The 553,865-nt window shown below is 45.2% G+C and overlaps 8 protein-coding genes, 1 long non-coding RNA gene and 1 other non-coding gene across 11 annotated transcripts; 4 read left to right on the top strand and 6 right to left on the bottom strand.

Moving 5' to 3' along the window:
* Positions 1-4,850: 4,850 nt before the first annotated feature.
* Positions 4,851-6,440, bottom strand: LOC132006087 (metallothionein-1). Its single transcript, XM_059383753.1, has 3 exons — positions 6,331-6,440; positions 5,739-5,804; positions 4,851-5,080 (listed from the first exon to the last, which is right to left on the bottom strand). Exons 1-3 carry the CDS (start codon positions 6,356-6,358, stop codon positions 4,989-4,991), a joined length of 186 nt encoding a protein of 61 aa, XP_059239736.1. The 5' UTR covers positions 6,359-6,440; the 3' UTR covers positions 4,851-4,988.
* A 4,365-nt stretch (positions 6,441-10,805) lies between these two features.
* Positions 10,806-11,536, bottom strand: LOC132006085 (metallothionein-1E-like). Its single transcript, XM_059383752.1, has 3 exons — positions 11,420-11,536; positions 11,213-11,278; positions 10,806-11,055 (listed from the first exon to the last, which is right to left on the bottom strand). The coding sequence occupies exons 1-3, from the start codon at positions 11,445-11,447 to the stop codon at positions 10,964-10,966; spliced, it is 186 nt and encodes a 61-aa protein (XP_059239735.1). The 5' UTR covers positions 11,448-11,536; the 3' UTR covers positions 10,806-10,963.
* Positions 11,537-11,624: 88 nt separating this feature from the next.
* LOC132006086 (uncharacterized) lies at positions 11,625-19,111 on the top strand. The gene is made up of 4 exons (XR_009400978.1): positions 11,625-11,931; positions 12,573-12,772; positions 15,754-16,029; positions 18,407-19,111. It is a non-coding gene; the product is annotated as an uncharacterized LOC132006086 (long non-coding RNA).
* A 19,206-nt stretch (positions 19,112-38,317) lies between these two features.
* On the bottom strand, positions 38,318-40,544 carry LOC132004997 (metallothionein-4). Its single transcript, XM_059381661.1, has 3 exons — positions 40,514-40,544; positions 39,024-39,089; positions 38,318-38,459 (listed from the first exon to the last, which is right to left on the bottom strand). Exons 1-3 carry the CDS (start codon positions 40,542-40,544, stop codon positions 38,368-38,370), a joined length of 189 nt encoding a protein of 62 aa, XP_059237644.1. The 3' UTR covers positions 38,318-38,367.
* A 34,412-nt stretch (positions 40,545-74,956) lies between these two features.
* Positions 74,957-102,744, top strand: BBS2 (Bardet-Biedl syndrome 2). Its single transcript, XM_059383754.1, has 17 exons — positions 74,957-75,268; positions 80,413-80,640; positions 83,684-83,809; positions 84,075-84,137; positions 85,131-85,208; positions 86,601-86,705; positions 86,789-86,875; positions 89,758-89,893; positions 90,140-90,279; positions 91,164-91,308; positions 91,400-91,571; positions 91,996-92,125; positions 93,644-93,775; positions 94,274-94,411; positions 95,093-95,205; positions 101,139-101,287; positions 102,301-102,744. Exons 1-17 carry the CDS (start codon positions 75,152-75,154, stop codon positions 102,405-102,407), a joined length of 2,166 nt encoding a protein of 721 aa, XP_059239737.1. The 5' UTR covers positions 74,957-75,151; the 3' UTR covers positions 102,408-102,744.
* Positions 102,745-107,989: 5,245 nt separating this feature from the next.
* On the bottom strand, positions 107,990-132,902 carry OGFOD1 (2-oxoglutarate and iron dependent oxygenase domain containing 1). Its single transcript, XM_059381859.1, has 13 exons — positions 132,668-132,902; positions 130,492-130,637; positions 126,336-126,382; positions 122,534-122,634; positions 118,951-119,067; positions 118,327-118,418; positions 117,992-118,120; positions 117,599-117,712; positions 115,505-115,584; positions 114,902-115,215; positions 109,973-110,095; positions 109,225-109,283; positions 107,990-108,712 (listed from the first exon to the last, which is right to left on the bottom strand). Exons 1-13 carry the CDS (start codon positions 132,819-132,821, stop codon positions 108,551-108,553), a joined length of 1,638 nt encoding a protein of 545 aa, XP_059237842.1. The 5' UTR covers positions 132,822-132,902; the 3' UTR covers positions 107,990-108,550.
* Positions 132,903-133,073: 171 nt separating this feature from the next.
* On the top strand, positions 133,074-153,320 carry NUDT21 (nudix hydrolase 21). Its single transcript, XM_059381738.1, has 7 exons — positions 133,074-133,338; positions 136,755-136,955; positions 137,824-137,887; positions 142,554-142,643; positions 147,098-147,173; positions 148,191-148,305; positions 149,611-153,320. The coding sequence occupies exons 1-7, from the start codon at positions 133,223-133,225 to the stop codon at positions 149,630-149,632; spliced, it is 684 nt and encodes a 227-aa protein (XP_059237721.1). The 5' UTR covers positions 133,074-133,222; the 3' UTR covers positions 149,633-153,320.
* Positions 153,321-156,574: 3,254 nt separating this feature from the next.
* AMFR (autocrine motility factor receptor) lies at positions 156,575-195,682 on the top strand. Its single transcript, XM_059383957.1, has 14 exons — positions 156,575-156,925; positions 166,736-166,828; positions 169,981-170,145; positions 171,494-171,646; positions 173,871-173,911; positions 174,075-174,207; positions 175,754-175,887; positions 176,755-176,865; positions 183,386-183,576; positions 185,569-185,672; positions 189,837-189,971; positions 191,670-191,753; positions 194,486-194,670; positions 195,316-195,682. Exons 1-14 carry the CDS (start codon positions 156,671-156,673, stop codon positions 195,461-195,463), a joined length of 1,932 nt encoding a protein of 643 aa, XP_059239940.1. The 5' UTR covers positions 156,575-156,670; the 3' UTR covers positions 195,464-195,682.
* Positions 195,683-199,199: 3,517 nt separating this feature from the next.
* GNAO1 (G protein subunit alpha o1) lies at positions 199,200-363,681 on the bottom strand. 2 transcript variants are annotated; one of them, XM_059383070.1, is made up of 9 exons: positions 362,673-363,676; positions 362,407-362,449; positions 280,840-280,981; positions 225,151-225,311; positions 220,122-220,250; positions 218,148-218,277; positions 204,963-205,116; positions 201,611-201,826; positions 199,200-200,526 (listed from the first exon to the last, which is right to left on the bottom strand). In XM_059383070.1, exons 1-8 carry the CDS (start codon positions 362,788-362,790, stop codon positions 201,639-201,641), a joined length of 1,065 nt encoding a protein of 354 aa, XP_059239053.1. In that variant the 5' UTR covers positions 362,791-363,676; the 3' UTR covers positions 199,200-200,526; positions 201,611-201,638. The 2 variants fall into 2 exon arrangements, with proteins under 2 accessions (XP_059239053.1, XP_059239052.1); XM_059383069.1 differs by lacking the exons at positions 199,200-200,526; positions 201,611-201,826; positions 204,963-205,116 and adding exons at positions 208,017-212,248; positions 214,230-214,383 and having other exon boundaries at positions 362,673-363,681.
* On the bottom strand, positions 237,617-237,725 carry LOC132006285 (U6 spliceosomal RNA). Its single transcript, XR_009401051.1, has one exon. It is a non-coding gene; the product is annotated as a U6 spliceosomal RNA (small nuclear RNA).
* Positions 363,682-553,865: the final 190,184 nt, after the last annotated feature.

Below are 553,865 nucleotides of genomic sequence, written 5' to 3'. Positions count from 1 at the left end.
CCCCCCCCCCCCCCCCCCCCCCCCCCCCCCCCCCCGGGGTCCCGGCCCCCCGCCCCCGGGGCCCGGCGGCCCCCCCCCCCCCCCCCCCCCCCCCCCCCCGTACCCGGTGCAGGCGTCCCCGGGGTCGTCCTTTCCTGGAGCCCGTGTGCAACCCTGGCCTCTCCCAGTGGGGTGAGGGGTTGTGCAGAGCGATCCGAGAGAGTTGTGTGCAGAGGACAGGAGATGGATGTAACCTTTGTGTCCCTTGGCCTTTTTTCTCCATGTCTCCAGGGGTGGGGCTGGGCTTTCAGGCCATTTTCTGCTGTACACTGTGTGGCCGACGCAGACCACTGCCTCTCTCCATTTTGCACACCCAAACGGATATAAGGGCGCGATCGTGCAGGGTCTTCTTGGCTTTACAACTAGTGCTCCCCACACCTGCTGGGGCACCCCAGTCCCGGTGGTTTCCAGAGGGTGAGGTACCCACAAAGGAGGTATCCTCTTAGGTGACAGGAGACCTGGCTTTAAATAAAGAAAAAAAAAAAAAGTGGTTATTTCCCTTTCAACATTCCAAGAATTACATAGCATTTAGTGATCTCCACTGGCCCCCTCCCCTAACCCCATCTTGGGCCCTCGCCATGGCTCTTGTAGACAGCAAGGTGGTGAGCTCAGGCTTCTGGCTCCCTTCCTTTCCTCCTCCCCCGGCCCCCACCCCCTAAGACAGAAGGGATGCATGGGCACGTTTGTCCTGGCGCTCCTCTGCCGAAACTTTCTAGGGGCTCTCCTCAGCCCTGTCCAGTCACCCCACTCAGGGTGGAGGTTCCCAAAGTATGGGATGCTACCCACCCCCTTCACCGCACCCCCAGAAGGGATCCTTTTAGATGACAGGCGGACCTGGCTTCAAATAACAAAGCAAGGTGGTTCTGTCCCTTTCAGTATTCCTGAGAACTACATAGTGTGTAGTCTGTTCTGGGTGTTGCTTATCACTCAGCATTTTGAACCCCAACATCGATCCTAAAGGCGACATTAGTTATGAGCCAGTTTCCCAAAGGCAGAAATGCACACAGTGCAAGAATTTTAAGGTAGCTAACCCAGGGTCACAGTGCTGGGAGGTGGAGTCTTGGATCTGCTTCCAGCCACTCCTGGAGGGAAAGAAAGTAGATGATAGGGCACCTGGGTGGCTCAGTGGGTTAAGCCTCTGCCTTTGGCTCAGGTCATGATCCCAAGGTTCTGGGATTGAGCCCCGAATGGGGCTCTCTGCTAGGCAGGGAGCCCACTTCCTCCTCTCTCTCTCTCTGCCTGCCTCTCTGCCTACTTAATAAATAAAATAATTTTATTACTACTAAATAAATAAAATCTTAAAAAAAAAAAAAGTAGATGACAAAGCTTCCCTTCAGCCCAGAGGTACGTCTTCAGCACCTCTCTGCTGTCCGATGCTCAATCCTGGGAGTGACAAAGTGATAACAGAAGGAATTTACATACACACACACACCTCTTTGTCTAGAAGTAAACTCATTCTCATTTTCAGGAGTGGCAAAGAGTTTGCTTTTCATATAAATATATTTCAGGAAATGAATTGTTCAAAAGAAAATGTTAAGTAAATTACTGGTGCAAAGGACTGCAGAAATGGCAGGCGTCCTTCTGTGTCTATTATGAGGACATAGGCCATCTGGCTTTTGGCTTTATATCCCTAGTGCAGTTCCTTCTTTTGTGGGAGGAGAGGGTAACTTTCTCTGGGCAGCTGGTCGCATATTCTTTGGGTGGATAAGGACAGTACAGGACATGCAGCTAAGCCCACAAGTCTGGCCTTTTTTATCTGGAAATAGAAAACGTCTCCAAAGCTATGAACGCTATTAATAAAATAATAGCTAATGTGGATTACTTACTGTGTATGTGTATGGCATCATTCTTTTTTTTTTTAATTTTTTATAAACATATATTTTTATCCCCAGGGGTACAGGTCTGTGAATTGCCAGGTTTACACACTTCACAGCACTCACCAAAGCACATACCCTCCCCAATGCCCATAACCTCACCCCCCTTCTCCCAACCCCCCCCTCCCGCAATCCTCAGTTTGTTTTGTGAGATTAAGAGTCACTTATGGTTTGTCTCCCTCCCAATCCCATCTTGTTTCATTAATTCTTCTCCTACCCACTTAAGCCCCCATGTTGCATCACCACTTCCTCGTATCAGGGAGATCACATGATAGTTGTCTTTCTCCACTTGACTTATTTCGCTAAGCATGATACACTCTAGTTCCATCCACATCGCAAATGGCAAGATTTCATTTCTTTTGATGGCTGCATAGTATTCCATTGTGTATATATACCACATCTTCTTTAGCCATTCATCTGTTGATGGACATTTAGGTTCTTACCATAATTTGGCTATTGTGGACATTGCTGCTATAAACGTTCGGATGCACGTGCCCCTTCGGATCACGACGTTTGTATCTTTAGGGTAAATACCCAGTAGTGCAATTGCTGGGTCATAGGGCAGTTCTATTTTCAACATTTTGAGGAACCTCCATGCTGTTTTCTGGAGTGGTTGCACCAGCTTGCATTCCCACCAACAGTGTAGGAGGGTTCCCCTTTCTCTTTCCTGACTTGTTGATTTTAGCCATTCTGACTGGTGTGAGGTAGTATCTCATTGTGGTTTTGATTTGTATTTTGTATGGCATCATTCTAATTTCTTTGCATTACTTCTAAGATTAATGAATTTAATCTTTGCATCATTTCCTTCTAAGAGCCACACCCTATTTTTTTCCCCTTTATAGAGAGCGGGAGACTGAGCCACAAAGAGGTTCATGTCACACAGCTGTGACATGGGTGGGACTGGCACTCCCGTGGGCTGAGTGCAGCACCACCCCGTACGTGTGAAAGGTGAGGACTCTGGACACCTGGCACAGAGGCAGTGTGGGAAGAACATCTACATAGCTCTCTAACCTCTCTGGGCTTCGGTTTCCCACGTCTCAAGATAGGGCACAACTAGACTATCTCAAAGGACCCTCCAGCTCTGGAAAATGACAGGCAGAATTTAGCACCCACTAGCATCCTGACCAGCCAGTTGGGTCACGACTCTGACTGGGAGCTGTGTAACTTTGGGCTGGTGGCTTAACCTCTCTGGAAATTGGCACAATCACTTCAGCCCCTGCACATTCACTCTCTCACTGGTTCCTGTACAGGTGAAATGACATAAACGATGGAAAGACCCTTGGTCTATCCAAATGCTGTGGCAGCCTCCTGTCCAGAGGGCCTTTTTGCTAGCCATCCACGCTCCCCCGGACCCCAGGTAAGCAAATTTCCAATTCCATCTCTAGCTTCCAGCCCAGAGAAACGCTTCTAAACCAATGGGCCTTTCCCTGAGGCTTATTGGGAGCTAGCAGTCTCTCCACAAATGTCAGTGTGAATATAGGAGTGACCATAGTGGCCCACTGTTTATTAAAAGCCCTAGGTAGAAGCCAGGCCACTATCTCATTTAATTCCCCACATTGCAAAATAATCTTTTTTATACATGAAGAAATGGAGGCTTAGCAAGTACCAATGACTTGCCTAGGTCAGTTGGCCGGGAGGTGGAAAAGTAGGCTGTGAACCCACCAATGCCCACGCGGGGGACACACACTGCCTTCCGAAATCACCCTTTCACACCAAGCACCTGCGGGCAAGCAGCAGCCTGACTCAGGGCCACATGACTCCCTCTTCCCTTTGATCCAAGGTCAAGTAGCAATTCCTCCAAAAACAGCCAGGGGAACCAATCAGCGGTGTTAATTACAAGTCACTGTGGGCCTCACTCCTAATAAACGCAACCTGCACAGTGGTATCAGCCAGCACCATTCCCAAGCAGCAGTGAACTCCATCTGGAACCAGTTCTCAGGTACCCTACCTCTCACTGGGAAATGGTTGGGACACCAGACCAAACCAATGGAGCCCGTGTGGCAGACGGAGCTACTCAAGATGGTCATGAGACAAACCTTGTGAATTGTTTCTATTGTTCCATGCACACTTTCAATGAATGAATGTGTACTTTTGACTTCAGCTCGGGTCATGATCCCAGGGTCCAGGGATCAAGCCCCACAACCGGCTCTCTGCTCCGCAAGGAGCCTGCTTCCTCCCCTCTGCCTACCTGTGATCTGTCAAATAAAATCTTTAAGAAAAAGAAAAAAAATTGGTCCCTCAAGTGTTTTAGAAACCTGGTGAGGAAAAGCCTTATCAAGTGGGTAATTGGGCTGCATCCCGAGTACTTAAGTTTTGAAGTAACTTCTACACACATGGGGGCTTGAACATACATCAACTGAGATCGAGAATTGCAAACTCCGACTGAGCCAGCCACATGCCTGAGTGTTTTTGAAAGCCAACATTGCTGAGAACCTAAGTTTGACAGAATTCCAAGAATGAAATAAAAATTAAGTTCTTTGGGATGCCTGGGTGGCTCTGTTGGTTCAGCAGCTGCCTTCAGCTCAGGTCATGGTCCCAGCATCCCAGGATTGAGTCCCACATTGGGCTCCTTGCTTGGCGGGGAGCCTGCTTCTCCCTCTGCCTGCCACTCTCCCTGTGCGTACTCTTGCTCCTCTGACAAATAAAATCTTTAAAAAAAAAAAAAAAGTTCTTAAGATTAACTCTTTCAAGAAGGAAAATGAACCCACCCCATACCCTTAGGTCAACCTAGCAGACACATTGCAAACCCCGTTTAAATTTCACCTTCTGTCGAAAAACTGACGGGAGATCATCAACTTGCGTAAGGGAAGTTGTTACGGACCAATTCTTGGGTCCAGAACCCAGGTCTCTGTTCCAGGTCTAACTCCCCACCCCACCCCAACCACGATGGGATTGCAATCCCCGATCTCAGAAGAGCACAAAAGAAAACAGCCAGAGTAAGTTTAAATTTTTATTGTAACTCATATTTCATAAAAACAGGAATGTAGCAAATGGGTCAAGTAGTATGAAAAATTAAGTCTTTACTGTCGAGTTGTACATGTGGATCTATTTACATCGGGAACGGGCTCCCCAAGATCAGGCACAGCAGCTGCACTTGTCCGACGCCCCTTTGCATACGCAGCCCTGGGCACACTTGGCACAGCCCACTGGGCAGCAGGAACAGCAGCCTAGGTGACAAGAGCCAAAGCATCAGAGAACCCCCTCTTAAGAGCAGGCTTGGCACAGGCCCTTCCCCCAGCCCCAGAGGACCCTGACTTGAGAACGACATGCTACATGTAGAGTGTCCTACACTCTAGAAGAGACCGTCCTGCCCCCATCTGATTCCAAGACAGGGCAGAATGTCTGGAGATACAGTGACGGGGGCCCAGAGACAAGACAGGCTGATCCGCTGCCTTCCAGATAGAAATCCTTGAAATCAGCGAGGGGGAGCCCCCAGCCTAGCAGCTCCCGGCTGTCCCCACAGAAATGAGCTGCACCACATCAGCTAAACTACACGAGGCCACCAAGCTCATGTATACCAAGTGTTCAGGACACTGGAGAGTTTGGAAGGCTACAGCAGGAGGCAGAACGTAGACTATAGTTCTGCCTCCTTCCCGGACACTATCTGCTGACCTCTCGGAGCCTCAGTCTTCCTGTTCTAGACTGAGGTTGGAACTCACCCCTCTACATGCCCTTTCAGCTCCAATTCGGAGTCAGGGACTCAAGGTGGGGGCTGCGCAGAGACTGAGTCACTGGCCTGCTCCTGCCTGCTCAGCTCTGGGCTTCCCCAACACACCCACCCCAAGCCCAGACCCTGATGCCCACGGAAGAGCCTACTCCACTCACTCTTCTTGCAGGAAGTACATTTGCACTCCTTGCATTTGCAGGAGCCAGCGCACGTGCAGGAGCCACCTGCCAAGAAAATAAACAGTAGTGAGCAAGGATGATGTAGGAGCCCCAGCACTCGGTCAACCAAACCTCCCTGTGCCGCCGGCTATTGCCCAGCCCTGGGAGCTCCTTTCTTGACCCACCGAGTACCATTAAGAAACACCCCACTTTCCTCTACTGTTGGAAAACGCAGGTCACTTCCAAATCTTGACTCCACAAAGAGGATCCCAAACTCCAGGACCAACGTAAGCCAAACAGAGTCCCCGCCTGCCATCACCTCCTGGCACCCCCCAAAGCCTGAACAGCGGTCCCCAACCAGCAGCCCCGGCCCACAACAAACCTCAACGTAACCACAAACACCCTCCACTCTAAGCCGAAGAAATGAGGAAAACTCGGACATACGTGTTGCAAAAAACAACCCGCAACACGTGCTGACTCTTAAAAGTCTACTTCAGCTCCAACCCCCAAAACCCGCCCTTCTGACTCCAAGAACACACTACAGTAACCTACGAAACATCCTCTCTAAGACTCCAAATACGTGGTCTCTTACCGCTAGAGCAGGAACAGTTGGGATCCATTTCCAATTGAATAGAAAGAGCAACCCGAACAGATGACACCAAACACCATAAGTGCAATCTATTAAGAACTTTAACGACCCGCCTCCGCGGGCTGACTTTATAGGCGGAGCCCGTGGCCCGGGCGCAAAGGCTCCGCCCCTGCCCTTGCACCCGCCCCGCCGGGAGCGCACCTCCCGCCTTGGCCTTGGCGGTGCTGTGTGCACTTGGCCGGGCCGGGCGCACGAGTCTCGGGGGAGGGGTGGGGGGGGTCGGTTGGGCTCGCTGCGCACGGTGCGGAGGGGATGCGCGCCGGTTGGCATGCCGTGTCTCAGTCACCCTGCCCGCCCCTGTGGGTCTCCCCGAGGTCGGTAGCCGACCCTGTTACCGCGTGTTCTGGGAACCCGGCGCCTGGGTCCGGACCGCCTTCCCCACCCCTATACCCGGTGCAGGCGTCCCCGGGGTCGCCCTTTCCTGGAGCCCGTGTGCAACCCTGGACTCTCCCAGTGTGGGGAGGGCGTGTGCAGAGCGATCTGAGAGAGTTGTGTGCAGAGGATAGGCATTGAATGTGACCTTTGCTTCCCTTGACCTGTCGTCCCCGTGGCCCCAGGTGGGGTTGGGGTTTCAGGCCGTTTTTTTGCTGTGCACTGTGTGGCGGACCGTCCCAGACCGCTGCCTCTCTCCATTCTGCTCGCCCAAACGGATATAGGGGCGCGATCATGCAGGGTCTTCTTGGCATTACAACTAGTGCTCCCCACACCTGCTGGGGCACCCCAGTCCCAGCGATTTCCAGAGGGTGAGATGGTGACAGGGAGACCGGTCTCTGAATAAAAAAGTAAAAAAAGTAGTTATTTCCGTTTCAACATCTGAGACTTTAAATATCATTTTGTATGTGTCAGGCCATGTTATATTCACTTTTGATTTGTGTACCCTCATAAAGACCCCAAAAGGGAATTACTATTACTCCTAAGCACTTTTTCTTAATGGATAACTACAATACAGAAGTCTAAGTTACTTGGCCCAGGTCCCACAGGTAGGAAGTTGTACTCTGATGAATCCAGTCAGCTTTCTAAGGGAAAGAGAAGGTCTATGATAAAGCTGACTGTAGCGTGGGAATGGCTACACTTGCCTACTGCTTGGAACCTTTTCATTAAGAGTTAGGCTGCCACATTGGGACTCCTAGGTGGCTCAGTCGGTTAAGGGTCTGCCTTCGGCTCAGGTCATGATCCCAAGGTCCTCGCATCGAGTCCCATGTTAAGGTCCCGGCTCAGCAGGGAGCCTGCTTCACCCTCTGCCTGCTTCTCCCTCCGCTTGTGCTCTCGGTCCGACAAATAAATAAACATAATCTTAAAAAAAAAAAAAAAAAGGCTGCCACATTAACCATGGGTAGCAAAAAAAAAAGGTGACCGATTAGTGAAATATATATAGTTATATATTATATTCTTATATACTAACTATGCTTTTCTTGCTATTTTCTATGTCTGGAATAAGACTGATTCTCATTTTCAGTTAAGGATAAACAGTTTCCTTTTCATGTAAATTAAAACAGGAATGATTTCAAAGTACAATGTTTAATAAAATATGGTGTAGTTGGTAACAAAATGAGCAGGTGTCTTTTGGTATCTGATATAAGGCACAGAACATCTTTCTCGTGGCTTTATACCCACCATGCGGATCACAGTTGTGTGGAGAAGATTGAATGATGCTCTCTGGCCCATAGGTCATATTCTTATGTGGCTGATAAAGACCACACAGGAAACATAACCGCGCATACCAGCCTGAGCTTATTTGTCCTATGCTATGCATCATAATAATAAAGTCATACCTAGCACCTCAGGCCCAGGTGTTTGTCTGGAAATAAACAAATATGCCTTATGCTATGTACATATAATAATAATAAAGTAACAGTGAATATTAATAGACCACTCATCACATGCCATACACTGTTCTAAGTTCTTTATATGTATTAATTCAATCATTTGAGTCATATGCCCTTTTTTTTTTTTTTTTGCCCTTTTTAGAGTAGAGGAAGCTGTATACCAGAGAGATTTATGTCAAGCAGCTGTGACACTGGGGGGAGTGGCACTCAGGTGGGCTTACTGCAGCATCATGGCCTCCCACTAGCGCCCGGCACCATTACTTCATGGGAAAGGTGAGACACTGGACGCCTGGCACAGAGGCAGCGTGAGGAGAGCCCTGAGCTGGCAGTCAGACCCTCTGCATAGCTCTGTGACCGCTCTGGGCTTTGGTTTCCCATGTTTCAAGCTGGGGAGCAACTGGTCCATCCCCAAAGGCTCTTCCAGCTTTGACTAGTGAGAAGCGATACAAGCACCTAGTGAATCATCATCAGGCAGCGATGGACCGGAGACCCCTAATTAGGGGCTGTGTGACCCTGGGCAGTTTGCTTAACCTTTCAGAGGACAGCACAATTACTCCAGCCCCTGCATGTTCACTCTCTCACTGATTCCTACAGACCAGAGGACGTGAAGGATGGTAAAGACTTTCATGTCTGTCCAAACGCTATGGCTGCATCTTGTCCCTGGGGACATCGTGTAGGAGGTACCTCCCCTCCCCCAGCACTGGGTCAGCAGATTTCCAATCCCATCCTTAACCTCCAACCCAGAGTAATGCTTCCTAACTAATGACCCTTTCCCCAAGAGCTTTTTGGGATCCAACAGGATACCCTCTCCACAAATGTCGGTGTGGACATACTGACCACTATTTATTAAGCCATAGCCAGGAGCCAGGAAGCTGTCATTTAATGCCCACACAGAGACAGAATCTCCTTTCTACAAAGGAAGAAATGGAGGCTCAGTGAGGTTGAGCAGCTGGTCCAGGCCCCCTGTGGCAAAGTAGGCTGTGAACCCAGACTGCCTAACACCAAAGCCCATGCCCTGGACACACACTGCCTTCTGAAATCCCCCTTTTACACCAGGCACCTGCCGGCAAGCAGGGGCCCGACTCCGGACATGACTCCCTTTTCCCTGTGATCCAACATCAAGAAGCAATTCCCTCCACAAATAGCCAGGGGGACTAACCGTTGTCATTAATTACAAGTCACTGTGGGCCTAACTCCCGCCTAATAAACACCACCACGCCCTCCAAAGCGCAAAAATCAGCCAACACCGTTCACAGGCAAACTCCTCCATCTGGAACCAGTTCCCAGGTACCTTCCCTCCTGCTGGGAAATGGCTGGTCACTTCCCTCCAGTTCTCTAGTCACTCTGTTGGTTTCAAGTTGCCAAGGACAACTGGATTCTGAAGGGACAGATTCCAGCCTGACCTAGGGAGGAACTTCCAAAGATTCAGAGCCAAGCCACAGCAGGGAGCTCTCAGGGTTACAGGGTGTTCCCTCAGTGGCACAATGGCAGAGAGGAGGCAAGTTCCCCATGGGGAGGGATAGCCAGGACAGTGGTCTTCAAGGTATGTGGTCCATGGCACTGGGGCATTTGTGAATTCTCTCTAGTGCTCAGTGGACATCTTCCGTGTACATATATATGTATGTGTGGCATTATAAAAACTAATTCTGTTCTTCCCATATTCATTGAAATCATGTGTGCTCAACCTAAAAACATGGGCTTTATATTGTTCTTTTATGGCATTTTCATAAAGTCTGTATTTTTTTTTCTATAAATATTTTTAAAATTTATTTGACAGGCAGAGATCACAAGCAGCCAGAGAGGCAGGCAGAGGGAGAAGCAGGCTCCCTGCTGAGTGGAGAGCCAGCTGCCAGGCTTGATCCCAGGACCCTGGGATCATGACCTGAGCCAAGGCAGAGGCTTAATCCACTGACCCACCCAGACGACCCTCTATCAATATTTTTACAGAGAGCTCACACAAGCAGGCAGAGAGAGAGGGAAAAGCAGAGAGCCTGATGGAAGGCTCAATCCCCAGGACCCTGGAATCACCACCGGAGTCTAAGGCAGCTACTTAACGGAGCCACCCAGGCACTCTTATGTATATTAAACCAAGTTTTAATTTGGGATGGATAGAAAGTAAGAAACGCGACTTTCCCACAGGTGTTTTTTTTTTTAAGCCCCAGATAGGATTCAGAACAGGGGAGGGTTTTTTCCCCCAACACACATCCTGTTGTCAATTTCAAGCCTTGACTCCATCAGGAACTGAAGTTAGGCAGAGAAACCGGGGAGCGTTAAATCTGTATTGATAGGGAACCTGCCTGTTTGTAGAGCCGTGACTGGATCTCGGAGCGGTGAGTTCAAACCCCACACTGGGAATAGGGGATTACTTAAAAACAAAATTGGCATAACACAGGGCTCCCAGGCCTTTATATCCTCTGGAATGATGCCTTTTTATTTTACCGAAGATGAAGGTCCCTGAACTCACTGGCTTTGCCTTAAAGCATTCAGTCTTAAGGAATTAACATCTGTGTCCAGAAACAGGTTTCTGCAATTCTGGTGGAATTCCCTACCCCAACCCTCGTGGGCACGCAAAGGAAAAACAAAATGAGAATATTAAGTCCACAGCTTTTATTATGTAATTCACGTATTTTATAAGGATAAACAAGGAATGTAGCAAACTGGTCAGGGTTGTATCCAAAACAAAAAGCACCAAGAAACACTGTAGGTCTGCACACGTCGCTCTATTTACATTGGAAACAGGCTCCCTAGGATCAGGCACAGCAACTGCACTTGTCCGACGCCCCTTTGCAAATGCAGCCCTGGGCGCACTTGGCACAGCCCACCGGGCAACAGGAGCAACAGCCTGGAGAAAGGAAGACGGCAGAGATTAAACAGTGGGAGCACCGTGGAAGCAGCACCTCCCCTCCCAAGGAAAGGGTTATCAACCATCCAGTTGAAACTCCCCTCAGGGAATAAAGAGTAGGGATGCGTAAGAGTGTGGTCCCAAAGATTCCACTCACTCTTTTTGCAGGAACTGCATTTGCATTCTTTGCATTTGCAGGAGCCAGCGCACGTGCAGGAACCACCTGAAAAAAAAAAGTAAATAAATAAAAAATAAAAGGGCAGTGAGAACCATGCGTGGACTCCACAGCCGGAATGCAAGAGGTCTCGGTGAGTGTCCTTACCCACAAACATCCCCATCCCCGAGGAACTCTGAATTTCCTTACCTGTACCGCAGGAGCAGTTGGGATCCATAGCGTTGATAACCGACAACTGGACTCCGTAGACAGTAGCACAACGAAAACCAGGCACTTGGCAGAAGCGTGGTGAAACGCACCGCCGAGGGCCGGCTTTATAGCCACAAGGAGCCGGGGCGAGTGCAAAAGCCCGCCCCCGGCCGCTGCCTGCACACGCCCCGCGCTGAATCACCCGCGGCTGTGCGGCGCATGGGGCTCTGCACACGGCCGCTCGCTCGGTTCCCCGAAGTCGCCTCCGTGAGCCCCGGGCCACCTCGCATGACGGAGGGCCGGGTGCAGAGCGGGAACGCCGCGTGCCTGGTGGCTGGGCCCTGTGCCCAGCACTCTGCCCCCGTCCTCTGGCGTGCACACCTCCCGCCCTCCTGGCCTGTGCCTGAACTCATCTGCGGAGGGGACAGGGAGGTGGGGTAAGCTGGGAAGAAGTGGGGAACTCTGCTTGGATAGAAAAATCGGCTGGAAGTGCAGATTACAAAAACCACTGGGTAACTGTCAAGGCTTCATAATTCTAACAGCAGAGTAAGCCCATGGGAGATGATGGATGGTTATGCCTACCGTATGGATCCAGTGTACATTAAGGGGCTTTATTGTGTGACTGTGTGTGATTATGTGTTATCTGCCTGCTCTCATTTAATCCTGTTGTAACTGTTAAAAAGAAAATGATAGGCCCAGAATGGTGTCACTTAGGTCAAGTCACCAAAGTGAGCTTAATACCTAATCTAACTGCAGTTTCAACCTCCCTCAGAAATGGAAGTCTTAGGGGTCAATCAGGAATTTTCTGATCAGCACCCAAGAGGCCATCTGTCCCCGGGTTCCTCTGTTTCCCACAGGAAGATGAAGTAGTCCACTCAGTAAGACCTCTGCCCTTCCACCTAAGCAAAGGTGACCTTGCCTGAAACAGTCCTTTCTTTTTCCTTGCTCATAACTTCCTGACCCACTCTCTTTCCTATAGAAACCTTCCACTTCCACTCTGAGGTACCACACCTCAGAGCTCCCCTCCACTTGCTAGATGGGATGCTGCCTGATTCATGAATCATGAAATAAAGCAAATTATATCTTCAAGTGTGCTCAGTTGCATTTTGTTTTTATTTTATTTTAAAAAATATTTTACTTATTTTTTTGACAGCAGGAGAATGAGTGAGAGAAAGCACAAGCAGGGGGAGCAGCAGAGGGAGAGAGAGGGAGAAGCAGGCTCCCCACTAAGCAGGGAGCCTGTTTTCAGAGCTGGATCCAAGGACCCCGGGATCAGGATCAGAGCCAAAAGAAGACAACCGACTGAACCACCCAGGCACCCCTGAATTTTGTTTTTAAACACAACATTGTGAGGTAAGGACTATCCCTTAATCTTATTTTATTTTTTTTAATTTGACAGAGAGAGAGATGACAAGTAGGCAGAGAGGAAGGCAGAGAGACAGAGGGGAAAGCAGAGAGCCTGATGCGGGACTCGATCCCAGGACCCTGAGATCATAACCTGATCTGAAGGCAGAGGCTTAACCCACTGAGCCACTCAGGCGTCCCATCCCTTAATCTTATTTTAAAGAGGAGGAAATGGAGGCCCAGAGAGGTTAAGTAGCTTGCCTACGTCACAGAGCTAATATATGGCAGAGCCCAGTGATTCAAAGCGTCCAGCAGATGCTGAGGATAGATCATCTAGGGGTAGACATCATGGGCAAGGGAGAGCAAGGATCACGAAACTATAAGCTTGGTGCTCAGGGAACTCAGAGTCAAGGGGGCAGCCCCATGGGCGCATAGGGAAAAGTGACACCAGAGTCCTGGCTAGGATGGAGATTGCCTTCAGGGGCAGGGAGAGCAGAGAGGGGAAAGCCAGTCCAGCCTGGAAGGAGGTGGGCCAGTGAGGTCAGGAGGGTGAGGTGTCTGCTAGGCAGAGGAAGGGGAAGGAGTTGTATTACAGCCTGCAGAAGCAGCAGCCCGTTGGAAAGTTGGCATCACCCTGGAACATTTGGAAGGGAAAAGCCCACAAGAGCGTTCTTCCCTCATGTAGCTGAGGGGAAAGCGTGGAGGTAGCGTCTAAATTTCTCTCTGAGGGAGCACACCCTGCTTCCCTGCTCATATGTGTCTGGCTGCTGGCTAACAGATCTTAGATCATCATCCTTGGAATGCCCTGAATGTGTCATCAGAGGAGTCAGCAGCCTTTGGTTGCTGGAAGTTTCCTGGAAGCTTAGGGAACACCGGTGCTGCGGCAGGGCGGTCAGTGAGGGGGCGGGGCAAGGACAGGCTGTTCTCGCAGCATTTACCCTATGGTCCTGTGGAAATGTCTTCATAGCTCAGCAACCCTCACTTGCTCGGGAACCGGTCCTGAACCCCGTGCTGGGTCACAATGCCCATGGAACCTGCTGGTAAACATCCTGTCCTTTGACTTCCTGGCACTTTCCGTGTCTGTAATATGTAGGAACATGTGCAATTCTTGGATCAATGTCTGTGTCCCTCCCCATTCCGGTGCACTGCTGAAAACAAGAACGGTCGTTGCCCCTAAAATGTGGCTCCGGCCTGGGCACAGGGCCAAATCTGCAGTAGGTGATAATGAATATTTGTCAAGATGAATTAATGGGGGTTATCCCCTTAATGTCCCCTCTGTCCCCAGCCCCTCCTTACATTAAGGGCCCATTACAAAATGAAAGTAAAAAACTTTTTTCCACTGCCCTGGGACCTGTGTGCTCACGCCAATAAAAACAGCAAGCAGGGCGGGAGAGTTGTGCCATCAGAGGGACTAAATTCTAATGGTCACTGCCACTCACTAGCTGAGTGACCTGGGCGCAGTAGCGTGCCAGCGCCCCTCAGAGCCTCTGTTTACTCGTCCTGTCAAATGATCCAATTGTACTAGAACTTGAGGGCCACGTGCAAACTGATTTTAGAGCCAAGGTCTCAGAAGTCTCATTGTGTCCAGCAGCGTTGGGGACTAGTGCACTCACGGGTCTCCTCCTCCTTAGGTAGTGGGCTGATTTTTGTCATTGTGGTTGTTACTTACATAGACATGCATGTTATATTCAAAAGTCCTGGTTTCTAATCAGGAAGTCCCTGGTCCACTCAGGGGAAACAATGTAACTCTATGAAGAGACAATAGGGCTTGTTTTTTGCCGTGAAAGTCTTGAATTTAGCCTTGGGTCTGAGCCATCCATGTTGGGTTTTGTTTTTTAAAGATTTTTATTTATTTATTTGACAGAGAGATCACAGGTGGGCAGAGAGAGAAGGGAAGGGAAGCAGGCTCCCCGCTGAGCAGAGAGCCAATGCAGGCTTGATCCCAGGACCCTGAGATATGACCTGAGCCGAAGGCAGAGGCTTAACCCACTGAGCCACCCAGGCTTCCCTGAGCCATCCATGTTGGGAGTAAAATTTGCCTCCAGGCCTTAGCTGTCTGTGTTGAATCACTGTGACTCAGTGAGGGGAGGGTTGGCCAATCTCCTAGACCTGGCCCTAGTCTTGCTCATTGATTTGCTGCTGAAAGCCTCACTGTGCTTGGGACGGAGATGGAGAGGAAGGACCTTCCAATGTCTGCATCCCTAGATGGTAGAGGGTGAGGGAGATGAAGCCAAGCAGTATTAGGTGAGGAAAAATACCCCCCTGCTAATCTGATGTGAGGCAAGGATGGCCCTAGCTTGCATTAATAGAAGTATGTTATCTAGAATGAAGGAGGTGAATTTTCACTCTCCTTTTAACTGCCGAGGTGGATGTTTATAGTTCTGTCCAGCCATCCACTCATCCTTCCCATGGCAGTACCCTTAATTCTCCTTTGTACAATCTCACCTCCCTACTCTTGGTCCATATGGTTTGGATGGTGGAGACCCTGTCTCTGGGATCCTGGGCCATTCTGATGAGGGAGCAGGAGGCTGGCTGAGGACAAAGCAAAAGCTGGCGCCTTGCACCCCCTCTTCACCCTTTCCCCTCCATAAGTGTAGCATCCTTCAGGCAGCCCTGACTGCCATGAACAATAAGCAAATAGTTAACTTGCAGAGCTCACAATCCTGCTAGACAGGAGTCTCCCTTGGCTTCCTGTCCCCGTGCTCTAATAAACCACCTTTTTGCACCAGAGACGTCTTAAGAATTCTTTCTTTAGCCGTCGGCTCCAAACCTCACCCCACCGAACCCCACCTAGGTTCAAGAACTTCATCAATTCCGCCTCTCTGGCCACAGGGATTGGCTCTGACTGGTTCACCCAACCATGAACCAAAGAGAATCACTGAAACTTTTGCTGGGAAAATGAAGTTTCCATCTGCACTTTTACCTGAGAGGAGGTGAAGCTGACTTTCTTTCTTTCTTTCTACCTTCCTTTCTTTCTTTCTTTGACACAGAGAGATCACAAGTAGGCAGAGAGGCAAGCAGAGAGAGAGGAGGAAGCAGGCTCCCTGCCGAGCAGAGAGCCCAATGCGGGACTCGATCCCAGGACCCTGAGATCACGACCTGAGCTGAAGGCAGAGGCTTAACCCACTGAGCCGCCCAGGTGCCCCTGGAGCTGACTTTCTAAAGCCTTTTGCCTCTAGGAGAAAAGCCTGAAAATAAAGCCCTCGCAAAGGAAATGGAGACTGACCTCACTGGAACACCTGGACCCAGCCATCCCTGAAGCCGTTGTGAGTCAATCATTTCCTTTTTAGTGAAATCATTCTGGATGAAGTCCTAACTAGTACTGTGGGCCAGACTATCCTGAGGGTTGTCTTCATGCCAGGCTTCAATTGTCCCGGAGACAGTTGATCACAATGGTCCTAAAACTCAAAACCCCATCTCGTGAACAACTGTTTAGGGGGTGGACAGGTTCACTCTGGATGAAAAGTTATGTTCGCATATTTGCACAGTGGATGCTCTGATTGTCTACAGCTGTGCAACAAATGACCCAAAGCTCAGCAGCTTAAACCACCATTTTACTGGCTCTGGTTTTGGGGGGCAGGAATTCCAACAGGGCTCCTTTGCCTGATTCTTCTATTCTGTGCATCATCGACTGAGTTTACTTGGAGGCATTCAGGGGTGAATAGGCCCAAGGCAGCTTCACTCACATGTCTGGCTCCCTGGCAGGGATGGCTGGAGGCCTGAGCTCAGCTGGAGCTCTAGACCAGAACTCCCACATGGGGCCTCTCCAGGACAGCCTCTGGGCAGTGAGGCTCCTTCCATTCAGCTCAGGGCTCCAAAGCCATGAGGACTGAGGGTCAGCCATGGTAGCTGCGTGTCTCTCAAACCCTGGGCCCTGAAGCTTGCACAGCTCAGTTTCACCACATTGTGTTGGTCAAGCGGCGTCACATCCTGCCGCTCAGATTCAAGGTTAAACGATGAAGACCCTATTGTTGATAGGAGGAGTCAGTGACTTTGCCGTCATCTCTAATCTGCCAGAGTTGTGGGGAATACATATATAATATATATGTAAATATATATCATCTATAAATAATATGTTATATATTATTTATAGATATATTATTTATAGATTTTATTAATCTATATTATTTATATATAGATTATATTAATATATATTTATATTATTTATAGATTATATATATGTGTGTCATATATAACTACAGTATTGATATATGTTATATATGTTACATATCATACAATATTAATATATAATTATACATTATATATGAAGATATAATTACATATTAATATATTTATGTATTATGTTATATATATTATAGAATATATATGATATATATATGCTATATATTCTATAATATATGTTATATATGTTAACATGTTTTATATATATATACACACACACACATACACACTTGCGCGCTCTCTCTCTCTCTGTATATATATATATATTTTTTTTTTTTTTTTTTTTGAGAGAGAGCACATGAATAGGGAGTGGAGTGAAAGTGGAGTGAGAGGCAGAAGAGGGAGACAAAGACTCTTAAACAGGCTCCACACTTAGTATGGAACCCAACTTGGGGCTATCTCATGACCTAGAGATCCCGACCTGAGCCAAAATCAAGAGTCAGATGCTTAACCAACTGAGCCACCCAGGCGGCCCATGGGCAGTAATACTGAGAACCTGCTATGCACCAGGCCTGGTACTAAGGACATCCTGAGTTTATCTCACTTAGACCCCCGCACAGCTCAACAAGGCAGACCCTGGTTTTTATAAGACGAGACCCTCGAGGTTCATGGCTGCTCGGGGGCACAGCTGTCAATGGCAGCACTGGGATTTGAACCCAGGACTTTCTGACTCCCCGCTTGCATGTTTATGCCATGCTGAGAAGAAGAAATGAGGCTTGTCCCCTGTGGTCCCGAGGGCAGAACCTGGCCAAGCATGGGGCTGCAGGCGTAGAGGTTCTGCTCCAGAAGGGAAAGTCCTTTCCTGCAGTTAGAGCTGGCCATGACCGAAATGGACCCACCTGGAAGATAGTTTCCTGTCCCCACCGCAATAGAAACAGAGGTGGTGATTCCAGCACCAGATAGGGGGGATAGATGGAGGTCAGGTCCCTTCTTGTCAGGGATCCTGGGATTCCAAGTTTCTGTCCAGGTACCAACTGTCTGCTCTTAGATCTTCCTTCTCTTTCTACTGACCCTGCCTTCATTTTGGAGGCGTCTTTGTTATCTAATTCTGCCTAACAGAGCAAGCAGCTGAGACAACACACAGGTATTATGTGGTAGTTTCTGTGAGTCAGGAATGCAGGTAAGGCTTAGCTAGGCCCTCAGGGCTCAGGTTCCCTCCATGACAGCAAGCAGAGTGTCAGCCAAGGCCACAGTCATCTCCAGGGTGAGCTGGGACAGGATCAGCTTCCATGGTCATGGGGTCGTCAGCAGGGTTTGGGTCCTTGGGGACCACCGTGCTGAGGCCTTGGTTCCTCATAAGCTATTGGCCAGAGGTCTCCCTTGGCTCTGGGCCACATGGGCCTCTCCCTAGCATTCCACAACAGGACAGTGAGCAAGCAAGAGAGAGTGTCAACAGCAAAATGTGATCAGATGAAAGTCATGGTCACTTTAACACAGAGTGACATCCCGTCGCTTTTGCAGCGTTATATTTGGGAGAAGAAGTCACTGGGTCCAGGCCACACTCAAGGAGAGGGGACACACGAGAGCCTGGAGCAGTGGAGCAGACTCCAGAGCAGTGGAGTGCGGCACCATGGCATCACGGAGGCCATCTTGAAAGTCTGACTACCCTGGGCGAAGGTGGGGGGAAATGCTTTCTGCCTGCAGGCCCTTTGCACGGGCTGCTTTCTTTGCCTAAAATGCTCCCTCCATCCCTGTCCCTTTCATTTGTTGGGTTCCAGTGTAAGGCCACTTCCTCAGAAAGGCCTTCCTGGGACCCCAAATATTGGAGTCTCTCTGTCATCTGCAAACATATGCCTTCTCTGTGGCACTTATTACAATGACGGGCACGAGTGACAGAGCAGCTAGTATTTATGTCCTCCTGATCCTGTGCCAGGTGCTCAGGGCTGTACATGTGATTTTTCTGACAGTGCCCTAAGATAGGGCTGGTCGTCACCTACATTTTACAGGGGGAGAGACTGAGGCTCAGAGAGACTGTGTAACACTGCTGAAAGCCACTCGCTGGTCAAGGGCCCAGCCAGACGGTCTTTCCCCAGAGCCTGTGCGCTTAGGCCTCTGCCACACAGCCTCCCCCAGCAGCTAGTGCACTGTGTGAGTTTTTTGTTGTTGTTGCTTAATCTCTGATGTCCCACTAGGCCGTGGGCTGTGTCTGCTGTGCTCCCTGTCCTAGCTCTGGCACCTGGCACAGTGCCCAACTCGTGGTGGGTGCTTAATAATGCAAAGCAATGGAGAAGATGGAGTCTAGCCAGAAGCCAGTAAGAAGGCTCCTTGAAGAGCGAGACCTGCCTGGTGCAGAGTCCACTTTGAAAGCCTGCATTCAGGGGGGCAGCTAAACACCCTCTGGCATCCTTCCCTTCTTAGTAACTTGACCTCAACCTCCCTTTTCTGTCCCCAAGCACTTCCACCCTAGGATCCTAGGGCGTCCCACACCCTCTTCTAAACACATGTGACACTCCCACTCCACATTTTTGCTCCCTCCTTCCATCCCTAAAAACCGACTGCAGATGCCTCCTCCTCTGAGGAGTCTTCCCTGATCTCCCAACCTGGTGGAGTCTCTCCCTTCTTAAAGCCACCTCTGCTTGTACTTCCTCACCCACCCTGGGCCTCAGCCTCCTGAACTCTAAAATGAGGAGAGCCTGGGTGCCATGGTCTTCAAGTTTCTTCCAGCTTCTAAAGCATCCGGGATTAAGGAGGGCAGGTGCTATAATGAGCACTGCGAATTATATAAGACGGATGCATCACTGACCTCTACCTCGGAAGCTAATAATACATTCTATATTAACTAACTGAATGTAAATTAAAAATTATATAAAGCATCCAGGATTCCACTCCGGATTTTTGTGATGGCTTTACCTTCCCCACGGGTCTCTGAATTCCCTGAAGGGCCGAGACAATTTCCTTTCCTCTCTCCTCAGTGTCTACCACAGAGCTTGGTGATTTTTAGGCATTCATAAATATAAACGATTTGAGGGGGCCAGTTGAGATAGCAGCTCGGTGGAGATGTATGTCTCCTGTGTCTGCTCAAAATCCCATGGAAAGAGGGAAAAGATCATTCATTAAAAGGCTGAGTAATGGAAAACTCTAAAAAATGCCACCAGAAGGAATCATACTCCCTGATTTTGAACTATATTATAAAACTGTAATAATCAAAACAGTATGGTATTGGCATAAAAATAGTCAAATAGATGAAGGGAACAGAATAGGAAGCCCAGAAATAAACCCATGCATACATGATCAATTAATTTACAACAAAGGAGCCAAGAATATAGAAGGGAGAAAGGACTGTCTCTCCAATAAATGGTGTTGGGAAAACTGGACAGCCACATGCAAAAGAATGAAACTGACCACTATCTCACACCATATATATATATATATATATATATATATATATATATATATATAACCTCAAAATAACATAAATAAAAAAATAACTCAAACTGGATTAAAGATTTGAATGTGAGACCTGAAACCATAAGACTCCTAGAAGAAACATGGGCAGAAAGCTCCTTGACATCAGTCTTAGTGATGACTTTTTTTTTTTTTTTTTTGGATTTGACACCAAAAGCAAAAATAAACAAACAGGACTCCATTAAACTAAAAAGCTTCTGCACAGCAAAGGAAACCAAAGGCAAAATGAAAAGGCAATCTACTACCTGGGGAAGAAATGTCTGCAAACCATTTATCTAGTAAGAGGTTAATATTTAACGTATATAAAGAACTCACATAACCCAACAACTAAGAACCAGACAATCTGATTGAAGAGCGGGCAGAGGACACTTTTTCCAAAGACATAAAGATGGCCAACAGGTACATGAAAGGGGAACCTTCTAGCCCTATTGGTGGAGATGCAAATCAGGGCAGCCACTCTGGAAAAAATACGGAGATTCCCAAAAATAAAAAAAATAAACTACCATATAATCCAGCAATTCCACTTCTGGGTCTTTATCAGAGGAAAATGAAAACACTAAATCGAAAAGATACATGTACCCCTGTGTTCACTGCATTATTTACAATAGCCAAACAGTGGAAACAGCCCAAACATCCACTGACGGATGAACAGATAAACAAAGTGCATTATCTACATACGATGGACTAGCAATTCAGCCTTCAAAAGGAATGAAATGCTGACCAGTGTTACAACATGAATGAACTTTAAAGACATTGTGCTCAATGAAATGAGACATGAAAGGACAAAACACATCGTATGAAGCCACTTACATGAGACACCTAGAGTAGTCTCATGTAAGTAAATTCATGGAGAAAGTAGAATGGTGGTTTCCAGGAGCCAGAGAAAGACAAGAGTGGGGAGTTACTGTTTCCTGGCGACAGAGTTTAGTTTGGGAAGATGAAAAAGTTCTGGAGGTGGACAGTGATGATGGTTGTACAACCAAGTGAATATATCCAAGGCTACCAAGCTATATACTTAAAAAATTTTTAGGGGTGCCTGGGTGGCTCAGTGGGTTAAAACCTCTGCCTTCAGCTCAGGTCATGATCCCAGGGTCCTGGGATGGAGCCCCACATTGGGCTCTCTGCTCAGCAGGGAGCCTGCTTCCCTTCCTCTCTCTTTCTGCCTGCTTGTGATCTCTGTCAAATAAATAAGTAAAATCTTAAAAAAAAATTTTTTTTAATGGCCAATGTTGTTATCTATATTTTACCACAGTCAAACATATTATGATGGGCAAAATATTTGAATAGATTTGCCAGCAAAGAAGATACACGAATAGCTATTAAGCCTATGAAAGGGTGCTCAACATCATTAGTATAAGAGAATCGCAAACTGAAACCACAATGCAATACCACTTTATACTTACTAGGAATGGCTAGGGTACAAAATGCAGGCATCTAAGAGGGCCAGTGAGGACATGGAAAATGTGCAACCCTTATGCACTGCTACTGGAGATGTAAAATGGTACAGCCACTTTGGAAAGCAATTTGGCAATTTCTCCAGAAAGTTCCAGAAAGATCCGGCAATTCCGGGCACCTGGGTGGCTCAGTTGGTTAAGTGACTGCCTTTGGTTCAGGTCATGATCTTGGGGTCCTGGGATCGAGTCCTGCATCAGGCCCCCTGCTTGGCAGAGAGTTTGCTTCTCCCTCTGGCCCTACCCTCTTCTCTCTCAAATAAATAAATAAATCCATCAATTCCACTCCTAAATATCTAACCAAGAGACATAAAAAATATATGTCCACACAAAGACTCGTGCTCCAAGGTTCACAGCTATTTATGAACATTATTTGAAATAGCCAAAAAGTGCAAACAACTCAAACGTCCACCAGCTAGTGAATGGGTAACTGTAATGCAGTATATCCATACACTGAAACTCCTATTCAGCAATAAAAAACAAACAAACGAATGAATGGATGAAATGAATGAATGAATGAATGAATGACTAAGATGTGCAGCTACGTGGCATGAATCTCAAAGATATGATGCTAAGTGAAGGATGCAAAAGGCTACGGAGGACTCCATTTATATGAAATGTCAGAAAAGGCAAACTTCTGGAGACAGAAAGAAGGTCATTGGTTGCCTAGGGTTTGTGGTGGGAGCAGGAATAAACTGCAAATGAGCACAGTAGAACTTCAGAATGACAATAATATTTTAAAACTGTATTGTGGTCTAGACATTGGGGAGGGTATGTGCGTGTGAGTGCTGTGAAGTGTGTAAGCCTGACGATTCACAGACCTGTACAAATAGGTACAGGGGCAAATAATGCATTATATGTTAATAAAAATAATTAATAAAATTTAAAAAATGTATTGTGAGGGTGGCCCAACTCTAAAAACTTGTTAATATAATTGAATCGTACACTTAAAATCAGTGAATTTTGCAGCATGTAAACTATCTCTTGAAAAAGGGGTTAAAAAACAAGAAAACAGAATTCCGGCAGAAGCCCAAAACCTTTGAGAACTTCCTGGAAAAAAAAAAAAAGCAGATCAAAAACAAAGGATCAGTGTCCAAAATATATATAAATAGCTTCTATAAATCAATAAGAACGCTACAAACAAATAAGCAGCAAAAAAGAACAAAGGACATAAATCTGTAGTCCACAGAAACCAAGGGCCAATAAATCACTGGAAAGGTTCTCAGCTTTACTGTTAAAAGGAAAGGTGTAATTTAAAATCTGCCATTTCCTCTTCAGCTTGATAAAAAAATTCAAGGTTAATGCACGGGGTTAATGAGGAAATGGAGCATTGAACACTCTCAGACTTTGCTGGTGAAATGCAAGTTGGAAGAACAGTCCCAGTGAAGGACTTTTGGCAAGATCTATTAAACAGTCTGTTCCTGGGGCACCAGGGTGGCTCAGTTGGTTGGGTGTCTGCCTTCCGCTCAGGTCATGATCCCAGACTCCTGGAATCGAGCCCCACATCGGGCTCCCTACTCAGTGGGGAGCCTGCTTCTCCCTCTCCCTCCGCCTGCTGCTCTGCCTACTTGTGCTCTCTCTGTGTCAAATAAATAATAAAAATCTTTTAAAAAATTAAAAAACAAAAGTCTGTTCCTTGTACTCCAGTAATTTGATGTATCAGCTTACAACTGAAAGAAACTCACTGACACATGTATGAGGAGCAGCCCCAGTCTGCATGTTGGAAAAAGTGGAATCCACCTAAATATCCATCCATTAGTCTGTAACAAAATTTTGAAATGAGCTATGATGTAATCATTCCATGATATACTCTATCACCGTTATTAGCTATCTGTGTCCTAACAAATATCTCCAAGTCAGATTGTTGAGTGAAAAAAAAAAAGGAAGTTGTGGTATTCACTTGCATATGTAAAAATTAGCCAAACAGAAGCGAGTGCATTCTCTTCGTAAAAGGTTGTATGAATAAAGCTAAAGATCCCCTTGATTGTCTCGGGAAATCCCAATGCCCATATACATATATGAAGTTTTTAAAAAAAGATTTTATTTATTTATTTATTTGAGAGAGAGTGCATGCACGAGAGAGAAAAATAGAGAGTGAGAGAGAGACAGCATGCGCTGGGAGCGGGGAGCAGAGGAAGAGGGAGAGAAGCAGAGTCCTTGCCCCAGGGAGCCCAACGTGGGACTCTATCCTAGGACCCTGGGATGGTGATTTGAGCCCAGGGTCCTAGGATGTGGACCACCCAGGCGCCCCTATATCCTTGGAAATTTTGTAAATCCTGCTGTCCGTTTCTTACTAATTTGTATTAGCTATCATATATTGTTGGTGTTGGTTTTCTTTCTCTCACACACAGTATTTGACAGCTCAGGCTGCCATGACAAAATACCATACACTGGGTGGTTTAAACAACAGAAATCTGTTTTCTCACAGTTCTGGAGGCTAGAAGTCCAAGATAGGAGGCAGCTAGGGTTCATTTCCCATGAGAGCCAGCCCTCTTCCTGGTTGGTAGGCAGCCACCATCTTGAAAGAGAGCTCTAGGCTGTCTCACCTGAGGACACTAATCCTAATCCTATTATATCAAGGTCTCACCCTGTGATCTCCTTCAACCTCCCTACTGGCCTGTTTCCAAATACAGTCACGTAAGGGGTTCGAGCTTCCATGGATGAATTTGAGGTAAATACAGTTCAGTTCATAGCGCACATATGTAGCAACTATTTTCTATTGCCATGTAGCTTTGCTTATTTTGTTTTTAATTTTGGTACAATGTACGGAGCATAAAGTTTACCATCTTTTTTTAAAAAAAATTTTTAAAGGTTTTATTTATTTATTTGAGAGAGAGGCAGTGAGAGAGAGCATGAGCGAGGAGAAGGTCAGAGGGAGAAGCAGACTCCCCGTGGAGCTGGGAGCTAGGAGCCCGATGCAGGACTCGATCCCGGGACTCTGGGATCATGACCTGAGCTGAAGGCAGTCATCCAACCAACTGAGCCACCCAGGCGTCCCAAAGTTTACCATCTTAACCATTTTTATTTTATTTTTTATTTTTAAAATTTTTATTTATTTATTTATTTTAAAATATTTTTTAAAATTTATTTGACAGACAGAGACCACAAGTAGGCAGAGAGGCAGGCAGAGAGAGAGGGGGAAGCAGGCTCCCCGCTGAACAGAGAGCCCTATGTGGGGCTGGATTCTAGCACCCTGGGATCATGACCTGAGCAGAAGGCAGCGGCTTTAACCCGCTGAGCAACCCAGGCGCCCAATATTTTTTTAAAGTTTGTTTGTTTATTTATTTATATTTAGTAATCTCTACAGCTAACGGGGGGCTTGAACTCTCTGCCCTGAGATCAAGAGTCTCATGCTTTTCCAACTGAGCCAGCCAGGCACCCCTCTTAACCATTTATTATAAAGATTTTATTTGATAGAGACAAAGCACACACAAGCAGGGGGAGCACCAGGCAGAGGGAGAAGGAGCAGGGAACCCAGTGCAGGACTCATCCCAGGACCCTGAGAATATGACTAGAGCTGAAGGCGGACACTTAACCGACTGAGCCAGCCAGGTGTCCCTCCTCTAATATTTTTTAAAAAGGTTTTATTTTTATTTTTTTATTTGAGAGAGAGGGCACCTGACTGAGGGTGTTGAGGGTGGGTAACAGACAGAGAGAGAGAGAGAGAAAGACAGGAACAAGCATACTGCACGTGCTGAGCTGGGCTTGTCTACATCCCACGACCCTGAGATCATGACCTGAGCCAAATCAAGAGTCGGGGGCTTAACTGACTGAGCCCCCCAATGAATAGATAACAGTCTGCTGTATGTACGTATCACATTTTGTTTATCCATTCACCTATCAGTGGATACCTACATTGCTTCCTCCTTTTGGCTACTGTGCATAATGCGCTACGAACATGGGGTCTACAAATATCTCCTTGAAACCCTGCTTCCTGCTTTCAGTTCTTTTGACATTACCCAAAGGTGGAATTGCTGGGTTCTATGGCCGTTCTATCTTTAATTTTTCGGAAGAGCTGCCATACTGTTTCCATAGTGGCTGCACCATTTTACGTTTCTGCCATGGGTGCCGGAGGATTCCAGTTTCTCCACATCCTTGCCGACACTTGTCATTTTTTTTTTTTTTCAAGATTTGTATTTATTTATTTATTTATTTGGCAGAGATCACAAGTAGGCAGAGAGGCAGGCAGAAAGAGAGGAAGGGAAGCAGGCTCCCTGCTGAGCAGAGAGTCCAATATGGGGCTCGATCCCGGGACTCTGGGATCATGACCTGAGTGAGCCCAAGGCAGAGTCTTTAACCCCCTGAGCCACCCAGGCGCGCCTTGTTTTTTTGATAGTAGTCATCTGCTATGGACTGAATGTCTGTGTCTCCTGGGGACTGTGGGAGGGGTTTAGGTCAGGAGGTGGAGCTCTAGTGAATGAGGTTAGTGCTCTTATGAAAGAGACCCCGCAGAGCTCCCTAGTCCCTTCTGCCCTAGGAGGATGCAATGGGAAGTTTTGACCTTGAAGAGGCCTTCACTCGGACATGCTGGCACTCTGATCTCAGGTTTCTCGGCTCCAGAACCAGGAAAAATAAATTTCTGCTTGCTTAGATGCTACTCGGTCTGTAATATTTCGTTATAGCAGCTCCAACAGACAGAAACATTATCCTAATGAGTGTGACATGATTTGGGTTTGTTTTGATGCTTTTTGTAATAGAAGGCAAGCCAGAAGCAAGAAAACAAGCACCGTTAGGTTTAAGGGTCTGATTTGAGTCCATTAGCCTGGGTTCAAATTCTGACTCTACCATGTTCTAGCTACGTGGAAGGTAGAAGCAATGATCTTGAGATCATGACCTGAGCCTGGAGCCTGTTCTTTTTCTTCTTCTCCTTCTTCTTCTTCTTCTTTTTTTTTTTTTTTTTTTTTGGAGTGGGGGTTGTTATAACTTCATTGGTCCTGCTCCTTTCTGCCTATGAAAGTTTTCTATTTTGTGCTCCTTCGTGCTCCTTTCGATCTGCCAGAATGGAGACTGTCTCATTTGGATCAATGTTTGCTCAAATAAACACATATGCCTCCGTTTATCTTTTAATAGACCGCATGCAGATTACCCTAAGCTCTATTTCTCCATCTGTAAAATGGGTATAATCATCATACCATTCTTTTAGAGTTTAAGGATCAAGTAAGATAATGTACTTAAAGGGACTTAGCACAAGATGATTTCAAATGTATCAATCTTTTCTTTTATGTCTCATTTAAAAGAATCATCTCTGTCCCAGAGTAATAAACATTCAATTTCCCCCTTCTGATTCTTTTACAGCTTTGATTTTGCTCCTAGGCATTTAAGCCAATTGAAAAATACTTTTTACATAATATGCAAAAGGATAGCCAATTGTTCCAACACTTCTCACTGATTAGTGTACCCTTCTGTCACTAACTTGGACATCTCTTACTCCCACCTACCCAGGGTCTGTTTTGGGACCCCCCTCTCTGTCCAACGGATGTACTCCTGAGCTGACATCACTTCCTAGAGCATTAGAATAAGTAATGCTAGCAGGTTAGAGCAAACCTCTTTTGCTGTTCCTTTTCAAAACCGGTTTGGCTTTTCTCGCACTCTGTTTTTCTGCACTCAGCTTCTTAAATCTTAAAAATAAATCCTGGTGGGCTTTTGAGTGAGCTGTCCTGAAAAACTAACTTGGAGGGAAACTGATGTGTTTACAACATTGTGACCTCTTGCTGAAAAACTTTTGTCTCCTAGAATTCTTTTCCTCCCTTCTCAGCCAACCCAGGTAGATCTGAATGTTCTCTTTCACCAAGGACTGGATCACAACCACAGTGGATAATAGCTCCTATTACCCTAGTTGCCCTTGAAGAAAAAGGGGCTTAAGACAAACTGCCAAATGAGATAATTTGAAGGGAGCTGAACAGCCTGTTTCTGGGAGGCAGGCTATTCAGGGTGGTGACCTTGGAAACACAGCTGACAGTTTGCCAAGACAGACCCCTGGGCCTCCTGGACTCTCTCCTCTGATGGCTCTGACAACAAGCAGCTTTGCAGGAGCAACTAGAACATTTCAGGAATCAAAGGGCTTTGGGACTGGGACCTGGCTTTAATTTCCCCCAACCCCATTGTACAGATGAAGAATGTGAGGTTGACCAGTGGGAGCAAGAGACCAACATGGCGTCTGGTCTCTCTGTCCCAGACTTGGGCTTGACTGAGCAGGAAGTTCAAGTGTTATCCAAAGGTGGGGAGAACTGTACTCTGCCCCCCAGAGCTCCATCCTAGCCCCAAACAGAACAGTGGCCATGTCTCGGGATTTCAAAAGGTTCAGTTTTCAAAGGGGCAGTTCCTTCAGATTAGGCTCCCCCTACCCCCACCTCCTTCCCCCTTAAGAAGAGACCAGTCCTTGGTTTATGCCATTCATGGGATTTATTGTCACTTGCCAGGGGCTGGCGGCTAAGCCTCACCACAGGAGAGGTAGCACTGGGCCACCCAGGCACTCTTCACACCCGCTTCACACCTGGTTCACATGGAGGGGCCGTCTTCACTGGCAGCAGCTGCACTTCTCAGCCTCGGCCTCCGTGCCCTTTCCACCTTTGCACACGCAATCCTTGGCGCATTTCTCACATTCTGCAGGGCAGCACGAGCAACAGCCTGTGGATAAAATCGGGAGCCTCTGATGGGAGTCTCCCTGCATCTGTCTCCATCATAAGGGAGGGGGAGAAGGAGGGGTGCTAAGGGCCTAGACACTGCCCCCTTCCTAGTCTCCTGCCTGGTCTGACTCAGCATCTGCGGTGTGTCCGTTGCATCCTGGGGAGAGAGGTGTCCAGTAAGTAGCCCACAGCCCCTTCGGTGGGTGTAGGGGATGCACCACTGGGGTGGTGGGGTAAGTGCTGGACTGCAAGGAGAAAACCTCATAGGGTGAACGGCCTTGAAAAGGGACTTGAAGGATAAACTCGGAGGAGTTGAGATGGCCAGGTGTGAGGGTTCCAGGAGATCCGTGGGAGGATCTAGGGTTAGTTTTATTCCTCCCGCCTCTGACTCCCCAAGCTTATTACACTGCTCCCCGGGGAGACTGAGGAAGGTCAAGTTGAGGAGCTCCTCAAAGGCCTGGGAGGGACCAAGGGACCAGAACTCCAGAGCTGCCCCCCAGCCTCACCACTGGCTTCCTCAGGCACTGAGGTTTGGAGGTGAGGGTTTCAACTAGGGTTGCAGTTCTCCGCCCCAGCTCCCCAGGAGAAGCCCACGATTTACAAAAACATCTTGCCCCAGGCCTTGGGTACCAATCACTGGGGGTGGGGGCGGGGCGACTGTATCTTACGGTCTCCCCAGGTGGTTCTGTCCCAGTAAGAGTCAAAAGCAATATAATAGGGGGCCTCGGGTCTCTCCATCTTGCGTAGACAGACGACAGTAGGGAGTACTGGGGGCAGGGGTGGGGTGGGGTGGGGGGCGCCCACACTCACTCTTCTTGCAGGAGGTGCATTTGCATCCCTCGCACTTGCAGGAGCCTTCGTCGCAGGTGCAGGAACCGCCTAGAGGGGGGACGCCACAGGAAGAGTTAAATATGCTAAAACTGGGGTGCAGCCAGGCCTAAAGGAGGAGATGGGGTGTCGAATCTCAGTGCCCTCTGGACTATAGCCACGTCCACCCTTTGACGAGGTTAAAAATGGCAAGCAGGGAGGGTCCCTTCCCCCAAATGTCCTTGAGCGGTCGGTAGGGCGTGGGGTTCTCTGCGAAGTCAGTGGGGGCGCTGTGCCGCGGGTTGGGGGCGGGGGCTCACCAGTAGGGCAAGGGCAGGTCTCAGGGTCCATGTCCAGAGGAGCTGCCGCTGGAGGAGGTGAACTGACTTCTCCCGGCAACTGGACGCACTAGTGGCAGCAGGTGGCTAGGCTTTTATAGCCCCAGGCGGGGGCGCGCAAGCAGAGTTCGCGCGCGCATGGCGCCCCCTCTCTCCATCTGGGCACACGGGCTTCGGCGGAGGCGCGCACTGCGGCAGCGGTCCTTTCTCCCCCGCCCAACCCCACCCCACCCTACCCTGCTGCAGTGCGCACTGCAGGGTGCGCGCGCGTGCTCCCCAACTCCTCTCCGGGGGCCACTTCCCACTGCGTGCACAGGGGCGACACTCCCCGCTCGTCCGTGCGCGCGTGGCTGTGAGCACCGATGGGGACGCGTCCGCCGCGGCAGCCGTCCGCGGCAGAAAGCGCGCACCTCCTGGCTCAGAAAGCCGCATTGCATGTTCCCCAGCCCTTCCCTTCCTCTCATCTCCTCTTATTCTAAGATTCTGGGGCGCGCGACTCATCCAAATGGGGTGCTGAACACCCTGCTGCTCCAGGACTCCATTCCCTCATCCCTCATGAATTGGGAAAAGAATCGTAACAACAATGGAAGGGCCTTGCAAACTGGATTTGGGGAGGGGGGGTGCGGGGCTCTTCGAAGGCTGAAGGACAGGCCTGGGGTGACTTGGGGGAGATCTGGGGCGGTGGTACTTGGTGGCTGCGTCCTAGCTTCCAAGGGAAGCAGCTCTCCATTTATCGTTTCCTTCTGTTAAGTCCCTAGTACCTGTGGTAGGCTGAAGAAATGGCCCCCAAAAGAGATCCGTGTCAAATCCCAGAACCTCTATTACCTTATGTGGACAAAGGGTCTTTGTAGATGTCATTCAACTAAGGATTTTTTTTTTTTTTCAACTAAGGACCTTGAGAAGAGATCATCCTGAATTGGGCCTTAAATCCAATGACAAGTGTCCCTGTAAGACACACACAGAATAGACGGAAGAGGAGGAGGCCGTGTGACCACAGGAGCCAGAGATTGGAGTGACGTAGCCCGCAGCTACCAGAAGCTGGACCCAAAGCAGATCACTTCCTTCCTTTGGGCCTCACTCACCTTGCTCAGCAAATGAACACACTTAATCCCCAGGAAACAGAGGAGCAAAGGAAACCATTAGATAACCCGTCAAAGGGTACTGAAGTAGAAGAATTGCCAATGGTGGCATTTCAGACAGTCAGTCACCTGGTGAATGCCCCCACGGGGATACCTCAGTTTACCTGCTGGTGGTGCAAACACCTTTCACGTAGCAGCGGGCTTCCTAGGGAAAAAGCTTATCTAGAGACAGAGCTTTATTATTCCTTAAGCTTTTATTTATTTATCTGAAATACAAAGAGAGAAGTGTGCACAAGGAGGGGCACAGGGAGAGGGACAGACTCCCCAGTGATCAAGGACCCAATGCCGGGAGGAAGGGAGGGAGGGAGGAAGAAAAGGAGAAATTAATTCCAGGATCTTTGCAGTAAAGTGTTGGAAAGGTGGAGGTGGGAGGAGACCACCCAGTGCCTCCCCAAGAATGGACATTCCCCCATAAGCCCTCCCAAAGGGTCCTTACCACCTCTCCCGCCCTAGCTTTCACTTCCTTCCAGGAGAGGCCTCTTGAGGACCTGCATTCCTCCCAAGGCTGCCTCCCAAAGAAGGCAGGTCTGGTGAGCTTTCAGACTTTGGTTTTGCTGAGCGTCTCCAAATATCCCCCATGCAGAATGAGCCTCTGTTCTCAGAGCTGGAGCCTCACTTCCAAAGGTTGGCTGGAAACTCTTCGTCCCCCAAAAGATGAGCTACCCCAAGGGCCTCCAAGCGGCCTCATGTGAGGGGGTGGAGCTGGCTGGTTCCTCCAAGCTTTGCAGGTCCCACACGTGTTGGTCTGTGAGTCTAAGCATCAGTGGTGGTGAAGGAAGAGAAAAGCAGAAGACGAGAACCAAGAGTCTCAGGAGACCCTATAGTGCAATCTGGCAAGGTATTTAATGGGAAGTCCAGGTTGGTTCTCAACACTGACTTCCTGCTTCCTGTTTCAGATTACAGAGTCCACCAGCTCTAGCATCACAGCTCATTTCCTGTTTGTTTTCATGTTGCCTAAGGCTCCTCTGGCCCCACATCCTGTTGCCCGTAGCCCTCCAGGCTTCAGCATCTAGAACTTTCCCTGCCGGTGAAATGTGCCTGCCAACACACTCAGCCAGAGCTGCCCTCTCCTTCCCACTCAGGCATCTCAGACTTCCTTGGAATTGAGCCTCAGAGGAGGCCATTCAGAGGGTCCTGGGGTAGCTCATCTTCTCAGAAAAAATGATGATCTCAGAAAAAAAGCCAGGAGTCCAGCAAGCCCCTCCCCTGGGTTGAACTTGATCTAGGGCTGCACTGGGCTGTTGCACTGCCCTCAGAGGGTCTCCTAATTTACTGTCCTCGGACCGAACAGTTGACTGGGAGTTCAGGAGCCTGGACAAATAGTGGTGTCCCCAAAGAATTTGCAAATGTGCTTCTCTGCAAGTAAAGCCATTTCTGGAGGAGATCCGGCTTTATTAGTAGAATGAATGTTGAGTGAGCAACTGTATCCACCGGCGCAGCTGAAGCAGCAGAAGGGGCCAGGGTCACAGAGAGGGTAAGGAGGCAGGGTAAGGATGGGGAGGGAGCCTCACCCTGGCATAGAACAACTTAGCTAGAAACTTAATAGCCCTCTATCTCCATGGTTACCTCCTGTTTATGGCAAATGATTCAGTTTCTCCTCTGCAGTAGTGATACAAGACCTCCTTTTAAAGTAAATTTAAGTATAATAATAGACCAGGTGATGATATGTGATTATGCCTAAAATTGAGTAGGTTCTCGAAGGACAGTAATCGGGGAAACATTGCCCTACAGCAGGCTGATCCCTTGAGTGCTTGCGTCCAATGCGGCTGCTGCTTCCTCCCCTGCCCTCCTGCATCCTTCCTAGCCAGGCATTAGCACCTTTTGCGTGGGCTCCAAAGGCTGAGGGAAGATTCCGTTCTTCTCTTTAATCACTCGTGGGATGGGAAGTGTTGGAGGAGGCGGCAGGGAAAGGCAGCCTCCATGCTTCCAGGTTTCAGAAAGTGGCCAGGTTGAACCCAGCTGCCATGCCAATACCTTGGTTCCTGAGATTTACTCCAAAATCTAGGGACGATAATGCAAAGTTTTCCCCAAGGAGCTCCTCAGTAGAATAGGAACAGTGGTGCTCTGCCATCTCCTCTCAGTGAGGGACCTGGGGGGCTGGTGATCATGAAGCCCAGAGCGAGGCAGGGCTCCAGCTGAGCTGATTTGGGCATCAGTGGGTTGGAGTTCAAGGGCCACCCATTGGGGAAAGTCTTGTGCATGGTGGGGGCAGGAGCTCCATGGCTCCACAGGGTCATGATGAAGGAAGGGTCCATTTTAGTGGGGGCACCAGGAGAAAGCCCACAGGGCCCCCAAGCTACAGGAGACACTCTGGGTGTCTGCTGAGCTCCCACATCAGGATAATGGGAGTCCTGTCCTGCTCATATTATCCAGACCACCCTGACAAACCTGCCAGAATCTTCTTCCTGAATGCAGCGAGTAAAGACTGAAGTTCTTCAGAGTGACTGGCTTTGGTGTCAGGTCTGATTTTGAATCTCACCCGTTTCCCTCTCCTATTCACTGGGGATAATCATACTCCTTTTTTTTTTTTTAATTAACATATAATGTATTATTTGCACCAGGGGTACAGGTCTGTGAATTGCCAGGCTTACACACTTCACAGCACTCACCATAGCACATACCCTCCCCAATGTCCATAACCCCACCCCCCTTCTCCCAAACCCCCTCCCAACCTCACCCTCAGTTTGTTTCATGAGATTAAGGGTTTCTTATGGTTTGTCGCCCTCCTGATCCCATCTTGTTTCATTTTTTCCCCTCCCTAGCCCCCACGACCCCCCCCCCCCCCGCCGAATAATCATACTCCTTACTCCTTATGGTGAACTATACTATTACTCCTTATGGTGAACATTCTGAAGTTTCTTCAAGCAGATTGCAGAACACGTCCCAGGTGCTCAACAAACAGTGCTTCGATGACCCCCTCCTCCAGGAAGTCTTCTTTTCTGCCTGCAGCCAGACATAACTATCCTTCTTACAACTTCTACGGGGTTTTGTCTAGATATTTTCTTCCCTGTATGAGAGGGGAAAGAGTTAGTCCCACGGTCTCCCTGACGCACTCTGAAGTCTGTAAAGGCAGCGCCTAAGCAACAAGTTTCTTTCCTCTTCCTCCTCCTTTCCTCTCCTCCCTTCTATGCTTAGTAAAACTCCCTGCACATCTGGAATGTCTTTGAATGCCGAATGAATGAATCAAAGTGAGAACTAGGAGTCTGAGTTCAGGCCCACCCTTTTTTATGGGATCCCTTGAAGGCTGGGTCAGGAAGAGTCCGGTTAAATTATGTATGTCTTAATGAAGTTACTCCGTGGTCCTCATCATCCTGCTTAGTGTAAAGATCACCGTGGTCTTGAATTCTCTCCTTCACCACCACAAATGTGTATAGAACACCAGCCTTAAGCCACACACTGTGTTAGGAATGGCAGGTGCAAAGGCAGCAGGACAATGACAACGTCTGTCTTTTCTGAGAACCCACTATCTGGGTAAGGAGGCATTTAATAAAAAATCCATATGCCTGGGGTGCCTGGGTGGCTCAGTCGGTTAAGCATCTGCCTTCCATTCGGGTCATGATCCCAGGTTCCTGGGATAGAGCCCCACATCAGGCTCCTTGCTCAGGAGAGAACTGCTTCTCCCTCTCCCTCTGCCCCTTCTCCCCATCCCCCTTGAGCTCTGTTGCTCTCTCTCCCTAAATAAGTAAATAAAATCTTAGAAAGAAAGAAAGAAATCTACACATAGTAAGCTAAGTGTTGCCAGGAGGTACATAACATGGTGGTGCCCATGCTTTCTGCATAAACCCATCTCCCCTCTCTCCCTTCCTCATTAGATCCTCACTCCCCTCTACCCAGGGCTGGGGGCCAGTAGCATCGCCTTCTCCCAAAAACCACCCAGCTTGACTCAGGGCTAAAGATCTGTCTCACATCTCACCTTCCTTCGGTGGTTCTCCACGGTTGGCAATTTTGCCTGCAGAGGGTATTTGGCAATGTCTGAGAACATTCTAGTTGTCACAACATAGTGGTGGTGGTTGTCCTGGGGCTGGCCTCTAATAGGTAGAGGCTAGGGGTGCTAGCATCCTACAAGGCCCAGACTAACCTCGCCCCAAAAGAAAGACCTGGCTTAACATGTCAGTAGTGCCGAGGTTGAGAAACCTTGCTTGACTTTATCCTATAACAAATCCAGGAAGGTTTTTTTCACAACATGTTTTCAGTTGAGCATCAGAACCTCTGCCTTATCACCAACTTTCTATCACCAGACCTCTGATTCATCCTCTGTCAGATGTGGGAAGTCATGCCCAGGACTGAACTATGAGAAAGTAAGTGAGAGCACTTGCCAGGGAAGGTGGATGATGAGGCTGGGCATGGAGAGGGAGGGAAGCCTCCATTGAGCCGATATGTATTGTGGTCACGTGACCCAAAATTTCCAAACTGAAGCATCAGTTTCAAGTACTCTGTCCTATCCTTGCCTCTAAAAATAAATTGTGCAATTCAGACCATCTGTACCTCAAATTCAAAAACATCTGGGTCTAGCTCCCCTCTCCTCCTTCTTCCTTCTTTGTTTATTGTAGAAATTTTGAAAAATTAGTAAATATAAATCTTTCAAATATGAAAACAGAAGTCTACCGTATACACTGATTTATAAATGACCTTTTTCCTAGCTTATCAGATTATGAACATCTGTCCATGAAATCAATTCCACTTCTTTAATTTTATTTTCGTTCATTATACACTTTATCTAACCAGTCCCCTGGTTAGACACACTTTTGTCATTTCCAGATCTTCACTGTTATAACCCGTGATGTGGCAAACATCTTGGTAGCTTTTGCGTGTGTGTATATTCATTATTTTTTTTCCTGAGGATACAACATTCCTTACACTGGAATTTCTGACTCAAAGGATACATTTTTTCCCCTTTGTCAAACAGTATTTTTTTTTTTTTTTAGAAATGTGCTACCTCAGTAAATTTTGGAAAATCCAGAAAAATAGAAAAGAAGGAAAATGAAAAATTATCTTTTATCTGTGATGTGAACACAACCACTGTTCACATTGTGGCATATTTTCATTTCCACGGTTTGTATTCTGTGTGGCTTCTTTTTTTAAAATAAATGACTGCATACCTAATTTGTAACCTAATATTTACTTCAGATTTTACCGTAATTATTTCCTGCATTTTTGCATTTTTAGTGGCTGTATCATATCCTGTTGTATGTGCTGCTGTTACTTGAAATGATCTCATAGACTTGAGGCCGTTTCCAGTTTTTCACAACTGCGGATGGTACTTCAATGAATTTTTTCATGAGAGTGAGGCTTTTTAATTTCCCCCTGAATTTGCGGCGAATTCTTTAGACAGCTTTCCAGAAATGAAGCTACTGGGACAAATAAAAAGGATTTCATGGTTCTTGGACCCATACTGCCAAATTATTTTAAAAGCCTCATGTCTTGTGAATCTAGGTGGTTCATACAGTGTTAAGGGCTTTTTACACCTAACCGGCCCTTGGAGATTTTGGCCTCATTTATCTCCCCTGCAGCCTCGTCAGGGTTCTAAGCCCTTTCTGGGATCTCTTGGGCCCCCACACGCCGCCTGACTGAGGCGGAAAGTACCACCACAACGCTGGCACCAGGCTCAGGGCACCAGGCTCAGAGCACCGCCTCCGCACCTGCCTCTGGACCTCGAGCGCCCCCTGCAGTCCCCGTGAGGAACTTCCGTCCTCATCCTGCGACCTACCTGCCTTTCCTTGTTTTCCCCACTAAGGCTTCCTGTGGTTTCCATCCAAGTGGGATAATGTCCTAAGCCCGTGCAGACTCGGTCCCAGCCTTTCATGGGTTATAGGTGCTTAATATTTTCATCTATTATTAGGCCACTTTATTCTTTTAAATGTTGGATAGCATGCATGGACCATAGATTCCTAACCCAGATCTCCTGGGGGATCTAGAGATGGCTCAGTGGGTTCAGGGGTTCCCTAAGACCACATGTAAAATTGAGTGAGGGTAGTTAATATATGCATTTTTAGGGAGAGGAAGGCTCATTGCTGTGCTTCTTATAGATGCTTATGGCCTGTGCTCTGCATGGTCTCTGGCAGGGCTAGGTAGGTTTAGCAGCCGCTCTGCCATGGGAGAGATGCGTGAAGTTTCCTCTTTGTTTCCCATGGTGTTTCATCCACTAATTCTTGTTTTGTCACCCTATTTCTTTGTGTTTCAATCTTCTTATTTTTTCCCTCTATTTACTCTTCTTTCTTAAGTGGAAAAAAGGACTTGGTAGAGAGTTAACTCTATAAGGGAAAACACCAAGTTTCCCCAGGTATATAATACACTGCCACGCGCGTGTGTGTGTGTGTGTGTGTGTGTGGCAGCATGTCATGTGTGATTGTACAGGCAGTGAATACTCCTGGAGTGTTACACAAGTAAGTGCTTATTGTCATTGTCTTCAGAAGGAGGGACTGGGGCACAAAGGTGGGGAGGAGACTTATACCCTTTGGATCTTTTGTGTTTTGTGCATTGTGCATGTAGACCTATTTAAAAATAAATGATTTTTTTAAAAAACCCAGGAATCCTCCATACAACCCAGCCTGTTGCAGGGCTGTTGCAGAGCATGTGTGTGGAAGGCTCAGCACAGTCGCTGGTGCACTGTAAGGGCTGTGTTAGGCACAATGGTCACACTGACGGTCATCAAGCTTGGCTGGACTTGTACCAGAGCAGGTGGAAGCTGATGTGTGTGTCAGCAATCTGGTGCGGGGGAGGGGCGGGAAGGGCACAGCAGAGACCTCAGACTCTCTTTACATTGACTTCTGGGAACAGCAAGAACCTCAGTGAACAGCATCACTTTCTCCCCGCCCCTGTCTGGAGCGAATGCCCTTGATGTCTTGACCTTGGGGATTTTCTTTAGATCCACTCAGATATCCTGCACTAGGAGTTCATGGGTGATTTGGCGTGAATGTCCTTTAAATAGCACTCTTAACACAATAAGGCATTCTGGGCCAACATTGTGCCAGGAGACCCTGGCTAAGATTCAGTTAGTCCCAAAGCAGACCCTGTACAAGGAGTTTTGTTGGGTGGGGAATTCCAGGAAACACTGGTGGGAAAATGGACACAAGTGAGGTAGGGAAGGAAGGGAGCCAGTGTGGGGTATGTTAATGAGTGAGGTATGGCTGTGGGCTACTGGAGTGCTACACCGCTGGGGACTTCTTGGGGCATGGTGTGGAACCTGCCTCAGATTTGTCCCACTGTAAGGGTAGAGATGCTGGGGGGTATGTATCTGCCAACTCTCGTTTGTCATTAGCTAAGGGCTGTTCCCAGGGGCACTAACTCCCCAGTACTCCTGGGCTGCTCTGTGTACACACCAAGCAAGATCACACAGCAGGAGAAAGCCCCCTCAGGCAGAGCTGCGGGATCCTGGGGTTAGCAGGCGCCTGCCGAAGGGGTGCAGGCTGGCGCTTACCGTATGCAATGGTGCCAGCCCTTCTTGGTCCTGCTGGATTAGGGGGAAACAGTGCTCTGAGCCACCAGACAACCATGAGTGAGACCTTTATTTTTCCAGCACTTTACATGAAGCTCACCAACACCGCATCTGAGCAAATATATAAAAAGCATAACCTATAGTACAATAATTCCAACTTCTCGACTAAGGCACTATACAGATGACTCCCGGGCCTCGGCCCCCAGCACAACAGATGCTTTTCAGGGGCAGCAGCTGCACTTATCCGAGCCCCCTTTGCAGATGCAGCCCCGGGCACACTTGGCACAGCCCGGGGGGCAGCAAGGACAGCAGCCTGGAAGGGTCAGGAGATGGGACAGGTCAGTTTGGGGTCAATGCTCCCCTTTTTCCACGTCCTCTCCCACAGTTTAAGAGAAAGTAGGAAGGGCAGAGCAGGCCACAGGCTTCAATCCCCATTAGCAGAAAACCCCAGGGCAGCAAGCTTCAGGATGTCAGAGCCAGGAGGGATCTTCAGGGTCATCGGGAGTTTACCAGCTGCCCAGAGAGGGGAAGGGGCTTGCTCAAGATCATAGGTCAGTGGCAGATCTAAAAATTAAACCCAGAGCTCGACTCCCAGCCAGTGCTTGATCCCTTTCAGCACTGGGCACAGCAGGATCTCCCCGAAGCCCTCTTCCTCCTCATACCCGCAACTCTGCAGACACCCTCACCCCCAGGTGAGGCTGTCCTCCCCTTAGGAGCTTAGCCTCAGGCCTCAGCTCAGCTATCATTTCAGATCCCTCCCAAATGGGTCCAAGACCTGCAGAACCTGCTTAATCCCACCATGGCTGCAGGGTCAGGAAGGGAGGGAACAGACTTTCCTAGCTTCCGGCCAGCGGTGGCCCGGGTCAGCATAACTCACTTTTTCGGCACGTTTTACAGTTGCAAGTTGTACATTTGCAATTGTCTCCGCAGATGCAGATTCCTCCTAGAAGAGAGAACAGAGCCCTAAGCGCGAGGACTGAGGTCAAATGGAGATGCAAGGTGTGTCGCGGTCTGTCATGGTGCCAGGGTTTCTGGCCTGTCTTTGGGGAGTGGCTGGACAAGAGGATGGAGATGTCCCCTGAACATCACCCCCAGGGCATGGGCCCTTGGATGGTTCCCAGCCACAGTCCCTGGATGGAAACTGGGGTGGCTGCATTGGGCCCCTCAGCCGAGATACTTGCTAAGATGCAGATTCATGGGATTGACCCTTGATATCCTGATTCATAAGTCTGGGTGGAGAAAGGGAATCATATTTTAAAAAGCAAGCCAGATGATTCTGAGGTACAATCAGTTTTGAGAACCACTGAACCAGGCCAAGTCACCAAGCATGAGGTCCCCAGGGACTGTGGAAGCCTTGTATATACCCTCTTCACCTTTTTAAGGCATGAGGCAAGACGGAAACCCTGAATGGGCAGGAGAAAGACCAGGGACACAAATAACCTTAAAGCGAGAGCTGCAACTGTTTTTCACATAAAAACCATCTGCACTTAAAAAAAAAAAAAAAAAAAAAATCATTCTAGAGGCGCCTGTGTGGCTCAGTGGTTAAAGCCTCTGCCTTCGGCTCAGGTCATGATCCCAGGCTCCTGGGATTGAGCACCGCATCGGGTTCTCTGCTCAGCAGGGAGCCTGCTTCCTCCTCTCTCTCTGTCTGCCTCTCTGCCTATTTGACTGTCAAATAAATAAAAATAAAATCTTTTTAAAAAATTAAAAAAAAATCATTCCACCTATCATTTGGAGCATCAAATTTTGAGCGTCAAATGCTGGAAGTTTCTGTCTCTTTGGCAAGTTTGGGTACAGATATGTCCCGCTAAGGACCGGAGAGGCTTAATGAGAATTCTTGATGCCATTTCCAAAGCCCAAGATGCCTCCAAACTTTGACCTCTCTCCTGTGCTATGTGCTTCCATGGAATTAAGGGGATTCAGAGACTCGGGAGTCCACATAAAACTTCCAATGACCCCCCTGACCTCTGCAAGTGCCTTGTGATTTTAGCACTTTCTTAGCAGCCCTGGGAGGTGGGCAGCTGGGGAGGAGTGACCCTAGTTTTCAGATGAGAATACGGGGGCTCAGGAATATGAAATGTCAGGAGTGAATGGCATCAAGGGACCCAAACCAGATTGCCAGGCCCTTGACTCTGATGGCTGCCCCTAGGGGCCTGACACTAAGTGCCCCCTGAGCTAAGGTCTCAATTCTAGCAAATCAGCCTGGTAGGCAACAGAGTGGGCACCACATCAGAGGTCGCCGGTCTGAGACAAACCCCATTGGCAGCTCCTAATTGGAGGAAGAGAGATATTTACCAGAGTCCTGTGGGCTCCATATTGGAAGCTGGTGCAAAGTTCCAGGACCCCAGACTGGGCATCCTTACTCACCAGACATGCAGGTGCATTCCCCGGGGTCCATGGTCCAGGCGTCTAAGAGGCTTCAGTGCTGTGACAGCTGGGGAAGAGAAGCTGAGTGAGCAGCTGCCCGAGGTTCCCTATTTATAGCTGTGTAGGTGTGCACTTGGGCGCACCCCACCTGTCCCTGGGGCCAGACGCCCTGCACACGGCCCAACCAGACGCCGCAGGCTGGGGGTTGGAGAGAGCGGGCAGGAGGAGGGCAGAGGAGAGGACGAGCAGTACAGTCATACGGATGCTCCTCACAAGGGGTGCAGGTGGCTGCACCCGCCATCTACCCACGTGCCAAGGTGTCAAGGAGCCAGGTTCAGGCTCCAGTGGCACTCACAGTGCTCGGATTTGCAGCTACACCTGTTTGGTCTCCAAGTCCTCTGCAATCTGCCATTTCTGCTCCTTCCTTCCTTCACAGGGCCTCATTTTTGTCTCCCCTGGTCATGAAAGCCCTTACCGTGGGCAAAAGGGGGACCCTATCTGGAGTCATGGGCTTTAGAATGCCCCACTCGGGCCTTATCTTGGCATGTCCTCCAGACCCCCTGAGTGAGAAGGCCAGAAGTTAGGGGCACGAGCCCAATGGGAGTGTGCAACCTCTCCTTCTAGATCACACATGTAACATGCTGAATTCTGGAATTTTCTCTCATCCCAAGCCAGCCTGCTTTCAAGGGTTTGCTTGGACCTCTGCCCTAGGCTCCAAAGGGCAGATGGGCAGCCAGTGTGTGTCCCTCTAGGCCTGAAGCCTGGCTGGAGGTAGCCGTGTGCTGGGGGTATGAACAGAGTTTGGATGTGTGGACTGGGTGCCTATGGGTGTATGTGGGGTCTCTTGCAGTGAGGGAAGGAGGTAGGGATGGAAAAAGACTGGACATGGGCCCCAGATTGGGGGTTGGGGCTATGGGGCGGATCTCTGGGCACCATCCTATGTGAAGATTTGAGAATTAAACATTGAACCTGGCCCTTCAGTTTGCTATGAAGCTCTCTTTGGAAGCGTAGGGGGATATAAAGTATTTTATTTGTTCATTTGATTTATAACTTTTAGGTATTTTAGCCATTGACATGGGAACCTCCATTTACACTATTGCTCTGACACACATACACACCCCCAGCCCTGGCCACAAACATTAGGAAGGGTCTGGAATCAGCCTCCTATGGCCTGCCTTCTCCTCTTCATTCTCCACTCTGCCCCAGAGATTTAGCCCACAAATAACATTGGCCATGTTATTCTCTTGCTCAAAACCTTCAGTGGCTCTCACCATCTGCTGAATGAAGCCGAGACACCATAGTCTTGCGTTCCAGGTTCAGCTTAGGTTCTCCAAGGTCACAGTCCACTCCTCCCTTCTACCCCCTCCACCAAAACCTAAGGAATCCGGTTTCTCTGTACTTGGCCTTGAACTTTTCCACCTCCAGGCCTTTGCTCCTGTCAGGTGTTCATCTTTTCCCTTCCACCTCGAGTCCAGATAAATCCTCCTCATTTACCGAAACACGATTCAGATGCCATTACTTGAGTGGGAGAAGCCAGGGGGTACTTTGGGGGTGAATGAAGCCCCCGATCTCATCATGATCAGGCAGCTGACTGATCTTCAGTCTTATGGAACGGGCCCTCCTGATGATGCAGCTTCAAGCTGCCCCCAGATTCTGCCACCCTCACCCCGTCTCCATGAAGAGATTCTGGAGCTGTGGCTGCTGACCCTTGCTCCAGGAAGCTGCATCTGATCTCTCCCTTTCTCACCTAGAAGAAACCTTTCCCTCTGGGACCCCTCTGTGACTGGTCTGCATATTTCTCATGCCATTTACTACTTTTTACTCCATTGTGTGAGTGTGTTCATGGGTCTTGTGCCCCGTGTCCCAATCTCAGACCTCTGGGAGGCAAGACCTGTGTCTGAAGCATCTCGATTCTGAAGCGGTCTGCACAACGTTTAGGAAATGAATGAATGAGATGAAGAGTCAGACGACTGAAGATGGGAATGAGCATGGGAGTGAACACATAAGCAAGGGAGTGAGTGGTAAGTGGACAACTAAATGCACGAGGCTCCTGCCTGTGGGCACTGAGGGCCTCTCCTGAAAAATACTGTCACCCTTCAGAAAGGCTAAAAAGATAGGACATGGCCAGACCAATGGCGACAGTTCCTCCTACTTGTCAATTGCTGGGGTCTCCATCATTTTTGGCGTCCCCATCATCCATTATGTAGAAGGACTGCTGAAACCATGGGTTTGAGCTAAGAAGTTCCAGGGAGAACAAAGGGATTCAGCCCCACTGGACATCAGCAAGGCACAGGGAGGGTAGGTAGGGGTAGTCTTGTATTGATGTAGAAATGGGCCCTGCCTGCAAGGAGTTCACAGCCTTCTGGGGGATCCAGGCAGATTCCATTCATTCACCTTCTTCTGAGGGCCAGCACTGTGCTGGGCACTGGGGAGCCAAGGGTGAGTAACACCAGAGTGTACAGTTCATTGAGAAGGTCAGGAGGACATCTCAGGCCAGGAAACCCATGCCTGGGTAGGACTGCTCTCAGAGTTCAGAGGCTGGTTTCATCTTCCTGGGCCTGCATTCCCAGCCTATGTCGTGACAGGACCAGCCTCCCCCCACTCCTGCACGTGTCCCCTGCAGCAGATATCAATGCCTTACAGGGTCTAGCCTAAACTGTGAGCCCAGAGCAAGGAACGGACTTTCCTTCACCTTCATACAAACCAACTCTCCTCCCTCTTTCCTCTCTAAGCCAGGAATGGCTTCTTCCTCACATGATTGACTCCGTGATGTTGCTTAAGGCCCCAACTGAATGAAAATCTCAAAATTCAATCCCGCAGATAGCATGAAGCTATTTCCCAGGTTCTGCGCTGTGTAGATGGAAACAATTCTGTGTAGCTTCAGGCAGTCAAGTTCATGTTGAGCTCTGTCCCAGGCTGTCCTGTCCTGGTTACACAGTCCTTCCAGTGCCTGGGGAAGCACACCCACAGGTTCCTTTTGCCTGTCTTCTGAGTCTCAGCTCCAGATTTTTGCATGGAGCATAAAAACAAAAATACATGCATCACCCTGAAAACATGCAATGGTTGCAGGCAGAGCTTAAATCCGCGCTTAGAAAATTAGTATTTAAGGGATGCCTGGGGGGCTCAGTCTATTAAGTCTCTGCCTTCTCTTCAGGTCATGATCCCGGGATCCTGGGATGGAGTTCTGCATCGGACTCCCTGCTTAGCGGGAAGACTGCTTCTTGCTTCCTCTGCTGCTCTCTCTCTGTGTCAATCAAAAAAAATAAAATCTTAAAAAAAAAAAAAAGAAGAAGAAAATCAACATTTCAAAGAAGTATTATTTAATCTTGAAAGAAGTGATCCTTCGCTTTCTTGGGGTTTTCAAGGAGTCCTATGAAAATCTGGTGGAAGCTCTTGATCTTTTACCCAGAAAAAAAGGCCCCAAGCCACAACATTTCCCCCACAGGTTCAGAGGTTTTGTGCATCTCTTAAATCTCGTTGGTGAACCCAGACTCCCACCCTCGCACCGCACCCACGGGGTCCCAAGGTAAGAACTTCTCTGCAGGAAAGCTGTGAAGGCTGCAGCCCCTCTCCCCTTATCACACTGTAGCAGGAGCTCCTTTGAGCCACAGCCCTAAATATCTCCTTCAGGTATGGCCTCACTAACGTGCCTACGTCGAGGGTTTTTTTTTCCGAACAATGAAACAGGTTGTTCCCAAGAAGCAGCTAATACCCCTGACTTATAACACACGAAATGACAGGGTTTCCATAGTCTCCCCTTCCCATCAAGGTAAAAGCTAAATACATGTTCCTGAGCCCAGCATTTTTTTGCTAGAAAGTTTCTGGCACTCATGGCTCAGGAATTAAGGTTGGGCCAGGTGCTGAGGTTAGAGAAAAACCCTGTGCCGGGACTCCACACCCTGGTCCGTGTTTTGCTCCTGGGATCACCATCTTTTCCCACACAGGGAGCCTCTGGACATACGTGCCCCCAGCCAGCCCGGAGCAGCCTAGAGCCATTGGTCTTGTTATGCTGGTTTAGATACTGAACTTGCTTTCCGGATGACACACTTCACAAGGACGAAGGCTGCACTTCCTCATCTCAGCATCCCAGTGGCCAGACTCACGGAGTGCTGCTGCCCAGTTATGGGCCGATGAGGAATAATTGGCTCAGTTCCCAGAGTTACATCTCAGCTGTCTTCCCTGGCTCTTGTGGAGGAGATGGAGAGGAACCTGCAGCTCAGCAAGAGCTGTGAAGAGCTTGAGATGCAGAGTTTTGTGGCCAGACTCGGCTCCTTCTTTGCTGTGTGATGTGGGCCAAGAGGCTTGACCTCTCTGAGCCTGCAGCGCTCTCATCTGGCTAATGAAAACGATAACCCTATGGCACTGTCCTTATGAGGGTTAGGCGGGAGAATGCATAGTAGTAATACACACTTATTAGCAGTAGCAATACTGTTAACACCCGGCAGACGGGTTCAGCCACCCACCCGTTTGTATGTTTCAGGCTCACGGACTATTCTGCCATCTGTCATGGGGTTCTGAGGGGGACACATGCAGACTTTCCAAATATGGTGGGCCGCCTGGGTGGCTCAGTCAGTTAAGCATCTGACTCCTAGTTGTAGCTCAGGTCATGGTCTCGGGGCTGTGAGATCGAGCCCCACACTGGGCCTCACGCTCAGTGGGGAATCTGCCTGAGGGTTGTCTCCTTCTCTCTCTTTCTCCTTCCCCACCCCTGCGCTCTCTCCCAGATAAATAAACAAACAAATAAATAAATAAATAAAATCCTAAAAAAACCCACTTTTCAAATATCGTCACTAAAAGTCTCTACTCTGTCACTGAAGTTCCCTGCCTTTAAGCTCAGCCTAATTCCTTTTGTGTTCTTGAGGGCTGGGGACTGTGGGATCCTGTCATTTCTGACTCCCCTTGGTACAGTTTTCATCTGTTTGGAGGCAGAGCCCCTTATGGGGTATTTCTGGGCTCTATTTCTATGGGCTCTACCTACAAAGCCCCCTTATGGGGTATTTCTGGCCTTATCTGCAGGACTAGGCATGAGAGGTGGGTAGATACCATCTGGGCCATCAGGGACCCTGTGGGGCACCAGCTTGAATCCTGGATGGTTATTCCCGAAAGAACCCTGAGAAACTGTGGGCCAGCTTTTGTTGTTCAAATGGAGAAACAGGGTCAACCTCTGGTCATTGCATTTAGGTTTCTGGCAGCAGAGGACCTGAACTTGATTCCTCAATTCGTTACTAGTACCCATGCTTTAGGTCCGAGGCACTTCTCACAGAACTGGTCAGCTGTTTGGAGCCTTGTGGCCTTATAAACTATTTATTAATTAACTTTATTATTAAAGAGTTCAAACCTACTAAAAAGTACAAAGAAGGGTATTATAACCACCATCATATCTACCACCCAGAATTAACAGATGTCAACATGGTCGTATTTGCTTCAGTTCTTTTATTTATAAGAAAAAAAAAATTAACAGGCTTACGGCTTTAAACACTGTCTGTGTGCTGACTCCCAGTTTATATCTCTATCCCTGGACTCTCTTTTGAACTCCAGAGCCATATTTCCAGCTGTTACCCAACATCTGCATGTGGATGTCAAACAGCATCTCAAACCCCGTCCCCAACTGAGCTGCTGCTCCCTGCCTCACCTCCAACCAGCAACCCCCTCGGTTTTGTCTACCTCCACCCCTGCCACCCGGTTTGGGCCATCATCATCCCCCGGGAAGATTCAGCTCGTTTCCTAACTGGCCCATCTTCCCTTCCCTAGACCCTTGTAGCATGTTTTCTTCATTACAGAAATACTGTAGGGAAGGTCCCCATTCATGTCATGTACACCAGTATGCAAAACTCACTCATCCCTGGAGGGATGGCTAGGTGGTGGGGGGGCAATCACTCTCCCAAGATCTTATACTAATGTCCCTCAAGCAATTTCTGAGAGTTCCCATTTCCCCACTTCCTCCTCCAGTGCTTCCTGTATTCAGACTTCTAAATGTTCACCCATCTGGTAAGTGTGAAGAAGTGTAATGGTACCTCACAGAGGTGTAGTTTGCATGTCCCTGCCTCCCAGCTTCATAGGCCATTATCCTCCAGATGGTGAGCCATGGTCTGGTTGTCCTCATACTTGATCGTGGGCTTCTCAGCAGCCTTTCACACTCTAGCAAGAGAGAGCACAGCAAATATTATAGGCAGCGGTCCTTTGCACATGGTTAGCATTCTGACTCTTCTATCTCCCTTATCTCTGCGAACCCAATTATAAAATGGGAGTCACTGGGTCTCCTCATGGAGCAGACATTTAACATACAAGTGCTCAAGGAATGGTAGCTATTATTAAGATTTTGTGTTTGCGGGGCGCCTGGGTGGCTCAGTGGGTTAAGCCGCTGTCTTCGGCTCAGGTCATGATCTCAGGGTCCTGGGATCGAGTCCCGCATCGGGCTCTCTGCTCAGCAGGGAGCCTGCTTCCCTCTCTCTCTCTCTCTGCCTGCCTCTCCATCTACTTGTGATTTCTCTCTGTCAAATAAATAAATAAAATCTTTAAAAAAAAAAAAAAGATTTTGTGTTTGCAGTGGTGTGCTGTGTTCATAGACGGCTTGATATGGAGTCAGATATACCTGGAATTTGCCCTCAGTGCTTTGGCAAGGCACGTGACCTTTCCAAACATCAGTCTGTCATCTTTAGAAGGGAGATGATAATAAGTGGAAGGAGCAGGACGGGAGATGCGAGCATAGAAAAGTCAAAGAAGCGGTTGGAAGCCGTGAAGAACGTTAAGGGCAAATATCTTTGTCACAAATCCGTTCCATGGCCCAGCCTGGAAAAAAGCATGGCACAGAGGGGTGACAGAGCCCCAAGCCCTGATGGGCTGGGCTTTGGGGTAGGAGGCTGGTTGAGAGGAGCAGGTGCAGCACCCTCCTTCCCCATGCATTATTACTCCTCCCCTGCTGGGCTAACGAGATGCCTCCTCCTCTGTGATCCAAATTCGGAAAATCTTATCATTAGGAAGAGGTTCTGTAGATTTTGATGAACTCTAAGGTTCTTCACATTTCCTTTTTTATTTTCACACATTTCCTTTAAATATATTTTTCTAGACATTTGTTCCAACAGCTAAGGTGATAGTGGGTATGTGTGTGTGTAAGAGAGACAGACAGAGAAAGCTGCACATGCCAGGGATTCTGGGGCAGTTCTGTCTCAGGATAGCTCCAAGCAAGCCTCTTCCCTCCAATCAAAATACACACACACACACACACACACACACACAGAACTCTGTTTTCCAGGCCCCCACTTCCATTTATGGAGCCCAGGTAAAGAACCCCTTAACCAGTGCATGTCCAGCCTCTGAGGACTTGGATCTCAGTTCTGTGGATTGTAAAAATCAGGCCAAGTCTAATTAAGCGCCACCTTGCTCGATGCCCAATCACCTGTGTGCTCAGCAGACTTCACAGACTCTTTGGAGTTTGTGGCTGTTGCTTAATTACATAGGACTCCAGCTACAGGGCTGTAATTCAGTACCCACTGGGCAAGTGAAACCCTCCGCTTTGCACACGGCCCTAAAGGAAGGATGAGTAAGGCCAAAGCACAATTACCCATACTCATTGCCCCCAGCAGCAAAGTGGCTGGCCCGGGTTGGCTGGCAACCCAGATTAGGGCTTTGGAGATGGGGCAAGAGGCTCACGTCTGTCCATCCATCCTTCCTTTGTCCTTCCCCTCCCTCCCTCCGTCCCATCAATCATTCAGCACACATTCAGGGCCCACTGTGCACTAGGTCTCAGGTTAGCCCTCTGGATGGGGTAAGTGAGTCAGACACAGGGCCTGGTCATCAGAAGCCTGCTTGCCAGCAGGGGCGAGAAGTATGTCAATAGCTATCGGAAAAAGAGAAGGTGAGCCAGATGTAGGGCACACACGTGTGGGATGGTGCTTGAAGGACCCTGAGAGTGAGGAGCTCCTTAGATTCTGTGCCCTGGGTGCCTCACTTGTCTTACTCTAGTCTCAAGCCCTTCATTTCTCCCAGTTTAGGTAAGCTCTGAGCTCCTCGTGAAATGTGGGAGTTTTTACCCGGTGCATGTTCACAGCCTTGGGGGTTCATGGAGGCGTACTGCAGGGGCTGGTGCAGACGGGATGTTCTCATCCCTCCTCTCCTGTATTTAAATGGGGCAGGGGCACCTGGGTGGCTCAGTCGGTTAAGCATCTGCCTTTGGCTCAGTTCACCATCCCAGGGTTCTGGGATAGAGCCCTGTGTCATGCTCTCACACAGTGGGGAGTCTGCTTGTCTGCCTCTCTTAATCCGTTTATGCTGTTTTTTTCTCAAATAAATACATAAAATCTTTTTTAAAAATGGGGCAGCTGCTCTTTTTAAACTCCATTTTGCCTTGTTCATCTCATCCACCTCCTCTCACATAATAACTGGATCTGGGGTGGGGACAGTGTTGCCACTAGAACCAGTGGGAACACCACCACACAGGCCTTGCCTTCAAGGCTACTTGACTTGCCCAAGGGAATGATGGGTGCTTGTAGATCTGGAATCTGAATGGGAACTCTAGCCCAATGCCCTTCCTCGTTTTCTCTCATTTTATGCAATTATTATTTATATTCTGGATGATCTGAAAAAGAGATAAGAATTGAAAATCGGATACGGAAGCTTCCAGTTAGCAAATATTAACATTAAGTCCTATTCATTTCAAAGACTTAAAGAACAAAACAGAAAGAGTGGAAACCTCCCACGTAAACTTCCCATATCTTGTTCTTATCCCACCACCAAACCCAGGAACTAATTTCTTGAAGTGTTTACCATGCCCACGCATGTTTTTCTACTTTTACTACACATATATGTACCTATAAAAATTACATGGTCTTGTTTTACAAGTTTGTAAACCTCACATAAAATGGCATCATTCCTCATGGAGCCTTTTATTTATTTATTTATTTTTAAAGAATTTATTTATTTATTTGACAGAGAGAGATCACAAGTAGGCAGAGAGGCAGGCAGAGAGAGAGAGGAGGAAGCAGGCTCCCCGCTGAGCAGAGAGCCCGATGCGGGACTCGATCCCAGGACCCTGGGATCATGACCTGAGCCGAAGGCAGCAGCTAAACCCACTGAGCCACCCAGGCGCCCTCATGGAGCCTTTTACAACCTTTTTTTGGTTGCTTTTTTTTTTGTCCAGTATTTTGAAATTTATGATTTTAACTGCTTCATAGCATTCTATTAATTTATTTGTATTTTAAAAAAGATTTTGACAGATAAAGATCACAAGTAGGCAGAGGCAGGCAGAGAGAAAGGGGGAGGCAGGTTCCCCGCTGAGCAGAGAGCCCAATGCAAGGCTCGATCCCAGGACCCTCAGATCATGACCTGAGCCAAAGGCAGAGGCTTAACCCACTGAGCCACCCAGGCGACCCCATAGTATTCTATTTATAAGACTGCTTCACAGTTCAATCCTTTTCCCTGCTGATGACCATTTCAGTGTTTCCCCTTTTCCATTATTATGAATGTTGCTGCAATGGATTGCTACACACATGTGATTTCTTCTGTGACATGTGCTACAGTTTCTCTGGGGGTAAAGCTGGAAGCAGATTTGCTGGATAGAAGGTCATGTGCTTATGTTACTTTCCTAAATATTCCCAAATTGCTCACCAAAAGTTTACACTCCTGTGACCAATGTCCTCCCTGAGTGTCCTTGTCCATGTCCTTGTTAACACTTGGTATTTTCGGACTTAATTTTCATCAGCCTGACAGATATAAAATGTCATTTCCTTGGTTACTGATTTACACTTTCCTAATTGCTACTGAGGCTGAGCATACTATCATAAGATTTTCGGCTATTTGGAGCCCCTCTCTGTGGTCCAGGATTCTTGCTGACACACTGCATTCTGTGAGAGCTCAGTGGGGCAGCACACTAACCAATCCGACTTTGGGACCAGTTTATATCACTTTCTTGGCCACATGGCCTGCCCCTGTCTTCCCATGTTACTGGCTCGTTTTAAGATTTTTAATTTTTTTTATTTGTCAGGGAGAGAGAGAGACCACAAGCAGGGGGAGTGACAGGCAGAGGGAGAAGCAGACTCCCTGCTGAGCAAGGAGCCCGATATGGGACTTGATTCCAGGAATTTGGGATCATGCCCTGAGCCAAAGGCAGATGCTTAATGACTGAGCCACCCAGGCATCCCCACATTACTGGTTTTTAATGATTTCCCCATTCAGAAGGCTCAAAGTGACCTTGGGGATGAAGAAGATGAACACCCAGGTATGTCCCTAGGAAGGCCACTCAGGGTTGGGTGAGGAGTGGAGGGGCCACCCAGAGCATATCCTCAGCCTTCAAGTTCTCTGCAAGCAGTCACTCAGCCCCTGGGGGAATGGTCAAGCAGGCAAAATTCATTTTATGCTTCTGCAGTTTATCCTTTGTTTAGAAACCCTTCCTTCCAGTTGAAAAGTATTTATAGTAAGGTGTTCTGGATTTGCCCTGTAAGGCCTCTCAGGAATGCCTGAAGAAAGAGAGAAGCAGAAGACAGAAGAACTGGAATTAGCATAATTCTAGAACACCAGGGCTGATAAGGGCAATACTGTGGTCTAAACACCCTTTCAATCCCAAACCCGTCTACAGATAGGGAGCCTGAGGCTCTGAGTGGGGGAGTGCCTCGCCTATCAACCACCCCCAACCTCACCCCCAGGTGCAGATCAGCTGGGTGAGGTGCTACATCGAGGAAACAAACCTCCCCGGGCTTCAGAAACCTCCTATACAGACTATCAAGTGTGCCCATTCCCAGAACCACCTGTTCAGATGAAGCAACCACTTAGGGCCCCACATAGTGCCCCATGCCTCACCCAGGGGTACAAAGAAGGTTTTATGGTATAATTGGGGAGCCAAGATGCCCAGGGGAAAGACCATCGGCAGGCATCACAGACCCATGTGCCTGGGTGATGCAATAAAGCAGAGAGTCTGTCCTGAAGCCACCTCTCCCCTCCCCGTCTTCTCTTACTCACTCTGCATTCCTTCCCCTTCATGCCCTCTCTCATTCCCCTCTACCTTCAAACATCTCACTTTTTCTCTTGTGTCTTCTTCTCTCTTCTAAGGCAAGGCCACTGGCCTGGGACTCAGGGCAACTGAGTCCTCTAAATTCACTCCCTGGTGTCACTCACTCACAAGTTTACTTCTCTGCCGGGGGCCTCAGTTTCCCCAAAACACCAAGGAGGTGGCCACATCTAGGTCTCTGCTCAGGCCCCTCCCTACTCTGTTCTGGGGACTGCTAAAGAGACAGCTGTTGGGAAGATGCCTGACGCTAAGATTTCTGGAGGGGCGAAGTCCCAGAAAAGCAGTTCGCATTTAAAGCATTGGGATCAAAACCACTTTTTCGAGAAACTTCACTAATTGTTCATTGTCTGCAGGCCCTTTTTGGCTGTGCTTTCCCTCCAAATATGCGGGTGGGCATACAGCAGCTCAGGACCTACAGCCCCTGCAGTGAGCTCTGCCAACAGTGGCCGACCTCTCGCTAGACCTCTAGCGCTTCCTCTGGTTCCATGATCTTGGCGGGGGTGGTGGTGTCTGTGGACTTCTGTCTGAACAGGTATCTCAGGTTGGGAAGGACCAAACCTGCAACCACCCAGCCCCTTCCCACCTGTCCGGGTTCCGCTGATAAGTCAGGACCATAGTGTACTAGTTATTCAATTTGTGAATCACTCCAAGATAAATACGTAGTTCTCTGAAGATAATCAGATCATTCCCAATTGATGTTATGGAGTAGGGGGGAGAAAAAAACAAAAGACAAGAGATTGGGGGTTGTATAGGAGAATAATTAGCCACCACAGTCATTTTCTGTGTTGTAGAGGGGTTGATGACAGAGCTGCTTGCCCCCTGTGGGGTTCCTGACCTTCTGTCTTCCTACAGCTCAGGTCTGGGAAGCCCAGCATGAGAACGGGAGGGATGGTCACGGAAACCGGGCTGGGCATGAAAGCCTTGGTGTGCTACAATTCCTGGACCAGATACAGGTCTGTGTGAGCCTCAGATGGACACTGAAGCTGCCATTGCTTTGATGCCATCCATCTCACTCCCTCTTGCTCTCAGTCTCTCTGGCCCAGGGCAGGCCATTTGACCTCCATGTCCCTACTAGTAAAATAGGAATAATAACACACCCTTCTAAGGCTGCCTCTTCCAAGTAATTGGCCAGTTTTTGCAGGGCACTTTGAAGAAAATTGCTGTGAAGATGTTCTGCCGGCCCTGGAATTTTCCTTGGTGCCAGTATCAAACAGACAAGGATGGCCAAGGTTCTGATTCTGGCACTCCCAGCCGAACCATTTTCCCCAATTCAGTTGGAAGAGAGGAAGAGGGGGAGGGGCTGTGATCACAGCCTGGGCCTGCCTGGAATATTAAAGACACAACCCTGCCTTTGATGCCTGCCTGCAACGCTTGTTAATTTTAATAGGAAGCGAGCAGAGGCGGGAAGTTTCTGCCTGGCACGGGAAAACAGGCTGAGGCCAAAGAGGATTAGTGTCAACTCAATTTGGATCTTGTGTGGCTTTGAAGTCCTTGGCCCAGTGTTGGACAGAGTTAAAGGACAACTCCTAGATGTCAGCAGGATGGGAGGTAGGGGGCTGGGGAAAGTACAGACCTAATGGCCCCTCTGTTCCCAACTCGGCCCGGAACAGACAGTCTCTGTCTCATTTTTGGGAAACACCTTGGAGTCAACAATCCCTCAAGCTGGTAAATTTCTGGGGAAGTTTCAAATAGGGGTCTCCAACTAAAGTGCCTGCAGGGACTAGGCAGTTAACTCTTACGAGCAAAGTAAGTTGATTGTATGTAGCAGGGCATGGTGAGGCCTGTGGCAAACACGGTAAGCTTTAGTCTAATATTGAGATTTGGGAATTAGGGTTTAATTTTGTCAGCTCTTTTCTAGGGGATTTATAGGAGAAATGTATTGCATTTTGTAGATGATGTTGGAAATCTGAATTGTGTGTGTGTGTGTGTGTGTGTATGAATGATCCCAATTTTTAACCACTGGCCAAAGTTGTTTATTGTTTTTAAATATTCACTCTCCTCTTGAAAAAACAAACTCAGGAGCCAAAGCAGCCTATGGGGCCCTGTTTTGTGACCTCCGTCTTGGAATTTTAAAGCTTTGGGGATGCAAAGTTGCTTAAAATTCACCGAGGCCTTTGGTTAACACTTTTTAGAGACTTCAGACCACTGCTTGGTTGAGGTCATCAGAGTCACCCAATGAAAGCCTTCAAAAACACAATTTTAGGGGCGCCTGGGTGGCTCAGTGGGTTACGCCGCTGCCTTCGGCTCAGGTCATGATCTCAGGGTCCTGGGGTCGAGTCCCGCATCGGGCTCTCTGCTCAGCAGGGAGCCTGCTTCCTCCTCTCTCTCTCTGCCTGCCTGTCTGCCTACTTGTGGTCTCTCTCTGTCAAATAAATAAATAAAATCTTTAAACAAAACAAAACAAAACACAATTTTAGGGGGATTCTGATGCAGAGGGCTTGGAGTGGGAGTTTGAGAGGGTCTCCTATTTTTTTAACACTTCAGCTGATTCTAATGTGCAGCCCGTTTGGGAAAATGGTGCCATCAGTTTCCCTCAATGACTTTTAATCTTTTTTGAATCATAAACCCTTGTGAAAGCTAAAGAAACTTACCAACACTTTGCATAATGAAAAAAAAAGATGCTCATCCAGAAAAATTTTGCATACAATGCCAGAGGGTCTGAGTACTCTCCTACTCACAACCACCAAGTGAAAAACCTCAGCAGTACCTGACGTTGGAATCCCATGTACACAAGTCATAAAAATGGCTTCTAGGGTCTCACTTGTATTCCTCCAGTGAGAGGGAGCTCATTACCTTTGGTAATAGCCTATTCTTTTTATGGGAGGGTTATTAGAGTTCTGTGGATTCTTTTGTTTGTTTAGTTCGTGTGTATGTATGTGTGTGTGTGTGTGTGTGTGTGTGTGTGTGTGTCTGTGTTTAAGATTTTATGTATTTATTTGGGAGAGAGAGAGCAAACACAAGTTGGTGGAGAGGCAGAGGGAAAAACAAACTCCCTGCTGAGTGCCAAGCCCAACGCGGGGCTCGATCCCAGGACCCTGAGATCATGACCTGAGCTGAAGTCAGACGCTTAAATGACGGAGCCCCCCAGGTGTCCATGAAGCTTTCTTTTATTTTTTTTTAATTTTATTTATTTATTTGACAGAAAGAGATCACAAGTAGGCCGAGAGGCAGGCAGAGAGAGAGGAAGCGAAGCAGGCTCCCTGCTGAGCAGAGAGCCTGATGTGGGGCTCGATCCCAGAACACTGGGATCATGACCCGAGCCAAAGGCAGAGGCTTAACCCACTGAGCCACCCAGGTGCCTGCCCATGAAGCTTTCTTAAACCTGTTTTTATTCTTGGCTCATCCTAAGTCTTGGGGTAGAAGACATCAGAAGGTCCTTTGCATAAAGTAGGTTGAGGGAGGTGGATTTTCTTTGCCTTAAATTCTTTTAAACTTCAAGGGAGTCTCCCCTTTTCCTCATTGTTGAGGTTGGGTGTCCATCATCCCTCCCTCTCTGCATCCATTCTGGGACTTTATAGATTTAATTCAAGTCAAGCCTCTTTTTCTACATGTGGAAGAAACCTCGTTTTGTACTCTGTTATCTTGCTATCTTTTTTTTTTCTTAAGATTTTATTTATTTATTTGACAGAGAGAGATCACAAGTAGGCAGAGACGCAGGCAGAGAGAGAGAGAGGAGGAAGCAGGCTCCCCGCTGAGCAGAGAGCCCGATGCGGGACTCGATCCCAGGACCCTGAGATCATGACCTGAGCCGAAGGCAGTGGCTTAACCCACTGAGCCACCCAGGCGCCCTCTTGCTATCTCTTTGATGGCTTTAGTCATCTGTCCCTGCCTGACACACATATCCGGGTTTGAATGCAAACATCCTGAAACGTTCTCACTCACCTTTTAACCCAGGGCTTCTGGAAAAAGGAGCACATGTGCCTGCAAACATGGGCCTGAGTAAATGCCACAAGAAAGCTGGGAAAATGGCATCCTCTTATCAACCCTGCAGGAAGACAGTGATGACTGGCCACTTGTCACTGAATAGACATCCCATAGGCCTGACAGGGTCCCACTCGTGCATTCATTTACACATTCTTGCCACAAATATTTACCAAGTTCCCAAGGGGCACCAGGTCCTAGGCTGCATGTTGCAGACAAAGCAACCACTAAAACCATGCAAGTTCTTGCCCTCCAAGAGTTTGTATTTTAATAGGGGAGACAGAAGACTAACAAGTAAGCACACCTATGAATAATTATAAGGTGGGATGTGGCATGCGAGATTACTCTAGATATATTAAGGGAAACCCAATTCAGACAGAGCAGGTGATCCTTCCACTGAGAGTTGTGGGGGAAGGGTGTCCCAGGTAGACAGAACAGCATATGCAAGGGTCCTGTGGCTGAGAAGAGTTTGACTTTCACCAGAAACCCAGAAAAGGCCAATGTAGCCAGAGATAGTAATTAAGAGGGAAGAGATATTTCAAGAGCTTTGATTCAGATGCCGAGAGGGTTCAGCAGGTTTCGTGAATGAGTGAAGGAAACCAGGTCAGAGACAAGAGGGAGCACTGGGGTCTGTGACAAGCTAGCACACACGTGTCCCATGTAAATAAAGGAAAGAGTCACCATTTAGCTCCAGCTAGCCTCATACCGGTGGTGCTGGCTTCTGTGGGTCCACTGTTGCCATGCCTTTAGATCTTTCGAGAGAATCCTCAAATTTCCATTTCTCTACAAGCTCTTCTATTACACACACACACACACACACACACATACACACAAAACAAAAAAAAAAAAAACACACACACTGAGATCATCACACGTTTGAAGGCCAAATGTGGCCTGGGTGCTGCCTTGTTGTAACCCCTGGACTGAGTAAATACACAGTAGAGAATTTAAGAATTTTAGAGCAGGGAGTGTCCCCTCATTCATATAGGTAAACTGAGGCCCAAAGTACTCTCAGCTTCCAGCTCTTGCTCTATTGGGTAGTTTCCTGAGAACATGAGCCGCCTTTTGGGGTCATTTCCTCTTTGGGCCCCAGGCAAGAACTTAACTGTGGGGCTCAGTTTCCTAACTTGAAAACAGACACACTGAGGCCAAGTGTGGTGGCTGCCTGGGGCCACAGCGTGTGGGGGGTAATTAGGGTTTGTAAACACTTTGAAGCTTCTAAATACCCAGCAAAGTTCAGAAGGGGATTTCAAAGGGCTTGTTTCTTCAAGAGCCACCACTGTATCTGTTCCAACCTCTCCCCATCTCTTGGGGGCTTTACCCAGAAGGGAAATGAAGGGGTGGCTGCTCTCTGCGGTGGGATTCCAGAAAGCTCCTCTGTACATTCACGTCTCCCCACCAACATGTTGTCCTCTCCTTCTCTCCTTTCTGTTCCTCTTTTCTTCCTTGCGCACTCACGCTGTCAGCCCTTCCCATTGCCAGTCACAGTGAGTCACAGTGCTGGCTCTAGGCATGCAGCCTCATGGCTGCAGGGACTCAGAAACCACACGTGCAGCGTGTGTGACAAGACAGAACCTTTGGAGAGAAAGGGTCATAGGAGTAAATAACCCATCTGGGGGTTCAGGCCCCTCTCTGCCCCCCTTCCATCCTCAGAAATGAATGCTTCAGCTGAAATCTGTCGTTGAGCAGGAGTTAGCCATAGCCAGAGGAGAATGGGGGCAGACAGTCTAGGTCGAAGGAACTTGCACGATCAGAGGCAGCAGGAGGAATGTAAGGGAGCTCTAAGTGTTCACACACCTGAGAGAGGCCCCCTGGCAGGGGCCTCGGAGCTGTGGGAGGGGTCGGGGGAGCAGGAATTCCTGTGCCCTCAAATGTCCTTCTGGCTAGATGAAGAATCAAGTTGAGCTGAGACAGATTACTAGAAAATCAAATTTCTATTCCACACACGTGGAAATTCCGAAGAGGGGCAGACAAATGAAGCATGTGTGTCATCGCGAATGGAGGGAGAAGTGGGTAGGGGTCTGGGACTTCAGAACAAAAGAATGCACTTCATGGGGCCAGAAGAAGAAAAGCAGATGTTCAGTAATTAGATGGCTGCCCTACCATATAGATGGGTCACTCAGATAAAATTTAGCTCTGGTAATAACCCTTATGCTATAAAAGACCCCCAATTCAGATTCTTCTAGGTAATTGGAGGAGGGGCAAAGTTCTCTTGAGCCCACAGGGTCTCCATGGCTTTCAGCTCAAAATAATCTTCATGCCAAAGTGGCCCATCTCAGGATGACCTGTGCTTGCCCCAGCAGAGCCCCAGGCCGAGTGATAGATTCAAGCAGATAGGAACCCTCTCCTGGGGGAAGGGGGCCAGGGGCTGGGTGGAAGGGAGCCTCAGAGCGAGGGCAAGGACTAATTGATTGATTTTATTTATTTTTTTAACTGTTTACCCTGAAGGTAATAGGGTAGTAAGAAGTTTCTGAATTTCAACCCAAAATGAAATGTTAGGATTTGATTGCCTTTTTTTTTTTTTTTTTTTTAAGAGCTCAGTGGTTATTTTCTTGGGTTGATCTTGTCAAAGGAAAAGCCTGGCAAATGAATCCCTTCTAATTCCGTTCTTCTGTGATCTCCAAATCCCCTTTCTGCACATTTTCCGCGTCCTAAGACACCAGTACATTACCCGCACAGTGGGTACTATTATAAATCCATATTTGCAAGGAGAACACTAGCCCCAAGAGGTCATCTGCTAAGGTTATCCAGCCAGGAAGGGGCAGAGTGGGGATCTGAACCCACTCTGGGCTCTGCCTACAAGAAGGGTATGATCAAGATAATGACGGACAGCTCGGCCACGAGCCACCTCAGCCAAGTCCCGAGGTAGAAAAAGCCCCTATATGTACAGATCTCCCTGCAAGTGTTGGACGGAGAAAAACAAAAAATCCCATCTCAACATCAACCTCTGCATGGAGGTGATTCCAGGGGCCGCTTGGAGGAGCGGCAGCTCTGGTGTAGGCATACTAATGATGCAGGGACGCCAGTGGCTCATTAACAAGGGCCTGACCTCCCGGGTTCTCAGGATGCCAGCTTTTGTCCAAATCTTTTCTTCTTCAGAGAACACTGAGCTGGTTCCTGGACCGGATGCAGCACAACAGGGCCTTTCAGTGCTTCCTCTGAATGAAGCATTCTGTTCCCACCACAGCTTTTTAAAGACTTGGGGAGAAAACAGAAATCCAGAGGGACTAAGAAGTTCTGTTCTTCAAGGATGGGCAGGAGGTGTGCTGCAAAGTTCCAGGACAGGCCTGCCCTGGGTTGGGCACCGGCAGCTGGCAGCTGAGAAGGGGCGGGAGCGCTCGCCTGGGCCTGGGCTGAGTCACGTTCCCAACTCCTATGGTAAATTATCGCCTTTGGTTTACAGCTAGTAAACCCGAAACTGGAGTCATTAGGATGGCTCTGGTCCAGATGCACCAGGAGATACAGATCCTATTCTTTTCAGTTCCCAGAGGGGTCCAAAGAGGGCTCAGCCTGGGATTAATGCCGTGGGTTTCTCTGTAGGAAGGCTAAGTCTGTGGTAGAAGATTTAGACCATTCATATAAATGCAGGGAGAGATGAAGAATAATACAAATAGCTTTTAGAGCAAGTGATAAGATATTCATCTATGCTTATAATAATAGCAATGCAAATTAAAACCTCAACCAGATATCATTTTTTAAAAATCTGATTGGCAGAGATCCGAAAATGTGAAGTATGTGCGTGCAGAGGCAGTGAGGAGCTAGGCGTGCGCAGCCGACAGGCCCCCCGCAGCAGCATCCATGATGGGGAAGGCTTGTGGACTTCCACGGAGCACCTCCACTTGTGGGAAATTATCCTAGATAATCTATTTGCACATTGTGGCCAAAGAAGTGGGAGCAATTCATTGTAATTTTGCTTATAAAAGATTAGAAAAGGACTAACTGTGTGACAATGGAGATTGGTTCAAGGAATTGTGACACATCAGAGCAATGGAATTCTAGGCAGCCCTTAAAATTATGAGGTCACCCCCTATTGTCCCCATACAGAAGGATCATGAAGATATACAGTGTTAACTGAGGAAAAGCAAGGTGCAGAATGGTGAGCACAGCACGGTACAGGATGACACCATTTGTGTCTCAGTGGAAGAGGCCACTGAGCCATGCACGTTTGTATGTGGACAGGATACATCTGCAAGGAGACGCAGGAAACACCTAATGGTTGTGGTTACCTCTGAGGGGGTGCTGGGTAGCTAAGGGTCTGCTCAGCTGGGAGGCAGACTTACACTGGAGTCTTGTCTATAGCATTTGAATTAGTTTTACCTTAGGGGTGCCTGGCTGGCTCAGTTGGTGGAACATGCATGTCTTGATCTCAGGGTTGTAAGTTCAAGTCCCATGTCAGGTGTAGAGATTACTATTAAAAAAAAAAACAAAGAACAAGGGTGAATTACTTTTACCATATTACTTTTTCAAAAGGAAAGGAAGGAAGGAAAGAAGAAAAGGAGGGAGGAAGAGGGGGGAGAAAGGGAAGGATGGAGGGAGGGAGGAAAGAGAAAGAAAAAGGGAGGGAGGAAAGATAGAAACAAGGAAAGCAGAGATGGGCAAAAAGAAAAAAGTGTTCAGTGGCAATCCCACCACGCTAATAAGATTTGGCTTACATCTTTCTATTGTTTTTGAATTAATTTCAAAGTTAAAGAAAATTGACAAGAATAATACAAGGAACTCACACATACCTTTTACTCAGATGTGCACGCAGTCACATTTATCTCTCTCTATATAGAATATTTTTTTTTTAAAGATTTTATTTATTTATTTGACAGAGAGAGAGAGAGATCATAAGTAGGCAGAGAGGCAGGCAGAGAGAGGGAAGCAGGCTCACCGCCTAGCAGAGAGCCCGATGCGGGGCTCGATCCCAGGACCCTGAGACCATGACCTGAGCCGAAAGGCAGAGGCTTAACCCACTGAGCCACCCAGGCGCCCCTCTATATAGAATATTAATAACTTGAGAGTAGGTTGCCCCTTTACTGCTAAAAACTTCATTACGTATTTCCGGGACACAAGGATATTAATTTACACAGTCGTAATATAATCAACAGAGTCAGGAAGTTTCACGTTGATACAGTCCTATTATCTAGTCTGCATCAATTGTCTTCATGTCCTTGATTGCAATTTTTCCTTCTGCTCCAGGATCCGCTCCAGATCCACACAATCACATTTAGCCACCAGGGGTTTTTATCTTCCTTTCATCTAAAACAGGTCCTTTGCCTCTCTTTTCCTTTTATGACCTTGACATGTTGGAGGAGTACCAACCGGTCATTTTGCAGAACGCCCCTCAGAGTTTGCCTGATGCCTGACGATGTATTCAGGCTTGGTGGTTCGGGCAGTAACCCCAAGGATGTGATCCTGGGTCCTCAGTGCATCCGATCAGCATGTTAGTGACGTCACTGTGTCCCATTGTTGGTGTCACACACGCATTTTTTAAAAACACAGAAGTTACATTCAACTAGCTACTTTGTAGCCTTTGTCCCTCCTAGTTATCGATATGCTATGACAATTTTTGTTTTAAGATTTGTTTTATTTGTTTTTGAAGAGATAAGACAGTCAGATGCTTCAAAATTCAAAGGGAACAAAAGGGGAATTAGCGAAAAGTCTGTCTCCCTCCTGCAAGCCAGCCCTGCAGTTCTCCTTTACTGAGACAACAGCTCTTGCCTGGTTTTGCATCTCTTTTTCTGCTGATATTTTATATACACATCTGATGAGAGCCAGTGAGGCCAGTCTGTGGTGACCATCTCAATGAGCAGCATGTGGAGGGGTCCCCACTCACATAGGAGGATGGCCAGAGGCCTACAGTTTCCCAGGATCGTTTGAGAGGCTCCTTTTTTTTTTTTAATTTTATTTATTTATTTGAAAGAGAGCAAGTGCACAGTGCACATAAGAGAGGAGAAGAAAGGGCACCTGGGTGGCTCAGTGGGTTAAAGCCTTTGCCTTCAGCTCGGGTCATGATTCCAGGGTCCTGGGATCGAGCCCCACGTCAGGCTCGGCTCAGTGGGGAGCCTGCTTCCTCCTCTCTCTCTCTGCCTGCTTCTCTGTGATCTCCGTCTGTCAAATAAATAAATAAAATCTTAAAAAAAAAAAAAAAAAGAGAGGAGAAGAAAACTCCCCACTGAACAGGGAGTCTGATGCGGGTCTCTATTCCCGGACCCTGAGATCATGACCTGAGCCGAAGACAGATGCTTAACTGACTGAGCCACCCAGGCGCCCTTAGAAGGCTTCTTTTGATCCTTCTGGAAACAGCCAGGTTTCTCCTGGAGCCCAGCCTGATGGATGAGCTCAACCTCCTCTGGCTCAGCGCTCCTCTGCCCCAGGAATTCCTGCCCTGCTGAGACACTGTCACCACCACAATCCTCACCCTAAACCGTCCTGTCCTGCCTCACTGCCTGCAACTGTGGGAACAGGCCCTTTATATGCACAATATCATCTTCAAAGTGCTTTTGGCTTGTTAATTGGCCACGATTCACATTAAGATGACTAAAGATCCCACACAAGCCCAACCAGGACGGCTGATGTCACTTGCCTTAGGAACACCTTGCTGGGACCTCACTGTGGAGAGGCCCCCCTCCTCTGAGTGATAGCTGATCCTGGGAGAAGATTTCAGCTTCCCTGCTTTAATGCCATCTCTGGGAGCCTCAGTTTTTTGGCTGGAGAAATGGCGGTGATAGGTTGTCAGGAGGACTCATCATATGAAGCAGCTGGTGTGGGGCAACTGTTCCATAAATGTTGGTCCCCTTCATGCTCAGAAGCACTTCCCCTATAGGGCATTCCTCGTCAACTTTCTTCTAATCTCCAGAACATTCATATGATCCTCTTTTAACCCTGATCCATCTGTTCTCTGCCATGGTTTTAGGGTGAATTGTGCCCCTGTTGTAGCTGTTAAGTCATTGAGCATGGGGCTTGTGTGTAAGACATCCTTACATCTCTCCTGGTAGGAAACCTGGGGTCCGTTGTGAAAATCAGTAAATGTGTGCATGCCTGAGAGGTCTTACTACCACTGTACAAGGGCGAAGGGCCCTAGAGCCCCACTCTGTGGGTGCAGCCCCAGTCCTGTCGTTCATTAGTCATTAGCTATGGGATCCTTAGGCAAGCTACTTACCTCTTCGTGCCTGGAAGTCCTGACCTGTAAAAGGGGAATATAATTAATAACAGTGCCAACATCAAAAGCTTGTTGCAAAGATTAAATAAGTTAATGTACATAGAACAGTAGCAGCCACATGGTAAGAGCTTTATAGCTGTTGGCTATTGTTAGACCAGCATCCAGCAAAGGCCCTTTCTCCTAACGTGGCCTCCATTCGTGTTTGTTAGGCTGAACTGAAAAGACTGTATCCCCCACCCTGTCCTCACGAATGCACACAATTGGCAGGTTTTCTGAAATGCTACCGTTCCCAGTTCATTCTTTGGAGTTCAGGTATTCTACCTTATTAAAATGCAAATGTTGATTTCAAATGTTAGTCTGACACTTTCTGTGTGAAAGGCTTTGTACAGGAGTACCGCTCTGGGGCCTTAAAGGAAAAATGAGGCTGCTCTGCAAAGCATATTGTTAAAGGTAAGAAGCAAAATATAAAACTGTATATCTAGTGGGCTACCATCTATGGAGGAAACAAAAGCTACGAAGGAGGGACACAATTCAGCTGATGCCAGGTGGTCACAGCTTCCCCTGCTGCCTCCTGACCGACCCTGTGTGGGTTTCTCTAGTCCTGCCCATACCTCTGTAAATGGTCCCTTGGATCAGTTTCTCACATCCTGGTTGAGAACGTGCCTCTGTGTCTTGCAGGGACCCATCAAGCCTTAGCATCTTAGCCAGTTTGCTTCTGTCTATTCTTAAAAAGAAAAAAAAAAATTGCCCTGATCTTTGTTTCCTGGTGTTGCTTCTGGAGAATTCGGCAGGTGAGGGGAAGGACTTGTGTGTGGGGGCTGGGCGGGAGGGGGTATTTAAAAGATATCCCATCTGCTGTCTTCTCGAGTAAGAAGTCATGGTAAGGTGTGCCCATACACTCCAAGAAAGACTTGAAGGGTCCATCTGGGGGTGTTCAGCAAAAAGAAGCCATGGAGGGATGAGGATACATCTTCAAATACCCAAAGAGCCAACACAGGACGAGTCATGAAGTCAATCTGCCTATTTCTACAGAGAGACTGATATGGCTCAGCACAGTATCGTGAGTAAGAGGTTATTTACGTAGGTCTCTATATATGATTTATATATGTATATCATATATATATTCAATAAACAGATTTATGTAAATAATATAAAATAAAATAAGAGATTTCTGAGAATCGTGTGAATTGTAGGCATCCCAGTCACAGGAATTGTTCAAACGGGCTTCATGGTCAGAAGCTGAAGCTGGTGATCTCTCCCCTTTCCTACTGGGAAACGCCATGGTCACAGACACGGGATTTGGAACTTCTTTAGCCTGCTCTGCCCCCTGAAGATACGGGGCTTAGATCTGCAAAGCTGCGCAGTACTTTCAGCTAGAAGAATTTATACCAAGATAGAAAAACTCAGCCTTCCAGAACAGGTGCCCCAGCCATTGGCTTCCTACCCAAATGGGTAATTACTAAAGCTGAGTCAAGCTTCAGCCAGCGTCTGATGCTGCCCACACCCAGGTATGGCTCCAGGGAACTATAAAGAGCACACTCCTTGGAAACTGGAACAGATTCCAGCTATCAGCTTTGATCTGCACCCTGGGGGCAGGCTGGGCCAAGAGATGGTTCCTCCTTTCCTTGGGTGCTGGGCTTACCTCTTGGGTTACCTCTTGGGTGCCTTGGCCTTCTCTAATTTCAAAATCATTTGAAGGTTCCCAGTTCTCGTTGCCCTGGCAGGGCTGGCTTGTCACTGTCAGCACACCTCTACTCATGCCTTCTGATGGGTACCATTTACCACCATGGGCTTGGCAGACGTTGGTGAAAGCAGGAGGAGTTATTCATCAGTCATGAGTAGATTTGTAGATTAAACAACAACAACAACACAATTTATGTCAGTTATATAGGTATTTCAGAATCTGAAGCTTGTCCTTCAAGCCAGAGAATGTTGGAAAGAACATCAACAAAAATTAACTGAAATGTGTTTCTTTGAGTAAATGTTTGGCAAGGCTATTATATTGGACTCCTGCTGGACCGAATCTTTTATTTTCCTAAAGAGTCTTGAAAAGTAACTTACTGAGTAGGTCTTTATATAACTGAAGGTGTGATGCACAGCACTGCTTTATTGTTGTTTATTTAAAAAAAAAAATGAAGCCCTGGTTGGTCCTCATTTGTGTGCAAATGGTGATCAATTCCCCAAAGTTTCCCTTCTCTTTGGGAATCTCCGGCTCATCCAGAATCATATTCAGAATCAAGTCCAGAATCTCAGGCATGGTCTTTTGTGTGTCATGGTGCAAAACAAGAAAAAAAGATGCACCCCTTCTCATGCTTATTAGTACAAAACCATACAATCTCTTTAGAATGTGTCAGTGGGGAGACACAGAGCAGGGTAATGAGGGAGAGACAGCCTGGGGGCTCAGGGTATGCCTCTCTGAGGAGGGGGTCACTGAACTGACATCTGACTGACACATGGGAACCAGGCTGGACAAGATCTGGGGGAGAAGGGGGCGGAGCATTCCAGGTAGAAAAGACTCTAAGGTGGTATAGTAGGTATATACAATGTGATATTGATTTATTTGAATTAGACTATCATTCATTCACCAGATATTTGCAGAGCTCCCACTATGTGCCAGAAACCGGTGAAGGTGCTTGGATGATGTTAGGCTGGGATGTTTCTTGTGGAGAGAGCGAGAATGTTGTATGACAGTCCCCAAGTCTTTCGCCCCTCTTATTCCTGGGCTAGCATCTCAGCCTCCTCTACAGAGCTGGTCTGCTTTACTCCTTGACATGTGATTAAAGGGGCCTGACCCAGGACTTGGCCTGTGGTTCTCCAGGGATGGACAAATCTCTCTGATTCAGGCATTCAGGGTGAGGAAGTTCCTTTTTTTGGCAAAGAGAAGTCACATTCCCCATGATCAGTTCTTATAGGGGATAAAGTCATACTTCTGCTTTCTCCTGCCTGACTTCTATCTACCCTTCTCTCTTTCACCCCCAGGGGCCTGGGGGTGAAGTTGCTAGTTATTGGGTTTCCCTATCTGAAGTGGCCAAGACCCTTGCAAAGCTTGCATTTGTGTGTGGAGAGCCAGATAAAAAGCAAGTAAAGAAATAAGTAAATAAGATATTCTCAGATAGAGATAAATACTTTGAAGAAAATCAAGCAGCTAGGGAGAGAGAGAGCTGGCAGTGGGGTAGGCCTCTAGAAGGAGAGAGGTATTGATTTGATACCTAACTGATTTGTGGGAGCCAGACTTGACAAGATCTGGGGGGCAGAGGATTCCAGGTGGAGGGAGCTCCAGGTGCAAAGGTCCTGAGGCAAGGTCACATTTGGTGTACTGTGCTGGTTCACAGATACCAGAGCTCTATAGGCCAAGTTAAGATTTTGGATTTTATTTACTATGTCATGGGAAGCCACTGAAGGATTTTATGTATGGGAGTGACTTAAAAATTGATGTAAAATTTGGGGCGCCTGGGTGGCTCAGTGGGTTAAGCCGCTGCCTTCGGCTCGGGTCATGATCTCAAGGTCCTGGGATCGAGTCCCACGTCGGGCTCTTGGCTCAGCGGGGAGCCTGCTTCCTCCTCTCTCTCTCTGCCTGCCTCTCTGCCTACTTGTGATCTCTCTGTCAAATAAATAAATAAAATCTTTAACAACAACAAAAAAAATTGATGTAAAATTTTTTTAAATTTTAAATTAAATTTAGATTTAAACAATTTAAAAAACCTATTTCTGGTCTCAGGTGAGCCCAAGAAGTCCCAATGAAACTTGTGGATTAAGGTAGAGCTTCCAGGCATCTTTTCCTTGGGCAATGCCTCCACTCTTGGAAGGCTAAGCTAGGCCAGTCTGGGGTTCAGAGAGAAGAGCATATTGAGAAGAAGCTTTGGCATTTTCCATTCTAGACCTTTGGAAGAAAGGATGGTACTGTTTTGTACACCTGCCTTCTTAAAATGTTACAGGAAAGAATACAATGGGATAAAGATAGTGTCTTCAACAAATGGTGTTGGGAAAACTGGACAGCAATATGCAAAAGAATGAAACTGGACCAACTTCTTACACCATACACAAAAACAAATTCAAAATTGATTAAAGACCTATATGTGAGACCTGAAACCATAAAAATCCTAGAGGAGAACACAGGCAGGTACCTTTTTGATATTGGCCATAGCAACTTCCTTCTAGATATGTCTCCTGAGGCAAGGGAAACAAAAGCAAAAATAAACTATTGGGATTAGAAAGCTTCTGCACAGCAAAGGGAACAATTGACAAAACTAAAAGGTGACCTATTGAATGGGAGAAGATATTTGCAAATGAGATATCTGATAAAGAGTTAGTATGGAAAATACATAAAGAACTTTTCAAACTCAATACCCCAAAACCAAATAATCCAATTAAAAATGGGCATCCAGCATCCACCCCCCCCCCCAAAAAAAGCAAAAAGGGCAGAAGACATGACCGGACATTTCTCCAAAGAAGATGTGCAGATGGCCAACAGACACATGAAAAGATGGTGGAATTTAAATTGATGCAGCTGCTCTAGAAAAGAGTATGGAGGTTCATCAAAAAGTTAAAAATAGAACTACCCTACCATCCAGCAATTGCACTACTAGGTGTTTACCCAAAGAATACAAAAATACTAATTCAACAGGGTACATGTGCCCTGATCTTTACAGCAGCATTATCTACAATAACCAAATTATGGAAATAGACCAAGCGTCCATCAATTGATGAATGGATAAAGAAGAGGTGGTGTTTACACAATGGAATATTACTCACCCATAAAAAGAATGAAATCTTGCTCTTTGCAATAACAAGGAGGAAGTTAGAGAGTATTATGTTGAGTGAAGTAAGTCAGAGAAACACAAATACCATGTGATGTATTTGTGTTTTAAGAATTTAAGAAACAAAACACATGAACAAAGGGAAAAAAGAGAGGCAAACCGAGAAACAGATTCTTAACTATGGCGAACAAACTGATGGTTACCAGAGGGGAGGTGGGTGGGAGGTTGGGTTGAACAGGTGACGAGGATTAAGGAGGGCACTTGTGATGAGCTCTGGATGTTGTACGGAAGTGTTCAATCACTATATTATGTACCTGAAACTAATATGACACTGGATGTTAACTAACCGGAATTTAAATAAAAACTTAAACAAAACAAAACAAAAAACCTACTTCTTGGAGGCATAATTTACATACAACAAAATTATTTAAAATGTACAGTTTGATGAGTTTTTGAGTTTTGAGAGATATATACATCTATGTAACTACCACCACAATCAAAATATGTAACATTCTTCTCACCCTCAAAAGTTCCCTTATGTCCCTTATCCTACCTCTCAGGACCATCCTGATCCCCAGCACTATGCGAGACTTCCTGCAGACTCTTCATCCAGTTCCCCCCTGCCACGGTATCAACTTACATAATCATAGGACATCTGTCAAAAGCCTGACATTGACATTGGTACAGCATTACCACCCAAATTATAAACTCTAGTCAGACTCCCCCAGTTTTCTCACTGATGTTCTTTTTCTCCTCCAAGATCAAATCTTGTCCATTCCATGACAATTTCTTAGTTTTTCTTTGCTTTTCATCATCTGGACAGTTTTGAGGCACATGGCCAGGTATTTTGTAGATTATCTTCCATTTTGGGTTTATCTCTTGTTTTCTCTTGATCAGATAGGGCTTTCAGGTTTTAGGGGAAAGTACAACAGAAGTGAAATGCTTTGCATGATAATGTGACTTTACCTCATTATCCATCTTGATTACCTGGCTGAGATGGTGTTTACAAGATTTCCTACCAGTTTGGTGACATGCGTGGGTGGTGGGGGGCAATGCAGAAAAAAATTGGAATTGAAATTAGTTTCTGCATCTGTAAAACGGGGATAATATTGCCTATCTCATAGCATTACTGTAAGGATTAAGAGACATAATAATACAAGTAAGGAATTTAGCAGTCTGGTACCTAGTAGGCGTTCAAAAGGTGTTAGCTTCTACTATAAATTATGGGTAGTAGTATTTGGTACATTTTCTCCTGTCTACCTTCCAGAAGGAGCAGTTTCTGCTCTTTTTTATATGGGACATGCTGGAAGTAAGTGGCCTGGACTATGATTCTTCCCTTTCTCACCACTCACATGTGTGAAATAGGCTAACAGGACACCCAGACAGACAGCCTCACCCCTACAGCCCGTGGCAGACCCATCCCAGGGTCAGCTGATGGGGGTCAAGTGATTAAGGGTTGAAGGAGAGGACCCCTGGAAAGGCTGATCATGGAGTGTTCTCACAGAGCTGGACCCTGTGCTGCCTGCTCTGCTCCAGTGGTCTCTGACCCCTGCCCTTCTGGGAGCTGGAGAGAGATCCTCATAGCCACTCCCCTTAATCTGGGAGAAATTTAAGACTGGGGTCCTTTATAGGCAGTTTCTGGGCAATGGTGTGGGGAAGGGCTGTGGGTCTGGATCTCTGAAATTCACAGACATCCTCCACTTGCACACTACTTTATTTTATTTTATATTTTTAGAAAATTTTATTTATTTATTTATTTGAGAGAGAGAATGTGAGCACAAGTTGGGGAAAGGGGAGGGGAAGAGGGAGAGGGAGAAACAGACCTCCTACTGAGCAGGAAGCCTGACCTAGGGCTTGATCCCAGGACCCTGAGATCATGACCTGAGCAGAAAGCAGATAACCAAATAACTGAGCCACCCAGGTGCCCCTCACACTGCTTTATTTTAAAGTGTGTTTGTGTATGTGTGTGTGTGTGTGTGTGTGATTTAATGAAATCCCTATCAAAATACCATCAATTTTTTTTCAAAGAAATGGAACAAATAATCCTAAAATTTATATGAAACCAAAAAAGACCCAGAATACCCAGAGGAATGTTGAAAAAGAAAACCAAAGTTGGCGGCATCACAATTCGAGACTTTAAGCTCCCTTACACAGATGTAATCATCAAGACAGTATGGTACTGGCGCAAAAACAGACACATAGGTCAATGGAACAGAACAGAGAGTCCAGAAATGGACCCTCAACTCTATGGTCAACTCATCTTCGACAAGCAGGAAAGAATGTCCAACGGGAAAAAAGTCTCTTCAACTAGTGGTGTTGGGAAAATTGGACAGCCACATGCAGAAGAATGAAACTGGACCATTTCCTTACACCACACACAAAAATAGACTCAGAATGAATGAAAGACCTCAATGTGAGACAGGAATCCATCCAAATCCTTGAGGAGAACACAGCCCGTAACCTCTTCCACCTCAGTCACAGCAACTTCTTCCTAGAAATATCGCCAAAGGCAAGGGAAGGAAGCAAGGGCAAAAATCAACTATTGGGGCTTCATCAAGATCAAAAGCTTTTGCACAGCAAAGGAAACACTCAACAAAACCAAAAGACAACTGACAGAATGGGAGAAGATATTTGCAAATGACATATCAGATGAAGGGCTAGTATCCAAAATCTATAAAGACCTTATCAAGCTCAACATCCAAAGAACAAATAATCCAGTCAAGAAATGGGCAGAAGACAGGAACAGACATTTCTGCAAAGAAGAGATCCAAACAGCCAAGACACATGAAAAAGTGCTCAACATCACTCGGTATCAGGGAAATACAAATCAAAACGACAGTAAGATACCATCTCATACCAGTCAGAATGGCTAGAATTAACAAGTCAGGAAACTACAGACGTTGGAGAGGATGCAGAGAAAGGGGAACCCTCCTATACTGTTGGTGGGAATGCAATCTGGTGCAGCCACTTTGGAAAACAGCATGAAGGTTCCTCAAGAAAGTTGAAAATGTAGCTACCCTATGACCCAGCAATCGCACTACTGGGTATTTACCCTAAAGATACAAATGTAGTGATCCGAAGGGGCATGTGCACCCGAATATTTATAGCAGCAATGTCTACAATAGCCAGACTATGGAAAGAACCTGGATGTCCATCAACAGATGAATGGATAAAGAAGATGTGGTATATACATACAATGGAATACAATGCAGCCATTGAAGAAAATGAAATCTTGCCATTTGCAACGATGTGGATGGAACTATAGGGTATTATGCTTAGCGAAATAAGTCAATCAGAGAAAGACAATTATCATATGATCTCTCTGATTTGAGGAACTTGAGAGACAGAGTGGGGGTCATGGGGGCTAGGGAGGGAAAAAAATGAAACAAGGTGGGATCCAGAGGGAGACAAACCATAAGAGATTCTCAATCTCAGGAAATAAACCGAGGGTTGCCAGGGGGTAGCCGGGGAGGGATAGGGTGGTTGGGTGATGAACACTGGGGAGGGTATGTGCTATGGTGAGTGCTGTGAATTGTGTAAGACTGATGATTCACAGACCTGTACCCCTGAAGCAAATAATACATTATATGTTAATAAAGCAAAAGTGTGTGTGTGTTTATTACAAAAGTACAGCCTTGCTGTGAGAACAGCAAACACCACAGCGCACAAAAGAAAAGTCAAAAGTCCTCTTCTAGGTGGCCCCCTGTCCCAGTCCTCTCTCCAGAAGTCAACCCCTTGACTGACAGTTGGAGACCTTCTGTCCAGAGGGGCCCTCTCACGAGGCCTGCCTCCAGGCCCATAATCCAGAGTCCTGAGGTGCACTAACCTCCGTTCTTTACACCTGCACACCCTCTAGTGGGGCTGCCTCACATAGCAAGGTGAGCCTGTGGAGGGTGGGGGCGGGGCAGGTGTGGCCCAAGGAAGTGAGCTTTCCAACTCTGGTCTCACCTAGTTCCCACCAGACCTTGTCCAGCTAGGTGAGTTTTCTCCTGGGGGGTGGGGGGCTGAGACAGAACTGGAAACAATGCTACTTGCTTAAAAAAAAAAAAAGAGAGAGAGAGGATAACAAAAGAAAAAAAAGATACCAAATTTATTACAATAACGACCCTAACAAGTCAAAGGCAGCCTTCTCACCAAGGGGGAAATCATAAAAAACTCATAATAATCATAATAACCGTTTATGGGAGCCCTTATTAAGGCAGGGCATTGTTTTACTCATATTAATTTGTATAATTATCACAACACTCCTCAGTACTCCAGATACTTCTCTTTTCTAGAAGAGCACGCTGGAGTTCAGGAAGTTCACTGCGGGAGACACTACTATACGTGCTGTGGTTCATAGCTCAAGGCCTGGAGCCAGACCACTTGGTGTGCCATCCTGGCTCTGCCACTTACCAGCTGTGTGACCTTGGGCTGGGATGATCCAACCTCCCGTGACTCAGTTTCCATTCTTGTAAAATGGGGATGATGAGAGAATCTGCCTCAGAGGGTGGCTGTGAGGATTAAGCGAGTGAGTGTGTGTATGTCAAGTGCCTGGCACAGAGAAGGCACTCAGTTCATATGAGCATTAGCATTCAATGATGGGCCCGAGCCTCACTGATGGAGGAGAAATCTGAACTCAGGTCTTCTTCATACTTCGAGACTTGTGGGCTTACCCACTAGGTAGTGCTGTCAACCTAGAGCCCACCAGCAACTCCCCACAAGTCCTGGGTCCTCAGGAACTCCAGGTCTCACTCATGTGAAGATGACAATTGTCCCCTCTGAAGAACCAGTGATTCTTGGTGGGGTGGGGGAGGGTGTCAGAGGGGGGAGGTAGAGAAGACTGGGACTGTTGGTAGAGGGAGAGTCATTTCTGGGCCAGTCTCTCCTGGCTGTTTTTCCTTGGAGGACAGTCTTCCCAGGTCCTCTGTTCTGATCAGTGTTTGTCAAGGAGAATGGGGATTATCTACCCTTTTGGGGATCCTTGCTGATCCTAACTAGGATTGTGATCCAAAGACTCGAATGGCTCCAATATGGCAAATGATGTGATTTCCAGGGGACCCATGAAAGGGAAGGACATTCTAGGCAGAGGGCCAATGTGAGCAAAGGTGGGGAAGCTAGAGACAGCATCTAAGAAGGGATCGGGTTTGAGGCAAGAGGTGGCAGAAAAGGAGGCTTGCAGAGGCCAGTAGTGGTCAGACTTTGATCTCTATAAACTGTCAAAGTGCTTGAACTTTCTTTGGTTGAAACTGGGGCGCCGATGAAGAGTTACGAAGGGAGGAGCTGATAGAGGAAAAGTTTTGTTATCTGTAGAATGGGCTAACAGTAGCACCTGCCTCGCAGGGTTATTGTAGGATTAAGTGAGCGGATCCCCATGAAGTACTTAGAAATGGTGGCACATAGAAAATGAAATGTTAGTGATATAAATGTTAGTGATGCGGCTGCTGATTGTAAGGTCCTGTGAGGAAGAGAAACTATAAAGATGAAGGCCACCAAGGCAGTCCATAAAGTGAGTAAGGCTTCGCTGGGTGGATGAAGACCAAGTCCAGCCTTATATGGAAATCCAGTAAGCCATGGACTCGTCTGCCTGCTAAAGAGTAAAATGCAAGCTCCTTGGTGTGGCTCACAGCCTGAGGTGATGTGACCTCTTTCTCACTCACTAGGTTCCAGCCATGTTGTCTTCTTTCTGATCTTGGAACATACCCAACCAGGGCCTTTGCCTTATTGTTGCCTCTGTCTGGAAAGCCCTTCCCCCACATCTTCTAATGGCTGCTGCTTACTTGTCATCAAGACCTTAGTTCAAATTTCTTCTGAGAGCCTTTCCCGCATCCAGCACATCAGTCTATGACCAGACAAAACGATCTTATTGGCTTTCACCTGTAATGTTTGTTGCTCCTTACCTCCTCCAGGTTGTAAACTCCACAGGGACACCGATTACATCTTTCTCGTCCACCTCTGTTTTCATAGGTCCTTGAACACAGCCTGGCATATGGAGACTGTCTGAAAACTTACTGCCTGAAGTGATCTCTGTTAGAGATCCATTTCCTTCAAGTTGTTCATGGGAAAGATTAGATATTAGCAAAGTGGATTCAGTTTGCTGACAACTTTGTGGAGGTAGATTATGGGGGCAGAGGGGAAGGATACTTTACAGAGCAAATTAAGTTCTGATGGATGAGGACAGGGGGACAAGCCAAGGCAATTTCTACTCTGAGGCTGGTTGGGGAACTGCTACGAACTGTGATGTCTCGATGGGTGATAGAGGAGGTGGTGGGGCAGAAAGGGCCTGGGGGAACTCAGAGTCAAGGACCATCAGAGGGGCTGCAGAGGGCCATTGTCTCAGGTCTTACATTTCATCAAGGCCTTCAAATTCAGTCTTTTGACATGATCTCCCAAGGAGGATACACCAGCTCACAGATGCAACAGTAGGCTCTAGGAAACATGCTCATTTGTACAACTGTGATTGCAGAATCTAAGTAACAAGAATATTCTAGAACTCATCTTTCAGCATCTGACACAGTTGTTTTTCTTTTCTCCATCTTCCCTCAGCTTCCAGAACACTATATTGTCCTGGTCCTACTTCCTCAATGGCTGCTCCTTCTCAGTCTCCTCTGTTGGTTCCTACTCATCTCATCCCTCACTTTTTTTTTTTTTTTTTTAAGATTTTATTTATTTCTCAGAGAGAGAGGGAGAGAGAGAGAGAGAGAGAGAGAGCGCGCACAAGCAGGCAGTGTGGCAGGCAGAGGCAGAGAGAGAAGCAGGCTCCCTGTGAGCAAGGAGCCAGATGTAGGACTTGAACCCAGCGCCCTGGGATCATGACCCCAGCCGAAGGCAAGCTGCTTAACCAACTGAGCCACCCGGGTGTCCCTCATCCCTCACTTCTAAATGTCTGTTTCTAGAAGGCAGCCAAAGGGAGTGCTCAGGACCTTTGCGCCTGCTGAAACACTCTTCCTCCAGGAGGGCTCCCTTACTTTCCTTACCTAAATATCACTTGAGATCTCTATCCCTCTTTCTCCCCTTTTATGGTTCTCATCATTAAATGACCTACTACATGTATTTCTTGTTTTGTGCTTGTCTCTGCTGACTAGTCAGTGCTAGGAGAGCTCCAGTAGAGCAGTAAACTAGTACGTTGACGGCTAAACCTCTATCCTCTAGAACAGGATCTAACACATAGTCTATTTGAATGAATGTCGGGAAGTTTTGTGACTGTTCTATTTTGTATATTTTCATTTAAAAATATATAGGGAATTTTACAAGGGGGGCTGCATTACTTAAATATGAGAGTCTAAAGCACGATTTTTATTTATTTGGAAAGGATGGGTATACCTAGCGCAGGTAACTACTGTGGTTTGCCCCCACTAATAGCTAAATCAAGAGGGAGAGAAGGCATTTAAGACACCTTTCCTGCACTAAGGCCCTTTGGGAGCGTGGGGTACTTGTGTGTGGATCCCGCAGGCGTGCGGCTTGGTTGTGGTGCCGGAAGAAGTCCCGCGGGTGTAACCGCTCAGACACGTTCGTACAGTGAACTGGAATGAAGTAAACTTGCAGCAGCAAGGAGAGAAACTACCTGCACCTCAGCTCCGCGCGAGGCCCGGCCACACAGCAGCAGACGGTCCCGGGCGGAGCCTGCGCAGCCGCAGAAGAGGCGAGGTGGGCCTGCGCAGCCGCAGAAAGAGCGGGAGGTCTTGGGGGCCATCCCGATCCCGCGCTGTTTCGCGCCAGGCTTAAAGCAGCTGGAGACGAGCTACTCGCGTCCCGGAGCCCCGCACCACGGCGGGTGAGGCCGGCTCCGCAGCGCAAGCCTAGCGCCGCGGGCCCTCTTCCCCTGTGCTGCCGCCATCATGCTGCTGCCCGTGTTCACTCTGAAACTGCGCCACAAAATCAGCCCCCGCATGGTGGCCATAGGGCGCTACGACGGGACTCACCCGTGCCTGGCAGCCGCCACCCAAGCGGGCAAGGTAACCGCTCCCACCGCACGGAGTCTGGGCCCTTCGAGTCCCCAGGATCTCCGCCGGCCGCGCCCCGGCGAACCCGCCCTTCATCCTGCGACCCCGCCCCCAGCCACGGTTGCCCGGCAACCGGCCTGCAGTCTCTAGCTCCCCGGCCAGCGCCGAATAACGAAAAATAATGGGGTCTCGCCTGAAGGCCTTTTCCGAGCAGTTAACTTTACTTGTCTACAGGAACTTAGACTCGGAGAGTGTTGGAGCCCCTGTGCAGATAGGGAGCGTAGGGAAGAAAAGTCCCCAGGAGGGAAGGGGTTTTGTCAGGATTAAGAGCGGTAGCGGAGCCCAGGGCCTCCGCCTGTCACTCGGGAGCTCCTTCCACTATTTTATATTGCCTCTCGAACCAAACAACTTTACGGAAAAACATACAAAGACCCGAAAATTCAATGATTCAAATTGCACTTGATTTTTATCCATGTACATTTACGTTTTTTTTTTTTTCCTGTAAGTTATTCACTAAGTATTTGTTGGGTGCTTACTGTGTGCTGGGTGCTGTCCAAGGTGTGGAAGTCTCAGAAATGAAATGGCCATTTAACATTCAGGAGACTTACTGAACACCTCTTTTGTGCTAGATGTTGGGGGTTCAGAGATAAAGCTTAAATCCCTGTTTCGCAAAGCTTAAAACCCAGCAGACAAGGCATATCAAGGCACTCTGTACTGATGGAGGCATGACCAAAATTCGTGGAATACAGTGACACCAAGCGTAATAGCATTTAACAGGTACAGAGCTTCATTACACGAATTATCTCAGCATCCTTGCTACAATGCCAAGGGCAGCAGCATGGCAAAGGTGTGATCCTAGCTCCAGTACCTACTAATTTCGTGACCTTGGGCAAAGTACTTAATAATAGTATCTACCACATAGGGTTGTTAAGAGGACTAAGTAAGTTAATACATGTAAAGCGCTTGGGGTGTGGGAAATGTAGGCATGTAAGTCATTCATTGTTAGTAGTTATTTTGTTGTTGTGACTCCCACTTCACTGACTAGAATAGGGATTCAGAGAGGTTCAAAGTAATGCACGAGGTCATGCAACTAGAAAGTGGTGGAAATGAAAGGTAAGCCACCTGTTCTTGACCCAGTGTAGATTTAATAAACTAACATTTATATAATGTTTTATAGTTTTCAAGTCATTTCCACCTATGCTGTATGTTAGATGATATGCCTTGGGATACATAAGTAGGAAGTAATGATTCCTTTTCATTAGGTACTGTAATGAAGAAGAACGCCCTGGCATAGGGCCTGGCATGGGATAATGTTAGTTATTGTTAAGAAGTACTGCAAATTCAAAAAAAAAATATCATATTGGTTTCGTGGGCGCATAGCAGCTAAAAAATGGGCTGAAAATGTGCTGTGGATATTGGCTCTGCCCCTTATTTGATAAGGGCTTACTACTAAGCACCGTTCTTAGCTTCGTAGTTGCAAGGATGAAATTGGCAAGTCTCACTCATTTGGAGTTTACGTTTGAAAGGGGGAGCTAGACACCAGGGGGAGAAAAAAATTAAATATTTTATATTTACATATTTTATTTATGTGTTAAAATGTATTTATATTTACATATAAATAACACAGATAATGTCTCCCTAGGGGGAAAATAGTAAGGGAATGGGAATGAGGGAGATTGCTATTTTATTTTTATTTATTTATTTTTTAAAGATTTTATTTATTTATTTGACAGACAGAGATCACAAGTAGGCAGAGAGGCAGGCAGAGAGAGAGAGAGGGAAGCAGGCTCCCCACTGAGCAGAGAGCCCGATGCGGGACTCCATCCCAGGACCCTGAGATCATGACCTGAGCCAAAGGCAGCGGCTTAACCCACTGAGCCACCCAGGCGCCCTGTGATTGCTATTTTAGATAGGGTGCTCCATAGGCCTCTGATAAGATAACTGTAGATCAGAGATTTGAAGAAAGGGAAGACAGAAGCCCTGCAGGTCTGTGGGGTAGGTGCCTTCCCAGCAGAGGGATCAGCGAGTGCAAAGGCCTTGAGGTGGAAAGATGCTTGGTGTGTTCTAGGAACACGAGGCTGTGGGGCTGGAATGGAATGAAGGAAGCAGTGAGGTAGTCAGGGGCCGGGTCATATAGGGCAGGTAGGCTGTGTAAAGACCATTGTTTTCGGGTGGTGGGGTTTGATTACTATTTTAAGATAAGGCATAACTCTGGCTGGTACTGCAGCAGAGATGCAGGGAGGTGAGTGTAAATGGAGAAGCAGGAAGGTCAGGCCCAGGTGTCTAGGGAAGCCCTTTCATTAGAATGTGACTGAGAGTGGAAGGCAGGGACCCTGGAGTCTAGGTCTGTTTCTGGAGTTAAAAAACAATAGAGAGAGTTGGGACGCCTGTGTGGCTCAGTGGGTTAAGCCGTTGCCTTCGGCTCAGGTCATGATCCCAGAGTCCTGGGATCGATTCGCATGGGCTCCTTGCTCGGCAGGGAGCCTGCTTCTCTCTCCGCCTCTACCTGCCTCTCTGCCTGCTTGTGTGCTCTCTCTCTCTCTCTCCTTCTCTCTGACAAATAAAATATTTTAAAAAAAAATAGAGAGAGAGAGAAGAGAGAAAGAAAAAGTCCTGTGTGACGTGTGTAATTGGATATTTTGTTTAGAACTTTAAACAAGTCTCAAAAGTTATGACCTGATATTTTATATTGAGACTTTAAAAAAATGGTGACATTTTATGATCCAAATAATACAGGAATATACTCTCTTTTAAAAGTAATTAAGCAACAACAAGACAATAACAACAAACATTCCAGGTAAGGCTAATGCCCAGCTTGACCACTGGAGCCCACATCTCTAGAAACAGGATTTTGTTATTATAAATGGGATTTTGTTGAGAACATGACTCTTGAGGTACTGGGATCTGGTCTTTGAGCCTGAGCAAGGATTTTATTTTTGTTTTGTTTGAGCAATATTTTAAAAAGGAGTTTTTTGCAAGATGAACATTTTGTTTTCCTCTGGGGACATTTTTTCCTCTCACCATGGGGCTGAGGGGAGCCATTGAATTCCTGCTGTCAGCAGCATCCTCTCAGCTAGAACAGATGTTCCATGAACTTCAGCCAGTCCTTTGGCTGAAGACATGGGGAGCGATCCATTTGCTGTGTGAGATTGCATTGGTGGTTCAGTGGTAGAATTCTTGCCTGCCATTTGCTGTGTGACTGAGCTTGGCTTTTTCCATGCCCGAGAGATAGGTAGGTCTCCTGGAGACTCAGAGAACAGCAGGAGGGGAATTAGGGAGAAGTCTGCTCCTGGGAGTCTTTCTGCTCTTGGCCACAAACTCCAAACTCTTTCTGTTCCAATTGCAGTGAACATGAAGTCCATAAGTGATTTCCACTCCTGTTCTCCCTCAGCCTGTCTAATTACTGGAAGACTCTGAAAGAATTCTTTTGTTCCAAACTGTTCTAAAAGGAAGTAAGACATGGTGGCTGGTAGGTTCTGGAACCAGATGCCAGGCATCAGGTCTTACCCCTGTCACTTACCAGTCATCAGACCTTGGGAAACGGCCTTTACCCTTCTGACCTCATCTGTAAACCAGGGCTTGTTGTGAGGATCAGTAATGCAGTAATGTTTATAAAAGCCAGAGGACATCAACACGATATTCCATAGCTATGTACCTTTTCTGTATATTTCTGATCATTTCCTTTGAAAATTATTTGTTGTTGAGCAGGCTGTCTTGTTTGATAATAATAAAATTAATCTTTGGGTTTCTATCAAAAGGATGAAATACATATTTAAAAATCAGTGAAAAATATTTTAAAAGATTTTATTTATTTATTTAACAGACAGAGATCACAAGTAGGCAGAGAGACAGGCAGAGAGACGGGGTGGGGGAGGAAGCAGTGTCCCTGCCAAGCAGAGAGTCCAATGTGGGGCTCGATCCCAGGACCTTGGGATCATGACCCTGAGCTGAAGGCAGAGGCTTAACCACTGAGCCACCCAGGCGCCTCTAAAAATGAGTGAATTTTAAAGCTGGAAAAGGTTTAAGAGATCTCTAGTACAGTGTTTACTATCCTTTTTTACTTTGCATTTTTTAGACAGGGAAGATTTCCCTAATGAAATTTTAATATTACAGATATGCCACATGGCAGTTTTGTACTGTGCCCTTTTGGATGGCCACAAGCCATTTTATTATCTAACATCCTCTTACCCCACTAACAGTGACCCTTCTTGGGGTGATTATATCTATGAGAGTTGAAACTACTAAGTTAATTAACTTTGGACTAATTTTTAAGTCTGTATTGCTAGTACAGACTATGAAACCTTGAAAAAGCTTGACCGCATGACTCAGTTTAAGTTTGTAAAACAGATCTATGAACAACCAAGGCTTTAAAATTATCATTTTGTTTTTAAGATTTTATTTATTTATTTGACAGACAGAGATCACAAGTAGGCAGAGAGGCAGTCAGAGGGAGAGGAAGGGAAGCAGGCTCCCTGCTGAGGGGCTCGATCCCAGAACCCTGGGATCACGACCTCAGTGGAAGGCAGAGGCTTTAACCCACTGAGCCGCCCAGGTGCCTCTGAAACTATCAGTTTTAACCCTTGAAACCAGGTTTTTTTTTTTTTTTTTTTTTGGTAAGTTTACTTATTTAAGTAATCTCTATACCCAACACGGGGCTTGAATTTAAAACCCCAAGAACAAGAGTCATATGCTCTTTCAAATGAGCCAGCCAGGCACCCCTGAAACCAATTTTAAGGGTTAGGAAGTGAATGTATTAGGTGCTTGGATGACACATACTATAGAAGTATGTTATGTGATCATCTTTGTGTGAAGCAATCACATTGTATCTGGTAGCACTTCCCAAAGGTTGACCAGGAGGAGGCTATTAATACCCTGGGTCTCTTAGAACATGTATGTTAATTTTACTTTTTTGGTATCTTAAATTTTTTTTTTTTTAAAGATTTTACTCATTTATCTGACAGAGATCACAAGTAGGCAGAGGGTAGGCAGAGAGAGGGGGAAGCAGGCTCCCTGCTGAGCAGAGAGCCATGTGGGGCCTGATCCCAGGACCCCGGGACCACAACCCAAGCCAAAGGCAGACACTTCAACCCACTGAGCCACCCTGGCGCCCCTTTTTTGGTATCTTAAAGGGATGTAATTAATTGTTTCTGTTTTAGGTTTTTATTCACAATCCTCATACCCGGAGCCAGCATTTCAGTGCCTCCAGGGTCTTCCAGAGCCCCTTGGAATCTGATGTTTCACTTCTCAACATTAACCAGGCAGTCAGCTGCCTGACTGCAGGAGCACTGAACCCAGAACTTGGGTATGATGCTCTTTTAGTGGGGACACAGACTAATCTTCTGGCTTATGATGTCTACAATAATTCAGACTTGTTCTACAGAGAGGTAAGTATACCCCTTCACAGCTGTAACATTCCCATTACTCATGAATGGCCATTGGTATTTTACACTTGAAAGAGATGAGACGGTGAGAGATGGTATTTTGGTTTGCGTATTGTATGGCTCTCTTAATGTAAAGAACTCAGAGATTTTTCCATTTCCATCTGCATTCTGCCTGACACTTCCTTGTTTCCTTGTTTCCTCATGGTTGGTAACCACGGTTGCCACTCCAGCTTGTCCCCCGTGAGGCACATCTGTGCTACCACCACCTGTCAAGATGTAGTGAGAGCTCAGCCAGGAGTCAGGAAGTCAGTGATCAGACCTGGTAGCTTTGCATTTAAGTGTAGTATAGTAGTTTATAGGAAAAGCACATACTGTGCTCTGCCATCTACAGGCTACTGCAGCTTTTTACCCAAGCTATTCATTTTTATTGTGGAAAAGATAGTGAAGCAAAAAAAAAAAAAAGAACTTATAATTTCTCCATCTAGAAATAACACAACTCTTAAACTGATTTTACTAAGTGAAATTTTTTAAAAAATGGGATCATACTATATACATGTAACCTTTTCCTCTACAACTTATGTTAACGTATATTAAGATCTAATTCACGTGCCATACAATTCACCCACTTAAAAGATGCAATCCAGTTGTTTTGTAAAGAAAAAGCACATCTTTTCTTGTACTTAGTTCCCACTTATTTGAATTCTTTTGTAAAGTGTCTAATAAATAGGTCTTTTGCTTGTTTTTTTATTGATACTTTGTATTATTAATTTGTAGATTTTCTTTGGGTATATTGGATACAAGTTCATACACACACACACACACACACACACACACATATATATATAAACATTTACAATATATACAGTAAATAACAATATATATAACAAATATCTTCTCCCAGTACTTGGCTCATTCCGGTAAGTAGGTGTCTTTTGATGAGCAGAAGTTTCAGATTTTGTTGGAAGTCTAGCTGTTTGGTTTTTTTCTTTAGTAGTGTTCTTTCCGTCCTGAGAAGTCTTTGTCTATTTCAGGATCACAAAGATATTCCTCGTGTATTTTTGTGGAAGACTGAAATTGAGTGTAGGATGTGTATATGTACATATAGGAAGAGAGAGAGATTGCATGGTTTATTTTAAGGAATTGGCTCACCCAGTTGTGAAGGCTGGCAAGTCCAAAATTTGCAGATTAGGCATCACCCAGGGAAGAGATGATGTTGAAACTGGAGTCCAAGGACAGTCTGGTGGCAGAATCCTTCCTCCAGGGAGGTCAGTCTTTTTTTCTATTAAAGCCTTCAACTGGTTGGGTGCAGCCCACCCATATGGTCAAGGGCAATCTGCTTTGCTCAGAGTCTGCTGATTTAAATGTTAATCTCATTAAAAAGATACCTTCATAGAAACTCCTACTAGAATAATACTTGATTCAATATCTGGGTACCATGGTCTAGCTAAGTTGACACATAATTAATGATCTTAAGAATGCACCTCTGCAACTGCTGAGGTAAAGGCCTTTTTTACTCTGGTTTCTCTTCAGATTGTATAAAGTCCTTTTTAATTTTTTAATTTATAATTTTTATTTTTAAAGATTTTACTTATTTATTTGAGAGCAACAATGAGAGAGAGCATGAGAGGTGAGAATGTCAGAGGCAGAAGCAGACTCCTCGTGGAGCTGGGAGCCTGATATGGGACTTGATCCTGGGACTGTGGGATCATGACCTGAGCTGAAGGCAGTTACTTAACCAATTGAGCCACCCAGGCACCCCATAAATGCCTTTTGAAAATGAGATTTTTGATAAGTATTGCTAAATTGCTCTCTGCAGAGACTATTACCCACCTTCCCCACAGACTATGAGAGTGCCTGTTTTATCACACCCAGCCAACAATGGATAATATTATTTTTCATCTTTCAAATCTGAAAATTAGAAATAATACATTGTGAGAATAAAGATTTTCATGTTCATTGGTGATATGTATTTCTTGTGAATTTCTTGTTCTTTTTCTGACTTGGGTATTTATCCTTTTCTTATTTATTTGCTTTCTATTACCTCTTTTATTTTATTTACAAAAGAATATAATTAATATTATATTAGATATCATAGGCATTTTTCCAGTTTATTGTTTACCTTTTTATCTTTTGATTGGCCATTTAGCAGTTTTAATTTCTTTTTTTTTTTTTAAAGATTTTATTTATTTATTTGACAGAGAGAGGTCACAAGTAGGCAGAGAGGCAGGCAGAGAGAGAGGGGGAAGCAGGCTCCCTGCTGAGCAGAGAGCCCGATGCGGGGCTCGATCCCAGGACCCTGAGATCATGACCTGAGCCGAAGGCAGTGGCTTAACCCACTGAGCCACCCAGGCGCCCCAGCAGTTTTAATTTCTAATGAATTTTTCTCTCCTTTATGGCCAATCTTTTTTTTTTATAGTTTTCCTATATGCAGATTATATAAATAAGGACTATTTTCATGTATAATGAACAATTTGTATTTCCAAAGATATCCTTGAATTTTTAAAAAATAAATTAAATTATGCTTATATGCTTTATTCAAGAAGTCTAGAACATACATTAATTCTAGACGGTGGGGATGTAGGTATTTTATTATTCTTTTACTTCTCGGGAACTTTACAATTAAAAAGAGTAGTAGCAAGAGAACTAGGTAATAAGTATTAAAAAGATTTCCATCCGACATGGTTAATATGGGTTGTAAAAACTTAGGTGTTTTAAAAGCATAAGTTTGATTCTGTCAAGCATTTGGCCTCTAGAACAGTTCTAGAGAACCTCTGATTCTGTAGCAGTTCATTGGTGGCAGATTAGTGAGAGGCCAGCAGCCCAAGTCGATCATGGATCTCTGCTCATCCTCGTAGAAGCGCACATAAACCACAGTGACTGTCCTCAGTGCACGGCCCTGTCCTGCCTCTCAGGAGACCGTATGGCTTCTCACAAATGATGACAGAGAGATTTGAGTATCCAAATAAAAATAAGGATATATGTTACTTCCTCTGTGCCTGTACATCTCTGAATCTGAGATTTTTATGTCTTTTTTTGTCCTCCTCAGGTTGCAGATGGGGCCAATGCAATTGTGCTGGGAACACTGGGAGACATTGCCCCCCCTCTTGCCATTATTGGTGGAAATTGTGCTCTGCAGGGTTTTGATCATGAAGGAAATGATCTCTTTTGGACGGTATGAAGAACAAAACATTCTCTTAATCCTCTTAAACATTTTTACTTTTAATGCTCTTTATGCTTTGTTTGTTTTTTACCATTGACTATAATGAATAAGAAAAATGAAATAGAATCTTATTTATAATTCTGTACATTAAAAAAAGAAGATTTGTAATTTGAATAATACCCATTGGTGGTTTGTATAATCCTCTTTCATGTAGCTAATGTATTTGGATTAAGTGAAAAAAAGATGGCATATTAATGAGCTTTGGTTTTATTTTCAGGTTACTGGAGATAATGTTCATTCCTTGGCCTTATGTGACTTTGACGGTGATGGTAAGAAAGAGGTGTGTGGAGGAGGAGATACTTATCTTGTGTGTTCAGCAGAATAATTTTCCTATGACAATGACATTAGTGTTAAGAGAAGCTTTAGCTTCTCTTGGTTGATTTTGGTGCTCTCTTGCCTAAATGACAAGCTAACTGGCCTCATTTATCTTTCTCCTCTTTTGAACAATACATCACTTGTGATAATCTAATACAAAGATCAAGGCCATGATGTTTCAAAGACACAGGACAGGGAGAGGGGGCAGAACAGTTGCGACCACAGCCATATTCACAATTCTGATGCTTTGAGACCGTATTAGTAAGTAGTTTTTAATTGTGGCTAACATTTTCATGAATCTAAAAGTTTGAGAGAAATGGGCTCTTAGCCTTTGAAATTACTCTGATGGTTCCTCTAGGAGTCAGTTTCTTTTTTTTTAGATTATTTATTTATTTATTTGACAGAAAGAGAGATCACAAGTAGGCAGAGTCAGGCAGAGAGAGAAGGGGAAGCAGGCTCCCCGCTGAGCAGAGAGCCCAATGCCGGGGCTTGATCCCAGGACACTGAGATCATGACCTGAGCCGAAGGCAGCGGCTTAATCCACTGAGCCACCCAGGCGCCCCAGGAGTCAGTTTCTTGAGCTGTGTCAGGCATTGACTTACCATTGACTTGTCCATGGCTACTGGTCTCCGGCATTTGAGACGGGGCTTCTGTCTGCAGGCAGAGAAGGGCACCGAGCCAGGGCACGTTTTCACCTTCTTGGTGGAAGGACATGTTCTGGCACAATGTGCATCCCGATGTGCAGATAAAATCTGTAATGGCCACTTTTTCTTCAGTAACTGAACCTGGGGACTTTCCCAATGGGAAAACCTTCCCGAGTACCAGATTCTCAGGAGATTGAAACTCTCAGATAGCAGTAGCAGTGTATAAAGTGTCGTGCAGTTTTTTTGTTTTATTTATGGAAATTCTGCTGTGTTCACTTGTTGCACTAACTATGCATGATTCTTTTCCCTTTCAGCTTCTCGTTGGGTCAGAGGATTTTGATATCCGAGTTTTTAAAGAAGATGAGATTGTGGCAGAAATGACAGAAACAGAGGTAAGGAGTGTCACATCTTTAAAGGGGTTTGCTACTTCCTCCTTCCCCTTCAAAAAAATGCCAGCTTGCTTATCACCGGTCTGTAGGTGCTGTGTCCTGCATTATTGTTTTTCTTTCATTCAAATTGGTAGTAAATCTTTTCCAGTTTGGTCGAAATTATTCAGGTTTTGTTGGATTTCTGTTTATTGTCAATACTACATGTGAGGAGGCTGCATTCTTTGAAACATCTTTTTCCTAAATCCTAGAAAAGGACAGGAGACTATGAAATAGAGGTAGGGACTTGAGCTGACTGTTGGTCCTCTGGTCCCTGGTCCAACAAAAGAGAGAAACTAGTTAATTAGAGAACTAATTAATGAAGGATTTACGGGACCTACAGAATTTGGGGCTAAGTTTATGAAAATCTGAACTTTACAAAATTGTTCATTTCAGGGCCATTTTCCTCTCATTTTGGTTTGATTTTGCTCCTAGCTCAAATGTCATTTTGCAGATCAGCAAAATTTTAATTCATTTGGCAGTTGAACGGTACTGACTATTGCCAAAAGAATGCCTTGAGCTAAATAATTCTGGAATCCTACACAGCACTTTGCATTCAGAGTTAAGTGAAGTGGGTGGTTTTGTAGAAAAGCTGTAGGTGTAGAGGAAATTATATAACTATTCTTTGCTTTATACAATTTATTTCTTAATATCTCTTGTATTCATGTCAGAATTAGAAAGTAGATCTGCAGGAACATAGATATCATTAAGCTCTGGTCTTAACTTTAAATAAAGGATAATTTTATTCAGTATCTAAAATTTCATCATCTTAAAGGTGTTAAATCCTCAGACAGTCCTATAAATATTTCTGTATGGTATACACATTTTGTGTATTGTTACATACACAATTCTATGTGCTTAGGTTTGTACTTTTCAAAGAATTATGTTTCCTTCTAAAAAACATCTTTCATCTTTAGCAAGCAATAAATTATGTCACAGAAAGGAGGCATGTAGATAAAAGATTCAGTTCTGGGTTTTACAGGTCTTTAAAATTTAGACTGTAAGATATTAAAACATTTTTTGAGTTAGTATTTATAACAGTGTCTGTTGTACATTTTCTGTTTCTTATATACTCACTTTATTTCATCCTTATTCACACAATTTTATTTTTTTTAAATAATTTGCCTCAAGTTGCCGCATAAGTTTGATCTCGAAAAGCAAACTTTGTGAGTTCATTTAATTCTGATTACCCAACGCTTGAAATAGATGACATGGATCATAGAGAAGAGGAGTACATTCCCCTTGAACAGATTTAAATCTAATTTTAACACACACTTGGTAGCAAGGCTTGCAATTTTATAAAGCCATACTTTGCATCAAATTGAGCTTAATGGGAATATGTTGTGTTATTTCTTGCAGATAATCACCTCTCTTTGCCCTATGTATGGCAGTCGATTTGGTTATGCCCTTTCCAATGGCACAGTTGGAGTTTATGACAAAACAGCTCGATACTGGAGAATTAAAGTTAGTATAATTCAGCCTTCATTATTCAGGGATTTTATACTTATTGAAAGACTTCTGGACTAATTATTGAAATTCTTTTTTAGTCTAAAAATCATGCCATGAGCATTCATGCTTTCGACCTTAATTCTGATGGAGTGTGTGAACTGATAACTGGTTGGTCCAATGGAAAGGTAAGTTCAAATACAGAGTTCAGGTGTGATTCAGAGGACTAGTTGTTTGAGATACACTGGATGCATGACTCAGAACCAGTAACATGAGAATATAAACTTGTCTTCCTTGGCTGTGCTTTCAAAGTTAGCTTCATAATCTTCGCACCTTGTTTTCTTCCCACTGTAATGTCAGCACTACAAGTGAGTGAGTGTCCTTTTGATTTTAGGAGCCCAATTTGAGAGAAATCTTTGGGAAGATCTTTCTAAATCTCTTCCTTGAAGGAATGAGAATCAGTTTAATCAGATTGATCGTAGGCGTAGGACTGTAAAAAAAGGAATTTTAATAAGCAAATAATGAACTGTTTGTGTAGCTCTTCTCTAATAAGTCTTTAAAACTGACTGAAAACTTAGAGTTAATGGGAAGAATCATGTTATCATATTGTTTTCCCAGCTATAAAATTCAAAATAAAATCTTTTTGCTTTCTTTCCTTTTTTAAGTTCAAATCAGAATTTTCTGCAGACTTCTGGCAAGTGAAGATTGTCTTGTTAGAAGCTGTCTAAGTAGCTGCCAGGTCTCCATGGGTACCATTTGCCCTGGCTTTCTTGTGTGACAGTGCTGGATTGCCTGAAGGAGATCAGCTAATTCCTGCCTTTACTTCATTGGTTTTTTTCTTTGCTTTTGACCAGTACCTTGTAACCTTCCTTTGGTGTTGTGTGAAGAACAGGTTCTGTAGAACTGTTGTGTTCCTTTACCTGGTTTTGTTTTTGGCATGGGCATTAAAAATGATAAGAGAAGACTGGGGTGCCAGGATGGCTCAGTTGGTTAAGCATCTGACTCTTGATTTTGGCTCATGTCTTCATCTCAGGGTCATGGGATCGAGCCCCCTGTCCAGGCTCTGTGCTCAGTGAGGAGTCTGGTTGAGATTCTCTCTTTCCCTCTCGTCTGCCTCTCCCACTGTGTGCATAGTCTCTTTCTCTCTCAAATAAATCTTTAAAAAAATTATAAAGGAAGACTGTGTTCCTTAGTAAGAAATGTGAGAATTATAAAATGGACCATATTCTGGGGCAATATAAATTATAAATTCAAATTATTGTGATTGAGTCAAGAATTAGAAACCACTAGACTTGAGAAGTTATCAAAAGTTACCTTAAAGAAAAAGTTACCTTCAAATATGACTCTGGGCCTAGAAGTTTTTAGGGCTAAATGCTTTCAAAATTTTAAGGAATTTCTATTATATAATCTGTTCCAGAACATTAAAAAAAGATAAGAAAATTCACACAGTTCATTATATAAGTAGAAAAACTAATATCTATACTTAACAGAAATAGCATGCAAAAGGGAAATACACAGATCCAGCATGTGAATACAGGTGCAGAAACACTAAATGAGTGCAAGCAACTGATGAACTTTGCCTTTAGTAGGTTGTTTGTTGAGATGGAGGGCCATTCTCTGCTCCAGGGCAAAAGCTCCATGTTGGATAAGGCAAAGAGCAGAATATCGAGAGAACTATTAATTTTTAGGCTTGTTTCTTAGTAAATGAACTCTCTTATTTGTAAAATATTATGTAAATGCAGAAGTAAGTTTAGTCTGAGTTAAAGAGTGATTATTTTTAAGTCATCTCTACACTCATCCTGGGGCTCGAACTCAGGACTGTGAGGTCAAGAATTGCATGCTCCACCGGGGAGCCAGCCACGCTCCCTGAGAGTTATGTTAATGTGCTAAGGGCTTTCATAAATACAAGCCCTGCATTACTTCACAAACTTTAACGTGGATAATTATCAGGCTTACATGTTGTTGTTATGAAGAGCATGGATACTTAGAATGTGACATTCTCCAGATAGGAGGTAGGAACTAGTAGTAGGCTATGACCTAAGTGACTTTATTTTTGTTGTTGTTGTGAAGTTTTGCCCAGAAGGATGTTCATGAACAGACAAAAAGGGTGAATGGCACTGGCTATTGAAATGATTGCTCTATGCTTTTCTGTAGCTACCCTTTTATTGATGGCACTTGTTCTTGCTTGAAAAAAAAGTCATCATTTTAAGTGGTGATCCTTCATTGTTGTTTTTTAGTTGCATTTATTTCTGATCATTTATTTGCCTTTCTTGGGAAGAGGAGACTCAGTGAGGATGGGAGGGCTCTTTGGGTATCTTAATAGTTTTTACATGGAAGAGACTCTTTTTTTTTTTTTTTTTTTTTTACATGGAAGAGACTCTTAAACAGGGTTATCATAAAAGGTTATGTGATGGAAGGGTGAACTAGCTTGGTGTTTGGTGTTTTAAAAACTTCAGGTGTAAATATAATTTGTGTGCATATATGATAAAGATAATATTTTTGTATAGAACTCACATTTCCTGTTTACGTCTATGTGGCAGGCTCTGTTGTAAGTGCTTTAATGTGTTAATTTCTTTAGGCCTCATTCCAACCCTGTGGAGTGTTGGTATAGTTATTTTCCTCAGGTTCTTGTTCTTGACCTCCAGATGATGAGACCAAGCACAGAGTGGATAAGAGACTTTCCCAAGATCCCATAGATAGTAAGTGGCAGAGCTGGAATCTGAACTCAGCCTACGGCCATACCACCCTAAACATGCCTGATGTTGTCTGGAATCTGAACCCAGACAGCTTGGACTTGCCCTGTTCTCTGTATATGAACCGGCAACCCATTTCTCCAAATGACATTATGTAAAAGCTAGTATGTAAAACAGTTTTTATTTAAAAAGAAGGAAGTACAACCGGTTGTGGCCCTTCATGGTCCCTTTAGCCCCAGGGGTCATAGGTATCTCCTGAGAAGCCAGGAGGATCCATGGTCAGACTAGCTGACCTTTTAAGCTGCTTTTGACCTTAAAATTTTGTGTGTGTGTTTTTAAAAAACAAGCTACTTTTCAAGTTCTTACTTTATTTTTAGGTTGATGCTCGAAGTGACCGAACTGGGGAGGTCATCTTTAAAGACAACTTTTCTTCTGCAATTGCTGGTGTGCTAGAGGGAGATTACCGGATGGACGGTCACACACAGCTCATCTGCTGTGCCGTGGACGGGGAAAGTAAATTGGGATGGCAAAAATCCTTGAAAAGTCAGATTTTCAATTTGATTGGGTCAGAAAACCAGGCAGTGCCACTATGAAGTGTTTGTATGGATATCCTCTCATCCTAATACAGTCACCTTGTTGTGGGGGGATGAGAACTTAGGGATTTGGCTTTTAAGAACTGACAGTTGATGGATTTAAAAGTAGAACTGGCTACGCTGGGTTTTTTTTTCAACGTGGTGAGAGGCTTTTCTTTTTGTTCAGTCCGGGGCTACCTGCCAGGCACAGCGGAAATGAGAGGGAACCTCATGGACACCAGCGTAGAGCAGGACCTGATCCGAGAGCTGAGCCAGAAAAAACAGAATCTGTTGCTGGAACTCCGCAACTATGAGGAAAATGCCAAGGTAGGTCCTCATGGAGATGGACCTTTTCCTCTGGAAATGGGAGACCGGCGAGGTGCGACTGGCAAACGTGAAGGAAAACTGAGCGTCGCTGTCTGCACGGCAGGACCCCTCCCACTTGCTGCAGAAGCAGGGATGGTTTCAGCCTTTTTGCCAGGGTCAGCGGGGAGAGGGCACGTATCCTTTAATCTGGAAATCCCACTTCCATGCCACTGACCTACAGAAGTATTTGCACACATGTCCAAAGACATTTATGGTAGCACCGTTTGTTGCAGTAAACAGTTTTCCAACCAACTGGAATGTTGATTAGTAGTAAGAAGTGTCCTGGGGATATTAAGCAGCTCTGGAGAATGACGTGTATCCAGTTGGACTGAGAGGGAAGAATATCTGTGGCTTTACTGAGTGAAAAAACACAAGGACAGTGTGTATAGAGTGTCTCTTACCTTTTTCAAGAACAAATAACATAAAAGTTGACAACTACAAAACTGTGTGTGTGTGTGTGTGTGTGTGTGTGTGTGTGTGTAGGTATCAAGCTGGCTGGAGGATAAGCTTCGAGATGGGACTTTAACTGTCTTGTCATGGGTATTTGTATTTGAATGTATTATTAAGTGAATTAATTTTGCTATTTTAAAAGAACCACCCCAAAACTATAAAAGGCATGGTGACAATGGACTGTAACCATAGAAAGGGACAGGGCGTTTTCCGTTGGGAAGAGGCTGGGTAGAGAAAGGGAATGATAGCAAGGTGAGTCCTCTGAATTCTAAAGGATCAGATTAATACCAGATGATCGGGAGTCAGCCTTTTGGAGCTGAATAACCTTGTTATTTAAGATTGACGTTAATTCACTGCTTTGGTGGCTGAAGTGGAAGTGGGGGCATGTTTTGCAGGCTGAATTGAGCAGTCCGCAGAGTGAGGCTGATGGGCCTCGGGGCATCATCCCAGCCAATACAAAGCTGCACACTGCCCTCTCGGTCAGTCTGGGGCACGAGACCCAGGCCGCTCATGCAGAATTGTGTATCTCCACCTCTAATGGTAAGAAGATATGTATGTGTGGTTGGCGTCTCTGTACACCTGTGCCGTCTTGGAGTGGTTCTTGAATTGCCGTTGTCTTTCTTCTCTGCAGACACCATCATCCGAGCAGTACTGATTTTTGCTGAGGGAATTTTTCTAGGTGAAAGCCATGTGGTACACCCCAGCATTCACAACCTTTCCAGCTCCATCCGCATCCCCATTACGCCTCCCAAGGATGTCCCTGTGGATCTGCACTTGAAAACCTTCGTGGGTTACAGAAGCAGGTGACCTTTTGCAAGTCACCATTCATTTCTAGCCAGTGCTTCGAGGAGGGCAGGGTGGATATTCTATTGTGGCATGGATTTGGGGGAGCCAAAGGAGCCATTTGATGGTTCTACACACCCGGGCAAGATTTCCCATGACCTTTACCTCCCTAATTCGAAATCTTTCAAAAACAAAAAAGGGGCATTTTAAACCCTCGGTGCACATCTTTGTGTATGTATAAGACTCACGTTTTCGCTAATCCCAAACCCCATTACTGTAGTAGTGTTTAACTGTCAAGTTTTTTGGGTTTTTCCCTTCTGCAAAACCTGTCAAACCAACTTGATGACCCAGTAGTGACTTCATAGTTATTTTCTGGGCCTTGCATTTTGAAAGAATATTCCACACAACCCATTTCTCTTCTTGTGTTCCCTCTGTTGACCACAGCACCCAGTTTCATGTATTTGAACTGACAAGACAGCTCCCCCGCTTCTCCATGTATGCGCTGACCAGCCCCGACCCTACCAGAGAGCCACTCAGCTACGTCAACTTTGTCATTGCAGAACGGGCACAGAGGGTGAGTGTCAGGCTTTTCTCTTTCAGTATCTTTGCACCTTAGCATCTTTTGGGTGCTCTTTCATAAAAGGGGGAAATGACATGAATAAGTTATTTGGTAGCAGTAATTATGACATAAAAGAGGTAGGTAGTTTGGTGTTGGCTTATAGCCCATGATGAAAATATGGCTGAAATATCTTCTCTCACTTTCGAAAAACACATACCTTATTTACTTGCACAATCCTTAGTTACACGTAAATTCTTACCAGCTTCTAATTCCTCTCTTTCTTTTGTCATGGTCTTGGCATACTTGTCCTGACCCAGCGTTTCAGGAGGAACCTGCTTCAGAATGGAAAGAGAGTGGAAGTTGGCACTGGGAACATTTTGGGTTCAGATGCTACCTTAACCAATTAGATTCTTTGTGATTTTCTTAGTGCTGTCAGCCCTCAGCAGTCCCGGCTTCAGTGTCCTTATCTGTAAGCAGGCAGGATCCCACCTCCAGGCGTCCCCTGCAGATTACAAACTTGGTGTCACAGTACCTTATACAGGGTCAAAGACTAGTACTAGTAGCCTTTAACCTTGGCTCAACTTCAGAAATCTCAGGGAGACTTTGTAGTCATGTAGATTCTCACATAGATTCTTATGTGGACCCTGTGCTGCTGCCTTGTAAGTACTGTTATTGTTACGAATATTAAAACTTACTTTATATTTATCATGCGGGTGTACCTCTGTGTCTGTCTCTCATGCGTTTGCACACATACTTCATTTTAACTTTTGTTGAAAGGAATGGAATGGAGTACTTTCAAGCAGACTGCATTGTCCAGGATATAGCCACAGAAGAGTTACTATATAAACAGACTTATCGTTTACCCAAAGTGTTTCTACATTCCATATGAGATTATGTCCACACTGAAAATGCTCTAAAGCCATGCATCTGTGGGGCCAGACATTATGAATGTTACTTAAGATCATGTACAGAGTGGGTAGGAGGGGGTGTGAATTATGATGCTTTTTTTTTCTTTTTTTTAGATTTATTTATTTATTTATTTGACAGAGAGAGAGAGAGAGAGATCACAAGTAGGCAGAAAGGCAGGCAGAGAGAGAGAGAGAGGAGGAAGCAGGCTCCCTGCTGAGCAGAGAGCCCGATGCGGGACTCGATCCCAGGACCCTGAGATCATGACCTGAGCCGAAGGCAGCAGCTTAAACCACTAAGCCACCCAGGCGCCCAATGCTTTTTTTTTTCTTAAGCAATAAATCTAGGAAGAAGGATATTTCTTAAAAACGACTGTCCTTTAAAAGTGGAAGTTCAGGGGTGCCTGGGTGAGTTAATTGGTTAAGCCTTTGCCTTCGGCTCAGGTCATGATCTCAGGGTCTTGGGATCGAGCCCCGTATTGGGCTCTCTGCTCAGCAGGGAGCCTGCTTCCCACCGCCCCCCGCCTGCCTCTCTGCCTACTTGTGATCTTTGTCTGTCAAATAAATAAATAAAATCTTTAAAAAAATAATAAAAATGGAAGTTCATTTCATCCTATTCATTTTTAAGGTTGTTATATGGCTCAGCCAGAACTTCCTGTTACCAGAAGACACTAACATTCAAAATGCTCCATTTCAAGTGTGTTTCACATCCTTACGGAATGGTGGCCAGCTGTATATAAAGATAAAACTTAATGGAGAGGTAAGAATTACTGTCATGGTCATAGATTTCTTATGGACTGTTCTCTATTCAGTGCAAGGTAAGGTGGGTAGCACCAGTCTCAAGGGCATAAAACCATGTGTTTCAACGTAGTCTGTTATTGTTAATTATTTAGACACTGAAGTGTAATCTAGAACAGTGGTATTCTGTTTTCCTCCATCCTTCCTTTCAGCGCTTCCTTGTGTAAGTTGGGAAGAAGGAATGGGGATACAGAGGTGAACAAAAACATTTTCAGTGTTTGTGTGATTTTGTTGTTTAGTTTTCAAGGCTGGACGATTCATCTTTTAGCCTGCTGCTGGAAGTGTGATGCATGTGGTCTGCAATTTCCTCCAGGGCTAACCCCTGTCTTATTTACCACCACATGTAAATTTAGGTTCAGTAAATATGTTGAACGTGAGGGAAATTCTGGTACTGTTTCAGCTGGGTTTGTCTTTAGCTTCTGAGGATACTAAGCTTGTCTCTTTTTTTCTCCCTGGATAGATCACTATAAATACTGATGATATTGACTTGGCTGGTGATATCATCCAGTCAATGGCCTCATTTTTTGCTATTGAAGACCTTCAAGTAGAAGCAGATTTCCCTGTCTACTTTGAGGAATTACGAAAGGTGCTAGTTAAGGTGAGGGCACCCAATGGATGCATTTGTGAGAATGTGGTAGTGTCATAATATTTGAAATGTTTCTCTTAGGAGAGGAACGATACCCCAACTGTGTGTATGTTGTAATAACAGTCATGTTTTAAAGAACTCTTGAAAATTGTTGAACTTCACCTAGTTTTAGAGGGTTCACTAGTTAAAGGGTTTCTTTCATAAAAGTGAATGTTTGAGCTCTAGACCACCCTGCTTTCTTTGTTTGGTTTCAGGGGATACTTTTTAAAAAATATGTCATAATCACCTTTTCCTTTGCTGGCCCTTCACTCTTCTCTTGTAGTTACATTGCTCTGTTGGTTCAGTACTTTCCAACCACCCTGATTCAAAAGGAAAAAGAAAAATAAGGATCATGACTGGCCCAAAATTATCACAATATTCTTACCCCAGATCTCTAAAACATTATGTGTGTTGCTAGGGCTCCCTGTGTTAAGACATGGAAAGATCCAGATGGAATGCCATCTTGCATGTTGGAGGCAGCATAGATAACTTAATTTCATTGATGAGGAGGTGAGACAATGGGGGACAGTCGAGATGGTACAGTGCGTAGGGGAAAGAGAAGGGCCTCTATATGGCAGAGAATGTCTTCTCAGTCTGACTAGTTTCAACAAGTCTGTGAGGTCTTTTTAATTCCTGCATGTTCATGGTTTTTAGGTGGATGAATATCACTCGGTGCATCAGAAGCTCAGTGCTGAGATGGCTGATAATTCCAACCTGATCCGAAGTTTGCTGGTCCGAGCTGAAGATGCTCGTCTGATGAGGGACATGTGAGTATTTACCAGGCCAGGTGCGAGGTTAAAAATGTCCATGATATGGAATAGCAACCCTCAAATGCTACCGGGAGGGGTGTAAATTGGTACAGTGACTTTGGAGAATAACTTGGCATTGTCATTGAAGTTGGAAATGGGCATTCCCTGTGACTCAGCAATTCTACTCCTGGTTTATAATCTAGAGAAACTTGTGTCAACATATAAACCAGGGAATTTATACAAGAGTGTTCGTAAGAATCCCAAAGTGGAAACAGACTAAACTCGCATCAACAATATAATGGCTAAACTGTGGTATAATTGCACATGGGTTATAGCATGCAATGAGAATATGCCTGTCTCAGTGACATGTGACAACACGGACAAATCTTACAGGCATAAGGGGGACGGAGAGAAGTAAGACTCGGAAGAATATGTACAAAATGCTTCCTTTTATATAGTTGGGAAGCACAGCACTAAAGTGTATCATTTGGGAGGCATACCTAGATGAAGAGTGTGTAAGGAAGTACAGGGAAGAGATTGTCTTCTAAGACACTATTCTCTCTTAGGGCAGGAGGGACTGTGTTCACAGAGAGCCTGCTGGGAGCTGCGGCGGTGTCCCATTTCTGGGCCTGGTTTACAAACATCCGTTCTGTCAACTTCTCCGAATGTGTATTACATTTTACAGTAAAGACAGTTAAAGATGTGCAGCTGTAGCTTCTTGCAGAATTTATCTTGGCTCTCAGAGTGACTGAGGTGGAGACAGTAAAATCAGTAACCAGTGATAGATGGAGTTTCTGTGCTCAGATCCCAGGCAAGAGTTTGCCCGGGCTGCTGCCTTTTTCCTGAAAGGCCTAAATTATTGACATATGTTAAAACGGTGTTGCTCAGAAGTAAGTGATTTTTGAAATAGTCATATTGTTGAAAATGTTAAACACCTACAAAAGCAGATTAAGTAATACAGTGATTTCCTATATACCCACCACCTGGCTTCAGTATCACCATCTGCCAGCCCGTCTGGTCTCCTCCATTCTCTCACCTTCTTCCTCTCCCAGGTATGGGCGATTTAGAAGCAAATTCCATAGTATCCTTTCAGCCACAAATATTCTAGATAGTGAGTCTTTAAAAAACAAATAACCACATTATCACACTTGGGAAAAGAAATTTTTTTTCTAGATTTTATTTATTTATTTGACAGAGCACAAGTAGGCAGAGTGGCAGGCAGAGGGAGAGGGAGAAGCAGGCTCCCTGCTCAGCAGGGCTCGATCCCAGGACCCTGAGATCGTGACTTGAGCCAAAGGCAGACACTTAACTGACTGATCACTCAGGCACCCCGAAAAGAATTTCTTAATGCCACAAAATAACCTAGTTCAGTGTTTAATTTCCCCAGTTGTCTCACATGTGTGTGTTTTAAGTTGTTTTTTTTCAAGCAAGGACCAAAGATTAAGTTTCTTGTAATCCACATTTTTCCCAATCCTCTCCTCCTCCTGTGGTTTCCTATTTTGGATTTTGCTAATTGTATCCATGTGGTAATGTTTAGTAGTATTCTTTTGTCCCCTGTATTTCTCTTAGAGTGGTAGGTTGCTGTAGAGGTCTGATCAGATTCAAGTGCAATTTTTTGGCAAGAATACTTCTTAAGCAGTGCTATGTACTTGTGTGAGGGAGCATGTAATGCCTGGTTGTGTCTTTCTGTTATCAGTCATTGATAACCATTGCCTAGATCCATTATTTCTTTTGGAGTCTTCATTTTTTAGTTGAAATACTTATATAAAGCATAACATTCCCTTATGAGGTAATGATTATTTGGTTCCCTGAGGTATTGTTTTTAAGGAAAGACAGATTATTTATCAGGTTTTTTTTTTTAATTCATCAGAGAGAGAGAGAAAGAGAGGGAGAGAGAGCAAGCACAGGCAGACAGAATGGCAGGCAAAGGCAGAGGGAGAAGCAGGCTCCCTGCCAAGCAAGGAGCCCAATGTGGGACTTGATCCCAGGACGCTGGGATCATGACCTGAGCTGAAGGCAGCTGCTTAACCAACTGAGCCACCCAGGCGTCCCTATTTATCAGTTTTAAAATGATGAGTTGGAGGGTGCCTGGGTGGCCCAGTCGGTTGAACATCCAGCTCTTAATCTGAGCTCAGGGTTCTGTTTTTGTTTTAAAGATTTTATTTATTTTTTGAGAGGGAGAGAGAGAGAGAGAGAGAGAGAGCACGAGCCGAGGAGAGGGGCAGAGGGAGACGGAGAGGCAGACTCCCACTGAGCAGGGAGCCCAATGTGGGGCTTGATTCCAGAACCCTGGGAGGGTGACCTGAACTGAAGGCAGACACTTAACAGAGCCACCCAGGGGCCCCTGAGCTCAGGTTTTGGTCTCAGGGTTCAAGCCCCACATTAAATAAAATAAAGATATATTAATAATAATAATAATAAAATAATGAGTTGGTTCTCTAGCATCTTCCATGTTCACCAGTGAGATTTTTAAAATCCTTATAGACTCATGTATTTTAACATATTTAATGTGCTTCATTCCATTTCAGTTTTTCTGTATGATGGCTAAATTGTGCTGTCTTTGGCCAGTAGGAGCCTTTTCAGGTAGCTATAGCTACCTTGGACATAGTGAATATATCTGTTAGGTCCTTGTTTTCTTTTAGGCTTATCTGGCACATCGTTCTGAATCAGGAATCAGCCATTTCTCTAAGGAGCCTTGGTTCTTTTTAGTGGGAAATAGTATTTGGAGATCATAGTCTGCACATTAGAGGTGCTCATTGCCACTAGCTTGGTTACTATTTTTAGGACTTTTCAATGGATATAGTCAGGAAATGTATGTATATTTTTAATGAGAGCTTGTATTGTGAGTTAATATTATTTCCATTTCAAATTTATGAATTCAGATTCGTAGCTTTGATTTTGTAGCTGTATCTCTTCTTTCTGACATTGGAAATCATGGCTCTAACCAGTATCCACATGAGTATTTGCTAGAATAATACCAATATTACCATAAACAGTATGACTGCTGACAAAGTAAAAGCTTTTTTTCTCTTTTTTTTTTTTTTTTTTTGGTGTCTTTAGAGTATATTCCAGTGGGAATTTTTAGTCAAATTATTGTGTTTGAAATAATTCCCCTCTTTTTGGTTTTACCACAAATCTGATATATATTTAGCTTCATTTGGTTCATTTTGCTTTTGGTCTTGAGGGAACTGACATTTTTTTTCCTTTTCTGTTTAATTTTATTACACATTTATTAAAACCCTTATGTAGTTCCAAAGTCAGCACTAAAAAACAATGTACAGAAAAGTCTAACTTATAATTCCTGTCACTTTCATCCTGTTTCCTCCCTCTCACTATACATAACCAATCAAGTTTTGATTATGCACATACAAACACGTATACAGACATTCACGTCTCCTCCCTCGCTAGATAAATCATAGCACGTTACTCTTCTCTGCCTGGCTTTTTTACACTTTAAAATATTGCAGTCACGTCACGGAGATACTTCTCGTTTGTTTTTGTTTTTTTTTTTTTACAGCCATACAGTCCTCATTCTCTGCATGCTTTTCCAGCCAGTTCCCTACACTTGGGTTGCTCTTTTGCTGTTCTAGGTAGTGCCGCAGCCCATAGCTTTCTTAGGTAATTTTTTCATATTTTTGCCGAGATATCTTTGGGAACAAATCCTGAGATGGAATTGCCAGAGTAAATGATAGCTTGCATACTGAATTTTGCAAGATATTTCCAAAGTCTCCTCCATAGGTGTGATACCATTTTGCATTCTCATCAGAGAGTGCCTGTTGTCCTCAGCCTTGCCAGTGGAGTATGTTGGCACACTCTTAGATATTTGTCAACTCAATGGGTAAGAAGTGGTCTCATTGTGGTTTTCATTTGTCTTATTGTGAGCAATGTTGAGGATTTTTTTAGGGGCCATTTGTATTTCTTTTTGTATATGAATGACTTAATTATTTTGTGTGTTTATATTGGTATATTAATTATGATATGAGATGCAGATTTTTTGCAGTTTGTCATTCGTATCTATCCTTTGTTTAGATTTTTAAAAATTAATTTTTGCTTTTGCCATGTACCAGCTTTTTGGAGTTTTTACATAGTCATATTGGTCATTAATTAAACTTACACTCCGAGGTAATAGAATAACCCAAGTATTTTATTTTTGCAGTTATAAATAGGATTTTTCTTCCATGTTACATCTTCTGGTTTTTCTTTTTTGTTTTTTTGAATGTATGAACACTGCTGAATTTTGCATATTGATTTTATAATCAATATAACCATATATTGGTTAGCCAATATAATCAATATAACCACTTCTTTACTAAATACGTTATAGTTAAGTTTTTCCAGATATGAATTTGTATCCTTTGTAAATTGAGACTGTTTTGCCTCTCACTTTGCAATTCATTTTCTTCCTATTATTATTATCTTTGAGGTATATGAGGTTTTTCCTTTTTCTGGCCAACTTTATCTCCAGGGCCCCTTTCCTGTGCTCTTTCTGGCTTTTTTCCTTTTTTTTTTTTTTCCCCCTTTTTTCAGTCAGAGAGGTGGTGTTTAGGCATTTGATTGCTAAACTGTAGGAAAGTGACCACCAACCTCTAAATCCCTTTTTTTCCCCTGAATTATTTATATATCATTTAGAGATTCAGATGTATGCTTTTATTTTTTATTTTTTAAAAGATTTTATTTATTTGGCAGACATAGATCACAAGTAGGCAGAGAGGCAGGCAGAGAGAGAGGGGAAGTAGGCTCCCCGCTGAGCAGAGAGCCCGATGCGGGGCTCAGTCCCATGGCCCTGGGATCATGACCTGAGCTGAAGACAGAGGTGCCCCTGTTTTTATTTTTTAAAGCCAACTTAGTTGATATATAATCTATTATATACATGCAGAAGATTCAGGGTATATAGTTCAATACATTTTAGAAACATATAAACCGTGTTACTGCTGCATCAGTTAAGATGTAGACTATTTCCATCACCCTTGTGCCTCTCTGCATCAGTACTCCAAGCCCCCTCACTTCCTGTCCTTGGCACCCACTGATCTGATTTCTCTTCCAGTAGTTTTGCCTTTTCCAAAATGTCATATAAATGGAATCATATAGTATATGCCTTTTGAGCTGGCTTCTTCTGTTTACTCTCATGCCTTTGAGATTCATCTATGTTGTTGCCTGTGTCAGTAATTGGTTTCTTTTTATTGCTGGCTACAGTACTGTTCCACTGAACGGATATACCATACTTTGTTTATCTACTCACCGATTGACATTGGGTTGTTTCCAAACTCCAGTGATTGCGAATAAAGCTGCGATAAACATTTGCGTGTTTTTTGCAGACATGTTTTCACTTATTTTGGGTAAACACTTGTAATGGGATTTCTGGGTTGCATAGTAAGTGTATATTTAACTTTGAAAGAAACCGTGCAGTCATTTTACAAAGTAGCTGTACCATTTTGCATGCCCATCAGCAGGGCGGGAGAGTTCCAGTTGCTCTGTCTACATCCTTGCCAGCATTTGTCTTTATCAGTTTATTTTATTTTAGTCATTTTCATTGTTGTGTAGTAATGTCTCAATGTGGTTTTAATTTCATGCCTTTGTTTTTTAAAACCCTAATAAAATTAGAAGCTGAATTTATTAGTTAAGAATAAGGTCACTTTTGCTCAGTGAATATTAACCAGAAACTTTGAAGCTATCTTCTTGCCTTGCCTGCTTTTCCTTATCCCCCTCCCAGCACAGTGGGTACTTAAAACTTCTCAGTTCCGTGGATCATTAACCAAGAAAGACCACTTGTTTTCCATTTATCTGGAAGAAATGGAATATTTTGATAGAAACTTCTCAATGTTTCAAAGCAAACCTTTCAAAGTTAAAAATTTGGTGTTGTCTTCCCTATGTAAGAAGTTTGCAACTGTTTTCATCTCAGCCTGCCATATTGAGGTACAGGGATGGTAATACACTTCTGTTGATTTACACAGGAAAACCATGAAGAACCGCTACATGGAACTGTATGACCTCAATAAAGACTTGCTAAATGGATACAAAATTCGCTGTAACAACCACACAGAGCTCCTGGGGAACCTCAAAGCAGTAAATCAGGCCATTCAAAGAGCAGGTCGTCTGCGGGGTAAGTCCCTTTTTGTAGCACTGGAAGTAGTTTGTAATTGGAGGTGAGAACCCTTAGAGCTAGCGGTAGCTTCTAGAATTCATAGTGAGGCCGACAGCAGCGTACCTTTCACACCCAGCTTGGCTGTACTTTGGCTTTCGCCAGTCTGCAGACTTCAGAGGGAAAGAAAACTTTCAGCCCCTTTTCTTAGATCTTGCTGCACCTTCCAAGAAAGACCTAGTGAAATATAGTGGAAGGGAAAGCCTTAAATATACTTTTTTAAAAGGGAAACTGGAAATTAATGAGCTAAGTATCCAACTTAAATTATAGGAAAAGAACAATAGAATAAATCAGAAGAAGCAGTTATACCTGAAACCTGCTGTTTGGGTCAATTCTTTGACCTCCTTTTATTTTTTTATTTTATTTATTTTTTTTTAAGATTTTAATTATTTATTTTATGGACAGAGATCACAAGTAGGCAGAAAGGCAGGCAGAGAGAGAGGAAGAAGCAGGCTTCTTGCTGAGCAGAGAGCCCAATGTGGGGCTCGATCCCAGGACCCTGGGATCATGACCTGAGCCAAAGGCAGAAGCTTTAACCCACTGAGCCACCAAGGCGCCCCATTTTTTACCTCCTTTTAGAAAAATAATCTTTGCTTGGTTGCCTGGCTGGCTCACTCTGAAGGTCATGCAACTCTTGATCTCAGGGTCACAAATTTGAGCCCCATGTTGGGTGAAGAGATTAATTAAAATCTTTAGAAAAAAAGAAAAATATTTTTGCTAGGTGGATATATGCTTTGCTCCTCTTCTATAAAACTGACTTTGTTTCTAGGTTTGAGATGGTCCCTAGGTTTGGTTTGTGATAAATTCCCTCACAGAGTTATCTTTTTTAAGGAGTGGTAAGATAAATTAAAGTTGCCCACCATAGATCTCTTTTCCACCCTAGTTTTATGCTGTTTTAAAACTGGCCTCTGATTTATAATTTAACTTTTAATCATTTTTTATATTGTACTGACTTCCTGTTTCATCCCACACAGTTGGAAAACCAAAGAACCAGGTGATCACTGCTTGTCGGGATGCGATTCGAAGCAACAACGTCAACACGCTGTTCAGAATCATGCGGGTGGGAACAGCTTCTTCTTAGGAAAGAACATGTAGTGAAGTTCCTAAAAAGGGTTTTTCCCTAAAAATCGAGGCTAGTTTGCTTGGATCACATCTTGGTGAACCCAGGTGCTAAGAATGGCAACACTCTTGGTGAGTGGTACAAATGGCAGACTTCATCTGAAAAGCACATCCCTTTCTCTTTTTAGAATCAGTTACTGTTACTCAGTAATCACAGGTTTGTATAGAGGAAGGGAATACTTTTAAAATGTTAGGGCTTCAAAGTCCAATTTTTGGGGTATGTTTGTAAAATTGATGTCAATACATATTCTTCCTTGGAATTGTAATTGAATTTGTAATAAAAGTTTTTTTCATTAAAACTTAGGAGTTGCAAAAAAAAAAAAAAATTTAGAAGTTGCACTCTATGTTAACTGTAAAGACACCACCGTCCTAGAATTGCTGAAACCATTTGTATGATGTAGAGGAAAACACAAGCATGGGTATTGGAGTTGTGTGCCTTTTTATCATGGACGGGGGGTGTAAACAACTCATCTTCATTTAAGGGAGTATCAGTTGAAGGTGGTCTGTTGGAGGTAATTTTAGCTACTGAAACTAATAGATCTCAAAATTCATAATTACCCATTTATTTCTCATTTACATCAGGATGTCTCTGTAGTTATTCAGGGATCCAGCTTCCTGTGATCATGCAGCCGTGTCATCCTCTAGGGCAGCCTTTCTCAGAGTTCTCTATAGAAAGAAATTTCAGAAGATGGATTTGGGTGACTATTTTCACATTCATTATATACGATGACGACCTGATGGCTCCAGGAATTCGACGTGAGAAGGCCTTACTGCGATTTAAGTCCAAGCCAGTAGAACAGGGAAAGCTTTTCTCAAAGCTGTGGTCTGGACATAGCACATTATCATTTCTTCTTGTGTTCCGTCAGCTAACACGGCCACCCCTCACCACAGGGAGGCCAGGAAGTATCACCAGCCGTGTGCCGGCGAGGAAGAGAAAGCTGCTATCTGTGCCAACAGCCAGACGCTCCTTCCCTAAGAGTTAAAATTTTGCCTTCAGGTAGATTCTAGGACGGTTTAATGACTAAAACATTCAAGTGCCAGTTTTCACTTCTTAACAGCATTCCTAAGTAGTGGGGAAGACAGGCCATCCCTCTGTGGTTAATTAATCTTATAGGTTTCTATCATTTAGGCATTTAGGATGACCTCTTCTGTTTCTGAAATGTGAGCTTTGTGGAATCCTAATTTTTGAGGCTATGCTCTAGAATACAGGTGTTTAGCATTGGCAGCCTGTAAGCTCAAAAGACACCCACGTATACTGTATTATTTTCCATAATCCCTGAAGTAGTAAAGCATCTTCTCTATGTGCCTTGAAGATGAGGAAACTGAGGCACAGGGATTAATTATTTGCCAGAGTCAGAGCTACTGCAAAACTCGAGTCCCAATCTTGAATCTTTTTCTTTTTAAAATTAATTAATTTAAAAGATTTATTTATTTGATGGAGAGAGGGCATGAGCGCACAGGCAGGGGGAATGGGAGAGGGAGAAGCAGCGCCCCCTCCCCCCCAGCACTGAGCAGGGAGACCAACTTGGGACTGGATCCTAGGACCCTGGGATCATGACCTGAGCCTAAGGCAGCTGCTTAACTGACTTGAGCCACCCAGGTGCCCATGAAACTTTTTTGTTTTAACCATAGTCTAACCTTTATGTGTTGAGATTAAAATCGCTAATTGGTGCTAGTTTTAAATTGTATGGCACTTTTCAGTTTTACGGACCCTAATAGAATGATCTCATCAAAGGTCATTTTACCTTTCTTGAGCCCAAATCTTCTTTCTTAGAACTAAAAATACAGTTAAATCTTGAAGGGGTTAAAATAAATAAATAAATAAAAATCTTGAAGGGGTTGACCTGCAACAGAATATATCTTTATGTAGTCCTGACTTATAGATTACAAATAGGTGATTTTCACATTAATTTGATCCTCTTGATATTTGTCACTGAGCTCAGAGAGGCACAGTGTTTTCTATAGGGTCTCACAGCTTGGTGAGTCACCGTATGTGGGTTTGAAACCAATTAGCCATGGCCCTTTCTGCTGTTTGGTCGGAAAGACTGGATGAGACAAAAATGTTCATAAAACCTTCTACCACCTCTTTTCCTCTTAGTTTAGCTGAAGGAGGAGAAAACTCTGGTTATCCGTTGCTTCTGTTTGGTTGCCCTATTTTTCTATCCTGATAGAATCTGAGGCCTTCTCGGAAGTCACAGCTTCAGTTCTATTCTGTTGCTGCGTTTTGTTGGGACTTTAAGTGAACACCGCCCTCCTTGGAAAGCTGATCTTGAGGATCCTGGTATCTGGTAGGAAGCTTTGGAGTCATTTTTCAAGCATCCCTTTAAAAGAGCCTCCCTGTCCCCCGCCAGATTCAGGTACTCAGTGTCTTGGAAAGAGTATGGTTTCTGTTACTTCCCCCATGTCTGCCCAGCCACACACGTCTAGGCCTGGCTCAAATGATCTCTCCTCCGGAGATCTTCCCCTCCCGTGGCTATTCCTTAATTGTTATTACATTCTGTGTTTAGATCAATGTTCATCCTCTACTGAGAACAGAGGCTGTTATCTCAATCGGTGCAGCAGTGCAGACCCAGTGCCCTGGGCACAGCGGTGCAGACCCAGTGCCCTGGGCACAGAAAAGCACCTGCTGTTCCCCATGGAATAGGCTGTCCTCAGCCAGCCCATCAGGAGCTTCAGAAATCAAAGAACTAGGGACTGTACAACAATTATGCAACCCTAGAAGTGCTTTACAAGAACAACTTCCAACATTATTTATGTTTCAGTTTATAATTAGCAGTTACAAATCTGCCAGTGTGAGGCCTGTGATCACAGAACCAAATTATCTCCGCTTTCACTTTGAAACTGAAGTACAGTAAGACACCCGTTTGCAGTTTGGTGTTTTGCATTTTGCCTCTTTCCCATCTGGCCCCTGCCCACACTAGATGCTGTAGCTCCTGACTCATCTTTTTATTTGTATGGTACAGAAATCTGCTTTTCCTAAAATGATGCCACATGGACGACTCCCAAGTAGTTTTCAGAATTGTCTGTGTGGACTGATTTTGTATCAATCAGAGAAGGAAATCGTGGTTTTTTTGCAGGAATGTTCAGTTCATTAGGGCTGAAGAGCTGGTGTCCCAAGGACCCTTGTAACGGGGCTTGCATTTTCTCACTCAGTGTGAGTGGCATATAAGGAAGTACTCCACTGGTACCAAAGAGAGACGACAGCTAAAGCTTCTGGCTGACGAAATACTGGTCTAGGAGAGATAGTCCAAGCAGGGATTTTTTTCCTTCGGTATTCTGCGGGAAAGAAACCAACCACATTCAGTGGAGTTTCAGAGCCAGTCGATGAGCAGTAGAAAAGCCAGGTTCAAAACCAGGTTCAAACCCAGCCTCTTTCCTAGGCTTTATGTTCCAGATCTTTAAAATGGGGGACAGAAGTTAGATTATTTAATAGATTTCTTCCTTAAACATTTTATTTTTCCTCCTAATAGAAATGCTAATATACTCTCAAAATAACTTTACGAAAATGTTCTTAATTTCCATCATTATGAACATTTATAAAAGGGATTTGTTCTGGGGGAGGGTCGACCTTATGCAGCTGTAGGAAGTGGCGAAACAGCCACTGGAAGGCACATTCTCTGGCTCAGTTCATTACAGAGCACCACAGTGGCTGTCACGGGATGCTGGGATTCCAGATGACCTTGCCTTTATATTTTTCCACGTTTTAATTCTTCACAATGAACCTGTGTTATTTATATAATCTGAAAAAAATACAAACTGTTCTCTTTGGGGGGAAAAAAAATCTTCTTTTACTAAAAGGAATTATAAGAATTAGAGGTTCACTGTTAAGAATTACAAGTATGTAAAAGACACCCATGTTTTAATTCCTCTTTTGCCACTAAATAGTTAGTGACAGTGGCTTAAGCCCTAAAAATCCAGGTGAAGAATGAAGTACTAGGGAAAAACAGCTTCTCAGTCACTGAGTGTCTTCAGTGCAGGAAAGTGACCTGCGAGCTACCCGGTCCTCTAAGAGGTGCTGCTGTAGATGATGTAATGGACAGAAACATCAGAGTCTGGCTCTCAGGGACTCGCTCTCCCTTCAGGCACCACCATCCTTTTCCATAGTGTATAGAAGGTTCTGCCGTGTTGACAGATCATAAACACACTGAGATTAGGAGAAACTAATAAGTACATTTTAATGCTTGCGTGGTATGCTAAGATTTAGACTAAGTGCTCCAGAACAGGAAAAGTAGGCTTGCCTTGTACTTATCACCTAGAGCCGTGAGTCTCTATTTTCCCAGCTTGGCACCTGTGACAGTTTCACCTGCCTGGCACTTTCTCCTCAGTCTTCTGCTTCCAGTTACGCCAGTGATGGGTTCACTAGAACCTCACCCTTCTCTCTCCCATTCATGAAAACATATCAGAATGCAAGTGAATGAGAGTCATATCGTAGGATGACCCTTTTTCAGTCTGTAGCAACTGAAAAGAAAAGGCAAGCTTTGAAATGTTAAGTGACTGATTACAAAGTAGTTGTAATCCGTGAGTTAGTTATTACATCATGGTGAAAATTTTGTGGTCTTCAAATACTATGCATGTACACTGGGCCAGTACTGTGTGGGCATGGGGAGACGCCATTACAACTAGTTCTAGGTGCTTCTTTTTCATCTCACCCAGAAAAAAGTAGTGTTTTGTAACAATACTGAATATTAGTGCATGTGAAAAATTTCTAGATAGATATCCATATAATGGGTATAAATGCTAAAACAGTTTTTACTGATTGGGGTGTGAAATTAAACAGATTTTGAAATCATCAACCTAAAAGAAAGTGAAATATTCTTTCATTTAAGGTCAACTTTAGAATAGAGTCAGTAGTCAGTCCTCAGTGTTATGAGATTAACAAAGATAAAAGCCTAATGCTTTTTCTCTTGATTAATAAAAGCTAAGGTAATAGCTAGTAATACATGTAAAAAGAAGAGACGAAATGAGAAGACAAGAATGGAATGAGAATAGCATCTTTCAGCTAAAGATGCAGTGACCCTGATGCCCATTTGGCACACCCACGTGTACAGGTGGTAATTCTCACGTCATCTCGACAGTGCAGGGGAAAAGAGTGTAACAAAGTGCACATCCTCTTGGCATTTTGGTGGGGCCTTTAGCATTTGTTCTTTTAGAGAAAAAAAGGCAGCAAATTTTATAGCTGATCCTAGAGTTTTTAGGAAAAGGAAAGACACACTCGAGGCCAGAATCTCTTAGTTCTACAGGAGTCCCGACTCCAGGAACCACTAGACAGGCCCCAAGTAGCCCTCTCCTCTACCAACCAGAAGTTTCCTGGGGAGGTGCGGGGCGTTTGCTTTGAGCCAGGCACACGTTTCCCAAGGCAGAAACACCATCCTCTAAGTCTACACTGTCCGAGGAGAGTCAGTGAAACAAAGCCATAGGCAGTGGGAGGAAGTATGAGCCTAGCAAGAAGAGGCTAGAAGTTTCTGTAATGTTCTAAATCAGTGTGATTAGGAAGGGCAGAATCAGCCTTGAGTGTTAAAAAAAAAAAAACACTGGAAACATGGATGAACCTTGAAGACTTTATGCTTGGTGAAATAAGCCAGTCACAAGAGGACGAATAGTGTATTGTTCCACTTCTATAGACAGACAGAAAGTAGAATGGGGGCTGTCAGGGGCCAGTGGGGCGAGGTGACGGGGGTGGTACTCTTCATGGGGACAGAGCTTCAGTCTGGGAAGATGGGAAGGTTCTGGAGGTGGATGGTGGTGACGGGCACACAACCATGTGAATGTACTGAATGTCACTGAAGTGTACATTTAAAAATGGTTAAAATGGTACACTTTATGTCATGTATATTTTACCACCACAAAAACTTGTAAAAAAAATCACTAAGGAAGGTCATATGGAAAAGGAAAAAATGAATGTTTAAAAAAAAAAAGACAAAGCCTTTTTTTTTTAATCAAGAGAGAGGTACCTGGCTCCAAGCTCAAGGTCTAGATTGAGGACAGTGATGATGAGTCCTACCACCCACAGATTTTAAGGACACCGTCACACAGGTCACCTGGTGGCTCCTGCGTGCCTCCCAGTCCTGAAGAAGGGTCTCTTTCCTCTAGCTCTGCCCAGCCCTGTCATTCATAATAGACAAATGAAAAGTCCCAGAAACCGGTTCTATCAGGGGAGTCTTTCTTTTGTTCGAGGCTTCGGTGGTTAATATGCTTGACGAATTTCAGAGTCTCTCTGTCTCTGTAGACCAGTGCCAAAGAGTTGTTTTCTGGATTCACTGTTAGCAGCTGAAATAAGCAAATACAATGACATCAGAACACAGAACTTCTTCTCAACTCGTTTCCTCAATGATTCACCACTGAACAGATGGTTTTCACATCATGTACTTAGACTGGTGATAGGGGATCTTTTAAAAAAGGTCCTTTACTAGGTGGAGCTATTCCTCTGGCTGTCAAGGCATTTTCCAATGAGCCCCATTCCAAATCATACCCAGAAAGATTTTTACCCAGTGCATTTATTTCTTACTATATTGAAAGATTACTTGGGAATGCACTAGGTAACTCTTAGCTTACATGAAATTTCTCAGTAGGGTAGGAGAAATGCTTCCTGATTTTCCTTTGGCATCTTTATTCCTTGCTGAGTACTTTCTATTAGAAATTAGAACCACGGCCAGGCAGACCATTATGTATTTACTGGCTAAAGACATTGGCTAAAGGTCATAAAAATTGGGTCTCTGTAGAGAGAGCTGAAAGCTTCCTCAAGAACTAAAAAGGGCAGTCTGCTGTCAGACGCAACTTACCTCTTCATCTTCACCTTTGGCAATGTAGGAGGTAAATCCACCATATTCTGGCTCCCAGCCTTACAAAGGGAAAATAAACGGCATTCAGAAAGCTCTGACTCCAAGACTGCATCCTCTGCTTCCATCGCTGATCCCATGCTGCTTACAGCTGAGGGATCTGAGAGCTCAGTAGTAACCAACTCTAAGACTTATGAGCTGGAATTTCCATTCAATCCGCATTAAGAACTGAAAACTAAGAATTGAATATAAAATGCACCTGGAAGGACAATTACATAGAAGAGGTAGATAAGGGGGTTACATGGAGGGAAATTATGGTTTGGTCCATATGCCCCCATACCTTAGTCACAGAAATAAATCCTCTGGGTTGGGAGACTGAAGTTCATGACCCCCAAGATCCCCTCCAACAGGGAGCTTCTGTCATCTGTAATCCTGGCCAAGGCACCTCACTTCTGAATTGGTTGGCTGGAGGGGGTCACCAGGGGACTGCCCCTCTCTTTTTTTTTTTTTTTTAAAGATTTTATTTATTTATCCGACAGAGAGAGATCACAAGTAGATGGAGAGGCAGGCAGAGAGTGGGGGGGGGAAGCAGGCTCCCCGCTGAGCAGAGAGCCCGATGCGGGACTCGATCCCAGGACCCTGAGACCATGACCCGAGCCGAAGGCAGCGGCCCCAACCCACTGAGCCACCCAGGCGCCTGGGACTGCCCCTCTCAAGGGAACAGTTCACTGCTGTCCTTCCTGCCTCTTACCTTCACAGCCACAGTAGAGAAGTAAGTCCAGGGCAAATTCCGTCTTGCTGTTGTCATGGATCAAAGTGTAGTGACCGGTCTTCCAACGCCTCAGTTCCCCCTGGCATGTAGGAACACTTGAGTCTAAGAAGAAACAACAGAAGGCCAGAAAAAACTTAAAATAACTTTGATACAGGGGCACCTGGGTGGCTCAGTCAGTTCAGTCTCTGACTCTTGATCTCAGCTCAGGTGTCGATCTCAGGGTCATGAGTTCAAGCCCCGTGTTGGGTTCCATGCTGGGTGTGGAGCCTGCTTAAGAAAATAAGCAACTTTAGGGCGCCTGGGTGGCTCAGTGGGTTAAAGCCTCTGCCTTTGGCTCAGGTCATGATCCCAGGGTCCTGTGATGGAGCCCCGCATTGGGCTCTCTGCTCCACAGGGAGCCGGCTTCTTCCCCTCTCTCTCTACCTGCCTCTCTGCCTACTTGTGATCTCTGTCTGTCAAATAAATAAATAAAATCTTTAAAAAAAGAAAAGAAAAGAAGCAACTTTGATACAACTGCTAGTTTGGGAGGGAAAAATAAGTAGAATGATCCAGCACTAAAGGGAAACCATTCCCATAAGCCCTCTGACCTACTGCTCCACCAAACCAGCCTTACTGACAGTGACTGTCAGAAATGTATTGTGTACCGTTTGGGGGGAGGGCAGGGAGGGGGACTTGACATTCTATTTCTTTCTTTACAAGAAATTTTAGATGGAATATACATTTTGCTGCCAATATAAAAATTATAACATGAATAAATTTATAATTTTAAATAGATTCCCCCTCACCACCTGCTGGCATCTCCTATTACTCATGTTTTATCTTGGTGTGATTCACTTGTTACAACTGGCAAAACAATACTGATACTTTATTATTGACTAAAGTCCATAGTTGACATTAGGGTCCACTCCTTGTGCTGTACATTCTATGGGTCTTGATCACTGCGTAATGTTGAGTCTGTCATCACTGTATCATACAGAATTGGTTTTTTTTTTTTTTTTAAAGATTTTATTTATTTATTTGACAGAGAGAGATCACAAGTAGGCAGAGAGGCAGGCAGAGAGAGAGGAGGAAGCAGGCACCCTGCTGAGCAGAGAGCCCGATGTGGGACTCGATCCCAGGACTCTGAGATCATGACCTGAGCCGAAGGCAGCGGCTTAACCCACTGAGCCACCCAGGCGCCCCAGAATTGGTTTTAATGCCCTAAAAAACCCCTGTGCTCCACCTAATTCATCCTTCCCTCCCTTCTAATTTCTTCCAACCACTGATTTTACTCTCTCCTTAGTTCTGCCTTTTCCAGAATGTCATAGAGTTGGAATCATACAGGAAGTAGCCTTTTCAGACCAGCTGCTTTCACTCAGCAATATGTACCTAAGGTTCCTCCATGTCTTTCCATGGAGATCAAGCTTGATTGTTTCTTTTTAACTGCATTCTGTTATGGTTAAAGAAGCTACTTTGTATGATCTATCTATGTTTCTATCTTTAATTTTTTTTAATTTTTTATTTTCCTAAAGATTTTTTTTATTTTTTAAATTTTATTTATTTGTCTGAGAGAGAGTGAGAGCGAGCGAGTACACCAACAGGCAGAGTGCCAGGCAGAGGCAGAGAGAAAAGCAGGCTCCCTGCTGAGCAAGGAGCCGGATGCAGAACTTGATCCCAGGACCCTGGGATCATGACCTGAGATGAAGGCAGCCACCCGACTGAGCTAACTAGGTGTCCCTAAAGATTTTATTTATTTATTTATTTATAATGATACTAACTTCATTTTTTTTTAAATTTAAAGATTTTATTTATTTATTTGACAGACAGAGATCACAGGTAGGCAGACAGGCAGGCAGAGAGAGAGAGAAAGGGAAGCAGGCTCCCTGCTGAGCAGAAAGCCCGACTCGGGGCTCAATCCCAAGACCCTGGGATCATGACCTGAGCCGAAGGCAGAGGCTTTAACCCACTGAACCACCCACGTGCCTTAAGATTTTGTTTTTAAGTAATTGCTACATCCAACGTGGGGCTTGAACTTAAAACCAGAGATCACACTTGATCTTTGCCAAAAGGCCGAGAAGTGATAAAACCAGAGATTACGCTACTGATACCTATCTTCTAAAATCTACTGAGACTAAATTTGTGGTCTTTCCTGGAAAATGTCCCATGTTCACTTGAGAATGTATATGCCACTGCTGGGGGGTATATTGCTCTGGATTATGCTTGTTACGTGTAGCTGGTTTATTGGGTTAAGTCCTCTTAGGAGCTGACTTCTCCCAGCTGCAACTGGAGAACTATCCCGTTTCTCCCTCCAATTCTGTCAGTTTTTGCTTCATGTATTTTCAGTCTGTCATCAAGTACGTAAAGATTTGTAAATTATTTTATCTTCCTGCTGTACTGAACTTTAAAAAATAATAGTATGTCCTTCTTTTTCTCTTCTTTTCTGAGTTAAGGTCTGTTTTGTTTGGATGCCTGGCTGGCTCAGGTGGGACAGCATGCAACTCTTTTTTTTTTTTTTTTTTAAAGATTTTATTTATTTATTTGACAGAGAGAGCAAGATCACAAGTAGGCAGAGAGGCAGGCAGAGAGAGAGGGGGAAGCAGGCTCCCTGGGGAGCAGAGAGCCCGATGTGGGGCTTGATCCCAGGACCCTGAGATCATGACCTGAGCCAAAGGCAGAGGCTTTAACCCACTGAGCCACCCAGGCGCCCCAGCAAGCAGCTTTTGATCTCAGGGCCATGAAGAGTTGGAGCCCCATGTTGGATGTGGAGCTTTACTTTAAAAAATAATAATAAATAAATAAATACAAAGTCTATTTTGTTTGATATTAGTAGAGCCACTCCTGCTCTCTTCTGGTTACTGTTTGCATGGAACATCTTTCTCCATCCTTTTATTTTCAATCTGTTTGCATCTCTGGATCTCAAGTGAGTCTCTTGTAGACAGCAGATAGTTGAATCCTGTGTTCCTGTCTATTCTGCCAATCTCTGTCTTTTGATTGTCATTTGCGTTTAATGTAATTACTAGGAAAGAGGGGCTTGATTCTTTCATTTTGCTATTTGTTTTCTAAATGCCTTGTAGCTTTTTTCATCTCTCATTTCCTATATTACAGTCTTTTGTGTTTAGTTGATTTTTGGTATTGAAATGTTTAAATGCCTTTCTCAGTTTCCTCTATGTATACCCTACAGCTATGTTCTTTGTTGGCACCATGTGGGTTACATTTAACATCCTAAAGTTGAGTTTATGCCAGCTTAACTTTAATAAAATAGGAAAAGTCTGCTCCTTTATGGCTTTGTCCCCCCCTCCCCTTTTCTTTAAGATGATGAACTTTACAAACACCTACTTTTTACATTTACCTCTGTATTCCCAGCTGCTTTGGCCCAGGGCCTTGCATACAGTGGTGGCCCAGTAATAGAATAAAGCATCCTTAGGCTGCCTGAACAGATTTTTTCCAAGTTCCAGGTTCCCATGAAAATGAAACCAAAAAGGAATAGAGGTTAATAGATATTTTTTCTTTCTTTCTTTCTTTTTTGTTTTGTTTTTGTTTTTAAGGTTTTATTTATTTGACAGAGAGTGAGAGAGCACAAACAGGGGGAGAGGGAAAAGCACGCTGCTCACTGAGCAGGGAGCCTGATGCAGGGATTGATCCCAAGACCCTGCGATCATGACTTGAGCCAAAGGCAGGAGCTTAGCCAAATGAACCACCCAGAAGCCCCAAGAGATACTTTTTAAAAAAGCCTGTGAGGCCCCACTGATCTTCACTTGATTCCTTTTAGGGCCCAGGTATAGATGTCAGTATCAATTATCAAGGAAAGCTAACTTTATCTTAAAGAAAGGCTATCCTGTGTAGTGACTAGCACAGAAAAAGCCACCTGGCTCTGGTTGTTCTAAATCTGTGGTGGCCAAAGCGACAGGTCAGTCAGTCTGGGAGGCCACAGAATTTGTGTTATGTGGTTCTTGTGTCACACTGTTGGCTTTGTGTCCTTGGGCATCCACCTCTCTTGTCTTTGCTCTTCTAACTGCAACAGGGCAGGGGTCTTCTCCAGAAGTCAGAGTGGAAGTAGGGAGAGTACAACTTAGGAGAGGAATCGGGCAGCAGATTTTCTCGTCTGATTTAGTAGGTGCCAAACTGTATATGCTCAGTTGGTAGCCGCTTATCTCTAGGTGCCAAAATTCCCACAGAAGCCTTACCTCTTAAATGTCCTATTTTCTCTGTTTGATCTTGTCTGTAAAGACTTCCTCTACTTTTTTTTTTTAAGCCTATTTTTTTTTTTTTTTTAACTAATCTCCACACCCAATGTTGGGCTCAAGTTCATGACCCTGAGATCAAGAGTTGCACGTTCTTCTGTCTGAGCCACCCAGGTGCCCTTAGACTTTCTCTACTTTTAATAATTTCCTTCTACCTATCTGCCCAAATTCAAGCACGTTTTTATAAGCAAGTTTAGGGTATTACTGGTCCTTGGCAGAAATAAGCTGTGTTCACCTGCCTCTTTTTGATGTTCTTATGTCTTAGAGTAGTTTGGGGCAAAGCCAGTCCTATTTCTGTCTACTGTTCTTACACTGTTAGCCTAATAAAATGTCTGAGCTGCCTCTCCTACCTAGAATGTTCTTCCCACAGATCCTTTTTGGTACTCAGGTCTGAGCTCGGATGGCAGCTCCCGAGACTGGTTTCTCCGGTTGCCCGGTCACCTAAGAGGCCACTTGGTCCTTCCTCAGCACACATCCTTATTCAGATTTTCTGCAAACACGTTTAATCTCCATCCTCTCCCACTAGAACATAAACTCTGGGAGAGCGGAGGCCTTGTTTGTTCCATCCTCCAGCTCCCAAAACAGGCCCAGCAGATCACAGATGCTCCAGTAACAGTTGCGGGATGAATCGATGACGGAAGAGTGAATGCTTCATGGTAAGTAAGGGCGACTCAGAACAATGGCTTACCTTGCTTTGCTCCGTTTTCCTCCGAGTCTGGGTCTGGCTGTTCCTTGCTCTGCTGTCTGTTGTTGCGGAAGGCCGTCCGATGGTTCTCTGGCTCGGAGGAGCTATGGCTTGTCCCTTCTTCAGTGTTATCGGTAGCAGAGGCTCCTTCTCCCTCTTTTTGGTTCTCCACCTCATCTTCGTCTGAAGGGGCCAGGAAGTGAAGTTTCAGGCCTGTGAAGTTGGAGAGCAGCAAGAACAGAGCCTCGGAGCGGAATAATTCCATGCAGTCCTTCAGAATGTCGGGAAGCTTGCTCTCCTCGGCTTTCTCATAAAACCTGGAAAGCAGTGAGGCCAAGCTGGTCAACAAAGCCACACCTGTACAATTACTCATGGAATAAAAGCTGCTCGTTAGTTTTGTACCCTGCTCCCTAGTCCTGGCACGGCCTGCTAAAGCACAGGTGGTTCGAACAGTGAGGTTCTACCAGGGCCTGCTACTGGATGTCCCTGGGAATGAAACATCACCAGGGCCAATGTCCTATTGCTGGCAAATGTCCCATTATTGGAAGTGAAACTTGCAGACAAACAGGCAGATGCTGAACACAAAGGCAAATGTCTCAGTTCTACCTTTTGTTAGGGGGACCTCGGCTGCTCCATTTCACGTCTCCTTTCTCCAGAGCCTCGCAGACCTCTGCAAATTTCTCAGGCTGGAAAATGAGCAAAGAAAGAAGCAGTTAGTGAGTCTCTCTATGATTCCACACTGGCCTTGCGGGTGGGGCCGCTCCGTAGAATCATGTTGGCTAATTCCTAAAAGGTCCAAAGGATGTTCACTCCTTTCGCCCATGGTCCCCCAGGCCTGCTACAGTGCAGCCAGAACAAAACCACTGGATAAATCCAAAGTATGCTTTAGCCAAGAGACCTGAGTGTCGATCTGGGCTATTTCCTTTAGTGGTCATGTATCTCATGTGAAATCACTAAACCTCTCAGACTCCTGCATTTATAAAATGAAGGTCATAATACAGTCTCTTCAATTTATAAGATGTGGGGAAAAAGAATGAAACTGCTTAACAGTCAATGTCATCACACTAGAACTCTCTGTAGGTCTCACTTTTATGTAATCAGCTTTCTAAATAGAGAAAGCCACGTGTAGAGCAAAAAGCTGATTAATCTATTGAAATCTGCTCCACAAGAGGCATTCTATATGCTTGTTCAATGTGACTTCCCAAGGAGTGTTCTTAAAACAGCAGTCTTTGGGATGCCTGGGTGGCTCAGTGGGTTAAGCCTCTGCCTTTGGCTCAGGTCATGATCTCAGGGTTCTGGGATTGAGCCCTGCATCGGGCTCTCTGCTCGGCAGGGAGCCTGCTTCCCCCTCTCTCTGCCTGCCTCTCTGCCTACTTGTGATCTCTGTCTGTCAAATAAATAAATAAAATCTTAAAACAAAAACAGCAGTCCTATCAGCTATAAAACAGGAAAGAGGATCCCAAAGCCTGGCTTAGGTAAGCTGAATAAAATAGGTTCAAACAAGTTTATATACTATAATAAATACTTCTCAAGCTCCTTAATATGCTAATGTCAGCTTTAAAATTCTGAGAGGGAGGGACATCTGGGTGGGTCAGTTATTAAGCATCTTCCTTCTGCTCAGGTCATGATCCCAGGGTCCTGGCATTGAGCCCCGCATTGGGCTCCCTATTTGGGGAGCCTGCTTCTCCCTCTCCCTGCTGCTCCCCCTGCTGTGCTTTCTCTCTCTGTCAAAAAAAAAAAAAAAAAAAAAAAAAAAAAAATTCCGAGAGGGAGGGAGATGGGGAGGGGGAGAGAGAGAGAGAGGTAGGTAGCATGTGGGGGTGTCTCAACCTTTTTTCTCGTGGAGGAACAGCTCTTGGGGCTGTGCTTCCATGGGATCCAGAGTCAACTGTGAGGCACCACACCAGTGTCTATGATCTCTTTTGGCCCTCACAACAACTCTTCAAGATGAACAAGGCATGTCTTACCCCAGTTTAACTGATGAAGAGCTATAAGCTCTGGGGGATTCAGTGATTTTCTCAGGTTAGTAAAACCACAGAGCCAGGACATGAACATGAAGTCTTCTGACTCCTGATGTAGTTCCCTCTCCACTGAAATGTGCTGTGTATCACTGTCAAACATTCATTAATAAGTGTTCTCAGTTAATAATCTATCTTTCATTAAAAGCAATAATAAACTGATAGGAAACCATATTCACCAAATGAATAGGAAGAAAGCTACATACAACTCCCTCTCAGTGTCGAAGCATGCATGCCTGCGTGTGTATGTGTATGTGTGTGTGTGTGTGCATGTGTAACATTAAGATTCCAGAAAACTGGGGAATACCCAAATGTGTATGTGTGTGTGTACCATTAAGATTCCAGAAAACTGGGGAACACTCAAGTGCGTGTGTGTGTATACCATTAAGATTCCAGAAAACTCTGTGTGTGTGTGTGTGTGTGTACACCATTTAAGATTCCAGAAAACTGGGGAATACCCAAGAGACTCTTAGCCCACTAAGCACACAACTGATATCAATGTTAGCTACTAGCATCACTTGTATATTTTATCAACAAGATGATATAAACATTCTAACCAGGAACTAAACAAAAAAAATCCTTTAGTGAGGCCTGTTTACCCACTCAAGAAGCAAGAAAAACAAAAGCACAAGTTATAACAGTAAGATTTTGTTGATACACTGGTCAGAACGTGCTGGCTTACCTTAAGGAACTCCTTTAGGAGAATTTCAGACCTTTCTTCAAACTCTTCTTGAATTTGAACTTGGTAATCCATGTCCAGATAAGTAGGGTTGATCCAATCATACAAAATTTCATGCTTACAAAGAAGCAGCAGATGCAAAACGTGAATTAACAATTCCTATTGTTTTGTTCTTACATCACTTCGTGCTAGTAAAATATATGCAAAGCCTCACTTTATAATCTTCTCCTTGTTACACATAAAAGTGATGGAAAACTCTGCTTGAGAAAAAGACACTCTCAAAAGTTTACCCAATAAAAGCGAAAGAAACTCCAAGTCCAATTTCATTACCAGGAAAACAAACCATATGGTAAAGCTTCTAAGATAAGAATCCCGACAACAGGCATTTATCCTTACATCTTGTGGGATGTGAGGGCTCCGGGGTATGAGAGGTTCAAAGTAGTTGGGAGGCCGGGTCAGTGAAGGACCATGGAACCAGCCACTTATAGACAAACGCGACTTTTCTTCAGATAGGACTTCAGACACCTGAAAGGACAAGGCCAGCAGCACATGAACATACCCACTGAGGGGGACGATTGCCAGCCAGGATGTGCTCACTTCCGGATCCGTCAGGCCGGATGCACACACAACCTGACCACGGAAGTACAACAGGAAGTGGTCACATTTCGATAATAGGGGACTAAACAGCATGATCCTTAGTACTCTGTGTATTTGTGGTTTATAATCGTTACCTGGTGAAAGGATACTGGAGACACTTCAAAGAAAACCAGTGTGTTCCATGAAGGGATAAGAGACTTGACGATCTGCTTCGGCTGAAAGTGTTCTGCACCAGGAGAGAAGACAACACGAATGCGGTTTCCTTATCAGCAACCACTTTCAGGCCACCTTGTTTCACTTTGACAATTCTCAGATTTCTAAGGGTAACTAGATGTACCCTGCAGATTGCAGGACGCCACCCCCTTCCGTCTGTTTCACTCAGTTCTGCTTGCTGACCACCGTTCGTGCTATGCCATCTGTTATCGCTGAGGGCTAGGATAGGTTTGGAAAGTTTTCGAGAGTCAACATCTGGTGTCAGTCATTAGGAAACCCTGACTTCCTGTGAGACAGACTGGCCCTGGCAGACTGATGGCCCCAGGCAGCTTTCCACATGTTCCCCCTTTCCAGGTTAGTACTCAGGAGTAGGGAATGACTAGTCCTCATGCTCATAATGGACTCCACCTCTGGAGTAATGACTCCAATGTAGAGAGGCGGCTGTCAGGGCTGGTGTCTGCTCGCCCTCCTCAGAGGAGGACACACACTGTGTGTTAAGAGCTCAGAAGTAGCTACTGGTGCTGACGTGCATGGGCTTGTCTTACCATCAACGTCATACAGGTCCAGGGTGCCCCCCAGGCTCCTGTCCCAGGGAGGAACCAGGTAAAGAATGAAGGCGATCCGGCGCCCTTCCAGCTCGTCGTCGTGGCAGAGGAGGGCATCTGCAATCGTGCAACACATGCTCTAATGTCCCCGAGCCAACAAGGAGCAGCCGATACTCTGATCCTGCATTTTTTTTTTCAAAAGATTTTATTTTTTTATTTGACAGACAGAGATCACAAGTTGGCAGAGAAGCAGGCAGAGAGAGAGAGAGGAGGAAGCAAGCTCCCTGCTGAGCAGAGAGCCCGATGCGGGGCTCCATCCCAGGACACTAGGATCACGACCTGAGCCGAAGGCAGAGGCTTTAACGCACTGAGCCACCCAGGCGCCCCTGATCCTGCATTTTAATATCGGTCCATCTGATATCCACCCGCAATGTGAGCTCCTCCACCCATAAAATGACACTTATTTCTCCTGTTTTATAATCAGAAACATAAAACTGGGAAGATGGAGAAATCTAAAAGCACTGAAGAGCACATATATGCACAGACCCCGGAGATAATCACTATCAATATTTTTGCTCATGTTCTTCCAGTATTTTTCCTACATATGTTTGCTTTTTTTTAAAAAAAAAAAAAAGGGTACCCTATAGTGGTTGTTTTGTGGCCTTTTTATTGCCTGCCCAGTGTCTGTTCTCATCACTACACATACCTGTCATGGTTTTAATGGCCTATAGTTATGCTACTATATGGACTATGAATTACCTTCTTTCTCCTTTAATTAATTTTCTACTTGCTTTTCCCATTTCTTATCTATTAAGCAAAATGTTTCAGTGAACAAATGAACATCATTGTATGTAGATCTCTTGGTAGCAGTTCCCGTTAATTTCTTGAGCTAAAGCTTCTAAAAGCTGTTAGGTGGGACTGAGCAGGGGAGGCATCCCTGCAGGGCAGGAGAAGGAGGGTTTGTTATGGTGAGCTCTGATCGTTCACACATGGAGCAATTGTTTCGATAAAGAAATATCCTGAAGGTGATAGAAGCCATGGTTTTCACTGCTGATGAAGGAAATTACAAATACAGAAATGGAGAAATCTGGGATAATCCTATGGTGTTGAATTGCAACTGTAGGAATCAATGTGAATTGAGTTTCCTATGCATGTAGATATTTACTTAGACCCTACATATTTCTAGACACTGACACACACACGTAAATGCATGTGTGCATATGCACATCTGTATATTCACTACCTCTTCTCTACTAAAAGGCCTGGGAGCAGTGACACCCCCAATAGCAGAAACACTTAGAGTCCAGATCTTGATTTCTAAGCATCATTTGTCTCTAAAAGCAATCAGGGTTCTTTGGAAGAATGGCTAACTCTCGGTCTAGAGCAAGGGACACATAAGACGAGCCCGGAAAATCTTGTTCTTGTGGGAAGTAAGATATATTATGAATGATGGGGACCCATCAAAAGGACACAGAAATCAGTTTAAAGGGGCTCCCCTTGATCAAATCAAGGACAAGATGAGCCTCACTTTGATAGAGCAACTGATTATAGCCCATTACATAGTGACCCATAAATCCACACTGATGTAAATAAATAAATGAATGAATAAATGGGAAGAGAAAAAGGTTTCCTTTACAGAATGACAACCAATAAATGTAAAGGGAATGGTTTTATTTTTAAAAAATCACCATTTGGCAACCTGCACAGTAATAATTTTGCAAGAAATGCCAGAAGGTGCTAAAGTAAGTGAATCAAAGTTAGAGGAGAAATGGGATATTTACATAATCCTTAAGTATCTCCCCACAAAATTCTGATTTACTTACAGAAAGAAAAAGAACAAGTTTATAGTAGGAAAACCTGACATCAGTTACCACCTTAACTAAATAATCAAAGTTAGTATCACTAGCCTATGACACGTAGAAACCATATACCCCTTGATAAGATGCAGCAAAAAACCCCCACATAATTGATTCTGTAACATTTCTACCCAAAATTCAAGGCTTGAATCTAATCCCGAGGAGGCATCAGACAGATGATCCAAATTGAGGGCAGATTTACAAAATAAGTCCTCTGTAAACCTCTGGAAGCATTTAGATCATGAAAGTCAAGGCAAGACTGAAGAACTGTTCTAGACTGAGGGAGACCAAATCAGGCACGACAGTTCTGCAAGCCCGGAGAGGATCCTTTTGCAATCAAGGACCAAACAGTGGAACTTGAATGGAGCCTGCGGATTAGATGGGAATAATGTATCGATCTTAATTTCCTGATTTTGATGGTTTACTGCCATCATCTAGGAGAATGTCCTTGTTGTAGGAATCACTGAAGAACATGGGGGGCCCGGAGCAGGCCAGCAAACTACTCTCAAGTAAAATGGGAAAAAACTATTTGTACAATGCTTGCCACGTTCCTGTAAGTTTGAAATGATATTCAATTAGAAAGAAAAAAGTTTTTAAAAAAGGATGTAGGACAGGACTTGTCCTGTGTATCACTCAGCCTCAAAAAGTGGTTACCAATGTATACTTCTCCCATTAGACTCTATACTGTATGAGAGTAAACCCACATCAAAATTCCTCTTAGTAAAACAGGGGCGCCTGGGTGGCTCAGTGAGTTAAAGCCTCTGCCTTCGGCTCGGGTCATGATCCCGGGGTCCTGGAATCGAGCCCCACATCGGGCTCTCTGCTTAGCAGGGAGCCTGTTTCCCCCCTTCTCTCTCTCTGCCTGCCTCTCTGCCTACTTGTGATCTCTGTCTGTCAAATAAATAAATAAAATTTTTAAAAAAATTTTTACTTAGTAAAATCAAAACACTTTCCCTTTCAGGTGAAAAAGCAAACATGCTTTCAAAAAGACATTTCTATGCTCACAAAGGGAACAAGTGACAATGGAAACCTCTGAAGGGAGAGGGGGACAAGGAGAAGGTGCAGGGCCTGTCAGGGTTTATACTGCATCCTTCTATATTGTTTGAAGATCTTTTCCTTAAAAATATAGTCCTTTCTTATCTTCAAAAGAACAAGGGGAAAAAAAAAGAAAAAAAGGCACTAAGGGATATTTGCTCCCTAGGAAGCCCAAGAGTGGCGTTGACAATACCTCCTCTGAGTTTCCTGATGCTCCATACCGAGTTGGCTAGTGTGTGCCTTGTCAGCATTTTTCTGAAAATGTGGTCAACAGCTTTCATCATATTTCCACCGAAGGGAAAACTGCCTTATAAGGTAGGCGTTTTGGTATTCGAGCCAGGTCAAATCTATTAAGAAGGTCCTAATGCGGGGTGCCTGGGTGGCTCAGTTGTTAAGGGTCTGCCTTTGGCTTGGGTCATGATCCCAGGATCCTGGGATCGAGCCCCACTTCAGGCTCCCTGCTCAGCGGGAGGACTGCTTCTCCCTCTCCCTTCTCCCACTCCCCCTGCTTGTGTTCTTGCTCTCTCTCTGTCACATAAATAAAATCTTAAAAAGAAAAAAAAAGAAGAAGGTCCTAATGCTATTGTGGGGGCGTGTCCAAGTCTAGGAATCTGGCACACTGATGGTATCTCACCAATACTATGTAGCTAAAGCCTGTAAGTCCTCCAGACATCAAGGCCTTTATCTCTTACCAGAGAATTCATATTTAGCACAGGACATATCAATAGTTGATTCCAGGTCAATCTTGGAAATGTCAGCAAGCCAAGTCCGGAAATCTTCAAACAGAACTTTCCTAGAAATGTCAACAAAGGCAACTTGTTAGCCACAGCGTTTGGATCTCGGCCACAGCTACTTTTTCCTGGATGCTGTCGTAGCTTCTTTACTTTCAACTTGCACAGTTTAGGACTTGGACCTGAAATAAAGAGAAAGAAATACAAAGCCATCTACTATAATATAGTTTTGCTCTGCTATTCCGTTTCACTTTCTTCCTCTTTGGTTGATAGCATGCCCCATCACGGTAGTACTCTGCCGTCCATCATAATTCAGCACACTGATGTTCCTTTCCGGGAGTTTTAGACACATTCTGTGGCACTCAATACTACCCCACTGTTTAATGACCACTTGGGTGACACTGTTGCAGATTAAAAACTTCAAGCTGCAATGATGGTACCTTGCTAACTGTGTAGGATCAGAAAACCTTTCATAGAAGTTCTTTTTTTTTTTTTAAAGATTTTATTTATTTATTTGACAGAGAGAAATCACAAGTAGATGGAGAGGCAGGCAGAGAGAGAGAGGGAAGCAGGCTCTCCGCTGAGCAGAGAGCCCGATGTGGGACTCGATCCCAGGACTCTGAGATCATGACCTGAGCCGAAGGCAGCGGCTTAACCCACTGAGCCACCCAGGCGCCCCTCATAGAAGTTCTGATGCTAGCACGGTACCAGTAAGAGATGCCGAACATTTCCATTCACCAGCTAACAGGGCTCTTTGTAGAGAAATCTCTTTAACCCCATTTATAATTCACTCAGCCAATTGACTTTGAAATTATGTGAATCTTGATGAGTTGAGAACATTTTGAAAGGACTTACATCAGTTCATATGTTGCACACACAGACAATATTTTTTGGACCATCTTAGTCCAGATGTACACAACTGAAAATGCAACTGTGCTGTTCATAATTAAATGTCAAGTCTCCAGGCTGATCTCCTAAGATTTTAATACCAAGTCTTTTTTCTATTCTATACATTACCAAACCAAAAAGTTCTATAAAATACTGTGCGAGGTTGGGCCAACCGGAAATGCCCATGTAACTTAAAAACAGAGCTGCTGACTATATCCATTGTGCCAGCAGAGCAAAATGCTGAACCAGGCTTGAGATGTGGGCGGCGAACATTTCTGCAAAGTCTTGATGCTTTAAGCACTATTATCGAAGCCTTAAATCCCTCTTTTACTGGTAACATTGGCTTCCTCAAATGTATTCCATAAAAAGCTCCTCCTTTAGTAACTCTGTGAAAGTGTCGCAAGGACAGGATTATTTCCTGTCATTATTCTCATTTGTTAATTGAATTTAGGAGAAATCAAAGAGTATAAACATCAATTTTCTCTTCCAAGGAATCCCGTCTCTCACTCCAGCCGGCTGTGATCCTATGGGTCACAGGATCCATTCCTGTGGGAATGGAACCTCAGTCCTACAGGAAAGGCTTACCAGAGGCATGCTGTGAACTAAGGAGATAATGCCTTCTAGCGCAATCATCTCTCTTTGGAACAACAACAAAAGGTCAAAATAAATATGAAATGTTAGAGATGCAGTTCACACACAAGCAACACTTCAGAATTGGGAAGAAATAACACTCCGTGCAGGCTGCCATCATATATCAAAATGTCCCAGAGGATGAAAGAGAATGAGAAAAAAAAATGACTTCTGTATAAATGAAAAACAGTTATTACAAAGTAACATCGTGCTTCTTGTAATAAAACCAGGGAGGGAAAAGCCCTCTATAAGTAAAAAGAAACTGTTAAAAAAAACCCGAAATCCTACAAGCCAGATTTAAACATTCCATTCTTCTGTCTTTTCTTTTGTACACAGATAGCCAAATATATCTCTTTTTAAAAAAATCATTCACATTGGGGCGTCTGGGTGGCTCAGTCATTAAGTGTCCGCCTTTGGCTCAGGTCATGATCCCAGCGTCCTGGGATCGAGCCTGGGATCGAGCCCTGCAACGGGCTCCCCGCTCAGTAGAAAGACTGCTTCTCTCTTTCCCACTCCACCTGATTGTGTTCCCTCTCTCGTTGTGTCTCTGCCTGTCAAATAAATAAATAAAATCTTAAAAAAAAATCATTCACATTGTGCGCGCAGTTTTAGTGTTTTTTTTAAGGGTTTTATTTACTTGACACACAGAAAGAGCACAAGCAGAAGAGGCAGACAGAAGGAGAGGGAGAAGCAGGCTCTCTGCTGAGCAGAGACCCTGATGTGGGGCTCAGTCCCAAAGGTAGACGCTTAACCAACTAAGCCACCAACATGCTCCCATCTTTTCTCTTGACAAGTGTACTGCATCAACTCTAATATGCTTTCTCTGTAAGAAGAATCATTATTTTGCTATGACTTAAAAAAATGTTGCCAATTAAAACAGGACACAACAGTAATTTGTGAGAAATTGGATCTCAGCAGTGCTAAAATGTGAAAAAAGAAAATGTATCTTAGAATTGGTGAAATTGGGTTTAACTTAACCATTCTCATGTATTAAAATTCACACATGTCATATTCAATGGTTGTAGAGTTTTCTTCTCATGCTTGTATCATTACTTATATATATCTCAATGAGTGGCCATTTAATTTGTATATAATTTTTCATTATTTTGGGGCACCCGAGTGGCTCACTGGGTGTGTCCGCCTCTTGATTTCAGCTCAGGTCATGATCTCAGGGTCATAGGATAGATCAAGCCTGCATCAGGTTCTATACTCAGTAGGGAGTCTACTTGGAAGATTCTTTCTCCCTCTCTCCCTTCCCCTCTCCCAACTAGCATTAGAGCGTGCAATCTCTTTCTCTAAAATGAATAAATCTTTAAAAAAAAATTTTTTTTTTTTTTTTTTTTTTTACTATTCTAAACATTACGACATGCAATCTTGCGAGGAATTTTTTGATCACATCCTTAATTATTTTCTCAGGGTAAATTCTTTTTTTTTTTTTTTTTAAGATTTTTTTTTTTTATTTGACAGAGAGAGCTCACGGGTAGATAGAGAGGCAGGCAGAGAGAGAGAGAGAGAGAGAGGGAAGCAGGCTCCCTGCTGAGCAGAGAGCCTGATGTGGGGCTTGATCCCAGGACCTGGAGATCATGACCTGAGCCAAAGGCAGCGGCTTAACCCACTGAGCCATCCAGGTGCCCTCAGGGTAAATTCTTTTTTTTTTAAAGATTTTATTTATTTATTTGACAGAGAGAAATCACAAGTACACTGAGAGGCAGGCAGAGAGAGAGAGAGAAGGAAGCAGGCTCCCCACAGAGCAGAGAGCCCGATGTGGGGTTGGATCCCAGGACCCTGAGATCATGACCCGAGCCGAAGGCAGTGGCTTAACCCACTGAGCCACCCAGGCGCCCCAGGGTAAATTCTTATAAGTGGAATGACACTATAAAAAGGTAAGCATAATTTGAAGAGTTTTGATACATTTTTCAAAACCATCACCTAAGAAAGGGATCTATAATTCTGTCAGCACTGGGGGGTTTTATTTTGAATATATATGCCAACCTAACATGTGAAAAACGGTTTCAGCAGTGTTTCCTTGATTGCTGACAAAGCTGAACATTTTATCACTGAGAAGGTGGGTGCTGGAATCAAATTGACTTGAGTTTGTAGCTTAGTTCCCTCGGTTTTCATCTAGGAAGCCTTGAAAAAGTTATGTAATTTCTCAGTCTGTTTTCTCCTCTACAAAATGGGGTAATGACCTAATGCTACATGATGTAACATTTTCCACACCCAAGAAATATGATTAGTTATTTACCTTAAAGCACAGATGTGAGGCTCCCTTCTCTTCTTCAAATCATCAGACTTGATCATAGAAAAAGGAAAAAAAAAAAGGTATTTCCTTTATATATTAGAAACACACAGGAATGCAGTTCAGTGCGTATCCTAGTAGTAGAGGATTGTGGTAAAGAGCCTGGACAACGACAAGATGCCTGGGTTTGACCTATGGCCTCCATGTGGCAGCTCCGTGACCTGGGCAAGTTACTTAATCCCTCTGGACCTTATTCATGCAAATACTTAAATAGTCATTGACAGAAGTGTTTATTTTCTTTTTGAGGGAGTCAACAAACATAAAAAGCTGAAAGTTGGTAAGAAAGAAGGTGACAAAGGCACAGGGAAAAACAGCAGGATATGAGGGACTAGGCATGCTGAAGTTTGGGATAAGGTCTACAAGCACAAACATGGTGGCCAGGCTAGATTTCGCTGAGTGAAGCCAAGCCCTGAACAAGGTTAGGAAACATGCCAAGGGAATATCTAGGCAAAGAGGATTCAAGGTCCTGGAGCGCCTGGGTGGCTCAGTCAGTTAAGTGTCCAACTCTTGATTTTAGTCAGGTTGTGATCTCAGAGTTGTGAGATCAAGCCTCACGTCAGGCTACCTGCTCAGCATGGAAGCTACTTGAGATTCTCTCTTCCTCTCCCTCTGCTCCTCCCACCCCCCCAGCACTCTCTCTCTAAAAATTAAATTAATTAATTAAAAAGAAAAAGAGGATTCAAGGTCCTGAGCATGAAGAAATCCAAAGAGATTGTGGCTGGAGCATAGAGAGTGTGGGGGACAGCAGTCAGCAGTAGGAGGTGAGGCCCAAGAGGCAATGGGACGCCTTAGAGCTCTTCTAAGTATTTTGGCTTTCTGTCAGAGAAATGAAGAACCTTCGGAGGCTTTAAGCAAGGGAGTAATAGGTTTCCATTTACGCTTTTAAAAATTGAGATAAAATGTACTGTTTTAATCATCTGAGTGCTTAATTCAGTGGATTTAATATACTCATGATGTTGTGTGGACCACCACCATCTGATTCCAGAACACTTATCATCCCCACCCCAAAAGGAAACCCTAGAGTCATTAGGCAATCGCTGTACATAGTCTTCTCCCCCAAGGTCCTGGCAACCACTAATCTACTTTCTGACTCTCTATATGGATTTGCCTAGTCAGGACATTACATATAAGTGGAATCCTACAACACGTGGCCTTGCGTGTCTAGTTTCTCTTAATACATTCCCAGGGCTCCTCCATGACACAGAAGCATTGCTCTGCCATTCTTATTCCTGGCTGAGTAATATTCCATTGTGTGGCTAGATCACACTCATCTGTCCATTCATCAGGTGATAGACATTTGGGTTCTTTCCACTTTTTTAGATATTATGAATAATCTTCTATGGCCATTGGTGTACTTGTTTTTATGTGCACATATTTTCAATTCTCTTGGGTCCACTGTTATTTGAAAAGAACACAATGGCTGTGATTGTATAAGTGGGCAAGAGTGGAAGCAATGAGACTGGCTAATAAACTAATAGAATAATTCTGATGAGAGGATAAGATGCTTTGGACTGGTTGTTGGTAGTGTAAGTGGAAAGAAGTGTTTTTTTCCAGATATTTTTTGTGGAGAGAACCTGCAGAATTTCCTGACAAACTAGGTATGAGGTGAGAGAGGAACAGAAAGTTTTTAGCCTGGGCCACTTGGAAAGATAGAGTTGCCATTCACTGGATGGGTAACTTTGCAGGTGGAGAAGATTTAGGAGGAGAAGAACAGTTTAGTTTTGGGCTTAAGTGTGAGACACTTAACAGATATCCAAGAATAGAGGCAAAGCTTTGGGAGTCCCTGGAAATCTGCCTAGAAGTGGCCCGAGGGCAAAGCCCTAAAGTACTCCATCATTAAGAAGTCAGGTACAAAAGGAAGACTTACCAGAGGAAACCAAGCGCTTACCAGGTAGAAAGAAGACCGAGAGAACATTTCATATACTGAAAGTAAAGAAAATGTCTCCCAGAGAAAGGAGTAACATAGTAGCTCAAATGCGGCTGGAAGGTCAAGTGAAATGAATCCTGTATTTACTAATGTGGAAGTTGTGAGTGACCTTGACAAGTGTAGTTTCGGTGGAGTAGTAGGTAAAAGCCTGATGTAAAGTGGGCTTAACAGAGAATGGGAGTAGTATTTTGAGAAAGCACAGACAACTTATATGGAATTCTACTGTTAAAAAGAGCAGAGGAAAAAAAAAAAAAAGAGGAGCAGAGGAATGAGGTGAAAGGCAAAGTCAGGTCAAAAGCATTTTTTTCTTAGGAAGAGCTTTCTTTGACATGTCACAAGGAATGATCCAGAAGATAAGGAAAAAAAAAAACTAATGTATTCCCCTCATCTGTACAACAGGAATAGTAAGGTACTTCCTTCATAGGACTGTTATGAGTACTTAGCATGGCATAAAGCATGCACTCGGTAACACTTGCTTTAAAATACCCAGAATATCAGGAAACTCTTACTGACACACTTGCTTGGGAAGGTTGTAAGATGTCACAGACCCCATTATTATTATTATTATTATTTTTAAAGATTTTATTTATTTATTTGACAGAAAGAGAGAGAGATTACAAGTAGGCAGAGAGGCAGGCAGAGAGAGCGGGGGAAGCAGGCTCCCCAGTGAGCAGAGAGCCTGATGTGGGGCTCGACCCCAGGACCTGGAGATCATGACCTGAACCAAAGGCAGAGGCTTTAACCCACTGAGTCATCCAGGTGCCCCAAGGTTGTAAGATGTCATAGACTCCATTATTAAGGCAAATCATAACACAAGCAAAGAAAAGCAGATATAAGCAAAGTTTGAAGGGATAGGAGACTAAAAATAGGTTTTACATCTACTGTTTTAGGATGAAAAAGTTCAGTCCCAACAGCAAAGTAGAATTTTACCAAATATCCATATGATCGAAAGTAATCTTTTCCCCCCCTTCTCATTACCCACGCTCCTTTTTATTATTTTGCCACTCATTGATATCAGTTAGAAGTATTTTCATCTACCAGACTGCATCAAGTAAAAACCAGGTTGGTTTCTCTGTTTTAGTAATCAGAGACATATACAGCCCTAAATCAACAGGATAACCTAGTCTTATTGAAGTTGATATAATTACAAAGGCAGACAGCTGTGGTTTTTAATGTATATAAAACTTTACTAGGATAAAAGTTTAACTTTCATCAGATTTCCTCACCTAGTAAGAGTCATATCAAGTGTGTATTTAACTTGGTTAATTATATGTGTTAATTAAAGATTGACGGATGGGAGGACACAATCAGCTCTAGTGCAAAAGAATAAAGGCACGAGAGGGAAATCACATTTACTCCCTCATCGCAGATAAAGAGAAACCAAACAGTTTCTAAACCGTTTGGTTTCTCTTTAGAAAGAAATGCAAAGAAAACAAAATAATCCTCATCTTTTTCATTTTTATTTTATTCTGTGGTTTTTAAGGGCTGATATCCTTGAGATTTTAGGAAGGATTTCCAAGCGTGATATATACCATGTACTAAAAATATATTACCCTCAAACTGGGGAAGCCAATGACCTATATTTCTACAACCAGACTGAGCCCTGTCTTCTGAGAGTAGAAAAACTGGCCTTGATTTTGATATGGTCTTCCCTGCCAAATTAAACTGTCCACCAAAAAAAGAACAGATCTCACTTCCCTTAGTCAGATTGCGATGCACAGTGTATTACAGTATATAAAACTACCTAAAGGCATGAACTCAAAAATGTAAATGGGTATTATTTTCCAACATACAGCTCTCTTCAGCATACCAATCCCCAAAATGTACTTAATCCCTTTTGTTTATAACGTGCTTAACTTACTGGCTTGTTTTATTTCCTGACTATCTGTCCCCATCACTAGCACCTCTCTTAGTTTAAATTTAGAAGCCTTACAGGGCAGGAGCTGGCAGGAACTGACAGCCTTCTGTCAGAGGTTCCCATGCAATAATTATAGCACCTAACACACTGTTAATATTCAGTAAGCTTATGTGAAAGAATGAATGCTTTTAGCAATGTCAAGGCAAGAACCTTTCTAGGCAAACCCAATCTAAAATCTCTAGTCTAAAGGTAACAAATGATTCTGTAGATAATGCATTTCTGAGGTGGAAGAGTGAATGTGAAAGGGACATAAATACCTGCTGGAACTTATATAAATCGTTATACTTTTCATGGAAGTCCAAGTTCAAAAGTTCCTTCTGAAGCCCTTCCAAGAAGTTTTGGCTTTGGATGAAGTTTGGTATCACGCAGTGAAGAAAGGGATCCATGTCCATGACAATGGCCTCTGTTGGAAGGAAAACATTACTTATAGCTTTTTCCCCTTTTGTATTTTTTTTAAAGATTTTATTTGTTTATTTGACAAGAGAGAGAAAGATTACAAGTAGGCAGAGGGGCAAGCAGAGAGAGAGGAGGAAGCAGGCTCCCCGCTGAGCAGAGAGCCCGATGTGGGGCTCTAGTGCAAAAGAATAAAGGCATGAGAGGGAAATCACATTTACTCCCTCATCGCAGATAAAGAGAAACCAAACAGTTTCTAAACTGTTTGGTTTCTCTTTAGAAAGAAATGGACTCTGAGACCATGACCTGAGCTGAAGGCAGAGGCTTAACCCACTGAGCCACCCAGGTGCCCCCTGCTTTGTATTTTTGACCCAAATAGCATGGCACAGGGAATACAAAAGGGAATGTTCACACATTTTCAGAAATGTTTCTAGTACCTAAAGACTTGGGGGAAGAATTATAAGCTCTCCCCCACTTTTTTTTACCCATTCAATATTACTTTTTAAATATATTCTGCTTAAAATTCTAGTCCTTAAGAGTACAGGTGGTGTCGCTAAGTTAAGGTTCCTGTGTTTTTGTTTGTTTGTTTGTTTGTTTTTTAGTTCAGGGATTAGCCACTGAACTGAATATATTTTAGATTCTTTATTCATTTCCCCCCAGCTTAAAGTGAGAGGAGCAAATAAAAAATGAGAATAGAGGAGCACCTTGGTGGCTCAGTTGGCTAGGCATCCAACTCTTGATTTTGGCTCAGGTCATGATCTCAGGTTTGTGAGACAGAGCCCTGTAGTGGGCTCCATACTAGGCTAGGAGTCTGCTTAGAAATCTGTCTCTCCTCTCCCTCTGAGCTTCAACCCCTAAAAAAATGAAAATAGCAATACTGGCTGACAAGTTTTTTTCAACCTTGCCTTTTCTTTCTCCAAGTTACTGTTGGAGGAAGTTATAACTCACACTTTTTCTTTCTTTCTTTCTTTTTTAATAAGTCCTTTTTTAAAAGATTATTTATTTATTTGACAGAGATCACAAGTAGACAGAGAGGCAGGCAGAGAGAAAGGAGGAAGCAGGCACCCTGCTGAGCAGAGAGCCCGACTCGGGGCTCGATCCCAGGACCCTGGGATCATAACCTGAGCGGAAGGGAGAGGCTTTAACCCACTGAGCCGCCCAGGCGCCCCCAACGTACACTTTCTTTTCAAATCAGTTCAAGCATAACTCTTCAATGCCTTGATTTCTGTCTCAAAATTTTAGCTACTGCCTCTAATACTCTAAAGATTAGGTAACCCCCTAATATTAATAGTCACCACCACCAACACCGCCATATAGCCCGTGCCAAATACAGTGGTGTTATATACGTGATGTCACTTAATCTCCTCCGCAACCCTGTGGTAGACATTACCGCTCTTTCCATCCTACAGCTGAGGATATCCACAAGTCCCTGCGGGTACAGAGCTTGCCCTTTCCACACTAAGCGATCACTTTTCTATGTACCTCCAGACACCCAGGACTCACCCCTTCAAAGCACCTAACAACTGAAACCAAAATCATGGCAAACTCGAGGAGGGAAAGCATGATGCATGAAGCGGAATTCTCATCCTCTAAAGCGATATCTGAAGCTGAGGCAGGAATCGTTTAAGGTGGGTTCCTTCCCTTGCTCAACACTCGTTTACTTCCCTCGGGTCACGTAGTCGACCTATGGGCGTGTAAAAACGAGTAAGCTCGGGTGCCAGCTATCTGACAGCTCATTAATACATGCTCTGGCTACACGATTTTGGGAGAGCCAGTCACTGCCCTCGGAAGAACTACAAACTTGCATGCCCCTCTGCTTCCCAACTCTGGGGCCTACGTTTTTTCCTCTTCTCAGATTTCTAAATCCAAGCCGAACTTGGAATAATGGAGGGCAGCCGGAGAGTCCGAGGTGGCCAAAGTCACACCGTCTCCAGGGGTCTCTCCCCTTGTGGCCCCGCTGCCGGGGGGGCTCGGCTCGAGTGGCAGGACTTTCAGAGGCCCCCAGCCAGACCCTGCTCCCCGCTCACAGCACCCGGTTACCGTGACGGAACGGCGTCCTGCGGCTCCAGGCCTCAGACACCTGCTTTTTCAAGGTTTCTTGCGTGACAGCGTCCGAAAACTCCGCTATCACCTCCTTCTTTCCCCTTTTCCCGGTCCGGCCGGGAACAGGCTCAGCTGGCCGTTTCCCATTCATCTTCTTTTAAGCTACAGACCCACGCCGCACTGATTATGCAGCTACTCTCCTAGGCTGACTACAATTCCCCAAATGCCTCCACTCCCGTGTTCCCTAGCGCCGACCAATAGGAAGTACCAAGGTTCAAGAAGGCGGAGCCCATTCCTGGTTTACCAATGGAAGCTCTAGATATTGCGGCAGTCTCATCAGAGATTGGCCTAGTGGTAGGCTGGCCTCCGCCTCTCTACTTCCTGCCGCCAGAGGCTCCGGATGCACTTCCGGCGTGCTTTCCCCTCCTCTTGCGCTCTCATGTTAATGGCGGGTGGCGTCTGCTGAGGGGGACGCAAATAACCGCTACCGGCAAGGGAAAGTCTCCTTGCCTGCCCCACTTCCATTCTCCGCAAGTATTCGAGCTCGCCAGCATGTCCGTGGTGCCGCCTAATCGCTCACAAACCGGCTGGCCCCGGGGAGTCAACCAGTTCGGCAACAAGTACATCCAGCAGACTAAGCCCCTCACCCTGGAGCGCACCATCAACCTGTAAGTGCGGCCTGGCCTTTGCGCGCTGTATTCTCGGGCACCCCCTTACCTCGTGAGCGCTCCCAGAGGTTCCCAGTCTTCTTCCGGCGCGTCCCCGGCCCTCGGTGGGCTTCACGCCTCCCCATCACCTCCACTCCCGCTGGCGAATGCGCCCCTTTCTAGCTCCTACCGGACCCTTCGTGGTCCTCGAGCGCCACAGAGTTAGAGCCCTACTTGAGAGGGTTTTCTTTTCCTGGAGAGAAGGCTTGCTCCCATGCCCCTGGATTCAGTCATAATAGGAAAATCCCAAGTTTGCTTTAGAACTCCTCCTTCCCCACGTCTGCAAGAGGAAACCATCTGCAGAACATGGTGTTCATTTTTCCTATCTAGTGTTTATGTTTTCACGTCACGTATGTGGTATTGCTTTTGTGGGTTCTTCTTTGATGTGAACGGTATAATGTATCGTGTGCGCAGTTTTCATTTTTCTGTAGCATTGGGCTTTGGAGAGCTAGCTATATAACGCGTAGGTTTAGGTCCCCCCCCCCCCCCGCCCCTTACCGGCTTAATTGATACTTGAGCTCCAGAATACACCACATTTTATTCATGTGCTCGGGGCCATCTGGCTAACCTTCTGTATTCACCTGTCTTCTCTCCGCAGCGACAGCAGCCAGGGCGCCGCAACTTGGGAGGGTGCCTACTGTTAAGGTTAGGCTTTCATTCAGACCGTGGAGGGAACCAGCGTGTAGCCCCAGAGAACCTATTTTAGGCTGCGTTTTTATTTTCAACACTTTTCTCTTTGAACCCTTCAAGCTGTTGCATTTCGATGTCACTCTCAAAAGTTAATCTCGCAGTGGCAGGTAATTGGCATTGGAGCTCTGTCTGGCTCAAGAAAATTTTTGGTATTCTCTCTCTCTCTGTTTTTTTAATTGTTTCTGAGAGCTTTTGAGCCACCGTGGTGCTGACCCTAATGAAGCAAAGTGGCCAGTTTCTGGTCAATGTTTAAATAAAGTGCAAGGACAGGGGCGCTTGGGTGGCTCAGTCAATTAGGCATCTGCCTTCTGCTGATCCCAGAGTCCTGGGATCTAGCCCAGCTTTAGGCTCCCTGTCCAGTGGGGAGCCGGCTTCTCCTCTCTCTGCCTACTACTCCCACTGCTTGTGAGTTCTGTCAGATAAATAAATAAAGAAACAAAATCTTAAAAAAAAAAAAAAAAGCAAGGATTTACTGATACTGGCGTTTCCATGAGAAACTTTAGGTGTTTCTCTATTTTACTTTCAAATAAAGGAACTTTTCCCCTTCAAAAATGATTTGAAATTGAAGAGATGATTGCTATTATTGTTTTACTTGGCAAAACAATTTGGCAAAAAAAATTTGGTGCTGGCATGGAAATTTAGACAGTAAAAATACTGGGTTTATGAAGTCTAGCTAGATTGATGTGTATATACAAGTTAATATCTCTAGCTATTACATCAACATAATAACTTTAATTTCATATCCCCTCTTTAAAACATCTTCATAAGATACCCCTGAAGCCGAAAAGGCAAATGTTCTTTTTAAAAATGTGAAAGCACAGCTTCTGAATTATGTTGGTAATTAGGAGTAGGGCTTGTGGTTTTTGCTTGATTTAACGTCATTACTGGATCAGTTCGCATCAAGTTACTATGTAGAATTAATATGGTGAAGTGTTTTTATTTTTACTCCATTAAAGTTATGGATTGATGAATTTACAGAATGTTTCCTCTCCTGGATAAATAAGGTATGCAGAAAAACAAAACAAAACAAAACACTTGTGAACTCAGTTCACCTGGGTGAGTTATAATCTAACTTGAAAACAAGTCCTTTCTCCTCTACTATACTTTCTTTAGGATGTACTATGTGAAAGTCTACTTTGTACCAGGCACTAGGCATAACCCTGGGTGTATAGTGGTGAGGAAGTAAGATGTAGTCCCTGCTTTGCAAAGTTCACAGTGTGATGGGAATAAAATGCATGTCTGGGCTGGCACTATGATTTCATACATGAAAATTCTTACATTTCATTTAGATGGCATCTCTTTATTGACACGAGAGCTAGACTTTACAGTTTAGATATGTACAGCTATCCTTAATTCTTTCTAATTCAAGTTGTGAATACTAAATGTTAATACATATAAAAAATTGCCTGGCACATAGTACCGGGTGAAATTGTTGTGACAAGCAGTGATGTTAGATTCAGCCTTGGGTCTACTGGGGAAGTCCTTGAATTTCTTAAAGCTGCTTCATTCATGCCTAGAATCTGGCTTCAGTGTTAAGTTTTGACAACCTTGATTTGTTTACCTTTCAAGAATAGCTAAGTGGATTGATTATATAGTTGTTGGCTTTTAATGTTAAGTCATTTTTTTAAAAGATTTTATTTATTTATTTGACAGAAATCACAAGTAGGCAGAAAGGCGGGGGGGGAGAGAGAGAGGAGAAAGCAGGCTCCTGACAGAGCAGAGAGCCCAATGTGGGGCTGGATCCCAGGACCCTGGGATCATGACCTGAGCTGAAGGCAGAGGCTTTAACCCACTGAGCCACCCAGGTGCCCAATGTTAAGTCATTTTGATACGGAATAGGCAGGTGTGGTCAAAGCATTCTTACTCAAAGACTTATAATCAGAGGGTTCTTTACTGTAAGGGTAGTGTTTGGGGGGGGGGGTTACAAGGTGGTATGTTTGATTAAATATAAATAGGGGATTTTTAACTATCTTTAAGGAAAAATTTGATATTTACTAGACAAGATGAAAATTATTTTAATATGAGCTATATTTGGAATTCTTGCTAGAGGAGAGAATATTCAGAATAGATATGGTTGGCAAAGGATTTGAATTACTAGAAGGGAAGAGTAAGGCTATTGGATAGAATACAAGCAGAAAGTCAGAGATTATTTAGAGGGGACGGAAAAAGTTCACCTGAAGAGGAAAGGGTTGTGGTACCAGAAAAGTCTGAGGATAGTTGACTGGGAGAAAAATAACTGAAGAGTTGATGGAATGTGGTGGCTCACTTTGTAGAAAAAGAGATATTAGTCTTTAGCACCCATAATTAATAGAATTTCTAGTTAGATTAGTAGAAAATCCCAAGGGGGCATTAGCCAGGTTGACAGTGTTAGTCTAACAGCTGTGATTTAAAACCAGAGGATTTCCAGATAGCCACTTCTCTAAGCATTTGAGGGCCTTAAGGGGTGGTGTTATCTATACTTGAAAGTTCAAGTGTGGTGTAGCAACTTGATGTAATGGAAGCTGTCCATCCAGTCCAAAGAGCTGGATTCTGATCTCTGCTGTCACATTAACTTGTATAACTTTGGACAAAACCTGGTGTTTTCCAAACTTTCCCCCCCCCCGTAGTTTCTTTGTGTGTGTTTGGTATCTGTCATGGTAAATTATGGTCCTCTGTTCTCATGTTAGATATTTGTTTTTGGATCACAGGTACCCTCTTACCAATTATACTTTTGGTACAAAAGAGCCCCTCTATGAGAAGGACAGCTCTGTTGCAGCCAGATTTCAGCGCATGAGGGAGGAATTTGATAAAATTGGAATGAGAAGGACTGTAGAAGGGGTTCTGATTGTACATGAGCATCGGCTACCACATGTGTTACTGCTACAGCTGGGAACAACTTTCTTCAAATTGTAAGTGTCATTGGAAGTTAGCAGCCAGACAACTTTTAATAGGATTGCTGTTTTTTGCAGTTTTGGAAGACCATTTTTGACGTTAGTCATTTAGTTACATAAGCACTGCTGTTAATGGAGTCTTTAGAAAGAGAAAATCATTTCATTTTTCAGTGTAATGCTCATTTATTCCTTAACTGGCAATCTGCCTATTTCTGTATATTGTTAAGAACTGAGCTTGATAGAAGCTTCATGAAGCAGATTAGTTGAAGTTCAATTTCTAGATGTCATTGTACCATTACTAAGAACAAGTGATATTGTTTCTTTCTTAGGATGGTGTTTCTGATTCTTAAAATGACTTGCATTTTTATAGTTAACTGTTTAGTTTTATCACTTAAACTCAATAAAATAAATAAATAAATAAATAAATTTCTTTGTATTATACATTCAGTGCATAACCATTTGACCAGATTGTACCAAAAAGAGAGGTCTCAAATCCTTAGTTTGGAATTCTTGAAGAACATGTCATTTTTCAGACCGAAAAAATGTGGTCCATTGCCTCTTTGGGCATTTCTAGAATCCATTATGACCAGATTGCCTTCCAGAGAGAAGAGAGTGGGATAGACTGGTGGCTAGAAGTTGTTTATTATGTTACATACTTTGTTTAAAACTAGGGTTTGTGCACTGTTAGTCTGGTGAATTAAAAGGAGGAGTTCAATTTTCTAGCACATTCTTCCCCCTCCCTTTGACATTTATTTTCTCTGATTGCCTTCTGTGACACTGAAATATGAGTTATTCAGTTATATGATAGAAATTATTATTATTGTATTCTTCCTGTTATCCTAAAATTGTTTTAAGTTGAAAGCTGAAATTCTTAACCTTTATACAGACCTGGTGGTGAACTTAACCCAGGAGAAGATGAAGTTGAAGGACTAAAACGCTTAATGACAGAGGTATTTCTCCATTTAACCACTTTGGCGGTTTTATCCTTGCCCATCTGAACACCATCAACTGAATGGATAAATAGGCTTTTTATCTTTTTTATTTTTTTTTATTTTGAATAGTTTTCACTAAATCTTAAACAACAGAGTGTTAGTACTATGTTTACTTTCTGTAAGTTGAACTAGAACTTAACACTTTTTTCCACTGAAGTGCTGATGTAACAATAAGGGTTAATAAAAGCCAACATTTTATTGAGTACTTACTGTGCTAGGCATTGTTCTGAGTGCTTTACGTGCAGTAGTTCCTTCAGCTGTCACAACAGCCCTAGGGAGAAGTAATGTTATTAATCCCATTTTACCAAAAGGGAAACTGGGCACAGAGGGTTCAAATAACTTCCTTGATGTTTGCAGGTAGTTTGTCATGGAGCTGGAGATCGGAATACAGTTAGTTTTGTTGCGGTGTAGGCCGCTATAGGGTTTTTGACAAGAGTGATTCCTATTAAAAAGCTATTTTCATTTTTGACATATCTTTTAAGCTTTACCCACATTGTGCTACCTTTTAAAAGTCACTCTAATGTCTGTCTCTAGAGACTTGAGGCCAAATGCATAGATGCTCCAGGTTTTGAAGTTACAGGTTGTTTTTATTATTATTTTTCTTTTTCTTAGCACACAGTCCTTCCCTCTTTAATTATAAAACTAATATGCATTATGTGCAAAAACCTTGGCAAGTACAGAAAAGCAGGAGAAACAAAACTAAAATCACCTGTAATTCTACTACTTTGACCTATTGGTTTATCTTTCCAGTGTTTTTTTAAGTACATTATACCTTTTAAATATTGTGCTTTGCTTGCTCTTCCATTTACATGTGGTTGATTGAACCTATTTGCTTAACTCAGCTCCTTCTCAGAAATCCCACCAAGAAGGAAGTAAAGGGTTTTTTAAAAGATAGAAATTCAGTAGAATTGAAGGAGTTTAAGATGAGACAATTGCAAAAAAGAATTTTTAGAAGCTAGAAAAGCAGATGGGCATATCATATCTGACTTAGCAGAAACCTCAGCCCAGCAGGGGGTAGTTCAGGACTTGCACTCCATAGCACCACACAGGCTGAGGAATTGGAAGTGCCAGGTGCCCCTAAAAGTGGGAGCCTGCATGGACTGGAAACTGGATTGTTAGTAGAGATTGACTCAGAAAACACTAAGCAATGAAAAAATAGAAGGGATGAGAATAAACGAGAGTTTATATTCTGAATAGTGAGACTTACAGATTTCTACTACGTTGATAGAATTGTGACAATTAGGCTTAAGGTTGGAGATTTTGCTTCTGGAGAAAGTGACCAGTCCAAAAAAAAACGCCTCCAGATGATGATATTTGGGAATCTTCCCAAAGAATAGTGTGGCCCTGCCACTCAGGGTGACAGCTAAGCACCTTAGTACTTTACCTTAATTGTGAGCCAGGCTTTTGGAGAAAGTGTCTTAACAAGAAAGAGATCAAAAGAAGCAAATGAGGGGCGCATGGATGACTCAGTGGGTTAAAGCCTCTGCCTTCCACTCAGGTCATGATCCCAGGGTCCTGGGATAGAGCCCCCGTGTCGGGCTCTCTGCTCAGCGGGGAGCTTGCTTCCCTTCCTCTCTCTCTGCCTGCCTCTCTGCCTACTTGTGATCTCTGTCTGTCAAATAAATAAAATCTTTAAAAAAAACAAAAGAAGCAAATGGAACTCAACAGAACACAATTTAGCAATCAATAAAATTACTATTTTAGATGTGATGAGAGGAGATAGCTCATCTGTGGAACCCTGGGCCATGAAAAAGACTATTGAACCAATAAGAAAGAACTCATGAGTGGGGCGTCTGGGTGGCTCAGTGGGTTAAAGCCTCTGCCTTCAGCTCAGGTCATGATCCCAGGGTCCTGGGATCGAGCCCCGCGTCGGGCTCTCTGCTCAGTGGGGAGTCTGCTTCCTCCTCTCTCTCTCTGCCTGCCTCTCTGCCTACTTGTGATCTCTGCCTGTCAAATAAATAAATAAAATCTTTAAAAAAAAAAAAAAGAACTCATGAGTATTCAAAAAAAATGTTAGCAGAAACAAAACATTCACTAGAGGGTTAAAAGATTGAATTGAGGAAATCTAGAAAGTAGGATGAAAAACAATCTAGAGGAAATCTAGAAAGTAGGATGAAAGTAGGAGGCAAAACAGAGGTGAGAAATGATAAAATTAGTGGGTCATGCTAGAAGGACCAAAATAGATTATAGACAAATAGAGCAGAGGAAGAATATCAAAGCAATAATTCCCAAACTTAAAGAACATGAGTTTTCAGATCAGAAAGACCTACTGTCCTGCCCTTTATAATGAACGTTAAAAGATCCATGCAAAGGCGTATCATGAAAGTTTCAATCAGTAAGGATAAAGAGAAGATCTTAAAAACTTCCAAAGTTGGGAAGTGGAGGGGAGATTGGAGTTAAATACAAAGCATCATCAAAAAAGGTATTGACTTCCTAGAAATAATACTGGAAGTTAAAAGCCCTTGTAACATGCCTTCATAATTCTGAGAGAGCATGATTTCTGCTGTAGAATTGTTTGTATAATCAAACCATAAATCCAGTGTGCAGGTAAAACTATTTCCAAACATACAGAATTTCCAGAAATACAGATCTTGTAACTTTTCTCAGGAAACTACTAGAGGGTGTTGACTACCAAAATGAAAGGAAGAACTAAGAAGATACAGGATTCAGAATGTAGAGAGGATCTAACAACATAGGCAGAGGGAAGCCCTAGGACTTGCGTTGTGAGGCAGGGTTGAGAGCACTACAGAGCAGAGGAGGATGATAGAAAGTGTTGCTTGGGGGGAAAAAAAAATGAAATTGACAGAATAATTGACATTTGAATTGAGAAGAAATTTAAGTTCTTGGGAGAATGTGGACATGAAGTAGTGATAGTGAATGATATATGTATGAAACAGTTATTAACTCTGAAAGAAAAGGATAGTTGTGTAGTAAGAAATGCAATTATAGTTTACTCAACGCTGATGTGTCGAGTCACCTAGTCATAGTAATTTAAATACTGAATGCAGTCTTCTTTTTTTAAAGATATTATTTATTTATTTAACAGACAGATTACAAGTAGGCAGTGAGGCGGGTAGAGAGAAAGGGGGAAGCAGAGTCCCTGCTGAGCAGAGAGCCCAATGCGGGGCTCGATCCCAGGACCCTGGGATCATGACCTGAGCTGAAGGCAGAGGCTTTAACCCACTGAGCCACCCAGGTGCCCCCCCTGAATGCAGTCTTAACCAAATACTGATTATGGGAGGATGGTAGAAGAGAAAGTATGAATGGAGGATATAGTTTAAAGATCTGAATTCTCACTCACAGTAGGAGGGTGTTAATTGCTTTTTTTCTTTAAGTTTATAAAAATGTAAAGTAATCAAGAAATGACCAAAAAGCATGCATGAAAAGTATAACTGTAGTGGAGAAACCTGATAAACAGTACCTCAGCCCAGATGATCAAGGTTAACATCAGTAAAAGTCGTGTCTATGTAATATGCTCTTGACATGATGTAATGAGAATGGTACTTTAGCTTGGTGGTCTTCCTTTCTAAACTCCCCAAAATCCATAATCCCTGTCTAACTGAGAGGCATGGTATTAAATACTTTATTAGTATTCCTCAAAACTATGAGGATCACAAACAAAGAAACTGAGAAACTGTTAGTCTGTAGGAGAAATTACAATTTAATGTAGGAGGAAATTTATTTCTTTACAAAGGAAGGAAATTCTGGGACTGGAAAGGACATGAGTTAAAAACTAACTAACCTTTCAATTAGTAAAGTAAAAGTATTGGTTCATTAGTTGTGACAAATGTGCTAGTATAAGATGTTAATAGGGGAAACTGGCTGTGGGATACGTAGGAAGTTTGTACCATATTTGCATTTTTTTTCTATAAATGTGAAACTAAAACAGTTTGATTTTTTGTTTCAGCTTTTTATTTAAATTCTAGTCAATTAACATACAGTATTTATAGTTTTAGGGGTAGAATTCAGTGATTCATCACTTACGTATAATATCTAGTGCTCATCACAATTGTCCTTAATACCCATGTCCCATCTAGCCCACACACTGGTCCGCCTTGCTCACCTCCCCTCTAGCAACCCTCTGGAAAATAGTTTCTTTAAAAACAAGGTGAATGCTTGTGAAGAGTAGAGGCGAGTACGGGGGAAAAACGCTAAGAGTTGAAAGTTGTAGCCAATGGAAATGGGGACGTGGAACAGGGAACTGCTCTTTCTCATTGTAGACCTTGTAGAACCATGTTTGACCAATTAAAACATATAGAGAGTATAATTTTAATTAAAATGACTTAAGTTTAATATTCTGCCACCCAGATTTATAAAAATGAAAGTTTTTTTTTTCTATAATTTAGTTAGGTGGTGATTTACACAAGCTACAGTTGATTCTAGTAAAACTATTGTATGTATGCTATTGGGTTATGTAAGAAATTGGCCAGGGCATAACAATAGATTTGTTGGTCCTATATAGTTATGTTGTTGCTAGATTGCCATTTTGGAACTAATAGTTATATCTTGGGCCAAATGACATAGATAATAGTAGACAAGAAATTATAAAGAGGAAATTTACATCTTTACAAAAGAAGTATTTTCATGGGTAGGTATTACTGGTTGTATTATTTCTTTTTGACAGATACTGGGTCGTCAAGATGGTGTCCTGCAAGACTGGGTCATTGATGACTGCATTGGTAACTGGTGGAGACCAAATTTTGAACCTCCTCAGGTCAGTGTTCTTTTCTATTTGCTGGGCATTTAGGGAAGTAGAAAACTACTTTAATTCCAGCCTTTGGAAAAGAGTATAGCAGAATTTGACTTTCTCTCTCATTAATGTAGATAAAAATTTTTTAAAATCAAGCATTTTTTTCTTTGAAAGAAAAATTTCACATATACAAAAGTAGGAATAATAAAAGTCCATAAATCCCATTACCTGTCTTCCACCTTCAACAGTTAGCAGCTCATGGTCGGACTTCATTTTATCTGGCACTCTTTTCCCCTCCCTCAACTTCGATTATTTTGGAACAAGTCCTAGGTAATCATGTCAAATGTAAATATTTCAGTAAATGTCTCTACAACGTAAGGGTCTCTTTAAAAATAACACCATATACATTCTCACACTAAGAGTAAGGAATTACTCCATAATATCATTAAATATGTGTATCTCTGACTAGTTTCAAGCTTGTATTTTGTTTTCTAATTTGTTTAAATTAGGATGGTCTCTTAAGTCTCTTTTGGCTGGTGATCACTTTCCTGGTTCTCTTTTTTCCCCTCTCGTAATTTATTAATAAAAACAAGCTTTTTAAAGTCCTTTGTGTTTCCATTGCTGATTGCATCTGCCTGTTGTCATTGAACATGTAGTTCTTTCGCTTCTGTCCTATAAACTGGTATATCAAGAAACTGGATTTGACTGGTGGGGGAAGTATAAGGCTCACCAGAGCTGGTGTATTGTTTAATTTCTGCATAATAAATTACCCCTAAACTTAGCAGTTTAAGACAGCAGACATTTGTTACCTTCATTTCTCAAGGTCAGACATCTGGGAGCTGCCTGGCTGGGTGGTTCTGGCTCATGGTCTCTCAAGAGGTTATGGTCAGTCTGTCATCTGGGATTGTGTCACCTCAAGGCTGGACTAGGGCTGAAGGATCTGATCCCAGGTTCACACATGTGTTTGTTAGCAGGCCATTCTTCTTGCGCTGTTGGACTGAAGGCTTCAGTTCCTTGTTGGGTGTTGACCTGAACGTGCTCTCTTTTACCAGGAGAGTTGTCTCCATAGGGTAACTCCCAGTGAGGCAGCTGGCTTCCCCTAGAGCTTGAGATCCGAGGTGGAGAAAGTTACAGGGAGCAAGAAAGCTGTAGTCTGTATAACCTAATCTTGACAGTGACATACTGTCAGTTCTGCTGTATGCTACTGGTCACAAAAGCCAACATAGTACATTGTGGGAGGGGACTACATAAAAGTAGGCAGGAAACAGGTCGCTGGGGGTCATCTTGGGGGATGGCCCTCACAGACAGTACCATGCACTTCCATCAGAAGTTTTGTCATGTCTGGTTATGTCTTTTTGTAATGTTAGCCGCTCGTTGATAATAGTTTTTTGGGCTTATTAATTCATTAGGGTTGTCGCCCTTTTATTTTTTTAATTTATTTTTTAAAAAAGATTTAACTAATTTACTTATTTGACAGAGAGATCACAGGTAGGCAGAGAGGCAGGCAGAGAGAGAGGAGGAAGCAGGCTCCCCGCTGAGCAGAGAGCCCAATGTGGGGCTCGATCCCAGGACCCTGGGATCATGACCTGAGCAGAAGGCAGAGGCTTTAACCCAGTGAGCCACCCAGGCGCCTCATTTGTGATCCTTTTATTAAGGGAAACTTCTCTCATCAACTATTTGGTTACCCTGAGGTATAATTTATGTAGGAAAGAATAAATGTTTCTTTTCAGAAGAATGAGTTAATTTATTAGTATCCTTCAAAGACTTTATTCACAAGAAAGAATAAGACAGAGACTTGGGTGCAGATAGATTGTTTGGTACGTGATCCCAGAAAACAATAGACTGATGAGACTGATGGGGGAATTACAGCTATGGGCAACTGGACCGATCCTGCTAAGGACTGTGAGGAACCATATGCAATGTACCTTAAAATTGTTCATTAGAAGGAGGGAAGGCTGGAGACTCCTACCCCATTGGATGAGGGTTGTATTAACTCCCTTGCACTTTCATGTTGAGTCGGAGCACAGGTTATGAGATTTTCTGGGGCTTTAGAAACTCTTTGAGGCTGAAAAGCAGAGAGTGAGACAGTGGCAGTAAGCTGGGAGCTTTCTGGCAATTTCCAACACAGCTGCCCTGAAATCTGAGGTGGGATGAGATCTGAGGGGATGGTAATGAGGTAATTCGGGACCAAAAAGCATCTGGTTCAGTGACTTTTTCAAGTGTCCTATGACATCATGGTTTAAATATATTCCTTGTGTTCTAATCCATTGTAATGATTGATAATGGTACTGAGCTCAAATTTTCTTACCTTTAACTGATGGGAGACTCTGATCCTGAATCCTGTTAACAAGGCTTTATGACATAGATCTCTTCTTTGCATGACAGCATGTTCCAGGCTAAGAATTATATAAAATATCAGCCAAGCAAAAGATGATTATGTCCTCCTCTTCCTTCCGACTCTCTGGTATAGCTGAGGGATAGGAAGAGCAGGTGCTGTTGGATCTGGCGCTAGTTCTCAGCACCTGAAAATTGCCTCGGCTTTAAGAAAGTATAATTTCATTTGAAAATAGTGAGGTTCCTGGTCCGAAGGTACATAAAATGATTATTGTTAACATTTTTTTGGTTTCTAAGCCTTCTTTGATCAAACTGGAAGCCCAGTAATAACACAAAAGTTTTTCAGGCTTCTCTCTGAATACCCTCATTCATCTCCCCTACTGAAGTCCTAGGACAGTTGCCTTCATGGATGCAACCCTGTGGAGTTGGCTCTGCTAGCATGAGATGCAGCGTTAAGTGTTGTGTGTTCATTTCATACACTTGGAGTAGTGGTTAGGTGTCCGTGGGAAAAGAGCACGACACCATCTCCCCTATCTTTTTGTATAAAGTGCAGTTGGCTTAAACTCCAAGATAAAGACTGGAGAAGAAAGTTTTTTTTTTTTTTCTTTTAAAGATTTTATTTATTTATTTGACAGAGAGAGAGATCACAAGTAGGCAGAGAGGGGGGAAGCAGGCTCTGCTGAGCAGAGAGCCCGACGCGGGGCTCGATCCCAGGACTCTGGGATCATGACCTGAGCCAGAGGCAGAGGCTTTAACCCACTGAGCCACCCAGGCGCCCCTGGAGAAGAAAAGTATTAAAAGAAGAGGAACTTATAGCCCCAAGTAGAAGAAAATGGGGTAATGCCAGTCACTTTGGTTTGGTCATGGTTTAGGAGCTTTTGTTGTATGTGAATAGCTTTCCTGTAGCCTGTGCTGTTCAGACTACTACTCACTGCTCTGTCTGTCATTGCCAGTGTGCCTGGTTTTCATGACCATGTAGGGCACCTCCAAAGCCTGGAACAGTTGTCTTCATTTATCATACCTTAGGGATGGCTCTGGTGTATCATTATTCTAACTCGAATACTGGGATGTTGAGTGGGGTGGAATAGTGGGAAATAACAGGCTTTTATCGTCAGATAAGGGTTGACTAGATGAGGCTGAATCCTGGTATCATTACTTAGTTGTGTAGTCTTGGGAAAGACTTGCAGCTTTTATTGTCAGATAAGGGTTGACTAGATGAGGTTGAATCCTGGTATCATTACTTAGTTGTGTAGTCTTGGGAAAGACTTGCAGCTTTTTTTCAGTGTAAGTTCTTACATAAAATGTGGGTGATGTTTCCTCCTTTCGGCATCCTCTGTTTTATCCTACTCTCCCGTTATATCTATTTTCAGCATTTTCCAATTCCCCTGCCCTCAAAATACAACTCCCAAAGCCAAAGTAGATTCTTCTGAATGTATGTGGGGAGATGTAGGTGAGTTCTGTACCTCTGACTGAGGTCCTAACCTCCCCTAGCTAATTCTCTTTAGAATCCCTTAAGTTCTCCAGAATAATTTCTCCATTTTCACAAGCAACTTTACTCTTTCTAGCTGACAGGACTCCACTGAGACTTTTGGTTTCTGAACATTCTTTGATCAAACTAGAAGCTCAGTAATAACATACAAGTTTTCCAGGCTGGTGTTCCTAAAGTTTGTGTCGGGGGTTGTGTGTGTGTGATTGTTGTTGGAGCACTGTCTTGTCAGATACCTCAAAGGGCATATTTAGACTTCTAATATAGTAAACTTCTTTGGGTTGTAAGTTCCTCAAGCTGCAAATCCTGTGACTTATACCTAAAATTGATTTGAATGGCTAAATGGTTTACTACTCGTTATGTTGTATTTATCAAGCATTTATCTTTCAGAACATCTGTTAGGTACCAGGTTCTGGTAAAGGGAAGACTAGAAAGAGTTCTGTTTCCTCCAGCAGTTTATGCTGTATTGGGAAAGAAACAGAGAGAGAAAGAAATGAAAACAGCATACATGTTAAAATTGTGTTGGGATTGTGAGGAACTTGGTCTCAGGGTTGATAACTTGATCTTAACGTCTGAAATGGAAGAAGTCGATAAATAAAGGCACGGAGGTGTGAGGAAGGTCTTGGCAAATACAAATTATTCTCTTTTGTGATTTTAGTACCCGTATATTCCTGCACATATTACAAAACCTAAGGAACATAAGAAGTTGTTTTTGGTTCAACTTCAAGAGAAAGGTAAGTTATTCTGCTTTTGAATGTAGCCATCTGAAAACTTGTGTAGAGTAATTTCAAGAATACTTTTATTTGAGTTTTCTCCAAGTTTCTTGAATTTTGAATTTATTATGAAATTAAAATATATACTATGTATATACAGAATTAACCTCTTTTTAAAAAAAAGATTTTATTTGTTTATTTTTTAAAGATCTTATTTATTTATTTGAGTGAGTGTGAGCATAAGCAGGAGGAGCAGCAGAGAGAGAGAAAGAGACTCTCAGGTGGACTCCACACTGAGCACAGCGGCCTGAGCTAAAATCGAGTGCCAAGTCATGCTAGAGGGGGAAGAGTAAATTTTATGAGAGCCTAAATACCTGATAGTAGTGTTTTAAAATAACTGTTTAGCTTTTGGTACTGATATTCTTATTGTGATAAACTGAAACTTTTAGGAGACAGAGGAATTAATTTTTTAAATGCCACCTTTAGGCCTGTTGTACATTTTAACAAATATTTCTTATCATAGTCTTAAAATGGAATTCAAAATAAATTAAGGCTCGGCTCTTCTCCCTTTGTTTCCAGGGCCAGCACTTATAATGTCCTTGTGCTTATTAATAACACTGACTGTGAACTTTGCTTGAAAGATACAACTAAAATGGAGTGCTTGGGTGGCTCAGTTGATTAAGCGTCTGCCTTCGGCTTGGTCATGATCCCAGCCTGAGATTGAGCCCTGCATCATGCTTCTTGCTCAGCAGGGAGCCTGGTTCTCCCTTTCCCTCTGCCTGCCACTCCCCCTGCTTGTGCTCACTCTCTCTCTCTCTCTCTCCCCCCTCTCATTCTGTCAAATAAATAAGTAAAACCTTTAAAAAAAAAAAGATAACAACCAAAATGTGTTAAGGGGAATTACCTTTTTCCTCAGGAGTTTCTCAAATATAAAATGGGTGATTACTTTATAAATGAATTGTAAGCAGTGATTGTCTAAGAATTTATAGAAGATGTATACTGTTTTGTTTTACTTTATTTTATTTTGTTTTATTTTAGCTTTGTTTGCAGTCCCTAAAAATTACAAGCTTGTAGCTGCACCATTGTTTGAATTGTATGACAATGCACCAGGATATGGACCCATCATTTCTAGTCTCCCTCAGCTTCTGAGCAGGTATGGAAAGTTGAACATTTTGTGGCTGGTTCATTTAAATTGCCAGATTTAAGATATTCTGAGCTGTTTGACAAAGGATAGTTAGGAATTTTGGTCTTTAAGGAAACTAAGACTGTAGATGGTTTCTTGGCTCATGCACAAGCCACAGATTAAGTATGACTGACTAAAAGTATCCCCAGACTCCCAAGTTGCAGCATGACATTCTGGTATTTGGGTGGATGTTCTTCTCCACATCTGATATTTTTGTTACTGTTAAGTTTGAAGTCTTCATTCAAAGAGGAGATGATAAAATGGCAGTCAGCACAGTATAATAAAATTGAGGGGAATTATCTATATGAAAATGTGGAGAATTACATCTTTGTGTAAGATGTTCTCTTTCTTTGAAATGTGCTGTATTTAGGTCTACTGGGATATGAGGGATTGATTCCTGAATTTTTACATACATGGAGTTTAGTTTTCTTGTTTTGTTTGTTTTTGGTAGAGACAGGTATAAGAAAGGTGTTTTTAAAAAAAGTGACTTGTACTGGTTGATGTTCTTAGAGTCTTCTATAGATAGAACACAGGGCAATGTGGTGGCTAAGAATATAGATAACTGGGCAGTGTTTGGATTTGAATTCCACCTTTAATAACTTCCTGGCAGCATGACCTTGGACAAATGATTATACCTATTTGCTTATTTCTTCACCTGTAAATCAGGGTTGTAGTCCCCACTTCATAGAATTATGAGGAGCAAGTGAAAAAATGCATGTAAAGTGCTTACAACAGTGCCAGGCGCCTGGTAAATGCTTAATAAATATTAGTTAAAAAACAGTTTTAATAGTGATTTTGGCCTTCTCTGAAACCTTATTGAGTATGAAATTGGTTCTTTCCATTTTGTTATACTAGTCAAACTTCTATCTTTTGCATCTCTTCTTTGGTCTGCTGTTGAGTTAAAAGTTGAAGTGTGAGATACGAAAAAGAGTCATATAATTCATTTATTTGAACACTGCTTGTCCGGTATCAGGAACTGTGCTGAGTGGCATAATACAAGAAGTTAAAAAATTTTCCTTCTCTCAAGGAACTTTTTAGTGGATAATTAATCAAATGTACACTCTTAAGTTTTTTTTTTTTTTTAGTTGTGAGGATTTAGCAACACTATTATTTAATGTGTAAGATGAGACAGATCAGATAAAAGGATGTTTTGGTGTAGAAATGCCAAAAATGTCAAGGGAGGGGTAGGAATGTCCAAATTTCTTTATCATCTAAGATAAAAAAACTGTAAATAATGCTGTTTTTAATAAAGATATTGTTCTTTCTAAAATTCAGGTTCAATTTTATATACAACTGAATTCCTGCACAGTGGAGAAGTAAAAGAAGCCGTCTCTGTGAGCACAGCTATACACAGTGTAGAATAAATATGGTAGAAAAGTTTTTTTTGGGTTTTCTCTCTTTCCCAATCCCTAAATTGCTGCCTACTTTCTGTTGTTTGAATAGTAAAGTTAATATGAAGAACTAGATGGTGGTGTAAACAAATGTGATAATGTTTAATTTACTTTTGGTTCTACTCATACTTTTTTGTACAACATTAAAGAATATGAACTTCTTTCTATTTGTATTTTTTTTTTCTTTTTTTAATTTTCACATTAAACTTGTAAAATTCTTACAGGTGAGGACTGTTTTTTTCCCCCTGCTCCGAGGGTGGTGATGTTGAAACAATGGCAGGTTTAGGTTAGTTGAGTATGTGGGACCCTTGTTCTGATACCATTTTGGGGAATATATTCTAGATATATTCTAGATATATCTATGTTCTAGATTTTTGTGATGAGGAACTTCTGTTACTTTTGGGAACTAGATTGCTTGATGGAGTCCTGAGATGCAATTCCTGAACCAAATAATACACTTTGAGTTGTACTCCCAGTATGTTACTAACTGGTACATTTCATACTGATATATTCAGACCTTTGTTCACAAGCAACAGACCTTGAACATATGGGAAGCCATTAAAATTGGCTAGGTTAGGGAAACTCATGGGAATTGGTATAAAAAGAGACCTACTGAGAGCTGACTGAGACTTTTTCCCTTCGTATAATGGGTGTGTATTATTTGTGTTGTTGTGAAATTGTGTGGTTTAGTTATTCTTAGGGCCGTGGTAAAATGGTGATCTGTGAAGGAAGTTTTTAAAAATGGGTCTGTTAGGTTTTGACTCTTGGATTACAAAGTTAGTTATTTCAGTTGATATCTATAGAAATGAAAATTTGTTTTTAGCAATGACAAGCCTTGTCAAAAATATTTTGGGGTAATTTGAATCTACTGAAATCTAAAGACAGGATAGGGGATAGATTTTGTCAGCCTACAGGAAAAATACCAGTTTAAAGTTCTTTAAAATAACAACTGCTAAATTAGGAACAGGTTTTGGGGAATAAAAAACGATTCTTAGGGCAAAGGATTGTGCAGGCTCTGTCATTGCTTAATGGTCCAAGTATGTTGTGCATGCCTTACAACAAGTGTGACGACTGCAGGCTTAATGAACAGGACATCTTGTAAGATGCAGCTACTTAAAGAAGAGAGATTGCTGTAGTTTATAAGAGATAGAGTGAACTTTTGATTAGTTCTTACATCTTTATGATAACAGGCCTTTTCTCCTGAATTTTGGATGAGTTGAAAGGTATATTATAAATTCTTCCCTATTTAGACTTGAGAAAATCAGACCAAGAACAACTGTATCAATAAAAATTCTAGTTTATTTAGCTGAGGTCCCATGAAGCCTTTACAAGGTTGTGTCAAGTAGTGACTGTGGTCGTGCTCATGCTTAGTAGTAGGTGAGCAACAGGACCAGAAATAATTCATGAATTCCTTTGAAAAAGCCACCGATACTGTGTAGAGTCCTCTTCCCTCAGGCACTAATAGTTCTACCCCTGTGATTTATATCAGCACATTTGTAACTTACCATAATTTTACTGGTGATTTCACTGACTAGCTGAGCCTTATCAAAATTGGGGAAGGCAGAGATGAAAACAGCTTGATCCAGCCCACCTTCTGTGGTTGCTTCTGGCATCCAAGTGAAAGGCTGTAGTAACCACATTTCAGATGTGCTAGTGCTTGCCACTTGGGGAAGGTGGAAAGTGGTGGACTTTTTCTTGGTGTTATTATAAAATGCTGTATTATTTGAAGAGATCGGATTTGAAGCTACCCGTGTCCTTTGTAACATAAGCTTTGACCTAGAAATGATTTCCTGATCACTACTTCACAGTATAAGTGCTTGAGTCAGTCATCTATATGTTGGGGCCTAGGTGAAAAAACCTTTGATTTAAGCTGGCTTGGTTACTAACTTAGAATGTAAAAAGATCTAGTTTTGAATGTAAAATTGGCAACACACAAACACAAATTTTTTACACTGTCTTTGAACTGGTCAGCTGCAATTGTATCTTAATACTCATGTTTTAGATTTCCTGATGGAAATAGTAGAACTAGGGAAATTTAAATATGATATATTCTACAACATTAGAAGAAGGTACAAGGGAATGTTTACCATTAAGCTCTTTTTGTGTAAATTCTTAACATACTTTAAAAACTAAGTCTTAAATTGTGCATTCCAATTCTCTGTATATTAAATACTGAATACTTTTTAAATGAGCTCTTGATGGACTGATTTGTATTTTTGAATGCTTCCTGTATTCCAGGTTTGTTTATTATTAAGAGTCCTCTTTTGCATTATATAAGTACAATATATGTCATGTTGTTTTCCGTGAGTAATCTAAGTAGTGCATATTCTCTATAAATCTACTGAATGGCACTAGAAAATATTTAGTAGGTTGGTGAGTAGAAGTTTTACTCAGATGTTTTCAGTCATATTTAGAATTGACATCCCTTTGAAGAAAAGTGAAATTTGTTTTTTCCTAAATGATGAAGACTATTATGATTTTTTAATAAGCAGATGACACTTAAAATGGCATTACGATAACTTTATGAATTTATACTTTCAACAGCAGATCAGGGAGATTTCTTATTTTTTATCACTGCCTTAGCTTACAAGGTTCAGTTATTTTATTTTATTTTATTTTATTTTATTACGGGTTCCATTAAATTAGCATTTATTGGCATATAAAAATATAGTCAAATTGCCAGTCTGTTTTCTTCCATGATGAACTAAAGTGAGAGGTAGAGGTCCTCTAAATTCAACATGCCAGCAAGCAAGCAACTTAAATTTCCTTTCTTAAATGATATGACTCTTAAGGTCTCAGGTTTTTAATGACTTTATTTTTTAAGTACTTGCTCATTCACTTGAGATGAAATGCTTGGAGTAGCTTTCCACCTCAGAGTTCCTCAGACTTACTGTTTTTACTGGTTCATAGTGTTCGGACAGTATGTGCTGTTCACTAAGACTGCTTCAGAGGGCATGCGGTGTTTATGTTGCTTCGCCAGAGAAGTCTTAGTGGTTTTTGACGGTACTACAAGTCCGCTTCCTTAGCAAGGGTTTGATTTCCTACAATTATTCCACTTGTTTTGCATCATTTATTCTTTGGGTTAAACTAGACTCATTTCAAGTAGTTTGCCTTTGTTGTTCAGATGTGATGAAAAACACAATACTGTAATTTGACTTGAGCCATAAGACACATTTTAATATTAGCTCGTATTTATCAAGCTTTGTGAAGAAAAAAAAAAACTGACTACAACCTAAGTGAGTCTTAAGCCAGGTTAGGTGTAATTTGTATCTTAGTGATGGGTTGTACCATAGGACTGGACAAGAATTGGGGACATACAATGTTCTCTGTTGAGGGAAAGATCAGCGCATTTAAAAACTTAAAACTTTTGGTTATTGTGTTTACATCATAGTGTACTAGCATCATTTATGGTTTGGCTTTGAGAATTTTTATGGCATTACACTTACAGAAAATGTATAAAGGAAACTGAAGTTTTGGTTATATTTTTATATTTGTAAAGTGAAAGTTTGACTAAAATGCTCACTGTTCTTTTTAAATTTTATTTTATTGTTCATTTCAATTAAAAAAAAAATAAAACAGAATGACATTCTCTGATTTGTGTGTGGCTACTAACCTTAGTGTGCCATTAGAAATCCTGCTCAGTTCTTTTTCAGTGTTGTTGGCCAGGGGCCATTAGGTAAGAGACAACTTGACAGAATAGCAAGGGTCTGAAGAACTGGGACACTGATGTTGCCCTCTCTGGCATGCCCCCATTGTATGTTAGCTGTCATCTTAGGCAGATCTAGTTTCCTGCATTGTGAAGCGGTCACTGGATTTGGAACCCAAAGACTGGGATTAGTAGTTGCCACACAATTTTGCTGTGTTGTATCATTGAGGGACTCAGTTTCCTCATCTATAAATCTTGTTGGTTCCTTTAGCCCCCCCCCCCCTCAGATTTGCCTGGAAGTCATGTTCTTTGACACTGTGCTTGCTGCTTATGTAATACTGTGTAATATAATTTCAGCCTCTTAAATAGAAAGTGTACCCAAAAGATGAGAACACCTGTGTCATAAGATCACAGTCTTAAGGTTTTATATCAGAACAAAAGTTGAACCAAACCTGATAAAGTTATTGTAAAGTTTCTCTGAAAATTTTACTCTTGTATATTGCAGGAACCCAAAAGCCATGAAAAATTATTAAAGAAAAGCTAAAAATTGAAGTATACCCATTAACTGACTTTCCCCCTACAACTTGAGTTGGTTATTGTTTCCCCCTCTGCTAGATTGAGTAATGAAACACACTGGTCCAGCTAATGAAACACCAGAGTCCTGTGGGAGTACACTTAAGGTTATTGTTTAGATAAGGTAGTTTCAGTTTCTAGGATGTTGAGAATCTTCAACAACAAACTGATCTCTGCCTTTCTCAAAGAACAGTGAAAATTAAATGGAATCATGAATATGAAAGGATTTCGGGTATTTAAAAAGTGAATAGCAGTATAGTAATTAGGTTTGACTCCTAATCTACATAAGCCGTTTTATCTGAATTGATAAAATATTTCCTTTACCTCAAGCCAAATCAGAGCCACCATTCTATAAATGAGGCAGAAAATTCAGTTTCTCAGTCATTATTGGGAGACTGTGGGGCCATCTCAAAGTCTCCAAGGAATCCCGAAAGCATAAATGGTAGTCTGAAATGAGGGTGGGAGTGCAGAGAGCTCTAGCTTCTGCCATGCTCTACAGATATTTCTCTTGTCTAAGCTGGACCAGCCCCTTACGGTCTGGTGTGGTTGCCTTCCTGCCATACTGAGCCTTAGGACTCAACTGAGAACATAGTCCGTATACTTACCAAGTATTCATTCCTGTGTCTTGCTTCCTCCCCGGGTCCTCTCATGGAGTAGGATACAGTGCAAAGAACCAGAAACAATGGTTTTAGAAGGTGGGATCTGACCATGCTAAAAAAACAAAAACAAAAACAAAAAAACCTTCAGAGGGGTGTGTGGGTGGCTTAGTTAAGCATCCAACTCTTGGTCTCAGCTCAGGCCTCAGTCTCAGGGTTGTGAGTTCTAACCCCTTGTTGGGCTCCATGCTGGTTGCGGAGCGTTCTTAAAGTGTATGGTGGCACTGCATGCCACCTCCAACCCCGCCAGCCAAATTGTTCTGTTTGATCACCGGCCCTTGGATGTTTCTAACAATTCCAAAGTGGATGGTAGTAACTTTGAAAGATCTTTGTTTTCTAATTAATAGGCTTTTATTCTTTTTTTTTAAAGATTTTATTTATTTGACAGAGATCACAAGTAGGCAGAGAGGCAGGCCAAGAGAGAGGAGGAAGCAGGCTCCCGGCAGAGCAGAGAGCCAGATGTGGGGCTCAATCCCAGGACCCTGGGATCCTGACCCGAGCCAAAGGCAGAGGCTTAACTCACTGAGCCACCCAGGTGCCCCATCAATAGACTTTTAGAACTAGATTATCAGACGTGAAAGAGACTCAAAAATGGTTTAGTCCTTTTGAAAATTTTTTAAGATTCAACAAATACTGAGTACCTACTCTGGAGCAGGCACAATTCTAGGCCTTGGAGAAACAATGAGGAATAAAGACCCCCAAGCTCAAAAATTTTTTGGTAGCACTTTTTTTGGGTCACATCTTTATTGAAGTGTACATTGAAATGATTTTTAGTACATTCAGAGTTTTCGGAGCCAACAGCACAATTAAAAAAAAAATCCATATTTTGCCTTTATCCTCCAGTTCCCTCATCCCTGCTCTATCTTATCCCCTGCCCCCACAAGCAACCATTATTTTGTTTTCTAGGTCCATATATCTATTTGCCCATTCTGGATATTTCATGTAAAGGGAACCACAATGTGCAGCCTTTTGTGTCTGGCTGCTTTCACTTAGCATGTTCAAGTTTCCTCTGTGGGAGCATGTGTCAGTACTGACTCATCTCCATGCAGTCCATTGTATCCATTATACCTTACTTAGCCATCCATCACGTGAGGGCCATTAGCTTGTTTCTACCCTTGACTATTATGAATAATGCTGTTACCAAAATTTGTGTACAAATTTCGTGTAGAGTTCTGTTTTCATTTTTCTTGGACATATGCCAGAGAGTGGAACGCTGGGTCAGATGGTTACCCGTGTCTTTAACTTTTTGAGGAACTTTCCAAAGAAGCTGCACTGTTTCATATACCTACCTGGTGTATGGAAGAACACATACCCATTTACTGTTAAATTAAGTCCATTTTAGACTCTGCTCGAGGCTACTAGTAAACAACAGAAACTTAAGATAACCTTACTGGCGAGAAAAAAGACTGTTGATTAATATTCTTTATCAGAGGGTCAAGCCCCTATTAATTACTCCCTAAGCAGCATGTCTTTGGACCGCCTGGGAAGCTGTTAGGCCCCACGGGGTGCTCAGGGGCACTAACTTGCTTAAACTGCGGTGGGGGCGGGTTAAGGAAACCAAGGGTCCAGTGTCCGGGAACCCCTCTCCCTGCGGGCATCGCCACGCTGCCTGGGCTCGACCGCCCGCCAGCGCCGTCGGGTCCGAGTGACGCTTTTGCTCGACCCGCCCGGCGCCCTGTGCGCCCGCGGGCCCCGCCGATCTGGGCTGTCCGCCGACGGTCATGCTAGGTGCCGGGCCCCAGAGCCTGCGGCCGAGGCCTTCGCCCGCCAGGCGGCGGCGCGACTGCTGGGGGCGGGAGACGGAGGCCGCGCCCCCGCGCCCGTCCCGCCCGCTCCCCGCTGGGGGCGGCGGCCCGCCCCGAGCCCGCCGAGGCTCTTCCGCGCCGGCAGGGGCAGCAGCGGGAGCGGCGCGGGGCGGAGCGGCGCGAGCGGCCAGGAGCGGCCCGGCCCGGCCCGGCGCGGCGGCGGCGGCGGCGACGCCAGAGCCCGAGGGCGCCGTTCGCGAGGCCGCCGCGGGAGCCTGGCCGCAGCGCGGGGAGGCCTGGGGCCTGGAGGCCGCCGCTGCCGCCATGCCGCTGCTCTTCCTGGAGCGATTCCCCTGGCCCAGCCTCCGCACCTACACGGGCCTCAGCGGCCTGGCTCTGCTCGGCACCATCGTCAGCGCCTACCGCGCCCTCAGCCAGCCCGAGGCCGGGCCCGGGGAGCCGGAGCCGCCAACGGCCCCGGTGCAGACGGAGCCGGACGTGCCCTCCCGGCCTAGCGCTGGCGGCCCCCGGGCCCGCGACGTGGCCCAGTACCTGCTCTCGGACAGTCTGTTCGTGTGGGTGAGCGAGGCTGCCCCGGCCGCCGCGGGGGAGCTGGCGGGAGGTGGGGGCCGCCATGTCACCCATTATGTGCGGGGGGCGTGGCTGGGCCGGGGTCGCCTCTCCGGGGCCGGCAGCTGCGGGGCCTGGGGGGGCGGGGTCCGCCGGGGAGCTTGCGGGCGGACCGAAGGCTGAGGGGCCGGGTGGCCCGGGGGGCGCCGAGAGAGCAGCTGGGCCGACAGCGGGGGTGGCTTGAGGAAGGGGCTCCCCGAGGCGCGGAGGGCACGCGGCCGGGCCCGGGGAGGGGAAGAGTCTAGGGGGTGGGGGGGGTGCCCGAGGGACCCCGGGAGGGAAACTCGAGGACCTCCGGGAGCCGGTTACCCCGGCGGTTCAGGGAATTGTGGAGGGAAGTTGAAAGGCTTTTCCGGCTCGGTCGGCACGGGAATGTTAGTAATGGGCTGCCAGTGAAGAGGAGGGGGCAGAGACGAATGTTGGCCAAGGGAGAATTTTACGCATCTGGGTGTGTTGGGACATTTGTGTGAGGAGACTGGCTCTCTCCCCTAACTTTTTTCTTTTCTTTCTGCCCTTAAGTATATGGTTGTCCTGTTTGGGCCTTTACCTGGTGATTCATGACAGTTTCCTTTGATGTCTGAAGGCAGTAAAACATTCGCAGTCGAGAGCTGGCTCATCGTTTTCACTCAGGAGTTTCTCCTTTTAGTGATCCATTTTAAAACTGTTTTCAGTTTGTCTGCCAGTGCAAGATAAAGCAGCACCTACAAGGCATACAGGCTGGTTTCGCTTGTTAGGACAGATAATTTCAAGCTGGGCAGATCAACGGTATTTTGGAAGAACTTTGGTTCCACCTTGGCCTTGAATGCCAGGCGTGTACATGCACACGTGCGTGCACACACGCAGACACAGAATGATCAGAAAAGTTGCTCCAGGATTTAGGTCTGTCACTTGGGCTCACTAGGGTGTCTTGGGGCTTGTCTTCTCTTACAGTTCCCATTTGGGGTTAAGAGTAGGCTGTAAATGACTAAGATTAATATTCCAAGGATAGAGAATGATACACAACTCATTTGTTATAATTAATCCCACTGTGCTTCATCAGGAAGCTGTGGGATTTATGAACTCGGTGGGCTGTGGATTAAGTCTTCTGGTCCTTCTGATGAAGAGATTATTAGAAGACAGTGAGGTGTGAAGTTTTATTCTTTCACTGCTGTGTACATGACTTTGGTACTGTGTAAACAGTAGGAAAGAAGGGAGAAGAGAAAGAACTCACGTTACCTCTCTTTTGTCTTAATTTCCAATCTATTTTTTCATTTGAGTTAGCAGGTAAACAACTTGAAGTGATGTGAAGAGTGTTTCTGCCAAATGTTTAGATTATAATGTATTCTTTGATAACATAAGTACGAGACCTAAATAAGCCTTTGAGTTGTAACTACTATAGAACTACTAGTATTATTTAGTGGTTTTTTTTCCCCCTAAGAGTTTTTTGTTTTTGTTTTTACCAAACTCGTGTTCAAATTCCAGGTTAACACCTCTTCATAAAACGCTGCATAAAGCCTGTTGATTATCCTGTGAAAATTATTTCTTTTGAGAAAATTTCCATTTTGAGAAATTTCCAATTTCCCCCCCAGCCTTTTCATTAGAGGTCTTACCTAAAGCAGGTTTCTCTTTTCTTCCTGATCTGTTGATGGTTGTTTTCCTTTTTCAGTTGATCTTAATTGTTTTCCTGCTGGTTTTCCCGCTTTCATGCTGGTCTGCCTTGGGTTTCTCAGATCCTCCACGTGTGCTCTGGAAGCTTTCCTCTTCGCCCATGGCGTAGTTTCTGCTCTAGTAGCTGAGCAGGAGCCACCATCTCCAAAGCCTGCTTCCTTAGGCTGACAGATAGCATGATCCAGTGATATCTGGTGGGGCATTGGTCAAAATGGATCCCTTTGGCACCCTGCCCCCAAAGGCATTCAGATTCAATTTTTTAAAAACCAAGCAAGACAAATCAAAAACTGATCTTTCTGCCAGTTTGCAAATCCTCCTAGCTGTTGTTTGGCATACTGGAATCTCTAAAACTTATCTTTGTAGAGCACAATTTAAATTAATACACGTCTGATAGCATCTCAGGAGGGTTTTTTTTTTTTTTTTTTTAATTTTATTTATTTGACAGACAGAGATCACAAGTAGGCAGAGGCAGGCAGAGAGAGGTGGAGGGGAAGCAGGCTCCCTGCTGAGCAGAGAGCCTGATGCAGGGCTCGATCTTAGGACCCTGAGATCATGACCTGAGCCAAAGGCAGAGGCTTTAAGCCACCGAACCACCCAGGCGCCCAACAGGAAGTTTTGATTAACAAACTCAATTCAGAACCTTTCAGAGGTACCATTTGGGGCAATCTGGAGGGCATAGCTGTGAACCCTTTCCCTCACGCTCGAAACAGTCCATATTGAAACAGTCCATAGACAAATAAAGCAAAATTCGGTAAGTCATAATAGATCCATAAAAAAAAATATGGCAGCGTCTGGAGGAAAGAGAAAATGATGCCTAGGGGAAGTATGCTTGGAAGGTGATATTTGATATTTGAACCCAGCCTTGGGAGGTAAGAAGGATCTCAGCAAGCTGCATGGTGTATTTTAAGGAGAGAAAACGGAGTATGAAGCTCAGATGGTATATAAAAGGTAGTACAGGGCCTGTGCTGAACGGCTCATAAACTGGGCTCTTAAATTACAACTCCCTTGGGTCCTGTGATTAAGAGTGGGGTATATGTCTCAAAATGGCAACCTGGTACTTGAAAAATGTAGTTTCTCAGATAGTATCCAGGGATCACTTAAGGGGAAAGGCAGAGCCTTGGAGTCTTCATTTTGATAAATGTCCCAGGTGATTTTTTTTTTAAGATTTTATTTATTTATTTGACAGAGCGAGATCACAAGTAGGCAGAGAGGCAGGCAGAGAGAGAGAGAGGAGGAAGCAGGCTCCCTGCCAATCAGAGAGCCCAATACGGGACTTGATCCCAGGACCCTGAGATCATGACCTGCTGAAGGCAGAGGCTTAACCCACTGAGCCACCCAGGAGCCCCCAGGTGATTTTTTTACTAATGGTTGAGAAATGGATTAGGGAGCATGAGATGGGGGGTGAGGGTCAGATTATGTAAACCTTGCCAGCCCTTCTAAGGAGTATGGACATTATTTTGTGGGCCATAGGGTTTAAGTGGGAGGGGAGGGGAGAGGGGCTGTCATGATGAAACGGTTTTCTCCAGAGTGACCTGTGGCAGCAGTGGTGAGGGTGGCAAGAGGCCTGGAGATGTTGTGATTTAAGACCTCTCCCAAAGAGGTCTCTCCAATTGCGCCCCCCACCCACCGTGTGGGTGTTGAGAATAGGTTCAAGGGGAGACTCCAGTGTTCTCACACTAGCAAACGCCCAGGTTTGATGTGATCACTTGTTTCTTCATGTCTTTCTAGAACTTTCATTCTAAAGTTTCATTCGAGATTAGGTTTTTTACCTAATTTTATTTTACGGTTTTCAGGTGACCTAGGCTTATTTTATAATTTTCAGGTGGCCCTTTGGTTAAGTACCTCTTTATCCATTCTGTATTATATGTTTTTTTTTTTTTTAAGATTTTATTTATTTGACAAAAAGAGATCACAAGTAGACAGACAGACAGAGAGAGAGAGGAGGAAGCAGGCTCCCTGCCAAGCAGAGAGCCTGATTCGGGGCTTGATCCCAGGACCCTGAGATCATGACCTCAGCTGAAGGCAGAGGCTTAACCCACTGAGCCACCCAGGTGCCCCTCTATTCCATATTGTTTTGAATTGTACAGGAGTGTTTGGCTTTTCTACTCCTTTATTCATATTATTTTCATTACTGTCTCCTTTCTTGTTTTTTATTTTCCTTTTTTTCAGATTTGCTTCTAAAATTATAAGATCAGGACATGGTAAAATGGAGAAATGAGAATATAAGTGTTAAGGTTCTGACATAGTTATATGCAAATCAAGTAATTTAAATACACATCTCGGTGGGGGGGGGCACAAAAATGGAGGAAAGTGAACAACTGACCATTTAGAGCAGGGGTGGGCAAACTGGTGGCCTGTTTGGCCTGGCCTGTTTTGTACAGTCCATTTAGCTAATGATGGTTTTTTTATTTTTCAAAAAAAATTTTTTTTTAAGGGGAAGATTATTTGATGGTGAGTGTGGCCTGTTAAGCCTAAAACATTTATTATCTGATAGCCCATTAGAGAAAACGTTGCTGACTCCTGTTTTAAAGAGCCCATCTTCATGTAATTATGAAACTTCGGGATTAAAAGTAATTTACTAGGTTTGAGTCTTTATGAGTTGACTATTCCAGTGAAGTTTAGAGAAAAATATTAGCTTTAGAAATGTTGGGGCAGGGGCACCTGGGTGGCTCAGTGGGTTAAAGCCTCTGCCTTTCTGCTCAGGTCATGATCCCAGAGTCCTGGGATCGAGTCCCACATCAGGCTCTCTGCTCTGCGGGGAGCCTGCTTTCTCCTCTTTGTCTGTCTGCCTTCCTCTCTGCCTACTTGTGATCTTTGTCTGTCAAATAAATAAAATCTTAAAATTTTTTTAAAAATTAAAAAAAAAAGAAAAGTTGGGCTGCTAAGGAAAAAGGGAACACTTCTGAATAAGAGGATATAAGCCTAGATAAACAACTGAAAAATATAGGAAGGATCTCTGATATTGTGAAAAGAGGAACACTGTCATCAATGTGATAAGGAGGAGTATGCATTTTTGCATTTTATTGTGTTGTATTTATTTATTTTTTTAAGATTTATTCATTTATTTGAGAGAGAAAGAGCATGAATGCTGGGGAGGGAGGGGTGGTGCAGCAGAGGGAGAGGGAAAGAGAGTCTTAAACTGTCTGAGCATGGAGCCCGACCAGGGCTCAGTCTCACGACCCTGAGATCATTACTAGAGCTGAAACTAAGAGTTGGTCGCTCAACCGAGAGCACCCCCAAGTGCCTCATTATGTCATTTTATACTTGTCACAGGGAGCCTGCAGAGAGATAACGTGTTCTAGTTGTTCTTCCAGGGAAGAGACAATGGTGTGTGGGGGAGGTGGTGGTTAGTGCTGGTGTTAAGTAGGAGACTAAGAAATAACCATATTGATTCTCTTCTTGAGACAGTTCCTGGTACTTTAACCAGCTTTCATTACAAGCTCATAAATCACACCCCATTGGTGGCCAGCGTGTTACAGGACCCAAAATACCTCCAGGGTTACACAGTGAAAAACGTGGCTAAGCTGTTTCAGAGTTATCTGCTCTTTTCTCTTTTCCTCTCAAGCCAAACTGTCTTATAATTTAGTTTCTGTTGTTCCCAAGTAGCACAGTAGACCCATTCTGGGAGGGAAATTTTCTTATGGGGACTTAAAGGGAATTACTTTAAGCCTGATTAAGTAGGAGTTCCTTGGGGTCACTACTATCTGATGTTTTTTGTTATAGGCTGCTCAGAACAAACAAAACTTGTTTTGTTCTTTTTTTCTTTTTGTAGGCTAACACAAAAGAAAGATGTTTCCTGAGGTTTTAAAAATAGTATTTAAGGTTTTTACATTGGCACAGATAAGAGAAACTTCTGAAGCATTTTAGTACAGTAGGAACACCATGTAACAAGATCACTGAGGCCACCCAGTTTGGGATTGCTAGTTATCAGTCTCCCACAATGGTGAGAAAAATAAATGTGGAACTTCAGAACTGGTCAGAAAGTTTAATAGACTCTAAACTTTAGAAGAATTAATTAAAGGGGCGCCTGGGTGGCCCAGTGGGTTAAGCCTCTGCCTTCGGCTCAGGTCATGATCTCAAGGTCCTGGGATTGAGCCCCGCATCAGGCTCTCTGCTTCCCCCTCTCCCTGTGCCTGCCTCTCTGCCTACTTGTGATCTCTCTTTCTGTCAAATAAATAAAATCTTAAAAAAAAAAAAGAAAGAAAGAAAGAAAAAAAAGAAAAATTAATTTAAAAAATTAAATAATGCATGGTCATGGTGCAGAAGTCTCAGTGAGGTACAGTGAAAAGTATGTCTTCTGCTTCTCTTTCTCAGAAGTGGCCATTACCACCTTTTTTCTTTTTTTTTTTTTTTAAGATTTTATTTATTTATATGAGAGACAGCGAACAAGCGAGCGAGCGAGAGAGAGCACACACACAAACGGGCAGAGGGAGAGAGAGAAGGAAGCTCCGCTGCCGAGCAGGGGGCCAATGCAGGTCTCCATCCCAGGACCCCAGCATCATGACCTGAGCCAAAGGCAGACGCTTCACCGACTGAGCCACCCAGGCGCCCCACCCCCAGTACCACTTTCTTGTTATTAGTAGAAGTAGAAGACCAAGAAACAGGTTGTTCAAGTCCTTGACACTGTTCCCATCTATGATGATACAGATGAATCTGTGTGTACATATGCATATGCTTTCTCTTACATACAGGGTAGCGTGGTAATGGCATTTCTACACCTTGCTTTTTTAACAGTGAACGAGTTATCTTGAAGGTTCCATACAATGCTAGTAGAGAGCTGCTGAGTTAGTTATCCTGGCTTCATTGTATTCCACCGAATGGCTGGCTGGCAGTTTATTGAACTTGCCTCTCTGATGGACATTTAATTGTTCTCCATTTTTCTGCTGTTGGCGAACAGGGCTCCAGTGATGAACTCCTCATCTTTACATTCAGTCTGGGTTCTGCCTGCAAGGAAAAACTAGCTAGTTGCATAGAACAGATAAAGCGAAGTTAGCACTTTTGGTGTGGTCTATGTGGATAATGTGTGGTTCAGACCAGGCGTGCTAGAGGTGAGCCTCATTTTGATTATTGGAGGTGAGAAGGTGGATTTACATCTGGGTTAACGTGTGGTTTCTGTAAGAATATTACTGGTTGGGATTTGCTGTAATGTATTTAGTTAATTTTTTAGAATGAAATATTTCAGTTAGAAAACACCACTTATCCATTTATTTTGCTTTCTGTCCTATTTGGAAGCCCAGGAAGAAATGGTTTCATACAGTGTGAAATTTAGCAAACATTCACACGTAGGACCATGGTAAAAAATTTTTTTTCTAAAGATTTTTTAAATTTTTTGATAGAGCAGAGGGAGTGGGAGAAGCAGGCTTCCTGCTGAGCAGGGAGCCTGATGCCCAGTGCTGTCCCAGGACCCTTGGATCATGACCTGAGCTGAAGACAGATGTTTAACTGACTGAGCCACCCAGGCGGCCCCCATTTTTAAAATTTTTTTTCGTATAGGCGATTTTTTTTTTTCTAACTGAAGTGTAGTTGATGGGATTTGCTTTTAAGTGAGGAATGCTACAATTATGTTATTTCCATATTTGTAATTTTTCAAGGCTTTAATCAGGTGAGAATTTATCATATATTGTCATTTTTCTATAAATAGACATAGAATAGCTATTAATAATCGTTAAGGTGTTTTTAAAAACACTTTGTTCATCATCTTAAAATCATTATTAGTTGCAATTTAGTTTCAATTCTGTGTAGCTCTAGCTTTCATATTAAGTTTACAGAAAGTTAGCTCCTTTCTACATAAATTCCCTTTCTTGTATCAATATATTTTCTCCTTTTCCCCCCTTATCCTTGCTAATTTTTAAATCTTATATTGAAATTAAAATAAATGATTATCTGTGAGTGATGGAATTATGACAGACTCCATTTAAAAAAAAGATTGATTTTTTAAACTGTATTTTTGAACTTTAAGAAATGTAACTGAGAAATAGTAAATAATACTCTACTTTTTGTTTTGTAATCCAAGATATATGAGAATGTGCTTTTGGATAGAGCAATGATTAAGCCACCCAAGTTTACTTTCTTCTCCTGTATTGATTGCTGTCCCTGGAGCCTGCGAGGTGTGTTGTTAGATGCTTATCAAGTTCTGTGTCCTGTAGATTCTAAAAGCTCTTTGCAGGGTCTAGAGCTCCCCCACTTCTCTTAACCTCCCACATGCCTTGAACAAGTAATTCTCAATGTGCGGACTTTCTTTATTTCCTATGCTACTACATGCAAAACCAGCAAGAATTCTTTTTTTAAACTGTGTTGTAATTAGGCCAGGGGATGTTTGGCTGACTTAAAAAATTCCGTTCAGGGGCACCTGGCAGGCTCAGTCGATAGAACATACAACTCTTGATCTCAGGGTCGTGACGTCCAGCCTCACGTTGGGGGTAGAGTTTACTTTAAAAAAACCAAAAAAGCAAAAACAAAAACAAAAACCCAAAACTGCTCAGCTAGGAGATGCGGCATGAAGGATTGTGGTTGTGGTTTTGTTTGATTAAGTTTTTCTTAATTAGCATGACTAAAGTTCCCATTGGCTGGTTTCAAACATAATGAAAAGAAACCTGCACATCTTTTTCATCTCCTTAAAAATGAGTTTTCTAAGCTGTTTTTTGGGCGGTTTTGTATAGGGCTCTTCAACCAGGGAGTCACCAATTAGGGATATAGGATGTTTTGGGTAACTGATTTGGATTTTTCCTGATTATTTGCAGGTTTAATTAATGACCAGAGCAGTTTCAGCCAAACTATTTTTTTTTTAATTCTTTAAGACCATATCACGTATTTCCTTGTCCCATTAGGCAGAATAGGACTAAACGTAATTTAATCTTTTTGTAAGGAATCGGGGCTGCCATTGTGTGTGTTCTCCCGAAGGGGTGGATGATGCGAGATCCTGAGAGGGACCTGAAGACCTAGATCTGAAGGAACTTGTTTCCTTATAATAATTACTTTTTTGGTCTTTTTTTTTTTTTTTCCTTCCACAGTATCATTTGCTTCTTTTAAAAATAGAGGGAGGAAGGACCCGGGAAGAAGATTATGGCCATCTTCCTGTAAAGTTAGTGAATCAAAGCTTGAAGCAGTCTTTACATTGAGTTAGGGTTCATTTCCATGTGTTCTCAATACAAGTCATGTTTACTGTCTTTATCAAAAGACTTTTTGGGTCTTTTTGGCTTGTGGGGTCATGCAGAGTTTTAAAAAATCGTTTGAGCATCAGTGGTAAGATGTGTCCCACTAGCTTCTTGGTCAAGGGCAGCCCACTCCTTCATTTTGTGAGCATTAGATTTGTTGTTTAGGTGTGGGGATATCCATCTCTTAATTATCTAAGGAAAGAGAAGATTTCCCATCTCCTATTGAAGAAGGCCTTGGTTTTGTAGTGGTGGCTCCTGGTGGCCTTCCGGTTCTCAGACAGCCCTGCCAGTTTGTTTCTTCCTTCTTCCTGGTTCCTCAGTTCCATTCCCCTCTGATGCCCCAGATCCGTTCCTTGAAGACCAGCACTGCGCACCGAGAACATTTATCTTTTGGCTGGTAGATTGTCCCATTGTAGTACATATGTGTATATACACATATCCCTATATATGTACAGGGTCTTGTGGCTTTTTTGGGGACCATCAGCACTCTCCTCCTTATCTGCTATTTGTTTGGCAGGGCAGAGTAGGATGTTTGGGTGCTGGGTTTTAGTTCACGATAACCTCAACTTCTAGAAGAGCTTTCTTCAAGGCTCCCAAAATCTTAATGTAGGAAATGATACACCTAAGAGATACCTATGGCTTACAAGGTACATACAGTTCTGCAGCTTTTGTACAGTGCAGTCAGGGCTGAAGGGGAAGGTGGCCTGCTGGATGGTACATACTGGGTCAGGGCTCTGTGATTAACTGGTGAGCCGGTGCCTCTCCTTCCCACTCCTCATCTCTGCCACCAACACTCATAAAAGTGTGTGCCTTCAAATATTCCTTATCTTGTAATGGCAGGGAACTGTGGAGGCCCAGTCCTTAGAAGTGATTGTTGAATTCCTAATACAAAATTTGTACACCTGCCTTTATTTTTCAACAGGAGGAAATAAACTTTCTTTCTTTGGTTTGTATACAGGTTCTAGTAAATACCGCATGCTGTGTTTTGATGTTGGTGGCTAAGCTAATCCAGTGTATCGTGTTTGGCCCTCTTCGAGTGAGTGAGAGGCAGGTAAGTCTAACCTTAGGATGGATTCTAGTGACCAGATTTTTTTTTTTTACTTTGTGTTTGATATAATTTTAAACTTACAGAAGGATTGCACGACTACTCTAAAGAGCGTCTGTGTGCCCCTTACCCAGATTCGCCGTTGTCAGCATTCTGTCCCATGTGCTTTCACATTTGTCTTTTCTTTATATTTTTTCTGACCCATTTGAGAATAAGTTGTGAACATCATACCCCTGTCCCTCCAAATACTTCAGTATGTATTTCCCAAGAGCAAGGACATTTTCTTAGGTAACTGTAGCACAATGCTCAAAATCAGGAAACTTAGCATTGATAAAATACTTTCTGGAATCCACAGTTCATGTTCAGTGTAGCCAAGTTGTCCCAGTCCTGCTTGCTTCTTGTAGCTCTTTTCCCCATGACTCTCATGAGTGCAGTTTTTAAGGAAGCAGACGTTTGTTTTCGTTTTAGTTTGAATAATAATGAACATCCCTCTTTAGAATATAGGTTCTTTTCCAAAAGAATTACTGAGAGATTTAAATTTCTCCCCTTGGAAAAGTAAATTAAGATTCATCCTTCCACAAGCAGAAGATTAGGTGACTTGTTCTGTTTCAGTTGGCATAGTCTGACATTGGGACATTACTCCCAGAAGGTACATGTATATGGGCAGGACATGCTTTTAATGAAGGTGCCACAAGCATGCTGTACAGACTGTCGGGCACCCAAGGATTTTAGCGTGGAATGTAGAATGGTGTGTCTACAAATAAGAATTTAGAACTGGCCTTAAAACAACAACATATAAACAGAACTAGATTTCACTTTTTCTTATCTCAGTGATGAGACACAGGGACCTGCTACCTTGAACTTCTATTGGCCTTGCTCCTTACCTACCCTTTCTACCCAGGTCCTCTGTTACCAGATCAGCTGAGGTCCTAGTTCCGAGCTTAACCGAGGTTAGTGTGCGCTTGAGCCCTTGGATGCAGGGCTCTTACGAGCAGGACTGTTTGTTCTCCCAGAGAGTTTTCGCTGGTGAATATTTAGCACTTTCTCCAAAATATCAACTCCATGTGTCTCCCAGGTGTAGCATCCATGGGAGGTCATTTTTGGGGTAGGAATCAAAAGCCCCTTTTGATGCTTCTTTCTTTGTGAAGAAAATCTTCTGGCTTGCAGGCCAGACATTGGTCAGGCTAGGCAAGCCATCTCCTCGCGGGTGGACTGATCTGGCACCAGTGGGCCTCCATCTACTGGTTTCATTTTCCTGAAATGGTAAGTATCTGCTCAAAATTTTCAGAACACATTACCCTGGAGCATTGCAGAGATTTTTACCATGTCTAGAGGTAACGGGCACATCTGTGATTCTACTTCGAGTTTTTCGGTCCAGATCACATCTTTATCTTACTTATTTATTTAAAGCTTGTTATTTGAGTATAGCTGAGACACAGTGATACCTTCGCTTCAGCTCTCCACCACGGTGATTCACAGCTCTCTAGTCATTCTGCTGTGCTCGCCACCATGATGACTTTTGTTCTGATGCGTGTCATCCGGCGGCATTTATCAAACACTAGTTTGAGCTAGAACTCTGCAGAATTGACATGGGTTTGCTCTGTGGGTGATTCAGGGAAGTTCAAGAAATAAAGTCTCGCTGGAGGCAGAGACACTGAACGCTGAAAGTGGGATAAAAAAAGAGACTCTTCCATGGAGGTTTAGAGCAAGGAATTTTCTTTTTTCGGGCACGTCATGCCTGCTATGGTGCATGTCCCAGCACTGTATGTATAGGAGCCTAGTCGGTCTCCCCAGTGGTTCTGGGAGGGGACACCAGGCTCAGGAGGCCCACCTTGTAGGTGGGGAGACCGAAGCACAGGAACGTTAAGTGACTCATCGCAAGTTGCATAGCAAATACATGGTGGGCTGAAGGTTCAAAACCTAAGCACAAGATGTCCTGCGTTCACCTTGTACTTCACCTGTCCTTGATCTGGAAGCAGGCGTTCACCAAAGGTTCTTAGCTCCCTTTGTTCTTTGTGCAAACGATGTACAGTCATTATAGTGCGTAGAAGTGCCCAAAATAATAATCTTATCTTTCAGTAGTCCTTCATTTGTTACACATTTAGGTTCAGTTATTTCTGTTTCTATTCAGTTTTGCTTTTTTCTGTTTTGTTTGAATTTGTGAGACATCTCTTATGGTTCAGAACAATTTCTGAGAATGTACTTAGGAGTCCTGTTTCATTCTTACCTCTTTGCTCAGTTCCCACCCTTCCCACAGATGGCTCAGTAGTGTGTTTTAGGGGCTAGACTCCCCTCCTTGACCTTGATTTTAAAAACCGATGTCCTCCATATAGACAGAGTTACTCTTCCTCCACCCCTGGGAGAGTACATTTATCCAACTTCTTTGGAAACCAGGGTGGTACTTATTAGAAACTGCAAAAACATTCATAACCTTTGATTCCATAATGCTGAAGAAATACAAACTCTGGCCAAGATATTCATTACAACATTTTCCGAATGGAGACGAAAACAATTGCATTGTCCATCTGTAACCGCTAAAATGGTATATTCATGGATTATTCACTGACAACTGGTCAGGTTCTCACAATGTGAGAAGTGAAATAAAGCAGTGTGCAAAATTAAGGTTTTGCACATTAGGAAGAAGAAAAGAGAAATGCATAAAAATGCTAAGGCATCATTTTTGTTTGACTTTTCTTACCAAGTATAGACTGGTGAATGAACATATGGTATTTGTTAATCTGAAGGATGTTTAAAAAGAACAAGCCTAATCTTTTCTATTGTTTATGACTCCAAAGAGCAGAAGTATTAAAAATGATACTTGTAACCTTCACCATTTTAAAAATTTTGTGTTGGCAGTATTTGTATTATTCTTAATATGCAGGGTACTAGACGAATATCACTCTCCTTTTGATGGCTAAAACTTTATAACTGACCGAGGGTTACAACCCAGAGTCTACACATGATTTTCTAGGGGCCTTACCTTTATTCTTTGGAGAGTTTATTTTTTATTTTTTTACCTTCTGCTGTCTTCTGAACAAATGTTAGAAAGCTAACTATAGGATATATCTTCTCCAGGGCAGCCAGTTTTTGTCGTGTTAACATCTCTTAAATAGGTTAGATGAAATAGTACTAACCTTTATAAATGTTTGTCTTTTCAGCACCTCAAAGACAAGTTCTGGAATTTTATTTTCTACAAGTTCATTTTCATTTTTGGTGTGCTGAATGTGCAGACGGTGGAAGAGGTGGTCATGTGGTGCCTCTGGTTTGCTGGACTTGTATTTCTACATCTGATGGTTCAGCTCTGCAAGGACCGATTCGAATATGTGAGTTTTCAGCCAGAGCTCTTTGCCTGCTTAGTCACATGTTTGCCAGGTTTGAGTTGTGTAAGATGAAGGAGCCATAGCGGGCGCGTACTGGGTAGGTCTCCAGGGCAAGGCTCCTAGATCAGGTAGCCGCCGCCTGTTTCTTGAGGCATTTCTTGCAGCAGCCAAAGAATGCAGGATCAGTGTCTCCTCCTGAGGTCCCCGCCCCCGCACTAGCAGACTGTGTTACAGCCCTAGTGGGGTCAGTTCACTCTCAACAAACTGTTCCATCACAGCACGAGGAAAGCTTAGTGTATAAACGGAATAAAAGCTGCTGTTTTCCAGGTACTTTCTGCTCCAGTCTCCTTCCATTTTTCCCCCTCTGATTCTTGGAGCCTTCTTTTGGACTAGCTTAGATTGCTTTACATTGTTTCCGTGGGCAAGGGCTGAATTAGCCCTCTTGCCAACCTGGGTCCTGAGAGAAGTGAATCCTTCTCTGTCTGGGTATGAGATCTGCGTCTCCGCTTCAGATCAGAGTTGTTGGGGGGGGGTGACATCTCGCACTTCAGTGCCCCCGGGCACCGCTCCGTTACACCGCTCCGGGGCCTCATTTACTCCTTGTCTCACCTGGTCCTCGGGGACAGGAGGTCCCTGCACCTCTGTGTGAGTTCATCTCAGTCCAAAAGCCGTCTAGGGGTCAAGAGCGCTAGTGCCCAACCTCCCTAACGGGTTTGATACTTGTCCAACCTCCCTAACGGGTTTGTTACTTCCACCATCCAGCTCAGACTTCCCAGCCCTTGGGCCTCTGCGCCCCCCACCCCCGCCCCCACCCTTGCCTCTCCTTGTATACTGTCATCGGGACATTGAGATAGGGGGCGCTCCGCACCTGGATGACATTTCCTCTGTCCCAGCCCTAAAGACGGTAGGAATATGCTCGCTCCAAGTGAATTTTCAGGAGGAGGGGGAGAGCAGGATTGAGAAAGAAACAACAGAACATGGTGCGGTCTGGAGTGCTGTTGAGTGTTGAGAGAACTGCATACGTTTGGAAAATTGCTTGGAGAGAGGCTTATCATCCCACTGGTAGGCGGAGGGTCCTTGAGAATTTGAGATGAAAATATGGTGTATGTTGTTCATAGTCTGTAAAATAAGTGATAAAGATCTCTAAGTAATTAGCTCGTGCTCGTGTTTAGGTTGGTTGGACAGTCTTAACCATCTGGCGGTGGGGTGCTGGTCTGTGCTTGGCATTGGGCAGTGCTGCTAAGCCCGGGTTCCTGAGCACAGACACCAAGACTAACCTCGAGTTTCTTAGGGAAGCTTAACACTGCCGTGAAGAAGAATGAACTTCCTTGTCCTGTTTTGTACATTTCAGCTTTCATTTTCTCCCACCACACCCATGAGTAGCCACGGGCGAGTTCTGTCTCTGTTGATCGCAATGCTGCTTTCTTGCTGTGGATTAGCAGTCGTCTGTTGTGTCACAGGCTACACCCATGGGATGCACACACTGGCTTTCATGGCAGCGGAGGTGAGATGTGGACGCGGGCTTTCGTTCTGATCATGCTCCTATAGATTTGCAATTCACACATGCGGTGACTGAGAGAGAGTCGGTCTTTTGTTTTAACAAGCATATTTTGAATTCCTTGCTTTTGTGTTGGGTACTGGTATTGAAGGGGAACATGTATGATTTCCTGTAATCCTTGCTGCAACATGGTAAAGGTAATTATTTTTGCCAACATTTGTGTAGTGCTTACTATATGCTGAGGGTTGCTCTTAATATCTGATGTGTTTTGACTCATTTGATTATTCCTGTTCATAAATGGGGAAACTGGTTAGAGGGTGCAGTGAATTATTTAAGGTTCAGATTGAGCAATGGCACAATCCAAAAATTGGGTTTTTTAGGTAGGTATAAATTAAAATTGTATAGGATAATATAAATATTTAAGTTCTAGTCTTTATTTTGGAAGACTAATCTGAGATATTCATGTGTATTTAAAATTTATTTTTTAAACCTTTCTGAAAATACTAAGTTTCATTCAATAGAAATAAAAATTTTTTGTATGTCCTTATATTCAATTGCTATCTTTGCTTTTTTCCTCCAGCCAAAGGCAAGATATTTTTTATCTTTACCATAATTGCTACTCTTAAGTGAAAAAAATAATAGATTATTAAAGTTAATTAGTTAATATTGAAACACAAAATTTGAACTACTATTTGGGAATTTATTAGAAGAGGATTAAAATTTATTGGGGTGCCTGGCTGGGTCAGTTGAGTGTGTGACTCTTGATCTGGGGGTCGTGAGTCTGAGCCCCACGTTGGGGATAAGAGGTTATTTTTTAAAATTTAATATTTATTGAAATTTTGCCTAATAGTATTGATTTCAGAATAAGTTGTATTAGTGTAAATAAAATTAGGAAAGGAACATTTAAGTACTTAGTAAGACATTCGCAGTTCTAACTGATTACTGTCTGTATGTATCTCTTTTGAAAAAAATCTTAAAAATTTTTTTGCACTGATTTTTTTTGTTAGTGTGCTTTAGATATATTTTATAATAAATCACCATTTGCATGATAGTCTGACTTTCCTGCTTTTTACTTTTATTAATATTAAGCCAAATTTTGGAAAAGGTATAAATAAAGATATTTAAATTAGGCCTATTGGATCATACTACATACATATTTTAATTTTAGCTCATTACTGTTGATTGTTTTAAGATAATTAATAATGTTACAGATTATATATTTTAAACATAATCATATTTTTATATTTATAGTGTTTCTCTATGTAAAATATTTTCCGTTTATAAATTGGGATTTTCAATTCTCAAACAATGTAATAGTTCTAGTCTGGTATTTTAAGAGGAGTTTTTTAAAATGTCAATTTCTATAGTATAAAATACCATGAAGGTCTTAGTTTATTCTTCATTCTTTTTGCTTTTGTGTGGGCAAGGGGAGTGGACAAAGCATTATGTAGAGAAGCAGGTACTCGTCTTGGATTGGGGGACCTGAACTATACTTTGGGTATGGGATCACCAAGTATTCAAACACCCTTTGAGATAATCATGATGGGGACTTTCTGCTGTATAAAATAGAAGTGATCATCAAGCTACTAGAATGAACCTCAAGATTGTAAAAGGCAGCCCCAGGAGATGGTCAGGTGTAATCAGTCAATGTTAATAGAAAAAGGCTCAATGAAAGTTGGTTTCTAGGTCATGAAACCAGCCCATGGAAATTTGAAGCAGATCAAAAATAGTTGGTAAGCTTGAACAACCTTCCTTTTTTGCTTTCAGTTTTGTTGTGATACAGTTGACACACAGCATTGTGTAAGTTTAAGGTATACAGCCTAAAGAATAACTGACATAGATTGTGAAGTCATTATCACAGTAAGCTTCCTTAACATCCATCATCTCAGTAGAGATACAGAAAAAGAAAGAAAGGGGTTTTCTTGTGATGAGAACTTGCAGGATCTGCCCTCTCCACAGCTTTCAGATGTGCCACAGCAGTGTTAACTCTAGTCATTATGTTGGATGTGACATCCTCAGTCCTGATTTATCTTGTGACTGGAAGTTTGTACCTTTTGAATGCATTCATCCCGTTCCCCACCACCGTCACCCCACCACCGTCCCCCCCCTCTTGAATAACCTGTGTTTTAGTTGAACTGAGAAATGCTTGCCTTTTATCTTTTCGTAAAAGTTAAGTTTGGCCTGAGCAATTCCAAATTTTACTAAAGAAGAACTACATCTTTCTTTATAGTCTCTTCTCGTGACAGTGAGGACTGCTCATGTGATTTTACGGTGAGTAGAAATTTGGGAGGGAGGCGATTAGGTCTACTCATAAAGTCGATTTTAAGTGTCACATATATAAAATCTATAAAAATGTGACTGTACTGCGTCATGTTTAAGCCAGATTAAGCTGTAATAGTAAATTGCTAAAGTGATGTTTCTCTGTTCACTGCAGCTATGTAATTCACCTCTGGGACCTCAACCATGAAGGGACGTGGGAAGGAAAAGGAACCTATGTCTATTACACAGATTTTGTCATGGAGCTCACTCTCTTGTCCCTGGACCTCATGCACCATATTCACATGTTGGTAAGCTTCTGCAGAAGGAGCTCTAACAGAGAGCTAAGTGTTTTAGAATCAGGAATCCTGGTTAGTCCATGAGAAATGAAACGTTTATGGGTAAGCTGCGTAAAATCTCTCAAAACAGACACAGCTGTGTCCCTCTGTCTTTTTGCGGCTGGGTGTAGAATAATGGCGTGCGCTTCGGCTGGAGCCCAGCTTGAGGAGGAGTTTGTTGTCCTCTGACACTCTGTGAACTCCACTGACCCATATACTGGTCATTCTTCTACCATGAAATTAAGGGGATTCCGTATGCCCCGCCTAGTTTCTGTGGCTGCTGATACGTAGCCGTTATTTTGTAGGGGGTAGTGGGTTAAGCCTCTGCCTTCGGCCCAGGTCATGATCTCAGGGTCCTGGGATCAAGCCCCGAGTCGGGCTCTCTGCTCAGCGGGGAGCCTGTTTCCCCCTCTCTTTGCTTGCCTCTCTGCCTACTCATGATCTGTCTCTGTCAAATAAATAAGTAAAATCTTTAAAAAAAAAAAAAATTAGCTTTTATTTAAAAAGCTTTCCTAAATGCCCAGGGATAACTTAACATTTTATTGTATTTATTGTTGCTTTTTATATTCAAATACATACAGTCATAAATTGAGATTGTATTTTCGACATACAGTTTAGTTTTGCCTTTTTTTTTTTTTTTAAGCTAATGTGTTATCTGTATTGTCCTGTGTTAGCCACAGTTCTTCTGAACCATTATAATGCCTTCAGGATAAGAATTCCATTATATAGATGTATGATGATTTAATTAACCAACCCTCATAGTAGATATTTAGATTGTATTCAGCTATTTGCTATTTTCACATCTTTACGTAATTTTTTGTCACATGCTAGTTTTTTAAGATAGTTTTATCTGGCTTTTTTCACTTGGATATTTTCCCATATAATCAATCTTTTAAAAATGTTATACATAAATATAGTGTAATATTAATATATAACTTTATTTTATAATAAATATAACTAATGACTATATACTGTTACATTATATGAATTTACAACTGGACTGTTTCCTTGCGGGGCATTTTGCTCATTTACTGGTTTTCTTTTTTGTAATCGCATGGACGGTTATTTTTGTGTATAAAAAGTTTTTAAATTTCTGATTAATTCCTGAGAAAATATAGGTGGTGATGGAGTGTCGAGGCCAAAGAGTGTGTACATTGGTCATGGCAGTGAGATGAAATACCTGCACTTGCTTGGTGAAATGTCATTCCAGCTCGCCCTTACCACCAATGAGAGCTTCTGTTGCCTACCTCACCTTTGTCACTAGCAAATTTCCATTCATTTTTTTTTTTTAAGATTTTATTTATTTATTTGACAGAGAGAGATCACAAGTAGGCAGAGAGGCAGGCAGAGAGAGGGGAGGAAGCAGGCTCCCAGCTGAGCAAAGAGCCTGACTTGGGGCTCGATCCCAGGACCCTGAGATCATGACCTGGGCCGAAGGCAGAGGCTTAACCCACTGAGCCACCCAGTGGCTCTCCATTCATTTTTGTTGTGTGTTTGATTTTTCCTCCTTCCCGTGAAGTTATTTGGCAACATCTGGTTATCCATGGCCAGCCTGGTCATCTTCATGCAGCTGCGTTACCTGTTCCACGAAGTGCAGCGTCGAATCCGCCGGCACAAGAACTACTTGCGTGTGGTTGGCAACATGGAGGCCAGGTGAGCGAGCACATGCCGGTGTTGCCCAACTGGACTCATTGTAGACCTTCCATAATAACCGATCCCGGGTGATCCGAGAGCCACTCTTGTTAGCTGTTAACAGCAGGGCAAAGATGATAAGTGGAAGCTCTGGAGATGGACTGCCTGGTGTGAATCCTCACCTACATGAGGCTTTACTTTGTGATTTGGGGGCACCTTAGTGAGATCTCTGTGCCTCAGTTGCTTCCGCTCTAGGAATGATAGCAGAGCCTTTGTCCAGGAACTGCTAGGAGGAGTCAGTGGGGTAATGCAGGTTACATGCTTAGAACAGGGTGGGTATGTAATAGCTGCTCAATAAATTCTAGGTAGTTCTTATTATGCCATTATTTTTATCATCATTGTCCTTAAGTGGAAGCTTCCTTGGGCTTCTGTGATCTGTTTTATGAAGTAGGTCTCACTTATTCCTTCCCCATGCATGTTTACACACATACACACTCTTAAGCTCGCCAAAGGAGGGACTTTCTTGCCAACCTGCTGCTGTGAGATGAATGGGTACCCTTTAAGTGTCTGGGGGAACAGTTTGGCTCTCCAGGGATGGGTCTTAACTCCTCTGGTTTGCCCAAAAATGTTCCCTCAAGTCATTTTTAGCTAATGTGTTATGTTGAAGGAACTAACAGCTGTTGTTAAGACAGAGTTCGTTTCTGTGTATACATTTCTAACTCTTTGATGGGCTACGAAGAGAAAGCAGGTGTAATGTTTCTGGTGGTTGGAAATGTTTGAGCCAGTTTCCTTTGTAACTGCTGTCAGAGGGCAAAGTTTGCGATGGGGCACCCAGTGTATGTGTGGGGAACTGACAGAGGGGGTCTGCTGGCTGCGTCTCTTTTACAGGTTTGCAGTTGCAACTCCCGAGGAGCTGGCTGTCAACAATGACGACTGTGCCATCTGCTGGGACTCCATGCAGGCCGCGAGGAAACTGCCCTGTGGACATCTTTTCCACAAGTAGGGACTGGTGTTCTGTCCAGGGCGTGAGGGTGCTTTTTGGGCCCATGCTCCAGACCACTCCTAGCAAGGGAGGGGGACAATACCTCAGTCCGGCTGTAGGGCTGGCAGGGAGTGCTGTGGGAAGCTTTGGGCTGTCGTCCTCCATCCCTCAGCCTCTTCTCTATATGGCAGGACCGTTCCCCACTCACAGCCTGCCATCGTCATTTCTGGGTCTGCTGTCTTCATATTCCTTGTCAAGTTAAACCCTGAAGTAGTACAGATATGCCTGCAAGATTTAAAAGAAAGGGACAGGGGGAATCCTTGCTTTGAAACAGTTTATGCACTCACTGGGACAAGAGACTATAATTTTCTGTTTTGCACATGCACAAAAGCAACAGAAAAGCAACATGCCAGGGAGGTGGGTTGAGTTGGGGATTGGACCAGGGCCGCGGAACAGTCCAGAAAAACTGATGATGTTATCAGGGAGACCAAACAGCATTTTCAGAAAATCTTTTTTTTTTTTTTTTTTTTTTAAGATTTTTTTTTTTAATTTGAGAGAGAGAGCATGAGCAGGGGGAGGGACAGAAGGAGAGGGAGAAACAGACACTTGATTCCAGGACCCTCAGATCATGACCTGAGCTGAAGTCAGATTAACTAACTCGAATTAACTAACTGAGCCACCCAGGCACCCTGGATTGGATGTTTTTTTGATGATGAGGTACCTCTGAGCTATTTTTGGCCTTTTGCATCTGTGATCATTTTTGCACATTGAGAAAATTTTCATCTTTATATCTTTAATCTTCCTCTTCTCATTTTATATTCCCCAATTGTTTTTCTTCTTCAATTTCTTCTACAATTTTCTTCTCCTTTTCTTAATGTCAGAAGGGCTTTGGAACTTGAGCATCAGTAGCTAAACACGTATATTATATTTTAATGTTAATTTTTTAAATTTAAATACTTTTTTTCAGTTTAAATTTTAGTTAATAGACAGTGCCGTATTGGTTTCAGGAGTAGAATTCAGTTATTCATCACTTACATACAACACCCAGTGCTCATCACAAGTGCCCTCCTTAATGTCCACCCCACCCCCACCTGCCTTCCCCCGTCAGCCCTCAGTTTGTTTTCTGTCGTTAAGAGTCTCTTATGGTTCGTTTCTCTCTCCTTTTTTTCTTTTCCCCCCTCCCATATGTTCATGTTTTCTTTCTTAAGGTCCACATCAGTGAGATCATATGGTATTTCTCTTTCTCTGACTTATTTCACTTAGCATAATAGTTCTATCCACATCATTGCAAATGGCAAGATTTCATTTTGGATGGCTGAGTATATTCCATTACATATATATACCACATCTTCTTTATCCCTTCATCAGCCGATAGACATTTGGGCTCGCTCCATAGTCTGGGCTCTTGTTGATAGTGCCGCTGTAAACATTGGCCCTTCAGATCTGTGTTTTTGTATCCTTTGGGTAGTAATTCCATTACTGGATTGTATAATAGTTCTGTTTTGAACTTTTTGAAGAACTTCCAAACTGCGCTCCGGAGTGGCTGCACCAGTTTGCGTTCCCACCGACAGTGCAGGAGGGTTGCCCCTTCCTCCACATCCTCGCCAACATCTGTTGTTCCTTGTGTTGTTAATTTTAGCTGTTCTCACAGGTTATGAGGTTGTATCTCAGTGTGGTTTTGATTTTCATTTCCCTGATGATGAGTGATGTTGAGAATCTTTTCATGTTTGTTTTAACCATCTGGATGTCTTCTTTGGAAAAATGTCGGTTCATGTCTTCTGCCCATTTCTTAACTGGGTTACTTCTTTTTTAGGTGTTGAGTTAGATAAGTTCTTAACAGATTTGGGTACTAACCCTTTATCAGATATGTCATTTATAAATATCTTCTCCCATTCTGTAGGCTGCCTCTATTTTTAAAAAAAATTTTTTATTAAAGATTTTATTTATTTATTTGACACAGAGAGAGAGATCACAAGTAGGGAGAGAGGCAGGCAGAGAGAGAGGGGGAAGCAGGTTCCCCGCTGAGCAGAGAGCCTGATGCGGGGCTCGATCCCAGGACCCTGAGATCATGACCTGAGCCCAAGGCAGAGGCTTAACCCACTGAGCCACCCAGGCACCCGCATAGGCTGCCTTTTAGTTTCGTGATTATTTCCTTAGCTGTACAGAAGCACTGTATCTTGATGAAGGCCCAGTGGTTCATTTTTGCTTTTGTTTCCCTTGCCTCCAGTGATATTTCAGGAAGAAGTTACTATAGCCGAGGTGAAAGAGGCTGCTGCCTCTGTTCTCTAGGATTTTGATGGTTTCCTGTCTCACATTTCCATCTTTCATCCATTTTTGGATTTATATTTGTGTATGGTATAAGGAAGTGGTCCAGTTTCATTCTTTTGCATATTGCTGTCCAGTTTTCCCAACACCATTTGTTGTCTTCTTTTCCACTGGATATTCTTTACCTGCTTTGTCAAAGATTAGTTGACCATATAGTTGTGGGTCCATTAATGGAGAACACATATGTTGATAAAATTTCTTTTATATTGGGTGTTCTGTTGGGGTCTGGGGCTAAAACAGAACCCGCAGATACGGTCTTTGTTTTCCTGCTGCTTGTAGCTTAATGGAGGAGAGGAACAGAAATCAGCCAGGCACATTTCTGAACGTGTACGTATAAATGGAGCTAAGGACTCCAAAGGAAAGGAACGTGGTTCCTGAGAACTTGCAGCAAAGGAATCTGACTCAAGCCTGGAGGAGTGACTCCGGGTGATGAGTGGGAGTTGAGTCAGCAAAAGGGGAGTGATATTCTAACAGGAGGGAATGGGGTGTGTGGAAGGAACTGGAAGAGAATTGGTGTGACCAGGACTTAGAACCTACGAAGGGAGTGGCATTTGCTGAAGCAGGAGAAGCAAGCAGGAGCTAGACCTTCAGGGGCTTGAGGGCCGGTGGAAAAGGTGAGAAGTCATTGAAGGGCCGTAGGAGGCGTTGGGGATCAGATTTGCAGCTTGAGAAGATCAGGAGGACTGGTTAATAAGGGCTTCAGTGATTCAGGCGTGTGTTAAGAGTAGCTTGGGCTGGAAGGGGCTTGGGGACACATGGGCAGATCAGAGGAATGGAGGCGCATGGTGCTGAATTGGCTCTGGGAATGAGGTCTAGAAGAGGAATCCGGGATTCTCCTGGTTGTGCGGCTGGGTAACTGCACGTACAGCGCTGGCTGAGGTTGGAAGACCAGAAAATTCACGCAGCATTTCTCCAAATAAAGTACCTGATTAGATTAAGTTTACAATTTCCTTCTTTGATGAAGGCAAAATTCACCTAACAATGAACCGTCTTAAAGTCTACAGTTCAGTGGCATTTAGGGCATTCAGTGTTGTGCGGCTACCACTTCTTGGTAGTTTTGAAACAGTTTCAGCATCACAGCATGACCCCGCACACTCATGGGTCCCCATTTCCTCCTCCTCCATCACCAAGCAGCCACTAACCTGCTTTCTGTCTATGAATTTGCCTGTTCCGGAAAGTTCATATAAAAGGAATCCTGCCTTTTGTGACTGACTTCTTTCAGGAGAATGTTTTCAAATATGAATAGGACGTCTTGGTTTGCCTTACATTGAAGCTTTGGTTAATAAAATGGGAACAGGATTGTGGGATGATAGTTGTTTTGTGCTGGTCTCAGCTTATCAGTAATCAGTATTGGGGCTGCACTGGCCCTTGTAGTTCTTATTATTTGCAGACTGCAAGATACCGTTAGCAATAACCATCAGGAAAGTTTGGGGGAAAAGGGTTTCTACATCCCAGGTCTTGGAAAGCACATGGAACACCTGGGGCTGCACAGTGAGGTTATCAGTAGGATGAAAGCGTGGGCCTCGGGTTCTGCTTTTATTAGGTTGGAGGATGGAAGCCCAGGGTTTTGTGGGCTCACTGTTGGTGAATTTAAAACGTAAGAATAGGGGCGCCTGGGTGACTCAGTAGGTTAAAGCCTTTGCCTTTGGCTCAGATCATGATCTCGGGGTCCTGGGATAGAGTCCTGCATCAGATCTCTGCTCAGCGGGGAGCCTGCTCCCCCTTCTCTCTCTGCCTCCCTCTCTGCCTACTTGTGATCTCTCTGTCAAATAAATAAATAAAAATCTTTAATAAATAAATAAATAAAACATAAGAATAGAGGGCACTTGGATGGCTCAGTCAGGTAAGCATCTGACTTTGGAATTTTGCTTAGGTCCTGTTCTCAGAGTTGTGGGATCGAGCCCTGTGTCGGGGCTCTGAGCTCAGCAGGGAGACTGCTTCTCTCCATCTCCCTTTGCTCTCCACACCCCCACTCACCCATTCCCTCTCTCTAAAATAAATAAATCTTTAAAAAAATGTTTAAAATGTAAGAATAGGAGTTTAAAGCACAGGAAGAGAAAATATAGTATAGTAACTACCTTACTTGGTCAGTTACCGAAATCAACCAAGATCTCTGAAACAAACTAAGGGGGCTGCTGGCTCCTCATTTAGTCCTGTGGCTGGCGTTGTGTTTATCTGAGAGAGTCATCTTGGAGGTGAGTGCCTTGGCCATCGAAGAATGCAGGCACTTGTACTGCAAAGAGAAGAGCTGGCTGTCAGGACTTAACACTCCAGTAATCAAGGGTAAATGCATTTTAATTTATGATAAAACTAAATATCTAGATGCCAGGAGATTGTGTAGCTAGATAATTTGTTTTCATAGAAGATGTGTTTAGAAGATTTCAAAATCCAGTGACTATTTTATTACATTGAAGTGTCATACTTAGAAAGGGGAGAAATACTCTTTCAATAGGGTATGAGTATAGTCACAGAGAAAAATATCTGTTTTTCTCTGAGGTTTGGTTTCTTTGGCTGGGGAACTCTAGCATTTGATTTCTAAGGTCACTGTATCTGGTGGTTCTCACCTTGAAGTTTTCAGGCTATTATATTTGATGTGGGAAGGTTTTGCAGAATACAAAATAAAATTAGGTTTGCTGATGAAAAGTGTGTCACAGTGTAGCATTATTGGAGGGTGCCTAGGATCTTAACATACTTCTGTAGTCCCACACAAGGCTAATTTTACTGGTGGTGTGATTTAAGGGTGTTCATTAGGAAAACAGACTTTAATTGATTAATCATCAACTTCCCTTATGAGGAAGGAAGTGAGCTTTTAAAAAATACAATCATTTATTTGACTAAATGGTCACAAACGGAAACTTTATTCAAATGTGATAAAATTGGCTGTAGACACTCGTGTTTTGGTCACATTGTTGTTATAAACTCCTCTGGTGCACAGATGGTAAGAAGTAGCTCCATCCTGGCCTTGGCGACGATTTTGATACCTAAGTACTGACAGGTTGCCAGAGGTTTTGGGGGTCATTGCTTTGGGGTGAGGCTCTCCTTCCTAACGTGATATGTGCCCATGTCTCCAGATACTAAAAAGACACAGAGGAGGGCACCTGGGTGGCTCAATGGGTTAAGCCGCTGACTTCAGCTCAGGTCATGATCTCAGGGTACTGGGATTGAGTCCCGCATCGGGCTCTCTGCTCAGCAGGGAGCCTATTTCCCCCTCTCTCTGCCTGCCTCTCTATCTACTTGTGATCTCTCTCTCTCTCTGTCAAATAAATAAATAAATAAAATCTTTAAAAAAAAAAAAAAAAAAGAGAGGAGGTGAGCACTTTTTATTCAGTCCCTTCTTGAATTCTTAGAGAAAAGATAACATGTTATGGGATGGGAAGGCTTCTTGAAATCTTAGAAGAAAGTTAATGTATTATTATAAAATAGGAAGGAACCTTAGAGATATTTCATCCAACCTTGGTTTTGTTAGTTCACTTCCCGTTAATGGACAGCCCAAATAGTTATTGGCTCTGGCATAGTTAATACATTGTCATTTCCTGAGAGAAAGGGCAAAAGAAGTGTCCAGCCTCCTTGGGAAAGCAGAGTACAAATAGTAGAAGGTTGGAGAAGCTGAGGTGGTGGGCGTACAGGAGTGGTTGGAGGTAAGCGAGGTAAAGAGGAGAGTGAGGGCATGAGGGGTTGTGATACTTAATAAGAAAGTGGTGTCATCGTGGGAGGGTGCTTTCAGCAGATAAGGGGCTCAGGGTAAGCTGGAGGGAGAGGAGCTTTAGTTAGAGGGAGATGTTTGAAGTCAAGAGTTTGAAGAGAAAGCCAAGGTTATGACCATGTTCGTGGGTAGCTGAAGTAGAGTTGAGAGCACTGATCAAATTCTGTAGAAGATTCAGATTCACAGGAGGCCAGGGTGCAGCCACATGGATTCTGAACTAGTTGAATAGAGTTGGAAAGGAAGATGGCGGCCATGTGATGGGGTCTTATTTGCGAAGGGTTATGACCAGGAGCTGGCTAGGTGACCATGTATGTTGATGAATTAATGTTCACAGCAGAATACGCTTAGAAGTATATCAGTGAAGAGGTAAGGTCAGCAAACATATCTCTATATTTAAATCTCACTGTCAGTAAATAGAAGCAAAAATCGTAACACATTTGCTACATTCAGAGTGCTTCTGGTGAATTCTCACAAAATATGCTAATATCTTATTCTGGACTTTCTGGTAGCTCCTGCCTTCGTTCCTGGCTAGAACAAGACACCTCTTGCCCAACATGCAGAATGTCTCTCAATATTGCCGACAATAACCGGGTCCGGGAGGACCAGCAAGGAGACAACTTGGATGAGAATTTGGTGCCTGTGGCAGCCGCTGAAGGCCGACCTCGCCTAAACCAACACAATCACTTCTTCCACTTTGATGGTTAGTTTCAACCTCTAAAGCTGTACCCGAGGGGCTTTCTCCCCTAAGAGGATGCTGTTTTAATTATAAATTGCCCTGCGTAGGCCAATTTACTAGAAATATTTCCCTCTTAATTGAAAGTGTTCAGTGGGTGTGGATAGCCTTGGGGAGTTACTCTATGCCAGGCATTTGCTGGATTTTCTGCAAATGTGGGGGTGGGGGTGGGGAGGAGGAGGTGGTCTGAGTACTGACTCAGTCATGCCTGTGAGGCACACACTTACTCAGTTTACTGGTTTACCGGCGCTAATGATTGGTTGTGTCAGTGCAGTGCGTAAGCGTATAATGCAGGATCGCGGGGCAGCCTTTGTAGTGAGTACCAGAAGTGGAGTCTGAGCCGGAAGCTTTTCCTCACCCATAAAATATGGGTGTTCTGCCTCTTGGCAGTGTTGGAAGGAGTTGTAGTAAAAACTGCATTTAAAATTCTGAAACCATGGGCTCCACATTGGGCTGGTTGACTGTCTTTCCTTAATCCACGTTGAGATAAGCTGTTGTGGATTCTCCTCCGTTTTTGATACCACTGAGTTCTGTGAGTTCCTATTTGTTACCGTGAAACAGGTATTCCTGGAATTTTGTTGGGAGCTGTGCTGTTCAGAACTGGGATTTGAGTTTCCAAGGGTGGAGCGTGGCGGGAGCCATGGTGTGTTGGGGAGACCTCTGAGAGGAGGATCAAGGACAGCAGAGTCTGGTCTCTGAGAGCGGGAGGTGAGGCCGCTTGGCTGGCTGGGCCGTGGCCGCTCAAGGCCTTAGAGGCGGCTGCTTTGTTGGCTCAGTTAAGGTCTCTATCAGGTGTGACCTCGGAACAGCGCGGGCAGATCGTACACATGGGGCCCGGCTGTGTAGTCTGTTACGTTACGAATTATTACTAAAAACTTAGTCAAAACAGAAAAGTCAGCTTTGTTTCTCTCTGGTAAGTACGTGAAATAATTACCCAGTTTTTTGTTGGGCAAGGCCTTGAGACCCATTTAGCCTGTTTTATATTCCAGGCCTTAGTGCCTCTTTGGGAAGGAGACGGAAATAACCCCTAAATGTGTGGCTTTGACAGCAGGTTGCTTCACAGCCAATACTTGGTGGCGTTTTGTTGTTATGGTAAAGATTTTTACTTGAGAGAGAGTGAGCGGGGCAGCAGGAGGAGAGAGAAGAGAATCTTGGGCAGACGCTGTGTGGAGCACAGAGCCCAACATGGGGCCCAGTCTCACGACCCGGAGGTCATGACCTGAGCTGAAACTCAGAGTCAGACGCCCAACCGACTGAGCCACCCTGGCGCCCTGGTGCTGTTTTATCTTGGGATCCTCTTTCCTTAGGGAAATGGCAGAAGCAGCAGACTTCTTGGTACTTTGAGTCCACAAGCCTGTGTCATGGGACACTCTGAAAAGGATTTTGAATTGTATCAGAAAATCAGGATCTTCAAATCAGATGATTAAATAGAAAATACTTCTTGAACGTCGTTGTGAAAGTGACATGTCCACATGAGTAGTAAATGTGTATAGTGTGAAAGAGAAGAGCCAAAGCCCTCTTTGTAGCGATTGTAGAACCTTGAAAAAGCTCCCTTATTTGCCAGGCTACGAGCAGATTGACGTGTGGACCCAGAGCCACGGGAAAGCGGGAGAGCCTGGTGGTGAAGTGTTCTGGAACCTGACTGATTCCAAATCCTGACCCCCATAATTAAATTGTATGGACTTGGGCAAGTTATCTAACTTCTGAGTGCTGTGGGGGCAAAATGCCATGGCCACTGGGATCCCACTAAGTAAAATGGGGATCCCAGTAGATGACGATACCATGTGTACTATGTGAGGCTTTAGACATGAGCTTGTCCACATGGGACCCTCGGAGCAAAAGGCCTGGCCTGTAGTAAGGCCTCAGTGGAACCATCTGGTGGCCCGGAGTGGCCGACACCAAAGTAGACAACACAGGGAAAGGGATCTCTAATTTGTGCTGGCTTCTCGTTTGTCTTAGGGTCCCGGATTGCCAGTTGGCTGCCGAGTTTTTCCGTCGAGGTGATGCACACCACCAACATTCTAGGCATTACGCAGGCCAGCAACTCACAGCTGAACGCAATGGTAAGGGGCCCTGAGCGCGCCAGGATGGTGACCCACTGAAGAGGGGTTGATGGTGTTCGGGGTGCGCAGGCTCCCCTTGGTGGAGTAGCGGGATTCTCAGGGGCATCTTCTGTATTCACTGGGACCACTTAAATTCCTGTGTTTTCAGACTTGGAACCGCTTTGGAAACTGGCTTTCATTTTCTTTTCTTTCTTCTTCTTCTTCTTCCTTTTTTTTTTTTTTTTTTAAGATTTTATTTATTTGACAGACAGAGATCACAAGTAGGCAGAGAGGCAGGCAGAGAGAGGGAGAGAGGAGGAACCAGGCTCCCCACTGAGCGGAGAGCCCGATGCGGGGCTCAATCCCAGGACCCCGGGATTATGACCTGAGCCGAAGGCAGAGGCTTTAACCCACAGAGCCATCCAGGCGCCCCTAAACCAGCTTTCAGTTCCATTGCGTGGCAGATAATTTATTCTTTTCAGAGCCCTGCCACACTCACTTCATCATGCTCTAGGCCAATCTGGGGGCTCTCCTGGATTTTAGCCAGAAGTATTTGGAGATTCAGTGACTAGAGAGAATGATGGGTCTTTTATTAAAAGTTGTATTGGGCCTACGAAATGTGTTTTCCCGACCCCTGTCCCCCTTCTTTCCCCAAATCCATAAGCACATACGTCTGTGGAGGTACACAGGTATACTTTGAGATCTGAAGGCACGCATGCTGCTGGCTCAAGGGTAGTCTCCAGATATTCTTTGTGTGTTTCTAAAGCTTTATCATGTGGTGTGTATTTTTGTTCTGTAGAGTTAGAGCAATATGTTCATGATTGCAATTTAGAGTTCACTGTGACAGTAAATGCAGGAGTCTGACAATGCTCCCTACCCCGGTCCTGCTGAGATAGGGCCTCTGGCTGCCCTCGGTAAGCCTGGTCAGTGCTTCAGAGTGCCCCTGGTTCATTGTTCATTCATGTCTTTCTCTTCACGACTTGATTCGACAAAGCTGTCCTGAAAGCCTGTTCTTGGGACAGGCACTGTGCCCTGTAAACAGTCGCACAGCCCCTGCCAGATAACAAGGCGGTTGTGGGCCCCGCTCCCGGGGGCGTAGATTCTAGCCCGGACGCCCGATTACACGCAGAAACAAGGGAGCTTACTGCCGATGTGGTGAGCGCCCCGCAGGGAGTCAGGCTGGTGATGTGGCAGGGTAGGGGCCGTGAGGGCTGTGTTAGGGGAGGCGGCCAAGGACGTCTCTCCCAGGGGCGATACCTCAACTGAAACCGAAGGATGAGGAGGAGGCAGTTGGGGGAAACAGGCAGTGGAAACCATGGGTGTGGATGCTGGGAGGCGAGAAAGCGCTGCGGGCAGAGAGGTGGCTGGAGCCGAGCAAGTCTGGGATCAGGACAATGGCGAGAACTGAGCTTGCAGATCCAGGCCAGGCAGGGCTTAGTAGGCCACAGTCCGCTTTAAATTGTTTTTTAAAGATTTTTTTTTAAAGGTTTTATTTATTAGAGTGTGCATAAGTGGGGGTGAAGGGTAGAAGCAGAGGGAGAAGCAGGCTCCCCACTGAGCAGGGAGCCTGATGCGGAACTCCATTCCAGGACCCTGAGATCATGACCTGAGCCGAAGGCAGAGGCTTCACCACCCGAGCACCCAGGCGCCCCCCCAATTTAGGTTTTGTCTTGGAAGTATTAGAAGGTTGTTCAAGGCCTCTTTCCTCCCCCAATGGACGGACATTTAACAGAACGATTTGCTTCTGGGAGACTGGATTCTGGGGGGCCGAGGGGAAGCCGTGAGCCCAGGTGGGAGGCAGCGGCAGTGCAGGTGAGAAGGGTGTGGTTGGACCAGGCTGTTGGTGGTAAAGATGAAAAGAACGGGCCTCGTGACGACACTTGTCAGAAGGTGAACTGACGGGCCTCAACAATACCGTGCTTTGGGTGGAGGGGTGGCCATCGCAGTGGGTTTCAGTGCCACCGTGGGGCAGGTGGAGGTGCTGTGCACCGACCCAGGTGGGAGCAGGACTGGGGCCGGGGCCTCGGCAGCCCCTCAGGCTGGGCGGGAGCTGTCCCAGCGGAGATGCCACGGCGGTGTCTGTTCCTCGCTGAGGAGCAGGTGGTCTCCGAGGCCTGTGGGCTTGGATACTCTCAGTGGACTGGAAACGCGTGGCAGCTGGAGAAACAGTGGGATAGAAGTGGTGGCTTGAGAGGATTAGGGCATCAGGGGAGTTTTGGTTTTCTAAGTTTTTTTTTTTTTTTAAGGTTTTTGAACAGGCCATTTTACACAGGTTTCAGAAGCTGTGGAGAAGGAGCCAGTGAAGTCACGCTCCCATCCTTTCCTCCGTGCACCCAAGCCCCTGTCCCAGGAACACCTGTGGGATCATGTTTGTCATTTCGTGGCTGGCCTGTTTTACTTGCCACGGTTCATCCACGTAGTAGCAGGGGCCAGAACTTCTTTTGTTTTTAAGGCTCACCAGTACTCCTTTGCTCAGCCACATCAGCAGTGAGTGCGTGACGTCATAACGGGTGCATGTGGTCTGCAGTGTGGCAGCCTGGGGCGGCCTCCCGCTGGCTCGTGTCTGGCTCTGCGAGTGGACTTCGGGCCCTGGCAGCTGTCGGAGCTCTGCAGATGGATCACCTCACTTGCTCCCTAAGAAAATCAGAATCCTGGGCACGTGAACCTCTAAGACTAGGCTGGGGTGTTTAGACTTCTCAGAGAGGTTCTGGCTGTTCTTCTTCCAGCTCCATGATGGATTGGAATAGCCTATTTTTAGCACCCCAAGTGTACTGGCCCCATACATTTTTTATAAAGATCCAATATTGAACTCACTGGATTTTCTGGAAGAAGAGCTTTGGTCTAGTAAAATGAATCTCAGGCATGTTTTTATTTGGGAAGTGAAGGGAAAGCTGTTTTAGAGAAGAATGTTAACTGATTGTCGAGGTTTTTATGGACTCCTCTCCATTTAGCTTTGATTCAACCTGGAGGAAAAAATGCTCAGCTCTCATTCCTATAAACCCTTCGGGGTCCCAGGTGTGTGGGGGACATGGGGCCTGCGGCAGGACTCTGCTTGTCTTGTCCTTGTGCCCCAGCGAGACACTAAGCACCCTAATCTTGGCTTTCAAGGCCCTGATGTTGGATGCCTTCCCCTCTACTAGCTAGAACACCGTGCTCCTGCCGAGCTAGTGCCCCTGTAAGCAGACTTCCTTGTGCTTCTAAAGCAATCCCATTATTCCTGCTTTTTTTTCCTTTTGATTGTTGGGCTTTTCCACAAACAAAACCATGAATATAAGCATTATAAAACAAATACACATACATGAAAAAAACAAAGTCTGGACCCCTTTGATGTGAGCGTGGGTGGGGGTGGGCCGGAGACCTGTGCTGTCTTCCCTACACCCCGACTGCCACTCAGCCCAGCGTGGACTTGCTGATGTTTCTTGACTGCGGTCTGAAACCTACAGCTCTCATGTTCCAAGTTTACATTCTTTTTAATCTTCTTTTTCCCAGTTGTAGTATAATTTATGTATGGTAGATTCACCCTTTGTAGTAGCTGATTCTGTGGATCTTGTAACTCCTACAGTTGTGTGGCCGTCACCATCCTCAAGATAGAGAATGGTTCCATCTCCCCTGCCCCAGAAGACATCATGCTCCTTTGTCATCACTTTCTCTCCCTACCACCAGCCTCTGGCAACCACCTATCTGTCTTATGTCCGTTTGATTTTGCCTATTCTAGAATGCTATAGAAATGGAATTCTATAGTAATAGCCTTATGAGTCAGGCTCTTTCACTTACCCTAAGGCATTTGAATTTTGTCCATGTGGCAGTGTATCAGAAGTTTGTTCCTTTTTGGTAGTGTTCTTTAAGGAGGACGCTTTTTTTTTTTCCCCAACCCCAGTTACACTGACCTTTAAAATGAACACTTTAAAACTGGAATATTCGAGTTGAGCCTGTTTTGGGATCCAGCTGGATTTCTGTGCTCTTTTTATCTTGAAAGTGATGCTGTCCCAAGTTACCTGTTTGGTATCCTGGAAAAACGCCAGAAGCAGTGAGGTTGACCGGGACGTGCAGAATAGAGAGGCCTCTTGCTTGTGTGTTCAAGGCCAGATGCCAGGTTCAGTGCGCAGAGCTCGCTGTACACCACAGCCCCGAGCAGTAACTCTCGAGAGTGAATGTCTCATGGCCTCTGTGTTTGTGTTCCTCCAGGCTCATCAGATTCAAGAAATGTTTCCCCAAGTTCCATACCACCTCGTGCTGCAGGACCTCCAGCTGACCCGCTCGGTGGAAATAACCACAGACAACATTTTAGAAGGACGGATTCAAGTCCCTTTTCCCACACAGGTAAGTGCAAAATAGATTCTGTCTTCACAAAGATTTAATCCTGTAGATTAACTTTTTAGTTCCTTAATTATCAATCATGATTGATGAATTTCCTAACTTTGCACATCTTAACTGAGGACAGACCCACCCCAGGGGCTCGGAGGAAGACAAAGACAAATGTATTGGGGAAAATGTTTTGTACAGGTGGACATCGCAAGTCTGCCCACTTTGCCTGGCCCTGTAGGTCGTCATGGCATTGGTTCCTCTCGGATGGATTGGCAGCCTTTTTTGTAAAGGGCAGTTAGAAATATTGTAGGCTTCGTGCACCGGGTCCCTGTTGTAATGTCTCCGCTCTGCCATGGTAGCAGCCATGGACAGTATGTGAGTGTGGGTGCCTGACTGGTTTCTAGGAAACATTTACAAAAATAGGTGGAAGGGGGAATTTGGCCTGCAGGCTGCTGTTGGCTGCCCCCCGCTGTAGGAGGCAATGCCCTCCGTCCCTGGTTGGCTGGGCACCTTGGTGTGATTTTTCCATCAGGTGTGACGGCTCTGTGATGCTGGGACTCCTGACTGCTTTAACAAGGACAGATTTCCTGGCCCATTATATAACCTCTTTGAGTTCAAGGGGTAGTAACGTTTTACTTATTTATTTACTTAAATTTTATTATTGAAGGGTGGTGGACAATGTTGTATTAGTTTCAGATGTAAGACACAGTGATTTGACCGAAGTATTAACGTTCTGAAGCAAGCTCTCTGGCAGGCCCAGGGGATCAGTACATGACCAGGGAGTCATTTAACAAGAAATCATTCAACTTTGTGCATAAGAATATATGGAAATGTGTTAACAAAATCCTAAAACTTGAGAATCTTTTGAGAGAGAACAAGCCTGGAGTTTGGAGTCAAATGGGCTGATGTTAGACGTGGCTTATCGGTCCTTCCCTGTTTGACCTGGCTGTTGGCTTTGGATTATCCAGCAGTAGAGCCGGGGCAAGGGTTCTAGTGCCAGTGGGTCATTTGGGAAGGTTCTAAGACACAGGCAGCAGGTGGGGCTATGAGATGGGTGGGGGTTGGGGGAGGCAGCCAGTAAGGGCTTGTTAGAGCAGCTTAGTGTCCTGGATGACTAGAGCTTGATCCCATGGGAGGCCTCCGGAGGGTGGGGAGCGGGGCCATTTGGATGCCACTTCCCATCAACTGCTGGCTGAGGGCCACTTGAGGGGGTGGGGTGCACGGTGACCTTGTGCAGGCAGAGCAAGTTCTTAGCAGTGATACGAAGCCTGGCCAGCCGGCACTGAGGTGGCAGGACCTTCCAGGGAGATGGACAGGGCTTCAGTGCATCTGTGGCCTCGGCCAGGATCTCAGACTGGCTGCAAATGAGAGGAACAACAGTAGCTGCTTCACAGGGTGTTAAGATCAATGAGGTGGTCCTGTCGGGTTTCCGTAAGTGCTCAGTCAGTGTTACCTGCTGTTGGTGTGTTCCCGTTGTGTGGTCACTGTTCCTGAGGGAAGGCAGAATGGGAGCCAGGTGATATCTGAAGCTCAGGCCTCGGGCTCCCTTGCCTTATTTTTGCTGTCAGTGGCAGCTTCATTGCTGCCGCAGACTTTGTCAAAGCCCAGACACTGCTGGGGACCCAAGCTCTCTCCGTACCCCGGGTTCTCCCTGGCCCTGTTCTCTAAGCCCTGAGCAGCTCCAGACTGTCTGTGCTGCTGTTTGCCTTGCAGCGCTCAGATGGCATCAGGCCGGCATTGAACAGTCCTGTGGATAGACCAAACGGAGACCAGGAGGAGGGAGAAGCTTCTCTGCAGGTAAGGCCTGCACCCTGGGGAGAGAGTGTGTGCATTCCGGTGCCTGGCAGTGGTCTTCAGTCCTGCCTCTCATGTTCATGAAGCCTCGGGCCGGGGTGGCAGAGAAGGCCCTATGCCACAGCGTCCCAGGATTTCAGGTTAACAAACCGATCGATCGGTGCCCTCAGCATGGCCTGCATTTCTATCCAGGGCCTGCAGCCCGCTCCCTGGGCATTGTCCTCAGGACCTGGAGGAGAACAGAGTCATGCTGTCCCCAGGCCAGCTCTGCCGCCTTGAGCTTGAGCACTAGGAGGGGCAGAGGAAAGCTGGGTATAGGCAGGACATAGGGGGATTGGACATCTGAACCCAGACGGAGACTGTTGAGGTCTTCTCCCGCACACCTCACTTGCCCAACTCAGCATTTCCAGGTGTTTCCATGTACTTCAAGCAAACGAGACCCTCTGCGTGGTGTGGAGGTGGGAGGTGCATGGTTTTCCTGGGAGCTAGCTCTGCCTAGATGCGCACTTGGGGGACTCAGGTGGCCGCCTTGTCCGCAGGCAGCTTCTCTGTCTGGTTTCCAGGGCAGAGGCGCGCCCCTCTGCACGCTTTCGGCCCCCTGGGCTCTGGCTTACACCCTTCATCTCTACTTCCAATTTGCCTAATCAGTGACCACACTTTTCCAGAAACTTTAATAGACTGGAAAAACTCCCAAACCACCCGGTCATTGTGTGTCTGTGACGTGAGGCTTCCCACTCACGGGGCTCGGGTCCAACCCTGGTGTCGCCTCATCCTCCAGTGTCTCTTGGGGTGCTTCTTGAAGCAGCTGTTCTAATATCTGACTTGGAAGCTGTTTTCACTTTGCATGCTTTTCCCTGCAAATTGGAAACCGTAAGACTAAGGCTTTTTCAGAATCCATTGCTGAGTTAAATTTTTCTAACACAAATCCATGTTTGGATTGGGCAGCATTTGTAAAATGGCGCCTGGCTTTTGAAGAAGGGATTCAGGTTTGCATTTGTAGGTTTTTAGGCAGCTGGTCCAGCCTAGATCTGAGTGCTGGGCTGGCTGGGCTGGCTGGGCTGGAGGCCCCTTGGGAGGAGAGCACTTTCATTTTCTGTCCCAGTTCCCCACCTCTGTTTTTACAGTTAACATGAAAGTGTCTGAATTTTTTCTTGCGCAGTGAAGGAAAATGACTTATTTCACAAGGAACATGGTATGTAGTGGTTTCAGTTTTTCTCAAGAAGTAAGAAGTCCTCGGATAACGGTCTCTTAGCAAAGATCTCGACGTAGCCCAGGCGCGGCATGAACTGTGCCGGTACTGAATGCAGAGGCTCTCCCCTGCCTGAGCTCAGGCTGGCTCGGAAGCCCGCAGGGCTGGGGGTGGGCATCTGTTTCCTTCCTTCATCTCCTCCTCCACTCACCAGCTGCTCTTTCTAGCTCCTCCGGAGTCAGGCTCAGGAGGAAGGCGGGTTGGGTCTGGCCACGTGACCCCAGTGTTTGTGTGTGGTGTGTGTGTGTCTGTGTCTCTGTGTGTGTGTATGTGTGTATAGAAGGGCGGGTTGGGTCTGGCCACATGACCCCAGTGTGTGTGTGTGTGTGTGTGTGTCTTTGTCTATGTATCTTCCACAGTTGTTACCTTACAGAACCCTGCCCCATCTAGCACTGGAAACCCCAGCCCGGGCCGGCTCTCTGTGATCGCGCCCCAACCTCTGTGGAGCCTATACCACCCTCCGCGTGGTCCTGTGGGCAAAGTCTGTTTCAACATCCTCAGGCTGGTCCCCTCCTGCAGGACCCACAGCCATCTCCCAGGACACACAACAGGGCCTTAGGGTCAATGCAAGTTGAACTTGCTCCACTCAGAGACTATTTTTATCTGCCACGAGCAAGTTTCTTGGTCTCGAGATTCCTCAGGGGTGTTAGTCACCACCAGTTCCCAGGGCCCCAAACTGTAGGGAGTGTTGGTCTGGACATATGGCTTTCTTAAAGTCCCCTCACTTACTAGGCTGAAAGCAGGGACGGGTGACCGTGCATGACAGATGAGTGCCACACAGAGGAAGGCTTACAAATATGCCAGTCTCTCAGCCTCTTCCACCTCAACTCTTGTCGCCTAGAGCTGGGTGCTGGGCTGACCCTGGGCTGCTTGGGTCGGTCCAATGGCAGGAGCACAGCCCAAGTGTTGGGGGGGGAGCCTGGGCGTTGTCTTCGTGTTCAGAACTTGAGCCCAAACTGAGAGAGTCCCATTTTAATATCCTGTTACACAAGGAATCGTGTGACTTATAGCTGTTTAAAAAAAGATCCTTAGAATTTATCCCTTTTAATCTGCCTGCCTCTGTTTTCAGAGTCCAGTGAAGGTATAAAATTTGTGCAGTAACTGCAATAATACTTGTGTAAGTGTGAGAGTGACTTGTAGAGCTGAACAGAACCTTCCCAGAATGCAGACTGAGAGTTAACTTTATTACTTTCTGACAGTACAATTTCGAGGTGCCTCTGTTTTTCCATATTGATAATCCTGTACAACAATTTCACTAATACCGAACATTTAGTCAGGTGCTGTTCCTAGTGGGGCCCAAGCCTATACAGCAGCTGGTCCTTCAGGAGCCCCCATCGGCCATTCCGCATATGCTGCTGGTTCCCCAGCTGGCAGCGCGCCTCCCCCTGGGTCCAGAAGAACACTGGGGCACTTGGGTTAGGTGGGGAATCTGCTCTTAGGAGGGTGGCCTGGGGTCACAGTGGTCCCTCGCTTCCTTTGTGCCCAGACTGAGCGTGTGCCGCTAGACCTCAGTCCTCGGCTGGAGGAGGCCTTGGATTTCAGCGAGGTGGAGGTGGAGCCCAGTGAGGGAGAAGACTTTGAGGCCCGGGGGAGCCGCTTCTCCAAGTCTGCGGACGAGAGGCAGCGCATGCTGGTCCAGCGGAAGGATGACCTCCTGCAGCAGGCTCGCAAGTGAGTTGATCTCTGGCTCTCGCTCATCTAAATCTCCAGTCACAACCTGGTGGCCCAAAGGCCCTTGTATCAGGCCCACACTGTGCCTTTTTTAAACAGAGGGCCAACATTGAAAAACCATTAGAAACATTCTGATTCCAAACATCTTGGAAAACTGAAGGGTCTGGGCCTAACTGGTAACCTCCAGCAGCTGGTCGTCTCCCGTGGACGGCTTCGGTCACTCTTTTTTGGAGCACCTGTGTGCTAGTGTGACCTAAGCCCTTTGTGCTGATGAATCAGATTCACTGCCCTCTCGGAGGGAGCACTGTCATTGCACTTACGGGCTAGAAGTAGAGCTGAAAAAACAGGCCCAGAGAGGCTCCCCCCGGGCTGGTATCCACTCCCAGGCCCGCCCTCCTGGCCGCTCGGGTGGCCCTACGAGTGGCCTGTGCAGCAGGAGGGGCTGAAGAGCCCTCAGCAGGCCTCGGCACAGAGCTTCTCCCGTCTGGGGACAGGTATCTTCTTCACGGGCTGCTGCCGAGTGACTGCCTCATAGCACTGTCTGGGAAATGGGGAAATTACAGACAAAGACACGGCCTGTGCATTTCACAAGTCCATGTTCCAGAGCTTCCATCCCATCTCACGCAAGTCCTTTGGCTTTTGTAGGCGTTTCCTGAACAGAAGTTCTGAAGTCGACTCAGGCTCCGAGAGCTGCCTGTCGTCAGAAGGCACGACCTCCGACCCTGTGACCCTGCGTCGGAGGATGCTGGCTGCGGCCGCCGAACGGAGGCTCCAGAAGCAGCAGATCTCCTAGCACTTGGCTGCCACCCCCACCCCCCGTCGCCTCCAGCAGCGCCGCCGCCCGGGCCTGGCCCCGGTTCTGCCCGCTGTCCGAGGAGGGGCTCGGCCCCGCTGCCGCTGTATAAAGCATGTGGTCTTAATAGTGTTTGGACAGCTGACAAACTTAATCCTTTTTTGTAATACTTTCTATGTGACATTTCTCTTCCCTTTAGAAACACTGCGCATTTTAATTCGAGGCTTGATCTCTTCTGGCGTTGACTGGGCTTCTGAGGGGGGTGGGTGGGCTGACCGAGAGGAAGAGGGCGGCCAGGCACCCCGCAGCCAGCAGCTCCGATTCCTGGATCGTGCCCGCTGGTATCCTGAGCTCCAACTCGGCAGGCAGGGCGGGGGCTGGGCTCCCGAAGAGCCGTGGGCAGTGGGCGGCCCATGGAAGTACCCAACTTCACCGCTGGGTACTTTCGATGGTCAGACCGCTGCTCTCGGTGGGGAGGCACCCTAAGGCCACAGCCCCAGCCTCCCGGAGCCCCAGGGCGGCAGGGCATCTTGAAGTGACTCTTGGTTTGCTGGGTGGAGCGGAGGAGGGGAAAGGCCAGGGCACTAGAGTGGGAGGTGGCGGCCTGCCGTATCCCATTCCATCTGGGATAGCCTGCCGAGCCCTGACCCAAAGTTGGCTTTCTTACCGGTAACGCTGGGGTTCCAGCAGCTCATGAGCACTGCTGCGTGTCTGTCCCCGGCTCTGGAGTTCACGGCCCCCCACCCCAGACACGGGGGCTGAGCAGCAGGCTTTGATTAGGATTTGAATTCCTTGGGCAAGTGAATGAGGCGATGCCAAAGCCTGTGGATTTGGTCCTTAAGAGAAGAGGAGGACCTTACGCACTGGCCAGTCACCGTTAGAGGGCTTCCTCGGAAAAAGAGATCTCTCTTGTGTCTCTCCCGGAGCTCTTCCTGTTTGTCACTTTGCTCCTGGTGGTTTCATTAAACATAGGTAGGACGTTGAAGCCACCTGCCTCGGAGCAGACCTGGGTCCTGAACCTGGTCTTCAAATTCTTCACACGTTTAACTTCCAGGATTTGAAACACGCAATCACAGGCTACATAGTTCAGTTTTATGTCCTCTTGGATTAAGTTGTTTTTTTTTTTTTTTTTAATGTTTTAAAGCATAGTTTTATGATAGTCTTTTGGGGAAGAATCCAGTATTATCTAAAATTATTGGCAAAGTTAAATGTATTTTACATAACTGAAAGTTTTTGGAATGTTGACAAGTAATTGAAAAGAGTGATGAGTAAATGTTTAGGCCAGGATAATTTATTTGAAGAAATCTTTCAAAAGCCTTACCTTGAAATGCTGTTAGTAGATTTCTGTGATTTTTTTAAAAAATTGGTTTTGTTTTGCTGAGAGCATAGCTATTTGTTTTTATTGTAAAACAATAATAATAATAAAATGCAAACTCTTCTAGTGTGTTGTGTGTGGCTGGAAGCTAAGGCAGTTTCTTTTCGAGGGGCCAGAGTTGAACCCCACTTTGATGGAGGGTGTTTCCCCATCCTGACATCCTAGGTGTTGCACACATTAAAGATGAGCCTCATTCTGTGTGTTCTTAGGTTTCAAATGTGTGAAAAGAGGGAATGGCTTGGAGACTGTTAGAGGGTCTTGAGACATTTGAATAAAGCTGTCTGCCCGTGATCAAAGCGGAAACCTGCCTTCTGTAGCTTAAAGTGACCCAGGAAGAGAAGCCCTAAACGTGCCCTTAGATTTTGTACCTGGACAGGAAAGAATCCTGAGCACTGTATAGTCGCTTGGCTTTTGTCACTTCTTGGGGGCATCTGGGACAGAGGCTCAGGGCAGGGCGGTGGTTGGAGGCCAGGCCAGGGTCTGGCCACACTGGGGCGGGGTGGGGGGGCGCTCATCCTGTGCTGTCTCCTGTGCACTGGCGGTCTCCGGGGCTCCAGCTCCGATTTGTCAGCTGCGAACAGGTGTTGTGGGGAGTGACGGTGGACTTGCCTTTGCCCTCTTGCCTTTGCCTTTTTTGGAAGTGGTCCCTGTTACCGCTCCATTTTCTTATGGGCCCTGTTTTGTTGACATCTTAGGTTCTCCAAAGTCCCTCACCCTCAGCCCCCGCCCCCTACCCCAAATTTTGAGGCTTTTATGAACCCCAGAACAGTGGTCCTCGTGGATGTCTTTCTTGTGCTGATAGAGATCCTAGGTGTCCAGGTGGCCACACGGACCTGATTTCTTACCAGAGCTGTGTAGACCATGTGCCATCATCCTCAGCCAGCGGACGCCGTCCTCTCGGGAGTGGAAGGCAGGCCGAGGGCTCTGCCAAGCAGGGCATAGCACATGCAGGGAGCCACGGCCTTGTGACCAGCGGTGACATCGAGCGGTGACCTCTGCCCGCCTGCCCTGCTGCCCTTCCTCGTCTGGAAGCCTCCGTGTCTCATCTCATCGCCCCTACTCGTGGTAGGTAAGAAGTGGTTCCAACCTGACTGCGCACTGGAGTCACTCGTGGCGCTTCTAGAAATCGTGAGGCAGAGGTTGCCGCCCCCTAGCTCCTTGTCCTAATTGACTCGTCTTTCCCTGCACTCTTTCCCCCAAAATACTTCCTGACTTTGTAAAGAGGATAGGGCAGAGTCCTGTTTGTTTTTACCTACAAAACTCATCTGAAAGGTAGGAAAGAACCCTGTTGGAATATGGCTCATTTTTAGGGAACTTCAGGTAGACAAAGTCACGGCACCTTCAACCTTCTGTCTTCATGCTGGTGTGCCCCCAGACCGGTGTCATGTTGTCCAGTTGCAGGCCATGCGGGCGACCTTGCTGTCACCAGAGATGGTAGGGAGCCACTGTGCAGGCTGGTCAGGGGCTGCTGGTGGGAAAAGCACAGGAAGGGGAGGAAGGCCAGGGGTGTCGGATCGGCTCTTTCAAACAGGGAGGCCTCTTGTTACTCCTAGCTCTGTGCTACAGTATAGACAGACCTCTACCGCACCCCCCCCCCAAAACTCAAAAGACCCTTGGGGTTGCATCTGTTCGTGTGGGGAGGGAATCCAGCCAAAGGACCTGTCTGTGGCCCTCCTGTCCCCCTAGATGGCTGTCGCACTGACTGCGTGGCTAAGAAGTGATCCATGGACATGATACAAGGACTTGGCTGGGCTGGGTTCCCTCCAGGTCCCAGTCTCAAGTGGTTTGCTGGTCATTCTAGCAAAACCCAGCGAGCTAGGGGAAGAGGGTAAGGCCTGCAGCCTGGAGGAGCGGAGAGTCTTGATTTCCTGTGCCAGGCTGAGCTGATCTGTTATCCTGTGTGTTCCGCCTGTGGTGGGCTTCCTAGCAGCCAGGTGCAGTAGGGGAGGCTTTTAAAGGTGTCCAGGTGGATGGATGTGACCCCTGTCGGTGCAGGAGGCCCAGGCAACTTGGCCTTGTTAGGACCGACCACCCACCTTCTCACTTCAGTGGGAAGAAACAGGACGGTATCTTAACAGAAAGTTCGGAATTACCTGCTTTGCCCATCCCACCCCCTATTTCCCCCCCATTCCAGTCCTCAATGCTACCCTCCCCTCAAACCAGCTGAGTGAGGGGAGGCGGGGGGGGGGGGGCCGGGGGGGGGGGGGGGCCCCCGGGGGGGGGGGGGGGGGGGGGGGGGGGGGGGTGTGGAGAAGGTCAGGCATATGGTTGGGGGGTGGGGAGAGCCTCCCCATGTCTGGCCCAGTCAAATCCCTCCTTCCCTCCTGTCCGAACGAAGCCCGAGGGTGAGAGACTCAGAAATACAGACAAACATTCTCTTTATTGAGCTACACATGAATTTTCCATTAGTCAGAGAAGTAGACTGGCAGTGTGTAAGATATCACAGAAACCTCACCGATTGGGAATAGAAAGGCTTAGAAAGACCCGTGGGCTGTTATTTTTTTTTTTCTTTTTTCCTTTTTTTCAAGTTTTTTTTTTCTGTATTTTTAATTTTTTTGTGTGTTTTGTCTTTTTGCCTCCTCTTTATCTGAAATGGCCGTGACTGGTCTTCTTCAGCCAATAGTAAGTCTTAAAAGTGACACTGTGAAGAGGTTGGGGGTTTGGATACTAGTCAAAGTAGAAATGACATAGGACTGATCATGGAAACTGGCTTTCATGTAAACACTACATTCCATCTGTTTTTAAAATTTTTTTTTTTTTGCTTTTTTTCCATCGTGTGGTATTTAAAAACTTTTTTTTTGTTTGTTTTTTTATCTGCAGCACAAACATCCCCACATGAGAAGGAGCGAACACAGGTCACTGAAACAGAGGAGGGGGAGGGGCACACACACAAAGGAAGCATCCATCGGAGAGACTGAGAAGCAAAAATGTTAAAGGAAAAAAAATCCACAACCCCAGTTCCCAAAGACTATGAAAGCTGATCCGGTGTGTGATACGGAGTGCTCACTGGGACAAGAACAAAAGCAAAAATGAAAACAAAAACAAAAACAAAAACAAATCACAGAGGGAATCTGTAGAAAGGAGGTTGGTGGGAAAACGGTTTGCTGTAGGGCTCTATCTACATGTTCCATCGCTATTCTTTTAGGCAGCTACTGGCCAGTGAGAGCTGTGCTTTTCTAGGTGAACCTGGAGTGAGCCTGGGGCAGGCTGGCACATGGCAGGTGGGGCGCTCTGGGAAGCTCAGCCTGACCACGCTCCCCAGGACCCACGTCCCCAGGAGGGGCGGGCAGATAGGTGGCACTTCTGCAGGTGTGGGAGGGTGGCTGGGGGGGGGGAGCGGCTCTACACTGGGGATGGATGGGGGTACCGGTGCAGATGTGTATGCTGCTTTATTTCCAAAAAAGAAAAAAAAAATGGATGAAATGATTTTTCTTTTTCCTCTTTTTTTTTTTTAAGCTACAAAGCACATGAGAAATGTTCTTTTTTTTTTTTTTCCTTTCAAATTCTAAATGTAAAGACTCAACTAAAACCAGATTCTACAGCATTCTACAGAAATACACAGCCGTCAGTCACTCTGGGGTCGTAGGTTGGACAGGGGCTTGATACAGAAAGGCTGTGTGTCTTACAAAGGCCAAAAGGTCATGCTACCAGGAGATCAACGTCAACAGCAAAGAGTCCGTGAAGCAGTCTGTAGAGAGAGAGATAAGGGGGTCTGGTCTGACCATTTTCTTTGATTTTAAAAACCAACCAACCAACCAAAAATAAAAAACAAACAAAAAAACACAAAACCCTAGAAAGTTTTTAATAATGTGGGGGGTAGGACAAGATGGGGCAGCGTCACAGGAGGGATCAAGAACTCCAGAAAAGCCCAGCCCAGGCCCCCTGGGAGGCCTCACCCCACGGGACCCTGACTATGGTCAGGCCTACAAGTATCCGGCCCTCCCCAGGCCTCTGCTGTCCTCCTCACCTCCCCCCTGCTCCCTCTGGGCCCTTCTCTTCTCCAGGGGGCTGGCTTCAACTCTGCAGGTGAATTGCAGCCATTGTTTCAATGTCCCCTCCCCTCCGCTGCCTCTAGAAAGCAGGCCAAGTCTCCAGTTCCTCCAACTCTCGCCTTTGAATAAAGAAAACTCAAGAGACAGTGGATTGGTCGGAGCAATGATTCTTCTAAATCCTTGAAATTAACAACCACCGCCACCCAAGAGAGAAGCATCCTTGGTTTTCCTGTTGTTGGGAGTAGAGGGCAGGGAGGGGTTTAGGGTGTTGGCCAGTTTTTGAAGGGCTTTGGAATTTGCACAAGAGCAGGACAGAACTGAGACCGCACAGCCTCGGGGGGGAGCGGCAGCAGAGAGGCTGGACCCCCCACCAGGCCTCTCTTTGCCCTCCCTCTGCTCACAGATATCGGGTCTAAGGGTAGAATCACGTGGCTGTTCTTAAAAGGATGGACTCCCAAACCAGGACCCCCACCACGACGTGTGTGTGTGTGTGTGTGTGTGCGTGAGAGAGAGTGAGAGCGCGTGTGCACACGTACAAACGCACGCTCAATTGCTGTCCTGGGAAAACTCTGATGATCTATGGGATGGTGGTCAGTTCTGTCCGAAGCTCTTTCTAATACAAACTAAAAAGAATTTTTTTAATATATATTTGTATATATATAAGGTCTTGTTATACCTTTTTAAAGTTTATTTACCAACTTGCATTTGTCAGTGGTGTGTGTGTGTGTGTGTGTGTGTGTGTGCACGCGCAAGCTTTTCTGTGAGTGCTGGAGTCATTACCAAATAGGGTGCTATACAGGACAAGAGGTCAGTACAAGCCGCAGCCCCGCAGGTTGTTGGCAATGATTATGTCGGTGACGGCGTCGAATACCACCTGGATATTATTCGTGTCTGTGGCACAAGTCATGTGACAGTAAATTTCTTTGTTGGGTGAGCGGTTTTTGCTTTCAAATTGTGCTTGGATGTAGGCGGCCGCGTCCTCGTACGTATTGGGGCCTGCAACAAGACAGAATAGGGGGGAGGCCCCTGGTGAGAGCTGCAGTGGCAGGGGGGCTGGGAGAGAGGCTGGGAACCCCCTCCCGGCAGAGGCGCGGGCTGTGCGGTTCCGGGCATGGTCGCATCTTTCAGGAAAGACCCCGTCAGCTTAGCATTCGTCCGGTTCTGGCCCTTGTAAGGCCTTTGACTCTGTTTCCACACTGGATCCGCCCAGGAGCCCTGGGAGGGCTAGGGCCATAGTCACCCCTTTTGCTTTCTAGGGGAGCACACCGAGGCTGGGGCCCAGGCTGCGTGTCCCCACACTCACCCGTGATCTAAACCAGGACAGGGATTCTGGTAGAAGAGCTCCTGGGAAGGGGCTGTCCCAGAACTCGTGGTGTTCCAGGCTGTGGTGGGTGACGAGCTGTGGCTGCGCTCCTTTCTCTAAGGCTTCCTCTCCCGAGAAGCCCCTCGGCAAGGCTGGGGTCTGGGAGCAGTGGTCTCCCTGAGTGGGAAGTTCGAGGGGCTTGCCGTGTGTAACTGGCCTGGCTGCCCTCCACAAGCCCTTGGCTGTCCCCTAGGATCCTGGCCAGGGCCTGATAAGGGCAGTTTTCCAGCCAGCTACAACCCAAACCTTTGCAGTTCTGCCCTGCAGACCGCTTTCAGTGACCATGGAAGGTGGACCAACAGAGAACTGGCTGAAAGTCCCATGGAAGGAAAATGCCCCATTTTCACTAGCACAGCTGGGATCTGGCCAGCATGAAAACGATCGGATCTTTCTCCCCCTGCCCTAGCCTGCCCTGGCCCACTCTCCAGTGGTAAGGTGTGAGCCATGGGGGGACGGACTGGGGCTCGGGTGTCTGTGGCCAAGAGTCTCGAAGAGGAGATGTCAAAATTAAGGGGGTAGGGAGGTCTCTGAGGTGGGGGGCAGGGCAGAGGCCTGAACCCCACTCTCAGCTGGGACCAAAAGCAGAAGTGCCTGGAGTGGCAAACGTGACGAAGATATCAAGTCAGCGGCAGCTCAAAGATTAGACTCGGCCCCCGGTGGACCCCGTCAAGGAGCTTCCTGCCCAGAGAGCACCAAGACGAGGCGCTGAAGGAGAGGAGAAGCCCGATGGGGCGCCCCAACCAGGTGGCAAGGTGCCCAGCTGTGACTTCTTAGCATCTGCGGGGTCCGTCCATCCCTTCGAGCTCACCTCGCACCCCCAGCCGCCCCTGCCCCTTGCCCTGTGGCCTGTTTTGTGTCCCACGGGCCGTGGCGCCCATGCGTCACCGTGTCAGGGACTGTTTGTTACCCAGCGAGACTGTTAGAACTCAAGCTTGATTCCTCTGGAGGCCCTGGAAAACTCCCCATGTTTTCCCACATTCAGGCTAACTTTCTCTGGGGGTGTCCAGAGCCCTACACCCCCCAGCACCAAGACAGACCAGTGCTCGGACCAGGTCCCAAACTGGGCTCCCAGGGGAAAAGACTCTGGGGACAAGGAAGAGCTTAGGGTCAAGCCTGCCCTGTAAGGGTAGCACTGGCCTCAGGAGGCCTGCTGGGGCCAGTGGCTTCCAAGTCCCTCTCTGGTCACCACCACTTTCTAAGGACCTGAACTGGTCCTAAAGGGCCTCAGCTGAGGCTGCGGGAGGGCAGGAGTGCCCGTGAGAGCAGGCTGCAGCCAGGCCGCCCACAGGCAGATCCTCCCTCGGCCCCGGGGCAGCTCAGGGCCAGGCCTTTCCGGCTCGCCCCCATGCCCTCCCGGACTCTCTCTAGCTCCAGGGCCAGTTCCCCTTTCTTGGTTTTCATCCTCTGAGTAACATTAGGAAGTAGGCTTGGCGCCTGGCTCTGTTCCTTCCATTGACCCAGACGGCCACCCCGAGCAGTGGGCATTATTGTTAGGTATCGCGGTGCCCGGATGGAAGGCGAGGCACAGGTGACAGGTTTGCCCACAGTGGCAAGCTGCCTGGCTCCAGGAGCCTGTGCCCGGGATGGGGGGGGGGGGGGCGCCCTGAGGATCCGCAAGCAGTGTGGTGCCTTGATGAGGGGACAGGCCGATGGGTCCTCCTCCCCGCCAGCGATGAGAGGGCTGACTCTCTTCCTCATAGTAGAGGGGGTAGGGGGGCAGCCCCTATTTCTTCTGGAATCTGGTGGGGTTCAGGAACCTGTGTAGCCCTGGGAGCCAAGTCCAGGCCTTTCTCCCTCTCTGGGGTTGTCAGTGTGTGGGTTCCTGGCGGAGCCAGCTTGTGACACGTCCTCTTCTACCACTGCCCTAAGGGCCACTAGAAGCTTCTCAGTCCCCAGAAAAATGAAGGCTGGGCTCTGGCCTCCCATCAGCGCTGTTTCAGCCTTTAGCAGCAGCCCAGAGTGGGGACATCCTACAGCAGCTGCCCTCTGCCCACTGAAGGAGGCGACCTGACCCCTCATCCGCCCCCTCAGAAAGAGCTTCTTCATGGGGGTGATGGAGGGGTCTGTGACGCGTCCTCCTGGAGCCTGATGACAGAGAAGGTGCCCCACCCCCACCCTGAGAAGATGGGAGAGAGGCAGGCAGGGAGAGAGGAGGTGTGCAGAGAACTGGAGTGGTTGGACTTGAGGAAAAGGCCTTCACAGGCAGAGGACAGCAGGGATGTGGGGGCAGGGGGCAGAGGTGGTGAGGGAGGGGTAGAAGGCCCTGGCCCGGCACAGGCAGGCGTGCTGCACACCATGCACCCAAGCAGGTAGGGGCTGAAAAGCAGCCCAGATTGCCTTGCAGGCCATGTGTCCATGCTTGCGAATTCATGCCAAGGTGCTGTGTGGCCCGGCAGCCTGCTGGCGCAGGGGTCAGGGGACGCCACTGGCGGGCAAGCCTGGGGGAGGCAGGAGAGTTTTTCTAGAGGGTGAGCAAGATGAAAGGGGAAGCCTGTGGTCCTGTCCTGCCTCCTGAGTCCTGCCAAGGTGCTCTCAAGTCACGGCATGGCAAATCCAATGGATCGGGAGGGTCCACTTCCCACCCCACCCAGGGCTGTGTCCTGGGAAGACCCAAACCGGGTCACACCCGACTGTGCGTCTCTGCATCCCTGCCGTCCTGGGGCAGGGGCCAGGCAGCCCCGCCCTGAACCCACGGGCAGCCAGGGCTCTGGTTTGAGGCTCTGGAAGAGACCAGGTCCTAGGCAGAAGCGGGGCCTCCCCGACACCCACCTGTGTATTCAGGAAAGCAGATGGTCAAAGGTGACTTCTTGATCTTCTCACCAAAGAGATCTTTCTTGTTGAGGAAGAGAATGATGGAGGTATCGATGAAGAACTTGTTGTTACAGATGGAGTCGAAGAGCATGAGAGACTCGTGCATGCGGTTCTGCAGCCCCAGGTTGGGGAAGGACAGCCAGACAGACAGCGGGACGGACAGACACGGAAACAGGGAAAGAGAAGAGGAGAATTAGGTTTGAGAGGGAGGGACGGGGCTGCTTAGCAACTCACGCAGGGGCTCCTGGGCCCCCGGGGCCCCTCCAAAGATGACAGTAGAGCTGCGACCTGTCACAGCACAGGGCCACTCAGTCCAGCGTTCGGGGCCGTCTATACTGTTGTCCCAGGACTAATGGCAGAGACTGGGCTGGGTCGTGGTTATGGCTCCCTGGGTGAGGCTGGAACCAGGGCAATGCGGGCCCTCCTTGGGACAGAGTCCCCAGCCACGGGAGGGGCTCCCTGCATGGGCAGGTGTGGGGGGGTGGATGGAACCCAAGAGCTGGGCTGTGGCAGTTCCAGCCCAGGTCTTTCCTCTGGGGCCCAGTCTGCCGGTGATGTCCTCTGGGAGTGGTGAGGGATGGAGGGAAGTCAGGCCAGGCTCCTGCCAGCATCCTTGGGGGCCACCACTGTGGAGAAATGGTCCTGCCCAGGCTGCCTCCAGGGAAGGGCTCTGGGGGGCTGGCCAGACTTCCTCTGGCTGGGTCCAACTCAGCTATGTTGGATGCTGCAAAGAGTCTGAAGCAATGCAGACATAAAGTACTGTCTCGCACGCCAACGGCTAGCAAAGGAGTGACTGTGGTAGGCGCTCCCAATGGAGCAGATCCTGGGGGGTAGCCCTTGGCCTGGGCAAGGACCGGCTCATTCTATGGTAGGGTGCCAAGCTTATCAACTTGAGTAGTATCTCTTGGCAATGCAGGGGAGCACATCTCTCCATGAGTGAAGCCATTTCTGCTGGGAAGGTGGTTCTTCCACGAAATGTGGGACAGCCACTCACTTTCCCCCAAGGACCTGTCCTTGCCTGGGGAACTTATCCTTTCCAAATCCAGCTCCGTGGTTAACTCCAGGCCACGCTGTCCCTTTTTAGTAAGAAGGCTGAGACAAATCATCGCAGAGAGCTGGCGTGGGCACCACGGGGCATTATTCTGTGGGGATCAGCTCATTCCCCGGGGCCCAGCAGGCAGTGGGAGCTGAGTGCATTGCTGGGGGAGTCGCTGTGGCCACCTTCCTCTAGCTGAGTGGAGGGCGGGCGGCCACCACCGGTCACCAGGCACCAGTCACCAGGCCCCGCTCTGCCGAGCACCCAGCTCAGCACTTCCCCTGCCTCACTACCCTTAGGGAAGAGGGAGAGCTGGCAGAGCCGAGACCCAGGAGAGCAGAGATGTGGCCCCAGCTCTGGATCTGAGCCAGAGCTTATGACCCCAAATGGGTGTGTCCCACCAAGATGAGCCGTCTGCAGCCTTTAGGGGAATAAGTCAGAAGAGGGTCACGACCAGGTCTGCGCATCTTCAGCCCCTCTCCCGTGACTGCATGAGTATCCCAATGACCTGGAAGGGTCTCCCAGCCCCAAACCCTGTTCTTACGGCTCCGGCAAGTTGCCAGGACAAGGGCTCACCTGCCCCTTGGGGGCCTTCACACAACTGGTGTTCTTAGCCCCTCTGCGAGCTGTGGGACGCAGCCTTGTCCTCCTGCTCAGTAAACCAGTTTAGTAAACACCTATGATCTTGTTACCCTGCCCGCCTCAACCAGCACATTCTGTTCTCAGGCCCCCAGCATCGGCTCACCGTCTGCACAGTTGCATTGGGGGGCGGGGGTGGCTCCTGGGCCACAGCCAGGCCCCAGCTGGCTCCCAGGGCCTGTTCAGATGACGGGCAGAGGCCAAGTGAACGGAAGCCCGAGGCCAGGGGCTGGGAACACTCAGGCTCATGGCGCCACCTCTGAGGGCGGAGGATGGATGCTCGGGCACCCAATGACCCACTAGGAAAGAGCCTCCCACCGCACAGAGCTGCCTGGTCCTGCAGCTGGTCACCAGGAGCGGAAGCCCATAGCCAGAGGCCCAAGCCCACTCCACAACTGTCCCAAATATCATTTTGGTCTTTGGACACCACGGGATACGGTGGGACATATGCTGGAGCGCTCCCAGGACCAGAAGGGATCACCAGGGTGACCTGAGCTGAGGGGGGACTGGGTCCCTTTGGCACATGGGCTGGCCTAAAGGGCTTGCAGGAGATGTGGGGGCCGGCCATTGGGGCCCCACATGTCCACTCTGCTAAGACTCGGCCTCTCTGCCCAGCAGCGCCGACTGGATTTGCGTGCAGGGCCCTGACGGGCTGCGGGGGGACTGGAGGACGAACAGCTCAAGTCCTGCTCTTGAGAGCTCACAGTCTAGCTGTGGAGATGGCGCCCACACTGGGACGGTCTTTGGTCTGCAGAGGTGCTCTGCATAGCTGGGCCTGGTTTTGTGAGGAGGTCTTGGAGGACAGCAGATCCGGGCAGCACGGGGAGAACACGGGGGAGGGGAGGCGCCGGCACTGAGCCCCCTCCGCACCCACGGGCCTGGCTGCCCTTCCTCCGCACACAACTGGAACCCACCACCCGATCCAGAGCTTCCCCGGAGAAAACGGGTGCAGAAGTAGATGCCAAACGGAGACGCAGCACTTGAGAAAAGAGAAAAAAGGCAGAGATCACAACCAGGCGACAGCCACCCCCTCCTGCCCGCAGTCGCTTTCCTGCCCACCCCCTCCAAGGCCAGCGGCCGCAGGAAAACTCCATGGGCCTGGCTGCTGCATCCCACAGGACAGGGGTGAGGCTGCACCAAGCACGCAAGGACAGGAAGGTAGGCTCGTGGCTGTCCCAAGGGGTTAGCAAGGTCAGGCCAGCCACCCCCAGAAGCCTGTGCCTGTCTGCCAGCGGCCCGCAGTCCTGGCCCAGGGACCAGCCGGGGGACAAGCACGGGGACCTGTCATGTAGGTGCTGACGCAACGCATCACGCTGGAGGAAGCTAGCACTCTTTATTAACGGCAGGTCACTAATGAATACATTACGGCAGCCAATAAATTATTACAATAACTAGAGATTTATTAAACCAACAAGTCACTCTTCTTACAAAATTACAGTTAATGTGGAGTGGACAGCGGCAGGGCTGGGAGGTGGGGCTTGCTAAGGAGGGAGAGCAGCGCCAGGGCTCCCCTCTGCCTGGGACAGGAATGGGAGAGTGGGGAGGAGGGGGGAGGGGCAGGGATGAGCCAGGAGAAGAGGGGAGGCAGGAGGATGGGGTGGGCAGGCGAGGAGAGGACGGGTCACAGCAGTGCTGTGAAAAAGGGGTCTGGGCTCCTGCTGGTGGAACTGAAGCACTGGGCCTGCGGCTGAGCGCTTCCCCTCCAGAGGGGAACCCCCCAACCTGACAAGAGGGCCCAGGACTTAGGATTCGAAGGCTCTTTCTGCTTCTGTTCCAGCCTTCCCCTCCCTTGACTGGGTGTTTGTCTGGCTGGGGCGGGGTCTGTCTGGAGCCCCGGAGCCCCCAGAGGGAAGGCCACTCAGGGCAGGGCGGCTCAGGACTTGCCTCACTGCGGGGTGGGGAGTCGGGGGCAGTAGCTCCCTCCGCGGCCCTGGTCCCTGGTCTGTGTGTTGTGCCCCATGCCGCCACCCTGGGCTGCTGTAGGCTTGGGCGCTGACCCGGGGGAGCCGTCTGTGGGCGCTCACCACTCGTGCCCCAGACTGAATCAAGGTGGCCACCAACCAGAACCGCGGGCCTCTCCATGCCTGAGAGCTGCCAGCTGCCCCTAATAACTTCCAGAAGCTTGGAGAAGAACAGTGCATCCTGACTTCTCAAACGGGACCGGACAGACTCCCCCACCTGGTTGGGAGCAGGGGCTGAACCAGAACTGGGTCGGGTTTACTGACCAAGAGGGAGGGACAGGGAGGGAGGCTGGGGCTGGGTGGGCGGGGCAGGAAAACTTGCAGAATCAGCCTCTGGGGGACAAGAGTAAACACTCCTGGGGGCAGCCCCTCCCTGCAGGGCTCATCCCTGCAGAGGGGAAGTGCCTGGGTGACAGGACTCTGGGGCCTTCCCTGTTGGGGGTGTATAGCCAGATTGCTTACCAGGGATCCCGTTGTGGGGAGCGCTTGCTGTCGCTGCCCACCGTGTGGGAGAACCAACTATTTCGGTTGTGGAGGGCCTGGGTGTCTCCAGTTCCCGCAGCGGGGTGTGGAGCTGGGCTGGGGGAAGAGGCAGGTGTGGCCTTCTGCCAGGGCACTGTCCCCACTTGTGGGTCGGTGTATATGGCTATAGGCCCTCAGGCTCCACTGGGGCCAGAGAGGGCACAGAGGAGGGGGCATATAAGGCCTCCATGGAAGATGGCCAAGGAACCCAAAGTGTCACAGCTATTGTCGAGGGACCCAGAGCTCTGCTTTCTGCTCAGGCCTGGGGCAGAGCCCACACCCTCCGCAGACAGGTTCAACCGAGCCCCTGCTTGGGCCTCAGGCCCCGCTCCCTCCAGCCAGGCCGGAGAGCCCTGGGGACCTCTTGGTTCTCAGTAGGAAGGCCAAGACCAGGCTTTTGTGAGGGCAGTCAGTGAGGGGCACAGAACTGGCCCACAGGCATCTAGACGGCAGGCACAATTGTCACGGGTTTGGCAAAGGCGCTCCTCCTAGAAATCCAGTTTCTCCTCAGCCCACTGAATTAGAGCCATTCACAGACTTGCAGCATGGTCCTTTTGGGGACGCGCACGGGGCCACTGCGGACGAGAGACCCACCCACGTCTGGTCTCTCACACTCTCACCCTCCTCCCCTCACACCTACCCCCGCGGCGGAGCCGAGACTCATCACTGTCTGTCACCCCTCCCCATGCTAGCGCACTGGGAATGACGTGGATGGGAGACGCAGTGGACAGGGAGGGACCTTCGTCCCGGGTACCCTCTCCTTGTGCGCTCCCACTAGACAGCAGGGACCCCTGCTGCAGGCGGGGCGGGACAGCGGGAGCATGGCAAGCAGCAGCAGGGCGTCCCGGGGCCCAGAAGGGTGAGAAGGTCCGAGTGACCAGCCTTTCCTCCTTCTTGTGCTGCAGACGGGATGGCCCTGGGCCCAGGCGGCCGGGGGCTCCCACCTCCAGGGCGATGGCGTCAGAGGTGGGGCTGGACAAGCAGCCCTCCTCTGGGCCACTGCTTTTGGGTCTGGGCTCAGGGGGCTAGTTAGGGGTGTGGCCGGTCCCTGCCAGGGTGGTAATACTGGGAGAGAACGGCTTTGTCTTAAATGGCCTTGCTGGCGCTGGCCGCTTGTGACGGGACAGGGACCGCTGGCTCTCGGGGCCTGTCCTCTGGCGCACCAGCAGCTGCTATGAGGTGCTTCACATACAAGGCAAGTGACATTGAAGTGCCCTCAGGCTGGTGGGATGGTTCCTGCAGCCCTGGCTGCCCTGTGTTTCCCACGAGGCTGGGGGCAGCAGTCAGAGCCCGATGAGGGAGGGGGCTTACCAGGGGCGCCCCTCCCTGTAGGCATCTGGCACTGGGGGGACACCCTGGGCCTCCTGTGCAGCAGCCAGAGCTCCGTGCCTACTGGAGCTGAGAAGCCTGGAGCTGTCGGCCCCGGGGGTCTTCCTGGCTCTGGGACAGTCCAGGGGGCTGCACTGGGAGCCCAGGACTGGAGCCTGGAATGCAGGCTAGGAGAGCAGAGGGCTGGAGGAAGGAGCCTGAGCCTCTGCAGGGGCAAGTCTGATTCCCGAGGCAGAGCCTGCCCTACAGGCACAGGGGGCCTGCCTGGAGAGCTGGCTGGTGGCACTGGCCCATGGAAGCTCCTGGGTGAGAGAGGGAGGCGGGCTGATGGCCCGAGGCCAGCCGGGGCCTGGCTTATCAGAGTCACCCCACCCCTTTCTGCTCAGTATAGCAAAGCCCCTCCAAGCCATCCTAGGACTCTCTCTCAGAAGGGAGTGCTAGTGCTGGCTATGTGTCAGAACCAGCCTGGGCCCCCCTCCTGGTGTACGTTCCAGCCTGAGTCCCACACGTCTGTCCTCTACCCTGACGGACATCACGGGCTTCGGACAAACTCTGATTTCTGCACCAAGACAAAAGGAAGCTGGGGCCTTGGCTGCAGGGGCCACATCAACACCGGCCCTGGGTCTCCCCAGCCTCAGAACACGGTGCCTGAAGGGCCGTGCCTGCCCCCGCCCAGCCAGAACTCCAGAAGGAAAAGCCTGTCTACCCACTTTCTGCAGCAGCTGCCTGGAGACCCAGGCGATGGGAGAAAGTGAATGGTCCCCCTTGAGCCTGCAAGCACGGGGCGTGAGGCCCCCAACCCAGACAACACCAGAGCCCTTGCGCTCAGCCTCCCCTCCTCCGCCGCCTCCCACCTCTTCCTTGACCTCGGTCTAGGCGCGGGACTCGACCCCTCCCACCATCAACCACATGTCTTGGCAACACCAGTCTCAGAAGCATCTCCACACCTATGAGGAGTCAGGGATGGGGTTCCCCAGGAAGGCCACAGGTCCCTCCGAGGGTGTGCAAGGAAGGATGGCCTGGATTAGAAAGGGCTGTGCCTGGGGCTGAGATCCAGGCCGAAGCAGGGGGGAGGCACTCGCCAAGGTCGAGCCCTGGGAACCGCACACACTTGCGCTGGTCCCACCCTGGCTTTTGGTGACGGAGCTGCCCCGACCAGACAGACCCCAGAAGAAGCTGAGCAGTGGCTCCCGCTGGCCTCACCACGGCCAACACGGTGCCCTCCCAGAGACACCCCCACACAGGAGCATGCCCGTTCTGGACCAAACGGCGGCCAACCGCCCCCTCCCCCCGCCTTGCCAGGATAAAACCCTCAGAGATGAAGCGGAGGCCCAGGGGCACGCAGCCCCCGTGCCTGGCCCCTGGGTTACCACGCGCTCCGATGTCTGGGGAAGGGGCGGCCCGTGGAAGCTGTGCTCTCCTCCCTCCTGGGCACCAGCCGGGAGCTGCTGTGCCAAGTGCCGAGAGCGGCTGCGCGGCGGCTGTGCGGCGGCAGGGCTCTGGTTCCGGGGCAGGGGTGGGGCAGCAGGCCAGGTGGGGAGGCAGGCAGCTGGGGGGTGAGGCAGGGGCTCAGTAGAGGCCGCAGCCTCGCAGGTTTTTGGCGATGATGACGTCCGTCACGGCGTCAAAGACAAACTGGATGTTGTTGGTGTCGGTGGCGCAGGTGACGTGGGTGTAGATCTCCTTGTGAGCGGACTTGTTCTTGCTCTCGTACTGGGCCTGGATGTAAGCCACAGCTTCTGTGAAGGCACTGGGGCCTGTAGGAGAGACCGGGTGTGGGGCCGTGAGGTGAGGCCACTGCGGGGCCTGGGCCTCCCCGTGACAACCCCGAGGGCACAGCCTGATTGGGGAAGGGGCGTGATGGCCCCCGCTGAGCCCATGGGGCGGGTGTGTGTGTGTGTGTGTGTGTGTGCTATGAAATCAAGTCTGTGGTCCACGTCCAGTTTGAAAACAACGAAGCAAAATAACAAAGCTCCCAGTGGCTCCTCTGGATGAAGGGTGAGTCCCGTTTCACAGAACTGCTGTTTTCCTTTTGAATCGGCACCCACTGACTCCCACTGCGAGTGTGCGAGAAGGCAGTCCTGGGCTGACACAGCCCGCAGGCCTATCCTCCGCATGTCACCTCCTTTGGCCACTGCTGGGCGCCTGTGAGCCGCCTTGGCCTCCCCGCTCTGCCTCCTCACCCTTCGCTTACTCTGGTCGCTACCAGGGATTAACAGCCGCCTGGGGGAGCCACGCTGCCCGGTTCCAGGTGAGCCCAGGGACAGGTGTTTCGGGAGAGCAGCTGCTGTCGGGGGAGAAACAGAACTGGACTCCTGACTTTGCACTGGAGCCCTTGTCCCAACTTTGCACTGAAGCCCCCAAGGGCTCCGGCAGCCAGGTTCAAGGCCTGGTAGGGCCGCCACCACCCGCTGAGGGCAGGCAGGGAGTGGGGCTGGATCTTAGAGCCCCAGTGTGGGGCTGGGCGGGAAGCCTCGGGGGGACATATGTGGAAGGGGGTCCCGGCTCCTCAGGCACATGGGCACATGGGCCTGGCCTTGAAGGTCTGCCAGACCACAGCTCCTTCTGAAATCAGGGCTGGAGGTGAGGGAAAGTGTCCCTAGGACCTACAGGTCATCACTCAGACCTCCGGAGCCCCAAACCAGCCGTGGTGACCAACATATCTTGCCTGCTTCTGCTGTGCCACAGGCCACAGCACAGGTCACCGAGGACAAGATCCATAACCCCCTACTTGGTGGCCATGAGGGCTTTGTCTGTCTCTGGTCACACGCTAAGTGGGGGCCTGGCTTTGAGTGAGGGGGCCCATACTGCTTGCCTGGCCCCAAGCTATGACCCCCACATCTCCTTTCAAGGAAGTGGAGTTCAGCCTGGAGGCTCCCCTGAGAGGCCTGCCTTGTTGGGACTCTGCCCCTGCCCTGTGCGTTCCAGGCCGGGGGCTGGTCGGGCTGGGAAGGCCCATTTCTCCTCCCACTCACCCCTCTGGCCAGGCTCTGACCATCTGGAAAAGCTGGTGGCCACCCTTGCTGGTGCATGGGGCCCTGGTCAGGCTGTCCTCCCCAGTTGCCCGTATATCCCGCAGCTGGGTCAACCATGGCAATGGTATAGGCGGTAGCTCTGACCTCCTCAGCCCCTCTGCGGGGAGCCCAGGGTCTCTACTGCTCAAGAAGCCCTGTCATCACCCACGGTCACTTGCCGCTTGTAGAAGCCCATACGGGAGGGGCTTGTTAGTTACAGGCACCACGACAACAGGCCCGGCATGTGTTCAGTGAGTTCCTACTATGTGCCAGCCGCACGCTAAGTTCTCCCTGCTCACTGGCTCACTCTGAGTCCTGAGGGAGGGCCACAGAATCCCAGGGATTACGTGACCTGCTCTGAGCCGCAGGGTTGGGCAGGACCCTCAGGCTGCCTGACTCGAAGCCCCTGCTTCTAAGCCCTTTATCATCCTGGTGCTGTCACCTCCCTGATAATCTGTGTTTCCAGATGGCCAAGACAAGGCTCCCAGAGGGAACCGGGGCTCCAGCCGGCCTCCCCTGACTGCTTGGCCTGCCTCCTGACAGCACATTCACAGGGAAGGCAGGGGGGTGGGGGAGCGTCTTTGTTCTCTTCCGGAGCCTTCCTCACAGAGCCCAGTGCCTCCTGGAGCACCGTGAAGGCCCACTGGGCTAGGCTGAGGGGCGGCTCCGTTAGGAAGCAGCTGCGCAGGCTCCGGCTGTCCCTGCCGGGACGGGGACTCTCTACCTGTGTATTCGGGGAAGCAGATGGTGAGCGGGGACTTCTTGATCTTCTCTTCAAATATGTCCTTCTTGTTAAGGAACAGGATGACGGACGTGTCTGTGAACCATTTGTTGTTGCAGATGCTGTCGAAAAGCTTCAGGGACTCGTGCATGCGGTTCTGCAACAGAGCGGAGAGGCAGGTGAGGGCTGGCAGTGCCCAGGGCCCCGACCGCCCGTGGCCGCGGACAGCACACCAAGCAAAGGCAGGGCCCTCCGACACGGCCGACCGTGCCATTGGGGGACGGAGACGGGAGGCCCCGCGGGACAGACGGACACGCTCCTCACTTCATTCCACACGCAGGCAGGCTGGGGGGCAGAGCAGGGCGGGCAGGGCAGGGAACGCTGCCCACCCCCCCACCCCTGCAGAAGGCCGCCCTGGGGTGGGGCAGCCAAGTCCCCTGGAGGGGCTCCAGCTCATGGAGAGGACATGCACCATGCACGCGGGGGCAGGGGCAGCACCACCATCCAGCATGTCTACACGGAACCACGGGCCATGCAGAGTTCTCTACCGGGGTCTCATTCAGTTTCACCAGCGGGGGTGGGAGGGTGCACGCATTCCTTTGGGAAACATTAACCGAGGACGAAGAGATCCTCGAATTAATCCAGAGTTGGAAGCAGACACCAGGGGACAGCGTCTGGGGGGTGATCTTGCTGTGGCCTTGGTGCAGTTGGGGGGTCTGGTTGGTTGGCTGGGCCGTGGCTAGGCCAGCGGCCACTCTGGGTGGCCTCCTTGTTGGGGCTGGTTTCTCAGTAGAGTGGCCAGAAGAACCCCAAGAAGAAGCCCAGCAAAACAGCTTAACACAGAAAAGAAGATAAAAAACCCAGAATGCAGGAGGAAAAGCAAGAGGAAAAAAACAGAAATACTGGTTCCACCAGTCTCGGGTCCGGGAAGTGAAGGGCAGCGCCCATCCTGAGGCCCCCACACAGGCTGGCAGAGGACAAGGACGTCGAGGGTGGGAGGCGGGAGTGGGCGGGGCAGGCCGTCACAGCAAGTCACCCGGAGGGGCCCTGACAACCTGGTGCTTTCAACTCTTAACTGATGGTTTCGGTTGGAGGGAGGCGCTTCATACCTGCCCAGCTTGGAGCGTCTCCCAGAATCTGCACATGGTTTTGGCCTTGGTTTGGCCAGTGAAGGCCCTGTAGGCGGCGGTGACGGTAGTGGCCTGAAGAAGCAGTGGCAGGCCGAGGCCTGGGGCTGCTGGAGCCACCAGCCTGGGGTATGAGGACAGGATGAAACCCTCGGGCTGCAGGGGTGCAGTGGGCGGGGCGGCTGGCTGGCGGGGGGGGGGGGGGCAGCCCCGAGGCCCCCAGGAACCCCGGCCAGGCTCCAGGAGCTGTCTGTAGACTCTTCTGTCCCCGGCAGGCCCCGCTCCTGCCCCAGGCCAGGAGGGACGTGCGGGTTGACCACGGAGGAAGTCTGAGGACCAACGATGGGTCAGCAGGGTCCTGCTTTTGCCTCCCGGGGCGGAGTGTCCATGTCCCACAGCTTGTCCTTTCGCCATACGCTGGGACGGAGCAGCCCGACTGCGGCCGGCTCCTGAGTGCCAAGTCCGATGGGCCTCACCGCTGCCCACAAGGCTGCTTGGCCACTGTAGCCATTTTGCGAAGGAGGAAGGGAGAGGCTGCCACGCTCACCCCGTGGCAGGGCCAGGGCCTGGCTCTGCACCAGCGCTGTGTGGCTCCTCAGCTGCCCAGCATGGCCGTGTCCTGGCCACACAGATGTTTGCTGAGCTCTCTCGCTGTCCCCGTGGCAATGAGCTGCCTTTGTGAGTGGCTGTCCTGTAGCGAAGCCCATTCGCTCTTCCCAGGGGGCACCGACGGCCTGCTTCTGGGTGGAAAGGGCTCCAGGAAAAGCCTGTTCCTGGCCTTGGCTTCCCCAAGGTCCTGTGCTTCAGCCCTTGTGCAACAGGGGCCGGGAAAATGGGGCAGGAAGACGAGAGAGGGTGGAAGGGGACAGTAAAGGCAAGAAGAGAAGGAGGCGGCGGGGCCCGTGGGCCGTGTTCCCCAGAAGGTGTGCACACGCGGTGATGGGGCTGGCGAGGAGCTTCCGGGGGTCAGCCGGGCTGGACGGGGAGGGCACCTAACCAAACCACGGACACGGGTGACCGACGGCTAAGGAGCTTGGGGCCCCGTGGCTGCCAGACCCACACGGATGTCCCTTTGCTTCGACCCGGTGCTCCAGAGGTGAGTGAGAGGCCCTGCCCCACGGCTGTGGAGCCTGGGACTCAAGGTTTAAGGTGCGCGCAGACCCAGGAGGGCAGGTCACAGGGGAGAGGCGAATGGAGGGAGTGGGGCCCTCCTGCCCTCCCGCTCTCTGCTTTCTTTGCAACCCGTGGGTTACAGACGCCATGCTAGCCCAGCCCTGCTTCTTACTCCCGGGCTTTGGAGGGAGGAAAGATGAACCGAGTGGAGCCCAGACCACATGGGTGGATGCCACTGTCGGTGACGAGCAGCTTCGAAACCATAGAGTCAACCGGCGGAACAGTGAGAGAAGTGCCAGGGCCGTCCCTGGGCAGGGGTGCATAGTGGGTGCAGCCGGTGAGTCCGGGTCCCAGCACAGCCCAGCGCGGGCCTCTACCCACCACCTGGCTCCAGGGATCCGAGACGCAGCAGCCGGCCGAGGCCACTGACAGTGACTGCTCTACCAGAACGAGCTCCCAGCCAAGGCCCTAGGAGCCTCACCCCTAGACAAGGCAGGGCTCAGGGGCTTTGCTGGAACCCAACTCAGGGGTGCAGCTGGCCCCAAAAGAGGAAGGACAAGGCAGACCATCATGGGGTTCAGCCCCGGCCCCTTCAACGCCCTGCTGGCGGCTCCGGTCCCAGTCTGCCGAAAACCTCATCCCATGCCAGTCCCTCCCCACAGCGCGGCACCCCAGCCCGCAGCCCACCAGATGTGCCCAGAAGGCCTGCAGGACCAGCAGGCCAGGACTGAGACAGGACAGACGGCGAGAGACCACCTTGCTCAGGGCCTGCCGTGACGACCGACACATGGCTTCACGCCCTCAACGCTGACTCTGAGAGGCTAGGGCCCAGGGTTTGCACGTGCGTCCCACAGATGGGGCTGACCCCACAGCCAGGACCCCCTGACCCCCTGCAGGTGCCACGGGCTCGTCTCCAGGGACCCCGCAGGTGCATCACGCCGACACCCAGCTTCCCTTGCAGGCTCCATAGACAGGCCTGCTGCTCAGTGGACGCCACCCCCCGACACACATAGGGACAGCTGCCGGCGACAGTACAACCACCAGCTCCGCGGTTCCGACGGTTTCACCTGCATTCTCTCAACGTGTCACCGGCGGCCCTGAGACGAAGTACTATGGTTACCCCACTCCGGCAGATAGCAGTAGCTGAGGCAGGGAGCGAGCCGCCGGAACCTGGCAGCACAGTAGGAGCAGGCCCAGAGAAAGGCCGCACCTCTCTCCAGCTGAGGGCCTCTCTTTGAGGCCAGCGTGGCCAACCTCCTCTGAGGAGGGGGCCCGCACCCCGTGCACTCCCCCTGCCAGCCACATGCAGCCCCTCTGGCCACAGCCCGGTCGGTGCTGGGGACAGGTTGTCGGGCCTGAGACTGGCTATTTCTGTCTTACATACATTCTTGCTTGGCTGCACCTTGATTTCTTTTAGGACTGACTGGCTTCATTTGGTTCTGGCCCGGCGGCTTCTGGGCCTCTGCTGTGTTTACTGAAGAGGCACTGACGGCCCACAGCGGCCTCTCCTGCAGCCGCATCACAGGGCGTCTGCCTGGCCCCCCTTCACAGGAGGGAGCGGGCCTGGCCCCCAGTGGCAGAACCCCAGCCAACACAGCTGGCCCCGCCCTGGAGCCCCCAGGGCCACTGAGGCCTAGTCTCTCCATGCCACCACAGGCCGGGTGGGCCCAGGGCCACTCACCGTGGTCTCGTCTTCATGGAGCACCTGGTCGTAGCCGCTGAGCGCGACGCAGAAGATAATGGCTGTGACGTCCTCGAAGCAGTGGATCCACTTCTTGCGTTCAGATCGCTGGCCCCCGACGTCGAACAGCCTGGGAGGGGAGAGAGGGAAACTGAGTGGTGGGCGGTGGGGTTCAGGCTGGTGTGGGAGTGCCTGGTCAAGCCCCGAGCCTCCCGGAACACCCTGTCACAGGTGCTGATGGGTGGACTGGGTCGTCTGCCCCATGATGGGCTGTGCTCATGTTGGGGCTCAGAGACCTGCCCTTGCACCTCGAGAATCTTACAAAGGGGGCACCTCAGGTGGCCCCCAATAATCGCTTCTGTGAGGCGCTTCTCTTGGGCAGCACGCATAACCTGTTGCTGGCCTTCGGCGTGTGCGGTCCTGTCTGTGGTCTGGGCAAGCCCCCGGTCCTGGGGGTGTCAGGTGGGCAGGGATCAGTGCCCATTACGTGGGGGGAAAGGGAGGCACCAAGGGCCTTGTGAAGGGCCAGTGGTCCTGGTGAAGGCTGGTATGGTAGAGCGAGGGTCTGACCCGGATCTGTCAGCAGACAAGACAGCCCTGCTCCATGCCACGCCTTCCCAGCAGAGGGCCACCTCCTCTCTCCCTCTAGACGCCACCCCCTAGGACATAGGTGGGCTGTAAGAGGAGACTGCGGGCAGGTGCGACCGCGTCCTGGAGGTAAGAGTCAGTCTCCTACCCTCGTGCCCTGAGCAAAGACCCACGGCCTCGGAGGCCTGGGCTCTGAGCCAGTGTGCGTGGGGATTGCAGGCCCTCCCAACAGAGGAGAACCCCTGTGGGCAGAGGCCAGTAAGTTCTGTGCCAAGAAGTAGGCTGGTTCCTGTCCTACTACTGCTTCCCATGGCTCCTTCTTCTGCATCTGAAATATAGGGTCATGGCCCCTGGCCTCTGTGAGCCCTTCCCAATGCTTATTCTCACCCTCTGCCTGCTGGCAGCCCTGAGTCCAGGTCCCCTCCCTATGCCCAGAGGCGTGGGCTGGAGACACTGAGGAGACCAGAAGGTTAGAGACACCTTGTGGGGCTGCTCAGCCGATTGCTGCACTCTCCAGATTCAGGGGAGGCTCTGGTGTCCAGCGCTGACTGTTGGGTCCAGGGCCCCCAAGGCAGAACTTGAGCCCCCTCAGTCTGTGTGAGAGCAGGATGGGGCTAGGGGGCCAGTGTGGGGTCCAGCCCTCCCAGGCAGGGCAGGCGGCCACAAAGCAGGCCCTTACACTGGTCTACCGGCCTGTAGTCCCTGCCTCCTGACCTCTCCTCCTGCTTTATGGACACCCAGAAACCACATCTGGAAGGTAGGTAGGAGCAGGACAGGGACTCTCAGGCCTCAGCACGGGAGGTTAGCCCAGGTGGGGACACAACTCTCCAGGAGGGCCTGAGAAGTCCAGCTTTCTGCCTCAGGCTTCTAAGGTGCTCTGAGCTCTTGGACTTGAGTTGTGTTCTGTGTTTGGGGACAGCCTTGCTCCTCCCAGCCCTTGGTTTCCCCACATGTACCTAGAGACGGGGGGTCAGCTGATCTCTAAACCCCTCCAGCTCTGAGATTATCCGGGTTCTTGGCGTCTCACTGCTTGGGCCTATCCATCCTCCTTCTCTCCCCCTCCCACAAGGAGGACTTCAAGGGGCCACCTGGGACATTTGCCTCCCTCCTCCTCAGAAGTCATCTAGGGACAGGACTCCGCTCTGTTCACTCCAATCCTCTCTGTTCCTTGGAGACCCACTCCAGAATGCCTCTTCCAGGAAGCCTCCCTGGTCGTCCTGGCCCCTGAACTTGGTGGAAAACACACACAGGCAGGTCCCTTCTTGTATCTAACTGCCTGTCCCAACTGGAAAGCTCCCCAAGGCAGACGAGACAGGGCCGAGAGGCCGGTGTTTCCCATCTGTCCCAGTGCCCTCGTCAGGGTTCGGGAAACTCCCTGGGCCTCACCTGAAGTGGAGGTTCTTGAATGTGAAGTGGGTTTCTACGATGCCAGTGGTTTTGACCCTGGTTCGGAGGATATCCTGCTCGGTGGGCTGGTAGTCGGCGGCCCCGATCCGATCCAGGCTGTCCAGGTAGCTGGGGAGGGCAACACAAGGGGCCCTGGAACAAGCTGGCCCAGTCCCGGGCAGCGCCCCCTGGGGGCCGACCGTGGAAGCAACGGCGCCCCGGCCCCCCACCATCCATTGCCCTGTGGTTGGGGGCAGAGAGTGGGAGGAGCTTATGTTCTACCCTCACATCCTCAAAGAGCCTCTAGCTCAGACCAAGGGCTGCTTGTGCAGGGCCAGGGGCGGTGCATTTAGAGGTCAGACTCTTACATAGTGGCCAACAGTTACCTTTGACTCTTGGCATGTGTGATCATGTTTCACCCTTAGTTGCCCTGAATTATACGAACCGTTTTAGAGATTAGAAAACTGAGGATCAACAAAGGCCCAGCTGGGAGCCGGGGGCTTCAACCTGGACATCTGGTCCACCCCCTAACAGTACTCCTGAGTGCTGCCCAGAGGCCTCTGGGCATCCGCCGGTGTTTCCAGACTTGTTTAGTCTACCGGGGCACTGGTCCTTGGAAGAGAGGATCAGAGGTGACACAGCTCAGAGGTGACATGGGGATGGGACCCATGTCTTTGGCATCAGGGCTCTCTTTTCATGTCACCACTGGCTCTGGAGACAGACCATGTCTTTGCACTTTACCCATCCGGCCGGAAGGGCTTCGGGGTTAGGTTTGAACCCAAAGCAGGGGTGGGATCTGGAAAACCAGGAAGCAGGGAGGTGGGCCAGGCCTGAGGAGGATTCAGTGATGCACAGGGCTGGCTGGGCCACTTACCCCCTTGTGCTGGGGGAGAACTGCACACAGCCCACAGGGGAGGAATCCCGAGGGTCCAAGCCCCAGGACAATGTGGGGTCCTAGTTTGCGTGAGGAGGGGCTACCCTTCATTGGCACTAGCCCTGGGACCTGTGAGGGTCAGTTTCTCAGCCTGAGGATGCTCATGGGGCTGGAGGGGGAAATGTCTTCAGCAATGAGGGTTTCCACTGATAAACCAATAATCCAGGCCCCCCTCAAATCCTTGTGAGGATTTTCCCTTAAGAAATAAAACTGAATGAGGGACTCCCAGGGGTAGGAGGCATAAGCTTGAAGTCACATAGTTAGAAAAGGGACCCTGCTAGGATTTGAGCCTGGATGTGCCTGACTCCAGATCCCGTGCTCTTCGGGCCTGGACCTGGCAGCTCTGGCTGCCTCAGCATCTCCCGACCAGGCCCCTGGGAGTGTCTGGACTCTGGGTTCAGCCTGGAGGAGCCCCTCCCGGCTTGTCCCAATCCTCCTAACCTCTCTGGGCATGACCCCTCACCCCCCCCCTCCCTGCCCCACACCCACTGCCCCTGCTTAGGAGCTCTGCTGGTTTTGAAATGACCCTCGTTCTGTTGTCTCCAGCTGGATACCAGGACGGGGGAGTCTCTGGCCTTGGCCCCCTTGGCACCCCCCCCAATCCCAGCTGGGGAAACCTCTTTTAGACAAAACATCTGGCCCTCTGTCTCTCTGTGCTGCTGAGCCTCACATATGGACGTGGCCAAGGGAGGGGAGGGTGAGCAAGTGGGAGAGGCACCTACTTGTTCCCCAACCCCCCATCTCCCTGGGTGCTGGGATGAGACAGTGAATACGACCAGTACCGTCCCCACCACCCCAGAGCCTACATGTGTTTGTGTGCACATGTGCGTGTGAGATAATTAACAGTTAAGTAAGACGCAAAGACAGTTGGTAAGGAGGAGGCCTGAGGAGCATTGCTATTGGGCAGAGGGGGGGCTGGGGAAGGCAGGATGACACTGGAGTGGAGGCTGAGCCTCTCCCCTTGCAGGTACAGAGGACACCCTGCGGTGGTGGAGGGGCTGGGACGCAGGCCCTGGGCAGGGGTGGTGTGGTGGGAGGAGGGAGCTGTGGGACTGGAGTGGGGTGATGGAGGCAAGGGTGGGGCACAGCTTGTAGGCACTTGGGCTTTCACGCTGAGCAAGATGGGAAGCTTCTGGAAGGTTCTGATGAAGAGTACTGGAACAACGAGTTTGTTGCTGTACGGAGAGCAGATCAGGAGGGAAGTGAAAGGACCCCTGTTGGGAGGTTGCTGCAGCCCTGCAGGTGAGAGGCTGGGGCCTGGCGGAGGCGGGAGTGGGAGGCAGAGCCCCTTAAAGCCACCTCCTCGTGGTATAACGAAGCTGCTCTTAGTGGGAAGAAGAGTGGGGCAGAGCGGGTTTGGGGGAGGGAGGAGCTGGGAGTCAGGCGGCACATATTAATTTGGGAAGTGCTGAGATGTCCGAATGGACAGGGAGGAGGCAGGAGGGAGGGCTGGGCTGGCCCCACACGAGGGAGATCTGTGGGGGCGCGTGAGGAATGGAGGTGGACGGGGCTGGAGAAGCTCACCCAGGCCCTGAGCATGGACTGGAAGAGGTTCAAGGGTTCCAGAGAGGGCACAGGCAGGAAGTGGAGAGGGAGCAGGCATGGGGGTGCTACAAGGAGGGGGTCGAGAGCCTGAGCCATGTCAGCGGGGCGCAGGAGCAAAGCCCGAGGGGTGGGCTCCGGAGAGAGGGCAGGAGAAGAAACAGGCCCAACCAGACCATGGAACTAGCTTGTACAGCCCCTGCTGGGACGTGCTTAGATTCCTGGGCTCCCGGGGCTTGTCTCAGCACCATCTGGAGGGTCAAAGGGAGAGCCAGCCCTATCCACAGAGGCCTGGGTGGAGGGAGCCTGGCAGCACCGGCCACCTCCCTGTCCCCTCAGGGCCCAGGTGTCCTCACCAGTTAAGTGAGGGGATTGGCCTGGGGGACAGGGGGATTCACTCACACCACCCCTTGGAACTGGGTCCTGAGTCAGCCCTATGGGGCTCTCTCTCTCTCTGCCACAACAAATCCGCTGTTAACTGTTTTGTATATTGCACCCAGGATTCTGTCAGAAAAGGGGATCTGGCTGCTAAGACCAGGGTCGCAGAGCCACCCCGGACCAGGCAAGGTTTAAGGCCCTTCCTTACCTGACTGCTGTGGGTTCCCGCCCTGGCCTGTCCTGGGACCCTGTCCCAGAGACAGACACATGGAGAGAAGGAGCCAGGTTTCCTCAGCTGACTTGGCGGGGAGTTGACAAATATTGACTCAAGCTTCTTACTTAATGATATAAAGGCAACCACCAGAAGAACCACAGGTCATCCCTTAACTAGCAAGAAGCTGGTCATGGAAGTGGGGCAGAGACATGGGAGGCGGGCATGTGAGCCGAACCATCCCGGAGGCCACTAAATACTATGGCTGCTTGGAGGGTCAGGTTTTCCTGGACAACACTGGGACAGAGAGATGAAATAATTACGAGTTGGAAGGGGACAGACCTGGAAGAAGGAGTTTATTATTAATTTTACACCTCTTTGTAGTGTGAAAAAAAATTTTTTTCCCAGTGTATTTAGGTTATAATGAAATGGACAACAATTTAAGTGGAGACCACTATTTGATGGCCTGAGGGGAGTGGGGGGGGGGTAGGAAGGCCCTGGACTGGGGACCAGCTGGGGTGGGCAAGCCATCCCCCCAAACCCCAAATGGCTCAGGGGGACGACCTGGGGCCACTGGAGGAGTGACTTGAGCATGCGCCGGCAGCTGTAGGCACAAATCCCCACGCTCACACCCCTGCCCACCGAGGTAGCCCTGGGGGGCTCATCAGGGCCCCAGGGCCCGGCTCACTACCACCTGGGACTCCCAGAACCTAGCGTTGACCCAGTAGATAGTCTAGGTGTGCAGAACTGGGGGGGCACTCTGGCCTTGCTCAAGTCTCTAGTTTAGTAGCTATCATCGTGGCTGACGGACATGGCCCAACATCTGTGAGCAAGTGCCATTTTCTGGGCCCTTGCCTCTGTGACACCACCAGGGGGTAGGCTGGGATTTCTCAGGCTCAGCACTACTGACATTTTGGTCCAGATGATTCCTGCTAAGGAGGGCCCCGGCTGATGCACTGTAGGACGCTCAGCCGCATCCCTGGCCTCTGTCCACTAGATGCCAGCACCACCACCCGAGTCGGGACAATCAGGAATGTCCCCAGACATTGCCAAATGTCTCCTGGGGGCAGAGTGGTGGAGCAGCAGGGGGGTGAGGACGGCGGAATGAGACCGGTGGTGGAGCACACACGTCCTAAGACGGTGGGTTCAAACCCAGACGCTCCCACTGACAACTTGGTCACAAGACTGCAAAAGTGGGGTGTGGTCCCAGAGTCTCCAGGACAGAAGACCTGTCCGCAGCCCGGGCAGGCCATTCCCCGGGGCATGGAGCCCCTGCTCTGAGGAACAAGGGCATGTAACCTGAGGGACACTTGAAGTGACAGAGCTGCTGTCACAGACGAGCCCCCACAGGCTACTTTCTCTGCTCCCCCCTGTGTTTGTCCCCCTCTCAGCCTCTCTGGCTTCCACCAAGCCTCTTCCCTCACCTTCACTCCCCCTTCTCTCTTCTCCTTTCCTTCCCCATATTTGGTTATAACGTACTATCAAAGGATATGTTTGATCATTTCCTTAGTCTTATTTAAAATATTCATTTTAAAGATAGAGGAATGGAACGTTTATTTCCTCTAAAATGAAACAGAAATGGCATCATGTCAATTACTTTCTGCCCATATGGCTCTTGGTTTGTACTTACGGGGTCAGGGCTTCTCCGGAGGGAAAAAGCTGTTAGATTATAGACTTTCCTTCTGGAGTGCTAGGCCCTGTCCAGGGCAAGGTGTTGACGGATCCCGCCCTCTGGGAGCCCTACTGTTCGCTGTCTCTCGTGTGTTCGGCCTCCCTGGCCTCTTACCCCGGGGGTGCGAGGAGAAGCCCTTTCCCTCTCCTTCCAGACACCTTTCCTGACACCCGTGACAGAACACGTCACGGCAGTTCTGACCTCAGCCGAGGTCCCCTCCCTGTGCGCCCACCTCCGCTTCCATGCTGGCTTTTGTGCCTGCCGGCGGCCACCCCAGCCCCAAGACACTCACTATTTGGCAGAATCGTTGAGCTGATACTCCCGAGACCTGTTGAAGCATTCCTGGATTCCTGAGTCGCCCCAGAGCCGCATCATGGCGGAAAGTAGTTCTGCAGAGAAGGGCTCGGTGTCTTCCATCCGACTTACCACGTCACACACCATCTTGGCGTCAGCCTGTGAGGAGACAGGGGTGGTCTTTGAGGCTTCGGTGGGGTCACAGCCCTGGTCGGGCACAGGCTAGGGTACTGGGACCACGGCTCAGCCCTTGGCCTGCTCAGGAAAGGCGGGCCACTGGATATAGTGGGGATGAGAGCCATTGGAGCCTTCTGTCTGGCACGGTGACTTTCAATGTGGCAGTTTCAACTGTGCCCCATGCAGCCTGATTGTCTCCTGTGGGCAGGTGGGGAGCGGATAGGGCTCAGTCCTCCGCCTGCCAGCTCAACCAAGGCAGCCCTGCTTTCATTTTTTTTTGAAAATGGTTTTGCAGAGTATTCTTTTGGGGAAAAAAAAAATCAATGTTTTTGACTATTATAATTTTCTCTACTTCTTACCTAGGTGGAGCAAAGTCCCTGGAATTGGGCAAATCAGGAAGAGGGACCTTTTGGTTACTTGAGAATTCCAGGTAGCTGAGGGCCTGGCCTCCAGGGGACCTGTGCCTTGGGGGATGGAGCATGAAGCATGAAGAGGCTGGTTCTCCAGTTACGTCAATATTCAATGTCAAGAGCTGAGGCCCCTGGCTGGCCCAAAGCTAAAACTTAAAATTTTTTTAAAAGATTTTATTTATTTATTTGCAGCGGGGAGGCAGAGGGAAAGAGAGAGTAACTCAAGCAGACTCTGCGCTGAGTAAGGAGCCTGACGCAGGGCTTGATCTCATGACCCTGAGACTGTGATCTGAGCCAAAATCAAGAGTTGGTCGCTTAACCGACTGAGCCACTTAGGCGCCCCCAAAACTTAATTTTATTAATTTTTAGTTATTTGCCGTTGACCTGTGGCCTACCTCTCCCTGGGGGTTGGAGAGGCCCAGTCCTGGTTAAACAAGGGAAGGGCAGAGGGTGAATGGAGAGATAGGGAGTTTGCCTCTCTCTGCCTCTCTCCCCCTCCTCCTCGGTCTGACGGGTACCCCAGGGTGCCCTGGGAGCCCGACACTCTGCTGCCCTTGCACGGACATCATGGTATAACAAGCAGGCGTCTTCCCCCTTCCCTTTCTCTGGGATACCACACAGGGTCCCCATCTTCAGAGATGATGGATCACGGACATGTAACCTCAGACGGGGAAGGCAGTGGTCTCTGGAGACGCAGGGACTCCTGGAGCAGTCACAGGACCTCCCCAGGCCAAGCACCTTGCACACACACAGAGCACTTCACAGCCTACAAAGCATGCGACTGGGCGCGCACGCGTGTGCGCGCATGCACACACACACACACACACACACACACACACACACTCACACACACACAAAGTGCCTCCTGGAGGGGTGGGGGGAGGCTGCAGTAATGGGCCTGGCTCTCTGCCTGTCTGAGTCCATACGCCCTTCGCTTCTCGTCTTTGCAATTTCTGCCCCCTGAATGCAGGACACAGTTCCTCTGTCCTTGACTGTGAGCGGCTGGGGGCCATGCTCCAGTCCATATAAGGATGTGGAAGTTCTCTAGCCTGCCCTTCTGAGGCCTTGCAAGACCCCGCTTGTCCTGTGGGGCCTCCGACATCGTCATGAACATGCCCGGTCTCCCCTGTTCATCCCAGCAAGAGGATGGGGGACACATGGAGTACAGCAGAGGCACCCTGGGTCTCTGATCCCCAGCTGAACTCCTTCCCCGTGGAAAGAAATAATTTCTACTGCAAGTGACCGAGTTAGGGAAGGTTTCTTTGTACTGTTGTGGCCATCACTAACTAGTACAGTAGTCTCTGTGTTACTGTCCCCATTTTACAGATTGGGAAACCGAGTGCCAGAGAGAGGAAGGCACTCACCTATGCTCGTGGGTGGGGAGTGCCAGAGCTGGGAGTCGGCATCAGGAGGTTCTGACCCCAAGGCCAGCCTCTGGGATCAGACCCACAAGTTCTGAGAGCAGCTGCCCAGCAGTACCTGTGAGGGCCAATGGTGCCTCATGCAGGGTCCACACCAAGGGCAACAGGTGCTAACCACAGGCTCTGCGCTCCATTGGAGAGAACTGTTGCTTTTAACATCTAGATGGGAGCGGGAGCTGGTGCACCTCACTCATACCTGGGCACTTGTCCCGCTTGCCTCAGAGCGTCCTGGCAGAGGGCCAGCTTCCTGGCCCGGCCTCACTGGCCCTCTGCTCCCGCCGTGTGGCAGGCTGCACGGTTTGGGACTTAGTGTTCGGGATGAGCAGGAGTGGGTGCGCACACAGCAGGGCTTCCTTGCCCTCTTAGAGAGGTGACTCTGAGATGCGTCTGCCAGGCTTTTAGAAGACCCTGGCTGCCCCAAGCCCCAATTCCTGCCCCCTGCCCTGCACGAACATCTGCGCTCCCTTCATTTCCCTTCCCTTTCCTGGGTCACCTACCCTGTCCCTTGGGGCTTCGTGAAATGACCTGAAATTCCTTGACTTAAGGTCAACTTTTCGAGGAACCCAAACCAGGACAAGAAGGTGCCCATCGGAGCCCAGGCCCCGGGCAGACCTTACCTACGGAGTGTTCCCATATTTCTGCCATCACAGGGCCTGCCCCAGGTCACTCTCCCGACCCCACCATGCAGCCCCTCAGCACAAGCCCCCCAAAGGTTCAGAAGAACATGTCTGCCTCGTGGCCGCTGCCTGCCCCCCCCCCCACCCCAGGGGACGTCCTAGTGGCCGGGGAAGAGAGGCTGGGAGTGCAGGGCAAGGAGTGGCGGTGGCTGCCCACTGGCTCCTTCGTGCTCACATGTGCATAGACCAGTGGGGCCCAGGCCATCTCCCAGTGCAGGTTAGGGTGGCAGGTGTGGGAAGCTGAGGCAAGGAAGCCGAGAGGGGTCTGGCCGGCACATGCCCTACTCTGGGCCAGCTATGGGATTTTTCAGTAGGATCAGCCCGAGAGGATGCGCCCCTAGAGTCCGCGGTATCACCAAGACCTGTGTCCTTCTCCTGGCTAAGCCCCCAAGAACGAAGCTAGCAGAAGGAAGCAGGCCAGTGTCCTGGGGTTCGGGCCCCTCATCCTCTCTGCGGCATGGCCCCGGACAAGACAGGTCCAGGGAACCGAGTGGGTGCAGGGCAGAGTGGGGCTTGCGGCATCTATCCTGGCTGGGCAGTTGGTGTTGGCATTCCAGGGTCCCCTCCTCTGGCTGCCTTTCCCCCCGTTCAGCATGCATGGGCTGGAGCCTGTGGTGGGTGGGGCTGAGCCCTGGCTGGGGTTTGGGAGTGGGATGCCCCAGGCCTGCCCTATCCCTGACCTCAGGGGTCCTCTGGCCTTGGGTCTTCATCACTAGCTGATCCCTCTACCCTCAAGCCCTTCCAGCCCCCAGTCCTCTGACTGGGCTAGAGGAAACACAGACGACTTCACCTCTGGCAGGTGGTTCAAGAAGTGAGGGAAATTGCTAGAAATCTGCAGGTGTTCCTTGGGTGGGAGAGACACAAAGGAGATGAGGTTTAGCATCTGGGCACTCTGTGTTTGACAACAGATTCTATACAAAAGATAAGTGGGGCCAAAGCCTTCTGTGGAGACTTTCTAGAACTGAGCTGAGCAGCTAGGTAGCTATGTACGCATCAGAGGCCCGTTTACTGCGGAAGGCAGAGGGGCAAGCCCTGGCGGCTGTCTACCCGGGGAAGGAAGCTGCACTGGGCCTGGAGGCTAGCCGGCCCAGCCCACAATGCCAGCCCTGATCCAGCTTCCTTGGGGTCCCGTCCCAGAGATCCTAGCCTTCCACGCACAGCGGACACGGAGGGCTGCCCACCAAGACAGGCTGGCCCCCAGGTTCTGAACCATGCTGGAGAGGAGTTTTTGCAGCCTCTGAGCCTCCCCTGGGGCACGGACCTGGAAAGCTGGCCCTGGGGCCTGGGTGATGGGTGCCCTCGGCAGGCAGTGAGTGACTCAGGCAGGGTGGGTGAGCTGGGGTGCTGCCTCCACCTGGGGCTAAAAACAGGCCTATGAATCAGGGGCCTACATGCTGACTCTGCTCTCAAGTGCCTGGGTGACCTTGGGAAACCTCGGTCTTCCTCAGCTCTCCACGTGCCGGCTGCCTGTCCTGTGCGTGGCCTGCGGTGCGGTGGTGAACTTGGCCAGAGCTTTCCCAATGTCCTCCTTTGGGCCCCACCTTCCTGGTTTCCGCCGGGTCCATGACAAGGGAGTCAGGATGTGCAGGAGGGCGGAAGACACCCTCGGACCTGGGTTAATAAACCACGGCTACTCTTGACCCGGTTGTTTGTCTGCCCCCCCCCCCCCCCCCCGCCGTGTCCCAGCATTCCAGCAGGATGACAGCACAGTGCGGGAAAGGCTGGGACAGCTGGCTTGCTGGGCATTCTCCAGGGGACAGCCCAGGGGCTGAGGCTGTCCTCCTGGCTTCCTCTCATCCCAGAGGTGTGGCAGTGGGGACGGGGATCCTGTGCCGGTGGCGCTGCCCTTGCTGTCTCTGCCCAGTCTCCCCCAGCTCAGTGTCCAGCACCACCACTAGCTCAGCTGCCCAGACACAGACTAGGCATCGCCCTTGGTTCTGCTGCTTCCCTTCCAGGTCCGGTGTCCTGCTGGTTTTTCCATCAAAGCTGTGTTCAGTCACACCACTTCTCCCCATCTTCTCACACACGTTCCTGGGGCCAAGCCAGCACCATCTTTCTCCTGACTGCCCTCAGTCCCCCTCCCAAGGGCTCCCTCCCTCCCTTGCTTCTCTCTCGTTTGTTCCTCGCACGGCAGCCAGCAGACTGTTAGTGTGACATCAGTTCTCCTTAGAAAAAGAACTGAGCACACGGACATCCAAATAAAAGACTGCATTTCCTCACTTTGCTTGCTGCTAGGTGGGACCTAGTGACAAGTTCCACCCAATGAGAGGTCAACCAAAGTAGAGCACCCTTTTGAAAGGCAGGTTGTACCCTTTTCTCTAACTTCTTCTTTCCTGGAGCTGGAACTTGGTTGTGATGGTTGGAGTTCTAGCAGCCAATTTGGACCATGAAGATGAGGTCCATACCCTAGAGAGTAGAAAACAGCCCTAGGTCCTTGATAACTCTGTGGACACCCCAAACCTTCCGGAGATTTTTAAAGAATTTAAAGTAAATTTATTATTGAAATCATTATTTTTCAGGGCTCTGATATTCACAGTCAAACCTAATCCTAATGGTTACAATAGGTAACCTCTGTTTAAACTCTTTTAATTGCTTCTCATCATACCTAAATTCCAAACTTATTACCTTGGCCTCCAGCGCCTGCCTAGCTCTCTGTCCCAATCTCTTCACACCTTTCCCCTCTCATGGGGGTCCAAACACATAGCCCTTCTTTCTGCTGCCCAGGCAAACCAGGGTTATCCCACCTCAGGGTGTTCTGTTGGCCAGCTGATCTGTGCCTGGGCCCATCCCGACAGCACACTGGCCACAGGCACAGCTGGTGATGTCATGTGTGCCTGCTCCTCAGGGCAGGGACGGGTTCCTGATTTCTCACAGTTCCCTAGGTCTCACAACGTGCCTTGCATATAGCTGGTGCTCAGTGACATTTATGGGACAAAAGGGTTTTTGGCACTTAAATATCAGTCATGGCCCCAGTTTCTCACTCCATCCTATCTGTCCCCTGACTCTTCTTATCTGGTTGATTTCAACAGTATCTGTAGCTAATTTAATCATCACGGTAACTCTATAGGGAGCCATCCTGTTTAACAGACGGAGAGACTGAGGCTCTGAGGCAAGGGAACTTGCCCAAGACCATGCAGCTAATAAGGAGGATAGCCTGAGGCCAAGGGCAACCTTCCCTGCTCTCCTCTAGTCAAGAGCCCTGGACTTGTCCTTGAGGCCAGAGTGGAGGATGCACTGGTCCTAGCCCAGCTCCCTGGAAGGTAAGAAGGGTCAGCCTTGGAAGGGAAGGAAGGACCATGCCAATTTGCTCTGGGACCCTGCAGAGGGAGCTAGGCTGGTGCCAAGCTTAACAAGCAATTAATAGACCCAGCGGAGTCTCTTGTCCCTTTGTCTACCTGCTTTCAGAGAGCCCGGGGAAGGTGCTCACACTGGGCCTGACCGTCCCATCCAGGTCTCCTCCTGGGCCAGTAGTGAGGATGTACCCCCTCCCCCAATCCCATTTCCTCACCACTGAGATGTCTTCCATCCCCTCATTTTCTGGTCCTAGAGTCCAGCTTCCCTGAAAGAGAGCACTTCCTCTGATCTGGCCTGAGCAGTTCAGGTGGGGCTGGCTCTGTCCCCTGGTTCCAGCAGGGGACACATGGTCTGGGCCCAGCCAGTCATCCCGCTGGCCTCAGTGAACAGTTTGGGATAGACAAAGAATCCATATTTGTTAAATTAGACTACAAGCAGCCCCACTAGCCCAGACAGCCCCAGGACATTTGTAGAAGCAGTCACATATACTTCTGACTTTCCAGTTACTTGAGTCAATCCCTTGATTTTTTCGGGCCACGCTGGGGTGCTGACCGAGGACAGCCGGCATCAGCCCAGTTGAGCGGCTGGAACGAACAACCCATCCTTCCATTCACCTGCCAGATGCTGCTGGAGCCTTGGAAGTGCCCAGGTGTATTCATCAGCTGAAACTACGGTGGCTAACTGCACTTTTAACTGAATGCTTGGTTCTTCCAAACCTTTCCCTTCTCTTCAGTGCACTGTGCACTTTTCAAGAGACAGCGGCAAAAGGGCTTGGAGCTCAGGTGCGACAGAGAGCCTCTCCCTTCATCCCCACAAGAGATGAGATGCAAAGGGTGTGTGTGTGTGGAGGAGGGGGGACTTCTCGGTCGGGTGACCTGGGTTTACATCCTGGCTCCACAGCTTTCTAGCCTTGCGACCTGGCACTGCCCATGGCACCTCTCTGAGCCTCTGTTCCCTGATTAGTTCTCCCCTCCCAGGGCTGTCTGGGCAGAGGAAAACAGCCGAGGGACGTGACGCAGCTTTGCAGCATAAAGAGCCCTGCACATGTTCGTTATTATAAGCTAAGATGAAGTCCCCCAGACACAAACAACAAGCTGACATAAAATAAGCCCGCTTTTGTACAAGACTTTTCAGGCAAGCAGGATCGTCTTGATAACAATAATCACAGTAATTATAATAATAACCCCTTTCATTTGAGGAGTTGCTTTGGATCTTTCAGAGTTTTGCTCCATCTCTAATCTCCCAGGCTAAGTGCAGTGTGAACACACGGATGTACACGCTCATGCACACACAAGGACCCAGTCTTCTAGGGGCAGGGAAAAGCCAGCACCTGGCCCCGCCCCACCCTGCCCTGTGTGCTGCAGTTACCTGGGCCCCCGCCAGGGGGCAGGAGCACACAGGCCAACGGGAGTGGGAGCGCCTCGGACAGCCTGAGTGCAGAAGGCCAGGCAGGGCAGGGCCAGGCAGTGCAGGGCCAGGCAGGGCCGGGCAGGGCGGGCGCAGTGGGTGTCTCTGCCTCCCTCAGGCTGCGGGGATGTCCTCCCAGCTCCTCTAGGGGAAGACGCACAGAGACCCCAGCTGCTGGAGGCCTGTCCTCTGACTGCAGTCCTGGCAGGTAGAAAATGGTGGGCTGGGCACTCAGCAGCGGTTGGCCCAGCCCACCTAAGCCTGGACCCCTGGACCCCTGAGGCAGCAGGGTGGTCGTGTTCTCTCTCACACGCACACCCAGGGGAAAGCCCTCGCTTCCTGTCTGCGGCAGGGCCTTGGGACCGTGGGTGGAGAGGGGGCCACACCCTCACCCCTCTGGCAGGGGCCCACCTTTCTGGCCCTGGGCTGGCAGATGGCTTCCAAACTGTGAGCCTCCGGGAGGGGCTGCACACCAGGGGCAGCTGAGATGTTTGTGAAATGTGTTCGTGAGTGGTGACCGTGGGGGCCCTACATGGCATGTAGTGGCTGAGGGCCAGATATCCTTGGGGCTTTCTTCACTTGGGCTTCTGGGTTTTAGCAAGGCCTGTGTCTATAGCACACTCTGTTCACAGGGTCTCTGGGGGGAAGCTGGGGGACATCACAGGTCTACCACTTGCCCTAGGGAAGGGAAACTTCCTGGGTCCCCAGAAAGATTCTGAAGCGGAACCAAGGATTTGGTGGTTTCTGATCTCACTTCTTATCAAATCTGCCCATCCATCCATCCGTCCATTACTATACTACCTATTGAGGGTACCTACCCACCACACGTCACCCATCCACCCCCTTGGCCATCCACCCATCCATTACATCATCTACCCATCAGCCACCCTCGTTCATCCAGCCACTCACTTCCACACCCACCCACCCTTTGCCTCTCTTCTATCCTACAACAGCACCTGTCTGTCCCTTAATTACTCATTGCCATGCCCATTCCTTTCACTCTGCCTTGACCTAGCTAGCCACCCACCCACTCATCCACCCATTTACTCATTTACCCATTATACGCCCACTAACGAGTGCAGTCTCGGCCTCAAGAACTTTCGCGTTTGGCAAAAAAAGAACATACCGCCTAAATCTCCCCAGCCCGTTAGCTGATGCCCCAAACACAGCAGGTGACTGGCAGAAAGGGGGGGATACAGGACCGAGGCTTGCCAGGGCCCTCAGCGGGGAGTTGATGGTATGTTTACATCACCGAGGCTTCCGATCACCTCAGATCCTTGAGGATGAAGTGGAGACTCACCCCGGTCCAGAGGTCCCGTCATCACCTACTTTGGGACAGCCCGACAATGGTAACCACTTTCTCTTGGTGCCTTTCATCCCTTGGCGGGTCCAGAACCTGCCAGGCTTTACCTCCTGGGCATCTCTCCTAGACCGGGGTGCGGGGAACGGGACAGAGATTTCCAAATCTGTGATACCCTCACCCTCCGCCGCCGTTCTCCTGAGCACAATGTTCTAAGATAGGAGAAAAGAACTAAAATTGGAGAGGCTAAATTTCTAAGAAATGAACAAGGGCAGAATAAAATTACCCACACAGAGCTCAAAGGGAAAGAAAAGTGATAATGGCCAACCTCGTCTCGTCAGAACACGAAGTGACGATGGTTTAATTAGAGCCGCCTCACTTGGGATATATTAGCAACACAATTATGTTAGAGGGTAGATGGAAGTTGGACCACCACACACATGGCAGGGGTTGGAAGAAGGCCGGCAAATCTGGAAGAGGGCAGGTATGGCCGACTGGTGCCTCTCCCCAGGCTTATTAGTTGATACCTCTTCCTGTCTCCTTGTCCCCTAGCTGGAGGCACTTGTTGAGCATTACCTTGATCAGATATTGCCTTTGTTCAAAAAGGAGCGTGTCACCCTGCTTCTGGGATCTCAGGGACATGGCCCGGAGCAGTGCCTCAAATGTCAGAAGACGTGGCCCTGCCTCCAACCTGCTCCGGGACCCTGGGCAAGCCTCAGCTCCCACTCAGGGTCCCAGGGTCCCCAAAGGCACGAGGACAGGATTGGCTACACCAGTGGTTCTCAAAGTGTGAGCTGCACCCATGGGGGTCTCCGAAGTCCTTGTGGGGGTCTACAAGATCAAAACTGTGTTCGGGACGACGCTAAGGCGCTATTTTTGACCTTGCTAATAGCATCACAGCTTGCCCTGACGGTGCAAAAGCCACAGAAGAGAACACCACTAGCTCCTGAGCCGCAAGCAGGACCACCAGACTGTCCCAGCAACCACCACGCATTCCCGTGGCCGGTCACAGAAGATGCCACTTTTACTTAAGAATGTCCTTGACGAAGTAGTAAAAATCATGAATTAAAGAGCGATCTCTACCCCGAGTACCCATCTTTTTCATATTCTGTGGGATGAAATGGGAAGCATGCATAAAACGCTTCTGCAAACCGAAGGATGATGGTTTTCTGGGAAAAGCACTTGCAAGCCTGAGCTGCCAGTGAAAATAGTGCCTTTCTTCGTGGGACACCACTTTCATTTAAAAGAATGCCTGACAGACAGACAATGGTGATTCTGATCTGGTCTCTGGAAGACATTTTCTAAAACAAACCAAGCGAGCCCATCATTTCAAGGAAAACAATGAACATATCTGTCACCAAAATGAAAAAAAAAAAAATTCCAGCTTTCAAGTGAAAGAATTTGGAAAACCTGTGTTTACCATCTTGAGCTTCATAGCTTCCACTACCTGGAGGCTTTTCTGATGAGGTGGGTGTTGACGTTAACAAACATGAGTTTTTAATCCTGTGTGCTGAAACGTGTCAACATTTGGAAGAACCGTGTAACTCTGAACTAGCATTTTCCAAATGACCCAAATGGTGTTAAAAATCATGCATGGTTAAGAGAACCATTCAAAGCGCAAAGCAGATCAATGGACGTTTTCAAGAGACTTTACTTTTTAAGAGCAGGTTTAGATTTATAACAAAACAGAAAGGAAGGTGGAGGTTTCCTATATAACCCCAGCCCCTCTGCTGTCCACATCCCTCACCAAAGTGGTCCATTTGTTGCCAAGGATGATCCTACGTGAATACATCACACTCACCCGAAGTCTGTAGTTAACCGTGGGGTTCACTCTTGGATATTGTACATTTTGTGGATTTGGACAAATTTATAATGCCCTGAATCCAGAATTATGGAATCACACAGAGTATTTCCTCTGCCCTAAAAACCCTCCATGCTCTGCCTATTCATCCCTTCCCCTCTCCCACGCCCGGCAACCATTCTGATTTTTTTACCGACCCCATTGTTTCGCCGTTTCCGGACTATCGCACAGTTGGAATCATACAGTAGGCAGCCTGTTCAGATCGGCTTCTTTCACTTAGTAATGTGCATCGAAGCTTCCTCCATCATGTCTTGTGGCTTAAGAGCTCTTTTCCTTCCAGTGTGGAATAGTATTCCATTGTGTGAATGGACCAGTTTCCTTCTCCACTCACCTGCTGGAGGGTATCCTGGTTGCTTCCAAGCTTTGGCAGTTATAAAGTTGCTATGAACATTCACGTGCAGGTTTTTGTGTGGACAAAAGTTGTCACACCTTTGCAGACAATATGGAAGAGCCTGATGGCTGGATCCTGTGGGAGGAGTATGTTTCATTTTATAAGAAACTGCAAAACTGTCTGGTCCAAAGTGTGGCGCCATTTTGCCGTTTCCCCAGCAACGAGCCAGAGTCCTGTGGCTCCACGTCCCCGTCAGTATTTGGAGTGGCCAGTGTTCCAGATTTTGGCCACTCTACTAGGTGTGGAGTGGTAGCTTGTTGTTTTAATTTGCATTTCCCTGATGGCATATGATGTGGAGATGCCGTACGCTCTCTGCCATCTGTACATCTTCTTTCGCGGTGTGTCTGTTAGGAGTTTGGCCCATTTTTTTTTTTTAAAGATTTTATTTATTTATCTGACAGAGAAAGATCCCAAGTAGGCAGAGAGGCAGGCAGAGAGAGAGAGAGAAGCAGGCTTCCTGCTAAGCAAAGAGCCTGACGCGGGGCTTGATCCCAGGACCCTAAGATCATGACCCAAGCCAAAGGCAGTGGCTTAACCCACTGAGCCACCTGGGCGCCCCATCTTTGGCCCATTTTTAAGTTGGGTTGTTTTCTTACCATTGAGTTTGAAGAGTTCTTTGATTATCGTGGGCACCAGTCTTCTCGTAAACATGCTTTTTAGCAAATATTTTGTCCTAGCCCCCGCTTCTTCTTCTTCTCTTGATGGTAGCCTTCACAGAGCAGTTTTAAATTTCTGTGACGAGCACTTTATCTACTCCTTTATGGATTGTGACTTTGGTGTTGTGTCTACAAGTCATCGTCAGATCCAAGTTCATCTCGGTTTCCTCCTATATTCCCTTTGAGGAGTTTTATAGTGCTGCCTTTTACATTTAGATCTACCTGTGATCCATTTCAAGTTAATTTTTGTGAAAAGTGGAAAGTCTGTATTTAGACTTTTTTTTTTTTTTTTTTTTTGTATGTGATGTCCCAATTGTTCCAGCAACATTTGTCAAAGAGACTGATGGATTCTGATGTGACAGCACAGGGACGGGTCCCTGCTATAGTTTCAGACTGCAAACCTCCTTTGAGAAACCACCATTTGTCCATTTTGGGTAAGTTTCAAAGAAGAATTATCTGAAAAGGCTAGTAAAACATTCCTTCCTTTTTGAAATATGTGTTTATGTGGGGCCAAATTTGATTCCTATTCTTCAACCAAAACAACGAATCATGACAGACTGCATGCAGAAGCACATATGAGAATCAAGCTGTCTTCTATTAAGCCAGCCATTAAAGAGATTTACAAAAATACAAAACAATGACGTTCTTCTTACTACATTTTTAGAAATCAGAATAATTTTTCATAAAAATGTTGTTATGTGTAATAGGTTTATCATAGTTATTTTTAAATGAATGAAGATTTAAAATTTTTCTGGGTTTTCATTTTTTTTCAACAAACACATATTTATTGAGCGCCTATTATGTGCCAGGCACTGTTCCAGGAATACCCTCTCCCTAGAGGGAAAAAAAAAACAAGATAGAGGCAGAAAATAAAATGTGGGCTGCTTCACAAATTTACGTGTCAGCCTTGTGCTGGGGCCATACTAATCTTCTCTGTATTGTTCCAATTTTTAGGTATAGGTGCTGCTGAAGTGAGCACTCTTGGTTTTCTTTTCTAATGCAATAAAACTTGATAGCTGTAGCCTACATTAAAAAATTTGGGGGACGCCTGGGTGGCTCAGTTGGTTGGACGACTGCCTTCGGCTCAGGTCATGATCCCGGAGTCCCGGGATCAAGTCCCGCATCGGGCTCCCAGCTCCATGGGGAGTCTGCTTCTCCCTCTGACCTTCTCCTCGCTCATGCTGTCTCTCACTGTCTCTCTCTCTCAAATAAATAAATAAAATCTTTAAAAAAAAAAAGAAATTTGGGGTCCTCCATAATTTTTTAAGAGTTTAAAGGGGCCCCCAAACCACAAAGTTTGAGAACCACTAGACCAGATCATTCTTTCTCAAACATTCTCCCCTAGCATCTTTATAACTTCTACAAAAGTCCTGTTTCATCTATGACTACCAGTTATTAATTTTCTTGGACACATCTTTGTGCTTTATAAACTTCATATCCTTACAGTCAATGAAAAGCCTGCGTGAAGTATTCAAAAACGTTAGACACCCATGAGAACAACGACGACCGCGAAAGCGGACACTAACGTTAAGTTCTCGCAGGATCCGGCTGCCTGCTGAAGGCTTTTGGCCTGGAGTCGTTTTGTCTTTGTTAACAAGGGGGAGAGTTCAGAGGTGTTAAGGGGATACTAGCACCAGCCTGAGACTTTCTTCTCGAGCTTCGCAGGCTGACCGAGAGGAAGGAATCACGTTCTGACTCGGCGAAGCCGTGTTAGTAAACGTAGTGACTCTGTCCACCGTCCCCTCTCCGCACTCACACCGTCTCATTGCACAGAAGGGCAGCCAGCACCTCCCACCACGGGCATAGGGGCTCCCCGAGCAGGGTAAGAGGGAGCTGATGAGGGTTCCACCTGCATAAGTGTGACTGAGTCACACACCCCCGCGGGCTGAGAGGTGGGACACAGAGCCACAGCCAATACCTCTCGGTTAGAAAATGGAGAATTTCAAGTTTTTGCCAGTGGTGGTGGACAGCTGCCAGCGCTGGGGTTCAGGAGGAACCTCTGGGGTGAGAACCCAGGGCAGGCCAAACCAACCGGGTCCAGAGGATCAGCAAGTCCCGGCTACTGCTGTGTCCAGGGTGAGCACTGGAGCTGGCAATACCGTCCCCCACACAGAGACACACTCATGGACATGCCTGCCAAGGAGGGGCCCCGAGACATAACCACAGTAGCCAGTATTTAGCGAGCACTCCCGTGGACTTTAGTTCATTTAATGTTGGTAAGTATTACCGTTTGGTCCTTTTATAAAGAGACAAACCAGAGGTCGGATGGGCTGTGAGACGGCCCAAGGTCACTCAGCCGGCAGGTTGGTGCGGCTGGGGTTCGAACACCAGCTCTCTGGCTCCAGAGTTTGCACAGCCCTGCTTCCCACGTTATGCTCTGGGGGCACAACTGAGGCCTGGGTAAAGGAGGTGGGGCCTTGTCCCAGGTCACCCAGCAAGCCTGGGGGCGGCACCCGCCGGCTGGAGTCCTGGTCTCCCGGCTTCTCCTTGAGGGCAGGGTCTGGGAAGGCTGCCCCCCTGGGCTTCCCTGAGCCCCACCGCGAAGGGGACAGGGCTCCCAGGCGGTGCCCACTCCGGGACCCAGTGTTAGCGTGTTGACGCTGGCACTGTGTACACATGAGGCGGTGGGATGGCAACAGGTGGTCAAAAACAAGGGTAACAAATAGTCTCGTCAACCAAAACACTGGAGAGGCAGAGTGGCAGCTGTGGCTGTGCCCCAGCTGGGCCGGGCCGAGTGCCAGTGGGCCACCCTGGGGGCGGCAGGAGGCGGAAGGCACGGTGGGACCAGGCCGGAGGCCGGCTCCCCGGGCCCCCAGTGCCTGGCCATGAGACAGGAGCATGGGGCAGGGAGGCTGGGAATTGGGTGAAGGCGGCCTATCCCTCATGTGAGGTCAGCAGGGAGGGGAGGATGGAGCGCCGCACCCCGTGGGGTCTGCAGGCAGCTCGGGGCCAGGGGGATGAGAGCTGCTCCATCCCGGGTGCCACCTCAGAGGCTCTCTCCAAGGCATGGGACCAGGGTACATGGCCTCCCCTCCCGTGAGGCCCCGCTGTCCTCATCTTCCTGACATTGACCCTGGGTGATCAAGGGCATGGGGGAAGGACAAGGTCCTAGCTGCACAGACCTGGGCATGGGAGCGTGGTCAGGGGACTCAGAGCCTGAGGCTCAAGTCTGCTGCACGGGGCTCACTGAGGAGAGGGTGGGCCGTGGAACACCCCTACCCCTGTGGGACGAGGTGTGCAGGGGCTCAAGCCAGCCCTCACAATCTGAAATGGCAGGGCCTCAAAGGAGGCCATCTGATGCTTCCTGGGCTCAGGTTCCTCTCCCCTCCCAGACCACTCTTGCTTTCTTCTGTCCCTCTGTCTCCTTTCTCTCCGTTCCCACGTCCTCTGCTCTGGTCCCAGCCAGGGTAGAAGCCAGTCCCACAGCACCTTTGTCAGGGTTAGGAAAAAGGAGTTCTTTCCTCCATGCTACACAGTCTGGCAAGGGGAAGGTGGGCCTAGTTTCAGCCCTCTCGTGGCCGCTGGGTTAGAGACCCTTCTGCAGGCCACCACCTGCCTTGTGACTGAACTAGAGTCGATGAAGTATGAAAGTGAAGTGCGTCGCCTGTCGGCCAAGGTTCCCAAGATGTAACCGTGTCCCCGAGTGCACGTGATGACAAAGTCCTGGGCGGCGGTAGTGCCATAAGATGGAAAGAGCTGGCCCATGAATCACCACGCGGAGGAGAGCCACCCACCCGGAGCACCTGCCCTAGACTATCAGATGGGCAGGAAAGAACCTTCTGTTGCGTTTGAGCCAGGAAATGCCGGGCATGATCGTGAGAGGAGCCAGGGGTGCCCTGTCTCTGTGTCCTGCTATTGTTCCTCCTCTCCTGCTTCCTGGACAGGAAACGGAGTGCCCTCTCAAGAAGCCGGCCGCAGAAGGGCAGAGGCCTGTTTTCTGGAATATCAAAAAAATCTGTGATCCCGCTCCTCTCCCCTGCAAACAGGAAAGGAGGCCCCAGAGCAGCGCCTCCTGGGCCTCAGCCACTCACATACCTGCCACAGGCATAACTTTCGTTCACCACTGCATCTGCAGAACCCTGCGGGGTACACAGCAGGCGCTCAAAAATGATGTGAAAATTCGGCTGGGTTTGGATACCACCTGTGCCACAACTGACTTCATGATTTTCTTTGGACTTATGCCTACTTAAACTTATTTTAAGAGAAAGGAAATGTAGTATCACTAACAATAATATATTCAGAAGTCTATTCTATAGGTTAGTTTTTTTAAAAAAAAGATTTTATTTATGTATTTGAGAGAGAGAGAGAGAGACAGAGTGCATGCGCAGGTTCGCAAGCCGTGGGAGAGGCAGGGGGGAGAATGAGAGAGAGAGACCGAGAGAACAAGAGAATCTCAAGCAGACTCCACACTGAACCCGTAGCCCAACGTGGGGCTCCATCTCACGACCCTGAGACCATGACCTGAGTTGAAATCAAGAGTCGGACGCTTAACTGACTGAGTCACCCAAGTGTGCCAGTTTTTATCTTTTTCTAATATGCACTGATGTTAAGAACTACTGATATAGAAATCAACATGTGCGTCCAGCATGCTAGCTAAGGTCTGCCCACTTCCTCCCCTTGGGAAGCAGCTTCCTGAAGCAAGCAGCATAAAGCAAGCACCCGGCCAGTGTGTCCTTGGGACTCGGAAGGGGGGCAATGAATCCGGCTCCGAGCCCTAGGTGGTAGGCTGGGAACATCCCCCATTCTGCCTGGCTTTGACTCTTTCCCACCAGCAGGGCCTTGGGTTGAGGTTCTGTGAGGTTTGGAGGATCACCCAGATTTCTTGGGAGCGTGCACTGCCTCCTGGGGACAGCACAGGGTGGGGGTGGGCACACCCTGGGCTCCAGGTCTCCTGGGCCACAGACTTCCTGTTTCCTTCTCTGTCTCAGCCTCCCTCCTTGTTCCCTGGTTTTGGTTCCACGAGGGAATGAGCTCACCGGTGGTTGCAGGTTCCAAGGAGTGTGTGGCATTCTCACTGGAAGGGACAGGGCACCTGCTTTTCTGTCCTGATGGATGCCCCCATCTCCCCACCCCCACCAGCCAACTTGTGGCCTCAACTTTGTTGAGATGACTGCCCAAAGTGCTCAGACACAGATGCAGGAGAATCAGGGCCTCTGGCCTGCTAAGGAGCTTTGTTGTCATGGGTACTTCGGGTCTCCTGGCTGCCAATGTCCTCTTAAAGGGGAGCGCGAAGGTAAGTGCCCAGCACCAAGGCCAGCAGGGAAGACAGAAGGAAGGAGGAAGGGACACCCATCCTGCCCACCTGTCCCCAGCGGCTTCATGGCTAAGCGGGCATTTCCCCTCCAGTGAGGTGGGTGCCCCCCAAGCAGGGGCTGTAGGACCCTTCTCTTGGTATGCTGATGGGGGCCAGGGGAGAACCACGCCTTCCAGGGAGCCACTGAATCCAAATCTAGTATTGCCCCTTAACAGGCCTCTGAGCCCTCATCTAGCCACCAATTTAACTCCACAAAACCCCCAAAAGGAAAACCACTGTGGGTTTCATTCCTTAATGTGGATTAAGACCTGACCTTCTGAAAAAGTGGTCCTGACTCCACTTCTGTTGAACCTCCGACCCCCTCCCCCACCATTCCTCCCTTGGGGCCTTCTTTCTCCCTCTAGCTTCCCCCTACACCATGCTCTGGCCTCCCATCCTAAGCCCATCCCTGACACCAATGCCCCCTGCAAGCCTCGGCCCTCCTGCTTCCTCCGTTTGTCCTGCCACCTCCCTGCCTACCTCCGGCGGGGGCTTTCACTGCCCTCCCCATCCCCTGCTGCTGTCTGCTCACTTCTCCTCTCTCCGGATGCTGGGCCCTGTAGATGCTACTTCCTGGTCAAGGCGCTGTCTTCTAAGTCATGTGAGTCCACTGTGGGCTGTCTCCTAGGTGGGCCTCTGTCGCTCCCCCCAACATTTAAGTTGCTGAGAGCTCAGTCCTCAAACACCTTCTTGCTTTTGTAAGCCGCCTTCTCCCTGGATGGGACGTCAGAGGATCCTCCTCTATGCAGGGGGCTGCCGAGTGGCTCCACCTGACCTCTGGTGGGTTTACTGGCTCCTCCACTTGGCTCGGCATGTTCCCAGTCTATCCCACCCTCTCCCCTGCGCCTGGGTTCCTGGGCCACTGTCTCCATCACTGCCTTCCTTCCCGTCTCAGTCCTGTGATGGCTGCCAAAGTAGCACATGACCGTGGCTATTTCCTTAATTTTTAAAAATGGCCTCAAATGGACTCATTTTAAATAATCAGCTTATCCTAAACAATAACCTCCATGAAATCAGAGGTCTGTGTGTTAATTTAATACATAAAAGTCCTCCAATGAAAGCTGTTGGTCTGTAGGAACGGCCCCAGGAATGCCCACGCCACTCCACGGGGACACATGGCCCTTGTGCAATGGTAATTCTGTGCTTCCGGTCACGCAAGCCAGAGACCCCAAAGCCAGCTCCATTCTCTTCCCTTGTTCTGTTCCTCCAGCCAGTCTGATTCCCAAGAACTGTCATTTGCCCCGAGAAAGGTCTGAACTCAGACCCTCCCAATCTCCCTGCAAGGTCACTCTTGCCTGTGGATGAAAGCAGGGGTCTAGCCCAACCAGTCTCCTGGCCTCCAGACTGTTTCTTTAATCTACTGTCAAGAAAGCATTTATTCACACCTCAGCCCTCCACAGCTCCCATATTTTGGAACCAAGGCTGCCCTACTGGAGCTCATTCCATTACCCCCTGCCTCTTAGCCCCCTCACCACCCTGCCGCCCTCCGTTCGAAGGAATTGGGTAGCGACCTTTGCAGACAGGGACATGTAGAGCGGAGGAAATGGATGGCACAGAGACCCTGGTGGGTGATCAGGAGGGCGGGGGACAAGTCAGGGGAAGTAAGTGGGAGAAAGGGGTATGAGGTCACTGGATCTGTGGAAAATGCCAGGATCTGGCCTCCAAGGGCTCATCATTTCAACTCCGTGACTTAGTTTCCTCAAATATAAATGGTGGTGTTCCCCACGCTGTGTTCTTATCCAGGGTGCGTGAGAACCCAAGGTCTGGATGGGTGTGCTCTGGGAACCGGGCATGGCTTAAAGCATGCCGTGTGGGTGTGCGTGCGTGCATAGAGAGGGGTATCGGCAATATGAGAGAGTCGGCCTGGTCAAGCGGTCTTTGTGAGCTAACCCAGGGTGCGCAAAAGGAGGGGCACAAAGGAGCTTCTGAGGGAATCCTGCGCATCATACCTGGAGTGACTCTGTCCAGAAAGCAGAACGATATCCTGCATTTTGGGTGGCTCCCTGGGCCAGCTGGCCCCTAGCCCTCCCACTTGGGAGCTTACCCTCCACCTTCCAAGTTGAAAGGGCCTGGTGTTGCCTCTTCCAGGAATCTGGGAGGGAAGGGGCGGGCCTTGTCCACCTTTTTGGGGCTTAGAGGCTGGCAGGGAGGAGTCCCAGGAGGCAGTGGCCCCTCCCCAAGAGGATGCTGGGGGCTATTACACAAGAACCAGGCCTGTTTCTATAGCACAGGGGGAGACTGGGGCGGGGTGATGCCTACAGCCAGCCCAGGCCACAGCTCTGCCCAGTAAGTGCCCCTAAGATGGCCCAGGCTGGACAAAAGCTCATTCTTCAAGGGCAAGGCCGTTGCTTCAATTAGCTCTCCTCCCAGGAGCGGGTCCACTGATCCCCTAAAAGGCGCAGCAGGCTCCCGAGGGCTGCAGCCCCCTGCGGCCCCAAGCCTTTGCTCCAGTCCCAGCCACATTGTGCCCAGAGGCCCCATGCTGCTCTTTTCACTCCCTTTGCCTGGCCAGCGGTAGGCGATGCCTTTGAAGTCGGTCCTCTGTTCCAATTGGAAACTTTGTTCAGAACCAAAATTAGAGAGGCTGCACAATCAGCTTGCAATTTAAAATGCCACCCAGGCCTCTCCCTAACCCCCCCTTTGCAAAATGTCATCTTAATTAGATGGAGCCAGGCTTCATGTTTTCCGAATTTCAAGGTAATTTCTCTAGGACATTTCTCCCCTTGTAGTTATTTTTACCTTCAGCATAAGGCGGGGGCAGGGGGTAACGTGAGGCCCATCTGCGGGCTGTGTGCACCTCCATCCTCCAGCCGCTGGCCTTAGCTGCTCCCCCCAACACTCCCCGGCTCCCCAGGAGGCTGAACACACTGATCTGCAAGCTTCCCTGGGATATCTGTTGAGGGTTTTTCCTCGGTTTAATTCATCATAACACCTTCCAGACCTCTCTGCCAGGCAAGGGGCTCTGCTAGGGGTTGGGATGGAACACTGCAGAGGCTGGCTGGCTCGGCCAGCACTGTCCCGGGTCAGTTTTTACCCGGCCACTCATCTGGGGGCCCAGCCCCTTCCTCACTCAGGCTGTCACTCGCTTTCCTGCCCCCGCCGGCTGCCCTGCCCCACGTGCTTGAAGGAACGTCCCCAAAGTGTGGGCCAATGGGGACCCTATATTATGCCACTGAGTTACACACCTGGGAGGTTTCTAATTCTCTTTCAAGGATTTTAAGTAGTCGTGGGTAAGAAAGTCTCAGTTTGGTGCCATGAAGTCTTTGACGCCCTTGACCATACTAATCATCTCCTTGGACCAAGAGAGGGCAGGCTGCTTAGGATGGATCTCCTCCAGGCTCCCGAGGCATTTTACAAACGCTGATCCACAACCCCAACCTACTCTCAAGGAGCACACCAGGGAAGTCTCCCATCATGGGCTGAATGGTGTCCCCCCTCCCCGCTGGATTCATGTATTGAAGCCCTAACCAACCAGTACCTCAGAATGTGACTGTACTTGGTGGTCGGGGGGTTCTTTAAAGGGGCAATTAAGTTAAAGTGAGGTTTTCAGATTGGGAGCTAATCTATTATGGCTGGCGTCCTTAGGAGGAGATTAGGACACACACACGGGGGGAGACCATGTGATACAGGGAGAAGACGGACATCTACAAGCCAGGGAGAGGGGACTCAGTGGAAATCACCTCTGATGACACTAAAATCTCAGATTTTTAGCCTCCAGAACTGTGAGAAAATAAAGTCCTATTGTTCATGCCACCCAGTCTCTGGCATTTTGTTTAGGCAGGCCTAGCAAATGAACACAGCTTCCAAGAATGGGCTCTCCTTTGGGCTGGAAGCAGGGGTTCTCCCTCCATCATTCTGAACTCTACCCACAAAGCAGTGCAGGATCTGGGTCCTGCCTCCTCTTAAACCTCATCCTGAGGCACCCTTGCCCTCACTTACCACCTGCAGGCCACCCTGCCCCCTTTCTAGGCTTTGCAACACACGTGCAAGATCATTTCCACCTCAGGGCCTTTGTACGGCTCCTCCTGCTACCTCAAGTCTGCAAGACTGGCTCCTTGTTTCTTCTTCCTATCTCAGTTTCGTATATGTACTGCCTGAGCAAGGGCTTCTGGTCTCGGTTTAAATATAACTCCTAGAGAAAGCTCTTCCTGACCACACCCTTCCCTTCTGAAGCAGGTGCTCCTTGCTGTTCCCTTGACAGTCTTCTTTTCTTGAATAGCACTTATTACAACATGTAATTATGTATACTTGTTTCCTCGGTGACTCTTTCTCTTCCTAGAAGGATGGTGAGCTCCAAGAGGGCAGGGCCGCATCTGCCCTGTTGCCCATTTAGTTCATTCACGAGGTGCTGCTTGCGGAATGAATGAATTCTAGGCTATAAGTGGAGATGGATACCAGGTGCCACCCCCTCGTCCTTGGGAGGCCCAGTAGCACAAGGAGCGAAAGGTGGGGCAAGAAAGCAGAGAAAGGACCACCCAGAGCCTACCCTCAAGGTCACTGCTCAGCTCAACAGGAAATGTGGGGAAGGAAGCGAGGTTAGGGGACAGACCAGTGATGAGCCAACACGCCGCAGGTATGAATGGAAATATGATGCCAGGTGACCCCCACCTGTCCTGGACATCTCCAGGGCAACTGCAGGCAAGTGTGCTGGCCCCACTCCAGCAGAGGGAGGCAGCCTCCTCCGCAGGGCCTCCCTCTGCCAGCTGAGCAATGACAACCACATCTGTGTGTGGAATGCACATGCACCCGTTCGCAGCCAGTCCGAGATGGGCGCTCAGAGAGGTTCTGCACCTGAGTCATGCCCAGGCCAGGGCCGTTTGCAGGGTGAAGGGGTTGGGGCTCTCCTCTCAATTCCAAACCCTCTGATATTCCTCTGAAGAGACTGTCTGGCTTGGAACATAGGGATCCTCCGCTTTTCGAAAGTTTATGTTATGCCACTTCTCTCTTACGAAAGACCCATGTTAGCACCTGTTTTCTCTAACCAGAAGTCATCCGAGGAGGATTTTCACTTTTACAGAAACCAACAAACAAAAAAGGCACAAAGCAAAATCAGCATTCAGCATTTCTTTTGCAGGGAGCCCTGACAGAGGCAACACGAACCCTGAGGAGAGAGCGAGAGCGGCCCCCCCAGGCTCCTTCCCTGGAGACGGCAGCCTGCATCTCAGCTGCCATAGCTTTGAAGGTGTCTCTGAGCCCGTGCTATTGCCATTCATTTTGTGTACCCGTTAGCAAGACATGGGATCAGAAACGCCTGAAAATAAGGTTATTTTGGGGGTCTGCAAATGCTCAAAATTTTTCCCATATAAATTAATAGTAATTGCTTCTTTGCTTTATGTCTTTGCTTACAAAAGTTTTCATAAGAATGCTCTGTTTTTGCATAGTGGGGGAGACCTGTCCTGTAAATGGAAACTGAAGAAAGAACGTGAACTTCACTAAAGTGGAGAATGTTTGCCAGCATTAAAAAGAGAGAGAGAGAGAAGGAACTTGTAGACCAACTTTGGAGCCTAACTCTATAGTTATGTCCACATGGGCTCAGGTCCCAAAAAGTTAATGTAAACTAAAAAAAAAAAAAAAAGTCATGTTATGTTCAGTGCATCTAATAGAGCCCTTATTTTGAACAGTAAAGAAACACATTTTCATTAATAGAAAATTAGTCTCTCCCTGGATCTGCCGAATAAAGGACGAACACTTCGAGAGGACCAGCTTGAAGAGGGACCAGTGCTCTGCCTGCCTGGGACGGCCACACATCTTGGTTATCCCTAGAGACAAGACTGGAACTGGGGGCAAGGACTTGAGCAAGGAGAGAACAGAACACAGGTGTCCAGCTGATGGGCCACGTCCCTGAGAATCAAGTGAGGCAAAGACAAGGGGCTCACTGAAGTCTGGGATGGCGGGATCTCAGCCTCACACCCCAGCCCCGAAAAAGGGTGGTACTGAAGGTAGCTCTTACCACCTTCTAGGATACGTGTTTCCCTGGACCCTGAGCTCCTGCGACACCAGACTCCTTGCATTTAGGATATACCACTGAGCTGGGCACACCTCAGGGGCTCAGTAAACATTTGCTGAACAGATGAACTTGGTAGGTAGAGAGTAAAATAGCATTTTACCAGGCGGCTGGGAGACTTGGGGCATAAAGAGGTAGTTTCCCTGCAGCGGCCTTCCAGGTTGCTTTCCTCTGCTGCGTTCTGTAATGTAAGGGAGCTGTACCGGGTTGACCAGAGGTGGGAAGCTGGCTTCAACTTGAGGACCAACTCTGATGGAGCTGTTGGCCCCTGGGGGCACTGGTAACCTGAGAGGAGTCAGGAGAGGCTCAGTGCTGTGACAGATAAGCAGGGGCTGCCGGAGTCAAGGGCTGGGATCAATGGTAGCCCACACAACCCATCTCTGCCTCTCTTTGAATGTGATCATATCTGAGGTCACTGGTACCATCTCACTCCAAAATGCTGCAATTGGCAGGCAAGCACTTAACAAGTTCTACCATCACGAAGGGCTCTCTGGCCCCAGAGGGTGAAAGCTTCACCCAAGGCCTTGCCACCTAAGATGCCAACTGCAGCTCTGCTGCCTCTAGGCTGGGCTTCCCAACCTTGCCCGTGTTCTAGAAAATGATGGCATCTGTACAGCACCTTGCAGTAAATGTAAGAGAGGGTTCCTTGGGTGTGCCCATAGCACATTTCATGCCCCAGGACGTGACGGTGGAGGGTCTGCTCTGGGAAGGCTCTGCTCCAGCTTTCATTCCTGGCTCTCTTCTGGGGTCCTATCCTGGGCTCTGGAGCACAGTCAGCTGCTGAATTGGCTTCGTTGTATCAGTCTGGAATTTAAGACTGTGCTCCCCTCTTGGGGAAGGAGCTGTGTCTTCTCTTGGTGCACCCCCCTGCAGCCATGGGCCAGAGCACAGAGCTGGCCACCCAAAAGGTGGGGCTGAAGTCATGTGAAACTGCCCGGAAGTGGCAGAATTAGTAGTTGAAGGCTCCTTATGACGCCTGTGGCCCTTTTCCATGGGTTTCACCTTGATTGGCCCTCAGCGGTCCTGTTTCAGGCTGGGGGGAGTTCCAGAAATGGCACTGGGAGGTCCATGAACTAAAGCTGGGAAGCTAGATGATATGCTCTGGGTGTGTGCTGGATGGACGTTGGCCACAGCATTTTATTCTCCCAGAAAAATTTGAGGTGGAATTATTTATAGATAGGAAAAAAGTGTTTTTCCATGATTCACTCAATTAATTAGAAGCAGCTGTTTTTAATAATTTGGGGGCATGGAAGAAAAGGGAAATGTCAGGGCAAGGCGTACATCTAAAGTTAAGGACGCAGGTTAGGGGAGGAAAGGATACACACAGTGATGGTCATCGGCAGGGCGGGAAGTGGGCAGGCGGCGGGCAGGCGGGCTGTGCTCGAGGCCCTTTCTGAGCAGCAGCCAGTGTGAGACGCCCCAGCACGCAGGGCACCACTGACCATGGAAAGGGGGTAGACTTTTATTTTGGGTGTGGTGGAAAGCCACAGGAGGGCGGCGGGAGAGCCAGAAGTGAGGCCACAGAGAGGAAAAAAGGATTTCACTGCAATTATCTATGCTCCCTCATCATGCAAGTTGGGAAAGCGAGGCACAGGGAGGAAGGGGCTGGCTCAAGGCTACAGGGTCAATGGTGGCTTAGCTGGTAGCTCCCAGCATGGAGGTGGGGGCAAGCTCAGACTAGCCGGGAAGGGGGAAGTGGGGCTTGGCGGTAGGGGGAGGAGCAGGTGGTGGTGGATCCGCCTCCCTCCACCCCTGTGGGAGAGGCAATGCCAAGCAGCCGGGGCCCAGGGAACCTCAGCCTGCTGGTGCTGGCCCTGGTGTCCCTGAGAACTGCAGACTGCCGGGGATGGGCGTGGTGTGGTGGTGTCAGTGGGGCTAGAAGCAGCAGATCCTGAGCACACTGAGAAGACTGCTCAGGTCTTCCAGACAGCAACACTGGGAGCCGAACCTGCCCTTGGAGACCAGGTCTTCTTAGCCTCTCTGTCTTCATTGGTAAAATGGGGATGATAATAGCACCTCACTGCGTGCTGTGGGTTTTAAGTGAGTTACTGTAGTCAAGTGCTAAACCCTTCAATCATGTGCAATGGCTGAGCTGTGTTCCACTTGGAAGAAATGCACAGTAAAAAAAGTTTAAGTCAGGAGTCTAGCTAAAAATAACTCACCAAAACAAAACAGAAAAATCACAATAGCCAAAAAAAAAAAAAAAAAAAAAAAAACCCAAAAAACCAAACACCAAAAAAACCCCAAACCAAAAACACACAAAGCAATAATAAAAAAAATCACCTGCTTCTGTGGTAAGTGCTTAGAGAGTCAGCAGAAACATGGTCCTGCCTGCCTCTTCCTCCCCTGGATAAGCAACCGAGAGCAAGGCCAAGGCAAATGGAGGCTAAGAGATCTCCGAGCTGGAAGCTAGTGCTGGAGCGTGTCTAGATCTTCCCAATCCCCCAAACCTGTGCTATTGGCTCTACCGCACGTCCTCTGGAAGAGCCTTGATCTTCAAAGGCACAACCGAGTCACCTCAATGGACGTCATGAAGTGTGTTACACAGTCCCGTCATACTCCCGGGGGCTCAAAATGGAAAACCCTCCATCAACTGCATTGCTCAGGGGCCCACAGCTCCATGTTCTAGGCCCCTGTAGCACTGAGAGCGTTAGCACTGCCGCACTGGCCGGTACCGATCACGGTCAGCATCAGCTGGCCTGGGCTCTTATGGCCGCAGAGACTGACTTCAGGGCACTGGGCAGTCCAGGGGGATGTGGCCTCACGCTCAACAGAGCCACTTGGGTGGCGAGTGGGCCAGGGAGAACTAGGTCCCCAGACAATCAGTGGGGGCAGGGGCCGTGCTTCTGGAACGGACACTGAAGATGCCTGGGAACCCCCACGAGTTAGTGGGTGACGGTCAGACCCTAATTTGTAAAATGAGCCTTAGGTAGAACTCCTCTCCTTGGTGGTTCATTGGGAGCCCTGAAACCGTCCAGGAAAACACAGGGACACCTATGGTCCTGCCACAGACACGTATTAAGCTCCATCAGGCGCTGCCGGGCCAAAAGCAGGGGGATGATTTTCTGATACTTAAGTAATCTCTACACACCCAATCTGGTGCTTGAACTCACAACCCCAAGATCAAGAGTCGCATGCTCAACTGACTGAGCCTGCCAGGCGCCCCTAAAAGATATTCTTTTTGCTTCTCTGGGATAAGCCAAAGAGGGAATCATCCCATTTCACACATGAGAAAGCTGGAATCTGGAGGTGAGTATTTTACCCAGTGAGACAGCTGGAGGGTGGGGTTGGTCTGGGCTCTGCCACTACTGAGTGACCTCACCCAGCCCTAGCAGCCCAATCTGCTCAATAGTTCCAACTTCTTGGGGGTGTCGTAAGGATCCAGGGATGAATATAAGCCGTATGGACAGTGTGACAGCAGCAGAGGTTAGCCGCAGCAGAAGCCAGGTGGCTCCCACCCTGACTTCAAGCAGCCCCCCATTCCCTGCACCTGCTTCTTTCAATCCTTTCCATTGTGAGAGCACAGTATGGCTGTTGTCCTTAGTTGCTGGTTTTTCTTCTCTGAGCTCTAATTTCCACGAGAATTACTCTTCTCAAAGGCTTCAGCTAGCCTCCTACACACTCCACATAGTAGGTCTTTCATGGAACATTTTCAGGATTATAAGTGGCGCCTCCAAAGGGTCTTTGAGAAAGCTAGAGGCTCTCTCCTTTGAGAAAGCACACAGCCCAAAATACACAAAACCACACGCGCCATATCTACACATCCAAATGCATGTGTGTGAGTGCACACACACACATGCACACTGCAATTTTCCTCTTGTTTGGGGGTTACAGCCGTAGAATCTCTGGTTAGGAACCTGGCCAGTCATAAAACACAGGGATGCACATGGTTTCTAAGCTGCAAGCTTTGTGCTGATTGTCTGGGGTCCCGGGAAACGGGGCTGGTTTCTCCCAGTGGAGCAAGAAACCCGGCCACGTTGCCAGTTTGACTGTCCCCATCTGCTGAAGATGCTAGGCCCTCATAATCCATGCTGCTGGAGGAGGCTCTTTTGCCGGGTCCCCATGCAAGTTTAATAACGTTCTCAAGTCTTGGTGCTACATAAATATAAACGCGTTTCCCACTCTGAGGCTTCAGTTCTCAGGGGGAGGCTTTCAGAAATCATTCCCGGAGTTATTTGATAGACTAAGTAGACAGCTTATTGGAAAAAGTGATTCAGAGGCAAGAACGAAAGAAGAAAAGGAAGCGCTGGGAGGGGCCCTGGAAGAAGAGAAGGGGAGGCACAGGGCACTGGTGGGCCGGAGCTGGGACCGCTGGCCCCGGGGACAACGGGGCAGTTGCGGCTGTGGTCACATGCAGCGGCCACACCAGGCCCTTTCTGAAAAGGCTTTCTTTGAGAGAATTAGATGCTGACTGGAGGAAGCAGGCCCAGGGCCCCACTTCCCCAGAGTGGGGTTCACCTCAATTAACCTTTCCGTAAAGAACCAGAAAAGCCTTGTTTCTCCCAAGACAGCCAAGAAAGGGGCTTCACCTCGGAAGTAAAGATGAGAAGGTTCACCTGCGTTGTGTGCTCTGAACCACCCTGGGGCTGCTGGCCTGCCTTTGGAGTCAGACGGGGCTGGGGCTTGGTCCTGGTCTCTTGTCATCTATCAGCTGTGTGATCACGGGCAAGGCACTCACCCTTTCTGAGCCTTATCTGTAAAATGAGGATGATCACAGACTCAGCACGCTCCTCTGGGCAGGTGAGCGTTCCTGGACTTCAGTCCTCTCTGTCCTGCTTTCAGAAGTCCTGCCTGATCTGTGTACCAACTCTGCCCTTCAGTGCACAGTGGGTTTTTGTTGTTGTTGTTTTTTACTTGACTCACTTCTGAAAAAAGTTAAGTCCTGATTTGGGACTTCTAGTATCTTGGCAATCATGAGCTGAACAGGCTACATATTTTTTGGAGTCATATGAAAACAGATATATCACTATTACAGTGAAGCAGGTCAGTCACAGTAATAATGGAAGCAACAGGGTCTGGCACAAGTCTCCCTTTACAGGGTAGCTGGTCACTGCCCTGCCGTCAGCACGGTCACTCATTAGTGCAAGCTGACGGGGAGGTGACAGTGGGGCCTGTGCAGGCACATGCGGGCTCCTAAGACTCTTCTTGCCAAAGCCTGGACCCCAACATGGGTTCCCCTTCACCTGTTTCTCCCCACGTCTCCCATACTGCCTCATGTCTACACATACAGAAAATCACCCTATACGAAGATAACTACATTTTTATTGTCTAGTTGTACATAAAGGAGGGAATCTGTCCTCCCTGACCCAGCACAGCTGCACACATTTTCGTCTTCACAACTCCTTCCCCCCAATTTGGTAAAACCTGGAATTCTAAGGAGGGAAAAAGTACTCTATCCAGCACTGCCTGGTTATTTGTCAATTCTGCCGAGCTGACTAACCCAGAATTTCCTAATTACAACTCCACCAGGAAGCTGTAACAGTTTCACTTAAAAAAAAAAAAAAAGAAGAAGAAGAAGAAAACCCTCAACACCCTCAAATTCAAACCTCAGCAAAAATTCTCACCTTATAAAAACAAACAAACAAGCCAATCAAACAGTGGGTACACTGTGCCCATGGCTTCTGCGCAGCTGGAGTCAGTGTGTGCAGAAGAAACAGGGAACAGGGCTGGGTGGGACTCCGAAGTCCCGGCACCAAGTTCAGGATTTGGACTCCCCATCGGTGTGATGCTGGGCAAGGCCCTTGACCTCTCTGAGCCTCACTGCCTCATCTGCAATGGGGGTCAAGGCAGGCTGGCTGGTGAGGCTGCAGTAGGGACAAAGGGCAGGGTATGAGTGCCTTGTGAGGTGTGGGGCACCATGGAACCATTAGAGGTGTGGGCTGTTTTCTGGCGTAAGGGTTACTTCTGGGCCTGGCCTTGACTGAGCGGGAAGGCAGGGAGAATTTATGTGGCTCCCCCCCGGGGCACAAGGAATCCCATAACTCTACTTCCAAAGGGCTGTTTTCTCAGTTGGTCGATGGCTAATCATCACTGGAAGATGACTCTCGATCCAGGGGTTTTAGTACTTTAACTGGGATTCCTAGAGACCTAAAAGCCTTTTAAACCTGAAGGGCTCCATCTCTAACCGGGGCATTTTAGGCATGCGGGGACAGTGGTGAGTGGGGCTCCATCACCACCTTTTGGATAACACGCCCTTTGTAGGAGAGTTCTGGGATGGTTACGGCTTCCAGAGAACTGACAGCCTCCTGTTCTATTCCCAGCAAAGGAACTTGGGTCCCAGAACCAGCTCCAACTCTGGCCTGGAGCCTTGGGCCAACTCCTACCGCAGGCTCTGTGCGGTTTTCCAGAAGTCCCCGAAAAACCACTTGGACAAGACCAAGCTTTGCTTTCCAGTCCCTCCCTGCCCCGGGTCCTTGCCGCTGGGCCCGGGAGGCTGCAGCTGCCAGACAGCCGGCAGGTTCTGGGGACAGGTGACCACCTGGGGCAGAGGCGTGGTCTTTCGACTTTCTCGGACTCTAGGCCTCGGCATCTGGGTGTCCCCTGGGTAGGCGCTGGAAGCGGGCAGAGCCCAACCGCACTGCTGAAGCTACTCAAAAGTGACCAGCCAGCCATTTCTGGGTCCCTGCTGATGCGGGCGCCCTTGAACGCTGCTTTCTGAGGCCACTATAGCCAGTCTCCACAAGGGAAACAAAGCTGCTCCCTTCAGAGCTGAAGGACTTTGTTTCGCTGAGCTCTGTTCCCTGGAGCCTGTCGCCCTGGCAACCGGGTCTTTGGGGGATTTACATCTCCTGCATCACAACAGGGAACAGCTACTCAGCCAGTGGTGGGGGGAACCCACAACACAAAACCCATGCACCGTCCCCCCACCCCAAGAGTGCCGCTGCAAAACAAAACAGGATCAACAACAACAAAAATCTCCCACAAGCCCATTTGGCCTTGGCTGGCAACCGGCCAAACAGGAATTCAAACTTAATCAAACTTTCATGTCTCCCTTGTAAAGCTCAGGAAATCAGTAATTGGTTTTATAATTGAATTTTCTGATCACGTATTAAAGGAATGGGTCCTGCCAAAGGCCAAGGAATGGCCTGTCTCCAAGAAGGACAGCCAAGGTCCCTGACGGAGGCTCTGGAAGGTAGAGGCGGAGAGCTGACGGCTGGTGGGCTAAGAATAGGGCCTGTTATTTATAACCAGAGAAGAAGCTAGTGACAGCTGAGCCTTGCCCTTACACAGTGGTCTCCCCCAAACAGCCACCCCAGGAGCCCTGGGTTTCTGGCTCAGAAAGGAAGTCTTTGGCAATGGTGGCCGTGGCGTGTGGAGCGCAAGATGGGGTCGGCAGAAGACCGGGACCGTCTTGGTAAGGAGTTGAGTCCAAGAGCACTGGAGAGCAGGAGGGGGCTTGACTGGGGCGGGGGCCCACACAGAGAGACAAAGATGATCCAGGAGCCATTCTGGAACAGGAAGTGAGTGAGGGGAAAGGGGATTCCGAGGTTTTTGGCCTGAGTAATGGGGAGGGAGGCGGTGTTTTCAGTACAAAGAAGGAGAGCAACAATACACACATATTGAATCATGATGTTGTACACCTGAAACCAATATAATGTTTTATGTTGAAGAACAAAAGAAGGTAGAAGAAAGCTGCTCTGTGCGGCCAGTTCTGCACGGGCTGGGGTGGTGGGGCCGGGTGCTGAGGGGTCTTAGTGACAGGAATGCTAACTAACAGACACAACGGGGCTTTTGTGCCTTCTCCCTAGGTGCGTCACAATCCTCGTGTCTTCTCATCTTCACACCAGCCAACGAGAATGCATTCAATGTTGCCATTTTCCAAGCCAGAAAAGCAAGGCTCAGAGAGCAGAGGTGAAGGATAAGCCAGGCTGGGACTAGGGCCAAGACCGCCTGATCCCAGAGTCATAAACGCAAGCCCTAAAGCCATTCCACCTCTTTACCTGCAGATAAAGTTATCCCACAGCTGGACAGAAATAATTAGTAAAGGGGTTCCCAACCCTCAAAAGGGAGGTAAGGGCCAGGATGGGAAGCTTGAGAGTCTACGTATCAATATCCATTAAAAATGTTCATTGCAAAGGCAAGTCAAGGGCTGGGGAAAACATTTACAGGACACATACCTGACAGAGAACCTGAATCCAGGATCTATTTTTTAAAACCCTCTTCCAGGTCAATAATAAGAAGACAACCCATTAAAAGGAAAGAATAAGAAAGATGTGAACGGATCCTTTACAAAAGAGGGTATAGGAATGGCCCAAAAGCACATTAAAAGGCACTAAATATCATTAGTCATCAGGAAATGCAGATGAAAATCACAGTGAAATACCACGCCGTACAAACTGGAGGAGCTAAGAGGAAAAGGGCCGACAGTTCCAGGTGTCAATGACAGGGCGGCACAGGCGGGAAGTCTCCCACATTGCTCATGGAGTTTTAAATAGTACAACCGCTTTGGACCGCAGTTTGGAAGCTTCGTATGTGGTTCCCATTCCCCTGCCATATGACCTAACAATTCTACTCCTGCCCATTTACCGAGAGAGGTAAAAACACGGGCACACAAACACCTGTATGGCAATATTTTGGCGGCATTATTCTTTTCAGCCCTGAGATGTCCACTGACTGATGAATAAATACATAGGCAAACGGTGGTCTGTGGTCTGGAGTGAGTCTGAAGGCTAGCCACAGGGGAGTGACCAGGTGTTACGGCGAAAGACAGCTGTGAGACTCCTGAGCCAGGCAGAGGATCTGGGGGGCCAAAGCTTGCAGGCATCCAGATCACATTCTGTCCAGTTGTTTGTTTGTTTTTAAAAGCAAAGGCTTCTACAGTGATTGATGTGAGGGCAGTAGTCCTTAAGTTCTGCAGGCTGGGTCCTGCACAGGGCACTAAGCTGGTCCCCGCTCCAGGCGCACAGGGAGCCTGGGGAGTGTCCCTTGTCCCTGTCCAAGCACAGGGATGCGGCATGCTTAAGTCAGCCCCACAGGAAAGGCTGGAACTGGACTCCCCTTGGACAGCCCAGCTTCTGAGTCAGGCACATTAGGCTCAGAGCCTCGCCCTGCTGCTAGCTGGACAAGTGACTTCTTAGCCTTTCTTTGCTCATCTGTACAATGGCGTTAATAGCACCGATCGCAGGACTATTGGCACGGTTAAATGATATGATGGTTTTCTTAGTAACGACATTAGTAACTAGTACCTAGTGAGCAGATAACATGTTATCATTTGATCCCTAACTGCCCTCTCTCCAATATATATATATATACACATATGTATATATATATATGCATATATATACATATGTATATATGTGTATATATATGTATACGTATATACATATGTATATGTATATATATGTATACATATGTATATATGTATACATATATACATATATATGTATATACGTATACATATATATGTATACACACATATATATATGTATACATATGTATATATATATATATTATGGGGACATGCTACAGAGGAGGTAACAGGTACAGACGGTCATACAGCTGGTGAGCTCTGGAACCATCAAGGCAGACTGGCAGCTGAGCCTTTTTGTCCCATGTCATGTTCCCAAACTCATTCACTCATGTGTCTTTTATCCCCATATCAGTAAAGCCCCCAAATCAGCTTCATCTTGAGTGGTAATTTATGCAAAAGTTATGGGTTTTAAGTGTTAGCGGTTAAAAAAAAAAAGATTTTATTTATTTACCTGAGATAGAGAGAGAGTGAGAGAGAGCATGAGAGGGGAGAAGGTCAGAGGGAGAAACAGATTCCCCACAGAGCCGAGAACCCAAAGTGGGACTCAGTCCCAGGACTCTGGGATCAGGACCTGAGCCAAAGGCAGCCTAACCAACCAAGCCACCCAGGCGCCCAGTGATTTTTTTTTTCCTAATACACATTATCATAAATACATAACCTCAAAAGTAAATATAAAAGGTTTGTATGTATCACTTAATCTCATAGCCACTGAAGTATGTGTGTCATGCCAGAGTAGCACTGATAGACAAGAGAAGTCCCCAGAACACTGGCTCACAGCACATGGGGCCCAGGCCCCTGGGCAGTCGTGCAGCCAGCACCAGGTCAGCCCATATTTACAGAGCTCGGATAAAGGAACCAGAGAAGCGTGGGGCAAGGGGAAGGGGACATTCCACCCCAATGGCCACCAAGTGAGCTTGACGCTTTGCTCCACCATGTCCTGGACAATCAATGCTCTTCAACCTCTCAGTTGGGCCCCAACGTGGGGCAGAAACAGGGCCAAAAGAGCCAAGAAATGGACTTCTCACCACCCTAGAGGCAGCATTTTGAAGAGCTGGAAGCCATGTCGCTAAAATTCACATCTGAGCCCTAGGGCAAGCCTGGCTCCCTACAGTCAAGAGTATTTTGACTTTTCCTCCTGAGATCATAACCAGACATTTCTGAGACCTCCTGGCACTTAGAAGTGACCAAGTGACCAAGTTCTGGTCGATGAAGAGTGGCCTGGCCTCCAAAAGCTTCCCTTGTAACCTTCGACGTGTCCAGCAGAAGACCCCGAGGGTCTGGCAAAGCCACAGATCAGAGAAGGAGCTGGCTCCCGACAGCATGCACTAGCCTGCCCCACCAGCTTTGACATCAGACCATGATGTGAACAAGAACAGATCCTTAACTGTGTTTAGCTGCTGAGGTTGTGGACTGGTTTGTTGCAGCAGGAGAAGTTGGGCATTTTCTGAAGTGTCAGAGAGCTTGTGTAGCCACTGTGCTGGGACTTTGTCCTGAGGCGGTACCAACACTTTCTCTAGTATTTCTGAATGACCCTGGGCCTCTCCCAGAGTAGACATTAACCAAATGGGCTAGGAGACATATGCCCCTGAATCAGACATGTGCAGTACAGTGGTGGATGGCAAATTCTGGCTGCATTTTATGCACAGGGTAGAGACAGGGTAGAGACTAGTGTTTTTTTCACTGTTCTGGGGATGGGATGGTTTAGTGCATGCGAAGCTCCGAGGACGCAGTGGGTGCTCCCTGTATGGTGCTCTCCCCTCCCCTTGCCCCACGCTCATGCTGTGGGGCTATGGGCACAGCTCAGCTCACAGCCTCAGAGCTCCTCAAACCCAGGGACAACCGCAGTCTGGGTGCAGGTCAGGCTGCTGGCTGGGTGAGGACCTGTTGGCAACACTGGGAGAGGATGTCCTCAAAGCAGTAAAGAGCCTGGTCCTATGACCCCAGAAAAGTGCAAGTCCCTAGAGGAGAACAGGGAAGAAAGAGGAGGAGGCCCAGAAAGGAGAGGGAGGCCCACGGGAGAGGGCAGGGCAGAAGTGGGTGGGACATCTACAGGACAGCATCAAGGAAGAGGAAATACAACCCATAGAATGGAAGAAGATATCTGGAAGTCATATATACACATCTGAGAATGGACTAGTATCGACAATACAGCAAGAACTCTTATAACTCAACAAGAAGATAATCTAACTGAAAAATGGGCCACGGTTTTAAGAGTTTCTCCAGAGAACATATACAAATGGCCAAAAAGATATGACAAGATACTCAACATCCTTAGTCATTAGGGAAAAGATGTCAGAACTGGCAGGGATTTACTTTTGTGCCAAGTCCGGAGCTTGGAGCTGGGAAACACAGGGTTTCCCCCCTTAAAGGGGGCTCAGCACGGAGCTGTGTAGTGGGCAAAGGCTATACACAGGCCAGGTCAATTTATCACCAAGGTCAGAAAGGCTAAATAAATATTCTTACTAGGAGTCTATAGAGTGAATATATGTAACCACCCAAAATTCCTATGTTGAAGGCCCAACTCTAAGTGTGGCTGTATTTGGAGTGAAGAAGTAATTAAGGTTAAGTGAGGTCATAAATGTGGGGGGCCCTGATCTGAGAGGATTAGTGTCCTTATAAAAAGAGACATCAGAGAGCTTTCTCTCCCTGTTGGGAGCAGGTACCTAGGAAAGACCGTGCGGAGACATAATGAGAAGGTGGCATCTGCAGGTTAGGGACAGGGCACTCACCAGAGACTGAATGGGCCAGAGCCTTGACCTCAGACTTCCTGCATCCAGGACTGTGAGAAAATAAATTTGCTTTTCTTAACCTACCAAGTCTATGCTTCGTTAGGACAGCCAGAGCAGATGAATAAAGAGCTTGCACATACTGATGTACCGGGCAAACGGTCAGGGCCTACACAGTGTCCAAGCACAAGGTAGGTACCACTTTTACTCCCCAGTTGACAGCTGAAGGAAAAGAAGAGCAGAGCAGATTGGCAGTTTCCCGCTGGACACACTGCTGGCTGGCAAGCTGCACCACCAGGCTCTGTGAGGAGGCAGGGACAGAGGTTACTTGCATGGGCTCTGTAAACACTGGAGGAAGGATGAAGAGATGTCCATGCCTAGGCCATGACAACAGGGAGTTCCAAGGCCACCAGGGCCTCCAGCTCCCCCACAGCAGTCTGTGTACTCTCACTCAGTACCCTGGGGGTTCTTTACCCCCCTGTTCAGGACCCGTGAGTGCTATGCAGAATCCAGGTCAGGAGACTGTGCTACTCAAAGATAAATTCTGGGTTGTTCTTTTGGTGGCGCGCTCTACTACACCCATGGGAAGCCTCCCTGCGCATCTGTGGGTGCCATGGCCCTGAGGGCCTCGGGATCCACACAGTCAGCTCGCTGAGAGACCCAGTGAGAGCATGTATTCTGGGGTTTTTCAAAGGACCACGCAGCTAGTGACTAGAAAAGCAGGACTTTTCCAGAACTCACACCAACCTGAGAGGTTGTGGGGAGGAGGAATAGGCTGGGTGCCTGACACCCGGACTCCGCCAAGCCTATGGGGCTCATGGTGCAAGGTGTCCACAGGGACTCTCGAGTCTGTGATGGTTACTTCTTGAGGCTGGAGAACTGGGAGGGCTGGGTAGGGGAGAGCTCAACAGAGCTCTGTAGGCTCAACAGAGACACTGGCAAGAGGGACCTTTCAGTTTCAGAAGGTGCGGTGCACCAGACATATATGAGATAAGTCCATTCTGACCCCAGCAGACAACTTAGCCACCAGGGGCAAGTAACTCTGTTTATGGAGCAGAGTTTAACTGAGCACCTACCTGCCCTGGGCCAGGCACTGGGCTACGTGCTGGGTACTCAGTCCCCTTGGAGCCACGCAGGCACGGTCCCTTCCTTCCCTGCGGTCTAGCAGGGGATCAAATATTCTACACACATACATTTACAAATGTGGCAAGGCCATGAAGCAAGCTGTGAGGGCTCTGAGAGCCTCAGGACAAAAGGCCTGGCTTGCTGTTGGGGGATCAGGCAAGGATTCCCAGAGGTGACAGTAGAGCCCAAGTCTAGGGAGACAGGGCACAGGGGGCAGGGATGGATGGGGGGAGCAGGCGTAGGAGAAATGTCTCCTGCGCAGGTTCTGGGGCCAACGAAGTTACAGAGTTTAAGGCATGAGAAGCAGGCCCTGTGGCAGGAGCACAGGCCCAAGGCCGGCAGGGCTTGGTTTTGAGGGACACAGAGGGCTGTGAAGCAGAGATCAGCTACACATTTGGAAAAGATCTTGCTGGCTGTGGCTCAGAGCACTGACTCCGGGTCAGAAGAGGCTAAGGGCTAGTGAGAAGACTCCGGGGGCTTGAGCAGGGCAGGCAGGGCACAGAATGGGTCTGGGGGAAATTCAGCAGCGGCACTGGCCAGTGCTCTGAGCTCTGGGTGCCTGGAGGGCACTACAGGACATCTGCCCATGTGCTCTGGGTTTGGGGTGTGGGTCTGTCACTGACATGTGTGCAAAGCATTTGTGACAATGCCCAGAGGTGTCCCTGGCATCACCTCCCCCGCCGCCCCCGGAGCCTGTGCCGTATGCCTTGCCACCTCCTTCTTGTCAAGCGAGCAGCTCCTGAAATCCACCTTCCCTCTCCCCACCACCCAGGGAGCCTTCCAGATTGATCAGACCCAAACTGACAGCTTCACCTGGCCCTTCATGGGCCCCTGTCACCCTGTAACATGGTTGCCCTTGACACAGACACAGCAGTGGGAACACTTGACAGCGTTTTTCTGCCTGGCTTAGTAGCTTCATCCCCACCGCTCGGGGCCTTACACACACAAGTCCACACTGGGGCTCCTGTGGGCCTGGGGCCATGCCCATCCTTACAGCCCCTTTCTGGTCCCCACCCCAAGCTGCAGGCCCTGGGTTCTCATGGAGGACCCCCACCGGGGCGGGTTGCCGCCCTCTGTCGCTAACAGCGACTCCCACCTGGAAAGAAGTCAGTCCAACTTCCAACTTCCACACATGTCCTGCTTTTGAAACTCTGCGGTTCTTTCTCTTTTGGATAAAAGGGAAGAGCCTTGTGCTGGCAATCACCTAACCTTAGCAATTAAGCTCTGCCAGGAGAATTTATAGAACTGTTTAGAATTTATAGAACTCACATGGGGGAGGAGGTGGAGGGGAGATCTTAGAGGCCATCTGGTTCTTCTGTAGGGCCCTGTGAGATAAGGGACATGCCTGAGGTCACACAGCCAGCCGGGAGTAGGGCTGGGCCAGGAACTGAGCTTTTCTGCCATGAGCTGAGGCCTGGCAGGCCTCTGGCTTGAGAAGGACCCTCACATGATTAAGACCCCAGCCCTCCCTGATGAGAACCTGGGGATCCCAGGCAGACTGGGCTCTCGCCCCTATGGATGTCAGGGTCACAGCGAGGAAGCCTGGCTCACACCAGCTGTTCTCCCTATGGAGCTAGGTGCCTGGTGGGGTTAGGACTGGAGCTGCATTTTCCCACTTCCCCCACTTTCCTTGCAGAGGCAAGGCCTGATTCTCCTCTACCTTTCTAGCTTGAAGACCTCTAGGACTTGGAGCCCAGAGACATGTCCTGGGCTTGCTTCCTGGCCTGCTTTGGATGGTGACACCCGAACAGTCTTTCCACCCACTCACACCTGTGGCTGGCAAGGCCCAGGAACCAGTGAAGGGGGCAGAAGAGCTGCTCGGTCAGCACCTTGACCTCACCTGCTGGCGGGCTGGGTGACCATGGCATGGTGTCAGTTGATGGCTACCAAGGCTGGCCCTTTCCTGGTCTTCCAGGAGTCACTGGTTATCTCTACGTACACAGCTCAGTGCCTGGTCCCAGACCGTGGCTCGCAGAGATCTTCTTGGCGGAGGGGAGGGGGGTGTGCCCAGATGGAGAATGTGGGCCCGCATCCTCGCTAGACTGGTTGAGAGCACACACTGCGGGCCGGGCTGCCTGGGTTTGCTCCCGCTCCACAGCAGTGTGACCTTGGGCTTCACTGTTAGCTCCTCTCCCTGAACTTCAGCTTTCTCATCTGCAGAACGAGGGCATAACGGAATCTATGTATCAGTCAGGGTCCCACCAAGAAGTAGGAAGTCCTCCAAGGGGCAAGACGAGGACCAGATGTGTTCCCATGGAGACAGTGCTTGGAACAGTGTGGGCACAGAGGTGTCCAGGGCTGTCCTTCTCTGCGCTTCTGGGCCCAAGTAGAGTGCGGGTGAGGGTGGAAGTCTTCGAGGGATAACCCTGGACCCACTCTAATTCAGGGACGGCAAGATCGAGAGCCCCCGTCTGGTGTCGCTGCTTCACTCTTAGTCCCAGGGGTCACACCTCCTACCCACGGAGGCAACAGCAGCAGAGGGCTGGGGAGACCAGACAGGCAGCGGGGCGTGGGGCAGGGACTCTGGAGAAGGGAAGGAAGCTCGGGAACAGTTACTGGTAGGCGGGAGTGTGGCTCTTATTTCCTGTGACCTGTGATGTGACCTCGTGCGAGCCTCTCCTCCCTCTGTGCCTCTGTTTCCCGTTCTGTAGAAGGAAGGGCCTGAACAAGAACGCAGGTTGCAGGGAATGCTTACATAACTTCATCAGATGATTCAAAAAAAAAAAAAAAAACCTAGCAGTGGGAAATTCAGGGTGAGACACATACAACAAGCTTCCTTTCTGGAGGGCCTGGAGTGTCTTTGACAGTGCGACATGCATAGCGCTTCCCCAAGAGGAGAGGCGATCTGGGTTCCCAAGCTCCCTTGACAAGACAAACATGTTTTGCATGATCACGTCACGGGACTAATGCCTGAGGAGTCCCAGGCCGGCTGAGTGTCAATGAGACTCCCAGCACAAAATCGTATGCTTACGGCAAGTGCTTGCAGAGAAAGCTGTGATTATAATCCAAGGGACGCGGAGGCCCAAGGAAGGGAAGCGTCGGGAAGAGCTGCGTGCTCCGAGATGCTTCCCTGAGGAGGGGCCGGAGGTGCTGGGCGAGGTAGAGACCAGTGCTGTGGAAGGAGGCTGGCCACATGGGTCCTGGCCAATGGGGCTCTGAGACCCTGATGTTCAGAGAACTGCTGGGCTGTGGATGAAAAGTGGATCTGAAGCAAACCGACACAAAGCAACAAGGTCCAGGGAAGATATGGGCCATCCTGCCCTCCATGCAGTGCTAGTGGAACGCCGCTCGGCATGGACTCTTCCCCTGCTCAACACCTCTGAGCTGATGCCACAGAGATGCTATCCTCCTTGGCCCGACACTCAAGGCCTTCAACAATCCAACCCCTCTCCTTTTCTGCCCCCACTGCTTGCGATAAGGGGCAGCTGGAGCTGCCTCTCAGGCCTGAAAGGAAACAGTGACCCTGAAGGTGACAGAGCCTCTCAGCTGTGGACAGAAGGGCGTGATCCTGGGTACATCTGGGCAGCTGAGGCCAGAGAGAGACGCCCTTCTCTAATTGATGTCACTGTTACTTAGGGGTCTTGGTTATAGCAGGTACGCCTGTATCCGGATTGAAATCCACTGTTTTTTTTGTTTGTTTAAGATTTTATTTTTAAGTAATCTCTACACCCAACCTGGGGCTCGAACTCACAGTCGAGATCGAGTCACACGCTCCACTAACTGAGCCAGCCACCTGCCCTTGAAAGACACTGGTATCATTTTTTCTATATATGAGAAAACTGTGGTTTAAGGTACACAAGGAACTGGCCCGATGTCACAGAGCCCAGAAAGCAGGGTCTGGTTTTGACTCTGTACCTGACTCCCAAGCCTGTGCTCTTTGTCCACCACATCTAGAGCTTCGTGTGGAAGTGGGGCAGATCATTCTCCACGTGTGGATACAAGAGTCAGCTCCCCCGCCCCCCCACAAACTCCTGAACCCGACCCTGGGGAGGGCAGGATCTGGGAGTCAAGGTACTCCGCCACTCGAACACCCAGGCCCAGAACCTGCAAACAGCGGCGGAGGCCCCAGCAGGCTCCTCGGGCCCAGACAGATCCTTCCCTTCCTTGGCCAGTTGTCATTAGGAGAACCAGCTGGTCTGGACACCGTGCAGGGAAGTGTGGCAGGAAGGAGAATAGAAGGAAGACAGAGGGCTGGGAAGGGGAGGAGGCGCCCACAGAGCTGGAAATGCTGGACCTAATTTGGCAGTGAGCTATTTCAGGACTGCGCCCTGGGGACCTGGGACCAGAGACACCAGGGGGAGGGCATTCTGGGTGTGTGAACGCTCTCTGTCCGCAGCTCCTCAAGAAGCCGTCAGCCGCTGCTGGGCTGCCTGGGGAGAGAGGAAGGGGGGAACGCGGCCTGCTAGCACTTGCGCTAGGTGACGTGAGCTGGCTGGCTGAGCCAGAAGGGCCTGTGGGCGTCAGTGGAAGTAACAGGCTCACGCGGGGTATGCAGGAGCACATTGCAACGCAAGAGCTCCTTGTCCATGGTTATTTGTTATCAGAATGACAGAATTATCTCTAGTTTACCGTAAAGGAAACTGAGGCTAAGCATAGGGGTTTGAGGGAGTCAAGGCTAGAACATCCAGAAGGGACTGAAGTCAGGGGCTGGGATGGGGAGGCCACAGCACTCCGGAGGCACAGAGCCCGGAGGAGGTTCCCCCGAGGACTTCCTGGATGCCCAGAGCAAGGTGGCCAGCGCTGTCCTTGTGCTCAGGGCTTGGGGTCCCCTCTGTATCGGTTAGGCTGCGGGGGTGGAGCAGAACTCACCCAACAGACACCTGCAGGCTCTGGTAGGCTCTGAGGCGGTGTGCCTAGAGGAAATATGGCCCAGTGTCACATGTGAGGTGGGTGGTGGGCAGACCTGGAGGGAGTCCCAGTCCCTTCCTGGGACAGACTGTGTGCCTCTTTCTCCCTGGATGCCCACAGGAGCCTCTTTACTCTTCCCCTGTTGCCATTCTTGCTGCCACCTAGCCATTCTCCATCCAGCAGCCACAAGGAAAAATCTTTAGTGGCTTCCTTCTGAGCTACGAACAGAGCCAAAATTCTTCCCATGGCTGAGAAGCTTCTCTCATCTGGCTGGCCCCTGGCTCCTTCTTCAGCCTCATCTCCTACCCCTATGCCCCCTCGACCTGTGGGCCTCAGTCACACTGGCCTTCTTCAAGACCCTTACACTTGGTCAAGACTCCTCACCGCAGGGCCTTTGCACATGCTGTTCCAACTGCCTGCAATGTCCTGTTTCTTCTCTCCCGCTCTTGTTTGCCTCATTCACGCCAGTCCCTGCTGCTCTTTGTCAGACACCTTGTCCTCTAGAACAGGCCAGGCCGGGCCTGCAGCCAGGATGTTTTCAGCTCTCTAGAGCTTCTAAGGGGTGTCCATCTCTTCCCAGACTGAGCTCTGGGACAGCAGCACCCCTGCCTGTTTCTGCTCACCCAGGGCTTGGCACTTGGCCAGTGCAGACATGGCCAGAACACAGGCTTCCCAAACAAATGGACGAGTGAACAAAAAAGAGAGACAGACGTGGGCATGTCAGAGAGGGAGCAGACATTTGTATGCGGAGGGCCTAAGGAGTGGCTTGCCATGGGAATGGCATCCACACGGCCACACATCCCTAACACAAATTACCAGCAGCTGCCAGGCACTGGGCTAAGCCCCTGCTGACTCAGGGATACCTGATGGTGTAACCCTTCCACTTGCGAAGAACCACCTCTGGAGCTCCCCAGCCCCCTAGAACAGTCTGCCTCCCCTCCCCCTCTCTGCCGCCCTGCCTCTTCTTCTTGTTGTTCCCTCTCTGGCTTCTCTCAGGCCTGGCCAAGCTCTGACTCGGGAACTGTGCTCCTCAGCGCCACTCCGGCCAAGCCAGCAAGAGCAGGAGCTGAGGCTCCAGAACCAGAACCAACAGGTCCGGGCAGGAGGTGGGGCGTGCGGGGAGGCCCCCTCTTTGACCTGCAGTAACTCAGAGGCCTTGGCACTAACCCTTCACGCCAAGTTTGAAACACTGTCATGTCCAGACTTCTGGTTGTGGCTCCTCCCCAGACAGGCAGTAAAGTGGGGTAAGAGGAGAAGGAAGTGACAGCTGTTTGCGGAGCGTGTACCTCGGACCGGGCACCTTGCTTAGCTCTTTGTCTGCATCATTGCTTTTAACAGAACAAGCTTGTCAGCAGGTAGTGCTGCCATCCTCAGTTTTTGGAAGAGGAATCTGAGGTGCCCTGGGCCAGGTGAGCAGCCTGAGGTCCAATGTGGTGAGAGGCAGGGCCAGGATTCAAGGTCATGTCCCTCTGACTGCAAAGCCCGGCTCTAGCCCCGGGTGAACTCTGGTCACAGTGAGTGGGTGAGGGATGGGCCTGTGGTCCAGCAGGACCACTGAGAGAGGGACCTCCAGGACCTGGGGAGGTGCTTAGGGAAGAGCCAGCAAGGTGTGGCTCTCCGTATATGCCAGGACGCTCGCTCCTAGGTCAGGTGTGGTGGGAAGAGGTAGTGAGTCTACTGCTGTAGCCAACGATAGGTAAGGTGAGAGAGCAACTTCATGGAACCCAAGGTAAATATCACACAGTGGGACAGAGTAGAGAAATGAGGAGAAGCCAGGGATGTCCTGGGAGCGGCTGAATCAAGCCACACCTGCAGCTGTCCCTCTAGACTTTTTTTTTTTTCAAGATTTTTATTTATTTTTTTGACAGACAGAGATCACAAGTAGGCAGAGAGGCAGGCAGAGAGAGAGGAAGAAGCAGGCTTCCTGCTGAGCAGAGAGCCCAATGTGGGGCTCGATCCCAGGACCCTGAGATCATGACCTGAGCCGAAGGCAGAGGCTTAACCCACTGAGCCACCCAGGAGCCCCCCGTCTAGACTTCTTAATCCCTGGGCCAGATGACTTTTTTTTCACAAGCCAGTTTGATGGTGCCTTCTATACTGGTGACCAAAAGAGGCCCACTTTGTCTGGAGAAGGGTCTTTGGCAACGACACCTGGCCACTGTAAGTTGCCTTGCCAGTAACACGAAGGAGGAGGAAACAGAGTCACGCACAGGGTGAATGTGTACGTGACTGTCAAGGGGCAGACGGGTTTGGGTTTTGCCGGGAAGCCACCCCCACCCTAACGTGTGCGGAACTTCTTTGGTGCCTCCTGGCCCCACCCCCACCTCCAAAGAAGCAGGGCCACTGAGCTGGGGAGAGACCCAGATACCACCTTGGCCATCCCCACGTGGCCTACGATCGTGGTCTCCCCCATGTGATGCTGCTGCCTTGACAATTCTAACCCCTTTCTCAGTCCCCAGTGCCCACCAATAAGCTGGATTTTAGCAAACAGGCTCCTCTGTGGTGTCCTGCTCCTCTGTGGTGTCCTGGGTTCCCAGAAAGGGACTGTACATTCACAAAGGGCTCAAACTGGGGGCTTGGAGCAAGTGAGGTAATGGACATAGTTGGGGAGAGAGCACGGTAGTAAAAGGTGACAATGCAGGTCACAAAACTTTCCCAGCTGACCCATTGCAGGACCACATGGCTGGCACTGCCCTGTGAATGAATACAGTAGGCCTGGAGCTGATTTTTAGGTAGCACAGCTATAGTGCATTGTGTCTGCAGTGGGTCCAAGGTATTCACTGTTAAGTATATACATTTAAACTACACCACACTTTTGTGACCTTGACTTGGGCATTCTTTACTTTTTGATATGCCAGGAACCTCACAGAAATGGCATTGGTCAGGCAGGCTGTCTCTTAGCCATCTTTGGCTAGTTCTCTGCCATCTTCTAAGGCTGAGAGGTCCCCTTGGTAGCTCGCTTGCCCCCTTAAAACCACTATGCTGAGCCGGAAGGATGCATCCACAGGAATGGCTCTGCAGAGAGGAGGCCAGCCGCTCCTGACATGGGGCAGCCAGACAGACACGGGATGGGCTGTAATGCAGGGGCCTCCCGGACATCACGGGAAGGGCCATGTGGGGCCCCACGTCAGTCCTGATGCTACGGGATGTTTCTTTGCACGGCTATAACATTCTCCCACCGTCAGAGCAGAGTAATTAGTGGCTTGCAGTGGGTGGGGGGAGTAAGCGAGCATGAGAGAGTCAGAGAGAGAGAGACAGAGAGCCACGCAAGTGCGAGGCATCCTTGCCTGCGGCCTTCATTGACTGCTCACTGCCTTGTGTTCCCACAGGGGCTCTCCCATTTATGCTTCCTTTTCCTTTTGTTTTAAAAATCCTATGGCCCTTTCTATAGGCAATGAACACATGAATGGGCAAAGGCCACGGCGGCCTGGCTTAGCACCCCTCAACTTGACATGCCACGGAAGGGGCGTTGGGGCCAGATGGGGGCCAGGGCTGGCTGCGGCCTCAGCCACACCTCATAAGCCACTGAAGCTGGGGTGTGGGGGTAGTGCAGGGCCAAAGGTGCCTGACCACTGGGCTGGGCCCGGGGAGCCCTTCCCCACGATGCTCCAGATGGATGTTCTTCCCCCGGACTTCGCCACCAGCTTTAGGCTGCTGGCATTCACTGGCCGGCAGCTATTTTCTTGTCTCTGGTGCCCCTGGGGACAACATTGACTTTCTGTGTCTCTGTGATGCTACAGATGGATGTTTGTGTCCCTGTTGCCCTGCAAGTTCCTGTGTTGAGACCGAATCCCCAGTGTACTGGTATTAGAAGGAAGGTCTGTGGGAGGGGATGAGGTCACGGGGGCAGAGCCCCCATGGATGAGGGTCCCCCTAGGATGGGACGAGGGCCCAGTAAGCCCCCAGGGCTCCCCCATCCCTTCTGCCATGTGAGGGCCCCGTGAGGAGACAGCTGCCCAGGAACCAGAAGGTGGGTCTGATCTCTGACTTCCCAACCTCCAGAATGGCGAGAAACATGTCTTTATTGTTTAAGGCTGTGGTATTTTTCTTATATCAGCCTGAGGAGATGAAGACAGTGGGACTACGGCAGAGCCAAAACCAGAGAAGAAATCAGGCCCCTCCTCTGCCATCGCCTGGAAGGACAGGTGACCCTGGAGTCCCCATCCCTCAGATCACCCGCAGCCCCCACCCCCATGGGCTTGGGACTCGGCTTCCCATCACCTCTCATGCCACCTTCATGGGCTCTCTGCTTCTCACGGCTGCCTGCAGGGAGGGTGGCAGGCGGTAGCCCGTGTTATCCCTGAACTGCTCTCTGCCTGTGTGTCCCACTAGAATGGCAAAAGGGTCCACAGTTCTGTCTTCCCTGCTCCCTTACTGTCAGGCCAATGTGGAGTAAGAAGTCGGGATGCTCCGCTTCTTCCACCCGCCTCTGGACTCCTCGCGAGGAGGTGTGCTTCCTGCCATCTTGGAACCAAGAGTACCCAGAAAGCTTCCAAGTGCAGACCCGGGCCCTGGTGCTGAGCCCTGGGAGTGCCAATGATTGGGCCTCCCTATCCACAAGACATTGACTGTCTTTTCAGTTCCGGACACGGCTGGGAGGGTGTTTTTTTTTTCCTCAAGGTCAAAGGCATGCTAACTTACCTGGTGACACTTGGAGTGACTGGCTCGAGCACTTACCACTTAGAGTTAAGGGCACGACTACCTGAGATCCGAAACGTCAAACACCTCCCTAACCATGACGGCCGCCTGCCCTGCTTCTCAAAGAACAAGCTCAGGGATTGTGCTCAGACTTGGCCTGGCATCTCTGGGTCAAGGGCCTCATGGCAGGAAGAATGTGGGCTTTCTCCTAGGTAAACTGTTTTCAAAAACTCTGTCCCCAAAGCAAAGCAACGTCTTCAGAAGGCCCTGGGGCAGCATACTGAGCCCAGTGTCCTAGAAGAACGTCCTTCACCTCTGGGCCTGGACCATAGTCCCCCATGTCCAGAGAGAGGATCCCAGGGCCCAGGGTGCTCCTCCATCAACAAGCGAGACCAGGGTGTGTTCTCAACTCTAAACTACTAAGGCAGGGGATGGCATGGCCTTTTATCAACATTTAGTAAAAGGTTTTCCACAAAGACTTTAGCAAAATCCAAAGTCCGCCTGAGAAAGCTCATCTTCCCCTCAACAGCCTCTCGTCTAAGGGCCAGACGTGAGTGAACTGGCTCGCTCGAGTCTGCTCTGGCTTCCCTACTATTCCTCTAGGATGGACAGCTGACCACAGGACAGAACCTAAGCCAAAGCTGTGTCACCCTATGTGTTCTCAGCTGCAGCGACCGTCTGCCCAGAAGGCCCGGACCTGTCTCCCTCCTTCCCCTCAGCGGCCATGCCCAAGCAACCTTTTAAAACTAGAGTAGTTGGGGGCACCTGAGCGGCTCAGTGGGTTGAGACTCTGCCTTCGGCTCAGGTCATGATCCCAGGGTTCTGGGATCGAGTCCCGAATTAGGCTACTTGTTCAGCAGGGAGCCTGCTTCTCCCTCTTTCTCTCTGCCTGCCTCTCTGCCTACTTGTGATCTCTCTCTCTGTCAAATAAATAAATAAAATCTTAAAAAAACAAGCGAACAAATAACTAGAGTAGTGGTCACTTTGCTTTAAGGCATATGATCTGAATACTAAGTCGCCTCTCCTGAGCACCTACTGTGTACTAGGCCCTGCTCGAGGAGCTCGTGCCTCTTGATTCGTGTCATCTTCAGACAGCCAGGAGTTAGGACATGGTTACTACGTCTGTCATCCTCCCCCGCCTCAGGGCTCATATCACCGTGCTTCCATAAAAATAGGAAGCGCCTGAAGTGTCTGTCCTGCTTGCTCGTGCCCCTTGAGGGCAGGGGCTGTGTCTGTCCTATTCATAGGAATGCCCCTAGCACCTAGCCCAGCAGTTGGCCTGAGAGGGCACACACCTGGAGTCACTCATGAACCAGTCTGTCCACTGAGCCCTACTCTGCACTGAACACAGTGATGCAAGGAACGTGCGGGCAGACGGGGCTGCTGCCGCAAGCCTGGACCAAGGTTCCTACAGCCGGATCTGGCTTTGGACCGCAGGGAGGGGGCGGACCTGGCTGCACTGGGTCCTGCAGAGCTGGAATGTCAGGGCTGCTTGAGGCCTCAGAAATCAAGAAATCTATCTTTCCTTCCCAGAAACACGATCTCTGCCGAAGCTAGGGAGCCCCAACACCTTTTTAATCTTTGTAGCCAACCCTGCTGGATCATAATGCATGGTCTGCCATGAAGTGAGTGCTCGGTAAGTATTTGTGAGATGAATGACTGACCAACTGAATGAAAGAAAATGAGGCCCCACACGGGCTGGTTGATTTGAGGCAGACTGGTCAGATGGAAAGAGAAGAGAACCGTGACTCCAGAAACCTGACATTCTAGTCCTTGGCTGCCTCATCCTCTCTGGAGTAAGTCCTTTTCCTGTTTGGGCCATGTGGGGCCTGTTTTGCCCCACCTGCAAAATGGAGCAGTAGAATTACGATGGTCTTGAATGGAGGAGTTTTCAGGTCTACCCATCTGGCCAGGCCAAGGATCAGAGCAGGACTGGGCCTGGGCTGGTGTGGCTGGAGAGCCGAGGTGTGCAGGGCGCGGCAGGCGTCCACGCTGCTGCCCCACGGAAGCCTCTTCCTGGCCTCAGGTTTGGGCACAGGTGCACGGAGGCCGTCATCCGTCACCTCCCCCAGTCCCCATCAGATCTGACAACCACCCCTGAGGTTTCTCCAGGCAGACACAGGCCAGACAGCATCCTTGTTTCTGCCCGATTCAGAATTCATGTAAACTACAGGGCAAACGCGCCGTGCAGATGAGGCCACAATATTTCCCTGATTAAAAAAAAGATAGGGTTCTGAGCTCCGCTGTGTGAATTAAACGTCAAGATTTCTTGTACCAGAGGAGATCTGATGACATTCTGGAAACCAGGTGTGAAATGTGATTCTGCCTCCCTAAAGAGCTGCATTTATCTCGGGAGGGGCGGGGAACGTGAGGGAGGGGGCAGTTCTAATGAAGCCCCTTGGTGGGACAGAGGAGCACCAGGCAGCCACGCCAACCAGCACGAATCTTCAGTCCTCTTTAGGTCAGTAACCCGGTTCTTGTGCCTCTGTTTCTAACATGCAAAATGCAGATCAAACTGTACCCACTCCTCACCAAGGCCCCGTGAGGATAACTCATCAAGATCTTACCAATAATTATAAACAACAAAACCAACAAAAAAGAACAAGAGTTAATATGTGCTGTGAACTTTCTATGTGTCGAGCACTATCCCAAGCACTTTGTGTGGAGGCCAAGAAAAACAAGGCTGTACCCACCTTGAGTCTAGCCCTGACATAAGTGCAGCCATCTTGATGTTCCAGATTATCACAAAATATTTCTTGGGTTCTGACCTACTCAGGTTAGCACTTTAAACAGTCACTCTCTCCTTTAATGATTGATTTAAACCCCTGGACTCAGCTGCCTCTGTCTTTCATAACTCCCCTACACATTCCCTAAATGATCAATGTTGACCTGAGTAGGTACGGACAACTCTATGCCCCTATTCAGCAGGAAGAAGTTACAGAAGATGAGACCTTCCACCTTCAACAACCTTAAAGATTTAAGGGTCAAAATTGTTCAAGGGGAAATGTGGAGGCTGAGAAAATTAAGGCCATCCCCCCTCAAGTTTAGCTGATGTGGGAAACAGAGGCAGAAGAAAATCATTAAAATTCCTTACCTACTGACAAGCCCTTGAAACAGACAGAGTGGCTCTCCCCTGGGGACTTAACTGCCCTCACCTTGAGGTTTTGCTAAGGACAATCCTACCCTGATTGACCCCCTACCCCGACAGGTCCGACCAGGATCCTGTAAGTCTACTTAAACAATTCCTTTATCTCTAAACCTCCAAGATAGTGTCGAGAATCATTCCCAAGCATATGGCCCACTGATACACATTTAAAGGGTCTCACGAGAAGATTTTTGTTATTGGTAATAAATAACCTTTCTCCCAACAATAGCTAGCCCCTCAAGGTCCTGGAGACCTTGCTTCTGAAAGTCCTTGGAGACTTACATCATCCATAATCGCCTTTGTCCTCACCCACCCGAGTCTACCCCTACTCTGCCTTTAAAAATTCTGACTGTAATCTGGTTCAGGGTCCAAGTCCCTACTCCGCCATGTCCGGTATACTTGGGCCCAAGCTTAAGCTTGTCAAATAAACCCACGTGTGTTGGGACGCCTGGGTGGCTCAGTTGGTTAAGCAGCTGCCTTCGGCTCAGGTCATGATCCCAGCGGGGATCAAGTCCCACATCGGGCTCCTTGCTCCGCAGGGAGCCTGCTTCTCCCTCTGACTCTGCCTTCCACTCTGTCTGCCTGTGCTCGCTCTCACTCTCTCTCTCTTACAAATAAATAAATAAAATCTTTGAGAAAAAAAAAAAAAAACCCACGTGTGACTGCATCCTGGCTCCTTGGTGGTCTCTCGGAGGCGAAAACTTGGGCATAACACTTTGCAAGTATTATCTCATTTAATCTTATAGCAGAAGAATGAAGAAGGTATTAGGATTATGACCATTTTGAAGACGCAAATACTGAGCACTGAGAAAGTTCAATAATTTACCCAGGGTCATAGAGCTGGTGGTACAGCTGGGCTATGAACACAGTATCTAATACTTCTTGTGTCAGGCATCGTACTGAAGATCTCTATTCTGTCCTTGAGAAGTTCATGATTTATTGAGAGAAACATGCACCTGTACAGATGGTGAACAAATGAAAGTGAGAGTATTCTTCACTGAATAAAGTCTACAAGTTCAAGGCATTACTTCTTCCTATTGCCTGGCTAGTTTACAATGTGTGTTACATACCTAAGTATACAGACATGCACATCAGTGTTACGTATGTTCATATGTACGTGTGTAATAAAATCTGTGAACGTGGGGTTGTGTCCCCATCCCCCCACTGGTCCAAGCGAACCTTCTAACCCTGTAACTGTCCAGTTTCCCCCAGCTTTTTCTTTCTTTTAGTGTCTGAGTTCAGGCCAGTTCTGCCAGACCAGTTTCTCTGCTTTTGTGATGCAGATGCAGGCCCTGGGCTGAGAACTGAGGAAGCAGGAGGAGGGGGAGAGACTCAGCTCCAAAGGTTAAGACAATTTACATGATAATGAGCGGGGTGGAGGGGTGGGGCGTGTGAGGAGGGAGAGAGCAGAGGGAAGCAGAGGAAGGGAAGGGAGGAGGAGAGGGTGGGAGAAAGGAGGCGGTCGGGGGAAGGAGAGATGGAAGGAGAGGAACAGATGGAAAAAGGGAGAGAGGAGAGGAAGAGAGGGAATCTCTTGCAGGTTACAGAACAGCCTCCCAACAGAGAGGAGAGGAAGAAAGAGGGAGAAAAACGGTGGGGGAGAGAGACGGAGAAAGAGGCCAAAGGAGGGAAAGCCTTGAAGGCTGGGAGTAGAGAGGGGGTGTCTGTGGAATTGGGCGGGGGGCAGCACAAGATGGTGGGGGTGGCAGACAAGAGAAAGACGAAGGGAAAAGATATATGAAAAAAAAAAACAGGAGTGGGAGTTGTCCTTTGGGTCCCTTTTCATATTTTTAGAGAGACTTAGGATAGAGAATTGAGATTCTTTTAAAGATCTGGTGTGCGTGATTTTGCTGTGCCTATTTAAATGGGACTCTGCTCTGGACTCCAATCACAGGGGTGACAGCTTTGTTAGGAGTCCTATCTAGATCATATACCTACGTATTTTGCCTGCAGGACCTTGGGCAAGTCACTGAGCCTCATTTTTTTCACTTGTAAGGGATAACCACAGCACAGGTGGTTGTTAGGATTCAGTAAATAATGTCAACTGTTTAAACGGGGTCCTGAAACATACAGAGCAGAAGTCAATATTATCACCACCTTTAATTCCTAAAGCTTTGGTTCTTTGATCCATCTGCTTGCTGATCACTCCCACTGGGCAGCCCACTAGTTTGCAAGGAGACTCAGCACACTGGGCCCAGTCCAGCCCCATCTCCTGCTTGCTGCTCCAGGTTTCATACGCGCTCAGTAAGCCAGTCTCCGGATCCTCACCCTTCTGCCCCAGCAGCCGATCAATCCCGGGCCCTCACCTTCCTCTCATCACCACACATCACTTTGCTCCCCTTCCTTTCCAACCACCATGGAGAACCAAGCTCTGCATGTGTGTCATTCCCTGTAGCTCCCAAGCCTTCCTCCCTACCTGCAGTCCTCCTCTTACTAGTCCCTCCACCCCTACACAGGCCATCATGAGACTCTCCTAAAAACTCACTTTCATCCCACCCCTCCCCAGAAGTCCTCAGAAATCTAACAATGGCTGCCTGTTGCCACCAGGATCAAATCCAACCTCCTCGGCGCACCTTCCAAGCTCCCGCATCCCCCCCAAGTCTGGACCCAACTGCATCTTCTAACTCTCCCACACCTCACCATACCTCCGTTTGGCCACTGGCCTTCTCTGTCCCTCAGATTGGTTTCGGTTGCTACCAACCCACTGCCTTTACTCCTGTTCCTCCTGCTTCAAGTCCTTTTCCTTACCCATATCTGCCCTTGTCAAGCTACATCCCTGCTTCAAGGTCAATGCCAGCCTCATTTCCTCGAAGAGGCTCTCCCTGACTGCCTTGTAATGGCTGAGTGCATTCAGCTTGGGAGCCCTGTCTTCCCAAGGAGATCAACTCCCTTTTCCCCCCAATTCTAGTTCGTTAACATATAGTGTAATATTGGTTTCAGGAGTAGAATTTGGTGTTTTATCAGTTGCATACAACACCCAGTGCTCATCACAACAAGTGCCCTCCTTAATGCCCATCACCCATCTAGCCCATCCTCTACACACCTCCCTCCATCCACCCTCACTTTGTTCACCATTGTTAAGAGTCTCTTATGGTTTGTTTCCCTCTCTCTCTTTTTTCCACCTTCTTATATGTTCATATGTTTTAAATAAACTCCTTAAAGATCAATTCCTTAAAGGCTCTGTGTCACATACCTCTGAACACTTAGCACAAAGCTTACCCATAGTAGGTACTCAGTCAGTATCTGCTCATTTAGTGATGAATCACAGGTACTTTTCCTTTTTTCTGTGACAGCTGAGGAATTGAGACATGTCATTCCACTCAAGGGGCTTTTTGTGAAGGCCTACTATATTCTGAGCCCTGTGCAGGTTGTTTGGGTGAGGAGGGAAGTGAAAGATGAATGACACAGGCTTTGGGCAGAAGGATGTAAAATCATGAAGGAGTTCTTATTCCAGGCTTTATGAGTGCCAGAGCCACCTGAAATTGTATGTGGGATTTCCCAGATGTATGCATGTGTGTACTGTTCTGGAGAGAAGGCTCACTGCTTTCATTAGCTGCTCAAAAGGGTCTTGATCACCCTAGAGCGCAAGGGTCGCAGCTCTAAGGAAAGAGTAACATAACCAATCTTCATGCTGGTGCATGGGTAAGCGCTCAATGGAGGGAAAGCCTTGAGCTGAGTTCTGCTGTCAAGGGGATGGAAGAGAAAGGAGCTAAGCTGGGCCTCACTCAACAGGAGGAATTCCAGGAAGAAGAGAAGGGGCGAAGGGCACTGGAAGCAGATGTATGTCCTGAGCTAAGGCCTGGAGGCATACGAGTGTGTGGTGTCTTTGGGGAGAGGGTCTGTGGTCTGGTGTGCCTGGGACATGGGATGTAGAAGCCCCAGACTGCTGTAAGGGGATCCCAGATGCTTGCCCCCATGTAGTGGCTTCTTCAGGCTTAGATTCATGTACAGAGAGGCTGAAGGAGAAAGCAGTCGCTCCTCCCTCTACTGGAGAGCCAGGAGGGGTGATGAGCCAGCTACCAAGAGAAGTCAGGGACACCTGTTTTAATGAGATACAGCAAGGGAAGCTTCTAGATGCTTCTTTGTATGGAGACTGCAAAACTGGCTGGCCCAAGCAGACTCTGGATGTGAGGCTGTCTTCCTCTAGATGTTTCATGATGGGTTGTGGGAGGAGGGCAGAATGGGAGAAGCCAAGAGAATAAAGGAGGTCTTTGGAGGCCGAAACACGAATCTGGCTCTGCTCCACATGGGGCACTTTTCACAACATCCAAACAGCAGATCCTCCACATAGGCCCCTCCCGGGGTCCTGAGAGAGGAAGGAGAAAGCTATTGGAGACCCAGGCCTGGGTCAGGGCATCTGGGCACCATCTGGCTGGCTGTAGGCAGATCTGACTGGAAGGCATCCAGTACCCCAGGGCCCCACCCCTCTCCCAGGGTGTGGTTCAGGCATTCTCTCTTCCAACATGCCAGCCTCACTCCTTTCTCAGGACCTTGGTGCCTTGGTGCTTACTTGGAAACTTTGTTCCCCTCTGCTCGCATGGCTGGCTCCTTCTCAGAGCCAGGTTTCATCACAAATGTCCCTTCCATGTCCAGGGGAAGATTTCAGTCTGAAGTAGATCCCTGCACTCAGCTTCCCAGACGGCAAATTCATGCCAGCGCACTTCCAGAAAATACCTTCCGCAAATGTCTGGCTCACTTTGGCCTGATCTTGGGTCAACTTTTCTGCTCCTCACAGGGGACATGACAGAGAGGTGCCCAAGGGCCTGGAGGCCTTTGTCAGCCAGGAGGGTTGTGCCCAAGGAGCTGGTGCTGCCCTGGGGGTGGGTCAGACACCCCACTGTGATGCCACCCACTGTTAACAGGACTGGCCTCCAATGCTACCATGTCCAGCGGACTTCCAGGCATCTCCACTCTGTTCCTGGTGTCCCTCTGTACTGGTACCTTCCCTGGCCCCCTGCTTGATGACTGTCCTAAGGGGGAAACCTCAAAGAAGAGAAAGACCCACAGAGGCCCCAGGGGCCCCCAGCGCTGTCCTTGATACACTGTATTCCCAATGATTCCCAAGCAATCACCTCTCTGTTCAGCATAATCAAATGGTGGGGAGGGGGACGGGAATCCCATAGGAATAAGTCGTGCTTTCAGAACTGAAGGAGAAAAGAATTCCAAAGTCAGAATGAATTTCCGTGTTTTGGTCAGGGCAGGAAGTTTTTGGGAGGGAAATGGTTGGGAGGCAGGCGTGGCAGTGAACACACATCCACTTGGAAGAGTGCACGGGCCGTGGACGTACGTATGTGTGTGTCTGTGCGGCGGGTACGTGCTGTGGACATATGTGCCTCTTGCACGGTTGCTGTCATTTGGGGAACGGAGATTCAGGTACCTTGTTCTCCCTCTGGCCAAGAGGCCTATGGCCTGTCCTTGTGTAAAGATCGCACTAGGCATTTCCTGCTCTGGAAGACAGCCCTTCCTATTATCACTGTGACCATTACTATTATTAAAAGAAATGGAGCCTTGTAACCTGCTAGGCTGATTCTGATGATGGGAGTATGTATGTGCTAAATGCCTGGTTTCTCGGGGTGCCACCCCCACTGGGTATATTCCTGGATCCCCAGCAGCCAACACAGTGCCTGGCGCACTAGAAGCTGTCGGCTTATATGTAACGGAAATAAGACAAGCACTAGCGGTACCCCTCTTTCCACAGGCCCTGGCTCTATGGCCAAAACCAAAGCCCGTCCCCCCAGTGGGAAGAGCTTCCTCTGCAGAACTGGTTGCAGAACTTGGCCTCCCAGAGGAGCAGTGGGAGGGGCCCTGCTTCCCTAGCCCAGGCTGGCCTTGGACACACCCTCCATCAACAAATCACTCCCCATCCACACCACCCCCACCCCGGCCATGGAGGAGAAGCCCACGCCGGAGCTGGCATGACTCTGCCCCATGGAGTTAGAATGTTGTACATAAAATACTGAATTTTACACTTAAAACTATCTATCAAAGGTTCCTCATCAGATCCAGAGGCAAGGATAGTTTTCCTCTGGGAAGGAGATGATTTTTTTTAGCAAAGACAGGATATGTACAACGCACAACTGAATCACACAGTTATCAGAGATGAATTCTCTCTTTCCAAAGGCTCCAATAGGTGGGTCTGGGCACTCAAAGACCTCCCCATCTGCTCTCCTTCTCTGCCCTCCAGGACATAGGGAAAGGGTTGCTGGGATTCACAGTCTCACCAGGGGACATAGAGCCACTTCTGGATAGAATTCTCTAAGACTGTTTTTCCTTCCTTCCCTCTCTCTTTTATTTAGCTTTGCCAAGTATAGCTGTGTTGTTTCAGTCTTATGGTTAATGCAAATGTTTGCAAATAAGAGGCTTTTATACACTTATTCCATTCACTACTTATCAGACACCTGGGAATTCAACTGAAAAACAGTCCTTTATATGTAAGTGTTGAATCACTAAATTGTACACCTGAAATGAATATTAACAGCGTATGTTAACTCACTGGAATTTTTAAAAATTTTTTAAAAAAAGTAAAACAGTCCCTATTCTAGGATATCAACTTCCTGCAGGAAAGAGAGCCCCTTAGGCCCTCCAGCTCACCCAGGAGAGGCAGACAACACATCCCCTGGTGTAAAGGAGGATAGAGAGTCAAATCCAAATGGCTACAGCCTGCTCCCAAGAAGGCAAGGGATGCTCTCCTGAGGAGGGGAGATGATGCTCAGGTATTTCTCATCTGGTTTGAGAAATACTTCGGTTCAAGTTAATTGCCCAAGGGCAAGTACTTGTATAATGCTGCGGGAGTCCCAATTTAAGACATCAGCAACCCTCTGTCATATGCAGAATAAACCCCGGCACTGGATGGCTGTCGTCTTTGTTGGCGACTTTGCTTTGGAGGTGTGCCCAGCACCTACACCCGTTTGACCGAATTTGCCAGGCTGACTGGTGCACTGGCTTGGGCTGGAGACTAGACTTCTCTATCACAGATAGCACTCTCTTCTGGTTCCTATAAAGCAGCTGACATTATAAGGAGGACAGGCCTTCTCCTTACAGTGCCCATGGGCTCAGCAGCCTACCTTTCTCTCCTTGTCACCATATTCGATGCCCAGAGTGTCCATGGCTCGGACGATGGCTGCCAGTGACTGGATGGTGTTGCTATAGACAACAGGCTTATACTGTTTCACGTCTTCTCCAGAGAAGCCATCTTCGTGGATGATCCTAGAGAAAAAGCACACAGGCCGTATCTGATGAGTGCACTGTTTTCACTTGGCACCAAGAGCCCAAGACCTGTCAAGCCTCTGGGGCCAACCTACTGGCTTAGCTGGCCGAGGGCAGGGTCCGACCTGGATGTGGAATTCCTGAGCTGAAGGAAGACTCTACCTGAATTACTGAAAATTCAGCAGGAAAACAGAATAGTGGCAAAAAGAAATTTAGTCTTTTTCCATTCCTTGTACACAGTGAGACAGATGGTGTCAGCAAGGAGCTGAGTGTACCTGAAAGTGCTTTGAACGGTGCGGGGGGGGGGGGCAGGGGGGGCATACAGTAAGAATTCAATATATGTGAGCTGTTAGTATTTTTAAGCAAAGCTCAGGGTCTTAACCTAAATTTCCACTTAGAATTATGTTGATGAAGACGCCTGCAAAAAGCCTGCAAACGAATAATAATTTTTCTTTTGGGGAAAGCTCACAGTGCTTGAAGGTAAGAGGACTCACTTAAACGAACTGTCTTCATCTTTGACCATGGAAGACTCCACAGAAAGGGTGTACCTGCTCTTCCATCCTCGGCTGGGATTTGACTACCACGTCACCCTTATTCTGATGGCTCTGAACAGTGACACAGGGGACACATAGGTGACATTATAGTTCCCAGAGGCCTTGTGACACTCTCTGCTCTCCTGTTCTCAGGTTCCTCTGAGGTCAGGGGTAAGGCTAGATGTGCCCTAATGTCCCTTCTTCCTGCACACAGTAGTCGCTCAATACATGCTCACTGCTCCCCAGGTTCCAGAGAGGAGAGAAGGCTGGGAAGAGGTGATAAAACTAAAAGTTGGCACGGATTCTCTTCCGGTTGAAGTAATTAAGAAGGAGCGAATGGTGTTGAAGACTAACCTTGGACAGGAGCCACCACTGCCCCCAAGATAACCGTGCACACTCTTCACGGGTCACGTGTTACTGTTCAGGATTGAATACGCCGTCCAGTACGGACATACATCAATCTAAGGGGTGAGGCTTCTCTTGCACCCCACCACAGCACCTTCCCATCCCTTCATTACCTTCAGCGCAGAAGGAAATCGCTCGCAAATTCTTTTTTTTAAAAGAGTTTTACTGAGATATAATCCACATGCCATACAATCCACCCACTTGAAGTGTGCAAGTCAATGTTTTTTAGTCCATTTACAAGCTTGGGCAACACTACAGTCTAATTTTAGAACATTTCGTCCTTCTCCAAAAGAAATCCTCTATCTATTAGTAGTCACTCCCCGCCCCCCATGCCTAGTAAGCAACCACTAATCTGTATTCTGTTTCTACAGATTTGCCTATTCTGGACGTATCATATAAATGGAATCATACACTACACAGTCTTTCATAACTAGCTTCTTTCACTTAGCCATGCTTTCCAGATTCATCATGCTATAGCATTTTCCAGTACTCCATCTCTTTTTATTGCCCACTTATATTCCATTGTATGGATATACCACATTTTATTTATCCAACCACCAGCTGATGGACACTAACAATTCTTGTAAAATTTGACTTGATACTGGGTGGTGAGTTTTTAGCTTGGGTTTCTCTAAGAAGCAGATCAGAATGACCCTTCTGACTTTTCTTAGACTTCTTTAACCCTAGATCCAAGTTTCTAGAGGGAAGATACACCCAGACTGGATCATTGGTGCACTACCCCAGAGGGATCTTAGAGGAAATTGCTAGCTCCCACTGTAAACAACTAAAAAATGAGAAAATATATATACCAAGCAGTTTCAGGCACAGTACAGGACTGTGATCCTGGAGATAAGGGAAACAAATATGGTGAGTCCTCTGGTTGTGATGGCTTTCCACTTATAAGTCATGTATCAGCCCTCAATGAAGGGAGGGAGAACCCAAGCAGAGCAGAGCAGTCTTACTTAGTTGATGAGGTAAAGATCAAAATTCAGGAAGGCTGAGGTAGCTGGGATTCCATGGGCAAAGCACCAGAGAGAAAAAAGCCACAGAGAGAGAGAGAGAGGAGAGAGAGAGAAAGAGGAAGCTCTCCATGCATGACCAGGCATCTCTTTGAGTCTTGGGCTGAATAGGGTGGGATTGCATGAGCTCAGCAAGGAGCAATCATCAGGGAGCTTATAAACTGGACACTTCCCAAAGCTCACCCAAGGCTGGGAGATGTACAAGTTCTGGCCAGGCAGAGTGGAGAGCCCTTATTAAACCCTGAGGACACTCAGCAGAGACTCCAGAAGGTTCATGCCATAGTAGTAGGGCTAAACTGGCCCTAGAGTAAAAGTTACTTCAGACGTGCCCTGACAAAGCTCAAAAATTAGATGCAAAAACATCAAGCTGATCTACAAGTAACTTGATTGCCTTAGAATAAAGTCCAACACTCTTTAAAGGAGGACAACAAAATTAGACACCTAACAATATAATATTTTTAATACGTAGCATCCTATACAAAATTCCTGGCTATGTGTAGGAGCAAAGGGTGACCCATAACCAGGAGAAAAATCAGTCAATAGAATCAGACTCAGGAGTGACAGAGATGATGGAAATAACTAGTAAGACTTTAAAAAGACCCATTTAAAATATTTTCAAGAAATTAAAGAAAAACATGGACATAATGAGTAGAGAAATGGGAGACATAAAAAGAACAGAATGGAGTGGCTAGAGATGAAATATCTGAGATAAAAATTTCACCGTATGGGATTAACTCCTGGAAGATTAGTGACCTTGAACAATAAGCAATGGAAATGATCCAAACTAAAGTAAAAAGAGGAAAAAGGCTAAAAAAAAAAGGTATTGTGCTATTTATAACATAAGTAAAACGAAAACTTACGCAACAATAGCACAGAGGATGGGAGGGATAAAATGGAAATATACTGTTGAAAAATTCATATATACGAAGCACTTAACAGTACAGCATGGTAAATTAAGACATATAATATAAATTTTAGACAACTTAAAAGCTATATAAAAAAGCCCAGTGTTGCCCAGGCTCCAAGACCAGACTCCCCTCCGAGGGTGGGACACGCCGGGTGACCTGAGAGGAGCAGCTGGGATCTGTGCCTCCCCATGATACCCTCTTACAGGAAGCCAGTGCAGTGAGTTTCTGATTCTTCATTCTGGTCCCTGGGAGTACTTTTCAGACCCTTGGTGGCCTTCAGAATTTACCCCCACTTAGGACAGAAGTATAATTTTTTTCACCCATTAGTATCCGTCATGATAGCACCTACTAAGGCAGGGAGGCCAGGTTTTTTATTATACCTACTTGACATTAGAGGAAGTGAGCCTGAGAGAGATTAAGTAATTGGCCGAATGTCTTCTCTGTCCAGGAGTAGAGCACGGGCTCCCTAGTATACTTCACTTTTCTACCCCACCTCAGTCCTTGGGCTGGACTGGGTAGAAAACTACCTGGAAGGTCTCAGCCTGGTGCCCGGGCAGGGGGTCGGGGGGCTAAAATAAAGAAACTTCATGGGAGGTTTGCAGAAATGAGGCAATACAGGGAAAACTTGCTCCAATCACGTAGTTCCATTACTTGTTCAAACGGGCGGACAGTAGCTTAGAATTGGGCTTCCTGTTTCAGGGTAGAATTTTATGTTGGCCTTTACCAAGTAGTAAGTATATTGTTCTTACTACCAGTAAGGAAAGTTGGATGATATAAGACAACACCAAAACCAAACCAAACCAAAACATACTTTTAGTAATCCCACCATTCAGGCAAAAACACTGATGTTTTTAGTGTCAGCCCTAGTATTGCTTTCATGCCACCTTCCTCATCTTCTCCCCCCAATAGGGATTTGAGTCATATATCCTTAAAAGTATCACTTGAGGCCCCTTTATTTTCTATTCCCCATGTCATCCGGAGAGGCAGAGAAGAGCAGTGGGAGGCTGACTTCTTGGGCTCAGGAGCCAGACAGATGTGGGCAACCCCAGCTCTATCCTGATGAGCTGGGTGTAACTGGTAAAGGATTTAAACCTTCAGGTCTTAGGTTTCTCCTATACGACGAGCTGTTGTGAGGAATAAATGCAAAATGCCTACTATATAGTAAGTATATATAAATGATAGCTGTGAGTAGTGATAGTTGCATTCTAAAGCCAGAACCCCCCCAAACAGAATTTCCTTCATTGGTATCAAGGACCAAAATAAGAACAGTGGTAGATGTTGGGGGATTTACTCTCTGCCTTCTGTGCTTTACATGTACCCCTCTCATTTAATCTTCAAAACAAACCTAGGAGATGAAAACTATTATCATCTCTTTACAGATGAGAGAACTGAAGCTCAGAGAGACTAAGCCACTTACCTGAGGTCACACAGCTGGTAAGCATCAGAGTGTCATTCGAGACCCTACTTGTGACCACCAGACAGATGCGGAGAGGCAGAGCCGCTTCTGCCCTAGATCCCTGTATCCAGGCTCCCAGAGGATCCAGAGATCTCACACACAAAGTGAGTATCAGAACATGTCCTATGGTATCAGTGCAAGGAGTGTGGGGCAAGGAAAAGAGACATCTGGTCAGGGTTATTTTTATTTATGTATATATGTACATACGTATGTACGTATGTATTTATTTATTTAAGGAGGCTCCATTCCCAAAGTGGGGCTTGAACCCATGACCCTGAGATTGAGAGTCACATGCTCTACTGACTAAGCCAGCCAGGTGCCCCTGGTTAGGGGCTGGAGAGGCAGCCCAGGGGAGTCTAGGCTCTTGTGACAGCTTAGGTCTGAGCCCTAGAGGACATAGCACTAGGATTTGGAAAGCAGGAGTAAGGCTGCGTGTGACAGCTTAACGACAGTCAGTGGCATTTCCAGTATCATAGTGCAATAGCCCCAGAAACTGATCTTCATCCGAGGGTCAGATCACATCCCAGAGACATCCTGTGAGCCACTGGATCCAGTCATACCTGAAGCTAATCCTATCTCTACATTTTTGAGTGACAGGAGCCCAATCATTCTCCTAATTTGACTTGGGTTTCTGCCACTTACAACTGATAGAGTCGTGATAAAACATGCTTTGCACCTTGAGAACCACAATAAGCAGAGATCATCTCCTGCTAGACTTGTTTATTAATCTTCTGTCTTTGCCACCAGCCTGTCAGCCCCTGGAAGTCAGGTACCATAGCCCAGCCATCTCGCTTCCTCTTCTCCGCGTTATTTGGCTCAGTGCTGGGCTCTGGACAGCACTCAGAGAAAGTGGGACATAACTACATGAGCCAGGAGTAGACAGACGCACAAGCTCCACCCCTCTCCAAGAAGCTCACTAACTGGAGGCGGGTGTGTGTGTGTAAGTGTGAGTGTGAGTGTTGGAGTGGGGTGGGAATCCACCAGATTTCTTACGCCTGCAGAGCCAGGCTGGCAAAGGGAAGCCAAGCTAGATGCTGTAATGGCACCCACACCAAAGTCAGGGACCCTGAGGGGAGGACCAAGGGCTGACTCTGCAGCCCTGAGTGTTTGACTTTGGACAGGCGCCACCGGCTGGTCTCTGGAAAGTCTCAGGAAACCTGGCGAGGCAACTGCAGGAGGAGATCTCAAGTGGAAATGGGGAGAGAAGGAGGGTGGGAGGGAGAGCAGGTCTGAGATTTCTGGGCAGAGGCAAACAAGGAGGGACCCCCAGCCTCCCCGGCCTTGGCTCCTTGTCTCTGGGGCCTTGGGGACCTTGCAGGAGGCCTGAACTTGGGCTCTGCTCTCTGCTTTCCCCCCTCTCCGGACACACTCCGTTGCAGTGAGACTCCCTGGGCACACTGGCCTTATATGGTCACAGAACCACAGGCTCAGGAGCTGGAAGGGACCGAGGAGGATCGTCTGGCCCAGCAGCCAGACAGCCCAAGTTGGAACCACAGATCCTTCTGAGATGGTGACAAACGCACCAACAACCAGTTTTACTCCCAGCTTCCGGTGGTTCAGAAACTTAACGGTCTGAAGTTGCTGGAACGCGTGATTTTCCATGCCATCTCCAGGCTAGACTGGATTCCTCTCCTCTGCTTCCCTTTCTCCTGCACTGGGGCTATCTGTCTGTCCCCCACCATAGTCCTGTTAGGGATCTAGATTAAGGGGGTGCTTTGGGAGCCAGACTTGAGCTGTGGGACTGAGTAATTTAACTGCTTAGCGATTCAGCTCCCGCAGCTTTCCGTGGAGATGAGCCCGGTAACACTAATTCTCCTCTCCAGTTGCGCTGTGTAAAGGCCAAGTGCGGGGCATGGCAGGCACTTGATCGGTTCTGCTATTATTATTATTATTGTTGTTGTTGTATTTGGTAGGGGGGAGGTGCAGTTGGCTGGCTGTCCCCGTCGGTCCTCTTGAGGAGGGGGTGTAACCTGGGGCCACAGAGCAACATGGCCAGGAGGCCACGGGAGGACTACTGCCTGCAGGGAGCAGGCAGCCACAGCCTCAGCCGCAGAAAGGAAGATAGGGCAGGGAGAGGGGCTGTTCTCGGAACTGGAGTAGATTCGAACATCACAGGAGCAGCAGCGAGCTAAAAAGCTGAACTCCCTGATTTGGGGGCTGCTTAATGGTGTTACAAAATGTGTTTCTGATCACAGCCGAAGGTTCATATGCTGACTGTTTAGGTTAGAGTCGGTGTTGAGTGCCTCACTATGTGATCCCTGACAACGGTTCCCTGTCTCAGGGAGATGTGGTCAGCCTCGGGGCTATGGCCCTGGAGCCACACCCTTACCACGCAGGGGGCGGGGGTGGGGGTGGGGAGGACTTCCCTGGATGCACAGAACACATTTTTAACCCAACAGTGAATGGTGAGATGCCAGTAAGTCCATGACTCACACACAGCGATTAGGGGCTCCACAGAACCGATCGGACAGCATGGGGCCCGGACAGGACTGGAACATGAAAACACCAGGAGAGTATAATGTGTGTCCTGTAAAGCCACTTTTATAAAACTACATTTGTGTGTGATGATTTTGGTAGGAGGAAGGGGTGTGGAGGGAGTAGGAGGAAGGGGGGGGCGGATGCTTAACAAAATATTGTCAATAATCATTTTTGGGCAGTGGCATTCAGTGACTTTTTTCCTCTTTTATTTACATGTTTGTTTTGTTCCATTAAAAAAGCTTGCATTTGTTATTTGAAAGAACAACATATACTTCCCAGTGGGAAATAGACACCTCATGTCTAACCAGGGGCATTTCGGCCAGGGGAGAGGACTAGAGTCAAAAGGGGGAGAGTCATTAATCAAGAGAAAATTTCTGACATGCTTCACTTGGGTTCAGCCTGATGTAAGGTCTTATCAGACCTTGAAGCCCGTGAAGCCTGGTCTCTGCCTCCCTGGGGCCCTCCTTCTGGACGATAAGGTGCGTGTTGAGAACACCATTGCTAACGACATAAGGTGGTATCTGCCTAGGGCCAAATGAAAGGTCCCAACAGCCATTCCCTTCTCACCGTGGTCCTCTCTTGGCCTCCCTTGCAGCTATGAGTGACCGTGTGATCCAGTTCAAGTAAGACTGAAGGGAAGTTGGCTAGAAATGCCTCTGAGAAATGGTTTTCCTTCTTGGTCCAAAGAGAGAGGTTTTTGAGAACAGCTTTCCTGCCTCCCTACTCCACTGCTCCCCTGCTCCTGGCTGTCCCTCCACCGGCCAGTCCCTGGCTTCTTGCCTCTCTACGTGATTGTGTAAGAAAGTGAATACTGGCACCATGGCAGCCATCTTGTGACCTTGAGGTTAAATGCTAGCATCCTGAAGATGGCAGATCCAAGGGCTCCAGGGGTTTCCCAGTGACACCACCGAATTGCCAAATCAATGCTGGGGCCATCTGATAACAGAGGGTGTGCTCCTACCACGGTGCCCTCTGCTGGGACAGGGAAATGTTCCTCTTTGGAGCCAACATAGAAATAGTCATTTTCCAGGCGGGAACCATTGACTTAGAGAGAAAAGACTTGCCTACAGGCACATGGTTAGCTTGTGGCAGAATTCCCAGAGGCCTCCCCATTGTGCCTCTGAATTCCTGTAGTGCTCCCGTGAGGAGGGGGACGGGTGGGTGACACCAGGTGAGAAAAACATCTATCGGTTGCAAAGCAGAAAGACTTTTCCCCCCACTTCTGTCTTAAAATCTCTAGTTCCCAATGATTTGGAGGCTTCTTTCAGGGTATTCTGTAAGCATCTCTGTCCATTCATTCATTCACACATTCCCTAATGCACTTTCTACACACTGGGTAGCTACTACCCACACGGTACCAGGGACTGGGGATCTCAGAGTGAACGGGAAGACACAATGGAGCTTGAATTCTACTGCAGAAGGTAGACACTGAATAAGCAATTTCACAAATGAGTAATTAAATTATAATTGGAGTAAATGTCACCAAGAAGAAAAATACCAGTGGCAAGAGATACAAGAGGAGGCCCTACAGCATGGGCTTGGCTGCACACACAGGGAGACAGGACTCCAGAGAGGGGGACCAGCACGTGCCAAGGTGGCCCTCTCTACGTGGTCCCTGCGTGTCTTCCAGAACCTCCTCCCCACCCCCAGCAGGCACACAGGGTACTAGGGAAATGGGTGCTGAAGGAACAGAAGCCTGGAAACCAGAGATCCCAGTCAGGAGGGCTGCTCTGGATCTGGTGTGGGCGGAGGTCTGAGGTTTCCTCTGGAGGGAGGGTTCTACCCAACTTCCTGGAAAACCTGTAAACAGCAAGTTAACCCAGTGTGGGAAAGGTTGCAAAGACCGGCCAGCCTGAGAGTACTGGCAGGAACAGCAGACCACCTTGAGGGGAGGCACCCAGGGACAAGGGGCCTAGAGCACTGCTGAAAGCCCGACCTCTCCTCTTCCCTGGGGAAGCTCCCACCGACGGTTCTTGTGTCTACTTACACTTGACAGAGGGTCCAAGTGCCCTGCCCAGTGGGGTGAGACCTGCAGGAGAGACCCTGGCCCCTGAGTCTATGGATGCCACCAAGAGTGAGGACTAAGCAGAGCGGTCAACAGGGGGCCAGAATGTACTGTGTGTGCAGGGCCGGAGGTGGATGGGAGGTGGGCATTTCCAGCCTTGCAGCAGCCCCAGGTCCCTCGATGACTGGCTGACTGACTTCCTCCCTCCCTCCCTCCCTTCATTCCACGAATAGATAACGAGTACCTGTTAGGGGCTGGACACACCCGGACGCTCCTATTGCTAACAGTGTGGACTCGGGCAGGTTGTCAACCTCTGTGAGCCCAGGTCTCTATTCTGTCAAGTGGGGATAATGCCTCTGTCCGAGGGCAGTCAGCAGTATTAAAGAATGTGTGGGGAGGACCTGGCACCCGCTCAGGTCCATTAATTGCCAATTGCTGGTGTGATTTAAAAGTCACAGACCAGGATGCCTGGGTGTCTCAGTTGGTTAAGCATCTACCTTCGGTTCAGGTTGTGATCTCAGGGTCGTGGGATGGAGTCCCACATTAGGCTCCCTGCTCAGTGGGGAACCTGCTTCTCCCTCTCCCTGACACTCCCCTGGCTGTGCACTCTCTCTCCCCTTGCTCTCTCTCTAGCAAATAAATAAATAAAATCTAAAAAAAAAAAAGGTATAAAAGTCACAGACTGATCAGTACCAAAGCAGGGCTACACTTCTACTCTTGTCTCCTGGGTCTGGGTCCCTCTCCAACCCAGGGCAGCAGGGCCTTGACCTAAATGAATAAGGTGCTGGGGGCGGGGGGGGGGGTAGAGAATATCCATGTTCTGAATGACTGGCTCAGAGACCCCTGACTGGGCAGAGGTAAGATGTGTGTGTTTACAAGGTAACTATGCTGAGACCCTGATTTCTGATTTCCCAGAGCTCCAAGAGAGCTGAGCCAGAGGCCCTGGTGGGAGGTCAGAAGGTTTGCTCTGGTCTAAGCTTCCTTGAATAGCAGAGCCAGAACTGTCCTCAAGGGGATGGTTCCCTCTTCCTCCCATCCACAGAACTGACTACAATGTGTCAAGTGCTGTTCATACAGGCAGTGGTGAACAGGATGAACATAGCCCTTGACTTCAAAGGACTCCCTGTATAGCTGGGGAAGACAGAAAATAAAGAACTAAATGAATAAACATTATAGAGTGATAAACACAAAAAGGAAGAGTGATGGGGGTTAGAGTTAGGAGCCAGGAAAGGAGGTGGTATATGAAAATGAGGCCTGAATGATGAAGACCAAACCTTACATATATGTGGGGAAGACAATTTCGAATAAAGAGAACAGCAAGTGCAAAGGCCCTGCGGCACCCTGTGCATTAGAAGAATGAAGAGCCAGTGGGGCTGTAATGGAGTAAGTACCAGGGATAATGAGGGCAGTGTAAGTTGTAAAACTTATATTTTTTCATAATATGCATTAAAACAAACTGCCACCTATTAAAAAAAAAAATGTTTCCCCCATAAACCATTGTGAATTCTGCCATTGGTTCTGCTCTAGGTGTGGATCACTTTTAAATGGCAGCCCTCCCTCCTCCTTCCCTGACTTCTCCAGCTCTGATGAAAAGGCCTGTTGTTGGAACACTTAGGGATTCCAACTTATACAGCTAAGCAAAAAAGAAAGAAAAAAAAATCAGCCATCATCCCACCACCTGCAGGGAAGCACCATCCACATGTTAGTGTATATTTCAGTCCTATTATCTGAGAGCCCATAAGTGTACTGTCTTCTGAAGCAGAATCACACAGTGTGCTTCCGTATCACCCAGCAGTTGTCACTGGCTGCTTGGTGTCCCATCATCTGATTGGGGCCTGAGTCATTCAGCTGTGCCCCAATCAGCGGACTCTCGGGTTGCTTGTGGACGGGAGCTTGCCCCAGCTTCAAAGTCAGCTGTTGGGGAGGCTGCCTGACCATCAGCCCATGTCTCCTAATAAAGGCAGAAAGCTACAAAACCTGGACGGGACAAGCTAAAGCCTGGGTGACCCCTGGCCTTCTGGGCTGGGCTCGAGCAAAGCATGTGAGCACAAATGGGACCTTTCAACTAGAAAGGAGAAGAAAGATCCAACTTAAAATCTAGCTATTTCATGGTGGGATGAAGTTGTATGGTTTGAGAAAAGTTATTTAAAAAATAGATGAGATCCCTTAGTAATTAAGACTATATTTAATACTTGATATTCTTAGAATAACATAGAATAGAAGGGTATTTAAAATAATGGTATTAAACCAATCAGTCCCCCGGGGGAATGACTGGTACAAAACAAGGGATATGTCCTGTTGACAGTGACTTGCAGAAATCTGTTATAAAGATGCCAGTTTTAATAAGGGGTAGCTCGGGCCAGAAGCAGTGATGTCAGCTGCCAATTGTCACCAGACAGAGCCAGGGGCAAGGCCAGGACTTGTTGTGATTCCAGGACAGAGCCTATGCTGCCATTATCTGGAAAACAGAGTGGACCTTGCCCTTTCCCAAGACTCTTGGTGCTGGGGGTGAGGGGGGTCGCATGCCAGCTCTCATTCCAGGAGGGTGTGACACTCAGAGCACTGCCTTCTAGAGCCCTGTTCCATTTTCTCTTCATAGCAGAGGGGCTGGTCTGAATCCTGGGACCCTGGCCTTGGATTAGAGACGTATGTCATGTCTTGGACTTGGAGACAGAAGACCCAGGTTCTTAGGCAGTGTGACCACTAACAAGTATCACAACCCCAGGTCAAGCGGGCAGAAGAAGTGCCCGGAGAGCGGGGGAGTCCGGCCTAGCCCTCTTTGGTTAGCGCCATCACCTTGGCCTGGGGCTCCACCTTGGTGCTAGAGGTGCTCCCCACTACGAGGATAGCCTTGGCTTCCTAATCCAGTGTTTTTAGGAAACGCTCCATTTACTGTGATGGCTTAGGCCCCAGTTTGCTCAGGAGACCTGAGCCTTGGGTCTACCTTTGACCATGTCTGCGAACTTGGACATGTCCCATAGGTCTTGTTCACCAACCATACTGCCCCAAGCAGTGCCTAGACATCATGAATGATCAGTTAACGTTGGCTGAGGGTGCTGAATGAAACGCGATTGTTTAGGAACTCTTCAGCTCTAAAATGGTGGCTCTACACGTGACTCCTTCCTGGGAAGGTAGCTGGCCTTTAAATTGTGGGCCAGGATGAATGTGCTTTCCCGACCCACCCACTACCTCCACCCCCGGCTGTAAATCCCATCTCCCAACCTTGGGTGCTGACTGGTCTTCCTCCTTAGGGGCCAGAATCTGTGGCCCTTTTCCTACCGATGTTAATTAGAATTACTCCCTCACTCACTGATGTGAGTTCATTCCCTTTTATCCCTGACCTTGGTTCTCACAGGTTTTCTACGGGTCAGGACATACAGACACCCTATGTTGCCCACTCTATGTTCACTTCCCGGAAAATCCAAAGCCACTGTGTTAAATTCATTGGTTATGTTGCGAAGACATGACAGAGAGCTTTATGGCTTCTGAGCCCTTTTTACCATGCCTTATGTAAAGACGTGAGCTTTCATTAAACACAGTAAGAAGAGCCTGGGAGTGAGGCAGATTGGTTCAATGTTGATTTTACTGCCTAAATTTAAGGAACATTTCTGGTTTCCCATCTGCCCTATTAGGGCAGCTGCTAGATTGCCCTTTCTTTTGCTTACATAATGAAATGAAATATTCTTATTAGTTCAATGTTTCATGTATGAATAATATACATGGGGAGGCCATGTGCACAACTTTTTAATTGTATTTTGTGGAAAAGGCACAAGTGAGGCTGCAAAGCTCTGCTCATCTTGCTCAGTCCTTGGGGAAAAAACAAAACCAAACCCTTCTCCCCACCTGTCTACCGAATGTTTGTTCATTATTTATGATCCCTGTTCAATAGCCCTGGATCCGGTCTCAAGAAGCACAGGAAAGGAGACAGGAGCACTCGAGCCCACCGTCTCTGGCAGACAGCTCAGAGACAAGACGTTCCCCAGCTCGAGCCACCTAAGCTTCTCCTCTTCCAGCCCCAGGATGACAGGCTCTGTCATCTAGGCAGTCCAGGTGGGACTCTGACAATCTGTGGGAGGGCTCCTATCTGGGTTCCTCGCGGCTCCCTTGCCACTTGCTGTGGGGTGCAGGGGTGACTCACTGCAGATTCTGCCTATGAGCAAAGACGAGCTTTGTAAATGGCACATGAGGGCTGTCGCGGACATCTGCTGTTTTTGTTTGCCCGACTTCTACTCTCCCCTCCTTTGGAGAGCACTAGCCTTCCTCCCACCATGGGGACTCTCCCGATCTCTAGTCTAAGTTCCTGGGGTGAGCCCCTGCTCCCCACCTGCCCAGTCAGGGTAGAACATCCCTGGATCTCGACATGTCTGGCTACTCAGTAACACGAGTTGATGGCATTTCCTTCCATGCCTCAGCCACACTGAAATGATAATGACAGCAGAGCCCTCAGGAGTTTGTTTAGAAGGACGGTGACAGGACACGGGACAAGCTGAGCCGACTTCCTGATCTGAAAGGGGTTGTCTAGTTACTGCTTAGCTTCTCGGGGCTCTGAGGGCTACGACACTACAGGAAAGGATGGACCCCAATCCCACTTCACCAGTGACCAAGCCAGGTTGCCAGTCACTTTGTCCTGTAGGCATTTTCGGGGGCCAGCGGCTCCCCAAGCACTGTCCACTGCCCTGCAAGCCCAAACAAGCATCAGGAATGTCATTCCTCTTGCTTCTCTCCTAGATTACAGACCTCGACAGCCTGGAAAAGGCTTTTCACAGGCTCTTGGGTTTTCCCCTTCCTGTTCTTTTTTAACCAGGATTTGTTTTTCTTCCACTTCTTACCATGTGATTGGGAGGAAGGACACCAAAACACCACCACCAACTTGCAGAGACAAAGTGGCATGAGAAGAGTCCCCCATTCTCCACTTCAGGTGGCTTAGCATGCACTCAGGGGACAACTCGGAGATCTGCCATGGACCTCCCCCACCCCACCAACTTCCCAGACGGCAGACAATGCTAGGTGAGTGTTTTATTCTTAAACAAAGAGATAAACAAAAAGCACCCTTCTCAGATCTCTGCCTAGGAGAGTTCAAGGCAAAAGGTAGAGATCACCAAAATAGGGCTCTTTGGGGGGAAGTCACAATGTCCGCTGGGGGCAACGTTTGTGGTAATGTCTGCCAAAAGCAAGTCTGAATCCACATTCCTCTCCAAGGTAACTCATGTCTCCCTCAAAGCAAACAGCAGCGGTCAGTTGTCATGCCAGCTTTTGCCGGACACAGACGGCCACGTCTGTACTCGGGTCCCTGAGCCTTTCTGTACCATGTTCTTCCGGTTCCCTCTGCATCATCCCTTTATTGAGTCTTTAAAAGAAGGTGAGGGAGGGGGCGCCTGGGTGGCTCAGTGGGTTAAAGCCTCTGCCCTCAGCTCAGGTCATAATCCCGGGGTCCTGGGATGGAGCCCCACTTTGGGCATCTCTGCTCAGCAGGGAGCCTGCTTCCTCCTCTCTCTCTGCCTACTTGTGATCTCTGTCAAATAAATAAATAAAATCTTTAAGAAAAAAAAAAAAAAAAAGAAGGTGAGGGAGAATTCCAGGTGAAGGCCTGTCTTGCCAGACCAAGAGAAATATAGTCACAGAAAAACAGAGCAAACCCAGCCTGGCCAGCCTTCCTTCCCTGGTGGTGGCCGTGGTCCAAAAAGGATGCTAGTCTCTGTGTGGTGGAATGAAACGGCCCTGCCGTGGCCTCTGGGGCTTCCCACCCCAGCCTTTCTCAAGCAGATGGAAGCTCCTTGTTAATAACCGCTAAGGTATGGTCACAGCCCAAAAAGGAGAGTCCACAGAAATCACTTTGTGGGCTTCCACATCCATTCCCCTCTCTAGGGATGCTGGGGTGGGGTGGTGTGTTCTGCTCTTATGGCCGAAGTAATACATTCAGCCTGCAGGCGGGAGCCCGGCTGTGCTCTCTTGACCGATTTTTGCCTCAGCTGGGCTTAACATGCAATGGAGTTGGGGCCCCATCGAAGGCTCTGTTGCTCACCTGCGAGGCCGACAGGAGGATACGTACTTCCCAATCCCTCGCAGTCTCCAAGCCTGTTCTGAGAAGACTGGCTTCTGGGCCAGTGACTAGCAGATGAGGGACTGTGAATGTGAATCAAGCCTGAAATTGGCAGACTGAAATCAAACGTTCCAAGGAAGATGGGCCTCTCAAGCTACCATCCTGGGAATCCACTGCTCAGTCAGATGTTCACGAGCATCTCAGGTAAAGACGAAAGAGACATGCACACTGCTTACTGTCTGAGCTCTCTCGAATGCACGCCACTCAGCACACGGGGGCAGTGAGGCTGAGTCGTGGGGAGCAATGGTGGCACCCGTTGAACCCTCACAGGCTAACAACATGTGCTGAGGGCTTCACCGACATTCAAACCTTCACTCCTTCCAGCAGATCCTCGGACCTCACCTCCCGGCACCCAGCCTTAAGGAACAGTTTAGTTTTCTCGAGGAAACTGGCTAACAGAGAAGTTGAAGAGCTGTCCCAGGGTCAGGAAAGGCAGGTCTTCCAAGTCAGAGCCAGTGTGACGACAGAAACCTGACTGTTGAGACCTCTTCTTAATGTGGAAACACCTTTCCCCTTCCTTTCCAGTTGGCAGTCCTCTTGCCCCTCATCAGCCCAGTCTCCATCCCCTGACTGTGCTGGAAGGTCATCAGTGCTTCTTGGAAATGGTGGTTCACAGACTTTCCATAGAGTGTTTGGGGGCTCTAAATCTTATCAAATGAACCTGTATCCTGGCTCCTCTTCTTCTTCTTCTTCTTTTTCCCCCAAAGTATTTTATCTATGTATTTATTTGAGAGAGGGAAAGAGAGCATGCGAGTGGGAGGAGGAGCAGGAGACAAGCAGACTCCCCACTGAGCTCAGAGCCTGATGTGGGGCTCGATCCCAGGACCCAGAGATCATGACCTGGGCCCAAACCAAGAGTCAACGCTTAACTGACGGCTCCATCCAGGCGTCCCGGTGCTGGCTCTTCTGCCGACCGCTCCCAGCCCTGTACCTGCTCCACTCAATGCCCTCTACCTGATACTTCGATTCCTTGTGATGCGTCTCCACTCTCTCACTGGGCTGAATGCCCCAGAGGCAGACACGAGGTTGCGGGAGGTGTGGACGACAAAAGAACGGGTGGAATATGTCTGGGAAGATCCCTGCCCCTGCCAGGTGGCTCTACCACATTCACTCCAGCATTGGACACAAATAGGACTGCCGAATTCAATTCAGTAAACACACCTCCTAACACCCCCGAAGTGCAAACAAGGCATCGTCCCTTGTCTCTTCGGTGTGTGGGGAGGTGGCATTCCTGCAGTGTGTGAGGCTGATGGTGCGCTGGGTCTAATTTTGATGTGTGGCTCCGATTCCTGGTGGGCCTTCCTGGGTGGTGCTGCCTATGCCCTTGGAAGGCTCCAGCCTTCCCCAGCTCCAACATGGACTTGCAGACTTGCACGGCTCGCAGATCATCCTTGGGGTTCTCCCAATGGCCGTACAGGAACGTGTAACCAAATATTCAGCTGTAGGGGCGGGGGTCTGTTGTTGCAAGCACGGCGCGCACTCATCCCTCATTGCTCTCGAAGGAGAAGACGAAAACTCTGCGTCTGTTTCCCTAGCGTCCCTCAGTCTCCATAATGGGGAGGGCTGCCAGTCCCCAACACCAGCTCCCAGGGAAGCTGTGGGGCCACAGCTCTGGGTTGTCCTGCACAGCAAGTCCCAGGACGTCAGGAATATTATCTGCCCTTGCTTTCATGAACCAAATAAAGGTGAGACGGCTGAGTGAGGCCATTCGTGGAAAAGGCCTGCTGCCTCCCACTGCTGGAGGGACAAAGCGAGGGGTTTCCTGGTCTAGCTGCTGTGCCACTGCCCCTCACAGCGATGAATAACCAATGCTTCCTTTTAAGTTCTCCCAGCATTTCTACAGATACTATTTGAATAATAACAGCTCTTACTGATTAAACACTAACTTTGGACTAGGTATTTACATATATTATCTCACTGGATCCTCATAACAGATCTCAGGGATGAGTAACACAGTTATCCCCATTTTACAGATAAAGACACTGAGGCTTAGGGAGGTTAACCGATTCTTTGGCCAATGTTGCAGTGCTGGTAAACGGTAGAACGGGGGATTGAAACAGAGGTTCCTCCATTATCTCCATTCCAATGGCCCTAATAGTGGCCCTATTTTCCAGTAATGGGGGGAGATACAAATATTAGGGTGACCAGCTAGCCCCCTGTCCCAGAGCAAAGGCCTCAAACTGGCCATTTGCATCCTGGACTTGGGCCAGAGAGAGGGAGATGTGTTTTGTTTGGTCTGCAATGGTTTTAGTTTTTTGAGTTTGGTTTTGTTTTTTATTGGAGCAAATGTATATGAATCAGGAGATTTCATTTTTGGCTTCTGGAAAAAGCTGGACAGGCTGATGTGCCTTTTCGGATAGGACCTGAGTCTGGTCACCTGCTGTGGGGCAGCGCCAGGGTGCTCTGGAGACCAAACAGGTCCTACCAATCTGCCACCCTCAGCTATGGCCCACTGGCCCTGTCGGCACTGTCACCCCTTCAAAGAGCTGCTTAAGTGACATTAGCCACATGTTCCTGGCAGAATAAACATTCCCAGCATGTTAGTAGGAAGGAAAAGTGCTAAACTCATGGCAGGTTTCTTCTTCTCCTCCTCCCTCTCCTTTTTTTTTTTTTTTTTTTTTTTTTTGTTGTTGTTGTTGTCCTAATAAATATGGGTAGTAGTCAGGAATTTGACAGGTCCAGTGAATCTGGAACATGTAGTAGGAACCATGTTCAAACTTGTGAAACAGGTCCACCTTGCTTCCATCCTTTCAGTCAGCCTTGTTGGATGATTCCACACCCCCTACGGATCTGACAAGATGCATAGCCAACCCGAAGGCTCTGCACAGCTGGAAGTTTGGCCACAGGCCAGGTCTGCACTTAAGTAAGTGCTGCTGGGTTAGATGCATGGAACACTAATGACAATCACGTGGCCCCCGCTGCCGAGAAGTGGTCCAGAAGTGATGGGAAGCAAACCTCTTGAGTTAGCCAATGCAAAGGCACTTAGCCAACAAGTGGGAAAGGTACCTTTGCACTGGCTGACTGTGAGGAAGGAATCCAATCTCTAAACAATGCAATGCCCCCAGGGCTCAGGCTTTGGATTGCCTATCAACATTTCCACTTACTTTTTTTTTTTTTTTTAAAGATTTTATTTATTTATTTGACAGAAAGAGACACAGTGAGAGAGGGAACACAAGCAGGGGGAGTGGGAGAGGGAGAAGCAGGTTCCTCGCTGAGTAGGGAACCTGATGTGGGGCTCCATCCCAGGACCCTGGGATCATGACCTGAGGCAAAGGCAGATGCTTATAGACTGAGCCATCCAGGTGCCCCTCAATATCTCCACTTAGATATGCACGAGGCACTGCAGACCAAAAGGTCCCTCACTGAACTAATGATTTTCTTTCTAAATCTCCTCCTCTGTCAGCCTTCCCCACCCCAGCTAAAGGCAAATACTGTTGCCTACCAAAGACTCTGAGCATTCCACCTGATCTTTTTGTTTAAAACGCAGATTAATAAGGTTAAAGAAGTGTCAAAGACATAGTAACACCAAATTCAAGAATTTCTATTTCTCATAATCAGAAGAATGGAAAGAGAACTGAAAAAACAGAACAAAAACTTGCCCACCATGGGCTTCACTGTAACTGAACACTGTGTCCCTGTTACTAGAATAAATCATCTGAAGGGTCATCAACAGCTCCCAGCCCGCAATGCAAGGGACCCTGGAACAAATGGTTCTGGAATCTAGTCCAGTGTCTAATTTGATTCCAGCAGATAGAAGAGTGGAGGGGGTTTTGGCGGCAAGGGGCTGGGTGATAAAATCCCTGGGCATAATGACAGCCTGCCCCTAGGAAGGAAAGCTCAGGGGTTATCCAGTCTCAGCTGACCCACAGGAAACAGAGAGGATGACAATGACTCTGAAAACAGAGCAACCTAAAGGAGATTAGCATCTCCGATCTATCTGCCCATCCTGAATCAGAGAACTGCTGAGGCTTTTGTGGTGGGAGTATGTGTGGAAGATACGGCTGAAAAACTGGTGTGGGGATCTCTCCCCTTTATTTGAAGACCTACTTCACAGAATATCAGAGCAAGGAGCAAAGGCTGGGAAGAGCCTACCCAAGGGAGGCCTGTGGAACCCAGTATGTATGTGGGAGTTGGGGAGGAGTGTTGGGAGGGGATCTTTGCTTGACTGGCCCAGGTATCCCTGGAGCCCAGGGGGCCAAAAAGTAGCAGAACATATGGGCTGCATACCACCTGACCCTCTGCCTCTGGGGCTGAAAGAGAACAGGGAGGCCAAGGGGGAAGGATTTTTTCAGATGACCCAAGAGCATGCTGGTGGCTCACCTGCCTTGACACTCCTGGCCACGAGGGCAAGGGTAGCTCTACTCCCCAGCGGAGTGTTATCGCTGGGGCACCACAGTAGTCTCCACAACTGGAGGCACCAACAAAGAACAAAGACCACTCACAACAGGCTTCCAAGACCCACTAGCAGAAGATCAATCAGGATAAGCAGTGCACACATGTGCTGAAGGAGGGCTGCTCCAAGAGACAAAGGACAGTTCAAACAGAAAATCACATGTGCCTTAAAGCAATTCAGGGCACACATGAAAGACTTACTGCATATTAAAAAAAAAAAAAAAAGTCTTGCCAAGTCTTGCCAACTATAGTAGGTGAATTCCTGTTGAGATGTGAGTTAGTGGCCTGGAAGACCAAATGGAAAAACTCTCCAAGTTTAGAGCCAAAATACAGATACAGAATTCATGAAGGAAAAGATAAAAGGCCTGGAGGACAGACCGAGGGAGATCTAACCTGAGAATGCTGGGAGTTCTAGAAGAAGAAAAAGGAATTGATGGAGGGGAGCCAGTAATTAAAATGACAAATAGAAGAGAATTCTCCTGTGTTGAAAAAAGACCTGAGTCTGCAGACTGCAAAGAGCTCACAGAGTTCCAGGAAGGATGACAAGAAGAAACATACACATAGGTTATCCCAGGAAAGTTCCTGAACTTCAAGAATGAACACAAAACTTTAAAAGCTTCCAGTCAGACTTGATTTCTGCTCAGGTCAGGATCTCAGCGTCGTGGGGTTGAGCCCTGTGTTGGGCTCTGTGCTTAGTGCAGAACCTGCTTGAGATTCTCTCTCCCTCTGCCCTTCCCCTGTGTGTTTTTTTTTCTCTCTCTCTCTCTCTCAAATAAATTAATTCTTAAAAAAAAAATAAATAAAAGCTTCCAAACAGAAAGAACATATTGCCTACAAGAAAACAAAAAAATCAGAGTGACATCAGGCTTCTCATCTGAAGCACTAGAAGCTAAAAGAGCATGGAATACCATCTATAGACTACTCAGGAAATAGAACCAAATCCCCTCAAATACTCTGCCCATCATTTTTCATGGCAAAAGATATTTTCAGGTATACAAGAATTCACAGAGTTTATCACTGACACATGAAAAATAAAGCAACAAACAACAAATGCAGCGGAACAGAGACCTTGCTGTGGGGAAAAATGAACAGGTCAGGAAACGATGATGAATACAGACACTTGCTTGCACACTTGCTCCCTCCCCTTTTTCCTAAACCTAAATGGAACTGGTAAATAAGGACTCCGAAAATAGAAGAGCCATACTACGAGGGGAAAATTCCAACAGCAGCCCAAAGCTAAAAATATTAAATTATCCTAACAAATCAAGGAGTTGAAGAGGAAGGGAATAAAAGTCTTCCAAGGTCTTATCTTAAGTAGTGGACAGGGAAATAATTTGAAGGTCTCATCCCACTGAAGTAGAGAAAGGCAGGGAGGAAATGAAGCATCCTGGAGGGAGAAGTAGTTATTTCATGTTATCTTGACTTCAAATTATAGTGGAGCAATATGCATTTGATTATGAAGTAAGAGAAAAAGAATGCAACATTTAATACAATGGAAAAGTAGAGAACTTCCAGACTGACATAGGAAAAGAAGGGAATGCAAAGCCACTACATCAAACCAGCACAAACAAGAAGAAAGAAAAACACAGAAATAATGATGCACGAAATTAAAGACATACCATTAGACAACAGGAATAAAATCAAGTATATCAGATAATGGGCTAAATGTCTCACTAAAGGACAGCAAAGGTCAGATTGGGTTAAAAAATTAAAACAAAAACAAAACCCAGGTACATGATATTTATAAGAAAACTAATTAAAATAAAGATATGCAGAAATGCTGAAAATAAATGCATAGACAAATAGATATCAGGCACACGCAAACAGAAGGAAAGTAGGAGTGTCAAAATTAATTAGACAAGGGGGAATTTAAGTTAAAAAATTGCAGAGGATAAATATATCTCTAATGATAAAAGGAATGCTTTTAAAAATTTTTATTTATTTGAGAGAGAGAGAGAGAGAATGAGCAGTGGGGAGGGACGGGAGGGAGAGAGAGAGAGAGAAGCAGACTCCCTACTGAGCAAGAAGCTTGATGAGGGACTCAATCCCAGGACCTGGGATCATGACCTGAGTCAAAGGCAGACACTTAACTGACTGAGCCACCCAGGTATTCCCCCCCCCCCCCCCACTTATTTTTTTAATGTAGGCTCCAGGGGCACCTGATGGCTCAGTTGGTTAAGCATCTGCCTTCAGCTTAGGTCATGATCCCAGGGTCCTGGGACTGAGCCCCACATTGGGCTCCCTGCTCAGAGGGAGCCTGCTTCTCCCTGTATTCCTGCTTGTGCTTTCTCTCTCAAATAAGTAAATAAAATCTTAAAACAAACAAACAACATAATGTAAGTTCCATGCATGGGGCTTGAACTTATGACCCTGAGATCAAGACCTAGCTGAAATCAAGAGTCAGACTCTTAATCGACTGAGCCACCAGGTGCCCTGATAAAAGGAATGCTTTATGAAGCAGTTACAATCATCTGAAACCTGTAGACATTAAACAAGAGAGAAGCTAAATATAAAGCATGTATTAGAAATGAAATAAATGCAATTTTAGTGTGAAATTTCAAAGGTGTCTATTTCAGAAATGAACACATCTTCAAGGCAAATAAATATTAACTAAGATAACAAAGGAAATGAATCATATAACTTGAAATACTAGAAATATGTAGGACCTCACATTCCTTGAATACAGAATGGACTACTTTTAGGGAACTGGATCATTTACAAAAATTGATCATGTATTGGGTTTCAGAGATAAAACCTGAACAAATTTTACAAAGGAAAGCTTTCATAGACCACAGTATCTGAACACAATCAACAAAATTGGAAATTAAAAAAAGTTGAGAAGAAAAATATTGACTTAGAAATTAAGGAACCCACTCCTAGATAAATCTAGGATTAAAGAGGAAATCAAAAGGGAAATGACAAATTATCTAGAAAGCAGTAAAAAAGAACATTTCATATCAGTTCTCACAGGACAGAGAAAAAGTCATGCTCAGAGGAAATTCAAAGCCCATATAATTAAAGAAGTATGAAGAATAAAGGGACTTTTAGTCCTTTTCTTAAGAGATCACAAAAAGAATGAACCCAAACAAAAGAAGCTATGATTGTAAGTTAGTAAAGTTAAAAGCTGGAATTCATAAGGTAAAGAATAGTGGACTAGCGGATAAAATAAATAAATATAATAAGTAAAATAAAAACCAATGTGATCGATTAAGAGCAAATATACAAAGAACAGAAAGGCAAAATGAGACCCACCCACCGCTGCAGAAAAAAAAAGAAACATAGAAGAATATTACATGCAGCTTTCTGGCCAAAAATATGAAAATGTGATAATTCCCTAGCCAAATATAAATTACTAAAATTGACCCAATAAGTAGATGAACACTTGAAAAAAACAAATTATCATAGAAAAAGTTGGAAAGGTGATTAAAGATCTGTTATTGAAAATGGGACTAGGTATTTAGCACCAGATAGATTCAGTGAATTTTATCCAACCTTTAGCAACAGAGACTTCCAATATTCTTTCAAGGATCCTTAGTCATACTAATAGATGGAGGATTCCCCAAATAGTGGTATGGGGCCATCATAACTTTAATTACTAAAACATGAAGAAGCTAGCAGAGGAAGACCATTCTCATTTATTAAAAGTGATGCAAAAATTATTTTAGAAAATTATCACATTGAATATACCCAAGTCGCATGAGAAGAAACATGTTACAATGAAACCTGTTCATTTTAGGAATGTGAGTAGTTCCACAGTATTATCCATGGCAACCACAAAGAGGAAAAAGCTATTTGCTCACATCAATAGATGCTGAAAATGTACTTGGTAACATTGAAATCATTCTTCATTAAAAACCAGGAATAGAAGCTAATTACTGACACAAAATAAAAACTGTTTACCAAAGCCCAACAGAAAATATGATTATACACAGTGACATTCTACAATCATTTCCATTAAAATCTAGAGCTGGATAAGGGTGGCAGTAATCACCATTAGTACTTATTAAGATCTACTACTACAACCCAATGTAGTAAAGCAAGAAAATGGTATCAGTGATGTAAAACAAGAGCTACAACACCTTTTTGATGATCTCTGTGTAACCAGAAAAACTAAGAGACTGTTGTCTCTCTCTTTTTTTAAGTCTATCATAATTAATAAGAGAAATGGTAAGGTGGCTGAATCTAAGATAAATACTCAAAAATTAATGTTTTTTTCCCCTAGCAGCAAGTCCCTAAGAAAGAAAAGAAAGCAAATAGCTCATTTACAACAGTGACAAAATGATAAGCATCTAGGGATAAATTCTATAAGAAACCTACAGAACCTACATGAAAAAAAAAAAAAAAACAGTAAAAAATCTACTATCCAACAGTTCCGTGTTTGGTGTATATCCAAGAGAAATGTTTACATGTGTTCCCCAAAAGCCGTGAACAAGAACGTTCCTAGCAGCACTAGTGACAATAACTCAAAATCAAAAGTCACCTCCATCATTTGGGGAAGGAATAAATAGAATTGTGGTCAGTCCCACAATGTAATATTATATGGCAATGCAGAGGAACGGCCACAACTGTATACGTAGCAGAACGGATAAACCCGAATGTTAAGTGAAAGACAAAGGCATACCACAGGATTCTATTATTCAAAATACCAAAACTGGCAAAACTCCTCTGTGCCGCTGGAACTCAGGAGGATGGCTTCCCAGGTTGGTGGAATGAAGAAAACATAGCAGTGCCAGCCATGTTCTATGTCTTGATTTGGGTGTCGAATACTTGGGTGTGCTCACTTTGTGAAAATTCATCAAGTTGTACATTAGGATTCGTGTATTTTTACTAGATACTTTATACTTAAAAAAAAAAAGATATTTTACTGAAGGCAATAAAACAGATTTGAAGAAAAGACATATGTTCTTGAATGGGAGCACTTAATATTATTAAAGAAATTCCCCCATATATTGGGATTTAATACAAAATTCAATAAGGTATTTATTTATTTATTTATTTTAATTGGAAGCTTGATCCCAGGAAGACTTGACATCTCCCTCCTACTTCCAAACTGAGGAGGAGGTAGAGGTTCGATGTTGGCTTGTCTCTCCCACTCAGCCACTCACATCCCCCCCAACTCCAGCTGTTTCCAGAAAACGATGCAAGTGTACAGCCCATGAGGTCAGAGTCCCATCCCTACCTCTTACTGGGGGTTGGACCCCAGAGGGACCCAGCAGGGTGACATAAAGATCGCCACTGAAACTAAGCTGGTTAGTCCAGTGAGAATGCCTGCTTTCACCCACCAAAACCAAATGGATGGAAAGTGCTATCTGCCCCCCACTGGACTGTGAAAAAGAGTTCTACTTCTCAGATTCATCTCTGGCTTTCTTTAAAAGCTTCTCAAACACCTAAGCATTTCATTATGGGCTAGCTTATTTGATATTCACACATATTCTGTTAAGGAGAAAGGACAGGTATCCTCTTTCTCCTCGTCTTCTAGGAGAAAAAGCAGGAGTTTGGAAAGGTAATATGACTTGGTCAAGGTCACAAGCTGACAGGCAGCCTGTGCTGGGCCTCCCACTGTGGTCTTCTGACTCCACATCCCAGGCTTCCTTCCTGCTAATCTCTGTGATAAGACCAGTCACAAGTGAGATGGGGGAGTGGTGTGGGTGACTGGTCCTGGCAACGGACCCAGGGTCCTTGAGAGAGCCTTTTTGGGAGAGCTGGCCAGATCCCGGGCCAGGCTAGGGGAGGTCTGGAGGAGAGTGATGCTGTTCCCTGCTCAAGCACTTGGCTCCAGAGGTGGCTGCCACCGCTGCTATCTCATCGGACACTCAGAGGTCAGGAGAGAGCAGCTCCCCAGATGAACTCCTGGAAGGAGGCAAGTGTGTCGGCCCCTCACCCGTGAGCCCTACTGCAGCCTCAGAGTCGGGCTCCGGCATGGCACTTCCCTGGGGCACCCTGGACTCCGCCTGCCAGCAAGGCCCAGTGAGCGGCAGGAAGGCAGCATACCAGAGCAGCTGGGTGCCCCTAGCCTCTGCCCACAGGGCCCACCCAACTGCCCTCGAGGAACAGCAAGACTGAGCTGACACCAGGAGTAGGCGAGTAGGGTGTCTGTGAGTCCACCTGAAGGTCCCAGTGAGGACACTGGGTGAGCTGCTCCCCAACTGACAACTCAGTGAGGGGATGGTCCTCAGGGAGGGTGAGCCCTGACGCAACACCCAGGCCCCTGAGTGGGGGACCCAGACCCCAGGGTGGGACGGAAGAGGTGGACAGCCCAAGGGGAACGTGCTGAGGAACCGCTTTGCTCTGTGCCCTAAAGCGTGCTCAGTGGTTCGCAGGCCCCATCTCCTTTCAGTCTGGCTCTCTGAGGAAGGTGCTCTTCTCGTCCCCATGTCACAGCGGAGACGTGGACACTGTGAGAAGCGAGCTCATTTGCTCATGGTTACCCAGGTTGTAGGCGGCAGAGCCAGGTTTCTGTTGAACTGCGAAGCCTGTGGCCTACCTGAGGTAGCTGCGTGCCCCAGGCCCTCCTGACCCCCTCCTGGGCTGCCACTGCTCTCCTTGCATCCCAGGGCTCTACTCCGCTCAGCACGGGGCTCGCTGCCTCCCCCAGCCTTCAAGCCTTCGTCTGAGAGGCTCCTGGGAGAATCCTCCTATCTGGGGAACTGACCGAGGGGATCAGAAGACCTGGGTTCACACAGGCTGTCCCACTCGGTCCTGTTACTGCTCTGCACCCAGAGACTAGTAACCAGTGGGGACACAGCACGGCACCTGTAAGTCCCCTCACCACCTTCATGTGCATTCTTAGTGAATTAGGAATTCACGTTTCTGGCCTGATCAACTCACTTGACGTGGGACTTCTCTCCCTCCTCCTTGGTGTGATCCTACTTTGAGGGCAGAGGATAATTTCTTCCTCCTTATAATTTCTGCTCTTGCTCCCTCTGTAGGGGACACGTCTGATTTGTTGTCCTCATGACAGGGCCTCCGAGAACTGGAGATAATTCTAGTGCCTTCTGGCCTAAAGCCTTCCGGCTCTATCTGGACCCCAGGAGAAGTATCACAAACACCCAGAAATGTAACAGGGTGCCTTTGAATCCACCTGGAGATGCATCCTGATCAGAGAAAATGGAGCCTGGCTGGCCAGCTGGAGTTGGAGTTCAGATGAGGCACATAGTCCTTCATGGTACTGGAATGACTCCCGCAGGGAAAAAAAGCTCAGGGTACCAACCTTGGGAGCAGAATGAATTGTCACATGATCTGCAGGCCTATCACCTGACAATGGTTTGTGTGAGGGCAAGGGGAGGGTGGGGTGCGGAGTGCGAGGGGGCTCATCCCCAGGCAAGCCCTTCTTTATAAAGGAGGCTGTTAGGAAAATCCAGCTCACACGTGGCCACCTGGGGTTCTATACTCTAATCCCACCTAGGACCCATTTCAGCAGAAGGGGGAAATATTTGCTGACTGTGTTGTACGAGTTAATTAACTGTTATTAAAACATGCCCTCGAGCTTAATGATGTTCTTTATTTTACCATTTACATATCGCAAGCCTTCAAGTGATGGTAACCCCTTGAGCTGACTCTTCAACTTGATTTCATTTGTGCCGTTTTGAGAACTTCTCTCTTCAAATATGCATGCAGACTCGGAGGGAGTCATAAATGTCATGAGCAATTTTCCTGGCGGAGTAGGCTAGAACACTGGTCTCGGCGCCGTACGACCTGGATTCCAAGGCCAGACCTGCTCTTCCTGTCTGGATCACCCTGAGTAAATAATTCGATATCTCTGACCCTCCTCTCTAAGGTGGGAGAATTCCCACTCAGCCACCTTCTTAGGGATATTGCAGGGATTAAATGAGAGGTCTGTGACGGCTTGTTATAGGGTGGAAAACACAAAAGGGCACGGTGGGGGAAAAGAGGCTGGACATCCCTCAGAAGTGGAGGTGATCTTGGATTGGATGTTCGTGACGTGGGACATCCTTGTATCTTTGACCTTTTTGCCAGCTGCGTTCTGGGGTCTGTAACTCCTCTATCAGGACTTTGCAGCGCCGCCCCTCTCCAGCTCTGGGTCAGTGTCGTGAAGGTGAGATCCAAGCACACTGCATGCCTCAAAGCCACGGCTAGGAAGTTGGTTCAGGGATAGGAGCATCAGCCAATTAGAGTCAGTGAGAAGCAGTAAGCCTTTTCCTGGGACACCCAGGAAGGAAATGGACGCTTTGTAAGGGGATTGAAAGCTGAGGCCAGAATGGCCTGAGGCTGAGGTGGTCCACTTGGAGGCCCTGGGGGGTGAGCCCATCTGAGAGTGACCTTAACTAGAGGAAAGCTGAGAGGAGACATATCAAGTGCCGATGATGCCCCGGGAGCCCTTGGATCCAGACTTTTTAGTGACAGGTGTTGCTAAGTTTCTTTCTTATTTAAGCCAGTGTGGGCAGGATTTCTACCACTGGTGACTGGAAGGGTCTGCTAACAACCTGAGTGAAAGATGGGACCACTGAAGACTCAGAATCAGTTTCTGGTTATGTCGCCCAGAGGAAAGTACTCTATCCCACGTGCTCTGCTTCCTGCCCAAGAGCCAGCAACTAACCCTGGCCTCAGCCCAGGATTTAAGCTGAGGCCATTCTGTCCTCAGCACAAAGTAGAAATGCTTAGGAGAATTATCACTTATTTCATATTATTACTCATCACTTGTTACTTAGGAGTAGTCTTTCTTATTCTAATTGTCCAAGCCTGCAACAATTCCTTCCTTGAGAAGGAATGATCTTTGAGATCTGTGGTTTTCAAGGACTGTTCTGAAGACCCTTGATTATCCAAGATTACCCACATGTTTCGTGGTTACGGTTTCTTCCTCCCCTCTCTGCCACACTGTGCATAATTCATCAGCCCAGCCTCTTTGTCCCATGGACCTGCTTTGTATTTCATGCTTCTGTGCTTCTGCTCAAACTTTTCCTCCCACCTGGAACACCTTCCCTTCCTACTTCTCAGCACCGATTCCTCCAGACAATTCGAGGCTGGACAGACACTGTCAGTGGCCAAGCCATCCACCGTGTAGCCTCTCTTTGCTGGCCAAGTAGCCGCTGTGTTCTGATGTCTATAACTCTTCCTGACTGTTCTAAGTTCCTCATGTAACTCCACCTGCCCAGCTGGTGACTGCCTTAAGGAGAGATATGTGACCCATATCTGTCCAATGAGACTTAAGGGCCAGTCTACCAGTGGTGCTTCTGGAACAAGGGTTAGTCGCTTTATTGCACCTGGATTTAGGTGTGTGACTCCGTGCTGCCTGGAGCTGCCACAGCGAGGAGCCAGCTAATGTGCTGAGGCTGGCAGAACGCAAAGGCAGGAAGACCTGGGTCCGTGATGGCTTCATTGGGCAACGCGGGGACTGCTTCATTTCCAGGCTTTTTGGCCTGTGGGCTAGTAATTTCCTATACAGTTTAAGGCACTTTGGGCTGTGTTCTTTGTTACCTAAAGCCAACAGCCCCCTAACTGACACGAAAGCTCACCTCGAAAATCGCCTCATCCTTGGAGGTGTCCTAGATCACGCCAGTCCATAGGAATAGCCTCTTCCCCAGCACTGCCCTCCCTAAAGCACATTCACTGGGATTTTCTGTCAATGCCAGCAAAGTGGAACAGTTTCCATTCTAGGAGTGAGTTTCTGAAGCACGGTGCAGAGATGTTGAGGGCTACATTTCAGCTGAGCTGGGAAGAGCACTATGGCAGTGGCATGACTTTAGGAGGAAGCATATCTGGCTTAATGTGTATAAACACAACTCCTGACCTTGCCACCTGAATCTGTTCCTTTTGTGGTCTTCCGTGTCTCAGTGAGCAGCATCTCCATTTTATCAGTCACTCAGGCCCTGGACCTTGGACTCACCCCTGACTCCTTCTTTCTTGCACACTCACAATCGATAGGAAAGGAAATCCTGTTGGCTTGACCTTCAAAACATCTCCGGAACCTGACTGCTCTACCGCCTCCCTAAAGCACTATTGCCCTAGTCGAGGCCACCATAGTACCTCTCTTGAGTAACTCCAACAGTCCCCTAAGCTTCTTCCTGCTTCTACTCCTTGTTCCCAGGCTGTTCTGTACAGTGAGATCAATACTTTCCAAAGACTTGTCAAGCTCAGAATGGAAACTCAAGTCCTTGCTGCGGCCTCAACCATGGCTAATATGCCCTCTCCTGACCTCCTCTTTCCCCACACCACCGTTCGCCAGCCCTTAAACTCATGAGGCCCCCCTTCAGGGCCTTTGCTGTTCCCTCTGCTGGGAACACTCTTCCCACTCTCCCACATTCCCTTAAAATCTCTGCTTAGAGTTACCTTGGAGGGGATGTCTCTGACCACCCTCAGCTCCCTCTAACCCCCTTCCTGGGCCTTACTTTCCTTCTTAGCATACCTGCCCCTGACATACTTTACTCCCTCTTTGGTGGCTCTGTCTTAGTCACTGCTGCACCTCCGAGACTAGCGCAGCTCCAGGCACAGAGCAGGGGCTTATTCAGAGGACAAACTCTGTAACCCTCAGGAGATGAATACATGCCTCTTTATACAGGGCTTCAGGGAAGAAGATGTGAGTTGGGCTTTGGAGGACTGTTCATCTCACTGTAATCCAATTATTTGTTGAGCGTCTATTATGTGCCCGGTGCTCTGCTGAGGCCTTGCAACTTCAAAGACAGGGGGTGGTGTACAAAAGGTTTATAATCCCATATGTGAGATAAGATCTGGAAAAAGACTAACCTTAATAAAAAGCAGCAAAATGTCAGATGTCGCAAGAGAAAAGAAAAACCACCCATGTTCTAAAGGGGCTCCGAGGAGGAGGAAGCTGAGGGAAAAATCAGGTGGGGCTTTGGGAAAACCATGACACTTCTCGGCCTAGGAGAGGTGGGTGTGACAGGCAGAGATGTGGGACATGTGGGCGGGGTTATTCCAGGTAAAGGAAAGCGTGCACTCCAAGGCAGGGAGAGAGCAGAGCGCAGGGTGCTGGTGGTAATGTTCCGCTCAGAAGGGCCAGCCCCGGCCTGCGTGCTCTGGGGAGTACAGATGGGGTGTGTGTGTGTGTGTGTGTGTGTGATAGAGAAAGATTGAGAGAGACCAAGGGGAGTGGAGCTGGGCAAAGGCTGCCTCAGCTGGCATCTGGACACTGGATTACACTGGGGAGAAAGGAGAAAAATGACCACTTAAAGAGGCTGTCATTCTAGGGCTGGGTCACGTAGGAGATTTAACTCAGCCAAATGGGCTTTTTATTAACACTTTATATTGATGTCATATATTCTTTTTATATGTACAGAATATTACATCGTAAAAAGGCCTATTTGATCAATTTATTTAATGAACAAACACAAATTAAACTTTTGCTCTTTAAAAAAAATCTTTGTGAAGAGGCGGATACTCAGGAGAGAGAGCGGGGAGGGCTGGAGCAGGGGCAAGAGTTGAGGAAAGGAAACAGGGAGGAGGCGTGACAGGAAGGAGAGCAGTAGACTGGCCACAGCGAAGACGGCGGGGGGGGGGGGCGCCTTAGCCTGGGGGGCCGGGGGCACATGAGGGAGAACGAAGAGCACAAACAAGGCCCACAGCAGAGTACTGGGGGGACAAAAGTGTTATGAGCTATTCCTAAAGGAAAATCCTGGGCAGAGGAGAAGCATCTTTGGTCCATGAACGTACTGGCTTCTCTCCCTGCCCTGGGCCGCCACCTGGAAGCTCCCTAAAGCTGCATGGAGCCAGGAGGCCCTGAACTTGATCATAAGCCCATAGATGGTGGCAGGGCCTGGGGGTTTCTGCAACTGGATCCCTGCTTCTGTGTACCGGGCTCTGGGTGTGTCACCGTGAACGCAGACTCCATGCGAGAGATTTTCCTCACCGATGCCCTTTGTGATTACAGATGGCAGATTTAAACAGGGGTTTTCCACAACATGACCTTTGAGGAAGGATTAACGACTGTTTTAGGAGGACCGGAGACTCACGAGCCCTGAGTTGCTGGATGAAAAGGAGAGTTTGGGTGGTAGGGCTGCTCTCTGACTTCACCTCAAACAGGTGAAGGGAGGTGGGAGTCATATTTCCCCCAAGTCAAGCAGACAGGTACACGCCCTGAGGTCATAAGCTCAGGGGTGGCAGGGCTGTGAGGAAAGGAGGTGAACCTGGGGGCTCTGGAGACCTAACATCTGTCTCTGACTGACTCAGGGACCCTACAGAGATCTCTGTTGGGAAGAAGCAGACTAATCGTGAATTGCGCTCTGGACTCTGAAGATCTGGGTTGGAATTCTGCTGCTCCTTCCCCAAACCCACCCGAACTAAGTTACCACCCTCCCACTAGCCTCTCTCCCAAATGCCTGTATTTTCCCCAATTTGTAGTGGGATTGCTTGTGTGTTTATTGTTGCTCACCTCTATAAAACCTTCCAAGCCCCATTAGGACACAGGCCGCGCTTGTATTGCTCATCATTTGGTCCCAAGGGCGGTACCTGACCCGGCACATGGAAGTATTTATTCACTGTCTGCTAAGTGGATTGATGTACCTGGTGAGCTAACGCCTTGACCTCCCTGGGTGTTCCTGGTGCTCACAAAGCACTCAGCCCCGGGCGCCGACACCATACCCATCTAATGGATGGGAGCGGCCCATTAGAGCCTCTGAAAAGACAAGGAGCTTGGGCTGGGTTTTCAGAAAGAGAAGAAAGCAGATGACCATCTGTCTCCCTAGCCCCATCATTTTGAGGATGGAGAGCCCCGCACAGAGAGGGGAAGTGATTTACCCTGCCGAGCTTCCCAAGGAACCTGCCCTTCCTCCACCCCCTCAGCTGTAGCCTCCAGACTTGGTACTCTGACTGTCTCAACTGCTATTTTTCTTGTTCTCCGTGGGCCATGTTTTGACAGACAAAGTACACCATATCAGTTCCCAGATCTTACGAATTCCTGAGGGGCCAGCTCAAATGCTATCTCCTCCAGAAAGCTTTCCTGGGCCCTCGAGCATCCAGTGGCCGCGCTTTATATTCGAGAGCCCCAGCCCTCCTTCTGGCCCAAGTGATTTCTGCCCTCGCATTTGGGTGATTAGAGCATGTGCCGGCAAAACCCTTACCTTCTGGCTCAGGAACACATGCACAGCGACCACTGCCTGCTTCCCAAACACCAAGGGCAAGGCTGTTGCGTTTATGTGTTAACGAGTCAGTGAGCAAGATGTGCTAGTTCCCCAAGGGCACGCCACTCTTTAACGGGTCAGGGCCATGAACTCTTGTACAAAAGACCTGAGCATCACCCCAGCCAGGCTGAATCAAATGTAGCTTCAAAGCTGTGATTCCAAGACAAATCCATACAAACTGAGTTTAGTGCCTGCTCAGAGCAGAGGCCACAGTGACAGGTTTCCACGGGTGGCTAAATGGTCCTGATGAGTGGAAGCAGCGGCACTAGCCTCTGGGAAAGGCCACATCTCCCTGGACCAACAGTGGCAGAGGAGGTGTCTTTTTAAACAAGCCCAAAGGGTTTTCTCATCTAGAAGAATAAATAAATGTTGTTCAATGGCTGCTTCTTGGCTCAGTTGTCTTGGGGCTCCAGCGTAGGCTGATCCCAAAGGCACTGTTTTACGCAATGGAGACATTTTAGTAAAACAGGTTTTGAGAATTAGTGACATAGAACATGAGTGCTGGAATAGGCCTGAGGGGCCATCAGTGGAGCCCGTACCTCAATTACTCCTAATCTGGTTTATTCGCAGAGCTCCCCAGGCACAACGGAGGATGGTGCTAGTGAGCGGGCCTGGAGCCTGGCCTTCTGCTGGAAGAGAAAAAGCAGTGGTGGCTCAGAGCATTGCGGGCCCCGCCCATTGTCCCATCGGCACGGGTGCTGGGCCAGTCACCCACTGACTGATTGTCCCGAACTCCTGAGTGAGGAGGAGAGGCCTCCTTTGCTGGGACTCTTTGCTGGGAAGCTGAGAGTCCAGGGCCAGGCAAGTCCCCTGGGGTCCCCTGGAGTCAAAGGACCTTGGAGGATCACTAGCTCACAGAGAGGCAGAGGCCTCCAGATGCGTGCTGGCCTCACCCAACAAGGGGCCCAGAGAACAGGCTATGGAGGACTGCTGTACCACGCAGCACTTCCCAAGCAACGAAGGATTCCATTTCTCATTCTTGCCAAGCACAGTCAGATATGAAACTGCCAATCAGAGCTTCTCATCAGCCTGAGGTAACCAGGGTTACTGCCCGGACTAGATGTAATTCCAGCCAGGAGCAAAGACGCTCCCCAGTTTCATTAGACTGCAAGGCCTTTCCCCAGATAGGATCACTGCTAGATTTTTTTTTTTTTTTAAATGCTAAAGGTTGTCCACAGACCTGTATGACTAACTTCAAAAACCCCAGGATGGGGCCCTCTTGCATCTGGCCTGGTTTAAGAGAAGAGGTTTAAGACATGGGTTAAGAGAAGAGGAAACAGGCCCAGTAATGCTGCACCTTACCTAAAGTCTGTGTGAATTAGTGTACATGGTCATCCACAGTGTTTCCTGGGTGTCTTTCTCTTTTATGCGCATGGTCAAGTAGATAGTGACTCCCTAAGGCCAGTGACCTCTTCCCTTTATATCTGGCACAGCACACCAGGTGGCCAAGAGTGGCGGGGTCTGGTGCCAGGCAACAATTCTGCTTCCTCGTGTGCTGGCTACATGACAACAGACACAGGACTGCAGCTCTGTGCCTCAGTTTCCTTAGGGGTTAAGGTAAGGATAGTACCTGGGGCAACTCTGTTTTAGCTTCTGCAGCTGCAAAATGGGGGAGATTCATAGAAGAAGGCATACTGCCTTGGGTGACTGTGAAAATATTCAGTTAATAGAGGTAAAAAGCTTAGAACTGTGCTGGCACTTAGTACTCAATAACTATTTTTAATTGCTTTGTTGGAATTTAATTCAAATACCATACTGTTCACCTATTTAAAGTATACAATTCAGTGATTCTTGGTATATTCACAGATATGTGTAATCATTCGCACACTCAATTTTGCACCACCAAAAAACGGTGGCCCGCTTTTTCTCAAAAAGAAAGCCTGTAGCCATTAGCTCTCACCCCTCTCTGCACCTCCCCCCTCCCATGTCCCTTCTCATACCTAAGCAACTAGTGAGCAAACCGATTTTCTGTCCCTACCAATTTCCCTCTTCTAGAGTTTCATATGAATGGAATCATAGAGTATATGGTATTTTAGGACTGGCTTTTCTCACTTAGAATAATGTTTTCAAGGTTGATCCATGTTATACATGCATCAGGATTTCATTTCCTTTTATGGTCCAATGATAGTCCATGGTATAGATGGACCACGTTTTGTTTCCCCATTTGTCTATTTGGGTTGTTTTCCAACCATCAGGTCATAAAGTCAGACCCCAGAGGCACAAGGTAACTCTATGTTTAATTGTCTGAGGCGTTGCCAGATTGCTTTCCATGGAGGCTGTACCAATTTTGCATTCCCACCAGCAGTGTACGAGAGTTCTGATTTCTCCATCCTTGACCCGCACTGGTTTTCTGACTAGCCATCCTAGTGGGTATTAAGTGGTATCTTGTGGCTTTCGTTATTTGCATTTTTCTGATGGTTAATCATGCTGAGCATCTTTTCATACACTTCTTGGCTATTTGTAGATCATCTTTGGGGAAGCATCTATTTAGATACTTTGCCCATTTTAAAATTAGGATATTTGTCTTTTGAATTGTAAGGGCCTTTCATATGTTCTGGATACAAATCTCTTATCAGATATATATGAAACGCAAATATTTTTTCCCATTCTTTGGGTTGCCTTTACATGTTCTTGATGATGCCCTTTGAAACCCAAAACCTTTTAATTTTCACAAAGCCCAATTTATCTACTTTTAAATTTTGTTGCTTGTGCTTTTGGTGTCGTATCTTAGAATCCTTTTCCAAATTCATAAAGATTTATCCCTGTGTTTTATAAGTTTTTGCTCCTGTATTTCTTTGATTCATTTTGAGAAAAATCTAATATATGGTATGAGGTAAGGGTCCAACACCATTCTTTGCCATGTGGCTTATCCAGTTGTCCCAGTACTGTTTGTTGAAAAGACTGTTCTTTCCTCATTGAGTGGTTTTTGGCATCCTTGTAAAAAATCAGTTGGCTGTATGTTTGTTTCTGGACTCTCAATTCTATTGCATCAAAGTACACATCTCTGCTGTGCCAGTACCACACTGTTTGATTACTGTTGCTTCGTAGTAAGTTTTGAAACTGGAAGGTGTAAGCCCTATCTTCTATTCTTTTTTCAAAAATTTTTAAAAAGATCTTATTTATTCATTTGACACAGAGAGACAGTGAGAGAGGGAACAAAGATGGGGGAGTAGGAGAGGGAGAAGCAGGCTTCCCGCCGGGCAGAGTCCGATGCGGGGCTCGATCCCAGGACCCTGGGATAATGACCTGAGCAGAAGGCAGTCGCTTAATGACTGAGCCATCCAGGCGTCCCTTTTTCAAGATTGTTTTGGCTACTCTGGGTTCCCTGAAATTCCACATGAATTTTCAAATCAGCTTGTCAGTTTCTATAAAGAAGGCATCTGGGATTCGGATAGGTTTTGCAATCAATCTGCAGATCATTTGGGGGAGATTATTGAATAAATATGAACTTTTCTCTCATCTTTTTATTCTTCCTTCTCCTCCTCCCATTACTACTATTCTACTATTACCATTAGCATTAGGAGAAGTAAGTAAGACCACCCTTGCGAAGTGTCTGCACGCAGTAAGAGCTCAATACATGTTTGTTATTAGTGTTTCTGCAGTGCCTGAGGCTGTCCTAGGCTGGCAGGAGAGTGGGCTGAGTGACCTCCACAACCCTCTGATTCTGGTGGTAACCACCCTATAATGCAGGGCGTTTCCAGGTATGGTACAGGGAATACCCAAGTCCAGAGCTTTTCATTTTCCCAAGTGTGGCTTCCCACTGAGGCTCGGGGTTGGGGTCTCTCTTAGCAACAGCACAACCTCAGCTCATATACAGCCCACAGGCCTGTAAGCAGGAGCTCTTGTGAGTGATACAATCCACACGGACTCAACCAAAATGCCTTCTCAGCTGCCTTGGCAAGAAGGGACGCGAGGACTGCGTGGTAAGGAAAAGATGGGTCTGATTTAGCGTTTCTCAAACTTTGGTCATTCAAGGATCACGCTCCTGCTGTGTGCTCATAGCTGGGTACCACCATACTTCATTAGCTTAGTAGTTGAATATAATTTTATACACTAGAAACAAATATCTTATTATTTTAAAAAAGAAATTTTATACTGTTGCCTTAAATGGAAAGCTGGTATCACATGCTTTAAATAAGAGATAGCCATAAAATAAATACAATGGAAAAAAAACCCATTTACTAAAATGCTCTCTGTTAAAAGAAGATTAGCAAGCCTTGGAGGGAGATGTTAAAGACATCTTATTGCCCAACTGAAGCTCTTTCCTTGACGTGATCAGGACTGGAAGAGAACAGAAGAGAGGCTCATTTCCCCCACTCAGTGACTGAGTGGTATCCAAAGTTGCACACTAGGCTGAGAAAGGGGCTAGAGAAGTGAGCCCCCCCCCCCCCCCCCCCACCCCTGCTGCCCCCCCCCAGTGGCATTCCCTGATGGTGGGAATTCCCACACCAGTTCTGGGCATCATCCCCCATCCACAGTGCTCTGAACTCAGCAGGAAAAATGCCACAGGAGTGCTGCAGGGTCAGGGGCAGAGCACTGCATGGCCCCTCTTGGGCTGCAGAGCCAGACTGCTCTGTTCTCAAGGTCTGCCCCTGCTCCGTGATGCAGAGAGAAGAGGCTGGGCCACCAAGCACGCAGTGTGCAGAGGACAACCCTGCAGAGGGATGGTGCTGATGCCACCTTCCAGGAAGGAGCGCTTTTCCCCGCGGAGGCACCTTGGCCTTGGCTGTCACCTGCCTTCTCCCTCTGCACAAGGGTGGCCATCCTGAGCACAGACAAATCAAACCAGAGCCCACAGAGAACTTGTGAAATTACAGTTGTCAAAATACTCCTCTCACACCTGCGCTTTGAAGGCTGACCCCACTAGAGAAGAACCCCTTGGCCCACTTCACAGCTCACAGCTTTGTTATCACCCTCAGCACCCTGTGGCTGGAGAGAGAGAGGAAATCACAATCCAGACAACCAATTAAACCAAGATTAAGTCAAAGCTTCACTTAGCATGTTGCATAGAATTTCATGGAGGAACTGGCAAAGGTCTACAGAAATGGGAAAAATTAGATTCTGATATGAGATTCAGATAAAAGTCGAAGACAATAGAAGAAATGCCATCTGACTGACATGTTCAAAAGTATACACATCTGGGACCCCCACCCAATGAAAGAATTAAACAAAGCCATGACTGATGGGACAAAAAAAGAAGCCATTTTAGGGAAATAGCGGAAAACTGCTATTACCCTGGGGAGTGAAGCTTCTCTAGTGTCCATATCTGCCTCTTCCCCAGACACCTGAAGGCAAGGCAACCAGTGTTGGGCACCACTAAATTTGAGTCTGGGGTATATAAATGAAACAAAATTCGGATTCACATAACTAGAGAGACAGCAAGGGAATGGTGTTCATAAGACAAAGGGTCTCCATGTCTGCCGTTTAGCCCTCTTGCACTTGGCACAGACTGAGCTGACACCGATGAGTGGACACTTCCCCAGAGGATGCTGGGGAGACTTTGAGATGCATCTCCCATCTCTTCCTCAGCCATCAGGGGCTGCCTGAGCCCCTTTCCTGAACCCAGCATTTGTTATATGAGGCCTCCTGCTTCACTTTTCAGACCAGCACAGGGTCACCTTCTATAGTCCTAGGGGACAATGAAAGCTTGATCTACCCTTGTGGAGACAGGACTCCCCTTCTGAATGGCCCAGGGGCAGTTCCTGAGACCCTTCTCCTCCAGAGGCATCACCACAGTCTCTACCAAGTTGCCTCCCCCCAAGATGCTGTATGCTATCTGTTTCCATCTTTTAATGAATACATAGCAATTTCATTTATCCACCTTGGGAAAGAGATCCATGGCCAAAGGCTTCAGTGAAAGCAGTGGCATTCAGAAGGGTGTGGCACCTGGATTATATGTAGTGGGCTCCCATATTTGCCAGTCTGTTCTGAATACAAAAATTCTTAACTTTTCCCCTAGAATAATTAATATTCAACAACTACCTCTAGAACTTACTGCTAAAGCAATTCTTCATTAAAGCCAGAAGAATAGGATACCTCATTACCTCTGGATAGTGGCTCCAAAAGGGGACAGATATTATTTGGTAGTGTCTTACCAGTCCTGGTGGACTCAGTGGCTGGGGGTGACTAGGCTGTTCCGGTATGTCCCCAAGACCTTCACTATCCCTGGAGGGTTTTTTTTTTTTTTTCCCCCAGTTGCAGGAAGCCTAGACTGGAGAAGGGGACACTGACCTGGCTGTTTTTTATTAAAGCATCTAATTACTAATGAGAGTTCTATTAAAACATTTTCTTTGCTGTGGCAACCTACTCAGTGCTTCTGAGTGGCATCAAGGCAATTTCCCACGGTAGCCATAGTGATGGTAGCTGATGGTGCATTTTACAGAGCTGGCCTTCACCTTGGCCATGACTCATGGCTGAGGCACTGAGCGTACTCATAATTACAATTCACATGGGAAGGGTCTCAGCCTCATATTTGTGATAGGCCACTACAAAACTTTCAGAGGTGCTTATCACGTGAGTCTGTGATGCAATGGTAAGGTGTAATTTCTGTTGTCTCTGTCTCTAAAGGCAAGAAGAGAGAACCAAAAGGAAAAGATCTTTCAAGAGGTCTGCACAGCATGCAAAGTCATTGGCAACTGCATTTGTTTGATATGTGTAAATGTCCAGAGTCCATACTAAGTATAAGGATGGTTATCAAAGTGTTCAGTTTGATACTAATCAAAGTGATCAGTTAGATACTAATTTTTGTTTAAAAACACGCACATGCTTTGAGAGAAATCTGAAAATAGATACACCAAAATGTTTCCCTGAGTGGTGGGAAAGCAGGTGATATTTATTTTCTTCCATTTTTAAGTCATTATATTCTAATTTATCTACAACAAACAAATGTTAATTGTGAACAAACATGTTATTGAAAACACATGTGTGTAGAGAAAGGCATGCCAGAGTAATGGGTCTGAGTCTACCACTGTCTGTTTGTTCCACGCACCACACAGTGGAGACAAACAAAGAGCAGAAGCAGAGTTGAGGGCAACGATGGCTCTCCGGAACCTGTTTCCCAAAAGAAGGACCGTTACGACCAATTTTTATAGTTACACTGACATTACCAACATTAACAAGAATGTCATAAGGTGGAAGGCAAAGGCAGACACTATGGAGCTGTTATCGTCTATTTGCCCCTACTCTCAACCTGGTCTAAGTTCCGAGACGTTAAAGCCCAGCTGTGCCTCTGAACGCAGACATGGGCAAGGATGTTCAGGTATGTCTTTGGCCAGGATGCACCTTTTTCTTAAGGAAAAGAAATGCACCTTTCTAGATTAAGATGGAAGAGAAGGAGCTGCCAACCTGCATCTCGACCTCTGTCTCAAACCCTGGGCTCTGCTGGCACCTCCTACAGAGGCTGTCACAGATCAGGGAAGCCTGACCCTCTCAGCCCCACCCTTGAAAACCCTCATCTTGTGGCCAAATACAGAAGGATCCAAAAAGTGTCCTCCCCTATGCACGTGCATGGGGGTATGTGTGATGGGGACCCTCTGTCATCTGAGACTCAACCCATGCACCTCCTGCCCCTCTCACTTCCTTAGGACGTGGTAAAATGTATGAAATAATGCTTTGGGCTCAAAGCTTTGGGAAAACTTGAAAAAGGAGGTTCTATCACAGCCAGTTATGGCTTATACAGATGCAACTGTACAATTGGTACCCCCAGGTACCTAGATACTGAACTTTTTAATCCCCTGCCAGCTGGTCTTGCAGTGCACAGCTGCTAAATAAACAAGAAAGGGTTCGTGTTTTAATTTAGATGACTCTGTGCTCCATAACTTGTCCATTTTTTTTCCCCCTGGAGCCAGAGTGTTTGTTATTTCTTTGCAATTTCAGAAGTTATGAAATGATTCATGGTTTTGTTGGAGCTGAAGTCAACCAAAACCATTCATAATTGTGAACAATCTCTGTTATTGTTAGAGGGAGAACGCCAAGGCATCTGTGCTTCCCAAAAACACATGGGGGGAGAATTCCAGTTTGGAAATGGAACGGCTGTGCTTTTCCCCCTAGAGTTAAATTTACACAGACTAATTTCCAGGGAGATCGTTGCTTTCTTATGGTTGGAACAGTGGAGTGGCCACCAGAATGCACGATTTCTTCTCTCTCCGACACAGGGCACCCCCCGTTGTGACAATCTGCACACTGGTGTTGACCCATTAGAGGCAGGTGTCCCTTCCAAGAGGGTAGGATTCATGGAGGTAACACCGTATCTGTCTTATCACCCAAAAATACAGCTTGCACATAGTAAGTGCTTAAAATAAATACCTGTTGGATGACTGCACAGACCCCACTAGGCTAATGTTATTACTCTTTAGTTCTTGGATTCTTCATGTTTATTTGTGTTGCTTGGTAAGAACTACAACTGTAAGAGAAACTAAACAAAAATGAGAGAGAAGAATAAAATGATGGTGATGGTGACATTAAGGATGACGATGGCAAATATCTGAACACTTTAAGTGCCACCAGCATGCTAGACACTTCATAGATAGCATTCCATCCCACTCAGTCCTCATGACTTTATACATTAGCTGCCATTATTATTCCCATCTTGCAGATGAGGTATGTGAGGAACAGATAAGTGAAATAAACTTATCTAAGATCCCCCAGCAGTTAGTAGTAGAACTAAATACAGACATCCAAATGTGCCAACCCCTCCGGTCCACCGACACTGCCTGCCGTTGGCGAAAGCATTTCTGACTCCCCTTTCTGGAATGTACTCAGCCTCTAAAAATATTTAGTGGTGGTAAAACTTCATTCTCTATTGGTGAGTCTGAACATGTGAAACAAACAAAAGTCATTCAAAGTCATAAGGAATTTGATGATCATAGAAGATTGGGAACAAAGCTGCTGGTTTGATGATAAGGACAGGAGGCCAGTTTGCTCTGCTAAGTCATTGACCAGCCAGGAAAGATCACTCCAGGGAAGAAGTAACAAGGTGTAATGAAATGGAGCACTGGACTGGGAGTCAGGAGTTTTGTTTGCAGGATGGCCAAAGACTGGTATTTCATCTCTCTGAGCTTGGCCAATGAAACTGACAGCACTGGTCTGGAGCAGTGAGGTTCAGACCTATTGGAAACTTAATCTGGGAATCTCTAAGGTCCCTAAGAATGGTACTTCTACTTCCCCTTCCTCTCTTTCAGTCTACCTCTGACAGTTAATTCCACAGATTCAAACTGATTGCCATGTGAGTGCATGTGTGCACGTGTGACAGGAAAGGCACAGTTTAACATAGGCTCCCTTCTCTCCAACAGTTCTAAAAGTTTGGAGTCTTCCAATATCAGCTACTGCAAGAAATGCCCCTACCACTCAGTTCTTCTCTTCAGAGGAGAGCAATATGGATTTTCCAGCAAAGGTCAACCAGTTCAGCATCTTTAGGAAAGATCTGAGAAGCAATGATGGGAGAACAAAGTTTCCTCTTTACCTAAGACGTCAAATCAAGCACAACTTCCTGGACTCAAATGGAGCCTGGGCTGACAGATGACAAAGTCTTTATCTTAAGACCGATGCTTAGCTTCTCCATGTCAGAATGCACTATGACTCAGACTCTCCATCTCTGATGAGTCCTGATCCCTCTCTGCGATGATTTCAAATGACAAAGCCTTACCCAAGTCATGTACATAAAGTGCAGATCCATTTCCCTTCCTGTTTGACACATGGCCATGAGATGTGCACAGGTCCAATGGTGAAGATCAGTACCTTACCTCCTGCCAGAACTAATGCACATTCATCTTGGTCCCACAGGCTAGCTGCAAGGTGGGATTATGCTTTCTTAGTCCCAGGACAGAGGTGAGTGACGTGGCCAGAGGGTAAAAGGATGCAGAGACTGTAGCCCACATAGCAGAGCAGTCAGGGAGGCCTGAAGAGGCCGGGCCTGCTGCACATCTCCATCAAAGTCCCATTCAAGTGGAAGGTTCTTTCTCCCATCCAGGTACTAACCAGGCCCAACCCTGCTTAGCTTCCGAGATCAGACGAGATTGGGCGCGTTCAGGGTGGTATGGCCGTAAACTGGAAGGTTCTTTCTTAGCCATCGTTCCACCATGAGCACTACATTTGGAGACAAGTTTTAGATTGGTGTGTCCTCTAAGGGCACACCCTGAGAGTTGAGGGGAAATGACTGATGGCAGCGGCTGCCAGAGCATTGGACATTCACCTGCCATGTGTCCCGGTAGACTCTGTGGGCATCTCTGCTTCCTCCTTTGTGAAAGGGCCAGGTAGGATACATGCTCTCTTTAACTCTGGACTTCTCTTTGATTCTAAATCCATTTAGAATGTTTCTGGATGAGCTACATGGACTGAGCCTTTTGTTAACATCCCGATAGCACATGCGACCACAGGGAAATCCTGGAATTTCATATCCTAGAAGAAATAATTCATCTCAATCGTCAGCCCTCAAGATGGCACAAACCTGATACCCTTTACCCTGTCTCCAGCCATACCCTAAGAGCATTGTGAGCTGCGGCTAAGCATCTCTGCTTGGTCAGAGAATGCGTGTCCTCTGTGGGTCTCAAACACCTGGTCCCACGTTTAAGCTCCCTGGGGAGCAGGGGTAAGATCGATATGGATAACATGTGCAGGGGAAGCTGGTGGCTGAACCATCACAGGCCAGGTGCAGAGCAGCTGTACATGGCCATGCACTTGTCACCCTGAGTGAAACCCAGACCATTGACCATAGGGAGAGAGGCAGACTGGTTTCTTCAATTCCTAGGGTTAGAACATGCTCGCTTGGGAATCTTTGAGTTGGAAAAGGCCATCTACACACCCACTGCAGTCACTAGAACAAGTGTTGGGGTGTGGTGGTGCTGGTCCTATTCTGAACCACGTGCCCTCAAGAACTCTGATGCTCTCAGACAAGACTCTCCAGATATGAGAAGCAAATGACCCAGAGGCTAGGGGAAATGGAAGGTTCAGAACTGAGAGAAGCTGAGTCAGCTCTGAAATAGTTCACAGGCTCACGCAGGCTTCTGCCTTTGGTGAGATCTCTCCAAACTGGCTGTTTGAACCCCTTGGGAGAGTTGAGGAATCTCAGGCCTGGCTGAATCATGGCTAACCTCTTTTTCCAGCTGCATTTCCTGAAAGATAGCGTTCAACTGCGGCACTCAAGCATTTCTGTCTGCCCCCGCTCTAGAGATCAGTCTGATATGCACCCTACCCCAATCGTAAGTGTCCCTAGTCTAAGGACATTCTGGGCCAGAGGGCCAAGGACATGAGCCTGATGGGTCACACAAGTTTTGCTTAGACCTTTGTCACTCCCTAGACTGTTTGCCACTGGGTTCTCCAGCCAGAGAGAGTGGGACAGATTCCCCCTGGGGTGTCACCGGAGACCGGGAGGGTTTGGGTCACTCACAGTCCTTAAAAATACCTAAGTCTAGGTAAACCCTGGCTCCTTTAGGAATAAAACAGCATGAGACCACACTGCCATGAAATGAAGTGGAAACAACCCCTTAGCTTAGGTGCCCCAGGCAGGGTTGAGGTTACCGGAGGCGAAGAGAGGCCAAGGGCAAATCAATATCACGGCTTCCCGGCAGAGCGGGGTCAGCACAGCATCTTGGCTGCTTATTTTGGTATAGTGCCTTGGTTTTGTTTCCTCAAGAGAAAACAAAATCAACATTGGCAGGCCTACAGTTCACATGCCATTTTGTGGTTCAAACCCCAGAGGAAGGAATGTGGAGCCTGGGTGGGGGGGCAAGAATGCCAAGGTGGCCAAAGAGCTATTGGTCCTGCTTTGATAGCAAGGGCCACTTCTCCTTCTGGAAAGCAGCTGCAGAGGTGGCCTCTCTCCTGTGACACTGCAAAGGTAAAGCGTTCTCATGCTGGCAACTCTCCGGCTGGGGCAAATACAGACCTACACGTGATAACCAGGAATAGAAATCCACAAGGCTCGGAAACCTCGAGGCCCGAAGCATTCAGATGACACTGTCACCTTCCAGGAAATTGCCTCGCACTCTGCTTCTGAGTTCTACACCGTGACTTGCATCATCTTGGGTGCTGGCTCCCCATTTATGCGCAGAGAAGACAGGGCAAAGGAAGCCAAAACCTTGCCCTGCAGAAAGCGGCTCATTTTTAACCTGGTGCCTGCTCTGCTGGAATCCGAGTCTCCGAAATGTGCTTTGCTGTCCATACAGAGAAGATCATCCATTCATTTTCTCACTCATTTGACACATCTTTACTAAGCATCTACTATGTGCCAGCCCCTGTTCTAAACACTGGGGGTACAGGAGTGAAGAAAACAGCTGCTGCCTACTTAGGGCTCTCATTCTAGCGATGATAACATTAAAGGCAAGTGCTGGGTGAATATTGCCGCTGCCCCGCACACCATTCTAAATGGATCAAAACACGGATCTCGCGTCATCCTAAACCAGTCTTGGGCAGATACCGTGAGCACTCCACTTAACAGGAGAAGGAACTAAGACTATAGCCGAGCTGAGTATCACCCGCTGGATATGGCAGGATTCAAACCCAGTTAACCGCAATGACACTCTCCCTTCCACGCCATGTGAGCGTCACTGATGCACCTTCCTGACGGCTGGTCTTGAAAGCCGTTTGTGAGGAAGACGCTGTTTTGCTATACTCAAAAAATGCAAAGAGCCTATGCCCTGTCTCAAGACAATAAAAACAGAATCTAAGATAGAAAGAAGAGATGTCCTCATGAAGCCGTCTTTCTTTCATCCTTCTAGTAAGAAGCAAAAGGCTAGCTGGGGAAACTCTACCTCCATCCCCTTTGAGGAGGACTTTCAGTTTCCCCCAACATATTTTACTATTAAAGAAAAAAAAAAAAAAAGCAAGCAAAGAAACCCAGGAGTGTATAAAATAGAAAAACTGGGTACTCACTTGAGTGAGTGATGGAGTTGGTCTGTGGCTGGAGGAGACCAGGCCTGAGAGGCCGACAGTTTTTCATGCAGAGAGTTCTGAGGTCAAACAAGTATGGGGAATGCTGAATTAATACAAAAAGAGCTGCTGAGAGTTTTTTGAACTACAGAACTTCTCAGAGCCTTTAATATGCTAACGACAACTGTATTTCTCCAAGACAGGGGTTTAATTGGCAGCATTTTCTAGACTTCCATGCTGTACAACTATTTGGTGGGGAGGTACAGAACACATGTTAAAAGCTCACGCAATCAAGGATGCCTCATTAGTGTGAGACTCTTGTTTTCAGCTCAGGTCTTGATCTCAGGATGGTGAGATCCAGCCTTGCATCAGGCTCCATGCTCAGCACAGGGTCTGCTAAAGTTTCTCTCTCCCTCTCTCTCCGGCCCCTCCCGACTATGTGTGTTCTCTCTTTCTCTAAAATAAATAAATAAGTCTTAAAAAAAAGTTCATGCAATCAGAATTCCAAGGGCTAAGAACCTGGGAAACACTTGACTCACTGGAACTCCTTGCTTTAGACTGGAACATTTGTCTCACTGGGCACATTTCTGACTATGTATGCATTTCTCCAGTAACTACCTCAGAGTTAAAAGGTTTAACAGGGATGTGTCAATCATATTAAAGCAGGCATTGGAGGGCCTTGTGAAGGCTTTTGTTTGTTTGTAGGGCGGGCTGTAAGAGGAAGGAAACGTCAAAGAGAAACAGTGGTAAAGTAAGAATTAAAAAAAAAAAAAAAGCAGTTCCAATCTGGGCTCTGCCACTGTCTTGCTGCATGCCCTTAGATAGGTCCTTTACCCACTCTGGGCATCGGTCCTCACTTACCCTTCTGCAACAGATGGACTACATGGCCTGGGGGACTCTCTAGCTCCCATAGTCTCTCTCACACTATGATCGGCCACCCAGCATAGGCAGCATGGGGTGACTGTAACAGAGACACACGTGCCTCCCGGGACCAGGTTCACCTTGCTGAGGGCCCTGCTCTGCTCTGGGGGAGGGTATTGGGCCTCAAAGGACCAGAGGCCCATAGGGAAAGCAAGTTGGGCCACCGGGGAATCAAAACCCCTTGACTTGAGGGGTGCCTGGGTGGCTCAGTGGGTTAAGCCTCTGCCCTCAGCTCAGGTCATGGTCTCAAGGTTCCTGGGATCTAGCCCTGCACTGGGCTCTGCTCAGTGGGGAACCTGCTTCCCCATCTCTCTCTGCCGGCCCCTCTGCCTACTTGTGATCTCTCTGTCAAATAAATAAATAAGGTCTTAAAAACAAAAACAAAAACAAAAAACCCTTGTCTTCAGATGCCAGTGCCTGGTATCAAGCTTAGTGAGTTTTGAAAGAATCACAGTCTGTTCAGATTTATGTAAATGGGTCAGAAACCAGGAGGATATTTACTCTTTCCTTGATCCAGTCCCTCCCCATTGTTCCCCCTAATACTACCATCTCTCCAATCCTATCCTATCACTGCCTCTCCTTCCCACTGCTACCCGCTGGTCTGAAAGTACCTCCAGGTACCCCACATCCTGCAGAGGCCCCCAATCCACACATGCCCTTCTCGCCCATTCCATAGCTCTTGGTCTTCCCCAGAACTGCCTAATTCCTCCCAGTACCTTTGCATTGTACCCAGTTCCTCCATTCCCCCGCAACTCCCCATCATTCCTCCTTTTATTCATTCAACAAATATGTAGTAAGCACACAGAACATGCCAGGTACTCGTCTAGGTTCTGGGGATACAGCTGTGAACAGAGCAGACCTGACATTCTGTGGCCTTGGCCCACAGGGAATGTCTGTTCTGGAAAGGGGAGCAGACATGAACAAATAAATACATGAGAGGTCATGGTTAGTGAAGAGTTAAGCAGAGTAAGGGCACAGGAAGTGATGAGGGTGCTATTTTTTTTTTTTTTAAAGATTTTATTTATTTGAGAGAGAGGGTGAGAGGTAGAGAGAATCTGTAGCAGACTCCATGCTGAATCCAGAGCCCACTGAGGGCTCGAAACCAAGAGTCAGATGGTTAACTGACTGAGCCACAGGTGACCTGAGGGGTGCTATTTTAAATGGCAGGGTGTCAGGGCACTTGGGTGGCTCAGTCATTAAGCAGCTGCCTTCAGCTCAGGTCATGATCCCAGGGTCCTGGGATTGAGCCCCACATCAGGCTTTCTGTTCAGTGCAGAGCCTACTTCTCCCTCTCCTTCTTCTGCCTGCTGCTTTGCCTACTTGTGCTCTCTATCAAATAAATAAAAACCATAAAAAAAAAAAAAAGGCAGGGTGTCATTTTGAAAGAAAGCCTCCTGGAAGAGGTGATATTTGGTTAGAGATTTGAACAGGTGGGTGGAGCGAGTCTATTCTCGCCAAGCCAGCCATGCTAGGCTTCAGAGAGTTGGGACGTGGTCGGGCTGGGTTTGAATAGGGACTGACCAAGTCCGTCAGAGACAGAGTAAGCCAAACTGCCAAAGGAATGGCGGCATCCTCCTTTGGACTTGGACATCCTCAGTCTCCTTGCCTCTTGCTGTGTCTTTGAGTCCTGGCCTAGGATATAGCCATGGGATGGAGGTTAACCAGAGGGGAAGAGTGAACAAAGCCTCAGCTCTTTCCCAGCAGAGACAGACACCCAGGCACCAACTACACAGCACTGGACTGGGAAGCTGTAGACAACACATCACAGCAGGGTGGGGGCCTCAGTTTTCCGTCTGTGAAATGTGTGGGCTAGATGGAATCTAAGAGCCCTTCCAGTTGTCAACCACTGTATGACTCTGAACACGCACAGACATGGTTTCCAGGAAGAGGCAAACAGAGACACACAGAGGAAAGAACCCGCATCCGAGAGCCGGTGAAGCGCCATCACTCCCCCCTTCGAGAGGTGATGGGAAACTCCGTCACTGGCATTAACCTGAAAAGAGGTCCCTTCCGAAAGGCCCTCGGCTCTCCCGACATCAAAGTCTTGTGGACTGAGTCTTTGCGGTCCATTTCACATACCACACTGGACTTCTGGTTTATATAAAACAAACCATAAAGGTTATACCAACAGCTTTGGGGCTAGTTCATCCTCTCCCCACCCACTCTCTGACTGGGGATGAAGGGCAGAGCTATAAAATCTGCTTGAGAGGCAAGCCCTTATCAGGAGGCCGGGCAAAGCACTGTTTGCTGAAGGCCCCATTCGCCCAGGTGCAGCCACCATCCAGGTCTGAAACAACAGATGGCTCGGGCTTGGAAGTGAACATCCCGTTTCCCCTGGACAAGCCGTGTTTACACAGGGACGAGGGGCCCCACACCAGGCCCCACTGTAGCCTTCGCCCGCTGGGCTGGATGACTCCTGGTGTACGGAACTCACACCAGGAGCATACCACACACAAGGTCAAAGCCGAGCGGCAGCCCTCATGAAGTTTTAAAAGAATTATGCCGTGTAAGTAGCTAAATAATCAGAAGCATCATTTTCACAGTAAGATAGATAAGAGGAGTTTCCTTTATGGTCTGACTCTCACGTGGGTTTTTAGACTCAAAGGCCAGATGTCCCAGAAACTCTGGGCCTGCAGTGGGCTGCTCCAGCGGCTGCCCTTGGCCTCCCTGTGCATACACTCCCCTTCCATGCGGCTGACCCAGTCGAAGGGCCTGAGGAACTTGCTCAGGGTAGTAGCTGGGCTTTCTGTCACTGCACAGATACTCCCTGCGGGCTGCCGTGTACCCACCAGGGCTGGAGGCACGGCGGAGTTAGGTACGTTGGACTTGCTGGGCCTCCAGTGTTTGTTTGTTGTTTGCTTTTATTTTGTAAAACTGAGATAATAAACTTACCTCGGTTATGGCGAAAGTTAAAGTCTTTCTTTTTGTCTGTCTACCCCCTCCTAGAACAGGGCCTGGTAATCAGCAGAGACCCCATTACTCATAGTTTCCATCCCCAGACGATAGGTAAGACAAGTGTAGTGTCTTCCAACAAAGCAGACGCCCCTTAAAATGACTCTCCCTCTACCCTCTACCCTCCTCCTTCTGAGCCTTCAAGTCAGTTTCTGTTTCTCCTCCATCACAAAGGTTCACTAAGCAGCGTTAGGTTATATAGAGAGGAGGTAATTCATTCAATCAACAAATATTTATTGAGTTCCTTCTACATGCCAGGCACACAGCAGAGAGCAACAGCTGATCCTTGCGTTCACACACGTGGGGAAAGACAGATAATGAGCAAAAAATGTATAAAAACATGTCAGAGTACAGTAGGCATTTTTAGGAAATAAAAGACAGGGAAAGGGAAGGGGTGACAAATAGTGGCGTGGGATACTAGTTGACACAGGGCAGCTGGTTGGAAAAGCCCTACGAAGGTGACGTGTGTGTGTTGACCTGAGGCAGTGAGGCGAGGACATGCTCACTGCACAGCACATGGCAAACTAATGAGCAGCCCTGGGACTCAGAGGACCCCCCCCCCCCCGCCACCCTGGGCTCTTCCCATGGCACTAGCTCTAGGCCAGCAGGCCTGGCTTGAGGACAGAGGTGGAACCAGATAGAGCATGCCGCCATGATCCACAGGGGCTTAAAAGAAAGGTGAACCTTTCTAGTTATGATAATTTTTCTATTTGTCCTTAGGCATTTTAATATACATAATATAATTACATATATTTAGGATACAGACCCAAAGGTTTTGTACTAAAAGAGGTACAAAATCCATAATGTCTGGGGAGCCCTGCTGTCCCTCCAGGTGGGCTCTACCTATCCTAGTCCAGCCTGGCTGGGCCCAGATTAGGCCTAGGGGAACCTTCCTCTCTGGGGGCACTGGGAATACATGAACCTGTCCTGACAGAGGTAGCTGGGACTCCTCCTCTGGCTCTGGAAAGCGCCACTAGCTCCAGAGCCATGCTCAGGGTCACCAGATCAAGCCAACTCCAGGATGGGACCTTCCCATCAATCTTGCTGGGCCGCATGTGTGTCCAGCAGGCAGGTGGTGACACAGGGGACAGAGGAGTCTGAGATGGTGGCCAGAGAATGCACACTCATCTACAATGATGGCTCTTTCTTTGTTCTTTTAAAAAATGCAATAGAGGCCAATAAAACAAAATTAAACAAATTAGAATAGTTCCCCTTCATCAACCCACCCCCATACCCCACACAAAATATCTGAGGGTGGGGCATGTGATGTTGAGGCAACTGTACTGCAACCTCTGTTCTGAAAGTTGTTCCCGAACTTTCTCAAGACTCACTTTTAAAATCCTAAGAAATGTAGGGTAGAGCTGAGGATGGCACAGTTTCTGGGTGGCGGTTGGGGAGGGGGCAGTGTGTGCAATGCTTAGGCTCTTGGGGGTGATATCAAGTTCAACTGAGTTCAAACTCAGCTTTGCCATCTACTGGCTGTCCAACCTCGGTTCAGTTAATTAGCCCTTTTATCTTCACCTTACTCTTCCGTCAGTGGAGAAGAAACCACCAAAAGCTTTGGTATCGGAAGGATTAGCATTTAATGAGATGAAGCATGCACATGCCCAGGGCTTAGGAAAAAGACGTCCCACATGCATCTGGACAAGAATGTGGCCAGAAGAGAACCATGTTTGTCCCTGTCCCGCCTCACTCCCCGGGTGTCAGCACTCCCACTGAGCTGCTCAGAACCAGGCCCCTTAGAATGATGGGGGTTCCTCTTGTGGGTGGTGACCCCCCACCCTCTGCAGCTGAATCAGCAGTGTGCTGGAGCTGGCTCACCCAAATTCGCAAGAGCTAGCTGCATCGTTCACTGTCCCGGTCGGACTGGTAGCCTGAAAGCAGCCCTGGTGGGCAAAGGACACCACAGACACTGGCATGGTATAAGTAAGGGCTTCCCTTCTACCTCAGGCTGGGCACATCACCACCACCACCAAGGCTGGCCACACCACCACCACCACCGTCCTGCTCATGCCCCAAATACTGCCCGATTCCAGTAACTTCTCACCTCCAAGACCAGAACCCAGGTCCCCCAGTTGCCCCCATCTCTCACCCACCTGGAGGACTTGGAGGCCTTCTCCCTATCTCCTTGCTCCCTCTTGCTCTTCTATGGCCCTCCAGATATGTCCTCCAGAGCCAGAGTGAGCCGTCAAAGTAGAAATCAGATGCCACCAATCCAGGGAATCCTAATTCACTCCCTCCAGGGGCTTCTCAACACACTTTCTTGAGGTCCCTAAAGGCCCCTAGGCCCCGCCTATAGCTCCGGAACCACCCCACCCTCAAGCCCCCCACTTGGCTTCAGCCACTCTGTTAGCCTTCATGTGCCTGGTCATCACGAGCTCACCACTGACTCTAAATTTGTGTTACTGCTGTTCCTCCAGTTTGGGAAGTTCTTTCCTAACCCTTCTCATGACTGGGTCTAAGCTCAGATCTCATTCTATAAGGAAGCCCCCCATACCCACTGACCACTTAGCTAAAGCTGCTCCCCAGCTCTCCTCTATCCCATATTCCTCTCTTGTTTTCTTCACAGCATTCAGTTCCTGTCATCTATTATTAGTGTTTGTGTGACCTCCTGAGACTGGAATGGCTGCACCCTTGGGCAGGGACTTGGACTCTCCTTCACAGCTGTATGGCCCATGCCTGGAACAGCACATACAACAGACACTCAGTAAGCACTGACGGTCTTACTGATGGGTGGGGCCGCCATCATTCCACCACTGTTTTACCCATGCTCTCTCTGCTAGAATGAACCCCCTGTCCCAGCAGAAGGAAGGCAAGAAGGCTCCAGCCCCACCAGATCTGCACAGAATGCACACTCCTGCAGGCTCACCTGACAGCTGAATGAAGCTCAGATTCAATTAGGGAGAGCCCAAATAATTCCTACAAGTGCCCTTTGGGTGACCAGGGAGAATCACTGCTACCCAGCCTCCATTTCCTCCTCTGCAAAACTGGGGGAAAAAAATTCTACCTGCCTCGCGGGACTGGTGTCCGTCAAGGCAGGCAATATACAGAAGTGCCAGGCCCTGGGCAGGCATACAGGAGGAGCACATGTTCGTCCCACTTGCACGGTACCTGCCCCCCGCTGCATCTTCTGTTCCTCCCATAAGTCACCTGGTACCCCGTCATTGTGACACTGGACATTCCTGAGAAAGGAACCATTCAGACTTTGCTCAACTCTCCTCACACAACCAGACATAGCAATGAGGCCCTAATTCCCACGCGACATGGAAAATGCCCCATTCGGCTCCACAGAGATATAATGGCTTTCCCTGTGGCGGCCTCGTGTCAGGGGCAGCCTGGCACAGCCTCAGGGACCACAGACACTGGGCTCCACTCCGTCCCGCCTTAGCTGGCTCTCATGGAGATAGGGGACACTACCAGCTGTCCAGAAAGATCTCATTGGCTGCTAAGCTGTGTTCAGTCTAAGCAGAGCCAGGGAGCCCTGGGGACAACAGTACATCTCTGTCCCTGAGGTTGATGCGAACATTCTCAAATCAGCCCTCTGAAAGGGGCCTGAAATACAAGGCGGTCACTTGGCAATGTGGAGATGTCCAGATGGGTTACAAATGAGGCAACTGAGTCCCAAGGAACCACATGGCCTTTGGTCCCGTAATGCTGTAAGTGAAATGGGTCGGCCCTACTCAGGTGCCTTGCTATTGCCAGCCACGCAGCTTGGGTCGAAGCAGGGGAGCATGACCGCAGGCATGAGAGGGCATCAGGCTTCTGACTGCTCTTCTACGAGGGAGCTGCTGCTAGAAATCTACAGAAGCCTGAGGGACAAGCTACAGTGAGGTCTTGCCAAAGGCCACCTCTAAGAGAAGAGGGTGGGGGCTTTCTCTTCTGTGTTAGTTCTTCTCTCCGAGGCTGTGCCAGGGGCCAGGGCCAGAGTCAACTCCTCTATCCTGCTGGACTGCCTCTGGCTTGGCCAGTACTGCAGGGTCTAGAAACCTCCCCAGAAGAGAATTCATTGTGCTGTAGAGACGTACCGACCAGGGAGGGACAGTCTACATTCTGGGGCTCTCCCACACTGGTCACCAGAGGCAGGATTCCTCTCCACCAAGCTGATTTCCAGCTGCAAAATGAGGGGCTTGGGCTGTTGACCTCTAAGAGACTCTCTCTTTCTCTGACACTCTGAGTCTAATGCTGCTCAGACAGGTCATTTCCTCTTTCCAGATCTCGGCCATTTACTCCACATACTCTGAGCATCTTTCCTAGGTAGGCACTGTATTAGGTGCCACGGGGATAAAGAGATGAATGTCCTCTTTCTCTCATGGGGTTTTGAATGTTATTCCTTTAGGCAAGTTACGTAATGTCTCTTAGTCTCAGTTTCCTCAACCATGGAACAGGTTTGATAATAATTCCCACAGTTAACACTGAGTAAACATTTACCGCGCCGGCCAGGACCTACTGGGCTAGGCTTTAGGTTCAGGGCTCATAGCCCAGGGACAGGAAGCATCATCTTCCTCACTTAACAAAACTGAGAAGTTCAGCAATACTTCCCTCAGTCACTATGATAGGAGAATAATGGATGGCCTCGCAAGGATGCCCCCACCCTAATCCCTCCGCAACTTTACTGGCCAAAGGGGCTTTGCAGATGTCATTAAGGTTAGGGACATTGAGAGGAGGAGATTATCTTGGATTATCCAGGTAGGCCCAGTCTAATCGCATGAATCCTTTCCCAACTGGGTCAGAGAGAGATGCAGCGACAGAAGAGGGACGGAGAGATGCCGTGGAGGAGGACTCCCCTCACCCCTGCAGGCTCTGACCATGGAGGGAAGAGGCTACAAGCCACAGAAGGTGGAAGCCTCCAGAAACTGGGAACAGCCCTCAGCTTACACCCAGGAAGAAAAAGGGAACTCCTTTAAACACCAGGAACTGAATTCTAATAGCAATTCGAGAGAGCAGGAAACGGATTCTCCCCTAGTGATTCCAGAAAGGCATGAAACCTATCAACACATTGATTTTAGTCTGGCGAGAGCTGTACCAGACCTCTGATCTACAGAACTCTAAGATAATAAATGTGTATTGTTTTAGGCCGTAACAACGTGGAACAGCAGAAATGGGAAACTAATGCAGCTACTACCCACCCAGAAGGTACTAGATCTGGGGGCTGGGGTTCCAGGGCGCGTGTTCTGTGCAGGGCCTTTGTGCATGCCACGGACACTCGACCATGCTATGACGCTCAGCTCACAGAGAATGCGTAAGAGGATACCAATTCACTGTGCTTGGCATCCAGCAAGCACTCAAAATATGTTAGCTACTATAATCGCCCTCATCAGCAGTTCTCCTAAATCTAGCAACGAAGCGATGTCACACTGCCTTCCCATGTGTCAAATGAAGGGGCTGGCCCGCATGCTCTCCCGGGATCGGTGTCCTGGGTTTATCCTCGCTCACTCCCTTCCTGCATTTCCACCTGAGCTGGAAGGTCAGGCTTCCAGGCTCCAGGGTGCACCTCAAGTCTTCAGAGGGGCTGACTGCAATTCCCTGCACCTGGGAGCACACGTGAGAAGGAGAAGCTCTCGATGAGGGAACAGCTCTGATCCTTTTTTTGGGGGTTGGGGGGGAATGCCACCAATCCAGGGAATCCTAGGGCTCCAGGTTTTGGGGGTACATTCTAACCAAGACTGTCACATCACCCTGGCTGGAGAGGGGTAAACCCCGGGTCCCCTCTTACACAGGGAGTCCACCACCTCCTGCTATGACAACCTTTGTGTCCTGCAATTTCTGGGGTGTGGGGGAGTTCTCTGCTACTCTTGTGGGTCTGTTGCAGAGCGAATGAAACGGACTGCAAGGCACGTTGCAAACCAAGGAGGCGGCCTCACTTGCCCTGCAAAGCTGTGAGCACGTTGCTGCTCCCTTCCTCCCTCCCACTGACATGCTCTGCTCTGAATAGGGCTCCCATAAAGATCTCTCCTGTGAGATAATCATAGACTCTCCGGGGCACGCCACTCTTAGCTGTCAGCAGCACTGAGGAAGACCTTATAAAGGCTTTCTAAACCTCCTGTTCATCTCAAAGTTGAGCTCTTAGAAACCCTGTGAAATCCCATTGCAAAACTTTGGTGGTTGACTCCCAGCTCCTTTCCTAAGTCTCCCCCACATCCCATCTGGCCTCTGGCCATCGCCCCCACAGAAGCAGAGTGCTTGGGTCCCACAGCTCCATCTCGCTGACCGCCATTGCTGGCACTGGTGCTGGTCACCCTTCTCTCTGCTTTGGCCTCCTCCCCGACCCTGAGATGACAAATCAGACTCTACAGGATGCTGACACAGGTACAGCTTTGCTCAAAAGATGACAACGGCCACAGAGACACACCCATGCTCCTATCCTCTCTTTGCTGCGAACAACTGCCTTTGGAGAATTAACAACTATTCTCACAGAGCAAGGCCATGGCCTCATTGTCTGGTCCTGAGTTTCTTTATCGATGATCCAGGAGCACCCCAGGCAGGGCGTGGCGGGTCAGGGTGCTGCCTTTGGGAGACTGTTAGCCCCGTATACAAGCACTGTTTCTTCAAATTCAAAAATGCAAGAACATTTTTCTGAGGAGACTCTTAATAGCTTCATCAGTTTCCCAAAGAGGTCTATGACCCGAGGGACATTAAGAACCTTAGTTTTAGGCCCTAACCTCCTCCAGGAGGTTTGGGACACTTGCAGGAGAAACTCCAAGACCCCTCTGTTCCAGAAGCCTGGGCCTTGTCATGGAACCTGGTTGTAGTGGGCCTCTCAGTAAATGATTTTTAAAAGGAAGATTTCTGAAAGGACCCTCCAAGCTGCCGTGTTCATGCGGGGAGGAAAGCGTGCACGGAGGAGGTAGGGGTGAATATTCGCAGGCAGGTGGGCACAGTGACAGACTCGCACGCTGTGAGGTCTGAGTCCTCACCCCAGGTGCCCAGTCTCCAACTTGTTTCTCTACCTGCAAGAAGAGGCCAGAGACATCTGTCCCATACAGCTGTCCCAGGAGCTGTGGGGAGGTTTCACAAAACTAATAGGTGTGGAAGAGCTCCGTCAGCGAGTGCCGCCATCTCCTGCCCTTCTTGGCAGGTTTCTGTGGCTACTATTCCAGTAGTACTGTTTCTCAGTATCAGACAGAGAGACCATATTCCTCTGCTTTGCTGGAGTTTTGGCTGACGAGGACCTTCTCTAGTTCTAGAAATTTAGATCCTCAGATCTTGGAGAGTCCAAAGCAATCAGGGTCTTTTCATACTGATGGGAGCCACGAGGCAGGTTTCCCCTCTGCTCTGGAACCTTTAGCATACATCTCCACATACTTCTCTCTCAGGGGCTATTTTGTAGGTTGGGGGTTTTAGGACTCTTCCAGAGAACAGAGGAAGTCATGACAGAGCCACATAAAAAGTAGAGCATGGCAATGGATAAAGGCCTGCATCAAGGGTCAAAGAGATGTGGGTTCAAGTCTTGACTTCTCGTTTGCTGTGTGACCTAGAAAAAGTTAAAATTCCTCTCTCTGTGTTAGTACCTTTACCTGGGGGATGGGGCATAGGGTGGGAGAAGGAAAGATCTCTAATTATCTGCTACAAAAGAGAAATCTTCAAAGACCTCTGGCTTCCTGGAAGGCAGTTACAATCGTGATGATCTGACCCACTGAGGGGACTCCTGAGAAGACTTGTTTTGAGAGGACATAACCAAGAGTGAAGACTCTATGGGACACCTTAGCTTTCCAGGTCTGGCTGACTTCTCAGCCACACAGGAACTTCCTCCCTAAGCTAGGGGCTTGCAAGAGAGGGCAGGGTTAATCATAGCAGACCTTAACCCAGTATGGTGGTTTCAACCCAGGACCTACTGGGATCCAAAAGTCATGATAGTTGGGTACCAGTCTGCTTCCTAAGTTCATCAACATCTCCAGCAACTGAGTTGAGACATTAGGAAATTTAATATCTCTGACATTTTAACAGAAAGATGTAACTTGCTTTTGGACCATAGCTGTGCTGAAGTGGAGGAATGGGCTGCCCATTTTGGGCTGAATCTTCAGGTCTCAAAAGGTCCCCAGTGGGGATGCTGCTATTTCTAAGATGCACATTGCACATTTCCTACATTTCATATCTGTGTATTTGGATAAGAGAGGGAGCAGGACCAACGTGCTTATACAAAGTGATATGGACTGAAACAGTACTTCAAAATTTTGACTGTTGTGAAATAAAAACATAAATATATTTCCAAAAAAAAAGGTGTCTTTAGGGTACAGTGGCCTCTCTCTGAAATGCGTCAACTCAGAAATGTAGCTTGGGGCTTGGGGGTGGCTAGGAGGCAAGGAATGGTTCCAACTGAGCACATTTCCTCAAAGTAGTGTCGTTCATATTTTTAAGAAGGTGTGGAGGTATACCCACAATGAAAAGATCACAGAAGGAGTAGTGGGTAGGTCTGAGCACTGTGCGATGAGAACCCCAGTGGCCAGTGGGTTCAGAGGAGTTTTCTGTGAAGTAGTGTCTGGGCTGAGGCCTGGACAGTGAGTAGCTCTGGACAGGCAGAGGAGGCTAGTAGAAAGGGTGCCAGGAATATGGCACAATGTGGACCAAGGCCGGGAGGTGTACGCAAGAGCACACAGGGTTTGTGTCAGAAACCGAAGGAGGATGAGTGCAGTTCAAGTGTACAAGGAGGCAAGGTGACTGTTGAGGGAAGAGGCCAGAGAGGCAGGCAGGGCCAGAGTGGTTGGAACCTGGAGCCTGTCCTAGGGAATCAGGCAGCAGGGCGTCAGCAAGTCGCGGCCCAGCTCTCATGGGAACAGAAAAAAATGCCCTTCTCAGTGCCTGTGGAGCCAGTTAGCATGGTGGATGGCTGGGTTGGGCCCCAAGTTCACTGTCAGGTCTCACCATCTCACATTTTACGTGAATATTTGATGCTGGAAATCTTTCTTGCCAAACATACCACAGCAGAACATGAATGCTCTGTCTTTGTTTTCTCCACTGTCACTGGTACCTCCCTGGTACCTCCTGTCCCACTTCCTCCCTACAACTCACACCCCAGCAAGAACCGAAAGGCTGGATGATGGTCTATCCCCACCTACCAGGAAAGGCATGTGAGGCTCAGACAAAATCACCTCCTGACGCCGGACAGTGTGAGCCAGGCGAGCCTCCAGCCTGGGGAGAGAACAGCTTTACTCAATGCGAGGGGGCATTTTCCATCTCCTACAAAGAGCAGTCAGGGAAAGAAGAGGGAAGCATCAGTGGGCCATTTGAGAGGACTGTCTAGTCCATGTAGGGCTAGGCACAGCCTCATAACTGCTTTTGGCATTCCCTAGAATATCAGAAACACACACTGGACATTTGAATCGCAGTGCAAAGCACAAGAGAACTGATTTCAGATTATGTGCTGTTTGGCACCTCCCCTGCCTCCACCTGAATCAGCAGCCCTGCCGTCCTGGGAACATACACAGTGCATTCTCTGCCCCTTACTAGACTTCACTGTGTGTTACAGTTTATCTACTGATGCTTTTGATCTCTCCTACTTGATTTTAAGCTGCTCCGAAAAAAGATTTTCATTCGTAATACATTAACACAGTGGGAATACTAACCCTGGAACCCTGGAACAGTGCAGCACAGGGTCCTAGGAAAGCTCTTGAAATCATATCCTGGCCACACCCCACGATGGTGAACTTGGACAACAGACCTACCCTTATTTTATTTTCTCATCTGTAAGAAGAGAGACATAACACCTACCTCATGGTGTAATGTCTGATGACCAAATCATCTTACTGCATGTAAAACACCCGACACCTGGCCGACCTTCAACAGATGTGGCCTTCTTATTTTCTGCATTCCCTATAGTATACGGCCAAGGGCTTCATAAAGACTCCTTCAAAAACTGGATGAAGGGTCAACACTCAACTCTAATGCTAGGGTCTCCTTCAGGCTGGCAGCCCTGAAGCCAGGAGGTCAGCTGGCTAGGACTTCTTAGAATCCAGGCCCATAACAGGAAGTTGCAGAGGCTCAGCCTGTAGAAGAACTACTATCCTGAATTTGATGTGCACACTACCTCACTGCAAGCATTTAGCTAAATCTGGTGTCCTGTTAAAAATGACTATGCAGCAATCACCTTGAATTGAATAAGAAGACCCAGTCTGTCACTTTTTCGCTGAATTGTAAATCAGAGAGCTCACAGTTGATGCCGCAGCAAAACTCTGAAGGCAAGGACATGTCACAGGGGGCCTTTATCTACTAGGCAAACTCGAAAGATTAAAGGTTTTTAGGATGGAAAAAAACTTACCAAATACAGCAAATAATCAATCTCAAGTCCCAAGTCATGGAAAATATAGCTAGTGCACGAAGCAGCTATATTGAAATGAGATCATTAAAGAAAAATTTTTTAACCCCTGTTTCTGCTCAAAAAAGATGTCTTCTCGACACTTAGCAGACATCTTTGCTCATGGTAGTATTAGCTGCGTAACTGAGCCCTGAGCAAAGTTCTTTACCTGGATTAACTCTTCTAATCCTTAGTACAACCCTGTGGGGCAAGTGCTGCCAATATCTCTAGTTTACAACCACGGAAACTGAGGCATCATCAGTGTGAGCAGCTTGCTAAGGTCATACTGCCAGTAAAGTGGCAGGGCCAGGACCAATGGACCCAAGCAGTCTGCTACTAGAGCTTTCACGCTTAACCACTGGGCATTACACTGGCCGTCAAAACCTGGGCTCTCAAACACGGTGGAATTACGCTGAGCCTGGGGGCGCACTTAACTGACAGTTTATATTTCCCATCCCTATGAGACTTCACACCCATGATCTCATTTGCTACTCCTGACAACCATGAGACTAATAATGCAGGTCTTAATACCATCTTACAGGGGTTAACTCCCTCCCCATCCCCTCCGAGGCTCAGAGAGGGTAAGGACTTGCTAATTCCTAGCCCACAAGTGGCAGAGGCAGGACATGAATCCCTGGGCCCCGCGGTGGCCGGTGGGTTTGTGCCAGAGAGGGCTGTGGCCATGAACTTGGGTGCTGGGAAGTTCAGGGCATCTAAAGTGGGTGCTGGGGCATCTTCTCCCAGTCCTTCATTCCCAGGTTGGGTATGAAGGAAGTTCACAGATGGCTGATGCTAGCAGTTGAGCAGGGAAAACTGGGGTGTCTGGGGGCTGCCCTCCTCTTTTGAGCACTCCTCCCTGCTCCCCACAGAATCAGACTCTCCCAAGGCTGGTAGATTCAGAGAGGCAATGCTTAATTTCCTAGGCCCTTGGTTTCACAAAAAATACCTTGACCACCCTTTAAAGGACTGAGAAATGGCACACGTAATACATAGAACAATAAATAGAGTAAGACATATGTATTTTAGGTGTCACTCAACAGATTTGTATGGGTGTGTAGCCTGTGCGAGCACTGCCTCGATCAAGATACTTCCTTTAGGTTATTGCCCTCAGCAGTACATGTATAGGAAGGGAAGGCCCTGCCACCAACGCCTCTGCTGCTCACATCTGGCCCCAGCACCTGCTGGAAGGAGTTGAAAACTGAAGATCTGTAAGACAAGGGAACAGAGGCATGGGTCTAGGCTGTGGAGAAGGGAGACAGGGGAGTCGCAGAAGGAAGCTCCCTCCATAGGTGTGCAGACAGCAGAGCCCTTCCTTCTCCCTGTATATAGTAAGTGCTCAATAAAGAGCTGTGGTGTGGCAGGCTCACTCTTAACCCACTGGGGACCCAAACATACAATAATACACACCATGTATGTATACTGAAGTTTCACATGAGAATTGCAAAAACTTCTTCTACACCCAACAGTCAATTTACAGGAAAACCCACAGGAGCGTAAATGGGGGGTGCCTGGGTGGCTCAGTGGATTAAAGCCTCTGCCTTCGACTCAGGTCATGATCTCAGGGTCCTAGGATTGAGCCCCGCATGGGGCTCTCTCTATAGCAGGGTGCCTGCTTCCCCTGTCCATCTGCCAGCCTCTCTGCCAAATAAATAAATAAAATATTTTTTTAAAAAGAGTATAAATGGGCTCCTCAACCTATTATGTAAATTTACCCTGAATATTCACTGTGCACATCGGACCTAACTGGCTCATGGGGTAGAAATGATTATGAATTGGGATTCCCTCCACAGGAGGCTTACAGCCTAGATGAAGAGGCTAGTCTTAACACATACCAAGTATTTGCCAATTGGTGAACAATAACAAACATGGTTATTATTATGTTCCTAGTACGGGGCTAAATACTTCCCACTCTGTTTCATATGGTCCTCACCCCCACTTGCCCAAAGTCACAAAGCTACAAGGTGGCGCAGCCAGGATTCAGAGCCCTTGCTTCTTCATTTCCTCTTCCCCAACTGTATGTGGCAAGCTCCCTTTTCTCCATCAGGTCTAATTTCAGCTCATGGTGCCCAGGGTGGCCTTAGAAGACCACTGTTAAAAATGGTAACACGTTCCCTCTTCCCCTTCTCTCCTCAGTAGGCACTCAGTACATGTCTGCAGACTGAAAAAAAATGAATGGACAATATTGGTGAAGAGCATTTTGACCAAGGGGTTCCAAACACTCCAGGATGAGGGCTACGAACATCTAAAAATGGCCAAATCCACATTCTTTCTTCCCTGGAAGAATTGCTAGTGTAGGTCTTGACCAAAGAGTAGCAATTGGGTCTGGCCTGGCTTTGCTGGGTGACCTTGCAGTTCTCGTGCAGGTGAGGGGATGTCCGTGGTGCCCACTGCCGTGGAGAGCTCCTGGAGATGTCCCTGATGATCACACAGCATGACCCCATGTGTGCCCATGTCATTGTACAGAAAGGGCCCAGCAGAACACTTCTGCCACAGAGATCCTACACACAAGCCTCCCTCTTGCTAAAGTTAGCCCAGCATCTTCTGTAACAAACGACAGTGCATCACCCTTGTCTGGAAGCTACTTGTCCATCAATTTCTGTGACTCGAAACCCTGCCAAGAGCTATGAAGGACAACAGAGAACTCTGAGCAGCAGAGTGCACAACACCAGCAACCGTGTCACCCTCACACACATTTATAGAGCATTTCATAGCAGCCGATTTGTTTTTACACAATTAATGCCGGAGCATTAACAGGCAGAAGTGCAGAAAGGTCCGGGCACCAAAGCGCAAGCGGCCTACTTGTAGAAGACGTCCTCGCTTCTATCTTACTTAGTCTTGCCCTACACACTATTGCAACACACCCAGTCATGTAGTTTCCCAGGCCCTTCCAGATTCAGAGTGGAACCAGAAAAGGGAAATGAGGCTCGAGGTAGGAACACAGAAAGCATCAAGACATGACAGATGACAGCAAGTGAAGAGACAGGACAATTATGGAAAGCATATCAAAGTGGAGTTAATTGCATTCCAAGTCCATGGGGGCAGCGCAGGGGGGACCGGGGGTGGGAAATGGTCTGTACATCAATTGCCCTTTGGGGCACTGCTGACTTTTAGCACAAAGCAATAAGAAAAAAAATGATGACTTGGGGCCATCAGAACAAAGGTTAAATACTGTGTACGGCATTCAATTACTTTTGGTAACACCATATGACTACTTTCTTTTGTAAATGTCCCTCCTAGTCTCTAGAACTCTCTCTGAATTGATAAACAGAGTTTGAAAAGAACATTTACATTTTGAAAAAAAAGTTAAAACCCACTCTCACAAGTAGGCCTGTGACAGGACTTCCTGGCTTTTCTCGGTTGCTAAAGACCTTCCTCCCATCCGATCGCCAAGTAGCTGAAGTGTGCGCTCTACCGCTGTAGGTCTAGACCGAAATACACAGCTTGCCCCTTCCTTTCCCCCATTGGTCCTCATTGTTTAACTCCGGGGTTGCATAATTTACAGTCAGCCTGTGAAGGGCCGTGTGTTCCAGAGTAGGAAGCTGTCACACTGAATAGAGCACTGCTGGGCTGTGTTCACAAACAGAGCATTTCACAATTTCTTTGCACAGCCAGTAACAGCAAACCTCTTCTTTGCATGCAGGCAGTTCCCGCCAATCAGTGAGACTGGGGGAAGGGGTACCAGGAAGAACTACAACCATAAATTCTCTCTAGTCCACTGTATAACAAAGCAGGGTCATAAAACCCCAACCATATTTCCAAGTGAGGACTGAAACAAGATGCCCAGGGCCAGTCCTAATTTGGTTCCTAGAACCCAACAAGTTGTGAACTGATTCTCTCAGCTGGGAGGGAACGATGGAGGAAGGAAGGGCAGGGTGAAAGTGATCTCAGGACTTTGAGTAGGAACTCCACCCAGGAGTTGATCATAAGCGGGCTCCTGTGAGTCTGAAGATGACAGTACAGCTTTTTTAGAGGCAGCCCCAGATCTGGCCAGGGCGGGGGCCCTGGGAGATTGCCTGGTTGAAGTTAGGAGGCCCAAAGACTTCTGTGGGTGTCTAAACTTGAATGAGAAGGTGTGCAGACTGGTATATGCATGAAAGAGAAATAGGACTCCTCCAACTTTGGAAAGTCCTCTCAGTGATGAACCAAGGTGTGATCCTCAACATATTTTTTGAATAACCTCTGAATCTTCCTTCATCTGTAAAATGGGGATAACCGAAAATCAGCCTCCAGTGACAGTTAAGCTGATGATGTGTACTAAGCGTCATAAATAATAGCTGCTCAGTAAATGTTTTTTTCCTCTTCCCTGATGGCTTACCCCAACCTTTCCTGAACAGTTGTTGGGAGGTAGAAGTGGGAGAAATGGGACCACACTCATTCTTGCTCTGTTACTACCTAGCCATGGGAACCTAGACAGGTCACTTCCTTCTCTGGACCTTACAATCTACAGATTAGCCATTTGAATTTATAGAAAAGTAAGTTTCATGAATACAAAATCAATATACAAAAATCTATCGTTATTTCCATATACCACCAACAGATACAAAATGCAATTCAAAAAGAGAAGTGGTTACAAGACCACTGTAAATAGCAAGTATTCAGCTATAAATCTAAATCAAAGTACATAAGACCTCTACGGGAAACACTATAAATATTTTTTTTAAAAGATTTTATTTATTTATTTGACAGAGAGAGATCACAAGTAGGCAGAGAGGCAGGCAGAGAGAGAGGAAGGGAAGCAGGCCCCCTGCTGAGCAGAGAGCCCTATGCGGGACTCGATCGCAGGACCCTGAGATCATGACCTGAGCCGAAGGCAGCGGCTTAACCCACTGAGCCACCCAGGCACCCCGTTATAAATATTTTTAAGACAAATTATGATAACCTACATGGACCAGAAAAACTTGAGATTTAAAGACCAATCTGAAGATGTCAATTGTATCCAAACAGATTAGTGTCATAAACGGAGTCTAACATTTACATGCAAACACAACGGGCCAAGACCAAAACACCCATGAAGATCACCAAGAGGAGGGATTTGCTAAACCAAACATCAAGACATGTTAGAAAGCTGTAGTAATCAAGACAGTGTGGTACTGATATAGGAACCAAGTCCAGCGGAATGGTCTAAAGAGACAAGAAACAGGTCCTTGCATATATAAACACATGACTTAAAATAGAGGTAGTTCTACAGAACAGCGCCTGAAAAAAAAATGACTTTTTGGATAAGCAATGCTGGCACAAATAGGTATCATTTAGGGAAAAAATGAAAACTAGACCACCATCTTACCCCACATATAAGAATTACAGGGGAATTAAACACCTAAATGTGGAAGGAAAAAAGCTTCAAAGCTTTTTAAGAAGGTAAAAAAAAGAGGGTAGCTTTTACCACTCCAAGAGAAAGAAAGATTACTTAAATAGGATACAAGAAACAATAAGCAAAAAGGGGAAGACTGCAAAATCTGGCTACATTAAAAATAAGAACATCTTTTTATCATGGCTCACCATTAACAAAGCAAAAAAACAAGCTAGCAAATGGGAGGTAATATTTGTAATGAATAAACTGGAAAAGGACTAGTCTCCAGAACATATAAAGAACTCCTACAGATTAATAATAAAATTACAACCTAATTTACAAGGTCACAAAAGAACACGTGCTTCACAAAAGGGGAAATCAACTGCCCAATATATATGTAAAAAGATGACCAATCTCATCAGTAATCTGTACTGTTTTACAAGGATACGTACAGTAAAAGCATAGTGAGACACTACTGTTCACCTATACAGTTGGCAAAAAAGTAAAATTCTGGTAATACAAAATACTGGCAAGGATTTGGAATAACAGGAATCCTGTCTGCCAGCACAGTACAAAATCGAATAACCACTTTGGAAAACAATGTGGCATTATCTAATATAGGTGAAGATTCCCAGCAATTTCATTTCAAAGACCACTTCAACAGAGGCACGTGTCTTATGACCACATGGGTGTTCCTAGCAGTATTCTTTGTAACTGCCCAAAACTCAAAATAACCCCAAGGCGTATCAACAGTAGAATGGATAAATACATCAGAGTATAATCATAGCTGGTAAATAATGATGTGTACTGTGAAGTCAATAATATATAGCATATTCATCAATGTACATAAATATTTGTAAATAATTCACAGAAAAATGATAAACATTCAGAAGAGAATGCTATAGAATACTTATAGCAATGAAAATAAATGACATACAGCCATGCACGATGTGGATGAATAATACAAATGCAATACTGAAGGAAAGACATACAGTATGAGTCCAATTACATTCCAACCAGGAAAAACTGAACTATATGAGTACAGGATACATATGTGGGTGGTAAACTCTACAGAAGGATAAGGAAACACCACAAAAGTCAGGAGGTAGGGAGTAAAGGAGGGAGCTGTGATCAAAAAGGGATATTTAAGGAAATTTCCTGGCCATTAGCAACATCCTATTTTTAACCTAGTGATGGTTACATGAATGCTTGCTTTTTAAAACAAATTAGCATTTTGGACGTATACTAATTTATGTCACAATTAAAACGCTTTTGTTGTTGTTGTTTAAAAAAAGATATTTTCAATGTGACCTCCTCCAGGAAGTCTTCCAACACCCCAGACTGATGTAGGTGTTCCCTCAGCATTTTCCACTTCTTACCTGGCTATAATGCTTATTAACTGTAAGGGCATCTCCATTTTCAAGGGCAGAGATGGATCCCGTCTTGGCTCACCATCATATCCTACACAGTGTCGAGCACATGGTGAGTGCTTAGTAAGTATTTGTGGAATTAATCAATGATGGCGTTGGTGGATCTGACTGGCGTTGGTGAAGAGTAATCAATTAGCCCAGTACCAGTACGCTGCCAACTGGTAAGGATGCACTGAGTGATACGACGGAAGGAGAGACACACCTGGAGTAGAAGAACTGGGATCTAGCTCCATCACTGGTACAGACCATATCACCCTGAATAGATCTCTTTTTTCTGATAGTAACAGTGAATTTCAACTATGTGCTAAGTGCTTTTAGCTCTGTTAACTTCATTTAATCCTCACATTGTGTCTGTAACGTGTTTCCTATTCATCCTTCTCATGATTAAGAAATTCAAGTTCCAAGAGACTAAATAATGCTCCCCAAATCACACTGATAGTCTACAAATGGCAAAGCTAAGATCTCCAAGATGCATGCTTCTCTGATACTGCTACTTCTTTTCCCCTCAGTTTCTTGGTCTTTAAAATGGGGATACAGGCACTGATTATATGGTCTGACAGGACTGTTGTTAAGGCCCAAAGGTGACAGTGAACGTAAGCTCTCAAGCACCATGCAGATGTAAGGACAGTAATATGTAACAGTATCTACCATGGATCCACATGAAGAAAGCAGATGGCTTCTACCCCTGTTGAGCTCTCAAGTCAGTTGTAAAGGAGAGCTAAGTAAACGGAGAAACTGGGAACACATATCAATAAACTGCCCTAAGATAGCCACCGGGAGAAGCACATAATATAGCTCAACTCTAAGACCAGCGGTGAGGGCACTGCGTCAGGCATACAAGGCTTGTGCACTCCCTCCATCCTCCACTTGGCAGCCAAAGGAATTTTGTTAAGGCTTACTGCAATTCTCTTTCTTCTTTTTTTCTTTTTTGATTAAATGATGTACTTTTTACAAGTCAGATTTACTGAATTATAATTTAATTACAGTAAATTCACCCTTTAAAGGTATGGTTTGATGAGGTTTGTTAAACATACAGGGTTGAGAGACCACCATACAATGAAGAGACAGATTATTTCTATCAACTCTGAAAGTTGCCTCATGCCCCTTTGTAGTCAATTTCTTTCCCACCAACCGTAGAAACCAGTGAAGTGATTTCTGTTCCTATGGATTTGCCTTTTTCAGAGTGTAGAGGGATCTTTTTGATACACGAGTCAGGTCAAGTTGTCCTGTATTTCAACCACCCATGGCATTCAGCATGAAACCCAAATACCTCTCTCTGCATGGCCACCAGGCCTCTTTAATCCCATTTTGTGTCACTTTTCCTTTCCTAAGGTCCAGCTTCCCTAGCCTTCTTTCTGCTTCAGGGATCTTTTTTTCTTCTTTTTTTAGGTGAGAGAGAGATAGAGAGAGAGAGTACGCACACATGTGCACAGGGGAGGGTGAAAGGAGTGGAGGGACAGGGAGAGAGAGAACCTTAAGCAGTTGGGCTAGGAGCCCGACACGGGGCTTGATCTCACAACCTGGAGATCATGACCTGAGCTGAAATCAAGAGGCAGACACTTAACCGACTGAGCCTCCCAGGCACCCCTTCCTCACCTCAGATCTTTCTTAACCCGCTTCCTTATCCCTTATTTCTGCCAACCACTCTCTTCTGTTTAAATCTTACTTCCTCTTTAGAACATGTCACTGTATGAAATGACCTTACTCATTCATGTACTTGTCTATCTCCCTTCTCTAAAACTGTAAGATCCTTGAGGGTAGAGAAGCTGTCAGTCTTATTAAGAGCTCCGTTCCTATAAACTTAGAATGAACACATGATTGGTCTTCCACTAGGATTCAGAGTGAACAAACAGGACCCATTGAAGGGAACAGGAAATTTTGTGTAATTGAAACTTTTAGGAAAGGATTAAAAAACAACAGACCTTTTTGCACACGGGAAAAAAAAAAAGGGTAGTAAGACCAGATGCCATTCTAACATCCAGGTCAGAACAGATGTCATTCTATCATCCCTTCCCCAAAGTTCTGCATCGACAGGGCCACAGAGTGCCTGAGAGACAGAACTGCCACCTCCTCTGCCCTTGACTTCTAGTGACCTCAGGCTTGTTTCTCTCCTGAGGCATGGGTCTCTCTGGCTCTTCTTCCGCCCACCCTGGCTGGAGCTCCCCCACACAGCTAGCTCAGGTTCATAAGCCTTCTTTCTCCTAGCCAGTGAATTCAGAGAGAGAGGACCCCCAAAGTTGTTTTGTGTTTGCACTCCAGAATCATCATCAGCACTCCTCCCCAAGCAAGAGGAGCACAGAATCCTGCTCCTGTAAACTGTGATAGCATGCGGAGACAAAGTCCTACATCACAGGGCTCCACACGCTCTGTGGAGAGGACACGTGGATGCACACGCGCTGGTGTCCACAATTCCCTGAGCTGATGTCCCAGTTTTCTTTCTCAATTAGCACTAGACTTCTGAAAGCTTAATTTTGTTATAATTTATTATCTCAGTTGGGGGTGGCCAAGGGAGAAGGTGGGGAATTCCTTTGCCACAAAAACATCTGTTTTGCTGGACAGCAAAATTTAAATTATGACCTCAAGACTTGAGCAGGAGTGTGCAGATCATTCGATTCGGTTTCCTAATTTTGTAGGTGGAAGCTCCTAAGGCCTAGAGAAGGTATGGAACTTGCCTCGGGCCACCAAGCTAAATAGGGACAGAGCTGAGGTAGCACTCAGGTTTCTTTACTCCTAGCCCAGACTTAGCCACCCTAATATCTTGAGGATGGCTTCTATCTGAAACTTCTCTTCCAAAGGCCAATAATAGCCATGGTCACCAAATACAATGGCCCTTTCTCAGTCCTTATCTAGCTTGGCAGTGCCATGGAATAGAGCCCTGCAGCCACACAGAACTTCCGGAAGCACATTCCCTCCCTGGAGTTCTCAGCAGGGTACTGCTCCTGCTCCTCTGACTCCCAGCCTCTTTTCCCAGGGGGAGCTACTTATGAGCCTACCTAAGGCAGATGTCCCTGCTTCCCTCCACATCGGGGTGGGGGGGGGCTTCTCCTCTCCATCTGCAGGGGAGCTACACCCCCTCTCACGGCCTCACCACGCAGGACAGCTGGGCCCAATCCTCCTGCCAGCCCTGACCTCTCTTCTAAATGCCAGAATGCCTTCCTAACACAACCACTGAATGATGTGAGCATAATACAAAAGTCATCCTGGAAGGACCCAAAATTCGCCCTTGTGCTTTGACTTGCCCTCTTCTGTCTACTACCCCACTCCCTGGTCCTACGCCTCCTGACTTGATGGCATCACTAAACTCTAACATCCAGGTTCAAAACCGGGAGAACTTGTCTGATCTCCTTTCTTCTCCCCATGCTCAACTAGACACCAGGTCTCACCCATTCTGCCTCCCTCAATCTCTTCCCCACCCAGTTCCTCATTGTGGTTCCTTCCAATTTCCCAGTTCAGACTACAAAAATCTCCCTCTGCTTTTCAGCATCTCTACTGGTCTTCCTCTTCAAGCTCTGCTGACTTGGCACCCTACTACCTTACCATGGATGGTAGTGCACACTACTCTATGTTCTAAGTATATGCACCTTAGCAAGGCAGTCTGGGAACCCCACAATCTAGCTTCGCTCTTCCTTTCTAACCACCGTTCCTCAAATTCCCAACAAGCCCTTTGGTCACATGATTGCCCAGTGCTCCCTGATGGCGCCCTGCATGTCTGAGTCCTCCTTCTGGGCTTAGCTCACACTGTTTCTTCTTCCTGGATGACAAGGGAACAATTCCACCTGAAATTAGTTTACGTAAAAAAAGGGATTTACTGGTTCACAGAGCCAGCTTCAGAGATTAGATGTCTTTCTGGCTTCCTTCGTCTTATTCTGCCTTCTCTTCATTCCCTCCCTCACACCTCAGTCTCTCCCATGATAAGCAAGCTTCCTCCTCACAGAGTAAAGGAGACGTGGAAACAAGGCCCCGGACAGCTCCAGGCTTTCATCATTCCAACCCAGGGAGGATCTTGCTGGGATCCCAGAAGAAGAGCTTAAAGAAGCTCAAATTCCAAAGAAGGACTCTGACTGGCCTAGACTGAGTCTTATCCCATCCCCCAGTCACTATGGCCAGGAAAATGTGATTTTGTGAATGGCAAGGCCTGGGTCACACACCCACTTCTTATCTTCCAGTGGCAGGGGGGCAGTGACTGGCAGCCTCACTGGAACAGCCTGGAAAAGGTAAAACAATGGGTATCCACTGAACTCTCATCTCTCCACCTAGCTGTCTTGAGGCACGTGTGATCCTAAGCTGTTGTCCAAATCAGACTCCACCGTTGCCTCTTCTGGGCCTTCATGGCACCAATTTGTCTCCTTCAACTGACTCAACTCTCTTGAGGGTAGGAATTGAATCCCTCGGTGATCAGCATAAGGTCTTACTCAAAGGTGTGACTCCAGAAAAATTTTCACAGTCTGCAATTACAATGCCTGACTATTTGTTTATGAAGTTATTGCCTGAGTCCCCTGGCACCTGACTTGTTCACCACTGAATCTCTAAGCACCCAGAATGGTGCCCAACACATAACAGGTGCTAGATATATACTGGGTAAATGAATAAATGAAAGGTTTGAATAAAGAAAGACTACCAGGCTTTGGTGTCCCGGTAAAGGAGCACAATTGCTTTTTCAATTCTTCTCACTTCAGCAATAATAATAGGGAAGGCAGGAACCCCCTCAACATCTTGTCCCCATCATGCCCCCTTCCAAATATTTCTCCATGCACTCACTAGCCTCACTGCCCTCTGGCAGTCTCAGGGAAGATGACACAAATTCGTGTCAATACCAGCTTGCCCAACCATCCTCTGCTCCTTCTACTACTTCTTTCCTATACCTTCAACATCTCCCTCCACATGGGCCCTTTCCTTCCTGCTTCTCAACAGAACCAGGTCCCACCATGTTAACCAAACAAACTATTAAAATAAAGCCCCTGCTCAACCTTATTCCCTCTCTCCCTTCTTTTGTCCCTCTCCTTCGAGAACCCATTTTCTTTTCTGGGGGTCTCCATTCATGGCCACCACATGCTCAGTCCCACTTACTTAATGCCCACTGCAATCTGGCTTTCCTCCTGCCACTCCACTGGGACTGCTCTTGCCAAGTTCACCAACAATTTCCCAGATCCGCTGGGTACCTGTCAGGCTTCAGCCTATTTGACTACTGCAGTATCTGATTCAGCCTCCTCCTTCTGGAAATTCCTTCCTTCCTTGGCTTACATGCTGCTGCTCCACTTCAGTTTTCTTTCTGTCCTTTAGCTCATCACCTTCTTGGTTTCCCTCACAGGCTCCTCTTCCCAAATGACTATCACATCCTGGAGCTGGGGCGCATGTGTATTGTGGGGGCTGCATCTTCTGCCTTTTCGCTTAGCCTGGTGAGGTGATGAACTTTCGTGGCTCCCACTGCTCACAGTAGCACAAAATCCCACACGGACCCTTCTCCCCAGGTGTGTCCTACGTCCTACCCCACATATCTGACAGCCTGCCAGGGATCTCCACTTAGATGATCCACAAGAATCACCACCATGAACAAAGTCAGTCATCATTTTTCTCTGCAGGCCTTCCCTCTCCCTCTTGCATTGCTCATCTCAGGAAATGGCACTACCACCCCACCAGTAGCCCAACTAGGAATCCTGAACTCATTTGTATCTGTATTCTTTATTTATTTTTAAAGATTTTATTTTATTTTCTAAGTAATCACTTCACCCAGTGTGGGGCTCAAACTCACAACCCTGAGATCAAGAGTCACATCTTTTCTGACTGAGCCAACCAGGCTCCCCCTTGTCTATATCCTTTAAAATGAAATTCCTCAGGATGCCTGGGTGGCTCAGTTGGTTAGGCGTCTGCCTTTGGCTTGGGTCATGATCTCATGGTCCTGGGATCAAATCCCACATTGGGCTTTCTGCTCAGTGGGGAGTCTGCTTCTCCTTCTCCCCCACTCCTCCCCACCGTTTGTGCTTGCTCACTCTCTATTAAATAAGTAAATACAATTTTAAAAATAAATAAATAAAATGAAATTCCTCCCCAATGCACTTCCACCTGATTATCAAATAAGTTCAATTTTCCCATTCCCCCAGTATCTCTAGTCTGTTTCCTCTTCCCATTCCACTGCTTCAAGTTACTTTTTAAACTTTTCCCACCTGGATCACAAAAATAACTTTCTGCCTGGTCTTTTAACCTCTGGGCATGACTCTCTCTCTAGTCCACATATGTGATCCTTTTCAAGTGCAAGAAATGACCCTGCCACCCATTTCCTTAGACCCTTATGGGTCTCGAAAGTTCTCATCACAAGAAAAAAAAATCTGTAACTATGTGTGGTGATGGATGTTAACTGGGCTTACTGTGGTGATCATCTTGCAATTTATGCAAATATCAAGTCACTACATTGAACCTCTGGACGTAATATAATGTTGTCAATTGCACTTCAGTAAAAAACAAAACAAAACAAACAAATAAAAAACCCTCCTGGTGGCATCTTATTGTACTTAGAATAAAATCTGAAGTCCTTAGCACATCGACAAGAAGCTTCATGGTCTATCTCGGTTTCCTCTTACCTCCTTCATCTCTGACAGTCCTCTTAGAGGCTATGCTCTAATCAAACTGAGTTATTTTACACTCCCATCCTGCTCCATGTGCTGACATATCTTAGAGCTTTTTTCACATGTTGGTCCCTCTGCCTGGCATTCCTTTTTTCCACCTGGCTAGCTACCTTCCATTTTTAAGACTCAGTCCATAGGCCACCTTCTCCCTGAACTTCCTGCCTAGAGATGGTGCCCTTCATCCTCATGGGCTTCCTGATCTGAAGTATAATCATCTTTTACATGTCACTCCCTTTGGGCTAAGTTCCTGAAGGGCAGGGACCTAGACCTTCCTCTCTACTTCCATGACACCCTGTACATGTCCAGTGAATCAGTAGATGCTCAGTAAATACTTATGGATGGAAAGACAGATTGACTGAAGGATAGATGGATGGATGGATGGTTGAAAGGCTGTATATACACTATTTTGTCTTTCCCAAGTCTCCTCCGAACCACCTGCTTCTACCAAAGCCAAAGTCTTCAGTGGTAGCTTCTCTCTCCTGCCACCCACAAAGAGCCCACACTTCCGAGGCAGCACCAGCAAATGATTTCAGGAGCTGTCCAGATGGTGGCTGGGGAACAAGCTGGTGTCAGAATCAGTGTCAAATGTGAGGACGGCCACCACCTCCATTTCCAAAAGGAACTCAGCACCAATCAAATACCTGCTATTCTCTCAGCCCCTATCTTCAGCCAAAGCTGCTGATGGGTACTGGGTCCCATCTGCCAGCTCTAGCCTGCCCACACTGGTGGTGGTCTAGAAAGAACCCCATAGGGTTAGAACGGAAAGGACATGGGCTTTGGAAGTAACCACATCATGGTCTAAATACATCACTGTCACTTACAAAGCTGTGCGGCTTTGAGCAAGCCACCCAAATTCTGAGCCTCACTCCTTCATCTGTAAGCTGGGAGTTGATGGCTATTTTTCCTCATAGGTTGATGTGAGGGGAAAAAAAAGAGAGGATAATGGATTGCATTGAAAATTATGAATGCTATGATCATCAAAGTCTTCCAATATTATTTATTATTCTGGCTTATGTACAAGTGAGTTTGAGTTCATTGTGAACCTCATTTCTTTCTCTTCTCTTCACTTATCAAGCATTTATGAAGCACCTCCTGTGTGTCAGACATTGGGCTCAGGGCTGTATTATGAGCAAAAATAAATCACCATCCCTGCTTTAGGGAGCTGTGGTAAGGAAGGGGCACTGAGGCCAGCAAAGAAGACAGATCTATTACATACATAATTAATTGACAATATATAGTTAGTGCTCTGAGATCCTGGAGGCAGGTGACCCAGGGTTGATTTTATGGCACAAGGAAGCTGTCCCTAAAAAGTAACAATTTTCCATAGAAAACCTCTCAGTTGGCTATGATGTAGACAGAGAATCCAGGGTAAGTTCTTAGCCATGTACTATCCTGACATGCTATTCCCTTTCTCTTTCTTCCTTCTTGGTTGAGAAATTAAGTGAGTAGGGGGACAAATTCAGGGCACTGACTATTAGCCTTGGAGGATTTTATTTTACTTTAATTTTTTTTGTGCTATGAAAAGCACAATGTTTTTCCTCTTCTCTGTAAAGAAAATTAGAACTAAAGATGGCTCAGCAGATAAAAGCTGTGGGCGGTAAATACTCCCACTATTCCCCCTTGCATTTCAGGCTTCTAGGTTTCTCTTTGCATTTACTGGATCTTAGAGCTAGAAACCTGAAAGAGGCCTGAGAAATTCTGTGGTGAAAGCCCACGTTCTATTTAAGAGATGAACAAACTGAGGCCCACAGGGTCTAAATGACCTGTCCAAAGTCAAATTAGAGAAATGAGTCAAAATTTAAAACACAGTTCTCCTTATCCTCCCCTTTTACCGATCTGCAAATCTCCTAGTCCCTGGATCTGAGGGACCTGACCCCAGGCAAGTTCCTTTACCTGCAGCCATCCCTGGTAGAGCCAGGCTGTCTCCATTTCTAAGAATCCTGGAAGCCACAGACAAACCACTCCCTCTAACATGTCACTGGGGCTCTCCTCCCAGAAACATCTTTTTTTTTACTAACAGGATACTTTCAGATCCTCCTCTTTGGTTTGAGAACCACATCTGCATGAAAAGTTTGGTTAGAGGTGGTTTCCTCAAAATGCCTCTCAGGACTAGGACTTTCTTGGCTGACAAAGCTTTGTGGTTGAGGTTGCTATTCAGCAATTCTCTTGGCCTTCAAAGAGCTTTCACAGGTACCCCCGACCCCTGCAGGATGGAACTGTAATTGATGCTTTTATGTTTAGAACCTCTCATCAAAGTTCCCAATTTCACGGACTGGTCAGAACAGGGAACTAGCTGGGGGCAGCTATTCCCCCCCTCAGAGAGGCAGGGGGAGAGCCACTTGTCTTGACTCCAAGTCCAGTGCTCTTTCCCACTCTTTGTAATATCACTCCAGCCTCATGGGCTGAAGCAGCTGCACCATCAAAAATGTCACATCAGTTATGACAACACAGTGTGTTATATAACGGCGTGCAGAGCAGGCAAGGGGAAGAAGCCATGAGCATGAACCGCAGCACTCCCCTTCTGGCTCTCAAGGAAGGTAAGGCCCACATACTTCAGAAGAGAACTCCATATGGGAAAGGAACACCCACTAATCAGTCAAAGGAATAAAAACTAGAGCTGACATTTGTATAATGATTTTTATAACACTGTTATATGGGCATTTCATACACTACATTATTTACTGCTCCCAACAACTCTATTAGGTATTTTTATTATCAGCCCCATTTTACAGGCAAAGAAACTGAAGTACAAAAAGTTAAGCAACTTGTTTAAGGTCACACACCAAGTTAGTGGCAGAGCAAAGATTTGAAGCCAGGTAGCCTGGTTACGGAGTCCGTGCTCCTAATCACCTGTCAGTTTTAGAGAAGCATGCTAAACGGCTTCTCTAAAAAACGAAACCAGTTATTTGCTCGAACCAGTAACAGGCCACTGCTCCTTCCTCTCCTATCCCCTATGCTAATGCCGGATGTGTTAGATGGTTTCTTTTCTAGCCAGTATTGTGTATGAGCAAGAAGCACAGGATAATATAAGAATGTGATGCAAATTTAAAGAAATTCTTAGAATGGAGATCATCTGAGCACCGTTAAGCTGTTTACAGTGATGCAGTCCATAAGGTAAAGTGCCCTATCCATAGTGCCCGCTGTTCTTAAATTCATGTAGTATGTGTACAGACACACACAGAGGTGTTTTTTGTCAACATCAAAAGTTCTTCTTTGCCAGTATCAAGTCTGGGGGTAACCTTTTCCAAAATGTTTTCTCATTTTGAAATCATCCTTTTCCCAGCTTGCCTATTGCCTTTCAGATCACGATGTGGCTCTTGTGATAATGGTCTGTCTAGCTTCATAAGAAATGAGAGCCTGAAGACACCCTGGGAGACAGGAAATCAAGTCCTTGCATCCAGATGGACTGACCACATGTCAGAAAACCAGGACCGTATTCTGCTCATATTGAATCTCCAGTGTGAACAGAGATAGGGTACTGTGAGTCACTGAAGAACACGAGTGACCTGTCCTATCTTTAGCAGATGTGGCACTCTGAGGAGCACGCCACTATCTGGGGAGTTCCAAGTGCTAGAGAAACAAGACCGTACTCTGACTCTGAGCATTGCGCATCTAACCTAGTCCCACACCGAGAGAACAGCAACTCCGGAATCTGTGAGAACCATGTCGATCCAGAATGAAGCCTCATGCATTTAATCTAGTCAGGAGCAACCCTTTCGACAAGCAGACATGTTCTACTTCAGAGTCCAACAGGTAACTGGGGTTCAGGAGTTCTGCGGCTGATTCCTGAGATCAGGTGGACCGTTTACTACTCTTCTGGCAGGAAGGTCTGTTGGTATTTACAGCTCAGTGAACAGTAAGCAGGGAGAAAGCACCATCCATCAGCAAAGGAGAACTCGTCTGCTACTTGATCTGACATTCTGTTTGCGCTCACGGGGTCTCCAGAGAGCAAGGTGCATCCATTTGAATAAACATGGAGATAGGAGGAAGGGGGAAGGGCAAAGCAGCCAAAGAGAGGACTCCAGAACTAACAAGTAGGAAGAAGAGCTGCTCTAAGAAGAGTAGCTCTCCAGAGTGCTGCCTCCACGTAGGACCATGTGGGACCCTTCGGGGATGTGCAGGAAACGCCCTTTTAGACAGCTGCCCTTTATAGAGTAATGGCTGCACGTGGTCATTCCCTTCCACACATGACTGCCACTTAATACAGGTGCTGCATGGCAGCGTGCGGGATGAACACGGAACACGGACTTGCTGTGAACGTAAGCTACAAAGGCAGAGACACCCAAGTTACAAAGGCAGGGTCAGCTGGTGGGAGGACACCTCCAGCCTTTGGTGGCAGGTGACGACTGAAGACCCCCTGCCCCAGCAGGATGGGGTCTGTCCTCAGAATCAGAACCTGCTGTATGGGCTGGGATATTTGTATGAGAAAGGACATCTTCACCTGGAAAATCCTGCCATTTATTTTACAGTGGCACCGAGCAAGCATTTTGGGAAAAAGCACACACCCCAAGTACCCCATTTTACTGTGTCCATTTATATATAAAGCCAGCAGGTTGCTGGCCACGCCTCAGTGCCACCTTTCAACTCTCTGTCTTCCTAAAATCCACTTACTGCTCCAGAAGCAGACAGCCTGAGTGTGACATCACAGACAACTCAACACCTCAAATGAGGGTGAACTGTGGTACCTACAGCAACTCCACGAGTTCTTTCGTTTTTTTGTTTTCATCAGGTACGTAGCCCTAACAGTTGTCACGGCACAAAGTGGGAAGTCCCTTAAAATGATATTTCTGTTCCTTCCACACTTCATAAAATATGATTCTTCAGGAGAGCTCTTTGTAAGTGTTTTGGTAATTAAATAAAATTAATACCTCCTTTTAAATTTTTGATTAGTCTGAATAAAGTGTCCCACGGATTGCAAAAATGATGAGGCCATATCGTAGGTGAGGTCCCGGCCTCCTAATGAGCAGAATTATGTAAATACCATGTATTGAAAAAGGTCACTGATTACTCATGGTGTGTATAAAATTTTGTTTGTGCTGTGTCAATGATCGTTGTTTATTTCTCAGTACTGAAATGTTGTCTGACACAGAGCTCCCAAAGGCTAACTCATGATCACCTATACAAAGGAAAACAAAACAAAACAAAACAAAAACACCCCAGCAAGCTATGTTCAAAAGAAACTTTTAATCAAGCATTAAGGATCGGGCTTTGAAAATGATGGTTTAATCTGTGGCACCTCTTAAATGGATGGAGGTTTCCCACTATAACATGCATCAAGCGAAAGAATTTCAAAGGTCAGTCTCCCTGCAACGTTCTTAGCCTGAAGTGGGTGTTAATACTTTGTTCTGAGCAGCATCTACTATTCAGTCCTTTGTCATATAACTTCACTTACTATTTATATATGGAAGCCTATTCCTTCCAATCAGTACGTCACAACACACAGTTGAGAATACAGGCTCAAAGGAATGGCTCTTTGCTCTTCTGGAAATGCTGATTTAAAAGGATCTGGAGAAATCTGAATATCAATATTCTTTCTCTCAATCCAACAGGAGCTATTAAACCCCAGACCCCATTAGGAAATCATCAAATTCTCACAGGGCAATCACCCATGCAGAACTCTAATTTCATTATCCAGGTGAAATAAAACAGCATCTAAATTAATTCATACATATGGCCTGATAGCTTGGTCACCAATCCCACTACACAGGGAAGTCCAGAAGTGCTTTCTGCAAATGTCACCCAGATTTTTGGGCCTCACCCCACCCACAGTACAGGTCTCCTGACTCAAGTAACTCTCAGTCAAGTGGCGATTGGGAAAATCATCTCTGCAAGGGAGGACTCAAAAGAATTTGTCACTAGGATACAGTGACACCAATCCCACATTTTGTGGTTAATAAAACATGTCCTGCATCCAGCTTGGCACAAGGCCCTGATCTGATTTATTTCGAGCCAAGCTGGAGGGCTCACAGAAAAAGCTACCATTCATGAATGCTTCAGGAGGACAGGATGGCAGGGTCCCTTGCAGCAAAATTTACACGGCCAGAAATCTTTTACACTGACCTTTTGAACAAACCTAGCCTATTTCCTAAAGAGTTGGTGTATTTTTAAAAAAAATTAATAGTTTTACTTATAAAATCTCAGTTTTGTCTGACATTTTTCTCCAAAAATATGTCCTGTGGGAGTAAGACAAGTGGGGAGTAGGGGGTACAGGGGAAAGAGAAGAAATGCTGATATCTGATTTAACCATCTCAAACATCAAAGGCTTGACTTTTTCCCCCTCCTCAGTGTAACTAAACATAAGACACATAAGACTTTCCCCGGAAAAGCTTACATGCAGCCTTCATTTAAGATTTCCTGCCCCAGTATATAATTAGGAATTTTCATTCTAAAATGGCACACCTATTTCCTCAGAGAACTCAGCTCTCTTTGAATAAAAAAGGCGACGTACCCTTTGGGGGACTCGGTATGTATTTTTAAACTTCTTATTAAATCAACCTAATTTATGGGACACATTCGGGGGAAAAAAAGCAGGTAAGGAGTTGTCTTGCTGGATGGAAAGTTAATTTGCTGACTACCCCCACCCCCTTCCCCGAGCCTTTCCGAATGCCTCCGGCCCCCTCCGAAGCGGCTCGGTTCTCTCCGCCGGAGCCCCGACTCCGTTCCGAACACTGCCGAATCCCTCCGAGCCCCGCGCCCAGTCCGCACCGAGCCTAGCCGAGCGCCACCGAGCAGAGCCCCATCGACTTTTCCGGCCTCAGCTGGGCGCTGTCCACCACTCGCAACGCCTGAAACCTCACCCAGCCCCGGTGGCTGGGGCTTCTACCCGGTTTTGAGGCCACCACTGCAGATTACAGACTTCTTAAGTTTTGAAACATCCCCCTCTGGGAGAGAGGGGTGGCGCTGCTCGCATTTACCGACCTGCAAGGGCTCCAGGAAGATGCAACATGCACCTTGTTGCAAAGAGCAATTCCCCAGGCCCCGCCTCCCCATCCATTTGGGCTGCACAAGCTCCAGAGAAGCCCCAGGCCAAATTACCCGTGGCTCAGAGGGGTGCGGCGAGCCGAGGGGGCCTCTGCAAAGAAAGCCCCAGGGAGCTCTCGAACGAAAATAAGAATATGTCAGGCAGACGTGGGGAAATTGTCTCTGAGTCGCTACTCCCTACCATCATGGCGCCGCCTAGAACCCGCTTGTCATGCCTGTTACACATGCAAGATTTTTTGCATCTTGGTTCTGAAACCGCAAGCATGCTTCGTCTCCCACCCACCTTTCCGCGAAAGGGGTTTTTATTTTCCATTGTTTTCCTACAGGATGCAATTACTTCAGCTATTCTGTCAAGTTGAAAAATAATCATTTTTGTTTACTGCACAGCAACCCCTAATTAGGAGCTGTGTGTGCACGAAGGTGTCACAGCAAAGCGACGTGGAATCCTTCGCTAAACGGTCTTAACGAACTCCTCAGTCCCGAACTGACAGCCCAACGGAAGCAGCAGGGCCAGGAGGCCGTGAGGGCGCACACCCCTTCCCCGCAGGCCACCCCCTCCCAAGCAAAGCTTCCTGTGGGCTCACCAGGAATCGCCGAGTGGATGGGGCAAGAAGCAAGCCTGAGAGTGGGAAGGAGGGGCGAGGCTCCTTACTGAGAAAGTGTGGAAGGGAAGGAATATCCCATTTTGTTTAAATTTTCAACCATCACTCAAATCCACCCCCAGTTAATTAGGAGGGGAAACTGATATCTTAGGCAGAAGGGGGCGGCCAAGTGGGGCCTGAAATCCGCATTGTGGGTACATTACAAGGAAAATGGCCTATGCAGAGTGTAAATGAATACATTGATAAAGGCCACTGAGTGAAGGAAAACTGCCCCTATCAGAAGAGCCAACGCTGGGGGGGGGGGTGGGCAGGGGGCCGGGAGGGGAAGTAAGGGACTGGCATTCAGCCTCAACCAGCATCCCTCTTCCACCTCTGCCTTGGATACAGCTGTGCCAGTCACATCTGCTTGGAAACCCATCTCCTTCCCTACCACATACCCCTTCCCTACCACAAACCCCTTCCTAACCCTAGTCCTTTTGGGGGGGGCGGGGGGGGGGTGAGAAACCACAACCTCCAATTCAGCACCAAATCCCTGAACAGCAGACACTTGATCCTCCACCCCAGCCTAGGGCTGGGTCCCCTCCATCTTTTAGTCAAGTTCAAAATCACTGCCCCAGTAGAAGAGCAGGGGCAAGTGAGATTAAGGACGTGGAAATGGAGGGGGGGGCGGGTGGAGGGAGGAGGAGAGAGAAGTACAGAATGAAACAGAGACAGAGATAGAAATGAAGGTAGTGATACACCCAAGAAGAGTAATGATCATAATCATGCCAATAGTGTGATGTTCTGATCAATATGGCGGACACTGTCATTCATACAACTACAGGCGCTCCATTCCCCCCCCCCCCCCCGGCAAAAAAAAAAAAAAAAAAAACCCACCCACCTGGGAGTTGGGGTGGAGGACCCAGAACCAACGTAGGGCGGGGGGGAGGGGAGTCAAATCCAGGTAGGGGTGTGTGTGTGTGTGTGTGTGTGTGTGTATGTATGTGCGAATCAGAAACCAGGCCTGGAGAGCAATGTAGAATGAGCAAGGTAATACAAATGACAAAAAATTATTAATAAAAGTACAAATCCCAAGACCACAGGGACTTACTTCATCTGCTTCACAATGGTGCTTTTTCCTGATTCTCCAGCCCCTGTTGGGACAGACAGGGGGAAAAACTGGTGAGTGTCAGCTTAGGGGAAGTGGGGGGGGGGCATGGGGATAAGGCAGGCGAGAGGGTGGACGATCCTAGGCACACAGTGGTGCCAAATCGGGGACCAGGTCTTCCCAGGCGCACGAATAGGGTGGGAGAGCAGGTGGAGGTGGGTGCGGAGTGGCCGGGGTCGGGAGATGGGGGTGGCAGCCCCGGTCCTTACCCAGCAGGAGTAATTTCACGTCTTTGGCGGCGCTGATGCCATCCTCTTTGAGGTTTTTCTCAATCGCCTTGCTCCGCTCGAGGGCGGCTCTCTCCTCTGCGCTCAGAGTACATCCCATGGTGGCCCCTTCCCTGCCACAGCCCGCACGACTCGGCTGGCACGGCTCCCCGGCTCGGCGCGCCCCCCACCCCCCCCAGAGAGCAGAGCCTGGGCTCAAAGGGGAAAAAAACCACGATATCCTTCCCTTGGCCGAAAACAAAAATGTCGGGAAACCAGAACCCCCCAAAAAGACAGCCGCTAACAAGATTCCAGCGCGGAGGCTCGCGGCAGCTGGCGGGCTCTAGGGGTGTCGAGACGAAGGTGGCCGGGGTCTGGGGCTCCGGGGCCAAGGGAGGAGGCGCCCGCGGTCCGAGGAGGCGCGGGCTGCAGGCACTGAGGCTTGTGCACGACCCAAAATAAATAAAATAATAGTTGAGGCAGGAGCCGCAGCCGGAGCCGGCGGAGGGTGGGGTGGGGGGCAGGGTGGGTCCTTCTGCCGCTGCTGCCGGAGGAGGAGGAGGAGGCGGCGGCGGCGCGGGGTGTGGAGGGAGTGAGTGAGGGGGTGCTGCTAGTGCATGTGCATCGCGGGTCCTCAGCCGACGGTGCGTCCGCGGCGCCTTTGCCGACCCCCGCGCGCAGAGCAGGGCTGGGCAGGGGGCCGGGCCGGGGCGGGGGGCAGGTCTCTAACGGGAGGCGGCGTCGCTGTCTCCCAAAGCTCGCATCGCTCGGTGAAGGCTACCGGAGATAGAGGGAGAGCGCGAGGGAGCCGCGGGCAGCGGGAGCTCGAGAGGTAGAGGGAGAGAGAGAGAGAGAGAGAGAGAGAGGGAGAGAGGCGGGAAGGGAGGGGAGAAAAAAAGGAAGGGAGAGCAAGCGAGTGCGCGCGCCACAGCCCGGGCGGGGGAGGGGGCGAGCGCAGCGCGCGAGTGCGCCAGCGGCTCTGCGCACCCCGCACCGCAAGCCGCCCGCTGACGTCAGCAGGGCCGCGCACCGGGCCCCCGGGACGGGGAGGGGCGGGGGCCAGGGGAGGCGCGCGCGCAGGGGACCGCGTCAGCTGGCGGCGGCGCGCGCGGCGCTGCCTCTCCTCCCCCCAGCGGCCCCCGGCCCGCGGCTCCCCTAAGTGGGCGCGTGCGGGGCCTGGAAGGGGGCGGAGCCTGGGGCCGGGCGCGCGCCGGGGCGTCCCTCCCTGCCTCCGCCCCTGCCCCCGCCCCCTCCTGGCGCGCGGGCGGCGTGGACCTCCTGGTCAATGGGAACGCTGGACTGGGCCGCCGGTGACGCGGTCAGGTGGGCCCCCCAGCTCGCGCCCTGCGCCGCCTAGTTAGCTCTCCCGCTTCCGCTCCATCTTGGCTCCGGTAGCTTGGCTTCTTGTTACTCTCCAGCTGCTGGGGCCGTAGCAGCCGGGACCAAGTGACCTCAGCAAACGCGAGGAGTCTGAGCAAACCCGCGTTCCCGAGAATTCGCCTGGGGCGTGAGGGCAGATGCGGATTGTCCGCTTCCTGCGACCCACCAACATTAACTGAGCACCTAGTATGTGAGACAGGAAGCTGTGAGGAGAGGAACACATCAGGATGAGACAAAGCCAGGGCCTGTTCTCAAGGAGCCTCTTCCTCCCCGTGCCGTCGTGGACCTTGCTCCGAGATTCCCGGCCATAGGTATCAGCCCAGCACACAAGTCCCACCCTGGGAAGCTTTCTGATCGGGAGGGACAGGTTTTCATGAGCTCCTAGCACATGCTTATGCTCTACGTAGAGTTTAAACGCTTTTGCTCATTTTGAACGGTTTAGCTTGGTTGGAGTCTTTGCATTGAATTCCCTTGTCCTGCCCCTTCCCCAAAACACAAATACGTAAAATAAATTTTAGATTTTTGGTGACAGAAGAGATTTTCTCCCTTTTGTCAATTTTTAGAACACTTTCCCCCTCTTCTTTTTTCCAAATGAAGACCCAGAATCCGGGGTCAGTTATTTAGCATGCAGCTAATCAAATACCGAGGAAACACGTACATATTTGCCAAAAATCAGGCATGTTCTGGGCGGTCTCTGAGATTTTGAAAAAACTAGTTTTCACTGCACAAAATGGTTTTACAGTTAGTTCCCGCAGACAGCCCCAGGGGCCCTCCTAGAGAAAGGGGCCAATAGGAAAGGTTGCATGGGGATAGGACAGGCAAGAGGCCAGTGGAAAACGTTTTCTCTAACAGTTGGGCACTTCTGTGACTCTGAAAGCAAACTTGTTTGTTTCATTTCAACAATAGAAAAAAGCATTCCTGTTTTTGGAGATGTTACCCAGCATAAAAATATATTTGCAATGGTAGTTGGGTGGGGGAGAACTAGTTAAGGCCCACCCAGAAGAAAACATTTTTTTTCCCTAGAGTTTTTTAATGAGTTATTTGTCTCTTTATATGAATAACTATGTCAACAGTTGTTGTAATGCAATTACAAATTGTTGTAATGCAATTTGAATATTTAAATTCGAATCATATTTTATGTATTCTAGGAAACCTACAAAGGGCTTCTAAAGAATTTGTTTTATAAAATAAATAACTTCTTCGCTACCTCTCCTGACTCCATCCTCTTTTGGTGTGTGTCTGGGGAGGGGAGCTTAAGAGATAAATCTGGTTTGCTTAAAAATCAGTATGTCACTAAAAATCAGCCTTTCAGATACAAAACAGAGCTTGGGTACCCAACGTTCTATAGAATTTATTATTTCCTCTACAGGTTGCTAGGATGATTATGCAGATCTATCTGATAAAGGGAAAAAATTTCAGCAACTTCACCCAGCTTCTACTATCTACACGGCTGCATTTGAAAGGCCAAAGAGGTAAGAATATAATCATTTTTTTGAAGATGATGGGCCAGGTCAGTCCTACATTTTAATACTCTTTCACATCAGATAGTTCTTAAAATGTTAGCCTTGTAGGGAATTGTTACAAATTTTGGGGGAATGGTTAAATCAAACTATCCTTGCTTTTAGCTTTATTTATCCTTTCTCAGTATTTCTTTTCTTTTTTCTTTTTCTTTCTTTCTTTTTTGGTGTGCGTGCTTTATTTACTCAGTACTTACTAAGCACCTATCTGTCCTGCCCTAGGTAAAGTTCTAGGCACCACAGATGTAGTAACTTCAGGTTTGTCTGCATGTTTTCTTTTTCTGGGTCACTTTGCATCTTTATAACTAGACTTCATACAACAACTAAGAATAATCCACTTCATCTGTATAGTGCCTTACAGCTCATAGAACGCTTTTGTAAAACTTATCTCTTAGGATGTTTCCATGTAAACCTCAGTTAGGCATTGTGCTGTGGGGAATGGCAAGGAGGAGTGGAAAGAGCCAGGGTTATGAGTGCAGATCAGCCCGGGTATCCATTTTACAGTTGAGAAAACTGAGTCTCTGAAGGGGCGAATAACTTGTTTAAGGTTAGGCCATCATTAAGTAATAAACCAGAGCTCCTTTTATAGGTTTGTGGACTATTTGGGCAATAAAACGTTATATAATAGCCCCAGAACCCACACGTATTTGCCCCCTCAAAGGAAGTCAAGATGACAACATCCCAGTTCTCTGTGAGCTATTAGTAATTAGATAATACTGCAAGTGTTTAATTTGTCCACAATTAATTCCTGTAGGAATGGGGAAATTACAATCCTGACATCAGGAATGATCAAGGACAGATTCCATTTGCTTTTATTTTGTATGATCCCCAGAATTATGTTTCTCTGATTATTGCTTTTGGCCAAAGAATCATGCGCATTTACCGAATCCTCAGTCCGCTCTCTCCGTTACCATATACACACACTGTTCAGCATATTTTAAGTTTTAAAAGTAGGTAATTAGAATGTTCTATATACTCTCTAAAAGGGGCAACAGTAAAAGCCTACATTGAGTTGCCTTTTTACTACATGCGCTCCTAATGCTGGAGGACAGGAATTTATGATACATACAATCTGACTTATAGAATGCGGGCTCTGATTAGATGAGCTGAATTTCCCTATTTCTTCTCATTTGTAATTACCTTAATTAAATATACATATATTGATAATCTTCTGTGTTTAGTATGTTGATTTAGATTCAAAAGAAAGTTTAAGTAGGTATAAACTTGGATTCTTGAAACCCTAAGACTGTTTTTTTCAAAACCATTCACATCAGAATTCGCTGGGGTGCTACTTAAAAATTCAGTTACCCGTCTTACTTCTATGGAGTCAGACTCTTCTGCAATCTGCATTGATGGCCACTCCCCAGGTGCCTTTTCTGTACAGAAAGTGCTAGATCTTGTACATTATACAGAATCTATATGTGCCAATTAATTCTGCTAGGAGCTTACTTTTTAAAGTTCAAATATCTCACGTTTCCAAATTCAACTTTATGTTTACTAGTTTTTCATATTTTTTGCCAAAGGAAAGGATTATAAAAATTGCTCTTCCTGGGGCGCCTGGGTGGCTCAGTGGGTTAAAGCCTCTGCCTTCGGCTCAGGTCATGATCCCAGAGTCCTGGGATCCTCTGCTCAGCAGGGAGCCTGCTTCCTCCTCTCTCTCTGCCTACTTGTGATCTCTGTCTGTCAAATAAATAAATAAAATCTTTTAAAAAAAAATTGCTCTTCCTTATGAACACTACTGTTGTGGGAAGAAAATAGGCTAAAACGTGTGGTTCATGAACTAAATGAATCCATACTAAATGTCAGGTGAATTAGGCATTTTAGGGAGAATCATAGATCACTAGAGATTTTAATCTTGTGTGCTAAGGGTTTCTATTATGAAATTGATAACTCACAATTTAACTTAGTGGTCAATATAATTTGGGAAAGTGTCTGGGGTTGGGCTAAGAGATGACTTAGTGTTTTCTGGTGGATATCTGACATGAATGAAGGAGATGCTTTTTTTTTAAATCAAATCTCTGTTTATGTCCCTAGAGGACGGGCCCCCAGATTTAGTCCCTATTCAACACTTTTCTGATATTATTTTGAACACATCTCTCAGACCTACTGGAACAAGGGTTCTCAAATGTTAAATGGTGCTAAGAGTTACCTGGGATGCTTTAAAAAAATGTGGATTCCTGGGTCCCGTCCTCAAACTTTATCAATCAGTAGGTCTGAGATGGGACCTGGAATGTTCATTTTTATAATCATACCTTACCCCCAAGTAATACTGACGCACTTCGGGAACCACATCACTGGAAACACAGCAACTCCTTTGAGGTGAGGGTGTTGTCCTATCACTTTGTGTATGTCCCAAAAGGTCAAGCATGGCCCACTCTCCACAGGTTGTCAGTCTTAATACTTGTAAATCACATTCACATATCTATAGGCAAGGGTTAAATCAGATCACTTATCAAAGTTCTCCCCAGCTCTGAGACTTTTTGATTTTTCGAGTAGAAATTTTGTGACTTGATGATTTGGGAAGATTTTTAAGATTAAGTTCAAAGAGGTAGTAGCTTTTTTTCAAGTCAGGTTCTAAAAACTGAAATGATACTGAGTTTAAATAAATAAATGGGAGATTTATTGGTATTTGGGAGCTGGTGAGAAGAGAGCATATGCTAAATGTTTTTGAAGCCCCATTAGAAAATTCTTTGCTAAATTTTGTGTCTTGTTTGTTATTTTGTAGAGTTCATGAAAAAAAAAAACCAGTTGTTTCTTTATTTCTATTGTTAGAAATAAAAGATGCTATGGGAAGAAATGAAGGTATTGTGTATTTTTTTAAATGAAGGGACTTGCATGAAGGAGCAGATTAAGGCTTGTAGGTAATTGAATTGAGCTCTTAAGTTATTGAAATCCATTATGTGGTCACTCTTGAGAACATTATTTGTTGAGTGTACTTTGATAGTTCAAGAACCCCAAAGAGGGTGTGCTTTATGATTTTTCTCAATTTAGGATAGCAGGAGAATCCCCCAGGGATGCATTTGGCTCAGACTGAGTGGAAAGTTTGAGGGGCTAAGACTGGTGCTTTCACATTGATAAGATTGACCAAGAGCTGAAATTAAACTTGGAAGCTTGGCTTAATATAAAGGCATCACCTACCAGCCATGGTCTGTGTTAGAATTTTCTTGGAAAATCTTTCTTTAGAAGTCAAGATTCTTATTTTTTTATGCTGGGAATAATGGTACTTTTCAACCTCCCTTGGCTGAAGTTGACAGATAAGATTAGCAGGTACTTGTTTATAAAGTATTAATTTAATATTTACTAAGTCCTCCAGAAGACAGGAGATTTCCTGACACCAAGATTTCTTGCATTATTTATCATATTTTCTATCTCCATAGAGCCTTTCATGCATGCAGCTCCAGCACGTTTTAGACATTATCTCATTAGTCTTCTGTAAGCTTCAAGGTCCAAAGAATTATCATCACATTGCTCTCTACAAATAGAAATGTTTCTCTTTGTTCCTGTCAGTTGTATTTGTGAAAGCAAAAAGTAGGAGAATTTTTATCTCTGTCCAGTTAATCCCAGTTTGAACTGGCTGTAACAAGTATGACTGGGGAGACATTAATTAATTCAAACCTATTAGAAGTGGGTTGAAGGTAGAAGTAGGTGGACTAGACTGATTTAATTTTGTGACCCTTCTCCATCCTCTTCATGTGATTTGGGGTGTTCCCAAGGCCTGCCAAATATCAAGAACATGCTGTTCCAGTAGGGTAACATCGTCTTCAGTTGAGCAGACATTTGGGCATGCTGTCTGTTCCCCAAAGGCCTGAAAAACCCTGACCTCTGTGACAGAGAAAAAACATTTTAATGAAATTCCTATGTGTGTGATAGGCACACATCTATAAAATTAAAGAAGGGCAATTCAAAGAGACACATTTTTAACCAGACACCTATCCCAAAGGACTTTGAGCTAGAATCATTCAGAGCTTCAAGTAGAAAGAAAAGAACTGAACTGATTTCTTCTCAAGCTGTCTCTGTCGTCTGCTACCCCTCCCCATGGCCACTGTAGCTTTCAGAGAGGGCTACAAGGAGAGGAAAGAAAAAGGAGGAAGAGGACTCTGAATTAGTTATATACTTTTTTTTTTTTAAAGATTTTATTTATTTATTTGACAGAGAGAAATCACAAGTAGATGGAGAGGCAGGCAGAGAGAGAGAGAGAGAGAGAGAGGGAAGCAGGCTCCCTGCTGAGCAGAGAGCCCGATGCGGGACTCGATCCCAGGATCCTGAGATCATGACCTGAGCCGAAGGCAGTGGCTTAACCCACTGAGCCACCCAGGCACCCCAGTTATATACATTTTAAATAAAAAGCAGTGCTGTTCCTAATGACCAAAGAGGGAGCACATAACAGATCTCAGTAAAAACACTGAATGCAGTAGTTTAAAATGACCAAAATTAATGAGGTGAATGCCCAAACGCAATCTTTTTTTTTTTTTTTAATTTTAAAGATTTTATTTATTTATTTGACAGAGAGAGCACAAGTAGGCAGAGTGGCAGGCAGAGGGGGAGGGGGAAGCAGGCTCCCTGCTGAGCAAGAGAGCCTGATCCAGGGCTCGATCCCAGGACCCTGAGATCATGACCTGTGCTGAAGGCAGAGGCTTAACCCACTGAGCCACCCAGCTGCCCCGCCCAAAAGCAATCTTAAAGAAAAAAAAAAAAAAAATCAACGTTGCGATCTCTGGTTATGAGGTGGGATGAATGGGGCATGGAAAGAATTGGTTGGTTTGATCGTCCTTTCTTTTGATTCCACCACCTCTACTCCTGTTCTAGGAAAGAGGGGACACCAATCATTTCTCTTTCTATTTTGCCTTTCCCATTTCTGCTCCACTCCTGTACTTAGCTTGACTCCCCCTACCCCCATAACATTTCTCCAGCAAGAAAATAGTGATAAGAAAGACGTTTCCCCCATCATTGGCTTTATTTATTTTCTACGTGTTCAGTGTGCTTGTACCACATGCCGGACTCTGTGCTAGGTGTCGCGAGTAAACTGTGGAATACAACACACATTGTCCCCTGGCATCATGGTACATGTCGTCTCTGATTTTTGAATTATACCAATCTCTCTGACATTATTTGATTTGATCTTTTCAACAACTTTGAAATAGCCAAGATTTCTATTTACGTTTCATGTATAACGAAGTTAAGCTTTGAGAAGTTCAAGTGATTTGCTCAAGACCAGCTGGTAAATTTTATGATCAGATGGTCACCCTAATTTTCTACATTCTAAGACAGTGGTCTTCCTGCCATATCATGCTACTTCCCTGAAATCTAAGGTTCAAAGATTATATCTAAAGTTGCTCTGTGAAATAGCACCCAGACCAATTGTATTATTCACATTTTGGTTAGTTTTTGCTTTACTCAATAATCCTCCCCTGCACTTTCAGATATTATTGATCATCATAAATGGACCTTATCCAAGCAATTCGTAATCCCATGATATTTATTCTAATAAATGATTCCTAGCTCTTAATACAGAATAAATCATTTTTGTAGTGCACAATTATCAGAATACTCTCCATGTTTGGGGGCACCCCCTCTCTCATAAAGATAACAACTAGAAACTGGGAGAAGATGATGTATAGCTGTTAAAGGAAGATAGTAGAAAGCTTTAGTCCCAATAGATTTGGACAGATAATAAATGAAAGTAATTTTGAAAACTAAAAGGAAGTGGCAGCAAGAAAGGCAGCAGAGTATAAAGAGCACTGCACTGAGAATCAAGAGACAGAACTTTCAGTCTTGGTTCAGCCAACTTTGGGACATTCAGTTCTTTTTTCAGGGCTTCATTTCCTCAATCAAGGAACTGAATTTCAGGCACCTACTGTATTCTACCTACGTAATTCTAAATCTGAGTTAAGTGGACAGAGATTCTGGAGAGTAACATTGGGGAGGCTCTAGAAGGCAGATCAGTTGGCCCCTTCAATGGAGCAAAGTGAGAAAATGTTACAAATCCATTCAGTCCTTGAATATGAACCCACCTGTTCCACTTCTGAAATGGTTCCCTTTTCTCTTTTCCTCTCTTTGGATCAAAAATGAATCTTCCATACCTCTTAAGTCATTTGCTTTAGAAATAGAACACCTCTGTAAACAAGACAAGCCGGTATTATGAAGGGACCTTAGCTTGAGTTTGATTTTTTATCTTAGAAGGGACACCACTCCTAGATACACTAGATTTTTTTTTTTTTTACATCCATCACCCATCGTGAAAGGTTTTCTACAGATTGCCTCATATTCCTTTCAGCACAGCAGGCAGATAATGGCTCATAATCACCACCCAATTGATTTTGAGAGTATTTCTTCATGGGTGAATGGAATGAGTGGGGAACATCTCACAGGGCTGAAGAGGGATAGCCAAGGGATTCCCATATTCCAGGAGTGAGACAGCCAGTGGTAAGTAACCAAAGGGGCAGAAACGCTTGCCAAGTGGTCAGCCTTTTCTCCACAACCTCCACTAGATCTGTTCAGTACTACCACTGTGATATTCTCTGGCATTGGCTCTAACAGTTCTCCCAGTGCTTCACTTACTTCCCACACCCCCAGAATACATCTGCCAGATTAGTAAGCACTCTGTTAGAGAATACTAGTTGCTCCCTGCCTGTTTGCTGAGTTTCACCCAGGGACTAGAGGAATTCAACATATGCTTTCACAACTTTAGAGATACCAAGCTCTAAGCTCACAAGAACCAAGGATTTATGGGTTCATCTAATGGTGCGATAAAAATTAAAGTTTTTCTTTTACTACAAAAGTAATCTATTTTAAAGAAAAGTGGACGGAACAGAGAACACCTGGATTCTCTACCCTGGAGTGACTAGGCTGTGATGTTTCAGAATTTCTTGGGGTGAGGACAGTTGTTGTTGACCCCAGGATCCAGTTGCTCCTTACTCCCCTTGGGGAGCTATTCTATTTAGGACTCAACCCCTTTCACAGCTAGCTGCCTACATTATAACTGCTGAGAAGAACCACTGTCACCCCTGTGGCAACATCCTGAGGCTTACATCTGGAGCAGAATTCAAGTAGGGAATGGGAAGTTGGGTCAGATAGGTCCTTTGCAGTCTTGTTCCCTGGAGCAAGCTAACTCTTGTAATGGATCCTGGACTGATCCAGTCTGTGAGCAAGGAAGTCCAAGAGCCCCTAGATGTGCTGCTTGGTAGCTGAGCATCAAATCAATCTCCATGCTGGTCCTCCTTTGAGCTAACTCACCCTACAGAGTAGCCTCTTACTTTGGTCCATGTGACTGATTCCAGTAATGGGATGTCTAAGTTCTTTCTGACTCTGCTTTGGGATTGGAGTTCTACTTTGATCCTTTCAACTTTGTAGAAATTAGAAACCAGTTCTTAAACCCAAGTCTGCCTGACTTACTACAAGCTGCCACATCTGTGAAGTTCATCATCTGTTTGAAACTTTACCTGTTGCTAATCCCCAACTCCTAATACATCTCTCCAGTTTGGTTTCCATCTGTTAATATTGTAGGACCGTCCTCCCACCCCCCTAATGGTCAATATGAACAATCTGCTTGCTGCCAAATTCCCTTAACACCATGTCTTGCCTGCATATTTAGAGATTTTCCTGAGTGGATCCATTATCCTGCCCAGTTCCACTGTGATTGTCTATAGTCATTTTCAAACTTTAATGTGTATAAAAATCACCAAGAGTGCTTTTTAAAAGTGCAGGTTCTGGGTCATTACCTTTAGAAATTGTGATTTACTTATTCTGAAACAGGGTTTAGAAACCTGCATTTAAACATATATCTCTACATAATCTTGAGATGTAGATAGTATGAAAACTACACTTTGACAGACTCGGTCTAGTCTCTGGAACTTGATTGTTAAGTTCATCCCATCACCAACCAAATCTGATTTTGACAGATCATGAGAAAATCACTTTTCCATGAGGATTTCCTGAATATCCTAATTGTTATGACATTTTAGAATATTGTTTTGTTTCTACTTTTCTGCTTATTGGAAACTTTACAGAGGTTCTAATTCTTAGCTCTCAAATCTGGCTAGTAAGTCATTTAAACATACTACAATTTAAAGACATCAGATTTTGCTTTATACTTTGGGTGCTGACTTCTCTGTGGTAAAGATAACTGAGTGTTTTAGAAATGCATGACTCAATGTCTCTGTCAACAGCCTGCATTTTAAGGCATTGGAAGAATGTGTCATCCTCTTCTTGGGTCTAGAGTCATGCTTAAATATTGCCCTTGTGCCTATATATGATGTCATAAGAGTAACATAAACTCATGTATAGATTGGCATAAAGAGAAAGGAGCTGGACGCAGGAGCTCTGGAGACAGAAAGAGTACAAGTGCAAGAGAATGTCTCTATTGTAGTGTTGTGGCTTATGTGAGGCCCACCCTGGTCCAGATGCAATATTCCTCAGATTCAGGTTAAACATTTTTGGAAAGAATACTTCAAAGGGCATATTGCGTACCTTCCACACCATTATATCAGGTATGTGAAAAGGCACTCCCTGTGGTGCAGAGAAAATTCTGAGTCCTTTGGGACCCCCAGGGGTATCAAGAATCCCAGAGAAATAGTTCTTTTTCGAGTCAGATTGGAGTAACAGGTTTATCCTCCCACCTGAAACAACTAGAAAAAATCAGACAAAATACATGAGAATGTATTTTAAGACCTTGGACATCAGGCAGTGAAGGACACTGATTCCTGAGAGACAGGAAACAAATGAGGTAACCCTATGATTGCTACAGTTTACTGTCTTGAGGGAATTTTCAGACTGTGGTACAGGGAGGGAGAATCTAAGGGAGTTCAGCAGATGGAGTTGAAAATCCAGGAGGACCAAGGATGGTAGAGTTCTCATGGTAGAGCTCTGGAGGGGAGAGATCTGCATAGAGAACTCTGGATATCTGCAGAGCCCTTCTTGGATACTCAGCTTGCTAACTGGCACATGCATGTGAGGAAACTACCTAAGACCAGAAAAGAACCATCAGAGACAATTAGAAGGAATAGTGGCAGCACTCACACAGGTCCAAAAATAGGGCCTGTTCTTGTTAGCTAGAACAAATATCTCATAATTCATGGAATATTTGAGAGAGTACTCAGAAGGTTCCTGCCTCAGTAGTGGAGAATAATCAGTTTCAGACTAAATGTTGCATTGATCCTACCCAACAAGCAAGATCCAACATGATCAAACTGTTTCCAGGAGACTTTATTGTTATGAAATAAAACTCAAGAATATTTAAAGAACTACAAAAAATACTCAGAATGTCTGACATCCAAACAAATATTTCCATGCATTCAAATAAACAAGAAAAATCTGACCCATAAAATGGAGGACAAGCCATCAAGCAAAACCAAATTAGAACTGACACAGATATTAACATTAGCAGAGAAAGTTAGTAAAAGTTATTGAACTCCATCTTATCTGAAAGTAGAGACTTAGAATATTTTTAATGTATAAATTAGATGTCTTGAGGTGAAAGTTATCATAGATGAAAAATACACTAGATGGGATGTGCAGCATATTAGGTGTTAAGAAAAAAAAATTCATGAACTTGGTAATGTAAAATACAAACTATTCAAATGAAACACACAGAGAAGAAAAGAGTTTTAAAATATGAGGCAGACATAAATCATAACTTATCAATAATTATATTAAATGTAAATGGACTAAATACTCCAAGCAAAAGGCATAAATATGACCCAAATATATGCTGTTTACAAGAGACAGTCTTTAGATTCAAAGACACAAATACACTGCAAATAAGAGCATGGAAAAAAAAGATATGCCATGCAAATAATAATCAAAGAAGAGCTACAGTGGCTACATTTTTATCAGACAAAATGACTTTAAGACAAAAATTGTTAGAAACAAAGAGGGATATTTTATAATGATGAGAGGAAGATATAACAATTTATAACATTTGGGTATAAAACAATTATAAACAGAAATACACTTAATGTCTCAAAATACATAAACAAACATGGACAGAATTGAGGGGGAAAGTAGACAATTCAGTAATAATGGTTAGATGCTTCATTATACAACACTCAATAATGAAAAAAATAATTATACAGAAGGTCAGCAAGGAAATAGAAAATCTGAACAACATATAAGTCAACTAGGCCTAGCAGGCATCTGTAGCATATTCCACCCCAAAACAGCAAGATTCTCATTCTTCTCAAGCCCACATTGGAATGTTCTCCAGGCTAATTAGGTCATGAAACAAGCCTCAAACTTGAAATAAAATAGATGGAATAAAAAAGAGCATCTCCGGCCACAATGGAATTAAATTATAAACCAATAACAAAGAAATTTGGAAAATTAACAGTTATGTGGAAAATAAATGATACATTTCTAAATAATCAACAGGCCAAAGAGGAAATGACAAGAGAAATTAGGAAATATTTTGAAAGAAATGAATGTGAAAACACAACATGCCAATACGTATGAGATTTCAGCTAATGCAGTACTTACAGAGGGAATTTATAACTAAAATGCTTATATTAGGAAAGAAAATAGAAAAATCAGTATCCTCATCTTCTACCATAAGAAACTAAACGAGAAAAGCAAACAATTTCAGCAAATAAACTGAGGAAGGAAATAATAAGATTGGAAATAGAAGAAGTAAGGAATAGTAAAAGGGAGAACATCAATGAAGCCAAAAATTGGTTGTCCGAAAAGATCAACAGAATATAAAAATTTCACTTAGAGTGATCAAGAAAAAAAGAAAAAAGCCTCAAATTACTAAAATCAGAAATGAAGGAAATTATCACTAATCTTAGAGAAACAAAAAATATTACAAAGGAATGCTATGAAAAATTGTATGACAACTAAATAACATAGGTGAAATGGACAAACTGCTGAAACTGACTCAAGAAGAAGTAAAAGATCTGAGTAGACCTATAACAAATAGAGTTTGGATTAATTATTTAAAATTTCCCAGGACACCAGCCTGGCTCAGTTGGTAGAGCATGTGACTCTTGATCTTGGGGTTGTGAATTCAAGCTCCACGTTGGGTGTAGAGATGACTTAAAAATAAAATCTTACAAAATGAAATAAAATTTCCTACAACTCCCAGGCCTAAATGGCCTCACTAGTGAAATCTACCAAACGTTTGAAGAGGAGTTCTAACATTTTAAAACCCTTTCAAAAAATAGAAGAGGAAGAAACACTTCTAAACTCAATCTATGGTAACAGTGTTTCTGTGATACCAAAACCAAAAATATCACAAGAAAACTTCAAACAAATATCTGTCGTGGATATAGATGTAAAAATCCTTAACAAAATACTAGTACTGAATCCAGTCATATGCAAAAGAGATGCACCATGACAAAGTAGGATTTATCTCAGAAATATACACAATGTTGATATAATATCTGAAAAACAATGTAATGCACCATATTCATAGAATAAGGGGTTAAAGATATGATCATCTCAGTTGACACCGAAAAGGCTTTTGACAGATCCTAGCAACAGCAGTCAACAAAGTAGAGATAGAAGAGAACTATATCAACATGATAAAAGACATGTAGGGAAACCTTGCAGATAACATTATATTTAATGGTGAAAAACTGAATGCTTTCTTCCTAACCTCCTGAAGTTAGGATGCCAGCTATCATTCTGTTTTAATATTTTACTGGAGATACTGGTCAGGGAAATTAGACAAGAAAAAGAAATTAAAGACATCCAGATTGGAAAGGAAACAAAACTCTCTATTTGTAAATGACAGGATCTAGCAGGCTTGCAGGATGTAAGATCAATATACAAGGCAATTATTTCTCGATACACTAGCAATAAACAATCTGAAAACAAAAATTAAGAAAATTTAATTTGCAATAGCATTAGAAACAAAAAAATACTTGCAATAAATTTTTAAAAAAGAAGTAGGACTTGCTCATTGAAAACTACATAGTGTTGTTGAGAGAATTTAAAGAAGATCCAAATAAATGTAAAGGTATCCCATGTTCATGGATTGGAAAACTTAGTATTATTAAGATGGAAATACTTCCCAACCTGATCTACAGTTTCAGCATACTCCTTATCGCACCCTTAGTTGGCTTATTTTGAAGAAATTGTCAAGCTGATCCTAAAATTCATGTGGAAATGCAAGGGACCCAGAATAGCTAAAACAATTTTGCCAAGGAAGAACAAAATTGGAGGACTCATACTTCTTGATTTTAAAGCTGAATACAAACCTGCAGTAAGGAAGCCAGTGTAATACTGGCACAAGGACAAACATATAGAAGCATATAGATCAATAAAAAAGGATTAAGAGTCCAGAAATAAACTCTTATATTTATGGTCAATTGATTTTCAACAAGAGTGCTGAGATAATCTAATAGAGAAAGAACAGTTTGGATAGGTTAAAAAGAATAAAATTGGTCTCCACCTCACACCAAACACAGAAATTATCTCAAAATGGGCCCTAGGACTAAATGTAAGAGCTAAAATAATAAAGCCTTTAGAAGAAACCATAGGAGTAAATCTTCATAATATTGAGGAGATGCTTTCTTAGATACAACACAAAAGTACAAGCACAAAAGATAAATAAATAAATTAGACTTCATCTAAATTAAAGCCTTTCATGCTTCAAAGGACATCATGAAAGTGCAAGACAACCGAGAGATGGGTGAAAATATGTGCATATCATATATATGTTAAGAGGCTTATATTTAGAAAATATAAAGAACTCTTACAAATCAATAATAAAGAAGACAATAATCTAGTTTAAAAATAGATACAAGATCTGAAGGGAGATTTCCCCCAAGAAGATACACAAATGGCCGATAAGCACATAAAAAGATATTCAACATCATTAGCTACCAGAGAAATGAAAATCAAAACAGTAGTGAATTACCACTTCACACTCACTAGAATGGCTTTAATAAAAGGACAATAAAGTGCCATGGGGGTGTGCAAAAATTGGAACCCTCACAGATTGCTGGTGGGAAAGTAAAATGGTGTATCCACTTTGGTAGTTCCTTAAAAAATTAAATATACCTCACAACCCAACAATTCTATTCCTATTCCCAAGAAAAATGAAAACATACATGGACACAAAAACTTAATCTCATAGCTGCATTATTCATAGTAGCCCTGAAGTGGAAACATGCCAATTGTCAATCATTTGATGAAATTATAAACAAAATGTGGCATATCCAATAATAGAATATTATTAAACCATAAAAAAAGAATGAAGTGCTTATATGTACTACAATATGGATGAACCTTGAAAACATTATGGTAAGTGAAAGAAATCAAGCATGGGAGACCAGGTATCATAAAATTCTGTTTATATGAAATGTCTCAAATAGGCAAATCTATAAAGACAGAAAATTAATTAGTGGTTGTTTAGTGTGGGCAAGGGAGAGGATGGGGAATTACTGTTAATGGATTGCCAGGCATAATAGTGGTCTCCAAAGATGTCCATACTTTAATCTTTAGAATTTGTGAATATATTGCCTCACATGACAGAAGGGACTTCGCAGAAGTGATCAAGTAAGTATATAGACCTTGAGATGGTGAGATTATCCTGAGTTACCCACACAAATATCTAATCACATGAATCTTTAAAAATGAAGAAGCTTTCCCATGTTTAGTGAGAGAAGGAGATATGAATAGTCAGAGACATGCAATGTTGCTGGCTTTTTAGATAGAGGAAGGGGACCATGAAACCAGAAATGTGGGTGCTCTGTAGAAGCTGGAAAAAGCAAGGAAATGCACCTTTTCCTAAACCTTCCAAAACAGAATGCAGGCCTACCAGTATTTTAATTTTAACCCAATGAGGCCATTTCAGATTTCTGACTCCAGAACTCTAAGATAATAAATTTGTATTGCTTAAGCTACCAAATTTGTGGTAACTTATTGTAGCAGCTATAGAAAACTAATATAATGGATATCCTTTAAGGATGATGAAAATGTTCTAAAATTATGTAGTGGTGATGGTTGGACAACTTTCTGAATATGCTAAAAATTGCTGATGTGTATACTTTAAACAGATGAATTTTAACATATGTGTCTCCATAAATTGCTTTAAAAAGAGAACAGCATCCGTGAAGTAGGAGAGCCAACATATATGTAATTTGAGATCCCAGAAAAAGGCAGAAAAAGTATTTGAAGAAATAATGACCAAAAATGTTCAAATTTTGATATAAACTTCAAACCCTTAGATCTAAAGATCACAGTGAACACCACACATGAGAAACTTGAAGAAAACTATACCAAGTCTCATCATAATCAAACTGCTCAAAACCAGTCATTAAAGAAAAAACTTAAAGACAATCAGGGAATAAAGATGCATTATGTGTACAGGAACAAAAATAAGGATGAGAGTGATTTCTCTTAGGAAATGAGAGAAATAAGATAGTGAAATGATATCTTTGAAGTACTAGAAGAAAAATACTGCTAATATAGAATTATATACCTACAGAAAATAAGCCTCTAAAAAATAGAGGCAAAACCCCCACTACTTTCTCAAGAATACAAAAGGTATATTTATCACCAGTAGACCCACACTACTAGAAATTCCAGTAGGAAGTTGTTCAGGCAGAAGGGTAATGGCACCAGGTGAAAATAAAGATTTTAGAGAAAGAATTAGCATCAGAGTTGGTAACTGTATGAGTAAGTATATAAGATTTATTCTTATTATATAAATTTATTTGGAAGAATTTATTGTCTAAATATAAATATTAACAATATGTTGTGGGGTTCATAGTATAATGGCAAAAAAGGTAGGAGGAGAGAAATAAAAATACACATTTTAGGGCAATAAGATTCTTCCATGTAAACTGATATAATATTATTGGAAGTGACATGTGATTAGTTAAGGATGTATACCATAAACGCTGAAGCAACTGCTAAAATGTAAAGTAAGAGTTATAGCTAAATAAGCCAACAAAAGACATAAAATGGAAAAATAAAAACTCAATTGAAAATAAATTGAAAAAGGAAAAGGGAAAAAGAATAATTGGGAGAAATAGAAAATAAATAGCAAGATGATAGACTTAAAGTGAACCATATTAGTAATCACATTAAATGTAAATGGCCTAAACACCCCAATTAAAAGGCAAAGATAGTCAAATCAGATTTTAAAAAATGATCAAATTAGATATGGTGTTTATAAAAAACACAACTGAAGTATAAGGACACAAATAGGTCTAAAAGGATGGTAAAATATATACCATGCTGATGCTAATCAGAAGAAAGCTGGAGGGTCTACCTAATATTAGACAAAGATTTCAAAGCAAACAGGAGAAAAGAATGTCATTTCATAAGGATAAAGGGACAATTCATGAAGGAAAAAATATGAATTCAAACTTGTATGCATATAATTACACAATTTTAAAATATATGAGACAAAAACTGATAGAAATTAAAAAAGAAATCCTCAATTATGGTTGAAGTTTTCATAAGATTCAAAGTGATTCATAAGATATATAGAAGATTGAGAAAAATACAAATGATTCTATAACCACTATCAACCAGCCTTTCCTTCCCAAGTACTGGATGCAAATTCTTTTCAAGCACATATTCTAGGCCATAAAATACATTTTTATTCATTTAAAAAGATTCAAACCCTGCAAAGTATATTCTGTAACCATATCTAATCATATCAAATAAGAAATCAGTAACAAAAAGATGTCTCAAAAATCCCCCAATATATGGAAACTAAATGCCATACTTCTGAATCACTGTGGGTCAGAAGAAGTGAAGAGGGAATTTAGAAAATATTTTGAACTGAATGAAAATGAAAACGTACCACAAATTGTGGGATGCTGCTAAGGCAATACTTAGAGGGAAATTTGTAGGACAAAATACTTAAGTGAGAAAAGAAGAAAGTTTCAAATCAATAACCTAACATTTCACTCTAAAACTAGAAGAAAAAATTAAATCTAGAGTATGCAAATGAAAGGAAATAGTAAAGATCAGAACAAAGATCAATGGAATATAAGACAAAAAATAGAGAAAAAAGAGATAAACCCCAGAGCTGGTTCTTTGAGAAAATTAATAGAACTGGTAAACTCTGGTCAGACTGATAAGGAAAAAAATATATAGGACACAAATTACTAATATCAAGAATGAGAGAATTGATGTCAGTAGATTATGCTGATATTGGTAAGGATAATTTGGGAATACAATGAACAACTAAGGTGCCAATAAGTTCAACAACTTAGGTGAAATAGACAAATTTATTTTGAAATACACAAATTACCAAAGCTTACTCTAGAAGAAATAGATACCCTGAATAACCCTATGTGTTACTGAAACTGAATTTGCCATGAAGAAAATGGCAGGCCCAAATGGCTTCATTTGGGAGTTCTAAACTTTTAAGAAAGGAAAAATCCTAATTCTCACAGATTTCCAGGAAATCAAAGAGAAGAGAATACTTCCCAACTCACTCTATGAGGCCAGCATTGCCCTGATAACAGAAACAGACAGACTTTACAGTAAGAAAAAAATCACTGATCAGTATTCCTCATGAACATAGATACAAACATTCTAAAGAAAAAGGAAATTAATAATTCTTTACTAAAAGCAAAACTCTAGTGCCTCTCCTAATTCAGCTGAGGTTTTTGATAGACAGCTACATGCATTTATATTTCTAATAAAGTAATAAAGTATATACAATAGATGTACATTTTGGTATTTCGTGTTCCTAAGAAACTAGTTTACCAGTTCTTCAGTGAAGAGGCACTGGAACATTAAAAAGCCACAAAAAGAAATGGTTTTGCCCTCTGGGAGAACTTTATAGTGGCTTTCACTATGTAAAGACAGGAGACTGGCCACCTCTGTTTATATATAATTTAATTTATTTGACAGTCCAGATACAATTTATTTTAAGGTGAGCTTACTCTTTCTTTCTTTTGGCTATCATTTTTTTGCATTACAAAAAATCGTCTGTAATTAGCACACATGGTTCCAGATTTTAAAATTCATTACTATGATTTATTCTAGAATATTTTGAGCTTATGATATTTAGACAATATTTCACCCATCTTTGTCTCACTTCTTCTCAATTTTGTCAAGGTTTGTTTTAATAAAGGTGAAATGAATATACTGTTTCTATATTTTAAAAGTTTATTTTTATATTTTAGTGATTGCCTAATATACTAAAGAAATTATTTAATGCTTTATATTCATTATGTATATTTTTATGATAATCTTAACAGGTGATATCTTAAGTCTACTCATAAAATGATGAACCAAATATGTTTTATTCATATATTGTTTTACCAGAAATATGTTGGTTAACTTTTGAATTTATGCCAATCTATCAGTTAATTGGGTTATTTAAAGGGTGTATACAATACTATCCTTGGTCCACACAGGTATAACTAGCTTTATTTTGTTATTTTTTAATTTTCTCATTTGTTTTTAACCCTTCTCTGTGACCATATAATATGCTTTTAAAAAGCCAAGATTCTAGCAATGTTTCAAGCTCTTGCTAATACTGTTGTTTTATCATTATTATTACTAATTTTAATTTTGAAACTCTAAACACAAAATTAGCTCACAGAATCATATGGGCCCTATGAAAAATACATTTCAGTCTATAGTTGTAAATATAGCATTACCATAAACACTGACACTATTGGTGTATAATCATTTAGATAAAATTATGTTATGGTAAAACTACATGTCACTTAAGAATGAAGCAAAATCTATTTGGTGAGACATTGAACATTTGATTGTGATAATTCCAAGTATCTTGATTATGCATGAAGATGATAAACAAACTAAGGATATAATTGAAGGAAGTGCTATCTTGATTTAATGGCTCTCCAGAGGTTATATTCAAATAATTATCTTTCATTTGTGGATTGATAAAATAATTAAGTTAATAAATGGAGCCCTAAAACTGTTTTAGAAGCCACTACTATAACAATGATAATCATCATGTTAACAAACCATAATAACAATTATTACTGCTACTATTACCACCATTTGTTGAACCATTCATTGGGTCAGTCAGGCAAAATACATTCTTTATTTTCATTCTCACCACAGTGCTATAATGTAAGAGTTGCTATCCTCGTATATAATGGGACAGTCTCTCAGTTTTTTTGTTTTGTGTGTGTGTGTGTGTTTGTGTGGAATCACATCTCCTCCATTGTTAATCCATATGGTGTAGGTGGGAATGCTCTAGCCCTGGGTGCAGAGGGAACAACAAAGCTTAGAACTGGCCAATTTGAGAACCTCCTCTCAGTGGTTACAGTGTTTGCTTTAAGGGGCAAGTGACTCAAGCTGAGCCAGTGAAGATTTTCCCAAGACTATTTCTGGAGCTGTTGCTACTTTAAGTAACAGTATGGCCCATCTCAGACAAGATGACAGCAAGATCAGATTGGATGTTCAGGATGGGAGATCCAATTGCTAATGATTAACACCTATATTCCCCTGTCTCTAAAGTTATGATGGAAGGTCAGAAACATTCATGGGCACATCTGAGCCTTGCTCCTGGGATTCATGTGGGCAACATAAAGTGGACTTTTACATGGCTATCTACTTTAGCCTCATACTAAGCTCCAGATCAGTGAAATCATGGTTTTTATGTGATGGTTTTATTTTTTCCTGTACACATTAAGGTAATCACATAGCCATTAAAAAAGTAATATCTATGTACCATCTAAAATAGTTTCATGTCTTCCACAACCATGTTGTGGGGACTGTTGGGCTAGAGAAGATAGTGCATCATCTCGTGTTGTTGAGGATGCCGCTCTTGTTTGTGCATTTGTGTTTAAAGTCCTATATTGACATCTGTATTGTAGCAACTTGCTTTCAAAAGAAAACAAAAAAAGCTACCACGAGCAATGAGGTTGGGGAAGGACACCTAGAAGAAACACTTCAGATTGCATTTGAAGTCATATTTTGAGCCTTTGAAATAGTTATGAGATCTTTGAAATAGTTATGAGGTGGTCCCTTTGTGTGTATTTGGTAATATTTTTCTCTTGTAGTCCATACCATTTCTCTGGAGCCTTACCTGTAGCTCTGGGCAAAAGGAAGCCACAGTCCCAAAGCTCCCAAGTTAGAATATCTTTCTCTTACTTTCCTATTCAAATACATCCTTTCACTTCTGTTTCCTTCTGTTTAATCTTACAGGTTAAGCTCATGAGGTCAGGCTCAGGTCTGTTTGCTTTTCTACCATATCCATAGCACCACGCCAGTGCCCAACACAGAGTGGGGGGGGGGGTCAATGAAAATGTGTTGAGTAAGTGAATGAATGAATGAATGAATGAATGAACATGTTTACACAAAGGCTTATCAGGTAAGCAGGTCAAATATCATTGATGGTGGAACTGAGGTAGGGAGTTACGAAGTGTCTTTAATGTCATATAATCAGTGACAGACTTGGGACTTCTTTTACCCCTTCATAGTGTAGCTCCCTGAAATAAATTTGTTGAACAAATAAGTTAATGAAACAACAATATATACTATTCTCCTAAACACACTCAGACAGAAAATGAATTTGTTAGATAGAAAATAATCATTTTATTTAACTGAAAAAAATGTTGTTTTTAGAAGAGGAACATTTTAAGGAGAGACATTCCCTTTGTGGCTAATGTCATTAGGAACTAACGGGAAGGGGGGGAGGTATAGGAATGAGGAAGAGAGAATAGGCAGATTTAAAATGACTTAAATACCTTAGAAATAACTGAACATATTGTCTATCAATAAGAGTCGTTTAATGACAGAATGGCAATGTATGCCTTAAACTAGCTCACAGGCCAGTTTTTGTCTTTGTCATATAATGTGATTAATAAGAAACTTGTTTCCTGCTGGAAAATGCTGCTTGTGAGATATATATTTTGGCCCACAATGCGCCAAAACATTTGTGTCTATTTACCTTGAAAAAAATCCCCTTCAGAGATAGCATGTGGAGAGGAGCCATCTGTTCAGGATCACACTCTGAGCGCGCTGACTCTGTATATGTTAACTGAAAAAACAAGGACTGTTTCCCCGTTCGTCTATCAACACTATGGTAAAAATGTACATACATTCTAGAATGCATTAGTAACTGCTAATTGGCTATTGAATAACATATTAAGCTGGGCACCCTGGAGTCTGTGTACTCAGTCGCCATTTTGCTGTTTTTACTCTGCCACTAGACCTTAGAACAACTCATTAAATGTGTATCCCATGTACATATGAAGAAATGAAGAGCAACACCCTAACCCGAAAGGAAGCATTTTGTGTTTCATTACAGAGCAATTTTATAGCAAAAATAGAAATGACTGTGAACCAGCCAAGAGGTTTTTTCCAGTTACTTTGTTTAATGAAGTTTCTTTACTACCTTCAAGGTCACCCTCATATAAAGAAAGCAGAGTTAACATCTGGATTTCAAAGAAAATTAATCACTTCTTCTGAAAGCTGTCCAATTAATCTGTTAGAAGGTGTCATCATTAAGAAATTAAAATGAGAGCGCCAGTACTCCCTTCCTAAGATTCGACTGGAGTGATGAAACTTCTGCATTCTATTCTGTAGTTTGGCTTTAGCAACCTTGAACACATCTTAACCTTTTAAAACTCATCTAAAGCATGTCCCCTAGAGTTTTGTTTGGGTTTAGAACCACTTTGACATTTTTTGATTAAGTGGTGAGGTGGACTGAAGCTTAAGGAGGCTTGGAACTAATAAAATATTTTTTATTGTTCTTTTCAACTTTCTTCTCTAGAGGATCAAGGAACATTTTATTCTTGGACCATTTACTCATTCACCAAACATTTATTGAGTACCATGAACCTGACCACGACTAGCACCCTCCTCTCTTCCTCTGGTGCTTTGCTATTAGATGATGCTTCTGAGAACGCAGCAGGAGGCTTTTATTTCCCTTATGGAATGTGAGTGCATGGTGGCTGTTTGCAGGGACTTCCATTCTTCTGTCTACGCAAGAGCAGAATTTTCTGGCCCTCCATATATGATGAGTACTTTATCGTCTACTGCTTTATTGCTATTAAATGTTTTATAAGCATTTGTTATTGGAAGGTAAGCTCCTTGAAGGAAGAAATCATGGCTTATTTTTCCTCTATTTCTCTATTAAGTACAAAGCAGTAGTGAGGAATTCTTTACCCAGGAATCCAACAGGCTTTATAGGACTTGTGAGCTCCCTGAAACTGTGAAAATTATTTTTGCATGTGCAGTTTTCTATGGAGAGGGTCTGTCATTTTCATGAGATTCTTAAGGCAGTCAGTGGCTCAAAGGCTAGCCACTAGAGGATAATCACTCTAATGGGGTTTAGAAGAATACTTGAATGGTAGAGACTACTCAAGACAGATACGACCTTGATATACAAGAAAGTGTTGTCATGGTTAGAAGGCATGCTTGGTGATGGCTCTCTGGTTCCCTAGCACCGGAGATGGTCAGTGAATAGCTGGGTAACCCATCAGTGATAATACTGTTGGGATGTTGATCTACTCTTTCTGCTCTATTCTGTGATAATAATTTTCATTAGAGAATACTTCTAATTCTTCACACTTCCCTCTGACCCCTCATATCCATTTTTGCGTGACTCACTTGAACTATTTTTATACCTAAGGAATCTTTTTGACAGATAACCAGAGGCCTACAAATCAAGCTATGAGAACTATGACCCTAAGAATATGTGAGAAATACCGAATAACAGGCAGCGAACTTGATATGAACTCTAGAAAATACAGAGAAGGTGGAATGATTTTTGAGTTGAGGATGGAAGAATCAGAAGAGAGCAATTGACAAGCAGGTCAACACAGTTGCTAATAGATTAAACAGAATAGGATTTAATTGAGTACTAAATTGGGCTAGTTACCTTTAAATTTAGGCCTCTGAGCCATTTCGGTTTGTGCTGTAATTTTGCTACTTTCATTCAGAGAAATTAGGACAATGCAACTCCAGAGATGAGTTTCAAAAGTGCAAAGTGGTGAAAACATACTCATTTTCGAGTAAGTATATATGCAAATTCACGCATGAATAATACATACATGTGTGCAATAACAAGTTCATGCCTCAGTACCCGTGGGGGTACCGCTCTAGCCACATGAAGCATTAATTCACACATATACCAGATGTGAGGACGACTAAATAGAAATTTTTCACTTGCAGAGAATTAGAGTGTTTTCAAGCACATATCCAGCGGGTGAGAACAATATATAATGTGCTGATTGATGTCTCTTTCAGGGTTGTCTCAAAATGTCACAAAACACAGGATGTCACAAAACACAGGATGTATAGGAACTGCATACAGGCAGAACCCAAGCTGACAGTCTCATACCAGGAGATAGTCTAAGTGAGAGAATCCTAATGATATCCATTATAATCTGAAGGAAATTGGCCATACGACATGCTCCAGTTTTCCTTAGTATATTGTTAAATCATAATCACCAACAGTTCCAGTCCCACTGTCTTGGGTTGGGCATGGGGCCCTCTAATGAAATGTTTCCTCAAAATGCTTTCTGGTGATCTTCTGAGCTAGCTGCTTTGTTTACTCTTCAGCATTCTGCAAAATCTCACTTAGCATCCTTTAGCCTGTGCATTTTTGATGAGTATGGTATTACTATTTTTACATACGTTTTGTAAACTCCTTTGAGGAACACAGAGGGGGTACCCAGAAGGAAAGAGGTGGTGATGAGCACCTTCGTTTACTTAATCCATCCCCCAATCTTGCAGGGACCAGTAAAAGCTGTACCTATAAAAGCTCACTGATTTGCCAAGTATTTTTGCTCCGAAGGGACATCACCTATTTTTAGCAACAAAGAAGTGTTAGGAAGGGGAGGAAAGCATACCTCAGAAGGACAGATCTGAAATGAAGCCCAGAATACTGAGGAGAGTGGAGTGGAAAAGCAAAAGAGAGCCTAGTGAAAAGTCGCTGAAGCAGAGAGTGCAGATCTCATGCTCTGGGTGGTTGTAGGAAACCTCAATTAAGAGTTCTGTTAATAGAGAATTGGGGAAATGTTATTCAAAGTCCTCTTAGCCAGGCTAATAAAGGAAATCAGGCCGTGGCAAACTGAACTGATTGTTTAATTTGTTCAGTAATCTATATTTTTTTTAGATTGAAGCAAGCTATCAACACATTTATTGAGTGAGTATACTTATACAAAGCATTGTGCTAAGAAATGATTGGAAGGGCGGGAGTATGGTATTTAAACAATACAGAATGAGTACATGTTCTCCAAAAATATATGAGAAGCTATGTGTTAGAAGCTATGTTGCATGCTTTCTTTGTATCTTATACCATTTAATCTTTAAAGCAATGATTAGGAATCAAAACAATTCCTATTTAACAGATGAACATTCTGAGACTCAGAAAAGCTAAGCTTTTCCCCCCCCCCCCCCCCCTCTTCCCCTTCTTCCCCCCCCCCCCCCTTTTTCTTCAAATGAGGTTGAATTCAAACGGTTAGTAGAATATGGTTCCTTTCTTTCAGGGTTTCACTCTTTCTGAAGATAGCAGGATCATAGATCTGTAAAAGAGCTATAGTAGAGGTATGAACCCAGTAATATAGGCATTTAGAGGATGGGACATTCCATTATACTTGGTGATATCAGAGAAGGCTTCCTGGAAGAGGTAACATTTGAATTGAGTGTTAAAAGATGAGGAGTTCATCTAATAGATAAGGAAGATAAGTCAATATTAACAGTGTTGCAGACACTGTTGGCTGCCCAGTCAATACCCATCACCTTCTTTCTTTCTGGAAGAGCTGACATTTTCCTCAGGAATCTTTTCCCCAGCTTGACCTGTTCCTACCTTTAGAGGTAAGTGCTGATTGGTTTAGCCAATTATGGTAGGTCCATTTCTCTTGTTTTATTAGCTTAGAGGTAAGCATACCAACGAGTTTGGGCCAATGGGACATAAAAGGGCATCTGTTTAGGGGGCTTTAGGAAAAGTTTCTTGCTCTTAAGAGGGAAGCACTGGAAGAGATTGCCCTTTTCATTTCTAGGTATTTCTGTGCTTAGAAGGGGTGCTTAGAACTACTGCAGCCAGTTTTTGACTATGAAGGGAGCCAGTCTAAGGGCAAATTGAATTTTTTGAGGATGGCAAAGCAAAGAGAGAAAAAGACCAGGGTCTTTGATGACCCTGTTGAGTTGTTGAACAGCTGTTCCTGCTTTTCAACTTCCTGTCACATGATGTTACAATTGTCCTCGTTCGATCAGAGGAACCTGATTTGACCTGGAGTCTCTCAGGCATCCTCACTGATAATAGAGAAGATGCAAAGGCATGGGGCTCAGAGAAGCCACAGGGCACTTAGAAATTGCCAGTGGTTCATCATGACTGAAATGCAGGGTATTGTGGAATGGAGAGTGATGTAATGGCTAGAGGTGAAAGAGTAGATAGGGGTCAGATCATGAAAGCCTTATATGTGAGGATCAGACATTTGGACTTTACGTTGCAGATAATGGGGAGATACTGAAAAGTTTTAAGCAAGGTAATGGTATAATTAGGTTTGTGGTTTGGAAGCATTTCTCTGACTACAGTGTGGAGGATTGAAGAGGATAAGATTTATCCTTCTGAATACCAAGGTCATTCAGTTCAGAGGAAAATGGAATCCTATGCAGGTTGATCTCTCGCTCCCTTATCATTCCATGGAATTGGAATTGGAAAATGGAATTGGAAAGGCAGAAGTTAAGAAAATATGCACAACTTGGAAAATTAGAGGTAGATAGTAAGCGCTTCAGGATTTCATCAAATAAGACTATATTGGGAGTCACGGGGAGTTTCAAAGAGGGGGTTGAATTTCAGCTGATACTGATGGACTTGGAAAATTTGGGTATGGAATGAAGCATAAGACAATGTAGGGCAAGGCCAAGTCAGGCTGAAGGGAGAGTTCTGGGGGAGAGGGGGAGGATAAAGCTGGAATGATCCCTTGCAACCAAAATGGCAGAAAAATGAATTGAAGCTTTACCTAAGTTCTTTTACTTAGCAGCTGTGGAACACTGGGCTTGATAAACTTCTGTTTCCTCATTAGTTGAATTGGGATTACAAACATCATTATTAACATCACCAAGTGAAGTTGTACCAATATCACGTACCCCTGATATCATGTGATCAGAAAGACACTTCCTATTTGTGGTATTTGGGAAAAAAAAAACAAAAAACAAAAACAAAACCATGAGAGAAATGATCAGACAAACCCAATTTGAGAAACATTCTACAAAATACCTGATCAGTACTCCGCAAAACTGCCAAGGTCACCAAAGGGAAAGAAACACTGAGAAACCGTCACAGACCAGAGAAGTTGTCACAGGTCAGTCACATGACAACTGAATGCAGTGTCTCCTGGACTAGATCCTAGTCATTAGACATTAATGATGAAACTGGGGAAATCCAAATAAAATTCAGAGTTTAGTTAACACTAATTTCCCAGTGTTGGTTTCTTAATTTTGGCAAACTAACCACAGTAATGGGAATAAAAACAGTAAGAGCCACAGAAACTGGGTGAGGCCACAATGTCATGGCTATCTTTGTAAATTTTCCGTAAATCTGTAGTTTTCCAGAATAAGTTTATTTGAAGACAATATATCCTTCACTGAGCAATTATGAGGATGGAATGGAAGGCTATGTATAAAGCAGCTAGTACGGTGCCTGACACATAATAGGGCTTCCTGTGTTCTGTAAACTAGTGATTCTCACATTTAAGGTGTATAGAAATCACCTTGAGGTGTTTTGTCAGAAATGCAAACAAATCCCAGGACCTCAGTCTCAGAGATTCTGATTTAGTGGGTCTAAAACAGGGTTCAGGAATAAGAATTTGTAATAGGTACCCTCTAGGGATCTTGACATGGGAGTTGCTGCTATAGAGTGTAGGGATCCTGGGCTAGGAGTTGTATATTCCCCCAAGGAGGAAAATAATGGAGATATAAATGCCTGCCCTATTTACCTCAAATGGGTTGAAGGAAGAAAAGGGGGGAAAATGTAGAAGCAAGCACTTCAAAAACTGTAAGTTATAATTTAAATCATTACAGATTAATTTGGGATGAAAGAGAGGTTTGATTAGGTAGCCATTTAATAATAACAGCAGTGTGGTTGAAATCTAATTTTTATTCATTTCAGCCACCTAAAATTATTCAGCTGCCTTTCCTGCTGAAGCATTCAGATGACCCATAGGACAAAGGCACAGTTCAACCCCTTCAATTACAGACGAGCTAACTGAAGCTGAGAAAGGAGATGTGACTGATTCAAGGTCACAGAGCCAGTTACTAAAAGAATGGATTAGAACCCACTTTTTTTTTTTCCAGGTTTGTTGAAGTATAAGTGACAAATAAAAATTGCATATATTTAAGGTTTGCAGGTGACTTTTTAAAAGATTTTCATTTTTAAGTGATCTCTGTGCCCAAACTCAAACTCGCAACCTTGAGATCAAGAGTTACATGCTCCACCAACTGAGCCAGCCGGGTTCCCCAGTGATATTTTGATATATGTACACATTGTGAACTGATCACTACAGTCAAGCTAATTAACATGTTCATTACCTCACATAGTTACCGTCTTTTTTGTGTGGTGAGAACACTCAAGATTTACCCTCTTAGCAGATTTCAAGTATGTAATAAATACAGTGTTGTTAACTGTAGTTACCATGCTGTATATTACATCCCCAGAACTTATTCATCTTGCAGAACTGAAACTTTGTACCTTTTGACCAACATCTTCCCATTTCCTGCTCCCCTTAGCCCCTAACAACCACCATTCTATCCCTTGCTTCTACGAATATGACTCTTTTAGTCATATCATGCAGTATTTGTCTTTCTGTGTTTGGCGGATTTCATTTAGTATAATGCCCTCCAGTTTCATACATATTATTGCAAATGGCAGCATTTCCTTCTTTTTTTAAGGCTGACTAATATTCTGAGTGTGCATCATATTTTCTTTATCTGTTCATCTGTTGGTAGATACTTAGGTTGTTTCAATGTATGGACTATTGTGAATAATGCACAGCAAACAGGGGAGTGCAGATTCCTCTTTGAGATAATGATGTCATTCTCGTTGGACATAATGCTAGAGGTGGAATTGCTGGGTCATACTGGAGGAACCTCCATCCTGTCTTCCAGAGCGGCTGCCCCAGTTTACATTCCCGCCGGTGGTGCACAAGGGTAGAAGCTACTCCTGCCAGCTCCCGTTCAGGTGGTGGTTTCTGCGATCAGAGGATCATTGGATGCCACAGACTTTTCATGTGGACTCTGGAAATAGAAAAAGGAGGTCTGACTTGTTGAGGAGGATGCCAAAAGTTTGTTGACCTAAGTTCTGATGACAGGTTTGTTCTAGAATAACTTTTCATTTCAGCTAGATAGAGGAAAAAAGGATCATCTGAATAGGAGAATAGCCCTTTGTGGGTCCTCTTCCATCATGCTCAACGTCCACATTCTCATATCAGCCTGTGCTTCAACCTGCAAAAGCTCGGCAGGCTTTCGGAATTCTAACTGACCAAGCAGACACACCTTCCTGCCCTGCCTCAGCTTAACCACATCACCGTGGCTGCACCGCTGCTAAGTCTGCTATTCTGAGGTAGTGTGGAACCTGGGACTACTTAGGAAAAATAGAAACCAAGGCATATCACTGTCTGTCTTCCCTATCTAACTTGATAGAAGGGAAATCAGATTTAAATTAAGGTTATCCTCTCAGCATATTTTGTCTTGCCCTTCTGCTCACATTGTAGCTTCCTGGGGCTATGTTCTGAGGAATAGAGGTGAGGGTGTCCACCCACGTATCCTAAGGCTGTCTGGGAGTCTCCATCATCCCTTGGGGTTTCATTCCAAGATGGCAGGGCAGGAAATACACTGTCCCTGGGTCTTCACTTTCTTGCACCACCTCCCACCCCTGCCCCAGTGCCTTCTCACAGCCCAGAAAGGGCTTTTCCTTCCACTTTATGTACTCGGAAATGTCTTTGCATTATAAATTATATCCTCCCTACTCTGTGATTTATGGTAAAAACCCATTACTCTGAATGTTCCATGTTTTGGACTTATTAATAATTTTTTTTTTTACAACAAATCCTGGTTCTTGCAAATGAAATAAAGATGTAACTCTAACTCTTGTTTTCTCCAAAATAACCTTTATTTAAGAACCTATCATGAAATCCAGAAGTTAAAAACTGAAGAGGAGGGGTAGGGAGTGAGGTGCTGGGCTGAAAGCAGGGCAATTAAGTTGAAATGTGCATTTTGATGGATGAGACTCCTCCTTCCTTCCTTCCTTAGCCATTTACATTCTCTCAGAAAGCTACAGGAGGTTGAGTTCCACCACAGTGAGGGACTAACCAAGAAAGAGGAGGTTTGGGATTCAGGAAGCTGGCAGAATTGGGTAAGGGATTCTCAGGATGGTACCGAAGGAAGGTCCCAGGATGACAGCTGTGTGTTTACACCTAGAAAGCAACCGGTCCAGCCTGGAAGGGAAGGTGGAGGGCTCCAGGGAAAAACGATCATCATCTTGCTTTCACCAAGTGAAAAGTTGAATTCAGTTGTTCTTAAAGGGTATGGAAAAATCTAGCTTCTAGAACAACACAGCAACAATGGAAATCTTAGCCAATTCTAAGGAAGACCAGTTATTGACCTCAGAGAAAAAGAGTTGCAATAAAAAATATTTAATAAAGTCTGACTCTTGCTTTGAGTAAAAGAGAACATTTATATTAGAAAAATGAGGAGAGGAATGTGGATGTAAGTGAGCTATATCACCAAAATAGTGTAGTAAGTCAATGATTAGTGTCCAAAGTCCATGAATCAAGACATAGAAATTTAAGCACATTAGTTAGAAATACAGGAGGATGACAACAGAGAGAAACAGCTAAAACATTTGAAAATATTTGCTATTTTTAAAATTTTTTAAAAAACATTTTATTTATTTATATGACAGAGAGAGAGAGAGAGAAATCACAAGTAGGTAGCTCTCTACCAGGCAGAGGTGGGGGAAACAGGCTCCCCGCTGAGCAGAGAGCCTGATCCAGGGCTCCATCCCAAGACCCTGAGACCATGACCTGAGCTGAAGGCAGAGGCTTAACCCACTGAGCCACCCAGGCGCCCCGAAAATATTTGCTATTAGAGAACAGAATATGACCCCCGGTTTTTTATGGTTCTTTTCAATAATACTCTCTAACAAAAACTAAAATCCATTTAACAAATCAGTTTGTTTAGAAATTAATGTATTGTGTACTTAAAGGCTTAAACTAGCAAAAAACCAAACACAAACCAAGATACTTCACATTGTGCCTGAAACAACCCAATTTTTTCACTTGGTTTAAGATCCCTGATCTACAACTCACTTAATCTTGGAAGCACTTGGGGGACATGAAGTTTTCATATGCGCATCATCCACACTCTCCGTTAAACTGACATGCCAACATTTCTAGGGTTGAAAGCAACGACTGATAGTGATTATGAGCTTCTGATGATACCACTTTCTTCCTGCTTTTAGGTCTTTCCCTTATTTATCTATTTATTTATTTATTTGGGGGAGAGAGAGAGAGCATGAGCATGAGGAGAGAGGCAGAGGGAGAGGGAGAAGCAGATTCCCAGCTGAGCAGTAAGCCCGCTGGGGGACTCAATCCCAGGACCCTGGGATCATGACCTGAGCAGAAGGCAGACCTTCAACCAACTGAGCCACCAGGTGCCCCAGGTCTTTCTCTTTTTACCTCACACCTGGGACACCTTGTGGAAGTCTGCATCATGATCCTTGCTATTTCCAAAGATTCATGACAGAAACTACTAAACATATGTAGTTCTAGCAGTTCCTAATTGTAGATGATAAAATAGAAACTATATCTATTTATTCATATTTACTTATATTGCCTGGTAAACACAATTAATTATCTTAGATACAATACTTAGTTGGTATAATTGTTGCACTTGAGAAAGCCATATGGTTTGTGACTAAATACAGTGATTCCGTCTCAGTGCCCCCTTGTATATATGTTGTCTAGATTCTTTTCGCTTCTCATGTTTACAACGAAAATAGCCATCATCACTGAGTAGATGTTTCAGTGCAATATCCCACACTGACTCGATGCACTTAACTTCTGTACCGGTGTCATGAATTGCCATCTGTGGAGTAGCCCCCTCATCTTCTATGTTCCGCTTGTGCTTGTTGTTTACAGCCAGTTACGGATTTGTATCAGTGCTGCTCTGTGCAGATCCCTGCCAGAAGCCTTCACTCTTGTCATCTTTAGAAGTTCCCTTTGGTCAGCTTTCTCTGCCTTCTCTTTTATCCGAGAGCTTCATTTTGGTCTCCTAGTCTCATTAACATTTTCCCTATAATTTCTCAGAGTTCTTCACATGTTGGCAATTTTTGCATTCCTTCAGAATTTTTAAGTACTTTAAAAATATTTTTAAATAAAATTTAAAAATTTTTTTAAATATTAGGTAGCTCAATATTAACAATACTTCATTTTTGATACACATAAGAGAAGTAAAACTACTACTGTGTACTCTGTTAGGTTTACAAGGGTGCTAAAATTTAATGTTACCTGGTAGAAATTCTAAGCTGATTCTGTAAAACTAAGTGAATAAAATCCTAGGAATGTATACAATTCTTATAGTTACCTGTTACCTGTCAATGTAGTATTTATAAATTTATAAATTAATAGTCATGGAATTTCACTTGACTGCTGAATGCTGGCACAGTCTGGAATGAGCATGTGAAAGCCATCCGAGATTTTCAGGTGCCTGGCTGGCTGGCTGGGGAAAAAATTGTAGAGAGATAACTAAATAGATGAATATGTAGATTAGTCTGATGTCTTGGTTTTCTTCCCCCAGAGTGTTCTTGAGTTACCCATTCAGTGATCTGGAAGGCTAACAATGCTAGGAAATGGAGTTCTCTACACCATTTTATAGGTGTGTAATATTTTAGGAAAATAAAACATGAAAATAGGAACTTACAAAGAGATTCAAGAATGATTATTTAGTTTACAAGAAAATTTACCCAGAGTCCTTCTTTAAGGAACATTAGATTTCTTGTAATATGCAAGGCTAACCAGTCCTGTATATGTGTTACTCCTGTAGTTTTCTTTTAGGATTGGTATATTTTGTCCTCCCTAAATTGTTGACTGCCAACAATTCGGGATCAAGTTGAATACAAACTGAATTTAAAAATACGTGTTTACTGAGGTGGTTGATACAGCATTGTACCTTTGTGCACTGAGCTTCTATCTGACAGTAAGTCCTGGGAAATGAAACGTGGCAACATTACTGCATATTTGATAAAACCATTTTATCAAATGAAAATTTGCTTGAAAAACAAACATTTTTAAAATTTTAATGAAGTTTTTTCTTTTTTTAAGATTTGTTTATTTTAGAGAAAGAGCGTGAAAGCGAGAGTCTGTGTGGGTGAGCAGGGGTGGGGCAGAGGGAGAAGGAGAGAAAGAATCTCAAGAAAACTCCACACTGGCATGAGGCTGACAACCCTGGGATTATGACCTGAGCTGAAACCAAGAGTCAGATGCTTAACTGACTGAGCCATCTAGGTGCCCCAAGGTTGTTTCGTTTTGTTTTGTTTTTTAAATATGAAGAAAAATACAGAGAATATAACAAAAACCAATGAACCCATTATCAGATTTAATAACTATTAAGATGCTGTCATATTTTCTTATCTTCCTTTCCTCCTTAGAGATAACCACTGTCCTGAAATTGGTGTGTTTGAATCGTTCCATGTTTTTGTGTTTTAAAAAAATTCCATAAATATCATAAGTAATATATTCCATGGTTTTGTGTGCTTCAAAATGTTAGATAAATGATATCATGCCTTCTAAATCCTTTTGCAGCTTGCACTTCCCATTTAGCATTAGGTTTCTGCGATTTATCCATGGTGATACAGTTCATTCATTTGAACTGTGATATAGAATCTATTGTACAACGAGGTCAGTTATTTATCTCTTCCCTTACCAAAGATGCCAAGACAGTTTTCACTTACTCTGGTATTACAAATAGTGTCATAGTAAACATCCTTACATATTTCTCCTTGTGCACATGGACAGGAATTGTCTAGAGCAGTAACTCTCAAACTGTGTGCATCAAAATCACCTCATTTGCTTATTAAAACACAGATTGCTGGCGCTGGAACTGTATTCCCTCCACCATCATACAGATCCTGCTAGATCCAGGCTTCCATAGCTAAGACCTCCAGATCCATGCCATTTCTGTCATGACTTGCATTAGCCAAATAACTCCACCTGTTGCCTTTTTGCCCATGTAATTGAGGTAAATGTACAATGTATCATCTAACTCAGAACTCTTTTGAGTCTGAAAGGGAGCATTAGAATTGCGATGCCCTACTTACCATCCGTTTTTGGATCAAAGGCTCTTGTGACTCTCTGATTGGAAAAATACAATTAGGAAGATTTGTAATTTAACAGATCTGCACCTAAGAGTGAAGCAGTCTGGGAAATGTGGCTTTATGGATTCTAGTTTGGGAAGGTACACTTAGTCTGTGTAGAAATATCAAGATCAGCCAAAATCCTTCAAAAAATTTTGAACAGGCCTATTTAACAATGATTAGTTGTAATTATTTTAAGTTTTCTTTTTTTCTTCTTTTTAAAAAAATCTGTCTTATTACACTGGCTAGGACCAACAGAAGAATGTTGAACAGTTATAGTAATACCCATTATTTTTCTCTTCTTTTTCTTTCAATTAGCAATAATTGTGCCTCGGATAAACCTCATTGGCTATGATACTGCCACTGAATGCTTCTAAAGTTATATTATTAATTATGATGTTTTCTGTAGTGTTTTAAAATATATTGTGTCAGGTTTTAAACAATTTCCTTTTATTTCTGGTTTTTGGAGAGTTTTTCTTTTTATGATAACTATCTGTTAAATTGAATATTGCCTTTTTTATACATAGTAAGGTAATTAATTTTTTTCTCCTTTAGTTTACAAAAGTGTTAAAACACACAAAAAGATTTTCTAGTATTAAACCAGCCTTGAATTCTAGAGATTATTTCTACTTTGTACTTACATGTATATGTGTCTGTCTGTGTGTGTTTATATACAAAGTATAAATAGTTGGTTGTGGGGTACTAATACATACTAATACTAATCCTAATTCCTTAGGATTTTTTAAAATATGTTTATGAATGAGCTGAGTTACATCCTTTCTAATACTGTATTTTTTCAATTTTTGTGTCATGGTATGCTATCCTCAATAAAATGGGTTGGGAACATTTCTGTTTCTTGTATTCTCTGGAAAATTTTAACATAATGATCACAGAAAGTTCGACTGTGTTCCCTATAAAGCCAGCTGGCTTGTGATATTTTTTGGTGGGGGGAGTATATATTTCTATGTATCAGTTCCAGTTCTTTAATTAATATAGATCTATTCAATTTTTTTATTTTCTATGAGTCTATTTTGGTAAGTTCTCTTTTTCTAGAGAATGATTCAAATTTTGTTCTTTCCAAATTTACTGGTATCAAGCTACTCAACCTATTTTCTTACCATTTTTAGGAGTGTCTGTTGTATTTGTGACCCCCTTTACTTTCATATCTGTTTTATTTATATCTTCATGTTTTCCCCCATGCTTAGTCTTAATCACAAAATAGTTCATTTATTTTTTTCTTTTCAAAAAACAAGTTTGAGGTTTGTTTCTATTGTTTCTTTGTTTCCCATTTCATTAACTTCTGCTTTTATATTTATCTTTTCATTCTACCAACTTCTTCCTAATATCTTGAGTCATTACTTTTTAATTTTTCATGTTTTATAATTTGTTCATTTAGCTATGCCCCACACATTTTGAAATACTCTTTTCTTTGTGCATCAGTTTTAAATATTTTATAATTTTCATTGTAAATTCTTCTTTTAGTCATAAATTATTTAAGAGTACATTGAAAATTTCCAAATACATGAAATATTTTTAGATTTTTTTGTTACTGATTTCTAAACTTAATGTATTTTGAGTAGATATTGTGGTATGTGTTCAGAGATTTTTTTGAGATTTGCCTTTGTCTGATATGTGGACAGCTTTTTTTTTTTTTTTTAAAGACTTTTATTTATTTATTTGACAGAGAGAGAGATCACAAGTAGGCAGAGAGGCAGGCAGAGAGAAGGGGAAGCAGGCTCCTTGCTGAGCAGAGAGCATAACTCGGGGCTTGATCCCAGGGCCCTGGGATCATGACCTGAGCCGAAGGCATAGGCTTAACCTGCTGAGCCACTCAGGTGCCCTATGGACAGCTTATATAAATATTCCATTTTTATGTCAAAAAGAATGTAAGTTTTCTAATTGTTGTATGTGTTATTTTATGTAATTATTGTCATTATGGCAAGTCTTTTAATTGTGTCATCATATCATTTACAGCCACAGTGTTTTTTGTCTTGATTACAGAGGCACATTAAAAAATCAATCATGACTGTAAATCTTTTCCTTTATTATTATAATTCCATTTTCCTGTATATTTTAAAGTTGTTAGGTTTATACAAGTTCAGAATTATTTTGTCCCTTAGTGAATTAATTTTTTATTTTTATGTATCCCTAGTAATACTGTTTTTCTTTGTACATTATTTTTGTTAGATATAAATATCTTTTTGTTAGCATTTGCTTGGTATGTTTCCTCATCATGTATTTTTAACTTTTCTGTGTCCTTATGGTATAGTTGTGGCTCTCAGAGCCAACAGATAACTGAATTTTATTTTTAAATCCAAATTTAAATCTCACTTGTCCAATATTGAAATCTCACATGTCCAATATTGAAATTCTTTTTGTTTCAATATCCATGAAATGTGACATTATTGTTTATTGCTGATGTTGATGTTTTACCAGTTTCTTACCTCTTCTTGATTCTTTTAGTCCATTCTTTCTTTTTTGGGTTCAATTTCCTTTTTTTCCTAAAGTACACCCTTAAGTAAATCTTTCAGCAAGGGTATCTCAGTGACTTGCTGTCGCACAGGAGAATTTCCTCTACTCAGTGTTCTGGGCAGATAATAACTTAACTGCTTTGTGTAGCTGGTGGGTAGAGTTTTCTCAGTTCGGTTGCCACAGTCAAAGCGATCCTTAAAGGGAGTTGGCTTTATGTGGAGGCCCAGCTTTCAGCTTTCTACCACTTCTAACCCAAAACTATATTTCCTGAGTCTGTGCCTTATAGCTTCCAGGCTCTAGGACCCATTCTTAGACTAAATACCACTTCTTCATAATGTCTTCTGCTGCTCTGGCTTTATATTCCCACTGTATTCTTTTCACCTGAGGGGAATTCTCACTTTCTTTTAAGCTTTATTATTATTATTATTATTTTACTAATTATTATTATTATTTTACTAATATTTATTATTATTATTTTACTACTACTACTATTATTATTATTATTTTACTAATATTTTACCCAGCAGTTCTATCCATTTGGAATGAGAAATAATTTTATTTCTATTTAGAACACCATGATCATAGATGTTGAATCCTAAAGTTCTTTTCCAAACATGTATGTTTTTATCTTTAATATGATTTTCAGTTACACTATATCTTTAGCCATATTTAGGAGATTAAATAGTTGGACACTTACTTTTTAACTGTTTTCTCCATGTTGCAAGTGAAACACCTTTTCAATGTGCCTGTATTGATACATTTTTGCTAATGGCCTAGAATTTTTCCTACCCCAGGCCGCATTGGCTCTCTCTTGCATACCTTCCCACTACCTTCTTACTACATGAGTAGTTTTTAAATCATCAGCTCCTCTCATTGAAAAGTGATATGGTGAACCTAGGTTTAAGTGATTTGACTGTGGCCCCCCAAATATCTCCTTCTGAAAGTGTCTGTGTCTTAATAGAGTACTGGGAAATACAAAGAATGAGTAGATTTGAGGATTGAAGAAGGTTATCATGAGAGATATTTTGGGTTCCAGTAATCCAATATTCTCTTCTGGTGCCCATAGACCATGTGGCCTCACAAACTGCTCTCTTTGCTATCTCTGTTTAAATGTATCTCATCCTCTAAAGAATTCAGTATCAACTCTCATGGACTTTGATGTAAATAGAAACTCAAAAGTGGGGCAGGACCAAGAAAGCAACATGGCTCCTAAATATCCTTCCTCCCATAGATACACCTAATGTACTGCTACACATGGAGCAGTTCCCTCTGAGAGAAATCACTTCTGTACATCAGATAATGGAGAAAACACCTACATCAAAGTGAGTAGGAAAGGCCATGACATACTCTGATCATAAACCCCATCCCTGGCATAGTGCCATATAATTGGGTAGGACCCTTAACTCCCAGCTTCTCCTTCAGAAGCACAGGGTTTGAATTGCACATCTAGGTCCCAGATTATAAGGCTCCCACTCAAGGGATGGGTTCTCCAAATACCTAGCTCTGAAAGCCAATAGGGCTTGTATTCACAAGACTCTCAGGACTATGGAAAACAATGGATTAGTTTTTAACAGGTGGGTGAACACTTACTGTGGCTGTCTCCCAAGGTCTTAACAAATATGGAGTAGGCAAAAATGCTCATCTTCCTGTCTTTCCTTTGGAATAGGATTGACTGCATACCTCACCTTCTGCTGCCTGAGGTTCTAGCTTCTAATTTGCATACATAGAAGGACTAGCTGCTGTAGTCTTCCACAGAGCCTGGGGGGCGTTGGTGGGCACTTTCATTGTTCTCTGTCTCAATCAGTTCAGTGATAAAATCAGGTCACCAACATCTCTTTTGAAGGATCTTGTACACATGCCTGTCACTCCAGCTTTTGCAGTTGTAGCCTGAGAGTTGGACCCTGGAATTACCTTTCTCTGAGCTAATAGGGCTTGCATTTATGTATCCCATGGGACTGTGGCAAAGAAGCATTTTTAATTTTATTTATTTATTTGAGAGAGAAAGAGAGAGAGAGAGCAAGAGAGGGGGGAGGGTCAGAGGGAGAAGCAGACTCCCCACCAAGCAGAGAGCCCGATGCGGGACTCGATATCAGGACTCCAGGATCATGACCTGAGCTGCAGGCAGTCACTTAACTGACTAAGCCACCCAAGTGCCCCCAAAGAAGCATTTTTAAATGAGTTCAGGGGCACCCCTTCATGGCTGTATGCTTAGGCTCAGTTTACAGGGAGCAGACAAAAATGCCCATCTCCCAGATTCTCTCTGGAGGGGTTTAACTACATACTTGCCCAGCTGCTGCCTGAGATATTCTAATATCTTCTAATCAGCCTATATTTATGTGCTGATTCTCATCCTCCCCTTTGGGACACTGACAGGTCTTGGCACACCCTCAGTTACTAGAGCAACCAAGAATAAAGACAATATCTTGAAAAATCACTAAAGTTTTAGAAAAAACCAGGAGCTCAGGCCAGGCTGATTGACAACATGCATCTTCTACATAAGACCAGTTTGTCAAGACTAGGAGAGGTGACTGTTTTATCTAATGTGCAGAAACCAACACAGAGAGTTAGGGAAAATGAAGAAAAAAGAGGGATATGTTACAAATAACATAAAAATCTCTGGAAACCAATTTTAATAAAGTGGAGATAAGTGATTTATCTGGTACAGAGTCCAAATAGCAGTCATAAAGATACTTAATAAGGACAGGAAAGCAATGAACGAGCAAAGAGAATTTCAACAAAGAGAAAATATTAAAAAGTACCAAACAGAATTCATAATGCTGAAGAGTGCAGTAATGGAATTGAAAATTCAACAGAGGAGTTCAACAGACTAGACAAGTAGAAGAAAATATTTGTGAACTTGAAAACAGAGCAGTCAGATTTATCCAATAAGAGGAGCAAAAGGAAAAAAAAAAAGTGAAAAGAGCTTAAAGCACTTATGGGACACCATGAAACAGACCAATATATGCATTACAGGGGTCCCAAAAGGAGGAGAGAGGAAAAAAAGGAGTAGAAAGCTTATTTAAAGAAATAAAGTCTGAAAACTTTACTAACCTGGGAAGAGAAACAAACATCCAGATCCAGGAAGCCCAAATAATTCCAAATAAGATGAAGATTAAGTACCCACCTCAATACATATTATAATTAATTTGTCAAAACTTAAAGACAGAGAATCTTATAAGTAGTATGAAAAAAGCAACATACAGGGGAGCTCCCATAAAACTACCAGCAAAATTTTTCAGCAGAAACTTTGCATGCCAGAAGGGAGTAGGATGATATATTCAAAGTGCTGAAAGAACTGCCAGTCAAGAATATTCTACCTGGCAAAATTGTTCTTCAGAATTTAGGGAAAGAGGAAGAATTTAAGGAGAGAGTTTTCCAGACAAAAGCTGAAAGAGATCATCACCACTAGACCAGCTTTATAAGAAATGTTGAAGAGAGTTTTTTAAGCTGAAATGAAGCATTCTGTGTGAAAACATAAAACTCGCTGGTAAAGGTAAGTATATAGTTATATTTGGAATAATGGTGATGGATAAATCACTTATAACTATAGTTTAAACATTAAAAGACAAAAGTATTAAAAATAAATGTAACTGCAGTAATTTGTTAATGGACACACAGTATAAAATTATTTACATTGTAACATCTAAAACAATGTGGGGGTGTATAAAAATGTTATTTTTATATGTATTTAAAATTAAATGCTTATTTAAGTTATCAACTTAAAATAGACTGTCACAGCTATGTTTTATGTAAGCCTCTTGATAACCACAAAGTAAAAATTTACAGTAAATACACAAAATAAAGAGAAAGGATTCAAAACCTACCACTGTAGAAAGTGGTCAAATCACAATAGAAGAAAAGAAGAGAGCAAGAGAGGAAGAAAGGGACAAAGGAAATAGACTCATTTCTGCCTTAAACAAACACATAGACCGAAGGTAATAAAGGAATGGAAAAAGGTATTACATGCAAATGGAAGCCAGGGAAAACAGGAATGGCTATCCATACATCAGAGAAAATTTTTTTAAAAAAATTATTTATTTGAGAGAGAAAGAACACATACACAGGTAGGCAGAGCAGCAGGCAGAGGGAGAGGGAGCTGAACTAAAGGCAGACACTTCACGAACTGAGCCATCCATATACTCCAAGAAGATGAGTTTTTTTTTTTTTAAAGGATTTTATTTACTTACTTGACAGACAGAGATCACAAGTAGGCAGAGAGGCAGGCAGAGAGAGAGAGGAGGAAGCAGGCTCCCTGCTGATGTGGGGCTCGATCCCCGGACCCTAGGATCATGACCTGAGCCGAAGGCAGAGGCTTAACCTACTGAGCCACCCAGGTGCCCCCAAGAAGATGAGTTTTAAGACAAAAACTGTAACAAGAGACAAGGTGATTATATAATGGCAAAGGGCCATTTCAATAAGAGTATATAATAATTGTAAATATTTATGCACTCAACATCAAAACACCTAAATGTATAAAGCAAATGCTAACAGATCTCAAAGGAGAAATATATAGAATAGTAGGGAGGCACCTGGGTGGCGCAGTCAGTTAAGCAGCCAACTCTTGATTTCAGCCTCAGGTCATGATCTTGCGTCCTGGGATTGAGCCCCGAGTCAGGCTCCATGCTCAGTGGGGAGACTGAGATTCTCTCTATCCCTCTCCCTCGGCCCCTCCTCCCCCCTTCCCTCACAGTGTGCACTCCCTCTCTGTCTAAATAAATACATCTTTAAAAAAATAGTAGAGAACTTCAGTACCCACTCTCAACAATGGATAGGTCATTCAGATGGAAAATCAATAAGGAAACATTTCACTTAAAACATGCATTAGACCAGAAGGATCTAACAGACAAATATAGAACATTACATCCAACAGGAACAGAATACACATTCTTCTCAAGTGAACATGGAGTATTCTCCAAGAGGGCTCATATGTTAGGCCACAAAACAGGTCTTAATAAATTTAAGAAGATTGAAATCATATCAAGCATTTTTTATGACCATAATGTCATGAGACTAGAAATAAATTATAAGAAGATTGGGAAATCTACAAATACATGGAGATTAAGCAGCATGCTGCTGGACATTGGGTTAAAGAAGAGATCAAAAGGGAAATTTAACAAGTAACTTGAGATAAATGAAAATGGAAACACAACATGTCAACACTTACGCAGTACTGCAAAAGCCATCATAAGAGTGAAGTTTATAGTAATAAATGCCAACATTAAGGAAAAAAAAATCTCCAATAAGCAATCTAATTTTCCACCTCAATGAACTAGAAAAAGAACAGACTAAGCCCAAATTAATAGAAGAAAGGAGATAACAAAGAATGGAGAGGAAATAAATGAGACAGAGACTAAAAAGACAGTAGGAAAGATCAATGAAACTAATATCTGGTTTTTCAGAAAAATAAAATCAACAAACCTTTAAGTAGACTAAGAAAAAGAGAAAGAAGACTCAAATAAAATCAGAAATGAAAGAGGAGACATTACTACTGATAACACAGAAATACCAAATACCATAAGAAACTACTATGAACAATTATATGCTGACAAATTAGATAACCTAGAAGAAATAAATACATTCCTAGAAACATACAACTTACCAAGACTGAATCATGATGAAATAGAAAATCTGAACACCAGTTACTAAATAAGGACATTTGTAATCCAAACTTTTCAACAAAGAAATGTCCAGGATGAAAAATGCCTTCATTGGTAAGTTCTACCAAACATTTAAAGAACTAATACCAATCCTTCTCAAACTCTTACAAAAATATACAAGAGGAGGGAACATTTCCAAACTTGTATTACAAGGCCAGCATTAATCTGGTACCAAAAGACAGACATGGACACTACAAGAAAAGAAAACTACAGGCCGTTATCCCTGATGAACATAGATGTAAAAATCCTCAACAAAATATTTGCAAACCAAATTCAACAGTACCTTAAAAAGATCATACACTGAGGTCAAATGATATTTACCCCAGTGATGCAAGGATGGTTCAACATATGTAGATCAATTTATTAGATATACCCCATCAACAAAATGCAGAATAAAAAAATCATATGATCTTCTGAATAGATGCAGAAAAAGCATTTGACAAAATTCAACATTTATTTATGATAAAAGCTCTCACAAGCTGGGTATTATACCTCAACATAATAAAACCATAGATGACAAGGCCACAGCTAATATTATACTCAGTGGTGAAAGGCTGAAAGCTTTCCCTCAAAGATCAGAAACAAGACAAAGATGTTCACTCTTGCCACTTTTATTTTATTATTTTATAGTACTAGAAGTCCTAGCCAGAGCAATTAGGAAAGAAAAGGAAATAAAAGACATTCAAATAAGAAAGGAAGAAGAAGTAAAAAATGTCTCTGTTTGTAGACAAACTCTCTGTTTGTCTCTGTTTCTACATATATGTAGAAAACCTAAAGACTTTACTACAAAACTGTTAGAACTAATAAATGAATTCAGTAAAGTTTTAGGATACAAAATCAATATGCAAAAATAAGTTGTGTTTTTATACAATAACAATGGACTATTGTTGGAAAGAGACATAAGCTAAACAGAATAAGGCACAACCTTCATGGTATCACTTTTATGTGAAATTCTTTAAAAAGTCAAACTTATAGAAACAAGGTAGAGAAGTGATTAGAAAAATTAGAGGTCGGGAAAATTTGGGAGATGCTGGTAAAAGGGTATAACTTTCAGTTATAAGATGAATAAGGTCTTGGACGCTGGGTGGTTCAGTCAGTTGAACCACTGCCTCTGGCTCAGGTCATGGTCTTAGGGTCCTGGGATTGAGCTCTGTGTCAGGATCCCTGCTCAGCGTTTGTCTCTTTCTCCTTCTTCCTTTTCCCTCTGCCTCTCCTCCCACCCGTGCACTCTCTTTCTCTCAAATAAATAAAATCTTAAAAAAAAAAAAAAGAAAAGAATAGGGTCTTGGGACCTAATGCATAACGTAGTAACTATAGTTGGTAATATATTATTGAAATGTGCTAAGAGAATAGAACCTAAATGTTCTCAGCAGAAAAGGGTGGGGGAGTAAATATATGAGGTGATAGATGTGTTAATTAACTTTATGGTGGCAATCCCTTCATGTATACATGTATCAAATGACCACATTGTATACTTTAAATATATTACAATTTTATTTGTCGGTTATACCTCAGTAAAGGTGAAAAAAATGAAAAAAAAAAAAAAGAAAGTTGTGTCAAGGAACTATTACCTGGGGAGAAAAAAAGAAGGTATGAGAGAATTAACACTCTCAGGAGACACATCAACCAAAAGGGACAGAGCCTTGTTTAATGCCCTTAGGGAGAGACAATTCTCTGAGGTTCCAGTGACCTCAATAACACATTCTTCCCTTGCTTTTCTCTTTTTCTTGTTTCCTTGTACCTGATCCTTCACTCTGTTCCCTTGGATCATCCTCAGTAAATGCCCTGCACTTAAGTCCTGGTCTAAGGCTTTACTAGGGAGCCTGCAATCCAAGACACATCTCTCCTGCAATTTTGTACTGCTTATATGCAAGTGTAGTTTTGTCATGATGTGCTTGCAGGCATCGAGAGACAATGTACAGTATTCTTTTTAAACTCTATAATTAGTATTATACTACTAAAAAAACCCTCATAACAAATAATCGTCTCCCTAAAAGGAAAGCTTTTCTCTTCTTCTGATCTTTTTCTTCATTCTTTCTCAAAACAAACCAAAACAAAACAACAAAAAAACCTCAAACTAAAACAAACACAACTCATAATTAAAACACCCTATTTCCACAAAAACATCATAACCTAAGACATAGCATCACAATAGCAGCACATCAATTGTGAAAATTATAGTCCAGATGTAGAATAGTATCTGGGCCATCTTTCATCATAGCATGAACGTGAAGCCTATTTCAAAGAGAATGAAAAAGAAAGTCATGTATTTGTATGTGAAAGTTCCCATAAAAGTATGTGGGGTCTGTCATATTTGTGCATCTAAATCTAAGGGGAAATTAAGTAATTCTGTAACTGCACACAGTCATCACCAGGAGTTCATCTTGTGAAAGAATAAAGATGGTCAAGGAAGACCTTTAGGCTTATGTCAGAAAATGTTCCCAGATGCATAAATGCCTAATTCAGCTACTAGTCCTTACCAGTTAAACAGCTTGTTGAAAAGTCAAGCTCCAGTCAGAAGCTGCATCCAGGCTCAGATGTTGAAATCGGTATGTCCTGCTGGTTAGGCTGTGACAAGCCAAAGCTATGGCCTCGCTTCTTCACTGAACCCTCTGGAGTGGCATAACAGCTCCTGTATATACACTCATGTAGATGGTAAACCATTAGGAATCTCAGAAGGTGAGGGTGAGAAATCTACTTATTTCAGTCTCAGCCATTATATTTGGAGCATTAGGCAATGAATGTCCTAGTAAAGTCAGCAGAGGGCAACCAGATTACTTGGGATAATAATTGACAGTTAAGGAATAACAAACAGGTAGTAGATGCAAGGAGTTGTAGGACAGTTTGTAGAATAGAACTTTATTTGTAAATGCCACCAGTGGCATTGCTAATTATAATAAAGAAGCAAGGAGCTGATGTTAATAAATGAGTAAAAAAAATCATTTCAAATTAGCACATTTGTCATTTAGAAACAATATTTGTATAATGGGGGTTCAGTTCCAACTTGTAGGGCTAACTACTGTTAACAGTTAATTGTGTATCTTTTCAGAAGCTTTTTTTTTTTTTTTAAGATAGAAACCACTTTCTTTTTTCTTTTTTCTTTTTTTTTAAAGATTTTATTTATGGGGCGCCTGGGTGACTCAGCGGGTTAAAGCCTCTGCCTTCGACCCAGGTCATGATCCCAGGGTCCTTGGATCGAGCCCCGCATCGGGCTCTCTGCTCAGTGCAGAGCCTGCTTCTCTCTCTCTCTCTCTGCCTGTCTCTCTGCCTACTTGTGTTCTCTGTCAAATAAATAAATAAAATCTTTAAAAAAAATAAAGAATTTATTTATTTATTTGACAGACAGAGATCACAAGTAGGCAGAGAGGCAGGCAGAGACAGACGAGGAAGCAGGCTCCCCGCTGAGCAGAGAGCCCGATGCGGGACCTGAGCTGAAGGCAGAGGCTTTAACCCACTGAGCCACCCAGGTGCCCCTCTTTTCAGAAGCTTTTAATGAATCTGTAAGCACATATAAGCATATCTTGTATTTTTTTACCTAAAAAAATCATATAACTTGCATCATAAGCATTTTTCCATATCAAGGCATATAGATCTTTTAAATTCCTTTAACTGTTGCAAAGTGTTGTGGGAAATACTTTATTCAACTAGTCTTCTAATAGTGAACATTTACCTTGTTATTATAATCCTTGAACTTTCACTAAGCCTACAATAATTAACATTATTCATGCTGCATTTATACAAGTGTGAGTATATTTGTAGATATTGCTGGGTTACAATTTGTATATATATATATATATATATATATATATATATATATATATTTTTTTTTTTTTTTTTTTTTTAATTTGACAGAGAGAGAGAGGGATGACAAGTAGGCAGAGAGGCAGGCAGAGAGACAGAGGGGAAAGCAGGCTCCCTGCTTCCGAGCAGAGAGCCCGATGCGGGACTTGATCCCAGGACCCTGAGATCATGACCTGATCTGAAGGCAGAGGCTTAACCCACTGAGCCGCTCAGGCGTCCCGACAATTTGTATATATTTTGAACTTTGATAGAAAATACCAAATTTTCATTCAAAGAATAAATTCCTTGAAATCAAGTGGTATGTGCATTTTATATTTCAGAAATGTTGTACCAAGTTATATTCCTGGACAATATGACAAACTAGATAATCTGAATATATTCCCCCCAAAAAGACACCTGGAGTATTAAACAACATATAACAAATAGCCCATCTATAAAGCTAGGGTTGAAAAAAAAAAAAGTGAGGCAAATCCCCAGGTACCAAAAATGAAGAAGAAGCTGAAAACCAAGGAAAGAACAAGGCTTTGAAGCCTCTGATGCCCAAAGGTATTTGCTGTTCCAGGTAACCAAGATGCTCAATCTTTAACAGTTACATGAAGACTAGACCTTGGGCCCAGCATGTGGAGAAATGAGGACCCTCATATGAAACTGAATCTTCAAGCATATCTGTCACGAAAAGATGGACTAGAAAAAAAAATAGCCAGCAAAAGAGATAATAAGGCAAATTCTCTGACTTGACCTGGTAATACAGTGGGTAATACAGTGTCTCCTGAGAATTCATAACCAGAGACATGGTCTCAAATTGATTAGGTGTTCTAATATGTGCTATCTTGGGCACCTTGGGTGCCTAACAAAAGCAAGTGCAAATCTTCTGTAAAAACTCACATCTTCTACTCAGGCTGCCTAAGATTCCCATGGACATAAGGCTTGATTGAACATAAACTGATAAGACAAACTTGCACCGTACAGGAGGAAATGGATTTCCATATATGTTACAAGCAGAGAAAAAAGTGGTTATTAGAACTTTTGTATCTTTAAGATAATTGAGCCATCAGATAACTGAATATAACATGAATTTCATATTTTTTGAAGATTTAAGGAAATGATATCAGAAGATAGAACTAAGAATATACACACAGCACAAACAAGACTTAACAGATTTTTGTTTTTATTTTTCTAAATATTTTATTTATTTGAGAGAGAGAGTAAGTGAGAGTGAGCGAGAGAGAAGGAGCAGGGAGAGCAGCAGAGGGAGAAGGAGAAACAGACTCCCCGATAAACAGGGAGCCTGATGAAGGGCTCAATCCCAGGACTCTGGAATCATGACCCAAGCTGAAGGCAGGTGCTTAACTCACTGAGCCACCCAGGCGCTCCATGACCTAACAGATTTTAAAAAACAAAGTAGAACTTCTAAAAATAAAAAATACAATAATTGAATTTTAGAATGGAATAGAAGGGCTATATAAGATTAGACTTAGCTGTAAAAAGACTTAGCAAACTGGAAAAATCTAAAGGAAGTAACCAAAGTGTAGCACAAAGTTGTGAGGATGGAAAATATGAAAAATGCTGAATGTGCAACACGAAAAGGACAAACATACATTGTATTGGCATTCTAGATGGGGAAGAGAATGGGGGGAGGATTGGAAGTGTTTGAAGAGATAATAGGTGATAATTTTCCATAATAGATAAAAGACATGACTCATTAGATTCAGGAAGCACAATGAAGTCCTAATTCTTCCACTGCTTTTTAGCATAGATAACATATTTTTACAAAATATAACTATTTTCCAAGACCAAATTCATGAGATTGTTTTACATTTTGCAAATATTTTTCATGTCTGGCCTGATAGATAAATGCTAGATTCTCATATCTGCTTCTGCATTCAATCTGTTTTAATATCACATATCATGTAGCCTCTGGAAAACTCCACCTTGTGAGAGGAGAATGAAAAAGATGAATTGTGTTGTAGTATTATTACAAATACAGTTTTGACCTTGTAGAACTTAAGAAAGATTATCCAGTTGCTTTAAGATCTCTGGAGCATACTTTGAGAATCCCTAATTTACAGTAAGTTTCCTATTACAGGTCATGATTGGTGAACTCAGTGTCACAAATTCTAAAAAAAGGAATATTCTACACATACACACATACACTCTCCATATATGCTCTACAGGAATCATGCTTTTTCAGGGAATTAGAATAAATGAAATACACTTGGATCTGAAACGAGACTCAAGGGATTTATTTCATCTCTCTTCCATGATTCAGAGGATATTTTAGGGTCCTGCAAAGCCATCTTTGTGAACATGAAGTACATTATGTTGGTATGTGCAGAAGTCTTGAGTTACACCAGATGGTTTTGTTTTGTTTTATTTTGTTTTGTTAATAAGATAGTAGATAAACTACTTGTTACCATAGCATGACTGAGTGATATATGTGAAAGATGAATAGCATTCTCTGCTACATAATTGCAAAACTGCCCCAGAAGTAGAAGATAAAATTATCTATCAGGAGACCAACACAATGTTTCAGAATCATAAGGAAACTGATGCAACAATTGATGTAGAAAAGCTGACTTTAGAGGCCACTGGGGGAGAATTAGAGGATAGTTTATAATTGCCTGGGAAAAACCTTGTTTACTTAGTTTGAGTTCAATGTTGCCATCAAATTTTCTTTAACTAATCTACATTTGATGTTTCTCATTTCCGATTTTATATCATTAAAGAGATGGCCCCCATCTGAATCCGTTAAGGAATCAGATTCTTGTGCTCTGTCAGTCTTGTCTACATTGAACAAACATGATCCCTTTGCTTTTCCTTTCTTATTTATCTCATTGTATAAAACCTAAGACACAAGACATTATTTCAGTACTGCCCAAGAGAAGCACAGCTATAATAACCCATTAGATCCCAGTTATCTCAATTTCAATTAAAAAGACTAACATTCTCTCTAAATATTTGGGTGAATCCCCAAGGCTTAATCCAAATTCATTTCGGCTGAAACCTAGATAATGGAAGATTATCTGGCCAATTTTTAACATGGGACACCCTGTGACTTGCAAAATGATGGAAAGGATTAAAAATTGTTTGTTCTCCACCTCATTACAAAAAGGATATGAGATAAAAGAATGATTTGTTCCAGTAGAATTTTGTTCATTATACAAACATATAATGAGTACCTTCTGGGTACTAGGCAGTTCGCTAGGCTCTGGTTTAGAAATCAGAAACAGTCTTTGCCTTCATAGCCCCACTAGAAGAGCTATACCTATAAATAAGAATTGATTAGAATGTGATGAGGTTTATAATTAAGAGGGCCCCCTGGATGGCTCAGTTGGTTAAGCATCTTACTCTTGATTTCAGTGAAGGTCATGATCTCAGGGGTCATGAGATCAAGCCCCGCATCAGCCTCTGTGCTCAGCAGGGAGTCTGCTTGAGATTCTTATGCTCTGCCCTTCCACCCCACTCATGCTCATGCTCTCTCTCTCTCTCTCTCTCTCATGAATAAATAAATCTTTAAAAAGATTGAGAGAACTCTCACTCTCAGGGCATCTGGGTGGCTCAGTCGGTTAAGCATCTTGGTTTCTGCTCAGATCATGATCTCAGGGTTGTGATATGGACACCTGCTCCCTGCTTCCAGCTCTGTGTTGGGGATGGAACCTGTTTGAGATTCTCTCTCTCCCTCTGCCTATCCCTGCACCTGCTTTCTCTGTCTCAAAAGAAAGGAAGAAAGAGGAAGAGAAAGAAAGAGAAAGAAATAAATCTCACTTTGGTTGAAGTTTGGACATTAGAGGCAGAGAAGCTGGGCCAAAAAATGAAGGCATAAAATCAGTAGGTCTGGAGAGGGAGATGACAGTGTGTCAGGGCAAGCCCTAGGCTTCTGACTTATAGAGGTCTACCATGGAGAGGCTAAGAGAATGAGAAGGGCACTGAGGAAAGCCTATTGGGCTTTCAACTTCTAGGGAGATGTTGGAAGAGCCAGTGGAGGAGACTGAGAAGGGAGGCGGGGAGGAGAGAGATTGAGAGAAAGTTGAGTCAGGGAAGAGTGCTCCCATGGAAACCTTGGAGGCAGAATTTCAAGAGGGGAGGGATGGGCAGCATCCAGGGTTTCAGGAAGACCTCATGGGATAGACCGAGAAACCCTCTCTTGATTTGTTGGCTGGTGAGGCTTAGGAGACTTCCATGGGATCCGTTTCAGTGGAAACCAGATTGCAGTGGGCTGAGAAGTGAGTAAGTGGCAAGGCAGCAGAGACAGTGAGACTAGACATCTTCATGGGGATGGTTTTGAAGGCAGAAGGAGAGAGAGAGTATGATTGCCAGAGAAAATGCCGGGGTGGGAGGTAGGAGTTTATCAGTATGCATGGTGGAGGAATCCAGAAGAGTGGAAGATTGAAGATAAATGCTTTCTCTCTCTCTCTCTCTCTCTCTCTCTCTCTCTGTGTGTGTGTGTGTGTGTGAGAGAGAGAGAGAGAGAGAGAGAGAGAGTGTGTGTGTGTGTGTGTGTGTGATTACTAAGGGAGGTCCCTGAGCAGGTGGGAGGAAACTAGTCTCCAGCATAGGTCTTTATTGAGAAACCGTAAGTGTCTGAGAATTTAGTAATAGTATATGCAGCACACTTGTGTACACGTATCTCACATATTTGAGAGATTGGTGGGGGGGGTGCGGCAAGTTTATGGAGTAGAATTTTGAAAATAAATTTCAGTTTTATCAGGGCACTGGAAGGTTTGGTGTATCAAGGAACTGTGGAACCAGAATTTTTTTTAGTTATTAATTTCTCTATTTAGGACATTCAAATTTTAGAACAACAAGGCCACCTTTATTGAATCCTGACTGCTAGCTTAATGATTTGTTTTGGAGTGCTCAGGAAAGACATGCATTTTTATCACTGGAGACTACTTCAGAAATCCTTCCCTCTTTCACCTTTTTCTATGCCTTTATCCCTGTTGGCTCTGAGTTTTCTATGAGTCATCCAAAGCTGTTTCGCCCTCGCTGTTAATACACCTTGTAGCATTCGACAGTGGGTTTTCATGTGCTGCCTATGGGTCATCTACTTCTTAGATTAAATAGTATTTTCTTTTCCACAGCTGGATTCTAGTACAGATGCTGGTGACCCTCTGAGTCAAACCAGATGTGTAAAGTTATTAGCCTTTAGGGATGTCTTTAAAATGAGAAACGACATTATCCTCTCCAAATAGTTGCTGTTGGTTTTGTGCTTTAAGAACATCAGGGATTTATAATAACCTATTATGTCACTTGCTGTTGTCCTGCTTGTAGGATTGGTGCAGAGGGGAAGGGAAGGCAAGGTTTGGTGGACACACAACACTGAACAGGGCTGGGCGGGGGGCATGCCTGAAAGCCTATATTTGTTCTTGAACTGGCTACTCATTTCTGTTGTGGAGTGAGAGAAGTCTCTTAAATCCCACTGTGTGTTAGATTCTTGCTCTGCAGAAAGGAGAGGAATAGAGCATCCGCAGGTAGTTCATGGGGGAATGCAACACTTATGTAGCAATTAAGAGGAAGTTTAACCTAATATCATAAAATGTTCCCGACAGTTGGGCTTGTTAGAGTATGAAATGGCCCCTGGGGAGAGCTTCACTTGGCACAGGCTTCACCTGGCCACAGTATTTATTAATGATTATGAGAGTTAGGCTAGGTCTCCCAGATAGGGACAAGCTTGGTTCCCATGGTTTTTTTTTTTTTTTTTTAATAGATTTTGACATTGATTTCAGACAAAAGACACATAAATCTTCTTCCCACCTAATCTACTAAAAGAAACATGATCCCAGTTTATTCAGTGCACCCACTCTATCCACCCTTGGGAATTCCTCCTAAACATGTACTGTTACAATTTCCGGTCTGTAGTCACTGAGTTTATGTTGCCAGCAGTTGCTGACTTAGCTTCCGCTGCTAGACCACCTTTCTTGTCACCTGAGTTGGATTTTCTTTTCCCCAAACATACAGAATATATTTTCTCCAAACAGTATCCAAATGCTAGACTGTCAAAAAGAAGTTGACAAAAGTAAGCCGTGCTACACACTATGAAAGGGACTAATCAAAGCAGCTTTTTAATTGCCATAGTAATGATTTAGATGTGCAAAAAATACTAAAGTTAAATTTGCATGACTCATTAATTAAGCAAAGCTCACAATTGACAAACATAATTAGCACATCCAAAATTGAAACTACATCCTGGTTCTCTTAACTTGGAGCCAAAAGAGACAACGTGGAGTACTCAAAATCCCCTTCCTTTCACTGTCTACAAGTCTCACTGCCAATTCTCATATTTAGGTTTGTTAGGCACAGAGCATGGTTAATTGCAAAACATTCCTGAGGATGTTACTTTTTTTTTTTTATTAACAGAAACCTCAAGAGTTTGGCATATTTGCTCCATCTTTTAGCAGCTAAATTCTATCCAGTAGAGGTGATACCTTCTCAAATAGGGGCAAAGTTATCTGTTATCTCTATCATCTATCTTTTCCCTTATTCATTTCTCTTTCCAGAGATGGTTATTAGACCAGTATATCTGGCACATAAATGTTTTATGTGGGCAACTAGTTTCATTTAGAGAACCTGAAAACTGTGTAATGGTAAGTCAAGTTATCATGAGGCTCCATCAGTGAATGTACCTATAGCTTTCCCAGGCAAAGCATGAGGTTCTGAAGGAAGTCAGAGTCTCCTGGAGTCCTCGCTGAGCCCAAACCACACTGGGTTCTGAGGAAGTAGGGAAAATATCCTTCCAGTTCTCTTCTGCTCATCCAATGTGTGATATCACCTGGCTACCAAAGTAGGATTACTGTGTTCAGAGTAGCCTGGGGGGTGAAGTCACTTCCCCTGTGGCCTGGATTCTCTTCCTCTTTTTATTTATTTATTTATTTATTTATATTTTTAAAGATTTTATGTTTTTATTTGACAGAGAGAGACCACAAGTAGGCAGAGAGGCAGACAGAGAGAGAGGAGGAAGCAGGCTCCCCGCCGAGCAGAAAGCCCGATGCAGGACTCTATCCCAGGACCCTGGGATCATGACCTTAGCCGAAGGCGGAGGCTTTAACCCACTGAGCCACCCAGGCACCCCACTTTCTTCCTCTTTTTATAAAGCAAAAAGACCCCAGTTGGATGGAAGACCGATAATGAGATCAAGCACCGTATTTTATTCCCCATTGTGAACCCTCAAATGTTACCTGCAAAACCAAGTCCTCATTCTTAAACAATCACAGCACAACAATCATGACAAACCTCCTTGCTTGCAAATTGGCCCTTGAGGGTCACACCCACCAGTACATCACACTTCACGCATTTCACTGAGCCAGTGCTGATGGAGTGCCTGCTTTGTGCAAGACACTGTTCTAGACGCAGGTCACCGTCTCTGCATGTGTGCATCTGCTGTGCGGGTGTACGCATGGGACTTCATGGGCAGAACTTTCTTTCCTTCTGGTAGCAGCTATTCTGCTCGTGTGTAGCTAGTAAGTGTTTTTCATCCTTGATACATAAATAGCAAGAAGCATTTTTGCTATCTGTTTTTATTACTAATATTACTACTAACTATTTTTACTATTACTTTTTACTTTTTTGTAATGTGTCTACTAGATTACTATCAGGAAAACTTTCAAAAAATACAGGAAACTGCTGAGGGCGACACTGGGTAATGCCCACTAGCCATCAAGTAGAATTTACAAATGACATTTATTATATTTGTTTCAGATTTTATTTTTAATCAAAGAAGTCATGTCTTACAGATAAATTGTTGATCCTTCTTTCGCCATTTTCATTTCCTTCACTCTGTTCCTTCCCAGAGGCACCGCTACTGTGATTCTGCTCCATAGCCATCCCCTGTATTGTTTATATTTTTACTAAACATAGAATTTGCCCAAAATATATGCAGTATTATTTTTATACATTTTGTAAATTCCACGTAAATACTCTTATACTATCTATCTGTCTGTAATTGAGCTTGGCCAATTTTACTGTATTTACATCTAGCTCATTTTATTTGTTGTATATTACTCCTTTCTGTGAGTATATACCCATTTTCTCTCCTTTCTCTACCTATGGTTATTTAGTGTTTTTCTATTTTTTTTTTCTTGTTAAAAGCAATGCTGAAGAGTATTGATTTATACACATAGGGGAGAATTTTCCTAAAGTTTCTATCTAGAAGTAGAATTATTAGGCTGAATATTATATATATTTTCCAATATTAGATGTTGTTTTCCAAATGGTAGGAGAACTTCTACCAGTGATAAATAAGCTTCTACGTCCATATCCTTGCCAATACTTGTCATTTTCAGATTTTAAAATTTTTGGCAGCCTCATGAGTTTCCCTGATTAGCACCCTTTCACATGTGCCAACTGAGCACCTGAAATGTGGCTGGTCTCCATCATGCTATACATGTAAACAAAACAAAAGAAACAAACAAACAAACAAAAAAAAAACCTCACCAGATTTTGAAGATTTACTATGAAAAAAAGTAAAATACCTCATTGATAATTTTTTTGTATGGATTATATGTTGACACGGTAATTTGGAAGTGGGTTAAATAAAATGTATTATTAAAGTGAATTTCTCCTGTTTCTTTTTACTTTTTTTAAATGTGTCTACTAGAAAATCTAAATTGCATGTATAGCTCTCAGCACCTTTGTATTGGTCAGCACTGGTGTAGAAACTACAGGACAGTGTTGAACAATCATGGTGAAAGTAAACTTCCTTGTTTTACTTGTGACCTCACTGGTCATCCTTCTGAAGATTTGCCTTTATTTCTGAGGTTTGCCCTTGGTGTTTCGTTACTTTGTTAGATTGAGGAGGCTCTTCCACCCCTACTTGCTGAGGGTGATTATAATGAATGAATCTTGAATTCTGTGGCTTTGACCACATCCATTAGGATGATCATGTTCTTTCTCCATTTAATCTTTTCAGTAAGGTCAGCTACTTCAGTTAAGTTTTTTGAAAAAAATTCTAAATGTGGAGCCACCTGAGATAAACCTACCTGGCCATTGTGTACTCTTTTATATCCCTACTGGATTTCATGCCTGACTTTTTCCCCCCCTGAGGAATTTCCCATGTATATTCATAGATGAGATTGCTCTATCATATTGATTTCTTTTGTACTCTTTGGTACCAAGTTCACAGGACAACAGCTGCTGCTAATAGCCAGCATTTATTGAGCACTTACCAGTATCAGGGCCTCTGCATGTACTCTCTCACTGATTCCCCGCACCAAACCTATAAGGTAGATTCTATTATTAACCCCATTTTATAGAAGATGAAACTAAGATACAGAGGGGATTGGTAACTTGAAAAATGATGGCATGCCATTTTGGGCAAAATGGTAGACTAGATATCCCAAGAAGCCCTCCTGATCCAAGCATCTACAAATATTGAATATATATTTTTTAATATTAAGATGAATTTTGAACCTGGAAAAAAGGTAAGGGAATCCTTAGATTCCGTTGTTGTTTTCATCCTTTGACTTTCAGTTTCAATAGATCCCTGATGGAGAACAGGAGAGAAAGCTGAGGTCCCCAGCAAGGTGGGGAGCTGGATTCAAGACCTGCCGGGTAAGTCTAGGACCCATACAGTGATTAAACTGGAAAACACTTCACACCTTTTGCATTCTTAAGGTAGGCAAAAGTCCATCAAAAGTCTCTAATGCTTCAGTTGTTCTGTTCTCCTTCTGAACAAGACAAAGAATTTATCAGGCTTTAATTACCCACAGAATCCTTTCCTCAAGAGTGCCATGAGGTTCAGTCCCACAACCTTGAGATCATGACCTGAGATGAAATCAAGAGTCAGATGCTTAACCAACTGAGCCACCCAGGTGCCCCAAAAGAACACTTTCAAAGAGCAGATATTTTTACTGCCTTTGGTTCTAAATATTTTACAATTCCCACTGTAATTTCTTTAATCTTTGATTATTTAAAAATTCAGTTTTCATTTCCCAAATAGTATAAGGATGTTTTTATTTTTACTCTTTTCTTTTTGATTCTAATTTAATTGTACTGTGGTCAGAGTATGTAAACTGTATGCTATTGATTTTTTGAACTTTGCTGGAACTTCCTTTGTGATTAACTATTGATTTTTTTGTAAATATGCCACATATACATGAAAAATATATGTTATGGGGCTCCAGAGTGGCTCAGTTGGTTAAGCATCTGCCTTCAGCTCAGGTCATGATCTCAGGGTCTGGGGATCGAGCCCTGCATCGGGCTCCCTGCTCTGCTGGGAGCCTGCTTCTCCTTCTGCTCCTCCCCTCTGCTCATGCTGTCTCTCTCTCCCTCTCTCAAATATATAAAATCTTTTAAAAAAGAGAAAAATGTGTGTTCTCTATTTTTTAGGTGAACTGTTCTCTTAATGTATCTGTCCAGTTTATGATGTTTGGTAATTGTGTTGTTTGATCCTTTGTCAGATTTATCCATCAGTGTCTGAGAGAGTTGTGTTAAAATCTCCTACTACGAATATGGATTATCTAATTTTCTTTGTAATTCTGTTTTTCATTAAATACACCTATGCGGGGGCACCTGGTTGCCTCAGTCAGTGGAGCCTGCAACTCTGGATCACAGAGTTGTGACTTCAGCCCTACATTGGGTGTGGAGATGACTTTAAAATAAAATCTTTATGAAATAACATAACGTATTTTATATGTTATGAAATAGATATGTTTGTATTATAAATTTAAAAATTTTATGAAATATATATTAAATAAATAATACATATATAAATTATTTGTAATATGTTATGAAATATATATATTTAGTTTGTATATGTAAATTGAAAAAATATTTATGAAATATATGTATATACCTATGCTATATTAGTAGATGCATACAAATTCATGATAGTTATAATTTTTTTAGACCTAAAAATATAATTTGAGAATGAAGCTCTTTATTTCTGTTGATGCTTTAGCCTTAAATTCTGTTTTATCTGTTGTCGGGAATGCTCACTCAAAATCTTTTGCTTGGAATTTGCCAGGGTTATCTTTCCTCATCTCTTTATTTCCTTTGTTTTAGGTATGTCTCTTAAAAGTAGTTCATTGCTGATGTTTATTTCTTTATCCACATAGTAGCTTTCTTGATTAGCTGAGCTTAATCAGTTTCTATTGATTGTGATTAATGACATAGTTGGACTTAATTCTACCACTTTGTTATTTTTTGTCTACCAAGCCTTTACCTACTTAAAAAATAATTTCTTGCATTATTTTGGATTTATACATTTCTATTATTCTTTCCTCAACCTCTGCCCCAGCAGTTTGAAAATTTTAGATTCTATTTTTTAATAATTTTTTTAAATGTTTTTAACATACACTTTAGGCTCTCTACCAAAAGTCTGTAATGCTTCAGTTGTTCTGTTCTCCTTCTGAACAAGACAAGGAATTTGCCAGGCCTTAATTACCCACAGAATCCTTTCTTCAAACTATCATTTTATTGTTTTACCAGTTTTTCAAGGTACAAAATTAATTCTTATTGTCATGATTATCATTAGCAACAAATACTTACATAGATTTACCAATACATTTTGTTAATTTTTGCTAAGTATGTTCCTTATATCCCACTCCTTTCTTCTGGGTTCAGTTTTCTTCTTGCTGAGGGATATCCTTTCAAGACCTACTGCCTTCAGAATAACACTGGTTTTGCGTGATTTTTGCTTATCGCTTGGAAGCTATTTTCCCACCATCCACTGGTGTCATTTCACCCATAAGAAGCCTGCTTTCAGTCTAATGACTGTTTTTTTGTAGGTAATCTGTCTTCTCTCTTGGTGGCATTTAGGATTTCCCCTTTATCCCTGCTGTTCAGAATTTTCGCTATGGTATGCTTAATTGTGGATTTATTCTTGTTGTTCTGTCTCAGCAATTGATGTAAACATTCACTCTGAGGACTGATGGCTTTCTTCACTTCCCGAGCTTGGAAAATTCTAAGCCCTTCTCAGCTATTGTTTCTTCCAGTGGTGCCTTTGCCTCTTGACTCCTCTTTGCCCCTTTCTAAATTATCTGCTTTTGGAATTACAGAGAGAAACACTGGAGTTTCTCCCATTCTTTCATGTTTTCCAGCCCTTTATCTTTTAATACAAGAACTTAACTTTATGTGTGCAAGTTAAGTACATGTAACTTTCTTTTCACCAACTTGAGAATACGTTGCTGACCTGATGTCCTGTTGCCCTTTAATACTTTAGTGGATATTTCCTACATAAGTGTGTCTCCTATATAACTGCAATGCAATTGTCAAAATTGGGAAATTAACACCAATATATTACTATCTTACAATCCTCAAACACCGTTCCACTTTCTCCGGCTGTGCCAATAGTGTCTTTTATAGGAAATTGTTCCAAGTCAGAAAAGTGTTTATGTTTAGCTGTCATGTCCCCCAGCTGCTCCCCAGTCTTTCCTTGACGTTAAAGATCTTAATTCTTCTGAAAATTTAGAGACCAGTTATCTTGTAGAATGTCCCTCAGTTCGGGTTTGCCTAATGTTTCCTTATGATAGGGCTTCGATAATGTATTTTTGGCAGGAATATCACAGAAATGATGACATATCTCTTATGTTGATGTGTCTTACTAGTAGTGATGGTGGTACTTTGATCACATAGCGAGAGTGGTGTCTGCGAAGTTTCTCCACTTTGAAGTTAATATCTTCCCCTTTGTAATTACTAAGTACCTTTTGGGGAGATGCTCTGACTATGCAAATATCCTGTTTCTCATCATACATATTTTTAAAAAGGTTTATTTATTTATTTATTTTGAGAGAAAGAGAGAGAGCAAGAGAATCGGAGGGGGGAGGGGTAGAGGGAAAGGGAGAAAGCGAATCTCCAGCAGACTCCCTGCTCAGTGCAGAGCTGGACTCAGGGCTTGATCTCATGACCCTGACATCAGGACTTGAGCCAAAACCAAGAGTCAGGCGCTCAACAGAGTCCACCACCCAAACGCCCCTTATCACACTTTTGCTTGATAATTTTAACATCCATCAACAGCAGCAATTAATTCACTAGTGCTTGCTTACTGGAGATTTTCTTATTTTCCCTCATTCCTTCTGCATTTATTAGAATTCTACTGTAAGAAAAAGCTGGACGTTCTCCTCTGTTCATTATTTATTTTTATTTTGGCTTTTTAAATACATGAAAGGATTTTATTTTGGTAAAATATATATAACATAAAATTTACCATTTGAACTATGAGTAAGTGTACACTTGTGCAGCAGTAAGGACACCAACACTGTCGTGTGGCTGTCTCCACTACCCAGCTCCAGGAATTTTTTCATCTTCCGCAGCTGAAACTCTTTACCCATTAAATACTAAGTCCCTGTTTCTGCCTCTACCATTCTACTTGCTGTTCCGGTGAATTTAACTCCTCCAAAAATGTTGCAGAAGAGGAATAATATAATGTTTATCTTCTTGTAACTAGTGTATTTTAAATTCTGCTTATTTGTTTAGATTAATACGGTCTCATGGGTATTTGTTGTATATTCCATGGATTATAATTCATTACTATTAATATTACTGTTCTTTTGTCGCTCAGATGGTCCCAGTTTTGGCTGTTAGGAGCTCCTTAAGGTCGACTTCCATGTCCCTTTCACAGGTCCTTTGCTTTTCTGAGCACTTCTTTAGTTTCTGACACACAAGATATTCCAGGCTCATCTCGTATTTTCCCTTTCCCAGCTGGAGAACTGATCATTTCTCCAAGAAACCCAGGTCCCTTTCATTGGAGAACATTATTTAGAAACCAGGATCTGGGCACTAGATGTCTGTGCCCACATGACCGAGTGTCATTTTTTTCCTAGGCTCTCTCTGTGTACAGAATGAGGAAGTATATGTACATATAGGAACACACATGTATTCAGATATGTGTGTGTGTGTGTATAATTTATTCCTGTATATATCCATCTATATATATATATATATTAAGAACCTTGGGTTTATACTGATACCCCTGATTCTAATTTTACCACACTGGGCTTTCTCTTTTCCTGGCTTTCTCTTTTCTTGGCTTTTTCTTTTCCTGATTTGTAGCTTCTTTCTCTGACAGTAGGGAACCTAGTTCTCAGTATCCACAAAATATATGTCATCATGAAATTTTACTATGGTTCTAAGAGTCCAAATTATATAAAAATGTATATTCAGAGAAAGTCGCTCCCCTCTTCCGTACTACCTGTTCCCATGCCCCCCGTTTTCCTCCCTATTCCACTAGCAACCAGAAAGTAACCATGCTCATTGGTTACTGCTTTATTCCTTCCTGTATCCCTTTTGCACAGATGAGTGGATACGTATTTTCCTCCATACCTGTCTTTCATACATAAAGGGTAACATACTGTTGATACTCCCTTTGTACTTTCCTCTTTTTCTCCACTTAACAATATGTCCTGAAAATCTTTCCATATCATTTCATGGAGATCTTCCTTTTCCTTGTTTGCTACTGCATGTAATGCAGTACTCCATTATGTGGATGACCAGTTTTTTCAATTACTCTCCTGTGTATGGACATTTAGATTGTCTCTAATATTTTCCAATTACATTATTGCAGTGAGTAATCTTGTCAGTCTGTATTTTTGTATTATTGGAGTTATATCTTTAGGCTAGAATCCTAGAAGTGGAATTGCTGAGTCAAAAGGTACGTGCATATGTACTTTTGTTAGATATGGCCAAATTCCTTTCCAGAAGAGTCCGTCAGTTTACCTTCTCATTAGCGATGTATGTGAGTGCTTGTTTCCTTACAATCTTGCCAAGAGACTATGTTGTCATTCTTTAAATTTTTCATCAATTTAATAAATGAGAAATGGCATCTCCATGTTTAAGTTTGCATTTCTCTAATTATGAGAAAATTTGATCACTTTTTATTTGTTTAAGCACCACTTTAGATTGTGTGTGTTCATGTCATTCTTCCATTTTAAGCTGTTATCTTTGGATTTTTAAGATTTCTTTATGTATTAAGGATATTAGCGGCTTGTGGTATGTGGTATGTGTTCCAGATATTTTCTTCTAGCTTATCAAAGCCTTTTGACTTTGTTTGCTTTAGCCATACAAAAATTTTTATTTTTATGTAGCCAAATTTATTAATCTCTCCTTTCACTTGTCTCTGGGTTTTGAACTATGATTAAAAGCTTTTTTCTAACCTATAGACGAAGTAGGAATTTGCAAGCTTCCTCTGGCATGTTTTAGTGTCTGGTGAGGGCTTAGTTCCCCCTCCCACCACAACCTCATGGTTTTTCTTTTTCTGTATTTTCCTGACTATTCTTGCCTGTTTGTTTTTCCATATGAACTTTAGTTTCAACTTGCCCAATAACACAGAAAATCTTGTTGGCATTTTTATTAATAGTGAATTAAATTTATAAATAAACTTAAGAAGAGCCAACATATTTATGATGTTGGATCATCCCCCCAAGGATAGAGGAAAGTTTCATTTTGTTCAAGTCTACCTTGTATCTTGAGTGTCCAGAATATTTTATTTTGTTTATTTTAATTACTATATCAATTATTGCTATATTTTATTATTCACTCGCATCTTTCTATTGGTGTCAACTTTCTAGGTTATTTCTATTTCTTTGTCATCTATGGTTCCATATACCATTTACACACCTGTAGTTTTATACCATTTTATATCCCTATCCCTTAGCTCTTTTTTTTTTAATTTTTTTATTTTTTATAAACATATATTTTTATCCCCAGGGGTACAGGTCTGTGAATCGCCAAGTTTACACACTTCACAGCACTCACCAAAGCACATACCCTCCCCAGTGTCCATAACCCCACGCCCCTTCCCCAACCCCCTCCCCCCAGCAACCCTCAGTTTGTTTTGTGAGATTAGGAGTCACTAATGGTTTGTCTCCCTCCCAATCCTATCTTGTTTCATTGATTCTTCTCCTACCCACTTAAGCCCCCATGTTGCATCACCACTTCCTCATATCAGAATCCCTTAGCTCTTAATGGTCAACTTTGTATAAAGGCCACCTGGAAAAGAGTCTTCTTAATGGGGACCCTGGCCTGGTTTGGGGAATCCTGGGCAGGGTCTATAATCTATAAACTGGGGTGGAGTTAGAGTGGTCTTAAGTGGGAGGTCTTAAGTAGTCAGTTGTCATAGAAAAGAGGACTCATTTGTAGACTGGCTAATAAGCTTCAGCTGGTAGCAGCTTAAGATCTGGGAGAAATGGGGGAATATGACTTTATACAGGCCTGAGGTATATATTAATGTAACAGAATGAACATGGACTGGAGTCAGACAATGGGTTTGAAGCCAACTCTGCCATTTTCTGGCAAGTTGAGCCTTAGTTTCTCACGACAGATGTTAATATACCTGTTTCACAGTCTTTGTGAGGATTAGATATGATGTGCATAAACCACTTAGTGTCCGTTAGATAGATACAGGCATAGATATAGATACAGATAGACATATGGATATAGGTGTAGGTATAGATATAGATGCAGCTATAAATACATAGATATGTGAGTCATCTCATCACGTAACGTAGACCAGACTAGAATAGACTATGAGACAACAGAATAGGAGCCTGTGACCTGTAACCTGAATCCTGCTTTTCTTTCATGATCCCAGAACCATGATGGACCTTAGGCTTTGGGAGTATGGAGGATGGCTGGTCATTAACCTTCAGGTTTGGGGTTACGTCTAGGGCCTGTGGTTTCTAATGTTGGACAGAAAATTATAGTCTTAACAAGGGTTGTGATACCCCCATGGAACAAATGGAAGATGAATCTTCTGAATCTGGGGAGTCTTATTCACAGGCATATTCTTCCCTGGGGAATCCTTCTTCCCTGTGGCCTGAGCTTTTGATTGAATCTTTGACAGTTTGAGCTATAGGGAACTGTTGTGGCTTTGGCTGGCAAACAAGGCATGATGTTGGGAGGCAGAACTGAGAGAAGTATTGCTTCAATTTCTATCTGTTGGCTAAAGACTTTTTCACTTACAAAGGTACATAGTGGGAGTAGAGAGAGCTATGTGGCTGGATAGTGAGTCGTCTTAAATATCTGTATGAGTATCTAAAGTGACAAGACATAATAAAACTTGCAGCCCAGGGAGGGGCTACAGGAGTGTACCCTGTTCCCTGCTGGGGGTAGCATGTAAGCATATGGAGGTGAGGGCCTAGCTTAGCAAATGTAGTAGAGTTAAAAGCATGATGAGAGAGGCCTGGAAATCCTAGGGATTCCCCTTCAAAGTCAGAAATAAAAGGAGTCGTTTAGCAAATAAATGTAAATCCTGCTGACTGTGAGAAAGGGAGAAGGAAGGACAGAGGGAGGAAGAACTGGGATCCAAGGGACGAAACTAATCAATAAAGTGAAACAATAGGAAGGTCAAAGAGTCAAAATCAAGTGTTATTTTACTTAATTCAAGACATCTGGCCAACTTCTCTTTGGAAAAAGACAACACAGTGAATAAATCAAATGCATGGAGAACCTCGGCTGTCCTGTTAGCTCCTCCTCCTCTATTCCCAAATTTTGGGCAGATCATATGAGAAGTTAAAATTTGCTGATTTGAGTCTCATCTTCTATTTCCTCTGCCCGGCATGTGAAGAGGCCAGTGAACCTTAAAATAACCAAATGGCAGAAAACCAAGGGAATAAGAACAAGCTTAAGTGCCTGGCCTAGATAATTAGTCTTTGAATAATCAAGAATGGGGTGCATTATAATACTAATACTGGCACAGTAATTAGACTTAGAAGCTTTGAACTGTGATGTTAGAATTTCTGTTTGTGGATGTGAAGTTGGATAGTTTGGGGATAGTTTAGTTGTAATTTAGCAGCAAAGTAATTGATTTTACCTTTTTCTAAACATATGAACATCTTGGTGTGTATTTCTGGGAACTCTGGAAGGACAAAATAAAAGCTTAGACTGATGCAGTGACCACAGGTGCCATGTTGTTTTACCCAGGACGTCCTCCACCCTTAGTATTTTGAATGCGTACAGTGTCATTCCCACAGCAGCTTTCAGACTCACGATGTTTGGAGACGCAGCTGACTCTCAATTATAAAAGTAAAAGCAATTATCTAGATTCTCACCATGCATTTAAGATTCTAGTTTTATGTTTATTTATTAAAAATAACACAGATCAGGCAAACCATTTATTTAAAATGCAGTGTGTGCTGAAACTAAATTAAAGCAGTAACGACAGACATAGCCCTTGTGATTCTCCCAAATATCCCTTTCTTCCTTTTCAGTTTGAATCCAAATATCCAGCTTTGATTTTGATGCCTCTTCTAAGTTTTGCACCTTTCTGGGCCCTTTGCATATTAGAGATGAAGATAGGGAGAGAGAACTAAGAATCCCAAAATATGACATTCTAAAGCTCAAGTTTAAGAGTTATTTTGGTCGACAATTAAGACTTCTGTTTTGTGTGAGCTGAAGTTACAAGTGCAATTGTTTATGAAAACACCCTCAACATAGAATCTGGACTTTTCTAAAACAGCATTCCTATCTTCCGAAGCAGAGAATGCGTTTGTGATTCTATAGCTCCTACTGCATAGATTTTAGAGGATCTAGAGAAGTAATACTTACCTACAGTAACCTTAAAATACAAAAGCAAATGGAATATGATTTGAATAAGGCAAATATCCTGTAATTAATTGAAACTCTTTTTTAAAATAATCATCTTTAGAGGCTGAATGGAGGACCATATTTACAAGGTTAAATGTCATGCTATATTTTAACACAAATCTTAAAATTAGGAAGCCCAAAACAACACAAAACCTGAAGCTCCAGGCCATCACCTCCACCTTGTCTCAGAAAGTGGGTCTCTCTTCCTGAAAGGCAGGAGTTCCTAAAGCCTTGGTGATTTTCCAACAACTCCAAGCTCTTTTGAAATGACATTTAACATTTATTCTCATTCTCCTCTAACCCTTAAACTCCCTGAACTTAGCACACATGTACTGCTCTAAGAGTAAATCTGTCTCATTTCTGTGTACTTTTAAACTCATCTTCTCAACTAGATTATAAGCTTCTTGAAAAAGGGGGTGGTATACTACTGGGTATTTACCCCAGAGTTACAGATGTAGTGAAAAGAAGGGGCATGTTCACCCCAGTGTTCATAGCGGCAATGTCCACAATAGCCAAACTGTGGAAGGAGCCAAGATGCCCTTCAACAGATGAATGAATAAAGAAGATGTGGTTCATACATACAATAGAATATTCCTCAGCCATCAGGAAGGATGAATACCCACCATCTGCATCGACATGGATGGAACTAGAGGGGATTATGCTGAGTGAAATAAGTCAAGCAGAGAAAGACAAGTATCATATGGTTTCATTCATATGTGGAACTTGGGGAATAGCATGGAGGATATTAGGGGAAGGAAGGAAAAACTGAACAGGGAGATGAACTATGAGAGACTATGGATTCTGGGAAACAATCTGAGAGTTTCAGAGGGAAAGGGGGTAGGGTGATAGGGTAGCCTGGTGATGGGTATTAAGGAGGGCACATGTTGTAGTGAGCACTGGGTGTTCTGCACAAATAACAAATCATGGAACACTACATCAAAAACTAATGATGTGCTGTATGGTGACTAACATAATAAAAAAATAAAAATAAAGAAATAAAGAACGAGAAAGAAAAAAGGGACCATATATTCAACTTAAAAAAAGATTTTATTTATTTATTTATTTATTTATTTATTTATTTATTTGGAGAGAAAGAGACAGTAGAGGGAGGGAAAGGGAGAGAAAATCTCAAGCAGACTCTGGGCTGAATGTAGACCCTGATGTCAGGCTCTGTCTCACGAGCCTGAGATCATGACCTGAGCTGAAATCAAGAGTCAGACACTTCACTGACTGAGCCACCCAGGCTCCCCCATATATTCAACTTTAAAAAGATCTTCTCACATAGCATCTAGTAGCATGCCTTAATATATTAGAAACTCAACAGATAGATACTTCTTCCTTGACTTCATTGCTAGTATTTTCAATAATGTCATATGCTTGAAGATCTTCAGTCTCTTTAAATATATGCTCTTAAGAGGTTTGCTCTATTCTGTAATTTCATTACATTTAGGAACTCAATTCTGAGTTAAATGCATTCTGTTAATTAAGAGACACCTGTGTAAATATGCCCCCCACCCCAGCAGACACAGAGGCAAAAGGAAACATAATGGTGGGAATGACGGAGAATGGGGCAAGGGCGTGCATTTGCATTGATTAAAGAGGTCTTTGAAGAAGCAGACATGGCTGACTACACAGGTAGCCAGCAGCGTAAGTCCAGGTTTTTATTACTTTGTACCCTGTGTTTAGATTTCCTGTGGCAGAGCACACACAGAAGAGAGAGGGCTTTGTATCTCAGTAGCAAAATTAAAAACTCCTTCCATAGCCCATTTCCTTGGAGTATCTTACTTTGAGGAAACAGAAATTTCTTTTCTTTTCTTTCTTTCTTTCTTTCTTTTTTTTTTTTTTTAAGGAAACAGACATTTCATACTCCCAAACATGTTTCTCTCGGAAGCTCTGTAGTACCACTGATTTCCCTCTTGAACTCTGATTATGAGGGTTGGTGAGAGCTGGCAGTTCCACAAGCAGAATTAATCTCCTAAATCCAGTGTGTACCTTTTGGTGTGGGATAAGGCAGGGGAGGACAGAGTAGTAATATAGTAAATGGCTTCTCTAAGCTGACTTAGTTGGAAACAGGATGTTAGCTACTTTGTCCTGACAATGAGCCTGATTTTTATTCCCCTCCATTAAAGAGCGTTTTAGGGCACAGCTCTTGCATCTTGCAGGATAAACCAAGTCCCCGAGGGCAAAGGCAATAGAAACGATGACAGATTTCACTCAAAAGCTCAGTTTCCCTTCTACCTTTTGCCATTAGGAAAAAAAAAAAATCTTCTGAATATCCACTATTAATAGGAGCCCCAGAGTTCATCATCATTCAGAAACTTCTCATCTTCCTATTGCTACCATGACCTGATCAGTATCAGCTGCCGGTTCTGGACATTAATGGAATTGGCAGTTAGTAAAATCAGTGACTATCACTGTCCAGGTTAAGCCTTAAAATGAATAAGGTTAATAAAAATACATCTCATATATAAATATATATATATATGTATATATATATGATTTATTGCCATAATAATATCCTTTAAGTATGTGCAGGCTCTTTCTGTAACACTTTATCTGCTCCTCCGTTGTGGTTTTTATTACTTTGTACCCTGTGTTTAGATAATGTCAATATTTCATGTCATCTACTAGACAGTAAGCTGCTTGAGGTGAGTGCTCTTATCTCATCCTTGATGTAGCCCCCAGCTGCTAGCATGCTGCCCTGAATTTAGCCAGTTTGCAGTAAATACTCACTAAACGCAAGAACAAAATGGTGTGTGTTACTGATATTTAATTCTTGTTGCTGTGTGCAAAACACTGTATGTGATTTCACTGAGTCTGGTGGAGACGTATGAACACGCGGGCAGGTTCTGTTTTCTATTTCTTGGAGCACAGCCATGAAGCCACACAACATCTCCGGAGCAGATGTGCCTCCATATTGACTGATAGGGCTGAAGAATGGTGATTTGCTTCCTTTTTTGCTTTCCGTGCTCTTCTTGATGACACCCCACATTTTCTGGCTCCGATAGCCTCATGGGCCACGACCCTAATTCCAAGTATCATTTTTGGGTTCTGACTGGTAGTTCATACTTTGACAAGGAGGCTTTGAATTGTTCCCTTCCAAATACTCTTGCATCACCTCTGCCACCCTCTTACCTACTCTCTCTACAAGTGGTCCTCGGCCTCTTGGCATTAAACTACCTAGAAGCACATAAAGGTTTCTGCCTCAGAGACTTATTGCTTCCTTCTTCCAGATCATTTGTAAGCGTTGACTCATGTCAGTCCCTCCATCCATCCACTATGGGCTTCTCTCTAATATTTACTCATCCCAAGAAACCTTGGTTCTTATTCAAGTTCCCTTTAGAGGCCAGGTTTGAGAGATGAGAAGAGTGGGAGAAGAAATATCTTATACACATGTTATGGAAGGCTCTGCTTGCTGTGGCTCATGCTGACTTTCCTTTCACTAGAAAAAAGAGGTCTGTGTTGTACAAAAATCCAGCCACTGCAGGGCTAGTTGTCTGGGATTTTCTGTGATCTAATAGAGCAAGTTTAATGGCTCAAGAGAGGCTTGCTGTAAATTGCAGCTCATGGCTCATGAGAAGATATACTATGTTAATTTTCTGACTGGGTCTCTTAGGTGGAATTACACTGAATTCATGGAGTTATTTGAGCTCCAGCATATCCAGCTCATCAAGGGAAGGGAATCCCGGGATGTTGGCGGGCTGTTGAGTTCCAACTGGACCTCATCCTCCGTAGAGGAAAAAGGGTAGTGGATGTGATCTTAAATGCTTTGGGGTAAAACATTTTTTTTTTTTTTTAAATGTAGGCAGTATGCTTCTCCCCTACTGATAAATGTGGATAGTGGATATCGTGAGCCTCTCCTTTTAGAACACTTCAGTACTCCTCATTCCTTCAGGACGAATTCCAGACTCCTTAACACAGTGTATAGGGCCTTTTGTCTTCTGCTTCAGCCTGACCGCCTCATCTCCTCCCTTCTCTCCAGCTGGACTGGACTACTCTCAGGATACCAAATGGCTATATTCTTTGTCCCCTCTGGACCAGTCCGTGCAGAGATGTTCTGTGGTTCTCATTATTAATAATAGTTTATTATTATTATTATTATCTCACTATTAATAATGACACTGGTAGTAGTTAGGCTTTGTGCTTAGCAGGGCTTATGTGGATTCTCTCACTTAATCCTTTTAAGAATGCATGAGTACTCCCCTTATTCCCATTTTGTGGATAAGGAAACTGAGGCTTAGTGAGAGTGTAGGAGGCTTTCCCAGCTGAAGTAGTGTTGAAGCTAAGCAGTCTGGCTCCTGAGCCTGTCTGAGGCTGTCCTGGCTCCCAGCATGAGAATTGCACATGGTTATTTGGCTAACTCTACTCATTGTTTAGATATCTCTTGATCCAGAAGAACCCCTAAGATGGCCCTACCCCAGTCCCCTATGGGGTTATGTGCCCTTCCTGTGCTTGCTTATACTGTATTTTCCACATCTCCCTTCACAGCACTGAATGTACAAATCCCCCTATAATTGATTGTTTACTTATCTGTAGCCCCCACAAGCTCCTGAGACACGTTACGCTGAGTTCTATCTGCCTCTTTTGCTACTTTATCCCTCACAGTTCATCAGGCACTTGGTGTTCAGCAGGCGCTCAATAAATGTTTATGGAACGAGTGATACTTTGACTAAACTTAGCTCTACTGAAAACCCTGTACAGTTCTTTTGGCAGGAAGAGGTTAATCCCCCTCTTACTGTTTTTCAGACTTTAATGGGGGAAATGCTTAGCGGCTTCTCTTTTCTTTGGGGCTCCAACGTGATGTGACTAGACCACGGTTTTTTATGGTTTACAGCCAAGTCGTGTGGGTCAATTGGGTTTTTGTTCACTCCAGCTGTCTCCCCCCATTAAATTCTTGTTTACAAAAGACATAAACCAGGAAGTGGGTTGTTCCTTTACAGAAAGATTCACCAAAGGATTCTTCTCACTTCTCGTTTGGCCTGTTACCCAGTATCCAGTAACACTGAAGCTGGAAGGGACACTGGACTGTAGTTCATCCAGCCCTTTTTAATTGGGAGAGAAAAGGAGGCACAGAGAGGCTCAGATTCAAACACTAGTTAGTGGCCAAGCCAGAGCTATAATCCACTCCTTTTATTTAAATAATGAATTTATTTGGAACCCTTAGAATAGGATTATGTGATAAAGAATTTTTAACCTTCACTTTTATAGGAATAAATGTGTCGGCTATAAAACAGCCTATAAGTATTTGTAGAGACTTCAGCAGTGCAGACGCAAGAAAAGGCTTTCAAAAAACTTTGTTGAAATTTAATATACATTCGGAAAATTGTATAGAGCTTGCTGAACTTTCATAAAAGTGAATACATCCATGTAGCCAGCAGTCAGATCAAGCAATGGGACCTCAACAATGGCAGATTTTTACTATAATATATGATTGCTTGTATGTTGTCACCTATGTTCCATAAAATATATAACAGTCTTATAAAACACAGGACGTCCTTACGGGGCATGGGTGGAGAGGGAAAGGAACACTTAAGACGACAATTCATTGTCATGTGGGACTCTCACAAGTTCCTAAAACAGTATCGAAACCATATATTCCTTTGCTTCTGTGTAATGAAGATGCGGTTTACCTATTTTATTTGCCTCTTTGCAAAATTAATGTGTGTTCATGCTCCCATTGTAAAGTCAGAAAGAGCAATGCTTGTGACTCTAACTTACATTCTGTAGTGCTCAAATTCCTACTTAGAGCATTTTTAAAAATGATTTGTTACTTGGTATTTGTATGCATAGAGATATGTGTGCATCATTCTTTTTTTTTTTAAAGATAAATAGTAATTTTTAAGTTTTAAATATATAACTTCAGAACAACTTGTATATCTTAAACAGCAAATTATTTTCCATATTTATGTTTTCCTAAGAATATTGTCTGAGTTAGGCTATTTTATTTCTTAATTAAAAATTTTATTTTATTTTAGTTCCAATGTAGTTATATTAACTCCAGGTGTACCATACAGTGATTCAATGAGTCCCTCTATCACATGGTGCTCATCACAAGTTCTGCCTCATTCTTCTTAAAAAAAGAAGGTAAGACATTTGCAAATATTTTCTTCCATTCTGTAGGTTGTCTTGGGGGGGATGGGGTCACTGGGTGATGGACACTAAGGAGGGCACTTGATGTAATAAGTCCTGGGGTGTTATATGCAACTGAGGAATCACTGAACTCTACTTCTGAAATTAAAAAAAAAAAGAAGAAGAAGAAGAAGAAATCTTGAATCTGTTGTTAGCCATGTGTATACTCTGAACAATGATGGATTTGCATGGAGCTCATTATGTGTTTCTGGCTAACTTGGATGTATTTCTGAGCAAACTGACGGGCATCTGATTGTAGAGCTGACCTAACTCTCCCAGCTGACCCAGGCATGTGACTGGGCTCATTAACACCAGGCTTTAAACATACAATTCAATATTATCTAACATAGAACTTTATTTCCAATGTAGGCCCAGAAGTTTGGACAAATTATTTAACCTGAAATATTTTCTTCATTCCAGCTACTGGAGTAACTGATTCTGTCACATAATTATAACAAACATTTGGGGAACGAACCTTCTGCCTAAAATTGGTCTGAATGTTACCCTTATCTGAAAGGCTATTATATCACATGAACACTGCATTGTACAGTTCAATTAATTGATGGTGACTGGGCAATTTCTTGAAAATCTCTCATGATCTAAAAGTTGCTTAGCCCAATGGATTTTTAATAACATCTAACATCCTAAAAAAGCTTTTCTCCCCCATTCCCTATCTCTACCCAAGGATAAAATTCATCCAATTATTCAGAGCAATGGCTCAATAACCTTAGTCTGGGGTGGGGGGAAGGCCTTACCTGTTTTAAACTTCCTGCTGTCTAGAATATCCCCTTTAGCAAGCAACATATTAATCTGCTTAATTAACACATATTGTGCCTTCCTCAAGGTCAAGCAGGGTCCAATTGTATGCTATAGCTAATTTTACTTTTTCCTTTTTGTATCTCATTCTGCTTCCCCTCAGCTCCCCCTTACCTTTATCTGCTTACAACAAAAGCTCGATAGGAGGCTAGCAATAGCGTGATAAAATTAAATAGAATGTCACAAAAAAGCCTGGGAGTTTGAAAGGTGCCTCTTAACTTCAGCAGGGAGGCAGAATAACACAGCCCTTGGCCTTGGCTTGGAGAAGTTTATGTGGCAAGTATGTGACCATTATTTTGTTGGTTTGCTATTATCAGACACTATTTTTCTTTACATGAGAACCATATCTAAGTAGGGTCACAATTGAGCATACGCATTCCCCAGTAAAGGGACGTGTTGTCATCCTGTTGACGCCACCAAAGCCTGTTAGGACTATTAATTTTGTTGTTCATTTAGGCATGCATGGTTGCCACAGCAACAACAATCTTGTAGTTCCTTCAAGCCCTGTGTGCATGGAGCATCTGTTGAGAGTCCTATGAAGGTATCATAGTTTTCTCTCTTTCCTGTCACAGATTGAACCCCATGCTTGCTCTCCTTACAAGCAATATATTTATCAGGAATCCTTAGAGAGAGAAGAGACTCTTTGCTGGGGCCCCGGGAGAACTCTAAATGAGAACGAAGCCTTTTGTTTCCCATGGGCTGCAGAAGACCTCAGAATAGGTGCTTTGGAAGTCAGACGATTATTAAAAGTCTTGGTCAGCTGAAATGTAAATAAGTCCTTGGCAAAGTTCACAGCCAATCTTTTATACAGGGTTGCCAGGACACTCAGTGTCCTGCTTAAAGCCAAAATTGTAAATTCTAGTGCAAACTCCCGGTGGCAGGCAATAACAGGGTGCAGTCTGTTGCCAACTGTTTTTCATAGTCCAAGACCTTCTCCTCCAGAACCATATAGTTTGCAGAAATATGTGTCTTGAAGGGACAGTTTCAATTTTTTAAATTCCCACTTAACTGTAGGCTGGTAGTGAAAGCTTACATGTTTTCAAAAGCCCTCTTCTGAGACAACCATTTTCGCAGACACTATTCAGCATGAGTTCCTGTCCAACTTTTTCTCATCTTGTAATTTATACAGTTGGAACTGGAGGATAGTAACAATTTATAGATAAATTACATACTAGCCAAGTGAAAGGAGCTGAGACAGGGGCCTTCTGTCTTTGACAGCTGTTGAGAGGGGATATCTCAAGTTCTGGCAGCATCCTTAGTTGAAACTTACATGTAAATGTTAGGGCATCTGACTGAGCAAGTTTATCAAAATATCATTATAGGTTTCCTCCTCCTTCTGTCCTTACTCTGATCAAGATGATCAAGAACAGATTTCTGCATTCATTTCCGAGAAGCTTACTCATTCCTCTTCAAAATTCTCTTACCTAATGATACCTATTGTTCAAACATAAGTAATATTTAACAGAAGAATCGTTTGCTTGGAGTAAATTATCTTTGAGAAGAATATAACTTGGGATTCTCTATTCATCAAGTAATTGTCATTCCACCTTTCAGTTTAGAGAAGGAATTTCTAAGCTGAATACTATCCTTAGGTGAGAAAGTTGAGTCTGGGTTACCCTAGCTACCACAAGAGAGCAAGGATGGTTAGAGGGCTGCTTTTTTGCAAATCTTTATAAGGACTCCTGGGACCACTTTTTGTAGAAGTCTCCCATTCCAGCCACCCTTTCTGGACTCTTTTTACTTTTAATTTCCATTTTTTCCAGCAACGAACTCGTCTCTTCCTTTTAGTTTATTTTTATTTCTCTAAGATCACAAGATTGTGGTATGTTGGGGCTGGAAAACACTTTCCATCCTCTCTTACTCATTTCTGTCCTCAAAACTTGTAATCCATAACTATGTTTGTGTTGCCCAGTTTTTAAAAACTTGTATACATGGGTTTGTTAACTACTGAACACAAACCCATTTTATTATATACAGCTTATTGTACCAGTGTGGTTTGAAAGGAAACAACCCCAAATTACAAATGAGATTTTCTTTTCTAGTTGCAACTCTGGTTTTAATTTATGGAATTAAATTACGACCCTGGAAAAACCTCTTAATTTTGCTACGTCTCAGTTTCCCTATCTGTAAAGTGAAAATAGTATTCTCTCATAACTATTATAAAGATAAATGAGATGATGTGTGGAAAGTATGACGTACGCTATATAATTCTGAGTTCTGTGGATACTCATCCATAGTGCCTATCTCTGGGGTCCACATCATTGTAGTGACTTTAACTTTGTCCTTGACCGATGTGGCAAAACCCTATGACATATCCACTGCAAAAATGTTGATTTATCTTGAACAAACAATTTTACTACTCTAAATATATACATCAGTAATATTCATACATGGGCACCTGGGTGGCCCAGTTGGTTAAGTGTCTGTCTTCAGCTCAGGTCATGATCCCAGGGTCCTGGGATGAAATTCTGCACCCTCTCCTCCCTCCTCATGCTCTCTATCTCTCAAATAAATAAAATATTTAAGAAAAAAAGAAATACTCATATATGTGCTTGCAACCACAAATGTTAACTGAAGCATTATAATTGAAAAACTATGAACAACCTTAATTTTCCATCAGGAGGAAGAAAGTTAAATATCTATACCATAGAATACACTGCTAGAAACAAATAAGGTTGATGTATTCTGCAAGTGCATGGAAATACCTTCAAGACATATGCTGTAAGAAAAAGCAATTCATGAAGCAGCACAGAATGAATGATCTCCTTTTTGATAAAACACATACACAGAAATGAAACAAAAACCATACCTATATATGCAAATATATTTGTAAGTAAATTTGTCATGTCCCTATGTCACCTAATGTTCCTATGCCACTCTTACTCATACTGTATATGTCTACTGTTGACTGTACAGGTTAGGAAAGGGGTTCTGGTGTCAGACTGACTGCCTTTAAATCCTGGCATGACAGTTACTACATGTCTGATTATAGGCAAATGACCTTCCTTTCTGTGCTTCATTTTCTCAACTCTACAATGGATTTGACCATTTTAACCTAACTCAAGTAAATGCATCGGAAAAAACCTAGAACACATTTGAGACACAGGATAGTGTCAAATGCTTTTTATGAATTTAGAATATATTGCAGTCTAGTTGTTTCCAGTTTTTAATCTTATTTCCCACTTCAGTGATGACTCCTGACCATGGGGTCTCTAGTAATAGTTTCCATTTGTCCCCCACCATGACCGGCATAGTGCCAGGAGCACAGCAGACACTGAAGACACATTTTATTTTAAATTTTTTATTTCTTTCCAGCGTAACAGTATTCATTGTTTTTGCACCACACCCAGTGCTCCATGCAATCCGTGCCCTAATACCCACCATCTGGTTCCCCCAACCTCCCACCCCCCGCCCCTTCAAAACCCTCAGATTGTTTTTCAGAGTCCATAGTCTCTCATGGTTCACCTCCCCTTCCAATTTCCCCCAACTCCCTTCTCCTAACTTCCCATGTCCATCATGCTATTTGTTATGTTCCACAAATAAGTGAAACCATATGATAACTGACTCTCTCTGTTTGACTGATTTCACTCAGCATAATCTCTTCCAGTCCCGTCCATGTTGCTACAAAAGTTGGGTATTCATCCTTTCTGAAGGCAGCATAATACTCTATAGTGTATATGGACCACATCTTCCTTATCCATTCGTCCGTTGAAGGGCATCTTGGTTCTTTCCACAGTTTGGCGACCGTGGCCATTGCTGCTATAAACATTGGGGTACAGATGGCCCTTCTTTTCACTCCCTCTGTATCTTTGGGGTAAATACCCAGTAGTGTAATTGCAGGGTCATAGGTAAGCTCTATTTTTAATTTCTTGAGGAATCTCCACACTGTTCTCCAAAGTGGCTACACCAATTTGCATTCCCACCAACAGTGTAAGAGGGTTCCCCTTTCTCCACATCCTCTCCAACACATGTTGTTTCCTGTCTTGCTCATTTTGGTCATTCTAACTGGTGTAAGCTGGTATCTCAATATGGTTTTAATTTGAATCTCCCTGATGGCTAGTGATGATGAACATTTTTTCATGTGTCTGATGAAGACACATGTTTTGAAAGAAAAATGACGTCTTGTTGTCTAACAAGAAATAGTGTTTTAACTTGAATTTTCCTATTAAGTTGTCTTTAAAATTCTTAAGTTCTGCTTTTCTGTTAGCCATTAGTTTGTTAATAACTAGCAAATTGTTCATAAGCTCAAGAGGCATTAAGCATCCATTACAGATCAAACATAACAGGCCCTGGTGTACAGTAGTGATGAAAGGCTTATATAAATATCTACTCAGGTTGAACTCTCTCTACCTGTTGGTCTCTACCAGGTACAAAGTTTGGTACCTGAATAGACTTTACACAGTCACTTGCAACTCTTCTACCTTGAAGAACACTCTTCAGGGACTCAGATGAAAACTAACACAGGAAGGGGGCCCCTGGGTGGCTCAGTGGGTTAAGCCTCTGCCTTCGGCTCAGGTCATGATCCCAGGGTGCTGGGATTGAGCCCCACATCGGGCTCTCTGTTCAGCGGGGAGCCTGCTTCCTCCTCTCTCTCTGTCTGCCTCTCTGCCTACTTGTGATCTCTCTGTCCAATAAATAAATAAAATCTTTAAAAAAAAAAAAAGATCTTGATTGCAAGAGTTTAAAAAAAAAAAAGAAAGAAAGAAAAAAAGAAAACTAACACAGGAAGCCAGTAGGGCCTTGAGAACCTAGTGGAGTGTGAAGTGCTTCAGGTAATTCTTAAGGCATATGGACCTGGAGCATTCTTTCCTCTGGTTGAGAGATCTGTGGTGAATGCTCTAGTTATGAGCACAGCTGAACCTTACACAGCACGTGTGGGGTTTAAGGTCATTACTTCTGGACCCACACTGCCTGAGTTTGAAATTTGAAACTAAATTTGAATCCAAGCTTCCTCCCCCCACTTATCAGGTGGGTAGTCTTAGGCAAAACATATACTATTTCTGCCTCAGTTTCCCCATCTGTTGAATGGAAGTAATAACATGATCTCCTTGTTTTTTTTTTTCTTTTAAGATTTTTACGTATTTATTTGTCAGATAGAGAGAGAGAGAGCATAAGCAGGCAGAGTGGCAGGCAGAGGCAGAAAAAGAAGCAGGCTCCCCACCGAGCAAGGAACCCGGTGTGGGACTTGATCCCAGGATCCCGGGATTATGATCTGAGCCAAAGGCAGCAGCTTAACCAACTGAGCCACCCAGGCGTCCACTCCTTGGGTTGTTTTGTAGATGGAAAGAATTGATACATTTAAAGTCCCTAGCATAGTGATTAATATATTTAAGCATTCAACAAAAGAAATTTTATTATCTTAAAATTAATCTTATTAAGAAACAAAACAGCCAGTACACCAGTATGGAGGCCCCTGGGACCAGATAAATATGGAGATGGGATGACAAGAGGAGGCATTAGGAGATAGTTGACTGGTGAGAATCAGATAGTTGAGAGTATTATTGACATAGGGTGAAGAACCAGAGTATCTGAAGGTTTTGGAGGTGGAATTCATCCATCTATCCACCCATCCACCCATCTACCCACCCATTCTGTAAAGATTTACTGAGCACATACCATGTGCCAAAACCTGTTCTAATTGTTGGCTCTATGGAGTAACTATAATATTACTGCCCTCATGAACTGTATGTTTTATTGGCAGAAACTGGGCCATCTGGTCCCCCTCTTATCACATGCAGGAACCCTGCTACAATGCACTGAATGCTGGCCCTCCATCCTCTGTTTTTATGTGTCTAGGGAAAGTGCATAATGAGCTAATGAAGGAGCAGTGCCTTTCACTCTTGGGTAACTAGAAATGTCAAGTTCTTTTTAAAGTACCTAAGTATAACCCTACACATTGAAGATAATACTGAATTCTGAACAAAGCTAATCTACTTCCATAGAACAGCATTAGAAAGATCATAGAGACTCAGAGGAATACAAATTTTGGTAAATACAATCCAGCATTAGAAGGGTAAGGAGAAACAGTCAGAGATCATGCAGGTGTGCGGCCATCAAGAATGTGACAAGGTTTTTCTAGCAGAACTAGGGGAAAACCCCTAGTCTGCTGAGGCAGAATCATGAAGTGTGAAGTGGGTTGGGGGTGGGGGGCTCCTGTCCCCAGCCCAGAAAGGTTAGTGGTTTCCTATCTGGCTTTTCGCTCAGCCATGTCCATCCCGTTCACTGCCTCAGATACTGTGCTATCTGCGCTGCAGAAACTCTCTGGGAAGGAGGCAAACCTTCCCTCTAGGGAGGTCACCGAAGATTGCAATGCTTTGCTTCATGTCAACATCCCCCCAGGGAAGGAGCCTTCACTCTCCCTGCTGTGTGGATAGATTGAGGAGCCCCCAAGGCTTGGCAGCAGGTCAGGGCCAACCCAAGCTTCCAGAAGCAGACAGAGGTGTAGATTTTTATCTGCAGTTAATTCCTCTTTCAGAAGAGCATTCATCACCTCTTGTTTCGTATTTAAATTTAATCCCTCCCTGGATCATAATTTTGTTCTGTGGATCCATCTAGCAAAACACATGATTCGAGGGCTCTTGGTCCTTGGTTGGCTCACAGAACTCTGGAAGATCAGCCCTCTCACTACGGATGAGGAACCAGAGCTTGGGAAGGTCAAATGACCAGCCAAGGTCAACTGGCCAGTTGGTGAAAGCACTAGACTAGAAGGAGGCTTACCAGTTTTTGTCCAGGGTTCTTGTACCCACCTTAACACATTTCTATCAGCAGTAGGAAAATCTGCTCAAAAACACCTCCTAAATCTCCTAGAATAGAGATCTTATATGTCATAGGTGAAAAAGGATATAGAGATTCTGTAGTATGGCCCTCTGAAAGAACTTTTCAAGTTTTTGGGTACCCTCTCCCTTCCTTTAAACTAACATCTAGCCTGACACAGCCATGAGTCTGAGATGTGTTCTACGGGATAAGCCTGCAGGTGCAACTGTGTGCCTAGGGTTGGTATCAGCGTGGCTCCCTGAAGATTTTGAGAGGATTCCTCCTCTTGGGTTTTATTTTGTAGTAAAAACAATCTCTTGGTGGTTTTGGTTTTCCTTGTCTTGTGAGCCGGGGGAGTCAGCCAGGAGGCCACTGTCTCCTGATTTTCTATGTGGTCGTTATCCATACTCCATTCAGACCACAGTTAAGACCACTGGATAGTGAATGGTCCCCCAGGGACAGTTCATGTGGTCATCTGTGGGGAGGGAATGTGGAGGTTAGGCAGGCAAACAACACTGACCAAAATATTTCTTCTGAAAGCTCTCATACTTACAATGTGAATTCACCATTGGAAGACTGCCATGGTTTCTATTTTAAGGTTCTATGTCCCTTATGTTGCTCTGCTGCTCCTTCTTATTCTGCCGTGTAGTGTGGGGAGTAGAGATGAGGATAATGTGTCCGGGAACAGGGCTGTCTAACTTTAAATTCTGGTTTCTCATTTCCTAATTTTGTGATTATGGGCAAGCGACTCCATTTTTCTGTACGTTGATTTGATAGCTTTATCTCAGTCAGGTGATTGATATGAGGACTAACTAGACAGAGTAGAGGCACACTGGCATACAGCAGCTACCCTGTGGGTGTGGGCAGTGACTGTTAAAATGTCCCACTAGAGGAAACCAGTGCTGGGGAAAGAGCACTGGATCCGTGGGGTCAGGAGACATAGGGTGGGGTGCAGGCTTTCACCCTCACATAGGTGTATGAACTTGAGATCCTCAATCCCAAATCACAGAATGCAAGACATGGGACCAGGTATTTGGTCCGAGCTGCTCATTTTCTGAGTGAAATTGGACCTTGAGAGAGGAAGACACTCCTCCAAAGTCCTCAGGGAGTTCATCATATCCACACCAGGATGGGCCAGTACCCATCCTTCTGAGTTCCAGCCCAGAGCTCTTCCTGTTGTGACTCTGGGGACAGAGGACCTTACCAAATGTCCCCAACCTTGCTGAACACCTGAGGACTTCTAGTTGGCAGAAGTGGTTCCTAACAGGCAAGTGGTCTTTGGATGGTGGCCATTCCAGAAGTAGCGCCATGACATCTGTATCATGGTCAGTCTGAGTGTCAGAAGCAGACTGATGCCTTCAAGGTGCTACGGGGTGAACGTTGCTGCACTGTGGAGGGCTCCGAAAACTCATGCCAGGCCGACAGGGCACTCATAGTCCCCCAGCTTAATAACCGACCATGCGTTTCCTTTCCCTTTTTCAGCTTCTGCAGGAGAAATGCAGCATTGATTGTCTCTCTCTGAAGCCGTGGAGGTCTTCTTCTGAGCTCTCACTAGAGGCCCTTGGCGTCCCTTTCCTTCTCTCTTCTGACACCCACTCAGATCCTGAGATTAGAGGTTGGCCATATTATCCCCTCCTGGATAAAGGGCTTTCACCTGCAAAATCCTCTTTCTGTTCTGCATCCTAGCCATAACAGACACTCAATAAAGCCAGTCCTCTGCTCATTATTCTAAATATATCTCAGGTTTCCGGCTCTGGGTTGTCGCTATGTTATGTCTCTCCACTGATACTCGTTGAATTCTCTCAGATTAACTATGACATTTCAGTGAAGCCCACCGTAACCATCCCCCCCCCCCAGAAGTGGTCCCTGCTCCTTAGAGCTTTCAAAGCACATCTTAATTGTAACGGATGATTTCTACATATCTACAGAGGTCCTCTCTCCCTTAACAAGCTCTTTCAGAACCACGTACTGACATTTTTTTATCCTCCAAAGTGTTGAGCAGAATTCCTTGCCCAATGTGGGCCTTCAGTTAGACCTGCTTGAACAATTGTCAACTGGCTAGTAAGGTTGGTGGAAAGGCGTCCAGTCTTAATAAAAAGGTTAGTCCTTCATAATCAAACACGCTTTATCCCCAGGTGTCTTGATAAGCCCACGATAAGTCAGTTATAGCTATTCGAAGGCTCCTTGAAGCTTTGGCAATGCCCAGTCATTTTGAGAATTCTACTTTTTAGAGATCTGGAGTGACACATTTTTTTTAAATTAAAGTCAGTTAAAATTAATTTTGCTCTCCTGTTTCTGTTGGCAGAAACTGACAATCCAAGATGGACAAACAAACCGAATTAAATACTTGGAAAAGGCGAGTGAAAGTTTGAGGGCATCAAAGGGTGTGATGCTTGAAAAGAGCCCTGAAATTTACACTCACACACACAGACAGGCACTCGATCAGCCAGGCCAGCAAGGGGATGCACACAGCTGAACTTCCTACCACCCAGGAGGAAACAAGGTTGAGTTACTTTGTTTATGCAAAATTCAATGTAACCCTCTACTAGAGCCCTGTGCCTCTCAAGTTCTGTTTGCTAAAATAATGGTCCGAAGCAGTTTGTGTTCTCAAAACCAAACTCAGTGTTTCCCTAAGATCAAATATTCCGTGACAGATTTTATCCTCAAATTCGGGGAAAAAATGAGAAGAATGCAAAGATTAATCCTTGGAGGCCCTTCAATAAGCCTTTCCTCCCCCATTTTCTGTTTGCGTTTGAAGTTTTTTATTCAGAGAACAATAGCTGAGTCCTTCAGCGGATAATGAAGACACATGTAAATTGAAATTCTAAGGCCGGTAATTACACTGAAGAGCTCACTGGGCGATGTTTACTCTCCCAGATTGTGAGACTTCAGTTCTCTTCAAGCTGCACTTTTTTTCTCTTTTTCTTTTTTCATTCTTTTCCTTTGCTTTCCATTCCTCCCTCTCTCCCTCCCTTTTTTCTTCCCTTCCCCTCTCTCTTTCTTCTCTCTTTCTCTCTCCCTTTCTTTTCCTTCCTCCCTCCTTTCCTCCCCCCTCCTCCCTCCCTCCCTTTCTTCCTTTCTTTCTTCCATCACAGAGATTAAAGCAGCCTGAGTTTTACAATAGCATCTTGTGCGAGAAGAGGTGGGGAGATCCACGGTGGTTTTAGTAAATAATGCACTTTGATGTCTCCAACTTGAAGTCCATATCTTGAGAGCCCCGGTGTATCTAATACTATTTGGAATGAAATTTTAAGTCCCAAAGCTGGGGCCGTTTGCAGACGGAAGTGCCTGTGTAAAGTGGATGTTAACATTCGCCTCACATCTCACCACGGCCTTGCAACAAAGCACCTCCGCCCCCTCTCTGGGGAGCTGGTGTGGTGCGCCTGTCACACACTCATGGCGCGTCCACTCTTCTTTTGGCTGCCGTCCACAAAATTATTAATAGCTGCTAACCTTGACTTGAGGTTTTGGGCATTTATTTTGGGTAAGAAAAGGTAGGAAGAGATAAAGGACTTTCCAGGAACACACTGTTGTGTACAAACCCTGGAACTGGTCCAGGAGCCCCTCTTTTGACAATCACATGTGCTTATGAGATCTCACTGTCCTTAAGGATTGATGTCCTTAGGGGGAAATCGGTTGATTTCACTAGTTTGCTTCCAGGTGCAGGTGCTGCGGTGCCATTCTAGAAATGTCCTGACCCCTTTGTGTGTATTCACTGACTTCTGTATAGCAAGAGGCTTTGAAATTCGAGAAATACTGAGACACAAGAATAGATTCCAAGAATTGCTTTCCTGCTAAAATCTCAAGACAAAATTCCCTTTGTTCCCCATGAACCCCTCCGATCACACAGGGCTTTTGCATCCCACAGGGTCTCTGTAGCTCTTGTTTCTTCAGCTATCACATCGTGTTTATGATGTCATGAGTGGTTACCATGGAGGTAATTGTCATGACGCGGGAGATGTGTGAATTCAGGTGTGGAGCAGCTCAGCTGCCAGAGGTGGGTCTTTGAGAAAAAAGGCGAATACCCTTTCACCCCAACTTCCTTAGTAATGAAAGGGTGAAACAGGAAAAGGGGGTCGGGGACAGAGCTAGGATAACTGAAAATTAGCTTCTGGATGACATTCTTCTTTGGCTTTGCACGACTTATCGGAAAGTCTCCTGTTTATTTGTTTGCTCTTTAAAATTATATTTCGATCACATAGCTTGTAGTACAGTGTTAAAAATAACTTTAGTGTTCTTTCTTGGAGAAAAATGTACAGCTGGTGGAAGCAGAAGAGAATACTATATTATGAAGTCCGAGCTGAACGGGGAAATCTTTTGAATGATATACCCGGAAGCCCCGAAGGTGATTCGCTTTTGTCTGGTTGGGGTGGGGTGGGCGGGGGAGCAGTGGCGGAGGAAGGCTGCGGCAGTCTGCAAACCCCGACGGAATCAGATCGAGCCAAGCTGACAGTGCAGCCAGTCTGGCTTGCTGCTGGCAGTTGACAAGCTAGGGAAACGAGGCTGCAGAAATCCACAGGGAATTATTTCTTCTTCACGCTTACAAAGTACCGGACGTCTCTTTCTTGGGATGAAGGGTTGGGGGGTGAGGGCACAGGCACTGCTGAGCAAGTATTTTGGATCATTTATGGAAATGATCCAGAATCCCCTGCCTCTGGCTTGGCATAATCAATGTCATTACTGCTTGTTTGGAAGCTTTGTCTTTTCTTGGAAAGGACCCGGGACTGGCAGATTCAGGCAGTCAGTGTGGTGACTGGTGGAAGAGGGAGCCTGCCAAGCCAAGTGCAGGGAGGCTCAGCACCCTTGAGCACTAGATCCTTGGTAAGGGACCTGGGTTCCAGTCCCAGCCGCGCCACTGTGGATTTTCTCTTCAACCTTTGCCAAGGCCCTTACCTGCTCTGTTTTCTCATGCTACTGATCAAATGAGACTATTGTAAAAAATAAACATATTGGTCATAAAACACATACTTTTAGGCGGGCTACAAATGCAAGTGATTAGATAGCATTTAGAGTTCTCTGTCAGCACAAAGATAGTTGTTTTTCCTCCAGTGGTATCCTCCATGGGCTTGCTTTCCCGGTGCAAGTAGGCACTCTGGTGAGCATTGGTGCTGGTAGCCAACTCTCCCTGGCATTGTTCTGGGGAAGAGAGAGTATAATAGGCTTCTCCAGAGAAAAAGAACCAAGAGGTTATCTATCTTTCTATCTATCTAGCCATCTATCTAGAATGAGATCCATTTTGAGGAATTTTGCTCCTGTGACAATAATAGAAGCTGAAAAGTTCCGTGATCTGCCATCTGCAAGTGGGAGACCCCGGAGAGCCAGTGGGCTGGTTGAGACTGAGTCTGAAGGTCTGAGAACCAGGCGAGTCAATGATGTAAATCCCAGTCCCAGGGCAGGGAAGAGGAAGTAAGGTACACTAGTTTGAGCAGTGAGGTAGAAAAAAAGGGCAAATTCCTCCTTTACTCTTTGTTCTGTTCAGGGGCTCAGTGGATTGGATGATGTCCACTCACCCTGCGGAGAGTGGTTTACTGATTCCAATGCTAATCTCACCCAGAAACCCTCACAGATGCACCCAGAACTGATGTTTAATCTGGGCACCCTGAGGGCCACTCTCAGACTGATACCTAAAATTAACCAGCACAGGGGAGGGAGGGGCGGTGATATCCCCGGGGCCATGACCAGCCCTTCCAAGGTCAAGTACAAACTCCTAGCCTAGTATTTTGGGCCTTCCATAATTACTCCCCAACCAAACTTCTCAATCTCATTTCTTTTTCTCCATCAGGTATACCCTTTGCCTTAGTCAAACCTCATTTGTTGCTGGACATACCTCTAGCCTTCCTTGCAGTGCTGCTCCTTCTCATGCCCAGTCATATTTTACCTATTCCCTGGTTCACCCATCCTCTCTTGACCGCTCCTTGTGAATAACACCTGTTACTATTGTCATGTATAGGTCGAGCATGGTGTGTGCTGTGCAGGAACATCTGGCCAGGGCGGGGGGGGACAGAGGCTTACATCCCACCAAGTCATTTAACCCACCCAGGAGCCTTGTCTCTTTAGATGAGGGGTACCTTTTTCCAGTTGAAAAAAGGCACTGGAGAAAGTAGGGTGGCTTTGTTTGTACTAATAGAGGTAACTTTTCTTCTATCTTTGTCCGATATTTTCTTGAGCTTATAAGCTCCTTGCAGAGTCAGACTTTGATTTTCTTGTAGATAACCACAGGAAATAATGCACAACTTTGTCCTGAATTATAACCAGAGCACTGGGTTCTGAATAAGAGGCTGTGTTAAAAGTTCTTTAAGGACAGAGCTTACTCATTTCTTTACCTATCAACGCCTTTCACATGAGAAGTCTTTAACAAAAGAGAAATAAACCCAATTGCTCACTTATTTATAGTAACAGTGGGAAAACATCCATACCACTGTCTTTTAAGAACTTGTCAACACCTGTCTTGGTTTATTAGAAGCAAAAGTAGGAATAGGACCCTTTTCCTCTGAGGAATCTGAGAATGGTTTTTAGCTGGAGCTGTTGGATCTGGGCCTGCCTTCTTCTCTGCAGAGCAGCAGTGTACTCGGGCTTTGCCGGGGGATAGAAAAGCGGGCCTGTATCTGCCTGCTCAGTCAGGAGCCAGGCTCTCTTGCATGTGCTGAGGACTTCACGAGGAAAGCCACATGTCTGCCCCCAAGTTGTTCCTAGACCTTTACTGGGGAAGACATGTATGAAAGTGGCCCTCCAATGATACAAGAGGCCCTAGAGCAGCAGGGGTGGGTCCCGAGGCCTGAGGAGTTCTATGAGGCAGTGGAGACCTGCTCTCCTTGCATGGGGACAGGCCCAGGTGCAGTGACTGGGGAGAGGTGACCCTGAGTGGTGACGTAAAGCCATCTCATTCATGTCCATCCATCATCCATCAGTCCGTCTGTGTGCAGATGGCTCTGGACACGTACATCCCCATCTCAGTCCCATCTATCACTGGTCTTCCCACTTGGAGGCCCCCAAAGCTCCCTAAAGCCATTAGGTCCCAAACTGATGTCAGGATCGTTTTACCCAAATCTAATCATCTTCCAGTGTCCCGTCTTCCATCGTCTGGTTTGGTAAACCCTGGTTTGGCAAATTCATTTGCTCGACTCCCTCTTCACTCCTAGCTCCCCGTTTCTGGCTTATTATATCCATGTCTCTTGCCTGAGATTGAGGCTGTTCCCACCTCACTGGGCCTCCACATCCACTCTGGACACTCTAGCCCCTTCTCTGCACAGCAGCTGGAATGAGCATTTCAAAATGCAAATCTGATTATGTCTCGCGCTCCCCAAATCACCCTCCTTCCCTGCTCAAAACCTCTTAATGCCTTCTCATTTCTCATAGGATGAAGACCCATATGTCCTAAATAGTGCTTCTAGGAGCCCTTCTAATCTGACCCTTGACAACTTCTCCAGCTCCATCTAGCACTGGCACCCCCGGCTCTGCCCTTAGTGTGTGGACCTTCTCCCTGTTCCTCCCCTACTCCAGGCCCAGGCAGCTCCCTCTTCCAGGAATCCTCTCTCCTGTGAAGGCTGCTGTGCCCACCCCGTTTGCCTAATTCCTCCCTTCTCATTTTCCACATATCAGCTCAAGTATCACTTCCTCAAGGAAGCCTTCTACGACCCCTGGGCCACTTTCTCCCTTTGGCCTTGCACATCTTTGACCGCTTTTCCTTATCAGACATCACAGTTTGTGATCCTATATTTTGCAGTTTTTTGATTGATATCCATTCTCCCCGGAAGGTGGTGAGCTCTACGGTGCCTGGTGGGATTTGGCCTCCATCACCGGTGCCCAGTGCACTGCCCGACACAGCTTGCACTCTCAGTTAGTCACACACCGGTGAATAAATGCATGAAGGTGGTGCAGGAATGGGGGCCAGCCCGTGGGGCTGCACTGTGGGCTACCCAGGAGGAAGTAGCCGGAAGTGAGGCTGGGAACAAGCTCTTGTCCTCTGGCGTGGAAGTGCTGTGCAGCCTGTAACACAGAGATAGGACAGGGAGACCTTGCATGGAGGGCAAAGGCTCTTGGAACCAGGGAGGTGTGTTAGGATGCCCCTGATGAAGATGGCTGGAATTCAAGCAGTGGAATGAGAAATGGACAGGTGGGCACAGTGTTTGCCTTTTCCATCCTCTGCCCCCCAAAAGCAGGAGTAGATCAAAGGGGTTTACATGATTTCCACAGGCTTAATTTACTTGACCTGAACGTCGCTGGCATGTGGGGAAGAGGGAGAAGGGGCTTGGAACTGGTGGGATGGTAGGCAGTGTGACAGAGTCCTGAATCTGTAGGTCTTTCTTCTTTCCCAGGCAAGAGTGGCCCATGGAAAGGCCACTCTTAGAACCTGCTGCCCTGAGATGATGTGTGAGGTCCAGGAAGATCCAGGGAGCCGCCTTCTGGGCCAGACAGACTTGATCCCTGTCTTCCTGTCCTGACCTGTGAAGTCTGTCACAGCAACCTGTCTTAACCAAGACTCCATGAGAGTCATAACAGAGGGTATTTTGAGAGGGGTAGAGTTTGGGGGCAGAGTAGTCTTGGGACCAGGGAGACCCATAATGAAGGGTATTTGCCTCACCCTGAGCATGGGACCACATGTCCTATTTTGCTTATTCTTTTTTTAGGATTCTTGTCATCTGAATCTCAGTGACAGCACTAGAGTTCTATAACAGATTGCTTTACTGTTTCACCACGGTTGAGGGGGCTAGAATGCAAAGCTCGACGCCACTACATTTTAGCTCTTTGCAAATGTTGTTTATGGGTCTAGCATCCCCTTCTAGAATGTGTCCAAGATAATAATGCTAGTGCGCTGATAGTGTTCATGCCTAATGTATCTTATGTCACTGGACATTTTCTAACTATAAGCAGGGCTGTGATATACCACTTGTGCATTGTCCAATTCTGGCCAGCGCAACTCGTGGAGATTCCCACGGGAATGGCAACACCTGTAAGTGTGCAAAGCAGGCACTAGCACTAGCCTTATTTTGATGGCTCAGAATGGTGGCATGCCTTGTTCAGTGTCATGTGACAAGTAAGTGCTGTTACTGCAGCTAGGGTCCAGCTTCTGAATCTAAATCCACTTTTAATTTTGCTGCAGCTCCCGGCTAATCACTGCTTGAGTCAGTGAGTAACTGAAGAAAGATGAAGCCTCGATCAGGAGCCCATGCAGGGTCGTGGCTTGCTCTGAGGGTCCCTGAATGCTTGCCCTGCTCTGCCTGGACCTCATCCATTCTCACTGGGCATTTTCCCTCCATGGTGGGCCCCAGATGACGTGACTCTCCTGTTTTCCTACCTCTCATCCTGAACCCCTTTTATCTTTTGGTACCCAAGGCCCCACCACCCCTGCCTGTCCTGTTCCCTCCCGGCCTTGCTTCCAGCTGCTACTAGGTCATCCTCTCCCATAAAGTGTTCATTAATAAAGTGGAAGGTTAAAATTTCAGTAGGGAACTACAAAAAGAAAACGGTCTCTAGAGCAGAAAGGAGTTACTCTGTGGAAGGATAGGATTGCTGGCTAGCTGGGAGAGTCATGAATTTGCAGGCTCTTTTATGCAGAAGAGCAGAGAAGGACCACACCAATCACATAATGCAGATGAGGAAACAGAGGCCTCAAGAGTTAGTAGTTCTGCTGAGGCTGGCCTGGATTTTTCCATTATGTTATGCTTCCTCCAGTCATTTGAGTTGGGGTCGTTCCCCACATCTTTTCTGTCTTATGTGACTGAGGGCGGTCCTGCATTTGGACTGTTTCTGTCCCATCAGTATTTAGGAGCGCAGGAGGGCCATGTCGAGGGAACAGGGAGCTTAGTCAGTGGTGTCCTTGGACCCTGGCTTGACCCCAGGATCTGTGCTTTTAAATGCCATTATGAAATGCAGTCCATCTAGAGCTCAGTGCCTTTTGCCATCAGACTAATGCAGCCTTGGTGGAAGGCGGGGGCGGGGATGGGGGGTGTTGGCTGCCTGGCAATCTCCTGGAGCCTGGGAGAGGGATTACGCTCGCTCAGGCAACCTCATCACTGTAATAAAAATGGGAGTTATGTTTATCAACTCATCAGGACTGCCCATTTAGACGATTACCCCATTTCCAATCCTATTTCTAGAGAAAAGAGGATTGCCAGACACTTCCTCCCACCCCCACCCCTGGCGGGACCCTGTCTGTGGTCTTGCAGGGTGGGCTGGGGGTGGGGACATGTGTTGGAGGTGGGCACGCAGCAGGCGGGGAGCTTTGCCCTCTTTGCCTTCCAGAGCTGGCAAGCCACAGCGGGATGGCCGTCCCCTGAGAGATAGGAGAGGAGGAGCAGTGGCCCAGCAGGGGCCTGGAGCAGCTGGCTGACGTCAGTAATTTCCTGTAGGAGATTTTGCCGGCCTGTCCGCGTCACCCTGCTGTTGCCCCTCTGTCGTCTCCCATGCGCTGCTAAAATAAAAACTGAAGCAACCCTCAGGCTGTGCTCCCGCGAATGCCGTTGTTTAACCTCGTGTGTGCAGAGCCCAGGGATAAAACAGCATCACCTCTTCGGAACAGGTCAGGGAGGAGTAAGACAGACAGGTCCCAGAGCAGCTGGAATCTGCATTACAATGTTTCTCTTTCCACACACAAGAACCTTTTGGGCCCTGGCTCAGAGACCATTGACTCTTACTTAACGCATAGCCCTAATTAGCTCAGGAGGCTGCTTTCTGGCATCCAAGCAGACTGGTAGTGGGAATGAAAGATGGGGGAAAGCTGGAGCCAAGAGTTAAGAGCTAGACCAAGGATTGGACATCTGGGAGGACAACTGTGGATGGGAGTCCTGCTCAAAGGGGGATGTTGGATGGATTAGCTTGGAAGGTCCCTTTCAGCCTTTCAGTTTGTGGCTCTGAGTGTGTCTGTTTTGACTGTGATCGTGAGGAGAAGGGTGGACATCAGTGGAGATCTGGTACACAGCATGTAGTCTTTTGTTTTGGGGAGCCTCTGAGTTCTGGGGCTCTGAAGTACTCACCTGCTTTTGCAGGAGTCTTCCAGATACAGTGTCTGCTCTGGATCCTCCTTTATTCTTTACCAACCAGAGTGAATTCTTGTGGATGTTTCTAGAAGGAATTTTGTGAGACATCAGAGTGTAATGGATAGATGGGGGCATGCAGTGAGGCAGGCCTATGTTCAGATCCCTGGGTCCCCACAAAGCTATCCAGGAGACAGGTATAGCTTATTGAGCCTCAGTTTCCTTATCTGTGTATCTATTATATACATTGTACATCATGCAGCCCTTCCCTAGCTCCCCACTGCTCCTTGCTGTTCTCAGGGTGAACTCCTTCCCAGACGTATTTCTAGGACTCCCAGTAAGATTTGACTTTCAGACAAATAACAAATAATTTTTTAGTGTAATTATGCTTCAAATACTAAAAAAAAAAAGGCTGTTTATCTGAAACTCAGATTTAACTGTGAATCCTGTATTTTGAAATAAACTTTTTAGGATTGTTTTAGATTTCTTGACAAATTATGAGGCCAGTACAGAGAGTTCCTGTATACATTCACATCTTTTTTTTTTTTTAATTTTTAAAGATTTTATTTATTTATTTGAAAGAGAAAAATCACAAGTAGGCAGAGAGGCAGGCAGAGAGAGAGGAGGAAGCAGGCTCCTTGCTGAGCAGAGAGCCCAACTTGGGGCTAGATCCCAGGACCCTGAGATCATGACCTGAGCCAAAGGCAGAGGCTTAACCCAGTGAGCCACCCAGGTGCCCTTATACATTCACATCTTATGTGAGTGTGACAACTATCACCATTAACGAACAAATGTTGATATATTAACATTAACTAAAGTCAGCCCAACTATATCAGATTTCCTTGGTTTTCTGTTCTAAGACTCCAACCAGGATAGCACATCGCATTTAGTCCTCTTGTTCCCTTAGGCTCCTCCTGGCTGTGACAGTTTCACAGACATTCCTTGTTTTTGATGAGCTTGACAGTTTTGAGGAGCACCAATCAGGTGTTTTGTAGGATGTCCCTTGACGTGGGTCTGTTTCATGTTTTTCTCATGATTAGATTAGTGTGTTTTGGGGAGGAGGCTCACGAAGGCGAAGTCCATTCTCATTCAGTCATGTTGCTGGTATGTACTGTGCACAAGACCGATCACTGTTGGCATTGACTGGGACCGCCTGGCTGAAGCAGGGGTCCATCAGGTTTAGCATCCTGTATTTTCATTTGCTAAATCTGGTTACTGTTCCAGGCTGATGAGTCCTTCATGACCAAAAGACAGAAAGATTTAGATTTCTTACTGGCTTACTGCTGCAGACTTTTTCTGCTCCAGCCTTAGAACTGCTGGAAATTCCTCTGTTGAACTCCTCTCTATCTCTCTCACTGCCAGGCCTTAGTGCATGCTCTTTCCTCTGCCTCGAGTGCTCTGCACATGCGCGTGCGTACACACACACACACACACACACACACAGCTTCCACCACTAGGGCCTGGTTAGGTGCTGGCCCTCTGTCCTGGATCTACTCTTGGCTGGTACTTGTCTCTCTATAGTTGTGATCTGTTTATCCATCCTTCTGATCCTAGTGCATCCCTAGCATTTTTGCACAGTGCCTGTTGGAACTCAATAAGTGATTGCTGAATAGGGGAGCAGTTGGCTATCCCAGATGAGCCAGGTAAAGCCTCTGCTCAAGTGCCTGCCTTATAAACAGTTGATGTTCAGTAAATGCCTGTTTCTTGTCTTTCAAAATAGAGAAATTAACAGTTCCCAGATTTGAGCACCTGTATTAAGTTTGTGCTTGCCCGATGTCCCCAACCCATGTCCCTACCTGGAGAGCAGATTCTGGAGCAATGGTCTCCTAGGATTCCCTGAGAGCCACAGTTACTGCGTCAAAGCGTCAAGGGGGCCACTTAATGACAGAGATGTTGGGTAAGTAGGCTACGCTCAGTCAATTCTCAAATTAAAAAGGCATCCTTCTCCCAATGGAGAAACTGCAAATTATGAACCCCTTGGCCCAAATTTTCATAATCAGGCCCCTTGACCTTTTATTTAGTGAAAGGGACCTGCCTCACTCTCTTTTTGTGGCCCATACATGGCACATATATGAGTAATGTTTATTCCCAGTGTTGCTGGATATATGTGTACATTAATTTTTCTTTTTTCACTCATGCAGTGTAGTTGTGACCCCACTCTTGAAACCCAAAGGGAGGAGACACCTCCTGGAGTAGTCCCAGGAACCTCTGCTCGACCATGGGACTAATTATAATGTCTATCATTTATTATCTTCCTTACGCTTCACCGACCTCACCCGTAATCCTCTCACTAACCCCACAAATTGAGAATTATTATTCCCATATTGAAAATGAGAAAACTAAGGTTTGGAGTCATTTAAAAATGTTCCCAGTTGTTTGTGATGGAGTCAGGCTTAGAGCTAGGGTTTTGAACTTGAATCTGAGCTCTATCCACAGGCTTCTTCGAGGTTCAGAGAGTTCTGAAAGACAGAGTCAGCTGTTCCCAAAGGTTTGTGCTCATCAGAATGGTTCTTAGATCTTTGTGTTCCCAGGTCACCTCACTAGATCAGGCTCCCATCTATCCATGTCTACACCCCTGCTAGAGCCTCCTGCATGAATTCCTGGACTTGGATTCCTCACTCACAGCCTGATCCTGCCATGCTTCCATTGCCCTACTCAGGAACCACAGGGATGGCCATTTTCAGCCTTATATATCCTTTGTCTTGCTTTCATTCTGTATTCTATTCTTCCCCATATCTCACTTGATCTGAATTAGCCACAGTCTTCTGCGTGGCTCACACGGAGACCATCCACACTTCCACTTCAGTATTCTGACTCTATCCTTGGGAGACCCCAAGCCTTCTTTCCACTCCCCAGATTCTCCCTCTCCCTTCAGATGCTGGGAGAGCTTCCCCCTGAAAGGTGTACTGTAGCCAGCCTTACCCACCTACCTCTCCTTAGGTCTCCATGGCACCTAGCTGTGCAAGTCATTTATATTTTTATTGATTTTTCTGCCTGCTTATTCTATGAATTATTGAGAGAGGAATGTTGAAGACTCCAACTATAATTTTAATTTGTTTGTTTCTCCTTTCATTTCTGTCAAATTTTGTTGCATGTATGGTAAAACTCTCTTATTAGGTGAATACCCCTTTGGGTTGGTTATATCTTGTGGCCTTACTAAATGGACTCTTTTATCATTGTGAAATGTGTTTCTTTATCTCTTGTACTATTCCTTGCTCTAAACTCTATTTCATCTGTTAGGAATATTGCTACTCCTGCTATATGTTTACATGGCCTGTCATTTCCTCATACTTCAACTTTTAAACTATGTATTTTTTATATATGTAGGGTGAATTTCTTGAAGAATAACTTTCTTAGTTTTTTGTCTAATTTGACGATTTCTGCATTATAATTGCTGTTTTTAGTCTGTTTACATTTAAAATACACTTACTGAAATTGTTGGTTTAAGTCTACCATCTAGCTCTTTGTCTCATTTGTATTTTGCTCTTTTTTTGCCTTTTCTTGGATTAACTAATTATTTTTTGTATTCAATTTTGTTAATTGTGTTTTATTATTATTAATCCATTTTATGTTTTCTTTTTCTTTGTGTGTGGTTGCAATAGAAATTGCAATATGAGATTTTAACTACCTAACAGCACCTTCAATATATACCACTTCACATACAATGTAAGACTTTTATAACAGTGTATATCATTCCCCTTTTAGTGTTCTGTCCTGTCATTGTCATACATTTGATTTCTACATTTGTTATGAACATCAACTTTTGCTTATTATTTTTGCTTTAGGTGATTATCTTTTAGAATTTCTCAAATGAGAAAAAAATATTTTATATTTACCTACATATTTGTCCCTCCCTGTGTTCTCCATTGTTTTGGTTAGAGTTGAGTTTTCATTTGTAATCATTTTCTTTCAGCCAGAAAACATTTATTTAACTTTTGTTAAGTGTAGTACTGGTTTGCTGGCAATGAAATCTCTCGTTAATGATCTTAATTTTTTTAAAAGATTTTTTTATTTATTTGTTTGACAGACAGAGATCACAGGTAGGCAGAGAGAGAGAGATAGAGAGAGAGAGAGAAGGAGAGAGAGAAGGAAGCAGGCTCCCTGCCGAGTAGAGAGCCCGATGTGGGGCTCGATCCCAGGACCCTGGAACCATGACCGGAGCCGAAGGCAGAAGCCCCAACCCACCGAGCCACCCAGGCGCCCCATGATCTTAATTTTTGAAGAATATTTTCACTGGCCATAGAAATCTGTGTTGTCACTTTTTTATTTCAGCATTTAAAAAATATCATTCCATTATCTTCTTACTTGCATAATCTATGATAAAAACTCAGAGATACTTCTCATCTTTCCCCCAGATATATAATATATAATGTATCTTTTTCTGGCTGCTTTGAAGATTTCCCCTTCATGATTCATTTTTAGCAATTTGTTTATGTTGTGTATTGGTAGAGTGTTCTTTATGTTTATCATGCTTGATGTCAGTGGAACATCCAGAATCTGTAGGTATATAATTTTCATCAAAAAATTATAAATCTTTCATCCAGTATTTTTTCAAATATTTATCTGCCTTCTCCACTTCTAGGATACCAATTATATGTATGTTAGACTGCTTGATATTTTCTCACAAGTTACTTTGGCTGTCTTCCTTTTTTCAGCCTTTTTCTTTCCCCTAATCTGTAGTTTTCATTACCCTATCTTTCCTTCCACAGTGTCAAAGCTGGTCTTAATCCCATCTACTTAATTTTTTTATTGCAGCTATTTCATTTTGGGCTCTAGAAATTCTATTTGGATTTGAAAAAAAATAGTTTCGATTTCTCTTCATATATGGTTCATGTTTCCATCTAACACCTTAAAGATATTATAGCTGTTTTCAATTGCTTGTCTGCTAATTCCATCATCTCTCTCATTTCCGGTCTATTTCCATAGACTGATATTTCAGTTACAGTTCACATTTGCCTAGCTTTTTTCATGTCTAATATTTTTTAAAAGATTTTATTTATTTATTTGACAGAGTGAGAGAGGTCACAAGAAGGCAGGCAGAGAGAGACGGGGAAGCAGGCTCCCTTCTGAGCAGAGAGCCCGATGTGGGGCTTGATCCCAGGACCCTGAGATCATGACCTGAGCCAAAAGCAGAGGCTTAACTACAGAGCTACCCAGTTGCCCCTAATATATTTTTTTAACTGAAGACAGAACACTGTAAATGTTAAATTGTTGTTTGAATTTTGTTATGTTCTTTTAAGAAGTGTTGAGTTTTCTTGCAGGTAGTTAATTTACTGTTACTAGTTGAATACCCATTTAGGTTTGTTAGTAATGCTAGTTTAACTACTTTTTTTTTTTTTTTAAGATTTTATCTATTTATTTGACAGACAGAGATCACAAGTAGGCAGAGAGACAGGCAGAGAGAGAGAGAGGAGAAAGCAGACTCCCCACTGAGCAGAGAGCCCAATGTGGGGCTCGATCCCAGGACTCCAGGACCATGACCTGAGCCAAAGGCAGACGCTTTAACCCACTGAGCCACAGAGGTGCCCCAGTTTAACTACTTTTAAGGCTTGGTTTTTATAGGGTCTCTACTGAATTCTCTGGTGTTCAACAAATAATCTTCATTCTAGTTGGTTGGAACTTGAGTGCTTCCCAGCCACGTGTAACTTGTGAGAGCTATTCAGCTAGTAGTTCTCCAACAGTTGCTCTGTCTCTGGTAGTTGTTCTCTGTGTGGTCTTATGGAATCACACCTTACATGTGGAATTTATTATTTATACAAACAAGGGCCTCCAGTGAACCTGGAGCTCTTCCTTGTAGGTATTTCTTCTTTGGTGCTCTGGTGCTCCATTTTCAGCCACCTCAACCTCCCTTAACTGTAATCCCTGTCTCTTAGGTTCAGGGAAGCTCCCATCCCCTAATTGTTTTCTTCCTCCTAGTTTAAGAGTCTAGGCAGAAAGCCAGGATAATCACAGGACTCACCTCAATTGTTTCCTTGCTCTTAGACATCACAGTTTTGTGCACCGATTGTCCAGTATCTGAAGAATTGTTCAATACATTTGTCCAGTATTATAAAAGCATGTAATGGCAAGGCTAGTTTGTACATTTCATCATGACCAAGGGACCACCTCATAAACTTCTTTAGTTATCACAGAGTTGATTAAGTGCCGAACACCAAACAGTATTAGAGAAATTGAATGGGTCTGCCCACCTGGAATGTTTTGCTCATGTTCTGAGCCAGAACATGACACTAGGACAGGAGTTTCTTAAAGGATCCAAGCCTTTTGGGAACAGAATGTCATAGCTATAAGGTATTGGACATCATTCTTCCTTTCCTTGTGATTTCCACAGGCAAACTCAGTATTGTGTCTAGGAACCATCATAACAGATTCACACAAGGCCAAGTTAATGAGGAATCCAGTCACTGCCATGTGTACTTCCCAGGAGTAAGTGGTGATTGTGCAGCCTATGAAATTATTCTATCTACAGATCACACATGGCCCAGCAGTGCAGCAGAAAGTGCAGCAAGAGACCTTCATGGAGTTAACTGAACCAATATAGTGAAATATATTGGATTTAGAAAGATAAGGGAAGAGGAGGCCCAGGAAGTGGGGGGTGACTGCCAAACCCCAAAAAACCTCAGAACTGAACAGTCAAAGAAGAGAGGCTTGGACAAGGCAGTACCATCATGATTTCCCTCAAGTGTATGAAAACAGGGATAATTTCTAACATTTAAAGGGGATAAGAGAGAGAAAGAAAGGGAGGGTGAACATACTGATCCATTCTTAAATGTTTTAAGTGCCTGTAGTGTATCAGGCATTGAGAATTTAGTGTCTTCACTGAAATATCTGTTGAGACACATACACTGTAATTAGCAAAGGAATCAAGAAATCCTCCTTGCCTTTGTAGATTCCATGGCTGAATTCCATTCTCTCTTTGCATTGTGGTGAGTTTCATTTTCCTATTCCCACTCTGCTTCTTCCTGTGATCTGAACGATCTGAACATCTGAGATTTTCATTTGCCTCTCTAGAAATAGTGGAAGTATGTTGGGTTACGTGGGGAGAAGTTGGATTGAATCAAGGAAGTAATTACAGCAGCTAGTTTAGTCTGTTTCTATTTAACTGGCAGAAAAAATTTATTCCTAAGATACTGGTTGTTGCTTTTTGAGAGAGATCTCTGGGGGCCAGTAACATTTTATGATATCACTGGGGAGGACTTTCTAGACCCAAGCATAGCTGAGTGTGATATAGTGAAAGGTCCATGGGCTTGTCTGCTGATTAATTTTATGTGTCAATTTGACTGGGTCATGGGGTGCCCAGATATTTGGTCAAATTCTGGGTGTCTCTGTGAGGGTAGTTTTGGGTGAGTTTTAAATCGACAATCTGAGCAAAGCAAATTGCCCTTCCTCATGTGCGTGGGCCTCATTCAAATCAGTTGAAGGCTTGAACTGAGCCAAAAGGCTGGCCATACCCCCATCCTCCTGCTTTGAGCTAGAGCATCAGTTTTCTTGTTGCCTTTGAACTCAAACTAAAACATAGGCTCTTCCTGGATCTCAGATCAGTCCGCTGGTCTTTAGACTAGAAAGTGGTCTTTGGATCCACTGACTCTCCTAGTCCAGCTTGTTTGCTCAGCCTGAAGATCTTGGGACTTCTCAGCCTTCATAATAGTACACACATACACACACATACACAACTTCTCAGCCTTCATAATTGTACACACACACACACACACACGCATGTGTGCGCACGCATACCCTATTGGTTCTCTTTCTCTGGGAAACCCTGACTAGTATAGCTTAGGAACCACATAGACATTTCTGTTTTTGAGTCCCCCCTCTGCTACTTATTAGCTGTGTGATCTCAGATAAGTTACCTCCTTTCTCCAGGCCTCAGATTCCTCATCTATAAACTGCCAATATTTTGCCTCTCAGAGTTGATAGGAAAGTCAAAAGAGGAAGGTAAAAAGGGCCCATTGCTAGATGCAGAATATGTAGATATCCAGAGGTTCCGTTCTTCTATGGTTTGTCCCCTCAGCGCCTAACGGACTCAGGAGAGAAGATTCTTGCTGGAGGGAGGAGGAGCAGGGAGACCGCACACTCTACTTTCTCTGTGCTTCTCAGGTGATGCAGGTGAATCAGGGAGAGGCATTCACTAGCAACTTGGATTCAACTACTAGCAGGCCTTTGAGGCAGTTGTGCCTCAGGATGCTGTGTTAGGGTTCTCCAGAGAAATGGGACGAACAGGAGAAATATAGATACATAGAAAGAGGTTTATCATGAGGGCTGGCTCACACCATCATGGTGGCTGTGAAGTCCCACATTCTGCCATCTGTAAACTTAGGCCCATGAAAGCTGGTGGTGTAGTTCTAGTCCAAACCCAAAGACCTGGGAACCAGGGGAGATGGCAGTATAAGTCCTGATTCAAGTCTAGAGACCCAGGAATCAAGAGACCCACAGTGGAGGGCAGGAGGAGATGGACGTCCTAGCTCAAGCAGAGGGCAAATTTGTCCTTCCCCGGCCTTTTTGTTCTAATTCAGGTCCTCCGTGGATTGGATGATGCCCAGCCACAATGGTAAGGGAAATTGTCTTTACTTAGTTTTCCAATTCAAATGCTAATCTCTCCTTGAAGTCATCTGACTGACATTCAGAAATAGTATGTTACCAGCTCTCTGGGCATCCCTTAGCCCAGTCAAGTTGCACATAAAATGCTCCATCACAGATATTTTAATAACCGTCCGCCTCTATATCTCTAGTGCACTGTCCTTAAAAAGCATTATGTCTTTTCTACTGGACCCTCTGAGACAAGCAGATAGGTATAATTACCTCCTCAATTTACCATGTATGCCTCTCTCCTTTTCTTCATCACTTCATTTACTCTTTCAATAAATATTTATTGAGTACCTACTATGTGCTAGGTACTGTGCTAGAAGCACTGACACCAGGGTGCCTTCCAGTCCAGAGGCAGAGATATACAGTGAACCATCAGTTCTACAAATAATTATTGAATTACCATGGTGGTAAGTGCCATAAGATGGCGGGAGATACAGGGAAAGGGAAGAGAAATGTTCCACTGCACTTTGTGACATCAGCAAGGGGAAGCGGAGTAGGGGAGAGCTTTGAAGTGGGGGGATAAATGTCTCTGACAGATCCAGAGATGTCAGGCTGGTGCCATCCCCTCTGTACTCCACAAATGGCCAGCCACCTGTTTTCCATAATGCACAGTGTGATCTGGTCCCCTTTCACTTGACTCTTTTCCATAACGTTGATTATCAGGAAGTTACCCCAATTGCTTTCCTATGTCCTTAACCAAGGACCGGCAGACATTTTCTGGAAAGGGCCAGAGAGTAAATATTCTAGGCTTTGCAGTCTGGACAGCCTGTTGTTGGAGCTCTGCAGCCTACCTCCATGGGGCAAAAGCAGCCACGGACGGTATGTACATGAGTGAGTGTGACTGTGTTCCAATAAAATTTTATCTGTGCACGCTGAAATTTGAACTTCATATACTTTTTATATGTCACAGAGTATGATTCTCCTTTTGAGTTTGTCTACCATTTAAAAATGTAGTAAACCATCCTCAGCCCATGGGCCGGCCAGAGATAAACAGGTGGGGAGCTGGATCTGGGGGTTCCAGTTTGCCAGGGCTGCTCTGGACCAACTTTCCAGCTACCCTACAGACTGCTTTCTCCCTGTGCCTGCCCCATAAGCTCCCCCACACCAAATCACATCTCCAAAAAAATCAAGCTCATCGCTCCAGTCAAGTCAAGTCATATTCTGGTTTCTGTTCCTCTGGAAATGGTGGGACAGAAGAAAAGGCAGAAGAGCCACTGTTGTAACCGTGCTGGGCTGTTGTAGCTTCTCACACCCTCCAGGCCCATTCCTGCCTTTCCCGGGCTTCCGTCCCACCCCTCTTCTCTCCGCTGCAAACTTCTCTGAAGACTTGCGTCTACTCCCTGTGGCTGTTTCATCACCTCCCACTCCGCACTCTGCACCCCCTCCAATCTGGCTTCCACCCCATTGCACCACAAAAACAGCTCCCACAAAGGTCACCGATGACCTCAGTGTTGCTAAATCCAAAGGACATTCTTCAGTTCTCATCTTACTTGCAGTTGACGCGGTTGACTGTTCTCTCCTTCTTGAAAATACTCTCTCTGACTCTGGCTGCCCTTTCTCTTCCTGCTCTGTGCACCTTCTGTCCACTACCGGGCCCCGACCTGTTGGAATTGCTAAAGGCTGAAGCCAGGGCCCGTTTACCTTCTCCCTCGTCTTTTTGGGCGATCCTGCATCTGTAGCTCCCATCCTGAACTCTCTGAGCCACAGCCCATCCATCTGTCCACTGCTTACCTGACATCTCCTCTCAGATGTCTTAAAGCACCTCAGACTTCACCTGTCCCAAACCTAAACCATCCACTCATCCAACTGTGCCCTCAGTTAACAAGCAGTCGCTGAATACTCGCTATCTGTCAGAGGCCCTCCTAGTTGCCAAGGACACAATTTTCAGTAAAAGGAGACAGAGCCCTTGAAGGGGGCTTGTAGCCTATGGGGGAGACCCATATTGACCACACCCTCACACCCCTGATCCCCCCCAACTCATCTCTCTGCCACATCAGCCCTGTCCTGTTGTCATATCTGGGGGATCCGCTCTACAGCCAGAGGAGTGCTGGACACCTCCCTCTCCCTTACCAAAATCCCATAGTTCACCTGCCATTCCTGTGGACTTACACTTAGAGTATCCCTTAAGATCATTTCTCCCCATCCCCACTGCTCCCTGCCCAGTCCTGACCACCACCATCTCTCCTGCTGGACCACTGGTTCATCCTCTCTGGCCCTACTCTTCAGCCAAGTCCTCTTTCCAAGATAAAACTCTCACCATGCCACCACCTTCCTCCCCTCCATAGGATGACACCAGTTAAAGGATTTCTAAGACTTTCCATTGTTCTTAGAAGAAAGAGTGGGAGCTTCTCAGCAAAACCCCACATGCCCCTGCTGGCTCTTCTGGCTCAGTCTCCACACAGGATTCCCCCCACCTGCTACCCCACCATGATCTGCCCCCCCTGGATTGTTCCAGGTGCCTCTTCTCATTGCTTTTCTTTTCCACTTTGAAGCATGCTACTCCCTTAAGTGGGAATGCTGCAGGCTCCTTCCTCTGCCTGGATGTTTCTGACTACCCCCCCTCGGATCTCATTTCTACCACCACTTCCTTAGCAAGGCCTTCCCCAACTTCTCTGCTCTGTTAGACACTCCTGCAAGAGCTTCAGACATCCCTGCACCACTCCTCATGGCAGTGCCACACTGCAATTTATGTCCAAAGGTTTGATGCTTTAATTAATATTTGCCTTCCCAGTAGTTCCCCAAGGACAGGGATTCTGTCTCTTTTTACTGAACAATTTGTTTTCAGCAACTAGCACAGTGTCTCCTAGAAAGTAAGTGCTCAGTAACTATTTGTTAATCGGGTAGATAGTTGGATAGTTGGATGGATGGATGCATGCTTGCATGCCTTTTCCCTGTCTGAAGCATTTTTCCTGTCCGTCAAGGTCAGTTCAAATGCCACCTCTTACAGGAAGTCTTCCCTGATACTCTCGGTGAAACTTCACCTCCCTTTCGCGTCCCTAAGCTCTGTGTATAACTCTGCCACAGCACCAATTGCCTTTTACCTCGTGTTACCATGATCATAGCTAGTGTCCTGGTGGCCCGGGTGTTTCCAGACATCCAGCACCAGTTTTGCTCACCTTTTATCTCTCACTTGCAGAATTGATTTTTTTTATACCATCCAGGTCATTCTAACCCAGACAATGATCTGTCCTCAAAACATCATGTTGTAACCAGATGGAGGATGAGCAAGGGAAACTCCGCCGCTTTCCGCTTTGTCATGTTACTGTTCCTCTTGCCCTGGAGGTTACTAGCCATCCCAAGGTCTTCTCTCTCCCCGGTTCCCTTCCAGACACAATGCAAAATTTCTGTGTCCTCACTCACTGTTACTTTTCTGAGTTGGTGGCTGTTCAGGAAGTTTATTAAGTTTCTTCGCTGCCTGGGGACCCATTTCATTCTGCCTGCTGATTTGTTACATTTAATTTTTCTAAGAATTCCCTTACCTGATTTGTTACATTTAATTTTTCTAAGAATTCCCTTACCTGTGTTTTTATCAACAGCTGTGTTTACATGGCCTTAATTACTTCCTAATTGTATATATCCATTGCTCACCCTCTTTTTTTCTTGCTGAAGTCTGATGACTAAAGCAAGAACGCGGGAGCATACTCAGCCCCCTCTCTTCCCCATCGCTATGGAAAGGGCTTTGAAAAACTTGGAAGAGGGTGCCTGGGTGGCTCAGTGGGTTAAGCCTCTACCTTCGGTTAAGCCTCTACCTTAAGCCTCTACCCATGATCTCAGGGTCCTGGGATCGAGTCCTGCATCGGGCTCTCTGCTTGGCAGGGAGCTTGCTTCCTCCTCCCTTTCTCTCTGCCTGCCTCTCTGCCTACTTGTGATCTCTCTCTGTCAAATAAATAAATAAAATCTTTAAAAAAAAAAAAGTTGGAAGAGCTCATATGGTATACCTGTTCCTGACGTTATAATGACATTTTAAAAATTAATAATGTGACTCTTTTTAGCGCCACCAGTGTTTTGCAATCCCTATTCAGGTCAGTTATTACTGATCCCTGTTTTGTTTCTGTTCCTGCCTGCGCTTTTTTCGTACCCTGAGCTCCAATCTGCCTGGCATTTGGGGAGAATAGGTTGTTCTGTTTAATTGAATATTCTGGTTAGCCGAGTTACTGTTTGGTATATAAGGACCCCCTAATTTTCATAAAATTAAAAGCACCATAAAATGCCTTTCCCTGTATGGCTAAGGTAATCATTTAAAACACAAATGATGCTTTCTCCATGCCAGATACTGTCTCAAGGGCTTAACAAGTGTTACCCCATTGAACCCTGACAAAAATCCCATGAACTGGTTTTTCTGAGCAGCCTGCTGCATGCAGATGCTAAGTCGCCTGGTCAAGGCCACAGGACTAGGAGTAGGGGACCCAGGATTCCTGACTCCAAAGCTGTAACCCATCACGATGGAAACCTTGGTCTCCTTTCTCTGATGATCTAGAGGGCCCCTCTCAGTTGCTCCAGGCCGTCCTGAGAAGCACCATTTAGGACTTTGCCACGGCCAAGATGGTGTAGGGGCTCTTCCTGGATTGGATGGTTCTGCCTTCCTTCTTGCCTTCTGGTCCCCACAAGGGCTTTGAAATGGATGCATTATAAATAGGTTCTAAGTTTCTGGGCCCAAAGGACTGAGAGACTGGAGAGGTTGGTGCATTAAGGGGTGGTTTTAAATCTTAGTTCAAATCCCTTAAAAAAAAAAAGCCTAAGAGACTTAGGCTACAACCTGATATGGGAGACTCGGATCAATCAGTCCATCAACAAATCTTTATTAAATGCTGCTGAATGCAAGGCCCCATACTCAGGGCCACGGGCAGCTATCTGAGTAGCTCTGGGTTGTACCGTAGAATTGTGATTTGCAGCTTTTGATGAAAAGGACTATTTATGGCATGCCAGCGCTTATGGGGCTTATGGCTGGTAAGTCTGTTTAAGCCTGCAACTGAGATTGAGGCTTTTTCTTGAGGGAAGAAGAAAACAAAACCAAGCACCTATCCTCTCTGGAAGTGTGTAAGTTGAGCTCTCATGTTATGACACAGTGGGAACTCGGCTGAAATTGGCTTCCCTGGGAAAAACAATAAGCAGGAGGCCACTTGAGCTCACCATCTCTGCAGGAAGGGTAAGGAGGATATTTAAAAAGAAAAAAAAAAAGAAAAAGCTCCATGTTTTCATGGCTGTCTCAAGCACGCCCATTTTTCCTTTAAATGACTCTGAACTTATCTTGCCATTTGGAAATGCTAACCGTTGGAAAGGGCAATTAGCACGGGACATGTAGACTGGTTGAGAATGTGGGGAGTGTGGAGTGGGGAGGAGAAGGAAAGAATGGGTTGTTGGAACCCGCGGAGCTGCCTGCAGGCACTGTGTCGCACATACACATGAGTTTCAAACGTGAATGGGTGGCGGGGGGGGGGGGCATTGCACATGCGCAGGGCACCAGGGCAGGCCAGAGGGACACTTCCCTGGAGAGTCAGCGGAAGGTTCCCGGGGCTGCTGGCATGGCTAGCTGCCGAGTGCCACCATGGCAGGGAGGGCCCAGGGAAGTTTAAGACTCTTTTATCTTTCCAGATCCTACATCTCCTAAAGAGGGATCTGTGGGTAAACCGTGAAGACCTGTGCATGGCTTTGCCTCCAGTTTGGCTGAGCTCTGGCTAGGATAGAGTTTCCTGAAGTAGCAGAGTGCCAGAGCTCAGCCCGAGGGCTCCCGAGCCAGACTGCGTAGGTCCAAATCCTTACCAGCCGTGTGACCTGAGGTAGACGTCTCAGTCTCTCGTGCTTCTGCTTCTTCATCTTTCAGATGGGGACGTTGATGATACCGTATGTACCACGGGGGGATTGCAGGAGGATCCAGTGGAATAATACATGGAAACCGGAAACTGTTAAGAATGGTGTTCGGCACAAAGCCTGCACTTAAACAAGCGAGTTGCTGCTGTCATTATTACTTTAATAATAAAATACAGTCTCACTCCACAGTGTGGCTGTGACGGGTAGACTTAGGGGACCGGGACTAGGCAGGTTTCAGGACTTATAGCTACCTGAGAGGAGTTTACCACACACTGGATAGGACTGGCCAAAGTGATTCAAAGGCTCACTGTGCTCAGACATACATGATGCTGATGCCGTCATCTTCACTAGTCTTTTGGGGGAAATGTCACCGTTATCTTTGACAGCTCTTTCGAACACAGCCATCCTAACACAGAGAAAATCAGAAGAAAAGCAGAGATAGCTCAGCTTGTAGTGGAGTGCTCTACCTGTAGGTAATTTCAACTCTTCCAAACTGCCTTTAACCTCACAAACACAAAAGATGGGAGAAGGAAAGTGGAATACCACAAGTCACATTGCTGGAGAGCGGTTATGACCCAGAAGAACCGAGGTTGGAACCTCAAACTCACATGTCCTGGTGCCTTTAAGGCTTGGGTAAATGGCTGCTATGTGATGATTTGCTGTCAATGTAAATGTATGTTTTAGTGGTCATCATGTCACATCTGCAGGCAGTGTCTGGGTCTGTGGGCACTCAGTGTCCATAAAGTCCAAAGGAGAGGGTTGGAGAGCAGCATGAGGAGTCTGTTATGTGGTCCTTTGATGTCACGTTTCCCATAGACTTGCTGACAGGCCAAGATGGGTATCAGGGGGGACAGGATTAGTCCGTGTATTTAATTCATGGAGACAGAAGTGCTGGCTGACCTCAGCCAACGGATAGGAAAGATTTCTGAGGCTCTTCTTTTAGGGTCTTCAGAACCTGAGTGTGGTTGGATGCATCTTTGTAGAGGGGATACCAGGAAGGCAGCCATCTCTGAGAAGCCAGAGAGCCACATTCCTTGCACTTGGAGGAGAAAACTATACCCCCCGTGTGGGGGTTGGAAAATGTCCTAGCCAGATCAGGAAGGAAGCTTTTAGCTTCTGGCTACTCAGCTGTTTCCAGAGAAGCTCTGGCAAGCTGCAGACCTTAGGAAGAAGTGGAGGCTTGCATGGAAATAGACCTGACATGGAAGAGCCTGCACTCAAGCCCTTAGTTCTGGCAATAGAGCCTAGTCTAAAATGATGGTCGTTTGGAGACCCAGGGAATGGAGCCTCAGACTCTAGTTTGTGCTAACATCAGTTGGTAGGATCTGTTCATTCACTGTAGAAGTTTTTTATGGTGCATTGTGACCACGGCCTCTGGCATTGGGAAACATCTTGATCATGCTTCATCGATGGCTACTGCCTATAATGTCAGGAAACCTTGGAGCTGTTCCGTGTACAACCTGCACATCCTTACATGGTGGGCCCTGATCCTATAGGAGATTCTTCCTGTGTTTGGATGGAGAGTTAATAAATTAAAGCTAAGTATAGAAAAGAGAAGTATAACACTCATAATTTCCCCTCCCTCTTCAGAAGGATTATGAAATTTACCAAAAGCAACCTTCTGTTCACATCAATGAGTGGTAATCAACTATTTGTGTAGTTTGCATTTAGAATTAATTTCTTGGGTGGTGGGATTTTATAGTCATTTAGCATATAATTGATATCTCAAGTGAGATACCTTACCCTTGTGGAAATTTCAGCCTTCGGCCATTGTTTTCTCCACAGTGCTCATTCTTTCCATTCATTTCCCTCACCAGGGTTCTGGAATTTTCTTCATTTGGACCTCTTTGCTGTTGGGGACCCAGCAGTCTTGGAATGGCCCTGAGGAGATAGCCTCTGGTCTAGTAACTCAATGTGGCCTCTCTGTGGTGGTGTGGCCAGTTCTCCTTAATTTTGCTTCAGCTGTGTGGTAGGCCTGTGGCTCAGATGAAATTTGGTCAGCTCTGGACTTTCTCATCAGCAGAGTAAGAAGCTGCTGCCAGCATATTTCTTTTTTTTTTTTTTTTTTTAATCTTAGACCTTAGGCTATTAGGCTATTATTCATAAAAATGTCCTCAAACCAAAAACTCACATCTTCCCAAAAAATAGCCCTCATTACTATGATGCTTGTTATGGAAAACCCATTCAATGTGAGTTCTGGCAAATTCCAAATACTCTTGTTTCCTTCTGTCAGAATGGGAACTACTTTGAGATGCCATCCCTCTCACCTTCTTTGGCTGGATCTGTCTTTCCTGTAAACCCCCAGCATCAGGTGGGGGCTGAGGAGGTTTGTGGCAGCCACTGTGGGGGCTGGCAGTTCCAAGCTGTGCAGCCCTGCGCTGGGACCACGGGGCTTTGGAAGAGACCCTCAGTAACCACTGTGCCCCAGCTTTTGAAGGCAACTCAGCTCTGGTTTATCCAGGGATCTGCATTTTCGTGTCTTTAAATAACAGCTCAGCTGCATGGGCTGGGTTCTCTGGCTCTGAAACATTCATATCTGGTGCCTTTGCTTTCTTTTGTGTAATTAAAAAAAAAGCAAAGCTTTGATATCCCCTGAAGCAAAGTGCTATAGAAATTCAAGTCTTTCCTCTCACTGCAAGGAAATACAAACAAGATTCCAGACCCATTCTTTCAGATGCTTGCTCTTTTTCTTTCTCTTTAAAACAGGAAGTCAGATTTCTTTTTCAACTTAATTTGATCTCCTTATCAAAAAACCATTTCTTCTCCCTTTTTATTTTAAATCTGGTACCACAGGAGTTTGTGCTTAAATAGGGACAACTTGGATAGCCATTCAGAAGACACAGGAACTGCCCCAAGTGGATACATTGTCAACAGAATAGCAGCTATAGAGCACAACCATGGAGCAGAATAACAATCACAGAACCAATACATGAAAAGAAATGGGGAAACCCTACTGTCACATTGAAGTACAGGGAAGTACCCTTTTGGAAGCAATCATGAGGGTATTAGGTGACATGTCAGGTGTGTATAGTGCTTGGGGCAGAGAGGGGATTCCTACCTTTGTTCCCTCAGCCCGGGCAGTCTGCCTGGAGGAGGTGGGTATTCCTGACTCCTCCTGAAGATCACCAGATCAGACACTAGGCTTCTCTCCTTCCTTTACTGTCTTGTAGTTCAAGTTCTCTTGTTTCAGATTAATCATTGTTGGGCTGGGGGCTGGCATCTCCATTACTGGCTGGCAGTAATGGAACAGAACCAGCTGTTTCCACTGCCAGGTTCTGTTGCATCCACACTGAGTTGGATATCCAACAAGTGTCAATGCAAGGCTGATGGTGTCTTTTTATTATTGGGGGGGGCTAAAGTGAGAAACTGGAAGGCAGAAGATATGTGGATAAAATGTGGAAGATTGAGTGTGTCCTGTAACCTCGCTCTCTTCCCAAGCTCCACTAAAGCAATGGCAAAGCAAAGGAATAAACCTGTAAAGGCAAAGAAAAATGGAAAGAAAATGAACAAAAAAGACACATAATACTTTGGGACATGAAAAATGGCAGAGTGGAGAGTGATGCCGGCAGGGGAGAAAGCTAAGAAGAAGCAAGTCAGGTAGCATCCAGGAAAAGTGCAAAGGCTCAGAAATTGGTGGCACCAACCAACTCTCAAAGTTGGGAGAGGGTAGGAAGGAATAGAGGACAGGCAGAAGAGTTATCTCAGGAGGTCTCTTTTCCCAATCCAAATATCCAGACCCACTGTTCCTCTCCTCTCTGGCTGGAAGGAGGAGATTTAATCCTTGGGTAATTGAACCAGAGAGAATTCAGATTGAGGGAATAGCAGGGAACAGCTCTAAGTTGGATGGAAAACAGGGGATAAGATCTAAGTGTCCTTACTGGGGGGTTCCTAGGACGCTGACCTGTATGTGCCCACTCCCTCCAAGCTGGGGATTAGGGCATTCCTCAGGTAAAGTTCCCCAAGAGGGAAGTCACAGATTCTGTGGGAAATTCCACAATGAAATGGCTGATGCTTTGCTTACAACCCCGCAGTGAAGCCACCACCCAGTGAGCCCTGCTCTTGGGTACAGAAATCCCAGTCACTATGGAGTGCTTTTTCCACATGTGAGCAGACAGCCAAAGATCAGCAGGAATAAATCACACCCTGGAATTGGTAGCCTAAGAGGGATGAGAAGACAGAGCAACAATGGAATAAGCCCAAGCTCAAAGGCAATGCAACAGAAATAAAATAGAGTATGGGGTCAGAAGAGCAAATTGAGGAATTTGTACAGAGAGTAGAACAAAAATGGCAGAAATACAGAAAATAAAGAAAATGATGCAAAGATTGGACGATTGCACCAGGAGGGTTAGCATCGGGCTGTCAACTACACAGGGGGTTGCTAGCCATTTTTCTGCTATGGACACCGCCTGGCAATATGGTGAGGCCTTGTGGCTCCTTCTCAGAATAATGTTTTAAAGTGTATGAAATGCACCGGACTACAAAGAAAGCCAGTTACATTTGAATACAGTTGTCAAAATGTTAGAAAGTGAAATGGTGATTTAGTAATATATGTACTCTTTATGAGCACATGAAACACAAGATCTAGAGGTGGACTACTGTAATTTTGAGTTAGCTGGAAATACATACTATTTCCAGCTCTTTGTATCAGTGTGATGGGAGCTGCCGGGCTGAGCTCACTTTAGACAGGGTGTCCCTGGGAGACAAAGCCCAGACAGTTTCAGAGGGCCTCCCATTTGCTGCCTGGAAGTACATCCCTAGTCTTGACGTCGCCCCTGCGCCTGAAGTTATTTCCAAATCCTCCCCTTCTTATCTTGGCCAGGAGGTCTTGTCTTTGCTGGGGAAGCAAGCTGTCGATCTTCCTGTTTCTCCCCCTCAATGTGGTGGCCCTGGAGCAGCTGTCAGTCATGGCGCCAGGCTTCCCTCACCACACCATTGGGCCAAGAAGGGTGTCGCATCCCTGGACACAGCGACCCGTCCAAGGGAAATAGAGCCCAGGCTGATCGGGGGCTTCCTAAGGAATCTTGTGATTGGCGGTGGAAGGCTAGTTTTTCTTAGTTTTAAATCATTAAGGGCTTGTGTCTGGAGTTGCTAGGAGCTATTTTTTCTGATATGTGGAGAGAAATTTTCTGATGTAAAAGAGAATGAGATTAAAATAGAGATAGTGAGATTGAGGAGAGAGAGAAGAGAGAGGGTGTGATGTGAGATGAACATGTCTGGGATTCAGATAGAAAGAGGAGAGGGAGGGGAGGGAAGGGAGGGGAAAAGATAAAAGAAGCATCTTCTAGGTCTCTAGGGGATTTGCACTTTCTTTCCCGGGCTTTTTGTTTCTGGGACTCTTCATGCTGTAAGTCCCTCCAGTATCTTTCCCACCCACGAACGAACGCCAATACCTCCCTTCTTGCTTAAGGCAATTTGAGTTGACTTTCTTTGTGACTTGCAACCCAAAGGGTCCTAACTAGCCATCAGGGTCCTGTGGGCATTGTTGAGTGTCAGGATTTGCTTATAGAACCCCTCTGTCTCCCTGGAGAGGCCTCTGCTGCTTGAGAGCACACAACACCCTCAGGCACCCTCTGAATCTCCCAGCGTCCTTCCTGGGGTCCTCCTCAGTCACACTGCACAGAGCTATGCCCTGGCCATCGCCTCTGATTGCAAATCATCATTTGTTCATTTATTCAGCGAGTGTTTATTGCGCATAAATGTGGGGGAAGCCCAGCAACCAGTAGAAAGGAAATAAAACCACATCTAACTAAGAATCCATGCAAAAAGTAATTCATTTCTTAAATCAAAAGCTATGGGAGATCAGCAGAAGTAGTAACCAATACACGTGGGGTCTGGAGAGGCTCCATGGGTGTTGTAGATGGGCTGAGAGGCGGGACTGGGGCAGTGAAATTGAAGGAAATTGTGTGAGCTCAGTGGAAGGTGTGGAAGCTCCAGAAGAAAGAGGCCCAATCATAGCAGAAGGCTGGACTTGCATAGTGCTATGGGGAGGCTTTAACAAGGCACTGGGGCAGCCCATCCTTTCACACCCCTGCTGTCCAGTTAGGCCATTGGATAGTCTACTTCGAGCTTGAGTGTTAATTCCTGGAGGAAGGCTCTGTGCTTTGGCATTTTGGTGGTATGAGGAGACTTCAATCCTCTACCCAACGGATTGGTTAAGGCAATCATTTCAGGCCTGGGGAGATGGGTGAGCTTGTTGCCTTGGGAACCCAGGAGAGTTCACAGTGCACAGTCCTCCTTCCACAGCAAGACTGGCACTGCCTCTATGTCTGTGCTTGCCTGGGTCTGGGTGAGGGCAGCGAGGCACTGGCTGCTGAAGAAGGTGATTGGTAGCTCACCTGCCTTCCTGGGCAGGAGTCTGCCTTCTGCCCCTTCTCTCCCTCCAACTGGAATTTTCCATGGGAAAATGGAAACATGGCTTTCCCCCATTGATACCATTTCTTGCTACCAATTCAGTGGGCTGAGGTGGATTGGCTTCTATTGAGATGAGGAAGAGAACTATATTTTTAGCTGGCTCTAGGGAGGAAAGATTCAACCTATTCTCTCTGTGCATGCATGTGTGTGTGCATGTGTGCACATGTGTGTGGATCTCTCCAGAAAGCTTTTTTCTGTAGAATAATTTGATGTAGGTAGATCATATCACTTAACCAACATCTCTTGAAATTAAACCATCCTGAACAGAGTATTGAGGTTCGTTGTTCTTTTTTTTTTTTTTTAAATTTCCATTACTCTTAGAGTTTCAACAGGATAATTAAGTCAGTTTTAAGATAAGGTGGATGATCAAACCCTTTTCCTTCAGTCCAGACTGTAACTGTAGCAAATATGAACCTGCCAAATACCCTCTACCCCCATCTGGATTTCCAAGTCCTGGAAATCAATTACTGTATGTCCTTGCCTGGGAAAACTAGAGACACTTGTATGTGTTAAAAGTAAAAGGAGTGCCTTTGGCATATAGCAGAAGATCTATCTTCTTCAGGAAGCTTTTTGACCATGCCAGTCTTCCTTCACCTCTTCTTGGGAATCGAGTGCGATGATGGTAGTGATGATGATGATGATGATGATGGTGGTGGTTGTGGTGGTAGCAGTAAATGCAATTGCTTGATAATAACTGATTGATGGTCCAGGAGTTCTGTGTGTATTATCCCATGGTAATCTCCACAAAGACCCCGTGATGCAGCAGTAATAATAATGATAATGATGGTCACGACATGATGATGCTAATAATGACAGAACTAGAGGTAGATTTTTTAAAATTTAAATTCAGTTTCATTAATATATAGTGAATTATTGGTTTCAGACGTAGAATTTAGTAATTCATCAGTTGCATATAATACCCAGTGCTCATCACATCACATGCCCTCCTTAATGCCCAGTGACCGACCCCACCTCAATGCACCTCCCCTACAGCAATCCTCAGTTTGTTTACTATAGTTAAGAGTCTCTTATGGTTTACCTTTCTCTCTGTTTTTTTTTTTTTTTAAAGATTTTATTTATTTATTCGACAGAGAGAGATGACAAGCAGGCAGAGAGGCAGGAAGAGAGAGAGGAGGAAGCAGGCTCTCCGACGAGCAGAGAGCCCGATGCGGGGCTCGATCCCAGGACCCTGAGATCATGACCTGAGCTGAAGGCAGCGGCTTAACCCACTGAGCCACCCAGGCGCCCCCTTCTCTCTGTTTTTATTTATTGTATTTTTCCTTTCCTCACCTGTGTTACTCCGTTTTATTTCTTAAATTCTGCATATGAGTGAAATCATGTTGTCTTTGTCTTTCTCTGACTAAATTCTTTCACCTAGTGTAATACCCTCTAGTTTCATCCACATCATTGCAAATGGCAAGATTTCAATCTTTTTGATGAATGAGTCATATATACATATATATATATATATATATTTTCATCTGTCAGTGGGCACCTGGGCTCTTTCCATATTTTGGCTATTGTGTCCATTGCTGCTGTGAACATCAGAGTGCATGTGCCCCTTCAAATCACTATGTTTATATCCCTTGAATAAATGCTTAGTAGTGAAGTTGCTAGGTTGTAGGGCAGTTCTATTTTTAACTTTTGAGGCACCTCCGCACTGTTTTCCAGAGTGGCTACACCAGCTTGCATTCCCACCAACAGAATAGAGTTCCCCTTTCTCCACATCCTCACCAACATCTGTTGTTTCCTGAGTTGTTCATTTTAGTCATTCTGATTGGTGTGAGGTGGTATCTCATTGTGGTTTTGAAATGTATTTCCCTGAGTGATATTGAGCATTTTTTTCATGTGTCTGTCGGCCATTTGTGTGTCTTCTTTGGAGAAATGTCTGTTTATGTCTTCTGCTCATTTCTTGACTGGATTTTTTGTTTTATGGGTCTTGAAATTGGTACGTCCTTTATAGATTTTGGATACTAGCCCTTTATCTGGTATGTCATTTATGACTATAGTCTCCCATTCAATAGGTTGCCTTTTAGTTTTGTCAACTGTTTCCTTTGTTATGCAACCGCTTTTCATCCTGATGAAGTCCTAATAGTTCATTTTTTATTTTGTTTCGCTTGACTTTGGAGACGTGTCTAGCCAGAAGTTGCTGTGGCTGAGGTCAAAGAGGTTGTTGCCCATGTTTTCCTCTAGGATTTTGGGAAATTTCTATTAGAAGTAGACTTAACATGAAGCTAAGAAAGCTTAAATTTTAAGTTTTAAGTTTCCTCCCAATCAAGGGCCCTGAAGAAGTCCCAACAATGTTTACATGGTCATGTGTTTTGTAAATTTTAGAAAGTAAAATCTTTTAACTGCAGTCAGTTAACACTGCTGTTTTCATGCCAGTGTCTCCTCTGTCACCAACCCCTTGTGCTGAGTGGCTCTTTAGTAGCCATGGTCATGTTTAGAATGCACCTCAGTGGAAGTTGAGTTTGGAATGCATTAACTTGGGTTCAGTGGGTATATTTAAGAGGTGTTCAGTTAATTCACAATCTACTCGAGTTGTGGCATCCAATAATACTCCCACTGTCTTCTGAGCCAAGTCACCCAGTGTAAAGAAACAAAGATATTGAGGATAAGTAATTATGAATGTAAACTTTTCAAAGATATTTGAGATGAGTCACTTCACAAGGAAACCTAAAATGCTCCTACATAGAAGGGACTTATTCGAGGTTTTTCTATGTTGGATCACAGTCCTAAAATTTGACATATCACTATGAATAAGAAGTTGGAAAGCTGAAAGAAACTTTTCTGAACTATCAAAAAGAAAAAAGAAAATTTCTTCAATTGTGTTAGAGCAATGGCTGAATTTTAGCTTTCCAGCCTTTCAATAGAAAATATCACAAAGTTTTTGTTGAATGAGGGCATGATTGAAAAGTATGAAAAATATAGGAAAAAATACTCTGAAGGTGTGTCAGGCAGCTAACTAACCAAATATCATACTCTAGATTTTGTAATGGTTTTGATATTTGTCTGCTTTTTACAGTTTTATAATTTGTTGTGATTTCTTTTATCGTTCTAAATAATCATTGTCATTCCTAAGTTCGTATTCATCATTCTGCATTTTATTTTTCTTAAAGAGAGAACCTAGAATGATATAAGTATAAGTCCACATAAAGGCTGGACCCACCCCTGGAGAAAACTGAGGGAAGTCAGAGATAAGGGATTTCTCTTCTTTGTCTAGCAAATCAACAGCTATTCTTTGGTCCTCACATGTATTCTATGTCATATCAGTGGTAAGAAAGTGGTATTAAGACTTTCTGGTTGGGCGCCCGGGTGGCTCAGTTGGTTAAGCATCTGCCTTTGGCTGGGTCATGATCCCAGGGTCCTGGCATCGAGCCCCATGTCGGGCTCTCTGCTCTGTGGGGAGTCTGTTTCTCCCTCTCCCTCTGCCTGCCACTCCCCCTGCTTGTGCATGCACGCTCTCTCTCTCTGTGTCAAATAAATAAATAAAATATTTTTTTAAAAAAAGACTTCCTAGTCATCAAATATCCATTATTGTGAATAGCAAAGCTATTTTTAATGGTAAGTTTCTAGAAAAATCTAGAAAAATTTTGGGCAGCTAGGAGAGATCATACTCTGCCTGCTCCAGTAGTTCACAAGTTGCTTATTCTGTGGCATCAAGCATGGGTGCTGTTGAGCAGTGTCCCATGCCTGCAGGAAGGAGAGTGTACCATCTGTCCTAGAAGGCTTCAGGGTTTCAGTGGGAGAGAAGCCTTCCCCTTCATCAGTTACTGACTAGCGAAGCACTTGGAGCCTTTGGCAAGGAAGACAGAGCATCCACACAGTAGGCAACTCACGCAATTGTCTACGGATGTAAATAAGGCTGGCCTTACAAATACAGAGGTTCCTGCTCACAGAACTTAAAGGAAACGGTAGAAAAATTTATCCCAAGATGTGCTTCCCTCCCCATTACCAGTCGTTGAAAATTGTTATATTAGAAGTTTTCTTTGTTTTTAAGTAAACTCTTCTAAAACATGAGCTTTTCTAAGAGACATATACGTGGGCTGTTAGATGGTCTTCCCACAATTCAGAGAAAAGAAGCTGACAGAAGTCTTAGCTTTATCTTGATAAATTTCTCTTACAAGTTTAAGAATGGCAAATGGTCAAACATTAAAATAGAAAATGGGAACTGGGCATTTTTGCCTCTTTTCCCTCATCTTTCTTGTTTTTAGCTCATTGTTATACTCTGACCAATTGGAACCACAAGCTAGTTCTCTAGCAAATATGAGGAAGACAAGATTTCTCATCTGTCCTGTCTTCCCCTCACTTCCAGGTCCATGTCACCAGTGAATAGATTATCTCTTTTATAATTTTATGACTGTATGTGGTCAGGCTCAATCATCTTAGTACATATCAAACAAATATCCAGAACCCCTCCAAATAGGCAAGTTTCAGGTGGATAGACCCCCACAGCTAAAGGTTTGCATAATCACCTGGGCCCACTTAGGTGAAGGGCATGTGCTTTAGAAATGCTATGTGTGCTTTAGAAATGCCATATGTGTAAAGAAGCACCTTTTCTCTCTACAGGAGGCATCATAAGGTGGTTAAGAGCATGGACTCTTAACCAGATAACCAGTCATTTAAGTTGCTAGTGTTGTCTTAAGATCTTCTGTTTCTGTGACTCAGTTTTCTCATCCATGAAATGGGTATATGCTACTCCACCAGTCATCTGCTAGTTTGTTCTCAGATCCATCCTGTATTTCCTTTGCTCTCCTCTGTCTCACAGGGGACCTTGTTTCCAAGGATCCTTTGCCCTCTGCCTTCCATGCAGTTTCCTTCAGTAGGTGGCCTTGACAGAAACATGTTTGGTAATGAAACCAGAGGGAAGAGAGAGGTCGATGTATTACTCACCCATTCTCTCTCAGCTTTCTGGGAAGAGCTGGTAGCAGTTGTGTCTCCTCTGTGGCTTCAGTGCCCACCGGATAGTTCCTCCATCCATGGTCTCAGCTCCTACATGCGGTCCTCATGATAGTTCTAGTTCTTGCCATTTGGCCTCAACTTCTGGGCACTTTCAGAAGCACTAGCCCATCCTGTTGTCTCTCTAGCCCCAGGGCTGTTGGCAGTTTCCCCTTTTTGCTACTCTGTGGGCAGCCTTTCACACCCCCCCATTTGGCCTCTCAGTGATTCTGTAACTAATTCCCTGCATTCAACTCCTTCCATTTGAAAGACCTAGAGTGGTTTCCGTTTTTCTAGATGGACCCTGATATTTACAGATAGCAAATGCACAGGGCTATCAGGAGGATTGAGTTAAGGTCCATAATTTTTAAGTCTATGCCCTGGAAAATAGCTATGTTAGCTATCAATGTGATCTTCTCAGCAATGATTCTGAGAATACAGTATATAGATTATTATTATTATTATTATTATTATTATTATTTTATTCTTAGTGGTTGCAATATGACATCACTTAAAGCAGAAAGATCTGAAATGGACACGCCTGCCAGGGAAGACTATTGAGTGTCTCTAGTTCATGTGCAGTTTCCAGTTGCCATAGAAACCAAGCGAAGGAAATTTGCTAAAGGAAGCCTGGGAAAGAAGTAGATTCAGGTCTGTATGATCATGTTTCAAACCCTTTAACACACAGCAGACTCATTACTATTATCTTATTGTCTCCTGAGTATCTTTTCTTCTTGTGAGATGCAATAGACCCAGACTCTTCCTATGCAAAGGATGACACAAAGCACAGGATTTCTTTGCCATGGAACATTCTCTATCACATCCCCAATAGGAATGCTTCTGAGGCTACTGTTATTATGTTTATCTGCCAAATTGCTGCCTAAACCCAGCGCTTGCCATTCTGTGAATATTCAGAGGTTGTTTGTTGTCTGCTGTAAGATACAGGAGCAAAGAACCAAAAAATACTAGTTCAAGCAAAATCTTAGAATGGAGTCAGGCAAACTGAAATCTCAAATAACATCCTGGCAATGAGGACCTCAGCTAGAATGGAAATATTAAATTCTCCTGCATGCGGAGGGCGTGGGGATTCTTGGGTCATTTGATTACAGTCGAATTCCTTGGAATCCCTCTTTAGCCATCAGAGTCAGAGGCAGGAATGACAGAGACAGCTCAGAGTCAGACTTGCCAGAATTTGAATCAATAACTGGGCAATCATGCCTCAATTTCCAAGCAATTTTAAAAATCTTTTCTCTAAAATGTCTTTGAGAAGGCAGAAACTGCGGGGGATGAGAGGATAATGCAAGCAACTAGAATAAAAAGGTAAACCTCACTACTTTTCTGGGCAAACAGAGGCATGCAGGTGTCCACCAGAGTACTCTTGGGGTGCTGGGGAGGCTGGGATAAGTTACAGTTGCTTCTTGTATGATGGCCTCCCTTGGGTGGGTCCATGTGTACTTAGCACAGAGGAAATAGAAAGTAACATGGAGGATAAGTCCCTGTGCAATAATAAGAAATATATACAGGAGCACCTGGGTGGCTCAGTGGATTAAGGCCTCTGCCTTCGGCTCAGGTCATGATCTCAGGATCCAGCCCCATATCCAGCTCTCTGCTCAGTGGGGAGCCTGCTTCCCCCCTCTCTCTGCCTGTCTTTCTGCCTACTTGTGATCTCTGTCTGTCAAATAAATAAATAAAATCTTAAAAAAAAAAAAAAGAAAAGAAAAAGAAATATATACAGATGTATTTCTTGGTCTCAGCTCCTAGTTCCTGACACAAAGCTTCTAAAACCCTTCCAAATAGGGATGCTAGGAGAATCTTTTATTCTAACATTGAGTCTTTGACCCTGGCTCCTGATGCAGAGTTCCTGAGACCTTTGTAATTTCCTGAGTGATAGAAGCGCCTAACAATAAGCTCTTAAATCCCTTGGGATTTCCTAGGTGATAAGATTGTCTTTTGTTGTAATAAGGGATTCTTGGTGGGCCCCTGGGTGGAGGCTGGTCACCAGAAAGACCAAACCATGATACAAAATTTGGAACATTTAGCTCTCCCTACACCAAAATTGCTTGGTGTAGGGCACCCCTTCTATTCTGGTGTTAGGAGTGCTACAAGTGTGGTAGTAGTTTGAAAGCGGAAGAGAAACACAGGAATGTGGTTTTCTATTGCATTCCCCTTGAATGCATGTGATTGGGTTGCAGCATAGTTACGGGGGACAGGATGACAGAGACAAGGGAGCTCTAGGCTTGGAAGTTCTAGATATTGGAAGCTCTGGTCCATCTTGGTCCTGCCACTTTCAAGCTGTGTGATTCTAGGCAAATTGCTTCATTCATTCATGTATTTTTCACAAGGGGCTTGGGACAGAGAGTACATGAATCAGTACAAAACATTGCCAAAATTAGAAAAGCTTGCTTGTGAGTAAGCACATGATACACATACAAATACCAAAACATCCATCAATCAGCATTTATTAAACACCTACTCTGAAATGACTATTACTATATTAATGACATGGTGAAAACAACACAGCTTTTCCACATGGGCTGGCTATGAAAGTGGGTAAGAGAAAGTTCATGTTTCCTTGGTGGCTGTAAATAGGAACTCCAGATCAGAATCATAAGCACAGTGCTTCCTACATGGCCTCTCTCAAGCCCCCACTTGGCAGAGTCCCTCTAGCGATGTCTTGTTGCCCCCGTAAGAGTCAGTTTTGCACCCATGGCTTTTGTGACCGCAGACAATGTTGTTGCGATGAAAGAATCCTGCATTTCTTCCATGCCTCTGCTTTCTATCTGGAGCCTGAAAGTCAAAAGCTTTCTCATTGCACTTTGATTTTTATAGAGGGGCAAGTCTTCATCTTAGGGTTGAGGTAAGGAGTATAGAATATAGGGCCAAGGGTTTCCATCAGGCAGGCCTTGATTACTATGGAATCCAGATGACCACTTAGATCACTCCAGGGAGAGTCATCCCAAAGGGAACAAGGGGACTCTCAAACATGCTATCATTTATGTTCCTTCATTGCAGAATTCTCCACAATTGCCAATGAGCTAATCCTCCCAACAGGCCTGAGAAGGCAGATCAATACTATTATCCCTTTTAGAGCTCAATATTATTATCCACTTTAGGGCTCATTATCTTATCAGCCCAATTACTTCATCTTTAAAGTCTCATCAATGTCCTGTCAAAGCAATACCTCATTTCATGATTGTGAGTCTGTGTTACCTGTGAAACGCTGGATCTGCTCTCCCAAGAAAAGCTGGAGCCATGGGGCTGATTTTTATCAGCAATCAGGGTTACTCAAGTATGAAGATTCTGAGTAACAGGTTTTGGGCAGAGACCCAGAGGCCAGAACCACCTGCCCACTCACTCAGTGACCTTGGGAAGGCATCTTCTTGCTGGGATTCTTTTTGTGCATCTGTAGAATGGAGATCAGAGTGATTCCCATCTCTCCTCCAACTTCTCTTTTCTCTTTCACAGAGTTGTTAGAGTAAAATGAGACCATAGCTGGGAATATGCTTGGGGAAAAAGTGCAGTAGAGAAATACAAGAGGTATGTAATGATAATGATGGTGTGTATCAAAGCAATGATATCAACCACCTTGTTCTTTGTAAATATTTGGGTCCCAGAGTACTCAAGGGGTTCAGTCACATGTCTAAGATGGCCCATGTCAAAGATAAAGAAGTTAAGACTTGCTTTAAGTCACCCATTGGGAGAACTGGCAAGGTCTAGAAGGTAGAGTCAGAGGTCTCTTGAAAGGTAACCAACTCACCCCAGTTTTCCCCTGGCTTTCTCAGGAAACCAGGATGGCTGGTCACCCATCTCTGAGGGAAGCCCCATGTCTGTATTCTCTTTAGACTGAGTAGGTCCAAGGGAAAGATGGCCAGCTTTCTCATGTACAGTTTCCCCAAGGGGAGGACAGAAGATTCTTGGTCAGTATGTAGTGGGTAATGCCTGAATGTCAGAATCTTTAGTAGTTATTGAGCTCATCTTCCCATCACCAAGACCATCCTGGGAGCTGCTGCTTTTCATAGAGGAAGAGAACTTAATAACCTCTGTGAGGAGAAGTCCTGAGGAATGAGGGGGTCAGGGAGTTCACCCTCAGTAATGACCTGCTTTCCTCAGGTTGTCAGTCTCTGCCTTCACAGACCTACTTCAGGACCCTAGCCCTGTCACATCTACGCTGGCTCTGAAAATCCATCTGGGCCATACACACATAATTATGTGTTCATGTTCTCTCACTAGGAAAGTTCAGGTACCTTATAAGTAGAAAAGTAAATATTTAGGATCTTAACTACATTGCCAATTTGAGTATAGTATACAGTTGGTGTCCTCCATATTTATTCTAGAGATATCCATGTGTATATGGCTTAGTCCAAAGTCATGTGACCACTTGAGGGTAGTATTTTGACTTCTGTGGTCACAAGTGGGAATTTGAGGTCCAATCTGCATTATAGATGGAGGGGCCTTTGGGGCAGTCATGAGGCCCCTCATATGAAGTCCAATGTGGCACTTCCTGCGTAAAGCAAACCAAGCCCCTCTTCTTCCTTTGGTATGCAAGGAAAATGTATACGACTAACTAAAGGTGAAGTTCTTGTGGGAAGGCGATTAGGGGAAGGGCAAAAGGGTCCTCTTAGTTTATTTGTCCCTGAACCTTGGCATTGCCATCCCTCTCAACCTCCATCCTGGAAGTGAGCTTGTGATGTCCCTAATACAGTGTCCCAGGGCCCAATGTCCAAATCCTCCTAAGGCTGGCTGGCTAAGGGCAGCTGGGAAGTTCAAGGTTTAGGGTACTAGGGGCATAGCAAAGGCAGCTGTTGCCCAAGCAATTCCGGGAGCCCCAGGGGAACAGGGGATATGGAATAAAAGTGAAGTGATAACTTGGGGTCAACAGAGTAACACAAATTTGCATTTGTAGGTGAGCTTTTCATTTCCAGTGGGTAGCTGGGGAATGCAGGAAGGTGGTTCTAGACGTTTGCACCAGAGAAATGACCAAACCTGATCGAGGAATCAGGACTCTGGCAAATGGATTCTCATAGACTTAGGCTTTTTATCCTTCTAGTGCCATCAGCCTTTTGGCAGTTTGGTGAGGCCTGTGAACCCCTTCCTAGAATCCTGTTTTGAAATGCCTAAACCAGAATACATAGGATCACAATTCTATTGAAATATAATTATCAAAATATTTTTTAAAACCCTAAAAATAAGCCATGTGATGACATGTGTGCTTCCTTTGTAATGTGTTTAAAATAAAATAAAATAAAATGGTGCATCTAATGTCTTAATTTTAAAATGATGATGAAAATAAATCATATTTCAAGGCATATAACAACTATAATATATTATGAAAATATCTGTGATCTCTGTTGGTGACAGTCACAGGTACATACTGTGTATACCACTCTGGTTTGTCACCTTCTATTCATAATCAAAGGGAATGCTAACTTTTAGCTAGAGCAGAAGTCAGCAAACTCTTTTTCTGTAAAGGGCCAGATAGTAAATATTTTAGACTTTGCAGGCCATATGGTCTATGCTGCGGCTATTCAGCTCTGTGGCTGTAGCATGAAAGTAGCCACAGACAATATGTAAATGAATGTGTGTGGCTGTGTTCCAATAAAACTTTATTTATAGACAGTGAAAGCTGAATTTCATATCATTTTTACAAGTCATGAAATACGATGCCTCTTTTGATTGTGTTTTCCAACCATTTGAAAATGTAAAAAAGAAAAAAAAAAATTCTTAGCTCACAGGCTGTGAGAAAGCAGATGGTAAGCTAGATGTGGTAAGCTAGATGTTAGCCTGCAGGCCATAGTGGGCCAACCCCTGAGCTCAAGAGTAGTGAGAATAAAGGTACAGCCTTTGTTTATGCTCTGGGTTTCTACACTCCAGATTAAGAACTGTCATCCTAGAGGAGACTGGGGAAAGGTCAGGTCACTGCTATGGTCTGACTGTTTGTACCTCCTCAAAATTTGTATATTGGAAACTCACTACAAAAGCTGATAATATTAGAAAGCAGGGCCTTTGGGAGGTGATTAGGTCATAAGGACAGAGCCCTCCTGAATGGGATTAATGCCCTTTTAAAAGAGGCCCCAGACAGTGAACCTCTCTTCCTTCCTTTTGTTATGCAAGGCTGCAGTAAGAAGTATACAACCTCTGAGAGGGCCCTCACCTGAGCTGCTTCCTTGATCTTACACTTCCAGCCTCCAGAACTGTGGGAAAGAGGTTTCTGTTGTTTATAGGCTACCCAGCCTGTGGCATTTAGCTTGACCTGGACAGACTAAGACAACCAACTAAGACAATGGAGTAGGAAGTTCATCAGAATTCCAGGCTCCTGAGCAGCCCAGTTTAGGGAGTTAGTGGGAGGCAAGGAGAAGTGTAGTTCTAGAGGCTTCCTGAAACTATGGAGTTCCCACTGGGTAGCCGGTGAGGAAGCATTGGTGGACGTTCCCACTGAGTGGTCGGTGAAGGCCACCAAAGTGCTATTGCTATGGTGAGATCTGTGCTTTAGGAACCAGCCTAGGCCCAGAGCCCAGCGCAGGGGCTGGCACACAGCAGGTACTCAGATGCTGTGTGTTAAATGAAGGAATGCAGCCATCCGGGGCCCAAAGCTGGGGCCAGCTGAAGAGGCACTTTCAGGAGCCAGGGAAGACAAAGGCAAAGAAGGGTTTGGTCAGTATCTTTTCCCTGACCAGGGCTGTGGCCTGCAGTCAGGGTCCTCTGATTCTTAGTGCCAGCTGCATGAAGTCTAACATGTATTACCTTTTACTCTATATGTGTCTTCATATTTAAAGTGGGTTTCTGGTAGTCAGTATATTAGCTAAATCTTTTTTTTAAATATACATTCTGACAACCTCTTTTAATTGGTACATTTAGACCATTGACATTCAGAGTGATTATTGATGTGGTCAGATTAATAGCTACCATTTTTGTTACTCTTTTCTACTTATTGTTCTTGTTCTTTGTTCCTATTATTGCATTCCACTATTTTTCTGCCTTTTATGGTTGTTTTGTTTTGATTTTTAAGTAGACTCCATGCCCAATATGGAGCCCCAAAATTGTGAGATCAAGACTTAAGCTGAGATCGAGAGTCAGAGACTCAACTGACTAAGCCACCCAGGTGCCCCATTTGAACATTTTACATGGTTCCATTTTCTCTTCTGTCTTAGCACATCAATTATGTTTTGTTTTGTTTTGTTTTTACTCATTTTCACGGTTGTCCTTGAGTTTGCAGTATACATTTGCAACAAATTCAAATTCATGTTCAGATTGCATTTTACCATTTCACAGGTAGTGTAACTATCTTATAATAATAAAATAAGCCTGATTCCTCCCTCCTATTCCTTCTATTAATGCTGTCATTCATTTCACTTGTATATAAGCATATATATGTATATATAATGCATCAGTATATATAAGATGTATACATAAGCACATATAATCAAATACATTGTTGCAATCATTATTTTGAACAAACCTGTTATCTATTAATAAATGAAGAATAAGAAAAATAAACGTTTTCATTTTATCTTCACTTATTCCTTCTTCAGTAGTCTTCCTTTATGTAGATACAAATTTATGACCTATATTCTTTTCCTTCTCTTTAAAGAGCTTTGTTTAATATTTCTTGTAAGACAGGTCTGCTGACAACATATTCCCTCAACTTTTATTTGAGAAAATTTTTATTTCTCCTTCACGTTTGAAGGATGGTTTTACAGAGTAGAGAAATCTAGACTGGTGGAATTTTGTTTCAATACTTTAAATATTTTCACTCCACTCTCTTCTTGCTTCTATGGTTTCTGAGAAGTTGGATATAATTCTTATGTTTGTTTCTCTATAGGTGAGGTGTATTTCCTCCCTGGCTTCTTTCAGGATTTTTTTCTTTATCATTGATTTTCTGAAGTTTGAAAATGATAAGCTTTGATATAGAATTTTTTTGTGTTCGTTTCATTAATCTGCCTGCTGTTCTCTGAGCTTCCTGGATCTGAGGTTTGGTGCCTGAGATTAATTTAGGAAAATTCTCAGTTATTGCTGCGTTAGATATTTCTTCTGTTCCTTTCTTTCTTCTCCTTGTATTCCCATTACCTTACAACTTATGTTACCCTACAACTACCTTTTGTAGTTGCCCCACAGCCCCTGATATTCTATTCTGGGTTTGTTTGTTTTTTTTCCCCCAGTCTTTGTTCTCTTTGCTTTTCAGTTTTGGAGGTTTCTACAGAGATAGCCTCAGGCCCAGAGATTTATTTTTCCTCAGACATGTCCAGTCTACTGTTAAGCCTATCAAAGACATTCTTCATTTCTGTTACAGCAATTTTCATTTCCAGCATTTCTTTTTGTTCCCTTTCATAGGATTCCCATCTCTCGGCTTAAGTTGCCCATGTGTTTCTGCATGCTGTCTTCTTTATCCATGAAGATCCTTAGCACAGCAGTCACAGTTGTTTTAGATTCTTATTCTGATAATTCCAACATCTCTGCCACTTCGGGCTCTCATGCTTGCACTCTCTCTCCAAATTTTGCTTTTTTGCCTTTTAGTATGCCTTGTAGTTTTTTCTTGATAACCAGACATGATGTGCTGGGCAGAAGGAACTGTTATAAATAGGCCTTTAGGAATATGGTGGTAAGGTGTGGTTTGGGAAGGGAAAATATTCCATATTGGAATCCTACTGAATTTATAGATTAACTTAAGTGAGAATTGATATTTTTACACTAAGTTGTCTCACCTTGTAACAAGATATATCTCTTTCACCTTTTTTCTATCTTATTTGATGCCCTTTGTTTTGATTTTTTGAGCACATAAAAATTATATCCATTGTTTGTAAGGTTGATTGAGAGATATTTATAGTTTTGGTGCTGCTTTGGTGGATCTCTTCTTTTCTTTTCTTTTTTTTTTTTTTTGGATCTCTTATTTTCTAAGTTTCTAGTTCGCTGTTGCCAAGGTGAACTCTGTTTCTTAAAGTAGCAGCAGTAAGATAGTCAGTCACACTTTTTAAATTTTTCCCCCTTTGTGGTAGGACAGGATTCAGGGTATGGTCTGAACAAAACTGGAACAAACCCGCCAGCTTGTATGGAGCCCTCAAACACAGACATTTAGTGAAAGTTTCCAACCACTGAACTATCTGGTTATGGATGCCAAGTCTGAGTCCATCATAAGAGTACAGAGCTCCAGAGCTGGAGCAGCACAAAGAGTTATCTAGTTCACCCACTGGATGCTCTCATCCTGTGCGTGGAATATTAGCTCAGTGGCTGCCCAGCTTGAATGCTTCAGGAGAAGGAAATGTTTTACTTGGTTGAACAGCCCTATCTACATTCCTCAGCCCTCTTGGTGCTCTTGCCTTCTATTTGACCAGTAGTGTTCTTTTTTTTTTTTCTTTTAAAGATTTTATTTATTTATTTGAGAGAGAATGAGTGAGAGAGAGCATGAGAGAGGAGAAGGTCAGAGGGAGAAGCAGACTCCCCAAAGACCTGGGAGCTCGGTGCAGGACTCGATCCTGGAAGTCCGGGATCATGACCTGAGCCGAAGGCAGTTGCTCAACCAGCTGAGCCACCCAGGTGCCCCGACCAGTAGTGTTCTTTTTGTAAGTTCTATATATTATGCCCCCACTGTACCTTGTGTGTATATCTACATAGTACATATACATTTTATATTGCAGTCTTGTGCTCATGTATCTGTTGCATTTTACAGGACTGTGAATGCCTTTCGGAAAGTGGCCCTAACATGTGGGTTTTTGTTTTTGGTTGTTTGTTTATTTGTTTCTGTGTACTCGGACTCTAGCGGGTGCCTGGTACTTGGTAGACACCAAAAGATACTGAGTAAGGGAGGCTATAGAGAATAGCTTTTATATACCTCTTCCGATTCCCTTGGTGCCCTGATCTAAACTCTCAGCTGCTTGTTCTCTTCAGCAACACCATGTTCTTCCTTTATCTGAGAGGCCACTCACAGTTCTGCCACTGCAGCTACTGAGTCAGCTTGGGTCCATGTGGTTTCATTCCCTGGCATCCACCAATGTCTTGCCCAGTACACCATCCGCCCCCTCTTCCTTGACCGTTACTGTGCAGCGTGGCCAGCCAGTTATGCATCTAGAGTGTTGGGTTACTCCTGGTATTTCCTATGTGGGCTCTGGATAGGGTATGGCCTCTGACTTTCCAAGGAGCCGCTGAGGGTCCAGTGATGTCATCTGAAAGATCTTACTTAGAAAATCCTCTAGAATTCCTTACTCCCTGTGGGGTCCAATTTGACTGGCGTACCTTTCTATTTACCAAATATTTTCATCTTCTTTATTTTATTTCATCTCACTGCCCCGGGTAGTGTAAATCTTGTCAGTATCTTCATTTTACACACAAGACAATGATACTCATGATATGGTTCAGTAAGTGCCTTCAGTATCATTGCTAGAAATTGATATGGTGAGGATTTGAAGCAGTCTCCAAAATTTCTGTTCTTTCTGTGATGCCAAATTTATCACAGTACATTTAGAAAGGTATAACAACAGTTGTAGGGAGTGGACCTATTAATTTTAGGTCTCTCCCCATCCCTCTAAGGTAGTTAGTTAATTAAACACCTGGGCTCAGAAGCACTGAGGCAGCCTGACTGACGTGGTGTTCCTGTGAGAATGACATCAAGTCTGTTGTTTTCCCCAAGGCACTGCACTCTTGCTACAGAATCTAATTCCCAAGAAGTGCCCCGTAGGTGGGAGAAATTGGTATATAACATTTGACCTCATGATCCAGTCAAGGTAACTGGAACAGAAAATAATTGAGGCAAGAAAGCTTCATTGGACTTATAATGTGTATCCAACCAGAGAAGCTAAAACCTGTGTTAGAGAGAAATCTAAGATGCTGAATGAGACCAGATTAACCCACCCAATGGTGAAAGAATAATAGCACAGAATATTGTCAGTATCCCAGAGTATGGCAGGGACTGTAGGTGCTGCAGGGGCTGTGCTCTCTGTGTGTCATAGCTATCAAGGAAGAAATAAAAGAACTAAATTGAACACTGTGGCCTCAGCGGTAACACTGTCTTCGTTCTTGCTGTGGGGCCACCTGCAGGCCTCATTTATCTTTTAGACTTTTCTTTTCTAGCAAAGGATCATCCTGCTTAGGATTGAAGACAGAAGATAAATAGCCATGTCTTCTAACCCAAGGAAGAAATGTTAGGAATTGATAGCTCAGCACGGCTCAATCGATATCACCTTGCAATAGCCATTGATGGGTTTTCATCTAGTTATTTCGCAGAGTCAAAGCTCGTCTAACAGAGAAGTGGTTAAGACATCCTCCATCTGTTCTCTCCATTGCAACTGCTGCTGCTTTAGTGCTGTTGTCCTCTTGTGAATGAATTACAACCATAACCATAATCCACACTTTCTTCTTTCCATTCGCTCTTTACATTGTTGACAGTTATCTTCTTAAGATGCCTCTTAGTGTGGGAGATTGCATTTAATGTCCCCAACTTCTCTCTCCTCCCTGCTTCTATACCCTTAGCCTCAGACCTATAGTTCCTCCCACACAAAAAAAGAGAGGAGAATATTTTCCACACCTCGACTCTGGGTTCAACCATGTGGTTGTTAGAGCCAAAAGAATGGAGTGAAAGTAATGATGTGCTAGTTTTCAGCCTAGGATTAAAGAAGCTTGGGGCACTTCCTCTTGCTTACTTATGCTCCTACCATTACCATGAGAGGGACATTCCCTGGCTAGCCCACTGGGTCCAGGAAAATGATCAGAGGCATATGGAGCAGAACATCTCTAAGATCCCTCAACTAAGTCTGGCCTAGAAGAGTCCCAGCCAGACTGCATATACATGAATGAACCCAGCCAAGATCAGATCAGCAAATGTAGCCTACAACAGAGCCCTGCAGATTCGAGTAGATACAAATTATTTTTGCTTTCAGCTACTGAGATTTTGGGGTGGTTGGTTATGCAGCAATGGCTAACTGGTAACTTACTATCTTATCATCTTACTTAGAAAATCTTGGGGGAAATTGGAAGGGGAGGTGAACCATGAGAGACTATGGACTCTGAAAAACAATCTGAGGGGTTTGAAGTGGTGGGGGGGTGGGAGGTTGGGGTACCAGGTGGTGGGTATTATGGAGGGCACGGATTGCATGGAGCACTGAGTGTGGTGAAAAAATAATGAATACTGTTATGCTGAAAATAAATAAAAAATAAATTTAAAAAAAATTTTTTTAAAAGAAAATCTTTTAGAATTCCTTACTGTAGGCAGCATAAAGTTAAAAACCTCTCAGCATGGCATTGCCTGCTCCATCCTCGTCTGCCTCCGCCTTCACCTGCCCCCTCTTCTCACCCTATATTGCTATTCACCAAGTCTGTCAAGCACTTCCCCACATCATGGCCCATTCTCTCTACAGATCTCCAAATTATTCTCTTCTCCACCTGATGAAATCTTGGTCATTCCATAAGCCTAGCTCATTGTCATTTTCACTGTAAAAATATTTCCCTGTCAACCATATTAGGTGTCCCTTTTCCACCCTCATTCAGTAATTAACCCATGTCACTTGACTCTTATTTTTGGTATTGCTCCCAAATACTGTATTAGAGAAAAGTAGGTGGTTGTGGTAGACTAGCTAGTTGCCCACCCAAATCTGTATTCCTCCCATCTTCCTTAATGCTACAAATCCTGATTTTGCTCAGGGGGGCAGTGTTCCCAGCTAGCCCTGAATGCCTCTCCACATTTTGCAGGGTTCTGTTGCATGATGATGAATGCAGTTCAGATGGTTGCGTTGTTTTCATTTCAGCTTCATCCAAAAGGGCCCAGGAGCTAAACGCTAACCATTATTGTGTCTTTAACACCGAGCAGAGTGGTAGGCACAGTAAATCCTCATCAATGCTAGTTGAGTTGGGATATTCACACAACCTGAGAGCTGGAAGTTCAGGGGTTCTAGGTCTGAATTATATCCTTTAAGCAGAAATGGTAGAGCACCTACTTACCTGTTTGCCCCCAGACTCACTTAGTATTTTCCCTACCTCTGAGACTGTGCCCTCATTATATCCTACAAAGAATTCAACAGGGTGGACATTGCTAATGAATGAGCCAGAACTATTAAAAAATAGCATTTTACTATCTATAAAAACTCGGAAGCCAAGACTAACAGGCTTCTCCACATGTTAATGAGCTTGACAACTTATAACAGAAATGGAGCCCAGATGGTTAGAGGGACAACTCTTACCTCTCTTACCTATCACCAGTTGGAAAGCGTTTCTAAACAAGCCTTGCCAACTTTAGGGAAATGTCCAAGTGAGCCAGCAGGATGCAGCCTCCTCGCCCTCACCAAGGGGACTGATGGGGATTGCAGGGATGGTCTCGGGGCTGATCCTGGAGTTGTGTTTTCTGCCACTTCCCTAATCCTAAGGACAGACTTCTAAACCAAAGACATTTTTACAAGTTGTGGTTCATGAGCATCACCTTGTTCTCCAGAAGTTCTACTAGGTTTGCCCTTTCTTCTGAATTTTTTTTTCCTCTTTCACATATGATCAGGTTTCTCTTTTCCTAAAACGAAACAATTCCTCACTCCTTTGCTGACCAGTCACTCTCCCTGGTGGCCATCCCTTTTCATTTTCTTCCTTTCTCTCTTACTGTGCCTCCCAACTCTTATTCATCCATTCTCTCACAACTTGCTGAAACCTGGCTTTAGTCCCATGGCTTTATTATAATGGCTCTGGGTAAGGTTTCCATCGAGTTCCATCTTACCAAGCCTGCTATCCTTTTCCTCATCTTTATACTCACCCCTCCCCTACTTCCACTTGACTGAAATAGTGGATGGGTAACTCACTCCAGGCCTGCTTCTCCCAGTAAGATTGCCATGGTCATAGCTCATGGTGAATTTTGCTTTCTCAGCAGAAAACACTGAGCCATATATTCACCATCTTATGGATACATGTTTCTTCTAATGCATTATGGGCTTCCTGAAACAGACACAAATGTTGAGGAATTTGATCTCCCTACAGGTGGAAGAACCTAGTACAAATATGAGCTCATAAATGATCTTAGTACAGGCTTAACTGATTATTTTCATTCTCATTATTGATCCATTTAATGTTCCATTTCTTTCTTCTTGATCAAATTCTCTATTCATTGTTTAAACTTATCCTAAGTCTCTTCTTCTTGAGATATCCCTTCTGGGTAAAGTTGATCAGTCAGTCCCCTTCTAAACCATTGATGCTGTTGAGGACTGTGGTAGGCCAAATAATGGCATCCCCCAAAATCAATGTCTTAATTCCCCAAACCTGTGAATGTTACCTATATGGTAAAAGACACTTTGCAAATGTGATTAAGTATCTTGAGATGGTAAGATTATCCTGGATTATTGAGGTGGACCCTAAATGTAATTACAAATGTCCTTATAAGAGAGAGATGGAGGGAGACTTGACTACAGAAGAGCTAGCTCTATGATCAGGGAAGCAGAGATTGGGGTAATGTGGCCACAAGCCAAGGAATGCTGGCAGCCACCAGAGACTGGAAGAGGCAAGGAACAGATTTTCTCTCTTGAAGTCTACAGAGGAAACCAGCCCTGCTCACACCTTGACTTTAGCCTAGTGAAACATATTTAGGACTTCTGGCATCTTAAACTGTAAAAGAATAAATTTATGTTGTTTTAAACCACCAAGCTTATGGCAGTTTGTCACAATAGCTATAGAAAATTAATGCAAAGACTACTTACCTTCTGGTGTTTGGCTTCAGTACTGCCTTGCATTTTCTTTTGATTAACTCAAGTATTACTTTTCAAATATATTGAAGGTTCCAAGAGGGCAGGTCATCCATCCATAATTTCTCACCCAAATTTGGGCACAAAAGATTTATTGAGTTGAATTTAGTTGAATCTCTCAAATATGTAGATCTCTCTATATGTAGAAAAATAGTAGGTTGATCAGAACATGAAGTGAATGGATGTGACTGTGAATTATTTGTCAGTATAGTGATGGTGAAGACTTAAATATCAGTGAGATCTTCTACTAACTAGATACTCTTTAAGTTCCTCTTAATTTCAAGATACTTTGATTCCAAGAGGCTATGGTTTTCTGAGTACTGATGGGTCTTCCCCATGTTGCAGTGGTTGATGGCCTCCATAAAATCCCAGGCCTGAAATCTCATGCCCTACAGCCTATGCTGCCATTATTTCAAGATGGAGATTGATTAAAACAAGCCTTCTCATGTGAAAAATATTTTATAATTTTCAGAGCATTTCCCACCTGTGATCTCACCTGATTATCAGATCAAGTTTTTGAGGTGGCATGGCAGGAACTATTTTTCTGCAGAGAAGTTGAGCTCCACCAAAGTCAAACATCTTGCTCAAGGTCATGCAGCCACAGTTTTATAGTATCAATGGCACCAAATAGCAATTTTGGTATAAAAGCAATCCTGCCAAGCAATCAGCAGCCATAATGAAGGCAGGACCTGAGAACCTTCTGTTGTCTCCTGTGCTGTCATCTCAGTGGTCTGAAAGGCAAATTAACACTTTGTCCCTGCCTCAGGAAAGTACAAATAGAAGAATCCCGAAGTTCTAGGACACTCACTCTGCTTCCTGGCACACAAATAGCTACCAATACAGAATAGAAGATTGTCTTCTGTTTTCTACTTTTCTTTGAGGCAGAATACCAAAGCCAACTTAATTTTCCATTTTATCATATCATATAAAATCCTTTAATATAGCCAATTTCTATTATTCTATTTTTGACTAAACCCATATCCCTTTTAGGTGGTTATATAGCCATAAAAATATCTGATTTAAATCTGTTTGAGACTGAAGTTTGGGGTGAAAGGCAATTATTTCCCATTTTTGTGAGAACAGAACTCTGCAATGAGAAAAGGAAGGAAGTAATAGAAACTTTCATTTCCATTTACTCTAAGGCTGTGCAAAAATTTAATCCCTTTAACTGCCCTGAAAACTTTATTATAATGCATTTTAAGGTGTATTTAAGTAATATATTTGTTTTAAAGACCGTTTTATTGAGCTGTGATTCATGTACCATACAATTCACCCATTTAAAGTATATGGCTTTTGTTTTTGCTTTTTTGTATATTCACAGAGTTGAGCAATCGCTACCACAAACTAATTTTAGAACATTTTATCTCGTTTAAAAGAAACTACTCATTAGCAGTCAGCCCCTTATCTTCTCACCTCAACCCTAGGCAAACACTAACCACTTTTCCCCCTAGAGATTTCCCTGTTTTGGACATTTCATATAAATGGAATAACACACTGTATGCTCTTTGGTAACTAGCTTCTTTCATTTAGCATAATGTTTTCAAGGCTCATCCACATTGTAGCGTCTAAGTACCTCATTCCTTTTTTCTAGCCAAATAATATTCCATCATGTAGACTTAGCACATTTTGTTTACGCATTCATCCATCAATGGTTATTTGGGTTATTTGGGTTATTTCCACTTTTTGGCTATTTGAATGTGAGTGCAAGGGACACTCACATGCAAGTGTTCGTGTGGCCACGTGTTCTCAGTTCTTCTGGGTAGATAACCTAGGGGTTGGATTGCTGCTGGGACACATGGCAATACTATCTTTACCTTTTTGAGGGACTTTCAAACTCTCTTCAGTATATTCGTTTTAAGGGATTGCATTAGAGGTTTATGAGAGGGAAACAGAGAAGAGAGCGGGGAGGGATGTTCTTGGCTGTGGGGCCGCGGGGTGCTGTAGAGGATGCTCAGCCCAGAGCACCAGGTCCCGGGCTGATTGCTGTCATGGGAACCAATCCAAATTAATCCACAGGAGTACAGCACATCTCGAGGGGTGTTGGTTGTGCTTTGCCAAGCAAAAAGAGTGGCCTAGAATTAGATCTTTTTATTGGAATAAAGATGGAACAGAAGGTTCATTTTTGACCTCGGAGTGAGATGGGGAGACCAACACATTTTGTTTGTTAGCTGAGGAGATGGCTGTAAACAAGGGGCTCGTCGCCAAGGCTCTCCGCGTACCAGCACTCCTCAATCCATGGCAGGCCTGGCTGGGCTAATGTGTTCTGGCCATCTTTGTCCCTTCATCTGCTTAAGCTAGCTACACTGTCACTTGGAGCTCTGGCTCTGCTCTCTCTGGCTCTGATTCCTCTGGAAAGGCTGCTGTCCAGATGTTTAGGTATTTAGCAAATGCACTTTTCTGATGCCTTGGCAGGGTTACGCTCAGATAGGGATGAATATTTGATGCTGTTGGCTGTTAGGGACATGTACACTGAAATGACCAGCAAAGTCCCTGTCTCAGACTCCCTGTGTCTCTAATTCCTTTTATAGTGACAGCTGATACATCATTTAAACGAAACTCGTCAGGGAGCAGAGGGAAAGCTCCTCCAGCCTTTTTGTTTTGTTTTGTCTTCTCCTTTGCCTCTTGCATGGGTGCTACACAAACTCCCTCCCAGATTTTATTATTTATTTATTTAACAGAGAGAGATCACAAGTAGGCAGAGAGGCAGGCAGAGAGAGAGAGAGAAAGAGAAGCAGGCTTCCCGCTGAGCGGAGAGCCTGATGCGGGACTCGATCCCAGCACCCTGGGATCATGACCTGAGCTGAAGGCAGAGGCTTTAACCCACTGGGCCACCCAGGTGCCCCACCCTCCCAGATTTTAAAGAAGAGCACTAGGTATGGGTCCCCTCACATTACAGAGAAGGACAAAATGTTTTTTTCCATTTTTCTTTGGGCTTTGCTTTTGCTTCTGAAACCACCCCTTCCCTGAACATATAAAAACTCCTACCCACTGTGATCTGCTGCCCTGCTTACTACTTTATGTTTTTCACCTTTTTTGACCTGGGAAGATCTTGGAGAAATTTTAGACCATCCTCTCATTTTATAGATGACTGAGGCTGGAAAGAGGGAGGGACTTTTTTCAAGCACAAAAGTGGATCAATGAGAGATCTACTGCCCCTAACTGTTCCCACTGCCTCTCTGGCCTCAGACTTAACCCTTCCCTGTCCTGAGACTCTTTGGTGTCCATCTGTCCATCATTTCATTCCCAACTGTCTAGCTCAATGCCTGGCACATGTTTCTGGAGCTGGGTTTTCTGGGTTTGAATCCTGTCTCTGACAGGTAATACCTGTGTACCTGACGTAGCTGTTTGTATCTCAGAATGGTGTCTTACAGAGTAGGGGCTCAATAAATGTTGGCTCTTACTAGTTTTATTGAACGAATAATTCTCTGCTGATCTCCTCAGGGATCAGCTCAGTGTTTTCCAATCTGTTACTCCCTTTCCTAAACAACCGTGTCTTAAACCTGGGCTAGGAGGCTGGGCTAAAGCAGGACAGATCTGTGGGGCTGAAGTTTTTGGTTGGAAGCCTTTGGAGTGTAACAACTCTCTCTTGGATGTTAGTCTAACCGTGAAAACTTTCATGAGGATTTCATAGGGAGTTGGAGACAGAAGCACAGTCTTTGAGATCTGGATGCGTTTCTTTGCTTTCATTTATCACCAATCTGTTTCATAGTAGATCTTATCTCAACCATTTCATTCATGCAAAAGCCTTTGGATGCCTTATATAATTTTGTGAAGGTTTCTAAGTCCTTTGGACTTTTCTTGGGAACGTAGCAAACAAAGTTCTCAGTGTCTCAAAGGGAGGCTTAAACTGATAAAAATGTGAATTATAGACAACCAGAGCTTTGCTGAACATTTCACTTCTGCGTATGCAGAGCAACTGGTCTAGCACAAATGCTGTCATTCGGAAGTTACCTTGACCCGTGATGGTTGGCGACCTTGCTGCATTTTGCTCATGGACTTGGGTGAAGAGGGGGCAGGGGTCTGTGCAGGAGCATGTATGGATGGTCAGGATCACAGCCACCACTGTGAAGAGCAGCTCGGATATATAGCATACACAGGGCCAGGCAGGGCAAACGAGGAGTGGGCAGAGAAACCTATGTTTCTGGTACTTTCTTGTCTTTCTCTGAATCACCTGCCTGCCCATCTGTCCTCTAATTCCATGAATTCAGAGATGTTTGAGATGAAAGGGACAGATGAAGTCATTGGTCTCCTGGACAGAGGCCTTCCAAAGGAGGATGCTGTGGGGTAATGAATGGACCCAAAATGTTGACATTTCCTGTGTGATCCTTACACAAGAAAGATGTGCAGAGACGCAATGAGCCTTCCTGAGACCCTACAACTTTTAACATGTAACAGGTACCTGTGATTCCTAATTATCAGTCTGGGACACAACTGCTGTGGATTTACTTCGGAAGTTTTTGAAAACAGATTCCTTGGACCCTAAAGTTTCTGATTTAGTAAATCTGGAACAGCTTAGGGATCTAAATTTTATGAATATTTCTCCCAAGAATTATATTATATGGTCAGATGTGTGAATGCCTCAGTCCACAGTTCTCATTCTTGGATGCACATTAACAGCACTGCCTGGGGAGCTTTTCACAAAGTCCTGTTGCCTGGGGCTCACTCCCAGAGTCTCTGATTCAACTGATTTGTGGGGGGTAGGAGGCCCTGAGGATTCTTTTTTTTTTTTTTTTAAAGGCTGCCTTGTGAATCTAGGTGCAGCAATAGTTGAGAGCCTTCAAAATAAATTAGACAACTCCTTTTCTTAGAGTAGTGCTGAGCTTGGACACCAGGTGTGGCCATCAGACACAGATGTCATCCAGGCCACAAGGGGACTTACAGATCATCCAATCCAGTGGTTTCCAGTCCTCTCGATTTGGTGGACCAGTATAATTCAGACGATATTTTGAGGACTGACAGTTGTAGGTTTGTTTTGTCTTGTTTGCCAAATTAAGATAATTAAAAGAAAAAAAAGCCAAACAAAACTCAACTATCATTCATTTGCACTGTCATTTAATTTTTTTTAATGAAGTTTTAACTTTACATGTAGAAAAGACCCAAGGTCAAAGTCACAGACAGTCCTTTAGACAGAATACATTTGGTTTTAAAGAGGAACTCATTCTGTGGTCCTCATCTTTTCTCATTTCAGTGAGAATTTGGCTATGACCAGGGTAGGTTCAAGAGCAGCCTGTTTCCAAGCCAAAGTCATAATTTTATACATGAGGATTTTGAGACCTAGAGAATGGAGCCTACCTGGCTCAGGTTCCCGCCAAGGCAGCAGCAGGGCTGGGACTAGAAAACCACTCTCCTGATATCTGGGCACGTCTCCTCTCCAAGGTTCTGATGGAAAGCCTGGCTTTCTGGGTGCCTCCTGCTTAACATACAAGGGGCGAGCCGCTGGGCATGTCTGCTCTATCCTCGCAGCCACACCCTATATATGGAGGCCTGAACAATGGTAACACTCAAAGACCTGAGCTGTCTTAGGGGAGCTCCATTATTGAACCTTCATTAAATGATGGAGAGTGTCCAGATGTCTGTGAAGTTCCCAGAAGGGGAACTTTATTTGCTTCCACTGTAAAATGGGAGGGGGAGGCGCATATCATTGCTGCATCACAAGAGGATACTGTGCTCTGAAATCTAAAATTTTTGAAGCATTAATTTTCTGATTGTCTCCTGTAAAGGCCAAGCCATCTCTTCCCATATCATGCTGTTATTTTTAATAAGTCAACAAACTGGCTAATTCTCTTGGAAATGCTTTGGTTTGAGGAAATGGACACAGTTCCGTTAGAGAAGGAAGAAAACAGATTTCCAAATGCATTATCAGTAAGCAGGACATTTGGACTCTGTCTGTGATCGGAAATGGAGAAGACACAGTGAGCTTTTGGGTTCAGATGTTCAATTCACTATGCAAAGGGGATGACGAAGAACGGGCACTGGCAGTATGCTCGCTCCCTCTGGATGACTGCAGAGAGCGGGAAGGGTAGGCTCAAAGCCAGCTTGGATCGCAAGTCTACCTGAAGTGGTGGCTGCGAATTGTTTGGGAACGCAGGTGGGGAGGGGCATTCTTAGGTGCCAGGCTTGGAGCCGCCCCTTGTGGACAGGTCCATGTCCTATTTTGCCCTCTAGCACAGTCCTGGTCCCTCGTAGGTAGGGATACCTATTTGTTGAAATGAAGTGGCTTTTAGGGACCCAAAGGCATTTCCCTACATTGAAACCAGGTGACATCTAGAGAACTAGACTTAACCAGGGCAGTTTTGTGGGGACGGGAAGAGAGTGCCTGGGAGCAGTCAGGAGGGAGTTGTGTCTGTCACAAAGCCATTGGATGGCTGTCCCAAAAATGGGTCATGAAGGTGCCCTCGATGGGAGGGAGAAGCATAGAACAGAAATGTCACCGGCCTCATAATTTTGTTGAAATCTGGCCCTGCTTCCCTCAGCCCATCCTTCTAAAGCCTATTTCCTAGAGCAAAAAACTGCAGGTTTAATACCCCACTCCAAATCCCTCGATAAACCCAGGCTCCTAAGAGATCCCACCTACCAGAGGTAGAGACAGAATGAATTCAGTTTCCTTTAAAATCATCATCTGATTTCCTTTTGACCTCTTTCCTGATTTCTAATTTAGTCAAATAAACCCATATACCTTAAAACCATGCCCTGCCCCCCACAGGTGCCAAACTCATTTTAAGTACCTTTGGAAGGGAGGGAGGGAGCTCCCCCAGCCCACCCGGCTTCCTGTACGGGAGCACCTTTGTTTCGCAGGGACTGGAGAAGGGGCATCTCCCTGTCTGCCCTTAGGAAGGCGAAGGAAGCAGGGGCAGCACAGAGCCATGGAGGTTGAAGTGTGCGTGGAAGGAGACCAGCGTCCTCATTTCCCATTAGGGGCAACTGGGACACAGGGAGAGAACTGACAGGCTTCTTTTATGTCAGACAGTGGCAGGGCTGGGGCTAGAACAGGGTTTTTTGTCACTTGCATAACAGCGGCCGGGTCACTTGACCACCCTGACTCCTGGCTGGCTGGTGGAATGGGCCTCTTGCCTTTGTTAAAAACAACAATAAGAGGCGCCTCAGTGGCTCAGTGGGTTAAGCCTCTGCCTTCAGCTCAGGTCATGATCTCAGGGTCCTGGGATCAAGCCCCACATCGGGCTCTCTGCTCAGCAGGGAGCCTGCTTCCTCCTTCTCTCTCTGCCTGCCTCTCTGCCTACTTGTGATCTCTGTCTGTCAAATAAATAAATAAAAATATTTAAAAATAATAATTAAAAAAAAAAAACCCAAAACCAACAAAACAAAAAACCAACTCCAGGCTTCTTAACCTTAAATAGTAATCTTATTTTGAGGGGAAGAGTCTCAATGTAGATGTTAAGTGGCTTAAACTCCAGGAGTCTATAGGGATTCATTTGGAAAATCTCCATTGTAACTGTGTGCTTGCGTGTATATGCATGTGGCGATGTATGTCTGTATATGTGTGTGTCGCTGTGCCTGTGTGAGTGTGTCTTTTGCCCTGCGGGGTGGTGGTGGTGTTCCTGTGGTTGGGGGAAAGGAGGATCAGCAGGGCCAATCCCAAGTATCAGAGGGTCAGGCCTGTGCTCCTGAGGACATACCCAGAAGGACATGCCCCACCCCTCCAGACTGGCTTGGGTGTGGACCCCAGTGAGGGCACCACTGCCCTCTGTTGTATCAAGAGGTGAATATAGCTGGCATGCCTTCCTCACCTTGTCCCAGGTGGGGCAGGGATATGGAGGGGGTGAAATAAGAGGCTGGGCCCCATCATGAAGTTCAGCTGATAGTCCCCAAGCTTTCCCCAGGCAGGGTCTGAAGATGCGGGAATGATTCTAGCAAAGTTGCATTGCATTTCTTACCCTCTTGGCCCCATTGGGGTCAACATTCATGATTTTTCCAGTGATACTCAGACTGAATATCCTTTAAAAGTAAAGCCCCATTGGCCTTGGGCCAACCCCTAATTCTGCAGGAATTGCACCGTGGGGGAGGAAGCCTAAGTATTGCTTTCAGATAAGTATACCCCATAGTTGCACGGTGCACTATTTCAGATAAGTATACCCCACAGTTGCATGGTGCACTATGATTTGTCAACTGTGTTCCTATTAGCTGTCTTGGTTAATCTTCACCAACTTGTGTATTGAACAGAGCAGCAATTACTATTCTCTTTTAATGGATGGGGAAACTGAGGTCCAAAAGGTTTGCCACTCTTCGGTTGTCTTGAATTTTAGCTAGGAGATAAAGTGTAACTGCAGCTGGAATTAAATATATCAGTCTTTAGATTAATATAAATTAAGATACAAGGTAGTTAATGCCAAGCAAAACACACAGTAATCGCTCAGGCATTACAAGGGGAGAATTCACAGCAGTGCTGTCTAATTGCTTTGCATCAACTCTGGAAACTCACATTATAGCTTAGCCCCTGAGTTCCAGAGTGTCCATTTTTAACAGGGTCACTAGGATGTCTTGTTAAGCTAACAGCTTGATAGCTTTCCGTTCAATAATTAAAATGTTTATGGCTTTTGGTCTTAACTTAAAAAAAAAAAAAGATTTATGTATTATTTTAGTGAGAGAGAGTGCAGTGGGGAGGGGCAGAGGGAGAGAAAGTCCCAAGCTGACTGTGCTCAACAGGACTTTACGTCATGACCCTGAGATCATGACCTGAGCCAAAGCCAAGAGTTGGATGTTTAAATAACTGTGCTGCTTAGGCACCCCAGTCTTAACTTTTAAAGTAATGTTGCTTTTGTAATTAGGGGCAGTAATTACTATTACTCCCAATTTGCTGATATAGAAACTAAGGTCTAAAGAACTTTCAAACCTTCATGGAATCAACACTTGTGTGGGTATTTACTCTGTACCAGTCACTCCGCAGTTCAGAGATTACAGTTAACACCATGGACATGGTTGTGGGTCCCATGGAATGCACAGTCAAGTTTGGAGGGAGACAAACAGATAAATACCTACTACAATGGGTGGTAGATGTACGTATGATAAGGGCCATGACATTGAACAGGGCACTATGAGCGCAAGTGGCTGGAGATCGCACCTAGTTGAGGTATGGGGAAGCTTCCTTAAAATCAGATGGTTAATTGGAATTGGCCCAGCATGTGTGTGTGTGTGTGTGAACTTCAGGTGCAGAGTGGTCCAGGCAGAGTGAAGTTCCTGGTAAAAGAATTGCTTGGGATATCCAAGGACCTGTGAGAAAGCCAACTAAACTAACACACAGACAGCAAAGGGGAGAGAGGTCCCCGGTGAAGCCTATGGCATAGAGGTTATTCTTTGAGCCCAGTTCCACAGCTAGTCAGAAGCAAAGTGGGGCCTATAATTGTGTCTCCTTTCTGCCAAGGCTTTAATCTCTACCTTTCTTTTCTCCTCTGATTCTTTTCCTACTCTCTATCCAAACCTAATTGCCTTGATTTTCCAGGACCATAGCTTCTCCTGTGTCGTTACTCCTGCTGTGCTCTCCACCTGTTTCACTTGCCTCCATATCTCCACAAGTCAAAAATCCTCCTGACCCTGAAGCCAAGGATTGTAAACACAAATTTATCAGCAGGTGAGGAAAAGGAAAGACATGGCCTGATATATTGTCAAGCAGTGGGGGGTTGGCAAACTGGAACAGGCGTGACCCATCATGTATAGACCAGTGCTGTATAATAGAACTTTTTGGAATGATGGACATGTCTGTACTGTACTGTCCAATACAGAGGCCTCTAGTCCTATGTGGCTAGTATAACTGAGGAAGTGAGTTTTTAATTTATTTGAGTTTTATTAAATATAAAATTAAATAGCCACATGTGGCTATTGGGCTACCATACCAGACAGTGCAGTTCTGGCTGCTGCTTTCTATTCTGGAGTGTGGGTCCAATATTGCTACATACTCCAGCTTTTTAAAGAGAAGCCAGATCTCCAGATTCTTATTTGAAATCTTTGGATTTTTAAATGTTGGCAATACATTCAGATTTTAAAGATACACTGTGGATGACTCTCGCCTGTGGGAAGATGAAGTAGACATACTTTTCTCTATTACTCTTGCTAAGTACAACTGAAAACCTGGACACTATATATAACATAAAAATGAGATGACTCTGAAAAGTAGAGAGAAGAACACAGACTGGCTAGGCATCTTGGGGTCCAAGATTGGAGCGGCACAATGATGAGTTTCCTGGGTTTTCTTTGTATGTCATATATCGCAGGGTTGGAATTAAAGAATTCAGCAACCCAAACACCAATGAGCAAAAAAAAAGCCCCAACAAAAGCCTGCTCTCTCTCTGGCTAAAGTATCGGGAAAGGGACAACCTAGCAAGACAGAATACTTTTAGATAATAACCAATCTGCACTTCAGCCAGACACTATGGAAACACAACTGTGGTCCCACCCCCACAGGTGTAACACAAGCCAGTGAGGAGCCTTGACTACAACCCTCATGAGGTGGTAGTGAGGCACCTACCAGGGTGGTGCAAAGAGAAAGCCAAGTAGACTGGAACTTTCTTTCCTGTGGTCAGGTCACCAGCTCTTCCCCCTCTTTCCTTCTGTAACCATGATGACAGTGGAGAACTCTTGGGGACATTGAGAGTTTGGGTTTCAACTACTACCTGACAATTATGGGGCTCCCCTTCCCTCCTCACTGGAGTAGTATCTGAGGAGTTTTAATGTTAAGTCAGGACTTTCGCCATTACCAGTCAGTAACAAGGCCACACCACCATGGTGTTGATGGAGACCATCAGTAACAAGGAGCTCCCCTCACCACCCCTACCCCTTTGGATGTCAACAAAGGCTGAGTGGGAAACCTAGCCTTTTACCTTCCATCTGGCAGTAATAAGCAGGTGCTACACTTACCCCTTCTGAAGTGGTGTCAGAGAAAAGCAATAGAATGGAAGGTTTACATAAGGTGCAGGATCTCATAACTTAATACAAAAATGTCCGGGTTTCAATAGAAAAATCCTTGTCATACCAAGAGCTGGAAAGATCTCAAATTGAATGATAAAAAGGCAATCAGTGGTTGCCAACACTGAAATGATAAAGATGTTTAGAATTATCAGAGCACAGTTTTTAAACAGCCATGATAATAATGCTCCAGTGAGCAATGATGAGCACAGCACACTCGAAACAAATGAAAAAATTAAGAGGTCTCAGGAAAGAAATAGAAGATATAAAGAAGAACCAAATGGAAAATGAAAAAAAAAAATAACTGAAGGAAAAAAAAAGCTCAGTGTATGCGTTCAATAGCAGAAGAAAGAAGACAGAGAAAAGAATTAGTGAACCAGAAGATAGAATAATAGAGAAAACCAATCTGAACAGCAAAGAAAATAGACTGGAAAAAGAAAAATCCAGAACAACAGAACCTTGGTGACCTGTGAGACCATGATAAGCTATCTCACATTCGTATCATCTGAATCCCAGAAGAGGAAAGAAAGAGACAGGCTGATGAAAGACTGAAAGAATAAAGGCTGAAAACTTCTCAATTTTGGTAAGAGATGTAATCCTTCAGATTTAAGGAGCTGAGTAAACCACAAATAGAATAAATCCAACGTGCATGGCAGCAAATCTAAGAGCTGTCTTGTCCTCTGGCCAGTGGGGAAGCCCTGGTGGGAAATGTTGAGGGAGGGAGAAAAAGCAACGTCAGAGTATCTATTGTCTCCTTAGGGTTTCACTGTATAGACTGGCTGCTGCCTTCCTGTGAAAATCCTAGTTCCTATCAGGTGGTCCTCTCCACACGATGGTTCTTGTTTGTGGATCCATGACTGTTTCCTCTCCTACCACTGAAGTCCTGAGGGTAGTAATTGCCCCACTATTACTGGCCCTGAGGTACTGCACTATCTCTTGTGGTTTCTCTACACCTTGGTCACAACTATGTAAATATTTCCTTTATTAAGCTATCCTCAACTTAACGTGACATGTGTGTTAATCCAGCTGATAGACCCATCCAACTAGGTGAAAATTCTCAGTTATTGTATTAGAAAGGATGGCCCTTGTAGTAAGGGGTATCACCTACTACAAAGTAAGTCTAACGCTTTTCCCTTTCTGAAGCTGAGAACTTCTGGAGAAGACACTTCAGGAAGGCAGAGTATAATGTCCTTTATCGCAGTTATCTGACTTCATCATCAAGGTGCTAGTAATCAGATCATAAATAAAAAATGAAGAGCTATCTTTATCACCCCTAAACACTTACAGTGTTTAGCAATAGTCAACAGTAAGGAGAGTGATAAGGATGTCCCCCATAGTTAGGGGAGTTTAGAAGACTGGAAGTAGCACTACTCTAGAATCAGGACCACTGAGCTTTGCCTTGACGTATGTGTTCCTGGGCAAATAGGATGCTTAATTTCTCTCAATCTTCTACACATTTATAAAATAGAGAAACTGGGAAAATGATTCTTAAACTCTCTTTTAGCTCTAATAGTCTCCCTGATTATGAGGAAGTGGAGGGGAGGATATAGTGTGGTGTGTGGGTGGGTGGAATGAGGAGTATAGCATGTGAACAGGGAAGACTGGGGAGTGTGGTGTATGAGTGGGAGGACTAGAGAGGGTGGTGTGTAAGGACTTTGCCCTTAGGTCTAGTAACTGAGGTAAAGAATGGTGCAGAAAACTCAGTGTGGAAAAGATGTATTTGGGGTGCAACTGGGATATTTCTTGATAATGCTGAGCCAAGAAGTGATGACATCTCAATGGGGAAAATGGCACCACTTCTGATCCCAACTAGTACTGGGGCCAGAAAGAAGAATAATTATTGAATGATTTCATGTGGGAGTTACAAGGAAGAGTGTAGTGACTCAAGGTTTGCAGGCTAGATTCCTGCCAGTATAGGTATGTGAACTTGTCAATTCTTTTTCTTCTTTAGGTTCTTGGCTTGGAGTAAATAATACAACATAATCTTTAAGGCCACTTCCAAATCTAAAACCGTAGAAGCCCATAATACAAAATCTATATTCTCAAGTAGTGTGTGATCTCACAGGAAGGTCAGACAGATTCCTATAAAGCAAGAGGTGGGATTGGGACCAAGGGAAGAACAATGGTGGGGCTGTAGTAGCCCCCATTTTACTTGTCCCTCAGTCTTATTCTGAGGGTCAGATGCTATCTTTTCCCAGGTTCTACATCACTTTGGAAGAACAGAGTCACATGCTTGAAAAACTATTTTTATTTAGGCTATCCTGACTGTTCATCTCAGCTACTCACAAAGATCCCAGCCCTCCTCCCTGTCCAGGGCACATTCAGGTTTTGTGGAGCCTAAAGCTTATACCAGACTAAAACATACATGACGTTGCAAATTTTACAAAGAATGTGACCTGCAAACGCATCATATTGGGCTCTCTTGGGGACTTGAAAGGGGCCTGTGGGAGTGAGGGGACAGGAGCTAAGCTTCATTAGTTTCATGGTACATCCACCTTTCATGGTTCCAGGTTCATGGAAAGATTGTACTTCTTCATCTCATTGTGGTCATATGACTTGATGTAGTGAAGGAAATCTGAGCAGAAGCAATACCTCCTCCTTCTGGGTGGAAGACTTAAGGGTCCATCAGGATTCATCACATCCCTTTTCCACTGGCAGGGGGACTGCAGAAGCAGCTGATAGCACAGAGCCCTCCCAACTTGGGTCCCAGGGAGTATGAAGAGTTGAGCTCCACTGCCATTGAGAATGAGGGAAATAGACTTTTGTGCTCCTCATGAGATTTTGGTGATTGCTTGTTACTATGGTACACCAAAGGGAAGCCTGACTGGAACAATACAGTGGGAAGTACTTTCATGGGCACAACCTCATTTCTTTGTGGGAGAGACATGGGCATTTCTCATCGGTTTTTCAAATGAAAGTCTGAGGCTCAGAGAGGTTGGGTATCTTCAGGGAAGATCAGAAGGTAAATGACAGCCATGGGAGTTGAGCCCAGACCCTTTGGCTCTCAGGCTTTATTCTGTCCATGATGGGATGTTGGTTGATGCATTTCATTTGTGTGGCATTTGTATTCCCCATTTTCTCTAACTGTGTCCTCCAACTCATGAGCCCTGCAGAAGCCCCAGCTTCCACCTGGGGCAAATGCCTCCTTATCTTATGGCCCTGGTTTCTATAGGGTTCCATTCTTGTCAGGCTCAGATGAAAAATCCTATGGAGGGCCCCAAAAGAAAAGAATATTTGTTAGAGTCCAGATAGATTGTAATGTGCACATTTAGAATATAGAAAAAATTTAGATATTCACAAGGACTATTCTCCTACTTATTTATTTTTTTTAAAGATTTTATTTATTTATTTGACAGAGACACAGTGGAGAGAGGGAACACAAGCAAGGGGAGTGGGAGAGAGAGAAGCAGGCTCTCTGCTGAGCAGGGAGTCTGATGCAGGATTCATCCCAGGACCTTGACATCATGACCTGAGCCCAAGGCAGACACTCAATGACTGAGCCACCCAGACACCCCTTTCTCCTGTTTATTTACAGAATATAACTTATACTTGCATGCTAGTCTCATTCATAAGGGCTCAATCCTCATGACCTAACGACCTCCCAAAGGGCCCACCTCCTAATACCATCACCTTGGGAGGTAGGTATAAACATATCGGTTTGAAAAGGACATAAACATTAGACCAGAACAAGGTAATTTAAGGCAAGAGTCACTTCCCTGGAAGTGTAATACAAACCTCCAGGTATACATCCTGTTCTAATGACAAGATAATGGGGAAACAGAGAGGTGAGAAAGAAAAGGACCCCTATTTAGCTGAAGGGTGGTTAATTTAGGGCACTGATCCAAACACCTCAGTAAACAGCACATACAGCTGCCCCAATCATCTGGCAGGAGATCAATAGGCTCCAGCTGAAATGAGAACCATCTGAAAAGCCAAGAAATATTGCCTGGAGAATTGCATTAGACAGCATTACACTCAATAAAGTTTGGTCTTGTCAGCTACTTGCCCTGCCTTTGCTTCAGGAAGACTCTTTCTTAGATTGGAATTGGCATGGCTGGGGAAGGCTTCTCGATGCATGTAGAATTTTGCTTTGTGAGAATTGGATCAAGCCCTGTAAACTCTCTGGAGGGCTTAGAAATCCTTTCACTTACAGGTGGGAACTTGACGGTAAGAGGTATTACTGTTGGCTCGGTTTTCTTCTCTTTGTGTGTCTGTCATCTTGTCTTTCTCTGTATATCTTCCTGTCTCTGTCTCTCTCTTTCTCCCCCTTTCCGTCCTTCCCTCTCATCCCTGGAAGCCTATCGTTAGGTGAGACTTGTGGCACACCACATTTTGGTAAGGAATTATCCATGAAAGCCCATATCACATTGAAACACAAAACTAGACCAAAAGTTAAGACTCAGGAAAAACTGAATTTTTCCCTCCATGCTTTTGAAAAAGTCAATGACAAAACCAAATCATTCTTTAGTAATAGAATAAAATTCTCATCATCCAGAATAATTTTTAAGTGTAACATACTGTTAAATGATGACTGTCATGTAAATTACGCACAGATTGCCAATGTCCAAATAATTGTACTACAGTGAAATTTGCTGTATAAAAACCTAAGGACTACTTCTGGCAATTCAGAAGACCCATCACAGTCCGGTAGAGCCTTTTTACATCATTATGAGTAATTCTCATTATTTAAAACTCCAACTGGGCAAATAGAGGAGGCTGAGCTGACCCTTTGCTGACATGTGGACTCCCAAGGGAAAATTTATATATAATCTGTCTGATGTAAGCTTGATTCTTTGACATTTATCTCTTTCATGACAGTAAAAGGCTAAGGGGGTGGGGAGTCTGTTTATTATAGCTTTACTTTTGTTTGGGTTCTGAGAAGCAGGAGGCTTATAGTCCTCTGAGCTTCTTACCACCTTCCCAGTCATTTTCTCATCCATGATTTCAGTCTATTGTTCTACCTGCCTCTGTGGCTGGAAAGAAACAGTGTCACCCCCACACTATAGATTGGAAAGCAGAACTCTTGTCATAAGCGCAGTGTGTTTCCCAGGCACTTCTCCACCTTCCTCCCTCTCCCTGCCCCCATTCAAGCTGGGGCCTCTTCATCCATTGCCTTACCATAAAAAAACACAGTGGTAGGGACACATCCTTCCTTTTTCCAGATTCCAAACCATGTGTCCCAATGCTATATCACTTGGGCAAATAGTCAGCAACCTTGAGAGCTCTTACTGAAGAGGCAACATAGTGTAGGTGGGAGGAGCACTAAGCCAGGAGTTGGGAAATCAGGACTCAAATCCTGGCTTCACCTGAAATTTCTCAGCCTTTACCAAGAGTAATTTACCAAAGAGCTTTGCTTTCCTCACCTGTAGAATGGGTTTAGTGATCCTGTCCTGCCAATCTACACAAGTTCTGGTATAGAATGAACAAGCTAAATGCCAGGGCCTTCTGGATGAAAGGGCTCGATCTTTATCTGTCTCTGGGGTTCTAGTGGGTGTCAGGTTCTCATGAAGAGGTGTTGGGAGCTTGGTTTATCTGAGGTTCAGCAAAATGCTGAAGACCTTTCTGAGATGATGGGAATGTTCTGTAACTGACTGTCAGATGGCAGCAACCACTAACCACATGTAGCTATAGAATCCTTGGAATGTGGTTAGCATGACCAAGGAATTGAATTTTACATTTATTTAATTTTAATTAATTTAAATAGCCACACATGGACATGGATGTTCAGATACAGTGTTTCTCCTTTTCATTAAAACATTGTATCCAGAAGACCCTTGTTAAATTGCTTGTGTATGATCATTATTTTTAAGTGAGGCCATATGGCCAAAGTGAGGTTCTGGCATGTGCATGGGGACAAGGGAGGGGAAAAAGAGGGGAAACTTACAAGGAAGGCCAGCTTGCTGGCTCCCAAGAGGCCTCTAGGAGAACATCTGGCTCTCAGTCTTGCAGGCTCAGAAACTGGATTTTTCAGGGCACAGAGAATCAAATTGATCTTCAGTGTTGTGAGCCTTTTAATAAAGCTCCCAAAACGGATACAATCAATCAGGAAGCTAGCACATGGAAGTGCAAGGAAAGGAGTACCCATCTATCCCTTGGGGTTTTAGAGGGGCTGGTAGTTTTCTGTATGGAAACTGGGGTCTGCAGAAGAGGTGGTTTGGTGAGCATGGACTCAAAGTAGATACCATAAGATGTTTCAAATGGCTGATGGGGCCATGCACTCACAGCACAGTAGATCTTAATTTTTCTAGGAATATTCTGGTCCTGTTTTAACAACAGTCCTCTTTTCACGAATGATGATTGGGTGGTTATCTCGTTTTTGCATTTGACCCTGTTTTCTGAACCCACACCTATTGACATATTCTTTCTTCAGTTATGTCACATGTACAATGAGGTTTCTGTCCTGTATCACACACCTAGGGGACATTATCTCTTTGAGACAACTTAGCCTCCTTCTGCTCTTCACAACTGTGGGTTGACTTCACTGTTTAACTCTTAGAGGACAGTTGTATTTCCCTTGCTTCCAGAGTCTTCCCTCACTGCATGTATTTCCTGCAGGGGCTAACATATTGATTAGCAGATTGAGAAATAGCTTAGTGTGGTCAGAGGCTGATTATAGAAGAGCTTATTGGGGCCAGAGAGTAACTAAATGAATGAAGCAGACATGATGGTGGGCTGGTTGATGTGGAAGCCTTAGAAGTAGGCCACTGGAGCTTAGATGAGGCTCTTCAGAACCATGCTAGAATGTGGGCCGAGAGTTGCTAGATCTTTTGATGTTTAAAGGGAAGTTGAACATCTGTACATTAATGTAGAATCTCCTGATTTTTCAGAGTTGGAAACTAATTCAGTTAAAACTCAGCTCTGGGACAAGCCTAATAAAATACATAACCAAGGAGGATTGGCCCATGGTTACCATCTCGGAGTTTCTGGGTGTCATGGGAGGTCCTGGCCTGGGAGTGTGCCTCATTGAGTTTTAGTCCAAACCCTGCCTCTAAATCAGTATGAGCTCTTGCTGCTAAGACTCCTCTGTGATTTAAGAGTGTCAAGTTGGACAATCTCTCTAAGGTTCCCTCCTGCTCTGCATTAGTCAGCCAGGGCTGCCATGACAAAGCACCACAGACTGGGTGGTTTAAACAACAGAAATTTATTTCCTCACAGTTCTGGAGGCTGAAAGTCCAAGATCAGGTGTTGGCAGGTTTGGTTTCTCCTGAAGTTTTTCTTCTTGGCTTGCAGGTGGGCACCTTTCCACTGTCTCCTCACATCCTCACATGGCATTTCCTTGGGGGCACATGTATTACTGGTGTCTTTTATTCTTCTTATAAGGCCACCATCAGCCCTACTGGATCAGGGCCCCCACCCATATGACGCATTTAATCTTAATTACATCTCTCTAGGCCCTATCTCCAAACACAGTCACACTGAGGGTTAAAGCTTCAACATACGAGTTTGGAGGTGGGGAGACACAGTTCAGTCCATAACATGCTCTGTGAGTGTGTACTTCATTAACAAGATCACTGAGGCTAGACCATGGCTCTGACATCTGTCTTCCCTTTATCCTTCCAGATCTGCCCTCCACCCCATTCTACCCTGCCCTCTACCTGGGGAGACTGACCTCTATTGATGGTATCAGTGAGCATCCTTGCTCTCTGGCTCTGGTTAGGTTCAGTTAATGAGGAGGCTAAGAAGTAGATTAGAAAGATAAGAGGATGAAGCTGGGGTACTTTGCCCCCTACCCCCAGCAACCTTGCTGCAAATTTGCTATGAGCTAGCTGTGTTCCTTGTCTGATGATCACTGCTTTTGTCAGACAGCTTCCCTGACTCCATGTTCCCCAGTGTTTTCCTGGCCATTACTGGTAGTAATGTCCCTACTGTTATCCACCCCTGGACACAGCACCTCCCTTATGGTTTTCCTATACCCTACCACACTCCTAAGAAGGGTCCCTTTATTACACTTGCCTCAAATCTCTAAATTTTCTGGTACTCTGTTACAACCAGAGTATGGAAGGACCTCATCCATGGGTCATCTGTCCACTCCTCCTTTTGCATTCTCACTCCCCTTGCTCCATTTCCAGATAGCTCTGCCTCAGCCAGAGGCTTGGCTGACTTCCCTCAGGCCATACATTCTTTCTCTGAGGTGAACCACATCATGATTTTTGCTCTCTGAGTGGGCTTGCTATTATCCCATCACAGTCCCTTTGGACAGTGGTAGAAGAGCTAGGTGGAAAATGGAGCCCTCTGCAACTGGGCTCTGGGCTCTGTCTGGCTGAGGTGATGTTTGTTACTTGACTACTTGCCCCAAGGAAGTAGGCATTTCTTCAAGGCTTATAGAGTGTTTAGAAGACGATTTATCCTATTCCCTCTCATGATCACAGACCGCTCCTTCATCCAGAATACTCACATTGTGCAGCCCGTTTCCCCCCTCATTGAAGTTCCCTCCACCAACATTCCAGAAACTGCTGGCTATAGATATAGATGAATAGGGAAAAGTTGATAATGCATTCACTATCCAGAGTGAAGGAAAAGAAGACAAATGCATTGAAGGTAATTATAATACATTATGGAACACTGAGTTAGCCAAGTGCTGGGCATTGGGTCTAGCACCCAGGAGAGTTTAAAGACAAGAGCCCCAAATTCAGCCTCTCTTGAGTTCAAATCCTGCTTCATTTTTCAATAATTCTAACACCTTGTAGCTTCTTGGACTTTGTTTTCCTAATCTGCAAAGTATGGCTATAATAGTTTTTTTCCCCCCTAGGAATAAATGACATATAATGCCTGTAATGTGCTTAGCGCAGTGTCTGGTGTATCTTAAGTGCTTACTAAATGTTAGCTTTTATTGTTACTTAGCAAAATTTGTGCAAAGAATGTGGCTTGTGGCAGCCTGGAAGAATGGGAGGATTTTATAAGAAGAGGGAGCTCCTTCTAGGAGGACAGAGAAAAATGGATAAAGCTACAAGGGTAAACTTGTTAAAGAATTATTAATCAGTCCATCTGTTATATGAGAAGATATTCATTAGAGAAAAGAGCAGGAAAAGCTGGTTGAAACATATCAAAGAGGACGCCGAATTACTGGGTGAGGGGTTTGTATGTAATTGCAAGCAAGGAATTTAAGCAAGGCTATGTATGCTTAAGTAAACTTTTAGAAAATTAATCTGGGCAGCTTTGTATAAACTGGGTTGAAGGTGGGGGGAAATGGTATAAAAGCAGCCATGAGGTATTACTATTGTCCAGGGAAATAGTAACAAGACCTGCTTTAGGGAAAAGTTGATAAATGGTGATCAAACTCCTAATGCCTAAGAGAACCAATTTGGCAGGAGGCAGGGCAGCTGGAAAACGAAGTATTTAGAACCATTCAGTCAGGGGACAATTGGAATTCAAAGCAGGCACTTAAAACCGATGTCCATCAATGATAAAGTGACAAACACTTTACAAGATTCTATTTTAACATAGAGTTTTTTAGGAGCAAAGCTACAGAGTTCACCTGTATTGCCACCAAGTGGTACTGGCACTGAGGAGTCAAGAACCATGGCTTGAAGACAGAGTGGGGAAATGGGCCATAGATACACATTCTCTTATGTGGGCAGCCACATGTAACAGCATGTGGCAGGAGCTCTTGAAGCTGACGACAGTCATCAAAGAGCACGTACACATGTTTTTTCAGCCCCCCTCACAGCTCCTGCCCCATTCTGACGAAGAAGGCTGCTAACATTTAGTCAGTGTTCTATTTAGAAAGACAGTGCCTTGGCTGGTATTTTCACTTGTAAGAGCTGGCTGTCCTAAATGCAGTAGGAAATTGCCCCGAAACCCACACAGCAGGCCAAGAAAGGTAGAGGTTAGGGCCGGATTATTTTCCCTGAGAAATGAATGTTAGTCAAGAAATACACTCTTTAGAAACAGAGACAAAATAAAGAGTCCCTGTACTTACCTGGAAAGAAGATCTCTGAAGAATGGTCAACTGGGGACTTAGCCACAGGACACTGAATAAAAACTCAACTATCTAATCCAGCAAGACCTCTGAGCACTGATACCCTTTTGATAAACTTCACATACAGTGGAATGTAGCTTCAGGTAGGGATAGAGAATATGATTTCCTTGCCACAGAAAGCCAGAGGTTAACTTAAGTGGTCAAGGTCCTTTTCAGAACCACATAGTCCTTCTCCATAAAGTAGGGCTACCTGGTGAGGTATCCAGTAGGACCAGTGAAGTGGTTGACTGCAGGAGCTGTCCATGGTGCTGTAGTTACCCTTGCTTGAGCTCATTGGACAGCTTCTGTTATTAGCTGCTATGACAGGTGCTGTGCCAGGTACTTTACCTACATTGTGTCCTTTAATCCTCATGGCAACCCTGCAAGGTTAATATTGTAATCAGCTACCTTGTTTAAACAGATGAAGAAACTGGTACTCTGAGCTTCACTTTCTGCCTCATCCAATGTAAATAGCCTGAACAACTTCTTCAGACATCATATTTGAGGACTTCCAGCTTAACAAAGAGAGGATATCTGTTTAACAAACTTTCTCTGATCTGTGTAAAGAGATCTTGTTCCTTTCAGAGATGGTGGTGGGGGAGCTCTACACCAAAAGTAACAGAGTTATGTCACAGGGAAGTCTAAATTTAATGAGAAAGATTAAGCATGTATAACCATATTTTAGCCTATTCACTAGAAAGGAGTACAGAAGCTTGAAACATGCTTTCCAAAAGAGAAAGAAAAGTCAGCCCCTCCTAATTAGGAGAAAGCAAATCTGTGTGTGTGTGTGTGTCTGTGTGTGAAGATTAGCAAGACCTTGTTACTCTTTGACAATTTTTTTCCCCTGAGTATAAGGTGAAAAAATAATAGGTGCCAAGACAGACAAAGTAGAGGGCAGATAAAGCCTCATCCTTCATTAAATTGAAAGAAGTCTTTGCTAGGGCGATTGAAACCACAATAAAGGAAAATGCTCATGAGCTTTTATTGCCAAACATTTCTGAATCTTGAACCTGAAACAGTATTGAGGTTAGGGAAGAAGTTCTTCTCAAACTCTAATTTGCAAAAACTCAAGGGGAGAAGCATAGTATTTAAGCTAGGACTAGGGCTAAGAACAAAGTCAGAGATTCTAGATCTGGATTCATAGACCCAGGGGGTTGGGGTAAGAAGGAAGGGTCATGAAAGGGCTCCACGAGATCTATGTAAACCTTCAAAATGTGATAAAATGTTATTTATGGATGCATTTTTTTTGCAGGAAGAGATTGATAACTTCCAAGAGAGTCTCAAATGTCCAGGAATATCCATAAAGTAAAGAGCCCCTGGTTTAAATATCACTCCAGAAAGTTAAGCCTCAGTGAGCAAAGCTTCTAATTATACCTACATATTTATATATCTGGGTTTGAAATAAGCAGCCCATTTAAGTATGACACTATGCTAATTCAAATTAGTGCTTATACTTTTATATTTTAGTAAAGAGTTCTAGTTTATAGGAAACACATCTAATTAAGTAGAAATTCTGTGCTGTTCTTTTCAATTGTATTTATTCCTTGAGGGAGTCTATAAAGTGAAAGAAAACATCAATCATTCAGGAAATATTTGATGAGAGCTCACGATGTGGGAAGGCTATCACTCACCTTCTAAAATTCAATAAATCTTCCTACATAAGACATTTACATTCTAGTACAAATGCTGGAGGTCACTCTGTGTCTCCATTTATCACCAAGTGGCCCATTAACATAGCTGACACAAGACAGCAGGGGAAATGCCAAGTGTGGCCCACTCTCCTTTTGCCCACTCAGCAAAGTTGCTTACCAAACTCTGATTGCCAAATATTTTACTTTTCAGCTTAATGCAGATAGGATTCAGGAGTCATTTGGATTTTTAAAGCCCACAGATTCAACTTGGGGGAAGAATGGATGAGTGCATATAAAATTCTCCTCTTCCTGCATGTCAGTCCTCCATCATTTCCTGACTCTGTATGGTGATTTAAAGAGCGCGTGTGTGTGTGTGTGTGTGTGTGTGTGTGTGTGTGTGTATAAGGTGTGTGGCAACACCATCTACAGAGAATATTTGATTTTTCTCAAGTGTCTTTGACAGCTCAGTGAGCTGACATAACCCAGAAAACATATGCTGTTATTTTGGGCAGGGCAGAAAAACAAGTATAGTTTAGTTATCTCAGAGCTTCCCCTGAAAAGACCTTACTGAAGGCATAAGAGGATGTGATTAGTAGACTGTGATCCATGGGGTTCCAGAAGCTTTTGGGTACCTATGAAGGTGGGGATTCCACAGATGTGGGAGTTGTAAAGGACCCAAACCCTTCAGCACCATCACTTCATCTTAGAACAGAGGCAGGTATAAGTGGGAGGCAGCTGTGACCTGGAATGAGTTTAGTCCTATGTGAAGGATAGGATTTACAAAGGCACGGCAGCCATGGTGATCAGCGCCTCCATTCCAAAGACAGTGGTGTTGGGCAAGGACTCTGGGCTCTTGGGTGTCAGAGTCTTAGAACCGGGAGGGATCATGGAGGCCATCTAGATCAACCTCCACAAGGATCACATGCATAATCTGAACCAGAACTGGGGTTGGAACCAAGTGTCTGGACTGTCCAGTTGTTACTGTTATAACTGCCCTGAATTTTTTAGGTCTTATTCTCAACTACTCTATTTCTTACCCTTCTCTAACTCAGAGGGAAAGAGGCAGGAGCTGTTCATGACATGTGGTGGGAAGGGCCTGGAAGAGGTGTTCCTTATTGACTGGCCACAGTCTACAAGACCAGCTGGTGTGGAACCAGCTCAGTTTTAGGGCTATCTTAGTAGCTTCAGAAGCTCCCAGAGCAATAAAATAGCAAACTGCTCTAGGGTTTCCTATGTGTGATGTCATTTAATCATCCCAACTGCCCCATGGGGTTGTAAGCACTGTTACTCTCCCTATATTATGGGTTGACTCCTGTGAACAGAGAGGTTAAGTCATATGCCTAACATCACACTAAGAGTGAGCAGCAGAGCTGGATTTCAAACCCAGACAATTAGGCTCCAGTGTTTTATCTACTGTTCCTTGGCTCTTAGCCACCATTTCTTGATTCTTGGAATTGTTTCTTGATTCTTGGAACAAGGCATGAGACTATCCTTTTTCTACATGGTTGTCTTTCCTCAAAACAAACTCTCATCCTTTCTTACCCAACCCCTCACCTGCTTAAAGGAAAATGGAGGGGAAAATTTGGGGCATACATCAGGGAACACATCAGACTGAGGGGTCCAAAATAAAATGTGCTTGGGTGGTCCATTTTAACATTACTTCCCGCAAGTCAGAACTAATGAGGGAACTCCTACTGACATCCCCCATTTTCTCCTCTGAATGCTACCTGGTTGTTCAGCAAGAGAGAAGGGTGGTTCATGGTGCTGAATCAACTGACACAGGTGAGCATAGCAACCTATAGAGATGAAAGAAGGAGCATCATATTTGAAGCACATTTTAGTACTAGCAAATGGTGCCATTCTATGTGCACCACAACCCCTGAGATAGGGAGCCCTTGTTGGTGTATGGGAACACTCATCTCGGTACTCAAAACTGGGGATACTGGGGCCTGCATTATTGTGAAGTTTCATATGTTCTTAAATAAAGCTGCTACTGTCTCCTCCAAAGAACCAAGAGCACTCAGTTTATAAGTCCATGGGCTGATAATTCACTTTAGCATAAACATCACTTCTTGTTTATAGTAAATTACAAGCCCTTGGGGCGCCTGGGTGGTTCAGTGGGTTAAAGCCTCTGCCTTCAGCTCAGGTCATGATCCCAGAGTCCTGGGATCTAGCCCCACATCTGGCTCTCTGCTCAGCAGGGAGCCTGCTTCCCTTCCTCTCTCTCTCTGCCTGCCTCTCTGCGTACTTGTGATCTCTGTCTGTCAAAATAAATAAATCTTAAAAAAAAATTACAAGCTCTTGATAAGATATTTAAGTATTAATGAGAAGCTGAATATTGTTTTTCCAAATAGTTGATGTAAATTTGTGGTGTGGTGAGATGAAATTATGTTATACCCTTAAGAAGGGTGAGAAAAAAAATCTGATGAAGAGAATTTCCCCTTTCTGAGTGAATCCTAACAGTGTTTTATGCATGAGCCAAATCTAAATGTATTATTACATTTAGGCATACAGTAATGAAGTTTGACCCCAGGGGTGAGATGTGCAGGGAGAAACTGGGATTGTGGTTTCCTGATGCTCTGGGGAAAAGTCAAATATTGGGAATTTGAGATTCGATCTTACTCTCAGCCTAGCACCAGCTCATACACAGCACTAGCCAAACACTGATGCCATTAGGATTTAGAACTCCATGGATACATTTGAAGTTGATGGCGGATGTGTAAGAGTCAGGTCCTACCTCACCCCTGTAGAATCACAAGGTGTCAGAGCTTAAAGCAATCTCAGAGATACTCTTCATTGTTCTGAAACTGGGGATCAGTGAGGGAGAGTTTGCCCAAGTTCATACTACAAGTTATCAGCACGGTTAGGAATCCAGGTCAGATAATACTTTGGGAACAATGCCTGTAAGCTTTGTCCAACTCCATCTTCAGCATTTCCCTAGAGGTTGAAATGGGATCAATTCTTTCACCCATTAACTCTGGGCTGTGATCATGCTCTCCCACCTAATAGCATCTTCATGGGCCCATCAATATTAATGGGAGGCAAATGTATGGAATTTGCTAGAGCTCATAAATGCAATGGGAGCTGTCCTTTATGCACAGAAAGATATGCTATTTGAATTCTTTGGAGATTTATTTAGATTTGATCCTTGTATTCTTTAATCTCAGGTTTTGGCGAAACAATGACCTTGCATCTGGGAACAATCAGTGACTGGTCTGTGGCAGAGAACACAGATCATGTTGATCATGGCCTTCAGAGACAGATTCACAGCACAGCTCAGAGAGCTGCTACCCAAGGAGACCTGCTCAAGGGCCAGGTCTCAACCTTCCCAGCCAGACCTACTCCCCACTATTCTCTTTGGAGCTCCTTACTTTTAGATCATTCTGGAGGCCTTCCTGTTGCTCCCCTTGCCTTCTCCCTGCTGTCTTGCTCCACCGGTCTTTCCTTGATCATCCTAGTCTCATTTTCTTCAATGCCTTTCTGCCTAAATGTGCATATACTCAAATCCTACCCATGTGGCCCATCCAAATTCAAGTCATTTTTCCACTTATATGTAATACATCAATACCTTTGATGAATTACAGTTTTTGCATGGGTTGTTTCTGATCCACTTTGCTAAGCCTCTTGGCATCTGCCACAGTACCTTATACAGAGGTATTCTTTGTTATATTTAAGTTGGATGAATGAGTGAATGAATGAATGAATGATTAAAGAAATGACTGAACAGAAATGCAGTCCTTCCTAGAATCTTTCACCAAACCAAGGACCACAGAAATTGAAGTTTTGGGATCCAACTAAAAAAAAATTTTTTTAAATGTTTTTATTGTTTCATTGCAAAACATCCCAAAATCCTGTGTCTTAAAATGCCACATTATTATCTTTCTGGGTTCTGTGAACTGAGTTAGTTCATCTAGATGTTTTTCACTTGTGGTCTCTCACACAGTTTGAATCATGTGGAGGCTGCAGTGGCAGTCATCGGAGAGCTCAGTGGGGCTGGCTGGTCACGATAGCACACTCATATGGCTGGAAGTCGATGCCAGCGATGGGGCTAGTCACCACATGTGCTGACTAGACTGGTTCACTTACACTTAGTTTTTCCATGTGGCCTGGGCCTCTCACAGCATCGTAACTGGGTTCTTGAAGACAGCATCCCAAGAGTAAGTATTCCAGGACTGCTGGGAGGAAGGCACAAGGTTTCCTATGACCTGGACTCAGAAGCTCCAGAATGTGTCTTCCCCTTACACTGTGTTGGTCAAGCGGGTCACTAAGGCCAGCCCAATTTTTAAGGAAAGGGAGAGACATATATGAACAGAGAGGGGAGTCATTATCAGCTCTCTGGAGACCATCCAGCTGTCAAGCAAGTATATTATCCTAGAGAACACCCTACCTCTGTAGGCCCCTTCCTGCACCAGATTAGCTATGCACTGCTGATCTCTGGGGATGGCTTTAATGCTAGGAAATATTTTGGGAAGGCAGCTAGCAGGGAGAAGGAGAGTGAGAAGTCAGTAGTTGGAGATGACAGTTAAGGAATTAGGTCTTAGAGAGATAATACAGGGTATAAAATGATATTACAGAGAGGGTGTGGGAAGGTGAGTAAAAAAAAAAAAAAAACTACCTCCTTGCTTTATTGGCTCAGTGTATGTTGGGAGTGGGCTGGAGAAAAAAGCAAGTACAGTTGATAAAAGGATTGCAGACTGTATTTATTATTTTAATCACATATGATTATAATGAAGATTATTTTTAAAGATGTAAAAAGCACCCATAATCCCACCAACTGGTTACAATTATGTTCATTTATCTTTTCAGTCTTAATTCATCCTAGGTATATTTTACATCTCTACCATCATCCTGCTTTAGGCACAGGTTCTCTACTGTTCACCAGACTCATTTTTTAAAAAAGATTTTATTTATTTATTTGACAGATAGAGAGGGGGAAGCAGGCTCTCTGCGCTCAACAGAGAGCCCAATGTGGGGCTCGATTCCAGGACCCTGAGATCATGACCTGAGCTGAAGGCAGAGGCTTAACCCTCTGAGCCACCCAGGTGCCCTCAGATTTATTTTATAAACCCTTCTCCATGTTAGCTGTTGTCTTTACCTGCATCATTTTAGAGACTGCATCCCATTCTGGCTGGTGGACATTTGTTATGGGCCAATGAACTGAGCGTGTTATTCTCAAGGGAGACTGAGGTCTCCTGGGATCCTGTCACCCATTGGTGAATGGGAAAGGCTCTGGGGAAGGTGAACCTGGTTCCTCCATGCTTTTGGGGGACTGTCCCTGTCCTCGTTGTCCTACTGGGGATGAAGCCTTTCAGATGCTTCATAAATGTTTATAGCTGCTGTAAGAAATACTCTTCCTTTAAGCGGGGAGGCAAGCCAGGTTTTTTCTTCCCTCTCTCTTCAACCATCCAAGGAGCTGTTGGTTTCTTAAAACAGTTAAACTAGGGCACAAAGGTTTAGGTTTCTCATCTCTTATGAGTTTACATTTCTTCCGGAAAGGAGATTTAATTTTACTGCTGTAGCAATTTTTTTTACCACAAGAATCTGCTTACTTCTTTTCCTGATACTGAGATGCCAAGCTTGGCACATTCTGGGCAGGTGGAGGGCATCCCCCTGCAGCTGCAATGCCCTCTACTTTCTGCCTGGTTAAACCCCACTTCACATCGTTCTGTGTCCTCCTTGAAGCCGCCCTTGACCTTTTGTATCCACACTTGGATTTCTGACATCTGAGAACATTTACCATTTGCTCATAGTGACTTTCTCCTAGAGGGCAGAATGATGTCATAAACGGACCCTGGACTGGAGATCAAGATACTTCAACTCACATCCCATTGCTAACCATCTATGTGACCTTGGCTAAGTCTTTGCTCTCCTTGGGCTTTAGCTTCTCCAATTTTAAAATGATGGACCGATCTCCATTGTTGCTTCCAGCTCTAATTTTATGATTGGAGTCCTTTAATCTCTGGGGCCCCTCTCGTACACTCCAGACACTGCAGAAAGTTGGTCATGCTCTTGCTCCCCAAAGACTCTGAGGCTTCCTGCTCATAAGACCTCATCTGGGCAGTGCCGAAATGCGTATTTTTATTGAAAACATGGACTGGCGTGTTTTTCAGTAATAGTCTGCCTCCTGCCCTCTGTTTATCTGCTTCTATTCATCCAGTAAGTAGACTCCAGACCCTGTTCTCTTTTTTCAGTTAAAGCCCTGAGTCTCTTGATTATGATAAAGTACAACAAATGGAAGCATGCTTTCTGAAGGCCATACTTCAAACACTCTATTAATGTAACATGTCACATATGAATCCCAATAGTATGCCCCACAAACCAATTTGATTCTCCTTTGATGAGGCAGAGATGCAAGGCAATAGCTACTGCCTTGCATAGCTATTCCTCTCAGAAGGAGAAGTGATTAGCTGGAGGGCAGCTGAGCCCCTGCTATCTCTGTCACCAGAGCATGAACGCCCATTGCAAGGACAAGCAGTCTGTCCTGGTAGTCCATGTTTGCTTGACTCAAAATTGCTAAAGATTTAGTTATGCTTTTAAAAAAAGATTATAGGAACCGTGTTGAGGTTCAAAGGACATAGACACAGTTTGGCTTAAAATTGGAGAAAGCCAGAGCTTTCTAAGGTGGTTTTTTATGTCTTAAAATGTGATGTTCTCCATTCTGGCTAGCCAGTGGTCACCAAGTGATAGGACCTCCTCAGTATCCAGCCAGAAGCACAACCCACCCTTAAGACTTCTTTCTACCACGTTCCCTCATTCTTCCACCCAAGGCAGACACCTTACATTTCTTTGTCTCCGGGCTCTTCCTCACTCTCTTTCCTCTGCTTGGAATGCACTGACTCATATCACTCCTATTAACATTTTATTCATTTGGGGGGCGAAAAGGAGCTCAAATGATGCTTCTACTATGGGCTTTGGGATCTGAATTGCTTGAGTTAAAATGCCAGCTCTTTTACTTCTAGGTCAAATTACTTAGCTTCTCTTAGCCTCAATTTTCTCATTTGTAAAATGGGGCTAATAAAAATATGTCTCGCAGGGCTGTTTAAAGATAATAGGAGATGGCAGAAGGCTTGCAGCACTGAACACAGAGCTTCACAGAGAGTTGGGGCTTAATGAGTGGCATTAACCATTAGTTCCCATATGTGGACCTTTCCTTGGGGCAGTAACACAGTGCACTATGAATATAGACATAGAACTTTATCCCCCTGTTGGGGCACCTGGGTGGCTCAGTGGGTTAAGCCTCTGCCTTCAGCTCAGGTCATGATCCCAGGGTCCTGGGATGGAGCCCTGCATCAGGCTCTCTGCTCTTAGGGGAGCCTGCTTTCTCCTCTCTCTCTGCCTGCCTCTCTGCCTACTTATGATTTCTCTCTCTGTGTGCCAAATAAATAAAAAAATCTTAAAAAAAAAAGAACTTTATTCCCCTGCTAAATAGAAAACTTTACGAAGGTAGAAATTATTTGGCACTCATGTTTATCACCACTTTTCTTGCCAAGGAGAGAGCTTTGAACAGAGTAGATTCTTAATATATTTTGTTCAGATGCATTAACTATCTCATTTTACATACATTTTCCTCTTGGTCATACCCAATGAAGACAAGAGAAAGTCAACATTGAGAAAACAGGGGAGGAAATGATTTCTTCTACATTTTTAAGTCACATTATATAGAGTTCAGCTTTGGGGTCTTGCCATTAAAATTGTAAATTCCCGGGAGTGGGAAGGGGGTTGAGACTGTGACCTTTCCTGTGTGCTTTTGTTATTCAGTGCTCTGCAGGGCACTTGCTGAATATTTAAGCATGTTGCTATTCATGATAAAAGCTTGGAGAGTGACAGATCAGGGAGAAGAAAGATAACTTGGTAATGGTTTTCATCTGAGACAAATACAGGAGAAAGACTGCTCAAGGGTTAAAATTGCCCTGCTTCAGCCCCACTCTGGAATCCTGTTCTCTCACTCATGCGGCTCTGGGATTTCTGGGTCTCATGTTTTGTCCTGAGCCCCTGGACCTCCCTCCTGCAAGGGGAAGCCTGGTGGTTGGGCAGCACCTCTCCTGGTGCATCACAGTAATCCTTTGGGCAAGAATTATCTGTATTCTCCTTAGGAATGTTCCAGACTGCAAAGAAGCTATTATCCAAACTGACCTTGGGTTCCATGTTGGTGACCCTGGCAAGTGAAATTAATCTCTGGGCTAAAGAGAAGCAGTGTCTCACCGTGGTTAAGAGAATAGACTCTGGAGCCAGGGTCCCTGGGCTTGCATCCCAACTTCTCCCTTTCCTTGCTGGTGACTTTGGGAAAATTATTCAGTTTCATTGAATCTTAGTTTCCCCGTCTGTCATATGGGGATGTGATAATAAGCTTGTCTATCTCATGAGGCTGTTAGGACGATCAGAGGTGTTAATGTGCATAGATTACCCAGAACCACGCCTAGAACATAGTAAGTGCTCTGTTAAGTGTTGGCCATGGTTATTTTTGAACAATAAGGGCTGTTCTCTTGAAGCATATGAAAAGCTGTGAATCACGTGCTTCTTTGGTGCCTGAGCTTGGCTGACCTTCATCCCTCTGCACCAAGGTGAACTTGGAGGTGGAAAGGGGAAACTTCTGTAGCCCTACAGGCAGGAGACAAAGTGAGCGGTGGCAGTGAGTTTGGAACAGACAGGACAGATCTGGAGATCTATATGAGGAGCCATGGCAGTTACATGGTAGTTACAGGTACAGGTACATGTAGTTACAAGAGCTGAGGGAAAGGGAGGATCCAGGGGTGTCTCTCAGATGACTGAGACACAGGATCTGTGGGCAGTGATGCCGTTAGGGAAATAGGAGACACACTGGGAAGAGAGGCTCTTACAGGGAGGTCAGGTTTGAGAATCCAGCAGAATTTAGGGATTGCGGTTGAAAATGCCCCAAAGTGCTGCACATGATGACTCTGGCACTTGGAAGAGAGGTCCAAATAGAGCTATAGATTTGGCAGTCACAAATGCTTGCTGTGAAGGCCATGAGAACCAGTAAGATTCTTCAGACAACTTTCAGCTGCGTGCCTGTTGTCTAGATGAGGGCAAATAGTTTCAGGCTTTGCAAGCCCCATGAACTCTGCTGCCAAGTATTTGACTCTGGCATCTTGGCTCAAAAGCTGCCATAGATAATACATAAATAAATGGTATAATTGTGTTCCAGTAAAACTTTATAACAGGTTTATGGGCCTGTTTATGGGCCATAGTTTGCCCACCCCTGCTCCGGACTAGAATCTTATATATGGTAAGTATATACTGAGTCCTGGACCGATCTGTCTATTGGCAAGTGCTGTTGAGCTACAGCCATTGAGCTACAAGGTATACAATTAGAAGCCTTTTCTGAACTAAGTCCTAGGCCCTCAGCCAAGTATGACAGACCAGGCTGGTGAATTTGAAGGTGATAAGAGACCCATTTGATGTCAGACCCCTTGAGGGCCAGGGCCCGTGGGTAGAGCAAGAGGCCTCGGCTTCCTGAAGAGAGCACACTTAGAGGCCGCAGCATCCTGGATGGCTCCCTTGTCAGGTCTGGGAAATTGACTGTAAAAGTGTTAAATAATTAAGAAACTGCCTACAGGTATTTGTAGCTTCCAGGGCGAAGAATTGGCAATAGGAGGCAGTAGGAGAAAATCAAACAGTAGATGAGCAGCTGAGGCTGTGAGGCAGAGCAGACATTTTGCACGCAGGGAGCTAGTCACAGAAAACTTGAAAAGGGGTCAGGGAGAGGAAGAGGTCCCAGCCCTTCCCTTCAAATGGCAGGGAGATATAGCAGATGATGAGTGGTAGTTAAAACCCTTAACACCAGGGCTGAGGGATTTGGCTACTAAATTACTACTGAGCCATCCGGAGGTGTTCCCTCTCTTTTGTGTCTTGTACTTTGGGGGGGGTCAAACCTCCAGAGTCCATCCCTAGCTGTTGGAGACTGAAGCTGCACAGCCCAGTTCCCTGGCCAGCTTCCAGGAGACAATTTTGGGGTCTTGGATGCCAAGGAAGGGGAAAAAGTCTAGAGAAGAGGGCTGATATTTGACCTCAGGTTTTAAAAATGGCTCCTCTCACACAAAGAGAATGTGTGAGAGCGTGAGGAAGCCCACAGGACCTGGGTATCCGTGCGACTCTCAGACACAGGTCGTTCTCCATGGCCATAGTGCTGGCAGCAGCTGTGTGCCAGGATTGGTGTATATATGCATATGGGTATGCACATATGTACATATATACATACATATAGATGTGTGTGTGTGTGTATACATACACTTGTGTGTGTGGTGTGTGGGGGTGTATTTAGAGAAGGGGGAGGAAGATGGACCTGTATTTAAAAAAATTTTTTCTTTAAAGTTTTATTTAGTAATTTGACAGAGAGAGGTAGAGAGAGGACAAGCTGGCAGAGTAACAGGCAGAGGGAGAGGGAGAAACAGGCTCCCCACTGAGCAAGGAGCCCAACATGGGCTACTATAGTAGATATCCATACCCTTGTCATGGGTTTATGATATACAGAGTGAAATTCCCCATTTCTTGACATTGAAATTATCCACATAAATTTTTGACCGCTCGGATATTAGAAAATATGATTCAGGGGGTTTGAAATGTCTTGTGTGATTTGGTTTACACTCCGGTGCTTCTTCTGTTGCCATAAAGAAGACATGCACTGGAGGCTGGTCCCAGAAGAATGAGAAGTTGCTGAATCTAGCACATGGCTTGGAGTCAAGCCTAGTTGAACCCAGTAGAAATCAAGCAAACTCTGGCTGATCTCCAGCCAACTAAGTCATGTGGTGGTCACTTACATAGGAAAGGCTGAGTTATACATACTAGAAGTATGTATAACTGAAGAGAAGAACTGATTGCTACCATCTACCTTTTGTAGACTAGCTTTGAAGACTAATCATAGAAACATGAAACAATAGCAAATAATACATGATGGGGAAAATTGGAAGGGTGGTATTGTTGAAATATGGGAGTGGGGTTGATGAAAAAAATGTATTGAAATTCAAGTCACCTTAAGGGTGATGGCTGAGCTCCCCTGTTTGAATTCTGTTTCCAGATCTGAAAGATCTGAAGTCCTCCAATAGCCAGAGTGAGGACTGGTCTTCTTCTGACTGCTTGTTCCATACATGGACTCTTAGAATCTCTCCACTGGGAGAGACGTCCAGAGTTCATCTAGCCCAGTCTCTTGTCCCCTGCACAAATGTATTCTGCAGCATCCCTGACAGAAGCTGATCCAAATTTAATAACTCACACCTGCTGTTTAATCATGGGTAAGTGCATAGACTGGGGAAACTTTGGAGTCAGACAGACTTGGTTCAGAATCTTGGCACTGTGGCCTTAAGAACTTGCTCATCCCCTGGGTCTCTGACCTCCACTAGAAAATACAGGTAATGAGAATGCCTTCCTCACAGAGACACTGGAATTAACTGGATCCAGAATTAACTGGATGACAAAATGGCACGGCCTGCGCCACGCCTGTCACCAAATGTGGTATCTCCCTTCCAGCTTTGGCACAGTGCAGAGCACATTACCCTTCTGCCATATGAAAGCTCTTCTGACATCTCTATAAAGAGGGAGAAGAAAACCATGCTGAACTCCAGTGGGCCCCTCCCTCCAGTCCAGATGCTGAATCTGCTGTCTGAATCAGCTGTCTCCATCCCAACTTGCTTGATGGGACATTTCAATTTAAAATTGTCAGTTGTCAGCTCGTTTAGATGTCCCAGGACCAAGAAAACATCGCAGGCAGTTATTGACCATTTTATTGATTTAATCAAGTAGTTTTGCACAAATCATGGTTCATAAAATTCTGGGTTCCCTGAAGTCCTCTGCAAGCTGAGTTTCAGTGGAATATAAAATGGAAACTGCCCATCAGCCCTATGCAGTAGGGTCTAGAAGAGCAGAGATGGAGTAGCGTGGGCTGAGATGTTGCAGAAAGTGGGGTGGGTGTGTTCACAGAACAGAGAGAAGTTTCTAAGTGAGCTGGTCAGTGAACCAGTAGGGAGTAGAATGGGTAAAAGAGGTTGGGGGCAAGTCAGGAACACCTTGAATAACATGAGGAGTTTGAACTTCATAGGCACTAGGGAGCCATTGAAAGTTTTTGAGCACAAAAAGGGCTTGGTCAGAGCTTTGCTTCACGTAGATAACCCTGGCCAGAAGATGGGAATGGCTTGCAACTAGAGGTGGGAGAATACTTAGGAGTCCGTTGCAGTTGTCTGGACAGGAAATGATAAAGGTTATGCTTGGGTCCTGGAAAAATATGAAACATATTGCAGTACAAAATCCACAGGACTCATTGACTGACCAGGAAAGGCAAAGAGAGAGGGAAGGATAACTCAGGTTTTAAGCTTGGGTAAAGTGTGTAAGTTACCTAATTTAACATACCGGATGTGAAGCATATCTATCATCACCAGGCTTTTCTCATTTATTCATAATGCATGTGTATCTGCATATATAGCTTTGTGTACATCTTGAGCAGTATAAAGTAAATCAGTAGCCTAATATCTTACACACACACACACACACACACACTCACTCACTCACTCACTCTATTGAATATCCATCTTCATTCTCTTTAATTGTATGAAATTAGAATGTTGTGCCAAGGGGTATGAGACTTTCTGATTTCATCTGAGAAATAAGTTTTCATACTGACAGTGTAGGGGTCATAGTCTAGAATCCTGAAAGTATCTAAGCTAGTCCTACTGATCATAGTAGCTGTAATTGACTAAGTATTTATGTGCCCATGTTTTTCACACATCATATCACTTGTCCTCATGACAGTCTGTGAGATTGACACTATATTTTTTTAAAGATTTATTTATTTTGGAAAGAGGGAGAGAGAGAGAGAGCACATGCATACGCACATGAATGGGAAAGGCAGAGGGAGAGAGAATCCCAAGTCTGATGCAGGACTTGATCTCACAACCCTGAGATCATGACCTGAGTGGAAACCGAGAGTCAGGTGCTCCACTAACTAAACCACCCAGGTTCCCTGAGATGGGCACTAGTAAGGTCTTCCCAAGCCAGTCCCCCTGACTCTATCTTCTCTTGGTTCCCATGGTAAAGACTGGCCTCCCTTGCAGCCGAGGTGGCCACATAACCCACATCTAGACAACAGGAACTTAGATAGCATCTGCTTGGAGAGTTCTAGGTTGGACATTAGCTTGCTGGTAGAAGATAGCAGCTGAAAGGAAATAGAGCTGGCACTTCCTCTTTTCCTTCCTTCCTGGCTTGACCATGCTGGATGCGATGCTTAAAGCTGGGACAGCTCCTTGTAACCACAGATGACACACATGAAGATGAAAAGCCAGTGGCTCAGGATATCAGAGCAGGAGCCAGAAGGAGTGTGTGACCTCAGTGATATCACTGAGCCACTGAATTAGCCTTGGAACCACTATATCCAGCTTTCTTGATAAGTGAGACAATAAATATCTGCCATGTTTAACCACCACTGGTTGATTTTTCTGTCACTTGCGGCAAATGTGTCCACATGTTCAGTTTTTCACTTGGGGCCAAGCCAGGCAATAGTAGAGCTGAGATTCAAATTCGGATCTTTCTGACTCCAAAGTGATACTGTTGGCTTCTACTCTTTTCTCCCTTCAAATACCCAAACAGAACATGAAAGGCTTATTTTGTTGTATGTGATGGATGCATCTGCTGTCCTTCCCATGGTCTCCCTCTCTTGCTTTTTCCTTCAAGGTTTTGCATTTGGGTCTCTCATAGGTGTCAATCACCAAAGCAAGTATTAGGAAAAACTTGATTATGAGTCAGTCCCTGACTGCAAGTTGTTCATGATCTAGAGGAGGTGTTGGCAAACTACGGCCAATGGGCCAAATTTGGCCCACTGCCTTTTTTTGTGCAACCTGCAAGCTAAGATTTTTTTTTTTAACATTTTCAAATGGTTGGGAGAAAAATCAAAAGAAAAATAGTATTTTGTGAGCTGTTGAAATTCAAATTCAAGTTTTAGTGTTCATCCATACAATTATATTGGAACACAGCCATGTCCATTTGCTGATGTATTGTCTGTGACAGTCTTGTACTACAACTGCAAAGTTAAATCATGGCAACAGATACCATTTGGCCCATGAAACCTGAGATATTTGCTACCTGGCCCTTTACAGAAAAAGTTTGCCAACTCCTGATCTAGAAGAGTGGAGTTTAGAGAAGGGTTAGGGAAATGAACAATTCATTCTAGGTAAGAGAAAGAGAAAGGATATCTACTTGAGATATTTAGTAAGATTTCCCAAAGTAACAGGAGTACCAAAGTGCTGAGACTTATCACTGGGCTTTTCCCCTTTAAAGACAGATTCTATAAAAGAGGTTGGGGGTGGGAGAGGATTGGGATGTTTGTCAGCTTTAGTTACGTTTGTCTAATGAAGGTCTTGTGTTACTTGTTGTTCCTTAGTCCCAGAACTGCATGCTTCAGTAGCTTTGAACTCCACCCAACTGGAGAAAACAGACCATGAATTCTTTTAATGCACACTATAAAATTGCCTTGGAAAAATTTGATTGACCTTTTAATTAAGAGCCTCAGAGCCTCCCACATATTGGCTTTCACCTGAAACTCTCATGTGCTGGATATTTCTGTGAGCACGTGAGCCATTCCTCTCAATCCTGGTTCCTGTAAAGCGAGTCCTGCTGTCCTGGGGGACACCACATACTTTGTACATGTCCCTGAGTTGGTAGAAAAAGACCTTTTCATGAACCCAACCCTAAAAATCAACAAGAGTGTCTCATTTCCTTTCTTTTTTTTTTCCCCCCAAAAGAAAGTGCCAAGAAGTCTCTTGAAGTAATAATGGTGCTTGTTGTTCGCACAGTACTGTATAACTTAGGAAGCACTTTTCTGTCCATTTTTTATTCTGACCCTTAACTATGATACAGAGAATGTGATTGTAACGCAAAATGGTGAAACTACATAGAAATACAATTCTGATACAGCAACAAAAAAAGAACTTTTGAGAGTGATGAACTCACGTCCCTTTTTTGGTCTTTTATTTTACAGAGGAGGAAACTGAGGCTTAGCAGGGAAGGCAACTAATCAATGGCAGATGCAAGCATGTGCTTTCTAGTTATGGTGATAATGAAGGCAAGGCTACTTGGCATCTTTGTCAATCAAACGTGTATGGTTTATAGGTGGGGTGAGACTCTATAATTTGTAATCTAGACTGAAATACTCTGGCTCAACAACCATAAAGCAAAACTGTGGAGAGACATACATCACCTTTTATACTGATTAAGCAGGTGCAGTAGGCACATAGACCTTTGGATTCATTGTGATAATGAGGTATATCTCTAAAATTTACTTCTACCTCCAGTCCTGTGGATCTTGTATTTTTTGCAGTTGACAAGGGCCAGGCCTCTGGAACAGCTTCTTAGTAGAGATCCAGTCTTGGTTTCTCCCACTGATCACTGCTTTTTGTTTTTTCTGATCACTGGTTTTATGCCACATCCAGAGCCTGGACAATAGCAAAATCAGGAATTGGACCTAAGAGAAGAATATTGGTGTAGCATGTGCTCCTACATTGACAAAACCATTCTTTCTTTACAGAGTGTTAGGATTCCTGTCTTTAGGTCCTGGGGAATGTTTTCAAACAGATGTGGTGATTGGTTCTAGACTACCTAATTTAGGATATCTAGATAGAATAGAGAAGAGAATGAACTTTTTTCATGACATTGTGTGTCTTTTATTGTGTTTTAGAAAAGAGTAACAGTTAATCAATAGTTATTGATTATAACAGTATCCTCATCTCTGAGCTATGTGGGAAAATGAAGAAACATGACAGAGGAAGAAGGGAAAATATAATTTTTCTATTTATGGTAGGAAACTAACTAAGGAAATGCAGTGTTAAGGTCATTAAAACAATACTGTTTATGAAAGCAAGTATTAGAATAAACATATAAATCTTCTGATATCAGAATAACTCCACATAAAAAGAACTATAGGTTACATTTTAAAAGACTAAAAATAGCACTATTCAACAGCAACATGATACAAACCATATGGAAGAACGAAGATGAAACATATTTGACTTGTTAACAAAAGTAAATCTTTATTAAGATAAAATAATTTCAGAATGAGCCAAAGCAAACATAACTCTATGTCATACACAAGAGACACATGTACAACATAAAGATTCAGAGATTTTGAGCCTTAAAGGATAGACAGATATACACGGGGAAAAACACAAAGAAAGCAGGGGTTGTTATCCTAATATCAGATAAGGTGGGTTATAGGACAAAGATCATTAAGTGAGGGGGAAAGAGTACATTGTAATGTAAGGAGTATAATTCAGTAAGGATAACTTTTTTTTTTTAGCTTAATTGAGATACACTGACATAATATTGTATAAAGTTACACAATGTGATGATTTGATATACATACATATTGTGAAATGATTATAATAAGATTAGTTAACACATCCATCCCTTTACATAGTTACCTTTCTGTGTGTGTGAAAACATTTAGGATGTATTGTCAGCAATTTCAAGTTTACAATACAGTATTGTCAACTGTAGTCACTATGTTTTACATTAGACACCCAGAACTTACTCATCTTAGAACTGAAAGTTTGTACCCTTTGACCAATGTCTCCCCATTTCCCTTACCCCTCAACTCCTAGTAACCACCAATACTTTCTGTTTCTATGACTTTTACTTTTTAAAAAAATTTATAAATATTTGCACACCAAATAATAGGGCATCCACATTTATAAAGCAGAAAGTACAAGAGACTCGAGAAATAGGTAGATGTACACTAGTAGAAGGGGAATTTAATTCACTTCTCTAGGTTTATAATACACCAACAGGACAAAAATAGGTAAGAGTATAGAAACCTTAACTAATTGATGAGATAGACCTGATTAAGCCAGGTAACCAAAGAATAACGAATAAGCTTTTTTCCTCCAAAAACCATGAGAATCTTTATAGAAACTGATCATACATTAGCCAATACATAAATCTTCAATAAATTCTAAAAATTAGATGTATGGATAACATTTTATAACTATAATTCATTAAACTGAACACTGATAACAAAAAAGAAAACAAAAACTCCCTCCATCTGGAAATTTTAAAGGCTCTCTTAAATAACTCTTAAAGAGGAAGTAAAAACTGGAATGGAAGATAGTCTTAGGAAACAGTAATGAAAGCACTTTTTAATCAGAGTTTGTGGGATGCAGTTTGTTATGGGTTGAATTGTGTTCCACAAATATTCATATGTTGAAGTCCTAATTCCCAAGTACCTCAGAGTGTGACCTTATTTGGAGATGGGGTCTCTATAGAGGTAATCATGTTGAAATTAAGTCATTAGAGTGGGCCAATATGATGTCCTCATAAGAAGGAGAAATTTGGACACGGAGACACACACAGGGAGAATACTGTCAAGATGAAGGCATAGAGTGGGGTGATACTTCTCTAAGGCAAGGAACACAAAACATTGCCAGCAAGCCACCAGAAGCTCGGCGAGAAGCATAGAACATGCTCTTCCTCATAGTTCTCAGAAGCAACCAATCCTACTGACACCTTGATCTTGGACTTCTAGCCTGCAGAACTGTGAGACAATTATTTCTGTCATTTAAGTTCCCCAGCTAATGGTATTTTGTTAACAGCAGCCCTAGGAAATTAACACACAGCAGAGCGATGTACAGAGGAAAAAAAAATCATAGCCTTAAATAACAAAAGAAAGAATAAAAATCAAGTGAATTAAACATTGTTCTAAAAAAGCTAGGAAAAATATACTAAAATTAACTAAAGGATACCAGAAAGAAGTCATTAATAATGATAAAAGTAGAACTTGATGAATCAGAAAACAGATAAACAGTACTAATAAATAAATCTTAAAAGTAGTTCTTTGAGGGGCGCCTGGCTGGCTCAGTGGGTTAAAGCCTCTGCCTTCGGCTCAGGTCATGATCCCAGGGTCCTGGGATTGAGCCCCTCATCAGGCTTTCTGCTCAGCTCTCTCTCCTCCTCTCTCTCTCTCTGCCTGCCTCTCTGCCTACTTGTAATCTCTGTCAAATAAATAAATAAATAAAATCTTAAAATAAAAAAAAGTAGTTCTTTGAACCAATAAAATAGATAAGATCATTAGATAACTGAGAAAGAAGGATCAGTATACAAATATCCTAAATGAGAACCTAAAAGGGATAGGAAAACTTAAAATAAAATGTAAATTTTTCCTAGTTTAACATATACATTTAATATGATCATAATAAGACATACAGGGCTTTATTTTTAATCAGATGAGCTTATTTAAAAGTTCACTTGAAAAAATAAGTTAGAAAATGAAAAAAAAAAAAAACTTTCTGAGAAATGACTAGCCTTACCAGATACAAAAACATATTATAAACCTTCAAAAATTAAAGCAAGGTAGTTGTAGCAAATGAAGCATGCCCATGAAACAAACAGAAAATCCAGAAAGATATATAAATACTATGGCAATTTAGATTATGATAAAGAAGATATTCTAAACTACAGGGGAAAGAATGAACAATTCAGTAAATGGTGTTGAGATAATTGAATAGCCATTTGGAAAAATTTCAAAGGTATAAAAGGTTTGAATGCTAAATGTTAAACCATAAAAGTACACAAAAAACCATGAAGCATTGGAGAGGAAGAGGCCTTTCTAACTGATTCAAAATCTAGAAGCATAAAGATTGATAAATTAAATTTCATTAAAAACTCATAAAAACTCTGCATGGACAAAGAATAAGGAAACAGCAAACTGAGAAAAAGTATTTGCAACTCTTAATAAAGATATAGTGGTGATTTCAGTTATTTTTAAAAGCCTTATTCCTCTTAAAACTTAGTAATAAAGAGACAAAATGTGAGCAAAGGATCTAAATAGACATTTCTCTAAAGAAGACATACAAATGACTAAAAAGCACATGAAAAAATGCTCAATATTATTAACCACCAGGGAAATGCAAATGAATGCAAATGACCACATTGAGATACCACCTCATACCAATTAAGATGACTGTAGTAAAAAAGATGATAAGTGTTGGTGAGGATATGGAGAAATTGCAACCCTTATGCAATGTGAATGGGAATGTAAAATGGTTCGGCCACTTCGGAAAACTGTCTGATAGTTCCTATGAAGATGAAACACAGAGTTACTCTATGACCCAAAAGTTCCACTCCTTGGTGTATATTTGAGAGATCTGAAAACATACATTGACACCAGAATTGACAACACCCCAAACATCCATCAGCTGATGAATAGATAAATAAAATGTGGTATATCCATACAATGCAATATTATTCAACAATCAAAGGAAATAAAGTATTAACACATGCTGCAACATGGATGAACCTAGAAGACATTATGCTAAGTTCAAGCAGTTCGTCACTAAGGCCACATGTAGCATGATTCATTATATGGTTCATTTATATCCTGAATAGGCAAATACAGAAAGCAAGGAGTAGATGAGTGGCTGCCTGGGACCAAAATGGAAGTTGGGGGAAATTGGGGGATGGTGGATTGATAGAGGCTGATGGCCAAAAAGTATGAAGTTTATTTTGGGGGTGATGAAAATGTTCTAAAATTGATTGTGGTTATGGTTGCATAAGTCTGAATATACTAAAAAAGTGGAATTATATGTTTAAGTGTGTGGATTATATGGTAGTGAATTACATCTCAATAAAACACAACTATAATACAGAAATTAAAGTTGTTATGTTACCAAAAAAAGCCTTATTCATGGTGCCATCCATAATCATTTTGGTGCCACTAACCCACCCCACATGTATCACTGGTGATATACTGATATACACCCTACTGTTTGAAAAATATTGAATACCTAAGAAAACATCATGGGGTATACTTAAAACAACTGTTTAACCTGAATCTAATTATGAGGAGACCATCAGACAAATCCAGAATGTGGACTTTCTATTGGACAGCACACCTAGGTTCTGCAGAAAGAGCAATGTCATCAGTGGTTTAAAAAATAAAAAAGCTATTGTTTTAAATAAAAGAGCTAAAATAACTGTTACAACTAAATTCAATGTATAATCCTTGAATGGATCATAGATTTTTTTAAAAAATCATAAAGATATTTTTGGGGAAATTGAGGAAATTTTAATATGGACTTAATATATAACAGTATCAATTCCTTTTATGTGATAATGGTATTATTAGTATATAAGATAATGTCCTCATTCTTAGTAAAAGTATAGCTAACTAGTAATGACTAAAATGTGATGATGTCTTCCACTTAATTTAAAGTGGCTCAGCAAAACCCCCCCATATATACATAAATACATTTATACATGTATGTCATATATGCACACATACATGTATACAGCAAAAGGGACAAAATGTTAAACAGTGAATCTGTTAATAGGTGATAGGTGTACATGTGTTCACACGTTTATGTGAATGTGCTATTTTTTTCATCTTCCTGTAGTTTAACATTTTTCAGAATAGAAAGTTGGAGAAAATAAATTGACATAGATTTAAATATTAAAATATGAAGAACCAAAGCAATTTGGCTTGCATGGATTTAGACAATTGTCCCAATAGCTGGCTCACCTTTCTTTGCATGTACATGTGTGATACAATTCTCATTTTTGTTCTCACTTTATGAAAAAAATGGATTTGATTACTCCTGATTCTCCCGTTTAACTTGAAATAGTTTATTATTACATAAAGCTAAATCTTGGGATCCAAGTCATGAGCTTCCCCACCATATTATATGATCAACTTGTTGAGAAAATTTGGTCAAGTTGCCTCCCCATTTGGGGCCTTGGATATCTCATCTCTTAAAAAGGCAGAGGAGTAAGAGAGTAAAATGCAAGATACAGAGAGGAAGAGTGTACTTACAGAACAATATCCAAAATATATAAAGAACTCCTGCCATATTGAAAAATAGATAAACCATACAAAAATGTGCAAAAGACTTGAACAGGCACATCATGAAAGAGGATATTCACATGGCTAAAAAACACAAGGTGCTTAGCCTCATCAATTATCAGGAGAGGGCAATTCAAAATACGAGGTACTATTCCACACACATCAACATGGCTTAGAAAGACTTAGAAAATCAAGTTTTGGCAAGAATGCAGAGAACTGGACTCTCACATACTCCGGTTCGACTACAAATTAGAACCGCAACTTTGAGAACCATGACTTTGGAAAATGGATATCTGATAATGCTGCGCATTCACTATTTTCTGACCCAGCATTCCTGTCCCAGTTATATATTAACAGAAATCTGTATACATGTGAACCATTATTTGTATTAACCCCCAAATGAGAACAACCCACATGTCCATCAACAGTAAAATGGGTAAATAAATTAAGGTATTTTCATATAATGGGAAACTGTACACTAATGAAAATGAGTAAGTGACTACTACACAGAACAGTGTGAATGAATTCCACCAACACGACATTGAAAGAGGCCAGACCCAAGAGTACATACTATATGATTCTACTGAGTGAAGTTCAAACACAGTCAAACTTACTCTATAATAAATCAGAATAAAAGCTACTTTTGGGGGAAAATGTGGTAGTAATGAGCATGAGGGACTGTGATGGAGGTTTCTGAGCGGCTGTTAATACTTTAATTTGTTGAGCTGGGTGGTATGAGTGTGTTCTCTTTGGAAAAATTCAAGCACTTTCTGCACAACATTCTATACCTTAGTGAAAATTTAAAATTACAAATATTTATTAAAACAAAAGAACAAGGGTTTAAACATTTCTTCATTTCTTCTATCAGACATCACAGGATTAGTTACTTCAGGGATGTGAAAGGACAATATATTCTAGTTTGAATTACACACTTATATCATGCATCCAGATTACTTAGGTACAAAACTATTTTGTGTATACAATGTATCACACATAATTAATAACACTTGTGAAACAGTTGCAATTTCCCATTGATTTTCTTATTAAATTCTCATGTAAAAATAGTGTAACAGGAAGGCCAAAAATAATCTCAATTTTACAGGAGGCAAAATTAAGACTCAGAGAGGTTGAGAGAAATATCCAAGGTTACCTAGCTAGAATTCGTATGTAATTAAACAAATTATAGGCAACTGGCTATAGGTGTATAACTCACTGGATGCTTTTTAATATTGCTTCCCAGTTCAGAAGTCCCAGGCATAAGGAATTAAAGAGCTGAGGTCCTTGGGTACAGCTCTTCCCTTTTCCTAACACAGCCAGATTGCACAATCTTTCCATGTTGCAGTTGATACTCACTAATAGACTCTGGCTGGAACACGACATTTATCTCCTTCTCATTTGTACCACACAAATGAAGTTAAAATAATGGCACTTTGTTGGCACAAAGGAAAGCCAGTTCCTAAGTGTCCCACTTTTTCTCTCCTATTCAGTGTTCAGAGTTGATGCAAAATAACAAATGCCCTGGCCCAGTTTGAGAACACAGCCTGGTCGTGTAGTAAAAAGACCAGACTTTGTCATTCCAGTGAGTGCTTAGTCATGGGGCTTCCCATCCTATATGGACATGCCACCTCCCAGACCCTGGGAACGTGTCTGGAGTGACCATCTGTGAGGTCAAACAAGAGGGGAAGACAGAGCTGGTGCCTGCATGAAAGTTCCCACTGAGGCCCCAAGGGAAGTGATTGGAAGGAGGATAGACCAGAAGCTGGAGGACCCTTGTTGAAGTCCTTTCCAATAACTAACATGGTAGCCATGTCATGGAAAAAGCAGTAAACTTTGAGCCACACAAACTTGGGTTTGAATTCTGACTGGGCGTCTTAGCAGCTGCGTGACCTTGGCCTGATGTGTCAGGGTTTCTAGATCTTTTTCCTTATCTGTAAACTGAAGGGGCTGTTTGGATGCCTTCAGAGGATCTACTTTCTGCTAGTTCATATTGTGATCTCCAAGGATCCATGTCTCCATCTGTGAAGTGGGGAGAATGATTCTTGTCTGTTTATTAGGTTGTTGGGAGAGGCAAGGGGACTCACATGTGGTAGGTGCCTGGGAGGTTTTCTGAGTATTAAATGTATTGGGCTTGAGAGTTCTTCCCCAGATTCTCAGCAGCATAACCATTAACCCTGCCTTTTTTTATGGTCCCTTTGATAGGCTGCATTTTGTAGAAACCATTATCTTGCATTAGCTGCCTTTTTAAGGTCTTTTCATTCCTCAGTGAAGAGGCAATTCAAATTCATCACATGGAGCCAGCAGAGCAGCATTCCACTGGCTTCCAGAGGGGGGAGAGGTCCACCCATTCTCTCCTCTTTCAGTGCTCAGGCAGCACAGGCCTAAGTAGCTTAGAGAGTAGTTCTGGTCAGTGGTACCCAGCTCCACAGAAGACTGTAAGAAAATGATCCCTATCCTCTATACACACACACACACACACACAACACACACACACACAGGCACATACATAACGTCTGAAGTTTACTGAGTTGTCTGTGAAGATCGTGAAGACCAAAGTTATGCCCCTATGGGGAGGGACAAAGGACTCCTAATAGAAAGTTTCTACAACTATCAGGCACCTGGGAAGGAAGGAGTCTTCTCTTGGGTTCATAGGACTACAGGCATATCCATTTCCTTGTGGTCACTCTTGGTGGTAGTAGTCTTATATGGTCTTTGCCCTGGGGAGATGGCCAGGAGCAAGGTAGGACCCTCCCTCTAAACTTGGGACCATCAGATTGTCTGACTCTGTGTGTGTGTGTGTGTGTGTGTGTGTGTGTGTGTGGTGTTTTAAAGGATGCACAGCGCCCCCCTGAGGCCAGCATGTTGGTTGCAGAAAGGTCAGAGAGAGCCCCTAGGCGGTTGAGGCCCAGCCATGCTCCATCATGGAAAGTGTCCCATCAGAGTCTTTTGAGGTTCTGCTGACTTGAATAGTGTCCTCTAAAACTTCATGTCCACCTGGATCTTTAGAGTGTGACCTTATTTGGAAATAATGTTTTTGTAGATGTAATTAGTTAAGATAAATTTATACTGGATTAATCTCACGACTGGGGTCTTTTAAGAAAAGGGAAGTTTGGACGGAGGAAAACATAGAGACACAGGGAAGAAGGCCATGTGAAGATCGTGTCAGAGACTGGAGTGTTGCAGCTCTAAACCAAGTTATGTCAAGGATTGCTGGCAACCACAAGAAGCTAGGAAGAGGCAAGGAAGGATTCTTCCCTAGATCCTTCAGAGGGAGCATGGCCCTGTCAACACCTTGATTTTGGACTTTTAGCCTTTAGAAATGTGAGAGAGTACATTTCTGTTGTAAGCCACCCAGTCTGTGGTGCTTTGTTATGGCAAGTTCTGGGACACTAATACAGAGTCCAAGCTTTGATTCTTCTTGTGACCCTGACTATAGCTTTAACCCATGCTTCTCCCACTTGCTGCTAACTCCGATTCATTTCACAGGTATCTCAGATGGATCTAAATTTGCCCCCCAAATCCCTCTTCCAGTGGAGAAAGACACACAGTTGCCTGTGGACCCGTTGATACCATATCATGGTCCTTTGAACATAAATGAAAAGAGGGACTGTCTTGTCTCCACTCTGCTCCCCATTTTGCACTCATTCTTGCAGCTTTAGGTAGAATCTTGGGGTTATACAGACCTTCAAGATCCCTGTTCCCCATGGAATACCTGACTTCTCTCAGCAATATCCCCAGCAAGAGATTACCCTGTTTGGGCCCTTCTGGGATCTTTGTAATGTCATATTGCTCCTTCTGTCTCCCTCCTTCCTTTCAGCAAATGTTCACTGATTACGTGGGTGCCCAGTTCTATGCTGTGAACAAACAGACTCATTCCTTGCCTCCTTGGAGCTTATATTTCAGTGGAGATTTGATATGGGAAAACTTTTCCTTTTCTGGCTCCTGATATGCCACCAAAGCAAGCCTGTTCTTGGTCTAGCTAGGTTGGGATTGTGGTGGTGAACCCCACAACACTCTCTTTGAGTCTGGGCCATCTTATTTTCACATCTAGACTGATGCAGGTGTCAGGCAAGGAGAAGACCAGAAATGGCACCTTCCTCCCCTCTGATCAGCCTGAATTGCTGTAATTGTCCTAAAATCCATTTCACAAGGCAACTGGTATTCAAAATACTGTAAAGACAAGAGATTGGCAACCTCAATATTTTATTTATCCCCAAATCAAATTAAATATCTGATATGTGTACTGGAGGGAATCATTATTTTTATTATGTGGCACATACAATGTCATATAATTTTCAGTTTTATTAGCACACATGTATTTTTAAAAAGGCAATATACATAATATAAATTACACACTATGGTCTACTAATTAAAATGGATGGTTGCAATATACTGTATACTTTATTGTGCAAGAGTTAAAATATTTGGCAAGTTTATCAAGTTCATTGAACCATTTGATGACATTTCATGGATGTTTAGAGCCGGCAGGAACTTTAGTAATTAACTAGGCTTCTGTCATCTTTACGACAGAGGAAACCAAAGTAGAAAGAGCTAAACTAACTTGTTACACAAATGGAAATTGATTGGCAACTCAAACTCAGATCACCGGCATCTTCAGATCACCGGCTGTTGGCATCTTCCCAACAGCCTAGTGAGATAGATTCCATTTTGCAAATGAAGATGCTGAGGCTCTTGAGAAGTGAGAGCTTAATTGGCCAGGATCATATGACTGATATCTCTATATATGTGAAGTGGACCATGCTTGGTTCTTGAGACATCTTAACAGCTGAATAGAAACTATTTAACATGTGTTTTCTTTTTTACTTTAAAGTGCTGTGGTGGGTTGGTCTTCTCTTGATGAGTAGGGGCATAATAAAACTCAGTGGCAAGGGGACCTAGCTGGCTCTGAGGTAGTTTTCTTCCCACTGCCTGATGTGGTTAAAATGGGTCATTCATTGGCTCTCAAGGGAATTGTCGATGTGCTCAGAGAAACTCTCAGGGTTAATGGGTCCCTTAGCAGGAGACAATGGGGGACCCAAGCCAAGTAGGCAGCTAGCTCAAGAAGCCATCCTCATGAGACCCTAGAGCATTATGAGAAATTCCAGTTGTATCATGCTCTTGGTCCAGAAACCAGTTGCCAGGGCTTTTCCCAAGACTTCTGCTCCAGGGACACAAGATTGTGCCTCCTTCCAACTTCTGGTTTGGCTCTCTCAAGCCTCTGATCTAATCTGGTGATCATACAGGGTTGCCAGAACAACCACTGGGAGGGCTGAAATGGGGGTAAGCCCATGGACAGGTCTGGGAAGGTTTGCTTGCTACTTACCCTCACTGAGGTGTTGAGATGGGTTATAACTGGACAAAGAGCTGACACCCATCTATTCACTTATTTGATTATCCATCCAACAAATGTTTACTGAGTGTTTGCCATATGCCGTTCATGCTTCAAGATAACTGCAGTAGACAGACAAGGTCCCTGCTATCATGGAGCTCCCCATATAAAAGGGGGACAGAAAGTAAGCAAACATCTTTATGCACACTATATTATCAAAAGTGGTAGATGCTATGAAGAAAAGCAAAATACAGTGAAAGTAGACAATGAGATGTACAGTTTTAGATGGGATGTTCAGACAGCTTTGAAGAGGACATGATCAGAGAACTGAATCAAGTGAGAAAACAAACTGTAGGTATATTTGGGGGAATGGCATTCTAGGCACAGCAAACTGAAGGTGCAAAGACACGGAGAGATGTTCACTGTGCCAAGGAAAAGCACAGGTGTACATGTGGCTGCAGAGAAGGAAGCTGGGAGAGAGGCAGTAGGAGAGAAGGGCAGAAGCACAGCCTTATTGTGAACAAGATGGGGAGCAGTTAGAGGATTTTGAGCAGATTCTCTGGCTCTAAAATAGAAAAGAGACCTCTGGAGGCAAGATGAGAAATGCGGCATCAGTCTAGGAGGCTCTGAAGGCATCCTGTGAGCTAGTGGCTGCATGAGTAGAAGTGGTTATAAGATATTTGGAGCATCTTGTTTTGTTTGAAGGTATAAAAACATTTTCCCTGCTCCATCCTGACAGCTTCCTTCCAATAGCTTTTGACACCGACCTCTTCCCTGAAACCTCCCTAGATTGGGCAGGAGAGAATCAATGGTTTCCCACCTTCTTGTGCTCCCTTTGTTTTTCCTCATGGCAGGAGGAAGGAGTACCAGGCAAGGGATTAGAACATCGTAACTCTGTTCCAGCCCTTTTATGCCTAGCTGGTGAATTCGGACGAAACACTCAGCATTTCTGAGCCTTCATTTCAGCACTCTTAAAATTAGTCTTCTCTTTGTTTTTTACTCTGTGGGATGGTTGTTAGTGTCAAAGGAGCTAATGTGAGCTTATGCATTTTATAAACATTAAGAAGTAAGCACATGAAAAGGACTGTTGTCTTTTGTTTACCTCTATCCTGACTATTCAGAAATAGCCTTATCACATGTTAACTGGGTGGTGAAAATACTTATGTGTTATGATCTCATTGAAGCAAACTAACTAGTTAAACAGTCTTTCAAGAACGTGGAGATAGGAAAAAGTGTGCTCATGGGAGTTTGGTAGATTTTCTTTAAGTTTTAGAGAATTCAGCCCCAACTCCCCAGAACCTCCCTGTCTCCAGAGGTAGATGGAATCAGTGGTGTTCAGAACAAGGGTTTGCACCACCCATGTCCTCCATTGTCAAACCAGGTTTCCTTTACAATCCCTGAGCTCTGCTAAGTGAGGAAGGAATGGGTTCTTGACTTTATCTTACAGAGTTTCAGGAAAGCTTGGAAAGGAAAGGGACTTTAGGTCAGCCCTCTAAGCCCTGTTAGAACTTGTTATTTGCTCATCATTCTTCCTTCTCTGTGTTTCGGCCATGGCTTCTGCATGGTTCTAGTATGCTTCCCCACCCCTTCAATGTGGGGCTTGGTCATGTGACTCTCTTTGGCCAGTGAGATGTGGATGGATTGTTATACAGCTTTCAAGCTGAGACTTTGAGAGGCATGGCAAGTTTCTCCCAGCCCTCTTGGAGCTTCTGCTCTGCATTTTGAGAATAACATGCCCTTGTCCTGCAGGAGGACACACAGAGCAGATCTGAAACATCTCAAAGTCTGGATCCGGTCTAGTTTATTGAGCCCAGCTAAACCTACTGAGAACAGCCAACTATAGTTGACCCATGAGTAAAAAATAAATGCTTATCTTCAAAACCTGGTAAGCTTTCTGGGATTGTTTGATATATAGCATTATTATATATTTTGGGGTGACAGAAAACTTGTGAATCACATTAGCCTGTTCTCAAGCTATTTTGATTCCATGAGGTTACTCTAAGCTATGTGAGAAGCTTCTTAGGCTTCTGTGGCTTTACCTTACTTATTCAAGTCAATGAACATTTACTGGGTAGAATAGTTTTAAAGAGCAGATTCCATACCAGTTCCCAGGACAGCATCTCAACTAGAATTGGGCCCATGTTGATACCAAAGTAAGAGCTGTAAAGTTAAGATGACTAATAGAACATTTGAGATGGAAGGCCAGACTGCAACTATATATCAGGCCCTTATGACTTCAAACAAGAAATAGATCAAGGCAGTCTAATAAAGAAAGACCACAGAAAATAATCTACAACTGCAATGTCACCTTGATGCTTGAAGAGGGACTCTGATCAAAAGCTTTGAGTCTGGGTGAATCAGGAAATAACTTTCCTCTTGTCAGCAGTTGCCATCAGCTATTGGTTTAAACAATGAGATTTGAATCTCCAGTCCCTGTATGTCTAGCTGTGCTGACTTGATAGATAGATGAATGAATCTTAGCAGGTCCTGTAACTTACTGGTACCAGAAAGCTTCCCAGAGGACTGGCAGTAAAGGGAGAATCTAATGTGACAGCCTGAAGGCATCAGTGATCCCTGGACCAGAGTCACCTTGGAATTCTCTGGTCTCCAGGACAACTGAGTCATAAATCCTGGGCATCTCAGAGCTGGAAGGGGCTTAAAGATCATCTGCCAACTCCCTGTCCTGATGCTTAAAATACTGAAAAACATCTAGGAGAAGTAGTTATCCATTGCAGTGAGAAAAACATATCCCTTGTCAAGGCTACATATATCATGTTTAGATAACTCTGTGCTATGGAATGAATGTTTGTGTCCCTCTAAAATTCATAGTAAAACGCTAATCTCCTATGTGGTATTTGGAGATGGGGCCTTTGGAGATAATAAGGTTTAAATGAGGTCATGAGGATGGGGCCCTCAGGATGGGATTTAGTACCTATGGAAGAAGAGACAGAAGAGATCTTGCTCCCTCTCCTCTGGCTTCACCATATGAGGATACAAGAAGAAAATGGCTGCCTGCAAACCAGGAAGTGGGCTCTCACCAGATGCCAGATCTATCAGCACCTTGATCTCGGGCCCCCCAGCTTCCAGAACTGTGAAAAATAAATGTTTTTTGTCTAATCCCCTCAGTCTCAGTAATTTGTTATAGCGGCCCAAATGGACAAAGATACTCCAGTCGTCAAGCAGTTCTTTCTCCTACCAAGCTGATCTCTTTCTTTCTTATTCTCATTCCTCATTCTCTTCATGTATTTGAAGGCTTAGAGCTGGAGTCAGCAAACCTTTTCTGTAAGGGCCTAATAGTAAATATCCTAGGCTTTGTGGGCCATTTGGTCTCTGTCACCCTGCCATTGTAGCAAGTGAAAGCAGTCATCAACAATACGTAAATGAGAGGGCATGGCTGTGTTCCAATAAAACTCTATTTAGAGACACAGACATTTGAATTTCATTAGATTTTTACCTTGCAGAAAATATTACTCTTCTTTTGATTTCCCCCCCCAACTATTTAAGTACATGAAAAGTGTTCTTATCTTGTGGGCTCTACAGAAACAGGTTGGAGCTGATTTTTTTTCTGCAGGCTATATAGTTTGATGGCTCCTAGCAAAGCTTCCTCCTCTTCCTCAAGACAGTCAGCCTGCCTTCCTTCCTTCCTTCCTTTCTTTCTTTCCATTTGTTTGAGAGAGAGAGTATGAAAGAGAACAGAGAGCACAAGTAGGCAGAACGGCAGGCAGAAGGAGAGGGAGAAGCAGGCTCCCCACTTAGCAGGGAACCCGATGCGGGGCTTGATCCCACGACCCTGAGATCATGAACTGAGCTGAAGGCAGACACTTAACCAACTGAACCACCCAGAAGCCCAAAACAGTCTTTCAATTATGAATCATTTCTACTCCATCCTGGATACTCATCAAACAAGTTTGAGCACTTACTATGGAAAAGTGAAAAGGACTAGGACTATGCACTACGGAGTCTATGGACTAGGGAGCAAGTTTGCATCAGCTACTGGGGATATGAATTTGATAATGGCATGGTCCCCACCCCAAGAAGACTAGGCAGAGGCACTTTCTAATATGACCTTCAAATTAGCCCTTTGTGGCACATATTGCTATCATACAGAAGGGGAAATCAAGGCCAGAAAGGATAAATAATTTGCCTAAGGTCTAAGAAGTGACATAGCCTAGATTGGGAACCCAAGCCATCGGGTTCAGCATCTGGCCTGTGGTGCCATCCCTGTGTGGAAACTGAGACAGTAAGCTACATTTTATACATCTCTTCTGGAACCGGCACTTTGTTGCTCATGTCTCACTTAGTCCAAACGATGTCCTAGGAGATGAGCATCAGAATTCACATTCTACAGATGAGACTCCCCACCAGGCAGTGACTTGCCCAAGGCCATGCAGAGCCTTGAGCATTCCCCACTTCCTGTCTGGCTCGCTGTTCTTAGCCCCAGACCAAGGGATAACGAGAGAGGGAGCTCACAACTGCCCTCATAACATGTGTAGTCGGGGCAGAAGGCAGATTTACCCAACATGCCGTTTACTTTTGACACTTCGGACCCCTTGTTAAGGTGTAGAAGACAAAGTGTGCTCATTTCCGTGACTTTGTTCTATGCAGAGACTGGAAAAAAAAAACTGGGGGCTGGTGCCTGATGGGTACATGCTGGGATTCAAAAAGGAGGAAGAGGCATTCTAAAAGGGGTATGGACTCTTGCTACTTAAAGTGGTGTCCCCACATTAGCAGCACGGACACCGTCCAGGTGCACGGTCATTTGAAGGGCCATCCCCTGTGATGTGACTGTCATTCCCGGGCATTCTGCTCTTCCTTGGAGGCCACTTCCCCTGCTTTTCCTTAGAAGCTCAGTGCCCATCCATATCTCAGCAAGCACAGGGAGCTCACATCAGACTGGCAGATGCCTGGGTTCTGTGCAGCTTTCTCCCTCACTTGTCCTGTGGCTTGGGGCAAGTTCTAAACCCTCTCTGGACCTCAGCTTGTTTCTCTTCTGGAAAATGCCCACATCAGTTGTTTTCCATCCTGACGGCCTCTGTTATCATCTGGGGAGTTTTAAAATAATTCTGATGTCCAGGGCCTACAGCCAGAAGTTCTGATTTCACAGGTACTGGGTGAGGCCTAGGAATGGGAGCTATTTCAACTTTCCAGGCCACACACACACACACACACACGAACACACACAGACTTCCCAGGCTATTACAGTGTATAGCCAGTGTTACGAACCGAGACGGCAGATCCCTGCTTCTCAAACATCGGAATGCATGAACATTACCTGGGCACTCCCTGAGAATTCAGATGCCCAGGCCCACCCAGTGCTTCGGAGTCAGAATTTCCCAGTGTGGGGGGCCCCACAGACGGGCATGAGTACGTTTAACCAGCTTCCAAGGTGATGCTAACATACAACAAAGCCTGAGAACTGCCAGAATCAATGGCCTTGGAGGTCTCTTTCAGCTCTGACTCTGAGGTCCCCCGACTCAGTGATTCTGGGCTTCCTTCCTGAGCTGGCATCGAGGCGTCATCAGCTTGTAAGCAAAGCTCCAGTGCCCCCTGAGAACGCGGCCAGCTGGCAACAGTGGAGAAAAACGATAAACACATTTGGATTCTCTTTATCAGCCGTGCCACGAACATGATGTACGGAAGGACGGGGTCTCTGTGTCAAGGCCATCTGAGGCCTTGGGTTAGGACCAAGGGCAGGCCTAGGCCCTGCTCTCTTTGCATGCTCCTTGCTTTGGCCCCCGAGGTGGGTATAAGTTCCAGGCAGCTACTTAGGCCTACATGCCAGCCCCAAATCCACTTGAAAGAGAAAGATGAGCCTGAGAGCTGATGCGAATTTTCCCACCCTACTTTGTCTTTCTGTGTCAACCCCCTTGGTAGGCTAGATAAATACCTTGACTTCCAGGAGGATCCAGGCCTGGAGTAAGGAACCCAGAGCCAGGCTTCAGACAGGCTCTGCGGCTGGGCTCTGACCTTGCCCTGGCTCGAGGAGGCCATCCTGGAGTCTCCATTCCTCTCCGCAGCATGTGGCGATTTAATGGCAGTGAAATTTATTGTGGGTAATGGAGTGTCAAGCTCCTTATTGCTAATGGATGATTTCAAATGTGGAGAAGGATTTATTAAATAAGTCAAGCATACGCCTCCAAGAGACGATTACTATGAGTGAAAACAATTATATAGTTAAACAAGGAGGAAAGAAATTTTAAATACGTCTTTAAAGTTCTCTAAATCAGTTTAAATGCATGATTTTAGAAGGTGGGGGGATCAGTTTCAGCAAATTACTCATCAGGTTTTTTTTTTTTTTCCTTTTTTTAATTCCACAGGAACCAATTGCCCTATTTGGCTGCCATTTAAAGAGGTTACTGATTGGTGTTTGGAGAAGTGGGGGAAAAAGCTAAGGGAGTGGGACCTAGTTTGGTAATTTCCTGGAGTTGCCAGGTTTCAATCTCCTTGATGAGTAAGTGGGTTTACCCTGGAATGAAAGGAAGTCAGGGAGCCAGTAGGAACTGTCATGCAAAGAGAAAGGTCGGGGATGTCTTCCTGTTACTAGACAATGGTGCCGAGCCTTAGAACTGGAAGAACTTTGGAGGACCTTGGTCAGTTTCACTGTGCAGATGGAGAAGCTGAGGCCCAGAGAGGGACAGTGACTTGGCAAAGATCACACAGCTCATAGATTGCAAGGCTAAAAGCCAGAGTTCCCCATTGGTCTGTCTGTGTGATGGGATCATAAGTCTGACCTCACAGGGCTATCTGGAAGGAGACAAGGAAGCAGGAGGGAAAGTGCTGTGGGAACTCTATATGTTTAGTACCTGGAAGGGGCTACCCTGGGGAAGGGATTGGCTGAGAACCTCTGTGATGGTTCATTTTGGTGAAGGGACCACTCTTCAGGCGTTCCAGACATTCTACAGCCAGGACCACAGCTGGCTGAAGTCCCTGGGCTTGTCTCTCCCACTGAGCTGAGGAGAAGCATAGGCAGCCACAGCCCCCTGACATTTTCTTTGAGATGGTGACAGCTGGTGGGACTTTTGACTAAAGGCATAAAGAGCAAGCAGGCAAAAAAAGTCACTGTGTTAAAAAGTGGTTTAAAAATGTGCAACGCCATCTGTTTGACCACGGTGATTTTTTGGGGTGTGTGTGGGGGGACAGAAACCTTCCCCTCTCCCACTGCTGGGTCTTTCCACGGTCAGGGCTCAAGACAAGAAACTTGATCAAGTCGGCAAGGTTTGTTTTTTGTGCTCCCTTCTTTTTGTTCCCTTCTGTGCCTAATGCAGGTCCTCAATCCTGCTTCCTGAAAAGACATTTTCTTAATTTCCCCAATTGCTAACGAGGTCTACCCTTTGCCAAAACCCTAATGATGGGACTCAAAAGGCAGGTTTCTGGTTTTGGCCTTTTGCTGTGTGAGTCCGGTTCTGGTGTAGAGATATGGGATTTTAAAAGACAGGCATTTAAGCTCTTCTCCACCTCAAAATACTGCAATCTTTGTATTTACTCGGGTTTTCCTTCGTGTCCTAAAGTTTTATGCTTTTCTCCGGCTGGTATTTCTTATCAAGTTTGTCTGAAGCATTTTTCAGGTTACTCTTCTCCTCTTGTGGATAGGGTTATAAAATGTATATTCTAGGGCACCTGGGTGGCTCCGTGGTTTAAAGCCTCTGACTTCGGCTCAGGTCATGATCCCAGGGTCCTGGGATGGAGCCCTGCATTCACGGGGAGTCTACTTCCTCCTCTCTCTCTGCCTGCCTCTCTGCCTACTTGTAATCTCTGTCAAATAAATAAATTAAATCATTTTTAAAAAAGTATATTCTAGTTCATTACTGTTGTGTAATATTAAAGTTATTAATTTTGTGCATGGATTTTTGTATCTGTCACCTGGATGAGTTTGTATTTGATTATAATTGCCCTTTGGTTTCTGTGGATTTTCTAGGTAAATGGTTATATGGGCAGCAAATAGTTTCATCTCTCTCTGTTCAATTTGATTCCTTCTCTTGTCTTTCTCCGTGGGCAAGCCCTCAATACAGTATTGAAAAGTAGCAGAGGTCATAGGCATCCTTGCTTTGATCCTGACTATTTACCATTAACTGGTAATTTACCATTAACTATGATGTGTGCTCTGGGTCTATAGTAGAACGCATTACCTAGTTGGGATTTTTTTTTTTTTTTTCCATCGGAAATGGGTACTGAGGGGCGCCTGGGTGGCTCAGCGGGTTAAAGCCTCTGCCTTCGGCTCAGGTCATGATCCCAGGGTCCTGGGATTGAGCCCCGTATCCGGCTCTCTGCTTCGCAGGGAGTCTGCTTCCTCCTCTCTCTCTGCCTGCCTCTCTGCCTACTTGTGATTTCTGTCTGTCAAATAAATAAATAAAATCTTTAAAAAAAAAAAAGAAATGGGTACTGAATTTTATTAAATTTTAACATCATTGAAACGATCTGTTGAGAGGATTTCAGTCAAGTCAGAAACATAGATGGTGTTTAGATGTTGAACCATTCTTATATTTCTGTTCACAATGAGGTACTGGTTTTGATTTCTAATCCTTTGCTTAGGATTTTTGCTCATAAATGGTATTGGCATATGTTTTTTTTTCCCCTTTTGTCTGTGTTTTCCCTGTCCGGTTTTGGAACTGGGTTATGCTAGCCACATCAATGAGTTGGGTAGTTTCTATCGTCAATGCCCTAGAGTGTGTATTGTGTGCAATTCTGGGTTTCCTGAATGTTTGGTAGAACATTCAAGACAGTAAACTTTCTTACTTTGTGCATCTTAGCAGGGTAGAGCTTGAATGACTATTTCAGTTTCCCGGATGATTATTGTTCTTTCATGATTTTTTTTTTGAGCCAATTATTGTGGTTTTTTGTTCCCCCCCCCCCCCCAGAAAACTATCCAATCCATCTAGATGTTCAAATGCTTTGGTATAAAATTCTCTTTACTTTAGAATATGTGTTGTCTATTCTATCTCATTTTTCATTCCTAACACTGTATTTTTCTGTCCTGCTTCCTCATCCCTCCCCTAGTCTCTCAATCTTGCCACAGGTGATTCTAGTTTACTGGTCTTTTCAAAGAACCAACTTTTAGTTTTATTAATTGACACTATTGGTTTATTTCCTAGTTTATTATTTTTTGCACTTTGTCTTCCCTGAAGTTTCATTGTTTTTTTTTTTTTTTAATCTTGAAAAGCTTACTTTGTTTTTACTGTTTTTTCTCTTTTCTGAGAACTTCAAGACTAAATTTTCCTGAGTTAGGTGTGTGCCTCAGATTTTTGATATATGGACTCTCCTTGTCGTTAATTTCTAAAAGGTAATATTAATTTTTCTTTTAACCTAAGAATTATTTAAAAGATGTTAAACACTCCCAGATGTGTAGGACTTTTTGGCCATTTTATTTGTTATTGATTTTGAATTTTATTGTATTTGGGCCTAGAAGTAACTGGTTGGACTCCTTTGTTATGAGAATTTGTTGAGATTTCTTTTAGGGCCTAATACATAATTTATTACAAATTTATACAAATACATAAGTTATTTTTTTTAATATTTCATGTGTAACCGAAAATAATGAGCTGTCTTTTATTAACATCTATAGCTATTACATCACATTTTAAAATTATAGTATATATACTATTCATATCCTCTCTCTTTGTACTTAGAGATACTTTGTATTTTGTACTCCCTTCGTACAGCTACTTAATCTGGTGGTTTCTGTGTCCAACTCTTTTTTTTTTTTTTAAGATTTTATTTATCTGACAGAGAGAAATCACAGGTAGGCAGAGAGGCAGGCAGAGAGAGAAGGGGAAGCAGGCTCCCCGCTGAGCAAGGAGCCCAATTCAGGACTTGATCCCAGGACCCTGGGGTCATGACCTGAGCCAAAGGCAGAGGCTTTAACCCACTGAGCCACCCAGATGCCCCTGATAAGTCTTTTCTATAGAACTTATAGTTTATCTATGTGAAATGTCTCTTATCTCAGTCCCTTTCATTGTGCTTTGCCTTGATTTTTATTGTGTTTATTGTTACTACTGTGCCCACATTTTTTTATTAGTATTTGCATGGCATAGCTATTTCCATTCTCTTATTTTTAACCTCCACTTATCATTTTGCTTTTGTGTATGTTAGGAGAAGCATATACTGTGCTTCTATTTTTAGAAGAGCAGAGAGCCTGATGCGGGGCTCCATCCCAGGACCCCGAGATCATGACCTGAGCTGAAGACAGAAGCTTTAACCCACTGAGCCACCCAGGCGCCCCTGGGCTTCTATTTTTTAAGCCTAATTTAAGAGCTTCTTTTATCTGATAGGGATTTAAACTACTTATACTTATTGATATTCCTGATATAATTGGACTTACACCTGTCATTTTTAAAAAAACTTATAAATTCATGTTTTTTTCTTCTTTATCTCTCTGATATTTGGGGGGGGGCGGAGTTTATTGAATGACTTTTTGTTTTATTTTCCTACTGTAATGGTTTGAAGCTGCTCATTTTATTTCTGTACTTCCAATCAGTTGTAATAGACCCGTGCATTTTTAAGAGACATACTGAGTCTGGAAATCAATCATTACCTAGATCCTGCCAGTGAAAAATAGTAAAACCTTTTGCTTTTTTCACTACTTGATTTCTCCTATTATTTCTTTTCTTCTTCCCAACACTTAACCATGTTGGTATGACTTGGGATTTTAGGTACAAAATATTAAAGATTTTGTTTAAATATAATTATGTATTTCAGTAGTAAAGTCTTAATTTCTTTAGTTTTTTTTTTGTTTTGTTTTTGTTTTGTTTTGCTCAACATTACTTCTTATAGCCTACATTTTCCTCTTTTATTCCTTTCTTCATTTTATCTGGTTCTATCCTGTCTAGAGATTCTTTCTGACATATTATATGACAATATCTTTGGTTTCCTCTTTTACTTCAAAGATAGTTTTACTGGGCATCAAATAAATTCTAGATTAAAAATAAATTACTTTAGATATCTGAGATTATTATTGTTCTGTTGCCTGTTGTCTTCAATGGTTCCAGTAGGAATTTTGATGATACTTGAGTCTCATTTCTTTGCAAGGAAATCAGTTCTTTCTGTATGGAGGAATTTTCTCTTTGTAAAATTTTCCATATGATACCTAAATGTAGATCTTTTTAAATTTAACTTGCTCAGCATTTGATGGACATTTTAAATCTGGAGATTTTCATGTTTCTTTCAGGAGTTATTTCCCCACGTCTTACTTGAGCGTTTCTTTTCCATTCTCACTATTATGCCTTTCTAGGCTCCTATCAAAGGATTTTGTCACTGTTTGATTCATTCTCCATTTCCCTTAACTTTGTGCCTCTCTTTCATATCTGTTGCTTTCTGTGCTTTTCTCTTGGGGGAAGTCCTTGGTCCAATCTCCTACTTTACTAATTTGCTCTTTAGTTATATCTCTTCTGATTCTCAACCTACATATTGAAGCTGTTACTTTGCAAATTGTCATTTCCAGACCTCTAGTTGATGATCTTGTATGTATATAATACCCCCCACATGAAAATACTACTTGGAATTTTCTAAAGGCATTTTTATTTGTTCTGTTGATTCTTCCCATGGGCTTTAGCTCTTCAGGTTGTTAACCTTAGTTCTTCATGTTAAATTTAATTCCTCAGGTGGTTAGATTTGGTACTTTTCTTTTGTCATGTTGATTTTTTTCAGGACCAATCACCCTATCAATCATCCTTGGGCTCTCCTGCGACTTCTGTGCCCAGAACTGCTTTCTCCAACTCGTTTGCAGCACTTCTTTCCTTTGTGCAACTGGGATGTGTTTTTCTTCTTCAATCTTCCCTCTCTGTCTTACTCTTTTCAGGGATTTTTGATAATTTTTGGTCTGTTGGGAATACCTCTTCTTTTGTTA

This window comes from Mustela nigripes, chromosome 17, assembly GCF_022355385.1.
Source record: "Mustela nigripes isolate SB6536 chromosome 17, MUSNIG.SB6536, whole genome shotgun sequence".
NCBI lineage: Eukaryota > Metazoa > Chordata > Mammalia > Carnivora > Mustelidae > Mustela > Mustela nigripes.
The sequence above is the reverse complement of the archived record's forward strand: the minus strand, read 5'-3'. Positions and strand labels throughout refer to the sequence as shown.

What these genes read in the sequence shown, in the direction of transcription:
- LOC132004997 (XM_059381661.1), bottom strand. Translation starts at nt 40,544, where the DNA reads ATGGACCCCGGGGAATGCACCTGCATGTCTG. An exon ending in GGAATGCACCTGCATGTCTG is followed by an intron (nt 39,090 to 40,513) that starts GTGAGTAAGGAT and finishes TCTCTCTTCTAG; the next exon opens with GAGGAATCTGCATCTGCGGA. An exon ending in CTGTAAAACGTGCCGAAAAA is followed by an intron (nt 38,460 to 39,023) that starts GTGAGTTATGCT and finishes TGACCCTTCCAG; the next exon opens with GCTGCTGTCCTTGCTGCCCC.
- LOC132006087 (XM_059383753.1), bottom strand. Translation starts at nt 6,358, where the DNA reads ATGGATCCCAACTGTTCCTGCTCTAGCG. An exon ending in CAACTGTTCCTGCTCTAGCG is followed by an intron (nt 5,805 to 6,330) that starts GTAAGAGACCAC and finishes TTTTCTTGGCAG; the next exon opens with GTGGCTCCTGCACGTGCGCT. An exon ending in ATGTACTTCCTGCAAGAAGA is followed by an intron (nt 5,081 to 5,738) that starts GTGAGTGGAGTA and finishes CTTGTCACCTAG; the next exon opens with GCTGCTGTTCCTGCTGCCCA.
- BBS2 (XM_059383754.1), top strand. Translation starts at nt 75,152, where the DNA reads ATGCTGCTGCCCGTGTTCACTCTGAAACTGCGCCACAAAATCAGCCCC. An exon ending in ACGGTGATGGTAAGAAAGAG is followed by an intron (nt 84,138 to 85,130) that starts GTGTGTGGAGGA and finishes TTTCCCTTTCAG; the next exon opens with CTTCTCGTTGGGTCAGAGGA. An exon ending in GTGTATCTCCACCTCTAATG is followed by an intron (nt 91,309 to 91,399) that starts GTAAGAAGATAT and finishes TCTTCTCTGCAG; the next exon opens with ACACCATCATCCGAGCAGTA.
- GNAO1 (XM_059383069.1), bottom strand. Translation starts at nt 362,790, where the DNA reads ATGGGATGTACTCTGAGCGCAGAGGAGAGAGCCGCCCTCGAGCGGAGC. An exon ending in CTCAACGATTCTGCCAAATA is followed by an intron (nt 220,251 to 225,150) that starts GTGAGTGTCTTG and finishes TGCCCTCCCCAG; the next exon opens with CTACCTGGACAGCCTGGATC. An exon ending in TTCAAGAACCTCCACTTCAG is followed by an intron (nt 218,278 to 220,121) that starts GTGAGGCCCAGG and finishes CTCCCCTCCCAG; the next exon opens with GCTGTTCGACGTCGGGGGCC.
- LOC132006085 (XM_059383752.1), bottom strand. Translation starts at nt 11,447, where the DNA reads ATGGATCCCAACTGCTCCTGCGGTACAG. An exon ending in CAACTGCTCCTGCGGTACAG is followed by an intron (nt 11,279 to 11,419) that starts GTAAGGAAATTC and finishes TTTTTTTTTCAG; the next exon opens with GTGGTTCCTGCACGTGCGCT. An exon ending in ATGCAGTTCCTGCAAAAAGA is followed by an intron (nt 11,056 to 11,212) that starts GTGAGTGGAATC and finishes TCCTTTCTCCAG; the next exon opens with GCTGTTGCTCCTGTTGCCCG.
- AMFR (XM_059383957.1), top strand. Translation starts at nt 156,671, where the DNA reads ATGCCGCTGCTCTTCCTGGAGCGATTCCCCTGGCCCAGCCTCCGCACC. An exon ending in AAGTCCCTTTTCCCACACAG is followed by an intron (nt 189,972 to 191,669) that starts GTAAGTGCAAAA and finishes TTTGCCTTGCAG; the next exon opens with CGCTCAGATGGCATCAGGCC. An exon ending in AGGGAGAAGCTTCTCTGCAG is followed by an intron (nt 191,754 to 194,485) that starts GTAAGGCCTGCA and finishes CTTTGTGCCCAG; the next exon opens with ACTGAGCGTGTGCCGCTAGA.
- NUDT21 (XM_059381738.1), top strand. Translation starts at nt 133,223, where the DNA reads ATGTCCGTGGTGCCGCCTAATCGCTCACAAACCGGCTGGCCCCGGGGA. An exon ending in TAAAACGCTTAATGACAGAG is followed by an intron (nt 137,888 to 142,553) that starts GTATTTCTCCAT and finishes TCTTTTTGACAG; the next exon opens with ATACTGGGTCGTCAAGATGG. An exon ending in CAAATTTTGAACCTCCTCAG is followed by an intron (nt 142,644 to 147,097) that starts GTCAGTGTTCTT and finishes TTGTGATTTTAG; the next exon opens with TACCCGTATATTCCTGCACA.
- OGFOD1 (XM_059381859.1), bottom strand. Translation starts at nt 132,821, where the DNA reads ATGAATGGGAAACGGCCAGCTGAGCCTGTTCCCGGCCGGACCGGGAAA. An exon ending in CAGGACGCCGTTCCGTCACG is followed by an intron (nt 130,638 to 132,667) that starts GTAACCGGGTGC and finishes TCCTTCCAACAG; the next exon opens with AGGCCATTGTCATGGACATG. An exon ending in CCTCACATCTGTGCTTTAAG is followed by an intron (nt 122,635 to 126,335) that starts GTAAATAACTAA and finishes TGACATTTCTAG; the next exon opens with GAAAGTTCTGTTTGAAGATT.